Source organism: Bufo bufo, chromosome 3 (genome assembly GCF_905171765.1).
Source record: "Bufo bufo chromosome 3, aBufBuf1.1, whole genome shotgun sequence".
In the NCBI taxonomy this organism is placed as follows: domain Eukaryota; kingdom Metazoa; phylum Chordata; class Amphibia; order Anura; family Bufonidae; genus Bufo; species Bufo bufo.
The window spans coordinates 102,949,225-103,525,940 of record NC_053391.1 but is presented as its reverse complement, the minus strand read 5'-3'; positions in this window follow the sequence as shown (position 1 = coordinate 103,525,940).

Sequence of the window (576,716 nt, the reverse complement as noted above, 5' to 3'; positions counted from 1 at the left end):
CCGTCCTTAAACATTGATTATAGTTAATATCGTGGTGAAAACTTTCCTGAATAAAGCGGCGTCCTGCTGAAACAGGATGGGTAGCGGCGTCCCACTACTTAACAGCTTGCAAGCGATTATTTATTTACCTTTAATCCAGCTTCTATCGAAACAGACTTTACCGAACCTTGGGATATTTTCGCTCCCTGCGTTGTGCCGGCGATGTTGTAGCACTCAGGTATCAGGAGTTTCTTCTTAATGGAAACCACGCTGGCGGGCTGTTATTCAACACGTGGGCCAGTGATGTATCGGTCCCTCTATGTATTAGCCGTCAACTGTGTTAACTTTCAAAGATATTAAATCCCACTTTTTCGGTCGGTTGCAGTCGATAGTTGGTAAATGTATCAGGTCACAAATTGCGGGGGATGTGGCACCAGACGCGTTTCGGGGTACTTGCATTCACCCCTTCCTCAGTGGTAGACATCCCCCCTTTGGCATTCCTCTTTTATAGTGATCACACTATTACAAAATTCATGGACTCGGTGGTTAATTGAAAAACGTCAATTCCGGTTTGTAAGGTGTATGAATTAACTCAGATTGGTATAGGACACAAATGTCTGTTGTTGGTTCATACAGTATATATTGCCCAAAAATAAGAGTGAAAATAGCAAATTTCAGGCTTTAGCAATTGCTTAAATGTATATAATTGTATACGTTTGTTCATAGTGGATACATGTATCATCTGAGGATAAAACGCACCTATGCATGTTGCGTTATCGTTGCTATTTTTACTGCTTGTGTTCACTGTTTATATTCTGCTGGTATTTATTCACTGCCAACCAAGAAGGTGTTTTAGGAGTGGTGTATTTGAACACATCTATTATGCTGCTATTATTTTATTATTGATTGTTTATATTTAGCATAAATAAACATATTTCCTGTATCTTTGCATGGTCCTTGATTTCTGAGAGTCCCCTATCCATATATATGCACAACCACTTATGTTTCCTGATGAGGACATGGGAATACCACCTCAGCACGTCTCTGATGATGACAAAACACAGGTGCCAACTGCTGCGTCTTTCTGCAGTGTGCAGACCTAAAAGGAGGTCAGGGAGGAAGACTGGGTGGAAGACGATGCAGGGGACGATGAGGTCCTAGACCCCACATGGAATGAATGTCGTGCCACTAACTTTCAGAGTTCGGAGGAAGAGGCAGTGGTGAGACCGAGCCAAGAGCGTAGCAAAAGAGGGAGCAGGGTGCAAAAGCAGAGCAGCCGTCACCAAAACAGTTCGCCTGCTACTGGCCACCGTCACCAGGGACCAAGCACACCAAAGGCAGCTTCAAGGAGTTCCCTGGCATGGCACTTCTTCACACAATGTGCTGACGACAAGACCCGAGTGGTTTGCACGCTGTGCCATTAGAGCCTGAAGCGAGGCATTAACGTTCTGAACCTTAGCTCAACCTGCATGACCAGGCATCTACATGCGAGACACGGGCTGCAGTGGAGTAAGTACCTTCAAAACCAAGAAATGGCTCAGGCCCCTCCTGCTCCCTCTTCTGCTGCTGTCTCTGCCTCTTCCTCTGCCTCTGGAGGAACGTGGGCACCTGCCGCCCAGGAAACAGAGGATAAGCCACCAACAACACCACCTCCGTCACCAAGCATCTCCACCATGTCACACGGAAGCGTTCAGCTCTCCATCTCACAAACCTTTGAGAGAAAGCGTAAATTCCCACCTAGCCACCCTCGATCCCTGGCCCTGAATGCCAGCATTTCTAAACTACTGGCCTTTGAAATGCTGTCATTCAGGCTGGTGGAGACGGACAGCTTCAAACAGCTCATGTCGCTTGCTGTCCCACAGTACTTCATTCCCAGCCGCCACTACTTCTCCAGGAGAGCCGTGCCCTCCCTGCGCAACGCCATCTGTGGCAAGGTCCACCTAACCACAGATACATGGACCAGTAAGCACGGTCAGGGACGCTATATCTCCCTAACTGCACACTGGGTAAATGTAGTGGCGGCTGGGCCCCAGGCGGAGAGCTGTTTGGCGCACGTCCTTCTGCCGCCAAGGATCGCGGGGCATCATTCTTTGCTTCCTGTTGCCTCCTCTTCCTACTCGGCTTCCTCCTCTTCTTCTACCACCTCCTCATCCGGTCAGCGACAGACCTTCACCACCAACTTCAGCACAGCCAGGGGTAAACGTCAGCAGGCTGTTCTGAAACTGATGTGTTTGGGGGACAGGCCCCACACCGCGCAGGAGTTGTGGCGGGGTATAGAACAATAGACCGACGAGTGGTTGCTGCCAGTGAGCCTCAAGCCCGGCCTGGTGGTGTGCGATAATCTCGTTGCAGCTCTGGGACTAGCTGGTTTGACGCACATCCCTTGCCTGGCGCATGTGCTGAATTTGGTGGTGCAGAAATTCATTCACAACTACCTGACATGTCAGAGCTGCTGCATAAAGTGCGGGCCGTCTGTGCGCGCTTTCGTAGTTCTCATCCTGCCGCCGCTTGGCTGTCTGCTCTACAACTTCGGCCTTCCCGCTCACCGCCTCATATGCGACGTGCCCACCAGGTGGAACTCCACCTTGCACATGCTGGAGAGACTGTGCGAGCAGCAGCAGGCCATAGTTGAGTTTCAACTGCAGCACGCACGGGTGAGTCGCACTGCGGAACAACACCACTTCACCACCAATGACTGGGCCTCCATGCGAGACCTGTGTGACCTGTTGCGTTGTTTCGAGTACTCCACCAACATGGCCAGTGGTGATGACCGACTCTATTTTGTCCCCCCCAGCTATTCTGCTTGATAAGGTTTTGACACCCCTGACTAAAATCATGCCTTCTTTCCTCCTTGATACTCAGGATTTTTTGAAACAAATTATGACACTGGCATTACAGGATGACGATCTGCTGGTAACTTTTGACGTATGTTTGCTATATACCTCTATTATTCATTCTAAGGGTATACGTGCGGTTGATTGGCTATTATCCCTCTATACTTACACTATGCGTGAAAAATCTTTTTTTCTGGATTTATTAGAAATTATTCTACATGAGAACTATTTTCTTTTCCAAGATACATTTTACAAACAATGTTGTGGGACCGCGATGGGTTCGAATGCCGCACCGCCGTACGCAAACACATATATGTCATGGTTCGAAGACAAATATATTTATCCTAATGATTTATTCAATTTCCATTGTATTTTTTGGCGAAGATTTGTTGACGATGTGTTTTGCGTGTGGCGGGGCGGCATTGGAACCCTTCTTCAATTTGCTGATTATTTAAATTCAGTGTGGAGTGAACTTCAATTCACTCTACACTATGATGTCAATAGGATTAGTTTCCTTGATACGGTGGTTATAAAAGGGCAAGATGGATTGCTAGTAACTGATTTGCATATTAAGAGTACAGACAGAAATTCTCTTTTACATTATTCTAGCAACCATCCCCCCACTCTAAAAAAAGCATTACCTCACTCGCAGTTTCAGAGGATCCGTAGAATTGTTTCTCAGACCGATATCAAGGAAACTCGCCTCAGCGAGATGAGCAATAGGTTTAGACATCGCGGTTACCCCATTTCTTTACTTAATCAGGAGAGGAATAAGGCCCTTCCTACAGTTGATAAAACTATAAAAAAAATCCCGCATCCCTTTTGTTTCAAAATTCCACCCTTGGATCCACAAATGCAGATTAATTATTAATCATCATTGGAATATATTATCTAGGGCTTATTCCTTAGTTGAGGAATTCCAGAATCGTCCGTTGATCTGTTATAAACGGAACAAAAATATACGTGATATGGTGGTGCGGGCTGATATTGGCAGTGTTCACAAGACACAACGACAAATGACTTTATCTACACCAAAAAATGGCACTTTTCCCTGTTTAGGCTGCATCCATTGTTCCAGCGTGATTAAAGGTGAGTCTTTCTCACACCCACATACAGGAAAACAATTTCCCATCAAGGGTTTCTACACTTGTAATAGCAACTTTATTGTTTATTTACTAAAGTGCCCATGTGGCTTATTATATGTAGGCGAGACCTCGATGCGCATGAAGGATCGTTTTTCCAAACATAAATCTACCATACGGAAAAAGAACCTGCTTCTACCTATACCGCACCACTTTGAACGTTGTAACCACAATATTTCGCAACTGCGGTTCCAGATAATAGAACATGTTTCACAACCCCGTAGAGGTGGTGACAGGGTTAAGATGTTGAAAAAGCGTGAGTCCTATTGGATTCACACTTTGCAAACATTGGAACCCAAGGGCTTGAACCGCGAGTACGACCTCCTCAGCTTTTTGTGAATCTCCAGTTCCCGTGAGATATATATATATTTTTTGTTGTATAACCCTTTTGTATAGAATAACATGTACCATTGTTGCAAACCAATGTATCAAATAACTTGTTTTCTCTTTACTTTTAGAAAACTTGAAGACATCCCAGCGGCATCATTATTTTGAAACTTCATTTAACCCTATCACTGCTATTATGGAATACTTACTATTTGAATTGTCAATTGATTGCGGCTGGGATCCTTTCTTCATTTTCTTCACCTGCTACATCTTAATTGTTTAATTATTTTGTTGATATCGTCACCATGGTAATGTGATGTCATTTCCGCGTTGGCAAGCTATTTAAATGGCGTGTGCATATTTCTGTTTGTACCATATCCTATACGTCTGAGGAAGGCTCCAGATGTGAGTCGCAACGCGTCACGGATTATATGTGACAATAAAGATCCTTTTCTTCAAGCTACAGTGAGTGCCGGTCTTTCTTTACTACTGCTGTTATCAGCGTTACAATACCACTTCTATGTCTCCTTGAGAAAACACTCTATTGAGAAAACACACGATGATGGAAGAGGATGTGGCCCAGGACAAGGAGGAGGAAGAGGGGTCATCTCTAACACTTTCAGGCCAGTCTTTTAGAAGTGGCTCAGAAAGAGGATTTTTGCAACAGCAGAGGCCAGGTAAAAATTTGGCCAGCAAGGGTCCACTACTGGAGGAGGAGGATGAGGAGGAGGATGGGGATGAAGCATATTCACAGCGGTGTGGCATCCAACGCAGCTCGGGCCCATCACTGGTGCATGGCTGGGGGGATACGGAGGACGCAGACGATACGCCTCCCACAGAGGACAGCTTGTCCTTACCTCTTGGCAGCCTGGCACACATGAGTGACTACATGCTGCAGTGCCTGCGCAACGACTGCAGAGTTGCCCACATTTTAACGTGTGCTGACTACTGGGTGGCCACCCTGCTGGATCCCCGTTACAAAGACAATGTGCCGTCCTTAATTCCCTCACTGGAGCGTGATCGGAAGATGCGCAACTACAGGAGCACGCTGGTAGACGTGCTCCTGACAGCATTCCCGACTGACGCCGGGGGACAAGTGGAAGCACAAGGCGAAGGCAGGGGAGGAGGAAGAGGTCGCCAACGCAGCTGTGTCAGCGCTAGCACCTCAGAAGGCAGGGTTAGCATGGCCGACATGTGGAAAAGCTTTGTCACCTCGCCGCAACAACCGGCCCCAACTGCTGAGCGTGTTAGCAGGAGGCAGCATTTGAACAACATGGTGGAAAAGTACCTGTGCACACGACTACACGTACTGACTGATGGTTCTGCCCCATTCAACTTCTGGGTCTCCAAATTGTCCACATGGCCAGAGCTTGCCCTGTATGCCTTGGAGGTGCTGGCCTGCCCTGCAGCCAGTGTACTCGCTGAACGTGTATTTAGCACTGCAGGAGGCGTCATTACAGACATACGCAGCCGCCTGTCCACAGCCAACGTGGACAAGCTCAAGTTCATTAAAATGAACCAGGCTTGGATCCCACAAGACTTTTCGGTACCTTGTGCAGTCAGTTCTAACAGCCTCAAGCATCCATCCTTGTACTCAAGTGCACTTATTCCTTTTTTTTTATTTTTATATGTCCCAATATTTTTTTTATATGTCCCAATAAAATGGGTGGATGTGGCCGCTTCCACCTAGACCGCCATGTGAGCCTACACGGCCACATCCACCCATTCACCGCCTCCTCAACCTCTTCCTCCTATATCATTCCTAATTTTTATTTTTTTAAGGTCTTTTATGTTTTTTTAATTCATTTCCCTATCCACATTTTGCCATGCTCTTAAGCAGATTTTTGCTGCCTTTAGTAGCGCTCTAGCTCTTTCCAGGGCTATTTTAGAGCCATTTTAGTGGCCAAAAGTTCGGGCCCCATCGACTTCAATGGGGTTCGGGTTCGGGTTTAAGTTCGGGTCAAGTTCGGGACCCGAATCCGAACTTTTTTTATAAGTTCGGCCGAACCTGCTGAACCCGAACATCCAGCTGTCCGCTCAACTCTAGTTGTATGCTTTAATAAAATTCCTTTTAGTGTAGGTGGTTCCCCTGACAATCAGCTGTTCACTGAGTGTCCAACTGCTTAGAACTTTGGTGGAACTCAGCAGCATGTGTTCAGTTTTCCTGCGGTGCCAAAGCAGGAGAAATGATGCATTACATAGTTTTCATTGGAAGCATTGAGTATTCATGTGATGCATGGACATGCGGAGACCCCCTGAGTCATAAACACACTTTGCATTTGTTCTCAGTGTAGACTAATAGAGGGAGGGCTTGTCTTGATGGGCTCATAGGCTGATAGACTGTGAACCAATTGGCAGAAATTTGGCAGGTCCTTGAGTCTGTGGGCTTTCTCATAAGCCACAGATGCCATTCTGAGTTTAGCATGCAATGTGAGAGGACATGTGTTGGATGTGTCTGGCAGAAAGCAATTACAGACAGAAGCCAGTGATCTTAGAGTGTTGTAGGGATAGTTAAGGGAAATATTTGTTAGGTAGATTGAATAAATAGGTAAAAAAGTCAGGGATTTATCAGACAGGGAAAGTATAGGGTCACTCGGAGCTCCGTGTGTATGTTTTATAGTGAGTGCAGCTACTTCAAGTGGAAAGCTTCACATTGCAATAGCAAAAATCCTGCGGTGCTTACAGAAACATAATTTTTTCAGCAGCCATCCAGCTAACCTTTATTTTTTTTTAAACCTGAAGCCTTTAAAGTGTTTTATAGGCAAGCAGCAGTTGCAGCACAGTAACACCACCCATCTGGCCAGTAGTAGTAGTAGCAGCAGGCCACAATTCTCCCTCGCTTCCAGTAGGCACCAAATTATCATTGAGTATTAAAATCGATTCTGCCCCTATCAAATTTTTGGACTGATTTGACGAATTGTACCTGAAAAAAATTTCAATACCTTCATATCTTGTATGAAATGTATAGCTTTAAAGAAAAATATAGAATAAAATATTTAGCATTTTCATGCAGATAACATCTTAGTCCATGCACTGGTTAATTTAAAAGTGATAGAATAATATGAAAAAAAGGCAATTTTATCTGTAACAAAGTCATATATTGTATATGTCTACTGTTAAAATAACTGAGACTTCATTATTCATATGTGTGAAGATCTAATACACTCTCCCAGCCTGTCACACTGCTTACAATTATATCTATGCCATAGGGTGACTTGCCATTAGTATAATTATTCGTGACTACTTTTACCAGACCAGGAAAAAGCATGATATAAGTCACTCACATTTTTTTCACAAGATCTTAATTTAAAGAATGATGTTATAGGGTCGTTTTACATTGTCAGTTTCATGTTCTTTGCAGTTTCACGCTGTTATCATCTAAACCTACAGTATGTCATATGTACCAAGCTTTTAATCTCTATGCCATAATGTCTTTTTACAAATTGAAAATAAATGTCAGGGTCAGCACAATGTAGCTACACAGGAATACTGTATCCTGCAGGTAGTAATATTAGAGCCAAGAGTTGGAGTTTACTATATATGAAGACAATATAAGAAGAATGAAAATCATTGCTAAACAGTGTGATAGGGCTTGGTTCAGTGGTGTACCTTCAATGGAGGTATGCAACTGCTATAGGACCCAAGAGAGAAGGAGTTTTGGCACTTAGATCCATCTGTTTCCCAAGATGAAAACCTTAAATTTTCATGCAGCCTTCACTAAGGAGAGCTCACGGCAAAAGGATTATTACAGCTTCCATTGCAATCAACATTAACTGTACAGGTGTCACAGCCAGACAGCTGAGAAGCGCTCACAGGAGCTTCTCAGATCCTCCTCCTTGAATTTCTTTGTTTTGGTTTAGTTTCTCATCTCGTTAGTCTATCTCAGCTGTCATGCAGTTAGACTGATCGCTACCCTTTAAGTTCCTCCCCATAATGCAGTAGTGTGCGGCTGATACAACTTCCTGGAGTGTGTGTGCATGCTGTTCCCAGTTCCCTGTTCCCAGTCGTCAGTCGTCATTCGTCTGCAAGATAAGTGCTGTTTATGTATTTATGATTTTGTCTTTTCTGGATCCAGGTGACCCTGACTCCCTCCGTGTCAGTGTAGGGAGCTGGTGGTCGTGTCCCTTCACTATTGTAGGGTCTTCAGGTAATAGATAGCCGAGGAACGTGGATATGCGGCCATCCACCTTTGGCGTGTTCGCATAGGCTGAGCAGTGAGGGAGAGCGGCAGGTCTATTGCAGGGGTCTCCCTTTGTTCCTTAGTTGTGGATCCAGAGAGACATTGTTTATATGGTATTGTCTTGTTTCCTGTACACCATCCGTGACATTATCAGCCGCCAAAACCGTCTCAAGCATGGATCCGGTTTCACTTTTGGCTGAACGCTTTCAGGGTCTTTCTTTGGAGGTAGCTGATCTCCGTAAGACTTTTTCTCAGTTTCAAGTGACCGGTTCAGCTTGCGTTCATGGAGTTTGTGCTGAGCCTAAGATCTCGCTCCCGGATACGTTCTCCGGGGGTAGTGAGAATTTTGTGCGTTTTAGAGAGGCTTGCAAACTCCATTTTCGCCTTCTTCCCCATTCTTCTGGTGATGAAGAACGGAGGGTGGGGATCATTATATCGCTGCTCAGGGGTAACGCTCAGTCCTGGGCCTTTTCGCTGCCGGAGGGGGCACGGCCCCTTCGTTCAGTGGATGAATTATTTTTAGCCCTGGGTCAGATATATGATGATCCGGATCGTATTGCTCTGGCTGAGTCTAGACTACGTCTGTTATGCCAGGGTAAACAATCCGCAGAGATATACTGTTCAGAATTTCGGAGATGGGCAGCAGATACGGGTTGGAATGATGCTGCACTCCGAAGTCAATTTTGCTATGGTCTTTCAGAGGGATTGAAAGATGCATTTGCCTTTCATGAAAGACCTACCTCCTTGGATTCTGCTATGTCTCAGGCTGTTCGTATTGACAGGCGTCTTAGAGAGAGAGGAGAGATCTCTCCTTCCTGTCATACTCAGTCCCGGGACAGTGCAGCGGTCTCATTCTGTGCACAGGGGTCTCAGTCGCTGTCAGCCCCTTCTGAGCAGGAGTCCATGCAGCTGGGGTTGATTGCCTCTGACAATAGAAGATTCAGCCCGCAGGGGAGGGTTTGTTTTTGTTGTGGAGGTATAAATCATCTGGCAAATGTTTGTCCCTCTAGGAGATTCAGGCAGTTTTCTGGGAGTAATAAAGAGACAAAAAGGAAAAAATCTTTTAAAAATGTTCCGTCTGTTACTATTGGCAGGGTTGAGGCGGAAATTGAAGGTTTTCCGTTTGCTTGTAGTTCCCGTTTTGTCCTGCCTGCTAGGGTGGCGCTAGAGAGCAAGAGCATTTTTTGTGAGATTTTTGTGGATAGTGGAGCAGCTGTCAACCTCATTGATAATCAATTTGCAATAACTCATGGTTTCCAGGTATGCACTTTGGGAAAGGATATTCCTGTTTTTGCTATTGATTCAGCTCCACTTTCTCAGAAATCATTAAAGGGTATAGTTCACAATATCCGTTTAATTGTGAGTGATGCTCATGTTGAGGATGTGTCATGTTTCATCCTTAGCGGTTTGCCTACTCCTCTAGTGTTGGGGCTACCCTGGCTCACTAAACATAACCCCACCATTGATTGGCAAGCGAGGCAAATAAATGGTTGGAGTAACTTTTGCAGAGAGAATTGCCTCATAACATCTGTTTCTGAGGTTTCTACTAAGACTGTACCACCTTTCCTCTCTGAATTTTTGGATGTCTTCTCTGAGAGTGGAGTTCAGGGTTTGCCTCCGCACAGGGAGTATGATTGCCCTATTAATCTCATCCCAGGCGCCAAGCTGCCTAAATCTCGTTTATACAATCTCTCCCAACCTGAGAGGGTCGCTATGCGGGCTTATATCTCTGAGAGTCTGAGAAAAGGACACATACGACCCTCGAAGTCACCTGTTGCCGCTGGTTTTTTCTTTGTTAAGAAAAAAGATGGTTCTTTAAGACCTTGTCTGGATTTCAGGGAGCTGAACAGTATCACTATTCGTGATCCTTATCCGCTTCCTCTGATCCCGGACTTGTTTAACCAGGTTGTTGGGGCTAAAGTCTTTTCCAAATTAGACCTAAGAGGGGCATACAACCTGGTTAGGGTCAGAGAAGGAGACGAATGGAAGACGGCTTTCAATACCCCTGAGGGCCATTTTGAGAATTTGGTTATGCCTTTTGGTTTGATGAATGCCCCAGCCGTTTTTCAGCATTTCGTCAACAGCATTTTTTATCATTTAATGGGAAAATTTGTATTAGTGTATTTGGATGACATTTTGATTTTTTCTCCTGATTTCAAGACTCATAAGGAACACTTACGTCAGGTCTTGCTCATCCTGCGGGAGAATAAATTATACGCGAAACTGGAAAAATGTGTGTTTGCGGTTCCAGAAATCCAATTTCTGGGGTTTCTTGTCTCCGCTTCTGGTTTTCGCATGGACCCCGAGAAGGTCCGCGCTGTGCTTGAGTGGGAGCTTCCTGAGAATCAGAAGGCGCTGATGCGTTTTTTGGGCTTTGCCAATTATTACAGGAAATTTATTTTGAATTATTCCTCTGTTGTTAAACCACTCACTGATATGACCAGAAAGGGGGTAGATTTTTCTTCCTGGTCGGTAGAGGCGCGTAAGGCCTTTTCTAATATCAAGGAGAGTTTTGCTTCCGCTCCCATCCTAGTACAACCTGATATTTCGTTACCCTTCATAGTTGAGGTTGATGCTTCTGAGGTAGGGGTGGGTGCGGTCTTGTCTCAGGGTTCCTCTCCTGCCAAATGGCAACCGTGTGCCTTTTTCTCAAAGAAACTCTCCTCCGCAGAGAGAAATTATGATGTGGGAGATGGGGAATTGTTGGCCATCAAGTTGGCTTTTGAGGAATGGCGACATTGGCTAGAGAGAGCCAGACACCCTATTACCGTGTTTACTGACCATAAAAATCTGGCCTACTTGGAGTCAGCCAAGCGTCTGAACCCGAGACAGGCCAGATGGTCTTTGTTCTTTTCAAGGTTTAATTTTGTTGTTACGTTCCGCCCTGGGGTTAAGAATGTGAAGGCAGATGCCCTGTCACGTTGTTTTCCGGGAGGTGGAAATTTTGAAGACCCGGGTCCCATTTTGGCTGAAGGTGTGGTGGTCTCTGCTCTTTTTCCTGAATTGGAGGCAGAGGTGCAGGCAGCCCAGTCAGAAGCTCCTGATCTTTGTCCTCCTGGGAGGTTGTTTGTGCCTCTCGCTTTGAGACACAAGATTTTTAAAGAACACCACGACACGGTCCTTGCTGGGCACCCGGGGGCAAGAGCCACACTGGATCTCATCGCTCGGAGATTCTGGTGGCCTGCGCTTCGTAAGTCGGTTGAGGGTTTTGTGGCAGCTTGCGAGACTTGCGCTCGTGCCAAGGTCCCTCATTCACGGCTATCCGGTCCTCTCCTTCCTTTGCCCATTCCTTCCCGTCCTTGGACACATCTGTCCATGGACTTCATAACGGACTTGCCTCGTTCCTCGGGGAAGTCTGTGATTCTGGTGGTGGTGGACCGTTTTAGCAAAATGGTGCATTTTATCCCTTTTCCTGGTTTGCCCAATGCTAAGACGCTGGCGCAGGCATTTATTGACCACATTGTCAAATTGCATGGGATTCCTTCAGACATAGTCTCTGATAGGGGCACGCAGTTTGTTTCCAGATTCTGGAAGGCTTTCTGTTCTCGCTTGGGGGTTCGGTTGTCATTCTCTTCTGCTTTCCATCCGCAGTCGAATGGCCAGACAGAGCGCGTCAATCAGAATCTGGAGACATATCTGCGCTGTTTTGTGGCGGAGAATCAGGAGGATTGGTGTTCTTTTTTGTCCCTTGCTGAGTTTGCTTTAAATAACCGTCGTCAGGAGTCCTCTGATAAGTCACCATTTTTTGGTGCATATGGGTTCCATCCGCAGTTTGGGACTTTCTCGGGAGAGGGCTCTTCTGGTTTGCCTGATGAGGACAGATTCTCCTCGTCTTTGTCATCTATTTGGCAAAAGATTCAGGATAATCTAAAGAGCATGAGTGAGAGATATAAGCGTGTGGCGGATAAGAGACGTGTGCCTGGTCCGGACCTGAATGTTGGTGATCTGGTGTGGTTGTCTACCAAGAATATCAAATTGAAGGTTCCCTCCTGGAAGTTGGGTCCTAGGTTTATTGGGCCTTACAAGATCCTGTCTGTCATCAATCCTGTTGCCTACCGTCTTGATCTTCCTCAGACTTGGAAGATCCATAATGTTTTTCATAAGTCCTTATTGAAACCTTATGTTCAACCTATTGTACCCTCGCCTTTGCCTCCTCCTCCGATTATGGTTGATGGAAATCTTGAATTTCAGGTCTCTAGAATTGTGGATTCTCGTCTTGTCCGCGGTTCCCTCCAGTGCCTCGTTCATTGGGAGGGTTATGGTCCTGAGGAGAGGATGTGGGTCCCAGTGACGGACATTAAGGCCTCTCGTCTCATCAGGGCTTTCCATAGGTCCCATCCTGAGAAGGTGGGCCCTGAGTGTCCGGAGTCCACTCCTAGAGGGAGGGGTACTGTCACAGCCAGACAGCTGAGAAGCGCTCACAGGAGCTTCTCAGATCCTCCTCCTTGAATTTCTTTGTTTTGGTTTAGTTTCTCATCTCGTTAGTCTATCTCAGCTGTCATGCAGTTAGACTGATCGCTACCCTTTAAGTTCCTCCCCATAATGCAGTAGTGTGCGGCTGATACAACTTCCTGGAGTGTGTGTGCATGCTGTTCCCAGTTCCCAGTTCCCTGTTCCCAGTCGTCAGTCGTCATTCGTCTGCAAGATAAGTGCTGTTTATGTATTTATGATTTTGTCTTTTCTGGATCCAGGTGACCCTGACTCCCTCCGTGTCAGTGTAGGGAGCCGGTGGTCGTGTCCCTTCACTATTGTAGGGTCTTCAGGTAATAGATAGCCGAGGAACGTGGATATGCGGCCATCCACCTTTGGGGTGTTCGCATAGGCTGAGCAGTGAGGGAGAGCGGCAGGTCTATTGCAGGGGTCTCCCTTTGTTCCTTAGTTGTGGATCCAGAGAGACATTGTTTATATGGTATTGTCTTGTTTCCTGTACACCATCCGTGACAACAGGGTGGGCCATTTATATGGATACACCTTAATAAAATGGGAATGGTTGGTGATATTAACTTCCTGTTTGTGGAACATTAGTATATGTGAGGGGGGGAAACTTTTCAAGATGGGTGGTGACCATGGCGGCCATTTTGAAGTCGGCCATTTTGAATCCAACTTTAGTTTTTTCAATAGGAAGAGGGTCATGTGACACATCAAACTTATTGGGAATTTCACAAGAAAAACAATGGTGTGCTTGTTTTTAATGTAACTTTATTCTTTCATGAGTTATTTACAAGTTTCTGACCACTTATAAAATGTGTTCAATGTGCTGCCCATTGTGTTGGATTGTCAATGCAACCCTCTTCTCCCACTCTTCACACACTGATAGCAACACCGCAGGAGAAATGCTAGCACAGGCTTCCAGTATCCGTAGTTTCATAATGTGGTGGTGCACCATCTTGCTGGAAAAACTGAGGGAACGTGCCAGCTTCAGTGCATAAAGAGGGAAACACATCATCATGTAGCAATTTCGCATATCCAGTGGCCTTGAGGTTTCCATTGATGAAGAATGGCCCCACTATCTTTGTACCCCATATACCACACCATACCATAATTTTTTTTGTTCCAACAGTCTTGGAGGGATCTATCCAATGTGGGTTAGTGTCAGACCAATAGCGGTGGTTTTGTTTATTAACTTCACCATTCACATAAAAGTTTGCCTCATCACTGAACAAAATCTTCTGCGTAAACTGAGGGTCCCGTTCCAATTTTTGTTTTGCCCATTCTGCTAATTCAGTGCGCCAATCTGGGTCATCCTCGTTGAGATGCTGCAGTAGCTGGAGTTTGTAAGGGTGCCATTTGTGAGTAGCTAATATCCGCCAAAGGGATGTTCGACTAATGACACTCTCCAGTGACATGCGGCAAGTGCTACGCTGTAGGCTCTTGCTGAATGAAGCTAGGACAGCCACTGATGTTTCTTCATTAGAGACAGATTTCATGCGTCCACATTTTGGCAAATCCAACACTGAACCAGTTTCACGAAACTTAGCAAGCAGTTTGCCAACTGTAGCATGGGAGATGGGTGGTCTCGTAGGGTGTCTTGCATTTAAATCTGCTGCAATAACCCGGTTACTGCGTTCACCAGACATCAACACAATTTCTATCCGCTCCTCACGTGTTAACCTCGGCGACATGTCAATGGCTGTAAACAAAGAGAAACTTGTAAATGACTCATGAAAGAATAAAGTTACGTTAAAACCAAGCACACCATTGTTTTTCTTGTGAAATTCCCAATAAGTTTGATGTGTCACATGACCCTCTTCCTATTGAAAAAAACTAAAGTTGAATTCAAAATGGCCGACTTCAAAATGGCCGCCATGGTCACCACCCATCTTGAAAAGTTTCCCCCCTCACATATACTAATGTGCCACAAACAGGAAATTAATATCACCAACCATTCCCATTTTATTAAGGTGTATCCATATAAATGGCCCACCCTGTATTAATTTCTATGCACTGAGCTCCTCCTAGTGGTGGCTGCAGGCTAATAATAGTAATATATAGAGAAGCAGTGATTTAGAGCTGCATGGGGTAGATTTAGCAATGTATTTATGCCAGTCATCTGATATAAATACATATACACTCACCTAAAGAATTATTAGGAACACCATACTAATACGGTGTTGGACCCCCTTTTGCCTTCAGAACTGCCTTAATTCTACGTGGCATTGATTCAACAAGGTGCTGATAGCATTCTTTAGAAATGTTGGCCCATATTGATAGGATAGCATCTTGCAGTTGATGGAGATTTGAGGGATGCACATCCAGGGCACGAAGCTCCCGTTCCACCACATCCCAAAGATGCTCTATTGGGTTGAGATCTGGTGACTGTGGGGCCATTTTAGTACAGTGAACTCATTGTCATGTTCAAGAAACCATTTTGAAATGATTCGAGCTTTGTGACATGGTGCATTATCCTGCTGGAAGTAGCCATCAGAGGATGGATACATGTTCTCATTCTGTTTACGCCAAATTTGGACTCTACCATTTGAATGTCTCAACAGAAATCGAGACTCATCAGACCAGGCAACATTTTTCCAGTCTTCAACAGTCCAATTTTGGTGAGCAAATTGTGGCCTCTTTTTCCCATTTGTAGTGGAGATGAGTGGTACCTGGTGGGGTCTTCTGCTGTTGTAGCCCATCCGCCTCAAGGTTGTGCGTGTTGTGGCTTCACAAATGCTTTGCTGCATACCTCGTTGTAACGAGTGGTTATTTCAGTCAACGTTGCTCTCTTATCAGCTTGAATCAGTCGGCCCATTCTCCTCTGACCTCTATCATCCACAAGGCATTTTTGCCCACAGGACTGCCGCATACTGGATGTTTTTCCCTTTTCACACCATTCTTTGTAAACCCTAGAAATGGTTGTGCTTGAAAATCCCAGTAACTGAGCAGATTGTGAAATACTCAGACCGGCCTGTTTGGCACCAACAACCATGCCATGCTCAAAATAGCTTAAATCGTCTTTCTTTCCCATTCTGACATTCAGTTTGGAGTTCAGGAGATTGTCTTGACCAGGACCACCCCCCTAAATGCATTGAAGCAACTGCCATGTGATTGGTTGACTAGATAATTGCATTAATGAGAAATAGAACAGGTGTTCCTAATAATTCTTTAGGTGAGTGTATATGGTGCACCATATTTTTTAAGCACCTGTTCCACTTTTTCCGACATAGAAGTTGGATAAGTGGGTGAAGCCAAGGGCTTTTTACTATAATGTACTGAATTATATAATAAAAAAGTCTTAAACTTATCAGTAATCTGGGGCAATTAGCTCTGTGTTCTGCTTTGCCTGATTGACACATACTTACTGGGAAACTGGGTGAGGGAGGCCGACCTATACTAAGTTTTGATATGGGGCCCTATAAGATCTGTGTACACCCCTGTAAAATCTATTTCTAAGACAATCATTACAGGATATTTACATGAAATTAGCAATGGGGCAGAAGCCAAATGTTTTTGGTTGAAGGGCGTATGTAACTTTGGCGCACTAACAAATGTTGCAAAATAATAATAATTGACAGTTTTTTATTTATAAATGTGCTAATAGATATGACACACTTAAGGCCTCATGCATTTGCATGCACTTTTTCCCGTGAATTTGCTCCATTGCAAATTAATGGAGCTAATCTTTAGCTTTCCAGCACAGAATCTGATGAATAATGAGGGGGGTTCATACTTAACAGTCAGAATCATTTTGTCCCTCAGTGGTATGCATGGCTGTCCATTCTAGGATTGCAAAAGGAATCGGGGGACACAGTCATAACTTGAACAAGGTGGTCTTTACTTGACTCACATGGGGCAACAAGCTTATGGTTATAATAGTCTTTTGACAGGCAACAGGCTTGGTGGTTCAGTCTCTCAATGAGACATTTTAAATAGGTACACTGTCTCTTTTAGTGGCATCAGGTGGCACACAGTTCCTGAAGAGGCAACAAGTCACCCTCTGACTTATGTTGCACCCAACTCCTGGCAGTTATTGCTGCAGCTTTCTCTCAAAGTGGCGCATAATTACACAATCTATACAGCTTTCAACAGATGCTCCCAGATTGCATAGTCTCCATATATACAACCACTGTGCATATTCTCCTCAGTCCTATCTTTATAACACACAGTGCACAAGATGCATGGACAAGGCAGCTTATTTCTACCTCTCAGCTCTGGCTTCAACTCCTGTGCAATTTTTGGCTTCAGATGCCCCAGATAGTCCCTAAGGCTATACCCTAATTACTAGTACCATAACCTCCACTATCTAGCTACTTACTTGCAGGATTAATGCTGGCTTTTTCTCCAGCAGCATATTTTCAACTCACTCTTCCACTTCCTGTCTGTTTCTGAGGTGAACATTGCTAATTATCATTTTTGCCATATGCTCTTACTATATACTTATGCACTTTAAATCGCATGATCACATGATAAATTGCATTATTACCTGATACAAACAACAATTAAAAACAATTTGGGATGATGTGTAAAATATAATGTCGGATATACTGAGCAGAAAGGGGATCAATATTGTAGAGGCCTCTATACAGATCATATGGCAGATTTGTATCCGAACATGATGGTAGCCATATTGTCTGAATGCTTTTGAGGTCAAAGTGAGTTGATTTTCCCAGACAGAGAATTGCAAAGAAACTCAAGAATCTTTGTATAACCTTTACTCAGGTCATAAATTGAGGAGGGTTGCTGAGACGTTCCATAAAAATGCAGACTCTTGCAGAACAATGGACTGAATGTGATAAGTTTTTTTTTCCATTCCCAATAGATAGAAAGAGATAACTTTTATATTCATTGTGAAGATTTTAATTGTTACCAAGTGATTGTATTGTGATATTATATTCGTTATCCTAGATGATTATGTTTTAAGAAGCTGAAGTCAAGTATAATCTTGCAATCAAAATATATTCTTTGAGTGTAGAGAATTAGGTAAGGTTTCCAATATAGTCTCTGAGTGTGTGAAAGACGTTTGGAGCCAATTACCACATGTCTAAAGAATGTGTGGATAAGAAAATTGTGTATCTAGGGAGAGTTTGTTTAAAACTCGTATAGTTACAGTATGCCTTAAGCCTCATGCACACGACCGTTGTTGTGTTCCGTTCCGCAAAATGGGGTTCCGTTGTTCCGTGATCCGTTTCCGCATGTCTTCCTTTATTTTTGGAGGACCACGAGACATAAAGGAATGTAAAAAAAAGTCTAAGACAGGTTTGCCATGCAAATGATAGGAAAAAGATGGACACAGACGTGCGGACGTGGATGACAATGTTGTGTGCCTCTGCGTTTTTTAGCGGTTCCATTGACTTGAATGGGTCCGTGAACCGTTTTCCGCAGAAATAATAGGACAGGTTCTATTTTTTTGACGGACTGGAACCACGGATCACGGACGCAGATGGCAAACAGTGCACTATCCGTATTTTCAACGGCTCCATAGAAATGAATGGGTCCGCACCTTAAACGCTAAAATCGGCAGAACGGATGCGGAAGCAAACAATGATCGTGTGCATGAGGCCTTAATGTCATTCTTATCTATATTTATTACTTGGTCATAGATTTAGGTCAGAGATTATCTTTTACAAAAATTCAAAGAAAATAGAAGAATTAAGAGTGATTACACAGGTTTGTTACATAGAACCCTAGTGACCTGTGGTGGTGAAAATAGATAAGAAACAATAGTGAAAAAAAAAAATACAAAATGATGTCATTAGTCACGTGGAAAATCAGGTCAAACCCACTGTGCCAGGGGAATAAGAATAGCATGGGACACCATAGCAAGAGAGAAGTGGAGAAGGATCCAGAAAAAGGGAGAGGAGAACACCAAAGATGAATGACACACAAGAAAGAGGAGAGATCAGAAGGAAAATAGGATCTGATCTTACTTCACAATTAAACCTTGATGCTGATTTCTTCACGACAGATACTCTGGCATAGTATACATATTAGGCAACTGATTAGCCATATATATATATATATATATAGAAAACAAAAAAGTTCAGTGGCAGCACCGTCAGAGGAAAAAATACGGGTGCAACTGGCCCAGTGTGGATAAAGCCAATCCAAATGGATAAAATTGCAAAAAAGGGCAGCACTCCAGAAAGTAAAAGAAGAAAAAACTTTAATTACCCATATGGGACAGGCGACGTTTCGGCTCAATGTGTGAGCCTTTCTCAAGCGGTGTGTACAGACCAAATACAGAGTATATATGCCAGTAAGTGAATACAATCATTGTGCAGTACAGGTGTGCTCAATACATAATAATTAAGGTAATCAAATATAAAACACAGTGCATATAAAATTACAATAGATCACATGATTAGAAAACAGTGCATGATCATATAGTGAGTGATTAATTAAAAAAATTCATATAACATGCAGTGAATTATACAAATACAAAAGAATACTTCATAATTGACGATCATACAGTAAGTGGTATCAGCTGTATGTGCTGATAAAGTGCTTAAGTGCTTACTGCGTAGGTCCGGCAGACGGAGGGTGAAGGAGGATGCAAAACATACATGGCTGTCATGATACATGCGGTACGGCGTGCCTGTAGTGTGACTGCGCATGTCACAGTGACGTACATGCCATACTTCCGGGTAGCGATGTGCCTGTAGTACCGCAACTGCGCATTGGCCTTCTGATGTCTCTTGCGCCATCTTGGATCAGGGCATCCTGCCTGCATTGCCAGGGACCTCTGTTAGTAACAGCCGATGAATAACAAATTAAGGTGGGGGCACATAACAGTGCTCCTATATCCTATATTAGTGGCTGAGTGAGTGCAGAAACGGGACACCACAACAACAAAGCTGCAGCCCACTTCCGCGGTCCCAGATCAATTGCGCACCCACACGTTAGTGTGGGGTCACACTGTATCTGTGATCGATACCCACTCATAACCACCCCATAGGGGAGGGATCTCCTCCTGTACACCTATTGTGTACACAACAGACTGTAGTCACAGAGGCACCCAAATGCCTCTACAAGCATAAGGATGTACTGACAAAAAGGAGACTATCCTTATAAAGGCTTGCCGTCCACACTTACAGCCTCATATCTCCTCACTCCATGCTCCGTGGCCCACCTACCGCAGACTAAAAAAAGAAGAAAAGAAAGAAGAAAAAATAAGTATAGCGCTTATATAAAATAAATCAAAGATGATAAAGAGAAACAAGTTTTTTTGTCTTGTACACGAATCTCACATTATACACAATTGCGATCAACACCACAATGTACGGCATGGAGGCAAGCCACAAGCCCTAACCCACCCCAATCCTATAGTCCACATTTAGACCGTAGGGTTTGAGGGAATTAAGGGTGTGAATCCACCTCAACTCCCGTCTATTGAGGAGATTAGCCCTGTTGCCACCTCTTCTGGGCATAGGAATAAAATCAATAATACAGCACCTAAGGTCTCTTTCAGTGTGTTTTAGGTCCGTAAAGTGTTTAGACACTGGCAAGTCAAGCCGTTTTTTTCTTATGCTTAGACGATGATTATTAAGCCGTGTCTTGAAGTCAGTAGTCGTCTCGCCTACGTAGATTAAATTACATGGACATATGAGTGCATAAATGATGTAGCTGGAGTCACAAGTTAAGTAATATCGTATCGGGTATGTTACCCCAGTTTGTGGGTGTACAAAATTTTTGCCTTTTACGATATATTTGCAATTTACACATGATAAGCATGGGAAGCATCCTGTACTATTTGAAGTCAATGTTGTTTGTCTCGATTTTTTTATAGTCCCCACGTCAGCCTTGACTAACTGATCTTTGATACTTTTAGATCTCCGGTAGGACATTAGGGGTGGTGTATGAAATTCCTTTACAGCACTGTGGCAACCACCCAGTATACCCCAATGGCGTCGGATGATGTTCCCTATCGCTATACTCTGTTCCGAGTACATGGAGACAAAAGGTATTCTGGTTGGTTTTGTTTGGCGTACCTTATTGGAGAGAGTGTCATTCCTATCTAATTTCATGACCAGTTCTTTTTTGTCATACAGCAATTTGGAGGGATATCCTCGTTGCTTGAACTTGTTGGTTAATACATCAAGTGTAAAAAAGCAAAATGAAAAGTCAGTCCTGTGTCCCAACACCGACAAATTACTTGCGCTGCTGCTGGTCCCGGAGTAGTGTGGTAGGTCATACACACTGGTGAATACAATATGAAGGGTTTTGGAACCGCGCTGCTCTGGACCAAGTCTCCCGATAAACGTGGATGGCAGAGGATGAGCCCCTTTCTCCCAACACCCAAAGGATCCAATCTTCAAAAGATCTCCTCCTCTAAGGGTTTAAATGGGATAGGCAGAATAGTGAAGCACCCTTTGCAATTTTTTCTTAAAAGGTTTTATTATACTCACAAGAGTTGGTAGACAAAAAGCATATAATACAAGATATCAGAACGTCAGGTTCCTGCCCGACCCGGGTTTCGCTGTCTCGCTTCCTCAGGGGCATCTGCTGTGCATGCTTGCACTCCGGCCCTTAAATAGCCCAGCTGCTCTTAGTCAGTTAACCAGTAAGGTTCCGGAACATGCAGCAGTTACTAAAACAGTTGTACATCTCACATACTTAATTTGTCATTGTTGTTCCTTTATGCTTTCACAAACACATTAGATATAAAAATAAGGAAGGTTCCTTCCTCCTTTATGAGAGTCATAAATTCATACATAAAACATATAAAACATTAATAAAATAAAAATAGGGGATCAGTTCCCTCTATTATAAATTAAACAAACCACATTTCTATCCTTATGTTGCCGCACCATTGCATATTAAATTGCAGCCTAATTCGCATTATAACATCATATAACCAAAATCTACATTACCGTTCCTAGTATCCACCCACTCCTAGTGCATAATGTCAGTATCCCCCGCCCATTCTTACTAGCGTCATCCAGGTATCCCTTGCCCCACCTCCCTCCTCTGTCATAATATCATGTGGCAGCACCGCCCAATAGAACGGTCCAAATATCATGACGTCACTCACAGGTCCTTGAGAAACCAAATAAAGGAGGACAGATGCCAACATGGGTACAGACAGGCTACTGGAGCATGTATTGAATGTATAACTGTCCCCTAAACTGCCTATTCCTGAATCTTATATCCACCAATCTCCACCTAATTCCTCCTATAGCGCAATACGGGTATCCTCGACCCCGCCTCCTTCCCCCGGCGTGCGTCTCTTGGGGCACCATCACTCCGCCCCCACGACGTCACCCACAGGTCCTTAGGAGGCGCGGTGGTGGAGAGCCAGATCACGCCACTAGGCGCAAGTTACAGTATACAAGGTTTCAAATCAAATTCAATATTAAGCCCTCCTGGTTGTAGGGTCCCTAATTGATAGATCCACTCCACCTCTTTCTTATTAATCTGTGCCAAAGCATCCCCTCCTCGCCAGTGATGTTTAACACTTTCTACTCCCACAAATGTTAAACCTCGCGGATTTTTTTCATGCTTTAATTTAAAATGTGCTGATACACTGTGGGTCATCAGGCCTTTTTTTATATTACGTAGATGTTCCTGTATTCTGACTTTCAGTTTCCTGACCGTCCTGCCCACGTACTGGAGCCCACAAGGGCACTCCAGCACGTATACCATACCCTCTTTTTCACACGAGCAATCACCTCTTATACGGAAATCAGCCCCATTCTTTTTTGATGTTATAAAATTGGTGTATCTCTGCCGTTCTTTCGAATTCCGGTTCTTACATCCTGCGCAAAATCCGCACCAGGTGAATTTTCCTCCATTTTTCTGGGTCTTAATATTTATTGGGGGGATGGCACTATGCACAAGTTTTGTTCTAATGCTTGCTGCTTTTTTAAATATAAAGGAGGGATTCTTTGGTATCGTTTTTCCTAGTATCGGGTCATTCTTTAGAATAGCCCAATTCTTTTTTACCATTTTCTTAATGTTGTCGGACATGGAGCAAAATTTGGTTACAAAGGAGAATCTATAGTCCCTATCCACCTTTTTGTTAATCTCTATAGTTAGTTCCTTTCCTCCCACTTTTTCTAACTCCACACTCTGTATACACTCATCCAGAACAGCCTCATTATAACCTCTCTCCAAAAACCTATCTTTTAGTACCCCGCATTGTGTCCTATAGTCGCTCATCACTGTACAGTTACGGGCCATCCTCTTAAACTGACCTTTCGGTATGTTCTTGAGCCATGGGCCGTAATGGCAGCTCTTGGTGTCAATGTAGGAGTTCACATCTGTTTCCTTAAAATAGGACTTGGTCATGTAACGGCCATCTTCTATCCGTATGCACAGGTCTAGAAAGTTAACACTCTCATTACTGATATCCCCCACAAATCGTAGGTTCCAGTCATTATTGTTCAGTTGGTCAATGAACAACTCGAGTCCCTCTCTTCCTCCTTCCCACACTAGGAGACAGTCATCGATGTACCTCCTCCAGAAGGTCAGTTTGCCTCCTGCGGTGTCCGCTCCTAGTGTGGGAAGGATGGCACTCTCCTCCCATGCACCCATAAAAATATTTGCAAAACTGGGGGCGAATTTCGCCCCCATCGCAGTACCAATGCACTGTACGTAATATGAGTCCCTGAACCAAAAATAGTTATGATCGAGGCAATAACTGAGGCATCCTAAAATAAAATCTCTCTGTGGATCCCCTATTCTTTCATCATTCCTAATCCTACTTTCTACCGCCTCCATCCCTAATTTTTTTGGGATGACAGTGTACAGGGATGCCACGTCAATTGTGGCCATCCATGTATTCACAGTTGGGGGACTAAGGCCTTCAATAAGATCTAACACGGATCCAGTGTCCTTTAAATGCGAGGGGTTTTGCAACACGTATCCTTGCAGATAAAAGTCAATGTATTCCGTGACCCTGCACGTCAACGAGTTAAGCCCCGAAACAATTGGCCTCCCCGGAGGATCTGTTGGATTTTTATGTACTTTGGGCAGATGGTAAATCACCGGTACTAGCGGGAATGGGATGGAAAGGTATTCATATTCTTTTTTATTCAATATCCCTTTTTTAAAACCCTCTGATAGAATGTTATCCAGAGTCAATTTATACTCCTGGGTGGGGTTACTTTTCAATTTTTTGTATGTTGTTGTATCTGATACTAATCTTGCCATTTCGGCTTCATATTTTTCTTTGTTCATTACAACAACCCCCCCTCCTTTATCAGCTGGCTTTATAATAATATCTGGGTTTTTTTCCAGATCTTTAAGGGCTTTTCTCTCTTTATATGTTAAATTTTGTGTCCCCTTATCCATATCCATCTCTTCCAACTCCTTTAATAGACCAGTTTTAAAGGCCTCTACACATTCGTTATTGGGATTTTTCGGAAAAAACTTTGATTTTTCTTTCATTTTTGTGTGTAGGATCTCCCTATCCTTATCCGATTTTATATTAATCCCTTCAACATTTATGTTCTGTGGTGCAGGGTTATTAATCCAATATTTGGCCATATTTATTTTTCTGATGAATTTATGAATATCCAAAAATGCCTCAAACTTATTGATCCTCTGGCTTGGTGCATATTTCAAGCCCTTACTCAGGACATTCTTTTCTCCCTCTGTTAGGGTGTGACTGCTTAAGTTAAAGATTCCTCTTATATCTCCTTGCTCCTTTTCATTTTTGGGCTTATTTTTCCCTTTTCCCCTTTTTCCTCTACCAGGCTTCTTTTTTGTGGGGTCCTTACTGCTTGTTCTCTTAGTTCTCCTTCCCTCTGTACTCCTTTTATGCCCTGGTGGGGAAAATTTTGCTCATCCTGTGGCCTCAAACTCTGTCTGTCTACGATTTGTGGGGGATATCAGTAATGAGAGTGTTAACTTTCTAGACCTGTGCATACGGATAGAAGATGGCCGTTACATGACCAAGTCCTATTTTAAGGAAACAGATGTGAACTCCTACATTGACACCAAGAGCTGCCATTACGGCCCATGGCTCAAGAACATACCGAAAGGTCAGTTTAAGAGGATGGCCCGTAACTGTACAGTGATGAGCGACTATAGGACACAATGCGGGGTACTAAAAGATAGGTTTTTGGAGAGAGGTTATAATGAGGCTGTTCTGGATGAGTGTATACAGAGTGTGGAGTTAGAAAAAGTGGGAGGAAAGGAACTAACTATAGAGATTAACAAAAAGGTGGATAGGGACTATAGATTCTCCTTTGTAACCAAATTTTGCTCCATGTCCGACAACATTAAGAAAATGGTAAAAAAGAATTGGGCTATTCTAAAGAATGACCCGATACTAGGAAAAACGATACCAAAGAATCCCTCCTTTATATTTAAAAAAGCAGCAAGCATTAGAACAAAACTTGTGCACAGTGCCATCCCCCCAATAAATATTAAGACCCAGAAAAATGGAGGAAAATTCACCTGGTGCGGATTTTGCGCAGGATGTAAGAACCGGAATTCGAAAGAACGGCAGAGATACACCAATTTTATAACATCAAAAAAGAATGGGGCTGATTTCCGTATAAGAGGTGATTGCTCGTGTGAAAAAGAGGGTATGGTATACGTGCTGGAGTGCCCTTGTGGGCTCCAGTACGTGGGCAGGACGGTCAGGAAACTGAAAGTCAGAATACAGGAACATCTACGTAATATAAAAAAAGGCCTGATGACCCACAGTGTATCAGCACATTTTAAATTAAAGCATGAAAAAAATCCGCGAGGTTTAACATTTGTGGGAGTAGAAAGTGTTAAACATCACTGGCGAGGAGGGGATGCTTTGGCACAGATTAATAAGAAAGAGGTGGAGTGGATCTATCAATTAGGGACCCTACAACCAGGAGGGCTTAATATTGAATTTGATTTGAAACCTTGTATACTGTAACTTGCGCCTAGTGGCGTGATCTGGCTCTCCACCACCGCGCCTCCTAAGGACCTGTGGGTGACGTCGTGGGGGCGGAGTGATGGTGCCCCAAGAGACGCACGCCGGGGGAAGGAGGCGGGGTCGAGGATACCCGTATTGCGCTATAGGAGGAATTAGGTGGAGATTGGTGGATATAAGATTCAGGAATAGGCAGTTTAGGGGACAGTTATACATTCAATACATGCTCCAGTAGCCTGTCTGTACCCATGTTGGCATCTGTCCTCCTTTATTTGGTTTCTCAAGGACCTGTGAGTGACGTCATGATATTTGGACCGTTCTATTGGGCGGTGCTGCCACATGATATTATGACAGAGGAGGGAGGTGGGGCAAGGGATACCTGGATGACGCTAGTAAGAATGGGCGGGGGATACTGACATTATGCACTAGGAGTGGGTGGATACTAGGAACGGTAATGTAGATTTTGGTTATATGATGTTATAATGCGAATTAGGCTGCAATTTAATATGCAATGGTGCGGCAACATAAGGATAGAAATGTGGTTTGTTTAATTTATAATAGAGGGAACTGATCCCCTATTTTTATTTTATTAATGTTTTATATGTTTTATGTATGAATTTATGACTCTCATAAAGGAGGAAGGAACCTTCCTTATTTTTATATCTAATGTGTTTGTGAAAGCATAAAGGAACAACAATGACAAATTAAGTATGTGAGATGTACAACTGTTTTAGTAACTGCTGCATGTTCCGGAACCTTACTGGTTAACTGACTAAGAGCAGCTGGGCTATTTAAGGGCCGGAGTGCAAGCATGCACAGCAGATGCCCCTGAGGAAGCGAGACAGCGAAACCCGGGTCGGGCAGGAACCTGACGTTCTGATATCTTGTATTATATGCTTTTTGTCTACCAACTCTTGTGAGTATAATAAAACCTTTTAAGAAAAAATTGCAAAGGGTGCTTCACTATTCTGCCTATCCCATTTAAACCCTTAGAGGAGGAGATCTTTTGAAGATTGGATCCTTTGGGTGTTGGGAGAAAGGGGCTCATCCTCTGCCATCCACGTTTATCGGGAGACTTGGTCCAGAGCAGCGCGGTTCCAAAACCCTTCATATTGTATTCACCAGTGTGTATGACCTACCACACTACTCCGGGACCAGCAGCAGCGCAAGTAATTTGTCGGTGTTGGGACACAGGACTGACTTTTCATTTTGCTTTTTTACCTGTATTTGTGGGTCATTAAGTCTTGTTAACAACATGGACATTTTTGATTTTAGAGCTAATTTTAAGTGTAATCTTGATGTGTTTAATGAAACTCCGTATGATATTGACAAAGGGCAGGATGACATGCGATTACTATTTGTGAAACTGGAAAGAGAGTTCACTAGGGAAATCAGGACCACCTGGGACATTGCCTCCTTGGAGCGATTCCTAATGGAAGGCAGGATCCCAGAAGGTCTGAGATGGCAACTCCCTTTGGTAACTGAGGAGGAGGAAGATTTAGTGGGTTGGGAGAAAGTAATGAATGAATGTGCCTGGAAAGCTATGCAATATATTATTGTGGTTCGAAAGAACAAACTAAGGAAGATTAATAAGGCCATTGATGATTTACAAGAGGTGATTAATCCACTAATAAATGCCAATAGAGAGATATATGAGAAATGTAGTAAGCAATGTCAAGAATCCGTGCTCAAATCCGAACAAGAAATTAGGAGTAAAAAACAAAAGAAATATGCCAAAATCTGTAATGATTACAAAACAGATATGATATATAAATGGAAGAATAAGCAAAAAAACACGGAGGGGATTGGGTCAGAAACGATATTTGTGGATGAATGCAGTGATAGTAATCCAAACCCTGGAGACTACACTGGAGGTTTTACGAAACTTGAGAATGGGGTGGGGAAACAAAAAGTTTTTAAAAACAACTATAAACCACAAGCTAATGAGTATATGCCGCAGCAGAACCATGGGTATCACAATCGAAACCATGACAATTATTATCAGCAGAATAGGGAAAATACATATGCATATGATTCGCATTCAGGGAGAACGAACCATCATAGGCACCCGCAAAACAGTGCATATCAGTATAACCAGGGAGGTCGACAATGGGGTGGTTGGGGTCCTAATCAGGATTATAGAGGAGGACAGTATAATGGGAATTTTGGGTATAACAATGGATATAGGGGGCAGCAATACAGACCACCGTACAGACAGTCACATCAGGGAGGAGGATATAGGGGAAAACCTAAATGGAGACCACAGGAAAATTACAATGAAAACTATAATATGAGTCATTATGGAAAAGGAGCCCATTATGAAAGAAACAGCTATGGAGAAGAACCAAAAAGGGATACTGAGGAGGGAGACAGACAGAGTTTGAGGCCACAGGATGAGCAAAATTTTCCCCACCAGGGCATAAAAGGAGTACAGAGGGAAGGAGAACTAAGAGAACAAGCAGTAAGGACCCCACAAAAAAGAAGCCTGGTAGAGGAAAAAGGGGAAAAGGGAAAAATAAGCCCAAAAATGAAAAGGAGCAAGGAGATATAAGAGGAATCTTTAACTTAAGCAGTCACACCCTAACAGAGGGAGAAAAGAATGTCCTGAGTAAGGGCTTGAAATATGCACCAAGCCAGAGGATCAATAAGTTTGAGGCATTTTTAGATATTCATAAATTCATCAGAAAAATAAATATGGCCAAATATTGGATTAATAACCCTGCACCACAGAACATAAATGTTGAAGGGATTAATATAAAATCGGATAAGGATAGGGAGATCCTACACACAAAAATGAAAGAAAAATCAAAGTTTTTTCCGAAAAATCCCAATAACGAATGTGTAGAGGCCTTTAAAACTGGTCTATTAAAGGAGTTGGAAGAGATGGATATGGATAAGGGGACACAAAATTTAACATATAAAGAGAGAAAAGCCCTTAAAGATCTGGAAAAAAACCCAGATATTATTATAAAGCCAGCTGATAAAGGAGGGGGGGTTGTTGTAATGAACAAAGAAAAATATGAAGCCGAAATGGCAAGATTAGTATCAGATACAACAACATACAAAAAATTGAAAAGTAACCCCACCCAGGAGTATAAATTGACTCTGGATAACATTCTATCAGAGGGTTTTAAAAAAGGGATATTGAATAAAAAAGAATATGAATACCTTTCCATCCCATTCCCGCTAGTACCGGTGATTTACCATCTGCCCAAAGTACATAAAAATCCAACAGATCCTCCGGGGAGGCCAATTGTTTCGGGGCTTAACTCGTTGACGTGCAGGGTCACGGAATACATTGACTTTTATCTGCAAGGATACGTGTTGCAAAACCCCTCGCATTTAAAGGACACTGGATCCGTGTTAGATCTTATTGAAGGCCTTAGTCCCCCAACTGTGAATACATGGATGGCCACAATTGACGTGGCATCCCTGTACACTGTCATCCCAAAAAAATTAGGGATGGAGGCGGTAGAAAGTAGGATTAGGAATGATGAAAGAATAGGGGATCCACAGAGAGATTTTATTTTAGGATGCCTCAGTTATTGCCTCGATCATAACTATTTTTGGTTCAGGGACTCATATTACGTACAGTGCATTGGTACTGCGATGGGGGCGAAATTCGCCCCCAGTTTTGCAAATATTTTTATGGGTGCATGGGAGGAGAGTGCCATCCTTCCCACACTAGGAGCGGACACCGCAGGAGGCAAACTGACCTTCTGGAGGAGGTACATCGATGACTGTCTCCTAGTGTGGGAAGGAGGAAGAGAGGGACTCGAGTTGTTCATTGACCAACTGAACAATAATGACTGGAACCTACGATTTGTGGGGGATATCAGTAATGAGAGTGTTAACTTTCTAGACCTGTGCATACGGATAGAAGATGGCCGTTACATGACCAAGTCCTATTTTAAGGAAACAGATGTGAACTCCTACATTGACACCAAGAGCTGCCATTACGGCCCATGGCTCAAGAACATACCGAAAGGTCAGTTTAAGAGGATGGCCCGTAACTGTACAGTGATGAGCGACTATAGGACACAATGCGGGGTACTAAAAGATAGGTTTTTGGAGAGAGGTTATAATGAGGCTGTTCTGGATGAGTGTATACAGAGTGTGGAGTTAGAAAAAGTGGGAGGAAAGGAACTAACTATAGAGATTAACAAAAAGGTGGATAGGGACTATAGATTCTCCTTTGTAACCAAATTTTGCTCCATGTCCGACAACATTAAGAAAATGGTAAAAAAGAATTGGGCTATTCTAAAGAATGACCCGATACTAGGAAAAACGATACCAAAGAATCCCTCCTTTATATTTAAAAAAGCAGCAAGCATTAGAACAAAACTTGTGCATAGTGCCATCCCCCCAATAAATATTAAGACCCAGAAAAATGGAGGAAAATTCACCTGGTGCGGATTTTGCGCAGGATGTAAGAACCGGAATTCGAAAGAACGGCAGAGATACACCAATTTTATAACATCAAAAAAGAATGGGGCTGATTTCCGTATAAGAGGTGATTGCTCGTGTGAAAAAGAGGGTATGGTATACGTGCTGGAGTGCCCTTGTGGGCTCCAGTACGTGGGCAGGACGGTCAGGAAACTGAAAGTCAGAATACAGGAACATCTACGTAATATAAAAAAAGGCCTGATGACCCACAGTGTATCAGCACATTTTAAATTAAAGCATGAAAAAAATCCGCGAGGTTTAACATTTGTGGGAGTAGAAAGTGTTAAACATCACTGGCGAGGAGGGGATGCTTTGGCACAGATTAATAAGAAAGAGGTGGAGTGGATCTATCAATTAGGGACCCTACAACCAGGAGGGCTTAATATTGAATTTGATTTGAAACCTTGTATACTGTAACTTGCGCCTAGTGGCGTGATCTGGCTCTCCACCACCGCGCCTCCTAAGGACCTGTGGGTGACGTCGTGGGGGCGGAGTGATGGTGCCCCAAGAGACGCACGCCGGGGGAAGGAGGCGGGGTCGAGGATACCCGTATTGCGCTATAGGAGGAATTAGGTGGAGATTGGTGGATATAAGATTCAGGAATAGGCAGTTTAGGGGACAGTTATACATTCAATACATGCTCCAGTAGCCTGTCTGTACCCATGTTGGCATCTGTCCTCCTTTATTTGGTTTCTCAAGGACCTGTGAGTGACGTCATGATATTTGGACCGTTCTATTGGGCGGTGCTGCCACATGATATTATGACAGAGGAGGGAGGTGGGGCAAGGGATACCTGGATGACGCTAGTAAGAATGGGCGGGGGATACTGACATTATGCACTAGGAGTGGGTGGATACTAGGAACGGTAATGTAGATTTTGGTTATATGATGTTATAATGCGAATTAGGCTGCAATTTAATATGCAATGGTGCGGCAACATAAGGATAGAAATGTGGTTTGTTTAATTTATAATAGAGGGAACTGATCCCCTATTTTTATTTTATTAATGTTTTATATGTTTTATGTATGAATTTATGACTCTCATAAAGGAGGAAGGAACCTTCCTTATTTTTATATCTAATGTGTTTGTGAAAGCATAAAGGAACAACAATGACAAATTAAGTATGTGAGATGTACAACTGTTTTAGTAACTGCTGCATGTTCCGGAACCTTACTGGTTAACTGACTAAGAGCAGCTGGGCTATTTAAGGGCCGGAGTGCAAGCATGCACAGCAGATGCCCCTGAGGAAGCGAGACAGCGAAACCCGGGTCGGGCAGGAACCTGACGTTCTGATATCTTGTATTATATGCTTTTTGTCTACCAACTCTTGTGAGTATAATAAAACCTTTTAAGAAAAAATTGCAAAGGGTGCTTCACTATTCTGCCTATCCCATTTAAACCCTTAGAGGAGGAGATCTTTTGAAGATTGGATCCTTTGGGTGTTGGGAGAAAGGGGCTCATCCTCTGCCATCCACGTTTATCGGGAGACTTGGTCCAGAGCAGCGCGGTTCCAAAACCCTTCATAATACATCAAGTGTGTTATCTAACTGGTCTTGATCTGAGACTATACGTCTGGCTCTTAAGTACTGGGAATAGGGCAGAGATCTAATCATGTTTTTGGGATGACTACTGCTGTACGTCAACAGTGTGTTCCTGTCGGTCGGTTTTGTAAAAAGTGCCGTGTGCAACTTGCCGTCCGTCAGGAACACAAGTGTATCCAGGAACTGCATTTCAATATGGGAATGCACTAAGGTGAACTGAAGCGCTTTATCAAACCCATTAAGGAATTCGTGAAATTCGCAGAGCTGGTCAATAGTGCCAGTCCAGATGAGGAAGATGTCGTCTATGTACCGCCACCACGCCATAGCATGCTTGAAGTGGTGGCTTCCATAGACGACATCTTCCTCAAATCGACGCATAAAAATATTCGCATAAGTTGGGGCCACGTTGGACCCCATTGCCACGCCCTGCTCCTGCATATAGTAAGAGTCTTGGAAAAGAAAATAATTGGATCTCAGGACAATTTCAAGGAGGGACAAAATAAAATGTTGAGCTTGACTGGTCATGGAAGATCTATCTAGCATGTAGGAAACTGCTGATAATCCCTTGCAGTGATCAATTGAGGTGTAGAGAGAGGTGACATCAAAAGATGCTAACGTCACCCCCTGTACACCCGCTAAATCGATCCTCTGCAACTTCAATAAGAAATCGGTGGTATCTTGTATAAAAGAACTACCACCACATGCAAAACTGCGTAGTATCCTGTCCAGAAAAATGGCAACATGGCTAAAAATTGAATCAGACCCTGATACAATAGGTCGACCGGGGGGATCGATGAGAGACTTGTGGATCTTAGGCAACACATACAGTACCGGAGTAACTGGATGCGTTACTGTAAGGTAATCCACAAGTCCCTCATCAATGATCCCCGCGTCTATGGCCATAGCCAGCACATTTTTGATCGATTCAGCGATTTTAAACTTAGGGTCGGCATCAATGGGCCTGTAGATGGTATTGTCGCTCAATTGTCTCAACACCTCTGCAACGTATTTGCAGGTGTCTAATACAACCACCGCACCGCCTTTGTCAGCGGCCTTGGGAGTAAGTGCGGGGTCACGTTTTAATTCATTGAGAGCAGCAATCTCATCAACAGTTACATTGGGGCGACCGAAAGGTTGTGGAGAGTGTGTCTCTCTTAATGTCTGGATATCAGACCTAACCGCAGCCATGTATGCCTCAATGGCAGGATCACAGATGGCAGGATTAAAATTACTTCCAAGTGAGAGATCGAACATGCCAAGAGAGAACTCGCTCATCTTGGCATGCTCGATCCGCTCCTTGTTCTGGAACCAGACCTTAAGTTTGATGGCCCGGAAAAAAGCATGAAGATCAAAGTCAAGCTCAAACCAATTTGCAACAGATCTTGGGCAAAAAGAAAGTCCCTTACTGAGAACACTCACTTGAGAGTTGGTCAAGTCCTTTGATGAAAGATTTATCACAATTGTTTCTTCCTGGGTGGAATGTTCCTGCCCGGTGTTGGTCGTGGCTTGTTGCTGCGAAGCCTTTTGGTGCCTTCGATGTCTATGGCCTCCACATCTGATGCGTTGCTTCCGGACATTTCCGGTTCTTTCAGGCCTAAAAAAGACTGATCAGCAGAGGGAATTTGTACATTCCTTTTCTTTTTCTTCCAGGTGTCCTTGTTGGACTGCATATTTTTATCATCCGATTGCCAGGAGTACACGTTGCCCTTCTTATAGTCATCCGCATCACGGTTCCATTTGGAGCGTTTTCCTTCCTCCATATCTGTACGGAAATTTTGTAGTTGGGTAGACATCACATCATGAAATGCTCCATACTCCTCTGTTGAGGATAGATTGCTCAATTGTTGCTCAATTTTGGATAAATCAAGTGTCACACCAGATAATTCCTCCTGCAAATACTCAATGTTCAGCAATATAAAATCAAAAGCATAGCGGTTAGACAAAGTTTCAAATCTTGTGCAGAAGGACGGACAGCCAGAAAATAAATTAGGGCGTAAGCTGGACCTCATGCCTCTTGGGATCCGTTGTATCTTGTAGTATTCGCCCAGAGTGGTCATATGTAGGCGTAAAGAAATGGATCTTTTAGACAGGAATTCATATTGCCTCTTCAGCTCTTTAGCTGTGGGGGTGACCAGGAATGTGGCATCTCCTCCAATGCCGCACAGTATCCTGTCGACCGCCTCCTGTGTATATGCGGAGCCCCCGGGTACAGGTGATTCATTGGTAGACATAATGATAAAAAATAATAGAAAGAAGGGGACGTGCAGACGCCACAAATAGGCTGTATATAGAAAACAAAAAAGTTCAGTGGCACCACCGTCAGAGGAAAAAATACGGGTGCAACTGGCCCAGTGTGGATAAAGCCAATCCAAATGGATAAAATTGCAAAAAAGGGCAGCACTCCAGAAAGTAAAAGAAGAAAAAACTTTAATTACCCATATGGGACAGGCGACGTTTCGGCTCAATGTGTGAGCCTTTCTCAAGCGGTGTGTACAGACCAAATACAGAGTATATATGCCAGTAAGTGAATACAATCATTGTGCAGTACAGGTGTGCTCAATACATAATAATTAAGGTAATCAAATATAAAACACAGTGCATATAAAATTACAATAGATCACATGATTAGAAAACAGTGCATGATCATATAGTGCAGGGGTACTCAACTAGTTTTATTAAAGGTCCACATACCTGCGTCTGCAGTCAGGTGAAGGTCCGAGCTGAACGCCAACAGTAAAGATGCCATGCGATCATGTGATACATGCGAGTGGGGCGCTCTGACGTTATAGTGGAGCGCCCCGGGTAAGTCCCAGAATTAGTAATGGCCACATTAGTGCCCCAGTAAGAATAATGCCCCCAGTAAGAATAATGTCCCCATTAGTGCCCCCAGTAAGAGTAATGCCCCCATTAGTGCCCCCCTTCTCTGCTTTTGCAAAAAAATAAAATAAAATTTGCATTCACCTGGCTGCGGTGAACATTCGCTGCTGACTGCAAGCTCAGGACCGGTGCTCCAACGTGATGACGTCTTGTAGGTCCTGTCCTGAGGTTCTAGTCAGCAGGGAGTGTTCTCCACAGCGTCAGCAAATGGAGGTGGAGGTACCGTAATTTTATTAATTTTTTTACTAGCACAAGTTGCGGTGGAGGTAACGGCTGTACTAATGGGCGTTCCATGATGGAAGCGCTTATTAGTAAGGGTACTTTCACACTTGCAGAAGGACGGATCCGACAGGCTGCTCACCCCGTCAGATCCATTTTGCCACTACTTCGCCGTGCCGCTGCTCTGTGCCCATCGACTATAATGGGGATGGGGGCAGAGCTACGGCACAGCCAGACTGAGAGGCCGCCAGACTAAAAGTACTACATGTCCGACTTTTTCGTCTGGCGGCCTCACGCCGTGCACTGCCATGCTGCACCGTAGCTCCACTCCCGCTATAGTCAATGGGGAGTGGCAGTCCGGCGAAATAGCGGCAGGACGGATCTGACAGGGTGAACAGCCTGTCGGATCCGTCCTGCCGCAAGTGTGAAAGTACCCTAACAGTCCTTACAGGAAAATTCTGGCACCGGCAAGGGAACTAAAATACCAGCCTTGCTGGTGAACTACTGGCCGGGTGGCAACCCAAGCCACAGAACAGACATGTGATAGTATTGTTCCGCATCCAATTCTTATTATTGGGGGATTGGATGCGGCCCCTTAATTACAATGGGGCCACAAGAGATGCAGACAGCACACTGTGTGCTGTCTGCATCTTTTTCCGCTCCATTGAAACTAAGGGGTCCGCATCCAATGCCCCAATAATGGGAATTGGATGCGGAACAAAACTATCATGGTTTGATGGGGCTTAATCACTTTATTTAATCAGGTTACCTAAAGAAGATGGCCCAGGGGAGATGGGAACACGACACTGGAGTCCTTTCCTGCAGTCAGTGACGTGTTCCCGCCTCTCTGTAGCCCTCTTCATGCCCCCCTTCCTTCCCAAATGTGACATTTATTTCATTGGTGGCAGTGGTGATGTCCCTCCCTCTCCAGCAGCTTGAAGCTCCCTTATGTGCTGCTGCAGGGGAGGAGGGACCTGTGAGCGCACTGAGGGAGAAAGCGCTGGTGCCTGCATGTGGAGGGAGCCGTCTCTCACTGCGCCCCTGGGAAGGAGGAAGTTTGCCGGTAAGCTCCGCCTCTTGCACGTACCAGAGTGTGCAGGAGGAGGAGCGCTATATGTGGAGGGAGCCGGCCTGTCTCACTGCGCTCTGGGACAGGAGGAAGTGCGTCGGTAAGCTCCTCCTCCTGCACGGCACAGTGTGCAGGAGATAGTGATGGGAAGTTCGGATCTTTTAGGTGAATCGGTTCATTTGAATCAGCTCATTCGGATCAGAATCGGATCTTCGGTTCACTTGGCGAGTCAGACTGCTGAGCTGACTCGCAAGTGAACTGAAGACTCTAGGTGCCGGTGCGCATGCGCAGCTGCTGACTCAGTCAGTGACACTGCAGTGAGTCGGCTCTTCAGCTCTCTGAAGTTGAACTCGTCTCTGATTAGTATTGAGTGAGTCAGGAAGAGTGATTTTTTTATAGTAAAGGGAAGCTGAGGCTGACGTTGGACAGGCGGACAGGAGGAAGCTGTCACTGTGGTGTGCAATGTGAATTGTTGTCTGTTGTGCATTGTTCCCCACAGTGACAACAGTCTGACACTGACAGTAGTACAACCAACCAAGTGATGTGAAATGTGAATGCACAGGGAAAACTATGTGCTGAACTGTGTCATCTGTCCCTTCTCTTATCTCTCTGCTCCTTATCACTGCTGCAACAAGAGCCGACAGCCTCAGTGTAACCTGTTCTACAGTCTGACTCGCGGCTCTTTTAACTCAATGAATCGAATGAGTCACTAACTGAGTCGGCTCTTTAGGTTCTTGTGACTCATTCCATTCCTTTAGACTCCCTGACCCTGCACTACTCCGAGGACTCGAGTCGGAGCTGCTAGTGTGCTGTGCTTGCCTCGCCCCCTCAGCTCTGGTCGGTGATTGGTTGGTGGGCGGGGAGGGGAGGGGCTGGCAGAAGCCAGCTTCCACTCTAGGATCATATTACTGACTCCTCCCGAGTCCCGCCCTCAGGCTCCTGCTGCCAGCGTGAGGTGAGCTGAGCGTCTCTGTCAGCATTGCTGTGTGCTGTGACTGAGCCGAGCCGGTTCAAACGGATCGATTGGAGGAGCGCTCTGAAGGATGGCCGGGGTCCGGACAACTGGCGGCCGCGGTCCGTATTTGGACCGCGGTCCGCCAGTTGAGTACCCCTGATATAGTGAGTGATTAATTAAAAAAATTCATATAACATGCAGTGAATTATACAAATACAAAAGAATACTTCATAATTGACGATCATACAGTAAGTGGTATCAGCTGTATGTGCTGATAAAGTGCTTAAGTGCTTACTGCGTAGGTCCGGCAGACGGAGGGTGAAGGAGGATGCAAAACATACATGGCTGTCATGATACATGCGGTACGGCGTGCCTGTAGTGTGACTGCGCATGTCACAGTGACGTACATGCCATACTTCCGGGTAGCGATGTGCCTGTAGTACCGCAACTGCGCATTGGCCTTCTGATGTCTCTTGCGCCATCTTGGATCAGGGCATCCTGCCTGCATTGCCAGGGACCTCTGTTAGTAACAGCCGATGAATAACAAATTAAGGTGGGGGCACATAACAGTGCTCCTATATCCTATATTAGTGGCTGAGTGAGTGCAAAAACGGGACACCACAACAACAAAGCTGCAGCCCACTTCCGCGGTCCCAGATCAGTTGCGCACCCACACGTTAGTGTGGGGTCACACTGTATCTGTGATCGATACCCACTCATAACCACCCCATAGGGGAGGGATCTCCTCCTGTACACCTATTGTGTACACAACAGACTGTAGTCACAGAGGCACCCAAATGCCTCTACAAGCATAAGGATGTACTGACAAAAAGGAGACTATCCTTATAAAGGCTTGCCGTCCACACTTACAGCCTCATATCTCCTCACTCCATGCTCCGTGGCCCACCTACCGCAGACTAAAAAAAGAAGAAAAGAAAGAAGAAAAAATAAGTATAGCGCTTATATAAAAAAAATCAAAGATGATAAAGAGAAACAAGTTTTTTTGTCTTGTACACGAATCTCACATTATACACAATTGCGATCAACACCACAATGTACGGCATGGAGGCAAGCCACAAGCCCTAACCCACCCCAATCCTATAGTCCACATTTAGACCGTAGGGTTTGAGGGAATTAAGGGTGTGAATCCACCTCAACTCCCGTCTATTGAGGAGATTAGCCCTGTTGCCACCTCTTCTGGGCATAGGAATAAAATCAATAATACAGCACCTAAGGTCTCTTTCAGTGTGTTTTAGGTCCGTAAAGTGTTTAGACACTGGCAAGTCAAGCCGTTTTTTTCTTATGCTTAGACGATGATTATTAAGCCGTGTCTTGAAGTCAGTAGTCGTCTCGCCTACGTAGATTAAATTACATGGACATCTGAGTGCATAAATGATGTAGCTGGAGTCACAAGTTAAGTAATATCGTATCGGGTATGTTACCCCAGTTTGTGGGTGTACAAAATTTTTGCCTTTTACGATATATTTGCAATTTACACATGATAAGCATGGGAAGCATCCTGTACTATTTGAAGTCAATGTTGTTTGTCTCGATTTTTTTATAGTCCCCACGTCAGCCTTGACTAACTGATCTTTGATACTTTTAGATCTCCGGTAGGACATTAGGGGTGGTGTATGAAATTCCTTTACAGCACTGTGGCAACCACCCAGTATACCCCAATGGCGTCGGATGATGTTCCCTATCGCTATACTCTGTTCCGAGTACATGGAGACAAAAGGTATTCTGGTTGGTTTTGTTTGGCGTACCTTATTGGAGAGAGTGTCATTCCTATCTAATTTCATGACCAGTTCTTTTTTGTCATACAGCAATTTGGAGGGATATCCTCGTTGCTTGAACTTGTTGGTTAATACATCAAGTGTGTTATCTAACTGGTCTTGATCTGAGACTATACGTCTGGCTCTTAAGTACTGGGTGTGCTGCCCTTTTTTGCAATTTTATATATATATATATATATATATATATATATATATATTTATTCAAATAGACCATATTGTTCTTTGTAGGATCTAGATTGATTTGAAATAATTGTAACTGCACTTTCAATTGTGCCTTTTCAATCTAGGGAGATAAATATATATAATTGATATATCTACAATTGTGTGATCTCCAAAGAACTGATTGTAGTTCTAGTCAGATGGTCTAATTGAATTGATATATAATACATAACATGGTGGAAGCTTAATTTTATTTGGATTGTAATCTAGAGTTATAACAAAATTCATGCATGATGAGAGGAAGTCATCATGCACCATTAAATTTGGAATTAGGAAAATCCAGTTTAATTATTGATTATATCTATATCCTATAGGTTATTTTGTCTTCTTGATTGAATATAATTAATTATTATTATTCTTGAATTGTCACCAATTTTATATCGTCATTAGGGATGAGCGAACCCGAACTGTATAGTGTAAAAGTCTGTGTTCGGGTTCGGTGTTCGGCGCTTTCTTGGCGCTTTTTGAAAGGCTGCAAAGCAGCCAATCAACAAGCGTCATACTACTTGCCCCAAGAGGCCATCACAGCCTTGCCTACTATTGGCATGGCTGTGATTGGCCAGTGCAGCATGTGACCCACACACGCTACCGTGCAGATACAAGTCTAATTCTGTGATTAAACCTATACCTGTCACACAGTGCAAAAAAAAACAGGCCTCACATTTCTATTCAACCAAATCTGTACTGTTTTAGCTGGTCAAGTTATTTGTAGTGACCGTAAAAGCACACTTTTTGTTCTTGGTTGAAAAACTATTCCCAAATTTGCCATTCTCAAAATAACTAGTTTCTGCTATATGAGGCCTACTTGAAATCTATCCCAAAAAGGATATCTTACATTCAAGGTGCTGAGTGTCATTCAGAAAAACTTAACACACACGCTACCGTGCAGATACAAGTCTTATTCTGTGATTAAACCTATACCTGTCACACAGCGCAAAAAAAAACAGGCCTCACATTTCTGTTCAACCAAATCTGTACTGTTTTAGCTGGTCAAGTTATTTGTAGTGACCGTAAAAGCCCATTTTTTTGTTCTGGGTTGAAAAACTATTCCCAAATTTGCCATTCTCAAAATAACTAGTTTCTGGTATATGAGGCCTACTTGAAATCTATCCCAAAAAGGATATCTTACATTGAAGGTGCTGATAGTGTCATTCAGAAAAACTTAACACACACGCTACCGTGCAGATACAAGTCTAATTCTGTGATTAAACCTATACCTGTCACACAGCGCAACAAAAAACAGGCCTCACATTTCTATTCAACCAAATCTGTACTGTTTTAGCTGGTCAAGTTATTTGTAGTGACCGTAAAAGCACACTTTTTGTTCTGGGTTGAAAAAGTATTCCCAAATTTGCCATTCTCAAAATTGTGGTGAACGGGAACAATGAGGAAAACATCTAATAAGGGACGCGGACGTGGACATGGTCGTGGTGGTGTTAGTGGACCCTCTGGTGCTGGGAGAGGACGTGGCCGTTCTGCCACAGCCACACGTCCTAGTGAACCAACTACCTCAGGTCCCAGTAGGCAGCAGAATTTACAGCGATATTTGGTGGGGCCCAATGCCGTTCTAAGGATGGTAAGGCCTGAGCAGGTACAGGCATTAGTCAATTGGGTGGCCGACAGTGGATCCAGCACGTTCACATTATCTCCCACCCAGTCTTCTGCAGAAAGCGCACAGATGGCGCATGAAAACCAAGCCTATCGGTCTGTCACATCACCCCCATGCATATCAGGGAAACTGTCTGAGCCTCAAGTTATGCAGCAGTCTCTTATGCTGTTTGAAGACTCTGCTGCCAGGGTTTCCCAAGGGCATCCACCTAGCCCTTCCCCAGGGGTGGAAGAGATAGAATGCACTAACGCACAACCACTTATGTTTCCTGATGATGAGGACATGGGAATACCACCTCAGCACGTCTCTGATGATGACGAAACACAGGTGCCAACTGCTGCGTCTTTCTGCAGTGTGCAGACTGAATAGGAGGTCAGGGATCAAGACTGGGTGGAAGACGATGAGGGGGACGATGAGGTCCTAGACCCCACATGGAATGAAGGTCGTGCCACTGACTTTCACAGTTCGGAGGAAGAGGCAGTAGTGAGACCGAGCCAACAGCGTAGCAAAAGACAAAGAGGGAGCAGTGGGCAAAAGCAGAACACCCGCCGCCAAGAGACTCCGCCTGCTACTGACAGCCGCCATCTGGGACCGAGCACCCCAAAGGCAGCTTCAAAGAGTTCCCCGGCATGGCACTTCTTCAAACAATGTGCTTACGACAAGACCCGAGTGGTTTGCACGCTGTGCTATCAGAGCCTGAAGCGAGGCATTAACGTTCTGAACCTTAGCACAACCTGCATGACCAGGCACCTGCATGCAAAGCATGAACTGCAGTGGAGTAAACACCTTAAAAACAAGGAACTCACTCAGGCTCCCCCTGCTACCTCTTCTGCTGCTGCCGCCGCCTCGGCCTCTTCTGCTGCTGCCGCCGCCTCGGCCTGTTCCTCCGCCTCTAGAGGAACGTTGGCACCTGCCACCCAGCAAACATGGGATGTACCACCAACACCACCACCTGCGTCACCAAGCATCTCAACCATGTCACACGGCAGCGTTCAGCTCTCCATCTCACAAACATTTGAGAGAAAGCGTAAATTCTCACCTAGCCACCCTCGATCCCTGGCCCTGAATGCCAGCATTTCTAAACTACTGGCCTATGAAATGCTGTCATTTAGGCTGGTGGACACACACAGCTTCAAACAGCTCATGTCACTTGCTGTCCCACAGTATGTTGTTCCCAGCCGGCACTACTTCTCCAAGAGAGCCGTGCCTTCCCTGCACAACCAAGTGTCGGATAAAATCAAGTGTGCACTGCGCAACGCCATCTGTGGCAAGGTCCACCTAACCACAGATACGTGGACCAGTAAGCACGGCCAGGGACGCTATATCTCCCTAACTGCACACTGAGTAAATGTAGTGGCGGCTGGGCCCCAGGCGGAGAGCTGTTTGGTGCACGTCCTTCCGCCGCCAAGGATTGCAGGGCAACATTCTTTGCCTCCTGTCTCCTCCTCCTCCTACTCAGCTTCCTCCTCCTCTTCTTCCACCTGCTCATCCAGTCAGCCAAACACCTTCCCCACCAACTTCAGCACAGCCCGGGGTAAACGTCAGCAGGCCGTTCTGAAACTCATATGTTTGGGGGACAGACCCCACACCGCACAGGATTTGTGGCGGGGTATAGAACAACAGACCGACGAGTGGTTGCTGCCGGTGAGCCTCAAGCCTGGCCTGGTGGTGTGCGATAATGGGCGAAATCTCATTGCAGCTCTGGGACTAGCCGGTTTGACGCACATCCCTTGCCTGGCGCATGTGCTGAATTTGGTGGTGCAGAAGTTCATTCGCAACTACCCCGACATGTCAGAGCTGCTGCATGAAGTGCGGGCCGTCTGTTCGCGCTTCCGGTGTTCACACCCTGCCGCTGCTCGCCTGCCGTAACTTCGTCCTTCCCGCGCACCGCCTCATATGCGACGTGCCCACCAGGTGGAACTCCACCTTGCATATGCTGGACAGACTGTGCGAGCAGCAGCAGGCCATAGTGGAGTTTCAGCTGCAGCAAGCACGGGTCAGTCGCACTGCGGATCAGACCCACTTCACCACCAATTACTGGGCCTCCATGCGAGACCTGTGTGACCTGTTGCACTGTTTCGAGTACTCCACCAACATGGCCAGTGGCGATGACGCCGTTATCAGCGTTACAATACCACTTCTATGTCTCCTTGAGAAAACACTTAGGGCGATGATGGAAGAGGAGGTGGACCAGGAGGAAGAGGAGGAAGAGGGGTCATTTTTAGCACTTACAGGCCAGTCTCTTCGAAGTGACTCAGAGGGAGGTTTTTTGCAACACCAGAGGGCAGGTACAAATGTGGCCAGACAGGGCCCACTACTGGAGGACGAGGAGGACGAGGATGAGGAGGAGGTGGAGGAGGATGAGGATGAAGCATGTTCACAGCGGGGTGGCACCGAAAGCAGCTTGGGCCCATCACTGGTGCATGGCTGGGGGGAAGCACAGGACGATGACGATACGCCTCCCACAGAGGACAGCTTGTCCTTACCTCTGGGCAGCCTGGCACACATGAGCGACTACATGCTGCAGTGCCTGCTCAACGACAGCAGAGTTGCCCACATTTTAACGTGTGCGGACTACTGGGTTGCCACCCTGCTGTATCCCCGGTACAAAGACAATGTGCCCACCTTACTTCCTACACTGGAGCGTGATAGGAAGATGCGCGAGTACAAGCGCACGTTGGTAGACGCGCTACTGAGAGCATTCCCAAATGTCACAGGGGAACCAGTGGAAGCCCAAGGCGAAGGCAGAGGAGGAGCAAGAGGTCGCCAATGCAGCTGTGTCATGGCCAGCTCCTCTGAGGGCAGGGTTAGCATGGCAGAGATGTGGAAAAGTTTTGTCACCACGCCACAGCTAACTGCACCACCACCTGATACGGAACGTGTTAGCAGGAGGCAACATTTCACTAACATGGTGGAACAGTTCCTGTGCACACCCCTCCACGTACTGACTGATGGTTCGGCCCCATTCAACTTCTGGGTCTCCAAATTGTCCACGTGGCCAGAGCTAGCCTTTTATGCCTTGGAGGTGCTGGCCTGCCCGGCGGCCAGCGTTTTGTCTGAACGTGTATTCAGCACGGCAGGGGGCGTCATTACAGTCAAACGCAGCCGCCTGTCTACAGCCAATGTGGACAAGCTGACGTTCATAAAAATGAACCAGGCATGGATCCCATATGACCTGTCCATCCCTTGTGCAGATTAGATATTAACTACCTCCCCTTAACAATATATTATTCTACTCCAGGGCACTTCCTCATTCAATACTATTTTTATTTTCATTTTACCATTATATTGCGGGGCAACCCAAAGTTGAATAAACCTCTCCTCTGCCTGGGTGCCGGGGACTAAATGTGTGACAGTGGCCTGTTCCAGTGGTGGGTGATGTGAAGCCTGATTCTCTGCTATGACATGAAGACAGATTCTGTGCTGACATAAGGCCAGATTCTCTGTTACGGGACCTCTCTCCTCTGTCTGGGTGCCTGGGCCTAAATATGTGGCAGTGGCCTGTTCCAGTGGTGGGTGACGTGAAGCCTGATTCTCTGCTATGACATGAAGACAGATTCTGTGCTGACATAAGGCCAGATTCTCTGTTACGGGACCTCTCTCCTCTGCCTGGGTGCCGGGGCCTAAATGTGTGACAGTGGCCTGTTCCAGTGGGTGGGTGACGTGAAGCCTGATTCTCTGCTATGACATGAAAACAGATTCTGTGCTGACATAAGGCCAGATTCTCTGTTACGGGACCTCTCTCCTCTGTCTGGGTGCCTGGGCCTAAATATGTGACAGTGGCCTGTTCCAGTGGGTGGGTGACGTGAAGCCTGATTCTCTGCTATGACATGAAGACTGATTCTGCGCTGACATAAGGCCAGATTCTCTGTTACGGGACATCTCTCCTCTGTCTGGGTGCCGGGGCCTAAATATGTGAGAGTGGCCTGTTCCAGTGGTGGGTGACGTGAAGCCTGATTCTCTGCTATGACATGAAGACAGATTCTGCGCTGACATAAGGCCAGATTCTCTCTTACGGGACCTCTCTCCTCTGTCTGGGTGCCTGGGCCTAAATATGTGACAGTAACCTGTTCCAGTGGGTGGGTGACGTGAAGCCTGATTCTCTGCTATGACATGAAGACTGATTCTGCGCTGACATAAGGCCAGATTCTCTGTTACGGGACCTCTCTCCTCTGTCTGGGTGCCTGGGCCTAAATATGTGACAGTGGCCTGTTCCAGTGGGTGGGTGACGTGAAGCCTGATTCTCTGCTATGACATGAAGACTGATTCTGCGCTGACATAAGGCCAGATTCTCTGTTACGGGACATCTCTCCTCTGTCTGGGTGCCGGGGCCTAAATATGTGAGAGTGGCCTGTTCCAGTGGTGGGTGACGTGAAGCCTGATTCTCTGCTATGACATGAAGACAGATTCTGCGCTGACATAAGGCCAGATTCTCTCTTACGGGACCTCTCTGCTCTGTCTGGGTGCCTGGGCCTAAATATGTGACAGTAACCTGTTCCAGTGGGTGGGTGACGTGAAGCCTGATTCTCTGCTATGACATGAAGACTGATTCTGCGCTGACATAAGGCCAGATTCTCTGTTACGGGACCTCTCTCCTCTGTCTGGGTGCCGGGGCCTAAATATGTGACAGTGGCCTGTTCCAGTGGTGGGTGACGTGAAGCCTGATTCTCTGCTATGACATGAAGACAGATTCTGTGCTGACATAAGGCCAGATTCTCTGTTACGGGACCTCTCTCCTCTGTCTGGGTGCCGGGGCCTAAATATGTGACAGTGGCCTGTTCCAGTGGTGGGTGACGTGAAGCCTGATTCTCTGCTATGACATGAAGACAGATTCTGTGCTGACATAAGGCCAGATTCTCTGTTACGGGACCTCTCTCCTCTGTCTGGGTGCCTGGGCCTAAATATGTGACAGTGGCCTGTTCCAGTGGTGGGTGACGTGAAGCCTGATTCTCTGCTATGACATGAAGACTGATTCTGCGCTGACATAAGGCCAGATTCTCTGTTACGGGACCTCTCTCCTCTGTCTTGGTGCCGGGGCCTAAATATGTGACAGTGGCCTGTTCCAGTGGTGGGTGACGTGAAGCCTGATTCTCTGCTATGACATGAAGACAGATTCTGTGCTGACATAAGGCCAGATTCTCTGTTACGGGACCACTCTCCTCTGTCTGGGTGCCGGGGCCTAAATATGTGACAGTGGCCTGTTCCAGTGGTGGGTGACGTGAAGCCTGATTCTCTGCTATGACATGAAGACAGATTCTGCGCTGACATAAGGCCAGATTCTCTGTTACGGGACCTCTCTTCTCTGTCTGGGTGCCGGGGCCTAAATATGTGACAGTGGCCTGTTCCAGTGGTGGGTGACGTGAAGCCTGATTCTCTGCTATGACATGAAGACTGATTCTGCGCTGACATGAAGCCAGATTCTCTGTTTCGGGACCTCTCTCCTCTGTCTGGGTGCCGGGGCCTAAATATGTGACAGTGGCCTGTTCCAGTGGTGGGTGACGTGAAGCCTGATTCTCTGCTATGACATGAAGACAGATTCTGTGCTGACATAAGGCCAGATTCTCTGTTACGGGACCTCTCTCCTCTGTCTGGGTGCCGGGGCCTAAATATGTGACAGTGGCCTGTTCCAGTGGTGGGTGACGTGAAGCCTGATTCTCTGCTATGACATGAAGACAGATTCTGTGCTGACATAAGGCCAGATTCTCTGTTACGGGACCTCTCTCCTCTGTCTGGGTGCCTGGGCCTAAATATGTGACAGTGGCCTGTTCCAGTGGGTGGGTGACGTGAAGCCTGATTCTCTGCTATGACATGAAGACTGATTCTGCTCTGACATAAGGCCAAATTCTCTGTTACGGGACCTCTCTCCTCTGTCTGGGTGCCGGGGCCTAAATATGTGACAGTGGCCTGTTCCAGTGGTGGGTGACGTGAAGCCTGATTCTCTGCTATGACATGAAGACAGATTCTGTGCTGACATAAGGCCAGATTCTCTGTTACGGGACCTCTCTCCTCTGTCTGGGTGCCGGGGCCTAAATATGTGACTGTGGCCTGTTCCAGTGGTGGGTGACGTGAAGCCTGATTCTCTGCTATGACATGAAGACTGATTCTGCGCTGACATGAAGCCCGATTCTCTGCTATGGCATGAAGAGACTGATTCTCTGCTGACATGAAGCCAGATTCTTTGCTATGGCATGAAGAGACTGATTCTCTGCTGACGTGAAGCCAGATTCTCTGCTATGGGACCTCTGTCCAATTGATATTGGGTCATTTTTATTTTTTTAATTTTTATTTTAATTCATTTCCCTATCCACATTTGTTTGCAGGGGATTTACCTACATGTTGCTGCCTTTTGCAGCCCTCTAGCTCTTTCCTGGGCTGTTTTACAGCCTTTTTAGTGCCCAAAAGTTCGGGTCCCCATTGACTTCAATGGGGTTCGGGTTCGGGACGAAGTTCGGGTCGGGTTCGGATCCCGAACATTTCCGGGAAGTTCGGCCGAACTTCTCGAACCCGAACATCCAGGTGTTTGCTCAACTCTAATCGTCATATATATTTTTTATTGCACTGAACTATTATTAGTAAATATACAGTGAACAAAAATATAAACACAACACTTTCGGTTTTGCTCCCATTTTGCATGAGCTGAACTCAAAGATCTGAAACATTTTCTACATACACATGAGACCCATTACTCTCAAATATTGTACACAAATCTGTCTAAATCTGTGTTAGTGAGCATTTCTCCTTTGCCAAGATAATCCATCCCACCTCACAGTTGTTGCATATCAAGGTGCTGATTAGACAGCATGAATATTGCAAAGGTGTGCCTTAGACTGCCCACAATAAAAGCCCACTCTGAAATGTGCACAATTTTGCCTTACTGGGGCAGAAAACCAGTCAGTATCTGGTGTGGCCACCATTTGCCTCACGCAGAGCAACACATCTCCGTCGCAAAGAGTTGATCAGGTTGTTGATTGTGGCCTGTGGAATGTTGGTCGACTCCTCTTCAATATCTGTGCGAAGTTGCAGAATATTTGCAGGAATTGGAACACGCTGTCGTATACGCCGATCCAGAGCATCCCAAACATGCTCAATGGGTGACATTCCCGGTGAGTATGCTGGCCATGCAAGAACTGGGATGTTTTTAGCTTCCAGGAATTGTGTACAGATTCTTGCATTATGGGGCCGTGCATTATCATGCTGCAACATGAGGTGATGGTCGTGGATGAATGGCAGAACAATGTGCCTCAAGATCTCGTCACGGTATCTCTGTTCATTCAAAATACCATTAATAAAATGCACCTGTGTTCGTTGTTTATAACATACGCCTGCCCATATCATAACCCCACCGCCACCATGGGCCACTCGATCCACAACATTGACATCAGGAAACGCTTAACCACATGACACCACACACGCTGTCTACCATCTGCCATGAACAGTGAAAACCGGAACTCATCCGTGAACAGAACGCCTCTCCAACATGCCAGATGCCATCGAATGTGAGCATTTACCCACTCAAGTCGGTTATGACGACGAACTGCAGTCAGATCCAGACCCCGATGAGGATGACGAGCATGCAGATGAGCTTCTCTGAGATGGTTTCTGACAGTTTGGGCAGAAATTCTTTGGTTATGCAAACCGATTGTTGCTGCAGCTGTCTGGGTGGCTGGTCTCAGACGATCATGGAGGTGAACATGCTGGATGTGGAGGTCCTGGGCTGATGTGGTTACACGTGGTCTGAGGTTGTGAGGCCGGTTGGATGTACTGCCAAATTCTCTGAAACGCCTTTGGAGACAGCTTATGGTAGAGAAATCAACATTCATTGCACGGGCATCCGCTCTGGTAGACATTCCTGCAGTCAGCATGCCAATTGCATGCTCCTTCAAACGTTGTGACATCTGTGGCATTGTAAAAATAGTAGTGGGTTGTAGTGGCTCACTCCTTAGTAGTTACAGGGTGGTGCTGCAAGCTCATATAGAGGGAATCACCCCACCCTCTGTTAAAAAGTAAATGTAACAATGGAAAAATGGGCGAGCACTCATACACTTGGCAACCAAATTGACATATGCAGAAAATATTTATTATTAAATCCCCATAAAATTCAAGTAATAAAAATAATAAAAACAGTGTATTATAGCAATGACATACAAAAACTACAATCACATAAACTATAGTAGATATAATAGTATAGTCGATATTGTATTGAATGCTAAAATATATGATAATAAAATATTCGATACTAGTCTATAGTCGATAAATTCACTGATATAAATCACACACCAAAAACTTCAAGTATTGTCGAGGTCTTATATATGCTGTTATTGTGAAGGGGGAGGTAATTCCTCTGTGAATCTATCTCAGATTGGGAAAATGAGTGTCACTTTAAATATTGTAGGTGTATTTCCCCTGGGAACGTAGTGTATTCATAAAATGTCCACAGGAATCCTGATAATGTTGGAATAAAAAGTCTCTTATGGTATTTCCTTTTAAAGTCGAGGTAAACTTTAAATCGGTATTTGGCTTACCGTCTGGTGTCTGCTGTCTCCCTGTTGCTTGAGTGGAGCTTTAAATGTCTGCCGGCTTATTTGATTGCTCCTTCCAGCAAGCTGGTTCAAATTTCACGGGAGTTCCAAAGATCGCGGGAGTTGACACTCTGTTCCGCAATTTCCTTCGGTACAGCTTTTCGACGATAAAAGTAGTTGTTCCTTTACTGATAATTAGAGTTGAGCGAACACCTGGATGTTCGGGTTCGAGAAGTTCGGCCGAACTTCCCGGAAATGTTCGGGTTCGGGATCCGAACCCGACCCGAATTTCGTCCCGAACCCCAGTGAAGTCAATGGGGACCCGAACTTTTCGGCACTAAAAAGGCTGTAAAACAGCTCAGGAAAGAGCTAGAGGGCTGCAAAAGGCAGCAACATGTAGGTAAATCCCCTGCAAACAAATGTGGATAGAGAAATGAATTAAAATAAAAATAAAATAAATAAAAATTAACCAATATCAATTGGAGAGAGGTCCCATAGCAGAGAATCTGGCTTCACGTCAGCAGAGAATCAGTCTCTTCATGCCATAGCAGAGAATCTGGCTTCACGTCACCCACCACTGTAACAGTCCATTGTCATATATTTAGGCCCCGGCACCCAGGCAGAGGAGAGAGGTCCCGTAACAGAGAATCTGGCTTCATGTTAGCAGAGAATCAGTCTGCATGTCATAGCAGAGAATCATGCTTTACGTCACCCAACACTGGAACAGTCCATTGTCAGATATTTAGGCCCAGGCACCCAGGCAGAGGAGAGAGGTCCCGTAAAAGAGAATCTGGCTTCATGTCAGCAAAGAATCAGTCTTCATGTCATAGCAGAGAATCAGGCTTCACGTCACCCACCACTGGAACAGGCCACTGTCAGATATTGAAGTGCCCTGGAGTACAATAATATATTGTTAAGGGGAGGTAGTTAATGTCTAATCTGCACAAGGGATGGACAGGTCCTGTGGGATCCATGCCTGGTTCATTTTTATGAACGTCAGCTTGTCCACATTAGCTGTAGACATCTCTGCCATGCTAACCCTGCCCTCAGAGGAGCTGGCCGTGACACAGCTGCGTTGGCGACCTCTTGCTCCTCCTCTGCCTTCGCCTTGGGCTTCCACTTGTTCCCCTGTGACATTTGGGAATGCTCTCAGTAGCGCGTCTACCAACGTGCGCTTGTACTCGCGCATCTTCCTATCACGCTCCAGTGCAGGAAGTAAGGTGGGCACATTGTCTTTGTACCGTGGATCCAGCAGGGTGGCAACCCAGTAGTCCGCACACGTTAAAATGTGGGCAACTCTGCTGTCGTTGCGCAGGCACTGCAGCATGTAGTCGCTCATGTGTGCCAGGCTGCCCAGAGGTAAGGACAAGCTGTCCTCTGTGGAAGGCGTATCGTCATCGTCCTGCGTTTCCCCCCAGCCACGCACCAGTGATGGGCCCGAGCTGCGTTGGGTGCCAGCCCGCTGTGAACATGCTTCATCCTCATCCTCCTCCACCTCCTCCTCATCCTCGTCCTCCTCGTCCTCCAGTAGTGGGCCCTGTCTGGCCACATTTGTACCTGGCCTCTGCTGTTGCAAAAAACCTCCCTCTGAGTCACTTCGAAGAGACTGGCCTGAAAGTGCTAAAAATGACCCCTCTTGCTCCTCCTCCTCCTGGGCCACCTCCTCTTCCATCATCGCCCTAAGTGTTTTCTCAAGGAGACATAGAAGTGGTATTGTAACGCTGATAACGGCGTCATCGCCACTGGCCATGTTGGTGGAGTACTCGAAACAGCGCAACAGGGCACACAGGTCTCGCATGGAGGCCCAGTCATTGGTGGTGAAGTGGTGCTGTTCCGCAGAGCGACTGACCCGTGCGTGCTGCAGCTGAAACTCCACTATGGCCTGCTGCTGCTCGCACAGTCTGTCCAGCATGTGCAAGGTGGAGTTCCACCTGGTGGGCACGTCGCATATGAGGCGGTGAGCGGGAAGGCCGAAGTTACGCTGTAGCGCAGACAGGCGAGCAGCGGCAGGATGTGAACGCCGGAAGCGCGAACAGACGGCCCGCACTTTATGCAGCAGCTCTGACATGTCGGGGTAGTTGTGAATGAACTTCTGCACCACCAAATTCAGCACATGCGCCAGGCAAGGGATGTGTGTCAAACCGGCTAGTCCCAGAGCTGCAACGAGATTTCGCCCATTATCGCACACCACCAGGCCGGGCTTGAGGCTCACCGGCAGCAACCACTCGTCGGTTTGTTGTTCTATACCCCCTGTGGCAATGTGAACATTGAGGTGTTGTTTCCCCAGGTTCCAGTCCGGGACTTACGGCATGCTCATGTCCAGGGATCCTATTTAATCCTGCTAATGGGTCCTGGGTGTGTCTCACTCTGGAGAGTGTGCAGACAGAGGCCTGGTGAGGCTCTGTCAGTGTGGTATCAGCTAGGCAAGGCTGAGGGGCCACGAGGCTATGCAATAGCCTGGACTTTGGGGGACTTAGCGACACCCAGGAACAAGCATTGAAAGGTCAGAGTCAGGAGGACTGCTAGACCACAACCCCCTCCAAAGGTACTGCATTTGTTATAGCCTGAGGGCTGGTGGACTGTATGTCTGGGGTAAGCCGCACCTGGTTCCATGTGTGAACGCTATCGTATAGCCGAGTTAGGGATACGATGTTTATTATGTTTAGGTAGAGCCCAGACGGGCAGGCTTTTGTTTTATGCCATGTTGTGTATGAAGAGTGTAAAATAAATTGCACTGTTTGGACCTGAAACCCAGTGGTTATGAAGATCCTTGTGAGAATGACCCCCGAATGAGAGGCGATCCCTTACATATGGTGGAGGATGCGGGCAATAACAGCAGGTTGCTAGGGGCAACGACCTGACGGAAAAGAGAAGGTGCTGCTGAATGTTGCCAAGGAATTGCTGTGTTTCTGTGCAGTGACTTAAAGGGCCGGAAGCCTGCTTGTTCGCTGGAGCTGGAGCAGGTGCTGCTGGAAAACTGCTGGTTAATCTGGACTTTATTTTTCTGAGGTGTAAGGTGTGCAGGGATTTAAAGGGCACAGTAAAAGAAACTGACCTGTGAAAATGGCTGCCAAATGGTGGAGCGCGTGGGAAAAGTCCTGTGAGATGGTGATCGGGGGGATCCCGCTGCTGGTTGTACTAGACTCCCGCCAACAAGTGTCTCAGGTCCTGCCCGTAATTCTGGACTTTCTGGAGAGAGGGCCAGAGACAGATGTCACCGTGTCTCTGACCTTTATAACAGACTATGGCCCTGTGCAATGGGAGCTCTTAAAATGTGAGACCCTGGAAGTGGAGTTTGTGCTTGGCAAAGACTTCCCGTTATTTTGGCAGCTGTGGAGAGGAGAAAATGCTACAAATTGTGTACCTGGAGAATCCGATGAACAGCAGATATGTGCCGTTGCCAAGGGCAACCGTCGGGAAGACAAAGAGGTGGAGAGCGGTGCGGTTCTCAGGAGTGCATATCTTCCCTGCGACTGTGTCCGGAGTCCTAGAGAGGAAGTGCGGAGGTGCAGTAAAGCTGTTGCTAGGAGCAACCACAACCTTGAGGAGTCCGCGGGAGAGAATGTCACTGCTTTACCAGAATGGTTTATTACAAAGGGTAAGACTGTTCCTGTTATTAACTATGTGGCAGACCCAATGACAGTGAGTCGGCGGCAGGTGATACCTGCTGGTCCGGTAGGTAATAAGTCACACAGAGAAAAAACTGTGTCTGAACAGGCGGATAAGCCTGCTGTGATTGCTCCCTCGCAGAAACCTGCAGGGGAGAAGGTTTCTGGGTCGCCCAAAGAGCCGGTGATCAAAGCTAGATTTGGGGTGGTGAAAGTCAGAGATCCCATGCTAGCCCAGGTAAGAGGTAGCATGATGGCCGCCCCAGAGACTGGTAGAGTGTTACATGTTCGGGACAATTATGTGAATAATACAGACTCTCAGGTGGTTCTCACTGAGAGTGAACCTGATGTTACAAATACGCTCATACATGAGGAAATGGTGGGCCGTAATTTCCCCTTATGCTTGGAGGTTTTAAGTAATGGAGACATTTCTGCAGAGAGTGACAAAACTCATGCAGACCCTGTACCTGTCCCTTTAAATGATAATGTGAAGGAGCTGCACATTGAGAACAAGGGTGCAGATAAGGTGCAAAGTGATGGTACCATGTTTGACGAAATGCATAATGGAAATGTGATGTCATGTAAAATATGTGATAATAATGACATGCCTTTTCCTTTGCAGGCTGTGATTGGGGAAAAAGCTAACCCTGTTGGTAAACATGTGTCTGATATAAAAGTGTTGATAAATGTTGAAGAAACACCCCTAGGAGACCCCATTGTAGACAATGTGGCGGGGCTAGAGGGTGTACCACACGTACCAGAGGTGGATGTGCAGTCTCCACAGGTTTCTATGATTAATAAAATGTCCCATGTGGGGATTGACTCATGGGTGCCCCTAGAGGTCAGGGTTAATAATGACACAAACAGTATAAGTGGCGTATGTGCCGTGACAGTTAGCAACTTTGAGAGTGAGGCTACCATGTCAAGACCCAGCAAAACTAAAGTGGTTACTAGTAGCGAGTCTAGCGACCAGATGACAGTTATATCTGACGAGACGAGAGTTCAGTCGGGTGACAGCCCAGTGTCTGAAGCTCATATCCTGACAGTTGTAGATGACCTGACAGGACAGTACAGCTACAAACTTGAAGATGTTTTCTCTCGCTCCGCACAGTCGCTAGATACACTAGAAATGGGGCTAGCGGTTCTCGCAGAGCAACTGCAGGAGTCTCCAGAGGAGTCACAGAAAGAGATGAATGAACTGAAGGAACTAGAGTCACTAATAGAAGCGGAAATTCTCCAACTTCAAGAGGAACTTGCAGCTTCTGAGCGATCAAGACTTCATGCAGAGCAGGAAAGAGATGAGCTGGCTGATGAGGTTCTAAACAGCGCCTCAGAAAAATCTGCTCTCTTGGAGAAAAAAAGTCATTTGGAAGCCAGGATGGCTCAACTTGATCAAGAGTTGCATGTTCGGATGGTAGACCTGGACCACCAGAAACAAATTGTGTCTAAATTGGAGAAGAAACATAAAATGTTGGACAAGCTCCTGGCTGAAGAGAAAACCACCTCGGCCAGATATGCCGAAGAACGTGACCAAGCGGAGACTGATGCTCGAGAGAAGGCGACCAAGGCCCTCTCCTTGGCTAGAGCCCTTGAAGAAGTGCTTGAGGAGCGAAATGAATTAGAGAGGCTGAACAAGCAACTCAGAGCAGAGATGGAAGCTCTCATGAGCTCAAAAGATGCCATCTATGAGTTGGAGAAGCCTAAGCGTGCTGCTGCACAGCAGGTGGAAGAAAATGAGAAACTGGAAGAGGAAGATCCCAAGAAGTCAGAGCCTGGTAAAAGTGGGTCTGGAGATGGTGGTGCCGGGGTGCTGGCCAAGGCAGAGAAGGTGGAAAAGGTATCGGCTGAACCAGTTGATGGGGCTGATGTGCATGCAGAGGCCAAGAGTCTCATGACAGTGTGTAACCAGGACCAGGTCGCAAAAGACGTCCCCTCTGCCTACAAGGTCTTCCAAGTAGCCAGCAGCCTGCTGGAGAAGAGATATGAGGAGATGGACGACCAGTTTGCAGATCCGGGCTATTACGATGGGCTGTCTCTCCTGACTCCTCCCCAAAAGGAGTCCAGTGTCTTGGCTGAGCCTCTGGAGAAAATGCCAGAAGACAAGGAGTATGCTGAAGACCCCAGTGCCTCCAACCTTGATGCGAAAGGGAAGGAGGAATTAAGAAAGCAAGGATATGATGCCATGTCCCTGAATGGTGAGAAGGCTAATAAAGTAAAGGAGGACACCAAAGAGACCAAGGCCAAGGAAGCTAAGGCCGAGCTCTTGAAGTGGGAGAAATCCTTGGATGTTCCAGAGATCAAGGGTAAAGCCGAAGTGGGGAGAGGCAGTGAAGAGGCAGAAGACCCTGAAACTGAGGCACCATCTGAGGAAACCACTGCTGGAAAAGAAGCGAGCGGGGGCAAGCCAGCTCTGCTGACGGAGCTTCGCAAAGACAAGAAGAAAAGGCCTAAGCGTCTGCAAGAGCCAGCGAAGTCAAACAGAGAGTCTGTCGTTTGCATAAAAATATATTCTGAAGGGAGTTCCAGAAGCCGAGATCGAAATTCTAAGAGTAAAGGAAAAAGAAATGTACGATCTGCTGTTAAAATAAAGAGACAAAAAGAGGCGAGTCATAAGAAGCGTGCTCGGCTGAAGCAGCTGTGTAAGTCAAAGAGCGAGAAAGATAAAAAAATAAAAAGAGAGGGTCTGCCTGTCACATGGACATGGGAACATTGTAGACAATGTCTCTTGGGCAAGATGTCAGTGTGGGTAACAAACCAAGCACTGATGGCATGGGTCTGGCAAAATAAAGGGAAGCCTCTGACCCTGACCACATCTTCCAGGGGGAAGGTTGAGCCAGGTGATGGCAAGAAAATGCGGATGCCCTGTCACGAGCATCCAGTTGGTACATGTGTTCACCCCCACAGGTTTGAACAGAGGGGGGGGATATGTGGCAATGTGAACATTGAGGTGTTGTTTCCCCAGGTTCCAGTCCGGGACTTACGGCATGCTCATGTCCAGGGATCCTATTTAATCCTGCTAATGGGTCCTGGGTGTGTCTCACTCTGGAGAGTGTGCAGACAGAGGCCTGGTGAGGCTCTGTCAGTGTGGTATCAGCTAGGCAAGGCTGAGGGGCCACGAGGCTATGCAATAGCCTGGACTTTGGGGGACTTAGCGACACCCAGGAACAAGCATTGAAAGGTCAGAGTCAGGAGGACTGCTAGACCACAACCCCCTCCAAAGGTACTGCATTTGTTATAGCCTGAGGGCTGGTGGACTGTATGTCTGGGGTAAGCCGCACCTGGTTCCATGTGTGAACGCTATCGTATAGCCGAGTTAGGGATACGATGTTTATTATGTTTAGGTAGAGCCCAGACGGGCAGGCTTTTGTTTTATGCCATGTTGTGTATGAAGAGTGTAAAATAAATTGCACTGTTTGGACCTGAAACCCAGTGGTTATGAAGATCCTTGTGAGAATGACCCCCGAATGAGAGGCGATCCCTTACACCCCCCACAACTCCTGTGCTGTGTGGGGTCTGTCCCCCAAACATATGAGTTTCAGAACGGCCTGCTGACGTTTACCCCGGGCTGTGCTGAAGTTGGTGGTGAAGGTGTTTGGCTGACTGGATGAGCAGGTGGAAGAAGAGGAGGAGGAAGCTGAGTAGGAGGAGGAGGAGGAGACAGGAGGCAAAGAATGTTGCCCTGCGATCCTTGGCGGCGGAAGGACGTGCGCCAAACAGCTCTCCGCCTGGGACCCAGCCGCCACTACATTTACCCAGTGTGCAGTTATGGATATATAGCGTCCCTGGCCATGCTTACTGGTCCACGTATCTGTGGTTAGGTGGACCTTGCCACAGATGGCATTGCGCAGTGCACACTTGATTTTATCGGATACTTGGTTGTGCAGGGAAGGCACGGCTCTCTTGGAGAAGTAGTGCCGGCTGGGAACAACATACTGTGGGACAGCAAGCGACATGAGCTGTTTGAAGCTGTCTGTGTCCACCAGCCTAAATGACAGCATTTCATAGGCCAGTAGTTTAGAAATGCTGGCATTCAGGGCCAGGGATCGAGGGTGGCTAGGTGGGAATTTACGCTTTCTCTCAAATGTTTGTGAGATGGAGAGCTGTACGCTGCCGTGTGACATGGTTGAGATGCTTGGTGACGCAGGTGGTGGTGTTGGTGGTACATCCCATGTTTGCTGGGCGGCAGGTGCCAACGTTCCTCCAGAGGCGGAGGAACAGGCCGAGGCGGCGGCAGCAGCAGAAGAGGCCGAGGCGGCAGCAGCAGAAGAGGTAGCAGGGGGAGCCTGAGTGAGTTCCTTGTTTTTAAGGTGTTTACTCCACTGCAGTTAATGCTTTGCATGCAGGTGCCTGATCATGCAGGTTGTGCTAAGGTTCAGAACGTTAATGCCTCGCTTCAGGCTCTGATGGCACAGCGTGCAAACCACTCGGGTCTTGTCGTCAGCACATTGTTTGAAGAAGTGCCATGCCAGGGAACTCCTTGAAGCTGCCTTTGGGGTGCTCGGTCCCAGATGGCGGCGGTCAGTAGCAGGCGGAGTCTCTTGGCGGCGGGTGTTCTGCTTTTGCCCACTGCTCCCTCTTTGTCTTTTGCTACGCTGTTGGCTCGGTCTCACCACTGCCTCTTCCTCCGAACTGTGAAAGTCAGTGGCACGACCTTCATTCCATGTGGGGTCTAGGACCTCATCGTCCCCCTCATCGTCTTCCACCCAGTCTTGATCCCTGACCTCCTGTTCAGTCTGCACACTGCAGAAAGACGCAGCAGTTGGCACCTGTGTTTCGTCATCATCAGAGACGTGCTGAGGTGGTATTCCCATGTCCTCATCATCAGGAAACATAAGTGGTTGTGCGTTAGTGCATTCTATCTCTTCCACCCCTGGGGAAGGGCTAGGTGGATGCCCTTGGGAAACCCTGGCAGCAGAGTCTTCAAACAGCATAAGAGACTGCTGCATAACTTGAGGCTCAGACAGTTTCCCTGATATGCATGGGGGTGATGTGACAGACTGATGGGCTTGGTTTTCATGCGCCATCTGTGCGCTTTCTGCAGAAGACTGGGTGGGAGATAATGTGAACGTGCTGGATGCACTGTCGGCCACCTAATTGACTAATGCCTGTACCTGCTCGGGCCTTACCATCCTTAGAACGGCATTGGGCCTTACCAAATATCCCTGTAAATTCTGGTGGCTACTGGGACCTGAGGTAGTTGGTACACTAGGACGTGTGGCTGTGGCAGAACGGCCACGTCCTCTCCCAGCACCAGAGGGTCCACTAATACCACCACGACCATGTCCGCGTCCGTGTCCCTTACTAGATGTTTTCCTCATTGTTACCGTTCACCACAATAAGAAACATATTATTCGGGCCAATGTATTGAATTAAAATTCAGGCCTTTTTTTACAGACACCTAACACTATCTGGCTATCTATTTAGGTACCGTATTACACTAATACAGGCACACCAGTAATGACAGATTTAGCTGAATATAAATTTGAGGCCTATTATTTAGGCGCTGGGTGACAGGTATACGTTTAATCACAGAATTAGACTTGGATCTGCACTGTAGCGTGTGTGTTAAGTTTTTGAGAATTACCCTATCAGCACCTTGAATCTAATATACCCTTTTAGGGATAGATTTAAAGTAGGCCTGATACAGCAGAAACCACTAATTTTGAGAATTGCAAATTTGGGAATTGTTTTTCAACCCAGAACAAAAACTGTGCTTTGACGGACACTAAAAATAACTTGACCAGCTAAAACAGTACAGATTTGGATGAATATAAATGTGAGGCCTATTTTTTAGGCGCTGGGTGACAGGTATACGTTTAATCACAGAATTAGACTTGGATCTGCACTGTAGCGTGTGTGTTAAGTTTTTGAGAATTACCCTATCAGCACCTTGAATCTAATTGTCACGGCCACGGTTTTGGCCGTGACTCCTTGGGAGCCGCATACAGTTGCCCGCGGTTTGGGTTGTTGCTTCAAACGCAGCTTGAGGCTTGATGTTGTTTGCCTCAAGTGCGGTTGCCGCGGACAACAGGTATGTGTGCGGTCCCTTTGGTGTTTGTGTGCGTGTAGGTATGCACTGTCGTTTGTCTGTGTGCACTCTGTGTAGTGTGTGGTGTGCACGGACACCTTTCCTGCACTGTGGTTGTCCGTGGCAACATTTGTCATTGTGTACATGTGGTGGCAGTGTCCCGGCCTTGGGGCTGACTCCCAGGACACGGTTGCCACCCATGTCGTTGCCTGCGGCAACAACCACAGTGTGTTTGTAGTGTTGGACACTGTTACTTTAAGTTGGTGTTTTCCCTTTCCTGTGGTGCTGGAAGGGTTAACTCCCTTCCCAGTGTGTGTGATGTCACTGGGTGTGGCCTCTTAGTCCTATAAGGCCTCTCACTTTGGCATGGCTCAGTAGGTTGCTTCAGTCATGCTTTGCTGTAGCAGCCTCCTGTGATTTCCATCTTCTTGTAAGGGCCACCCTTCCGGTCCTAAGTTCTAATACCGTGATGTGTTGTTGATGTTTTGTGTCTCTGTGTTTTGTGCAGCTATGGATGTCCTGGTCCCTGTGTGTCTTCATGTGTGTGCTGTTTACCTTGTCTGTGTGGACAGCCTTTCCTTAGCACGGGTTCCAGTCAGCAAGGCTGAGACAGGTTTGTGTGGAACTGTTTGGTTCACCTGTCTTATCCATAGTCCTGTTTATGTACCCCCTTCTTCATGCTGCTTGGCTAGTGAGACTCCTGCTCCTCCGTGCCTAGGAGGAGTGGGTTGTCTTACCCTGCTCCTTAGCCCAGGGACCGGTCGGAGAAAAAGTCAGGGATCCGAGGTTCCTGCACATGGGTCCTCCTACCATCAAGGTCGGCCCATGCAGGTAGGAGACAGAGTCAGCATTAGGGACGCAACAGGAGGTGACCTGCTCCCTGATTCTGTGTTCCTGGCGAGTAGCGACTGGACATCTTCCTTCACTGCACGGCTGAGGATTTCCCCCATCCTCAGCCGTGACACTAATATACCCTTTTAGGGATAGATTTAAAGTAGGCCTGATACAGCAGAAACCACTAATTTTGAGAATTGCAAATTTGGGAATTGTTTTTCAACCCAGAACAAAAACTGTGCTTTGACGGACACTAAATAATTTGACCAGCTAAAACAGTACAGATTTGGATGAATATAAATGTGAGGCCTATTTTTTAGGCGCTGGGTGACAGGTATACGTTTAATCACAGAATTAGACTTGGATCTGCACTGTAGCGTGTGTGTGAAGTTCTTGAGAATTACCCTATCAGCACCTTGAATCTAATATACCCTTTTAGGGATAGATTTAAAGTAGGCCTGATACAGCAGAAACCACTAATTTTGATAATTGCAAATTTGGGAATTGTTTTTCAACCCAGAACAAAAACTGTGCTTTGACGGACACTAAAAATAACTTGACCAGCTAAAACAGTACAGATTTGGATGAATATAAATGTGAGGCCTATTTTTTAGGCGCTGGGTGACAGGTATACGTTTAATCACAGAATTAGACTTGGATCTGCACTGTAGCGTGTGTGTGAAGTTCTTGAGAATTACCCTATCAGCACCTTGAATCTAATATACCCTTTTAGGGATAGATTTAAAGTAGGCCTGATACAGCAGAAACCACTAATTTTGAGAATTGCAAATTTGGGAATTGTTTTTCAACCCAGAACAAAAACTGTGCTTTGACAGACACTAAATAACTTGACCAGCTAAAGCAGTAATGACAGATTTGGATTAATATAAATGTGAGGCCTATTTTTTATGCGCTGGGTGACAGGCTCAACTTGCCCCTGATGTAGTATATGGCCAAAAAATAACCACACTATTGATGGTTAAATGCACTTGATGAAAGCTTGACCCTGATGTAGGATATAGCAAAAAATAACCACACTATTGATGGTTAAATGTACTTGGTGGCAGCTTGTGCTGGCGCACAAGCAAGCCACAAAATGGCCGCCGATCACCCCAGAAAAAAGTGACTGAAAAACGCTCTGGGCAGCCTAAAAACACTGAGCAATTGAATAGCAGCAGTTCAATGATCCACAGCTGTAGATCGATCACTGAATGAAGTCTTTTAAAGGAGTTAATCACTGCCTAATCTCGCCCTAACGTCGAAGCTGCAACCTCTCCCTACACTTGTATCAGCAGAGTTACGTGCAGCGCTACGTGACCCAAGCTTATATAGAGGCTGGGTCACATGCTGCACTGGCCAATCACAGCCATGCCAATAGTAGGCAAGGCTGTGATGGCCTCTTGGGGCAAGTAGTATGATGCTTGTTGATTGGCTGCTTTGCAGCCTTTCAAAAAGCGCCAAGAAAGCGCCGAACACTGAACTCGAACCCAGACTTTTATGAAAATGTTCGGGTTCGGGTCCGTGTCACGGACACCCCAAAATTCGGTACGAACCCGAACTATACAGTTCGGGTTCGCTCATCCCTACTGATAATTTTTTTTTCTTTCTCTGTATGGCCATACAGTTTTATCGGAGGCTTCTCAATACAGGTACATCACTTGTTTCACCGTACGCGTTTTGGGTAGATTCGCTCTCCCTTCTTCAGTGGTATTGTGGCATTGTGCTGTGTGATCAAACTTAACATTTCAGAGTGTCCTTTTATTGTGGGCAGTCTAAGGCACACCTGTGCAATATACATGCTGTCTAATCAGCACATTGCTATGCAACAACTGTGAGGTGGGATGGATTATCTCAGCAAAGGAGAAGTGCTCACTAACACAGAATTAGACAGATTTGTGAACAATGTTTGAGAGTAATGGGTCTTTTGTGTATGTAGAAAATGTTTCAGATCTATGAGTTCAGCTAATGCAAAATGGGAGCAAAACCGAAAGTGTTGCTTTTATATTTTTGTTCAGTGTATATATATTGTACACAACTGTATTCCCTTTGTCTTCTACTTAGTGCAGATAATGAGCTCTCGTTAGCTCTTATTTTTATTTGTGGAAATAAGTTGGAATCTCCTCTATTAGGCTTCGTTCACATCACCGTTCAGCCTTTCCGTACTCCTGCTCCGTTCAGGAGCAGGAGAACGAAAAAGGACGGAAAAGGCACATAACTGATGCCAAACTGAGCCCTTAGGACCCCATAGACTATAATGGGGTCCGTTATGTTTCCGCTCAGAAGATGATTTTGAAGCGGAGACAAAAGTTGTGCATGCAGGACTTTTGTCTCTGCTTCAAAATCATCTTCTGAGCGGAAACATAACGGACCCCATTATAGTCTAGGGGGCCTAAGGGCTCTGTTTGGCTCAGTTTGGCATCAGTAATGTGCCTTTTCCGTCCTTTCCGTTCTCCTGCTCCTAAACGGAGCAGCAGAACATAAAGGCTGAACGGTGATGTGAACGAAGCCTTATAGATTCTAGCTTGTTTTTAAATAAATAAATGAGTACGTATAAACATTCTGATAGTAAATGTAAATAAACACAGAATTCAATGATTTTTTAATCTCAGACACATATTTTATTCACAATAGATCATAGAACACATTTCAGATGTTGAAAGTGAGACATTTTACCATTTCATTTAAAAAACTCATTTAGAACTTCATGGCAGCAACACATCTCAAACAAGTTGGGACGCTAAAACAAAAGGCTAGAAAAGTGGTACTAATAGATAGCAGCTGGAGGAGCAATTTACCACTAAGTTACATGACTGGGTATAGAAAGAGCAAGTTACAAAGACAGAATCTCTCAGAAGAAAAGATGGGTAGAAATTCACCAATCTGTGAAATACTGCACTTAACATTAGTGGGACAATTACAGAAAAATGTTCCTCAACGTAAAATGGGCTCACAATCTATGTTCCCTATCTATATGTCTTTGGAATGTGGGAGGAGGCTGGAGTACAGGATATAGGTTGACTTGATGAAATTTTATATAGCGGCTTTGATGCTTGGCATCGGAACTTGTACATTTCACTTATCTACATCCATGAATAACTATTGTTTTGAAGTAACATTTACTCTTCCCAGATATCCAATTAACATAAACTTACTTGTTTCTGTACCTTCTACAATACCTTCCAAATGGTAAATACATGGTATAACATATATATAAATCGATACATTGTTACACATAGATAACACATTATATGAATTATTGATTAACATATGTTGTAAACTAAATATACCATGCAGAGATATATATAATATAATTATAAATATATAATTCGAACCTCATACAGCAGGTGTGTCTCAAGGATATGAGTCCTAATCAAGTAACCTTGTTCCCTCCAGACAGACATGTCTTAGGAAGTTGGCATACTCCTTACAGATGGTCCCATATCTTTAGCAATATCTTTTAAATACAATGTCCGTTTATGTTCACAATTATTTTTATATAAACTGAACTTGCCATGAACTCATCTTGGCTTCCTCAGCCACATAATAGAACTTTGGTTCAGGCTGATTTTATTCTTAAAGGCAATGAGATGAGCATTCATTTTGATTATAATGTCATTAGATAATATTGTATACGTATGAAAATGCACAACACTTAGTTTTTTCGAATATTCGTAATATTCTAAAACAAGAATATATAGCAATATAGCGAATATTCGAAAAAAACTAATATAGAGCAATTTAGCTATTATAGTTCTATAATCTTCTTTGTCTAATAGTTGTAATTTTTTTCTCATCTGAAGTTCAGATTGTAAAAAAATTACAACTATAAAAAAAAGATTATAGCACTATATTAGCTAAATTGCTCTATATTCATTTTTTTTCAAATATTCGCTATATTGCTATATATTCTTGTTTTAGAATATTACGAATATTTAAAAAAACAAAGTTATAGCAATTTAGCCAATATAGTGCTATAATCTTCTTTGTCTAATAGTTGTAAGTTGAAAAATTCGCAATAAAAATTTGCATTACGAAAATTCTCATATTACATGATCATTACCTTGCCGATTTTTCGAGTAAAAAAATTGTAGAATATAACGAATATTCGACGAATATTCTACAAAATATTCGCGAAATATCGTAAATTCGAATATGACCCCTGCCGCTCATCACTAGCCCTGCTGTAGGCTGATAGCTGTAAGCTGTCCAGGCATGTTGGAAGTTGTAGTTTTGCAGCAGCTGAAGGGCCGCAGGTTGAGCATCCCTGTCCTAACATTTCTAGATTCCAGGACTAGGCCTCAAGTTAATCAGCCAGTGCACTATTGTGTGCACTGTTCTTTGCATTGTTGGTATTTACTTGCTGAGAAAAGCTATAATATGTCTTTAAATATGTTTTGAGCATGTGTTGCTCAGGCTGGAGCAGGTCCCTTTCTTTTCTATTGAACCTCTGTGCTGAATTCTTCTGGAAGGCGGGCAGAACTAAACTAACTTGAGCTCAGCCATTGCTGTCCAGCCTGGTTTAGTAACTTTTGCAGATTTCATTGCTGCATGTGGTTTGAAGATGTGCAAATTGCTGAAAGGAACTGCAGAAAATTGAAGATATTTATGCAACCATCAGTTGGGAACTGCATAGTAGAAAAATTGCTTTTTGAGGAAGTGCATCAAGAGAAAGAGATTGCTGCATCTAGAGGACATTGGTATTTGGGAAACCTTGCTCCTTCCAAGCCACACCATTGTTGGGAATCTGCCTTGTAAGACTGTATACCTCCATCGTGTTTGGATGTGTTCTGAAACTTGCTTACAAGTAAAGCAAGTATTAATTTGCACACTAACAGCTCATGCACAGATGCGTACCGTCTCTTGTGAATCACAGACCCATTCAAGTCAATGTGTCCACATCGGCAAGTGGTGTGCACATGGACGGTGCCTGTGCATTGTAGACCACAAATTGCGGTCCACAGCATGAGCATGGGGGCACACACACTCGTGTGTATGAGCCCTAACTCCAAGGAAACCCCACCTTCAATCAGTCGCAATATTCTACACAGGGTGTACGGTACCCCCAGGCCAGGGGAACTATTATATCCATAATCCCAAGTACGACTCCCTCATCACTGCATCAATCCTAGGAGTGTGGAAGGTTTGGTGGAGGGAAGTACAGGCACCATGACCAACGTGACTATCACCTACATGCTTGTCCATTTCTACCTTGATGCTCTTCACACTCCTCCTCCTGAGTCGCTGCAGATTTAACGGCATGTACATAGCAGGTATAGCAAAAGTCACGTAACAGTCCAAAAGTTCAACTAAGTACAGTGTCCACCACAACAGGGTCAATGGTAACTCATAGCAACAGTGAAAAGAGGGTGTGCTTCTTTTCAACCCTCTTACATGTGTATTATAAAATCTTCAACATGTTCATTATTCTGTCCAGAATATTTTTCCATAGTGTGTGAATTGAGCTTAAAAGAATGTATTCACATGTATTGCTAGACTAATTGCTATAGATTCTGTTCTGAATCTAAAATGTATACTGAGAAATAAGAAATTTGTAGATATACCGTAACTCCACTGTCCTATGTTACGAAAATAGAGTTGGCACTAATTATCCTCAAAAAACGTAAATTTTAAAGTAGGAAAAAAAGGAAGATGTGTGGAGGACTAGAGAAATTTCTACAGGCACTATTACACCTACTGTTTAGACATTGAAGGATTGCAGACAGCAGGGAGAGATCTTGTAATGTGGCAGTGAAATAAAGGAATGATTAGAGTGTGTGGGAGGTGGAAATGCAAAGTAAAATTGTTTGCAATAAATTTTGCCCCAACCCCCTGCTGTGAAGTTGTCTCTCCCCCTCACAAAGCTTTATGAGCAACTGTTTTAGGCTCCTTCTCTGTATAAATAAGATTACGTGTGTCATCAGAGAGCACAGACACGAGACCCAGTTGCTGCTCTTTCGAAAATTTATATGCCAATAAAGTATTTTGTAGCCAGTTTGCTGCTGAAGGTAAAATGATTTAGCCTAGAACGGCATTCACGTTACTATTCATAATGTGTTTTTTTCATGAAGGTGCTGAGCATTAACTATTTAATTTACCTATATAAAGGTCATTTCATTGATACTGTACTAGAAAACATATTACTATGAAGAAAATTTATTGCAATTATATATACAGTTTCATGTTATCCCTTTGTTTCGGGTCACCTGAGAACATCAGATAAAGAATCGCAAAGGACGACTAACTCTAAAGAAAGGGATATTCAGTGTGCTGTCGGCCTACTGCATAAGGGGTTAAAAATAAGTGGAAAATACTGTGTCTTATGTATTTGCTTTCTGAAGGCTAGAAATAGGGTTAACAGGCCCATGGGAACAGCAAGAAGGTGGAACTGCTCCACCCATCCCCTCCTGGGAGGGGTTGCTACTCAGTGAGGTGTCAGTAAAGTGTGAGATAGAGTATGAAGAGGAAGCATCAGAGCAGGCCTGGGGAGTGAGAGCAGCTAGCTAAGGGATTTGAGTGAGGCAGAGCCTAACACCTGCTTCTGGGGAAGCAAACGAGATATTATTCTGGAGTCTACAGCAGCCATTAAGGGGAATGTGCTAGACATAGTGTAGAGATAAGATCCGTGTAAGGTTTTGGGTTCTGCAGCACACGTGTCTGGGGATTAAAGAGCTTCAGGTACCCAGGCATACTAGAGAGCCAGACTGCAGGTCTGCTTGGGGACTACACCTTGCAGCTGAGCATTGTAGTGCCATATTTGAGTAAAAGAAAGAAAACAAGAGAGATTTTGTACCCTTTTGGCTGAAATTTGAACATAGTGTGATACATTTGCAGTACCCCATACATGGCAGTATATGCAATTGATATATTATTGTTATGTTTATGCCATATTAATGCCCTGTACACCAGCAGAAGAGGTATGGTTGGCAAGGTTAATCCCCTCTTGGTAGGACTGGGCTGGTCCTACATCCTGCCAAAAAGGGGTAGTTGGAGTCCAGACAGAGTGGATAAATGAAGCACATGCTAGAGCTCCTACTCCAAGGGAACTGTCACGGGACGCTGACGAGGTGCTCGCTCTCCACAGCGCCTTCGGCGTCCCGCCTCTGTGCAGGAGCGAGGACGCATGCAGCATCCTCATCTCCTAGGTGATAGGGGGCAGGACGGACCCGGCCGCGCACGTCTCGTCAGCGCGGCCGGCGTCCTTGGTTCCCCCGGCAACTAAGGTAGTCTGAGCACCAAGCTGGGTACTCGGTGATCAGCTGTGTTCAGAGGGGTGGGTCATGTGACACTGGCCACATCACATGACCCCTGATAATCAGTATTTAACAGGCAACCTGCTGGCCACAGGTTGACAGGTTGTCTGTTATTAGGTTCATTGGCAATTCTTATTACCTGGCATACTTAACATTCTACTGTTTTCCCTGGCGATCCTCTTCCTGCTCCTTGTGTACTGCGCTGCTCTCCTGGTATTCCGACCCCGGCTTTCACCTGACTATTCTCTGCGAACTCCTGGGGTACCTTACGACTGTCCTGGTATTTATGACCCCTGCTTCTCCTGACTATTCTCTGCTTACTCCATTTCTACTTCGTTGACCTCCTGGTATTGACTCGTTCCATTCACGTTCTGTTGTTTGTCTGGTCTGTCCTCCCTGCACTTATTCCAAGTTAGGGATTGCCGTCCAGTTGTCCCCTGTCATTAGTACTTGCGAGGCAAGTAGGCAGGGCCAGGGGTGAGGGTGGAGCGCAGTTGTCACTATCCTCCCCCCTGTCTGTGTGTGTACGCGACCGTTACAGGAACTTATCTGGTTCTCCTGTGAGACCACTACTCCATAGAGATTCTCAGATCTACTGAGAACTACTGCTATCTTAGAAGCTACAGTGTGCTCAGTCAGCAGAATGACCAGCAACCAGAGCTTTACAGACCCTGCTACAGTTGAGGGAGATACAGTTCAGACACCCATCACATAAACAACATCCAGGCCTCTGTCTAACTACAAGCCTGTATTTACACAGTGGACACCTATCTCCACAAGTGCCAACAAACTTCTGTTAGTCAGAAGTTCAAGAGAGTTATCAGCAATATAACATATGTGATATACCTTAATTGCCACTTTGCCAGCCACCATACCTCATCATCTGGGGACAGAAATTGCATTGTACCAATTACAACTGGATGTACTACAAGTTATCTTCTGCACTGAGTAAAGAGAGACTTTTATTCTTTTAGTTCTGACCTGAGTCTTTAAATTACTTTTCCACTGCACCAATCCCCAGGGGGCAACAGCCTGAGGGACTACACTGTGAAACAAGAGCTCATCAGGGCCACTACCACTCCTGTCCTCTGCATCTGCTTCTTAGGGGCTCGCTGCATATTGGAAAAATGACTCAGAGAATAACTGATCTGTTAACTCCATATTTGCAACCTTAAAAACAGTGACAACTGTGAGATATTTAGATCTCAGAAGATTTATATCTTGATTAACGTATATATCTTTTAATTTCAGAAAAATCAGTCAAGCGGCAATTCATGCCGCTTAACTGATTTTTCTGAAATAAAAAGAAATACACATTAATCAAGATATAAATCTGCTGTGGTCTTTTACTACAAGTATCTGGGGTGGGAACCCTATACACAGCAACACAGAGTGCGACAAAGATTGTTATTCTAGATATTTAGATCTGCCAGTTCATGCATAATCAGAACTGTGTACTGCTGTGAGCACATGTACGTATTTGTACTTTACCACATTTTTCAGTTAAAGCCTGTTATTTGTTATATCAAACCGGTCTCATCAATGTGGACCTACAACCGTCCATTTTCGTCTGCTTGCCTTGCACTCCACAGCGCATCCTCCCAACCAAGGAAACCCTGAACCAACGTTAGGCAGGAGAGCCTTCACACCATGGTGTGCCCCAAGAGAAAGAAATGGTGCGCACCCTCCCCCCCCTTCACTGTTCGCATTTGCATGGTCCGGGGGAGATAGAGAAGAATCCCCACTTTTAGTACTACTATCACCATAGCCACAACCAGCACTCCCATCCTTTCTACTTTATGCCTCCCCTGCAGGCCGCCGCTCACCATACATTGCACTGGTTTGTAAGAGTTTTCTATGGTAAAAAATTCCATTTAAAGGGATTCTCAGGATAGGACATTAATATCGGATCTGCTGGGGTCTAACTCCTAGCACACCCATCAATCAGCTGCAAGACTTCTTCCTAGGCCATGTGGCATCACATTCGTCAGTTACATGGCCTAGGCACTGCACTACCAAGCACAGCCACTATGCAATGGACAGCACTGTGCTTGATAAGCTTTGAAGAGGTTGTGGCTCTCACCAGAGCTGCCTCAAACAGTTGATCGGAGGGTTATCCTACAGTTAGGTTATCAATATCTGATCGTAGGGTTTTGACACCCAGCACCACTACTAATTACACGCTTGAAGAGGCTACACCCTGCCAAGAATACCAAGCACAGCACCATTATATAGTGGCTATGCATAGTATTGCAACTTAGGCCCATTCACTTGAATGGGACTGAGCTGTGTCTAGGGCAAGTGACTGAAGAATGTTAAGGAAGAATCCATGCTGATCATTGGAGCCCCGCAACCTCTTCAACCAGCTGATTGGTGGGGATTCCAGGAGTTGGACTCCTATGATTAGGTATTGATGGCATATCTTGAGGATAGATCATCAATAATAAACTCCCAGAAAACCCCTTCATATAAGCCCCATCGACTGCCTTCTAAACCATCCCTAAGAACATTGCATTTGACTACAACATCTTCTTTATTAGCAGTTCAATAAAATGCAAGAATAAGTAATTTATTATGGGGCTATAATAGAGTGTAGTTTACACCTTTTTCAGTGTAAGAATTGACCCATTCTTATTGACGCCTATTACCACCATGTGAGCTTTTAAATAAGGTTGCACCACACAACAGGAGAGCTCAGTGATTAGCTGCAGCAGTCACATGTGGAGACGTCATCAATGCAGAAGGAAATAGAGAGCAACAGTAGACTGGGCATCCTTGGAAGGGGAGCATCAGAGGATTGGTATGGTGAGGATTGGCCTGTTTTATTTATTTTGACCATGCTGAAAAGTTTGAAATATATAGTTCCCCATGGAAAATCCCATTAAATATAAAGTTTGTATCAAATTCTGTTACCACCTGTAACAATATACATGTCTTTTAGCATCTGGGCACCAATAGTTTAAGATCTTTTAGGGCATTCATGCGCAGAAGATATAACATTTTTTTTTTTAAATCACTAAGGGCTCTTTCACACTTGCGTTGTTGTGTTCCGGCATAGAGTTCCGTCGTCGGGGCTCTATGCCGGAAGAATCCTGATCAGGATTATCCCCATGCATTCTGAATGGAGAGAAATCCGTTCAGGATGCATCAGGATGTCTTCAGTTCCGGAACGGAACGTTTTTTGGCCGGAGAAAATACCGCAGCATGCTGCGCTTTTTGCTCCGGTCAAAAATCCTGAACACTTGCCGCAAGGCCGGATCCAGAATTAATGCCCATTGAAAGGCATTAATCCGGATCCGGCCTTAAGCTAAACGTCGTTTCGGCACATTACCGGATCCGACGTTTAGCTTTTTCTGAATGGCTACCATGGCTGCCGGGACGCTAAAGTCCTGGTTGCCATGGTAAAGTGTAGTGGGGAGCGGGGGAGCAGTATACTTACCGTCCGTGCGGCTCCCGGGGCTCTTCAGAGTGACGTCAGGGCGCCCCACGCGCATGGATGACGTGTCGCATGGATCACGTCATCCATGCGCATGGGGCGCTCTGACGTCATTCTGGAGCGCCCCGGGAGCCGCACGGACGGTAAGTATACTGCTCCCCCGCTCCCCACTACTACAATGGCAACCAGGACTTTAATAGCGTCCTGGGTGCCATAGTAACACTGAACGCATTTTGAAGACGGATCCGTCTTCAAATGCTTTCAGTTCACTTGCGGTGTTACGGATCCGGCAGGCACTTCCGGCGAATGGAGTGCACGACGGATCCGGACAGCGCAAGTGTGAAAGAGCCCTAAGTTGGGGCTGACAAAGTTGTCAGGACACTGCTTGGAATAATTTCAATTCCCTGGCATACCTTACCATCAGGTACCACATTGTATATCCATTTATTTACTGAATCAGAACCATAGTGGGGGGTCCTCTGACTCCATTGTGAGATCTCAACCCTACCAAGCTCCTATGATATGAGGAAAAAAGTCAAACCAGTATCAACCATCCCATGAGAAAAACATCTGCTTGCTGCTTCAGACAGGCACCAATGTACTGAAAAACCCATATTAGACATGTCCGATAATTGGGCAAATTATTTTGAACAAGTGTTCTTAGAAACGCTTGTTCCCAGTATTTGGTTCACATAATTGAGCAGTCGATCTGAGAATGAACAAGCAAATTTTTCATTGGCTGATGGCCATCTTCAGTGGGGCAAACAGAAATGAGTGGGCTCCATAGCAAATTTTTGAATGGGCCCCCACCTCCCTACTTCCCTGAAATCCCCTCCTCCTGTGCAACCACCACTCCTACAGCTAGCCAAGATTGTACTTGCTTGCAATGCACCCCCCTTGCCCCCCCCCCCCCCACTACCTTGGTCATATGACAAACATGAAATGACCAGCAGAGTTGGATTTTTTGTGATTCTGGGGTCTGGGTCACTGTACCCTGCAAGCCTCACTGCGATCCCATTCATTTCTATGGCTGGACTGGGGTCCTTGGTCTTGCGACATCTGTCGTGATCAAGATCACCTTGTAGCCCCAGCCTAGCACAAATTAAGATTGCACCAAACAGAACTGTATTGTGCACTGCCATACATCAATATTGTATGCTAGAGATCAGCAACCTTTGGCATTCCAGCTGTTGTGAAACTACAACACCTAGCATGCACACTTGGCTGTTCTTGTAACTGAGAAAAAGAAAAAAAAAAAAGAGAGAATTGGAAACAAAAACCCTATTCCCTAATGGGGGAACTAGGGTGGTGCCAAAGGAACAATATATAGGATATGTGAAAAATCAATATGAAGAGTAAGATAAGATATTATATAGTAGAATGCTAGGGATTTAAAATCTTGGGTATTTATAAATAGTAACCCTCACAACCTCTATCCAAAAGCTGCACTATAGTGGTTTAAAAAGCAACCCCCACCGTGTTTGGTGCAGTAGAAAAAGAAATAGATGCGCTAATGGGAGGCTCTAGAGATGATAAGTCTATATGTGGATCTGTAGTGAGTGAACTGTTAACGAATATTATTAAAATATAAATCATGGCTTGACATATAAAGGACACGTATTAAAAAATAAATAGAAATACACATGCAAATCAATTACTCCAATATGAAATGAATCTACTTCACTCGAGAGGGTGGTAAACAGGACAAAGTCAAGACACCTGATACCATATACCCTCATGCTGAGTTAGCTTCACAAATCCCCTCTCCTCAGTCTCCAGATGGAACAGGACTAGTGATAGACGAACATCGGCCGGGACGGTTCGCGAACGCGATCAAATGTTCGCGAACCGCAAGTTCGCGGTGGGTCCCATTCAATTTAATGGCAGGCAAACCTGAAAAACCTTCAGCTCATATTTGCAGCCACCAAATACTTGTAGAAGTGTACAAATCATCTCACAACATGGACAGTGACATACTAGAAGGGGGATCAATGACAAAAATTGCAACAAAAAATATGTATCTTAATCAGGGGATATTTTTATGTCTTAAAGGGACATTCTCTGAAATGTGCCCTGTTGGAGCCTAGAAATTTTTTATTTTAGGCCACGGGAGTACGGGCCTTAAAAATTAGGCATTCACCTGACATAAAAGAAATTCTGATTATGTGGCTCGAGGTACATTATGCGGTCAATGGATAAAAATTTTACTGTAGGCCACTGGACTACAGGCCCCAAACATTAGGCATTTACCGGACAGAAAAGATCAAGTGATTATGTGGCTAAAGGTATATTACAAGGTCAATGGATATCAATTTTATTGCAGGCGAGTACAAATACAGGTCAAATACATATGTTTAAAAGAACTAAAAATATAAAACTGAATTAAAAACATGGCTAACTAAATCCCCCCTCTTGAAAAAAAACCCTAATGATAATAGTTGAAATTCGATAACACGTGGTCGTCACTGGTGTTGAATTCTTCCGAGGCGGCAACAATAATTCATTCAGCGTACATAAAAGAACAAGTAAGTATGTGGCTGGAGGTAGATTACACGGTCATTGGATATCAATTTTACAGCAGGCCAGTGTACTACAGGTCCCAAAAATTATGCATTCAGCATACATAAAAGAACAACTAAGTATGTCGCTGGAGGTAGATTACACGGTCATTGGATATCAATTTTCCAGCAGGCCAGTGTACTACAGGCCCCAAAAATTATGCATTCAGCGTACATAAAAGAACAATTAAGTATGTGGCTGGAGGTTAATTACACGATCATTGGATATAAATTTTATAGCAGGCCAGTGTACTACAGGTCCCAAAATTTATCCATTCAGCGTACATAAAACAACAAGTAAGTATGTGGCTGGAGGTAGATTACACGGTCATTGGATATCAATTTTCCAGCAGGCCAGTGTACTACAGGCCCCAAAAATTATGCATTCAGCGTACATAAAAGATCAAGTAAGTAAGTGGCTGAAGGTAGATTGCACGGTCATTGGATATCAATTTTCCAGCAGGCCAGTGTATTATAGGCCCCAACAATTATGAATTCAGCATACATAAAAGAACAAGTAAGTGGCTGAAGGTAGATTACACGGTCATTGGATATCAATTTTCCAGCAGGCCAGTGTACTACAGGCCCCAAAAATTATGCATTTAGCGTACATAAAAGAACAAGTAAGTAAGTGGCTGAAGGTAAATTGCACGGTTATTGGATATCAATTCTCCAGCAGGCCAGTGTACTATAGGCCCCCAAAAATATGCATTCAGCTTACATAAAAGAACAAGTATGTGGCTGGAGGTCTATTAGATGGTCAATGGATATCAATTTTACTGAAGGTCAGTACAAATACAGGTCAAATACATATGTTTAAAATAATAAAAAATTGGATTAAAAACATGGCTAACGAAATTCCCCCTCTTGAAAAAAAACCCTAATGATAATAGTTGAAACACGTGGTCATCACAGGTATTGAATTCCTCCGAGGCCCAAAACATTAGGCATTCAACGGACAGAAAGGGCTTTTTATGCCGCTGTATTTACCTAAGACAGGGACCAATATTTGTTCTGGGTGGTGGCGGATATTTGTGGGCTGGCATGATGAAATTCAATTAAACGTAGTCGTCACAGGTGTCGATTTCATCCAAGATCCATGCCTCATGCAATAACGATAAAGCCAATAGCGATAAAACCATTAACGGTAAAATCTAAAGTGGGTAATAATAGTCTCCACACTTCACTGGGAGGAAATTTTGAGGGATAAAGTTCAAGACACCCAGCAAAAAGTCCTCCCAATCCTGGATCGCTTCAAGAATCTTAGGACGAAGCAGCAGTACCACAGTCGGTTCTTCTTGCAAAAATCCTTTATTTCCAAACAGCAGGAAATGGAGCTCAACGCGTTTTGGGGCACAAAATAATCCCCCTTCATGAGGAGCAGAGTAATGATACATGTATAAACGAGCATTTTATACAAAAAGTATATGGGCAAACAATATGGTGTCATAGAGTTCAGGTGATATCACTTCCGAGTCACAGTTACATTTGCATCGATAAAAAAATGATTTGACAGTATTATATTTTTTATTCTAAACCTAGCCTGGTCAAGGCTAATAGATCTACATATACAGCTTTTTTTTAAAACACACGGGGGCAGCTTCAGTGTAGGAGAGTTCCACAGACGATCTTCCGGTCTGTGGAACGCATCACTGGAACGCACGCTAAACTGGTGCGCAATGGAGGCGTGGAGCGCATCTAGCTATGTGCGCTTCACCTTATGGGTTCCGCTTTGTTCCTGCGCTGAAAAGGAGGTTTGGAACGTATAGTGAAGAATGCGTTCCACTGGCGCTGTCCTTCTGATGTCTGATAAAAGACTGAATGGGTGTGTAAAAACACATATTGCAGAACTGTTGAGGCAGATATAAATATTGAATGAACAGTGGGAGGTAAAAGAAAAAAGATTCTTGTAGAAATTCAAGGCAAATAAATCTGTATTGAAATTATATTATTGGGAGAAGTGAATATATATAAATGATAATAATGAAGAATATAGGAAAGATAGGAAAAAATATTGAACCAATAAGAAAAAATATACATAAATAATAAATATAGATGAGATATGAAAAAAAATAAAAAAATAATGAATTTGTTAATCAATGTGGGTTCGTTAATCAATAATTGGTATACTCAAGAGTTTCATTCAAGCCAAAAGGGGACAAAGTGTTTTAAACGATAAATCCAGTACATTTCTTTGCGTGATAAATGTTGATAAGACTGAGGTGCCCATTCCAAAGGGGTAACTGTTAAAAGTGTGGTGTCATTGTTATGACATTCGTGAAAGTGTTTGGGAACACTGTGTGTAAGGATTTGTCTTTTTATGTTCGAGCGATGCTCATTCATTCGTTCCCTCAAAGTCTGTGTTGTTCTTCCTACATAGTAAAGCTTGCAAGGGCATTCCAACAAGTAGATAACGTATCTTGTCCCACAGTTCATGTTATGTCTTAAAGTATAAATCTCATCGGTACTAGGGTTTTTTATTTCTTTTCTCCCATGTGGCAGCATTTGCATCTTCTGATATCACATTTTGAGGCCCCTTTGGTGGTCTCCTGGTGGTTCGCTTTCTTATTTTTCATGAGGTTGGGGAAAGAATTGTTTGAAATCTACGACCTAGGCAGTATGCAGTCTATAACACATAATACAAATTATCGAGGGACTGGTGGATATAAAAATTGGGAACCTTAGTGTCTCCATCAGGTCCTGGGGGACTGTTTCAATGCTAGAGATGCTTTTGCGTTTCAGTGTGGAACGCATGTCAGTATTTCCGGTTTCCAAGCCGTTCTAAGATGAAGCACAAGACTATATTTCCGGTTATCTTTTACACTGAATAGAGAGAACGTGTTAGGTATGGAGGGGCCAGAAGGTGCCAATGTTTTTGTAACTCCCATAGAAGTGAAAGGAGGATTCTGGGAGATGTAGTTTCAGTATAGCTGGTGTGCCAGAGGTTGCTGATCCCTGTTATAGGCCATCAATACTGATCATAGGGGTCTGAGCTCCAGGTCTCACCAATCAGCACAATGAAAGGATCTCCACGTTCCTGCAAGTCATGCACACAATTTTTTGTTTACACTGACATCTTTCATCAGTATGAAACATGCCCAATTACTGGCACCACAGAGGTGTGCTGCCAGGGTTGTAACCAGGTATAGGCTGCCAATAATGAATTGAACAGAATGAGAGAGGAACGGTAGCTGCACACAGTGCAGATTAAGGTCTCATGCACACGGCCGTTGTCTGGCTGTGCCCGTATTGTGGCCCGCAAACAGTGGGTGCGCAATATATGGGCACCGGCCGTGTGCACCCCGCATCGCGTATGTGGACTCATTCACTTGAATGGGACCGCAATCCCGAAGGTCAGGTATGGAACAGAGGCACAGAACCCTGTTCGTGGCACAGTTTCTGTCCATGCCTCCACACTGCAAAAAAGTAGTGCATGTACTATTTTTTTGCGGTGCAGACAGAACACGGACCCAATCCAGTGGAATGGGTCTGGATCCGTCTGAGGAATTCTCACGGATGTTGCCTATGCATTGGGGACCACAAATAGCCATGTGCATGAGGCCTTATATGCAGGAAATCTGCACCAAAACCACACAAAAAACAATTAAATCCACAATATTTATTGCATTTTTTGTGCATTTTTGGCCGTTTTTTGGGGGCAGATTTTATGTGGATTTTCAGCAGATCTTAACTAGAGAAGAGTGAATTTCTAAAAAATTTGATTCGGTCGGTTCGCAGAATTTTTCGAAAGACGGCCCTGGTGGAGAGTGGCACAATGACAGAGTGTGGAGTGGAAGCAGCAGCATTTGGAGACCTAAGTGGTGAGGTAGCAGCAGCATCAGGAGACCACAGAGTCATCCATTGACAAAGTGGGTAGGTGGGTGAATAGTAGATGAGGCAGGTATCCAAAAGAAACTGGTCTCTTTTGTCAAAGTGTTGGTGTGGCACCATGGATGATCTAGTCTGATGTATCAGGCATTGGTGGGTGGAAATCATGGTTGATCCATGCCTGATTCATCTTGACAAAGGTCAGTCTCTCCACATTTTGGGGAGACTGGTAAGTACTTCTTGGGATAACTATGGCCCCCGCCACACTAGACACCCGCTCTGATGCCACACTACTGGCTGGGCAGGGCAGCTTTTCCAGAGAGTTGTGGCACCAAATCCAGTTTGGCTGCCCAGTAGTCCAGCGGATCTTCAATGTGGGGTGGCATGTAGTGTTGAGCGCGAACATTCGAATTGCGAATATTAATAGCGAATATCGCAACTTCGCTAATTCGCGAATATTTCAAATAAAGTGCTATATATTCGCTATATCGAATATTCGTCATTTTTTAACATCTGAAAACATGATTCCTCCCTGCTTATTTCTTGTGGGTCAATGAGTCATTGGCCCACAAGCAACTTAAGCAGGAAGGAATCATGTTTTCATATGGAAAAAAAATTAAGAATATTCTAAAAAACAAATATATAGCAATATAGGGAATATATTAGTTATTTAGAATATTCGTCTTTTTTTCCCAGTCTGTACAGTTGTTCGCATACTCCTCCCCGACAAGCGTCCCCGTCACCATGGGAACGCCTGTAGGTTAGAAAATACTATCGGATCTGAGTTTTCCCTGAGAACATAAAAACTCAGATCTGATGGTATATTCTAACCCACAGGCGTTCCCATGGTGACGGGGACACTTGTCGAGGAGGAGTATGCCAAAGTGAAATAACAGTACAGATTGAAAAAAAAAAAGACGAATATTCTAAATAACGAATATATTCCCTATATTGCTATAACTTTGTTTTTTAGAATATTCATCATATTCTAAAAAACAAAGTTTTAGCAATATAGCGAATATTCGTAAAATACACATATAGACTGCAATTTAGCTAATATAGAGCTATAGTATTTTTTTTAATAGTGTAATTTTTTCCCAAATCTATAGCTCAGAAGAGACAAAAAAATTTGACTATAAAAAAAAAGATTATAGCACTATTGTAGCAAAATTACAGTCTATATGTGTATTTCACGAATATTAGCTATATTGCTATAACTTTGTTTTTTAGAATGTTCGTTGTTGAGGGAAATGTTATATTTAAATATATATTATATATGCCCTGACATATATGCATATATACAGTACAGACCAAAAGTTTGGACACACCTTCTCATTCAAAGAGTTTTCTTTATTTTCATGACTATGAAGGCATCCAAACTTTAAATTAACACATGTGGAATTATATACATAACAAACAAGTGTGAAACAACTGAAAATATGTCATATTCTAGGTTCTTCAAAGTAGCCACCTTTTGCTTTGATTACTGCTTTGCACACTCTTGGCATTCTCTTGATGAGCTTCAAGAGGTAGTCCCCTGAAATGGTCTTCCAACAGTCTTGAAGGAGTTGCTTAGCACTTGTTGGCCCTTTTGCCTTCACTCTGCGGTCCAGCTCACCAAAAACAATCTCGATTGGGTTCAGGTCCGGTGACTGTGGAGGCCAGGTCATCTGGCGCAGCACCCCATCACTCTCCTTCATGGTCAAATAGCCCTTACTTTCAAAGTTTTCCCAATTTTTCGGCTGACTGACTGACCTTCATTTCTTAAAGTAATGATGGCCACTCGTTTTTCTTTACTTAGCTGCTTTTTTCTTGCCATAATACAAATTCTAACAGTCTATTCAGTAGGACTATCAGCTGTGTATCCACCTGACTTCTCCTCAATGCAACTGATGGTACCAACCACATTTATAAGGCAAGAAATCCCACTTATTAAACTTGACAGGGCACACCTGTGAAGTGAAAACCATTTCAGGGGACTACCTCTTGAAGCTCATCAAGAGAATGCCAAGAGTGTGCAAAGCAGTAATCAAAGCAAAAGGTGGCTACTTTGAAGAACCTAGAATATGACATATTTTCAGTTGTTTCACATTTGTTTGTTATGTATATAATTCCACATGTGTTAATTCATAGTTTTGATGCCTTCAGTGTGAATCTACAATTTTCATAGTCATGAAAATAAAGAAAACTCTTTGAAACTTTTGGTCTGTACTGTATATTGGCCCTTTTTATGGGCCCGTCCAGATAGGATGTGTGTGTATACATAGAGATGTATGTATGCCCCCTTGGCAGCATGCATCTCTATGTATATAGTATATTATGGTGGGTTTATTGGTATGTGTACATATATATTTATGGATGTGCCCCAAACATCTATAAATATATATGTATACCTCTATATGGTATAGGTGGGCTCATCATCCTAATATATACCTGCCCCCTATATGTATATCATGTCCACTCATACATGTTTATAGATGTGCCCCAAGTATCTATAAACATGTATGGGCAAAAGAATTACGGCCAATCTCCTCTGCCCCCCCTCGGGAATGCGCCTGCTGGGGCGGTGGAGGAGGCAATTATGTCCAGCGTCGGCCTCTTCAAAGGACAGAGGAGATGGTGTGCCTAACAGGGACATGGGAACAAAGAGTTCCCATGCCCCTGTGGGTGGCTGACCTCCGGCGCTGTAATTACAGCGCCGGAGGTGTGCATCCGCTCCACAGGCAGGAGGATCAAAGGATCCCCCCGCCTGAAAGCGCGCTCTGGGATGCGCGGGACGGCGCGGTGACGTCATATCACTAGGGAAGACAGGAGCGAGCGCCGCCGAGCTTAAATAGTCTGGCGGCGCTACGCTCGTCTCTGCTTCTAGCCCACCAGCCACCAAGAGAGGATCATCCCCTGGAGAAAACGAGCACCCCCTAGACAACGAGCATATCGGCTAAGTATCAATAAACCTGCTCTATACCACCAACGATCCCCTGCCCTATCATTAACCCCCTGTCCTATACATTCCCTACCATATATATTTAACCCTTACCTTCCCTTGCATTTATACCCCTATACCACCAACGTACTCTTGCTTCCCTACCCTATAACTGTACTCCCTACCCTATATATTTAACCCCTTACCTTCCCCTGCATTTATACCCCTATACCACCAACGTACCCTTGCTTCCCTACCCTATAACTGACCCTTGCATTCCCTACCCATTACCATCTCATTCCCCTGCATTTAACCCCTAGGAAGCCTGTATTACATTTCCCTGTATCCTTAACCCCTTATGCTGTCCTGCTGTATACTTATACAACCGGCACTGTATTGCTCTCCTTATAGTGCTAACCCTCAGTTAACCCTTCCCCTGTGGAGTGACCCTTTATTCCCCGTAGGAATAGTATATTGCCAGGATTAGGTGGGCTGCTGTTAATGAATGTATGTAAGTGTTAGGTATAGCTAGATCTTGGGGGTGAGTATTGTAAGTGGAATTGTGTCTAGTGTAGTTAGTACCGTATTAGTGTGTTGTTATAGTTGTTTACATATTATATTGCTGTGTGCTGCTATAAATATATATATCTATTCCATTGATATAGATATGTTGGTAAGGCTGATTAGTCAGCCTGCATTTGTGGGAGGGGCGGAGGCTCTTCATATACGAGCCACAGCCTCACTCTCAGGCGTGGGTTCTCAGGTGCACAGCTGCTGCTGGGTGTCATTAGCAAACTAGCTTCTCTGGTGGTAGGAGTCTTTCTTTGCAGCATGGAGCTTGTTGTTTTGCTCTCTGCTACCGTAGCATGCACGCGCCATACTATGTAAGTAGGTTGGGCCGGGGCCGTCTCTCTTGGCCGGTCGGAACCGACTTTGCTAGCAAACGGGAGGCTTCGCCTCAGAATCTGCTACCTCAGGTTTGCTCGTTGGGGCTAAATACTTCTATTTCTTTTCAACTTGGTTTTGTGTCTCCCCCTCCCTCCGCTACCACCATCCTTAGACTTCACGTATTTCACTGCTCCATGTACTTACAAACCCTGCCGCACTTTTATGCTCTGCTGTTCTCCTGAGCGGCATTTACACTTTCGGCTTTTATTTCATGTCTTATGCTGCATCCGCACGTCTTTACTGTCCAGCACTTTCCTACTCTTGGTTCGTATTCACTCAGATTGGTTTCACATTCAAGCTGCGGTCACCTGTTGGCTGTTACATCTCATTCCGTACCCAGCCGACAGCCGGATCCGTATTACACGCCTGTTATTACATGTTGTGTACTCGGCTTACAGCTGCTACTGTTACTCCGTTTTTATTCTCTAGACGCACCACCCTGGTGTTCACACCTTGCTCCACTCACAACCAGAGCTGCGTTCATGCGTAGACTGATATACCATGTTTGCTCTGCTCACTGTGAGAGCTGTGTTTACACGTCCGCTGTCACAACATGTTCATACTAGGCTCGTTTCAGAGCTGCATTCACTTTCACCGTTACATCATGTTTATGCTCCACTCACATTTAGAGCTTCTGTTCTACCAATTTCATTCTCGGCCACACCCAGAGGTGCATTCACACTACGCTGTCGAATCATTTTTTCACTCCACCCTCGACCAGAGTTGCATTCATCCGTCTATCGATATATCAGGTTTACTCTACTCATACCCAGACCTGCGTTCACACGTCCTATGCTACTACAGGTTCTTTCCATGTCTGCTGTCACATCAAGTTAATATTCCGTTCCCATCCAAAGCTGCGTCCGCATGTCTGCTTTTACATCTTGTCCTATACTCCATTCCCATACTCAGAGCTGTGCCCATACCATGTTTCTTAGGTACCACTCGCATCCAAAGCCCCATTTGTTGTTACATCATGTGTTGTACTCTGCTCCCACTCAAAGCTGCATTCTCCTGTTCATTGCTACGTCATGGTTTTACTCAATAATCTCACCGGGGCAGTCTGCACCCACCGCTCTGGTACCTCTCTCCCGACAAACATAACGGCGTTCTTTTCAGGCTTACGTTCCTTTCTTCGTGGTCTGTTACATTCCATAGGCCTACTTTTCTGTTCACCTCAGGGAGATTTTTTATTTTTTTTTGGTCTTCTTTAATCCTGGTTCATATTCACTCAGACTGGTCTCCTTTAAAAAAAAAAAAAAAAAAACCTCGCTTTCACTACTGCAGTCCGAGTCGTCTGCCGCTTGTACACCGCCTGTACGCGTCTCTAGGACGGGTAAGCTCCTTCCCTCAGTCCATCCCCTCCACAGGGCTCCTCCAATCAGCGCTCATGTGTTTCCCTGCTTCCGGTCGCGGGGTCGGCGTGCATTCCAGCGTAGGAACGCATGTTGAGAACCTATGCCGACTTGTATGTTTTGAATTACAGGTGGTGTCCTGGTCAGTACTGTGTCATTGCTGCCCAAACTTGCCGGTGCTCGCTCCTCCCGGTTCCTCTATGCTTCCTACAGCGGCATTTTGCAGATCAGGTTCACACACACTGACATCGCTCTTGATAGTGGCTTGCATCTAAACCAGCTCCTCTATTCCTTGTTGTGGTTGCTAGGAGCTGGTCATACAGTGCAAAATCCTCACGTTGGAGCGCATGCTGGGCTGTGTTTGACATGAATACGGCTCACCTGGGTTGGAAATACACAGCTTCAGCCTAGACACTATGCACAGTCACTGCACGCTGACCATTTGCCTGCCGTCATCTGTACTGATATGTAGTGGTAGCAGGGCCGTTCTGTATGTGTATGTTCATTTATTCATATGCTATGTTTTTTCCTGTATCCCACTGGATCGCCCAGGCTCGTACCTTCCTCTGACTCCTGGATCGCCCAGGCTCATACTACCTACCTCTGTCTCCTGGATCGCCCAGGCTCATACTACCTACCTCTGTCTCCTGGATCGCCCAGGCTCATACTACTTACCTCTGTCTCCTGGATCGCCCAGGCTCATACTACCTACCTCTGTCTCCTGGATCGCCCAGGCTCATACTACCTACCTCTGTCTCCTGGATCGCCCAGGCTCATACTACCTACCTCTGTCTCCTGGATCGCCCAGGCTCATACTACCTACCTCTGTCTCCTGGATCGCCCAGGCTCATACTACCTACCTCTGTCTCCTGGATCGCCCAGGCTCATACTACCTACCTCTGTCTCCTGGATCGCCCAGGCTCATACTACCTACCTCTGTCTCCTGGATCGCCCAGGCTCATACTACCTACCTCTGTCTCCTGGATCGCCCAGGCTCATACTACCTACCTCTGTCTCCTGGATCGCCCAGGCTCATACTACCTACCTCTGTCTCCTGGATCGCCCAGGCTCATACTACCTACCTCTGTCTCCTGGATCGCCCAGGCTCATACTACCTACCTCTGTCTGCTGGATCGCCCAGGCTCATACTACCTACCTCTGTCTGCTGGATCGCCCAGGCTCATACTACCTACCTCTGTCTGCTGGATCGCCCAGGCTCATACTACCTACCTCTGTCTGCTGGATCGCCCAGGCTGTCATCTCCTCAGTTATTCCTCCTTCTGACTCGACTCGATTTTGTTCTGCTGGGAACGGGTACGTACGGTTTATTTTTTATGTATCATTAACCCGGGTCCGTCCAGGCCCTTTTCCTGTCCCTTCCTGGTTTACTTTTTCCTGGCACTGCCAGGTCGGTCCTTCACCGGGCTACGTGGTGCGGTATTTCTGGGTCACCCCCTTTTTTTCCAGGTGATGCCAGAAGCAGATCCCGCGGGGTCCCCTCTCCCAGCCTTCAATTCCCGGGTGATGGATTAGAGTTCCTCCTTTCTCACGCCAGGAACCTGGTACAACATTCCCTCTCCTCCAACACGGCCAGGAATTATCAAGCCGGCTATAAAATATATAAAGAATTCTCGGCCCCATGGCTTCGGGGGCCCGGTGACGGCTTCGGGGGCCTGATGACTGTTTTTAGTCCTGCTGGGCTGATTGCCTGGTTGGTTGTCCATCTGTGCATCTGGGCTGATTTGGCCTGTATGTATCACATACATACCTGCTTCCCTAATTACCTAATAATCCATGTTGATCGCTCACTTTATGTTTTGACCGCAAACTGGTCCGGTTCGCCCTACAGCATCATTGTCATGTCTTACACAGATATTTCGTCTTGCTTTAATTGTTCATGCTTTCGTTCAGGTCCTGCCAGAGGAGGAACAAGTAGGGTAATTCCCTCTAGCATTTCAGTCTCTGATCGTAGTCGATCATATCTTGCCAACCAGGTCCCCGCACAAAGTCTTTAACTTTTTACCACGACCAGGAATTCATTTTCGCCGGTAGCTTCATTGCAATTGCATTCCCTCACTCATGGGAGGGCATAGACAGAATCTTGTATATTATGGCTTCATAGCTTCTTTCCGCACTAACCTCAGACTCCCTACAACCACGTTGAATCGAGTTTTAGACAAAGTTCAGCATTTCCTCATGGTAGAAGATTCAGATAGTAAGTCGGTCTTCTCGTCTCAAGCGTTAAAACAATTCTCAGGGGCATACAGTAGAACAACGCGCGGACCACGGCTAGCAGATAGCTGTTGTCTGGGGAACTATTCAAGGATTCTCTTCCTATCTACATAGTTCTTTTTGGCCCTCATTCCTGCATAGTCTAGGCAGTTAGGTTTCGGTCCCACGATCTCCTGAGGCTAGGGCATTGCCAGTACTCCATAGAACCAAAACTTTACAAGGTTCATTTGGTTTTCATGATCCATTTCACAACGTATTCCCGGTCCTCCATTCCGCTTTGGGGCAGTATCCGCAATATTGAGCATCATGTCTCTGGCCTTGTCATCCACAAGATGGGTTGTAGGTCTCCTTCTGGCCTTGCCTCATACACCCTGAATTTCTCGCTCTAGATCCCTGACCCCTTGCAGTTGACTTCGGGATTAGTTTGCACATGCCATTCGAGTTCCTTTTCTACCCTACTTGGCTTGGTTTTTGCCCACTTATAGGCCTACCCACGATCATGGCTTAGGGCACACAACAAGCCATTTAGTCAGGTTAGCTAAGACACGCCTAGCTGGGTTAGGTTTTTCCCGTTGTTTCTCTCCCTAGGGTTCTTCGGATATCTCTTGGCCGTAGCCATGACCACAAGTTGGTAAGGCTGATTAGTCAGCCTGCATTTGTGGGAGGGGCGGAGGCTCTTCATATACGAGCCACAGCCTCACTCACAGGCGTGGGTTCTCAGGTGCCCCACCCTCCCTCCCTCCCTCCCTCCCTCCCTCCCTTATCTTCTCATTTCCACAGGGTATGCCCACTTATAGGCCTACCCACGATCATGGCTTAGGGCACACAACAAGCCATTTAGTCAGGTTAGCTAAGACACGCCTAGCTGGGTTAGGTTTTTCCTGTTGTTTCTCTCCCTAGGGTTCTTCGGATATCTCTTGGCCGTAGCCATGACCACAAATATAATTATGAGTAGATATTGAACTATAACCTATAGTGTTTTAATAAATACCTTTTATTTTATCACCGTGTGTGGTCTCTTATTGTAATAGGCGTCACAGTAATAGACGTAGGCAGTTCAGTGTAGAGTAAGGTAATCAGTAGTGATTGTTTAATTGGTATAAATAGGCGGAGGCATCATTAGACGGCTCACGCCTATTTATGAATATTAATTATTGAGATTGGCATAAATTTCCATAATTAATAGCCCCTTTAACATTCGTCATATTCTAAAACAAGAATATATAGCAATATAGCGAATATTCATAAAATACACATATTATCCAATAGCCATAGCCAACCAATTGGAAAGTTGCCTTAGGCTAGGTCTACACGACGACATTTGTCACGCGACATTTTGTTGCACCAATGTCGCGCGACAAATGTCGTCGTGTAGACCTAGCCTTATACAGTTAAAAAATCTCAATACGCGAATAATTAAATCGCATATTATTCACGATAAATAGAATAATGACGAATATTTGATTTTGACAAATATAAGACGAATATTCAATCGAATATTTGCGAAATATTGCGAAATCGAATATGGCAACTCCCGCTCATCACTAGTGGCATGGTGCTGTCCAAGTATGCCACCACCTGCTGGTTCAGGTTCTGCTCTAGGTCTATCTGCTGATGCAGCTGGTGAGTAGTTTCTTCACTAGGCAGGTGAAGAAAGCTGCTTATCAGCAACTCTAGACTCAAGTTGCTGCTGATGGAGCTGGAACTGCTCCTATCCCCCCACCCTGCCAAAGCAGCCATGGCAGAGGAACGTGAGTGCAGAGGGCCCCCCAGTCAGACCTGCGAGAGGATGGATGATGGCGAAGATGCAGCGCCGACAGCATGTTCTTCCCGATGTTGGTCACCATGGTTCCGATTTTGAGTTGTCGTGGAGAAAGCCAGGATTCGATTTCTTGATGAAGGACACGGAGCAGTTCCTCTCCTGTGTGACTCTGTTAAACCAGGCAAACGAGGTGCAGAACAGCGTGACACCGCTGTGCCCTGCACATGTGGTATGCTGGAGGGGCACTGTGAATTGTCTCTGCAGTGGAGGCTGAGGGCACGGTGGAGGATAAGGAGGCAGAGGCGAACACTGTCGCAGGACCAATGATTTGAGAATGTGGAGGCAGAAGCGGTGTCACCTGGCCAGGTTGCTGGTGTGGCTGTGCAGGAACCACATTCACCCAGTGGGCCATAAAGGACATGTATTGTCCCTGACCGTAGTTACAGCTCCACACATTGGTGCTGCCGTGCACTTTGACAGACACCAACAGGCTCAAGGACTAGTCCCCCTTCTGTTCTACATACGTTTGCAGGGCTGGTACTGCCTTTTTGGCAAAGAAATGATGGCTTGGGGTTCTGTACCTTGGCTCGGCACAAGCCATCAGTTCTCTGAACGGTGCAGAGTCCACCACTTGGAAAAGGAGGGACTGCAGCACCAGCAATTTGGCCATGAGCACATTCAGCTTCTGCACCGTTGGATGGGTACATGCATACTGTTGTCTCTTGGCAATCGCTTTGGTGATCGATTGCTGATGGAATGACTGACAAGGAGTAGGAGGAGGAGCAGGAGCGTCAGGATCAGCAGATGATGGGTAGAACAGACAGCTCCCTCCAGCTGAGGTGGTGAAGCGTTGACTGCCTGAAATCGCCTGTGTGCCACTGGGTGATGCAGCGGTTGCTGCGGCAGGCTGGACCACCACATCAGAGCCACGGTTCTCCCAGGCCACTTTATGGTGATGCTGCATATGTTGACGCAGGGCCGTGGTGCCAACATTGGCGCCCTGGCCACGCTTCACCTTCTGCCCACAGATTCTACAAATGGCCATATTCACCTCCTCCGGCAGCTTAACAAAACTGCCACACCGCCGAGTAGGTGAATTTACCCCCAACTCTCCGCACTGACTGACTGCTACCGCCGCTGCTTCCGTGAACCCCTGCACCACTACTTTACTGGCAGGTAGACTCCCGCGAGGTGGGTGGTCTACCCCAGGCACATTTGGCTCATGTCCTCCCACTGCTGCCACCCTGCTGACTCCCAGCAAACGCTAGCGACTTGCTGGCTCTGCCGCTGCCTCACGGGCAAGCTGCCACCCTCTTCTCCCGATGATGATGAAGCCCCTAATTCACCCCGCTCCCAAGTGCAGTTACATTATCATCATCGAGTACTGTCTGCACGTCACTGATGTCCTCCTCAAAGGTCTCTTGGTCAGGAGCTTGCAACATCAGATCCCATGCCACTCTCCTTATTACTACTTGCCGGCCTACCGGAGGAAGCGGAGGATGTCTCCTCCACATCTTGGCTGGCCAGTAGCTGCTGACTGTCCTCTAGTAGCTCGTCCTCGCTGTATAGTGGAGCTGAGCCCATTTAATACTTCTCTGACTGAGGGAACAGAAAAGGACAGAGGCAGATTGAGGACAGGTGAGGGCACAGGGCCTGCTCCTGGGCCATGCCAACTAAGGGTTGTGTCTGACTAACCCACCGACTCTTGGCTGGGGGTGTCTGATGTTACTTGGGATGAAGTGGATGACCGAGTCAACCATTAAAGAACCGCTGGGTTACTGGTCAAGACACAATCGCTAGATGGTACCAGGAGCTCAGGCCTCTCACTTCAAATCCTGCTGCCACGCCCCCTTACTCGGCTGCGACCTGTGCCTGCGCCAGAAAAATTTAGGCCTCTGCCACTCCACTCCAAATAAATAAATAAAAAGGAAATTAAAACACCCCAAAAAAGTCGGTAATTTTCTCACTTCCCCACACAATGGCTAATAAGCTCTTTTTTCCCCACTAAAACACGCCAAATTGCGCTCCTACTCGCGCGGGTTTGCCGCAATGCACCTGGACGCATCCGGACACACCTGTGTGAAAGAGGCCTAAAAAGGGCTGTCATTTTCTCACTTTCTCTGTCTGACATACTGTTAGGCCCCTTGCAGACGAGCGTGTCCGGATTTGGTCCGGGTGCATTGCGGCAAACCCGCGCGAGTAGGTACGCAATTGCAGTCAGTTTTGACTGCGATTGCGTTCCGATGCTTAGTTTTTATCGCGCGGGTGCAATGTGTTTTGCATGCGCGTGATAAAAAACCGACTGTGATACCCAGACCCGAACTTCTTCACAGAAGTTCAGGTTTGGGTTAGTTGTAGTGTAGATTGTATTATTTCCCCTTATAACATGGTTATAAGGGAAAATAATAGCATTCTGAATACAGAATGCATAGTACAATAGGGCTGGAGGGGTTAAAAAAAATATATATAATAATTAACTAACCTTAATCCACTTGTTTGCGCAGCCCTGCTTCTCTTCTGTCTTCATCTGTGAGCAATTGGACCTTTGATGACGTCACTGCGTTTATCACATGGTCCATCACATGATCCATCACCATGGTGATGGATCATGTGATGAGCGTAGTGACGACATCAAAGGTCCTATTGCTCACAGATAAAGACAGAAGAGATGCCGGCTGCGCGAACAAGTGGATTAAGGTGAGTTAAATTATTTTTTATTTTTTTTAACCCCTCCAGCCCTATTTTACTATGCATTCTGTATTCAGAATGCTATTATTTTCCCTTATAACCATGTTATAAGGGGAAATAATAATGATCGGGTCCCCATCCCGATCGTCACCTAGCAACCGTGCGTGAAAATCGCACCGCATCCGCACTTGCTTGCGGATACTTGCGATTTTCACGCAACCCCATTCATTTCTATGGGGCCTGCGTTACGTGAAAAACACACAAAGAGGAGCATGCTGCGTGAAAATCACCGCTCGTGTGCACAGCCCCATAGAAATTAATGGGTCAGGATTCAGTGTGGGTGCAATGCGTTCAACTCACGCATCGCATCCGCGCGGAATACTCGCCCGTGTGAAAGGGGCCTTAGGGTACTTTCACACTAGCCTTATTCTTTTCCAGCATTGAGTTCCGCCCTATTGGCTCAATACCGGAAAAGAACTGATCAGTTTTAACCTAATGCATTCTGAATGGAGATCAATCCGTTCAGGATGCATCAGGATGTCTTCAGTTCAGTCTTTTTTCCTTTTCAGGACAGAGATAATACCGCAGCATGCTGCGGTTTTATCTCCGTCCAAAATTCCGGAACACTTTCCCATTGAAATGCATTAATGCCGGATCCAGCCCCAAGTGTTCCGGCTAAACAGATACGGCATTGCAGTCTGCGCATGCTCAGACCGCAAAAAAAATTGAAAAAAAATAAATGTCGGATCTGTTTTTCCAGATGATACCGGAGAGACGGATCCGGCATTTCAATGCATTCAGTTTGCATACCGAAACCTGACCGTGTGGTCGTACCCTAAGTCCTTTTTCCCTGTTTCACACATTCACACATAGGATTTAATTTTTGTGCTTTAAGTGGCATTTTTTGTACTTAAAAAAAAAAAAAAACACCAGCTCCAGATGTTAGCTGAAAGTCTATCAGAAATATGAAAGTCAGGCACACATAAGTGTTATTTTGCTACTGGTGTTTTTGTTAACTATGTGGCTGTAGCTGTAGTTTCTTCTGTGTTGTTTTTAAATTTCTTTCACTATAGGGGAAAACAATGCCATAAAAAATGCAGGTCATATACAAACCGGATTCCAAAAAAGTTGGGACACTATACAAATCGTGAATAAAAACTGAATGCAATAATGTGGAGATGGCAAATGTAAATATTTTATTCAGAATAGAACATAAATCACGGAACAAAAGTTTAAACTGAGAAAATGTACCATTTTAAGGGAAAAATATGTTGAATCAGAATTTCATGGTGTCAACAAATCCCAAAAAAGTTGGGACAAGGCCATTTTCACCACTGTGTGGCATCTCCCCTTCTTCTTACAACACTCAACAGACGTCTGGGGACCGAGGAGACCAGTTTCTCAAGTTTAGAAATAGGAATGCTCTCCCATTCTTGTCTAATACAGGCCTCTAACTGTTCAATCGTCTTGGGCCTTCTTTGTTGCACCTTCCTCTTTATGATGCGCCAAATGTTCTTTATAGGTGAAAGATCTGGACTGCAGACTGGCCATTTCAGTACCCGGATCCTTCTCCTACGCAGCCATGATGTTGTGATTGATGCAGAATGTGGTCTGGCATTATCTTGTTGAAAAATGCAGGGTCTTCCCTGAAAGAGATGACGTCTGGATGGGAGCATATGTTGTTCTAGAACCTGAATATATTTTTCTGCATTGATGGTGCCTTTCCAGACATGCAACCCCATACCATCAGAGATGCAGGCTTCTGAACTGAGCGTTGATAATAACTTGGGTTGTCCTTGTCCTCTTTGGTCCGGATGACATGGCGTCCCAGATTTCCAAAAAGAACTTTGAATCGTGACTCGTCTGACCACTGAACAGTCTTCCATTTTGCCACACTCCATTTTAAATGATCCCTGGCCCAGTGAAAACGCCTGAGCTTGTGGATCTTGCTTAGAAATGGCTTCTTCTTTGCACTGTAGAGTTTCAGCTGGCAACGGCGGATGGCACGGTGGATTGTGTTCACTGACAATGGTTTCTGGAAGTATTCCTGAGCCCATTCTGTGATTTCCTTTACAGTAGCATTCCTGTTTGTGGTGCAGTGTCGTTTAAGGGCCCGGAGATCACGGGCATCCAGTATGGTTTTACGGCCTTGACCCTTACGCACAGAGATTGTTCCAGATTCTCTGACTCTTCGGATGATGTTATGCACAGTTGATGATGATAGATGCAAAGTCTTTGCAATTTTTCGCTGGGTAACACCTTTCTGATATTGCTCCACTATCTTTCTGGGCAACATTGTGGGAATTGGTGATCCTCTACCCATCTTGGCTTCTGAGAGACACTGCCACTCTGAGAAGCTCTTTTTATACCCAATCATGTTGCCAATTGACCTAATTAGTGTTAATTGGTCTTCCAGCTCTTCGTTATGCTCAAATTTACTTTTTCCAGCCTCTTATTGCTACTTGTCCCAACTTTTTTGGGATTTGTTGACACCGTGAAAATTGGAATCAACGTAGTTTTCCTTTAAAATGATACATTTACTCGGATTAAACGTTTGATCTGTCATCTACGTTCTATTACAAATCTCCACATCATTGCATTCAGTTTTTATTCACAATTTGTTTAGTGTCCCAACTTTTTGGGAATCCGGTTTGTAGTTATTTAGAAAAAAAACACCACTTAAAAATCAACAATACAAAAATTAGAAGCAGTTATGCCTCATTCACACATCAGTGTTTGGTCAGTGATTTCTATCAGTGATTGTGAGCCAAAACCAGGTTCTAAACACAGAACAGGAACAGATCTTTCCCTTAGGGCTTATGCACAGGACGCAAAAAATACAGATGACATCCGTGTGCATCCTGTATTTTGCGGAACAGCTGGTCCCTAATAGAACAGTCCTATCCTTATACGGACATACATAAACGGAATGCGCACGGAGTAATTTAGCTTTTTTGCAGACCTATTGAAATGAATGGTTCCACATACGGTCTACAAACAAAACGGAATGGACACGGAAAGAGAATACGTTTATGTGCATGAGCCCTTATACCTTATGTCTGTGGAGGGTCCAATCCTGGTTTTGGCTCGCAATCACTGATGGAATTAACTGACCAAACACTGACATGTGAATGAGGCTCTAAGCCAAGTAGTAATTAAACACCAGTGTACAGTCATGTGTAGTGAGCCTTAGGCCTCCTGCACACGTTGCAGGATATGCTGCGGTTATTCTTTGCGGTTTTCCGTGCGGCAAAGTACCAGCAAAGTCTATGAGATTACACTAATCTCATGTCTGATGCAGATTTTTCTCATGCGGAAATTGACCTGAATTGCAGTTTTCAAATTTAATAGCATGTCAATTATGTTTGCTGTTTTAGCTGCGGATTTCACAATTTTCAATGGAAGGGGGAGATCTGTGGCAAAACCGCATCAAATCTGCACTAAAAACGCTGTTAGATTTTGGTGCAGATATGCTCCAGAAACGTACATAAATCTGCACGAAAATGTTCGTGGATCTTATATGCGTTCACCTGCACCCGCATGCATATGGCCTTAGGTTGCCTTCACATGCTGAGGATTTTGTTGTAGAATTTTGTTGTTGAATTTTCCACGATTGAATTAGTTCCATTCACTTGAATGGGCTTTATAGAAATTTGTGTGTTTGCTGCCCCATCCAAATGAATAGAACTGATTTTTAGTCATGGAAAATACTGCAGCAAAATATGCAGTGTGTTCTGGACTTGCAGGAGCGCAGGGCATTATACAGATTTATAGTGCTGTGTGCCTCTGCTTGACCTTAAGGCTGGGTCTATACGACGACATTTGACGCGCGACATTTTGTTGCACCAATGTCGCGCGACAATTTTTATAATGGCAGCTTATGGTGTCGCACTGCAACATGCGACATGCTGCGACTGCGATGCGACAGTCGCAGAAAATCCATTAGAGGTGGATTTTTCTGCGACTGTCGCGTCGCAGTCGCAGCATGTCGCATGTTGCAGTGCGACATCATAGACTGCCATTATAAAAATTGTCGCGCGACATTGGTGCAACAAAATGTTGCGCGACAAATGTTGCAGTGTAGTTGTTCCCTATCCACAAATGTCGTTGTGTAGACCTAGCCTTATTCTACAGAAACATAGTGACATACAGCTGTCACTATGATTCTGTAGAAATAAGTTCAAGCAGAGGCACACAGAATTATAAATCAGTATAATGCCATGAGCTTCTGCAAGTCCAGAACGGAGGATCACGCTCGAACATGGAGCATGATTCCCGCAATGGACTCGCTCGTGCCCTTTGGGTATATGCACACAGTGGATATTACATGTGTATTTTCTGTGCGGATTTTTGTGCCGGAAAATCCACAGTGCAATGCAGTGGCAGCTAAAGTAGATGAGATATTCAAAAAGTTGTAAATGGTCTGGAATTTTTTGGCAAGGAAATTAAACTGCGGTTCGGATTTTGAAATCTGCAGCATATTAATTGTCTGCATAGATTTTTTGTGAAAGTGGCTGGAGCCATCCTGGATAGAAACACATTATGGTTAACCGATCATTCTTCTTACATGGTATTATTAATGCACTAAGAACTTTGTCATTAATATCATTTGTTGTAAGTTGAACCAGTGATGCCGTTAATTTCTTTCCTGTAGTGTTTTTAACTCCTTTTTAATGTGATTTAATAAAGTGATTCATTCTAGTGTGGTCTGGCATTTTTAATAGGTACTAGTAATGTATTAGGGCTCGTTCACACGAACGTGTGATGCCCATTGCCGTATTGCGGACCGCATTTGCGGATCCGCAATACATGGGTACCGTTCCGTAGTCATTCTGCATAACGGATGCAGACCCATTCATTTCAATGGGTCCGCAAATCCAGAGATGCAGAACGGAACACTATGGAAGCACTACAGAGTGCTTTCTGGGGTCCGTTCCGTGGTTCCGCACCGCAAAAAGGTAGAACTTGCTCTATCTTTTTGCGGAACGGAAGGATAGCGGATCCATTCAAGTGAATGGGTCTGCGATCCCCATGCGCCTGCCCCACGGACGGTGCCCATGCATTGCAGACCGCAATTTTTTTGGTCCACAGCACGGGCACGGGCTTCACACGTGTGAACGATCCCTTAGGCCTCATGCACACGACCATTGTGTGCATCCGTGGGTGTTGTTCCGTTTTCCGGGATTTTCTGCGGACCCATTGACTTTTAATAGGTCCGTTGAAAACTCAGAAAATGCACCGTTGTTCATCCGCGGCCGTGATCCGTGTTTCCTGTCCGTCAAAAAAATATGACCTGTCCTATTTTTTTGATGGACAACGGTTCACGGACCCATTCAAGTCAATGGGTCAGTGAAAAAACACGGATGCGCACAAGATTGGCATCCGCGACCGTGATCTGTGGCCGCAGGCTACTTTCACACATAAAAGCTTTTTCAGAGCTGAGCAGATCCGACAGTATATTCTAACACAGAGGCGTTCCCATAGTGATGGGGACGCTTCAAGTTAGAATATACTAAGAACTGTGTACATGACTGCCCCCTGCTGCCTGGCAGCACCCGATCTCTTACAGGGGGCTGTAATCCGCACAATTAACCCCTCAGGTGCCGCACCTAAGGGGTTAATTGTGCGTATCATAGTCCCCTGTAAGAGATCAGGTGCTGCCAGGCAGGAGGGGGCACACCTCCCTCCCTCCCCAGTTTTAAATTCATTGGTGGCCAGTGTGCCTCCCCTCCCTCCCTCCCCTGTATTACATTCATTGGTGGCCAGTGCGGCCCCCCCTCCCTCCCCTGTATTACTGTACATTCATTGGTGGCCAGTGGGCCCCCCTCCCTCCCCTGTATTACTGTACATTCATTGGTGGCTAGTGCGGCCCCCCCCCTCCCTCCCCCTCCTAATTAAAATCCCCCCCTATCATTGGTGGCAGCGGAGAGTTCCGATCGGAGTCCCAGTTTAATTGCTGGGGCTCCGATCGGTAACCATGGCAACCAGGACGCTACTGCAGTCCTGGTTGCCATGGTTACTTAGCAATTTTTAGAAGCATTATACTTACCTGCGATGTCTGTGACCGGCCGGGCGCTCCTCCTACTGGTAAGTGACAGTTCTGTGCTATAATCAATGCGCCGCACAGACCTTTCACTTACCAGTAGGAGGAGCGCCCGGCCGGTCACAGATAGCGAAGATAAGTATAATGCTTCTAAAATTGCTAAGTAACCATGGCAACCAGGACTGCAGTAGCGTCCTGGTTGCCATGGTTACCGATCAGAGTCCCAGCGATTAAACTGGGACTCCGATCGGAACTCTCCGCTGCCACCAATGATGGGGGGGGATTTTAATTAGGAGGGGGAGGGAGGGGGGGCCCACTGGCCACCAATGAATGTACAGTAATACAGGGGAGGGAGGGGGGGCCACTGGCCACCAATGAATGTACAGTAATACAGGGGAGGGGGGGGCCGACTGGCCACCAATGAATGTACAGTAATACAGGGGAGGGAGGGGGGGCCCACTGGTCACCAATGAATGTACAGTAATACAGGGGAGGGAGGGGGGGCCGCACTGGCCACCAATGAATGTAATACAGGGGAGGGAGGGAGGGGAGGCACACTGGCCACCAATGCATTTAAAACTGGGGAGGGAGGGGGGTGTGCCCCCTCCTGCCTGGCAGCACCTGATCTCTTACAGGGGGCTATGATACGCACAATTAACCCCTCAGGTGCGGCACCTGAGGGGTTAATTGTGCGGATCACAGCCCCCTGTAAGAGATCGGGTGCTGCCAGGCAGCAGGGGGCAGTCATGTACACAGTTCGTAGTATATTCTAACTTGAAGCGTCCCCATCACTATGGGAACGCCTCTGTGTTAGAATATACTGTCGGATATGAGTTTTCACGATCTAACTCAAATCCGATGGTATATTCTAACATAGAGGCGTTCCCATGATAATGGGGAAGCTTCAAGTTAAAATATACCATCGGATTGGAGAAAACTCTGATCCGATGGTATAATAGGGACTCCTGATTTTACATTGAAAGTCAATGGGGGACGGATCCGTTTGCAATTGCACCATATTGTGTCAACGTGAAACGGATCCGTCCCCATTGACTTGCATTGTAAGTCAGGACGGATCCGTTTGGCTCCGCACGGCCAGGCGGACACCAAAACGACTTTTTCTTCATGTCTGTGGATCCTCCAAAAATCAAGGAAGACCCACTGAAGAAAAAACGGACACGGATCACGGACCTACGGTCCCCGTTTTTGCGGACCTTAAAAAAAAACGGTCGTGTGCATGAGGCCTTACACTGTGGTTTTTCCAAGTGGAAAAACGTCATGTAATCCACATTGTGTGCAGCCACCCTTATGGTGGCTTCACATTTGTTGGCCGCTATGGCCAGATATTACAGGTTGATCAATAGGAAATTATACGTAAAATGCCTTACAAAATTGTGTTTTTTTTGTGTGGCTTTTTAAGAGTCTTCTAGAATTTTTTACTTGGAGCTTTTTTGAAATTGTGCATGCTGTGGATTCGGCTTTTTTTTGGACATTTTCACAGAGAGTTCTCTAAAGTCTCTATAGTCTCGGAAAAAATGCACGAATTTCATGGTGATTTTTACAAGCAAAAAAAATAAAATTTTTTTAAAGTGTGGCAACACCCTTAGGGTCCATTCACACGTCAGTATTTTTACCTTTCCAGATAAACGTTCCTTTTTTTTGCGGATCCGTTTTTCAGTACAACCTTCCGTTTTTTTTACTAAAGTGCTTCCGAATCTGTTCCGTGTTTCCGTTATTCCGTTTTTTTTTCCCATCCATTTTCATGTCAACGAATCCACAAAATCTTATGACATTCGGATGGTTTTGTGCATGTCATCCGCATTTATGCAGATCCATTGACTTGAATGGACAACGGACCCGAAAAACGACAGAAAGTAGGACAAGCATTTTTTTCAGGATCCGCATACTCGAAAATAGGAAAATAGGAAAACGGAACGGATTCTGTGATTCGGACAGCACTATGATTGGTGTCCGCATTTTTGCAGAGGCAATTGAAATTAATGGATCCGAAAAAACATTCCGATTTAAATCGGAACGGAAACGGAGTGTTATAATGGACCTGTTCTGCACCTGACGTTTTTCCCTGTATCTCTCAGAGAAGTGTATTTTCTATAATTGCATTTTACTTTTAAAATATGGATAAGAATATACTCTCATGTATACGGGAAAACATCCCACCTGATTTTCTGTCATACATGATTCTCATTACTAATATAACTGCTGTATGAATTCACACTGGCTGTAGAATTGTATTCAGGCTTACATAAAACAGCAGGAGATTGATTTGTTGCTTGACACAGAAACACACAAATCACGCTCCCAGAGCACTTTTTATGCTGTTAAAAAATCCATCTCACATCTCTGCGGCTGGAAGGGATTAAAGATTAAGGAAAATATTTGCAAAAGAAGAGGCTGCCATTATGATTTCCCCTTGACTGTTTGTCTTTTTTTACTGACACATTGGTTTTTAAACCCTTTCCTTTTTCACACCACAGTGGAGAGAAACCAGCCAGCTCCGATTTTGTCTCCAGAATTTTGCTTCTTCTCCGTTTGAACATACAAAAAGAGCTTTTGATTGGTGTGAATGAATAATACATGTGAGGGTTTGGAGGAGATCGTGTGAGTCTCTGCAGAAAGCTGCCTATGTTGACATAACTTGCTTCACTGATGGAACAGTTTTACTTTGAGCATGTCAGACAGTCATTTTATAACTAATAAGGATTCTTTTTTTGTTCTTGCAAATTAGAAAAAAAGATCTTTGGTTTGTGCTTAGTCTGGCAGTGCACCCTGCTTTCGAAGCGGGCTCATGCACACGACCGTGTGCCCCCCGTGGCCGTATTGCGGCCCACATACAGCGGGTCCGCAATACATGGGCACTGGCTGTGTGCATTCCACATTACGGATTGTGGACCCATTCACTTGAATGGGTCCGCAATCACGGAAATGCGGAATGGAGGCACGGATCGGAACCCCACAGACGCACTACGCATGCACTATTTTTTTGCAGTGCGGACCGTCTGATGCGGATCGCGGACCCCATTCAAGTCTGTGCCTGTGCATTGCAGACCGCAATTTGCAGTCCGCAGCACGGGCGTGGAACCCTTACAATCGTGAGCATGAACCCTTATAGTAAGCACACAGCTTTTTGGACTGTGTACAGCTCCATCGTTATGGCCTGGATAGACATGTGACTCCTGCCATCCTGAAAATGATATTACAATTCTATATTTTAAAAGAATGGTGGAGAATTGTGATACAGATCAGGTTAGATTTGCACTATTTGGCCCAATTACCCTGAAAAGTTGTGTATGACACACAGGGGTCTTCTAGGATTTATTCAACCTCATTCAAGCTGTTTAACACCAAGACAGAGAGATATATGGCTATGAGTAAATGGTAACAAAATGTCTGCTTAATAATACATAGAAATGTAAATTTTTTTATATATTAAAAAGTGGTCCAAAAATTATCTCTTTTTTATGGCAGATGCCTTCCTCTCTGTCCTCTGACCTATGATGGCTACCATTTTTAGAGTTTTGTCCAAAATGAATAGCAAATGTTTTGGACTCGCTTGAATCAGAATTTTTAGGAAATTCATAAAAAATGTATTTGTTTAGAAAGCTAATAGCTTGCATAAATTTGAGCAAACATTTCCCAAGTTTCTGGTGTAAACTATAGATACATTGCAACACTCTCCCCTGCTAAGCCCACCCACTCCCTCCCACTTCAGACATAGAGGTATCAGACAGAGAGGTATTCAGGTATTCAGTGCGAGTACAATAAATATCTGCTTGTAATGTGTGCCAGTAGAAAAAAACAGCCCCTCATAGTGTGTGCCAGTACAAAAAATGCATCGTTATAATTTTGCCAGTACAAAAAATGCTAATAATGTATGCCAGTACAGAAAATGGCCTGTTATGTGTACCACAAAAATGCCCCCTTATAATGTTTGTCTGTACAAAAATTCTCCCTTATAACATGTGCCAGTACAAAAAATACCCCCCTTTAGTTCCCCCAGTAGAATGAATGTCCCCATAATGTCTCTCTTATGTCTACTAGTAAAAAAAATGCTCATTTCTGTGTACCAGTACAAAAATGCCTCTTTCTAACAAGTGCCAGTACAAAAAATACCCCCTTTTAGTACCCCAGTAGAACTAATATTCCCATAGTGTTCGAACCCTTAGAATGTGTGCCAGTTCAAAAATATCCTTTTTTAGAACCCACAATGTCGCCATAGTGCTTCACCTATTTTTAAATAATGACCCTCCCTTCCCCCTTCTGCAAAAGAAAAATAATAAACTTTAATACCGCCATGCAGCTGTCAGCGATTCGATGCAGAACACAGACCCCTTTAGGTCTGTGCCCTGTTTTTTATCTACCCTGCTCAGGTGGAGTGATAATTATGTCATTGTGCCTCCTGCGCTGGCCTCTGATAGGCTACAGGCACTAGGCCTGAAGCCTAGCAGAGGGAATGAAAATATGACTCTTCTCTGGTCACACAAGTAAGATATGAGTCTTTTATTTTAATTTGCATAAAAGGCGGGAAGTACAAAAATGCATAAAACTTATTGAATTCCTCTGCAAATTAAATTAAAAGTGTCATTTATATGTTTAGGGTAACACAATGAACATTTAGAAACGCTCAGTGAGGGTAGCATAGTAGAGGTGACTGGTTCCCTTTAAAGCTCTTCTACAGCAGTGAAGAAAAATGGCTGGGTTGTTATGGAAACCTGGAGAAAAACTGTGTGTATGTGGAGGCTGGAGGATCTGCGAGCTTCTATTGGCTGATAAGGGTTATGTGACCAAGCGTCTATTGGCTAATGCATTTTAAAAAATATATATCTTAGAAACGGTACATCCTAGAGAGCTGAGACCTGGTCTAAAACCTCCCCGGACACCTGATGTACCTGTGTGCCAAGTTTTGTGATTTTAAATGCGACGGTACGGATTCCTTTAGCGAACATACACACACACACACACACACATACACTCAGCTTTATATATTAGAATATTTAATAAAACTTTTTTTGTTTTGTTTTTAAGCATCCCACACTACTGGACTATAAACTTTTTTTTTTTTTTAAAGGGGTGCATACCTGCAACTTTGAAAATCTAAGTGGACCTGTCAATTTTACATTGACAATGTTAAAAGGGGCACAAGGGAATTGATAATAAATTACCACTAATGACAGATCTGACTCTCATCTCTTTTCTTTTTCCAGCCTCATGTCTTCATATTTGAAGATGTAACATCAGAAATTAAGATGTCCAGTGCTCTGAACCAAAATAATAAAGACATTTGAATATGTCCCCTTCTTGCAATGTTTATTCTTTGGCCATTTGTTAAGCAGTCTGCTGTCACTCCCTCTCCCTGTTAGTCTCTCCCCTGCTGACCTCTCTCCATTTCTCAAGCTGTTTTTTGCCCTTATTTTTCTTTCAATCAGTCTGCATCTGCAGCAGCCTTGGCGAACACAGAACAGTTAATGAGCGCTTTGCAACAAGATCCTTTTCTAGTATCTCCCTTAATGTGGTCTGATAGACAAATGAGGTGCATGACAGGGCTGACCTGCCACCTTACAGCACTCTGTCTGCCGCTGCTCTAGACATGACACCCAGGACTGTGGGGATAGCGGCATACTAAACCATATTTTTAGTGGTCATTCTGTCATAAATCAAACTCACAATTCACACAGTATGTGATAGAAATGTTAATGTTTATCAGATCTGGAAGAGAAGAGACTGAATATATGTTTTTTAAAAAAAAAACGTTCCTGCCATCATTTAATATGTATGAATCCTGCGCTCATGTTAAAGAGGATGTTAGATTCCGGCTGCATTTATATAAAAAAAAGGGGAGAAACATCTTTCTGGCTTGAATTACTTTTTACTGATCATCTCCATTGTTTCCAGATATCAGTTATTTAGCTTAGAAAATACAGTTATTCCTTCAGACATTGGATGGAATCATGGTTGAAGAGCTGTCTCCTTTATTTTTAAATGGGAAAAGTGAATTTTTTTTAAAGAAAGGAAACAATATACAGTGGTCCCTCAAGATACAATGGCCTCAGGATACAATATTTTCAACATACAATAGTCTTTTCTGACCCATCATAAGTTGAAACCAGACTCAACATACAATGCCTCAGACTCAGATCCATCAATCAAGGCCACTTCTCTGGTAAAATAGCTGGATTTGTTGATAGTTAGCAGATATCCCTGACTGTTATATGTAAGGACTGTCTTAGGTATCTGCTTATTTTTCTTAAATCTTCATTTTCTCCTATCTTGGATGAAATTTTGGGGCTTTGGAACCGATTACTCAAGTTACAATGGTTTCAACATACAATGGACTTCCTGAAACCAATTACCGTATTTTTCGCCCCATAAGATGCACATTATTCCCCCAAAGTGGGGGGGGGGAAAGGCCCCTGCGTCTTATGGGGCGAATACTAATGAGCGCTTCTATTATGGAAGCGCTTCATTAGTACCGGGGGGACCAGGAAGCGGTGAAGGCTCGGTACTCACCGCTTTCTGGTCCTCAGCTCGGCTACCGGCTGTGCAAGGCTGCGCACAGTGTGAGGGCGCTCTGTGACCTCACACTGCGCGCCGTGATACACAGCCGACAGCAGGATGAAGAGGATCACAATGGTGAGGAGCAGTGGCATCCAGGAGCAGGAGAGATAAGTGAGTTTTTTTATTTTATTTGCACTGGGGGCTGATGGCTGACATATAGGGGTTGATATATGGGGCTGATGGCTGACATATGGGGGCTGATAGATGGCTGACATAAGGGGCCTGATGGATGAATATATTGGGCTGATGGCTGAATATATGGGGCTGATGGCTGACATATAGCGGCTAATGGCTGACATGGGGGCTGATGGCTGACATATAGGGGCTTATGGCTGACATATAGGGGCTTCTGGCTGACATATAGGGGCTGCTGGCTGACATATGGGGGCTGATAGATGGTTGACATATGGGGCCTGATAGATGGCTGAAGGTTGGGGGGTTGATCTGAGGCATTGGGGGTCTGATCTGATGTCTGATTGACATTGGGGGTCTGATCTGAGGTCTGATTGACATTGGGGGTCTGATTGGGGCTGTAAGCTGAGGTCTTATTAACTTTGGGGGTCTGATTGCTGGTCTGACCTGAGGTGTAATGGAAAATATTTTTTTCTTATTGTTCTCCTCTAAAAATGTGATAATTTTGTAACTTGAGGGACAACTGTACAGTATGTACAGTGCATTCAGAAAGTCTTCAGACCATTTCACTTTATTCACACAGCCTTGTGCTAAAATAAAAATCAAGCTTTCCCCCACCAATTTGCACTTATTCCCCATTAATAAAAAAATAAAGGAAAAAAGGAAAAGCTAACATTTTGCATGGACATAAGTATTCAGAACCTGTGCTAAGACACTTGAAATTTAGCTCCAGGGACCACCTTATCTTATCTTTGAGATCTTTCTACACCTTGATTGGAGTCCACCCGTGGTAAATTCAGTTGATTGGACATGATTTGGAAAGACACACCAGTCTATAAAAAGTCATACAGTTGACAGTTAGAGATGCCCTTGCGGTTCGCCCGGCAGTCGGTTTGCGGCGAACTTCGCTTGTTCGCCATATTCTTTTACATTGTGAAGAACTTTGACCCATGACACATCTATCAGGTGGTACAGGACAGCCAATTGAAAAGTTTCAGCACATGGACACACCCCCTACCTTATAAATAGACCTGATATGGATGCCATTTTACATTCTGTCTTTTGTCAGAGTAGGGAGAGGTTGCTGTGTGGAGCAAGGACAGACTGTTAGGGACACAAATCTCTAGCTAATAGGTCCAGAAAAGTCCTTTTAAGGACTGGTACAGGTGCACTATTGATAGGTGTGCAGTACAGAGGGGTGTAATACACTTATAATATTCTTTCCAACATAGAAAGCATATTATTGTGGATTTGTATTGGGCAGCAGTGGTGGTGACTGGTGAGCGGTTCTGCAGCGATACTACAAACTACAAAGAGTGACAAACGCAATTACAAAAAATTATTATAACTGGTGTGATATACCAGTCGCCCCCCAAAACGAAGCGGGTTGTTATATATCAATATACTTTCTTTATAGAGTATTTGGGTACTGCAGCATTTGTTTGCTGTTTTGCTGCGTTCCCTCTGCTACCACACAGTGACAAACGGTATTGGAAAAAATAATTATAACTGGTGTGATATACCAGTCGCGACCCAAAAAACTGATAGAAGCGGAGTGTTATATACCAGGAAAGAACTGCCAACAGACAGTATTGTGTGAAGGCATAGATTTGGAGAAGGGTACAAAACATTTTTTCTGCACTGGATGTTCCCTAGAACACAATGGCCTCCATAATTCTTAATTGGAAGAAGTTTGAAACAACCAGAACTTTTCTTAGAGCTGCCCCCCCCCCCCAAGCTAAGTATTCAGGGGAAAAAGGGCCTTGGTAAGTTAAGTGACCAAGAATCCAATGCTCACTCTGGCTGAGCTCCAAAGATCCTGGGTTCATAAATGCCACAGGATTCCACCAGTCTGGGCTTTATGGCAGAGTGGCCAAAAAGAAACCTTTCCTCAGTAAAAGACACATGAAAGTTTGCAAAAAAGCACCTGAAGGACTCTGAGACTGTGAGAAACAAGATTCTCTGGTCTGATAAAACCAAGATTTAACTTTTTGGCCTCAATTCTAAGCATTATGCTTGTCGGAAACCAGGCACTGGCCAATACTATCCCTTGGGTGAAGCATGGTGGTGGCAGAATCATGCTGTGTTTGGCTAGGACAGGGAGACTGGTCAAGGTTCAGGGAAAGCTGAATGAAGCAAAGTACAGATATTCTTAATGAAAACCTGATCCTTTGAGATCTGGACTTCAGTCTTGGCCGAAAGTTCACCTTCCAATAAGGCAATGACCCTAAGCACACAGCCAAGACAACACAGGAGTGGCTTGGGGATAACTCTGTGAATTTTCTTGAGTGACCCAAGCAGAGCCTTGACTTAAACACAATTGAAAATGTGAAGCCAAAGGAAAAATGATAACCACAATAGACCAAAAGGCGCCAGTCCGAATAATAGGAATAATTAGGAGTAAGGAATAGATTAGAGGAGTGGGATGTATATGCCCACTTAATGCCTTGTAGGATACACCAGAATACCAAGGTTTAAAAGAGGGTGTCAATAGGTAAAATATAATAGAATAAAAAATATATAAAAAATCTGTTATACCATAAAAGATATTCAGAATCACTAAATTATATTAGTCAAATTAAAACCATTAAGTAGTAAACTTCACTCACTTCATAGGGAGGATTTCCTATTGGGATAAAGCTCAAGACTTAGGATCATCTTAGGATGAAGCAGCAATACGAACCCTGGATACTTCTTACAATCTCCTTTATTGGTATAAAAGCAGGATATAAAGCTCAACGCGTCTCGGGGAGAATAAGTGTCCCCTTCATCAGGAGCAAGTCTATACAATACTGTATCATTGAGAGTCTTTATAATCACCCAAAAGAAGCGCCAAATATAGGTCATCTGATGTCACTTCCTGTGACAGAGTGTGATGACCTCCACAAAGGATTAACCAAATCATATAAACATGGAAAAACAATCAAGCATATATTCAAGGTACTATTATTAACATTGATGGGTCGGTAGGCCCTGAAGAAATAATCTACGTGCTATAAAAAGAAATGTTGTGTGCTTCAGTATCGGACCTTACTTCCGGTCCGTGGAACGCAATGCTGAGCTTGAGCGGAGGCTCGTGCGCATGCGCCAGAAGGGGATAGTCATTCCAGACAGCGTCGTGCCAGCCTGTTGGAACTCTCAGCCTCAGTGGGCATGCGCCGTGGCATCCGCTGTTTATAAGGCTGATTGGCATACTTTAAAGGAGCCAGATAATAGAGGGGAGCCATAAAATCGAAAATATGTTTTTAGAGCTAGTATATAATCGATTAACCAATGTATTACGTGTATAAATAATTAAATAGGTAAAAGAGTATATATATACATAAGTACGCATAACCACAGGTCAACCTTATCACCCGATATAGTAGTAGACATTCACAAATTAGGAAGATCCTAACCAACACTGGAATATCCTCTCAAAAGACCCAATTTTGAAAGATATATTGCCCTCTGGCCCGACTGTCAACTACTCTAAAAAAAAATATAAAAAAATTATTGGCCCCGTCGTATCCTTATTTTAAGAAAAAGAGAAGATTAATTGGATAACTTCCACCCAAAACAACAATAGAGGGCTTTTAAATGTTTTAGTAAAAAATTTAAATGTTGCCAGATTATAACCCACAAAAGGAAGACAATTAGTATCTCAGGGTCCGATGAAATATTTCTCTTAAAACACACCATGGATTGCAGTACAAAGAACGTTATATATCTATTAGAATGCCCCTGCAAACTAAGCTATGTAGGAAAGACCACACAGTCCTTGAGAGAGCGAATGAATGAACATCGCTCTAAAATCAACCGAAAAGTCTGTACACATAGTGTTTCGAGACACTTTTTTGAACATCATAATAGTGACTCCACTCTTCTAAAAGCCACTCCACTAGAATGGGTCTCACAGTCATATCAGCAATTGTCCCGTAAGGAGATGTATTGGATATATCGTCTAAATACTTTGTCACCGTTTGGTTTGAATGAAACATTAGAATATACCAACTATTGATCCACTTAGGATATCAGTCAATTACAATATCTATTTTTTTATATATTTTTTATCTAATATATGGTTTTTCTTATGTTCATGCCCCCCCTTTTTCACTTGTGCATATGTTTATGTACAGGGTGTCACGGAACCATGAACCAGACGTACAACAAGGGATAAGTGAAAATAAGAAGGCTTTATTGAAAATAAAGCTGTAAAGCAAAAGTCCAAACGGATGGCGAAACCGAAGCAGAGTCTTTGCGAAGCCAGAGGTCAGGAACCAGAAGGGTAGTCAGACGAAGCCAGGATCAGGAACCAGCAGGGTAGTCAGACGAAGCCAGGATCAGGAACCAGCAGGGTAGTCGGACGAAACCAGGATCAGGAACCAGCAGGGTAGTCGGATGAAACCAGGATCAGGAACCAGAAGCAGCAGCAGTCTAGAAGCATGTGAACACAGGAGGACCAAGCAAGGAACTGAAGCCACAGACCTCCTATATATATGAGCTAGGCATCCAGCTCCTCCCAGTGGGAAGGAGGAGCCGCAGGGTGGGAGGCTACAAAAAACCCAGAAACCAAGATGGCCGCCAGCACATGTCAAACGAAGGAGAACAGCAAGAAGGTAAGACCATGACAGTACCTCCCCCTCAAGGGCCCCTCCTCCGCGGAGTAAAGAACGGTTTCTGAGGGAAGCGTGCGTGGAAGGCTCGGAGCAAGGCAGGAGCATGGACATCTGCGGAGGGAACCCAGGAACGCTCCTCTGGACCATAACCACGCCAATGGACCAAAAACTGCACCCGACCGCGGACCAGGCGTGAGTCCAGGATATTGCTCACCTCATACTCCTCACGATTACCCACTTGGACCGGACGAGGCCGAGGAACCGAGGAAGTGAAACGATTACACACCAGTGGCTTCAACAGGGAGACATGAAACACGTTGGAGATCCGCATGCCAGGAGGAAGCGCAAGGGCATAGGCTACCGGGTTTACCCTGCGAAGCACTCGGAAGGGACCAACAAAGCGAGGCGCCAGCTTGGGAGTGGGCACTCGAAGGTTGAGGTTGCGGGTGGACAACCATACACGGTCTCCGACCTGGTAGGAAGGAGCAGGCGCTCGTCTGCGATCAGCCTGGAGTCTCTGGCGCTGCGCAGAGACCTCAAGGGACTTCTGGATCAGTACCCAAGAAGCACGAAGGACGGAAAGGTGATCCTCCACAGCCGGAATATCCTGGGGAGAGAATACCTCCGGTAACACGGCAGGTTGGAACCCATAATTGGCCATGAAGGGAGACGTCCCAGAGGAAGAGTTCACCGCCGTGTTCCTGGCAAACTCAGCCCAAGGCAGGAGGTCAACCCAATTGTCTTGGTGATCTGAGACATAGCAACGAAGGAATTGCTCCAAGGCCTGATTGGATCGTTCTGCGGCCCCATTGGACTGAGGGTGGTAGGCCGAGGAGAAGGAGAGATGAATCCCCAACTGGGAGCAAAAGGCGCGCCAGAACCTGGACACAAACTGACTCCCCCGATCCGACACAATCTCCTTGGGCAAACCGTGCAACCGGAAGACCTCCCTGGCAAAAATCGTGGCCAACTCTTGTGCAGAGGGTAACTTCTTGAGAGGAACACAGTGGCACATTTTGGAAAACCGATCCACAATCATGAGAATGACCGTATGGCCTCGGGATGCAGGGAGGTCCACAATGAAATCCATCCCCAGGTGTGACCATGGGCGCTCCCCGGTGGCTATGGGTTGCAGAAGGCCCAACGGAAGGTGCCGAGGGGACTTACTCTGGGCACAAACGGAGCATGCCGCTACATATGCGGCGATGTCGGAACGTAGGGAAGGCCACCAGAACAGACGTGAAACAGCCCAGGACAGCTGATTCTTTCCAGGATGCCCCGCGGTCTTGGAGTTATGGTAGGTTCGCAACAACCGAGTGCGCAACTCCTCAGGCACAAAACATCTGCCGTTGGGTCTCCCAGAGGGAGCACCAGATTGAGCCGCCAAAATCTGCTCACCCAGGGGAGAGGTCAGGCTGGTGCGAATGGCGGCCAAGATCTGATTCGGAGGTATGACCGAAGTCGGAATCGACTCCTCCCTGGACAGCTCGGAGTACTGCCGTGATAAGGCATCCGCCCTGATGTTCTTGGAACCGGGTAGGTAGGAGACCACGTAATTAAAACGTGACAAGAACAGAGCCCATCTGGCCTGACGTGGTGTCAATCTCTTGGCCTCAGAAAGGTAGGTCAGATTCTTGTGGTCCGTCAGGATGAGGACCGGAACCACCGAACCCTCGAGCAAGTGCCTCCATTCTTTAAGGGCCTGCACGATGGCCAATAACTCCCTGTCACCAATCTGATAGTTGCACTCCGCGGAAGACAGTTTCCGGGAGTAAAACCCACAAGGAAGCAGAGGACCCTCTGGTGTTCTACGCTGAGACAGAAGGGCGCCTACTCCCGTCTCAGACGCGTCCACCTCGAGGACAAAGGGCAACCCAGGGTTGGGATGCGACAGAATCGGAGCCGACACAAAGGCGGACTTTAGAGCCTCAAAAGCTCGGATGGCCTCGAGCGGCCAGACCTGGGAATTACTGCCCTTCCTGGTCAGATCCGTGAGAGGCTTGGCTAGCATGGAAAAGTCCCTAATGAACTTCCGATAATAATTGGCGAAGCCCAAAAAGCGCTGCAGGGAACGAAGACCACTGGGCTGGGGCCACTGTAAGACAGCCGAAACCTTCTCAGGATCCATGGAGAACCCTTCAGCGGAAATGATGTAACCTAAGAAGGTTACCTGGGATCGGTGAAATTCGCATTTCTCAAGCTTACCGAACAGCTTGTTCTCTCGTAACCGTTGCAACACTCGTCTGACATCCAGAATGTGGGCCTCCATGGATTCAGAATATACCAAGATGTCATCCAAATAGACCACCACACACTGCTGCAACAGGTCACGGAAAACATCGTTGATGAATTCCTGAAAGACTGCGGGCGCATTGCACAACCCAAAGGGCATAACCAAGGATTCATAATGACCGGTCCTGGTGTTAAACGCGGTCTTCCACTCATCGCCCGCCTTGATCCTTACCAGGTTATATGCCGCCCTCAGGTCGAGTTTGGTAAAGACCGTAGCCCCTTTAAGGCGATCGAACAGCTCGGAAATCAAGGGTATCGGGTAAGCGTTCTTGATCGTGATGCGATTGAGACCCCTGTAATCGATGCAAGGCCTCAACTCACCGCCCTTCTTTTTCACAAAGAAAAATCCAGCCCCTGCCGGGGACGAGGATTTGCGAATGTGTCCGCGTGAAAGCGCCTCCCTCACGTACTCCTCCATGGCCTCATTCTCCGCTACCGACAGTGGATAGACTTTGCCACGAGGAGGAACGGCACCAGGTTGTAACTCTATGGCACAATCGTATGGGCGGTGCGGAGGTATGGCAACCGCGCGCACCTTATCGAATACATCCCGGTACTCCTCGTATTCAGGAGGCAACAGAGAGTCCGAGGAAGTACACAGCAACTTGACAGACCCATGGATGCAACTAGCCCCACACTGCGGTGACCACGAGAGGATCTCGGCCGATCTCCAATCGAAAGTCGGATTATGCTTCCGGAGCCAGGGGTACCCCAAGACCACCGAGTAGTGTGGAGACGAAATAACCTGGAGGCAGACCGACTCTCTGTGAACGGCACCAATGGCTATCCCCACTGGAAGGGTCTCATGAGTCACGTGTGGCGGCAGAAGGGGTCTGCCGTCTATCGCCTCAAGAGCCAGTGGGGAACCTCGAGCCTGCAGAGGAATGGAATTGGCGGCAGCGAACACATTATCAATGAACAAACCACCGGCACCAGAGTCCACCAACGCCTGGGTCGTCACCGAGCCCCCGACCCAGGAGAGGACAACAGTGATCAGTGGTTTGTCAACACGGGAAACCGGGGACGAGGAGACTCCACCCAAGATCTGCCCCCGACAGGATCTCAGGTGCGAGCGTTTCCCGGACGGTTCGGACATGCCAACCGAAAATGCCCACCGAGACCACCGTACATGCATCGGCCCTCGCGTCTCCGGAGTACCCTCTCCCCCTCGGACAGGCGAGCAAACCCCAGCTGCATGGGTTCACCCCCAGACAAGTCATCCCCAGGAGGCGTGGGAGGAGAGGGAGGCACGGGTGGGACAACAAACGTAGGCGCCAATCTGTTAGAAAACCTCCGCAGGCTCTCCTTAAAGGAAGGTCTCTCCCTGAGTCTGGTGTCAATCAAAATCAGGAAAGAAATAAGAGACTCGAGCTCCACTGGTAGGTCCTTAGCTGCAACCTCATCCTTCAAGGCATCCGAGAGACCATGAGAGAAAGCAGCGACCAGAGCCTCATTATTCCAGCCCACCTCTGCTGCCAGGGTACGAAACTCAATGGCGTATTCAGCTACGGATCGTGAACCCTGTCTGATGGACATAAGGAGCTTCGCAGCAGAGGCAGCAAGAGCCGGCACATCGAATACCCTCCGAAGAGAAGCAACAAAACCGGAAAACTCGGCAACCACCGGATTGTTGTTCTCCCATAAAGGGCTGGCCCAGGCCAAGGCCTTGTCCGAGAGCAGCGAGATCAAGAAGCCCACCTTTGATCTCTCAGTGGGAAAGGCATGTGGCAGCAACTCGAAATAAATGCCCACCTGGTTAAGGAAACCTCGGCACTGAGTTGGCTCTCCCCCAAAGCGCTGTGGAAGAGGGGCAGAACCGGTCATACCCCGAAACACCGCAGGTGCAACAACAGGTGTCGGGGTAGACTCTGGCGCAACAACCGGAGCGGCAGTAGGAGCGGGCCCAGGAGCGACAACCGACCCATCGGCAACGGGAGCGAAATGAGCCGTGCGTTCAAGCAGGGTTTGCAACGCCACAGCGAACCGACCCAACAGGTGATCCTGCTGATCAAGTCTGGCAACCAGCGTGGGTAGCGAGGATGGCCCTGTACCGTCAGAATTCATGGCTTGGTCCTAATGTCACGGAACCATGAACCAGACGTACAACAAGGGATAAGTGAAAATAAGAAGGCTTTATTGAAAATAAAGCTGTAAAGCAAAAGTCCAAACGGATGGCGAAACCGAAGCAGAGTCTTTGCGAAGCCAGAGGTCAGGAACCAGAAGGGTAGTCAGACGAAGCCAGGATCAGGAACCAGCAGGGTAGTCAGACGAAGCCAGGATCAGGAACCAGCAGGGTAGTCGGACGAAACCAGGATCAGGAACCAGCAGGGTAGTCGGACGAAACCAGGATCAGGAACCAGAAGCAGCAGCAGTCTAGAAGCATGTGAACACAGGAGGACCAAGCAAGGAACTGAAGCCACAGACCTCCTATATATATGAGCTAGGCATCCAGCTCCTCCCAGTGGGAAGGAGGAGCCGCAGGGTGGGAGGCTACAAGAAACCCAGAAACCAAGATGGCCGCCAGCACATGTCAAACGAAGGAGAACAGCAAGAAGGTAAGACCATGACACAGGGTGGGCCATTTATATGGATACACCTTAATAAAATGGGAATGGTTGGTGATATTAACTTCCTGTTTGTGGCACATTAGTATATGTGAGGGGGGAAACTTTTCAAGATGGGTGGTGACCATGCCGGCCATTTTGAAGTCGGCCATTTTGAATCCAACTTTTGTTTTTTCAATAGGAAGAGGGTCATGTGACACATCAAACTTATTGGGAATTTCACAAGAAAAACAATGGTGTGCTTGGTTTTAACGTAACTTTATTCTTTCATGAGTTATTTACAAGTTTCTGACCACTTATAAAATGTGCTCAATGTGCTGCCCATTGTGTTGGATTGTCAATGCAACCCTCTTCTCCCACTCTTCACACACTGATAGCAACACTGCAGGAGAAATGCTAGCACAGGCTTCCAGTATCCGTAGTTTCAGGTGCTGCACATCTTGTATCTTCACAGCATAGACAAATGCCTTCAGATGACCCCAAAGATAAAAGTCTAAGGGGGTCAGATCGGGAGACCTTGGGGGCCATTCAACTGGCCCACGACGACCAATCCACTTTCCAGGAAACTGTTCATCTAGCAATGCTCGGACCTGACACCCATAATGTGGTGGTGCACCATCTTGCTGGAAAAACTCAGGGAACGTGCCAGCTTCAGTGCATAAAGAGGGAAACACATCATCATGTAGCAATTTCGCATATCCAGTGGCCTTGTGCTTTCCATTGATGAAGAATGGCCCCACTATCTTTGTACCCCATATACCACACAATACAATAACTTTTTTGGTTCCAACAGTCTTGGAGGGATCTATCAAATGTGGGTTAGTGTCAGACCAATAGCGGTGGTTTTGTTGGTTAACTTCACCATTCACATAAAAGTTTGCCTCATCATTGAACAAAATCTTCTGCGTAAACTGAGGGTCCTGTTCCAATTTTTGTTTTGCCCATTCTGCAAATTCAGTGCGCCGATCTGGGTCATCCTCGTTGAGATGCTGCAGTAGCTGGAGTTTGTAAGGGTGCCATTTGTGAGTAGCTAATATCCGCCAAAGGGATGTTCGACTAATGCCACTCTCCAGTGACATGCGGCGAGTGCTACGCTGTGGGCTCTTGCTGAATAAAGCTAGGACAGCCACTGATGTTTCTTCATTAGAGACAGATTTCATGCGTCCACATTTTGGCAAATCCAACACTGAACCAGTTTCACGAAACTTAGCAAGCAGTTTTCTAACTGTAGCATGGGAGATGGGTGGTCTCGTAGGGTGTCTTGCATTGAAATCTGCTGCAATGACCCAGTTACTGCGTTCACCAGACATCAGCACAATTTCTATCCGCTCCTCACGTGTTAACCTCGCCGACATGTCAATGGCTGTAAACAAAGAGAAACTTGTAAATAACTCATGAAACAATAAAGTTACGTTAAAACCAAGCACACCATTGTTTTTCGTGTGAAATTCCCAATAAGTTTGATGTGTCACATGACCCTCTTCCTATTGAAAAAACAAAAGTTGGATTCAAAATGGCCGACTTCAAAATGGCCGCCATGGTCACCACCCATCTTGAAAAGTTTCCCCCCTCACATATACTAATGTGCCACAAACAGGAAGTTAATATCACCAACCATTCCCATTTTATTAAGGTGTATCCATATAAATGGCCCACCCTGTATATATATATATATATATATATATATATATATATATATTTTATATTCACTTTTATGTGTGTATTTTTATGTATTTATATATATATTTTATTAATTTTTTTCCTCTTTTATTATTAATATTCATTTTATATGTATTTATATTCTGAAGAAATCATGTTTCAATATTTTATAATAAGATTTTATTTAAAATATCCATTTATAAAATATCCATTTATTTATTGATCCTCAATATAGGGGTATCTAGGTGGCTTTATAGGGGTACCTATGTGGTTATGCGTACTTTTGTGTATATATATATATATACACTGCGTGCAGAATTATTAGGCAAATGAGTATTTTGACCACATCATCCTCTTTATGCATGTTGTCTTACTCCAAGCTGTATAGGCTCGAAAGCCTACTACCAATTAAGCATATTAGGTGATGTGCATCTCTGTAATGAGAAGGGGTGCGGTCTAATGACATCAACACCCTATATTAGGTGTGCATAATTATTAGGCAACTTCCTTTCCTTTGGCAAAATGGGTCAAAAGAAGGACTTGACAGGCTCAGAAAAGTCAAAAATAGTGAGATATCTTGCAGAGGGATGCAGCACTCTTAAAATTGCAAAGCTTCTGAAGCGTGATCATCGAACAATCAAGCGTTTCATTCAAAATAGTCAACAGGGTCGCAAGAAGCGTGTGGAAAAACCAAGGCGCAAAATAACTGCCCATGAACTGAGAAAAGTCAAGCGTGCAGCTGCCAAGATGCCACTTGCCACCAGTTTGGCCATATTTCTGTCACGAGGGTATCAAGAGCCACGTCTGACTCCGTTATACCCGGGTCAGGAAGTCGCAGCGGGTGGCTGCGCGCTCTATATCTAAAGATCACGGTGTTTCTTAGTTATTGTTTTCTGTGTTTGCCTTGCTATCCTTTTTGTCTCTCTCAGGGATCCGTAGCTTCTCCTCCTCAGCTGTTTCTTGTCTGCCACTCCCTACCTCCTTATATTCTCCCCTCACACTTCTCTAGTTGCCAGTTATAGAGCTTCCTGCCTGGACATCTATACTGACCCACTGGAGTGGTTAATCCTGGTTGTTGTTCCTGTGTGCTACCCTCCGGATCCCTGTTTGGCTTATTGTTGTCTCCTGTTGTCGCCCACCTGGGAATATATGTTGAGTCTGTGTTGTCTGTCCTCCCCTTGGTGTTTTCCCTTAGAGTTAGTGGTGCGGACTAGTGTTCCCATCGCCCTGTTCACTACCTAGGGCTCAGCTCAGGGAAAGCCAGGGCTTTAGGCACGTGATCGGCGTACGGGTGAGGAACCCGTCTAGGGACGTCAGGGCAGCCAGGTGCCAGCCGCCAGGTGAGTCAGGGGTCACCATCTTCCCTCTCACTTGGGCAGGGCCTTCCTCGTTCCCTCCCTCTGTGTCACGTATGTGATAGCCACGCCGACCGTGATATTATAACTGGCCCTTACTTTTTGAGAAAAAAATAAAAATAAATAAATGTTTAATTTTTTGTTTGTTGTTTTTTTTTTTTCTCTCTCTACTTAGAATCCAATATGGATCCTATTGATGCCTTGGCAGAACAGCTTCAAAGCCTGTCTTTGGAGGTGGCAGGATTGAAGGCGTCTGTTCTCCAACAACAGCAGCAAATGCAGCAGACCGCACCCCCAGCGGTTGCTATGGGTAACCAGGTTGTCACTGAACCCAAGGTTGCTCTTCCTGACAGATTTTCTGGGGGAAGGGACAAATTTGCGACGTTCCGTGAGGCCTGCAAATTATATTTTAAGTTGCGCCCTTACTCCTCAGGTCATGAAGAACAGCGGGTAGGGATTGTCATTTCCCTGCTTCAGGGGGATCCGCAATCCTGGGCGTTCTCGTTACCCCCTGGTTCTCAGGCTCTTCGGTCAGTGGAGGGATTATTTGGGGCTTTGGGTCTCATATATGATGACCCTGACCGAGTCGCCCTGGCTGAGTCGAAGTTACGGAGACTCCTACAGGGAAATCGGTCAGCAGAGGAATATTGCTCAGAGTTCCGTAGGTGGGCTACGGATACTCAGTGGAACGACCCGGCTCTCAGGAGTCAGTTCTGCTCTGGGTTATCTGAAAGGGTTAAGGATGCACTGGCGCTGTATGAGACCCCCCTTTCCCTTGATGCTGTTATGTCCCTCTCTATCAGAATAGATAGACGTCTTAGGGAGAGATCGAAAATTCCGGAGCAATTGGTTACCTCTCCCAAGCAACAGTCAGCCTGTACTGACTTAGATGAGCCTATGCAGCTAGGCGGAACTTCTCGTCAGGTCCGTCCTCCCGAGGTTCGCCGTAGGGGGGGGGGCTTGTTTTTTCTGTGGGGGGAGGGGTCATTTCATTAATTTCTGTCCCTCCTTTCTCAAAAACAAAAGACCGTCGGAAAACTACTAACCCCGGGCTGTGCGGAGGATGTCAGCCGGGGGGTATACGTTTCCTCCATACGAACATCTCAATTTGTGTTACCAGCGGTCATTGTTTTTGGTGTTAAGACGGAGTCTATTTCTGTTTTTCTAGACAGTGGAGCAGGGGTAAACTTGATTGATGCCCATTTTGCCCGCACTATGTGTTTGTCTCTCTGTACGCTGCAGAGACCTATTCCCGTATTCGCTATAGATTCTGCTCCTCTGTCTCAGAGAAACCTCACCCACATTGTTCGTAATTTACACCTTCGGGTAGGGGACCACCATAATGAGTGTCTTTCATGTTACGTTCTGGAGGGCCTTCCCTCTCCGGTGGTATTGGGTCTTCCCTGGTTGGTAGCGCACAATCCAGTGGTGGATTGGTAGGCCAGGGAGATATTGGAGTGGAGTGAGCATTGCAGAGAGAATTGCTTAAATAACAATTGCTTAATCGCCTCCATAGCTTCCCTACCTACATTTATTTCGGACTTTGAGGACGTTTTTTCTGAAAAGGGTTGTCAGAAACTACCACCTCATCGTCCTTATGATTGCCCGGTTAACCTGATTCCCGGGACAAAATTACCCAAGTCCAGGTTGTATAATCTTTCGGGTCCCGAGAGACAAGCCATGAAAGATTATATCTCCGAGAGTCTGGCTAAGGGACACATCAGACCCTCTTCTTCACCCGTGGCTGCAGGGTTTTTCTTTGTTAAAAAGAAAGATGGGGGCCTGCGTCCTTGCTTAGATTTCCGTGAGTTAAACCAGATAACCATCCGTGACCCATACCCTCTTCCTCTCATTCCTGACCTTTTTAATCAGATTGCAGGTGCTAAGTGGTTCTCCAAACTTGATCTTAGGGGGGCCTACAATCTGATTCGTATCAGGGAAGGGGATGAGTGGAAGACAGCTTTTAACACCCCTGAGGGGCATTATGAAAATCTAGTTATACCTTTCGGTCTGACCAATGCCCCTGCTGTCTTCCAACATTTCGTTAATGATATTTTTAGTCATCTCATCGGCAGGTTTGTAGTCATATACCTAGATGATATCTTAATTTATTCGGCTGATCTGAAAACACATGAGGTGCATGTCAGGCAAGTACTGCAGGTCCTACGGACGAATAAATTATATGCGAAAATTGAAAAATGTGTCTTCGCTGTTCAGGAATTACAGTTCCTGGGATATCTATTATCTGCTTCAGGTTTCCGCATGGATCCTGGGAAGGTCCAGGCAATTTTAGATTGGGATCTTCCTGAGAACCTTAAAGCCCTACAACGGTTTTTGGGTTTCGCTAATTTCTATAGAAAGTTCATTAAAAATTATTCAGTGATCGTTAAACCCCTTACCGACATGACTAGGAAGGGGACGGATTTTTCCAAATGGTCTGACGCCGCTAAAGATGCATTTTCCTCTCTAAAGGAGAGGTTTACCTCGGCACCTGTTCTAATTCAACCTGATGTCTCCCAGCCTTTTATTGTCGAGGTAGATGCGTCAGAGGTGGGAGTGGGAGCTGTATTGTCTCAGGGTCTGTCTCCTGGCAAATGGCGTCCTTGCGCTTTCTTTTCCAAAAAATTTTCTTCTGCGGAGAAGAATTATGATATTGGAAATAGGGAACTGTTGGCGATTAAACTGGCGCTTGAAGAGTGGCGTCACTTCTTAGAGGGAGCAATCCACCCCGTCACGGTGATTACGGATCACAAGAACCTTCTGTACCTAGAATCGGCTAAACGTCTCACCCCTAGACAAGCTAGGTGGTCGCTATTCTTTACCAGATTTAACTTTGTAATCACCTATCGTCCTGGGGCAAAAAATACCAAGGCAGGCGCATTATCTCGTAGTTTCCCTGGAGGGGGTAATGTTTGTGATCCGGTACCTATTTTACAAAGAGGAGTGGTTGTCTCTGCTGTACACTCTGTTCTAGAGGGAAAGGTGTTAGAGGCTCAGGGGGACGCCCCGGCCTCTTGCCCCTCAGAGAAATTGTTTGTACCGTTAAACCTGCGTCTTGAATTATTAAAAGAACATCATAATTCGGCACTTGCTGGACACCCGGGTAGTAAAGAAACCTTGGAGCTTTTATCTCGTCGTTTTTGGTGGCCAAGGTTGCGTCAGGATGTAATGGATTTCGTGTCTACTTGTTCTACTTGTGCACGCGCGAAAGTCTCTCATACACGTCCAGCAGGGTCTTTATTGCCACTTTTCATCCCCAATAGGCCATGGACACATCTGTCAATGGATTTCATCACTGACTTACCGTTGTCGGCGGGTAAAACAGTTATCTTGGTAGTAGTAGACAGGTTTAGCAAAATGGTACACTTTATTGCGCTACCCGCACTTCCTAATGCTAAAACTCTCGCTCAGGTGTTTATCAGTGAAATCGTGAAGCTTCACGGGGTCCCTTCCGATGTGGTTTCGGATCGGGGAACCCAGTTTATTTCTAAGTTTTGGAAAGCTTTTTGTTCCCGTTTGGGGGTTCACTTGTCCTTTTCCTCAGCTTTCCATCCTCAGTCGAATGGACAGACTGAGCGTACCAACCAAAACCTAGAAACATATTTAGGGTGTTTTGTGTCTGAAAACCAAGAGTTGTGGTCATCATATTTACCGTTAGCTGAGTTTGCCATAAATAATCATTATCAGGAGTCCACTGGCAAGTCACCATTCCTTGGTGCATACGGTTTTCATCCCCAATTTTGTACTTTCAAAGAGGGGGGGTCTTCTGGGGTTCCCGAAGAGGAAAGGTTTTCTTCATCTCTTTCATCGGTATGGCAGAAGGTGCAAGTTAACTTGAAAAAGATGAGTGGTAAATATAAATGCATGGCCGATAAGAAACGGTCGCCAGGTCCGGACCTAGGAGTGAATGACTATGTGTGGTTGTCTACTAGGAATATTAAGTTGAAGGTTCCTTCTTGGAAACTGGGTCCTAGGTTCATTGGTCCCTATAAAATAGTAGCCGTCATTAACCTTGTGGCTTTTCGCCTGGAGCTACCTCAGACTTTTAAGATCCATAACGTCTTCCATAAATCGTTACTCAAGAAGTATGTTCCACCTCTAGAACCATCGCCGCTGCCACCTCCTCCTGTTATTGTGGATGGTAATCTGGAGTTTCAAATAGCCAGAATTGTTGATTCTCGTCGGGTCCGCCGCTCTCTTCAGTATCTTGTGCATTGGAGGGGTTACGGTCCCGAGGAAAGAATGTGGGTTCCAGCGTCAGAGGTAAACGCCAACAGGTTAATTCAGACTTTCCATGCCTCTCATCCGGAGAGACCTGGTCCTGAGTGTCCGGAGGCCCCTCGTGAAAGGGGGGGTACTGTCACGAGGGTATCAAGAGCCACGTCTGACTCCGTTATACCCGGGGTCAGGAAGTCGCAGCGGGTGGCTGCGCGCTCTATATCTAAAGATCACGGTGTTTCTTAGTTATTGTTTTCTGTGTTTGCCTTGCTATCCTTTTTGTCTCTCTCAGGGATCCGTAGCTTCTCCTCCTCAGCTGTTTCTTGTCTGCCACTCCCTACCTCCTTATATTCTCCCCTCACACTTCTCTAGTTGCCAGTTATAGAGCTTCCTGCCTGGACATCTATACTGACCCACTGGAGTGGTTAATCCTGGTTGTTGTTCCTGTGTGCTACCCTCCGGATCCCTGTTTGGCTTATTGTTGTCTCCTGTTGTCGCCCACCTGGGAATATATGTTGAGTCTGTGTTGTCTGTCCTCCCCTTGGTGTTTTCCCTTAGAGTTAGTGGTGCGGACTAGTGTTCCCATCGCCCTGTTCACTACCTAGGGCTCAGCTCAGGGAAAGCCAGGGCTTTAGGCACGTGATCGGCGTACGGGTGAGGAACCCGTCTAGGGACGTCAGGGCAGCCAGGTGCCAGCCGCCAGGTGAGTCAGGGGTCACCATCTTCCCTCTCACTTGGGCAGGGCCTTCCTCGTTCCCTCCCTCTGTGTCACGTATGTGATAGCCACGCCGACCGTGATAATTTCAGAGCTGCAACATCACTGGAGTGCCCAAAAGCACAAGGTGTGCAATACTCACAGACATGGCCAAGGTAAGAAAGGCTGAAAGACGACCACCACTGAACAAGACACACAAGCTGAAACATCAAGACTGGGCCAAGAACTATCTCAAGACTGATTTTTCTAAGGTTTTATGGACTGATGAAATGAGAGTGAGTCTTGATGGGCCAGATGGATGGGCCCGTGGCTGGATTGGTAAAGGGCAGAGAGCTCCAGTCCGACTCAGACGCCAGCAAGGTGGAGGTGGAGTACTGGTTTGGGCTGGTATCATCAAAGATGAGCTTGTGGAGCCTTTTCGGGTTGAGGATGGAGTCAAGCTCAACTCCCAGTCCTAGTGTACCCAGTGGTACAGGAAGAAGTCTGCATCATTCAAGAAAAACATGATTTTCATGCAGGACAATGCTCCATCACACGCGTCCAAGTACTCCACAGTGTGGCTGGCAAGAAAGGGTATAAAAGAAGAAAATCTAATGACATGGCCTCCTTGTTCACCTGATCTGAACCCCATTGAGAACCTGTGGTCCATCATCAAATGTGAGATTTACAAGGAGGGAAAACAGTACACCTCTCTGAACAGTGTCTGGGAGGCTGTGGTTGCTGCTGCACGCAATGTTGATGGTGAACAGATCAAAACACTGACAGAATCCATGGATGGCAGGCTTTTGAGTGTCCTTGCAAAGAAAGGTGGCTATATTGGTCACTGATTTGTTTTTGTTTTGTTTTTGAATGTCAGAAATGTATATTTGTGAATGTTGAGATGTTATATTGGTTTCACTGGTAAAAGTAAATAATTGAAATGGGTATATATTTGTTTTTTGTTAAGTTGCCTAATAATTATGCACAGTAATAGTCACCTGCACACACAGATATCGCCCTAAAATAGCTAAAACTAAAAACAAACTAAAAACTACTTCCAAAAATATTCAGCTTTGATATTAATGAGTTTTTTGGGTTCATTGAGAACATGGTTGTTGTTCAATAATAAAATTAATCCTCAAAAATACAACTTGCCTAATAATTCTGCACTCCCTGTATATATATATATATATATATATATACTCATTTACCTATTTAATTATTTAATTATTTATACATTGGTTAATCGATTATATGCTAGCTATAAGAACATATTTTCGATTTTATGGCTCCCCTCTATTATCTGGCTCCTTTAAAGTCTGCTGATCAGCCTTATAAACAACAGATGCCACGGCGCATGCCCACTGAGGCTGAGCATTTCAACAGGCCGGCACTTCCTCCATGCGCTCCACGACTCTGTCTGGAATGACTCACCCTTCTGGAGCATGCGCACGGGCCTCCGCTCAAGCTCAGCATTGCGTTCCATGGACCGGAAGTAAGGTCCGGTACCAAAGCGCACAACATTTCTTTATAGCACGTAGATTATTTCTTCAGGGCCTACCGACCCACCAATGTTAATGATAGTACCTTAAATATATGTTTGATTGTTTTTCCATGTATATATCATTTGGTTGAGCCCCTGTGGAGGTCAAGACCCCCTGTCACAAGAAGTGACATCAGATGACCTCTATTTGGTTCTTCTTTTGGGTGATTATAAAGACTCTCAATGATACAGTATTGTATAGATTTGCTCCTGATGAAGGGGACATTTATTCTCCCCGAAACGGGTTGAGCTTTATATCCTGCTTTTATACCAATAAAAGAGATTGCAAGAAGTATCCAGGGTTCGTACTGCTGCTTCATCCTAAGATTCTACAGGCAATCCAAGATAGGGAGGATTCCTTGGGTGTCTTGAGCTTTATCCCAATAGGAAATCCTCCCTGTGAAGTGAGTGAAGTTCACTACTTAATGGTTTTAATTTGACTGATATCATTTAGTGATTCTGAATATCTTTTAAGGTATATTAGATTTTTTTTATATTTTTTATTCTATTATATTTTACCTATTGATACCCTCTTTTGAACCTTGTTGTTCTGGTGTATCCTACAAGGCATTAAGTGGGCATATACATCCCACTCCTCTAATCTATTCCTTACTCCTAATTATTCCTATTATTCGGACTGGTGCCTTTTGGTCTATTGTGGTTATAATTTTTCCTTTGCCTTCACATTTTCAGTCCTTGGTTGTGCCTGGTGCCCAGGCACACAAAGAACGACACACGGCAGCCTCTCCTAAACATTTTCTTACATCTATAGTAATATAGGCTGGCTCACAGTATTTTTGCATAAAATTTTATTAATGCACTAAATCAAACAAAAACTAACTTGATGTCAGCATATCAGCATACATACATGAAATGTGTAAGATAGGTATATAGAGTGCGGAGCTCACGCACAAACCTAAACACTGGAGTACTCCTAAAAATAAGACCAGATGGCTAGAGTGAGGCTGCAAGAGTTATTCAGTTAGACCGCTCAAATGTCCATAACATTAAATGCCGGTTTACCGGATAGTTGGAACCGGAGAGGTTCAAAAGCGTCCTTGCTATAATCTCCCACAAGGGAAACTCGGTATTCAGGTGTCGTCTGGCAAATAATGACCGCACCTCCTCCGATCGTCAGTGCTCCACTTACTTGTTACTGCGGAGCAAAACTTCAGACCCGTTCCCTCAGCGTCCCACGTGTCCAGCTGAACAGTCAATCGCTGGTTGGTGAAGTAGGCGCTTGGAGCCGTCGGGCTGACGGAAGCTGATGCAGCTGAGTTGGTAGTTGCCTGAATCTGTCGGACCAGCGGAAGTGGACACAGCAGAGTTTGCCTTGTATTTTCGGCAACTTTCTAAATATTTAATAATAGTTTTGATTTTCTTACATCTATCTTCGATTCTAATTAGTATTTATCCAATCACCACTGCCTAAGGAGTTCCACGCTTTGGCGCCCTGCCTGACCATTTGATTACTTGGGATCCAATTCCGAGATAGTTGAGTAAGTTATCCTCTCTTTTATATTGTCATTTCTTTTTCTTCCCAAATCTGTTGAACACAATTGTACATCTCTGGAAATGGCTGTCCACTGACGGTCCCCTTCCAACCTGGCAGAGCTTGAGAGGATCTGCATAGAAGATTGGCAGACAATCCTCAAAGCTAGGTGTGCAAACTTTGTGGCATGGCACCTAAAGAAGTCTGGAGGATGTAATCAATAGCAAAGGTGCTTCAGCTATGTACAGAGTAAAGGGTATGAATACCTATGGAAATATTTTTTTTTATTTTCAATAAATTAGTAAAGATTTCAACTTTTCGAGGACTTTGTTTTCACTTTGTCATTATTGGCTATTGAGTACAGAATGATGGGAATAACAAAAATGTAAAAAAAAATGAAAGGGTCTGAAGACTTTCTGAATGCACTGTACTGTATTTCCTATCACGTACATACTATAGCACCAACATCCTCCACACCATTACACATAGATTTTCACATTGGTCACTGTCCCCAGTGAGGCTCAAAATCTAATTTCCCCTATCTCAGATACACATAAACGCCACAATAAGTCAATTTGCATAGGAATCCAGTTAAACTATCGGTACATATTTAGAATATAAAAAACTGTCTGCTGTATCTCCTATTCTTTTCTTCATTATCATAATCCCTAACATGCAATCTTATAGAGAACAGAAAGTGCTGGTACTGTATGTTTTAAAGGTGACTGTGCAAGTATAAGCTCTTAATACTGTCTGTGAGTAGGGGTAAGCTGGTGGGTAGGGGGCATATGCCCCTTGGGCCAGTCACATACTATATTTTTAGGGCTGCCTAGCTTAAAAACTCGTAAACCATTAATGATAGGACGCTCATTAAGGGTTTACGAGTTTTTAAGCTAGGCAGCCCTAAAAATATAGTATGTGATGAAACCTTTGATCATAGAGAGAACTGTGCAGCTGGACACAAGATACATGGTCCTCTCTCTCATCTCAATGATCAGTGCAGGAAGGAAACAGAAAATTGAATATCAGTATTTAGCTTTGGAAAGGCTAGAATGTATGGCCTTTCTAAGAGGTATGTCATCATAAGGTATCACAAGGATGCTCAGGCAGTGGGTGGTAAAATGTAGCGATTACAAAAGGGCTGCATTTTAAGGAGTTCTGTGTGGTCCCTTGTGTGTGTTTTCTGGAGGATTAAAGTTAGAGTTTTTGGATGGTGGAAGATGCTTCTTGGTCAAGTGCTTCTAGGGATTTTCCTAGGAGCCCATACATTCTAGTCACAATCGTTCAGCTTCCTGCTATAAACGGATGGTAGAGAGCATAAGGACTAGTGTCGAGCAAACCGGAACTGTAAAGTTCAGGTCCATAACGAGCTTTGGGAACCCGGATTTTGCCATAAAAGTTCGGGTTCGAGTTCGGTGTTCAGGCATTTAATAAGGCTTTTAAAAGGCTGCAGGGCAATCAACAAGCTTTTAAGCTGTGGGCACTTAGAAGCCATCACAGCCATGCCTTGTAATGGCATGGCTGTGATTGGCTGGTGCATCATGTGACCAAGCCTCTATACAAGCTGGATCACGTGTAGCACCACCCATCAGCTCTGAGTAGTGCAGGGACAGGCAGCAGGCAGCTGAAGTGAGGGAGAGTGTCAGGAATCTGGCTATTTGTTTTGTGGGTGACCTATAATGATTTTTTTGTGGGTGCAATACACCAGCTTTGCACCCCTGACACAGAAATATAATAATAAATCTGGCTGTTAATTCTGTGGGTGACCTATAGCGATTTTTTTGTGGGTGCAATGCACCATTTTTGTACCCTTGACACAAAAATATAATAGTTAATCCGTCTATTAGTTCGATGGGTGACATCTACCCATTTTTGGTGTGAGATACACGTGCACTTTATACGTGACAGGGAAAATAATATAGTTAATCTGACTGTTAGTTCAGCCGGTGACATATCCCCACTTTTGGTGTGAGATACACGTGCACTGCATATGTGACAGGGAAATTAAAATAGTTAATCTTTCTGTTAGTTCGGTGGGTGACCTCAAAGAATGAGGAGAGCATCAAATAAGGGACGTGGCCCTGGTCGTGGTGCTGCTGGTGGAGCTTGTTACAGGGAGAGGACATGGTCGATCTGTGCCAGCTACACACCTAAATGAAACGCCTTCCTCAGGTGCACATAGGAAACAGGATGTTCAGAGTCATTTTGTAGGCCCAAATACTGGTGTGCGAATAGTGAGGCCAGAACAAGTAAATGCGGTAGTAGATTGGATGGCTGACAGTGCCTCCAGTTCCTTCACATTGTCTCCCACCCAGTGCATTGAGTGCACTGATGCACAACCACTTATGTTTCAGGATGTGGAAATGGGAGGACCACCGCAGCACGTCTCTGATGATGATGACGAAACATAGGTGCCAACTGCTGTGACTTTCTGCCATGTGCAGACTGGCAAGGAGGGCAGGAGTGAAGAGTGTGTGGAAGATAATGTGGAGGATGATGAGGTCCTAGACCCCACATGGAATCAAGGTCATGCGAGTGACGTGTGCAGTTAAGAGGAAAAGGTGGTGGTCACACAGCGCCAGCTGCACAGCAAAAGAGGGAGCAGAGTGCAAAAGCAGCGTATCCGTCGCCTAGCCAGTATGCATGCTACTGCCCACCACACCCAGGGACTGAGCACACCAAAGCCAACTCCAAGGAGTTCCCTGGCATGGCAGTTCTTCAGACAATGTGCTGACGACAAGACGCAAGTTGTTTGCACGCTGTGCAATCAGAGCCTGAAGTGAGGCATAAATGTTCTAAACCTGAGCACCACCTGCATGACCAGGCATATAAATGCAAAGCACGAGCTGCAGTGGAGTACACACCTGAAAAACCACAAAAGGTCTCAGGCTCCTCTTGCTCCCTCTTCTGCTGCAGTCTCAGCCTCTTCCTCCCCCTCTGGAGTGACAGTAGCACCTGCCACCCGGCAAACAGAGGATGTGGCAGCAACACCACCACCTCCACCACCGTAACCCAGCATGTCCACACTGGCCCATGGAAGCATTCAGCTGTCCATCCCCAAAACACTGGAGAGAAAGAGGAAGTACTTCCCTGCCCCTGAATGCCAGCATTTCAAAATTCCTGGCCTTTGAAATGCTGTCATTCCATTTGGTGGAGACCGAGATTTTTAAAAACTTTATGGCGGTGGCTGTCCCACAGTACGTGGTTCCAAGCCGCCACTACTTTTCCAGACGAGCCATCCCTTCCCTGCACAACCAAGTGGGGGACAAAATCAGGTGTGCACTGCGCAACGCCATCTGTGGCAAGGTCCATCTAACTACGGATACGTAGACCAGTAAGCATGGTCAGGGACGTTATATCTCCCTAACAGCACACTGGGTGAATGCAGGCGACTTGGCCTGAGGCGGATAGCAGTTTGGCACATGTCCTACCACCACAGAGGATTGCAGGACATTTGTCGTTGCCTCCAGTTGCCTCCTCCTCCTACTTTCCTTCCTCCTCTACCGCCTCCGCATCCAGTCAGCGTAACACCTTCACCATCAACTTCAGCACAGCCAGGGGTAAAAACCCACACCGTGCAGGAGCTGTGGACGGGCATAGAACAACAGACCGATGAGTGGTTGGTGTTGCTGAACCTCAAGCCTGGCCTGGTGGTGTGCGATAATGGGCGAAATCTCGTAGCAGCTCTGGGGCTAGCCGGTACGACGCACATCCCTTGCCTGGCACATGTGCTGAATTTGGTGGTGCAGAGGTTCCTGAAAAATGATCCCGATATGTCAGAGCTGCTGCAGAAAGTGTGTGCCATCTGTGCGCGCTTTCGGCATTCTCACCCTGCAGCTGCTCACCTGACTGCACTGCAGCGTAACTTCGGGCTTCCCGCTCACCACTTCATATGCGACGTACCCACTTGCACATGTGCCGATGTCGCAGTCCTCAGCGTTGCTATCCCACTTCTATGTCTACTTGAAAAACACTTTGGGCGATGATGGAAGAGGATGTGGCACAGGAGGAAGAGGAGGAGGAAGAGGGATCATTTCCATGGTTATCAGGTCAGTCATTCACAAGTGGCTCGGAGGGTGGGTTACTGCACCAACAGACACCAGGTACACAACTGTCCAGCAAGGGCACAGTTATGCAGGATGAGGAGGATGATGATAAGGAGGAACTGTGTTCACAGCAGGGTGGCACCTAAAGCAGCCTATGGGCATCAATGGAGCGTTGCTGGGGGATACAGAGGACACAGACGATTCACCTCCCACAGAGGATAGTTTGTCGTTGCCTCTGCTCAGCCGGGCACACATGAGCAACTACATGCTGCAGTGCCTGCGCAACGACCTCCGAGTTGCCAACATTCTAACCAGTGCTGATTACTGGGTGGCCACCCTGCTGGATCCCCGCTACAAGGACAACATGCTGTCCTTAATACCATAACTGGAGCATGATCGAAAGATGCGCGAGTACAAGCGCACGCTGGTAGACGTGCTGCTGATGGCATTCACACCTGATAGCGGTGGCTCATTGGAAGCACAAGGCGAAGGCAGAGCAGGGGGAGGAAGAAGTCGCCAATGCATCTGGGGCACCACCAGCACCTCAGAAGGGATGGTTAGCATGGCCAAAATGTGGAAAAGCTTTGTCAGCACGCCACAGCAACCAGCACCACCAGCTGATATGGAATGTCTTAGCAGGAGGTATCATTTCAACAACATGGTGGAACAGTATGTGTGCACATGCCTACACGTACTGACTGATGGGTCTGCCCCATTCAACTTATGGGACTCCAAATTTGGCACATGTTAATCTAATGTATGAGGGGCACTTAAATATCTGAGAGCTCTGGACAACAATATATACCATAAAAACAATATTTATTATACACCACTAAAATGCCACTATAAACCATAAAAACATAATAGACTTTCGGCGCATCAACCAGTCAATTGTAAGTTGCTGACAAGCATACAACACAGAATTATATAAATCCACAGTTAGAACTTCATATAGAGGAGGCTTGAAAGTACTCTGGTATTAGAGCAGTATATATATTAGGTGACTGACATATATCGCACACCTTATTGCCACATTTAGAATCAATATTATGTAAATTGCTGTAAAATGTCCCAATAAAAAAACCTTGTAAAAAATAAATAGGTCGTGCCACTTGTAAAAATGCTGCTTAGGGATGTCCCGTATTAGTATGGACCACTACTCATAAGAATATGTCCATCTCCTTTAATAAATAGCGTAATCCATATCTCCAATCAGACAGTAATGATTTTTAAGTGTAAATAGCAATGTAATCGGTATTATACATTACCACCAAGCTTGTGAGTAATTGCCGAGTATCTTCCTTCCCCGCCGCCCAGACCTACTACGGCGTCCTCTGTGGTCTCGCGATCGTTGTGCGGCGTCCCACGTGAGCTGGCTGCGTCTCACGTGACTTGAGTGTATCCACGTGACCAGCACAAGCTGTGCTGTGGGGAAATGAGTATTCGGCTGAACGTTCCACTTGAGACCTGCAAACTGGACCTCTGTAAACGTCTGAATTTAGATGAAGATGTTCAATTTTACTTGCATATTTTGCAGCATATTGTAATGTCCATAATACAGTGCTTGCTGGGCGGAGTGGGACGTGAGACGCCACCAGGTCACGTGAGACGCCGTGCAACGACCGCGAGACCACACGGGACGCCGTAGTAGGCCCGGGCGGCGGGGAAGGAAGATACTGGGCAATTACTCACAAGCTTGGTGGTAATGTATAATACCTATTTACAGTTGAAAATCATTACTGTCTGATTAAAGATATGGATTACGCTGTTTATTAAAGGAGATGTACATATTCTTATGAGTAGTGGTCCATACTAATACGGGACATCCCTAAGCAGCATTTTTACAAGTGGCACGACCTATTTATTTTTTACAAGGTTTTTTTATTGGGACATTTTACAGCAATTTACATAATATTGATTCTAAATGTGGCAATAAGGTGTGCGATATATGTCAGTCACCTAATATATATACTGCTCTAATACCAGAGTACTTTCAAGCCTCCTCTATATGAAGTTCTCGGTTTGCTGAACATGCGAACATATGGCGATGTCCGCCGGCGCCATATTCTTTAGCATTGTGCCAGACTTTGACCCATGACACATTCATCAGGTGGGACAGGACAGCCAATTGAGACGTTTCAGCACATGGACAAACCCCCTACCCTATAAATGAACTCGATCTGGCAGCCATTTTACATTCTGTTTTTTGCCAGTGTAGTGAGAGGTTTCTGTGTGGAGCAGGGACAGACTGTTTGGGACATCAAACGCTAGCTAATAGGACCATAAGAGTCCATATAAGAACTGGTATAGGTGTGCTATCGAAAGGTGTGACATACTGAGGGGTGTGATAAACTTATAATATACTTTCTAACATAGAAAGTATATTATAGTGCAATTGTATTGTGCAGCAGTTGTGTGCGGTTCTGCTGAGATACCACAGCTAGATAGAGGGACAAATGCTATTGGAATAACTAATTGCAACTGGTGTGATATACCTGTTGCGTCCCCAAAAAAAACTAATTGAGGGGTGTGATATACCTATAATATATCTTCTTAAATAGAAAGTATATTATAGTGCATTTGTATTGTACAGCAGTTGTGTGCGGTTCTGCTGCGATACTGCAGGTATATAGAGGGACAAACGCTATTGGAATGAATAATTGCAACTGGTGTGATATACCTGTTGCCTCCCCCCCCCCCCAAAAAAAATGATTGAGGGGTGTGATATACCTATAATATACCTTCTAACATAGAAAGTATATTATAATGCATTTGTATTGTGCAGCAGTTGTGTGCGGTTCTGCTGAGATACCACAGCTAGATAGAGGGACAAACGCTATTGGAATGAATAATTGCAACTGGTGTGATATACCTGTTGACCCCCCAAAAAAACTGTTTGAGGGGTCTGATATACCTATAATATACCTTCTAACATAGAAAGTATATTAAAATGCATTTGTATTGTGCAGCAGTTGTGTACGGTTCTGCTGAAATACCGCAGCTAGATAAGGGGTGCGATATACCATCTTCCACAAAATACTGATTAAGGGGTTTGATATTGGGCTTCCACAAAATACTGATTGAGGGGTGTGATACACCAGCTTCCACAAAATATTGTTTGAGGACTGCGATACACCGGCTTCCACCAAATATTGATTAAGGGGTAGTAGATATACCTGCTTCAAGAAAATACACATTGATGGGTTCTATATATCTGTTTCCACAAAATAGTGATAGAGGGGATTTATATACCGGCGTCCACCAAATATAGAATGAGGCCTGCGATACACCGACTTCCACCAAATATTGATTAAGGGGTTTGATATACCTGCTTCCATCAAATACTCATTAAGAGGTTCTATATACCTTTTTCCACAAAATACTGATAGAGGGGATTGATATACCTGCTTCCACCAAATATTGATTGAGGCCTGCGATAAACCAGCTTCACAAGATATTGATTAAGGGGTTTGATATACCAGCTTCCAGCAAATACTCATTAAGGTGTTCTATATATCTGTTTCCAAAAAATGCTGATAGAGGGGATTGATATACCGACTTCCACCAAATATTGATTGTGGCCTGTGATAAACCATTTTCTACTAATTATTGATTAAGGGGTTTGATATACCAGCTTCCAGCAAATACTCATTAAGGGGTTCTATATACCTGTTTCCAAAAAATACTGATAAAGAGGATTGATATACCAGCTTCCACCAAATATTAATTGAGGCATTAAGGTGTTCTATATACCTGTTTCTACAAAATACTGATAGAGGGGATTGATATACCGGCTTCCACCAAATATTGATTGATGCCTGTGATACAACAGCTTCCACCAAATATTGATTAACGGGTTGATATACTAGCTTCCAGCAAATATTTATTAAGGGGTTCGATATACCTGTTTCCACAAAATACTGATTAAGGGGAATGATATACCTGCTTCCACCAAATATTGATTGAGGCCTGTGATACACCAGTTTTCACCAAATATTGATTATGGGGTTTGATGTACTAGCTTACATAAAATACTCATTAAAGGGTTCTATATACCTGTTTCCACAAAATACTGATAGAGGGGATTGATATACCGGCTTCCACCAAATATTGATTGAGGCCTGCGATACACCGGCTTCCCCCAAATATTGATTAAGGGGTTTTATATACCGGCTTCCATCAAATTCTCATTAAGGTGTTCTATATACCTGTTTCCACAAAATACTGATAGAGGGGATTTATATACCGGCTTCCACCAAATATAGATTGAGGACTGCGATACACCGGCTTCCACCAAATATTGATTGAAGCCTGCGATATACCTGCTTCCACAAAAACTGCTCTTCTATAGGGACTTTGTCACTGGGTTATTTTGAAAATGACAGGCAGAGGAAGAGGCAGGCCATTTTGCAGGTGTGGTAGGGGTCAGGCAGGTGCACCAGGATGGAGCCTAAGTGGGAAGTTAGAGAAGGTGCATGCGATTACGTCAAAGGATGCACCAGAGTTGGTTGAGTGGCTCACTCAGCCTTCCGCTTCTGCACCCTTCTCATCCTCTGTATCTGCAGCCTCCTCACTCTCTGCTCTGGGCACACCCAAAGACACCACCACCACCATAGACCCTCCACTTGAGTCAGAGGAATTATTTTCCCATCCATTCCCAGACCTTACAGATGCGCAGCCATTCTTTGCATCGGATCAGGAAGAGGAGGTAGCAACGGCTGCCACCCAGTGGTCTGACCAGCAGTCGGACGACACTACCCAGATCAGCCCAAGGACAGAGGTTCCCGCTGTTGCTGCTTAGTCCGAAATCTCTAACGTCAGTTGTGGTGAAGGTGACGATGATGACGTGTCGATGGATGTCACGTTTGTGCCCACAAGAGAGGAAGAGGAGGGGAGTTCAGAGGGAGAGACAGAGCAGCAGATAGTGGGTAGAAGGAGGAAAAGCAGGCAGAACTCGCAGTGCACAGGAGGCAAAAAGCAGACTGCAAATGTATCTGGAGTGAGCACGGTCACATCTGGCGCTCCCAGGACGCCAGCACATGGCTCCGCAGTGTGGGCTTTTTTTAACGTGTCAGCTGCTGACAATAGTGTTGCCATCTGAAGCCTGTGCTGTCAACGCATTAGTCACGGTAAGCCCAACACTCACATAGGGATGACCGCCTTAAGAAGGCACCTGGCCTCCCATCACCGAGCCCAGTGGGAGCAACACCGTCAGAACCCACAAAGCCACACTCCCAGCGCTCCACGTACTGCCTCTTCTCCTTCTCTCTCCTCCTAATTGTCCTCCACTTCACCTTCCACCGTGCCGTCGTCGCGTTCATTTGGCAAAAGGCAGGCTTCCGTGTCCCAAATGTTTGAATGTAAAAAGTTGATGACTCCGGATAACCTTCTTGCCCAACGACTGACCGCTCGCTTGTCGGAACTGCTAGCCCGCCAACTACTGCCATATAAACTGGTGGACTGGGAGGCCTTTAGAAAATCTGTTGCCATTTGCACACACTGCAATGTAAGGTCCCCGGAAGGAAATATTTCTCCCAGAAAGGCATCCCAGAGCTACAGTATATGGCCATATTCAGCGGCAAGTGAATGTATCTCTGGCACACAGTGTCGGTGCCAAGATACATCTGACCACAGACACGTGGTCTAGCAAACACGTGCCCGTCAGACGTCTGATTAGTGACTGCCCGAGGCGCTGGAACTCCACCTTGTATATGCTTGATAAGCTGCTCCAGCAGCAACGTGCGGTTAATGACTACCTGTACAAACTCTGCAGCAGGATAGGTTCTGGGAGCTTGGTTTATTTTCACCGCGCCAGTGGCTGCTAATGCACGACGCATGCAGACTTCTGCGGCCATTTGATGAGATCACCAAACTGGTCAGTCGCAGTCAGTGCGCCATCAGTGACATTGTACCTTACGCCTTCTTTCTGGAGCGTGCATTGCGTCGTGTCATTGATCAAGCCGTCGAGGAGCAGGAGCTGGAAGATGAGGAAGTTGCAATGCTGAATTAATTCCCAGGGAAGGCTACTCCATCTAAGACAAGTCAGCAGGAGTCTGAAGAGGAGTCAGAGGAGGATGATGGCTGGGGGGAGGAGGAGGAGTAGCAAGAAGAGCAGACTTTAAACTTTTCAGGGATCCCTGGTGTTGTCCGTGGCTGGGGGGAGAAGACCAAGGACGACATTCTCCTGGGCAATGAACAGGAGCCAGGTCGCTCCACCGCTTCCAATTTAGTGCAAATGGGGACTTTCATGTTTCAGCGTTTGAAGAGGGACCCCGTATAAAAAGCATAAAGGGCAAAGACCAGTACTGGGTGGCAACGTACTTAGACCCCCGGTACAAACACAAAATGGCGGACATGTTACCAGCATCACAGAGGGCTGTCTGAATGCAGCATTTCCAGGCCTTGCTGCGAGAGATGCAGCATTCTGCTGTTGTGGGCGCTGGCAGAGGAATTTCCACCCACGGCTAAACAGGTGCGGGTACCAATCCTACCGCGCCTGCAAGAAGAGGGCGGTTTGAAGATGTGTTGGTCACTTTGGATATGAGATCATTCTTGCAGCCAACCCATCGACAGCCGTCCTCTGGATCCAGCCTCAGGGAACGCCTAGAACAACAGGTGTCCGACTACATCGGGTTAAATGCCGATGTGGATGCTCTGAGAAGCGAGGAATCCCTGGACTACTGGGTGTGCAGGCTTGACCTGTGGCCAGAGCTGGCACAATTTGCCATGGAACTCTTGGCTTGCCCCTCATCGAGTGTCCTGTCCAAAAGGACGTTCAGCGCAGCAGGGGGGATCGGAGGAATTCAACACCTGTGACGACCACGTTTAATTGAATTTCCTCATGCCAGCCCACACATATCCACCCCCACACAGAACAAAGAATGGTCCCTGTCTTATGTAAATACAGCGGCATAAAAGGCCTTTTCTGTCCGGTGAATGCCTTATGTTTGGGGCCTGTACTCCACTGGCCTGCAGTAAAATTGTTATCCAATGACCATCTAATATACCTCCAGCCACATAATCACTTTATCTTTTCTGTACGGTGAATGCCTAATTGTTGTGGCCTCGCAGGAATTCAACACCTGTGACGACCACGTGTTATCGAATTTCACCTATTATCATTTGGTTTTTATTCAAGAGGGTGGATTTTATTAGCCATGTTTTTAATCCAATTTTATATTTTTAGTTCTTTTAAACATATGTATTTAACATGTATTTGTACAGGACTACAGTAAAATCGTTTTCCAATGACCGTCTAATATACCTCAAGCCACATAATCACTTGATCTTTTCTGTCTGGTGAATGCCTAATGTTTGGGGCCTGTATTTCACTGGCCTGCAATAAAATTGTTATCCACTGACCGTCTCATATACCTCCAGCCACATAATCACATGATCTTTTCTGTCCGTTGAATGCCTAATGTTTGGGGCCTGTAGTCCACTGGCCTGCAGTAAAATTGATATCCAATGACCGTCTAATATACCTCCAGCCACATAATCACTTGATCTTTTCTGTACGGTGAATGCATAATTTTTGGGGCCTGTAATCTAACTGGCCAACAGTACAATTGTTATACGGTGCCTGCCTAATATACCTCCAGGCACATAATCACTTGTTCTTTTCTGTACAGTGAATGCCTAATGTTTGGGGCCTGTACTCCACTGGCCTGCAGTAAAATTGTTATCCACTGACTGTCTAATATACCTCCAGCCACATAATCACTTGATCTTGTCTGTCCGGTGAATGCCTAATGTTTGCGTTCGCGAATCGTCCCGGCCGATGTTCATCCATCACTAGTCCCCATTGACTTCAATGGGGTTCGAGTTCGGGTCAAGTTCGGGTCCCGAACCCGAACTTTGGCCGAACCTGGTGAACCCTAACATCCACGGGTCCGCTCATCCCTAATAAGGACCGTAAGAGCATGGTTGAGCATGCGACTTTGGGGTAAGAACATGTTGTCTGGCACAGACCCGGAGAGTTGTCAGCATGTTGTAACAGACCACCATTTGACAAATTGACATGGGGTGAACTTAATTCAAACTCCTCCAAAGGAATGACAATGATATAGATGCACTCTTAAATTTTTTCACCTGAGCAAAAACATCATGTAGTAGTTCCTGTGTTGTGAGCCCCTGTATAAATATAACACGCGACACCTTCTGGGTATTAATTGCTTACTTGACATGCTGCCATTGTCATTGATTTATCAGAGCCGAGCAGATTTTATTTTATTTTTTTCGTCTTTCGTTGATAAAACTCAAGAGTTTGACTTTCTGGCAAAATTATATTTTTTCAGAAACAAGATGTCTTTGATTCCTAAATAGTCAAATGTAACCGCTCTCTTTAATAGAACTTTATCACACTGTGCCTGTTACTTACATGTTGACTTGTAAGTCAGTAAACCAAAGAAGGTAATCAGGCAATCAGATTACCAGTTAAATGGCTTTTGCTGTTTGTTCTAAACTTTTCAGCGAGAACCACCTCCTTCTACCCCAACGTGGTTTAATCATGCAGTATTGCTGTGCATTCACCCAAGCCCCCTTTCTAAGTGCATAATGTGTCTACATGCATCTTACATACCCAAAGCTCCTATACACACTAACGCAAATCATATTTGATATGCAGACACTGACTAAATCCTTTTGCATTACTCAGGCATACAACATAATTACACATCCTCATTCAGACGCAAATAAGCATATGGCTGCTAGGCATATCTCTGTGCACACACAGGTCTCTGACTTGCAGACATTTTGCTTGTTATCTTGGCTGGGAAGGAATAACCTATAATAATTCATCAGTGGCTTAACCTGCTGGGGAATTTCAGGTCTTTCATTTCTCACTGGGATAAAATCACAGCAGCTCAGGGGATATTAATGCTCCTCCTGTGCCAGCTTCAGGTTACAGGGAAAATAACTCACAAAGAATATTTTCCTCTGGTGGAAGTCAGAGTTGATCATTTAGCGAAACTTGTTTGTAGTGCGTTAACGCTCCAGCGCCCTGAGATAAGAGACGCGGGGAGGCGGGAGGATTGTGGCTGATATGTGTACTTGAGCTATATTGCTTGCTTCATCATTGCAGGCAGCAAGTGATACTCTGATTGGTTGTTGTTACATGATGCATAAAGTAGTAAAGAGCATCATTTATTCTGAAGCCAGCCAAGATTAAGCCTGAATCTATTTGAAAATTACTTTGTGATGGCCTACTGAACTAGGCTGGAAGGAATGAGTTAATGCTGGCACTCTTAAATTAAAAGTTACTCTCTTGTGAAATGTAAGAACTTCTCTGTAATCGATTATTTCCCTAGCTGAATGTATTAACAAACCTACAGCTTGTATGAGTTCAAAGGTAAAAATGATGGTGAAGCATAATTCTCATAGGAATAGACTAAATCCCTTTCTAAAGCTGGTCACAGGCCAAGATGTTTGACCTGAAAGTAATGAAAAATTTGGCGGTGGAGGTTTGTCAATAAGAAGATGACAAAAAGGTGAAAATTAAGCAAAATTTCATACCATGGTAAATTTGGCACAAATTGCTAGGTATGTTAGGCACATTTCTCCACCTTACAACACCTCATTGCTACCATATATTTACTTTAGATATGAGCGAATTTATTAAAATTCATTTAGGGTCCAAATTGGTCTTCCTGTTCATTTGGGTCCAAATAATTTTGAGCTGAGTCACAAGAGCCCTGATTACCTTAAAAAGTGTCTCTTTCTCTCGATTCTCCCAAATTGAATCACAAAAGAAGTTTTTTCAAACCTTAAAAATTTGGGTTGTAATTAGAGATGAGCAAATTTTTTCCCGAAAAAATTCGCTTCGATCCGAATATATTCTTCATGAATCGTGATTACAAAAAAACTGCTATTTCCAGGCTGCATAGAGCCTTTATATGGGTGTAGAACAATGTGCCTTGTGGTAACACGCATAGGAAGTGTGCTGGGGTAGTGAAATAATACTGTCAGTCAGTATGACATGGCGTCGCTATTAGAATCACTGCAAACTTCAATTATTTGAGCAGTCACAGGGCCAAAACTGACCAAATAACTCAAGTATTAACTCAGCCTTACAGGTCCATGTTAGCGTCAAGAAGAAGCGCACTCCTTTTACACCGTCGTCAGCTGATTCCACATAGATGTCTACAGAACCTGTTCTATTAAACGCTTATACAAGTAGAGCACCCCAAAAGAGTAGAGAGGGTGTCAGCAGTAAGTTTGTGTTGAAGTCGCTGATTATTTTGCCCTTCCTCTGATCCGTCAGAACAATAACCCACAAAAAATTGATTCTGTCTGGGGAGCATACGCCTTCACTCGGTCAGCATTTGCTCAGTAATGCGAAAAAAAAACAGGAGTGAATCTAAAACAGAGATGACACATGAAGGTAATATAAGCATGTCTTCTGTGTTTTGTACCCACTCCTGCTTTTGGCTACCAAATCATAACCAATTCTGATGCGACCATGTCATACAGGCCTTACAGCTGCTACACAGACAGGATCCGTTGTACGTCTCATTTTTCTTTCCTTCTGATCGATCAGAAGAAAGGTCAAATAAATGGTGATTTCAAGAAGGCCAAACAAGGACAATAGCGACCCCTTCATAGAGTGGGGAGGGTGGTAACAGCATGAGAAGTCCACAGAGTGGCCCTATGACATAGTGGTGAGGTGAAAGCAGCATGAGGAGACCACCAAGTGGCACAATGACAGAGTCTGGATGTGGCGGCAGCATCAGAAGGCCACTGAGTGACACAATGACAAAGTGTGGAGGTGACAGCAGCAGTATGATTAGGCCACAGAGTGGCACAGTGACATAGGTTGGAGATGGCAGCATCAGGAGGCCACAGAGTGGCAAGGTGACATAGTGTGGATATGGCAGCAAAAGCAGCAGTATCATACCACAGAGTGGCAAGGTGACATAGTGTGGACATGGCTTCATCAGGAGGCCACAGAGTGGCAAGGTGACTGTGATGAATACCACACCTCGTGCCCACTCAACGTCAACTACGTCGAGCTCACGAGACGTGGTATGGTCACAGGTCTATCAAAAACGTGAAGTTACGCCCTCCAGTGGAGCACGTAAGGTCAGGTTGGTATAGCTTACACACACCTCCTGTCCCCGCGGGCACAGAGAGGCAACAAGCTGAGAGAGCCTTTTCACTGCTGCAGTGAAACAGTGACTCCTCAGCCTGGGTATCTGCCACCAGCTTCTCGTTTGATATAAGCCCGGTCCGCTAACGGGATTATATAGGGTCAGAAACCAACCCGCGGTAGCTTATAACTAGGCCAAAACACGGACGTGGGGATTCGTGATCGAGATACAAGATAGCACAAGATTAAATTATAGATTTAATCGCCGTATGGGCGCACTACATTTGACACAATATACACAGACAATATATACAGTGGTCTGAGGTTACAGATTACAGGTTATATGGTTACAACAGGGTTAAGCAGGGTAAAAGTCAGTTACCGGATAAGATGAAAGTTCCTTTTAGTTGTGAGCTGTTCTTTGCTGGAGTCCACATGAAGGACCGTGATCTCAGCTATTTCCTGAGTCCCTCTAAACACATTTGTAGGATATTACCCCTCTTCAGAGAAAGACGCGCCTACTTGCTGGCACCAGACTTTTAACCTGTAGCCGGCCCCACCCCTCCCGGGAGCCTGCTTTCCCTTGGCTCCCGACCAAGTCACCAGTCCAGGCGGACTAACCTGGCCCTCTGACATCCCAGTGGGGGAGGAACCCTGCACTGAGGCTTCACCTGGCAGCCCTACTTCTCCTGGGACAGCCCTGACCTCATTTGCATCCCCCCCCCCCCCCCGCAGCTGTCTGCCCCCTGCTTGTCCCCTCAGTCACCACACTGGAGGACAACAGGGTCCAGCAGACTTGCTGGCCACAGCCTGGGGTTTCAGCCCAGCTGGCAGGAATGACCCCCTCCCCACTAAGGGGAGAGGCACTCATTACATCCCCCACATCCCCAAAAACAGGCATGGTAGGTACATTCACAGTATCATCGGGGGGGGGGGGGGGCATTACAGGTACATCACATTCTGGGGAATCGGACATCGGGGGGTCAGCGGCCACATACTTAGACACAAGCCGCCCCAGGTCTGTCCTCAGCAAAACACTGGCGGGGATATTTGCGGATACCCCCACCTCCCTTACTCCTCGACCGGCGCCCCAGTCCAAATAGACCTTGGCGACGGGCAGCGCCGGTTCTACTCCTCCAATCCCAGAGACAATGAGGGATATCCCGGGCAGTAAATCATGGGGTGCCACCAGTTCAGGCCGTACCAGTGTCATTTCAGCGACGGTGTCTCTAAGTCCCATGGCCACGGCCTGGCCCACGGTGACCGGTTGAACATTGTTAAGGGACCTCCCACCACCCACACACAACACAGTGGACGGTTTCCGGGTTGATGACTGGGACGGATCCCTCGGGCGCTGGGGACACATGGCTTTGAAGTGTCCTAGCTGCTTACACAGGTGACACAGGCGGGGTTCCCCCACCGATGTGGAAAGTACAGCAGGGGCCGGTGCCCACTTGGGCCTAGGGGCAGGGGTAGCAGGTGCAGCGTGCGTCTTACCCCCTCTCCAGCCGACCGGTTTCCGGGCCTCTGAAGTTCTGTTGTTGGTGTATTCATCGGCCAGGGCTGCTGTTGCGGAGGCCCCCTTTGGCTTCCGGTCACGGAGGTACTGCTGGAGATACTCTGGGCAGTTCCACAAGAACTGTTCTGTGGCGATGAGCTCCTTCAGCTGCTGGACGGTGGAGAGCTCCAACCCGGTGGTCCATTGGTCGACCCCTCTCAGCAAGGCCCGCATGTGATCGGCCCAGCTCTGGGTAGAACCCCGCTGCAAATTCCTGAGCCTTTTCCGGTACGACTCAGGGGTTAAATTATACTGCCTGACCAGGGCCTGCTTGATGTCCTCATAGCTCAGGAGGGTCTCGCTGGGCAGGTACCCGAAGATTTCAAGGGCTTTTCCCCTGAGCCGTGGCATGAGGAATCTGACCCACTGGTCCTCTGGCAGCTGGTATTGATGGCAGGCTGTCTCAAATGCCAACAAAAAGGTGTCCAAGTCCCCATCTTTGTCCAGTAGGGGAAAGTCCTCCGCCCGCAGTTTGGGAATCCGGACCTCTGGAGATTCACCTTGGGCTGGGGAGGGCTGCTGGAATTGAAGCTTCAGCTGGAGCATTTGTAGCTGGTGCTCACGCTCGGCCTGTGCTTGCTCGCGACGTTCTGCAGCCTCTGCTCGCTCGCGACGCTCTGCAGCCTCTGCTTGCTCGCGACGCTCTGCAGCCTCTACTTGCTCGCGACGCTCTGCAGCCGCGAGGAGGAGCTCAGAGGCTGCCTGGTCTCCAGCCTGGAGACGGTCCATGGCAGATTGTAGGAGAGCAGCTGAGCCAGCTTGGCTGGGGGGATGGGCAGGTGGAGTGAGGTCCACCGCGGACCTCACCTCTGGCGACTGGCTCCTTGGGGAGCTTTGGCTGTGCTCCCCCTCGCCTTCCCCCTCCTCTCTGCCACCATTCAAAGCATCGGCCATCTCCCTAGCTTTGCTCCTTGTGATACTGGCCGTCATTGCAACGGATGGTCACTGACACCGACTGCAACCTGATGCCCACACACCTTATTGTATCTGCACTCAGACTGTCTAGTGTTGAGCTGATCTTAAGACTCCAGCGGCAAGAGCTACTGCTGGTCGTCTTTAGTGTCTGGGAGTATGGGTCTCACACTCACACACACTAGTATCTCGATCCCACTTTGCTGCCACCAATATGTGATGAATACCACACCTCGTGCCCACTCAACGTCAACTACGTCGAGCTCACGAGACGTGGTATGGTCACGGGTCTATCAAAAACGTGAAGTTACGCCCTCCAGTGGAGCACGTAAGGTCAGGTTGGTATAGCTTACACACACCTCCTGTTCCCGCGGGCACAGAGAGGCAACAAGCTGAGAGAGCCTTTTCACTGCCGCAGTGAAACAGCGACTCCTCAGCCTGGGTATCTGCCACCAGCTTCTCGTTTGATATAAGCCCGGTCCGCTAACGGGATTATATAGGGTCAGAAACCAACCCGCGGTAGCTTATAACTAGGCCAAAACACGGACGTGGGGATTCGTGATCGAGATACAAGATAGCACAAGATTAAATTAAAGATTTAATCGCCGTATGGGCGCACTAGATTTAACACAATATACACAGACAATATATACAGTGGTCTGAGGTTACAGATTACAGGTTATATGGTTACAACAGGGTTAAGCAGGGTAAAAGTCAGTTACCGGATAAGATGAAAGTTCCTTTTAGTTGTGAGCTGTTCTTTGCTGGAGTCCACATGAAGGGCCGTGATCTCAGCTATTTCCTGGGTCCCTCTAAACACATTTTTGAGGATGTGACCCCTCTTCAGAGAAAGACGCGCCTACTTGCTGGCACCAGACTTTTAACCTGTAGCCGTCCCCTCCCCTCCCGGCCTCAGGGAGGGGTCCACTCCCCCTCTTCTGGGCTGGCAGCAAATGACCCACAAAACCCTTTAGGGTTCATAGCTCCAGACCAGAGGGTCATAGGGAGATGGTTCTGGGACCAATGGACCTGCCTGGGTTCCGGCTACAAGTAGAGCCCAAACCTGGTACCGTTATGTGGTTTCTATGGGGAGATATGGATATCTCTCTACCCTGACCTCGTCTTATTAAACAAAGACCATGGGAACGTACCTCGTGGCCACCGGGACACAAATATGTATCCGGTTTGTGCCTGCGATGGCCAGGCGGTTCATAATTCCTTATGAAAGGTAGGTGCCAACATGTCTGGGAGGTCTCATTGATCCTGGGCAAGGGCAGATACCCCCTGGGGGTTTTCCTGCAATATTCAGTTGGCTCCAAACTGGTGTAGGTGAGGTGTGACCTTCTCCTTGAAGCCTGGACCCCCTGGTGGGGGTGGAAACTAATTTTGCATCAGATGACAATCAGGCCTGGGGCTTTGAAGCAGGGCCCTCCTGTGGAGTTCACTACCTCCGCTATCTGTCAGCACATGGGGGTGTGAGGACATGGCTGACAGTAAATATTAATCCATATTCCTCACAGTGACATAGTGTGGAGATGGCAGCAACAGCAGCAGCATGATAGCACAGAGTGGCAAGGTGACATAGTGTGGACATGGCTGCATCAGAAGGCCACAGAGTGGCAAGGTGACATAGTGTAGAGATGGCAGCAACAGCAGCATGATACCACAGAGTGGCAAGCTGACATAGTGTGGACATGGCAGCATCAGGAGGCCACAAAGTGGCAAGATGACATAGTATGGAGATGGCAGCAACAGCAGCAGCAACATACCACAGAGTGGCAAGATGACATAGTGTGGACATGGCAGCATCAGGAGGCCACAAAGTGGCACGGTGACAAAGTGTGGACATGGCAGCATGAGGAGACCAGCAAGCAGCACAATGACAGGGTCTGGAGGTGGCTGCAGCATCAGGAGGCCACCGAGTGGCACAATGACAAAGTGTGGAGTTGACAGCAGCAGTATGATAAGGCCACAGAGTGGCAAGGTGACATAGTTGTGCAGATGGCAGCATCAGGAGGCCACAGAGTGGCAAGGTGACATAGTGTGGAGATGGCAGCAACAGCAGCAGCATGATACCACAGAGTGGCAAGGTGACATAGTGTGGACATGGCTGCATCAGGAGGCCACTGAGTGGCAAGGTGACATAGTGTGGAGATGGCAGCAACAGCAGCAGCATGATACCACAGAGTGGCAAGGTGACATAGTGTGGACATGGTTGCATCAGGAGGCCACAGAGTGGCAAGGTGACATAGTGTGGAGATGGCAGCAACAGCAGCAGCAGCATGATACCACAGAGTGGCAAGGTGACATAGTGTGGAGATGGATGATCTAATCTGATGCATCAGGCATTGGTGGGTGGAAATCCTGGCTGATCCACGTCTGATTCATCTTGACAAAAGTAAGTCTCTACACATTTTGGGTGGACAGGCGAGTTCTTCTTAGGGTAACTATGGCCCCCACCGCACTAAACACCCACTCTGTTGCCACACTACTGGCTGGGCAGGACCACTTTTCTAGGGCAAACTCAACCAGTTGCGGCCACAAATCCATTTGACTGCCCAGTAGTGCAGCGGATCTTCTATAATGGCTGGCAGGGTGCTGTCAAAGTATGCCACCACCTGCTGGTTCAGGTCCTGCTCCATCTCTACCTGCTGCTTCTGGTGAGTAGTTTCTTCACTATGCAGGTGAAGAAAGCTGCTCACCAGCAACTCTAGACTCAGGCTGCTGGTGCTGCTGTCACTTGTGACGAAGATCCTGTCAACCAATCAAGAACCGCTGGGTTGCTGGTCAAGACACGACCACAAGCTGACACGTGGACCTGAGGCCTCGGAAAGAAATCCCTGATGCCACGCCCCCTTACTCTGCTGCGACACTCCCCTGTGCAGGGCCTAGCACTTCTCTGACATACTTTTAGCTGAGCTAAATAAATTAAAAGCAAATTAAAACACCCCTAAAAGGGCCAAATATAGATAGGCAATAAAAGGATTTGAAATTGGCAACAAAATGATTTCAGCGTAAATAACAGCAAAAGTGAACTGCGTATATATTTTTCATATTGGACAAAATAGGCCACTAAACGATTTATAAGTAAATAACAGAAAAAGTGAACTGCGAATATTTTTCTCTTTTTCTCTAGAAATATGACAATAAATGCTTTTAGCGCAAATAACACCAAATGTGAACTGCATCTATTTTTCTCGTATTGTAGTAAAATATGACGATAAACGCTTTTAGCGCAAATAACACCAAATGTGAACTGCGTCTATTTTTCTTGTATTGTAGTGAAATATGACAAGAACCACTTTTAGTGCAAATAACATGAAATAGGAACTCAGGCTGCCGGCGCTGCTGTCACTTGCGACGAAGTCGCAGATCCAGTCAACCAATCAAGAACCGCTGGGCTGCTGGTAAAGACACGACCGCTAGCTGACATCTAGATCTGAGGCCTCGGAAAGAAACCCCTGCTGCCACGCGCCCTTACTCTGCTGCGACTTGTGCCTGAGCCAGAATCATTTACGCCTCTGACACTCCCCTGTGCAGGGCCTGGCACTTCTCTGTCTGACATACTTTTAGCTGAACTAAATAAATTAAAAGCAAATTAAAACAGCCCTAAAAGGGCCAAATATATTTATCTTTTTTTACTGAGATAGGCAACTAAAGAATTTGAAATTGGCAACGATTTCAGCGTAAATAACAGCAAAAGTGAACTGCGTATATATTTCTAGTATTGGACTAAAATAGGCCATTAAACGATTTTTAAGTAAATAACAGAAAATATGAACTGCGACAATTTTTCTCTTTTTCTCTAGAAATATGTCAATAAACGCTTTTAGCGCAAATAACACCAACTGTGAACTGCATCTATTTTCCTCGTATTGTAGTGAAATACAATAAGAAACGCTTTTAGCGCAAATAACAGCAAATATGAACTAAGTCTATTTTTCGCTAGAAATATAGCAATAAATGCTTTTAGCGCAAATAACACCAAATGTGAACTGCATCTATTTTTCTCGTATTGTAGTGAAATATGACAATAAACACTTTTAGTGCAAATAACACCAAATGTGAACTGCGTCTATTTTTTCTCATATTCTAGTGAAATACGATAAACGCTTTTAGCGCAAATAACAGCAAATATAAACTTAGTATATTTTTCTCTAGAAATATAGCAATAAACGCTTTTAGCGCAAATAACACCGAATGTGAACTGCGTCTATTTTTCTCGTATTCTAGTGAAATATGACAAGAAACACTTTTAGTGCAAATAACAACAAAAGTGACCTGCGTAATTATTTCTCGTATTGTATTGAAATAGGCCACTAAATTATATCAGCGCAGTTAGCAGCAAAAGTGAACTGCGTATATATTTATCTTTTTCCACAGATAAATGCCACTAAAGGATTTTCAACATAGCACTTGCACCCCCAATAACTAATTGCTGGAATCACAGAGCTGTATTATGAAACTATCTGGATCCCCAAGTAATGTTTCCCTACACTTGTAAATAGCTTTTTTTCCACAATGGGGATTTTCCTATGACTCTCCTTAGCATCTGCACACGTCTCTCCCTGCCTGTGAAATGATTCCTCTCACTATCCTTTCCAGGCACTAGTAAATCGCTTCTTTCCATTTTTTTTTACAATTAGTTTTTATTTCACTCTCCCTAGCGTCTGCATACATGTCCCTGAACAAAGTACGATAGTAAATGGCAGACTCAAAAATGGCCGCCATTTATAGGGCTGTGACATCACCGGGCTGGCTGCTGATTGGCTGCATGCATGGCATTATGGGTCATCCCGCCTTCCCAGAGTTCCTTGCCCCATGTCCTCACATGTGTAGCCGCCATTTTTTTTGCCACCACTGTAGCAGGCTAGCCGCCATGTCAGGAAAAATTGCGATTCGTTACCACGAAGCGCGAGGAAATTTACATTCGTTCAGAATCGAATTTTTCCTGAAATTCGGAACTAATTCGACTTCCTCAGCTTTGATTCGCTCATCTCTAGTTGTAATACCAAATTTTAAAATCGATTTGCTCATCTCTAATTTACATTTTTTAACGTACTGCACCAATATTGGTGCATGTTAAAAAAAAAAAAAGTCCCTTTTTAGGCACACATTTTAGGTATAAACAAGTCTAAAATGTGAACAATGTTGACTCACATCATGTTCTCCCATTTTTTTGCGCAAAAATTGTGCATTCTGCTTTGTCAAGCTCCCACAGTATTTTTAAAGGAAATGTGCCACCATGACCTATTGTTTAGTTCAAGTTTTAATGTTAAACCTAATTTAAGAGTTTTTGGAGGGTTTTTTAATTGTCATAAAAAAATGACATTTTGTAATTTTCGTTCTGGCCACTAAGCCTCATAATAGACTGATCCTTCTGTTCTGTAGAGATCACTTTAAAAGGGTTGGCCCATCTCATACATTGGTGGAATATAACTAGGATAAACTACCGATGTCTGATAGGAGGCCGAAGAAGGAATTAGAGCAGCATTTCGATGGGAGTGTCGGCTATTTCTGTCAACCCCATAGATGGGACTGGAGCAGTGGCCCTGCTTGCACGGTGCGCTTCCCATGCATTTATATTGAACATCTGAAAATAGCCGAGTGCGCCAATGCTAGCGATATACCACCAATGTATTAGATGGGCAAACCCCTTTGAAAACATTGAGAGACAAATACCTTTAACCGTGAGCTCCAAACATAGTGTGAATGCAACCATTAGAAAGAATTTTCCTGGATTATTTTACTATTTTCTCTAATTCCAATCTAATCTAATCTAACATGTACAGTAGATAAACACATGCCCTGCCTTTTATATTAGATTGTAGAAAATTCTTGGGGAGTAATGTGTCAAGTTTGTATACCTGTTCTCTGGTGTAGAAAAGTTGCACATTTGAGAGCAAATACCGTTTTGCATCAGCTTTTGCGACATTTTGCTGTTTTTGCATCACTTTTGAAAAGTGGTATAAAAGTGGGCGTAGTTACTTATGTTAGTTTAATGCCACATTTATCGTTGCAACTTTTTTAAATACTGTAGTTAAAAAAAAAATGGCAAAATCCCTCTAGTAGTGGGGGGGGGGGGGGGGGTTAGGTTGGAAAGGGGAAATAGTATTTCTAGACAAAAAGTGTAAAATTTAAAAATGATGCAAACTTAACAAACATTGTACAACTTCTAATAAATTTGACCTTTTGCCAACTGAAAGTCAAAACTGACTTAAAAAAGTCCCATCGCAATATTTTTCATTCTTGGTGTGTGTGGCTTTTGGGTGATGTCTACATTCAAGAGTCTGTTCTCCAAGGACATCTGGTCATGACAGTGGTTACGAATAATGTAATTACTATAAACCTTATCAATTAAAGCTTAGTGGTGTACACAGCACAGCCAGTTGATTAAGAACATGATAATGAAAGAAATCCTAAAATTGTCAGGATCCAATGCCTCAAGGGGAATGTATAGATCTGCAGTTCAAGTACTAGGAGAAAGGGAATGTTATCATGGGGAAATGCATTAGAATGTCATTTCTTTCTGCTGCAGAGATCATTACAAATATTAACATGTAACAGAATGCATGGTGGGGCATTGTATAATGAATGCTTCAGTGCTAAGTACCCTTAATTTACAGAGATAGTCAGTATTTTATGAACTACCTGTGGAAGTTTTTCACTTTGTGTTACCTTTTTTGCTACTGAAAGGGGGGATTTCTACATTTTAACTGCACAAATCAAAATTTCTTTATCAGTGTCACTACTTTATATGAATTGTATAAGACACATCAATAATAAAATAAAAAAAAACAACATACACTATATGGACAAAAGTCCTGTTGCCATAGATGTATAAAATATAACCCTGGGCCATGCAGTATGCCTCATTCGAATGGCTCATTCTAAAGAACTCAATAAAGAAAATCTGTCACCCCAATTTTGGACAAATATCTACAGTGATACATGAGTAGTACTGCAGATAAGGAGTCCAGATCACTGTTCTTTATTTTCCTACTGTCCCCCGTTCCTCTGCTGTCAGTGCTCAGAGCTGCATTAAAATACATTGTCAGGACTGCTGTGCATGCACACGCATCCTCTCCATTGTGTCTCCATTATAGTATAACAAATCAGCAGTCCTGACTGTGTTTTTCAGTGCAGATTTGATGGCTGACAGAGGAGGAATGGGGGGGGGGGGGGGGTTAGTACAAAGCAAAAACTCCTTCTCTGCAGTACTATATTACTGTAGATAATGGTCCAAATGTCAAATGACTACCCCCTTTCTCAACCCTTGTGTGCAATGGTATCAAATGTTGTTTTGTTTAACAATGTGTCTTATGCAAGTTATATAAAACAGTGAATTTGAGGAAGAAGTTTAGATTTGGTTCAATATCTGTGGACCACAACCAGAAATCAATCCATGCAGTTCACAGGATTTCACGTTTTTCAGCAATACACATTCATAAGGTAAATGCAAACATAGTTTTTTTCTGGCGCAAAAAAGTTTTAAACACTGCACAAAATTCTAATGATAGTGTACATAATGAGAAATCAGTAGTGTTGAGCGACCACCGAAGTGCTTGTGTGCTGAAGTAGAACACTTCTTAATGCTTGGGTGATCTGCTGAGAACCTGAGCACAAAGGAAATCAATGGGAGAACCACAGGCACCCTATGCTCTGAAGAGGGGAGGGTGTCGGGACTCTAGTTCGGCTTAGGAGTCCCTGCTCTGACTCCATATACAGGGAGTGCAGAATTATTAGGCAAGTTGTATTTTTGAGGATTAATTTTATTATTGAACAACAACCATGTTCTCAATGAACCCAAAAAAACTCATTAATATCAAAGCTGAATATTTTTGGAAGTAGTTTTTAGTATGTTTTTAGTTTTAGCTATTTTAGGGGGATATCTGTGTGTGCAGGTGACTATTACTGTGCATAATTATTAGGCAACTTAACAAAAAACAAATATATACCCATTTCAATTATTCATTTTTACCAGTGAAACCAATGTAACATCTCAACATTCACAAATATACATTTCTGACATTCAAAAACAAAACAAAAACAAATCAGTGACCAATATAGCCACCTTTCTTTGCAAGGACACTCAAAAGCCTGCCATCCATGGATTCTGTCAGTGTTTTGATCTGTTCACCATCAACATTGCGTGCAGCAGCAACCACAGCCTCCCAGACACTGTTCAGAGAGGTGTACTGTTTTCCCTCCTTGTAAATCTCACATTTGATGATGGACCACAGGTTCTCAATGGGGTTCAGATCAGGTGAACAAGGAGGCCATGTCATTAGATTTTCTTCTTTTATACCCTTTCTTGCCAGCCACGCTGTGGAGTACTTGGACGCGTGTGATGGAGCATTGTCCTGCATAAAAAATCATGTTTTTCTTGAAGGATGCAGACTTCTTCCTGTACCACTGCTTGAAGAAGGTGTCTTCCAGAAACTGGCAGTAGGACTGGGAGTTGAGCTTGACTCCATCCTCAACCCGAAAAGGCCCCACAAGCTCATCTTTGATGATACCAGCCCAAACCAGTACTCCACCTCCACCTTGCTGGCGTCTGAGTCGGACTGGAGCTCTCTGCCCTTTACCAATCCAGTCACGGGCCCATCCATCTGGCCCATCAAGACTCACTCTCATTTCATCAGTCCATAAAACCTTAGAAAAATCAGTCTTGAGATATTTCTTGGCCCAGTCTTGACGTTTCAGCTTGTGTGTCTTGTTCAGTGGTGGTCGTCTTTCAGCCTTTCTTACCTTGGCCATGTCTCTGAGTATTGCACACCTTGTGCTTTTGGGCACTCCAGTGATGTTGCAGCTCTGAAATATGGCCAAACTGGTGGCAAGTGGCATCTTGGCAGCTGCACGCTTGACTTTTCTCAGTTCATGGGCAGTTATTTTGCGCCTTGGTTTTTCCACACGCTTCTTGCGACCCTGTTGACTCTTTTGAATGAAACGCTTGATTGTTTGATGATCACGCTTCAGAAGCTTTTCAATTTTTATATAATATATGTAAATATATGTAAATACGTATATATATATATATATATATATATATATATAGTAATTATAAATTTATTTTGTGCCATACATTTTTTTAAATTACTAAAAAAAATATAAAATATATAAATCTAATTTAACCTCTATTTCTGAAAAAGTTTGTGATGGGATTTGAACTCACAGCTTCTGCATCATAGCCCAGAACTTTAACCTCCTCCCGACCGCCTAACGCAGGGATGCGTCCTGCGGGCGGTCGGTTTGTTCCTCCTAGATGCATTGGCGCGTCATCTCGCGAGACGCGAGATTTCCTTTGAACGAGCGTAAACAGGAGCGCGCATTCATAGGATCGGAAGGTAAACGAGCTGATCTACAGGCTGCCATCGGCGATCATTCGCTGGCAGGCTGTAGATGCGATTTTTTTAACCCCTGAAAGGTATATCAGACGCTGTTTTGTTAACAGCGTCTGATATACCTGCTACCTGGTCCTCTGGTGGTCCCTTTTGCTTGGATCGACCACCAGAAGACACAGGCAGCTCTGTAAGTAGCACCAATCACCACACTACACTACACCCCCCTGTCACTTATTAACCCCTTATTAACCCCTGATCACCCCATATAGACTCCCTGATCACCCCCCTGTCATTGATCACACCCCTGTAAGGCTCCATTCAGACGGATCCGCAAAACACGGATACCGCTGATCCGCACATTTTGCGGATCCGCACATTGCCAGAACCATATAGAAAATGCCCTTTCTTTTCCGCAATTGCGGACAAGAATAGGATATGTTCTATAGGCTCTACAAAAAACGCAGTGTTCACCCGATCAGGCCTGATCTTGTGCGCACACTTGCGTTCAGTCCGCCCCACCGGACACAAGTTAGCGGAAATTTTTATTTTTTTTTTTTCTTACAAAGTCTCATATTCCACTAACTTGTGTCAAAAAATAAAATCTCACATGAACTCACCATACCCCTCGCGAAATCCAAATGCGTAAAATTTTTTAGACATTTATATTACAGACTTCTTCTCACGCTTTAGGGCCCCTAAAATGTCAGGGCAGTATAAATACCGCACATGTGACCCCATTTTGGAAAGAAGACACCACAAGGTATTTCGTGAGGGGCATGGCGAGTTCATGTAAAATTAAATTTTTTGTCACAAGTTAGTGGAATATGAGACTTTGTAAGAGATAAAAACAAAGAAAAAAAATAAAGAAAAAAAATTATTTTCCGCTAACTTGTGCAAAAAAATAAAAAATTCTAGGAACTCGCCATACCCCTCACGGAATACCTTGGGGTGTCTTCTTTCTAAAATGGGGTCACTTGTATTTATACTGCCCTGGCATTTTAGGGGCCCTAAAGCGTGAGAAGTAGTTTGGAATCCAAATGCGTAAAAAATGCCCTGTGAAATCCTAAAAGTACTCATTGGAATTTGGGCCCCTTTGCGCACCTAGGCTACAAAAAAGTGTCACACATGTGGTATCTCTGTACTCAGGAGAAGTAGGGCAATGTGTTTTGGGGTGTATTTTTACATATACCCATGCTGGGTGAGAGAAATATCTCTGTAAATCACAACTTTTAAATTTTTTTTATACAAAGTTGTCAATTTACAGAGATATTTCTCTCACCCAGCATGGGTATATGTAAAAATACACCCCAAAACACATTGCCCTACTTCTCCTGAGTACGGTGATACCACATGTGTGACACTTTTTTGCAGCCTAGGTGCGTAAAGGGGCCGAAAGTCCAACGAGTACCTTTAGGCTTTACAGGGTTGCTCACAATTTAGCCCTGCCCAAAATGCCAGAACAGTAAACACACCCCACAAATGACCACATTTTGGAAAGTAGACACCCCAAGGTATTCGCTGAGGGGCATATTGAGTCCATGAAAGATTGAACTTTTTGTCACAAGTTAGCAGAACGGGAGACTTTGTGATAAAAAAAAAAAATCAATTTCCGCTAACTTGTGCCAAAAAAAATAACTTCTATGAACTCGTCATGCCCCTCACGGAATACCTTGGGGTGTCTTATTTCCAAAATGGGGTCATATGTGGGGTATTTATGCTGCCCTGGCATTTTAGGGGCCCTAAAGCGTGAGAAAAAGTCTGAAATCCAAATGCCTAAAAATGCCCTCCTAAAAGGTACTTATTGGAATTTGGGCCCCTTTGCGCACCTAGGCTGCAAAAAAGTGTCACACACGTGGTATCGCCGTACTCAGGAGAAGTAGGGAAATGTGTTTTGGGGTGTATTTTTACATATACCCATGCTGGGTGAAAGAAATATCTCAGTAAAATGACAACTTTGTATAAAGAAATGGGAAAAGTTGTCTTTTACAGAGATATTTATCTCACACAGAATGGGTAAATGTAAAAATACACCCCAAAACACATTGCCCTACTTCTCCTGAGTAAGGCGATACCACGTGTGTGACACTTTTTTGCAGCCTAGGTGCGCAAAGGGGCCCAAATTCCAATGAATATCTTTACGATTTCACAGGGCATTTTTTACGCATTTGGATTCCAAACTACTTCTCACGCTTTAGGTCCCCTAAAATGCCAGAGCAGTATAAATACCCCACAAGTGACCTCATTTTGGAAAGAAGACACCCAAGGTATTTCGTGAAAGGCATGGCGAGTTCATGTAAAAAAATTTTTTTGTCACAAGTTAGAGGAATATGAGACTTTGTAAGAAAAAAAAAAATAGATATATCATTTTCCACTAACTTGTGCCAAAAAAAATTAAAAATTCTAGGAACTCGCCATGCCCCTTACGGAACACCTTGGGGTGTCTTCTTTCCAAAATGGGGTCACTTGTGGGGTATTTATACTGCCCTGACATTTTAGGGGCCCTAAAGCGTGAGAAGTAGTTTTAAATCCAAATGCGTAAAAAATGCCCTGTGAAATTCTAAAGATACTCATTGGAATTTGGGCCCCTTTGTGCACCTAGGGTGCAAAAAAGTCTCACACATGTGGTATCGCCGTACTCAGACAAAGTAGGGCAATGTGTTTTGGGGTGTATTTTTACATATACCCATACTGTGTGTGAGAAATATCTCTGTAAAATGACAACTTTGTATAAAAAAATGGGAAAAGTTGTCTTTTACAGAGATATTTATCTCACCCAGCATGGGTATATGTAAAAATACAACCCCAAAACACATTGCCCTACTTCTTCTGAGTACGGCGATACCACATGTGTAACACTTTTTTGCCGCCTATTTGCGCAAAGGGGCCCAAATTCCAATGAGTACTTTTAGGATTTCACAGGGAATTTTTAAGCATTTGGATTCCAAACTACTTCTCCCGCTTTACGGCCCCTAAAATGCAAGGGCAGTATAAATACCCCACAAGTGACCCCATTTTAGAAAGAAGACACCCCAAGGTATTCCGTGAGGGGTATGATGAGTTCATGTAAAAAAAAAATTTGGTCACAAGTTAGTGGAATATGAGACTTTGTAAGAAAAAAATAAAATAAAATTTTTTCCGCTAACTTGTGACAAAAAATAAAAACTTCCATGAACTCACTATGCCCATCAGCGAATACCTTAGGGTGTCTACTTTCCGAAATGGGGTCATTTGTGTGGTGTTTCTGCTGTCTGGGCATTGTAGAACACAATGATTGTGAAAGGTGAAAAGTCCCTTCTGTGAACAATAAAGTTACTGTTGCTGCACACAAAGTTTAGTTGGGGCTATAATAATTTGTGATTTTGGGATTTCAGTGGTCATGTGCTGGTCCACAGGGGACTGGAAACAATGGGGATGGGACCCCCTATTGTGGAACGAAGTGCTGGTGAACAGTTGTGTGGCTTTACTTTTTTTTTTTTATATACATTTGAAAGCCTTAATTGGTTTTATCTTAGGGTTCGACCAAACCCTTTAAGGTTTCTTTTTATTTTATTTTTTTCTCTTTAAGAATAGCCTAAACATAATTTTGGGTGGGAGAATATTTAGTCTCATGCCATTTTTGCGTACAAATTTGTAACTTTTTGTGACTATGCTACTCTCACGATTTAAAGAAAATGGGTGAAAAAGATGGCATGATTAGCTAGATTGGTAGGTTTACACCAGAATTAAAGATGGCAACTTAAAAAAAAATAACAATTCACTCTAATAGGGGGTTGTAATAAAAACTTGAATACATTATTTACACAAATTTAAAGTGTAACTGTTGTTTTAGTTTATTTTTAATATCGTGTACATGGACATTTTTGTAATATACAGGGTGGGCCATTTATATGGATACACCTTAATAAAATGGCAATGGTTGGTGATATTAACTTCCTGTTTGTGGCAAATTAGTATATGTGAGGGGGGAAACTTTTCAAGATGGGTGGTGACCATGGCGGCCATTTTGAAGTCGGCCATTTTGAATCCAACTTTTGTTTTTTCAATAGGAAGAGGGTCATGTGACACATCAAACTTATTGGGAATTTCAAACGAAAAACAATGGTGTGCTTGGTTTTAACGTAACTTTATTCTTTCATGAGTTATTTACAAGTTTCTCTTTGTTTACAGCCATTGACATGTCGCCGAGGTTAACACGTGAGGAGCTGATAGAAATTGTGTTGATGTCTGGTGAACGCAGTAACCAGGTCATTGCAGCAGATTTCAATGCAAGACACCCTACGAGACCACCCATCTCCCATGCTACAGTTAGCAAACTGCTTGCTGATTTTCGTGAAACTGGTTCAGTGTTGGATTTGCCAAAATGTGGACGCATGAAATCTGTCTCTAATGAAGAAACATGAGTGGCTGTCCTAGCTTCATTCAGCAAGAGCCCACAGCGTAGCACTCGCCGCATGTCACTGGAGAGTGGCATTAGTCGAACATCCCTTTGGCGGATATTAGCTACTCACAAATGGCACCCTTACAAACTCAAGCTACTGCAGCATCTCAACGAGGATGACCCAGATCGGCACACTGAATTTGCAGAATGGGCAAAACAAAAATTGGAACAGGTGATTTTGTTCAGTGATGAGGCAAACTTTTATGTGAATGGTAAGGTTAACAAACAAAACCACCGCTATTGGTCTGACACTAACCCACATTGGATAGTTCCCTCCAAGACTGTTGGAACAAAAAAATTGATGGTATGGTATGGTATATGGGGTACAAAGATAGTGGGGCCATTCTTCATCAATGGAAACCTCAAGGCCACTGGATATGCAAAATTGCTACATGATGATGTGTTTCCCTCTTTATGCACTGAAGCTGGCACGTTCCCTGAGTTTTTCCAGCAAGATGGTGCACCACCACATTATGGGTGTCAGGTCCGAGCATTCCTAGATGAACAGTTTCCTGGAAAGTGGATTGGTCGTCGTGGGCCAGTTGAATGGCCCCCAAGGTCTCCCGATCTGACCCCCTTAGACTTTTATTTTTGGGGTCAACTGAAGGCAATTGTCTATGCTGTGAAGATACGAGATGTGCAGCACCTGAAACTACGGATACTGGAAGCCTGTGCTAGCATTTCTCCTGCGGTGTTGCTATCAGTGTGTGAAGAGTGGGAGAAGAGGGTTGCATTGACAATCCAACACAATGGGCAGCACATTGAACACATTTTATAAGTGGTCAGAAACTTGTAAATAACTCATGAAAGAATAAAGTTACGTTAAAACCAAGCACACCATTGTTTTTCTTGTGAAATTCCCAATAAGTTTGATGTGTCACATGACCCTCTTCCTATTGAAAAAACAAAAGTTGGATTCAAAATGGCCGACTTCAAAATGGCCGCCATGGTCACCACCCATCTTGAAAAGTTTCCCCCCTCACATATACTAATGTGCCACAAACAGGAAGTTAATATCACCAACCATTCCAATTTTATTAAAGTTTATCCATATAAATGGCCCACCCTGTACTTTATTAGTGAAAGATGTTTCATTATTCCAGAAAACAGGCTATAAAGAGTCTTCTTAGCAAAACTCTAACTGAGTGTTTCTAAGGAGAGTCTGTCCTCTGTCGTCAGTTCAGGGAGTGCTGAAAATGACTGTATGTAACATACAAAATCTTCCATCCTGCTTCTTGTCACTATCCCAGTCCCCGACTATATACTTTACATGGGCTTGTTGTACACAGGTGTCTTCAGCGCTCAGTGAAATGCAAAAGACAGAAGACAAACTTTCCTTAGCAGCATTCAGAGCTTTGCTAAGACTCTTTAGGCCCTATTTTCTAGTACAAAGAAACTGCTTTTCCAATGAAATATATAGCAAAAATGTTTAAATGAGTTTTCCTTGGGTTTTATACTGATGGGGGTCCGTCATCCGGGACCCCTGATCAGCCTTTTGTAAAGGCACCAGTTCTCGCATTAGCGCTGTGGCCTTCCCTCAGCAAACCAAGCACAGTGCTTTACATTATATAGTCTCGCAAGACTTCGGTGAATAACATCAGGCTTCAATTCTATGACTTTAAAAACATTTTAATACAGGAATCTGAAGTCGGCTTCGGTATGGCTGGTACCTCGGTAACTAAGCCGACTCCGGATTCCTGTTTTAAAATGTTTTTAAAGTAGAATCGAAGCCCAATGTTATTCACCGAAGTCTTGCGCGACTTCAGACTTAACAAATTTTGCCTTTGCGAAGAACATACATTTTAATGCTGTTCAGAGACATGTCTCCGTACAGCATTAAAATTAAGTTTTGCAACGAATAGACTTCGGATCTTGTATCGCTCATCCTTAATTATAACAACATGAAACCAGACACTTAAGAAAAAATTATTATAAATATATTAACTGTACAATGGGAAATAAACATTTTTTGTAGTTATGCATTTATCATTTAATGAATTTATTTTTTGCTGTCAATTATATAACACTCATATGTCATTGCTCTGAGTCTTTACCTCTCTTATGATCAACAAGCAAATATCGCAAGTACTAAATCTAGCAGTTCTTGAATAGGAGAGTCTTGGTTGTTGCCAAATGGATGTAAGATATTGTTTGAAAAATAAAAGAACACATGGGTAGAAACGGGCGGTAGAGCAGGTGAAAGCCTGTATGAAAATCAAGTGAAAGTATGGGAGATGTACTGGAACTGTGTGTCCTTGGATTTGTCTGCACAGCTATTCCATGTCTCGTTCTAGTGGAGGAAAGAACAGCTGTGTCTCTTGTTGTATATGACAAGAGGTGAATGTACTGATTGTTGCAAAAATACAGTATGTTCAAGGTTGACTCCAAACAAACGATGAAAAGCAGCTAAAGGTCAAATCGTGTATGTAGAGCATTAGCTTGATTAAAAACAATACGGAAACTACATATGGACAGGGAGAATGCCTTTACGTGCCTTCTTTCTCTGTCTCAGCACCATTTTAGAAACCTGTGGCTCATCGAAATGAAGTGTCATAAGCGTCCAAATGTGATGTCAACACTGGAACATGGAAGACATAGCAAATTTAAACCAAAGATTTTACAGTGTTCTTTGTTCTGTTAAATGAGCTACATGGTGGTATTTGATTTAGTAACACACCTTGTTTCTAGTAGAGAACTCTTTCTAGCTGTCTCTATAAGCTTACCGGCATGTGAGTGCCACTTCCGAGTGCTAGCTTCTTTTGTCTGTATACTCCACTTTCTGTCCCAACTGATATGTCTCATAGGCCTAAATTTCACAAAAATGTCACTTTTATGTTGCTCTTAGCAAAGCAGGTGTGGTTTACTGGAGAAGGTGTATCCTAAAATACTTAGACAGATTTATTAACACTCAAGCAAGAAAATGGCACACATTTTGGTCCAAAGGATAGCAATCATAGCAAGTTTCTCCCTATCCACAGGATAGTGTGCACACTCGATCTGCTGCTCTACTACTTTGGTGGCCCTCACATGGTACGGAGCCAGATCTAATAGTTATCCCTCAGACTGTGGATAGGGGATAACTTGCTGGGACCGGAATACTCCTTAAATGTCGTGACTTTATGGACCATTTAATAAGTTTGGCACAATACTCTCAAAGTGGTGTTTTAGTTTTAGACTACTGTATGAAACATATAGAGTAATAAATCTGCAAAGAAGAAAAAGGGGGTTAATCAGCACATCCAGGTGTGCCGATGCACGTCGTCATGGTTGAAAACACACAAAAAAAAACAATGCAACAGCACTCAGCAAACACTCACTATAGAAAATACATTATGCTAGTGCTACAGCTATGCTCATTATATAAATTTGAGAGTCTTTGCAAATATATTTTGTTCAAATGTACCTGTCTGCCCTGGCAAGGTGATCTCTTTAGGACAGGAACCTACTCTAAATACTACCTCTTTTGGTGCCAGAGTCCATTAAATTCAGGAAATGCAGGTTCCATGTGCATGCTGTGCCCACTGGGTATTTTAACTCTCCAGGTGCCAAATGGCCTCCAATGAATACAGGGAGAGTAGGCTACAGCTTAATAAATCTGTCCCAATTAGTGGCACTCCAGAGTTCTGCTGATGCTATCTGCGATATTCTACTACAGTATTCTATGTGCTCCAGTTGATGCTTTGCCAGTCCATGAGTGCCATTAAAGACTACTAGTCTATTAGACTCCTGCAATTCTCTGCTCCTGCTGCCTCTGCAGTCTGTGAGTGCAACTCTAGAGTGTAATTTGCTGTTCTACGCATGTAACCAATGTTATCTTGACTGACTTAATTAAATTACAGTAATACAACAAATCACTTTAACGTGACAATTCTGACATGCATGGAGCAAAGATATTGCTAGCCACATCATTCTGTATTCCTTTAACCTCCAACCTTTCCATTGACTCTTCTTGGCATATCACCGGCGTACACAAGGAGTGGAGGGCAGTTAAAACCGCCAACTTGCACTCGATGCCCCATTCAACTGTATATGCATCCTTTTTTATGACAATACAGTTGATTACTATTGTGAAGCAGATAGCGGTTGGCTTCATGACTGCCATGAAGTCTTGTAGGTCGCAGGCCTCTTTAGGCCCATGGTAGAACAGAGGACAGAAGAGGCCTGTAACCTGAAATATTGACCCCTAAATCCCTTTCCTCAGATACTGAGATTAGGATTGTATCACTGATTTTATATTCTGCTCTTGGGTTTTTACGCCCCAGGTGCATTATCTTGCACTTATCAACATTAAATTTTAGTTGCCAGATGTATGACTATACCTCTAGATTTCCTAACTCCTTTTCCATTTGGTGTATCCCTCCAGGAACATCAACCCTGTTACAAATCTTTGTGTCATCAGCAAAAAGACACACCTTACCATTAAGGACTTCTGCAATTTCGCTGATAAAGATATCAAACAATATGGGTCCCAGAACAGATCCCTGAGGTACCCCACTGGTAACAAGACTATGGTCTGAATATACTCCATTGACTACAACCCTCTGTTGTCTGTCCCTCAGCCACTGCCTAATCCATTCAACAATATGGGGGTCCAAGCACAAAGACTTGATAATTGATAAGCCTTCTATGTGGGACAGTATCAAAAGCCTTACTAAAGTCTAGATAAGCGATGTCTACTGCACCTCCATCTATTATTTTAGTCACCCAATCAAAAAAATCTATAAGATTAGTTTGACACGATCTCCCTGAAGTAAACCCATGCTGTTTTTCATCTTTCAATCCATGGGATTTTAGATGTTTCACAATCCTCTCCTTAAGTATGGTTTCCATTAATTTCCCCACTATTGATGTCAGGCTTACTGGCCTATAGTTGCCCGATTCCTCCCTACTACCTTTCTTGTGAATGGGCACAACATTTGCTAATTTCCAATCTTCTGGGATGACTCCTGTTACCAGGGATTGGTTAAATAAATCTATTAATGGTTTTGCTAGTTCACCGCTAAGCTCTTTTAATAGCTTTGGGTGTATCCCATCAGGCCCCTGTGACGTATTTGTATTAATTTTAGACAGCTCTCTCCTCTGTAAAGACACATGCATCAAAAGATTCATTAGTCTTCCCTCCTAACTGAGGTCCTTTTCCTTCATTTTCCTTTGTAAAAGCTGAACAGAAGAATTCACTGAGGCAGTCAGGTAGTTCTTTATCTTCTTCCATATACCTTCCTTCTTTTGTTTTTAATTTGTTAATTCCTTGTTTTACTTTCATTTTTTCATTTATATATCTGAAGAATGTCTTATCGCCTTTATTCACTGACTGAGATAATTTCTCTTCTGCCTGTGCTTTAGAAGCTCTTATAACTTGTTTGGCCTCTCTCTGCCTAATCTTATAAATTTGCCTGTCATATCTTTTTGTTTTTAATGATTTTGGCCACTTCTGCTGAGTACCACAGTGGTCTCTTCCTTTATTTGCTTTCACTGACAAGCCTAATGCAATTATCTGTTGCCTTCAATAGTGCCACTTTTAAGTAGTCCCATTTCTCCTGGACTCCATTAAAACTGTTCCAATCTGATAGGGACTCGTATACCACTAATCTAATTTTAGAAAAGTCAGTTTTTCTAAAATCTAAAACTTTGGTTTTTGTGTGGTGTGACACTGTACTTATAGTAAACCACACTGACTGGTGATCACTAGATCCCAAGCTTTCCCCTACAGTAATATCAGATACCAAATTCCCATTTGTGAATACTAAATCTAAAATGGCCTTTTTGGTTGGCTCCTCAACTACTTGCTGTAGAGATAATCCCAGTAGGGAATTTAGAATATCTGTACTCCTGGCAGAACTAGCTATTTTGGTTTTCCAGTTTACATCAGGAAGATTAAAGTCTCCCATAATGATAACTTCCCCTTTCAATGTCATTTTAGCTATTTCCTCAACTAGTAGATCATCTAATTCTTTGACTTGGCTAGGTGCTCTATATATCACACCTACACGAGTTACCTTATGATTATCAAGCTGCAAGGTAACCCAAACTGACTCTAAACTGGTCTTGCTAACTTGTATTAAATTAGATTTTATGCTATCTTTCACTTACAGGGCCACCCCTCCCCCTTTCTTGCCTTCTCTGTCTTTCCTACATAGAGAGAACCCTGGTATTGTTATATCCCAGTCATTACTCCCATTGAACCATGTCTCAGTAACAGCCACTAAATCTATATTCTCAGATGCCATTATAGACTGTTCATTGATCTAATTCCCTAAACTGCGAGCATTTGTAGACAAGACTCTGAGCTTGTCATTTCTTAACCTATGTGCTACTGGCATCTTCTAGGCAAAAAAATACCATTTCTGTCATTCAAATAAAACCATTAAATACCGCTGTTACATTTTTGGGCTTCAAATTCCCATTTTTGGGTGTAAAGTACCTCTGAGGCCTACACATGTGACAGGCAGGCACATAAATTCAGCAAATCCATCTGTTCCATTGTAGAGAGGTGACATATCCACCATTTGTTATGTTAAAAATCCCTGTACTTTATTTGTGAGAGTGAAATATAATCTCAGTTAAATCCATCTGTTTCATTTATGGTTAAAAAAAAACTTTTTTTTGGGCAATAAAGTACCTTTTTGCCCCGTGCTGCATTTCTGACAGTCCAATAAAACCGCCAAATACTGCAGTTACATTTTGAAAAATTCAAATTTTTGTTGCTATAAAGTACATTTTCGGCCTACGCTGAGTTCCAGTCAGTCAAATAAAACCATTAAATACCGCTGTTACATTTTTGGGCTTCAAATTCCCATTTTTGGGAGTAAAGTACATCTCTAAAGCCTGCACATGTGACAGGCAGGCACATAAATTCAACAAAGCCATCTATTTAGAGTTGAGCGGACACCTGGATGTTCGGGTTCGGCAGGTTCGGTACCCGAACTTGACCCGAACTTGAATCCGAACCCAAACCCCATTGAAGTCAATGGGGACCCAAACTTTTGAGCACTAAAATGGCTGTAAAAATGTCATGGAAAGAGCTAGAGGGCTGCAAAAGGCAGCAAAATGTGCTTAGGAGGATGGCAAATGCTCTGCAAACAAATGTGGATAGGGAAATGAATTAAAAAAACATAAAAGACCTTAAAAAAATAAAAATTAGGAATGATGAAGAGGTTGAGGAGGCGGTGAATGGGTGGATGTGGCCGTGTAGGCTCACGTGGCGGTCTAGCTGGAAGCTGCGGCAAAGGAGGAATAGGTAGCCATTAGAGAGTACACTGGCTGCAGGACAGGCCAGCACCTCCAAGGCATACAGGGCAAGCTCTGGCCATGTGGACAATTTGGAGACCCAGAAGTTGAATGGGGCAGAACCATCAGTCAGTACGTGTAGTCGTGTGCACAGGTACTGTTCCACCATGTTGTTTAAATGCTGCCTCCTGCTAACACCATATCAGAAGTTGGGGCCGGTTGTTGCGGCGAGGTGACAAAGCTTTTCCACATGTCGGCCATGCTAACCCTGCCTTCTGAGGTGCTGGCGCTGACACAGCTGCGTTGGCGACCTCTTCCTCCTCCCCTGCCTTCACCTTTTGCTTCCACTTGTCCCCCGGCGTCAGTCGGGAATGCTCTCATGAGAGCGTTTACCAGCGTGCGCCTGTAGTCGCGCATCTTCCAATCACGCTCCAGTGAGAGAATTAAGGAAGGCACATTGTCTTTGTAACGGGGATCCAGCAAGGAGGCCACCCAGTAGTCAGCACACGTTAAAATGTGGGCAACTCTGCTGTCTTTGCGCAGGCACTGCAGCATGTAGTCGCTCATGTGTGCCAGGCTGCCCAGAGGTAAGGACAAGCTGTCCTCTGTGGGAGGCGTATCGTCTGCGTCCTCCGTATCCCCCCAGCCTCGCACCAGTGATAGGTCCAAGCTGCGTTGGATGCCAAACCGCTATGAACATGCTTTATCCCCATCCTCCTCCTCGTCCTCCAGTAGTGGGCCCTGGCTGGCCAAATTTATACCTGGCCTCTGCTGTTGCAAAAATCCTCTTTCTGAGCCACTTCTAAAAGACTGGCCTGAAATTGTTAGAGATGACCCCTCTTCCTCCTCCTCGTCCTGGGCCACATCCTCTTCCATCATTGCCCTAAGTGTTTTCTCAAGGAGACATAGAAGTGGTATTGTAACGCTGATAATGGCGTCATCGCCACTGGCCATGTTGGTGGAGTACTCGAAACAGCGCAACAGGGCACACAGGTCTCGCATGGAGGCCCAGTCATTGGTGGTGAAGTGGTTCTGTTCCACAGTGCGACTCACCCGTGTGTGCTGCAGCTGGAACTGCACTATGGCCTGCTGCTGATCGCACAGTCTCTCCAGCATGTGCAAGGAGGAGTTCCACCTGGTGGGCACGTCGCATATGAGGCGGTGAGCGGGAAGGCCGAAGTTACGCTGTAGAGCAGACAGCCTAGCGGCGGCAGGATGAGAACGCCGGAAGCGCGCACAGACGGCCCGCACTTTACGCAGCAGCTCTGACATGTCAGGGTAGTTGTGAATGAATTTCTGCACCACCAAATTCAGCACATGCGCCAGGCAAGGGATGTGCGTCAAACCGGCTAGTCCCAGAGCTGCAACGAGATTTCGCCCATTCTCGCACACCACCAGGCCAGGCTTGAGGCTCACTGGCAATAACCACTCGTCGGTCTGTTGTTCTATACCCCGCCACAACTCCTGCGCGGTGTGGGGCCTGTCCCCCAAACACATCAGTTTCAGAACGGCCTGCTGACAATTACCCCTGGCTGTGCTGAAGTTGGTGGTGAAAGGGCTGTCGCTAACCGGATGAGGAGGTGGTAGAAGAGGAGGAGGAAGCCGAGTAGGAAGAGGAGGCAACAGGAGGCAAAGAATGATGCCCCGTGATCCTTGGCGGCAGAAGGATGAGCGCCAAACATCTCTCCGCCTGGGGCCCAGCAGCCACTACATTTACCCAGTGTGCAGTTAGGGAGATATAGCGTCCCTGGCCGTGCTTACTGGTCCACGTATCTGTAGTTAGGTGGACCTTGCCACTGATGGCGTTGAGCAATGCACACTTGATTTTATCCGATACTTGATTGTGCAGGGAGGGCACGGCTCTCCTGGAGAAGTAGTGGCGGCTGGGAATGACATACTGTGGGACAGCAAGCGAAATGAGCTGTTTGAAGCTGTCTGTCTCGACCAGCCTGAATGACAGCATTTTAAAGGCCAGTAGTTTAGAAATGCTGGCATTCAGGGCCAGGGATCGAGGGTGGCTAGGTGGGAATTTACGCTTTCTCTCAAAGGTTTGTTAGATGGAGATCTGAACGTTTCCGTGTGACATGGTGGAGATGCTTGGTGACGGAGGTGGTGTTGTTGGTGGCACATCCTCTGTTTGCTGGGCGGCAGGTGCCAACGTTCCTCCAAAAGCGGAGGAAGAGGCCGAGGCAGCAGCAGAAGAGGGAGCAGGAGGGGCCTGAGCCCTTTTTTGGTTTTGAAGGTGCTTACTCCACTGCAGCCTGTGTCTCGCATGTAGATGCCTGGTCATGCAGGCATCTCGGGTCTTGTCGTCAGCACATTGTGTAAAGAAGTGCCATGCCAGGGAACTCCTTGAAGCTGTCTTTGGTGTGCTCGGTCCCTGTTGACGGTGGCCAGTAGCAGGCGAACTGTTTTGGCAACGGCTGCTCTGCTTTTGCACCCTGCTCCCTCTTTTGCTACGCTGTTGGCTCGGTCTCACCACTGCCTCTTCCTCCGAACTCTGAAAGTCAGTGGCACAACCTTCATTCCATGTGGGGTCTAGGACCTCATCGTCCCCTGCATCGTCTTCCACCCAGTCTTCCTCCCTGACCTCCTTTTCGGTCAGCACACTGCAGAAAGACGCAGCAGTTGGCACCTGTGTTTCGTCATCATCAGAGACTGCTGAGTTGGTATTCCCATGTCCTCATCAAGAAACATAAGTGGTTGTGCGTCAGTGCATTTTATGTCTTCCACCCCTGGGGAAGGGCTAGGTGGATCCCCTTGGGAAACCCTGGCAGCAGAGTCTTCAAACAGCATAAGAGACTGCTGCATGACTTGAGGCTCAGACAGGTTCCCCCGATATGCACGGGGGTGATGTGACAGACTGATGGGCATGGGTTTCAGGCGCCACCTGTGCGCTTTCTGCAGATGACTGGGTGGGAGATAATGGGAACGTGCTGGATCCACTGTCGGCCACCCAATTGACTAGCTCCTGTACTTGCTCGGGCCTTACCATCCTTAGAACGTCATTAGGCCCGACCAAATATCGCTGTAAATTCTGGCATCTACTGGGACCTGAGGTAGTAGGTTCAGGAGGATGTGTAACTGTGGCAGAACGGCCACGTCCTCTCCCTGCACTAGAGGCTCCACCACACCACCTCCTCCACGACCATGACCGCGTCCCTTATTAGATCTTTGCCTCATAGTTAGCTTTCACAAAGCAAAGTAAAAAGTGGTTAAGTCTGTTAAAAATAATTAACCGCCAATAAAAACAGCGGTATTTGTGGCCTAAATTTCACAGTAACTTATGCACGTCTAATCCCAGATGTGCAGTATATCAGAGGGTTTTTTCACCCCAGTAACCAAAAATCCATATTTCTGGCCTAAATGTGACAGTCACTTATGCATGTCTAATCCCAGATGTGCAGTATATTAGAGGGTTTTTTCACCCCAGTAACCAAAAAGCCGTATTTCTGGCCTAAATGTGACAGTCACTTATGCACGTCTAATCCCAGATGTGCAGTATATATTAGAGGGTTTTTTCACCCGAGTAACCAAAAAGATGTATTTCTGGACTAAATGTGACAGTCACTTATGCACGTCTTATCCCTGATTTTGCAGTATATTAGAGGGTTTTTTCACCCCAGTAAGCATAAAGATGTATTTCTGGCCTAAATGTAACAGTCACTTATGCATGTCTTATCCCAGATGTGCAGTATATCAGAGAGTTTTTTCACCCCAGTAAGCAAAAAGATATATTTCTGGCCTAAATGTGACCGTCACTTATGCACGTCTAATCCCAGATGTGCAGTATATTAGAGGGTTTTTTCACCCCAGTAAGGACAAAGATGTATTTCTGGCCTAAATGTGACACTCACTTATGCACGTCTAATCCCAGATGTGCAGTATATTAGAGGGTTTTTTCACCCCAGTAAGCACAAAGATGTATTTCTGGCCTAAATGTGACACTCACTTATGCACGTCTAATCCCAGATGTGCAGTATATTAGAGGGTTTTTTCACCCCAGTAACCAAAAAGATGTATTTCTGGCCTAAATGTGACAGTCACATGTACATCTTATCCCAGATGTGCAGTATATTAGAGTGTTTTTTCACCACAGTAAGCAAAAAGATGTATTTCTGGACTTGCAGACATGCAGATAGCCTGTGCTGGTGCACTATCATTGCATATAATGGCTGCCGATCATGTATTGATATTGACTAACTGAAGTAAAAAAAAGTTTGTTTTCAGCAGTAGTTGGCTCAGGGCAGGCTTAAAAAAATTGTGCACTGCACCCACAAAACATATTTGCTGTAGATCGCTGAGTAAAAAAGCAGTTCTTGATAAGATTTCTCCCTGATTTCTCCCTCACAGCATCTGCAGCCTCTCCCTACACTAATCCAAGCAGAGTGACGGGCGGTGCTACGTGACTCCAGCTTAAATAGAGGCTGGGTCACATGCTGCAGTTGGCCAATCACAGCCATGCCAATAGTAGGCATGGCTGTGATGGCTTTTTGGGGCAAGTAGTATGACGCTTGTTGATTGGCTGCTGTGCAGCCTTTCAAAAAGTGCCAAGAAAGCGTCGAACACCGAACCCGAACCCGGACTTTTACGTAAATGTTTGGATTCGGGTCCGGGTGCCGAAAAACCTAAAGTTCGGGTTCGCTTAACTCTACATCTGTTCCATTGTAAAGGTGACATATCCACAATTTTTTATGTTAAAAACCACTGTGCTTCATTTGTGAGAGTGAAATATATATTTTTGGGGGGGCAATAAAGTACCTTTTTGCCCTGTGCTGCATTTCTGACAGTCCAATAAAACCATTAAATGCTGATGTTACATTGTTGGTTGAAGAAATAACACTTTTTGTGCAAGATAGTACCTTTGCAGCCTGCGCTGCATTTCTGGCAGTCAAATAAAACCAGTAAATACTGCTGTTACAATGCTGTTTGACAAATTTTAAAAAAATTTGACAGTGAAGTATTTGTATTAAATTCAACTGTCACCCTTTTGTGTGACCTCAAGAAATTTTTTCTCTTTATGACACCGGCACAGCCTTACTGTCAGTGAACTTAATTGTTGACTATTGGCGGTTACATTGTCGCCTGACATAAACCATCTGTTAGTTTCGTGGGTGATTGCAAAGAATGAGGAGAGCGTCAAATAAGGGACGTGGCCCTGGTGGTGGTGCTGCTGGTGTTGGTGGAGCTCCTGTTGCAGGTAGAGGACGTGGTCGATCTGTGCAAGCTACATGCCCAAGTGAAACACCTTCCTCTGGTGCGAGTAGGCGACAGAACCTTCAACATTATTTGGTAGGCCCGAATGCGACTCTACGAATAGTGAGGCCAGAACAAGTACAGGCGATAGTAGATTGGGTGGCTAACAGTGCCTCTAGTTCCTTCACATTTTCTCCCACCCAGATCCCTGCTGAAAGCTCAGAGCACCTACAGCCCATGGCCATCTGTCTTTCAGCTCACCCCCTTGCAAATCAGGCAATCAGTCAAGTCATGCAGCAGTCTCTTATGCTTTTTGATGACTCTGCTGGCAGGGTTTCCATGGACTATCCACATAGCCCTGCCCCAGAAGTGGAAGAGATTGAGTGCACTGATGCCCAACCACTTATGTTTCAGAATGAGGACATGGGAAGACCACTGCAGTTCGTCAAGGAGGGCAGGGGTGAAGACTGGGTGGAGGATGATGGAGGACTAGACCCCACATGGAATCAAGGTCATGCGAGTGACGTGTGCAGTTTGGAGGAAGAGGCACCAGCACAGAGGCACCAGCACAGCAAAAGAGGGAGCAGGGTGCAAAAGCGTCTGTTACATTCTGTGGTGTCATTTTACCATTTTTGCCGTGAATAAACCCCTGCTCTGCATAGGTGACAGGGACCTAAATTTCTAAAAATCCTTTGTTACATTCTCGGGTGACATTTTATCATTTTTGCCGTATACAAACCCCTGCTCTGCATAGGTGACCCGGACCTAAATTTTGTAAAATCGTCTGTTCCATTGGTGGGTGACATGAACCCAGTTTTGCCTTGAATAAACCCCTGCTCTGCATAGGTGACAGGGACCTAAATATCTAAAAATCATCTGTTACATTCTCGGGTGACATTTTACAATTTTGCCGTATACAAATCCCTGCTCTGCAGTGGTGACAGGGACCTAAATTTAAAAAATTCGTCTGTTACATTGATGGTTGACATTAATCATTTTTGCTGGTGAAAAACCCCTGCTCTGCATTACTGACAGAGAACAAAATTTAATAAAAACGTCTGTTACTGATCAGAAGATGCGCGACTCCAAGTGCACGCTGGTAGACGCGCTGCTGATGGCATTTCCACCTGACAGCGGGGGCTCAGTGGAAGCACAAGGCGAAGGCTGAGCAGGAAGAGGTCACCAACGCAGCTGGGGCACCGCCAGCACCTCAGAAGGCAGGGTTAGCAGGGCCGAAATGTGGAATTTTTTTGTCAGCATGCCATAACAACCAGCACCACCAGCTGATATGGAACATCTTAGCAGGAGGCAGCATTTCAGCAACATGGTGTAGCAGTATGTGTGCACACTCCTACACATACTGACTGATGTGTCTGCACCCTTCAATTTCTGGGTCTCCAAATTGGGCTCATGGCCTGAGCTTGTCCTTTACACCTTGGAGGTGCTGGCCTGCCCTGCAGCCAGTGTATTGTCTGAACGTTTGTTTAGCACAGCAGGAGGGGGTTATCACAGACAAGCTCAGATGCCTGTCCACAGCCAATGTGGACAAGCTCACGTTCATTAAAATGAACCAGGCAGGAATCCCACAGGGCTTGTCCGTACCTTGTGCAGAATAGACATGTATACCGGCCTCACCCAGCCATTGTTGTACTCCAGCGCACTTTCTCTTTGTTTTATTTTTAATATTTCCCAATGTTTTGGGGTCTACCCAAATTGAAACAAAAAAAAATGATTTATAATAATAATAATAAAATAAAAAACAAAAAACAGTGTTGGCTACCTTCTCCTCCTCCACCGCCGCTTCCACCTACACTGCTACTCCCACCACCTCCTCAACTTCCTACTCTATATGGACCTCTTCCTCCTAGATCAAGATTTTTATTTTATTTTTTTTTTTACGTATTTTATGTTATTTTAAGTCATTTCCCTATCCACATTTGTTTGCAGAGCACTTGCCATACTCTTAGGCTGAGTTCACACGGGCGTTGCGGGAAAATGTGCGGGTGCGTTGCGGGAACACGCGCGATTTTTCCGCGCGAGTGCAAAACATTGTAATGCATTTTGCACTCGCGTGAGAAAAATTGCGCATGTTTGGTACCCAAACCCGAACTTCTTCACAGAAGTTGTGTAGATTGTATTATTTTCCCTTATAACATGGTTATAAGGGAAAATAATAGCATTCTGAATACAGAATGCATAGTAAAATAGCACTGGAGGGGTTAAAAAAACTAAAAAATTATTTAACTCACCTTAGTCCACATGTTCGCGCAGCCCGGCATCTCCTTCTGTCTCCTTTGCTGAACAGGACCTGTGGTGACGTCACTCCGGTCATCACATGATCCATCACATGATCCATCACCATGGTAAAAGGTCATGTGATGGATCATGTGATGACCGGAGTGACGTCACCACAGGTCCTGTTCAGCAAAGGAGACAGAAGGAGATGCCGGGCTGCGCGAACAAGTGGACTAAGGTGAGTTAAATAATTTATTTATTTTTTAACCCCTCCAGTGCTATTTTACTATGCATTCTGTATTCAGAATGCTATTATTTTCCCTTATAACCATGTTATAAGGGAAAATAATAATGATCGGGTCTCCATCCCGATCGTCTCCTAGCAACCGTGCGTGAAAATCGCACTGCATCAGCATTTGCTTGCGGATGCTTGCGATTTTCACGCAACCCCATTCACTTCTATGGGGCCTGCGTTGCGTGAAAAACGCAGAATATAGAGCATGCTGTGATTTTCACGCAACGCACAAGTGATGCGTGAAAATCACCGCTCATGTGAACAGCCCCATAGAAATGAATGGGTCGGTATTCAGTGCGGGTGCAATGCATTGCGCGGAAATCTCGCCCGTGTGAACGCAGCCTTAACCACATTTTGCTGCCTTTTGCAGCCCTCTAGCCCTTTCCATGACTTTTTTAGAGCCATTTTCGTGCTCCAAAGTTCGGGTCTCCTTTGACTTCAATGGGTTTCGGGTTCGGGGTCAAGTTCGGGTTCCGAACTCGAACTTTTTTGCGAAGTCGGCCGGACCCGTCGAACCCGAACTTCCAGGTGTCCGCTCAACTCTAGTAATATGTCATTTGTAAGATGTGGGAAACTGCAATGTGCACAATACTTTGTGCACAATCCAGCCAAAGCTTGATAAGGTCTTTTTTCAACCTTCCCTTGAGAAAATCCTGTGTACACCTTTGGCATTTTGTCCCTATCACTCAGCCTTTGCTTCTTCTCCTGAGGAATATGCATGTGCTACATCTGTTTTAGTTTTGAGTTAAAATAATAAATGTTATGATAAATGCAAAATGCATCAAACTGCAAGATGATAGGTATATTTCATGATTTTACGCAGTGACAGTTTGCCAAGTTTTTAACACACTTGGTACCAACCCCTTTCTTGCCTTCTATATATTAGACTTCCACCTATAAACATTTTATTTATTTTTTGCTGGTGGGGCCAAGGGAGTCTAAGATGTCATGTTATATCAGAACTTGTGAATGTGCTGAGTATTTTTTCTACATCTATCATTTATGAAACTCACCTCAAACAAGAGTTACTGAAAAAAGAAGAACAAAAGATGTCAAGCAAATATTCTACCTACATATACTCTTGGACCAGTAGCGTGCAGTTCATTTTATTCTAAAATGCAGTAGAATTCTTTATGAACATGTATTCATTTCTACACTGCTGTTTCCACCCTCCGTTAAGCAAGCAGAGAGTAATAAATACAGTCAGGTCCATATATATTGGGACATCGACACAATTCTAACATTTTTAGATCTATTCGCCACCACAATGGATTTGAAATGAAACGGACAAGATGTGTTTTACCTGCAGACTGTCAGCTTTAATTTGAGGATATTTAAATCCAAATCAGGTGAACGGTGTAGGAATTACAACAGTTTGCATATGTGCCTCCCACTTGTTAAGGGACCAAAAGTAATGGGACAATTGTCTTCTCAGCTGTTCCATGGCCAGGTGTGTGTTATTCCCTCATTATCCCAATTACAATGAGCAGATAAAAGGTCAAGAGTTCATTTCAAGTGTGCTATTTGCATTTGGAATCTGTTGCTTTCAACTCTCAAGATGAGATCCAAAGAGCTGTCACTATCAGTGAAGCAAGCCATCATTAGGCTGAAAAAACAAAACAAACCCATCAGAGAGATAGCAAAAACATTAGGCGTGGTCAAAACAACTGTTTGGAACATCCTAAAAAAGAAGGAACACACCGGTGAGCTCAGCAACACCAAAAGACTCGGAAGACCGCGGAAAACAACTGTGGTGAATGAACGAAGAATTCTTTCCCTGGTGAAGAAAACACCCTTCACAACAGTTGGCCAGATCAAGAACACTCTCCAGGAGGTAGGTGTATGTGTGTCAAAGTCAACAATCAAGAGAAGACTTCACCAGAGTGAATACAGAGCGTTCACCACAAGATGTAAACCATTGGCGAGCCTCAAAAACAGGAAGGCCAGATTAGAGTTTGCCAAATGACATCTAAAAAAGCCTTCACAGTTCTGGAACAACATCCTATGGACAGATGAGACCAAGATCAACTTGTACCAGAGTGATGGGAAGAGAAGAGTATGGAGAAGGAAAGGAACTGCTCATGATCCTAAGCATACCACCTCATCAGTGAAGCATGGTGGTGGTAGTGTCATGGCGTGGGCATGTATGGCCGCCAATAGAACTGGTTCTCTTGTATTTATTGATGATGTCACTGCTGACAAAAGCAGCAGGATGAATTCTGAAGTGTTTCGGGCAATATTATCTGCTCATATTCAGCCAAATGCTTCAGAACTCATTGGACGCCGCTTCACAGTGCAGATGGACAATGACCCAAAGCATATTGCAAAAGCAACCAAAGAGTTTTTTAAGCAAAAGAAGTAGAATGTTCTGCAATGGCCAAGTCAATCACCTGACCTGAATCCGATTGAGCATGCATTTCACTTGCTGAAGACAAAACTGAAGGGAAAATGCCCCAAGAACAAGCAGGAACTGAAGACAGTTGCAGTAGAGGCCTGGCAGAGCATCACCAGGGATGAAACCCAGCGTCTGGTGATGTCTATGCGTTCCAGACTTCAGGCTGTAATTCACTGCAAAGGATTTGCAACCAAGTATTAAAAAGTGAAAGCTGTTGTAATTCCTTCACCGTTCACCTGATTTGGATGTAAATACCCTCAAATTAAAGCGCATCTTGTTTGTTTCATTTCAAATCCATTGTGGTGGTATATAGAGCCAAAAATGTTAGAATTGTGTCGATGTCCCAATATTTATGGACCTGACTGTAGCTGTAGACTAGGACCTCTATAGTGCAGTGGTGGATGAATTGTGTCTCTAACATCTTACAATATACTCCTCGGTAGACTGTGGTAAATGTCGCTGCTGGAAATTATTCTAAGTTCTGAAGAATAGGAGAACAAGTCAATTTTTAATTTGATTGTTAATTACTTTAGAATTGTGAATATTGCTAAAGGCATTTGATCTCTCCATATAAACTGAAGGTAAGGAAGTAAGAAAGTTGTTTGTCAATGATTCAAAGCTGACTTTGTGATTTGTCTGAATGTGTGACCTGTTGTTTTCTATGTGGTAGCAGGTGAAACTACTGTTTTGTTTCAAAGGGAAGACAAGTATACAAATATGGTACAGAAAACGTGTTCTTCCCATGTCAGAGAGGGTTTATCTCTTGGAGAGAACCTTGGTCCATATCCAAATGTCCCTGCTTATTTAGTGCTCATTGTTAATAGTCATGTTGTAGTATCCCACAAAACCACATGGCCATTGACAATGAGTTCAGAATAAATAATCTGGGGGTCATTTATTAAGACTGGAGTTTTAGACGCTTAATAACGTCTTAATAAGCCCCTGCGCTGGCAGTAGATCCATCAAAGTTATGCAGACGCGTCGGCCTCAACATAGCTTTGGCATATCCAGCGCTGGTCTAAATATAAGCCGGCTTCCTTTTAGACCATTTTCTATGTCTAAAAAAGGCATAGAAAATTATGAATGAGACTGGCCTGCTTGCCCCTCCACCTTCCCATGCCACGGTCAGTTTGTTAGACCTGGCGTGAGTGTGGAAAAGTCGCAGATTGTGGCGCAAATAACCTTTGCACCGCAATCTGCGCCAGAAATACACCTAATATAGGCTTATTTCTTCTCATAAACTACCCTCTCAGTTTCTAACAAGCTACTGTAATATAATACCACTGTGGCTTCCATGGCATTTTCTGCTTCAGTTATTCATAACTATGCAACTTGTTTAATAATATGTATATCAAGTACATGCAATTTAATATTTATATAAAACAATATGCTCCCCTACCATTATCTACAATTTATGAGCCCTTAGAGGGGTTATCCAAGACTATAGAATGCCCCCCCATATGCCGGGACCCTCACAATGAGTATACTTACTTGGCTTCCCACTCCCTGCACCGCTCCTGGTGCTTGCACCGCCGCTGCTGCTTCTCCCCGTGCGCGGATGAAAACATCCGGTGTCCGGTGGGGGCAGCCAATGGCAGGCAGTGATAGGGATGAGCATCCGAGCATCGTGGGTGACGCTAGGGAGGCTCGTCCCCGTCCACGCCTGCCATTGGCTACTTCCCCCTGACACCGGATGTTTTAATCCGTGCACGGGGAGAAGCAGCAGCGGCGATGTGGGGACCAGGTGTGGCGCGGGGAGCCAGGTAAGTACAGTGCTGCCCATAATTATTCATACCCCTGGCAAATTTTGACTTAAAGTTACTTTTATTCAACCAGCAAGTAATTTTTTGACGGGAAATGACATAGGTGTCTCCCAAAAGATAATAAGACGATGTACAAGAGGCATTATTGTGAAAAAAAACTAAACATTTCTCTGCTTTTATTTACATTTGAGCAAAAAGTGTCCAGTCCAAAATTATTCATACCCTTCTCAATAATCAATAGAAAAGCCTTTATTGGCTATTACAGCAATCAAACGCTTCTTATAATTGCAGACCAGCTTTTTGCATGTCTCCACAGGTATTTTTGCCCATTCATCTTTAGCAATGAGCTCCAAATCTTTCAGGTTGGAGGGTTTTCTTGCCATCACCCTGATCTTTAGCTCCCTTCACAGATTCTCAATTGGATTCAAGTCTGGACTCTGGCTGGGCCACTCCAAAACGTTAATGTTGTTTTCAGCCAAATATTCACAAAAACACAAATAAGGAAGGGGAATTGAGAATAATCTTACCCTACAGTTCACAATCTAAACAAATACGGCACATCATAAACCAACACTGGCACTTTCTATTAAGAGATAAGGTCATTGGACCCATGTTGCACACTTCCCCACTTATCACTTTCACTAAGGCACCCAACCTAGGTTTAAAATTAGCACCCACAATAAATAATCACAAGAAAAAAGAAGCACCTACACTTCAAAAATGGCTGAATATGAATGAGTTCTATAGATGTGGGAGATGTTCGGGGTGTAAAAACTCAATATTCCCAAAAAAGATAAGTAAGGTCCAATCCACTCAGAATGAATTTAGTTTGGATATTAAGGGTTGCCTGACATGTGACTCCTCCAGTGTTGTCTACCCTGTCCAGTGCCCCTGCCAGAAACAATACATTGGCAGAACTAAAAGACCCTTGAGAGTAAGAATAACAGAACATCTAAACAACATCAGAAAAGGATATGAGAACCATTCTCTATCCAAACACTTTAAATTGTCACACAATAGTGACCCCAAGGGCTTTTCTTTTGTGGCCCTGGAAAAAGTGGACATACACTGGAGGGGAGGAAATCACATTATGAGAATGTCACGGGCTGAGTCCAGAAGAATCTATGATTTTGGCAGTCTCCTCCCAGCGGGGTTGAACTCAGATTTGGAGATTTTTGGCTTTATTTAGATTATAATATGTCAGTTATCCACAGCAGCATAGATGAAAATAGAGATGGATTGTGAAGATGAAGGTATAATTTTGAGAAATAGAAAATATAATAACACCTATGGAATTGAAAATCCCCTAATTAGAATGAAGATAAAACCATGTGATATATATATATATATATAAATAGAAAAAAACCTTTTTGAATTTTTTCAAAAAAAAAAAAACGCATCCCCAGAAAAAACGCACATAAAAAACCGCATAAGGAAAACCGCAATAAAAAAATGCAATTTTCAGAAAAATGCAAGAAAATTACAGGTATAAATTATATTGAAATAGGGAACAAAAACAATATAGAAAAAGATGTAAGAAGGTATATATATTAAAAATGAGGATTATTAACAAAATGAGGATTATATTACAATAAAATCTCAATAGTATCCTGAGATTTAGCGAACCAGCCCTTAGGAGTATGGGGATTAATATCCCAATGTGGGTAGATAATTATTGACTACATGATGGCGATATATAAAAACATTTCCCCACAATGTAGGATTTCAAATGTCTGCCAATATACATTACTGAATAGTGGTTTATTCACTTTTTTATATGTTTTTTATATTTTTTTACATTTTTTATTCTATATCTGAGTGTATAGTTATCATATATGAATATACTTATTTATATTTGATACCATTAATACTACTGAAGGAGGATTCTGGGATAGAAACATTATATGGAAATGAAAGGGTAAATGAAAAGCAAAGCGTCTATGTCCTGATATAAGCTTTGGAACAGGTGAAAGTAATCAACTAATTGAGATGAGAGTATATAACACACAAGAGCAGTGTTCACAGGTCATACCCACTGAGGAAGAGATAAGGTATCTCGAAACGCGTCTGGGCGTATTACCTGTGAAAGAATCATCTCAGCAGTACATGGCCATGTACTAAAAGGACGGAGAGAATATATCCACCTATAGAAGATCTGCAAGTGTTGTAAGACTCACTGAAGTGTAACAGCTGAAATAGCTAACACAGGTCCAACACAGGTCTCTCGCGAGAGTAGAGACGGGATCCTACTACTAACCGGATACAACACAAACACAGCGGAGAAAAAGCTGAAGCGTGGGACGCCACGGTAGAAATTCCGCCGCAGATCTAATTGAGTGATCCTATACGGAGACACAGTGAGTAACACTTAGTTCAGAGGAACTACACCGATTCTCTGCATGAGAGACGGCACAGGTACTGTGATTACAGACGTGCTGGACAAGTGACTTTGAATCTGAGACTGTTACAGGCGCTGGACGATCCATTCATGGTCCAAAATATAGACCACATCTGACTATCTTAGATCCCCTATCCTATACGTTGGAGCAATTTATGCAATCAGGATTATGTGGGATACCTGCCATTGAATCCCCTCAAATATAGTATTTTATGCTATGTACCACGGTATATATCTCAAATATTCTGCTTTGGCATAGACGCCTGCGATCCAATAGCCTTACCCAACCGGGAGGGACACGGATGCAGTCTGCTGTGCCCAGCATTTGAGATTTTTCTATATTGGAGATATATATTTATTTGGTATATATATGTTTTATGTTTTTTATGTCATTTTTATGAATTTTTACTCTGATGTACACAGAATATAGCTTAATTAACGCTTACTGTTTAATAAATAATTTTAATTTACCTCCACGCTTATTCCAATTGTTTTGAGTGCCGGTTCTATCCAAATCTATATTTATCTACCAGAACTAAGGGGTGTTTTTTGAACCTGTGCACCTGTCGTGACAAATCAGAGTGAGCCACCTGCTTAACACTTTCTGTAAGTTAATGTTGTTGTCTGCTAACCATTTCTTCACCACTTTTGCTGTGTGTTTTGGATCATTATCATACTGAAATGTCCACTGGTGCCCAAGGCCAAGTTTCTCTGCAGACTTCCTGAGGTTGTCGTTGAGAATCCTTATATATTGCTCTTCTCTGATCTCTCCTGAAGGTAAACTTAGCTAAAATAATATTTAATTTACTTTTATATTTTATTTTAAATTTTGATTTGAGCTTAGATTAACTTCAGGAGAGGTCAGCGATTGGTCAGAGATTGGCTGTAGACAGAGCAGTGAGAGAGACAGATTTAGCACAGAAAAAGCCATTTGAGCAGCCTGCTTTGCAGTGTATTACATGGAAGCTTTAAAAGATAAACAGAAGGTTTTTGATTAAAAAAAAACATTTGCATTTCTTTTTTACTTGTAAAAGTACATGCAATGCAAAGTTTAAAAATGTTACTGTAGACCTTGGAATATCGCCACTCATTGTGATCCTCAGATTAACAATAAGAAAATGTAAAAAATTACAACGAACTGGCCTAAACTCTTTACAGCCTTTGCCCAATGTCATGCAGTAATAAATAGCAAGCAGAACTTCGGTTACGATTACACTGTACAGCACATAAGCAAATGCAAACTCTATAAGACAAAGAGAAACGATGCAATCATACTTTTATAATAGTTATGCTTTTGCTGGATTACTGCCAGCTCATACGTTTCTACTGGGTGCCCCATAGTTTGAAATCGTGCTATGTGGTAAATTGATGTGTAAAGCTCAGCACATAACAGGCTTCATCCATGTGTAAAATAATTACACTGTAATGGAAGCTGACTGTTAGAGGAATCCGTACTACACTTTAAAGCTTAAGGCTGCTTTTTCTAATTAACCGCACGGCAACACAGTGCTTAGAATTACAGAATTACTGCTGAGCCTCTACTAGTAAGATTCTGACCAGGGTACAAGTTACATGTAGATTGTACCCTCTCCTTCTCTCTTATTGTGCATAACCTTCCGCACCTTGCATAGATGCCCGGTGGTAGGTATTAGGCTGCAGGCTCATCTGAAGAGAAAAATGATGGGAATGAAGACAGTACTGTAAATGAAAATCTGTGCATAATACTAAAGATAAAGTTAATATGCAATAACTAGGAAGAGACTTGTATATAATGTGATTTTACATATAACTAGAGATGAGGGAATTTTTCAAAAATTCGATTTGCCGGTTCGCCGAATTTTTCGAGAAAAAATTGATTCGATCCGAATATATTCGCAGTGAATTATGTTAAAAAAAACGGCTATTTCCTGGCTGCTGCGAGCCTTTATAGTGGTGTAGAACACTGTGCCTTGCAGTAACACGCATAGGGAGTCTGCTTTGGTAGTGAAATAATACTGTGAGTCCGTATGACATTCAGATGACAGGAGTCGCTCTTAGGCCTCTTTCACACGGGCGTAGCAGGAAAATGTGCGGGTGCGTTACGGGAACACCCGCGATTTTTCCCCACGAGTGCAAAACATTGTAATGCCTTTTGCACTCGCGTGAGAAAAATCGCGTGTGTTTGGTACCCAAACCCGAACTTCTTCACAGAAGTTCAGGCTTGGGATCGGTGTTCTGTAGATAGTATTATTTTCCCTTATAACATGGTTATAAGGGAAAATAATAGCATTCTAAATACAGAATGCATAGTAAAACATCGCTGGAGGGGTTAAAAAAATAACAAAATAATTTAACTCACCTTAGTCCACTTGTTCGCGGCCCGGCATCTCCTTCTGGCTTCATCTGATCTCTGTGCAGCAATAGGACCTTTGGTGACGTCATTCCGGTCATCACATGATCTATCACCATGGTAAAAGATCATGTGATGGATCATGTGATGACCGGAATGACGTCACCAAAGGTCCTGTTGCTGCACAGAGATCAGATGAAGCCAGAAGGAGATGCCGGGCCGCGAACAGGTGGACTAAGGTGAGTTCAATTTTTTATTTTTATTTTTTAACCCCTCCAGCGATGTTTTACTACGCATTCTGTATTCAGAATGCTATTATTTTCCCTTATAACCATGTTATAAGGGAAAATAATAATGATCGGGTCTCTATCCCGATCGTCTCCTAGCAACCGTGCGTGAAAATCGCACTGCATCCGCACTTGCTTGCGGATGCTTGCGATTTTCACGGAACCCCATTCATTTCTATGGGGCCTGCGTTACATGAAAAATGCACAAAGAGGAGCATGCTGCGATTTTCACGCAACGCACAAGTGATGCGTGAAAATCACCGCTCATGTGAACAGCCCCATAGAAATGAATGGGTCGGTATTCAGTGCGGGTGCAATGCGTTCACCTCCCGCATCGCATCCGCGTGGAATACTCGCTTGTGTGAAAGGGGCCTTAGAATCACTGCACACTTCACTTATTTGGGCAATCAAGGGGCCAAAACTGACCAAATAACTCAAGTATGAACTCAGCCTTAGGCCTCTTTCACACGACCGTTTTTTTACCATTTACGGGATGTTTTTTGCGTTTCGTATACGGTCCGTATACGGAACCATTCATTTCAATGGTTCTGCAAAAAAACAGAATGTTCTCCGTATGCATTCCATTTCCGTATTTCCATTTTTCCATTCCGTTGAAAGATAGAACATGTCCTATTATGGCCCGCAAATCACGTTCCGTGGCTCCATTCAAGTCAATGGGTCCGCAAAAAAAACGGAACACATACGGAAATGCATTTGTATGTCTTCCGTATCCGTTCCGTTTTTGCGGAACCATCTTTGAAAATTTTATGCCCAGCTCAATTTTTTCTATGTAATTACTGTATACTGTATATGCCATACGGAAAAACGGAACGGAAACAAAAAACAGAACAACGGATCCGTGAAAAAACGGACCGCAAAACACTGTAAAAGCCATACGGTCGTGTGCAGGAGACCTTACAGGTTGATGTTAGCACCAAGAATAAGTGCACTTCTTTTACACCATAACCAGCTGATTCCACATCAGGACCATATCACTTTATGTGGTGATAACTTTAAAACGCTTTTACTTATCCAGGCCATTCTAAGACTGTTTTCTCGTCAGATATTGTACTTCATGACAGTGGTAAATTTGAATCAAAATATTTCATTTTTATTTATAAAAAAAACCCAGATTTACCAAAAATGGGGAAAAATTTGCAACTGTCCAAATTTCAATTTCTCTGCCTTTAAAACAGATAGTGATGCTTCATATAATAGTTATGCTTCAGATAGTGATGCTTCATATAATAGTTATTAATTTACATTTTTTTAATGCCATTTTTTGGGGGGGGGGGGGGGGGGGTTGGGACGTTAGAAAGCTTATAAGTTTAGAAGCAAATTTCCAAAACCTACTTTTAAGGACCAATTCAGGTCTGAAGTCAATTTGTGAGGCTTACATAATAGAAACCACCAAAAAATTTGCCCATTTTAGAAACTACACCCCTCAAGGTTTTAAAAACTGATTTTTTTAAATGTTGTTAACCCTTTAGGCGTTCCACAAGAATTAATGGAAAATGGAGATGAAATTTCAGAATTTCACTTTTATGGCAGATTTTCCATTTTAATATTTTTTTTTTCCGCTAACAAAGCAAAGGTTAACAGCCAAACAAAACTCAATATTTATTGCCTTGATTCTGTAGTTTACAGAAACACCCCATATGTGGTTGTAAACTGCTGTACGGGCATACGTCAGGGCACAGAAGAAAAGGAATGCCTTATGGTTTTTGGAAGGCAGATTTTGATGGACAGGTTTTTTGACACCATGTCCCATTTGAAGCCCCACTGATGCACCCCTAGAGTAGAAAGTTCAAAAAAGTGACCCCATTTTAGAAACTACACCCCTCAAGGTATTAAAAACTCATTTTACAAACTTTGTTAACCCTTTAGGTGTTCCACAAGAATTAATAGAAAATGGATATGAAATTTCAGAATTTAACTTTTTGGGGAGATTTTCTATTTTATTAATTTTTTTATCCGCTAATAAAGCAAGGATTAACAGCCAAACTAAACTCAATATTTATTGCCCTCATTCTGCAGTTTACAAAAACACCCCATATGTGGTCGTAAACTACTGTATGGGTGCACGACAGGGCACAGAAGGAAAGGAACGCCATAAAGTTTTTGGACGGCAGATTTCACTGCGATAACTTTAACTTACCATGTCACATTTGAAGACCCCCTGTTGAACCCCTAGAGTAAAAACTACATAAAAGTGACCCCATTTTGGAAACTACGGGATAAGGTGGCAGGTTTTTTTATTTCTATTTTAGGGTACAGATGATTTTTGGTTGCTCTATATTACACTTTTTGTGAGGCAAGATAACAAAAAATAGCTGTTTTGGCACTGTTTTATTTTTTTATTTACAACGTTCATCTGACAAGTTAGATCATGAGCTATTTTTATAGAGCAGGTTGTTACGGATGCGACAATACCAAATCATGTTTTAGTGCCTCCATAGTCTGAGAGCCATAGTATTTTAAGTTTTTTGGCGATTCTCTTAGGTAGGGCATCATTTTTGCGGGATGAGATGACAGTTTGATTGGTACAATTTTTGGGTGCATATGACTTTTTGATCGCTTGCTATTACACTTTTTGTGATGTAAGGTGACAAAATTGCTTTTTGACACCGTTTTTTTTTTTTTTTTTTTACGGTGTTGACCTGAGAGGTTAAATCATGTGATATTTTTATAGAGAAGGTTGTTATGGATGCAGCAATACCTAATATGTATACTATTTTTATTTATTTAAGTTTTATACACTAATATTTTTGAAACAAAAAATAAGATCATGTTTTAGTGTCACCATAGACTGAGAGCCATATTTTTTATTTTTTTTGGGCGATTCTCTTAGGTAGGGTATCATTTTTGTGGGATGATATGATGATTTGATTGGTACAATTTTGGGGTGCATATGACTTTTTGATCGCTTGATATTACACTTTTTATGATGTAAGGTGACCAAAAAATGGCTTTTTGATACTTTTTTTTTTACGGTGTTCACCTGAGGGGTTCGGTCATGTGGTATGTCTAAATAGCAGGTTGTTACAGATGCGGCGATACCTAATATGTATATTCTTTTAGATTTTTTTTACATTGAACACAATAAAAGCATAAAAAAAAAAATATATCATGTTTTATTGTCTCCATAATCTGAGAGCCATATATTTTTTTATTTTTTGGGTGATTGTCCTATGTAGAGGCTCTTTTTATGCGGGATGAGGTAACGGTTAGATTGGTACTATTTTTGGGGGCATACGCCTTTTTGATTGCTTGGTGTTGCACTTTTAGTGATGTAAGGTGACAAAAATGGCTTTTCGACACAGTTTTTATTTTTTATGGTGTCTATCGGACGGAATGGATCATGTGATATATTTATAGAGCCGGTCGTTACGGACGCGGCGATACCTAATATCTGTGTTTTTTCATTTTTTTCTGTTTTTTATTATAAAATCATGGAAAGGGGCCTTTTTTTTTCTTTTTTTAACTTGAAACTTAATTTTTTTTTATTAAAAACACTTTTTTGTCCTTTTTTTAAAACTTTATTTCTGTCCCACTCTGGGACTCCAACTTTTGGGGGTCTGATCCCCTCTGCAATGCATTATAATACATCTGTATTGTAATGCATTGCCTGTTCATGTACTACAGTGAGTAGTACACGAACAGGTTGCTTAGGAGACCCAGCCTCAGGCTGGATCTCCTCAGCACTAGTGTTGAGCGACCAGTTCGAGCATAGTTCGGGTCCGTACCGAATTTTGGGGTGTTCGTGACACGGACCCGAACCCGAACTTTTTCGTAAAAGTTTGGGTTCGGGTTCGTCGTTCGGCATGTATTTTGGCGCATTTTGAAAGGCTGCAAAGCAGCCAATCAACATGCATCATACTACTTGCCCTAAGATGCCATCGCAGCCATGCCTACTATTGGCAAGGCTGTGATTGGCCAAGTGCAGCATGTGACTCAGCCTCTTATAAGCTTGTGCGCACGTCGGGACGTGCTCACTCCCGATGTGAATAGAACAGGGTTAGACGCAGCTGATGCTAGGGCGAGAATAGGCAGGGATAATTGAATAACTGGAAGCAAATTTCTCTCCTCCACCTGTGATTCATCTGAACAACTGCAGCTGAGCTGCTTTTTTGATAGGGATTGGCTATTTTTAGAGTGGCCAGAGTGATTTTTCCATCCACATGTACCCGGGCTGACCGCCGGCCGCCATTTTGCGACTTGTAGTGCTGCAGCAGAAGCTGCCACAGTGTGCATTCCAAAGCTCCAAACAAGTCAGACATCTACACATGGGATTCAGACCAATAGCGATTTAGCAGCACAGTCCAAGGCTATTTTTTTTAAAGGTTGTGCAGACCATTTTGTGGCACATGTTACTGGGCTGATAGGCGGCGGCTATCTTGGGACTAGTGCTGCAGCACAATCTCTCCCAACGTCCATTAATCACTTGTAATAGTGGTCTGTGCCATAGAAATCCTACATCAGGGACTTGGGTGTGCTTGTGTCACCCCTACTAATACCAGTCCACCTGTAATCCATACAGTGAGAAGCCATAAAGTATTCCAGTGAGGGAATTTTTTTTTTATTTAAAAAAGGCCAAGTTAGTTTATCTGGCGTTCAATATACTAGATACAGTTAGGCCTGCGTTTCATACATCTGGAATTAGCAAATTAATGTGCTGGGGTTGGGAAAACATATATGTACCCATACTAGAATCTGTCAAAGAAAGCGGTACTCACATATAACAGTCATTCCATCTGTAATCCATACAGTCAAAAGACTGAAAGTATTCCAGTGAGGGAATTTTTTTTATTTAAAAAAGGCCAAGTTAGTTTATCTGGCGTTCAATATACTAGATACAGTTACAGTAGGCCTGCGTTTCATACATCTGGAATTAGCAAACTAATGTGCTGGGGTTGGGAAAACATATATGTACCCATACTAGAATCTGTCAAAGAAAGCGGTACTCACATATAACAGTCATTCCATCTGTAATCCATACAGTCAAAAGACTGAAAGTATTCCAGTGAGGGAATTTTTTTTTTATTTAAAAAAGACCAAGTTAGTTTATCTGGCGTTCAATATACTAGATACAGTTAGGCCTGCGTTTCATACATCTGGAATTAGCAAACTAATGTGCTGGGGTTGGGAAAACATATATGTACCCATACTAGAATCTGTCAAAGAAAGCGGTACTCACATATAACAGTCATTCCATCTGTAATCCATACAGTCAAAAGACTGAAAGTATTCCAGTGAGGGAATTTTTTTTATTTAAAAAAGGCCAAGTTAGTTTATCTGGCGTTCAATATACTAGATACAGTTAGGCCTGCGTTTCATACATCTGGAATTAGCAAACTAATGTGCTGAGGTTGGGAAAACATATATGTACCCATACTAGAATCTGTCAAAGAAAGCGGTACTCACATATAACAGTCATTCCATCTGTAATCCATACAGTCAAAAGACTGAAAGTATTCCAGTGAGGGATTTTTTTTTATTTAAAAAAGGCCAAGTTAGTTTATCTGGCGTTCAATATACTAGATACAGTTAGGCCTGCGTTTCATACATCTGGAATTAGCAAACTAATTTGCTGGGGTTGGGAAAACATATATGTACCCATACTAGAATCTGTCAAAGAAAGCGGTACTCACATATAACAGTCATTCCATCTGTAATCCATACAGTCAAAAGACTGAAAGTATTCCAGTGAGGGAATTTTTTTTATTTAAAAAAGGCCAAGTTAGTTTATCTGGCGTTCAATATACTAGATACAGTTAGGCCTGCGTTTCATACATCTGGAATTAGCAAACTAATGTGCTGGGGTTGGGAAAACATATATGTACCCATACTAGAATCTGTCAAAGAAAGCGGTACTCACATATAACAGTCATTCCATCTGTAATCCATACAGTCAAAAGACTGAAAGTATTCCAGTGAGGGAATTTTTTTTATTTAAAAAAGGCCAAGTTAGTTTATCTGGCGTTCAATATACTAGTTAGGCCTGCGTTTCATACATCTGGAATTAGCAAACTAATTTGCTGGGGTTGGGAAAACATATATGTACCCATACTAGAATCTGTCAAAGAAAGCGGTACTCACATATAACAGTCATTCCATCTGTTATCCATACAGTCAAAAGACTGAAAGTATTCCAGTGAGGGAATTTTTTTTATTTAAAAAAGGCCAAGTTAGTTTATCTGGCGTTCAATATACTAGATACAGTTAGGCCTGCGTTTCATACATCTGGAATTAGCAAACTAATTTGCTGGGGTTGGGAAAACATATATGTACCCATACTAGAATCTGTCAAAGAAAGCGGTACTCACATATAACAGTCATTCCATCTGTAATCCATACAGTCAAAAGACTGAAAGTATTCCAGTGAGGGAATTTTTTTTATTTAAAAAAGGCCAAGTTAGTTTATCTGGCGTTCAATATACTAGATACAGTTAGGCCTGCGTTTCATACATCTGGAATTAGCAAACTAATGTGCTGGGGTTGGGAAAACATATATGTACCCATACTAGAATCTGTCAAAGAAAGCGGTACTCACATATAACAGTCATTCCATCTGTAATCCATACAGTCAAAAGACTGAAAGTATTCCAGTGAGGGAATTTTTTTTATTTAAAAAAGGCCAAGTTAGTTTATCTGGCGTTCAATATACTAGATACAGTTAGGCCTGCGTTTCATACATCTGGAATTAGCAAACTAATGTGCTGGGGTTGGGAAAACATATATGTACCCATACTAGAATCTGTCAAAGAAAGCGGTACTCACATATAACAGTCATTCCATCTGTAATCCATACAGTCAAAAGACTGAAAGTATTCCAGTGAGGGAATTTTTTTTATTTAAAAAAGGCCAAGTTAGTTTATCTGGCGTTCAATATACTAGATACAGTTAGGCCTGCGTTTCATACATCTGGAATTAGCAAACTAATGTGCTGGGGTTGGGAAAACATATATGTACCCATACTAGAATCTGTCAAAGAAAGCGGTACTCACATATAACAGTCATTCCATCTGTAATCCATACAGTCAAAAGACTGAAAGTATTCCAGTGAGGGAATTTTTTTTATTTAAAAAAGGCCAAGTTAGTTTATCTGGCGTTCAATATACTAGATACAGTTAGGCCTGCGTTTCATACATCTGGAATTAGCAAACTAATGTGCTGGGGTTGGGAAAACATATATGTACCCATACTAGAATCTGTCAAAGAAAGCGGTACTCACATATAACAGTCATTCCATCTGTAATCCATACAGTCAAAAGACTGAAAGTATTCCAGTGAGGGAATTTTTTTTATTTAAAAAAGGCCAAGTTAGTTTATCTGGCGTTCAATATACTAGATACAGTTAGGCCTGCGTTTCATACATCTGGAATTAGCAAACTAATTTGCTGGGGTTGGGAAAACATATATGTACCCATACTAGAATCTGTCAAAGAAAGCGGTACTCACATATAACAGTCATTCCATCTGTAATCCATACAGTCAAAAGACTGAAAGTATTCCAGTGAGGGAATTTTTCTTTATTTAAAAAAGGCCAAGTTAGTTTATCTGGCGTTCAATATACTAGATACAGTTAGGCCTGCGTTTCATACATCTGGAATTAGCAAACTAATTTGCTGGGGTTGGGAAAACATATATGTACCCATACTAGAATCTGTCAAAGAAAGCGGTACTCACATATAACAGTCATTCCATCTGTAATCCATACAGTCAAAAGACTGAAAGTATTCCAGTGAGGGAATTTTTTTTATTTAAAAAAGGCCAAGTTAGTTTATCTGGCGTTCAATATACTAGATACAGTTAGGCCTGCGTTTCATACATCTGGAATTAGCAAACTAATTTGCTGGGGTTGGGAAAACATATATGTACCCATACTAGAATCTGTCAAAGAAAGCGGTACTCACATATAACAGTCATTCCATCTGTAATCCATACAGTCAAAAGACTGAAAGTATTCCAGTGAGGGAATTTTTTTTATTTAAAAAAGGCCAAGTTAGTTTATCTGGCGTTCAATATACTAGATACAGTTAGGCCTGCGTTTCATACATCTGGAATTAGCAAACTAATGTGCTGGGGTTGGGAAAACATATATGTACCCATACTAGAATCTGTCAAAGAAAGCGGTACTCACATATAACAGTCATTCCATCTGTAATCCATACAGTCAAAAGACTGAAAGTATTCCAGTGAGGGAATTTTTTTTATTTAAAAAAGGCCAAGTTAGTTTATCTGGCGTTCAATATACTAGATACAGTTAGGCCTGCGTTTCATACATCTGGAATTAGCAAACTAATGTGCTGGGGTTGGGAAAACATATATGTACCCATACTAGAATCTGTCAAAGAAAGCGGTACTCACATATAACAGTCATTCCATCTGTAATCCATACAGTCAAAAGACTGAAAGTATTCCAGTGAGGGAATTTTTTTTATTTAAAAAAGGCCAAGTTAGTTTATCTGGCGTTCAATATACTAGATACAGTTAGGCCTGCGTTTCATACATCTGGAATTAGCAAACTAATGTGCTGGGGTTGGGAAAACATATATGTACCCATACTAGAATCTGTCAAAGAAAGCGGTACTCACATATAACAGTCATTCCATCTGTAATCCATACAGTCAAAAGACTGAAAGTATTCCAGTGAGGGAATTTTTTTTATTTAAAAAGGGCCAAGTTAGTTTATCTGGCGTTCAATATACTAGATACAGTTAGGCCTGCGTTTCATACATCTGGAATTAGCAAACTAATGTGCTGGGGTTGGGAAAACATATATGTACCCATACTAGAATCTGTCAAAGAAAGCGGTACTCACATATAACAGTCATTCCATCTGTAATCCATACAGTCAAAAGACTGAAAGTATTCCAGTGAGGGAATTTTTTTTATTTAAAAAAGGCCAAGTTAGTTTATCTGGCGTTCAATATACTAGATACAGTTAGGCCTGCGTTTCATACATCTGGAATTAGCAAACTAATGTGCTGGGGTTGGGAAAACATATATGTACCCATACTAGAATCTGTCAAAGAAAGCGGTACTCACATATAACAGTCATTCCATCTGTAATCCATACAGTCAAAAGACTGAAAGTATTCCAGTGAGGGAATTTTTTTTATTCAAAAAAGGCCAAGTTAGTTTATCTGGCGTTCAATATACTAGATACAGTTAGGCCTGCGTTTCATACATCTGGAATTAGCAAACTAATGTGCTGGGGTTGGGAAAACATATATGTACCCATACTAGAATCTGTCAAAGAAAGCGGTACTCACATATAACAGTCATTCCATCTGTAATCCATACAGTCAAAAGACTGAAAGTATTCCAGTGAGGGAATTTTTTTTATTTAAAAAAGGCCAAGTTAGTTTATCTGGCGTTCAATATACTAGATACAGTTAGGCCTGCGTTTCATACATCTGGAATTAGCAAACTAATGTGCTGGGGTTGGGAAAACATATATGTACCCATACTAGAATCTGTCAAAGAAAGCGGTACTCACATATAACAGTCATTCCATCTGTAATCCATACAGTCAAAAGACTGAAAGTATTCCAGTGAGGGAATTTTTTTTATTTAAAAAAGGCCAAGTTAGTTTATCTGGCGTTCAATATACTAGATACAGTTAGGCCTGCGTTTCATACATCTGGAATTAGCAAACTAATTTGCTGGGGTTGGGAAAACATATATGTACCCATACTAGAATCTGTCAAAGAAAGCGGTACTCACATATAACAGTCATTCCATCTGTAATCCATACAGTCAAAAGACTGAAAGTATTCCAGTGAGGGAATTTTTCTTTATTTAAAAAAGGCCAAGTTAGTTTATCTGGCGTTCAATATACTAGATACAGTTAGGCCTGCGTTTCATACATCTGGAATTAGCAAACTAATTTGCTGGGGTTGGGAAAACATATATGTACCCATACTAGAATCTGTCAAAGAAAGCGGTACTCACATATAACAGTCATTCCATCTGTAATCCATACAGTCAAAAGACTGAAAGTATTCCAGTGAGGGAATTTTTTTTATTTAAAAAAGGCCAAGTTAGTTTATCTGGCGTTCAATATACTAGATACAGTTAGGCCTGCGTTTCATACATCTGGAATTAGCAAACTAATTTGCTGGGGTTGGGAAAACATATATGTACCCATACTAGAATCTGTCAAAGAAAGCGGTACTCACATATAACAGTCATTCCATCTGTAATCCATACAGTCAAAAGACTGAAAGTATTCCAGTGAGGGAATTTTTTTTATTTAAAAAAGGCCAAGTTAGTTTATCTGGCGTTCAATATACTAGATACAGTTAGGCCTGCGTTTCATACATCTGGAATTAGCAAACTAATGTGCTGGGGTTGGGAAAACATATATGTACCCATACTAGAATCTGTCAAAGAAAGCGGTACTCACATATAACAGTCATTCCATCTGTAATCCATACAGTCAAAAGACTGAAAGTATTCCAGTGAGGGAATTTTTTTTATTTAAAAAAGGCCAAGTTAGTTTATCTGGCGTTCAATATACTAGATACAGTTAGGCCTGCGTTTCATACATCTGGAATTAGCAAACTAATGTGCTGGGGTTGGGAAAACATATATGTACCCATACTAGAATCTGTCAAAGAAAGCGGTACTCACATATAACAGTCATTCCATCTGTAATCCATACAGTCAAAAGACTGAAAGTATTCCAGTGAGGGAATTTTTTTTATTTAAAAAAGGCCAAGTTAGTTTATCTGGCGTTCAATATACTAGATACAGTTAGGCCTGCGTTTCATACATCTGGAATTAGCAAACTAATGTGCTGGGGTTGGGAAAACATATATGTACCCATACTAGAATCTGTCAAAGAAAGCGGTACTCACATATAACAGTCATTCCATCTGTAATCCATACAGTCAAAAGACTGAAAGTATTCCAGTGAGGGAATTTTTTTTATTTAAAAAGGGCCAAGTTAGTTTATCTGGCGTTCAATATACTAGATACAGTTAGGCCTGCGTTTCATACATCTGGAATTAGCAAACTAATGTGCTGGGGTTGGGAAAACATATATGTACCCATACTAGAATCTGTCAAAGAAAGCGGTACTCACATATAACAGTCATTCCATCTGTAATCCATACAGTCAAAAGACTGAAAGTATTCCAGTGAGGGAATTTTTTTTATTTAAAAAAGGCCAAGTTAGTTTATCTGGCGTTCAATATACTAGATACAGTTAGGCCTGCGTTTCATACATCTGGAATTAGCAAACTAATGTGCTGGGGTTGGGAAAACATATATGTACCCATACTAGAATCTGTCAAAGAAAGCGGTACTCACATATAACAGTCATTCCATCTGTAATCCATACAGTCAAAAGACTGAAAGTATTCCAGTGAGGGAATTTTTTTTATTTAAAAAAGGCCAAGTTAGTTTATCTGGCGTTCAATGTACTAGATACAGTTAGGCCTGCGTTTCATACATCTGGAATTAGCAAACTAATGTGCTGGGGTTGGGAAAACATATATGTACCCATACTAGAATCTGTCAAAGAAAGCGGTACTCACATATAACAGTCATTCCATCTGTAATCCATACAGTCAAAAGACTGAAAGTATTCCAGTGAGGGAATTTTTTTTATTTAAAAAAGGCCAAGTTAGTTTATCTGGCGTTCAATATACTAGATACAGTTAGGCCTGCGTTTCATACATCTGGAATTAGCAAACTAATTTGCTGGGGTTGGGAAAACATATATGTACCCATACTAGAATCTGTCAAAGAAAGCGGTACTCACATATAACAGTCATTCCATCTGTAATCCATACAGTCAAAAGACTGAAAGTATTCCAGTGAGGGAATTTTTCTTTATTTAAAAAAGGCCAAGTTAGTTTATCTGGCGTTCAATATACTAGATACAGTTAGGCCTGCGTTTCATACATCTGGAATTAGCAAACTAATTTGCTGGGGTTGGGAAAACATATATGTACCCATACTAGAATCTGTCAAAGAAAGCGGTACTCACATATAACAGTCATTCCATCTGTAATCCATACAGTCAAAAGACTGAAAGTATTCCAGTGAGGGAATTTTTTTTTTATTTAAAAAAGGCCAAGTTAGTTTATCTGGCGTTCAATATACTAGATACAGTTAGGCCTGCGTTTCATACATCTGGAATTAGCAAACTAATGTGCTGGGGTTGGGAAAACATATATGTACCCATACTAGAATCTGTCAAAGAAAGCGGTACTCACATATAACAGTCATTCCATCTGTAATCCATACAGTCAAAAGACTGAAAGTATTCCAGTGAGGGAATTTTTTTTATTTAAAAAAGGCCAAGTTAGTTTATCTGGCGTTCAATATACTAGATACAGTTAGGCCTGCGTTTCATACATCTGGAATTAGCAAACTAATTTGCTGGGGTTGGGAAAACATATATGTACCCATACTAGAATCTGTCAAAGAAAGCGGTACTCACATATAACAGTCATTCCATCTGTAATCCATACAGTCAAAAGACTGAAAGTATTCCAGTGAGGGAATTTTTTTTATTTAAAAAAGGCCAAGTTAGTTTATCTGGCGTTCAATATACTAGATACAGTTAGGCCTGCGTTTCATACATCTGGAATTAGCAAACTAATGTGCTGGGGTTGGGAAAACATATATGTACCCATACTAGAATCTGTCAAAGAAAGCGGTACTCACATATAACAGTCATTCCATCTGTAATCCATACAGTCAAAAGACTGAAAGTATTCCAGTGAGGGGATTTTGCTTATAAAAAATAATATATTTCATTGTGGTGCGAGTTGAATCGCAACAATGAAGAAAAATACTATTAAGGGACGAGGACGCGGTCGTGGTGGTATCCGTGGAGCCTCTGTTGCTGGTAGAGGACGTGGCCGTTCGGCCCCAGGCGCACACAGTAGGGAACGAACTCCCTCAACTAGCCGGCAGAATGTACCGCAATATCTCGTGGGGCACAATGCCGCTCTTAGGATGGTAAGGCCTGAGCAGGTACAGGCATTAATCGATTGGGTGGCCGACAGTGCTTCCAGCACGTTCACCACATGGTCTTCCACCCAGTCTTCTGCGGAAAGCGCACAGGTGGCACCTGAAAACCAAGCCCATCAGTCTGTCACATCACCCCCAAGCATATCAGGGAAACGGTCTGAGCCACAAGTTATGCAGCAGTCTCTTCTTCTGTTTGAAGACTCTGCTTCCAGGGTTTCCCAGGGGCGTCCACCTAGCCCTTCCCCAGTGGAGGAAGACATACCATGCACTGACGCACAACCACTTATGTCTCCAGATGAAGAGGACATGGGAATACCACCACAGCAGAGTCACCGACTCTCTGATGATGACGAAACACAGGTGCCCACTGCCGCGTCTTTTTGCAGTGTGCAGACTGAACAGGAGGAGGTCAGGGAGGGAGACTGGGTGGAAGACGATGCAGAGGACGATGAGGTCTTAGACCCCACATGGACTGAAGGTCGTGGCGATGACTTTCACAGTTCAGAGGAAGAGGTAGTGGTGAGACCGAGACAACAGCGAAGCCAAAGAGGGAGCAGGGGGCCAAAGCAGACGAGCCGCCGCCCCCAGAGTTCGCCTGCTACTGGACATCGCCAACAGGGACCCAGCCCCACAAAGGCAGCTTCAAAGAGTTCCCTGGCATGGCACTTCTTTAAACAATGTCCTACCGACAAGACCCGAGTGACTTGCACGCTCTGCCATCAGAGCCTGAGGCGAGGCATTAACGTTCTGAACCTCAGCACAACCTGCATGACCAGGCATCTACATGCAAAGCATGAACTGCAGTGGGGTACACACCTTAAAAACCAGGCACTCGCTGAGGCTCCCCCTGCTCCCTCTACCGCTGCTGCCTCGGCTTCCGCCTCGAGAGGAATGTTGCCACCTGCCGAGCAGCAAACAGAGGATGTGCCACCGACACCACCACCACCGCCACCGTCAACTAGCGTCTCCACTATATCACACAGCAGCGTTCAGCTCTCAATATCTCAAACCTTAGAGAGGAAGCGCAAATTCCCCCCGAGTCACCCTCGAGCCCTTGGCCTGAACGCCAGCATTTCTAAACTGCTGGCCTTTGAAATGCTGTCATTCCGGCTGGTGGACACAGACAGCTTCAAAAAGCTGATGGCCATGGCTGTCCCGCAGTATGTGGTTCCCAGCCGCCACTACTTCTCCAAGACAGCCGTGCCTTCCCTGCACATGCAAGTGTCCGATAAAATCAAGTGTGCACTGCGCAACGCCATTTGTGGCAAGGTCCACCTAACCACAGATACGTGGACCAGTAAGCACGGCCAGGGACGCTATATCTCACTAACTGCACACTGGATGAATGTAGTGGCGGCTGGGCCCCCGGCGGACAGTTCCTTGGCGCACGTCCTTCCGCCCCCTAGGATCGCAGGGCATCATTCTCTGCCTCCTGTAGCCTCCTCCTCCTACTCGGCTTCCTCCTCCACTGCTTCCACCAGCTCATCCGGTCAGCCACACACCTTCACCACCAACTTCAGCACAGCCGGGGGTAAACGTCAGCAGGCCATTCTGAAACTCATATGTTTGGGGGGACAGGCCCCACACCGCACAGGAGTTGTGGCGGGGTATTGAACAACAGACCGACGAGTGGTTTCTGCCGGTGGGCCTCAAGCCAGGCCTGGTGGTATGCGATAATGGGCGAAATCTCGTGGCAGCTCTGGGACTAGCCGGTTTGACGCACATCCCTTGCCTGGCGCATGTGCTGAACTTGGTGGTGCAGAGGTTCATTCACCACTACCCCAACATGTCAGAGCTGCTGCATAAAGTGCGGGCCGTCTGTGCGCGCTTCCGCCGTTCACATCCTGCCGCTGCTCGCCTGTCTGCGCTACAGCGGAACTTCGGTCTTCCCGCTCACCGCCTCATATGCGACGTGCCCACCCGGTGGAACTCCACCTTGCACATGCTAGAGAGACTGCGCGAGCAGCAGCAGGCCATAGTGGAGTTTCAGCTGCAGCACGCTCGCGTCAGTCGTACTGCCGAACAGCACCACTTCACCACCAATGATTGGGCCTCCATGCGAGACCTGTGTGCCCTGCTGCGCTGTTTCGAGTACTCCACCAACATGGCCAGTGGCGATGACACTGTTATCAGCGTTACAATACCACTTCTATGTCTCCTTGAGAAAACACTTAGGGCAATGATGTTAGAGGAGGTGGCCCAGGTGGAGGAGGATGAGGGCTCGTTTCTAACACTTTCGGGCCAGTCTGTTCGAAGTGGCTCAGAGGGAGGTTTGTTTAAGCAGCAGAGGACAGGTTCACAAGTCGCCAGCCAAGGCACTGTACTGGAGGACGAGGAGGATGAGGAGGAGGAGGTGGAGGGGGACGAGGATGACGCAAGTTCACAGCGGGGTGGCAGCCCAGGCCCATCACTGGTGCGTGGCTGGGGGGATACGGTGGACGATGACGATACGCCTCCCACAGAGGACAGCTTGTCCTTACCCATGGGTAGCCTGGCCCACATGAGCGAATATATGCTCCAATGCCTGCGCAACGACAGCAGAGTTGCCCACGTTTCAACGTGTGCAGACTACTGGGTGGCCACCCTGCTGGATCCCCGGTATAAAGACAATGTGCCCACTTTAATTCCTGAACTGGAGCGCGACCGTAAGATGCGCGAGTACAAGCGCTCGCTGATAGAGGCGCTCTTGAGAGCATTCCCACATGTCACAGGGGAACAGGTGGAAGGTGAAGGCAGAGGAGTGGCAAGAGGTCGCCAACGCAGCTGTGTCACGGCCAGCTCATCTGAGGGCAGGGTTAGCATGGCAGAAATGTGGAAAAGTTTTGTCTCCACGCCACAGCTATCTGCACCGACACCTGATACGGAACGTGTTAGCAGGAGGCAGCATTTCACTAACATGGTTGAACAGTATGTCTGCACACCCCTCCACATCCTGACGGATGGTTCGGCCCCATTCAACTACTGGGTTTTGAAATTGTCCACGTGGCCAGAGTTAGCATGTTATGCCTTGGAGGTGCTTTCCTGCCCGGCGGCCAGCGTTTTATCTGAACGCGTATTCAGCACGGCAGGGGGCGTCATTACTGACAAGCGCAGCCGCCTGTCCACAGCCAACGTGGACAAGCTGACCTTCATAAAGATGAACCAGGCATGGATCCCACAGGACCTGTCCCTCCCTTGTGCAGAGTAGTCCTTATTAACTGCCTAAAACATGTCTTGTTGTGCTACGGGCCACTTCTTTATTTGATACAAATTTTATGAAACCCACAGTTGAATGAAACTCTTCTCTGTCTGGGCGCCGGGGCCTAACCAGATGAAAGTGGCCGGTTAAACTAACGGGTGACATGAAGCCATAACCTCTGCCATGCTACCTCTGTCTTCTGTCTGGGTGCTGAGGCCTAAGTCAAATAAAGCGGTCTTCTGCTGTGCTGGGGGATATGAAGCTAATCTCTGACCTCTCTCCTCTGTCTGGGTCCAAAGGCCTAAATCACTGAAAGAGGCCTTCTCCTGTGGTGTGTGATATGATGCCAGAATATGTGCTGTGGGGCCTCTCTCCTCTTCCTGGGTGCAGGGGTCAAATAAACTAAATTGTGGCCTACTCCTGTGGTGGTTGATATGATGCCTGATTCTCTGATGTGGAACCTCTCTCCTCTGTTTGGGTGAAGGGGTCAAAGTAACTAAATGGTGGCTTCTCCTGTGGTGGCTGATATGATGCCAGAATATGTGCTGTGGTGCCTCTCTCCTCTTCCTGGGTGCAGGGGTCAAAGTAACTCAATGGTGGCTTCTCCTGTGGTGGCTGATATGATGCCAGAATATGTGCTGTGGGGCCTCTCTCCTCTTCCTGGGTGCAGGGGTCAAAGTAACTCAATGGTGGCTGATATGATGCCAGAATATGTGCTGTGGTGCCTCTCTCCTCTTCCTGGGTGCAGGGGTCAAAGTAACTCAATGGTGGCTTCTCCTGTGGTGGCTGATATGATGCCAGAATATGTGCTGTGGTGCCTCTCTCCTCTTCCTGGGTGCGGGGGTCAAAGTAACTCAATGGTGGCTTCTCCTGTGGTGGCTGATATGATGCCAGAATATGTGCTGTGGTGCCTCTCTCCTCTTCCTGGGTGCGGGGGTCAAAGTAACTCAATGGTGGCTTCTCCTGTGGTGGCTGATATGATGCCAGAATATGTGCTGTGGTGCCTCTCTCCTCTTCCTGGGTGCAGGGGTCAAAGTAACTAAATGGTGGCTTCTCCTGTGGTGGTTGATATGATGCCTGATTCTCTGCTGTGAAACCTCTCTCCTCCATCTGGGTGTAGGGGTCAAAGTCTTTCAAAGTCGCCTTCTCCTGTGCTGATTGATATAAAGCTGATGGTTGTGCCATCTGACATGGTTGCCAGGGTCTGATTCAATGGGGGCCTACTCCTGTGGTGGGTGATCTAAATGCCTGATTCTCTGCTGTGAAACCTCTCTCCTCCGTCTGGGTGTAGGGGTCAAAGTCTTTCAAAGTCGCCTTCTCCTGTGCTGATTGATATGAAGCTGATGGTTGTGCCATCTGACATGGTTGCCGGGGTCCCATTAAATTGTGGCCTACTCCTGTGGTGGTTGATATGATGCCTGATTCTCTGATGTGGAACCTCTCTCCTCTGTTTGGGTGAAGGGGTCAAAGTAACTAAATGGTGGCTTCTCCTGTGGTGGCTGATATGATGCCAGAATATGTGCTGTGGGGCCTCTCTCCTCTTCCTGGGTGCAGGGGTCAAAGTAACTCAATGGTGGCTTCTCCTGTGGTGGCTGATATAATGCCAGAATATGTGCTGTGGTGCCTCTCTCCTCTTCCTGGGTGCGGGGGTCAAAGTAACTCAATGGTGGCTTCTCCTGTGGTGGCTGATATGATGCCAGAATATGTGCTGTGGTGCCTCTCTCCTCTTCCTGGGTGCGGGGGTCAAAGTAACTCAATGGTGGCTTCTCCTGTGGTGGCTGATATGATGCCAGAATATGTGCTGTGGTGCCTCTCTCCTCTTCCTGGGTGCAGGGGTCAAAGTAACTAAATGGTGGCTTCTCCTGTGGTGGTTGATATGATGCCTGATTCTCTGCTGTGAAACCTCTCTCCTCCATCTGGGTGTAGGGGTCAAAGTCTTTCAAAGTCGCCTTCTCCTGTGCTGATTGATATAAAGCTGATGGTTGTGCCATCTGACATGGTTGCCAGGGTCTGATTCAATGGGGGCCTACTCCTGTGGTGGGTGATCTAAATGCCTGATTCTCTGCTGTGAAACCTCTCTCCTCCGTCTGGGTGTAGGGGTCAAAGTCTTTCAAAGTCGCCTTCTCCTGTGCTGATTGATATGAAGCTGATGGTTGTGCCATCTGACATGGTTGCCGGGGTCCCATTAAATTGTGGCCTACTCCTGTGGTGGTTGATATGATGCCTGATTCTCTGATGTGGAACCTCTCTCCTCTGTTTGGGTGAAGGGGTCAAAGTAACTAAATGGTGGCTTCTCCTGTGGTGGCTGATATGATGCCAGAATATGTGCTGTGGGGCCTCTCTCCTCTTCCTGGGTGCAGGGGTCAAAGTAACTCAATGGTGGCTTCTCCTGTGGTGGCTGATATGATGCCAGAATATGTGCTGTGGTGCCTCTCTCCTCTTCCTGGGTGCGGGGGTCAAAGTAACTCAATGGTGGCTTCTCCTGTGGTGGCTGATATGATGCCAGAATATGTGCTGTGGTGCCTCTCTCCTCTTCCTGGGTGCAGGGGCTCAAAGTAACTCAATGGTGGCTTCTCCTGTGGTGGCTGATATGATGCCAGAATATGTGCTGTGGTGCCTCTCTCCTCTTCCTGGGTGCAGGGGTCAAAGTAACTAAATGGTGGCTTCTCCTGTGGTGGTTGATATGATGCCTGATTCTCTGCTGTGAAACCTCTCTCCTCCATCTGGGTGTAGGGGTCAAAGTCTTTCAAAGTCGCCTTCTCCTGTGCTGATTGATATAAAGCTGATGGTTGTGCCATCTGACATGGTTGCCAGGGTCTGATTCAATGGGGGCCTACTCCTGTGGTGGGTGATCTAAATGCCTGATTCTCTGCTGTGAAACCTCTCTCATCCGTCTGGGTGTAGGGGTCAAAATCTTTCAAAGTCGCCTTCTCCTGTGCTGATTGATATGAAGCTGATGGTTGTGCCATCTGACATGGTTGCCGGGGTCCCATTAAATTGGGGCCTACTCCTGTGGTGGGTGATCTAAATGCCTGATTCTCTGCTTTGAAACCTCTCTCCTCCGTCCGGGTGTAGGGGTCAAAGTCTGTCAAAGTCGCCTTCTCCTGTGCTGATTGATATAAAGCTTATGCTTGTGCCATCTGACATGGTTGCCGGGGTCTGATTCAATGGTGGCCTACTCCTGTGGTGGGTGATCTAAATGCCTGATTCTCTGCTGTGTAACCTCTCTCCTCCGTCTGGGTGTAGGGGTCAAAGTAACTAAATGGTGGCCTACTCCTGTGGTGGGTGATATGATGCCTGGTTCTCTGCTGTGGGACCTCTCTCCTTTGTCTGGGTGCTGTGGTCAAAATAATAGTAAGTGACCTTCTCCATTGGTGGGTGACTTGAAGCCTGATTCTGTGCTATGGGACCTCACTCCAATTAATATTGTTTAATTTTTATTTATTTTATGTTAACTCATCATTTCCCTATCTACATTTGTTTGCAGGGGATTTAACTACATTTTGCTGCCTTTTGCAGCCCTCTAGCCCTTTCCGGGTGTGTTTTACAGCCTTTTTAGTGCCCAAAAGTTCGGGTCCCCATTGACTTCTATGGGGTTCGGGTTCGGGATGAAGTTCGGGTCGAGTTCGGATCCCGAACCCGAACATTTTTCGAAAGTTCGGCCGAACTCGTCGAACCCGAACATCCAGGTGTTCGCTCAACTCTACTCAGCACCCATAGAAGGCAGATCCCGATGCCATGCAAGGCATTGGGCAGCCTCTGCAATGCCTTCTGACACATTGAGTCCCCACCACAGCAGCGCGGGGACTCTATGCGCTCCTTCACCCGCCACAAACCACTTCTATTTCGCGGTCAGTGCAGACCGCGACATAGAAGAGGTTAATCCGCCGACATTGGCTTTTACAGTGATGCCGGCGGATACAGCAGGGGCTCGGCTACCAGGGACTATGGCTCTCAGACTATGGAGACACTAAAACATTATTTTTTTTGTTTCAAAAATGCTTTTATTGTGTTCAATGTAAAAACAAAACAAAAAAAGTATACATATTAGGTATTGCCGCAACCGTAACAACCTGCTCTTTAAAACTACCACATGACCAAACCCCTCAAGTAAACACCGTAAAAAAAAAAAGTGTCAAAAAGCCTTTTTTTTGTCACCTTACATCACAAAAAGTGCAATAGTAAGCGATCAAAAAGTCATATACACCTCAAATCGCCATATCATCCCGCAAAAATGATACTCTACCTAAGAGAATCGCCCAAAAAATAAAAAAACTATGGCTCTCAGACTATGGTGACACTAAAAGATGATTTTTTTTTGTTTAAAAAATTATATTAGTGTATAAAATGCACGCGCAATAGCCTCTCAATGCTTCCCCATGGGAAAGCAGTGGGTTGGGTATGATATAGTCACTTACTGAGGTAATCTGTAATACACTCACAAACTGCACATTCCTGTGACTTATATTGCTGCAGAGCTTGTGATACTCACACACTGCACTTTTCTATGCATTTTATTGTTGAGGTAATCTGTGATATACTTGCACATTGCACATTACTGTGAGTTGTATTGCTGTGGAGCTATGCGATACACTGAGTCTGAGATATGCTTGTGTTGTGGTGGAGTGCGTGATTTTTTATATTTTTATTAGTAAACATTTATTTTGAACATAGTGAAGAGAAATTCTGTACCAAATGTAGGTGATGTGGGTGGCGCGATATGTGTATGGGGTGTGTGTGGGTGTGGCTTGAGGGTAGGAGGGGACACAGGGGCCCCATAATCTCCTATTGCCCGGGGTCCCCATGAGTTGTCAGTCCGCCCCTGCGTGGCAGCAGTATAATGAGGCCACCGAGTGGCACAATGACCGAGTCTGGAGTTGGCAGCAGTATGAGGAGGCCACCGAGTGGCATAATGACCGAGTCTGGAGTTGGCAGCAGTATGAGGAGGCCACCAAGTGGCACAATGACAGAGTCTGGAGGTGGCGGCATTATGAGGATGCCACCGAGTGGCTCAATGAAAGATTCTGGAGTTGTCAGAAGTAAGAGGAGGTGTCACGACTGTGACTGATCCAGACAGGTCTGGGAGGAGAAGGTCGCAGCGACTTGCTACTCGCGATAGCTTGTGAGTTTGCTCCGTGGTTCAGGGTATGTCATCCGGGTTTTGCCTTGTGAACCTTTTTGTCCTGACTGGGAGTTTGTAGGCATCGTTCTCAGGTGAGTCCTGTCTGCCACTCCCAGCTACTATATTAGTTTCACTTTCACTTGCAGTCATTGCCAGATATAGTCCTTACTTCCAGGTCTATTCTGACCTTTGAAGGAGATCGTTTGATGGTGTTGCTGTGGAGCTCTTGTCCGGCGTGGACTGTCGTGATTGGGATCGCCTTCTCTGCTCGTGACTGGATAAGTCTATCTTTGATATAGTTTGTTTGTTGCTGTCTTCCCCAGCTGTTCTCCTAGACATGAGTGATGGTGACTAGTGCTCCCATCGGCCTTTCCCCACTCTAGGCTTTAGGGTGACTGAGGGTTTAGGCATCCTGCTCGCCGCACGGGTTCACACCCCGTCTAGGGTATCAGGGCAGACAGGTGCCAGCTTAGGGTTAGTCAGGGGTGGCCATACTATTCCCATCCGTAGATAAGGGTCCCCCTTCCCCTCCGTCTGGTGCGACACGACTGCTGCTGGGGTAGCGGTCGTGACAGTATATCTGGCCTTTTTTTTAAAAATAAAAATAAAAAAAAAGTGACATTTCTTTTTTTTTTTGTTGCTTGCTGTTTTGCTTTGTATTTTTGTCTGTTCCACTATGGATCCGGTTTCGGTTTTGGCGAAACAATTTCAGGGGTTATCCCTTGAAGTGGCAGGATTAAAAGCAACAGTGCTGCAGCAGCAATCCTTGGGTTCCACCGTTGCTACGGGAAACCAAGGTACTCCTGAGCCAAAAGTGGCTTTACCTGATAGGTTCTCAGGAGGGAGAGACCAATTTGTAACCTTCAGAGAAGCTTGCAAATTGTTCTTCAGGTTACGCCCTAGATCCTCCGGCGGTGAGGAACAACGGGTGGGTATTGTAATTTCTCTCCTGCAAGGAGATCCGCAGGCTTGGGCTTTCTCCCTACCATCAGACTCTCTGGCCTTACGATCAGTGGAGGAGTTTTTTAAAGCCCTGGGTCTCGTATATGATGACCCGGACAGGGTCTCACTGGCTGAGTCTAAGCTACGTAGACTTCAGCAAGAGAACCGGTCTGCTGAACTATATTGTTCCGAATTCCGTAGGTGGGCTACTGATACGTTATGGAACGACTCGGCCCTTAGGAGTCAGTTCTGCCAGGGGTTGTCTGAAAAATTAAAAGACGCGCTGGCGGTATACGAGGTCCCTGGGTCTCTTGAGGCTGCTATGTCTCTGTCCATAAGAATTGACAGACGACTCAGGGAGAGACTATTAAATTTTACGGAGGCCTCTATAGGGCAGGGATCGGTTTGTTATGATCCAGTCGAACCAATGCAAATAGGGGGCGCCACTAGACGGGTGAATCCTCCTAAGTTCCGCTGTAGGTCAGAGGTTTGTTTTCGTTGTGGGGGGAGGGGTCATTTTGTAAAGGTTTGTCCCTCAGAACCCAAGAGACCACAAACAAAGGAGCCGCTGGAAAACTAGAGTCCCCAGATTGTGCGGAGGATAACAGTCTGGGCGTATTCGTTTCCTCCATACGCATGTCTCAGTTTTTGTTGTCCGCTACCGTTGAGGCGGGCAATAAGACTGAGATCTGTTCCGTCTTTTTGGACAGTGGGGCGGGGGTCAACTTGGTGGATTCACGGTTTGCTCAGGCTCTGGGTTTTACTCCAGAACCGATACGCAGAACTATTCCTGTTTTTGCCATCGACTCCTCCCCTCTTACTCAGAAAGAGTTAACTTAGATCATTCATAATATCCATCTGCAGGTAGGGGACCTCCATAAAGAGCATATCTCGTGTTATGTCCTGGACGGTCTTCCGGCTCCTATGGTATTGGGGCTTCCCTGGCTGGTGACTCACAATCCAGTGGTGGATTGGCAGGCCGGGGAGATTGTGGAGTGGAGTGAACATTGTAAGAACAACTGCTTGAGTAGTAGGTGCTCTACACTCTCTGTAACATCTTTACCTGCCTTTCTGTCAGATTTTAAGGTTGTGTTCTCTGAGAAGGGTTGTCAGGGGTTACCACCTCATCGTCCATATGATTGCCCGATTAATCTACTACCTGGGGCCAAACTACCTAAAACCCGGTTATACAATCTTTCCGGCCCGGAGAGGAAGGCTATGAAAGATTATATTTCGGAGAGTTTGGCTAAGGGACACATCAGACCCTCTTCTTCACCTGTGGCTGCAGGGTTCTTTTTCGTTAAAAAGAAAGATGGGGGCCTACGTCCTTGCCTGGATTTCCGGGAATTAAACCGGATAACTATCCGAGATCCCTATCCTCTTCCTCTCATTCCCGACCTCTTTAATCAGGTAGCTGGTGCTAAATGGTTCTCCAAAATGGATCTCAGAGGAGCCTATAACCTGGTTCGCATCAAAGAAGGGGATGAGTGGAAGACGGCTTTTAATACTCCGGAAGGGCATTATGAAAATCTGGTCATGCCATTTGGCCTTACTAATGCGCCTGCGGTATTCCAACATTTTGTCAACGATATTTTTAGTCACCTTATCGGGAGATTTGTTGTGATATATCTTGATGACATCCTGGTCTATTTCCCGGATCTGGATACACATAAGATCCATGTGAGACAAGTGCTGCAGATATTAAGGGCCAACAAATTGTTTGCTAAGTTAGAAAAATGTGTGTTCGCCGTAAAAGAACTGCCATTTCTGGGGTATGAATTGTCAGATTCAGGTTTCCGCATGGATTTAGAGAAAGTCCGGGCGATTATAGACTGGGATCTGCCTGAGAACCTGAAGGCATTGCAACGCTTCCTGGGGTTTGCCAATTTTTATAGAAAGTTTATAAAAAACTATTCCTTGGTGGTCAAACCACTGACGGACATGACCCGAAAGGGATCCGATTTTTCCAAATGGTCACATGCAGCCAAAACTGCCTTTGCATCTCTGAAGGAGAGATTCACCTCGGCCCCTATTCTCGTACAGCCAGATGTCTCGCTTCCTTTTATTGTAGAGGTTGACGCATCAGAGGTGGGGGTGGGAGCGGTACTATCTCAGGGCCCGTCCCCTGGTGAATGGCGTCCGTGTGCTTTCTTTTCGAAGAAATTGTCTACTGCAGAAAGGAACTATGATATTGGCAACAGGGAACTTTTGGCTATTAAGTTGGCTTTTGAGGAGTGGCGTCATTTTTTGGAGGGGGCGGTTCATCCCATCACGGTGATTACTGATCACAAAAACTTATTATATCTGGAGTCTGCTAAACGTCTCACCCCTAGACAGGCTCGGTGGTCGTTATTTTTTACTAGGTTTAATTTTGTAATAACCTATCGCCCGGGGGCAAAAAATACTAAGGCGGATGCATTGTCTCGAAGTTTTCCTGGAGGGGGTGATGTTGAGGTACCAGAGCCCATTTTGCAAAAGGGGGTGGTGGTCTCTGCATTACACTCAGGTTTGGAGGGGAGGGTGTTGGAAGCTCAGGGGGACACCCCGGCCTCCTGCCCTTCGGGTAAACTGTTTGTGCCAGAAAATTTACGACTGGAGATACTAAAAGAACACCATAACTCCACACTGGCAGGACACCCAGGTAGTAGGGCAACCTCTGAGTTAGTGTCTCGTCGGGTCTGGTGGCCTAAATGGCGCCAGGAGGTGTTGAATTTTGTGTCTGCATGTGCTACCTGTGCTCGTTCTAAGGTAGATCATACTCGTCCGGCAGGGCGTCTTTTACCTCTGGCCATCCCCAACAGGCCTTGGACGCACCTGTCAATGGATTTCATTACGGATCTACCAGTATCAGCGGGGAAGACTGTTATTCTTGTAGTTGTTGACAGATTCAGTAAAATGGTGCACTTTATTGCTCTTGCCGCATTGCCTAATGCTAACACACTGGCTCAGGTTTTTATTGACCACATCGTGAAGCTTCACGGGGTCCCTTCCGATATTGTTTCGGATCGTGGTACCCAATTCGTTTCAAAATTTTGGAAAGCTTTTTGTTCTCGTTTAGGGGTTCATCTGTCGTTTTCTTCATCTTTCCATCCACAGTCCAACGGTCAGACTGAACGTACCAATCAAAACCTAGAGACATATTTGAGATGCTTTGTTTCCGAAAATCAGGAGGAATGGTCATCTTATTTACCGTTAGCCGAGTTTGCCATTAATAATCGTTGTCAAGAATCCACCGATAAGTCACCATTTTTTGGTGCGTATGGTTTCCATCCTCAGTTTTGTACGTTTAGTGAGCGGGGGCCGTCTGGGATTCCCGAGGAGGAACGATTTGCGTCTTCACTTTCTTCAGTGTGGCAGAGTGTGCAAGAAAGTTTGAAGAGAATTGGTGGTAGATACAAACGTGCGGCTGATAGGAAGCGCTCTGAAGGTCCGGACCTTGGGGTGAATGACTTGGTGTGGTTGTCTACCAGAAATATCAAGTTGAAGGTTCCCTCGTGGAAATTAGGTCCAAGATTTATTGGTCCTTATAGGGTAATTAAGATCATTAACCCGGTGGCTTTTCGTCTGGAGCTACCTCAGACTCTAAGGATCCATAATGTCTTCCACAGATCTCTGCTTAAGAGATATGTAGAACCTCCTGAACCATTGCCACTACCGCCTCCACCGGTGGTTGTTGATGGCAGTCTTGAGTTTCAGGTAGAAAATATTGTTGATTCACAATATGTTCGCCGCTCTCTTCAGTACCTGGTGCACTGGAAAGGTTATGGTTCCGAAGAGAGAATGTGGGTTCCAGCATCAGAGATAAAAGCGGACAGACTCATTCGGGCTTTTCATAGCTCCCATCCGGAGAGGCCTGGTCTTGAGGGTCCAGGGGCCCCTCGTAGAAAGGGGGGTACTGTCACGACTGTGACTGATCCAGACAGGTCTGGGAGGAGAAGGTCGCAGCGACTTGCTACTCGCGATAGCTTGTGAGTTTGCTCCGTGGTTCAGGGTATGTCATCTGGGTTTTGCCTTGTGAACCTTTTTGTCCTGACTGGGAGTTTGTAGGCATCCTTCTCAGGTGAGTCCTGTCTGCCACTCCCAGCTACTATATTAGTTTCACTTTCACTTGCAGTCATTGCCAGATATAGTCCTTACTTCCAGTTCTATTCTGACCTTTGAAGGAGATCGTTTGATGGTGTTGCTGTGGAGCTCTTGTCCGGCGTCGACTGTCGTGATTGGGATCGCCTTCTCTGCTCGTGACTGGATAAGTCTATCTTTGATATAGTTTGTTTGTTGCTGTCTTCCCCAGCTGTTCTCCTAGACATGAGTGATGGTGACTAGTGCTCCCATCGGCCTTTCCCCACTCTAGGCTTTAGGGTGACTGAGGGTTTAGGCATCCTGCTCGCCGCACGGGTTCACACCCCGTCTAGGGTATCAGGGCAGACAGGTGCCAGCTTAGGGTTAGTCAGGGGTGGCCATACTATTCCCATCCGTAGATAAGGGTCCCCCTTCCCCTCCGTCTGGTGCGACACGACTGCTGCTGGGGTAGCGGTCGTGACAGGAGGCCGGCGGGTACATCAGTGGGGGTTTAAGCCGGCTGAGCCCGCGAGACCCCAATATTATGACTTACTCCACCCCTTGCAAAAGTGGCTACAGCCTGATATGCTGAGTCCCATGGCTATGCTGAATAGACTATTGGCGATATCTTCTGGAGGGCTCTGCCACCCCCTCTCCAGCACTGGATCGGCCAGGTATCTCCTGGCAATGCCCTGGAGATGGTGGACCTGGTAGAGCGCTACGAGGCTACTAAGAATCTTAAGGGGGGTTCTTTCAGGAGGGGGGTAGTCAAACCCTATAAATATCCACCCCAGACCCGGGGACTTGTGCCAACCAAACACGACCGGGATGTACCCACTATGGACCAACATAAGGTGGACCCCATGGACACGAACTATGGTTTCCGTCAGTCAATATATGTCAGGAAGCTGTGTGCAGCAGGTACCCCAGAAACTCTAAACCACTTGTGCCAGGTGTAAGTGGGAGACACTCCAGCAGATGCCCTGCTGGACTCAGGGAGTCTGGTGTCCCTAGTAAGGGCTTCGCTGGTACGGTACACTGAGTATATTGGCCAGAAAGTCTGGGTCATGTGCATTCATGGGGATTTAAAAGACTATTCCACTGCCATGGTGTCTCTATCCACGGGAGCCGGCAGGTGGACTCACGAAGTGGCAGTTGCCACAAACTTACACTATGAACTTATAATAGGGAGAGACTTACTGGGCTTCCCGGCACTGTGGCCTGCCTCGAGAGTGACTGATAGTTGTGAGACAGGGGTAACCCCAGCAGAGTGGCCTTGAACCCTGTGAACCCAAGGCCTAGGGGCCAGCGGTAGGGGTGACCGCCACTTCGGTGGAAGAGGGAGAGACAACCCCACTGAGTGTAATGGTGGGAGACGTGGAGGACTTGCCGCTGTGGCCTGAGCTGGCAGACCTCAATGTCTCCGGAAATAATTTTGATACTCCACAACACCGGGACCCAACCCTGTCCTGAGACTGGGAAAATGTATTAATAGTAGATGGTGAAAAAAGCCACAGAAAGCTGGGGCAGAGTCGGTGTTCCCCCGTTTCGTGGTTCATCAGGATATGTTGTATCGGGTAAACCAGCTGCGGGTGAACCCATTGAACAGGTGGTGGTGCCCCAGGCTTATCGCAAACTCATGTTAGAGTTGCCCACCAACATGTTCTCGGGGACCATCTGGGAATGCAGAATACACAGGACCGGATATTACAACGGTTTTACTGGCTCAGTGTGTTTAGAGAAGTGAACGAATTCTGTAAGTCTTGCCCGACCTGCCAAGCAACTAGCCCCCAGTACCTTTTCCGCAGTCCTTTGGTAACTCTCCTGATCATCGAGGTACCATTTGAGCGACTCGCTGTGGACCTCGTAGGCCTAGTACCGAAGTCCGCTAGAGGACACCAACACATCTTGGTCATCCTAGACTACGCCACTCGGTACCCGGAGGCGGTGCCACTGCGACATACAGTACAGACCAAAAGTTTAGACACACCTTCTCAATCAAAGAGTTTTCTTTATTTTCATGACTATGAAGGCATCAAAACTATGAATTAACACATGTTGAATTATATACATAACAAACAAGTGTGAAACAACTGAAAATATGTCATATTCTAGGTTCTTCAAAGTAGCCACCTTTTTCTTTGATTACTGCTTTGCACACTCTTGGCATTCTCTTGATGAGCTTCAAGAGGTAGTCCCCTGAAATGGTTTTCACTTCACAGGTGTGCCCTGTCAGGTTTAATAAGTGGGATTTCTTGCCTTATAAATGGGGTTGGGACCATCAGTTGCGTTGAAAAGTCAGGTGTATACACAGCTGATAGTCCTACTGAATAGACTGTTAGAATTTGTATTATGGCAAGAAAAAAGCAGCTAAGAAAAGAAAAACGAGTGGCCATCATTACTTTAAGAAATGAAGGTCAGTCAGTCAGCCGAAAAATTGGGAAAACTTTGAAAGTAAGGGCTATTTGACCATGAAGGAGAGTGATGGGGTGCTGCGCCAGATGACCTGGCCTCCACAGTCACCGGACCTGAACCCAATTGAGATGGTTTGGGGTGAGCTGGACCGCAGAGTGAAGGCAAAAGGGCCAACAAGTGCTAAGCATCTCTGGGAACTCCTTCAAGACTGTTGGAAGACCATTTCAGGGGACTACCTCTTGAAGCTCATCAAGATAATGCCAAGAGTGTGCAAAGCAGTAATCAAAGCAAAAGGTGGCTACTTTGAAGAACCTAGAATATGACATATTTTCAGTTGTTTAACCACTTGCCATCTGGGCCATTTGCCCCCTTCCTGACCAGGCCTAATTTTGCAAAACTGACATATCTCACTTTATGTGGTAATAACTTTAAAACGCCTTTACTTATCCAAGTCATTCAGAGATTGTTTTCTCGTGACACATTGTACTTCATGATAGTCATAAATTTAAGTCAAAATATTTCACCTTTATTTATGAAAAAATCCCAAATTTACCAAAAATTTTGAAAAATTAGCAATTTTCTAAATTTCAATTTCTCTGCTTTTAAAACAGAAAGTAATACCTTATTAAATATTTATTACTTAACATTCCCCATATGTCTACTTTATGTTGGCATCATTTTGGAAATGTCATTTTATTTTTTTAGGACGTTAGAAGGTTTAGAAGTTTAGAAGCAATTCTTCAAATTTTTAAGAAAATTGCCAAAACCCACTTTATAAGGACCAGTTCAGGTCTGAAGTCACTTTGTAGGGCCTATATAGTGGATACCCCCATAAATGACCCCATTGTAGAAACTACACCCCTCAAGGTATTCAAAGCCGATTTTACAAACTTTGTTAACCCTTTAGGCGTTCCACAAGAATTAAAGGAAAATGGAGATCAAATTTTTAAATTTCACATTTTTGGCAGATTTTCCATTTTAATAATTTTTTTTCTTCAACACATCGATGGTTAACAGCCAAACAAAACTCAATATTTATTACCCAGATTCTGCGGTTTACAGAAACACCCCACATGTGGTCATAAACTGCTGTATGGGCACACGGCAGGGCACAGAAGAAAAGGAACTCCACATGGTTTTTAGATGCCATGTCCCATTTGAAGCCCCCTGATGCACCCTTACAGTAGAAACTCCCAAGAAGTGATCCCATTTTGGAAACTAGGGGATAAGGTGCCAGTTTAATTGCTACTATTTTTGGGTACATATGATATTTTGATCATTCATTATAACACTTTATGGGGCAAGGTGACCAAAAAATTGGTTGTTTTAGCACAGTTTCTATTTATTTATTTTTACAGCGTTCACCTGAGGGGTTCAGTCAAGTGACATTTTTATAGAGCAGATTGTTACGGATGTGGCGATACCTAATATGTATACTTTTTCTTATTTATTAAAGTTTTACACAATAATAGCATTTTTGAAACAAAAAAATGATGTTTTAATGTGTCCATGTTCTGAGAGCTATAGTTTTTTATATTTTTTGAGAAATTTCCTTATGTAGGGGCTCATTTTTTGCAGGAAGAGGTGACGGTTTTATTGGTACCATTTTGTGGGACATACGCGTTTTTGATCACTTGGTGTTGCACCTTTTGTGATGTAAGGTGACAAAAATTGCTTGTTTTGACACAGTTTTTTTTTTTTTTTTACGGTGTTCACCTAAAGGGGTTAACTCATGTGTAGAGTTGAGCGAACACCTGGATGTTCGGGTTCAAGAAGTTCGGCCGAACTTCCCGGAAATGTTCGGGTTCGGGATCCGAACTCGACCCGAACTTCATCACGAACCCCACTGAAGTCAATGGGGACCCAAACTTTTGGGCACTAAAAAGGCTGTAAAAAATCCCAGGAAAGAGCTAGAGGGCTGCAAAAGGCAGCAACATGTAGGTAAATCCCCTGCAAACAAAGGGAAATGAATTAAAATAAAAATTAAAAAAGTAAAAATTAACCAATATCAATTGGACAGAGGTCCCATAGCATTCTCTGGCTTCACGTCAGCAGAGAATCAGTCTCTTCATGCCATAGCAAAGAATCTGGCTTCATGTCAGCAGAGAATCAGTCTCTTCATGCCATAGCAGAGAATCAGGCTTCACGTCACCCACCACTGGAACAGGCCACTGTCACACATTTAGGCCCAGGCACCCAGACAGAGGAGAGAGGTCCCGTAACAGAGAATCTGACCTTATTTCAGCACAGAATCTGTCTACATGTCATAGCAGAGAATCAGGCTTCACGTCACCCACCACTGGAACAGGCCACTGTCACACATTTAGGCCCCGGCACCCAGGCAGAGGAGAGAGGTCCCGTAACAAAGAAACTGGCCTTATGTCAGCGCAGAATCAGTCTTCATGTCATAGCAGAGAATCAGGCTTCACGTCACCCACCACTGGAACAGGCCACTGTCACACATTTAGGCCCCGGCACCCAGGCAGAGGAGAGAGGTCCCGTAACAGAGAATCTGGCCTTATGTCAGCACAGAATCTGTCTTCATGTCATAGCAGAGAATCAGACTTCACGTCACCCACCACTGGAACAGGCCACTGTCACATATTTAGGCCCAGGCACCCAGGCAGAGGAGAGAGGTCCCGTAACAGAGAATCTGGCCTTATGTCAGCGCAGAATCAGTCTTCATGTCATAGCAGAGAATCAGGCTTCACGTCACCCACCACTGGAACAGGCCACTGTCACACATTTAGGCCCCGGCACCCAGGCAGAGGAGAGAGGTCCCGTAACAGAGAATCTGGCCTTATGTCAGCGCAGAATCAGTCTTCATGTCATAGCAGAGAATCAGGCATCAAGTCACCCACCACTGGAACATGCCACTGTCACACATTTAGGCCCAGGCACCCAGGCAGAGGAGAGAGGTCCCGTAACAGAGAATCTGGCCTTATGTCAGCGCAGAATCAGTCTTCATGTCATAGCAGAGAATCAGGCTTCACGTCACCCACCACTGGAACAGGCCACTGTCACACATTTAGGCCCCGGCACCCAGGCAGAGGAGAGAGGTCCCGTAACAGAGAATCTGGCCTTATGTCAGCGCAGAATCTGTATTCATGTCATAGCAGAGAATCAGGCATCACGTCACCCACCACTGGAACAGGCCACTGTCACACATTTAGGCCCAGGCACCCAGGCAGAGGAGAGAGGTCCCGTAACAGAGAATCTGGCCTTATGTCAGCACAGAATCTGTCTTCATGTCATAGCAGAGAATCAGGCTTCACGTCACCCACCACTGGAACAGGCCACTGTCACACATTTAGGCCCCGGCACCCAGACAGAGGAGAGAGGTCCCGTAACAGAGAATCTGGCCTTATGTCAGCGCAGAATCAGTCTTCATGTCATAGCAGACAATCAGGCTTCACGTCACCCACCACTGGAACAGGCCACTGTCACACATTTAGGCCCAGGCACCCAGACAGAGGAGAGAGGTCCCGTAACAGAGAATCTGGCCTTATGTCAGCACAGAATCTGTCTTCATGTCATAGCAGAGAATCAGGCTTCACGTCACCCACCACTGGAACAGGCCACTGTCACACATTTAGGCCCCGGCACCCAGGCAGAGGAGAGAGGTCTCGTAACAGAGAATCTGGCCTTATGTCTGCGCAGAATCAGTCTTCATGTCATAGCAGAGAATCAGGCTTCACGTCAACCACCACTGGAACAGGCCACTGTCACACATTTAGGCCCCGGCACCCAGACAGAGGAGAGGTTCATTCAACTTTCGGTTGCCTCGCAATATAATGGTAAAATGAAAATAAAAATAGTATTGAATGAGGAAGTGCCCTGGAGTAGAATAATATATTGTTAAGGGGAGGTAGTTAATATCTAATCTGCACAAGGGATGGACAGGTCCTGTGGGATCCATGCCTGGTTCATTTTTATGAACGTCAGCTTGTCCACATTGGCTGTAGACAGGCAGCTGCGTTTGTCTGTAATGACGCCCCCTGCCGTGCTGAATACACGTTCAGATAAAACGCTGGCCGCCGGGCAGGCCAGCACCTCCAAGGCATAAAAGGCTAGCTCTGGCCACGTGGACAATTTGGAGACCCAGAAGTTGAATGGGGCAGTACCATCAGTCAGTACGTGGAGGGGTGTGCACAGGTACTGTTCCACCATGTTAGTGAAATACTGCCTCCTGCTAACACGTTCCGTATCAGGTGGTGGTGCAGTTAGCTGTGGCGTGGTGACAAAACTTTTCCACATCTCTGCCATGCTAACCCTGCCCTCAGAGGAGCTGGCCGTGACACAGCTGCGTTGGCGACCTCTTGCTCCTCCTCTGCCTTCGCCTTGGGCTTCCACTGGTTCCCCTGTGACATTTGGGAATGCTCTCAGTAGCGCGTCTACCAACATGCGCTTGTACTCGCACATCTTCCTATCACGCTCCAGTGTAGGAAGTAAGGTGGACACATTGTCTTTGTACCGGGGATCCAGCAGGGTGGCAACCCAGTAGTCCGCACACGTTAAAATGTGGGCAACTCTGCTGTCGTTGCGCAGGCACTGCAGCATGTAGTCGCTTATGTGTGCCAGGCTGCCCAGAGGTAAGGACAAGCTGTCCTCTGTGGGAGGCGTATCGTCATCGTCCTGTGTTTCCCCCCAGCCACGCACCAGTGATGGGCCCGAGCTGCTTTGGGTGCCACCCCGCTGTGAACATGCTTCATCCTCGTCCTCCTCGTCCTCCAGTAGTGGGCCCTGTCTGGCCACATTTGTACCTGGCCTCTGCTGTTGCAAAAAACCTCCCTCTGAGTCACTTCGAAGAGACTGGCCTGAAAGTGCTAAAAATGACCCCTCTTCCTCCTCTTCCTCCTGGGCCACCTCCTCTTCCATCATCGCCCTAAGTGTTTTCTCAAGGAGACATAGAAGTGGTATTGTAACGCTGATAACGGCGTCATCGCCACTGGCCATGTTGGTGGAGTACTCGAAACAGCGCAACAGGGCACACAGGTCTCGCATGGAGGCCCAGTCATTGGTGGTGAAGTGGGTCTGATCCGCAGTGCGACTGACCCGTGCGTGCTGCAGCTGAAACTCCACTATGGCCTGCTGCTGCTCGCACAGTCTGTCCAGCATATGCAAGGTGGAGTTCCACCTGGTGGGCACGTCGCATATGAGGCGGTGAGCGGGAAGGCCGAAGTTACGCTGTAGCGCAGACAGGCGAGCAGCGGCAGGGTGTAAACGCCTGAAGCGCGAACAGACGGCCCGCACTTTATGCAGCAGTTCTGACATGTCGGGGTAGTTGCGAATGAACTTCTGCACCACCAAATTCAGCACATGCGCCAGGCAAGGGATGTGCGTCAAACCGGCTAGTCCCAGAGCTGCAACGAGATTTCGCCCATTATCGCACACCACCAGGCCGGGCTTGAGGCTCACCGGCAGCAACCACTCGTCGGTCTGTTGTTCTATACCCCGCCACAACTCCTGTGCGGTGTGGGGCCTGTCCCCCAAACATATGAGTTTCAGAACGGCCTGCTGTCGTTTACCCCGGGCTGTGCTGAAGTTGGTGGTGAAGGTGTGTAGCTGACTGGATGAGCAGGTGGAAGAAAAGGAGGAGGAAGCTGAGTAGGAGGAGGAGGAGACAGGAGGCAAAGAATGTTGCCCTGCGATCTATGGCGGCGGAAGGACGTGCGCCAAACAGCTCTCCGCCTGGGGCCCAGCCGCCACTACATTTACCCAGTGTGCAGTTAGGGAGATATAGCGTCCCTGGCCGTGCTTACTGGTCCACGTATCTGTGGTTAGGTGGACCTTGCCACAGATGGCGTTTCGCAGTGCACACTTAATTTTATCGGACACTTGTTTGTGCAGGGAAGGCACGGCTCTCTTGGAGAAGTAGTGCCGGCTGGGAACAACATACTGTGGGACAGCAAGCGACATGAGCTGTTTGAAGCTGTGTGTGTCCACCAGCCTAAATGACAGAATTTCATAGGCCAGTAGTTTAGAAATGCTGGCATTCAGGGCCAGGGATCGAGGGTGGCTAGGTGGGAATTTACGCTTTCTCTCAAATGTTTGTAAGATGGAGAGCTGAACGCTGCCGTGTGACATGGTTGAGATGCTTGGTGACGCAGGTGGTGGTGTTGGTGGTACATCCCATGTTTGCTGGGCGGCAGGTGCCAACGTTCCTCCAGAGGCGGAGGAAGAGGCCGAGGCGGCGGCAGCAGCAGCAGAAGAGTCCGGGGCGGCGGCAGCAGCAGAAGAGGCCGAGGCGGCGGCGGCAGCAGAAGAGGTAGCAGGGGGAGCCTGAGTGCCTTCCTTGTTTTTAAGGTGTTTACTCCACTGCAGTTCATGCTTTGCATGCAGGTGCCTGGTCATGCAGGTTGTGCTAAGGTTCAGAACGTTAATGCCTCGCTTCAGGCTCTGATGGCACAGCGTGCAAACCACTCGGGTCTTGTCGTCAGCACATTGTTTGAAGAAGTGCCATGCCAGGGAACTCCTTGAAGCTGCCTTTGGGGTGCTCAGATGGCGGCGGTCAGTAGCAGGCGGAGTCTCTTGGCGGCGGGTGTTCTGATTTTGCCCACTGCTCCCTCTTTTGCTACGCTGTTGGCTCAGTCTCACCACTGCCTCTTCCTCCGAACTCTGAAAGTCAGTGGCACGACCTTCATTCCATGTGGGGTCTAGGACCTCATCGTCCCCTGCATCGTCTTCCACCCAGTCTTGATCCCTGACCTCCTGTTCAGTCTGCACACTGCAGAAAGACGCAGCAGTTGGCACCTGTGTTTCGTCATCATCAGAGACGTGCTGAGGTGGTATTCCCATGTCCTCATCATCAGGAAACATAAGTGGTTGTGCGTTAGTGCATTCTATCTCTTCCACCCCTGGGGAAGGGCTAGGTGGATGCCCTTGGGAAACCCTGGCAGCAGAGTCTTCAAACAGCATAAGAGACTGCTGCATAACTTGAGGCTCAGACAGTTTCCCTGATATGCATGGGGGTGATGTGACAGACCGATGGGCTTGGTTTTCATGCGCCATCTGTGCGCTTTCTGCAGAAGACTGGGTGGGAGATAATGTGAATGTGCTGGATCCACTGTCGGCCACCCAATTGACTAATGCCTGTACCTGCTCAGGCCTTACCATCCTTAAAACGGCATTGGGCCCCACCAAATATCGCTGTAAATTCTGCTGGCTACTGGGACCTGAGGTAGTTGGTTCACTAGGACGTGTGGCTGTGGCAGAACGGCCACATCCTCTCCCAGCACCAGAGGGTCCACTAACACCACCACGACCATGTCCACGTCCGCGTCCCTTATTAGATGTTTTCCTCATTGTTCCCGTTCACCACAATTTTGAGAATGGCAAATTTGGGAATAGTTTTTCAACCCAGAACAAAAACTGTGCTTTTACGGTCACTACAAATAACTTGACCAGCTAAAACAGTACAGATTTGGTTGAATAGAAATGTGAGGCCTATTTTTTTTTGCGCTGTGTGACAGGTATAGGTTTAATCACGGAATTAGACTTGTATCGGCACGGTAGCGTGTGTGTTAAGTTTTTCTGAATGACACTATCAGCACCTTGAATCTAAGATATCCTTTTTGGGATAGATTTCAAGTAGGCCTGATATAGCAGAAACTACTTATTTTGAGAATGTCAAATTTGGGAATAGTTTTACAACCCAGAACAAAAACTGTGCTTTTACGGTCACTACAAATAACTTGACCAGCTAAAACAGTACAGATTTGGTTGAATAGAAATGTCAGGTCTATTTTTTAGGCGCTGGGTGACAGGCTCAACTTGCCCCTGATGTGGTATATGGCCAAAAAATAACCACACTATTGATGGTTAAATGCACTTGGGTGGGGGGGCGGAGCTAGCGCCAGAGAGAGATGGTGGTGTGCGTCTGAGCTCCGTCTGACTTACAGAGCTTTACCGCAGCTAACACTAGCTATACCGATCAGACAATGGTCAAAATCGGCAACCCGAGACAGGGGGACACCCTGCAACACCAGAAGCCTTCCATTACCTCAGGGGACATGGACAAATTCATTAAAAAAGCGGCGGCAATACATGTCGCTAAAGAAACTAAAATGGCGCCCGCGGCTGCCCCAGAAGAAGATAACATGCTCTCAGAGGAAAAAGACAGCGATATGGAAGAAACGCGTGGACGTCAAAGCCTACCCATCTCCAGGAAATACCTGAAGTCGGTCCTCACCAAAGCCCTGGAACCACTGGTTAGTGAGGTCTCTTCCCTGAGACAAGATATCAGACACATCGGGGGCAGGATCTGGAGTCGGCGCATCATGCGGTGCTAGATTTTCAGACGGCGGCTTCCAATAGCCTGCAAAAGGTTCAAATACATCTTAACCATGTTTATGCGGCTTTAGAGGACCAAGAGAACCGGGGCAGGAGGAACAAAGATTCCGCGGGCTGCCTGAGTCAATCCTCCCCTCAGAAATACCGGAGGCAATGAAGGCCCTATGCGAGCAACTACTAGGCCCTGATTATCCCAGCCCGACCATTGAAAGGGCTCACAGGGCCCTCAGGTCTAAGCCGAAACCGGCCGAACCATCAAGAGACGTAATATGCAGTTTCCTAAACTTCCAGGATAAGGAAGCTATTCTAGAGTGCACAAGAAAGAAGACCGAAGTCCTATTCAGGGACTACCGCATCCATGTATACCAAGACCTAGCGCCTCTCACGCTGAAAAAGCGCAAGGCGCTTAAACCCCTCACAGAATGGCTTATCCAGAGGAAAATTACATACAGATGGACTTTCCCCTTTGGCATTTCGTTCCTGTACAATGGAAGCAGGATCACAATCAGATCCCACGCTGACCTGGATCAGGTGTTCCAGCATCTAGAGATCCCCGAAATGGAAATTGAGAACTGGGACTTAATCCAGGATGTCGCTTCCTTACCAGAAGTTCCTAGGCTGCAGCTCTTTGAACCCAGGAGGACCCCTAAAGCCCAGCGCCAGAGAAAGAAGGCCAACTCAATCACTCCTAGACGTCTATCCACAGACTCATTTTGATCCAACTGGAGAGGATTGTGTCGTTTGATGGCCGTATAGGAGCTATTCCCCATGGAAGGGATTAAAGTAGTACTTGTTTGTTATCTTTTATAAGTATATTGCTTTTATTATCCATATATATTGTCTCCAGTTATCGGCATCACTGCCCCTATGGTACAATGGGTACAATGTATATAATCTGTATAACCTGTCTCTCTTCCCCCCCCCTCCCCCCCTCTATACCCCCCCCCCCCCCCCCCTCCCCCCCCTCCCTTTCTTCCCCCCCTTTCCCCCCCCCCACCCCTCCCCTCTTCTTCCACCTAGAATGTTGATACGCTGGGTATTAACACGAAGCAATACTTAACCTAGTATTAAGTAACGGGAAATCCTTCCTCCCCCAGTTTCAGGCCTTTACCTTTTCTGCCGCCTTCCATTGTTCTGACCGGTAGTGCTGGAGCAGGGGGTGTTCCGCTGGTTCACTTCCCTCCTCTGACACTCGCAGGAGGCATATTTGGTGGAGCTCTGTATATTAAGGGTTCACCCTTATTCCCCCCCACACATAGAGCAATGTCTCTAATATGTTGTTTATGCCTTTTGTTCTTTTCTTGTTATTTTAGTTACCATTCTTATAATGTCAACAAGTCGCCTGATGACCTCAGACGGATGGCTTTGGTATGGGATGCAGGTAAAAGGTTTGATATCTCTAAACCCACACTCTACCATCTTCACATAATTATCATGGCTTCCACCTCTCCTCATATTCTAGATGGATGACCTTAAGATAGCATCTTACAATGTGAGAGGCTTTAACTCGCCAGCTAAGAGGGGTCAGATATTTGGAGTGCTGAGGAGAGAGGGGGCGAAGGTGATTTTTCTCCAAGAAACTCACCTGAAGTTGGGCCATTTTCCAAATCTGTCACACTCATATTTCTCCCAATGGTACCATAGCGGCTCTAATTCTTCCAACTCAAGAGGTGTCAGCATAGGATTGCAAAGAGGAATTCAATTCCAACACATAGACCAGATCTTGGATCCTGAGGGAAGGTTCATAATGCTGAAAGGAAAAATAGCTCAGCACATCTATACTTTTATCAACGTATATGCTCCTGATAGGAAACAAATCCCCTGGTTAAAAAGCGTTTTAGACAAAGTAAACAAATTTGGGGAGGGGACCTTGGTGATGGGAGGAGACTTCAACCTTGTAATAAATCCACTATTGGATTCTTCCTCGGGCAAATCCGTACATTCCCAGTCAGCAGTTAGATCCCTGACTTCGAAGTTGTGGAAAGCTCAACTCATAGATGTTTGGCGAACTTTCCATCCAGACACCAAGGATTACTCCTTTCATTCAACAGTTCACGATTCATATCAGCGTCTGGACTATATTTATGTCTCCAAAAACCATCTGCAATATTGTAAAGACACTAGCATAGGAAATATCCTACTATCTGATCACTCCCCTATTTATGTGTCCCTGACTTCTCCAAAGAAAAACAGTACCTCGAGATCTTGGAGATTAAATGAGCAATTGCTAGGCAACCCTGAATCTAGATCAAAAATCAAAACAGTACTGAGAGACTACTTTGATCTAAACGTCTCATCAGAAATATCCCCCCAGACCCTGTGGGATGCCCACAAGACAGTAGTAAGAGGCCAATGTATCAGCATTGGAACTTATCTTAAAAAATCAAGGAACAAACAGATAGATGAGCTACATGCGAACATAACTAGATTAGAACAAACACATAAAATTTCCCTGCTCAAGACTCATCTAGAGGAATTGAATGGTTATAGACGCTCTCTTAAGGATCTTCTTAACTCCCTCTCAGCAAAGTACTACCTCAACTCTCAGCACAAGATATTTGCCCACGGGAATAAGGCCACTAAATTCGTGATGAGCAGAGTCAAAAAGAGGAAATCAAATAACTTTGTCCATAAACTTTCAACCACATCAGGCTCACATATTTTCGACTCAGAATTGATCGCATCGAAATTTAGAGATTTTTACGAATCTTTATACAACATAGACACTCATACTCCCCCCTTGTCCTCCCCTGATTCCTCATCTCATATTTTAGCGTTCTTAGAAAAGCTACATCTTCCTACCTTGACCGAGGAGAATAGATCAATGCTAGCCACTCCCTTTACACCAAAAGAACTTTTAGAAGTTATACGTAATTCACCCAAAGGGAAAAGCCCAGGCCCTGACGGTCTCCCTATCTCATATTACTCATCATTTTATGACACCCTCATTCCCCACTTAATCCCACTGTTTAACCAGACTTTATCCGGTACCCCATTATCTAACGACATGACCAAAGCCCATATAGTATTAATCCCTAAAGAGGGTAAGGATCCAACACTTTGCCCTAGCTATAGGCCTATCTCTCTCCTTAACATCGACCTTAAACTCCTAGCTAAAATGCTGGCAAACCGTCTAGCGTCAATCTTGCCCTCTCTGATACACAGAGATCAGACTGGCTTTGTTAGGGGGAGAGAAGGCAAAGACAATACTGCTAGTGTTCTTAACGTTCTCTTCCACGCGAAAAAGAAATCCTCGCCCTTAGTCCTTCTCAGCACAGATGCCGAGAAGGCTTTTGACAGGGTCAAATGGTCATTTATGAATACGGTCCTCTCCTCGCAGAAATTCCCGCCCCCTTTCCTTTCAGCTATAAACGCCATGTACTTAAAAGCTTCCGCCTCCATCTCGGTCAACAATATCATCTCCTCCCCTTTCCCTATCAGAAACGGCACCAGGCAGGGTTGTCCCCTTTCCCCTCTTCTCTTCGTCTTAACTATGGAACCACTGCTGCAGGTCATTAGATCTGATAGAGACATCAGAGGTGTAGTCCTGGGAGATCAGGAACATAAGACGGCGGCCTTTGCCGACGACTTATTGATGCTGATCAGCAATCCTGCAACTGCACTTCCCAAAGTCTATCATCATCTAGAGACGTTCGGTAGCATGTCCAATTTTAAGGTTAACCATGGGAAATCCCTAATCATACATACTGGCCTCTCCGCTAGTTTAGCAAAATCCTTGGAGCAAAATTCACCCTTCAATTGGGCAAGTCCTCACCTTACATACCTTGGGATAAAGATCAGCAATGACCCCTCCCAATTGTTTGCATTAAATTATTTACCTCTCTTGAGCCATATCGCCACTTCCCTCAAAGATCTAGACCTGCCAATCCTATCCTGGTTTGGTAGGAAGAACCTACTCACATCCCTGGTGCTACCTAAATTGACCTACTTAATTCAGGTTCTCCCTATCCCTATCCCCTCCTCATACTATTCCTCTCTCCGATCGTTATTCAGCGCTTTCATCTGGTCGGGGAAGAAAGCTCGTCTTGCCTATAAAACCCTAAACAAACCAAAAACCCTAGAAGGTATAGCCCTTCCAGATCCAGAGCTATACGGGAATGCAGTCTTGTTAGCCAGAGTTGTAGATTGGCTGAGAGTCCCCTCTCATAAATCCTGGGTCCAAATAGAACAGTCATTAATTAACTCATCTTTTAGTACACTTTTGCTAGGATACAAATCTATACCTCCTTTTCCCTCAGATGTAACACCTATAATTAGAGCTACTTATAAAGCATGGAAATGGTTCCAATCTACCTATCTTCATGTTCCCTTCCCTTCGCCCCTCCTCCGGCTTGGCGACATTCTGCGAACTGCCCCTAAAGCATTACAAGACAGTCTACCCACACACCTCAGAGACTCTGATATTAAGCTGAGAGATCTTCTCATAGACAATACTTCTCTATCATTAGATAAACTGAGAGAGAGTCTTGCAATCCCTCCCTCTCGCATACTCAATAACCCTATATACTTTATCAAGACATACATGTCCTTACACATCTCAATGGGAGAATTAACAAGACCTCTAACATGGTTTGAAAGCTTGATAGAGAGCTCATTGTGTCCAAAAAAAATTATTTCGCAGCTATATAGTAGATTTAGATCTCATACCCCCAATGTTTTACCTTCATTCATTGGCCTATGGGAGAAAGACCTGGATCGAACCTTTACTAGTAAAGAAATTATCACTATACTACAATCTCCACATAAATCGTCTAGATGTGTTCGTATCCAAGAAAACGGGTACAAGATCATGACTAGATGGTACAAGACCCCAGATATAGTATCCAGATACTCATTGTCTGGCTGTGATAAATGTTGGAGATGTCTGTCAGAGAGAGGCTCCTTCATCCACATATGGTGGAGATGCCCTAGACTCCTTAAATGGTGGGAGAAAATATTCCAGGTAACCAACCACATATGTGGAGCAGATCTAGTACCTTCTCCAGAAATAGCACTCCTGAGTGTATTCCCGTCCGGACAGAGGATCACTAACATGACTCTATTTAAACATCTGATAGCAGCTGCCAGACTTCTCATTCCGAGATTATGGCTCTCTATAGAATCCCCATCCATTGAACAATGGTTACTAAAAGTCGACCAAATCCACAGATTTGAAGAAATTTCCTCTTGGGAACTAAGAAACTTCCAAAGTTTCACAAAGGTATGGAAGGACTGGAAGGCATTCAGGAGTCTCAACGACATATCACAATTCTATCCTTAGTATCAGGATTCTATTTCATTCTATATGTTCCGGAGTCTTGGGCCATTTATCCTGGTCCTTCTGACCTAATTGTGCTTTATATCTCAAACCATGTAAACCAAACTTCATGTGCACCCATACCAATCCATCACCGTACATAATATTATCCTGTATTGTTCATGAAGCCTCCTTGACAAGAATTGCTTACTTGTAATGAACCAACACATTGGCCTGTCATTGTATACTGTGACAACAATGGTACTGTTTTACTTTATGTTCTTTATTTGTGAGGATGCTTCCTCCACTTGTTATATCTTTTTGACTTCAATAAAGAAATTTGAAAACCAAAAAAAAAAATGCACTTGGGTGACACAGGCTCAGCCTGCACCAGATCTAGTATATGGCCAAAAAATAACCAGACTGTTGATGGTTAAATGCACTTCGGTGACACAGGCTCAGCCTACAGCTGATGTAGTATATGGCCAAAAAATAACCAGACTGTTGATGGTTAAATGCACTTCGGTGACACAGGCTCAGCCTGCAGCTGATGTAGGATATAGCACAAAATAACCACACTATTGATGGTTAAATACACTTGGTGATAGCTTGTGCTGGCACACCACAAGCCACAAAATGGCTGCCGATCACCCCAGAAAAAAGTGATATAAAAACGCTCTGGGCAGCCTAAAAAAAGTGAGCAAGTCGATATTAGCACTTCAATGATCCACAGCTGGAGATCGATCACAGAATGAAGTCTTTTGGAGGAGTTAATCTGCCTAATCTCGCCCTAACGTCGCAGCTGCAACCTCTCCCTATGCTTGAATCAGCAGAGTGACGTGCAGCGCTACGTGACCCAAGCTTATATAGAGGCTGGGTCACATGCTGCACTGGCCAATCACAGCCATGCCAAAAGTAGGCAACGCTGTTATGGCCTCCTGGGGCAAGTAGTATGACGCTTGTTGAATGGCTGCTTTGCAGCCTTTCAAAAAGCGCCAAGAAAGCGCCGAACACCGAACCCGAACCCGGACTTTTACGAAAATGTTCGGGTTCGGGTCCGTGTCACGGACACCACAAAATTCGGTACGAACCCGAACTATACAGTTCGGGTTCGCTCATCCCTACTCATGTGATATTTTTATAGAGCTGGTTTTTACGGACACGGCAATACCTAATATGTATACTTTTTTTTATGTGTTTCACTTTAACACAATAATAGCATTTTTGAAACCAAAAAAAATGATGTTTTAGTGTCTCCATGTTCTAAGAGCTATAGTTTTTTTATTTTTTTGCGGGATGAGGTGACGGTTTTATTGGTACCATTTTGTGGGACATACGCGTTTTTGATCACTTGGTGTTGCACCTTTTGTGATGTAAGGTGACAAAAATTGCTTGTTTTGAATCATTTTTTTTATTTTATTTTATTACGGTGTATACCCGAGGGGTTAGGTCATGTGATATTTTTATAGAGCTGGTTTTTACGGACGCGGCAATACCAAATATGTCTATTTTATTATATTTTTCCTATTTTTAACATTTTTTTTTTATTCCTTACTTGGGGAATTTTTTTTTTTACATGTGAAAGCTTTTTTTTATTTTATTTTTTCAACCTTTTATTTTTTTATTTTTTTATTTCACACTTTTCGTCCCCCATAAGGTCATACAAGACCTCTGGGGGACATTTACTTCACTTTTTCATTTTTTTTTTCACTGTTGATTTCTCCTGTAACTGGGGCTGACATAGTAGCCCCAGTTACAGGAGAAATACACCCCCCAGAGAGGCTGTACAGAATAATACTGCGCTGTACAGCCTCAGTGCAGGGCTGATCGAGGTCTGTGGATGACCTCACACAGCTCCTGCACTCTCCGGTCACGGCGGTCACATGACCGCCGGGCCGGAACAGGAAGCGCATAGCACTTCCTGCTCTGCATACACAGCGCTCGGTGAGCGCTGTGTATGCAGCGATCCAGAAGGCAGGGACAACTGGGCACTGTCCCTGCCTTCTCTCTGGGTTGCCCTGCTGTCACTGACAGCGGGCAACCCAATCAGCAGCTGCACAATTAGCGTGCAGCTGCACTTTCTGAACGGACGTTCTGGAACGTCCATTCAGAAATAGAGATCCACCTCCTGGACGTTTATAGTCTATGGGCGGACGGGAGGTGGTTAACACTTGTTTGTTATGTATATAATTCCACATGTGTTAATTCATAGTTTTGATGCCTTCATAGTCATGAAAATAAAGAAAACACTTTGAATGAGAAGGTGTGTCCAAACTTTTGGTCTGTACTGTACATGAGTCCGACCAGAACCAGAAGCACTATCACCGGGTGTATCAGTAAATTGAAAAACGAGGTTGCCTTAGGACTGTATCCAAAAAGACTCTCCCACCATGAGATCTTTGAGTCCTTGTCCAATGCTGTGGCAACCGTGGTAATTTTCATCCGGTCATGGGTAAGTCGGATGGTGGCCTGTTTCTCCGTCTCCCGAAGATGTTAGATGTAAGATTTCTTCCTCTTGGCTGAAGTCCAACAGGAGCTGTTTAAGTTCTTTGCCGAAGCCAAGGGGAATCTTCTGAAGTCTCACGGGAACATCGGGGCGGATGTCGAGTTTTCTTTCCGAGGTAATTGGGGTTCTTCCTTGCTGCTCTGCGACGTCCAGACCTAGAACGGGGCTAAGGGTACAGTACGCTCCGGGGAAGAGTATTCCTCGCTCGGTACAATTAAATCCATAAATTGTATATGACCCATTATTCCCTTGGTACCAACACCAATACCCCTGTCCCAAGTATTTTAAAGAGGATGAGGGTATTGGGTTGACCTTCATCTCGCAGGTCCCCTCGGTGTTCCAACACTTGTGCCTAAGCACCTGATCCCGACCACCCTGACATAGGATGGCATCCTCTCTCAACCAACATCCTTCTGTGTCAAACATAGAAACATAGAAGGATGCCCTTCTTCATAGGTTAGAACTCTCGAGGGGAGCTGGGTGTGAAGTACCGTTCGGTTGTTCATCACCGTACCTAGATTGATGACACTGTATCCCTGTCTGAGGCGACCGGACACAGGTGCCAAGGACGAAACAGTACAGGTTGAATTTCGAAATCCATGCCACTGAACCACCCACCAGTTGGTATGGTTGATGGCGAAAGGAGAGATCAGTGGACTTATTCGCTGGCGGAGGTTGATTGGGAAGTGGCCGTTGTGTAACGCTGAGACAATATGTTTAAGGTTGTCCAAGAGTTCGCTTTGGACCTGCGTACACGCCAGAGCAAGCTGAGCCCGATCCTGCTCCTCCAACAGACCCACAATTAACCTCCTAAACTTCTCACGTATAGTAGAAGATAGAGAAGTAGTGGCATCGATGTGCGAATGCTGTAAACCCTCTAGGATGTGGTTTACATCAAGCTGGGTCTTGAATCCTTCCCCGGCGTGTCACGCAACCTCCCCAAGCTTATTTCTCAGAACTTCCATATCCATAGAGTTCAGGGCGCCCACTCCCAAAGCACCTCCGCCAAGTCCCATAGCCACTAGATCTCTCCTCCCCCTGTTCTTCCTACGTAGGGAGTCGTCTTTTCTTACCTCTTGCCCCGCCTCTATCCAACCTCTTACCATGTCAATTTGGTTCTTAACGAACTCCTCACACCTGTGATCCCAATGGTCAACTCGGAAGTCATCTACGGAAATTCTCCAGGTAAACAGGATGAATTTGGCATCCGTGATGATTTTCCAGGGGGATGACAGTTGAGGAGCTACAGGATCTGCCAATTGATGAATAGGGGCGGTGCAAGAGTCCGAATGCGGTTTTACCGGTTGGAGATCTTCTGTATCGTAAGGGACCCTCACCACTGTTGCACAGATCTGTCCCCTTCCTTTGAAGGGATACCACTGATTTTTTTCCCCAGCCTGTAACACTAGCTTCCCTACAGGTTTGGTTTGGGACAGATAGACCCACTGAGTAAAGGTCCAGCATCCTTCGTCTGCTGCCTCACAAAAAGGCCACTTAAACAAACCATCTATATTGATGTCAAAGTTAATATCTCTACCCCTGGGGTCCTTCCAATCGGAAGACACATACCTACCCCGGTATTCTTTAGTCATAGGAGTACCGTCCATCCATACATCCACCGTAGGGGTGTCTACCCCGTTGCACACCAAATCCCAACTCCAGGGATTAGTGTCCAACATCACCATCTGCGTTTCTTGCTCCCAGTGAGCATAGGTGACAAAATAGTATCCTGTCACCTCAGAAACACAGTTGTCTCTCATGATGGTGATCATGAAAGACAGTATGGATGGAGATCCCTTTAATTGAGCATACCTAGGGTCCTTTGCGTCGGTCCGTACCTTTAAAACTGTGGCTCGATATAAGCCTTCCAGTTTTACCAGACCACTCTGATCGTTCCAGATGGCCTGACCAGAGTCACTGCAGTTTAACTTTAACATCATTATACTGGTTCGTAAATAATCAGTGGACACATGTCCCTGAACGTAACTGGATTCCCTGGTGATAATCATCTGGGAATCCCTTAACATGCAATAAGCCTTCAGGGTGCCTTTTACTGGAATGGGCCTATCAAAATATGTCCTAACCCTTAACCTGTCCTGGCTATCCTTCTCCAGGAAGGTAGCCTTCAGGATGTGCCAACCGCTGTACTCTGCCCCAGTGACATCTTCAGGACTCAGCATTCTCTTCTTGGTGCACAACACCGTGGTAGTGTTAGCTCTCACTTGCTGGTATGGGTGCAAGAGTGGGTCCCTAGACACCCATCTTAAGGATTTGATAGGTGTAGGGTCTGAGTCCTGAAAATGCCTGAATTCCTTGAGACAGAGGGCGTATAAGTCATGTTGAATGGCAGACACATTCTCTACTGGGGTATAATGCTGAATTACACCGTTGGCAAAACCCTCTCTCTGGAAACCATACAGATACCACTGACCTGATGTAAAGGTGAAGTTCTCGTATGGTTTCCGGATTTTGCCACCCAAACATTCCACCATTAAAAGGCCGGGTCCATTAAGTTATATGTTAGCCATATCAATGTTAGTCCCCAGGCCCTCCCCTGAAGAGGCCGATCCTGCCGTCAACATGCTTAACACCAGTGTCACAAGCTGGAGACGTATCCCATTCAGAGAACGCCTAGCTCTTCCCTGGCCAAGTGGTCCCATGGCGTGTCTCCCTCTTGTGTTCTGTAATTAGATGGAGTGTGATAAGTGGGATGGATTCGCCATCGACCCACCAAGCGCTATTACCCCCCCTTCACCCAACTCGGAACGGTATGCGCTATTGAGTTGGGGAAGCCAGGGTGGCTTTGGCTTGGTCGATGTGAATCCACAAGAGTTCCTGCCGTCTACGGGATTTCTTTTTGTTAGTGATTGGCCTTTGTACCTTCAGCATGGTGTCTCCCATTACTTCAAGGACCGTGTATGGTCCTTCCCAGTTTGCGTCCCATGGGCCAGCCCGACGGAAGACTTTCACCATCACCATTTCTCCTACAACGGGCATTGGTGTTTCCCCCTGTAGATACGGTTTGTGTAACCATATTGCTGCGTGAGGCAGTAGCTCCTTCAGGTTCTGTTGAACCTGTTGGAGAAACATGTCTCTGGCGATGGCGTCCTTCGCGGGCTCCGACACTTGGGGTTCGTTGGGTAGACATAGGGGCATCTTACGTCCGATCATCATAGTGTATTGCTGCCAGTTGTTTGGCACATTCATCGAACCCTCGTTCGACGGGCGAAAGTAGCCTGGAGAAATATCCCAGCGGTCTGGTATCATACCCTATTTTCTGAAGAAGGACCACTGCAATAGACTTCATCCCTGCATGCGCCTGTATGGCCATTTCGCCATCTGGAGGTGGAGTGGCCAACACAGGTGCCGAGGAGAGATCCCTTTTCAAAGTTGAAAAGGCCTCTTCCTGCGCATCGGACCAACCTTTGATTGAGGGTTCTTCTCCTCGAAGGAGCTCATAGAGAGATTTCGCTTTGGCAGCGAAATCCTCTATGAATTCCCTCATGAAGTTGGCCACCCCCAGGAATTTTCTCAACTCCTGAAGAGTGCCGGGTCTGGGTAATTTCACCATGGCTTCCACGCGGGCAGTCATGATTACTTTGGTTCCAAAGGAAATTTGGACCCCAAGGAAGGTTACCTCCACTTTGGCCAAATTGGCCTTATGGGGACTTAGCTTGAGCCCTGACTTTGCCAGGAGTCCCAGCAGATCTCTCAACAGAACCAAGTTTTCCTCTATGGTTTCTGTATGCAAGAGCAGGTCATCCACGTATTGTAGAAGGCATTCCGGCCGTGAGAACACACTCAGAACGGCCGCCAATGCCTGATGAAAATACGTGGGGCTGCTGTGTAACCCCTGGGGCAGTACAGCAAACATGTACTGTTTGTCCCCCACCGTAAAGGCAAATTTGTACCGACCGGCATGACTCCGTGAGTTCGATGGAGAAGAACCTGTTAGCAACACCTAGAGTCGAGAATATGCGGCTTTTGCCGCTTATTCTGGCCATGCCCAAGTCCTTTCACTGATAGTGACATCAATAAAAAAGAAAAAAAGTGCTTGGCTGAGACACAAAGGCACATTTAAATGAGGCCACCGCATTTGTACGTGCTGCAATTACATTAAAACAGGTTCAGCAGTTGTTTCCACAGCAAATCATAATTCCTTCAGTAATAAACAATATGTTAATTGCAACACAAACTATGTGGTGTATTGGACTACTTGCTCTATATGTAGTTTGCCGTGCGGAGGCAAGCGGATCCGTCCAGACTTACAATGTAAGTCAATGGGGACGGATCCGTTTGAAGATGACACAATATGGCTCAATCTTCAAACGGATCCGTCCCCCATTGACTTTCAATGTAAAGTCTGGACGGATCCGTCTGAAGCTACTTTTACACTTAGAAATTTTTCTACAATATAATGCAGACGGATCTGTTCTGAACGGATCCCAAGTCTGCATTATATGAGCGGATCCGTCTGAGCAGACATCAGACGGACCCGCTCTGAACGGTAGTGTGAAAGTAGCCTACGTATGTAGCCATTCAGCAACCAATGTGTCATGAATAAGGATCAGTATTAGAGCATCCGAAACACGTAGACCTGCTTGCCGTGTTGCATTGTCTTTTATCCTGTGTTATTTTGGAATAAAGAACAACGTCTTTTTTGGAAAGCTGGACATCCCGTCTTATTTTTATACAGTTTGCAACTGGTGCCCTTTCCAAGCACCGTCCGTGCTTCCACTGCAAGACTGACCAGGTGAGCGCCGCCTATGGAATTTTTATACCTTTGTGAGTACAGCAAACATGTACTGTTTGTCCCCCACCGTAAAGACAAATTTGTACCGGCATGACTCCGTGAGTTCGATGGAGAAGAACCCGTTAGCAACATCTAGAGTCGAGAATATGCGGCTTTTGTCGATTATTCTGGCCATGACGTCGGGAGTCTGGGCCACCACTGGAGCTGACATTGGGGTGTATTTATTGAGGATCCGGAGGTCTATGGTAAGCCTCCATGCATAGGTGTCCTTTTTCTTGACTGGCCAGAGGGCATTGTTGCATTTTGAATTACCCTCAATAACCACACCCCTAGTCTTCCATTCCTGGACCGTGTCCATAATTGAATGGGTGGCTTCTGGTGGAAATCGGTATTGGCGTTGAGGTGGAGGGTCAGGACCCTGGATGTCCACCTGAACACCACTCAGTCTGCCACAGTCATTTTTGCTCTGGGCCCACAGTTCAGGATGCTCGTACACAATAGGCTCCAGGTCTAGATTGTGTGAGACCTCAGGCCACTTGTGTTCGAGCATGTCAGTAGAATTTTCTACTGCTTGCAAAGGTGGTCCCAGACAATGGCGTTGGATAACAAACACCTTAGCTCATCTGGGACCCTTCTACACAATGCAATTTGCCAGATCCAGGATCCACCCATTTTGTGTCATTACATCGGTTCCTATAATGTTGTCAGAACCGGGGTAATACCACATGGGGATCCTAAGGGTCATGTAACTGGTGATCTGGATGATTACTTCCTCTATTCTGTGGGCCTTCACCTTCCCCTTGTTGGTGATCAAATCCGATCACCACACACTGAGGGCTGTTGGCATGTAAATCATGTTTGACATTGGTAATGGAAATTTCCGGGATCCCTGATCTTCAATCAATTTCCACCAGACTCCCAGTAGGTACCTGTGAGGTACATACTGCCACTTGTGGGTTCTTGCTATGTAACCTTGGTGTGGATTCCGGGGATTCCACACCCTTTACCGAACGTGCTGGAACATTCACCACAGCCACACGTTTTGGTGTCTGGACCTGTGAATGTCCCATATTTCTCTCAACATATTCCCCCACTGATTTGGCATAATTAGGTTTCATCTTGAAACCATTATTATTGCCCATTCTCTCAGGATTTGTCCGGTTATTACGTGGCCATTGTGGACAATTCCTCTTTATGTGCCCGTATTGTAAACACAGGAAGCATCAAATGCTTCCTGTGCTTTCCAATGGTGGGGCCGTGGGGCGAACAGCTGAATGAACCTTTGTGTACTGTACCCGTTCATCTTGAGATGTATCGTGTACAGGCGCACGCTCCGTCACTTTGACGGATTTCTTATTGAGCAGTGTATCCTGTCTGCACTGCTCAATAATCATAGAAGCATCTGTGCACATCTGCGCACATCATCCCATGATATGGTGGTCACTGTATGCATATATACCATACATGCATGCACTTGTTTGCATGCATGCATGCATGGATATATATGCATACGCCTCAACCCTTCCTCAACAAAGATCCTGATACCACAAAACTTGAAAACCGATCTTGATTGGTGGAGGCTCAGAAGAAACCTCCTTCAGGGAATAAGTTGGTTAAATCAACCAGAGATTCAGGTGATAACGGACGCCAGCGCCTTCGGGCTGGGGCGCAAAAGTTGGAGATCATTTCTTTCAGGGTAATTGGCCAGAAACATAAAAAGAAAGTCATCCAACTTCAGAGAATTATACGCAGTCCTCAAGACTCTAAAAGAAGGAGAGTGGCTTCTAAAAGGACAACATCAAAAAGTTCTGTCCGACAACATAACAACTGTAGCATATCTAAAGCACCAGGAGGGAACAAGATCTGACCCTGTAGGAAAGGTGGCAAGGAAGATTTTCTCTTGGGCAGAAGGAAATTCCCTATCGTTATCTGCAATCCACTTGAAGGGTTCCGAAAACATAGAGGCAGATTAACTAAGCAGAAGAAGAATAGATGCAGTAGAGTGGTCTCTAAACAGGGGCATCTTCCGGGAAATAGTCTCCAGATGGGGTCGCCCAGACATAGATCTATTTTCATCAAAAGAAAATGCTCAGGTAGATTTCTTTTGTTCCCTAGATCCAAGGGACAAGCTTTGGGCGGTAGACACCCTTTCAATAAGATGGAATTGGAGACTGGTATATGCGTTCCCTGCAGTACCCCTTATACCCTGGGTCATTCAGAAGATCCAAAGAGAAACTGTTGCGATAATCCTGGTAATCCTGGTCCTCTATGGGCCAAGAGAAGCTGGTTTCCTATTTTAAAACAACTAGCACTGGAGGACCCATGGGAAATTCCTTTCCAGAGGGATATGCTTGTCCAGGGCCCTCTAATACATCCAGATCCCAAGATATTCAGGTTAGCGGTATGGATCCTGAGAGCGAAACATTGAGGAGAAGGGACCTTTCTGAAAAAGTAATCCTCACACTTAACCCTTTAAGGACTCAGCCCTATTTCACCTTAAGGACCAGGCCATTTTATGCAAATCTGACCAGTGTCACTTTAAGTGCTGATAACTTTAAAACGCTTTGACTTATCCAGGCCATTCTGAGATTGTTTTTTCGTCACATATTGTACTTCATGACACTGGTAAAATGAAGTTAAAAAAATTCATTTTTATTTATAAAAAAATACCAAATTTACCCAATTTTTTTTAAAAATTGCAAATTTCCAAGTTTCAATTTCTCTACTTCTATAATACATAGTAATACCTCCAAACATAGTTATTACTTTACATTCCCCATATGTCTACTTCATGTTTGGATCATTTTGGGAATGATATTTTATTTTTTGGGGATGTTACAAGGCTTAGAAGTTTAGAAGCAAATCTTGAAATTTTTCTGAAATTTTCAAAAAAACAATTTTTAGGAACCAGTTCAGGTCTGAAGTCACTTTGCGAGGCTTACATAATAGAAACCACCGAAAAATGACCACATTATATAAACTACACCCCTCAAGGTATTAAAAACTGATTTTACAAACTTTGTTAACCCTTTAGGTATTCCACAAGAATTAATGGAAAATAGAGATACAATTTCAAAATTTCACTTTTTTGGCAGATTTTCCATATTAATAATTTTTTCCCAGTTACAAAGCAAGGGTTAACAGCCAAACCAAACTCAATATTTATGGCCCTGATTCTGTAGTTTACAGAAACACCCCATATGTGGTAGTAAACTGCTGTACGGGCACATGGCAGGGCACAGAAGGAAAGGAATGCCATACGGTTTTTGGAAGGCAGGTTTTGCTGGACTGTTTTTTTTGACACCATGTCCCATTTGAAGCCCCCTGATGCACCCCTAGAGTAGAAACTCCAAAAAAGTGGCCCCATTTTAGAAACTATGGGATAGGGTGGCAGTATTGTTGGTACTAGTTTAGGGTACATATGATTGTTGGTTGCTCTATATTACACTTTTTGTGAGGCAAGATAACAAGAAATGGCTGCTTTGGCACCGTTTTTATTTTTTGTTATTTACAAAATTTATCTGACAGGTTAGGTCATGTAATATTTTTATAGACCAGGTTGTCACGGATGCGGCGATACCTAATATGTACCTTTTTTTTTATTTATGTAAGTTTTACACAATGATTTCATTTTTGAAGCAAAACAAAATCATATTTTAGTGTTTCCATAGCCTGAGAGCCATAATTTTTTCAGTTTTTGGGCGATTACCTTGTGTAGGGTATGATTTTTGCGGGATGAGATGATGGTTTTATTGGCACTATTTTGGGGTGCGTGTGACTTTTTGATCGCTTGCTATTACACTTTTTGTGATGTAAGGTGACAAAAAATGGTTTATTTAGCACAGTTTTTATTTTAAATTTTTTACGGTGTTCATCTGAGGGGTTAGGTCATGTGATATTTTTATATAGCCGGTCGATACGTACGCGGCAATACCTAATATGTATACTTTTTTTTATTTATGTAAGTTTTTTATTTTTTGGGCGATTGTCTCAGGTAGGGGCTCATTTTCTGCGGGATGAGGTGACGGTTAGATTGGTACTATTTATTTATTTGGGGAAAATGACGTTTTTGTTTATTTTTACTTGAAACTTTTAATTTTTTTGGGGGAAAACTTTATTTTTCAACTTTTTTTTTCACTTTTTTTTTGTCTTACTTTGGGACTTGAACTTTTGGGACTATATTCCTTTACAATGCATTCCAATACTTCTGTATTGGAATGCATTGGCTGTATGAGTAATACTGTGTGTATTACTCATAAAGCTTCCGGGGCCTGTGAGATCCAGGGGGCTGGATCTCACAGGCTCTTCACCGGAAGGCAGCGCAGATGCCTCAGGAAGGCATCACGCTGCCTTCCATGCCATCGGGTCCCCCCCACAGCACCATGGGGACCCTATGGCACCACCGCCGTACCAGGTAAATGCCGCAAACCGCAAGTCTGAATCGACCTGCGGTTTGCGGCAATCGCCGACACGGGGGTGTCACGGGACAACCCCGCGCATTTAGCCGAGGTGCCTGCTCAATTATTTGAGCAGGCACTTTGTTCCGATCACCGTCCGCCGGGCGGCGGTGATCGGAACAACACATGACGTACCGGTATGTCATGTGTCCTTAAGGGGTTAAAGCTGGTAGGAAAAAGGTTAATCCTTCCATTTACCTCAAAATTTTGAAAAAGTTTTGTTCCTAGCTGGGTGATGACCATCCCAATACTGCCTCTTCCCCTGTTAGCAAAATCTTAGATTTCTTACAGACTGGACAAGAGCTAGGGATAAGACCCAGTACGCTTAAGGTGCAGATATCTGCTCTGAGCACCTTCTTTGACTCTAGCCTGGCTGAACATACAGTACAGACCAAAAGTTTGGACACACCTTCTCATTCAAAGTGTTTTCTTTATTTTCATGACTATGAAAATTGTAGATTCACACTGAAGGCATCAAAACTATGAATTAACACATGTGGAATTATATACATAACAAACAAGTGTAAAAAAACGGAAAATATGTCATATTCTAGGTTCTTCAAAGTAGCCACCTTTTGCTTTGATTACTGCTTTGCACACTCTTGGCATTCTCTTGATGAGCTTCAAGAGGTAGTCCCCTGAAATGGTTTTCACTTCACAGGTGTGCCCTGTCAGGTTTAATAAGTGGGATTTCTTGCCTTATAAATGGGGTTGGGACCATCAGTTGCGTTGAGGAGAAGTCAGGTGTATACACAGCTGATAGTCCTACTGAATAGACTGTTAGAATTTGTATTATGGCAAGAAAAAAGCAGCTAAGTAAAGAAAAACGAGTGGCCATCATTACTTTAAGAAATGAAGGTCAGTCAGTCAGCCGAAAAATTGGGAAAACTTTGAAAGTAAGGGCTATTTGACCATGAAGGAGAGTGATGGGGTGCTGCGCCAGATGACCTGGCCTCCACAGTCACCGGACCTGAACTCAATCGAGATGGTTTGGGCTGGACCGCAGAGTGAAGGCAAAAGGGCGAACAAATGCTAAGCATCTCTGGGAACTCCTTCAAGACTGTTGGAAGACCATTTCAGGGGACTACCTCTTGAAGCTCATCAAGAGAATGCCAAGAGTGTGCAAAGCAGTAATCAAAGCAAAAGGTGGCTACTTTGAAGAACCTAGAATATGACATATTTTCAGTTGTTTCACACTTGTTTGTTATGTATATAATTCCACATGTGTTAATTCATAGTTTTGATGCCTTCATAGTCATGAAAATAAAGAAAACTCTTTGAATGAGATGGTGTGTCCAAACTTTTGGTCTGTACTGTAGGTGGATAAGGAGATTCATCAAGGCAGCTGTTAGATTGAGGCCTACTCTAAGGTCCAGAGTTCCCACGTGGGATCTGAACACGTTACTTGAGGGATTAACAATGCCTCCCTTTATTCCATTATCTAATATTTCGATAAAACACCTATCCCTGAAGACGGCCTTCCTAATAGCTATAACTTCGGCTAGAGGTATTGGGGAGTTACAGGCCCTCTCTTGCAGAGAACCATATCTTCAAATTCTGGAGGACCATATTCGTCTGAGATTAGATCCGGGGTTCTTGCCCAAAGTGGTCTCTTCCTTCCACAGAGACCAGGAGATTTTCTTGCCTTCCATTCCCAATCACCATGAGAAGGAGGTGGAGGACAAGATGAGACTCCTAGACATTAGAGATACGATTATTCAGCATCTCGAAGCCAGCAAGGAATTCAGGAATGACGATAACTTGCTGGTCCAATTCTCAGGGAAAAATAAAAGGAAGAAACTTACAAGATCCTCTTTAGCCAGGTGGATTAAATCTACTATTAAGTGCTGTTATCCCATTCAAAATAACTCCTGCCCGGGGGTTGTTAGGGCTCATTCTACTAGAGCCACTGCCTTCTTCTGGGCAGAAAAAGGTGGAGTATCCCTAGATCAGATCTGTAAGGCCGCAATTTGGTCTAGCGTAAATACTTTCGTTAGACACTATCGCCTTAGTCTTCCTGATTCTACTGAAATTCAGATATCCCACCCCGGTTAGTTATTTGTTAGTTCTCATTGTGGCCGTCATAGTGGATGAGGTGGAAAAACCGTAATTAGTCTACCAGTAATTCAGTTTCCTTGAATCCACCATGACGGCCCATACTAACCCCACCCCCCCACCCCCCAAAAAAAAGGAGAAAGGAAAGGAGGAATCCTTTTTTTGTGGGTATGAAGTAATATCCTATTTTTCTGTTCACCTACCTTGGTAATTTGTTAAACACTGAGGTGTGGAGGGGTGGGGGGAAAATTAAACTCTCTCTGTGTGTTCCTGCCCCTACAGAGATCAAGGGTCAATCTTTCATTGTGGCCGTCATGGTGGATTCAAGGAAACGGAATTACCGGTAAGACTAATGAAGTTTTTTCTTGTTGGACAGAAATAGGCCTTTATACGCTTTCACCAGAATTAACTGCAGAAATGCACTGAGAATATTTTTTTCTTGTAGTACTGAAATACACTCCTTTATGCTTTCACCAAAAATAACAGCAACAGTGCAGTGCGTATATATATATATTTTTTTTTACTGTAATACTCCCCTATACGCTTTCAACAGAAATAACTGCAGAAGTGAACTGAGCATATATTTTTCTTGTTGGACTGAAATAGGCCACTATACGCTTTCACCAGAATTAACTGCAGAAATGCACTGAGAATATATTTTAATTGTAGTACTGAAATACGCCCCACTACGCTTTCACCAGAAATAATTTCAACAGTGCAGTGCGTATATATTTTTCTTTTTTCACTGTAATACTCCCCTATATGCTTTCAACAGAAATAACTGCAGAAGTGAACTGAGAATATATTTTTCTTGTTGGATTAAAATAGGCTACAATACGCTTTCACCAGAATTAACTGCAGAAATGCACTGAGAATATATTATTCTTGTGATACTGAAATACGCCCTTACACGCTTTCACCAGAAATAACTGCAACAGTGCAGTGCATATATACCGTATTTTCCGGCGTATAAGACGACTGGGCGTATAAGACGACCCCCAACTTTTCCAGTTAAAATATAGGGTTTGGGCTAAACTCGCCTTATAAGACTACCCCTCCAACGCTATTTACTTTGGCATCAAGATCTGCAAGTAATTGTTGTGCAATTTTTGTCTTTTGCCTCAGTACCATATTATGCCTTTCCAAGAATCTAGTACACCAGGATACAGTGGCCTTAAATCTGTTGCTGTGATCTGGGTTAGATTTGTCCCACTAAAGTGCAAACAAACACATTTTATTTCGTGTCACTACATAACCGTTTTGGTGATGCTCATTCACCATGTCTGCTACATGTTTTTTGAGTTCTGGCCAAAGTGAGGTGCCTCTTCATAATACACACTTACCCCTTGGCATACTCTTTAATTGCTTTCCAGTCCCGAACCATCTTTTCTGTTACTCCATATTGTCTTGCAGCAGCGCAGTTATTATGTTCCATGGCAAAGTTCACAACTATAAGTTTGAAAATGACTTCATATTTTTTTCTTCTTGCTGGTAGAGCAATGATGGGGTCTTGACTGTTAGCCATTTGTATACTGTACTGTATGTACTGGTGCTGTACTGTATGAACCAGTACAGATACTGGTGCTGTACTGTATGTACAGATACTGGTGCTGTACTGTATTCACCACCACATGTATCTGCTCCCCAGATAGACTCAGTTTTTTCACCACAGATAAGATTCACACCAAACTTCATTAGAGATCCTCCGTTCCAACATTAGAATTGGCTGAAGTGCAGATGCTCCTGCTTCCCCCAGAATCGCCAATCCAACCCAGTATACAACAACCAGCCAATCATGGCAAGCGATGTACTGGTATTTTCTGTGCACACTGCATACAAAGCCTGCTTGGATTGGGTGGGTCAGCTCTCTCTGAATGCCCTCTCTTCAAGACAATCTGAACGGTAGTACGCAATGTGATCCTGCCAACATGAGAAAACCACTGAGAGCAGGGAGAGGGGGCTGCTTCAGGAGCGGCTGGTCGGGATGCAGCGCACGGTCACTCAGCTAGCCTCCAGTACGACTAGGAAGTAAGTTTCAGTTTTTCCTTGGTAATTAGTTAAACACTGAGGGGCTGGAGAGGTGGGGGGAATTTTAACTTTCTCTGTGTGTTCCTGCCCCTACAGAGGTCAAGGGTCAATTTCTCATTGTGGCCGTCATGGTGGATTCAAGGAAACGGAATTACCGGTAAGACTAATGAAGTTTTTTCTTGTTGGACTGAAATAGGCCTTTATACGCTTTCACCAGAACTAACTGCAGAAATGCACTAAGAATATATTTTTCTTGTAGTACTGAAATACGCCCCTATACGGCAACACCCCATATGTGGTAGTAAACTGCTGTACGGGCACATGGCAGGGCACAGAAGGAAAGGAATGCCATACGGTTTTTGGAAGGCAGGTTTTGCTGGACTGTTTTTTTTGACACCATGTCCCATTTGAAGCCCCCTGATGCACCCCTAGAGTAGAAACTCCAAAAAAGTGGCCCCATTTTAGAAACTATGGGATAGGGTGGCAGTATTGTTGGTACTAGTTTAGGGTACATATGATTGTTGGTTGCTCTATATTACACTTTTTGTGAGGCAAGATAACAAGAAATGGCTGCTTTGGCACCGTTTTTATTTTTTGTTATTTACAAAATTTATCTGACAGGTTAGGTCATGTAATATTTTTATAGACCAGGTTGTCACGGATGCGGCGATACCTAATATGTACCTTTTTTTTTATTTATGTAAGTTTTACACAATGATTTCATTTTTGAAGCAAAACAAAATCATATTTTAGTGTTTCCATAGCCTGAGAGCCATAATTTTTTCAGTTTTTGGGCGATTACCTTGTGTAGGGTATGATTTTTGCGGGATGAGATGATGGTTTTATTGGCACTATTTTGGGGTGCGTGTGACTTTTTGATCGCTTGCTATTACACTTTTTGTGATGTAAGGTGACAAAAAATGGTTTATTTAGCACAGTTTTTATTTTAAATTTTTTACGGTGTTCATCTGAGGGGTTAGGTCATGTGATATTTTTATATAGCCGGTCGATACGTACGCGGCAATACCTAATATGTATACTTTTTTTTATTTATGTAAGTTTTTTATTTTTTGGGCGATTGTCTCAGGTAGGGGCTCATTTTCTGCTGGATGAGGTGACGGTTAGATTGGTACTATTTATTTATTTGGGGAAAATGACGTTTTTGTTTATTTTTACTTGAAACTTTTAATTTTTTTGGGGGAAAACTTTATTTTTCAACTTTTTTTTTCACTTTTTTTTTGTCTTACTTTGGGACTTGAACTTTTGGGACTATATTCCTTTACAATGCATTCCAATACTTCTGTATTGGAATGCATTGGCTGTATGAGTAATACTGTGTGTATTACTCATAAAGCTTCCGGGGCCTGTGAGATCCAGGGGGCTGGATCTCACAGGCTCTTCACCGGAAGGCAGCGCAGATGCCTCAGGAAGGCATCACGCTGCCTTCCATGCCATCGGGTCCCCCCCACAGCACCATGGGGACCCTATGGCACCACCGCCGTACCAGGTAAATGCCGCAAACCGCAAGTCTGAATCGACCTGCGGTTTGCGGCAATCGCCGACACGGGGGTGTCACGGGACAACCCCGCGCATTTAGCCGAGGTGCCTGCTCAATTATTTGAGCAGGCACTTTGTTCCGATCACCGTCCGCCGGGCGGCGGTGATCGGAACAACACATGACGTACCGGTATGTCATGTGTCCTTAAGGGGTTAAAGCTGGTAGGAAAAAGGTTAATCCTTCCATTTACCTCAAAATTTTGAAAAAGTTTTGTTCCTAGCTGGGTGATGACCATCCCAATACTGCCTCTTCCCCTGTTAGCAAAATCTTAGATTTCTTACAGACTGGACAAGAGCTAGGGATAAGACCCAGTACGCTTAAGGTGCAGATATCTGCTCTGAGCACCTTCTTTGACTCTAGCCTGGCTGAACATACAGTACAGACCAAAAGTTTGGACACACCTTCTCATTCAAAGTGTTTTCTTTATTTTCATGACTATGAAAATTGTAGATTCACACTGAAGGCATCAAAACTATGAATTAACACATGTGGAATTATATACATAACAAACAAGTGTAAAAAAACGGAAAATATGTCATATTCTAGGTTCTTCAAAGTAGCCACCTTTTGCTTTGATTACTGCTTTGCACACTCTTGGCATTCTCTTGATGAGCTTCAAGAGGTAGTCCCCTGAAATGGTTTTCACTTCACAGGTGTGCCCTGTCAGGTTTAATAAGTGGGATTTCTTGCCTTATAAATGGGGTTGGGACCATCAGTTGCGTTGAGGAGAAGTCAGGTGTATACACAGCTGATAGTCCTACTGAATAGACTGTTAGAATTTGTATTATGGCAAGAAAAAAGCAGCTAAGTAAAGAAAAACGAGTGGCCATCATTACTTTAAGAAATGAAGGTCAGTCAGTCAGCCGAAAAATTGGGAAAACTTTGAAAGTAAGGGCTATTTGACCATGAAGGAGAGTGATGGGGTGCTGCGCCAGATGACCTGGCCTCCACAGTCACCGGACCTGAACTCAATCGAGATGGTTTGGGCTGGACCGCAGAGTGAAGGCAAAAGGGCGAACAAATGCTAAGCATCTCTGGGAACTCCTTCAAGACTGTTGGAAGACCATTTCAGGGGACTACCTCTTGAAGCTCATCAAGAGAATGCCAAGAGTGTGCAAAGCAGTAATCAAAGCAAAAGGTGGCTACTTTGAAGAACCTAGAATATGACATATTTTCAGTTGTTTCACACTTGTTTGTTATGTATATAATTCCACATGTGTTAATTCATAGTTTTGATGCCTTCATAGTCATGAAAATAAAGAAAACTCTTTGAATGAGATGGTGTGTCCAAACTTTTGGTCTGTACTGTAGGTGGATAAGGAGATTCATCAAGGCAGCTGTTAGATTGAGGCCTACTCTAAGGTCCAGAGTTCCCACGTGGGATCTGAACACGTTACTTGAGGGATTAACAATGCCTCCCTTTATTCCATTATCTAATATTTCGATAAAACACCTATCCCTGAAGACGGCCTTCCTAATAGCTATAACTTCGGCTAGAGGTATTGGGGAGTTACAGGCCCTCTCTTGCAGAGAACCATATCTTCAAATTCTGGAGGACCATATTCGTCTGAGATTAGATCCGGGGTTCTTGCCCAAAGTGGTCTCTTCCTTCCACAGAGACCAGGAGATTTTCTTGCCTTCCATTCCCAATCACCATGAGAAGGAGGTGGAGGACAAGATGAGACTCCTAGACATTAGAGATACGATTATTCAGCATCTCGAAGCCAGCAAGGAATTCAGGAATGACGATAACTTGCTGGTCCAATTCTCAGGGAAAAATAAAAGGAAGAAACTTACAAGATCCTCTTTAGCCAGGTGGATTAAATCTACTATTAAGTGCTGTTATCCCATTCAAAATAACTCCTGCCCGGGGGTTGTTAGGGCTCATTCTACTAGAGCCACTGCCTTCTTCTGGGCAGAAAAAGGTGGAGTATCCCTAGATCAGATCTGTAAGGCCGCAATTTGGTCTAGCGTAAATACTTTCGTTAGACACTATCGCCTTAGTCTTCCTGATTCTACTGAAATTCAGATATCCCACCCCGGTTAGTTATTTGTTAGTTCTCATTGTGGCCGTCATAGTGGATGAGGTGGAAAAACCGTAATTAGTCTACCAGTAATTCAGTTTCCTTGAATCCACCATGACGGCCCATACTAACCCCACCCCCCCACCCCCCAAAAAAAAGGAGAAAGGAAAGGAGGAATCCTTTTTTTGTGGGTATGAAGTAATATCCTATTTTTCTGTTCACCTACCTTGGTAATTTGTTAAACACTGAGGTGTGGAGGGGTGGGGGGAAAATTAAACTCTCTCTGTGTGTTCCTGCCCCTACAGAGATCAAGGGTCAATCTTTCATTGTGGCCGTCATGGTGGATTCAAGGAAACGGAATTACCGGTAAGACTAATGAAGTTTTTTCTTGTTGGACAGAAATAGGCCTTTATACGCTTTCACCAGAATTAACTGCAGAAATGCACTGAGAATATTTTTTTCTTGTAGTACTGAAATACACTCCTTTATGCTTTCACCAAAAATAACAGCAACAGTGCAGTGCGTATATATATATATTTTTTTTTACTGTAATACTCCCCTATACGCTTTCAACAGAAATAACTGCAGAAGTGAACTGAGCATATATTTTTCTTGTTGGACTGAAATAGGCCACTATACGCTTTCACCAGAATTAACTGCAGAAATGCACTGAGAATATATTTTAATTGTAGTACTGAAATACGCCCCACTACGCTTTCACCAGAAATAATTTCAACAGTGCAGTGCGTATATATTTTTCTTTTTTCACTGTAATACTCCCCTATATGCTTTCAACAGAAATAACTGCAGAAGTGAACTGAGAATATATTTTTCTTGTTGGATTAAAATAGGCTACAATACGCTTTCACCAGAATTAACTGCAGAAATGCACTGAGAATATATTATTCTTGTGATACTGAAATACGCCCTTACACGCTTTCACCAGAAATAACTGCAACAGTGCAGTGCATATATACCGTATTTTCCGGCGTATAAGACGACTGGGCGTATAAGACGACCCCCAACTTTTCCAGTTAAAATATAGGGTTTGGGCTAAACTCGCCTTATAAGACTACCCCTCCAACGCTATTTACTTTGGCATCAAGATCTGCAAGTAATTGTTGTGCAATTTTTGTCTTTTGCCTCAGTACCATATTATGCCTTTCCAAGAATCTAGTACACCAGGATACAGTGGCCTTAAATCTGTTGCTGTGATCTGGGTTAGATTTGTCCCACTAAAGTGCAAACAAACACATTTTATTTCGTGTCACTACATAACCGTTTTGGTGATGCTCATTCACCATGTCTGCTACATGTTTTTTGAGTTCTGGCCAAAGTGAGGTGCCTCTTCATAATACACACTTACCCCTTGGCATACTCTTTAATTGCTTTCCAGTCCCGAACCATCTTTTCTGTTACTCCATATTGTCTTGCAGCAGCGCAGTTATTATGTTCCATGGCAAAGTTCACAACTATAAGTTTGAAAATGACTTCATATTTTTTTCTTCTTGCTGGTAGAGCAATGATGGGGTCTTGACTGTTAGCCATTTGTATACTGTACTGTATGTACTGGTGCTGTACTGTATGAACCAGTACAGATACTGGTGCTGTACTGTATGTACAGATACTGGTGCTGTACTGTATTCACCACCACATGTATCTGCTCCCCAGATAGACTCAGTTTTTTCACCACAGATAAGATTCACACCAAACTTCATTAGAGATCCTCCGTTCCAACATTAGAATTGGCTGAAGTGCAGATGCTCCTGCTTCCCCCAGAATCGCCAATCCAACCCAGTATACAACAACCAGCCAATCATGGCAAGCGATGTACTGGTATTTTCTGTGCACACTGCATACAAAGCCTGCTTGGATTGGGTGGGTCAGCTCTCTCTGAATGCCCTCTCTTCAAGACAATCTGAACGGTAGTACGCAATGTGATCCTGCCAACATGAGAAAACCACTGAGAGCAGGGAGAGGGGGCTGCTTCAGGAGCGGCTGGTCGGGATGCAGCGCACGGTCACTCAGCTAGCCTCCAGTACGACTAGGAAGTAAGTTTCAGTTTTTCCTTGGTAATTAGTTAAACACTGAGGGGCTGGAGAGGTGGGGGGAATTTTAACTTTCTCTGTGTGTTCCTGCCCCTACAGAGGTCAAGGGTCAATTTCTCATTGTGGCCGTCATGGTGGATTCAAGGAAACGGAATTACCGGTAAGACTAATGAAGTTTTTTCTTGTTGGACTGAAATAGGCCTTTATACGCTTTCACCAGAACTAACTGCAGAAATGCACTAAGAATATATTTTTCTTGTAGTACTGAAATACGCCCCTATACGCTTTCACCAAAAATAACAGCAACAGTGCAGTGCGTATATATTTATATATTTTTACTGTAATACACCCCTATACGCTTTCAACAGAAATAACTGCAGAAGTGAACTGGGCATATATTGTTCTTGCTGGACTGAAATAGGCCACTATACACTTTCACCAGAATTAACTGCAGAAATGCACTGAGAATATATTTTTCTTGTAGTACTGAAATATGCCCATATATGCTTTCACCAGAAATAACTGCAACAGTGCAGTGCGTATACTGTATATATATATATATATATATATATTTTTTTTTTTTTCACTGTAATACTCCCCCATATGCTTTCAACAGAAAAAACTACAGAAGTGAACTGAGAATATATTTTACTTGTTGGACTGAAATAGGCCACTATACGCTTTCACCAGATTTAACTGCAGAAATGCACTGAGAGATTTTTCTTGCTATACTGGAATACGACCCTATATGCTTTGACCAGAAAAAACTTAAAGAGTGAAGTGCATATATATTATTCTTGTAGTACTGAAATACGCCCCTATATGCTTTCACCAGAAATAACTGCAAAAGTGCAGTGCTTATATTTTTCCCTTTTTTTTACTGAAATATGCCTCTATATACGCTTTCACCAGAAATAACTGCAGAAGTAAAATGCGTATATATTTTTCTTGTTGTACTGATATAAGATACTGAAGATACTAAGATATAAGCCACTAAAGGCTTTTCAACATAGCACTTGCAGCCCACTAACAAATAGCTGGAATGACAGAGCTGTCTAATGGCTATTTGGATCCCCAAATAATATTTTCCTGCACTTGTAAATCGCTTTCCTATCAATGTCCCTAGAGCCTTCTGACGTCTCTCCCTGCACTAAGATGCTGTGAAATGATTCCTCCCTATCCTTTCCCTGCACTTATAAATCCGTTTTTCTGTCTTTTTTTTTTCCACAATGAGGTTTTTCCAATTGCTGTCCCTAGAGCATTCACACGTCTGTCCCTGCACTCTGAATGCTGGAAAACTGCAGAATCTAAAATGGCTGCCATATTTATAGGGCTGTGACATCACAAGGCTGGCTGCTGATTGGCTGCATGCAGGCATTTCAATCTGGGTGAACCCGCCTTCCCAAAGTTCCTTGCCCCATGTCCTCAGACCTCACACGTGTAGCCACCATTTTAGCGTGAGGAAATTCACATTCGTTGCAAATCAAATTTTTCCTGAAATTTGGATCGAATTCCACTTCGTCAGCTTCGATTCGCTCATCTCTACTATTGAGCTACCCATTGACATGAACAATAACGATATTTCATACGGGTAAAGTGACCATGGCAGTGGGTCTCAAACTATTTCTCACTAGAGATGTCCCGAACTATTCACCGGCGAACAGTTCATAGTGAACATAGCTTGTTCGCTTTCGCCGCGGCGGGCGAACATATGCGATGTTCGGTCTGCCCCATATTCGTCATCATTGAATAAACTTTGACCCTGTACCTCACAGTCAGCAGACACATTCCAGCCAAACAGCATCATACCCTCCCTCCCAGACCCTCCCACCTCCTGGACAGCATCCATTTTAGATTCATTCGGAAGCTGCAGTCTTAGTGAGAGGAGGGACAGTGTAGCTGCTGCTGATTTAATAGGGAAATCGATAGCTAGGCTAGTGTATTCAGTGTCCACTACAGTCCTGAAAGACTCATTTGATCTCTGCTGTAAGGACAGCACCCCAAAAAGCCCTTTTTAGGGCTAGTACATCAGTCTGCTTTTTTGCTATACTGTGCCCACTTGCCCGGTGCCACCACTCATATCTGGTGTCACAGTAGCTTGCAGTTTAAAAAAAAATAATTTTTTTTGACTGTAATAGAATAGCAGTCAGTTGCTTGCACGCGTGTGTGTTTCAGGCCCTGCAAATGCATAGTGTCACCAGTGCAACTGATATCTGGTGTCACAGTAGATTACATTTTAAAAAAAAAAACAATTTTGACTGTAATAGAATAGCAGTCAGTTGCTTGCACGCGTGTGTGTTTCAGGCCCTGCTAGTGCATAGAGTCACCAGCGCAACTCATATCTGGTGTCACAGTAGATTACATTTTAAAAAAATATATTTTTTTGACTGTAATAGAATAGCAGTCAGTTGCCTGCACGCATGTGTGTTTCAGGCCCTGGCAGTGCACAGTGTCACACCAGTGCAACTCATATCTGGTGTCCCAGTAGTTTACATTTAAAAAAAAACAACAATTTGACTGTAATAGAATAGCAGTCAGTTGCTTGCACGCATGTGTTTTTCAGGCCCTGCCAGTGCACAGTGTCACACCAGTGCAACTCATATCTGGTGTCCCAGTAGTTTACATTTAAAAATTATATATTTTTTGACTGTAATAGAATAGCAGTCAGTTGCTTGCACGCGTGTGTGTTACAGGCCCTGCAAGTGCATAGTGTCACCAGTGCAACTCATATCTGGTGTCACAGTAGATTACATTTTTAAAAATGATTATTTTTTGACTGTAATAGAATAGCAGTCAGTTGCCTGCACGCGTGTGTGTTTCAGGCCCTGCCAGTGCAGTGTCACACCAGTGCAACTCATATCTGGATACATACATTAGATTAAAAAAAATATATATATATATATATTTTGACTGTAATAGATTGAATAGCAGTTAGTTGTCTGCAAGCTTATGTGTCAGGCCTACAACGTCTACTCTGCCAACTTCTGCCAGCGCACAGTGCCACTCATATCTGGTGTCACAGTAGCTTGCACGCATAGTACAACTAAACTAATCTAAAAAAAATGAGAGGCAGGCCACCCCGCAGGGGCCGTCGTGGTCGTGGTGCTGTGATTACCTTTGGCCCTAGAATAATGCCCAGTGTTCAGAGGCCATGTACCCTAAACTCAAAAAGTTTTGAGGACATAGTTGACTGGCTAACACAGGACACCCAATCTTCTACAGCTTGCGCTCGGAACCTTGATGCACCATCCTCCTCCAGCTCAGCTTCGGACACCTCTCAAGTTTCCACTCGCCCGCCTGCCGCCACCACCAACACTAGCACCACAGCTGCTTCACTTGATCTGTCAGAGGAGTTATTTACACATCAGTTGGAAGAAATGAGTGATGCGCAACCATTATTGCCAGAGGATGTAGATAACAGGGATATGTCTCAGTCAGGCAGCATTACACACATGGACATACGGTGTGATGATGATGAGGTTGTACCCGCTGCTGCTTCCTTTGCTGAGTTGTAAGATACAAGTGAAGCGGTTGATGATGACGATGTGTTCGTGGATGTAATGTGGGTGCCCGCTCGAAGAGAAGAAGAACAGGGGGAAAGTTCAGATGGGGAGACAGAGAGGAGGAGGAGACGAGTTGGAAGCAGGGGGAGGTTGTCGCAAGGAGCTAGTGGCACAGTCAGACAGCATGCATCGGCACCCGGAGTCAGCCAGACGGCACGCCAATCAATGCATGCTGTTGCCACCACCAGAATGACGTCATTGCAGAGATCAGCAGTGTGGCATTTTTTTTGTGTGTCTGCCTCTGAAACCAGCGATGCCATTTGCAACTTGTGCCAAAAGAAACTGAGTCGTGGGAAGTCCAACACCCACCTAGGTACAACTGCTTTGCGAAGGCACATGATCTCAAATCAGAAACGCCTATGGGATCAACACATGAGTACAAGCAGCACACAAACTCAAAGCCGCCATCCTCCTCCTGGTCCAGCATCTTCAGCCACGTCAACCACTGCTGTCCTTCTTGCCCCCTCTGAACCATCCACCACTCCATCTCTCGCCTTGAGCAGTTCCTGCTCATCTGCCCACTTTGAGCGTAAGAAGCCAATGTCACAAAGTCACCCCCTTGCCCGGCGTCTGACAGCTGGCTTGTCGGAACTCTTAGCCCGCCAGCTTTTACCATACAAGCTGGTGGAGTCTGAGGCCTTCCAAAAATTTGTAGCTATTGGGACACCGCAGTAGAAGGTACCCGGCCGAAATTTCTTTGCACAAAAGGCAATTCCCAACCTCTCTATTGTGCAAAAGGAAGTCATGGCATGTCTGGCACACAGTGTTGGGGCAAGGGTCCATCTGACCACTGATACCTGGTCTGCAAAGCACGGTCAGGGCAGGTATATCACCTGCACTGCGCATTGGGAAAAACCTGCTGACGGCTGCCAACCATGTAATGCGTGGCTCTGCAGAGGAGTTGGTGACACCGCCACGACTTGCAGGCAGGCCTGCTGCCACCTCCTCTACTCCTCCTACTCCATCCTCTTTGATAACCTCCTCGGCTGAGTCCTCTTCTGCTGCTGCGTCTTGCTCCACATCAACTGCACCCCCCCAAGCTCCACAGGGGCTATTCCACATCCCGGAGACGACAGTGTCACGCCGTCTTGGGATTGACTTTTTTGAAAGCAGAGAGTCACACCGGACCAGCACTCCTGTCCGCCCTGATTGCACTGGTGGATCAGTGGCTAACTCCGCACCAACTGGAGATCGGCAAAGTGGTGTGTGACAACGGAAGCAATTTGTTGGCGGCATTGAATTTGGGCAAGTTGACACATGTGCCTTGCATGGCACATGTGTTGGAATCTGATTGTACAACGCTTTGTGCATAAGTACCCAGGCTTACAGGACGTCATCAAGCAGGCCAGGAAGGTGTGTGCCTAGGCGTTCCTACACGGCCATGGCGCACTTTTCAGACATTCAGCGCCGAAACAACATGCCAGTGAGGCGCTTGATTTGCGACAGCCCGACACGTTGGAATTCAACACTCCTAATGTTCGACCTCCTGCTCCAACAAGAAAAAGCCATCAACGAGTATTTGTATGACCAGGGCGCTAGGATAGCCTCTGCGGAGCTGGGAATTTTTTTGCCACGTTACTGGACGCTCATGCGCAATGCCTGTAGGCTCATGTGTCCTTTTGAGCTGGTGACAAACCTAGTCAGTCACACCATCAGCGACATCATCCCATTTGTTTTCTTCCTGGAGCGTGCCCTGCAAAGAGTGCTGGATCAGGCCGTAGTTGAGCGTGAAGAGGAAGAGGAAGAGTTGTGGTCACCATCACCACCAGAAACAGCCTTATCAGCATCACTTGCTGGACCTGCGGCAAAGCTGGAAGAGGAGTGTGAGGAAGAGGAGTCAGAGGAGGAATGTGCTTTGAGGAGAAGGAGGAAGACCAACCACAGCAGGCATCCCAGGGTGCTCGTTGCAACCCATCTGGTACCCGTGGTGTTGTACGTGGCTGGGGGGAAGAACAGACTTTCAGTGAGATCAGGGAGGACGAGGAACGGGACATAAGTAGCTCGGCATCCAACCTTGTGCAAATAGGGTCTTTCATGCTGTCGTGCCTGTTGAGGGACCCTCGTATAAAAAGGCTGAAGGAGAACGACCTGTACTGGGTGGCCATGTTACTAGACCCCCGGTATAAGCAGAAAGTGCCTGAAATGTTACCGAATTACCGCAAGTCGGAAAGGATGCAGCAGTTCCAAAATAAATTTAAAAGTATGCTTTACACAGCATATAAGGGTGATTTCACAGCACAACGGGAATCTAACAGGGGAAGAGGTGAAAGTAATCCTCCTCCTACCACGACCACGCCGGCAAGGACAGGACGCTTTACAGACGTGTTGTTGATGGAGGACATGCAGAGCTTTTTAAGTCCTATGCATCGCCACAGCCCTTTCGGGGGTCTACCCTCAGAGAATGACTCGACCGACAGGTAGCAGACTACCTCGCCTTAACTGCAGATATCGACACTCTGAGGAGCGATGAACCCCTTGACTACTGGGTGTGCAGGCTTGACCTGTGGCCTGAGCTATCCCAATTTGCGATAGAACTTCTGGCCTGCCCCGCTTCAAGTGTCCTGTCAGAAAGGACCTTCAGTGCAGCAGGAGGTATTGTCACTGAGAAGAGAAGTCGCCTAGGTCAAAAAAGTCTAGATTACCTCACCTTTTTTAAGATGAATGAGGCATGGATCCCGAAAGGACTGACAGTGGGCGATACATTTGACTAAAAAAGGCCTGGTGATGAGATGAGCTTCCTTGGGCTAAAAATGGTCCACACGCTGCTGTATTTTATCTCTGCATGCCAGGTGACTTGCGTTACTTATCTGCCACCAACTAGGGTTCAAGCCGCAATGTTTTAGTGCACTTTCTGCCTGGAAAACATCAATTTTTCTGGCCGTTGCTACAGCAGCGGCTGCAACAATACCTAATTTTTCAGGCATGTGTACGTGCCTAATTTTTCTGGCCTCTGGTGCTGCACTGTGGCTGCAAAAACAAAACAAAAAAAAAGGCACATACATGTGTCAATTCCCCTTCGTGATCGTTACCTTGTTGTGGTGAAGGGGCTTGCATATCACAATGAAGCGACCACCTCTATAAGTGTGTTGGCAATGGCAATGTTGGCACACCCCAGATGATAAGGTCGTTGCTTCATTTTGAACAGACCAAAAGCGATCGGCTGGATAATTTTGCATAGAAAAAACATAAATCTTCTTTGTGATCATCTAAGGTGATCATTAAAGCCTACTAGGCCAACAATGGGCCCACACTGCAGAATCATTGTTTTCTGGGACACTTAACTACCTTAGCACGACCATAGACTTTGAAAAACCCCCATCGCCTGCAATCTCCCAAACGTGCGCACGAGCACAGTCATCACTACACCAAGATTGATGCATAGAGGAATAAAATTTATGTCATGAGTGTATCAACTATTGACAACTCTTTGGGGTTGTCTAAAATCTATCTCATACACGTCCCCTGATAGGGGATGTAACAGGGATTAAACTGATAGGAATAGTAGTACTTAACACACCACTCATATCTGGTGGCACAGTACATTGCACGGCGCACGGGCAGTGCCCTAAATTGGAATTAGGAGGACCAACCAAGCATCTTTTTCCATCTCCCGGTTCCTAAAATCTATTACATACACCGGCCCCTGATTGGGGACGTAACAGGGATTAAACTGATAGGAATAGTACTACTTAACACACCACTCATATCTGGTGGCACAGTACATTGCAAGGCGTACGCGCAGTGCCCCAAATTGGAAGTAAGAGGACCGACCAAGCATGTTTTTCCATCTCCCGGTTCCTAAAATCTATTCCATACATGTCCCCTGATAGGGGACGTAACAGGGATTAAACTGATAGGAATAGTACTACTTAAACACACCACTCATATCTGGTGGCACAGTACATTGCAAGGCATACGCGCAGTGCCCAAAATTGGAAGTAAGAGGACCGACCAAGCATCTTTTTCCATCTCCCGGTTCCTAAAATCTATTCCATACACCGGCCTCTGATAGGGGACAAAACAGAGATTAAACTGTTAAGAACAGATTTTTTTAAATAAAAAAAAAAAAGAGGACAGCCTCTGCGGAGCTGGGTATTTTTTGGCCGTGTTACTGAACGCTCATACACAATGGCTGTAGGCTCATGTGTCCTTTTGCGGAGGTGACAAACCTGGTCAGTTATACCCAAGGCAACATCATCGACCTCATCCCATATGCGTTTTTTCTGGAGCATGCCCTGTGAAGAGTGCTGGATCAGGCCGTAGATGTGCATGAAGAGGAAGAATTGTGGTCACCATCACCACCAGAAGCAGCCTTGTCGTCGTCGATTGCTGGACCTGCGGCAATGCAGAGAGAGGAGTCTGAAGAAGAGGAGTCAGAGGAGGAAGGTGGCTTTGAGGAGGTGGAAGACCAACCACAGCAGGCGTCCCAGGGGGCTTGTTGTCACCTTTCAGGGATCCTTGGTGTTGTACATGGCTGGGTGGAGGAAGAGACCTTCAATTACGTCAGTGAGGACAAGGAACGGGACATGGCTAGCTTGGTATCCAACCTTGTGCAAATGGGGAGTTTGCGGTTGTGCAAATGGACTGTTTGCGGTGTGTTAAACGGGGAGTTTGGTATGTCACTGTGAAGCGGGCGTAACCCTTACACTACCTGATCGATACAACATCATACCTGATGTTTTAAAGCACATTATTCCAAACAATTTAGGAATGTTAGGTGATTTATGCCCTTTATGGATTAAAACCCGACTCTGCGTCAACTACGTAATTTTCCATGGGAGTTTTGCCATGGATCCCCCTCCGGCATGCCACAGTCCAGGTGTTAGTCCCCTTGAAACAACTTTTCCATCACTATTGTGGCCAGAAAGAGTCCCTGTGGGTTTTAAATTTCGCCTGCCTATTGAAGTCTATGGCGGTTCGCCCGTTCGCGAACATTTGCGAAAATTCGCATTCGCCGTTCGCGAACGGAAAATTTTATGTTCGCGACATCTCTATTTCTCACACAGAACATGAAATGTGCTGCAGAACATACTAAGAAACTATTATTCTTAAATTGGTTGTGTTGTTTGTGCCAGAGAAATGTAAACAGTTCCTATTTTAAGTGTTTTCATTATTTTCAACATATTGTGTCATATTTCATTAGAAACTGCAATACGTTTATTCCCCCCCCCCTCCATGGAATACAAAAAGTAAGAGACTGAGGATAATGCTGCTCTAAATCAGTCATTGTGTGAAGTTGCCCAGTGTTTTTGTCCAAAGGATCTAAACTTTCACAGTGCAAAAATCTGCAAATTCATGAACGATACCCTGTCTTTTGAATAAATGGCCGGCAGTGCTTTTATGGTCATGTAAAAACAAAAGAGGAGGAAGCATTTACCAAGAACAGTGGTTTCTTCAGTTTTCTTTGCTGGCCTTAAATTCCTCTGCACAGCGGGAGTATCATAGATTTGGCGCAACCTCCAGCAGGCCTAGCTGCCATAGATTTCTTTCTTCATTCATGCCAGAAGACTGAAATGAAGATAAATGTGCCGCACCTGCTAGTCAGCGCCACTTTCCAAAAAGGTGATGTGGTGAGGGCGGAATAGAAACATACAGTAAACCATGAATGTCGGGTAAGGCAATAAAACATATTGCACATGGCACCATTCGATCCAAGGCCAGCCCTCACATTGGAGGTTTTAGAGGTTTTTTTTCCCCTATTGGTACATGGCAGTTAGTGTTGACCAAAGCGAGATCCAAAGTCGCTTCTGTGAAAACTTTGTTTGAATGCTGTATAGAGATCCGTTTGAATGTATGGACTCTGATGAGGGGAATTGTCAAGTTGAAAACAATGTTAAAACTGGGAACCAAAGTTGGCTTCGGTACCTATAGGTACCTGGGTAGAGATGTCCCGAATAGTTCGCCGGCGAATAGTTCCCGGCGAACATAGCTTGTTTGCGTTCGCCGCGGCGGGCGAACATATGCGGTCCGCCCCCTATACATCATCATTGAGTAAACTTTGACCCTGTACCTCACAATCAGCAGACACATTCCAGCCAATCAGCAGCAGACCCTCCCTCCCAGACCCTCCCACCTCCTGGACAGCATCCATTTTAGATTCATTCGGAAGCTGCATTCTTAGTGAGAGGAGGGAGAGTGCTGCTGCTGCTGATCTAATAGGGAAAGCGTTAGCTAGGGCAGTGTTCTGTGTCCACAGACTCATCTGCTGTAAGGACAGCTTCCTGACTCCTGACAGCACTCCAAAAAGCCCTATTCAGGGCTGGTACATCAGTTTGCTTTTTTAAATTTTTTTATATTTATATATATTGCAATTGCCTGCCCGTGTTGTGTGAGAGGCTGCAGGCTCAGTCACAGACAGTATTCATACAGGGTTTGACAGAAAATACCTTGCAGATAAAAAAAATTCAATTTATTATTTCTCTGTGATATAATAGCAGTTGCATGCCAGTGAATGACTGTCTGGCCTACAGACAGTACTGTGTGCACACCATTCATACAGGGTGTCACTCACACATACCTTTTAGATTAAAAAAATTATATTTAATATTTTTCTGTGATATAATCCCAGTTGCAAGCCAGTGTGTGTCTGGCCCATAGACTGTACTGTGGCCACTGTCTAGCCCACCACTCATACCGTTACAGGGTGTCACTCACTCACAAATACCTTGCAGATAAAAAAAATTCAATTTAATAATTTTCTGTGATATAATCCCAGTTGCAAGCCAGTGTGTGTCTGGCCCACAGACTGCACTGTGGCCACTGGCTAGCCCACCACTCATATCGTTACAGGGTGTCACTCACTCACAAATACCTTGCAGATAAAAAAAATTCTATTTAATATTTTAATGTGATATAATCCCAGTTGCAAGCCAGTGTGTGTCTGGCCCACACAGACTGTACTGTGGCCACTGGCTAGCCCACCACTCATACCGTTACAGGGTGTCACTCACTCACAAATACCTTGCAGATAAAAAAAATTATATTTAATATTTTTCAGTGATATAATCCCAGTTGCAAGCCAGTGTGTGTCTGGCCCACAGACTGTACTGTGCCCACTGGCTAGCCCACCACTCATACCGTTACAGGGTGTCACTCACTCACAAATACCTTGCAGATAAAAAAAATTCAATTTAATAATTTTCTGTGATATAGTCCCAGTTGCAAGCCAGTGTGTGTCTGGCCCACAGACTGTATTGTGGCCACTGGCTAGCCCACAACTCATACCGTTACAGGGTGTCACTCATTTACAAATACCTTGCAGATAAAAAAATTCTATTTTATATTTTTCTGTGATATAATCCCAGTTGCAAGCCAGTGTGTGTCTGGCCCACACAGACTGTACTGTGCCCACTGCCCACCACTTATATAGGGTGGCACAGTACCTTGCACGCATAGTACCACTTATCTAAAAAAAAATGACAGGCAGAGGCCGTCGTAATCGTGGTGCTGTGATTTCCACTGGCCCTAAAATAATAACCAGTGTTCAGAGGTCACGTACCCTGAACCCAAACAATTCGTAGAAAATAGTTGACTGGCTTACACAGGACACCCAATCTTCAACAGCTTCCGCTAAGAACCTTGACGCACTACCTCCTCCAGCTCAGCTTTGGTCACCTGCTCTCAAGTTCCCACTCTCCCGGCCACCGCCACCACCACTACCACCACAGCCACCACAGCCGCTTCAATGGATCCCTCAGAGGAGTTATTTACACATCAGTTGGATGAAATGAGTGATGCGCAACCATTATTGCCAGAGGATGTAGATAACAGGGATATGTCTCAGTCAGGCAGCATTACACACATGGACGTACAGTGTGATGATGATGATGATGTTGTACCCGCTGCTGCTTCCTTTGCTGAGGTGTCAGATACAACTGAAGTGGTGGATGATGACGATGTGTCCATGGATGCCATGTGGGTGACTGCTCGAAGAGAAGAAGAAAAGGGGGAAAGTTCAGAAGGGGAGACAGAGAGAAGGAGAAGACGAGTTGGAAGCAGGGGGAGGTCGTCGCAAGGAGCTAGTGGCACTGTCAGACAGCATGTATCTGCACCCGGGGTCAGCCAGACAGCACGCCAATCAACGCATGCTGTTGCCACCACCAGAATGCCGTCATTGCAAAGCTCAGCAGTGTGGCATTTTTTTGGTGTGTCTACCTCTGATAAGAGCAATGCCATTTGCAACCTGTGCCAAAAGAAACTGAGTCATGGGAAGTCCAACACCCACCTCGGTACAACTGCTTTGCGAAGGCACATGATCGCACATCACAAACACCTATGGGATCAACACATGAGTACAAGCAGCACACAAACTCAAAGCCACCATCCTCCTCCTGGTCCAGCATCTTCAGCCACATCAACCACTGCTGTCCTCCTTGCCCCCTGTCAACCACCCGCCACTCCGCCTCTCACCTTCAGCAGTTCCATCTCATCTGCCCACAGTCAGGTGTCTGTCAAGGAAATGTTTGAGTGTAAGAAGCCAATGTCACAGAGTCACCCCCTTGCCCGGCGTCTGACAGCTGGTTTGACGGAACTCTTAGCCCACCAGCTTTTACCATACCAGCTGGTGGAGTCTGAGGCCTTCAAAAAATTTGTCGCTATTGGGACACCACAGTGGAAGATACCCGGATGAATATTTTTTTCAAAAAAGGCAATCCCAAACCTCTACTCAGTGATTGAAAAGGAAGTCATGGCATCTCTGGCATACAGTGTTGGGGCAAGGGTCCATCTGACCACTGATACCTGGTCTGCAAAGCACGGTCAGAGCAGGTATATCACGTACACTGCGCATTGGGTCAACCTGCTGACGGCTGCCAAGCATGGAATGCGTGGCCCTGCAGCAGAATTGGTGACACCGCCACGACTTGCAGGCAGGCCTACTGCCACCTCCTCTACTCCTCCTACTTCATCCTCTTCGATAACCTCCTCGGCTGAGTCCTCTGCTGCTGTGGCGTCTGGCTGCACATCAACTGAATCCACCCAGATCCCCCGGGGCTATTTCACATCCCGGATACGACAGTGTCACACTGTCTTGGGGTTGACTTGCCTGAAAGCAGAGAGCCACACCGGACCAGCACTCCTGTCCGTCCTGAACGCACAGGTGGATCAGTGGCTGACCCCGCACCAACTGGAGATCGGCAAAGTGGTGTGTGACAATGGAAGCAATTTGTTGGCGGCATTGAATTTGGGCAAGTTGTCACATGTGCCGTGCATGACACATGTGTTGAATCTCATCGTACAACACTTTGTGTCTAAGTACTCAGGCTTACAGGATGCCCTCAAGCAGGCCAGGAAGGTGTGTGGCCATTTCAGGCGTTCCTACACGGCCATGGCGCACTTTTCAGACATTCAGCGCCAAAACAACATGCCAGTGAGGCGCTTGATTTGCGACAGCCCGACACGTCGGAATTCAACACTCCTAATGTTCGACCTCCTGCTCCAACAAGAAAAAGCCATCAACGAGTATTTGTATGACCAGGGCGCTAGGATAGCCTCTGCGGAGCTGGGAATTTTTTTGCCACGTTACTGGACGCTCATGCGCAATGCCTGTAGGCTCATGTGTCCTTTTGAGCTGGTGACAAACCTAGTCAGTCACACCATCAGCGACATCATCCCATTTGTTTTCTTCCTGGAGCGTGCCCTGCGAAGAGTGCTGGATCAGGCTGTAGATGAGCGTGAAGAGGAAGAGGAAGAATTGTGGTCACCATCACCACCAGAAACAGCCTTATCATCGCTTGCCGGACCTGTGGCAACGCTGCAAGAGAAATATGAGGAAGAGGAGTCAGAGGAGGAATGTGGCTTTGAGGAGGAGGAAAACCAACCACAGCAGGCATCCCAGGGTGCTCGTTGTTGTCACCTATCTGGGACCCGTGGTGTTGTACGTGGCTGGGCGGAAGAACAGACCGTCAATGACATCTGTGAGGACGAAGAACGGGAAATGAGTAGTTCGGCATCCAACCTTGTGCAAATGGGGTCTTTCATGCTGTCATGTCTGTTGAGGGACCCTCGTATAAAAAAGATGAAGGAGAACGACCTGTACTGGGTGGCCACGCTACTAGACCCCCGGTATACGCAGAAAGTGGCAGAAATGTTACCAAATTACCGAAAGTCAGAAAGGATGCAGCAGTTCAAAACCAAACTAAAAAATTTGCTTTACACAGCTTGTAACGGATCCGCTTCCGTTAATGGACGCTTCCTAGCTTGCGCCGAGGACCACAAGCACCGCACTGGACACCACAACCACCGCAGACTCCACAACCGCCGTAGCTTAACTGGAGCCGTGTCGTCTTCCTTCCACCCTGAACGAACCTCCAGCATTCAGGACCGTGTGGGAAAGATCTATCCTCCAGGGAATATGCAGAGCATAGCAATCCCCAGCGTGATACAGCAATTCCCTCCAATAACGAGACGAGGCTGCGTTTTGAAGGGTTAGAAAGACATGAACTGAACTGAACTTTTTATTGAGGGCTACCCGCCCGTATTTATGCAGGTCCCCACAATGCATCATGGTCTCCTCCTCTCTGCCCTGGAGACACCGAAGTGCAATTCAATTATCTCCTAGGACAAAGGGAGACCACCAATACACATGTGGGAACAATAGGAGAGGAATCCCCACCCGAATACACAAAATCCTCCCTTCTGTCTGTGATATAATTATGGATTAACATAACTATCACAGACAGTAAAAATACAGTTTTTAAACATACACTGTAACTTTAAAACCATACATTCCATCTTCATAAAAATTACATATTTAAACTCTGCATACATCAAACATAAACACTTCCAAAAATCACACAAATCCCTCCAGCGGATCAAAAGTTTAGTGGAAGTCCTTTATGACCGACCGCAAGCACAACTTCCTGCCCAAAACAGTTCCATAGATTTGGGCTGTGCGGTCGGTCAATTCCATGCAGAAAAATGACTAAGTCCCATCTTCGAACGGGACTTAGTCTCTGGAGCTGAAAGTTCAGTATGGCAGAAGGTAAGGGTCAGCGGCGTTCGTGTATCCGCGCATCCGATTCCAGCTCCACAGAATCCCCAGCATAAACCGCTGACCGCGTTCGGTCCCACCAACAGTCCAGACATGCGGCACAGTTCTGTCACTGTTCCTGAAGGGCAACATGTCCCGGGGCCATAGTCGTAGGGCAGGAGGCTAGCCATAAGTCCTCTACAATGCCCAGTGGCAAATGGCAGTTTGTCACACAGCTTATAAGGGGGATGTCACAGCACAACGGGAATCTAACTGGGGAAGAGGTGAAAAAAATCCTCCTCCTACCACGACCACGGCGGCAAGGACAGGACGCTTTACAGATGTGTTGTTGATGGAGGACATGCAGAGCTTTTTCAGTCCTACACATCGCCACAGCCCTTCGGGATCCAGCCTTAGAGAACGACTCGACCGACAGGTAGCAGACTACCTCGCCTTAACTGCAGATATCGACACTCTGAGGAGCGATGAACCCCTTGATTACTGGGTGTGCAGGCTTGACCTGTGGCCTGAGCTATCCCAGTTTGCGATAGAACTTCTGGCCTGTCCCGCTTCAAGTGTCCTGTCAGAAAGGACCTTCAGTGCAGCAGGAGGCATTGTCACTGACAAAAGAAGTCTCCTCGGTCAAAAAAATGTTGATTACCTCACCTTCATAAAGATGAATGAGGCATGGATCCCGAAGGGACTGACAGTGGGGGATACGTTTGACTAACAAAAGGCCTGATGACATGCCTTGGCCTCAAAATGGTCCCCACGCTGCTGTATTTAATGTCTGCAGAACGGATGACTTTCGTGAATTCTCCGCCACCAACTAGGGTTCAAGCCACAATGTTTTAGTCACCTTTCTGCCTTGAAAACATTAATTTTTCCGGCCGCTGCTACAACAGCGGCTGCAACAATACCTTTATTTTTCAGGCATGTGTACATGCCTAATTTTTCTGGCCTCTGGTGCTGCACTGTGGCTGCAAAAACAAAACAAAACAAAAAAAGGCACATACAAGTGTCAATTCCCCTTTGTGATCGCTACCTTGTTGTGGTGAAGGGGCTTGCGTATCACAATGAAGCGATCATCACCTCTATGAGTGTGTTGGCATTGTTGCCACACCCCAGATGATAAGGCCGTTGCTTCATTATGATCAGACCAAAAGCGATCGGCTGGATAATTTTTCATAGAAAAAACATAATTTTTTTTTTTTTTTTGTATGGGTTTTTTAATACATAAAATAAAAAAATCATAATAAAGTCTCTTAATAGTTTATTAGAAATAATGCAGACAATTAAAAAAAATCCCCATCAATTCCAATGCAAAGCAAGTACAAAGCTCAGAACTAAATTATTGCAGGATGTCGTAATGGTTCGTTAATTCGACAATGGTTAATCAATTCTACACACGTCCCCGGATAGGGGACGTAACAGGGATTAAACTGATAGGAATAGTACTAGTTAAGACACCACTCATATAGGGTGTCACAGCACATTGCTCCGTGCACGCGCAGTGCCCCAACTTGGGAGTAAGAGGACCGACCAAGCTGCTTTTTCCATCTCCCGATTCCTAAAATCAATTCATTTTGGTGTATCAGAGTTTGGTCTGTCACTGTGAAGGCAGTCGAAGGTACCCGGCCTAAATTTTTTTTCACAAAAGGCAATCACTGATATGGGACATAACAGGGATTAAACTGATGAGAATAGTACTACAGAAAATACCACTCATATCGGGTGTGAGAGTAAATTGCACGGCGCAGACGCAGTGACCGTGGCATGGATTCAAACAAAGGGGAGGGAGCCAGCGTTTTTTTAACCATCTCCCCGTTCGAAAAATCAATTTAATAAATGGACCCCAGATTGGGGACGTAACAGGGATTAAATTGATGAGAAGAGAGAACTACAGAAAATACCACTCATATCGGGTGTGAGAGTAAATTGCACGGCGCAGACGCAGTGACCGTGGCGTGGATTCAAACAAAGGGGAGGGAGCCAGCGTTTTTTTAACCATCTTCCTGTTCAAAAAATCAATTTAATAAATGGACCCCAGATTGGGGACGTAACAGGGATTAAACTGATGAGAAGAGAGAACTACAGAAAATACCACTCATATCGGGTGTGTAAATTGCACGGCGCAGACGCAGTGACCGTGGATTCAAACAAAGGGGAGGGAGCCAGCATTGTTTTAACCATCTCCCCGTTCGAAAAATCTATTCAATTCACCTTTCGGGGACCCTTGGTGTTGTACGTGGCTGGGTGGAGGAAGAAACCTTCAATGACATCAACGGGACATGGCTAGCTTGGTATCCAACCTTGTGCAAATGGGGAGTTTGCGGTTGGGCAAATGGACTGTTTGTGGTTGTTTGCAGTGCATTAAAAGGGGAGTTTGGTCTGTCAATGTCTGTGAAGCGGGCGTAACCCTTAGGCCTCTTTCACACGGGCGTTGCTGAAAAATGCGCGGGTGCGTTGCGGGAACACCCGCGATTTTTCCGCGCGAGTGCAAAACATTGTAATGCGTTTTGCACTCGCGTGAGAAAAATCGCGCGTGTTTGGTACCCAAACCCGAACTTCTTCACAGAAGTTCGGGCTTGGGATCGGTGTTCTGTAAATAGTATTATTTTCCCTTATAACATGGTTATAAGGGAAAATAATAGCATTCTGAATACAGAATGCATAGTAAAACAGGGCTGGAGGGGGTTAAAAAAAATAAAAAATCATTTAACTCACCTTAATCCACTTGCTCGCGATGCCGGGCATCTCCGTCTGACTCTTTTACTGTATAGAACCTGTGGAGAGCATTAACTATAGTTTAAGGACCTGGGATGACGTCACTCTGGTCATCACATGGTACGTCACATGATCTTTTACCATGGTGAATCACCATGGTAAAAGATCATGTGACGTACCATGTGATGACCGGAGTGACGTCATCCCAGGTCCTTAAACTATAGTTAATGCTCTCCACAGGTCCTATACAGTAAAAGAGTCAGACGGAGATGCCCGCATCGCGAGCAAGTGGATTAAGGTGAGTTAAATGATTTTTTATTTTTTTTAACCCCCTCCAGCCCTGTTTTACTTAGCATTCTGTATTCAGAATGCTATTATTTTCCCTTATAACCATGTTATAAGGGAAAATAATAAGGTTCGGGTCTCCATCCCGATCGTCTCCTAGCAACCGTGCTTGAAAATCGCACCGCATCCGCACTTGCTTGCGGATGCTTGCGATTTTCACGCAACCCCATTCATTTCTATGGGGCGTGCGTTACGTGAAAAACGCACAAAGAGGAGCATGCTGCGATTTTCACGCAACGCAAAAGTGATGCGTGAAAATCACCGCTCGTGTACACAGCCCCATAGAAATGAATGGGTCAGTATTCAGTGCGGGTGCAATGCGTTCACCTCCCGCATCGCATCCGCGCGGAATACTCGCTCGTGTGAAAGGGGCCTTACACTACCTGATCGATACAACATCATACCTGATCGTATACACACACTGGATGTTTTAAACCACGTTGTTCAAAAAAATTTAGGATTGTTAGGTGATTTATACCCTTTATGGATTAAAACCCAACTCTGCATCAACTATGTAATTTTCCATGGGAGTTTTGCCATGGATCCCCCTGCGGCATGCCACAGTCCAGGTGTTAGTCCCCTTGAAACAACTTTTCCATCACTACTGTGGCTAGAAAGAGTCCCTGTGGGTTTTAAAATTCGCCTGCTTATTGAAGTCAATGGCGGTTCGCCCGTTAGCGAACATTGGCAGAAATTCACGTTCGCCGTTCGTGAACGGAAAATTTTATGTTCGCAACATCTCTATACCTGGGTACCGACGCAGACTTCAGATTCCGGTTTTAAAATTGTCTTCTTTTTTTTTTAATCAATAAATATTTTATTTTCTTCAATAATAATAACATAGTATTTAAACAAAGCCGGAAGAAAAAAAAAAAAAAGCAAAGAGAAAAAAAGAAAAAAAAAGTACACACAAAGTATGTTTATACACATAAAGAGGATATTACTATCATTTTAACATCATCTCAACCATAAGAATAAATCCGGCTCTGTAAAGTCAAGCCTAATATCTTTAATCCCGAATATTCCCCCCCCTTCCCTTGGCTGCTGTCGCTGAAAGACTGGACCCGATACTCCCCCCCCGTACCCGCCTATGTACACCACCCAGCAGAGCACAGTAATCAGTCCACCTCGCTGGCACAGATAAAAGGGTATCACGTACCTTACCTTCTCTGCTTCTCAATCTCCTCATACAGCTTTATTTGGGACATAATCCTTCTCCACTCCTCAAATACGGGGGATATGGGGGAACCCCATCTCTTAACTATCAGAACCTTTGCTATCAAGCAGCCCTTAAACCAGATCAAATGGTATACAGAAGAGTTTGGCTTTTCTGGTATATAGGCACCCAAAATCACCAAGATCATATCCGGTACACAAGATTGGGGGAAATCCCCCTGGAGTGCTGTAAATACCTGCTCCCAAAACCGCTTTATCACGCAACATTCCCATAAAAGATGGATATATCCGACGTTAGGGCTGCCACACTTTCGACAGAAAAATTCACGCTTCTGTCATTAGCAAACTTAGCCTGCATTTGTGGTGTATAATACAACTTATGCAAAATTTTAAACTGGATCAATCTATAACTGGTTGCAGAAATTACCTTTTTCGTATTTTTAAAAATCTGTGGCCAGGGGAGAGGGGAGATTCCCAACTCCCGTTCCCATTTAGGCATAATTTTAAAGGAAGTCACCGTGGACAGTGAAACTTGCAATTTCACATAAATCTGTGCCATTTTTATCTTTTTCCCTAAGTGAGAAAAACAATAATCAAAAAGTAAGTGTTGTTGGGTGATCATATATGTTTTATTAAGTGTAGCTTCGTATGCATGTTTTAAGCGTGCATACATAAACTGGTCTAAAAACGAAATATTTGTGAAATTGAAGTCCCCTAATACCTTAAAACGGTCTGCAACAAACAAATGTGCCACTCTAGTGATACCCCTACGACTCCAATAAGTGTAATCAGTTATTTTCAAAAATTCTGGTAAGTTCTGATTCTCCCACAACGGGGTAAAATGAAGCAGATGTGACACCTGCACAGTCGTTTTCAATGTATCCCAGACCCTGTGGAGAGCCCTCGGGATCAAACAACTAGTGTCCAAACCTCTAAACTGTGCTGTTTCTAAGTGCGAAAAAATATTATCATGTGACCTACCAGTTACCCTAGTTAGATATTGCCCAAGTGCATTCTCTCTAAAGTTACAGCATCTTTGTGGCTGCACAGAAAAGAAATACCCTTGAAAGAAAGGAAGTGCCAATCCCCCCTCTGACTCGGCCAGCCACAAGTACGTCTGCTTTATACGAACCCTCTTCCTCCCCCAAATTAGATCGTTCATTAAAGGGTTTCTGTCACCCCACAAAACTCTTTTTTTTTTTTTTTGGATAGTTAGATTCCTTATAGGGCGATATAGGAGAATATAATAGTCTTACTTACTTTCATGCGGCCGATTCTTTATAAAATGAAGTTTTATAATATGTAAATGAGGGCTCTACCAGCAAGTAGGGCGTCTACTTGCTGGTAGCCGCAGCAGCAATCCGCCCCCTCGCCGTGTTGATTGACAGGGCCAGCCGGGATCTCCTCCTCCGGCCGGCCCTGTCAGTAATTCAAAAATCGCGCGCCTCTGGTCATTCGGCACAGGCGCTCTGAGATGAGGAGGCTCGTCTCCTCAGCACTCCCTCAGTGCGCCTGCGCCGATGACGTCTTCTCTTTCGGTGATGTCATCGGCGCAGGCGCACTGAGGAGACGAGCCTCCTCATCTCAGAGCGCCTGCGCCGAATGACCAGAGGCGCGCGATTTTTGAATTACTGACAGGGCCGGCCGGAGGAGGAGATCACGGCTGGCCCTGTCAATCAACATGGTGAGGGGGCGGATTGCTGCTGCGGCTACCAGCAAGTAGACGCCCTACTTGCTGGTAGAGCCCTCATTTACATATTATAAAACTTCGTTTTATAAAGAATCGGCCGCATGAAAGTAAGTAAGACTATTATATTCTCCTATATCGCCCTATAAGGAATCTAACTATCCAAAAAAAAAAAGAAAAAGAGTTTTGTGGGGTGACAGAAACCCTTTAAAGCTTCTAGTCTATAAAAGAAGGTATCCTCTATCCAGATGGGGGAGGCACAGATCGGATACAAAACCAGCGGTAATATGATCATTTTAACTAATGCCAGTCGATCGGATTGCGATATTATCAATTTTTGCCAAGCTCTGATTTTCCCCTTTACTTTATCTATTACCGGGGAAAGATTTAAGTAGTAAAATCTACTTATAGGGACACCTATCTTTATCCCCAGATAGTCCAGAGAGTCATCCAAAGACAACATCCGAACCCGCGAACCCCCCTCGGGGGCATTTCGATTTAGCGGGAGGAGTGAGGACTTAGCCCAATTGATTAAATAACCAGAAAGTAGACTAAACTCCTCTATCACCTGCATAACATGAGGGACGGCTTTCCAGCCCTGATCCAGAAAGAGGATAACATCGTCTGCATAGAGCCTAAATTTATCACTCTCTCCCGCTACCCCAAAGCCCCGAATCTGATCATTCAAACGGATCCTACAAGGCAACAGCTCCATAAATAGCGCAAATAAGAGGGGAGAGAGCGGGCAACCCTGTCTCGTACCGCGTTGAAGCTCAATAATAGAGGAGTGAACCCCATCAATGTTAACTCGGGCTATTGGTTGGGTGCCATAGTTCGCCACAGGAAGGACCACTCCACCCTGTCGAACGCTTTCAAGCATCCAATGACAAGATGGAGTGGTCCGGACCCCCCCCCCTACTGACAGGTTCAGATTCACCCCATAAAGATTCACCTGAATCTGTCTCCCGGGAATAAATCCTGTTTGATTAGAATGATCCAGGGTTGCAATTACTCGTTTAAGACGGTTTGCTAAGGATTTTTCAAAAATCTTATAGTCTGTATTGAGGAGTGATATGGGCCTCACTACCGTCCTTATCTTTTTTAAGAATTAAAATGATAATTGCCTCCCTGAAGGATGGAGGGAGGGATCCGTAGCTATATGATTCATTTAGAACCTGCAGCAGAATAGGGAGAAGTGCCTTAGCGTGGTACCTATAGAGTTCAAATGGCAAACCATACGGTGCTATTAGTCATATTCACTGCCCCCAAAATTTCAGCTAACTTATTGTTAACACTGAGCAGACCTTCCCTATCAGCCTCCCCAGTTTCCGTAGAAGCCAACATGGCAGAGGCAGGTTTATTTCCTGCCGCTTCAAGGTGGGCAGCGGCCTTTTGGGATCCACCCCTAGTTTTGGGGGTTGGGGACCTCAAAAATTTATCTAAGCGTGCCTGAGGGCTAGTCCCAGGGCCTCCTCTCAAGGGGCTTACACCCCCTCCCCCGATTTCCGAAACTTAGGGGCCTTTATACCTAAACTACACCAATAAAGAGCGCGCCACAAAACCTGAAAAAAAGGGGGGTAGTTCCGCTCATACAAAGTGAATCGAACAACACATAGCTCCAAACATAATTTCCAGGCATAATAAAAAAAACACATATTACAGAGATAATGAGAGATGGACTGGGTTAGGGGTTAAATATTATTATAGCAGGGATATACACTCACCTAAAGAATTATTAGGAACACCATACTAATACGCTGTTGGACCCCCTTTTGCCTTCAGAACTGCCTTAATTCTACGTGGCATTGATTCAACAAGGTGCTGATAGCATTCTTTAGAAATGTTGGCCCATATTGATAGGATAGCATCTTGCAGTTGATGGAGATTTGAGGGATGCACATCCAGGGCACAAAGCTCCCGTTCCACCACATCCCAAAGATGCTCTATTGGGTTGAGATCTGGTGACTGTGGGGGTCATTTTAGTACAGTGAATTCATTGTCATGTTCAAGAAACCAATTTGAAATGATTAGAGCTTTGTGACATGGTGCATTATCCTGCTGGAAGTAGCCATCAGAGGATGGATACATGTTCTCATTCTGTTTACGCCAAATTCGGACTGCTATTTGAATGTCTGAACAGAAATCGAGACTCCTCAGACCAGGCAACATTTTTCCAGTCTTCAACAGTCCAATTTTGGTGAGCTCGTGCAAATTGTAGCCTCTTTTTCCTATTTGTAGTGGAGATGAGTGGTACCCGGTGGGGTCTTCTGCTGTTGTAGCCCATCCGCCTCAAGGTTGTGTGTGTTGTGGCTTCACAAATGCTTTGCTGCATACCTCGGTTGTAACGAGTGGTTTTTTCAGTCAACGTTGCTCTTCTATCAGCTTGAATCAGTCGGCCCATTCTCTTCTGACCTCTAGCATCCACAAGGCATTTTTGCCCACAGGACTACCGCATACTGGATGTTTTTCCCTTTTCACACCATTCTTTGTAAACCCTAGAAATGGTTGTGCGTGAAAATCCCAGTAACTGAGCAGATTGTGAAATACTCAGACCGGCCCGTCTGGCACCAACAACCATGCCACGCTCAAAATTGCTTACATCACCTTTCTTTCCCATTCTGACATTCAGTTTGGAGTTCAGGAGATTGTCTTGACCAGGAGCACACCCCTAAATGCATTGAAGCAAATGCCATGTGATTGGTTGACTAGATAATTGCATTAATGAGAAATAGAACAAGTGTTCCTAATAATTCTTTAGGTGAGTGTAGACAGAGCAGTCGGTCCAAGTTAATCTTTGTTAGTAAATGTAGTATGTTCAAGATTAGATAGCTGAAAAAGTAGAGGTCATACATCCAACATCACAACAGGGGAGATCCTCTGCAGCTCTCACCAATCTTTAGCCCTTTTCTCCGGTTTTCAACGCAGGGAGAGTATAAAGACTGTCAAACGGGCCTGAAAAATTCAGACAATATGTTCAATAAAGTTCAATGCTGTTCAGAGTAGCACAAGCAGGAGAGAAAGTGCATGCAGGTTTTTCCCTCTCTCCCTCTCTCACAGGGATCCAGTCTTCTTCCCTGTCTGGGGTGATGCGGAGGACAAATTAGTATGTTTGTGTGTTAGTTGTACAGCTAAACCAATACCGGGGGTAAAAAGAAACTGTCAATATTTTCGCTGTGGCCGGGCTGGGGGACACTCCTACTCTCACCAAGTGCGCCCTTCAGCCCTTCGGCCCAGCCTACCAACAAACTCAGGGCCCCCCCCCCAAAAAAAAAAAAAAAGACCCTTACCCCACGCAGCTGCACCGCACACAAATGGAGATAGGGAGAAGTCAATTTGGCCCTATGTCTGTGCTCAAATCATGGACAGTTACTGCCGGTTAACGCCACCCAAGAGCAAGGTGGGGCACCACCAGATCCAGCTATATGCCCACAACTGTAGCCAGGCCTCCACAGCCTCAAGTCAGGCGCCTCAGAGTCCAGCGGAGTTACCACCTCCTGAAGCAGCTTAGTGCTTATTGTAGTAGAGAGTTTATAAGGCAAGGAGATGAGAAGAGACGAAAGGGACTCACATCCACGGACCAAACTTCCCCCAGTCATCAACTACCATACGGCCATACTGGGGGCAGAGCTGCATATAACAAACATATAGCCAACAGCAGGAGGTCATCCGGACACCCAACCGGCTTTGTAGGACAGCCAAAACAATCGAGGCAGTCAAGCACCTGCCTAGGGTGACGGAGCACTGTGCAGCGGCCTCCTCATCTTCATCCTACGTCCGGCATCCAGCAGCGTCCAGCATACAGCGTTACCCAGACGCTCAGAAAAAGTGCGGCGGAGCTGGGAGCGGAGGAGCGGAGGTACGGGGGCAGGGCGCAGCATGTCCTACGTCCTATGTCATGCTGCCAGGTCACTTTCCAAAAAAGGTGATGTGGTGAGGGCGGAATAGAAACATACAGTACATCATGAAGGCAATAAAACATATTGCACATGGCACCATTCGATCCAAGGCCAGCCCTCACATTGGAGGTTTTAGAGTTTTTTTCCCCCTATTGGTACATGGCAGTTCGTGTTGACCAAAGCAAGATCCAAAGTCGCTTCTGTGAAAACTTCGTTTGAATGCTGTATAGAGATCCGTTCGAATGTATGGACTCTGGATGAGGGGAATTGTCAAGTTGAAAACAATGTTAAAACTGGGAACCGAAGTTGGCTTCAGTACCTATTGGTACCTGGGTACCGAAGCAGACTTAAGATTCCAGTTTTAAAATAGTCTTTAATTTCAATAATCGATGTCCGAAGTTATTCAACAAAGTCTCGCACGACTTTGGAGATAACAAATTTCACTTCGGCGGAGCCCATACATTTGAATTCTGTATTGAATAGATCTCCGAACAGCATTCAGTTTTCACAGAAGCAACTTCGGATCTATGATCTGAAGCTCACTTTGCTCAACACTAATGGTGGTAAATTTTTGTGTCCTTTCTATTTTAGAGTAAACATAGATGTCTGAAGAATGACCAAAATGTCAAATAAACCCCTGTATTAATTTGTATTGATTTATTTCTTCTGCTGACCTGCCTTGTTCCTGTCCTGTCAGCATCTATTATGTTATTGTTGTTAGTCTCATTTTATGACCTCATACTTCTTCTGCCTTTACTGACTGTTCCTCATGTTCTGCATCCAATTATATCCATGTAATAGGCAGCAACCTGTGTGCATCGCACTTTAAAGCTTCCTTGCAATTTTCTATAATGAAAAACATTTGCCCATCAAATCTACAAGACTCAGAGCCTCTGAAATAAAAGCAAATATAAAAAGATATCAACTAATGTAAAATCTTCATAACACTCTATATATCAGACTTCATCAGAGAGCACCATAAAGTCCCCAAAATAAATAAAAAACATTTACTAGAAAAGTTTGTTCTCCTGCCTTGTATTCATAAATCACTGAGCATGCCACATGTAGCAGGTAATGATCGTCACTAAACAAGTACCAGTCTTCTAAAAATGTGGGCACACACATCCCTGCTTCATTTTCCAGGTTCGCCTTCTGAAAGTTTTTTTTTTCAACATATCATTTTTTAACCTTTTTCACAAATGGCTCACATTTATAAAAAAACATCATTTTACTGATAGTTTTCTGTCTGTGAAATGGTGCAAATCTTGAAATAATTGTATATTGGAGGATGACCACAGGAAACCAAAATGTCACACAATATGTCACAAAATCATCTGTGCCATTTTCACCCATCAGAAAATCTCTTCTACAGTGTAGACTTAATAAGTGTCACAGTAAGTAAGATAAGGGAAGGAAACAGAACACGGCAAAGCAAACAAAACAACTGACTAGGCCCCAAATGCTAGGGAACAAAGGGGTCACCTCCTAGCAATCCCGAAAACACTTTCCCTAAGCTGCTATGCCAATGTGCATATCTCGATGGTAGATATGCACATACCCACGTACCTAAGACTATAACACACTGAACCAAACCCTCAGCTGTAGGGAAGAGGGAAAGAGGCACCCAGCTCCTTCAACAACCGAAGAAGTTAGCGTCACCCTAGAGGCCTAGTCAAAACAGACACAGAAGGAACAAGGGAAAAGGACTTATCTAGAGATGTGTTGGAGCAGACGATCCACCAAACTTCCAAAGCTCACACAAGGCAGAACTATAAGCCGCAAAGGCTATAGGGAGAGGGTGGAATAAATTGCCTCACCAATTACCTAAAGAGCAACACCTGGGAGGAGGTGGGTTTCTGCTCAAACCCACAACAAAACAAACTGTCAGATCGAGTCATGTGCAGCAACTCTGACAGATCTCCTCAGAACACCAACAGGGCAGGGCGTGACAGTACCCCCCCTCTACGGGTGACCTACGGAAACCCAGGACCAACTTTATCCGGGTGTGCCCTGTGAAAAGAATTCACAAGGCGGCTAGCATTAACATCGGTAGCCGGAACCCACATTCTTTCCTAGGGACCGTATCCCCTTCAATGCACCAGGTACTGAAGGGAACCCGAAAGAACACGTGAGTTGAGAATTCTAGAGATCTAAAACTCCAGATTGCCATCAACCAAAACAGGAGGAGTAGGCAAAGGAGATGGTTCAGCAGGTTCCACATATTTCTTCATCAAGGACCTGTGAGAAACACATAATAAAAGCGGCCAAACTAGAGACCAAGAGATTTATTGCCAAAGAGAGTAAAACTAACCCTAAAATGTTCTTCAATTATATAAATGTTAAAAAGTATAAATCTGAAGGTGTCGGCCCTTTAAAGAGCAATGAGGGGGGAGTCGCAGAGAGCGACGAGGAGAAAGCAAAGCTGTTAAATATTTTTTTCTGCAATGTATTCACTGAGGAAAATCAACTGTCAGATGAAATGCTGAATGTAAAAATAAATTCCCCATTAAAAGTGTCCTGTCTGACCCAGGAAGAAGTACAACAGCGACTTAAAGAGATTAAAATAGACAAATCGCCAGGACCGGATGGCATACACCCCCGTATTTTAAGGGAATTAGGTAATGTCATAGCCAGACCCTTATTTATGATATTTGCAGACTCTATACTGACAGGGAATGTCCCACAGGATTGGTGCATAGCAAATGTGGTGCCAATATTCAAAAAGGGTCCAAAAACAGAGCCTGGAAACTATAGGCCGGTAAGTTTAACATCTGTTATGGGTAAACTGTTTGAAGGTTTTCTAAGAGATGCTATCTTAGAACATCTCAACGGAAATAAGCAAATAACACCATATCAGCATGGCATCATGAGGGATCGGTCATGCAAAACTAATTTAATCAGTTTCTATGTGGAGGTAAGTTCTAGACTTGACAGCGGCGAATCAATGGATGTCGTAAATCTGGACTTCTCCAAAGCATTTGACACTGTACCACATAAAAGGTTAGTATATAAAATGAGAATGCTCGGACTGGGAGAAAATGTCTGTATGTGGGTAAGTAACTGGCTGAGTGATAGAAAACAGAGGGTGGTTATTAACGGTACACACTCAGATTGGGTCACTGTCACTAGTGGGGTACCTCAGGGGTCAGTATTGGGCCGAATCCTCTTCAATATATTTATTAATGATCTTGTAGAAGGCTTGCATAGTAAAATATAAATATAGTCAGATACAAGGTAGCTTGAATGGTTTAGTGGGAAGGCAGGAATTAGATAAATTGGGTTGGAGAGAGGAATGGAATCACTTAGAGGTATTGGAATCAGGCACACTAGGGAAAAATAATACAGCAAATAGAATATTAAATTCACTGGAGTATATATGGGTGGAAGTTAAAAAAAATATTAGAGATTAAAGGTTTTTTGCACTATACACCTATTTGAAAAAAAGATTGGGATAGAAAGGGGATGAAGTATCTAGGCCAGATATTCGAGGAAGATAAACTGAAGGACTTCAGTACACTGGTTAGGGAATTTGGGATTCCCCCAACAGGATTTCTATAAATACCTCCAGCTCAAGGAAGCGTTGAGGACAGTGGTGCCGGTAGACAAATATAGAAAGGAACAATCAGATAGATAATACAAATTTACCAACGGAGGAGAAAAAAAAGGAACTGTAAAAAGATATAGGATTTTAATGGAGGGAAAAAAAAAACGGATTACAATACTTTTTTAGAAAAAAATGGGAAAAAGAATTACAATCTTTTACGGAAGAGAAATGGAAAGATGCCCTTAGAAGTTATGTTATGTCTCGGACAGGGGTTCACATAAGATATCACAGTTTTTTATAGTGCATAGATTACATCGATCCCCTTGGATGTTAAAGAGAATGGGCGTGAGAGCTTCAGATAAGTGCCCAAAATGTAGGGGAGAGAAAGCAGATCTAATACACTGTTTTTGGAGATGCCCTAGATTGTTTAGATATTGGAAAGAAATAGCTGAGATAGTATTAGTACGTTTGGAGGTTCAAGTGTTTCAAGACCCAGTAGTTTGTATATTAGGGGCAACCAAACATCTGAAGTTAAATAAAGAGACACGATTGGTTTTGGGTAAAGTACTTTTCCAAGCTAGACTCCTTATATTAAGAAAATGGGTAAAGGAAGATCCCCCGACAGTGGGACAGTGGCGAGAAGCAGTTGTTAACTTGATCAAAGTGGAACGGGTTACTGAATGCTATATTAAAAAATCAAAAAAACTTGATGAAATATGGAAAAAATGGCTATATTAGGCCTGGAAGTTACTTTTTTTTTTTCCTCCCGTCCCTCTCCCTCTCCCTAGGGGTGGTGGGTGGGTATTAGGGGGTAAAACAGGAAAAAGGAAAAAAAAAGTTATAATAATGTTTATTAATATGTAATATGGATTTTCTCATTGTTGAATTTTTGTGATCCGTGTATAAATGTCTATGTTTTTATAAAATCGAAATAAAGAGAATAAAAAAATAAAAAAATATATAAATAATCGCAGATGGCACTGAACTGTGTAAAGTAATTAACACTGAAGAGGACAGTATACTGCTACAGAGGGATCTGGATAGATTGGAGGCTTGGGCAGATAAGTGGCAGATGAGGTTTAACACTGACAAATGTAAAGTTATGCACATGGGAAGAAATAATGCAAGTCACCCGTACATACTAAATGGTAAAACACTCGGTAACACTGACATGGAAAAGGATCTAGGAATTTTAATAAACAGCAAACTAAGCTGCAAAAACCAGTGTCAGGCAGCTGCTGCCAAGGCCAATAAGATAATGGGTTGCATCAAAAGGGGCATAGATGCCCGTGAAAAGAACATAGTCTTACAACTTTGAAAATCGCTATTCAGACCTCACATGGAGTACTGTGTACAGTTCTGGGCTCCTGTGAACAAGGCAGACATAGCAGAGCTGGAGAGGGTCCAGCGGAGGGCAACTAAAGTAATAAATAGAATGGGGCAACTACAGTACCCTGAAAGATTATCAAAATTAGGGTTATTCACTTTAGAAAAAGACGACTGAGGGGAAATCTAATTACTATGTATAAATATATCAGGGGTCAGTACAGAGATCTATCCCATCATCTATTTATCCCCAGGACTGTGACTGTGACGAGGACACATCCTCTGCGTCTGGAGGAAAGAAAGTTTGTACGCAAACATAGAAGAGGATTCTTTACGGTAAGAGCAGTGAGACTATGGAACTCTCTGCCTGAGGAGGTTGTGATGGTGAGTACAATAAAGGAATTCAAGAGGGGCCTGGATGTATTTCTGGAGTGTACTAATGTTACAGGCTATAGCTACTAGAGAGGGGTCGTTGATCCAGGGAGTAATTCTGATTGCCTGATTGGGGTCGGGAAGGAATTTTGTATTACCCTAAAGTGGGGAAAATTGGCTTCTACCTCACAGTTTTTTTTTGCCCTCCTCTGGATCAACTTGCAGGATTACAGGCCGAACTGGATGGACAATGTCTTTTTTCGGCCTTATGTACTATGTGACTATGTGACATTACAGATCTTCCAGGCCTGTGGAAGTTCCAGACGAAACGCCACCGGATTGACAATGGCCGATATTTTGTAAGGTCCAATAAATCTTGGACCCAATTTCCAAGAGGGTACTTTCAGCTTAATGTTTTTAGTGGACAACCACGCCAAATCACACACACAGAGGTCCGGACCAGTCATACGTTTTTTGTGAGCCATCCGTTTATATCTTTCACCCATTTTTTTCAAATTAACTTGAATCTTCCGCCAGATAGATGACAAAGAGGAAGAGAATCTCTCCTCTTCCGTATCCCAGAAGATTCGGTCCCAGAAAAAGTACCAAACTGAGGGTGAAAACCATATGTGCCAAAAAATGGTGACATAAGTTGACTCCTGCCTACGGTTATTCAAGGCAAACTCAGCTAAAGACAAGAATGAGGACCACTGATCCTGATTCTCAGCGACAAAACACCTCAAATAGGTCTCCAGGTTTTGGTTAGTGCGCTCAGTTTGACCATTCGACTGAGGATGAAAAGCTGAAGAGAAAGACAACTGAATACCTAGACGAGAACAAAACCCCTTCCAAAACCTGGAAACAAATTGTGTCCCCCTATCAGACACCACATCAGAGGGAATGCCATGTCATTTCACAATGTTATCAATAAAAACCTGTGAGAGAGTTTTCGCATCGGGCAAACTTGATAATGGTACAAAGTAAACCATCTTGCTGAAGCAGTCCACTACCACCAAAATCACAGAGGAACTCAGCAAATCAGTAATGAAGTCCATGGAAAAATGCGTCCAAGGATGAGATGGGATGGGCAAAGGAAGAAGATATCCTGATGGCCGAGTGTGAGCCATCTTCGCGCGTGCACAGGTCTCACAAGCTGCTACATAACCCTCAACACCTTTACTCAACCCTGGCCACCAGAATCTCAGGGAAATAAGATCTATAGTGGATCTACTTCCAGGAAGTCCCGCAAGGACAGTATCATGATGTTCCTTGAACACCTTGCATTGCAGTTCTGAAGGAACAAACAACTTGCCTGGAGTACAAGAATCAGGTGCCTCCTCTTGAGCCCCCAACACTTCCATCTCCAGCTCGGGGTAAAGAGCGAAAACCACCACCCCATCAGCCAAAATCGGAGCGGGATCCTCCGAATCTCCCCCCCCCAGGAAAGCTACGTGACAACGCATCCGCTTTGACATTTTTAATCCCGGGGCAATAGGTGACCACTAAATTGAACCTGGTAAAAAACAATGACCATCTAGCCTGCCTAGGATTTAAATGCTTTGCAGATTACAGGTAAGCCAGATTCTTATGGTCAGTAAATACCGTAATCGGATGAGTAGCCCCTTCTAGCCAATAAAGCCACTCTTCAAAGGCCAATTTGATGGCCAACAACTCTCTATTCCCAACATCATAATTTCTTTCGGCGGCCGAGAGTTTCTTGGAGAAAAAAAGCACACAGGCGCCATTTGCTAGGAGAGGGACCCTGTGACAAGACTGCTCAAACTTCCACTTCTGATGCATCAACCTCCACAATGAAGGGTTGAGACACATCAGGTTGCATCAGAATGGGAGCAGAAGCAAAACATTTCTTAATAGCAGAAAAAGCCTGTAATGCCTCATCCGACCAGACAGAGAAGACAGCGCCCTTCCTAGTCATATCCGTCAAAGGTTTGACAATGGTGGAATAATTCAGGATTAATTTTCTGTAGTAATTAGAAAATCCTAAAAACCGCATCAGGGCTTTCTGATTCTCTGGCCGGTCCCATTCCAGTACTGCGCTGACTTTTTCGGGATCCATATGAAAACCGGAGGCAGAAAGCAAGTACCCCAAAAATGGCAGCTCCTGAACAGCAAACACACATTTTTCCAACTTAGCATACAATTTATTCTCCTGAAGGATCAATAACACTTATCTCAAATGATCCTGATGAGTCTTCATATCGGGTGAGTAAATTAGTATGTCATCAAGGTAAATAACAACGAACCTCCCCACCAAATGATGAAAAATGTCATTGATAAGGCGCTGAAAGACTGCTGGAGCATTAGTTAAACCAAAGGGCATGACTAGGTTCTCGAAGTGACCCTTAGGGGTATTGAAGGCCGTTTTCGATTCATCTTCTTCCCTTATTCTGATCAGATTATAAGCTCCTCCTAAATCCAACTTAGAAAACACCTTGGCACCAACAATCTGATCAAATAGATCTGGAATCAAGGGAAGGGGATAAGGATCACGGACAGTAATGAGATTCAGTTCCCGGAAATCTAGGCACGGTCTAAGGGATCTGTCCTTCTTTACGAAAAAGAAGCCAGCAGCCATAAGAGACTTAGATGGTCTAATATGTCCCTTTGCCAAACTCTCGGCAATATACTCCCACATAGCTACTCTTTCGGGTTGAGAAAGATTATATAACCAAAATTTTGGCAATTTTGCTCCGGGGATAAGATTGACTGGACAATCATACTCTCGGTGAGGGAGCAACTCCTGAGCTCCAACCTCCGAGATTATGTCCGAAAAATCGGAAAGAAACTGAGACAACACCTTAGTGGACACCCCCGAAATAGAGGCACTAAGACAGTTGTTCATACAAAATTCACTCCAATTACTGATTTATCTTGTTTGCCAGTCAATGGTAGGGTTATGTTTTATCAACCATGGTAAACCCAGAACCATCGGAGCAGGCAAACCTTTCATAACAAAACAAGAAATGAACTCAACATGAGAATCACCCACCCTCATCTATAGCAGAATCTATAGCAAACACTGGTATCTCTTTGCTTAATGCGCTAGTTTTAAAACCATGACTCTGAAGAAATTTAAAATCACGCCACTGTGCCACTGTCAACAAACACCTTTAACCAGGGGTCAAGTCCTGGGAAAAAAAAGTGTTGGAACTCACCCAAGATCCACTGCCACCCCGACCCCCCCCCCTCCCCCAAAAAATAAAAAAATAAAATTAAAATATTTTGCAGAAAATTCAGTGCAACATAAAACGTAAACAAAAACTGGAATTTGTGCTATATGTCTATTCAGAAATAATTCGCCTCTTTCATATTATAAGCTCCCCTTATATATAATTTACTTATAGTTCTGAAAACTCAGGGGTGCTGGGTGGCTTAGCCTCAGGGGTGCTGGCTGACTTGGCCTCAGGGGTGCTGGCTGACTTGGCCTCAGGGGGCTTGCTGGCTTGGCCTCAGGGGTGCTTGCTGGCTTGGCCTCAGGGGTGCTTGCTGGCTTGGCCTCAGGGGTGCTGACAGGCTTGGCCTCAGGGGTGCTGACAGGCTTGGCCTCAGGGGTGCTGGCAGGCTTGGCCTCAGGGGTGCTGGCAGGCTTGGCCGGGCAGAAGGAGTGTGGGAGACTGTGAGGCCTTTTTTCTCCAAGCTGCTCCAGAAAAAAAAATTCATTATACCTCATGTCAGACCACCAATGTTAATCAGACCTCAGCTAACAGCCCCAATAAGATCCCCAATGTTAATAAGACCCCAAGAAGACCTCAGATAATACCTCAGCTCAGACTCCAATATGAATGACCCCCAATCAGACCTCAGATAAGAGCCCTATGCCTCATAGCAGCCCCCAATAGCCTCATAGCACCCCCTAGTAGCCATATAGCAGCCCCCAGTAGCCTTATAGAAGCCCCCAGTAGCCTTATAGATGCCCCCAGTAGCCTCATAGCAGCCCCCAGTAGCCTCTCACCAGCCCCCAGTAGCATTTCACCAGCCCCCAGTACCTCTCCACCAGCCCCCAGTGCCTCTCACCAGCCCCCAGTGCCTCTCCATTGGCCCCCAGTGCCTCTCACCAGTCCCCAGTGCCTCTCCATCAGCTCCCAGTGCCTTTCCATCAGCCCCCAGTGCACCCTCCCCGGTATTAAAATCATTGGTGGGTAGTGCGCCCCCCCCCCTCCCCCGGTATTAAAATCATTGGTGGGCAGTGCGCCCCCCCTCCCCGGTATTAAAATCATTGGTGGGCAGTGTGCCCCCCTATTAAAATCATTGGTCGGCAGTTTGCCCTCGCCAGTATTATTTAAAATCATTGGTTGGCAGTGCGCCCTCCCCCGCCCTTCTTAGTATTAAAAATCATTGGTGGGCAGTGCGCCCCCGGCCCCCACCCCATCATTGGTGGTAGCGGCAGTTCTGATCGGAGTCCCATCAGTGTAATGCTGGGGCTCCGATCAGTTACCATGGCAGCCAGGACGCTACTGAAGTCCTGGCTGCCATGGTCAGTTACTCTGCAGCATACTTACATGCGCTGTGGCCGCCCGGCTCTCCTTCTTCTTGTAACTCACAGTCTGTGCAGCGCATTGCTTATGCTTATAGCAATGCACCGCACAGACCTGTGAGTTACAAGAAGAAGGAGCAACCGGACGGCCACAGCGCATGTAAGTATGCTGCAGAGTAACTAACCATGGCAGCCAGGACTTCAGTAGCGTCCTGGCTGCCATGGTAACCGATCGGAGCCCCAGCATTACACTAATGGGAATCCAATCAGAATTGCTGTTGCCACCAATGATGGGGGGGGGGGGGTACACTGCCCACCAATGATTTTGAATACTGGGAAGGGCGGGGGGAGGGCGCAAGTCTACCCACCAATGATGCAGCGTCCGGGCATCCCCATCACCATAGGAATGCCTCAAATTTAAAATATACCATCGGATCAGAGTTTTCTCCAATCCGATGGTATATTTTAACTTCAAGCGTTACCTACAGAGGACCAGAAAGCGATGAGTACGAAGCCCTCACCGCTTCCTGGTCCTTTTGCCCTGAAAGGGAACGGCGTTCCTGCTATGAAAATAGTGCAGGAACGCCGTTCCCACGTATTCCCGCAGGACTCGAGCCCTGTCTTTAACTCAAAATTTCCAGAGTCTAGTGACACCATGGCAGGCAGCAGGAATCGGGTACTGCAGGTAGGATACAAATATGCCTGCTCTGACTCCCCATTCACACTACCAAGAGTAAGGGAGTTTTTTTTTTCTTTGAAGGAATCCCCTATTTTTTTTATTACCACTTCGAGGTTTAATAAAAGGGCACACATTAACGAAATTACCTTCTTTACCACAGAAGTAACACAGTCTATTCAGCTTTCTAAAATTCCTATTACCAGAGCAAAAAGTAACCTGACCCAATTGCATAGGCTCCTCTTCAGCCCCTAATTCAAGTGTCATAGGACCCAGAGGGACTGATTCTCCACCAGACAGCACCCCCTGTCCGAGGGGAACCTTGCATCTCTCCCTAAGACGTCTATCAATCCGTACGGCCAAAGACATGGCCGCCTCCAAAGAATCAGGTTTTTCATGAAATGCAAGGGCAGATAGCCCCTGACAGAACTGACTAGGGAGTGCAGGATCATTCCACTCCAAGTCAGTCGCCCATCTTCTAAATTCAGCACAATACGACTCAGCAGTACGTTCTTCCTGGCACAAGCTGCGCAACAGATTCAGTCATAGAGACCCGGTCTGGGTCATCATAAATCAGGCCCAGGAACCAGAAAAATTTATCCACTGACCGGAGGAACTGTGAACCGGTCGGCAGAGAAAAAACCCAAGACTGAGCGTCACCTTTTAGCAGAGAAATAATAATCCCTACTCTTTGGTTTTCGCCTCCAGATGAAATCGGACGCAGACGAAAATACAATTTATAGGACTCCCTGAACCGAACAAAGTTATTACTTCCCCCGGGAAACCTATCAGGAAGAGCGACCTTAGGTTCCAGGCAAACCTGGTTTCCCCTGGCGGCGCCACATGCCAAAGTACTCTGGCACCGTGCAACCGAATTGCGGAGGTCAGTTACCTCCAAAAGAAAATCCCTGCATGCGATCAACCAAAGCATCCATAGTTATCAATTTGCAAAACAGCTAGGGGAAAAAAATTACGATATGGCGGGTTATAATGTCACGGTAGGTAAGATAAGGGAAGGAAACAGAACACGGCAAAGCAAACAAAACAACTGACTAGGCCCCAAATGCTAAAGAACAAAGGGGTCACCTCCTAGCAATCCCTAAAAGATTTTCCCTAAGCTGCTATGCCCATGTGCATATCTCAATGGTAGATATGCACATGCCCACGTAACTAAGACTATAACACACTGAACCAAACCCTCAGCTTTAGGGAAGAGGGAAAGAGGCACCCAGCTCCTTCAACAACCAAAGGAGCTAGCATCACCCTAGAGGCCTAGTCAAAACAGACACAGAAGGAACAAGGGAAAAGGACTTATCTAGAGATGTGTTGGAGCAGACGATCCATCAAACTTCCAAAGCTCACACAAGGCAGAACTATAAGCTGCAAAGGCTATAGGGAGATGGAGGAATAAATAGCCTCACCAATTACCTAAAGAGCATGAATGAAGCCTTACAGGGGCATGATCAATGACTGTGGTGATCACCCCCCTGTCATTGATTACCCCCCTGTAAAGCTCCATTCAGATGTCCGCATGATTTTTACGGATGCACTGATAGATGGATCCGATCCGCAAAACGCATCCGGACGTCTGAATGAAGCCTTACAGGGGCATGATCAATGACTGTGGTGATCACCCCCCTGTCATTGATCAACCCCCTGTAAAGCTCCATTCAGATGTCCGCATGATTTTTACGGATGCACTGATAGATGGATCGGATCCGCAAAACGCATCCGGACGTCTGAATGAAGCCTTACACGGGCGTGATCAATGACTGTGGTGATCACCCTATATAGACTCCCTGATCACCCCCCCTGTCATTGATTACCCCCCTGTCATTGATTACCCCCCTGTAAAGCTCCATTCAGACGTCCGCATGATTTTTACGGATCCACTGATAGATGGATCGGATCCGCAAAACGCATCCGGACGTCTGAATGAAGCCTTACAGGGGCGTGATCAATGACTGTGGTGATCACCCCATATAGACTCCCTGATCACCCCCCTGTCATTGATTACCCCCCTGTAAAGCTCCATTCAGATGTCCGCATGATTTTTACGGATGCACTGATAGATGGATCGGATCCGCAAAACGCATACGGACGTCTGAATGAAGCCTTACAGGGGCGTGATCAATGACTGTGGTGATCACCCCATATAGACTCCCTGATCACCCCCCTGTCATTGATTACCCCCCTGTCATTGATTACCCCCCCTGTAAAGCTCCATTCAGACGTCCGCATGATTTTTACGGATCCACTGATAGATGGATCGGATCCGCAAAACGCATACGGACGTCTGAATGAAGCCTTACACGGGCGTGATCAATGACTGTGGTTATCACCCCATATAGACTCCCTGATCACCCCCCTGTCATTGATCACCCCCCTGTCATTGATCACCCCCCTGTCATTGATCACCCCCCTGTAAGGCTCCATTCAGACATTTTTTTGGCCCAAGTTAGCGGAATTTTTTTTTTTTTTTCTTACAAAGTCTCATATTCCACTAACTTGTGTCAAAAAATAAAATCTCACATGAACTCACCATACCCCTCACGGAAACCAAATGCGTAAAATTTTTTAGACATTTATATTCCAGACTTCTTCTCACGCTTTAGGGCCCCTAGAATGCCAGGGCAGTATAAATACCCCACATGTGACCCCATTTCGGAAAGAAGACACCCCCAGGTATTCCGTGAGGGGCATATTGAGTCATGAAAGATTGAAATTTTTGTCCCAAGTTAGCGGAACGGGAGACTTTGTGAGAAAAAAATTAAAAATATCAATTTCCGCTAACTTGTGCCGAAAAAAAAAAATTTCTATGAACTCGCCATGCCCCTCATTGAATACCTTGGGGTGTCTTCTTTCCAAAATGGGGTCACATGTGGGGTATTTATACTGCCCTGGCATTCTAGGGGCCCCAAAGCGTGAGAAGAAGTCTGGTATCCAAATGTCTAAAAATGCCCTCCTAAAAGGAATTTGGGCCCCTTTGCGCATCTAGGCTGCAAAAAAGTGTCACACATCTGGTATCGCCGTACTCAGGAGAAGGTGGGGAATGTGTTTTGGGGTGTCATTTTACATATACCCATGCTGGGTGAGAGAAATATCTTGGTCAAATGCCAACTTTGTATAAAAAAATGGGAAAAGTTGTCTTTTGCCAAGATATTTCTCTCACCCAGCAAGGGTATATGTAAAATGACACCCCAAAACACATTCCCCAACTTCTCCTGAATACGGCGATACCACATGTGTGACACTTTTTTGCAGCCTAGGTGGGCAAAGGGGCCCATTCCAAAGAGCACCTTTCGGATTTCACAGGTCATTTTTTACAGAATTTGATTTCAAACTCCTTACCACACATTTGGGCCCCTAGAATGCCAGGGCAGTATAACTACCCCACAAGTGACCCCATTTTGGAAAGAAGAGACCCCAAGGTATTCGCTGATGGGCATAGTGAGTTCATGGAAGTTTTTATTTTTTGTCACAAGTTAGTGGAATATGAGACTTTGTATGAAAAAAAATAAATAAAAAAAAATCATCATTTTCCACTAACTTGTGACAAAAAATAAAAAATTCTAGGAACTTGCCATGCCCCTCACGGAATACCTTGGGGTCTCTTCTTTCCAAAATGGGGTCACTTGTGGGGTAGTTATACTGCCCTGGCATTCTAGGGGCCCAAATGTGTGGTAAGGAGTTTGAAATCAAATTCTGTAAAAAATGACCTGTGAAATCCGAAAGGTGCTCTTTGGAATATGGGCCCCTTTGCCCACCTAGGCTGCAAAAAAGTGTCACACATCTGGTATCTCCGTACTCAGGAGAAGGTGGGGAATGTGTTTTGGGGTGTCATTTTACATATACCCATGCTGGGTGAGAGAAATATCTTGGCAAAAGACAACTTTTCCCATTTTTTTTATACAAAGTTGGCATTTGACCAAGATATTTATCTCACCCAGCATGGGTATATGTAAAATGACACCCCAAAACACATTCCCCACCTTCTCCTGAGTACGGAGATACCAGATGTGTGACACTTTTTTGCAGCCTAGGTGGGCAAAGGGGCCCATATTCCAAAGAGCACCTTTCGGATTTCACAGGTCATTTTTTACAGAATTTGATTTCAAACTCCTTACCACACATTTGGGCCCCTAGAATGCCAGGGCAGTATAACTACCCCACAAGTGACCCCATTTTGGAAAGAAGAGACCCCAAGGTATTCGCTGATGGGCATAGTGAGTTCATGGAAGTTTTTATTTTTTGTCACAAGTTAGTGGAATATGAGACTTTGTATGAAAAAAAAAAAAAAAAAAAATCATCATTTTCCACTAACTTGTGACAAAAAATAAAAAATTCTAGGAACTTGCCATGCCCCTCACGGAATACCTTGGGGTGTCTTCTTTCCAAAATGGGGTCACTTGTGGGGTAGTTATACTGCCCTGGCATTCTAGGGGCCCAAATGTGTGGTAAGGAGTTTGAAATCAAATTCTGTAAAAAATGACCTGTGAAATCCGAAAGGTGCTCTTTGGAATATGGGCCCCTTTGCCCACCTAGGCTGCAAAAAAGTGTCACACATCTGGTATTGCCGTACTCAGGAGAAGGTGGGGAATGTGTTTTGGGGTGTCATTTTACATATACCCATGCTGGGTGAGAGAAATATCTTGGCAAAAGACAACTTTTCCCATTTTTTTATACAAAGTTGGCATTTGACCAAGATATTTATCTCACCCAGCATGGGTATATGTAAAAAGACACCCCAAAACACATTCCCCACCTTCTCCTGAGTACGGAGATACCAGATGTGTGACACTTTTTTGCAGCCTAGGTGGGCAAAGGGGCCCATATTCCAAAGAGCACCTTTCGGATTTCACAGGTCATTTTTTACAGAATTTGATTTCAAACTCCTTACCACACATTTGGGCCCCTAAAATGCCAGGGCAGTATAACTACCCCACAAGTGACCCCATTTTGGAAAGAAGAGACCCCAAGGTATTTCGTGATGGGCATAGTGAGTTCATAGAAGTTTTTATTTTTTGTCACAAGTTAGTGGAATATGAGACTTTGTAAGGAAAAAAAAAAAAAATCATCATTTTCCGCTAACTTGTGACAAAAATAAAAAGTTCTATGAACTCACTATGCCCATCAGCGAATACCTTAGGGTGTGTACTTTCCGAAATGGGGTCATTTGTGGGGTGTTTGTACTGTCTGGCCATTGTAGAACCTCAGGAAACATGACAGGTGCTCAGAAAGTCAGAGCTGCTTCAAAAAGCGGAAATTCACATTTTTGTACCATAGTTTGTAAACGCTATAACTTTTACCCAAACCATTTTTTTTTACCCAAACATTTTTTTTTTATCAAAGACATGTAGAACTATAAATTTAGAGCAAAATTTCTATATGGATCTCGTTTTTTTTTGCAAAATTCTACAACTGAAAGTGAAAAATGTCATTTTTTTGCAAAAAAATCGTTAAATTTCGATTAATAACAAAAAAAGTAAAATGTCAGCAGCAATGAAATACCACCCAATGAAAGCTCTATTAGTGAGAAGAAAAGGAGGTAAAATTCATTTGGGTGGTAAGTTGCATGACCGAGCAATAAACGGTGAAAGTAGTGTAGGTCAGAAGTGTAAAAAGTGGCCTGGTCTTTCAGGGTGTTTAAGCACTGGGGGCTGAGGTGGTTAAGCTGCACTAAATTCTGCTTAAGTCTGGTTACTGTATTTTAGGACTGTCCTGGTATCCTTGGATGGGGTGCCGTTGACGGTTATTCCCCTCCTGACACTCAGTAAAACATATATTCAGCTAAAGAACTCTTCCTCTTGCTGATTTCTCTTATAGTGGCCGAAGAACTATTCCTCTGGCCCCTATGGCTTCCAGACATCTTTCTTCAAGGCCAGCAGAGCTTAGGGTGCTCTGGCTGGCATAGGTATGCCTAAGTGTTCCCCTTCTCACACTCCTCTCCTGTCTAGAACTAGACTCCAACTCCAACTAACTAGAAACTTCTCCCCCACACTTCTGGCAGGAAGCAGGACTTGCCCACTTCTGCCCAAAGGGGGGAGAATGGAATGGTGAGTTCCATTCTATCTAAGGCTCGCTCTGCCATTTATGCTGCCACCGGCTGGTGAACTCTGGGGTGTTACAGTAGGAAGGGTTCTCAAATTAAAGTAAAGCTATATAATGAGAATACCTCTAAAATATTGCTTCCTATGGGAGATACCATAAAAAAAAACTCTGTATCAGAGATGTCAACCTGGGAGCACCGTTACCATAGTGATATGCTAGCAGAACCTTGTGGAAAAAATTAGAGTGTCCTTTATGAGGGGTGTGGCTTATATAAAAGGGTAATTTTAATATTTTCAGACCTCATATTAATATCAAACCCCAGACCACTAAACAAATTCAAAGACCCCAGACTAGTTTACATGCACCCTTCGTTATGAATTTTTGCACCATCAGTCATCACCTTGATTCAGCCATTGTTATAGTATCCTCCATCCATGTATTACTTCTTTTGCAGGCACACCCTTTACGTATATTGTGTTTCTTGCCCCCTCTCCAGTGTCATTCTGGCGCACTGTATGAGTGTATCTTCACATGCAGCAGATTTTGATGCAGAATCTATTTGCAACTGATAATGAGTTCCATTCATCTGAATAAGGTTTGCTGAAATCCATGTGTTTGCCACCAACACAAATGAATGGGACAAGTTTTCAGCCCCAGAAATTTTGGCAACAAAATCCGCCATGTGTGAAGGCACCCTAAATTCTTTGTCTACCTCCCATCTCCTCATGCTTAAAGTTAAACTATAGCAAGTGGCATTTATCATGTAGAGAAAGTTATTACAAGGCACTTACTAATGTATTGTGATTGTCCATATTGCCTCCTTTACTGGATTCATTTTTCCATCACATTATACACTGCTCATTTTCAGGGGTTATGGTCACCGCTGTAGTGCAGATAAAATGTGGCCGGGATGGGAGTTGCTGCGCATGCGTGCCTATGCGTGCTCCAATGGTCCTGGCCACCAGAGAGGCCAGCACTTTTTACCATACTGTGAAAACATGACCACTGCTGCTGGTTTGCAGGGTGGTCATAACCCCTGGATACAAGCAGTATTTAATGTGATGGAAAAATGAATCAGGCCAGCAAAGGAAGAAATATGGACAATCAAAATACATTAGTAAGTGCCTTGTAGTGCCTTTCTCTACATGATAAATAAAATTTGCTGACGTGAGACAACTCCTTTAACCACCTTACCATTTTCCTGGAGCTCAGCTACTGCTTTGGGGAAAGCACTTAACTGTTCTTCCAGCCCAGCTTGGGCAGAAGGGGAAGGGGGAACTGCTTTAGCTGCTCATGTCTCCAGACTGGTCCTAGAGGCCTTGCCTTGTTTGAAAGCTGGCATTCCAGGCTTTGATATAAGACCAAAATGACAGCATTAGCACAAAATAAGCAGGAGATATCACTATTAGAAATCGAGTCGGCAATAGATGTGTTAAAACCTACTTTTACTTTCACTTTCAGCTACATTCACTGCATATCAATTTCTAAGAGTGATATCTTCCCACGAAAATAATGCTGTTATTGGTATCCTTTGAAAGCTTGGAATGTCAGCTTTCAAACAATTCAATATCTGCTGCTATCAACCCAGAGATATGAGCAGTAGGGTTGAGAGAACCCAGCCTCTATATAAGCTCGTCACTCAGCTCTTACTAGTGTAGGGATAGGATGCTGCTGCTGTGAGGGAGAGAATAGGAAAGAATTTAATCCTGTTCTTTTAGTTCAGTGGGCAACATATACCCATTTTTTAAGTGCACCTGCACTGCATATGTGCCAGGGGAAGGGAAAATAATATAGGTAATCCGTCTGTGAGTTCAGGTACCCAGGGGGTGACATATTCAAACTATTTTCTGTAAAGTACCCCTGTGCTGCATATGTGAGTGTAATCAATTCAGTTAATCCATCTGTTAGATTCAGGAGGGACAAATTATTATTTTTTTGCTAAAAAGTACATTTGCGCCCTGCACTGCATTTGTGATACTGAAAGAAAATTAGTTAAATCCATCTGTTTCATTGTGGGTGAAAAAAATCATATTTTTTTGGGCCAGAAAGTACCTTTGCGGCCAGTGCTGCAAATCTGATAGTGAAATATAATCAGTAAAAACAACTGGGACATTGTGGGTGAATTAAAAACCCTTTTTTTTTGGCCATAAAGTACCTTTTCGGCCTGCACTGCATTTGTGATAGTGGAAGTCAGTTAAATCCATCTGTTTCACTGTGGGTGAAAAAATCATATTTATTTTTTCCAGAAAGTACCTTTGCTGTCTGCACTGCGAATCTGATAGTGAAATATAATCAGTAAATCCATGGAAAAGGACCTAGGAATTTTAATAAACAGCAAACTAAGCAGTAAAAAACAGTATCAGGCAGCTGCTGCCAAGGCCAATAAGATAATGGGTTGCATCAAAAGGGGCATAGATGCTTGTGATCAGAACCTAGTCCTACCACTTTGCAAATCACTAGTCAGACCACACATGGAGTACTGTGTACAGTTCTGGGCTCCTGTGAACAAGGCAGACATATCAGAGTTGCAGAGGGTTCAGAGGAGAGCAACTAAAGTAATAACTGGAATGGGGAAACTACAGTACTCTGAAAGATTATCATTAGGGTTATTCACTTTAGAAAAAAGGCGACTGAGGTGAGATCTAATTACTATGTATAAATATATCAGGGGGCAGTACAGAGATCTCTCCCATCATCTATTTATCCCCAGGACTGTGACTGTGATGAGGGTGACACCCTCTGCGTCTGGAGGAAAGAAGGTTTGTACACAAACATAGAAAAGGATTATTTACGGTAAGAGCAGTGAGACTATGGAACTCTCTGCCTGAGGAGGTGGTGATGGTGAGTACAATAAAAGAAATCAAGAGGGGCTTGGATGAATTTCTGGAGTGTAATAATATTACAGGCTTTAGCTACTAGAGAGGAGTCGTTGATCCAGAGAGTTATTCTCATTGCCTTATTGGAGTCAGGAAGGAATTTTACCCCCCTTAAGTGGGGAAAATTGGCTTGTACCTAACAGTTTTTTTTTGCCCTCTTCTGGATCAACTTGCAGGATAACGGGCTGAACTGGATGGACAAATGTCTTTTTTTAGCCTTATATACTATATTACTATTTGTTTCACTGTGGGTGAAGAAATCATCTTTTTTTCCCATAAAGTACCTTTGCGGCCTGCACTGCAAATCTGATAGTGAAATATAATCAGTCAATACAACTGGGACATTGTGGGTCAAAAAAACAAATTTTTTTGGCCATAAAGTACCTTTGCGGCCTGCACTGCATTTATGATGGTGAAAGAAAATCTGTTAAATCCATCTGTTTCATTGTGTGGGTGAAAAAAATTATATCATTTTTTCCATAAAGTACCTTTGCAGCCTACATTGCAAATCTGATAGTGAAATATAATCAGTAAATCTATCTTCTTCACTGTGGGTGAAAAACTAATTTTTTTCCCCCCTATAAAGTACCTTTGCGGCCTGTGCTGAAAATCTGATAGTGAAATGTAATCAGTGAATACAACTGGAACATTGTGGGTAAAAAAAACACTTTTTTTTGGCCATAAAGTACCTTTGCAAATCTGATAGTGAAATAAAATCTGTAAATCCATAGTGAAATAAAATCTGTAAATCCATCTGTTTCACTGTGCGTGAAAAAAATAATTTTTTTTTTCCCATAAAGTACCTTTGCAGCCTGCACTGCAAATATGATAGTGAAATAAAATCAGTGAATACAACTGGGACATTGGGTCAAAAAATCATTTTTTTTCCCCATAAAGTACCTTTGCGGCCTGTGCTGCAAATCTGATAGTGAAATAAAATCTGTAAATTCATCTGTTTCACTGTGGGTGAAATTTTTTTTATTTTTTTTTCTATAAAGTACCTTTGCTGGCTCCACTGCAAATCTGATAGTGAAATATAATCAGTGAATACAACTGGGACATTGTGGGTCAAAAAAACACTTTTTTTTGGCCATAAAGTACCTTTGTGGCCTGCACTGAAAATCTGATAGTGAAATAAAATCTGTAAATCCATAGTGAAATAAAATCAGAAAATCCATCTGTGAGTGAAAAAAAAATAAAAAATTTGTTTGCCAGAAAGTACCTTTGCGGCCTGCACTGCAAATCTGATAGTGAAATATAATCAGTAATTCCATCTTTTTCACTGTGGGTAAAAAAAATCATCTTTTTTTCCCCATAAAGTACCTTTGCGGCCCGCACTGAAATATAATCACTGTGGGTGAAAAAATCATATTTTTTTGGAAAGAAAGTACATTTGCGGCCAGTGCTGCAAATCTGATAGTGAAATATAATCAGTAAAAACAATTTGGACATTGTGGGTAAAAAAAAAACACTTTTTTTGGCCATGAAGTACTTTTTCGGCCTGCACTGCATTTGTGACAGTGAAAGAAAATCTGTTAAATCCATCTATTTCATTGTGTGGGTGAAAAAATCTTCTTTTTTTTTTCCATAAAGTACCTTTGCGGCCTATGCTGCAAATCTGATAGTGAAATATAATCAGTAAATACAACTGGGACATTGTGGGTGAAAAAAACACTTTTTATTTTGCCATACAGTACTTTTTCGGAATGCAATGCATTTGTGATAGTGAAAGAAAGTCAGTTAAATCCATCTGTTTCACTGTGGGTGAAAATATATTTTTTTTCTTTTTTACCATAAAGTACCTTTGTGGCTTGCGCTGTATATCTGAAGGCCAGGCAAATAAATACAGTAAATCCATCTGTAGGATTGTGGTGTGACATTTCCACGGTTATCACGCCAGTCCTCCACAAGTGGCTTGGAGGGTGGGTTCCTGCACCAACATAGGCCAGGTACACAATTGTACAGCCAGGGCACATGTGCAATACACCATTTTTACACCCCGGACACAGAAAGATAATTTATCTGTCTGTTCATTCTGTGGCTGACCTTCCTACAGCAATTCTTTTGTGGGTGCAATGCAACATCTAAAATAAATATTAATAATTTAATAATTAATCCGTCTGTTAGTTAGGTGGGCGACAAACCAATTTTTGTGTGAAGTACATCTGCACCTGCATATGTGCCAGGGACAATAATATAGTTAATCCGTCTGTGAGTTTAGGAGTTGACATATTTGCATTGTTGGCTGTTTTATACCCCTGTTTTACATAGCAGACAGGGAAATAATAAAAAAAAAAATTGTCTGTTACATTGTTGGGTGACATTAACCCATTTTTGCCGTTGAAAAACCCCTGCTCTGCAAAGGATGAATATCAATATCTCTATAACAAAAATCCAATGATCTCCACCTTCTATGCCCTACCAAAGGTGCACAAGAATAAACAACCAGTCCCAGGAAGACCAATCTTCTCGGGTAATGATAACCTTACACAGTCTGTTAGTGAATATATTGATCAAATATTACGACCCTTTGTAACTTATATATCAGGGACACCAAAGATCTCCTCCTTAAGATCAATGACATCACACTAACACCGGACACAATTTTAGCAAGTCTGGATGTAGAATCACTTTATAGCAACATCCAACACTCACTGGGGATACACGCAGCAGAGTATTATTTAAATACTAGGAGTCAGAATTTTAATAAGCACAATCAATTTGTTTTATCATTACTAAAGTTTGTTTTGGAGCACAATTATTTTGTCTTTCAGGGACAATTTTATAAACAAATTAATGGCACCGCGATGGGGACGTCATGTGCCCCTACGTATGCAAATTTATTTTTAGGGTGGTGGGAAAATGATCACGTTTTCACGGAGGGAATGTCGTCATATATCTGTCACATTATTTTTGGGGGCAGATATATTGACGACATTCTCATCCTATGGGATGGGGGTCATTCATTATTTCACGAATTCACTCAGAAATTAAATCACAATAATATAGGTATGAAATACACCTATGAGATTCAGGAAAATGAGATTGTGTTCCTTGATTTGAAAATAAAGAAGACAAAAAGTGGTCATCTGGTGACAGAGGTTTTTAGAAAACTAACGTCAACAAACAGTTACCTGCATTGGAACAGCTGGCACCCCGTCTCCTTGAAGAAGGGAATCCCTGTAGGCCAGTATTTGAGGGCATGCCGGAATTGCTCGGATGAGACCTCTTTTTCCAGAGAGAGTGGACAACTTCTTCAAAGATTTAGGAAGAGAGGATACCCCAAAAGATCCCTAAAAAATGCATACAACAGAGCCAACAGAGTTGAGAGAGAAGATCTTCTAAAAGAAACACCCCCTAAAAAAAGTGATGTCATCAGATGTATAGGTACCTATGATGGTTACAATAGAGAAATTTATGGAATCCTTAGAAAATACTGGCACATAATAAAATCAGACAGATTTAAATATGGTACTTACCCCGAATCTATCTGTAACGTACAGAAGGGGCCCTAAATTAAAAGATCAATTGGTGCATAGCCATCTAACGGAAAAGGGGACAAATCCTGGAAAAACTGTTGAGAGATATCGGGGATCATCGCCATGTGGAGAGTGCTCCTTTTTAAGTATGTCCCCCGTATAAAGAAGTACATCAATCCTACGGACAAGAAGGAGTACGAAATAAGACAACTTTTTACCTGTAAAACACAGGGGGTGATATACTTGGCCTCTTGCGCATGCCCTAAACTATATGTGGGTAAAACTGTACAAGAGCTAAGACGCCGCATATCAGGGCACATCAGTACCATCGAAACAGGAAAAGAAACATCAATTGCCAGGCATATTAAATATTTCCACAACAATAAGAGCTCCGTTCTACGATTCTGGGGCATTGAGAAAATATCCCTAGGACCAAGAGGGGGAAACCTAGATAAAAAATTGCTACAGAGTGAGGCTCGCTGGATACACAGATTGGACACAATGAGCCCACAGGGCCTCAATGAAGGTTTTTCCTTCACCGCATTCATTTAGACTGTTCTTTAAAACTGGGAGGTACACCCCCCCAAAATATACCAGTACGGTTATGAAACAATAAGAAAAAGAAAAATATAACTTACCTGGAAAAAGAAGGATAGTAACCCATAATTTCACCTAGCCCCATATACATATTCTTCTTCTCCCTAAATATAAGGATAAAAAGAGAGAACAGATAGAGAATTGTCATACATATATATAATAAAAGATATATAATAATAAAAAAAACATATGAATAGAAGTTAGCCCTAGCGCATTTGACTATGTACAGTATATACAGGAGACCATATAAACTGGTAACTAACCAGGACACATAAAGAAGGATATAGACCTCAATAAAGTCTATACTTATGAGGAAATAGTGCCTGGTTAGGTAACTTTCCTGTAACCTAATAGCAGTGGATGAAATGCATAAATATAAACAGGAAAGTAGAATATGATACATAGTGATACACAGTGCAATGAACTCAGAAGCATAGTATGATTTTACATACACAGAGGAAATTAAGTTCAGATCCTCTTTGAAATTCAAAGAGGAAAAATCCATATAGTTCCAACATAATGGCACTGAGCTCTCCTCCCACTTGAGATGTAATGAGCCCCGGGCAGAAGCGCTGGATGCTTATTGATATCAAAGATGAGGTCAAGTAAGTGAGGGCAACTTGTAAATAAAAGAAGATATTAGAATATCTGGATATGGCGTGGATGTCAGTAGAAATCTAAGTCCAGACGCATGCGCTGTTACCCTGGACATATGCTATGTTATTCTAACATTTGAAGAATTTCTAAGTTTACTAACATGCGCTGTAATACCCAGGAGACGATAATCTAAGTATAGGCGCATGCGCCGCACGAATCTATACCTGGAAGTCTAAGTCCAGGCGAATGTGTGGCCTAACCAAGAGAGATGCGTAATTCCTATAATTGATATGCGCCGTAACACCCAGGAGACGATAATCTAAGAACAGACGCATGCGATGGACGAATTTATACCTGGAAATCAAAGTCCAGTCGCATGCGCAACCTAATTAGGAGAAACGGGCAATGCATGTAACTGGAAAAAATCTCTAAGATCTTAAGCATGCACCGTAATACCTATGAGACAAGAATCTAAGTTCAGGCGCATGCGCTACACGGTCATACTCCGGAATAGAATTTTAAAGATCTCACTCATGCGCAGTAGTTAGTTGCAAAGCGGACGACGCGATGATATGACGAAAGCACTCTGATGGAGGCAGGTGATTGGGTTACTGGACTGTCACACGACTGCACAGCAGTGATTGGCTGCAGGATACCTAACGACCCACCCAGAATGGGTAAAATCGCTCATTTGAAAAGCATTCGTGTTGATAGTAGCTCCATTCCCCTGAAGAAGCCACATCTAATGGTGAAAGCATGTAAGACTAAGAGTCTCAGTGGGGAGTGACTGCAGACTCACCGCACTTTGACCTTAAGCGGCGGAGAGTCGCGATAAAGATATACAAAGTAAATGAACTAAAGCGACTTGATAGGTGATCCTCAAGCATGCGTTCTATCTAGGTGAACCAGTGACTGCTGTTAATAGTAAATAAAAAGAAAGATGGACGCATGAGAATGAGGCAGGATACATGGGTGAAGTAACCCTTAATCTCTGCCGCCAGAGTCCAAATTGCACCTAAAAATTTTAAAGTTTTCCTTTCTTTCATATTATCTTTAATAAATAAAATAAACGTTATATTTTAATAGACCTGAAACGGGAGTCTAGTAGTCTAGGAGTCTAGGCTATTTGAACTATATTATTTAGAATATCCCGGGTCCAAAGGGTCCTTGAAATATTATAAATAAGGGACGTGGCCCTGGTCGTGGTGCTGCTGGTGTTGGTGGAGCTCCTGTTGCAGGGAGAGGATGTGGTCGATCTGTGCCAGCTACAAGCACAAAAGAAACATCTTACTTATGTGCGAGTAGGCGACAGAACCTGCAGCGTTATTTGGTAGGCCCGAATACCGCTCTACGAATGGTGAGGCCAGAACAAGTGCAGGCGATAGTAGATTGGGTGGCTGACAGTGCCTCCAGTTCCTTCACATTGTCTCCCACCCAGTCCCCTGCTGAAAGATCAGAGTTGGCACCTGCAGCACATGGCCATCAGTCTTTCACCTCACCCCCTTGCAAATCAGTCAAGCAGTCTGAGCCCCAAGTCATGCAGCAGTCTCTTCTGCTTTTTGATGACTCTGTTAGCAGGGTTTCCCAGGGCCATCCACCTATCCCTGCCCCAGAAGTGGAAGAGATTGACTACTTATGTTTCAAGATGAGTACATAGGAGGACTATCGCAGCACGTCTCGGATAGTGTTGAGCGCGAATATTCGAATATCAAATTTTTTTTGCAAATATTGGCACTTCGCAAATATGCGAATATTTTGAGTATAGTGCTATATATTCGTTATTTCGAATATTCATTTTTTTTATTTTTTTTTTATTGTTACCCTAGCTTTGTCCAAAAGCAGTACTTTTAAGAGAGGATTTCCTTGCTCCCTGCCTGCTCAAGTCAGTGCCCGTTTGCCGCCTCTATCTACTTTCCATACGCATGAAGCGTCCCATCACCATGGGAACGCCTCATGCTAGAATGTTGGATGTGAGAATCAAGTTGCAATCGCAATGCGAATAATATAACTTGAATAAATCGCATAACGATTTTAACTTATACATGGTTTACAATGGTTGGCTTTCTTGAATAGCGAAGATGGAGAATATTTTGTTTTGACTAATAAATATATTCGTCATCCTCGCTAATTTAAAGTAATTTAGTAAACCAGGTCTAAGTTGAAATCGCAATGTAATTAATTCAAGTTATATTAATCGCATTGCGATTTTAACTTGTAGCTGCTGCTGGGCCTAGACTCTCTAATGGAATGGGTCAGCTTTCTAGAATTAACGAAGTTAACGAATATGGAATCTAGCAGTGCTAATTTGTAATCGCAATGCGATAATATTTGCTATTATTATTAACCGCACTGCGAATCCAACTTTTATAATCCACTATTCTTAGATATAGTACTATATTCGTTATATCCGACCATTAATTCTCCCAATACCACCATTATCAAAATCGCCTAAGTTGTAATCGCAATGCGATAACTTAAATTGAGGAAGATGTAGAATACTTCGCTATCTTCGTTGATGTAGAATACTTCGCCATCTTCGTTGATGTAGAAAAAAGAATACTTCGCTATCTTGATTCTTTTATTAACAAAGACATAGAATCTAGCGCTATATTCGTGTTAAATCTAGATCTCCAAGATTAAAGAATAGGAAAGTTGCCTTATTATTAAGTTACAGTCAGGTCCATAAATATTGGGACATCGACACATTTTTGCCTCTATGCACCACCACAATTGATTTGAAATGAAACGAACAAGATGTACTTTAACTGCAGACTGTCAGCTTTAATTTGAGGGTATTAACATCCAAATCAGGTGAACGTTGTAGGAATTACAACAGTTTGCATATGTGCCTCCCATTTGTTAAGGAACCAAAAGTAATGGGACAATTGGCTTCTCAGCTGTTCCATGGCCAGGTGTGTGTTATTCCCTCATTATCCCAATTACAGTGAGCAGATAAAAGGTCCAGAGTTCATTTCAAGTGTGCTATTTGCATTTGGAATCTGTTGCTGTCAACTCTCAAGATGAGATCCAGAGAGCTGTCACTATCAGTGAAGCAAACCATCATTAGGCTGAAAAAAAAAAAAAAAAAACATTAGAGAGACAGCAAAAACATTAGGCATTGCCAAAACAACTGTTTGGAACATTCTTCAAAAGAAGGAACGCACCGGTGAGCTCAGCAACACCGAAAGACCATGGAAAACAACTGTGGTGGATGACCGAAGAATTCTTTCCCTGATGAAGAAAATACCCTTCACAACAGTTGGCCAGATCAAGAACACTCTCCAGGAGGTAGGTGTATGTCTGTCAAAGTCAACAATCAAGAGAAGACTTCACCAGAGTGAATACAGAGGGTTCTCCACAAGATGTAAACCATTGGTGAGCCTCAAAAACAGGAAGGCCAGATTAGAGTTTGCAAACAACATCTAAAAAAGCCTTCACAGTTCTGGAACAACATTCTATGGACAGATGAGACCAAGATCAACTTGTACTAGAGTGATGGGAAGAGAAGAGTATGGAGAAGGTAAGGAACTGCTCATGATCCTAAGCATACCACCTCATCAGTGAAGCATGGTGGTGGTAGTGTCATGGTGTGGGCATGTATGGCTGCCAATGGAACTGGTTCTCTTGCATTTATTGATGATGTGACTGCTGACAAAGCAGCAGGATGAATTCTGAAGTGTTTGGGCAATATTATCTGCTCATATTCAGCCAAATGCTTCAGAACTCATTAGACGGCGCTTCACAGTGCAGATGGACAATGACCCAAAGCATACTGCAAAAGCAACCAAAGAGTTTTTTAGCGAAAGAAGTGGAATATTATGCAATGGCCAAGTCAATCCCCTGACCTGAATCCGATTGAGCATGCATTTCACTTGCTGAAGACAAAACTGAAGGAAAATGCCCCAAGAACAAGCAGGAACTGAAGACAGTTGCAGTAGAGGCCTGGCAGAGCCTCACCAGGGATGAAACCCAGGGTCTGGTGATGTCTATGCATTCCAGACTTCAGGCTGTAATTGACTGCAAAGGATTTGAAACGAAGTATTAAAAAGTGAAGTTTTATTTATGATTATTATTCTGTCCCATTACTTTTGGTTCCTTAACAAGTGGGAGGCACATATGCAAACTGTTGTAATTCCTACACCGTTCACCTGATTTGGATGTAAATACCCTCAAATTAAAGCTGACAGTCTGCAGTTAAAGCACATCTTGTTCGTTTCATTTCAAATCCTTTGTGGTGGTGTATAGAGCCAAAAAGTTAGAATTGTGTCGATGTCCCAATATTTATGGACCTGACTGTATAAGGCAATTGGAAGTTATAATTTATAACTTCTAATTCTAAGCTTAAAATCGCCAATATGCGAATGATTAAATCGCATATTAATCGCGATAAATACAATAATGAGGAATATTCGATTTCGACGAATATTCAAGCGAATATTCAAGCGAATATTTGCGAAATATCGCAAAATCTAACATGGCACCTCCCACACAAGGAGGGCAGGGGTAAAGACTGGGTGGAAGATGATGTGGAGGACGATGAGGTCCTCGACCCCACATGGAATCAAGGTCATGCGAGTGACCTGTGTAGTTCAGAGGAAGAGGCGGTGGTCGCACAGAGCCACCAGCACAGCAGAAGAGGGAGCAGGGTGCAAAAGCGGAGCGGCCGTCCCCTAGACAGTACACCTGCTACTACCCACCGCGGCAAGGGACCGAGCACACCAAAGCCAGCTATGCACCAAAGAAAACACTATGCAACTAATAGAGGGAGCTGTTCATGAGAGATTCTGCTCATTTGCATGTCTTTCCCATATGCCCATGTTTATGCAAATTAGTTTTTACATGACAAAACTGTATACAATGGTTATTGAATATTATGTTAGGACAATCGGAAAGCTTTTTGTCGCCCTAATGATATTGATCTAGGTGTGCAGGTCCACCCAAGCCATCCAACAGATGCAAAATAACTTTGAGGTTTACTGGTTCTCAGTCAGATGAGAGCTAGTTTGGAATATCTCATAGTGCACAAGGCTGTCATTGTAAGGTATGCTGGCTGTTTTATGGATCGATTGATGGCTTGCACATACCTGGCTTTTGGCATATAGCCTTTGTGTGGTTGTCTATTGTATGTCGTACATAATAGGAGTCTAAGACGCATCCAGCTATCCTCTTAATGCTATTTCCAAACCATTTTGATGGGGTTTCCATCAATTTCTAACCTTTTTTAATGAACCAGACACTCTCTTCTCTTCCGAGCAGGGGGTGCCTGGGGTTTTCCCATTGACTTCCATTGTGCTCGGTAGAACACACGAGCATACCGATGTGTATGGCCAGAGCACCCAAGCACCGAGTAGTTTGGTGCTCGCTCAACTCTAGAAGCTTACAGCCTGCAGGAGTAGAGAAAATGTATAGAATTTGTCATTATCATCACAGTACTGACCCACATAATAAAGTTATGTTATTTATACCACACAGTGAACGCTGTAAATAAATTCCACAAAATAATGTTAAAAATTGCTGTTTTTCCATCTGTCTCGATAAAAATAATAAAAGTTTTTAATACACTATAAAAACCTACAACTAATACCGCAAAAAAAAACAAAAAACCAAAGAGAAAAAAATTAAAAAGTTATGACTAGAGTCGAGCGGACACCTAGATGTTCGGGTTTGACGGGTTTGGCCGAACTTCACAAAGAATTTCGAGTTCGGGACACGAACTTGACCCCGAACCCTGTTGAAGTCAAAGGGGACCTTTGGAGCACTAAAATGGCTCTAAAAAAAATCATGGAAAGGGCTAGAGGGCTGCAAATGGCAGCAAAATGTGGTTAAGAGCATGGCTAGTGCTCTGCAAACAAATGTGGATATGGAAAGGACTTAAAATAATTTTTACCTGTCTACTAGGTATAGGAGTGGTATATCACACCCAAAAATTGCTGATTTTCACCTGAAAATGTAACAGACAAATTAGTGAACTTTTTAAACCTGTCTACTAGGTAGAGCAGTGGTATATCACACCCAAAAATTGGTGAATTTCACCAGAAAATGTAACAGATCAATTGCGCTGTAGTATAACATGGCTGGGTAGGCTGTTATACATCTCTATTCTGCACAAGGTACGGACAAGTCCTGTGGGATCGATTGCCTGGTTCATTTTAATGAACGTGAACATGGTTCCTCCTCCATCTCCTCCTCCTCCTCCTCCTCCACCTCGTTCATCCTCCAGAACTGTGCCCCTGGCTGGACAATTGTGTACCTGGCATTTGTGGGTGCAGGAACCCACCCTTGGAGCCACTTGTGAATGACTGGCCGGAAACCCTACGAAATGATCCATCTCCCTCCTCCTCCTGATGTGATCCAGCGAAAATTTGAGACAAATTATTGAAGCCGAAGCTTCCAAGTAAAGGAGGGGGCCCCGCGCGGCAATTACCCACTTCCGACTCGGGGAGGTAGTGACGATAAATAACAATACAGGACTCTTAAGATGCCCTGTTATTGGAATGATGAATAATTTTTTTGGGGGGGAATGTCACTGTGGTATTTTGGATTTGGAAACGTTAGACAGGAGAGGCCCTGCCTGCCGCTTTATTAACTCTAGATAACTTCTGCTGATCACATGTCCCCGTGACGTCCACGATCCATTTGGATATCTTTTCTATCAACTTTCGATGTTCTTTTCTGCGCCTACCATGTTGATCATGGTTAACGGCGAATTAGGGTTCCACGCCTGAGAGGGAGCGTGAGAAAAAGATACCATATCAAAAGGAGGTCAATGGCTCCAATGTGATAGAGCCGAAATATGGGACAAGTTGTTAAAGTTGAAGCATCGAATGAAAGGAGGGGGCGCGCATCAATTAAAAATGAATTTTTGAAATTTAATTCCCTGTCACCTATGCAGAGCAGGGGTTTTTCATCGCCAAAAATGGGTTAATTTCACCCACCAATGGAACAGATTATTTTAATAAATTTCGGTCCCTGACATCTATGCAGAGCAGGGGTTTATTCACGTCAAAAATTGTAAAATGTCAACCCAAGAATGTAACAGAAAAATTTGTGAAATTTATTAACCTGTCTACTAGGTAGAGCAGGGGTCTATCACAGCCAAAAAATTGTTGAATGTCATTCGAAAATGTAAAAGAAAAATTAGTTAAATTTATTAACCTGTCTACTAGGTAGGCAGGGGTATCTCACAGCCAAAAATTGGTTAATTTCACCCGAAAATGTAACAGACAAATTAGTGTTTTTTTTTATACCTGTCTACTAGGTATAGCAGTGGTATATCACACCAAAAATTGGTGAATTTCACCCAAAAATGTAAAGACAAATTAGTGATTTTTTTAAACCTGTCTACTAGGTAAAGCAGTGGTATATCAAACCAAAAAATTGGTGAATTTCACGTGAAAATGCAACAGACAAATTTGTGATTTTTTTTTACCTGTCTACTAGGTATAGGAGTGGTATATCACACCCAAAAATTGGTGAATTTCACCAAAAATGTAACAGACCAATTGCGCTGTAGTACAGTATAACAATGGCTGGGTAAGGCCATTATACATCTCTATTCTGCACAAGGTACGGACAAGTCCTGTGGGATCCATGCCTGGTTCATTTTAATGAACGTGAACATGGTTCTTCCTCCTCCTCCATCTCCTCATCCTCCACCTCGTCATCCTCCAGAACTGTGCCCTGGCTGGACAATTGTGTACCTGGCATTTGTGGGTGCAGGAACCCACCCTCTGAGCCACTTGTGAATGACTGGCTGGAAACCCTACGAAATGATCCATCTTCGTCCTCCTCCTCCTGTGCCACATCCAATTCCATCATCGCAGCAGCGTTTTTTCAAGGAGGCATAGAAGTGGGATAGTAATGCTGAGAACTGCGTTATCGGCACTGGCCATGTTGGTGGAGTACTCAAACCAGCGCAACAAGGAACACAGGTCTCGCACGGAGGCCCAGTCATTGGTGGTGAAGTGGTGCTGTTCCGCAGAGCGACTCACCCGTGTGTGCCGCAGCTGAAAACTCCACTATCGCCTGCTGCTACTCGCACAGTCTGGCCAGCATTTGAAAGGTGGAGTTCCACCTTGTGGGACGTCGCATATGAGGTGGTGAGCAGGAAAGCCAAAGTTATTGCTGCAGCGCTGACAGGCGAAGCAGCAGCAGGGTGAGAACGCCGAAAGCGCGCACAGACGGCCCGCACTTTATGCAGCAGCTCTGACATATCGGGGGTAATATTTAAGGAATCTCTGCACTACCAAATTCAGAACATGCGCCAGGCAAGGGATGTGCGTCAAACCGGTAGTCCAGAGCTGCTACGAGATTTCGCACATTATCGCACACCACCAGGCGGGCTTGAGGCTCACTGGCACAACCACTCATCGGTCTGTTGTTCAAGGCCGTCCACAGCTCCTGCATGGTGTTGGGTTTGTCCCTCAAACAGATAAGTTTTAAAACTGCCTGCTGTCGTTTACCCATGGCTGTGCTGAAGTTGGTGGTGAAGGTGTTACGCTGACCAGATGAGGAGCCGGTAAAGGATGAGGAAGCGGAGTAGGAGGAGGAAGCAAACAGGAGGCAAACTGAAGCGCCCCTGCAATCCTCGGTGGTGGAAGGACATGCAGCAAACTGCTATCCGCCTCAGACCCAGCCGCACTGCATTTACCCAGTGTGCTTTTAGGGAGATATAACGTCCCTTTACCATGCTTACTGGTCCACGTATCCGTAGTGAGGTGCACCTTGCCATGGATGGCGTTGCGCAGTGCACACCTGATTTTTGTCCCCCACTTGGTTGTGCAGTGAAGGAATGGCACGCCTGGAAAAAGTAGTGGCGGCTGGGGCACGAGTACTATGGCACAGCCACCGCCGTAATGCTTTTAAAACTCTCAGTCTCCACCAGACGGAATGACAGCATTTCAAAGGCCAGTAAATTTGAAATGCTGGCATTCAGGGCCAGAGATCGCGGGTGGGTAGGGGGTTTTTTCCTCTTACGCTCCAGTGTTTGGGAAATGGAGAGCTGAACGCTTCCATGGGACATTGTGGAGATGCTTGGTTACCCAGATGGTCGTGTTGCTGGCAGATCCTATGTTTGCGGGGTGGCAGGTGGCACTGTCACTCCAGAGGTGGATGAAGAGGCCGAGACTGCAGCAGAAGAGGAAGCAGGAGGAGCCAGAGACCTTTCTTGGTTTTTGAGGTGTCTACGCCACTGCAGCTGGTGCTTTGCACTTAGATGCCTGGTCATGCAGGTTGTGCTCAGGTTGAGAACGTTTATGCCTCGCTTCAGGCTCTGATTGCACAGCGTGCAAACCTCTCGTGTCTTGTCGTCAGCACATTGTCTGAAGAACTGCCACGCCAAAGAACTCCTTGGAGCTGGCTTCGGTGTGCTCGGTCCCTTGCCGCGGTGGGCAAGTAGCAGGCGTACTGTTTAGGGGACGGACCGCTCCGCTTCTGCACCCTGCTCCCTCTTCTGCTGTGCTGGTGGCTCTGTGCGACCACCGCCTCTTCCTCCGAACTACCCAGGTCACCCGCATGACCTTGATTCCCATGTGGGGTCGAGGACCTCATCGTCCTCACATCATCTTCCACCCAGTCTTCACCCCTGCCCTCCTTGTCGGTCTGCACACTTTCGAAAGCCACAGCAGTTGGCACCTGTGTTTTGTCATCATCCGAGTTGTGCTGCTATAGTCCTCCCATGTACTCATCCTGAAACATAAGTGGTCAATCTCTTCCATTTCTGGGGCAGGGATAGGTGGATTGTCCTGGGAAACCCTGCTAACAGAGTCATCAAAAAGCAGAAGAGACTGCTACATGACATGGGGCTCAGACTGCTTGGCTGATTTGCAAGGGGGTGAGGTGAAAGACTGATGGACATCGGCTGCAGGTGCCAATTCTGTTCTTTCAGCAGGAGACTGGGTGGGAGACAATTGTGAAGGAAACTGGAGGCACTGTAAGCAACCTAATCTACTATCGCCTGCACTTGTTCTGGCCTCACATTCATAGTGCCGCATTAGGGCCCCGACCAAATACCCGCTGCAGGTTCTGTCGCCAACTCGCACCTGAGGAAGGGGTTTCACTTGTGCGTGTAGTTGGCACAGATCGACCACATCCTCTCCCTGCAACAGGAGCTCCACCAGCAGCACCACTACCTGGGCGCTACGCGACTCCAGCTTATATAGAGGCTGGGTCACATGCTGCACTGTCCAATTACAGCCATGCCATTAGTAGGCATGGCTGTGATGGCTTCTAAGGTCACACAGTTAAACGTTTGTTGATTGGCTGCTCTGCAGCCTTTCAAAAAGTGCTAAGAAATCGCCAAACACCGAACCCAAACTTTTACTGAAATGTTCAGGTTCGGGGCTGGGGTCCAAAGTTCGGTACGAACCCGAACTTTACAGTTCAGGTTTGCTTAACCCTACCCGTGATCACCATGGTAGGCACATAAAAGAACATTGAAAGTTGATAGGGAAGATATCCAATTGGATCAAGGCCGTCACGGGGACGTAGCAACAAGGCTTGAGCAGTATGTGTGCACACGCCTACACGTACTGACTGATGGGTCTGCCCCCTTCAACTTCTGGGTAGATTAGACATGTATACGGGCTCACCCAGCCATTGTTGTACTCCAGCGCACTTTCTCTTTGTTTTATTTTTTATGTTTCTCAATGTTTTGGGTTCTACCCAAATTTGACAAAAAAATATTAAAAACTAAAATAAAATAAAAACTAAAACCAGTGTTAGCTACCTCCTCCTCTTCCACGCCACATCCACCGCCCTCCTCAACCTCTCCTCCATATAGACCTCCTCCTACTAGATCAAGGTTATTATTTTTATATTTTTACTTTTTTTATGTTATTTGAAGTCATTTCCCTATCCACATTGTTTTGCAGAGCATCTACCATACTCTTAACCACATTGTGACTGCCTTTTGCAGCCCTCTAGCCCTTTCCATGACTGTATTAGAGACATTTAGTGCTCCAAAGTTCGGGTCCCCATTGACTTCAATAGGGTTCGGGTTCGGGTTCGGGGTCAAGTTCGTGTCAAGTTCGGGTCCCGAACTCAAACTTTTTTGTGAAGTTCGGCCGAACCTGTAGAACCCGAACATCCAGGTGTCTGCTCAACTCTTGTTAAGAATGCAATTGTGGCCCCTGAGTTGTGCATCAACACATATTAAAAATCTACAATAAAAACTTGACTTTTTCGGGAGGGTTTTTCCAATTTTAATGTGACTGTTAGGAGGTTAAGAAGGCATTCAGGTAGTTGTCATGCTCCCACCCTCCTTTGTTCTATCAGCCTTCACCCTTGTCTTGATCCTCAGTTTACTTTTGTTATACTCCAGCTCAGATTTGCCCTTCCAGTCTGCCAGCTCTGTGCGTACTTAGTATCGTCTTCATTTCATCCTGTCACCTTTACTGGTCCTCTTCACTCAACATGCAGCAAAATGCTGCTTCATGTTCTGCTACACTGCCATGGGAACATTTCACTCACCCCTGCTCTGCTCCCTATGCTTTTTCACAATCAGAATGTGTCATGCCCTGCTCAGGTTATGTGCGGAGGTCTGCCAGGTTAGCAGCACGTGTGTAGTTTTTTGTTTTGGGTTTGGAGTTGAGCTGTATCAACCTCCCTTCAGGTGCACTGGGTGGGGTCGTTTGTATGAGTTTAAATTACGCCCCTTCCCAGTGTCCTGTGTGGGGAGGGAAGGAAGGAAATGCTGTTTCTGCTCAGTAACAAGATAAGTTGGTTTTCTTTTCTGTCTAGGTTGTTAGAGAGACGCCTGCCCCCTCCAGGTCCTGAGGAAGCAGGCTGTCTCTTTCCCCCTATTACCATCTTCGGAATTTTAGGGGCACGTTTATTCCCACCTTCAGGGTCTGAACATGGGCACAGAAGTCTAGGGAGAGCTGATAGGGATTAGTCAGGAGGTGACCTTTATCCCCAGCTTCTGACCTAGACACTTGTTTTGTGGTTTTCTGTTTGTCTATTGTATCTTGTATCCTGTCCAGCGTGACAGAATGCTGTATCTCCAAGGAAATGCTCTAGCAATCATGTCCTGCCACCACTCAGCTGATAAGGAAACACTGTTTAGGGAAAATTGCTGTAACTTAAGGCCCCTTTACATGCGCCAACAATTGGGGGAAATTATCAGGAAGGAGAATTCAAGGAATGCTCCTTCCTGATAACTACCTTGTGCAAAGGTGCTGCCAATCACGATGAATGAGCAAATGCTCGTTTTATTCATGAGGAAAGTGCTCTCCCGCCTACCTCCATCCCCCAGTGTGGTAATTGATAGGGTGTGGCCCTTAACTGTATCCTGGACAACCCCTTTAAGGATCAGAGTGTCAGAGGATTGGTAAAGGATAAATATTGCTTCTTTTATATTTTTCTAATCTCACTCTGAGGTCTTTGCCAATCATTTTTATCCCCGGACAAACCCTTTAAGCTGACAGGTCCAATTTAATGAACTAAAAAATCAACAGATAATTAAATATCTGTTGTGAGCATAATATTTCTGTGCAAAAAGCTTTTAGGCTCTGAATTCCTTCCCTAACATCTTTAAGCAACTTTGAAACTAACAGAGCAGATCACGTTATCACACATGTGGGAGAATGTTCAGCATTTTCTATCTTGCCTGTGTCTTCTTGTAGGAACATTCAGGGAGAATGAAGCAATATGTGCATGCAATTAGAAGAAACAGCTTGTAGAGGATGTGCATAAAGTTCCCAAAGTTCACACTTATTCTACATATAGGTTTTGTTGCCCATGTGTTGAGATGGTATGCTTAATTGCCAGGTTAACAAGAGCAGTAACTTAATAATTATCAAAGTTCTGTCCTGCCTACTTTTTTCAATTCTGAACAGTCTAATGTACTTTCAAAAGTAATCACTTGTCTTTTATTCTATTTTGAAATCAAAAAGCCTTACAGGGGTTGTTCAAGAATTGTGTGTGTGTGGGGAAGGGGGGGGGGACCTGTAAAGGGAAGCTCACTTACCTGTTTTCTGGTGATGTTTCTGGCTCCTTTTACTCTAGACCTGCCATGCCCCGCTAGGCATTCATCGCTGTAAGCATCAGGTTTGACATAGTTGCCCTTCATCATGTGACCATTTGTTTTACAGTAAGGGAGCTCAGTGGAGCATTGCAGGCCTGGAGGAGAAGGAGTGTGGAGCCAACACCGGGAAACAGGCAAGTAAGCTTCCCTCTAGAGGTATGGCAAAGTGGGGGGCTTGCCCCAAAAACCCCTATTTAATGAAGCACTTACAGAAAATATTTTGCCTCCTCCATAGATTTATTAATATATTTTCAGCCTCTGTCATTTCTTGGCAGTTAGATTGTGAGACTCCCCATGAGGTCAGCAGCCTCTGAACTGAGACTACTCCAGAAGGTAGCAGCATGGTGGTTCCCATGCAGTGGAGCCTAGTTTCCTGATCAGAGGTTAAAGCGTGAAAACCAAGGTGAGAAGGACAGTGCCCTAAGGAGCATACCCAAGCCTAATCAATTCAGTGGAACAAAATTAGGAAAATCTTTTAATTCCGGTTTCTCATTAAACCACCCAATACAAGATTAAATTCCATAAATCAGTGTGTATGTCTATTTATCATAAATTCAATCAGACATAAATCATACAGTATGTACACCATTGAACACCATGTTGCAATTTACAGATGAGGAAAGTGCCACCATCAGAGACAACACGCTACAATATTAGCATGGTGCATTGTTCTAATAAATTTTTATGCTACACAAATACAGTAGTTTACCTTGGCGCATCGGCATATACAGATTTAGAGGGAAATTTATCCAAACCGATGTAATGAAAACCGGATTAGTTGCCCATAGCATATCAGATTTCACCTTTCATTTCTGACAGCTTCTTTCGATTTGCCGGTTCGTCAAATTTTTGGGGAATAAATTAGGTTTGATGTGAATTTAGTTAAAAAACTGCTATTTCCTGGCTGCAAATAGCCTTTATAGTAGTGTAGAATACTGTGCTTTGCAGTAACATGCATAGGAGTCTGCTTTGATAGTAAAATAATACTGTGAGTCCATATGATATTCAGATGACAGGCGTCACTCTTAGAATCACTGCACACATTGACTTATTTGGGCATTCACGGGGCCAAAACTGACCAAATAACTTAAGTATGAACACAGCCAAACAGGTTGATGTTAGCGCCAAGAAAAAGCAAACTCCATTTACACCGTCATCAGCTGATTCCACATAGATGTGTTCTATTAAACACTTATACAAGTAGAGCCCTCCGACAGAGTGGAGAGTGTGTCAGCAGTAAGCTTGTGTTGACGTCACTGATTATTTTGCCCTTCCTCTGATCCGTTAGCACAATAACCCACAAAAAAACGAATCCTGCTGTTGAGCATCCGCCTTCACTTGGTCAGCATTTGGTCAGTAATCCATCAGTATTACTAATGCCAAAAAAAAAAACAGGGAGTGATCCAAAACAGAGATGACTAGAGTTGAGCGGACACCTGGATGTTCGGGTTCGGCAGGTTCGGCGAACTTGAAAAAAAAGTTTGGGTTCGGGACCCGAACTTGACCCCGAACCCCATTAAAGTCAATGGGGACCCGAACTTTGGGCACTAAATGGCTCTAAAATAGTCCTGGAAAGGGCTAGAGGGCTGCAAAAGGCATCAAAATGTGCTTAAGAGCATGACAACTGTTCTGAAAACAAATGTGGATAGGGAAATCACTTAAAATAACATAAAATACAGAAAAATTAAAAATAACAATCTGGATCTAGGAGTAGGAGGTTGAGGAGGGCGGTGGAATGGGTGGATGTGTCAGTGTAGGTTGACGTGGCGGTGTAGGTGAAAGCGGCGGTGAAGGACGAATAGGTAGCCAACACTGATTTGTGTTATTTTTTATTTTTAAATTGGGGTATCCCCCAAAATATTGGGACATATAACAAAATAAAACAAAGAATAAGTGCACTTGAGTACAAGAATGGATGGTTGAGGCTGGTATAAATGTCTATTCTGCACAAGGTACGGACAAGTCCTGTGGGATCCATGCCTGGTTCATTTTAATAAACGTAAGCTTGTCCACATTGGCTGCGGCCTGTGATAATTCTCTATGCTGTGCTAAACACACGTTCACACTATACACTGGCTGCAGGGCAGGTCAGCACCTCCAAGGCTGACAAAGATTTTCCACATTTTGGCCATGCTAACTCTGCCTTCTCAGGTGCTTGTGGTGCCCCAGCTGCGTTGGCGACCTCTTCCCCCTCCTCTGCTTTCGCCTTGTGCTTCCACTGTGCCCCCGCTGTCAGGTGGGAATGCTATCATCAGTGTGCGCTTGTAGATGCGGACCCATTTATTTCATTCACTGTGTGCTGTCCGCATCACTATGTCCGTTCCGTAGCCAGCAAAAAAAAACAGAACATGTCCTATTCTTGTCTGTTTTAGGCATTGTTACAGTCGATCCGCAAAAAAATAATTATAGAAAACATTCTGGTGCTAATGCTACACTAATTTGCAAATTTGAGATTCTTGGCAAATACATTTTTCCACAAAATTATTTGGGCCCGTCTGCCAAACGTCAAGGCGATCGCTATAAGACGAGAACCTGACACTAAATACTACCTGTTATGTGCCATATTGGCCACCATAAAGTTCAGGGAGTGCAAGTTCTACATGCATGCTGGGTCCACTCCGGTTTTTACCATTTTTGGTGCCATAACGACTGTCACGAGGGTGTCAAGAACCACGCCTGACTCCCTTATACCCGGGGTCAGGAAGTCGCAGCGGTTGGCTGCACGCTCTATGTAAGATAGGGCTGTTTCCTTATGGTAGCTTTCTGGGTTTGCTTTGCAACCCTTTTGGCTCACTCAGGGATCCGTAGCTCTTTCTCCTCAGCTGTTCCTTGTCCAGCACTCCCAACCTCCTTATATTCCCCTCTCACACTTCTCTGGTTGCCAGATATAGAGCTTCCTGCCTGGACATCTATTCTGACCCTCTGGAGCTGTGTTGCTGCGTTCTCTGGTTGTTGGTCCAGAACGTTACCCTCCGGATCCCTGTTGGACCTTTGTGGACTGCTGTGGTCGCCCACCTGGGTGTATGTGTTTGTCTGTATTGTCTGTCCTCTCCCTGGTGTTTCCCTCTTAGTGTCAGTGGTGCGGACCAGCGATCCCACCGGCCCGTTCACTATCTAGGGCTCATTTTAGGGAAAGCCAGGGTTTAGGCACGTGATCGCCGCACGGGTGAGGAACCCGTCTAGGGACATCAGGGCAGTCAGGTGCCAGCCGCAAGGTGAGTCAGGGGTCACCACCTTTCCCTCTCCCTTGGGCAGGGCTTTCCCTTTTCCCTCCCTGTGCGTGACGCCGGTCATTACATTATATCTGGCCCTTATTTTGTGTAGGTAAAAAAAATATATAAATAAATAAAAATTTTTACCTACTTAGAATCCAGTATGGATCAAATTGCTGCTCTGACCAAACAATTTCATGGCCTGTCTTTGGAGGTGGCAGGATTGAAGGCGTCGGTCCTCCAGCAACAGCAGCAATTACAACTGACCGCAAGCCCAGCGGTTGCTACTGGTAACCAGGTTGTTGCGGAACCCAAGGTCCCTCTCCCTGACAGATTTTCTGGGGGAAGGGACAAGTTTTTGACATTCCGTGAGGCCTGTAAATTATATTTTAAACTGCGCCCTTACTCCTCTGGTAATGAAGAACAGCGGGTGGGGGTTGTTATTTCCCTGCTGCAGGGGGACCCGCAGTCCTGGGCGTTCTCTTTACCTACTGATTCCCAGGCTCTTCGGTCAGTGGATGAGTTTTTCGGGGACTTGGGTCTCATATACAGTATGACGACCCTGACCGAGTCGCACTGGCTGAATCAAGATTACGGAGACTCCTACAAGGAGAGCGGCCGGTAGAGGAGTATTGCTCTGACTTCCGTAGGTGGGCTACGGATACCCAATGGAACGACCCGGCTCTCAGGAGTCAGTTCTGTTCTGGGTTATCCGAAAGGGTTAAGGATGCGCTTGCATTATATGAGACCCCCCTTTTCCCTTGATGCGGTTATGTCCCTTTCTATCCGAATAGATAGACGCCTTAGGGACAGGTTGAAAAAACCGGAGCAATTGGTAACCCCTCCCAAGCAGCAGTTAGTCTGTACAGACTTAGACGAGCCTATGCAGCTAGGAGGAACTACTCGTCAGGTCTGTCCTCCTGAGGCTCGCCGTAGGCGTGGGGTTTGTTTTTTTTGTGTGGAGAGGGGTCATTTCATTAATGTCTGTCCTTCTTTCCTCAGAAACAAAAGACCGTCGGAAAACTACTAACCCCAGGCTGTGTGGAGGATGTCAGCCGGGGGGTATACGTTTCCTCCATACGTACATCGCAATTTGTGTTGCCAGCGGTTATTGTTTTTGGTGATAAGACGGAAACTATTTCTTTCTTTCTAGACAGTGGAGCAGGGGTAAATTTAATAGATGCCCATTTTGCCCGCACTATGGGTTTGTCTCTCTGTACGCTTCAGAGATCTATTCTCATATTCGCTATTGATTCTGCTCCTCTGTCTCAGAGAAACCTCACCCACATTGTTCATAATTTACACCTTCGGGTAGGGGACCACCATAACGAGATGCTTTCATGTTATGTTCTGGAGGGGCTTCCCACTCCGGTAGTGCTGGGTCTTCCCTGGTTGGTAGCGCACAATCCAGTGGTGGATTAGCAGGCCAGGGAGATATTGGAGTGGAAGTGAGCAGTGCAGAGAAAATTGCTTAAATAGCAATTGCTTAGTCGCCTCCATAACTACCCTACCTACATTTATTTCGGATTTTGAGGATGTTTTTTCTGAAAAGGGTTGTCAGAAGTTACCACCTCATCGTCCTTATGATTGCCCCGGTTAACCTTATTCCCGGCGCAAAATTACCCAAGACCAGGTTATATAATCTTTCAGGTCCAGAGAGACAAGCCATGAAAGATTATATCTCCGAGAGCTTGGCTAAGGGACACATCAGACCCTCTTCTTTACCCGTGGCTGCAGGGTTTTTCTTTGTAAAAAGAAATATGGGGGCCTGCGTCCTTGCCTAGATTTTCGCGAATTAAATCGGATAACCATCCGAGACCCCATACCCTCTTCCTCTCATTCCTGACCTGTTTAAACCAGATTGCGGGTGCTAGGTGGTTCTCCAAACTTGATCTTAGGGGGGCCTACAATCTGATTCGCATTAAGGAGGGGGATGAGTGGAAGACAGCTTTTAACACCCCTGAGGGGCATTATGAAAATCTAGTTATGCCTTTCGGTCTGACCAATGCTCCTGCCGTCTTTCAACATTTCGTTAATGAAATTTTTAGTCATCTAATCGGCAGGTTTGTGGTAATATACCTAGATGATATTTTAATTTATTCGTCTGATCTGAGAACACATGAGGTGCATGTCAGACAAGTACTGCAGGACCTACGGACGAATAAATTATATGCTAAAATTGAAAAATGTGTCTTCGCCGTTCAGAAGATACAATTCCTAGGTTATTTTTTATCTGCTTCAGGTTTCCGTATAGATCCTAGGAAGGTCCAGGCAATTCTAGATTGGGATCTTCCTGAGAACCTCCAAGCACTGCAACGGTTTTTGGGCTTCGCGAATTTCTATAGGAAATTCATTAAAAATTATTCACTTATTGTTAAACCCCTTACTGACATGACTAGGAAGGGGACTGATTTTTCTAAATGGTCTGACGCCGCTAAAGTTGCTTTTTCCTCTCTAAAAGAGAGGTTTACCTCAGCACCTGTACTAGTCCAACCTGATGTCTCTCAGCCTTTTATTGTTGAAGTCAATGCATCAGAGATGGGAGTGGGGGCTGTGCTGTCTCAGGGTCCGTCTCCTGGCAAATGGCGTCCTTGTGCTTTCTTTTCTAAAAAACTATCTGCAGCAGAAAAGAACTACGATATTGGCAATAGGGAACTATTAGCTATTAAACTAGTGTTTGAAGAATGCCGTCACTTTTTAGAGGGGGCAGTCCACCCTGTCACTGTGATTACGGACCACAAAAATCTTCTGTACCTCGAATCAGCTAAGCGTCTCACCCCTAGACAAGCTCGGTGGTCGCTATTTTTTACCAGGTTTAACCTTGTGATTACCTATCGTCCTGGGGCAAAGAATACCAAGGCTGATGCACTATCTCGTTGTTTCCCTGGAGTGGGTAATGTGTGTGATCCGGTGCCCATTCTTCAAAGAGGAGTGGTTGTTTCTGCGGTACACTCTGTTCTGGAGGGGAAGGTGTTAGAGGCCCAGGGGGACGCCCCGGTCTCTTGCCCCTCAGAGAAATTGTTTGTACCGTTGAACCTGCGTTTCGAATTATTAAAGGAACATCATAATTCGGCACTTGCTGGGCACCCGGGTAGTAAAGCAACCTTAGAGCTATTGTCTCGTTGTTTTTGGTGGCCAAGGTTGCGTCAGGATGTATTGGATTTTGTGTCTTCTTGTTCTACTTGTGCGCGCGCAAAAGTTTCACATACACGTCCTGCAGGGTCTCTATTACCACTCGTCATTCCCAATAGACCATGGACACATCTGTCAATGGATTTTATCGCTGACTTACCTTTGTCTGCGGGTAAAACAGTTATTTTGGTAGTAGTGGACAGGTTTAGCAAAATGTTACACTTCATTGCGTTACCCGCACTACGTAATGCTAAGACTCTTGCTCAGGTATTCGTCAGTGAAATCGTGAAGCTTCACGGGGTCCCCTCTGATGTTGTTTTGGATCGGGGTACCCAGTTTATTTCTAAATTTTGGAAAGCTTTTTGTTCCCGTTTGGGGGTACACTTGTCCTTTTCCTCAGCTTTCCATCCTCAGTCGAATGGACAGACTGAGCGTACCAACCAAAACCTGGAGACATATCTAAGATGTTTTGTGTCTGAAAACCAAGAGGTGTGGTCATCATATTTACCGTTAGCTGAGTTTGCCATAAATAATCGCCGTCAGGAATCTACTGGCAAGTCACCATTTCTTGGTGCATATGGTTTTCATCCCCAATTCTGTACTTTCAAAGAGGGGGGTCTTCTGGGGTTCCCGAAGAGGAACGGTTTTCGTCATCTTTCATCGGTATGGCAGAAGGTGCAAGCTAACTTGAAAAATATGGGAGGTAAATACAAATGCATGGCTGATAAGAGACGGTCGCCAGGTCCGGACCTAGGAGTGAATGACTATGTGCGGTTGTCTACTAGGAATATTAAATTGAAGGTTCCCTCTTGGAAACTGGGTCCTAGGTTTATTGGTCCTTACAAAATTGTAGCCATCATCAACCCCGTGGCTTTTCGCCTGGAGTTACCTCAGACTTTTAAAATCCATAATGTTTTTCATAAGTCGTTACTCAAAAAATATGTTCCACCTCTAGAACCGTCACCGCTGCCACCCCCTCCTGTTGTTGTGGATGGTAATCTAGAATTTCAGATATCCAAAATTGTTAATTCTCGTCGGTCCGCCGCTCTCTTCAATATCTGGTGCATTGGAGAGGTTACAGTTCCGAGGAAAGAATGTGGGTTAATGCGTCTGAGGTAAACGCCGACAGGCTAGTTCGGGTTTTTCATGCCTCTCATCCTGAGAGACCTGGTCCTGAGAGAGGGGGGTACTGTCACGAGGGTGTCAAGAACCACGCCTGATTCCGTTATACCCGGGGTCAGGAAGTCGCAGCGGTTGGCTGCGCGCTCTATGTAAGATAGGGCTGTTTCCTTATGGTAGCTTTCTGGGTTTGCTTTGCAACCCTTTTGGCTCACTCAGGGATCCGTAGCTCTTTCTCCTCAGCTGTTCCTTGTCCAGCACTCCCAACCTCCTTATATTCCCCTCTCACACTTCTCTGGTTGCCAGATATAGAGCTTCCTGCCTGGACATCTATTCTGACCCTCTGGAGCTGTGTTGCTGCGTTCTCTGGTTGTTGGTCCAGAACGTTACCCTCCGGATCCCTGTTGGACCTTTGTGGACTGCTGTGGTCGCCCACCTGGGTGTATGTGTTTGTCTGTATTGTCTGTCCTCTCCCTGGTGTTTCCCTCTTAGTGTCAGTGGTGCGGACTAGCGATCCCACCGGCCCGTTCACTATCTAGGGCTCATTGGAGGGAAAGCCAGGGTTTAGGCACGTGATCGCCGCACGGGTGAGGAACCCGTCTAGAGACGTCAGGGCAGTCAAGTGCCAGCCGCAAGGTGAGTCAGGGGTCACCACCTTTCCCTCTCCCTTGGGCAGGGCTTTCCCTTTTCCCTCCCTGTGCGTGACGGCGGTCATTACAACGACGTCCATTAAATCCAGGGATGCAGGTACCAACATGCATGCTGAGCCCCCTTTATCCCTCTCCTGGTGCCAAATGGCTTCCAATAAATACAATGAGAGCAGGCTACAGCTTTATACTTACTCTAATCAAAATCTTAAATTTAGTATGTTTCTAGCCGTGGCAGTGTACACCTGCACATTGGGATGTGCTGACTCACCCCCTTTTTTTGCAGTGATTCTAACATTGCCACATTTTGTATGATGTGGATGAGAAAGAGGGACTTTTACAGGCAACTTGGGCATGTTCGAATTGGGTTGAATTTATTCGGACCTGAATCGAATTGGAAGACTGATTCAGCAGAATCCGACCGAAATCCAATTTTAAGACATTTGTACGTCTCCATTTTTTGTAATGAGAGTCAAAGAGAGATGTATATCTAAGGCTACTTTCACACCTGCGTTCGGTGCGGATCCATCTTGCATCTGCACAGACGGATCCCCACCGATAATGCAAATGCTTGTATCTGTTCAGAACAGTTCCGTTTGCATTATTCTTTCAAAGAAAAGTCTAAGTCAAAACAGATCCGTCCTGACTTACATTGAAAGTCAATGGGGGACAGATCCGTTTTCAATTGCACCATATTGTGTCAGTGAAAACGGATCCGTCCCCATTGACTTACATTGTAAGTCAGGACGGATCCGTTTGCCCCATCATCGTCAAGCAGCGTTTTAGTGTCCGCCTCCAGAGCGGAATGGAAGTGCAACGGAGCCAAACTGATGCATTCTAAACGGATCCTTATCCTTTCAGAATGCATTGGGGCTGAACTGATCCGTTTTGGGCCGCTTGTGAGAGCCCTGAAACGGATCTCACAAGCGGATCCAGAAACGCCAGTGTGAAAGTAGCCTAACACTATAAACACTTACCAAAAGAGCAGGTGTGGCACTCTCATCCTAGTTGGGTGGGTGCTAGAGTTGTGGGTTCCAAGCCCTCAACAATATTAGTGTAGAAACTCGAGCACTCTAGTATAGTGATATCAAGATATTTTCATTGATTTTCTTTGCAGGCAACTCAAAGTGATAGGTCCCTTTCACACGAGCGAGTTTTCCGTGCGGGTGCAATGCGAGACTTAAACCCATAGCACCCGCACTGAATCCTGACCCATTCATTTCATTGGGTCTGTGTACATGAGGGTTCTTTTTCACGCATCAGTTCTGCTTTGCGTGAAAATCGCACCATGTTCTATATTCTGCATTTTTCACGCAGCCCTGGCCTCATAGATGTGAATAGGGCTTCAGTGAAAAACGCATTGCATTCGCAAGCAAGTGCGGATGCAATGCGTTTTTCACTGATGGTTGCTAAGAGATGTTGTTTGTAAACCTTCAGTTTTTATCACGCGTGTGAAAAACGCATCAAAACGCATTGCACCCGCGTGGAAAAAACTGAACGACTGAATGCAATCGCAGACAAAACTGACTGAACTTGCTTGCAAAATAGTGTGAGATTCACTGAGCGCACCCTGAACGCATCCGAACCTAATCCGTATTGTTCGTGTGAAAGAGGCCATAATGTGATGTTTCAGTCTAAGACGACCTTTGTCAAACACTATGACAAAACAAAAGTAAAAATAAAAATAATGGACGGAAATAGGAATTACATTGTTGTACACAAACAGTGAGGAACAGAAGTATTTGAACACCCTGCGATTTTGCAAGTTCTCCCACAGAAATCATGGAGGCTTCTGAAATTCACGTTGTAGGTGCATTCCCACTCTGAGAGACAGAATTAAAAAAGAAAATTCAGGAAATCACATTGTATGATTTTTAAAGAATTTATTTGTCTTGCACTGCTGAACATAAGTATTTGAACACCTGAGAAAATCAATGTTAATATTTGGTACAGAAGACTTTGTTTGCAATTACAGAGGTCAAACGTTTCCTGTAATTCTTGACCAGGTTTGCACACAATGCAACAGGGATTTTGGCCGACTCCTCCACACAGATCTCCTCTAGATCTGTCAGGTTTCGGGGCTGTAGCTGAGCAACACGGAGTTTCAGCTCCCTCCAAAGATGTTCTATTGGATTTAGGTCTAGAGACTGACTAGGCCTCTCCAGAACCTTGATATGCTTCTTACAGAGCCACTCCTTGGTTATCCTGACTGTGTGGTTCGGGTGCTTTGTCATGTTGGAAGACCCAGCCACGACCCATCTTCAATGCTCTGACTGAGGGAAGGAGGTTGTTGCTCAAAATCTCACAATAAATGCCACCATTCATCCTCTCCTTAATACAGCGCAGTCGTCCTGTCCCCTTTTCAGAAAAGCACCCCCAAAGCATGATGTTACCACCCCCATGCTTCACAGTAGGGATGTTGTTCTTGAGATGCAACTCATCCTTCTTTTTCCTCCAAACACGAGTGAAGTTTAGACCAAAAAGTTCTACTTTGGTCTCTTCTGACCAGATGGCTTTCTCCCATGCCTCCTCTGGATCATCCAGATGGTTATTGTCAAACTTCATACGGGCCTGGACATGTGATGACTTGAGCAGGGGAACCTTCTGTGCAATGCATGATTTGAAAGCATGACGGCGTAGTGTTCTACCGACAGTGACCTTTAAAACTGTGGTCCCAGCTCTCTTCATGTCATTGACCAGCTCCTCCCTTGTAGTTCTGGGCCGATTCCTCACCTTTCTTATCATCAGTGATACCCCATGAGGGAGACTGACAGTCGCCTTTAGCCTCTTCCATTTTCTTGTGACAGCTCTTTGGTCTTGCCCATGGCAGTAGTTGGCGTCTGACTGACTGTGGGGTGGACATAGAAACATAGAAACATAGAATGTGTCGGCAGATAAGAACCATTTGGCCCATCTAGTCTGCCCAATATACTGAATATAATGGATAGCCCCCGGCCCTATCTTATATGAAGGATGGCCTTATGCCTATCCCATGCATGCTTAAACCCCTTCACTGTATTTGCAGCTACCACTTCTGCAGGAAGGCTATTCCATGCATCCACTACTCTCTCAGTAAAGTAATACTTCCTTATATTACTTTTAAACCTTTGCCCCTCTAATTTAAAACTGTGTCCTCTTGTGGTAGTTTTTCTTTCTTCCAAGCTATACATATTAAGGTCCTTTAACCTTTCCTGGTAAGTTTTATCCTGCAATCCATGTACTAGTTTAGTTTAGTAGCTCTTCTCTGAACTCTCTCTAGAGTATCTATATCCTTCTGGAGATATGGCCTCCAGTACTGCGCACAATACTCCAAGTGAGGTCTCACCAGTGTTCTGTACAGCGGCATAAGCACTTCACTCTTTCTACTGCTTATACCTCTCCCTATACATCCAAGCATTCTGCTGGCATTTCGTGCTGCTCTATTACATTGTCTTCCCACCTTTAAGTCTTCTGAAATAATTACTAAATCCCTTTCCTCAGATACTGAGGTCAGGACTGTGTCAAATATTCTATATTCTGCCCTTGGGTTTTTACGCCCCAGGTGCATTATCTTGCACTTATCCACATTAAATTTCAGTTGCCAGAGTTCTGACCATTCTTCTAGTTTTCCTAAATCCTTTTCCATTTGGCGTTTCCCTCCAGGAACATCAACCCTGTTACCTATCTTTGTGTCATCAGCAAAAAGACAAACCTTACCAGCGAGGCCTTTTGCAATATCACTTATGAAGATATTAAACAAAATCGGTCCCAGTACAGATCCCTGTGGAACCCCACTGGTAACATGACCTTGTTTTGAATGTTCTCCATTGACTACCACCCTCTGTTGTCTGTCACTCAGCCACTGCCTAATCCACTCAACAATATGGGAGTCCATGCTCAATGACTGCAGTTTATTGATAAGTCTTCTATGTGGGACAGTGTCAAAAGCCTTACTAAAATCTAGATATGCGATGTCTACTGCACCTCCACCGTCTATTATTTTATTCACCCAGTCAAAAAAATCTATAAGATTTGTTTGACATGATCTCCCTGAAATAAACCCATGTTGTTTTTCATCTTGCAATCCATGGGATTTTAGATGTTCCACAATCCTATCCTTTAATAGGGTTTCCATTAATTTGCCTACTATTGATGTCAGACTCACTGGTCTATAGTTGCTCGATTCCTCCCTACTACCTTTCTTGTGAATGGGCACGACATTAGCCAATTTCCAATCTTCCGGGACGACTCCTGTTACTAATGATTGGTTAAATAAATCTGTTAACGGTTTTGCCAGCTCACCACTAAGCTCTTTTAATAATTTTGGGTGTATCTCATCAGGTCCCTGTGACTTATTTGTCTTCACCTTAGACAGCAAACTTAGAACATCTTCCTCTGTAAAGATACATGCATGGACAGGTATCTTTAAAGAGCTCAGACAGGTGCTACTAAGTTAGATTAATGAGTGGAGTAGAGGTGGACTTTTTAAAGGCACAGTAACTGGTCTTTGAGAGCCAGAATTCTTGCTGTTTCTCAGATGTTCAAATACTTATGTTTAGCAGTGCAAGACAAATAAATCTTTAAAAATCATGCAATGTGATTTCCTGAATTTTCTTTTTAAATTCTGTCTCTCAGAGTAGGAAAGCACCTACAATGTGAATTTCAGACCCCTCCATGATTTCTAAGTGGGGGAACTTGCAAAATTGCATCGTGTTCAAATACTTCTGTTCCTCACTGTATATTCTGACAAAATAAGTCAAGTCTATAGATTTCAAATAATAAACATATGAAAACACATATGTAAGAAACATCCACTGGGAAATTATGGTAATTTTTATAAAGTAGCTTAAGCGACTCTTAACGTTGGTGGTATGTGGTCAGGAGCCAAGGTATCCTATCTTGGAGTCTTGGATTGATGGTATCAAATATAACATACTGATACATAACATAATAATAATAATACATGACAATAATTTCACGTTTAAATGGTTGTGGTAAGTTTTCTGTATAGTAGAGTTAAGTACAAATAAATGAAGTAAACGGTGACCACTAGAACAATTGGTAAAAGGCTAGAACAATTATACACTGCTGAGTATATACTACATGATTTGCAGATAGCGTCAAAGAATCAGGTCCCCTGGAAGATAAGTAGAACTTACCAAGTTGCCAAAGAAGAATAGGAGGTGGATGAGTAAAATATGTAGATCAAGTAGGCATGTGTATCCACACCATGAGGAAAGCTATGGAGCCTGGGGATGTGCCCTCTATATATGAGGTCATTGGTGGGAAGTGGGTCATCAGGACCGGAAGTGCACTGCGTTCCAGCATGGAGCGCATGGAAAGTACAGTAATTGTGCTATGCGTCCCAGAAGAGGGACAAGAAACTAATTATATAGTGTGAGGAGTGTAAGCTGGAAAGTAACGATAGCCAGTGGTGGAGGTGCGTTTCCTAATGGAACGCCACAATCTCCGCCAGTGATTCAGTGAAAAAAATATGGCGATGAGTTCCTACGTGGAACGCATCGCTTTTGAATATAGTAAATGGGCAGGGAGAACCGGAAGTGTCTGTGCGTTCCACTGTGGAGTGCATCCAGACCACCTGGAGGATGGCGATGCGTTACAGCATGGAGCGCATCGCAGTAGTAAGAGCACAGGAGCCAGGGCCATCTTTACCAAGGGGCAAAAGGGGCAGCTGCCCGGGCCTAGTTGCTCCTGGGGGGCCCAAGGCAGCTGCCTCTTGAGCCCTGCTAGCCACTGCTCCGGGTGTCAGGCTGTCAGCTCTACCAGGATTCCAGGCATCATGATCGTACTGTGTTAAAGTTGTGATTTAGGACCTTAATGACATCATCACCATGTGACCAGTAACATAGCAATTACTGGTCACATGGCTATGAGGTCATCACAGGTCCTGTGGAGTGTTGCAGAAGTTAACTGTGGAGCTTTTTTGTGTGAAGATTACATCAGAAAAAGGTGACAGGGGCTGTTATGTTAATATACTGTAAACTACTGTATAGTGGGGTGCTGTATACTGTGGGGGGCTGTATACTGTGTGGGCTGTATATTGTGTGGGACTGTATACTGTGTGGGGGCCTGTATACTGTGGGGGCCTGTATACTGTGGAGGGATGTATACTGTGTGGTGGGCTGTATACTGTGTGGGACTGTATACTGTGTGGGACTGTATACTGTGTGGGACTGTATACTGTGTGGGGGCTGTATACTGTGGGGGGATGTATACTGTGTCGGACTGTATACTGTGTGGGACTGAATACTGTGTGGGGCTGTATACTGTGTGGTGGGCTGTATACTGTGGGGGGCTGTATACTGCGTGGGACTGTATACTGTGTGGGACTGTATACTGTGTGGGGCTGTATACTGTGTGGTGGGCTGTATACTGTGTGGTGGGCTGTATACTATGGGGGGCTGTATACTGTGTGGGACTGTATACTGTGTGGGGCTGTATACTGTGTGGTGGGCTGTATACTGTGTGGTGGGCTGTATACTGTGGGGGGCTGTATACTGTGTGGGACTGTATACTGTGTGGGACTGTATACTGTGTGGGACTGTATACTGTGTGGGGGCCTGTATACTGTGTGGTGGGCTGTATATTGTGGTGGGCTGTATACTGTGGGGGGCTGTATACTGTGTGGGACTGTATACTGTGTGGTGGGCTGTATACTGTGTGGGCCTGTATACTGTGGTGGGCTGTATACTGTGTGGTGGGCTGTATACTGTGTGATGGGCTGTATACTGTGTGGGGGCCTGTATACTGTGTGGGGGCCTGTATACTGTGTGGGGGCCTGTATACTATGGGGGGGCTGTATACTGTGGGGGGGCTGTATACTGTGGGGGCCTGTATACTGTGTGGGGGCCTGTATACTATGGGGGGGGCTGTATACTGTGGGGGGATGTATACTGTGGGGGCCTGTATACTGTGGGGGGCTGTATACTGTGGGGGGGGCTGTATACTATGGGGGGCTGTATACTGTGGGGGGGGGCTGTATACTGTGGGGGCTTGTATACTGTGGGAAGCTCTATAGTGTGGGGGCGGCCTGTATAGTGTGGGGGGGGGGGGCTATACTGCTGTACTGTATACTGTGGGGGTCTGTATAATGTATACTGAGGTTGCGGTATAGTGTGGAGTGCTATACTGCTGTACTTTATAGTGTGGGGGCTGTATCGTGTATTGTTTGGGGTGCTGTATACTATGAGGTGTTGTATACTGTGGGGTGCTGTATACTGTGGGCTGCTATACTGCTCTACTATATACTGTGGGGTACTGTATAGTGTGGGGTGCTATACTGCATACTGTGTGGTGCTGTATACTATAGGGTGATATACTGCATACTCTGGGTTGCTGTATACTATAGGGTGCTATACTGCATACTGTGGGGTGCTGGGGTGCACTGTAACACTAGGGTGAGCCGAGCCCTGGTCTCCTTCCTGCAGAGCGGTGCCCACTTCCAGCCTGAGCCCAGCTGCCCAGAGCACTGATCCTGAGCCGCTGGAGTCTTCAGAACTGGAAGTATTTACAGTCATTCACTGTACTCTACCAGATGTGTGGATTTTTTGTGTGTGTGTTGTGGTGGAGGGCGTGATTGCCTGCTAAGGTGTGGGAAAGCGGGATCCAGGGGGACCAAGTCAATTTTTGCCCAGGGTCCAATCAATATTAAAGACGGCCCTGACAGGAGCACAGTGAGAAACGGAAGTAAGATATACGTTATAGTATAGAGTGCATCGAGGTATAAGTGGCCATTGTAGAGTACTAATGGTACCTATAGAATGTGGAAAAGGAAACGATAAGGATGCTGATGGAATAAAATATATGGAGATGAAAATTGTATATGTGGAGGGGTGTCTATATGTGAGTATGTGTGAATGTATGAGAGTTATTAAAATAGGTGATATAATGTGGAAGATTAAAACCAGTGTAACAAAGTAAGGAATAAGATAAATAGGATAATTAATGGAGAGGCATCAGGATGTAGGCATAGATATAATGAGATACATTAAAATACTAGAAAAAAGGAGAATTGAAAAATTGACATAAGAATGAGGAGGGGGATAGAGGCAAATTATGTTGTATCCATTAGAAATGGAAAAAACTAAAAAAAAAGGGAAAACAAGGGTGTAAAAAGAAAGGAAGAGGGAAAAGAAGATGAAGAATAAGAGAATAAAAAGTACGCAGTATAGCAGAAAAGGGAAAATGAAAGGGAGGATAAAAGTTAATGAAATGGAATGCAAGGATACAGTGGAAGTTGGCAAACGTGGTGGGGATCCGGTCCAGAATTCTAGTGCGTCTGTGGAGTAAAGAGAACAATATTAATCATACTTATACAAATAATTCAGAATACAAGACATAACCACAATTAGATAAAAGATGTTAATTCATATTCCCGGTTCAGACCTCTGGGTTCTAGGCTCTGTAATTTATGTATCCAAAAAGCCTCTCTCTTTTTGAGTAACTGCTGCCGGTTTCCACTTCTTCTTGGCATCACTACGAGTTCAATTATTTGAAATTTCAGTTGTGAGATGTTGTGTTTAGCTTTATGGAAATGATAAGGGACTAGGAGTAGGAGATTTTGGCAATGAATTGTGGATTTGTGTTGGCAAATCCTATCTCTGACGTTCTGAGTTGTTTCCCCTAAATAGACTAATCCGCAAGGGCATTTGAGAAGGTAAACTACAAAATTTGAGTCGCATGTATGGAAACCCTTAATTTGGAACGTTTGCCCTGTTTGGGGATGATGTATTTTCTGTCCCTTAAGGACATTGGAACACTGGGCACAGCGTAGGCAAGGAAAGGTGCCTTGTCTGGTCGAGCCTAACAACCGTTGTTTTGTTGTAATTTTATTAGAGCCTATATCGGCCTTCACTAACAGATCGCGTAAGTTTTTAGGTCGCCTGGTGCATGGTAAGAATGGGTATTTGAATTCTTCGATGTTGAGGTATGATTTGGTGAGACTGTTTCAGTGTCTTATAATGATGTTGGTTACCTTGTGGGAGTAAGGGTGAAAAGTATGGGCAAACGGTAGTCTTCTCTTGGGTTCCCTATCTTGTAGTGGTAGATCTGTTAGTTTGCGATACAAGTCAGTGATTAGAGAACCGTGTATTTTGCAATTTCAGTGTCCAGAAAATTCACAGTATTGGTGTCGTGATGTATTGTGAATTGGAGTTCTGGGTAAATAGAGTTGAGATGTTGGTGAAAGAGTAAAAGAGAGTCCAGGGAACCGTTTCAGAGACAAAATATGACGTCTTTATATATTTTACAGACGGTGGCATGTCGCTGAAAAAGAACATGTTGGTATATGTGTTACTTTTCCACTCTTGTCATGTATGCATTGGCATTAGGGGGCGCTGCATGCGACCCCATTGTGGTCCCTTGTCTCTGGACATAAAAGGAATCTTTAAACATAAAGTAACTTTCCTGTAGAACTAATGTCAGTAGGTCTATGTAAAAGTCTATGAGATTGGCTTCTAGAAGCAAGAGTCTGGTAGCTCTAATGCCTTTGTTGTGTTGGATTGATGTATAGAGGCTGTTGACATCCCACGTAACAAGTATAGTGGTGGGGTTCTAATTGTTTGATCAGGTTGAGAAAGGAGGATGTGTCAAGTAGGAATGAGGAAGTGTTTTTAATCAACAGACTGAGGACTTTCTCTAAGAGAATTGATTGAGGTGCAAGAATAGAATCTGTGGAGGCTACTATTTGTCGGCCTGGTGGTTTGTCTAAGGTCTTATGCATCTCCGGTAGGATGAAAAATACTGGAGTAATAGGATATGAGTTAGTGAGAAATGTTTTCACTTCCTCATTGATAATACCTTGAGTAAGGTGATGGTCTAGAGTGGTTTGGATATTATTGGCTATCCTGAAGGTAGGGTTAGTAGTTTGGTGTACACCTCTGTGTCATTCAATTGTCTAAAAATGTCTGCTTGATAATTGGAGCAATCCATGACCACTATGGCACCCCCTTTATCGGCTGGTTTAATTATCAGCTCTTTGTTGATGAGTGAAAAGAGGGTTTGACGTTCTATATTAGTGAGATTCGGTCATACATGGTACTCTCCTTCCTTCATCCTGTGCATTACCGACATTACCGTATGTCTTTATTGACAAGATTTACAAAGGTTTCTATACCTGGAGAAGATTTTGGGGGCATAAAGGAGGATTTGATTCTCAAGCCCAAGGATTTAAGGTTGACCTGCGTATTTGTGTTACCAGTAGGTGAGGGTGTTGATTCTTTATCATTAAAATGTACTTTGAGTCTGAGATTATGGTAGAATCTCTAAGTCCATTTCGAGCTGGAAGGTATTAAATTTATATGTTGGACAGAAGGAAAGTCCCTTTTAAAGTAAAGTTGACTTCACCGGATTTAGGAGGTGTGATGAGATATTAATAACTAAGGGTTCTTCCTCACCTGTGAACGGACGGTCATCAGTCCTCTTTCGGTAGCGTTGGCAGCTCCTCCTCGTCGGTTTCTTCCTCGATGCTGTCTTTGTTCTAAAAAAGCTAGGTTTTGTGATGGTCCTGCTTCTGTGCCCCTTTCTATACTGGAGCCGGATGAGAGTTGAGAGGAGGATCCTCTGCGTTTGTAGGATGAATAGGAATCCTGCCATCTGTATATGCAGTTGTTCTTGTAATCCTCGCAGTCTCACAGAAATGTATTTCTCTTTATTGCTTTGACTTCTTTCCTGTGAGTAGAGAGTGGGGAGTTGACATGTTCTTGCAGTTGAGTGAAGGCTTCTGGTGATAGAGTTGACTTCAGTTGTTGTTCAGCTGTCGATAAGGTTTCTTTCGTGGAGCTGATTGATTTTTGGAGATAGGATATAGTTAGGGTCATAAGTAGAGATGGCCTTGCGGTTCTCCCTGCGGTCGTTTCACGGCAAACTTTGCTCGTTTGCGGTTTGCCGAACATGCGAACATATGGTGATGTCCGCCGGCACTATAATCTTTTGCATTGTGCCGAACTTTGACACATCCATCAGGTGGGACAGGACAGCCAATTGAGACGTTTCAGCACATGGCCACCCATAAGCAAGGTAGGCCACCGCGTAGAGCGCACTTTTGCTGGGGGCGCCGCTGTGGCCACAATAGAAGTCACAGCTCTCTCCGCTCTGACTCTCCTGCGCTACTCTACACCGGCCCCGACGCTTACATGAGTATACATTTATAAACTATAATCCGTATCCTGCAGTAACTTTAACTATAAATCAGCACTAGAGTTGAGCGAACCCGAACTGTAAAGTTCGGGTTCGTACCAAACTTTAGGATTTTCGGCACCCGGACCCGAACCCGAACATTTACGTAAAAGTTCGGCTTCGGGTTCGGTGTTCGGAGATTTTTATGGCGCTTTTTGAAAGGCTGCACAGCAGCCAATCAACAAGCGTCATACTACTTGCCTACTATTGGCATGGCTGTGATTGGCCAACTGCAGCATGTTACCCAGCCTCTATTTAAGCTGGAGTCACGTAGCGCCGCCCGTCACTCTGCTCGGATTAGTGTAGGGAGAGGCTGCAGCTGCTGTGAGGGAGAGATCAGGGAGATATATTATCAAGAACTGTTTTTTGTACTCAGCGATCTACAGCAAAAGCTTTTTGTGGGTGCAGTGCACAATTTTTTTTAAGCCTGCCCTGAGCCAACTACTGCTGAAAACGAACTTTTTTTTCTTCAGTTTGTCAATATCAATACATGATCAGCAGCCATTTTATGCAACGATAGTGCACCAGCACAGGCTATCTGCATGTCTGCAAGTCCAGAAATACAGCTTTTTGCTTACTGGGGTTAAAAAAATACATCTGTTAAATATAGTGCACATCTGGGATTACACGTGCATCAGTGACTGTCACATTTAGGCCAGAAATTCGGCTTTTTGGCTACTGGGGTGAAAAAAGCCTCTGATATACTGCACATCTGGGATTACACGTGCATAGGTGACTGTCACATTTAGGCCACAAATACGGCTTTTTAGTTACTGGGGTGAAAAAAGCCTCTAATATATTGAACATCTGGGATAACACGTGCATAAGTGACTGTTACATTTAGGCCATAAATACGGCTTTGGCATACTGGGGTGAAAAAAGCCTCTGATATACTGCACATCTGGGATTACACATGCATAAGTGACTGTCACATTTAGGCCATAAAAACAGCTTTGGCATACTGGGGTGAAAAAAGCCTCTGATATACTGCACATCTGGGATTACACATGCATAAGTGACTGTCACATTTAGGCCATAAATACAGCTTTGGCATACTGGGGTGAAAAAAGCCTCTGATATACTGCACATCTGGGATTACACGTGCATAAGTGACTGTCACATTTAGGCCAGAAATACGGCTTTTTGGTTACTGGGGTGAAAAAACCCTCTAATATACTGCACATCTGTGATTACACGTGCATAGGTGACTGTCACATTTAGGCCACAAATTAGGCTTTTAGGATACTGTGGTGAAAAATCCCTCTGATATACTGCACATCTGAGATTACACTTGCAAGAGTGACTGTCACATTTAGGCCACAAATACGGCATTTGGATACTGTGGTGAAAAAAAACCTTTTTTTCATATACTGCACATCTGTGATTACACGTGCATAGGTGACTGTCACATTTAGGCCACAAATACCGCTGTCATATAGAGTTTTAAAAAAATATATAGAGTGCAATACCCTACATCAGGGTATATATTGGCGGTTAATTATTTTTAACATACTTAACCACTTTTTCTTTTGCTTTGTGAACGCTAACTATGAGGCAAACATCTAAGGGACGCGGTCATGGTCGTGGTGGTGGTGTTGGTGGAGCCTCTGGTGCAGGGAGAGGACGTGGCCGTTCTGCCACAGCTACACGTCCTACTAAACCTACTACCTCAGGTCCCAGTAGCCGCCAGAATCTATAGCGATATTTGGTCGGGCCTAATGCCGTTCTAAGGATGGTAAGGCCTGAGCAAGTACAGGCGCTAGTCAATTGGGTGGCCGACAGTGGATCCAGCACGTTCACATTATCTCCCACCCAGTCTTCTGCAGAAAGCGCACAGGTGGCGCCTGAAACCCATGCCCATTAGTCTGTCACATCACCCCAGTGCATATCGGGGAACCTGTGTGAGCCTCAAGTCATGCAGCAGTCTCTTATGCTGTTTGAAGACTCTGCTGGCAGGGTTTCCCAAGGGCATCCACCTAGCCCTTCCCCAGGGGTGGAAGACATAGAATGCACTGACACACAACCACTTATGTTTCTTGATGAGGACATGGGAATACCACCTCAGCACGTCTCTGATGATGACGAAACACAGGTGCCAATTGCTGCGTCTTTCTGCAGTGTGCAAACCGAAACGGAGGTCAGGGAGGAAGACTGGGTGGAAGACGATGCAGGGGACCATAAGGTCCTAGACCCCACATGGAATGAGGGTCGCGCCACTGACTTTCAAAGTTCAAAGGAAGATGCAGTGGTGAGACCGAGCCAACAGCATAGCAAAAGTGGGAGCAGGGTGCAAAAGCAGAGCAGCCAAAACAGTTCGTCTGCTACTGGCCACCGTCAACAGAGACCGAGCACACCAAAGGCAGCTTCATGGAGTTCCCTGACATGGCACTTCTTCACACAATGTGCTGATGACAAGACCCTAGTGGTTTGCACGCTGTGCCATCAGAGCCTGAAGCGAGCCATTAACGTTCTGAACATTAGCACAACCTGCATGACCAGGCATCTACATGCGAGACACGGGCTGCAGTGGAGTAAGCACCTTCAAAACCAAGAAAAGGCTCAGGCCCCTCCTGCTCCCTCTTCTGCTGCTGCTGGCTCGGCCTCTTCCTCGGCTTCTGGAGGAACGTTGGCACCTGCCGCCCAGCAAACAGAGGATGTGCCACCAACAACACCACCTCCGTCACCAAGCATCTCTACCATGTCACACTGAAGCGTTCAGCTCTCCATCTCACAAAGCGTAAATTCCCACCTAGCCCTGAATGCCAGCATTTGTAAACTGCTGGCCTTTTAAATGCTGTCATTCAGGCTGGTGGAGACGGACAGCTTCAAACAGCTCATGTCGCTTGCTGTCCCACGGTATGTCGTTCCCAGCTGCCACTACTTCTCCAGGAGAGCCGTGCCCTCCCTGCACAACCAAGTATCGGATAAAATCAAGTGTGCACTGCGCAACACCATCTGTGGCAAGGTCCACCTAACCACAGATACGTGGACCAGTAAGCACGGCCAGGGATGCTATATCTCCCTAACTGCACACTGGGTAAATGTAGTGGCGGCTGGGCCCCAGGCGGAGAGCTGTTTGGCGCACGTCCTTCCACCGCCAAGGATCGCAGGGCATCATTCTTTGCCTTCTGTTGCCTCCTCTTCCTACTCGGCTTCCTCCTCCTCTTCTACCACCTCTTCATTCAGTCAGCGACAGACCTTCACCACGAACTTCAGCACAGCCAGGGGTAAACGTCAGCAGGCCATTCTGAAACTGATGTGCTTGGGGGAAAGGCCCCACCCCGCGCAGGAGTTGTGGCGGGGTATAGAACAACAGACCGACAAGTGGTTGCTGCCAGTGGGCCTCAAGCCCGGCCTGGTGGTGTGCGATAATGGGCGAAATCTCGTTGCAGCTCTGGGACTAGCCGGTTTGACGCACATCCCTTGCCCGGCGCATGTGCGGAATTTGGTGGTGCAGAAATTCATTCACAACTACCCCGACATGTCAGAGCTGCTGCATAAAGTGCGGGCCGTCTGTGCGCGCTTCCGGCGTTCTCATCCTGACGCCGCTCGGCTGTCTGCTCTACAGCGTAACTTCGGCCTTCCCGCTCACCGCCTCATATGTGACATGCCCACCAGGTGGAACTCCACCTTGCACATGCTGGAGAGACTGTGCGAGCAGCAGCAGGCCATAGTGGTGTTTCAGCTGCAGCACGCACGGGTGAGTCGCACTGTGGAACAGCACCACTACACCACCAATGACTGGGCCTCCATGCGAGACCTGTGTGCCCTGTTGCGCTGTTTCGAGTACTCCACCAACATGGCCAGTGGCGATGATGCCGTTATCAGCGTTACAATACCACTTCTATGTCTCTTTGAGAAAACACTTAGGGCGATGATGGAAGAGGATGTGGCCCAGGACGAGAAGAGGGGTCATCTCTAACACTTTCAGGCCAGTCTTTTAGAAGTGGCTCAGAAAGAGGATTTTTGCAACAGCAGAGGCCAGGTACAAATTTGGCCAGCCAGGGCCCACTACTGGAGGAGGAGGAGGATGGGGATGAAGAATGTTCACAGCGGGGTGGCATCCAACGCAGCTCGGGCTCATCACTGGTGCGTGGCTGGGGGGATACGGAGGACGCAGACGATACGCCTCCCACAGAGGACAGCTTGTCCTTACCTCTGGGCAGCCTGGCACACATGAGCGACTACATTCTGCAGTGCCTGCTCAACGACTGCAGAGTTGCCCACATTTTAACGTGTGCTGACTACGCACGCTGGTAGACGCGTTCCTGAGAGCATTCCCGACTAACGCCGGGGGACAAGTGGAAGCACAAGGCGAAGGCAGGGGAGGAGGAAGAGGTCGCCAATGCAGCTGTGTCAGCGCCAGCACCTCAGAAGGCAGGGTTAGCATGGCCGACATGTGGAAAAGCTTTGTCACCTCGCCGCAACAACCGGCCCCAACTGCTGATATAGAGCGTGTTAGCAGGAGGCAGCATTTGAACAACATGGTGGAACAGTACCTGTGCACACGACTACACGTACTGACTGATGGTTCTGCCCCATTCAACTTCTGGGTCTCCAAATCGTCCACACGGCCAGAGCTTGCCCTGTAAGCCTTGGAGGTGCTGTCAGCCAGTGTACTGTCTGAATGTGTATTTAGCACGGCAGGAGGCGTCATTACAGACAGACACAGCCGCCTGTCCACAGCCAACGTGGACAAGCTCACGTTCATTAATTTGAACCAGGCTTGGATCCCACAAGACTTGTCTGTAGCTTGTGCAGAATAGACATTTATACCACCATCAAACATACATTCTTGTACTCAATTCAAGTGCAATAATTCTTTGTTTTTTATTTGTTCCAATATTTTGGGGGCTACCTAACCCAATAAAAAAAATAAAAAAACATTGTTGGCTACCTCCTCCTCCTCCATTGCTGCCTCCACCTACAACACCACATTCACCGCCTCCTTAACTTCCGACTCCATATCCACCTCCTTCTCTGAGTTGCAGGTTAATAATTTGTAATTTTTAGTTATTTTATTTCATTTTAAGTTATTTCCACATTTGTTTGCAGAGCAGTTGCCATGCTCTTAAGCACATTTTACTGCCTTTTATATCCCTCTAGCCTTTTCAAGGACTATTTTAGAGCCATTTTAATTAAAAAAAGTGCCAATTTTAGTGCCCTAAATTGAAAAAAGTCTAATTTTCAATTGTCGGGTGATATTTTACCATTTTTGGCGTATACAAACACCTGCTGTGCCTGGGTGACAGGGGCCTAAATCTCTCAAAATCCTCTGTTGTATTGCTGGGTGACATGAACCCCCTTTTGCCGTGAATGAACCCCTGCTGTGCCTGGGTGACAGGCACCTAAATCTCTCAAAATCCTCTATTGTATTGCTGGGTGACATGAACCCCCTTTTGCCTTGAATGAACCCCTGCTCTGCATTGCTGACAGGGTCCTAAATCTTTCAAAATCCTCTGTTCTATTGCTGGGTGACAAGACCCCCCTTTTGCCGTGAATGAAACACTGCTGTGCCTGGGTGACAGGGGCCTAAATCTCTCAAAATCCTCTGTTCTATTGCTGGGTGACAAGAACCTCCTTTTGCCGTGAATGAACCCCTGCTGTGCCTGGGTGACAGGGGCCTAAATCTCTCAAAATCCTCTGTTCTATTGCTGGGTGACATGAACCCCCTTTTGCCGTGAATGAACCCCTGCTGTGCCTGGGTGACAGGGGCCTAAATCTCTCAAAATCCTCTGTTCTATTGCTGGGTGAAAAGAACCCCCTTTTGCCGTGAATGAACCCCTGCTGTGCCTGGGTGACAGGGGCCTAAATCTCTCAAAATCCTCTGTTCTATTGCTGGGTGACAAGAACCCCCTTTTGCCGTGAATGAACCCCTGCTGTGCCTGGGTGTCAGGGGCCTAAATCTTTCAAAATCGTCTGTTCTATTGCTGGGTGACATGAACCCCCTTTTGCCGTGAATGAACCCCTGCTGTGCCTGGGTGATAGGGGTCTAAATCTCTCAAAATCCTCTGTTGTATTGCTGGGTGACAAGAACCCCCTTTTCCTGTGAATGAACCCCTGCTGTGCCTGGGTGACAGGGGCCTAAATCTCTTCAAAAGAGATGAGCGCTGATTAAAAATTAAAGTTACTGCAGGATACGGATTACAATTTATAAATGTATACTCCTGTGAGCGGCGCGGGAGGGGTATCTGTGGATGGCACTGTTATGGTGAGGGGGATCTGTAGATGACACTGTTATAGAGAGGGGGATCTGTGGATGACACATATAGCATAATATGCTATATACAGTGTCATCCACAGATCCCCCATAATAGTGTCATCCACAGATCCCCCATAAGTGTCATCCACAGATCCCCCATAACAGTGCCAGCCACAGATCCCCCATAACAGTGACCTCCACAGATCCCCCATAACAGTGACTGGAGCAGACCTGCTGATAAACACACCTAGGCCACCACCAGTCAAGGTAAAAACTTACAGATGTCAATAATGTAATGTAGTGTAGGGGGTCATGTAATGTTTTGAGTCCAAAATGGCACAGATGACCACCAAGAATATCTAGAATATCTAAAATTAGCAGGTGAAGTAAAATGTTGCATGCAACAATCATTAAATAGGTGTCCGACAAAAAAGGCAGGTCAAAGGGCGTGGTCAATGGGCTGAGTCAAGGGGGGCGGCAAAATTAGCTTTTGCCTAGGGTGGCAAAAATCCTTGCACCAGCCCTGCATGGACACACCCCCTACCTTATAAATAAACCCGATCTGGCAGCCATTTTACATTCTGTTTTTTGCCAGTGTAGGAGAGAGAGGTTGCTGTGTGGAGCAGGGACAGACTGTTAGGGAAACCAAATGCTAGCTAATAGGGCCACAAATGTCCTTTTAAGGACTGGTATATGTGTGCTATCGATAGGTGTGACATACTGAGGGGTGTGATATACATACTTATAATATACTTTCTAACATAGAAAGTATATTATAGTGCATTTGTATTGTGCAGCAGTTGTGTGCGGTTCTGCTGCGATACTGCAGCTAGATAGAGGGACAAATGCTATTGGAATAACTAATTGCAACTCGTGCGATATACCTGTTGCCCCCCCAAAAAAAAAACTGATTGAGGGGTGAGATATACCTTTAATATACCTTATAACATAAAAATTATATTATAGTGCATTTGTATTGTGCAGCAGTTGTGTGCGTTTCTGCTGAGATACTGCAGCTAGATAGAGGAACAAATGCTATTGGAATAACTAATTGCAACTGGTGTAATATACCTGTTGACCAAAAAAAATAACTGATTGAGGGGTGTGATATACCTATAATATACCTTCTAACATAGAAAGTATATTATAGTTCATTTGTCTTGTGCAGCAGTTGTGTGCGATTCTGCTGAGATACTGCAGCTAGATAAAAGGGACAAATGCTATTGGAATAACTAATTGCAACTGATGTGATATACCTGTTGCCCCCCAAAAAACTGATTAAGGGGTTTGATATACCTGCTTCCAGAAAATATTGATTAAGGGGTTTGATATACCTGCTTCCAAAAAATATTGATTGAGGGGTGTGATACACCGGCTTCCACAAAATATTGATTGAGGACTGCGATACACCGTCTTCCACCAAATATTGATTAAGGGGTTTGATATACTCGCTTCCAGCAAATACTCATTAACGGGTTCTATATACCTGTTTCCACAAAATACTGATAGAGGGGATTGATATAACGGCTTCCACCAAATATAGATTAAGGGCTGCGATACACCGTCTTCCACCAAATATTTATTAAGGGGTTTGATATACAAGTTTCCAGCTGTTTCCACAAAATAGGTAGAGGGAAGAAAAAATATAAAAATAAAATAATATAGTTGCATAAGTGTGCACACCCTTAAACTAATACTTTGTTGAAGCACCTTTTGATTTTATTACAGCACAGTCTTTTTGGGTATTAGTCTATCAGCATGGCACATTTTAACTGGTAAGATTTGCCCACTCTTCTTTGCAAAAACACTCCAAATCTGTCAGATTGCGGGGGCATCTCCTGTGCACAGCCCTCTTCAGATCACCCCACAGTTTTTCAATTGGATTCATGTCTGGGCTCTGGCTGGGCCATTCCAAAACTTGAATCTTCTGAAGAAGAAGCCGTTCCATTGTTGATTTGGACGTATGCTTTGAGTCGTTGTCATGCTGAAAGATGAAGTTCCTCTTCATGTTCAGCTTTCTAGCAGAAGCCTGAAGTTTTTGTGCCAATATTGACTGGTATTTGGAACTGTTCATAATTCCTTCTAGCTTAACTAGGGCCCCAGTTCCAGCTGAAGAAAAACAGCCCCAAAGCATGATGCTGCCACCACCATGCTTCACTGTGGGTATGGTGTTCTTTTGGTGATGTGCAGTGTTGTTTTTGCACCAAACATATCTTTTGGAATTATGGCCAAAAAGTTCAACCTCGGTTTCATTAGACCATTTTCCCTTCAGATGTGTTTTTGCAAAATGTAGCCTGGATTGGATGTATTTCTTCGTAAGAAAAGGATTTCATCTTACCACTCTACCCCCTAGCCCAGATATATGAAGAATATGGGAGATTGTTGTCACATCTACCACACAGCCAGTACTTGCCAGATATTCCTGCAGCTCTTTTAATGTTGCTGTAGGCCTCTTGGTAGCCTCCCAGACCAGTTTTCTTCTCGTCTTTTCATCAATTTTGGAGGGACGTCCAGTTCTTGGTAATGTCACTGCTGTGCCATATTTTCTCCACTTGATGATGACTGTCTTCACTGTGTTCCATGGTGTATCTACTGCCTTGGAAATTCTTTTGTACCCTTCTCCTGACTGATTTTTTTTACAATGAGATCCCTCTGATGCTTTAGAAGCTCTCTGTGGACCATGGCTTTTGCTGTGGGATGCGACTAAGAAAATTTCAGGAAAGACCAACTAGAGCAGCTGAACTTTATTTGGGGCTAATCAGAGGCACTTTAAATAATGGCAGGTTTATGCTAACTCCTATTTAACATGATTTTGAATGTGATTGCTTAATTCTGAACACAGCTACATCCCCAGTTATAAGAGGGTGTGCACACTTAGGCAACCACATTATTTTAGTTTTTTTTTTGTTTTCTTCCCTCCATCTAAGAGATTTCAGTTTGTTTTTCAATTGAGTGGTACAGTTCATAGGTCACATTAAAGGTGGAAAAAGTTTGGAAATTATTTATCTCATTTTTTTACATCACAGGAACCTGACATTTTAACAGGGGTGTGTAGACTTTTTATATCCACTGTAAGTGGGAAGTTGGAGAAGATGTGTGCGAGTATGTCAAAGGACGCACCAGAGTTGGTTGAGTGGCTCACTCAGCCTTCCGCTTCTGTACCCTCCTCATCCTCTGTATCTGCACCCTCCTCACTCTCTGCTGTTTTCACCCCCAAAGACACTACCACCACCACCACCACCATAGCCCCTCCATTAGAGTCAGATGAATAATTTTCCCATCCATTCCCAGACCTTACTGATGCGCAGCCATTCTTGGCATCGGATCAGGAAGAGGAGGTAGCAACGGCCTCCACCCAGCGGTCTGCTGCCTACTCCGGGATCTCTAATGTCAGTGGTGGTGAAGGTGACGATGATGACGTGTCGATGGATGTCACGTGGGTGCCCAAAAGAGAGGAAGAGGAGGGGAGTTCAGAAGGAAAGACATAGCAGCAGATAGGGGGTAGAAGGAGGAGAAGCAGGCAGAACTCACAATGCACAGGAGGCAAAAAGCAGACTGCAAATGTATCTGGAGCGAGCCATCCACCATGCACGGTCACATCTGGCGCTTCTAGGACGCCGGCACATGGCTCCGCAGTGTCCCGGCGTCCTGGGAGCGCCAGATGTGACCGGGCTTTTTTTTAACGTGTCCATTGCTGACAATAGTGTTGCTATCTGCAGCCTGTGCTGTCAACACATAAGTCGCGGTAAGCCCAACACTCACCTAGGGACGACCGCCATTAAGTAGGCACCTGGCCTCCCATCACCGAGCCCAGTGGGAACAACACCGTCAAAACCCACAAAGAAACACTCCCGGCGCTCCACATCCTGCCTCTTCTCCTTCTCCTCTCTCCTCCCATTTGTCCTCCACTTCACCTTCCACCGTGCTGTTGTCGCGTTCATCTGGCAAAAGGCAGGCTTCCGTGGCCCAAATGTTCGAGCGCAAAACGTTGATGACGCCGGATAACCCTCTTGCCCAACGGCTGACCGCTGGCTTATCGGAACTGCTAGCCCGCCAACTACTGTCATATAAATTTGTGGACTCGGAGGCCTTTAGAAAATTTATGGCCAGTGGCACACCGCAATGGAAGGAAATATTTCTCCCAGCAGGGCATCCCAGAGCTATATGGCCATGTTCAGCGGCAAGTGAATGTATCTCAGGCACACAGTGTCGGTGCCAAGATACATCTAACCGCAGACACGTGGTCTAGCAAACACAGGCAGGAAAGGTACATAACTTTTACTGCCCACTACGGCTAAACCTTCTGACAGCTGTCAAGCATGCAACCCGTGGCACCCGTGTGGAATTGGTGTTACCGCCACAGATTGCATGCAGGCCTGACTCTTATCCTCCTCCTACTTCATCCTCTGTATCCTCCTCGGCTGACTTCTCCTTTTTCACTGCTACCGCCTCTTCCGCTGCACCCCCGTCCCCAGCTCCCCAGAACCTATTCGACGTGCCAGGTGAGACGTTGCCATGATGTGCTGCGGCTGTTGTGCCTGGAAGCCAAGAGCCACACCGGTCCTGCACTGCTTTCAGCTCTGCAGTCACAGGCTGATCAGTGGCTAACCCCGCTCAATTTAACAGTTGGTAAAGTGGTATGCGAGAACGGTGCCCATCTGCTTAGCGCGCTGACACAGGGCAAAATAACACACGTGCAGTTTATGGCACACGTCCTGAACTTAGTCGTCAAGCGATTCGTTGCCAAATACCCCGAGGTCCAGGACATCTTGCGGCAGGCCAGGAAAATCTCTTGCCATTTTAGAAGATCTTACACTGACATGGCTCGCCTTGCTGACGTTCAGCCGGCGACACCACCTGCCCATCAGACGTCTGATTTGTGACAGCCCAACGCTCTGAAACTCCACCTTGTATATGTAAGAGGCAGCCCCGAATCATCCAGCAGCATTTCCAGCACTTATATCTATGCAGACTGTCATGTTTACCTCCGGCCACCAGAGGCCACTGTGACTGAGTAAGGAACATGAGTTGTGCTGTTCCACAACTAAGAAGGAGTTAAGGAGTTTTTTTTCCTGGGCTGGTGTGTGCAGGAGCTAGCTGAGAAGAAGATAAGGACTCTATCCAGAGCGAGGGAAAATTACCCACAGGAAAGATAAGAAGTGATTTCTTCCTGACTGCGCTGATACAGATTAACCGAGGAAGAGAGGTGTATTTTTTTGTTCCTGGACTGAGCTGGGGAGAGCAGTGTCCCTCTTTGTAAAGAGAAAGACAGCCTGTCTGTGGTCAGACTTATAAATAGGGACTAAACAGGAACCCCTTTCTGTCAGTTGTGCAATTGAGTAACGGAGACTGCAACCTGTGTTCCAGAAGGAGGGTAATCGTGCAATACAGAGAACAGCGACAAGACTTGCTACTCCTGCTGGAGCTGAGCCACTGTGGTTCCTGCACCTGTCACTTGAGAGAGGAAAAGACCCAAGTAACTGGATCAAGAGCCAGACTGTATCTGCCTGCGTATAACAGATCAAGAACAGCCCGTTGTCTACTGAACTGTGAGTGCACTGTGCAAATCCTGTCAGGTCATAGAATAGGGTACTGGTAGCTAGGCACTGTAGAAGTGCATCCTGGGTAGCAGGATCAGATAGAAGAGTTTAGGAGAGAGTAGTCTTCTTTTCTTTTTGTTGTGCTTGCTGCTTTTGTGGAGCATTTAGCCTTTATGCAAATTTTCAGTAACTTTCATGTCGATTCATGTAAACCTGCTTATACTGTTTCTGACCTGTGTTAATTGCGCCTCTGGTGCAGTAGTATTGTACTGTTAATTCCATTTTCCGGCAGTTAAGGAAGTCGCAATGCTGAATGAATTCCCAGGGGGGCTACTCCATCCAAGACAAGTCAGGAGTCTGAAGAGGAGTCAGAGGAGGATGGTGGCTGGGGGGAGGAGGAGGAGCAAGAAAAGCAGGCTTTAAACTTTTCGGGGATCCCTGGTGTTGTCCATGGCTGGGGGGAAGAGACCGAGGACGATTTTCTCCTGGGCGATGAGCAAGAGCCAGGGCGCTCTACAACTTTCAATTTAGTGCAAATGGGGGCCTTCATGCGCCAGTATTTAAAGCGGGACCCCTGTATAAAAAGCATAAAGGGCTGGGTGTCAACGTACTTAGAACCCCAAACACAAAATGGTTCTGGTACCAATCCTAGCGTGCCTGCAAGAAGAGAGCAGTTTGAAGATGTGTTGGTCACTTTGGATATGAGATCATTCTTGCAGCCAACCCATCGAAATCCGCCCTCCGGATCCAGCCTCGGGGAACACCTAGACCGACAGGTGTCCGACTCCATCAGGTTAACGTCCGATGTGGAATCAAGGAACCACTGGACTACTGGGTGTTCAGGCTTGACCTGTGGCCAGAGCTGACACAATTTGCCCATCGTCGAGTGTCCAGTCCAAAAGGACATTCAGCGCAGCAGGGGGGATCGTGACCGATAAGCGCACTATACTAGCTCACGACAGTATGGACTACCTCACATTTCAAAAAATTAATGAGGCATGGATCTCGGACGAATTCTACACCTGTGACGACCACGTTTAATTGAATTTCCTCATGACAGCCCACACATATCCGCCATCAACAAAGAATGGTCCCTGTCTTATGTAAATACAGCGGCATAAAAGGCCTTTTCTGTCCGGTGAATGCCTAATGTTTGGGGCCTGTATTCCATTGGTCTGCAGTAAAATTGTTATCCAATGACTGTCTTATATACCTCCACCCACATAATCACTTGATCTTTTCTGTCTGGTGAATTTCTAATGTTTGGGGCCTGTACTCCACTGGCCTGGAGTAAAATTGTTATCCACTGACCATCTAATATACCTCCAGCCACATAATCACTTGATCTTCTCTGTCCGGTGAATGTCTAATATTTGGAGCCTGTACTCCACTGGCTTGCAGTAAAATTGATATCCAATGACCTTCTAATATACCTCTATCCACATAATCACTTGATCTTTTCTGTCTGGTGAATGCCTAATGTTTGGGGCCTGTACTCCTCTGACCTGCTGAAAAATTGATATCCAATGACCGTCTAATATACCTCCATCCACATAATCACTTATCTTTTCTGTATGGTGAGTGAATAATTTTTGGGGCCTGTAATCTAACTGGCCAACAGTAAAATTGTTATACGGTGACTGCCTAATGTACCTCCAGCCACATAATCACTTGTTTTTTTTCTGTATGGTGAATGCTTAATGTTTGGGGCCTGTACTCCTGTCACAACCAGACAGCTGAGAAGCTCTGACAGGAGCCGTCCAGATCCTCCTCCTTGAGTTTCTTTGTTTTGGTTTCTGTTCCTCACCTCGTTAGTCTATCTCAGCTGTCATGCAGTCGGACTGATTACTTCCCTTTAAATTCCTACCCATAAGGCAGTAGTGTGCGGCTGATACAACTTCCTGGAGTGTGTGTGCATGCTGTCCCAGTTCCCAGTTCCCTGTCCACAGTCGTCTGCAAGATAAGTTCTGTTTATGTATTTATGATTTTCTGTTTTCTGGATCCAGGTGACCCTGACTCCCTCCGTGTCTGTGTAGGGAGCCGGTGGTCGTTTCCCCTCACTATTGTAGGGCCTTCAGGTCTAAGATAGCCGAGGTACGTGGATATGCGCCCATCCACCTTTGGGGTGGTCGCATAGGCTGAGCAATAAGGGAGAGCGGCAGGTCGATTGCAGGGGTCTCCCTTTTGTTCCTTAGTTGTGGGTCCAGTGAGTCATTGTTTGTATTGTATTATCTTGTTTCCTGTACACCATCCGTGACATTATCAGCCGCCAAAACCGTCTCAAGCATGGATCCGGTTACACTTTTGGCTGAACGCTTTCAGGGTCTTGCTTTGGAGGTAGCTGATCTCCGTAAGACTTTTTCTCAGTTTCAAGTGACCGGTTCAGCTTGCGTTCATGGAGTTTGTGCTGAGCCTAAGATTTCGCTCCCGGATACGTTTTCCGGGGGTAGTGAGAATTTTGTACGTTTTAGAGAGGCTTGCAAACTCCATTTTCGCCTTCTTCCCCATTCTTCTGGTGATGAAGAACGAAGAGGGGGTATCATTATATCGCTGCTCAGGGGTAACGCTCAGTCCTGGGCCTTTTCGCTGCCGGAGGGGGCACGGCCCCTCCGTTCAGTGGATGAATTCTTTTTAGCCCTGGGTCAGATATATGATGATCCGGATCGTATTGCTCTGGCTGAGTCTAAACTACGTCTGTTATGCCAGGGTAAACAATCCGCAGAGATTTACTGCTCAGAATTTCGGAGATGGGCAGCAGATACGGGTTGGAATGATGCTGCACTCCGAAGTCAATTTTGCTATGGTCTTTCAGAGGGATTGAGAGATGCATTTGCCTTTCATGAAAGACCTACCTCCTTGAATTCTGCTATGTCTCAGGCTGTTCGTATTGACAGGCGTCTTAGAGAGAGAGGAGAGATCTCTCCTTCCTGTCATACTCAGTCCCGGGACAGTGCAGCGGTCTCATTCTGTGCACAGGGGTCTCAGTCGCTGTCAGCCCCTTCTGAGCAGGAGCCCATGCAGCTGGGGTTGATTGCCTCTGACAATAGAAGATTCAGCCCGCAGGGGAGGGTTTGCTTTTGTTGTGGAGGTATAAATCATCTGGCAAATGTTTGTCCCTCTAGGAGATTCAGGCAGTTTTCTGGGAGTAATAAAGAGACAAAAAGGAAGAAATCTTTTAAGAATGTTCCGTCTGTTACTATTGGCAGGGTTGAGGCGGAAATTGAAGGTTTTCCTTTTGCTTGTAGTTCTCGTTTTGTCCTGCCTGCTAGGGTGGCGCTAGAGAGCAAGAGCATTTTTTGTGAGATTTTTGTGGATAGTGGAGCAGCTGTCAACCTCATTGATAATCAATTTGCAATAACTCATGGTTTCCAGGTATGCACTTTGGGAAGAGATATTCCTGTTTTTGCTATTGATTCAGCTCCACTTTCTCAGAAATCATTAAAGGGCATAGTTCACAATATCCGTTTAATTGTGAATGATGCTCATGTTGAGGATGTGTCATGTTTCGTCCTTAGCGGTTTGCCTACTCCTCTAGTGTTGGGGCTACCCTGGCTCACTAAACATAACCCCACCATTGATTGGCAAGCGAGGCAAATAAATGGTTGGAGTAACTTTTGCAGAGAGAATTGCCTCATAACATCTATTTATGAGGTTTCTACTAAAACTGTACCACCTTTCCTCTCTGAATTTTTGGATGTCTTCTCTGAGAGTGGAGTTCAGGGTTTACCTCCGCACAGGGAGTATGATTGGCCTATTGATCTCATCCCAGGCGCCAAGCTGCCTAAATCTCGTTTATACAATCTTTCCCAACCTGAGAGGGTCGCTATGCGTGCTTATATCTCTGAGAGTCTGAGAAAAGGACACATACGACCCTCGAAGTCACCTGTTGCCGCTGGTTTTTTCTTTGTTAAGAAAAAAGATGGTTCTTTAAGACCTTGTCTGGATTTCAGGGAGCTGAACAGTATCACTATTCGTGATCCTTATCCGCTTCCTCTGATCCCGGACTTGTTTAACCAGGTTGTTGGGGCGAAAGTCTTTTCCAAATTAGACCTAAGAGGGGCATACAACCTGGTTAGGGTCAGAGAAGGAGACGAATGGAAGACGGCTTTCAATACCCCTGAGGGCCATTTTAAGAATTTAGTTATGCCTTTTGGTTTGATGAATGCCCCAGCCGTTTTTCAGCATTTCGTCAACAGCATTTTTTATCATTTAATGGGAAAATTTGTATTAGTGTATTTGGATGACATTTTGATTTTTTCTCCTGATTTCAAGACTCATAAGGAACACTTATGTCAGGTCTTACTCATCCTGCGGGAGAATAAATTATACGCGAAACTGGAAAAATGTGTGTTTGCGGTTCCAGAGATCCAATTTCTGGGGTTTCTTGTCTCCGCTTCTGGTTTTCGCATGGACCCCGAGAAGGTTCGCGCTGTGCTTGAGTGGGAGCTTCCTGAGAATCAGAAGGCGCTGATGCGTTTTTTGGGCTTTGCTAATTATTACAGGAAATTTATTTTGAATTATTCCTCTGTTGTTAAACCACTCACTGATATGACCAGAAAGGGGGTAGATTTTTCTTCCTGGTCGGTAGAGGCGCGTAAGGCCTTTTCTAATATCAAGGAGAGTTTTGCTTCCGCTCCCATCCTAGTACAACCTGATGTTTCGTTACCCTTCATAGTTGAGGTTGATGCTTCTGAGGTAGGGGTGGGTGCGGTCTTGTCTCAGGGTTCCTCTCCTGCCAAATGGCAACCGTGTGCCTTTTTCTCAAAGAAGCTCTCCTCCGCAGAGAGAAATTATGATGTGGGAGATAGGGAATTGTTGGCCATCAAGTTGGCTTTTGAGGAATGGCGCCATTGGCTAGAGGGAGCCAGACACCCTATTACCGTGTTTACTGACCATAAAAATCTGGCCTACTTGGAGTCAGCCAAGCGTCTGAACCCGAGACAGGCCAGATGGTCTTTGTTCTTTTCAAGGTTTAATTTTGTTGTTACGTTCCGCCCTGGGGTTAAGAATGTGAAGGCAGATGCCCTATCACGTTGTTTCCCGGGAGGTGGGAATTTTGAAGACCCGGGTCCCATTTTGGCTGAAGGTGTGGTGGTCTCTGCTCTTTTTCCTGAATTGGAGGCAGAGGTGCAGGCAGCTCAGTCAGAAGCTCCTGATCTTTGTCCTCCTGGGAGGTTGTTTGTGCCTCTCGCTTTGAGACACAAGATTTTTAAAGAACACCACGATACGGTCCTTGCTGGGCACCCGGGGACAAGAGCCACACTGGATCTCATTGCTCGGAGATTCTGGTGGCCTGCGCTTCGTAAGTCGGTTGAGGGTTTTGTGGCAGCTTGCGAGACTTGCGCTCGTGCCAAGGTCCCTCATTCACGGCCATCAGGTCCTCTCCTTCCTTTGCCCATTCCTTCCCGTCCTTGGACACATCTGTCCATGGACTTCATAACGGACTTGCCTCGTTCCTCGGGGAAGTCTGTGATTCTGGTGGTGGTGGACCGTTTTAGCAAAATGGTGCATTTTATCCCTTTTCCTGGTTTGCCCAATGCTAAGACGCTGGCGTAGGCATTTGTTGACCACATTGTCAAATTGCATGGGATTCCTTCAGACATAGTCTCTGATAGGGGCACGCAGTTTGTTTCCAGATTCTGGAAGGCCTTCTGTTCTCGCTTGGGGGTTCGCTTGTCATTCTCTTCTGCTTTCCATCCGCAGTCGAATGGCCAGACGGAGCGTGTCAATCAGAATCTGGAGACATATCTGCGCTGTTTTGTGGCGGAGAATCAGGAGGATTGGTGTTCTTTTTTGTCCCTTGCTGAGTTTGCTTTAAATAACCGTCGTCAGGAGTCCTCTGATAAGTCAGCATTTTTTGGTGCATATGGGTTTCATCCGCAGTTTGGGACTTTCTCTGGGGAGGGCTCTTCTGGTTTGCCTGATGAGGACAGATTCTCCTCGTCTTTGTCATCTATTTGGCAAAAGATTCAGGATAATCTAAAGAACATGAGTGAGAGATATAAGCGTGTGGCGGATAGGAGACGTGTGCCTGGTCCGGACCTGAATGTTGGTGATTTGGTGTGGCTGTCTACCAAGAATATCAAATTGAAGGTTCCCTCCTGGAAGTTGGGTCCTAGGTTTATTGGGCCTTACAAGATCCTGTCTGTCATCAATCCTGTTGCCTACCGTCTTGATCTTCCTCAGACTTGGAAGATCCATAATGTTTTCCATAAGTCCTTATTGAAACCTTATGTTCAACCTATTGTACCCTCGCCTTTGCCTCCTCCTCCGATTATTGTTGATGGAAATCTTGAATTTCAGGTCTCTAGGATTGTGGATTCTCGTCTTGTCCGCGGTTCCCTCCAGTACCTCGTTCATTGGGAGGGTTATGGTCCTGAGGAGAGGATGTGGGTCCCAGTGACGGACATTAAGGCCTCTCGTCTCATCAGGGCTTTCCATAGGTCCCATCCTGAGAAGGTGGGCCCTGAGTGTCCGGAGTCCACTCCTAGAGGGAGGGGTACTGTCACAACCAGACAGCTGAGAAGCTCTGACAGGAGCCGTCCAGATCCTCCTCCTTGAGTTTCTTTGTTTTGGTTTCTGTTCCTCACCTCGTTAGTCTATCTCAGCTGTCATGCAGTCGGACTGATTACTTCCCTTTAAATTCCTACCCATAAGGCAGTAGTGTGCGGCTGATACAACTTCCTGGAGTGTGTGTGCATGCTGTCCCAGTTCCCAGTTCCCTGTCCACAGTCGTCTGCAAGATAAGTTCTGTTTATGTATTTATGATTTTCTGTTTTCTGGATCCAGGTGACCCTGACTCCCTCCGTGTCTGTGTAGGGAGCCGGTGGTCGTGTCCCCTCACTATTGTAGGGCCTTCAGGTCTAAGATAGCCGAGGTATGTGGATATGCGCCCATCCACCTTTGGGGTGGTCGCATAGGCTGAGCAATAAGGGAGAGCGGCAGGTCGATTGCAGGGGTCTCCCTTTTGTTCCTTAGTTGTGGGTCCAGTGAGTCATTGTTTGTATTGTATTATCTTGTTTCCTGTACACCATCCGTGACACAGGGACAGCAGAGGAATGGAGCCATCACCATGTGCCCAGGTGAAGTGTCCTGCAGGTTTCTATCTACTGCTGGGTGGGAGCTCAATGTGGAGCTTTATGAATTGAAAAACTAATAGCCAAGACAGAGGCTAAAAAAAACCTGCTTCTGACCCTTATGTTAAAACATAACTTTCATTTGATTGCTTTAACACCTAATGGAAAAAAAATCATTCTAAAAAGCTGCTGTTTCTCTAGATGACCTTATAGTATTGGTAATAGAGTCTCAAGGGTCTATAAAAGCAGCTACACTATTTTTACAGACCTCTGAGACTCTATTAACACTACTATTAACATAAGGTCATCTAGAGAAAAAGCATTTTTTTTTATTCTTTTTTTTTTTTTCGTTTAGATGTTAGAGCAATCTAATGAAAGTTATGTTTTAACACCTAAAGAATTTTTTTTTTTAAAACCTACTGTTTCTTTAGATGACCTTATGTTGATAGTAGTGTTAATAGAGTCTCAAAGGTTTGCAAAAATAGTGTAGCTGCTTTTATAGACCCTTGAGACTCTATTACCACTACTATAAGGTCATCTAGAGAAACAGCAGCTTTTTACATTTTTTTTTTCCCTTTAGGTATTAGAGCAATCAAATGAAAGTTATGTTTTAACATAAGGGTCAGAAACAGGGTTTTGTTTAGCCTCTTGGTTATTAGTTTTTCTATGCAAGTTTTCTGGATCAATGAGATTTTTCCCTGTATGGTTTTATATGGAGAGCAATGTCCAGTGATAACAGAGAGGACTATACTGTATATTGTACGGGATGGCGCAGTGGTTTTTATGCTCTTTGATGTGACAATTATCTTAGGTTTTCCTATCGCCCACCTTGGATGGCGCTGTGCCCAGCTCTGAGCCGATCCCTCTCAGCAGCTGCCAAGGCTTAGAGGAAACACTGGTTCTGTCACCCCCGTGCTGCACTTTTTCGCCCCATAAGATGCATTTTTCCCCCCAAAAGTGGGGGGGAAATGCCCCTGCGTCTTATGGGGCGAATACTAATCAAGTTATTAGTACCAGAGGGCCAGGAAGCGCTATATTCACCGCTTCCTGGTCCTCATGCGCTCCACTGTGAAGGCTGCGCACAGTGTGAGGCCGCGCTCTGACCTCACACTGTGCGTGCCCACACAGCATACTGTACAAGAGGATTACCGAGCGCAAGCGGTGAGGAGCGGCAGCGTCCGGAGCAGGAAAGTGTTTTTTATTTTATTTTATATGGGGATTGATATGAGGCACTGGGGCTCTTATCTGAGGTCTGATTGGGGGTCATTCACATTGGGGTCTGATCTGAGGTCTTATTGACATTGGGGGTCTGATTGGTGGTCTGACCTGAGGTGTAATGATAAAACCTTATAGGGCGAATAGAGCGTCTTATAGGGCGAAAAATACGGTAAGTTTAAAAATGATTTCTTCTCCCTTCATTATATTGATAGTGCAGGTCTGTATGTATACAGAGTGTATTTGTGTATATATATGAGTGTGTGTGTATATAATATATATATACATACATACACAGGTGCGTGCGCTGCGTCTGTGTTTGTGCTTTAGGGTGCACACCCTAATGCAATAGGCTGCGCACGCCTATGGGGCGCAGCATGTGTCGCCTGCCTTTTTCTGGCGCACATGCTTATCCTCCGGAGGGAGGGTGAAAGGGGAACTCTGTTAACAGCGCGGTTCTCTGTAACTGAGGTTGCAGTAGGGGTGAAACGTCACTTGTGTTTGGTCTCCCCTCGTCCATGTCTCAGTGGTTCTGTCACTTGTGTTGTGGTTGCTGGCTGCATTCCTTGTTGAATTGGCTTTGGTGTATGCTGGTTGGGGATGCATGCTGGCAGCAACTTGGTGCGAACCGTGTCTGAGTGTGGACGCAGTGATCAGTGCGGTCTCTCCTGGCTCTTTGGTGGCTGGCGCCCTGGTTCCTGTGTGTGGCTCCAGGGGCTGGCAGCAGTTCTGGGGAGACTCGCTTGCGCTGACACTGATTCTCTTACTTTCCCCTACACCCCCTGTCCTGTTGTTTTTTGGGTGTTCTGTTTAGTTCCCCTTTTTTTTTGGTGGGGGGGCTTTGAGGGGTGGGAGTGTCACGGCCTATAGTGTGCGCTGTGACACTGTTGCTACACTTGCGGTTGCCCGCGGCAATGTGTTGCTGTGTGTGCTTGCGGTGGCAGTGTCTCGGCCTTCTGGGTGATTGCTGTGACATGGTTGCCACGCATGTTGTTGCCTGCGGTAACGTGTAGCTTTCCATGCTTGTGTGTGCACTTCCCCTTTAAGTGGCTTCCTCCCCTTGTCTGGTGTTGGAAGGGTTAACTCCCTTCCTAGTGTTTTAACACTGGGTTTATGTGTGTGTGGGTGTGGCTGCTTGGGCTATTTAGCCTCTGCTGGATGCCTGAAGCTGGGGGGTACTCCAGCCATGGTGTATGCTGGAGTTATCCTCTTGGTCTTCATATGCCATCTGTCCAGTGAGGGCCACCCTTGTGGTCATAGAAGATAGTAGATGTTCTTGTGGTGTCTCACGTTATTGCAGCTATGGTGTCCTGGGTTCCTGGTAGGTGTGTTGCTGGTTTCACTTACCTGCCATCTCCATGTGCTGTATGTGTCCCCCTCTCCTTGCAGCTTGGCCAGTGGAGACTCCTGTTCGTCCGTGTTGTGGAGGAACAGGTCGTCTTACCCTGCTCCTAGTCCAGGGATTTCCTGAGGGTTAGTAGGGCCCCGAGGTTCCGGAGTATGAGCCCTCCTACCATCTGGGTTGGCTCATACGGTTAGGAGTCAGGGTCAGAATTAGGGACGCATTAGGAGGTGACCTGCTCCCTGATCCCGGTCTCCTGGCCTAGCAGCTACCCTGTTATCCCTTTGATACCGCGCGGTGGGGGGTTTCCCTCACTCCCCACCGTGACAGGTATGACATAGAGTTCCCATCCAGAAAGAGGTCACCTTGCTGTGGTGAATGGGCACAAATTATATTGATGAAAATATATTTGCTAAGTACCTCATATTAATTTTATATGGTAAATATAGAATTAGCTCAGATATACCGGTATTTACTGATGTATTGATCTATGATTGCATTCCTAATATTGAGCACTGTGTTATAGGTTGGTAATCCTTTTCCTGGACTTTCTATAATAACCAAAGTCATTTTTTTCTTTATATTATTGATTTTGTCCAAGAATATTTGAAATGTGCACTCATCACTATTTCAGTAAAATGTATTTCATCTCAATTTCAATGGAATGGCTGCTCATCTCTATTTCATTGCATAGACTATTCTCGCAAAATGAAGAAAGAAACCTCCAGCCCCAGTTGTAATAATCTATTTCATGGAGTACCAGGCTTATTTTATTGAACAACTCTGGATTATATCATCGGTAAACTTAACACAGCAACCTCTGATTATGTCGGTGTGCAATGATTTTAAAACTGCACCAATATCTTGTGAACAGCAGCTGCAGCAGCCAGAAAATTACATTTCATGACATCCTCAAAGAAAATGCTTCTTAAATAATTGTATGGGAGAATTTCTGTCTTCATATACAATTCTATATTTCGAAGTGGGCAGTTTCAAGACAACAGTCATTTTTTATATAGCACTAACCTGAAAGCTGCAATTAACTCTGTAATAAATACAAAATGGGGCAATGCGACTCTGTATACATTAACATACATTCTGTGGCTCTGGAAGGAGGTAGAAATTCAACTGACAGTACTATTATTATCCTGGTGTTGTTTTCTTGTATTATGTAGGGCAATAATACAGTTATTTCAATATCATTACAGAATAAAATAATTCTCAATAAGCCATGAAGGTCACCCAACCAAGTTAGACTTGATCCGAAGACATATCAAAATACATTATGTACTAGTAATTTTGCATAAAATGTGAACAGTTTTTACATTTCAAGGCAAATAAATCTTACAGATCTAACTCTACCAATACAATTATACTGTAGCTTAGGATAATTGTCAGGGACCTGGCAAACAGCAGGAAATAGAATGGTACAAAAACAAAAAATTTGTACATTTATACAGGTCCCCAAAAAAGTGAAGCCATCCTAAATAATATGAACAATGTATTGTGAATCATCATGAGATGTTATCCTTTGACTAAACACAGTATGATACCCATAAGTGCTGTTAAAAGAAGATGGGTACACCATAGACTGGTATCATCTGGACAGGGGTGAGTGTGCCAACATAATGTCAAGTGTGTGCTCATCTTTCTCTGCTGTGCAAAAATAGGCACAACTCTAGTGACAGAGTAGCTAGATATGACATAGAATGGCAACAGGTGCATTGCTGTTACAGCGGTGGCTTGCGGCTGCCGCTGCACTGCTCACCTAACAGGGTGTACAGTGAACTCCATTTTTTTGTCGCTTTGCCTCCCCAAAGAGTAAAAAGTGATCAAAAAGGCACTCCGATATGGTATCACTGAAAAATACAGATCACAGCACAAAAATTTGTCCCCAAAAAGCTCCATAAATGTAAATATAAAAAAAGTTATGGGGGTCAGAATGTTTTTTTCAATGTTTTTTTTTTATTTTTATTAAAACACAAGAAAAACTATATAAATGTGATATCACTGTTAATGTACGGACCCAGAAAATGAAAAGGATAGGTCAGTTTTACCGCACAGAAAACACCATGAAAACAGAATCCATAAAACTATAGCGGAATTGCGTTTTTTTTTCCAGTTTCATACTTTCTACTACTGTACATAGGATGCAATAATAAATTATACCATTAGAAAAGGCAGCCCTAAACTCCACCCACACCTCTATCCCTACCTACTTGCACGGTCCGTCCTAACCGACGGTGTACAACTGGGCGGCAGTCCCTAGCTTTACGTACGTGCAGGGGCCTAAGAAAAGGAACAACACAGTGTGTACACAGTAGTGAGACAGATCACACAGAAGCAAGGCTTCCAGGCCGGCACAGAATAGCAATAGAGCAAAGGACTCAAGTAAAGGATAGGAGGGTACAAAAGCACACAAACTATAATGCCAAGTGAATACAAGCCGAAGTCAAAAGCCAAGAGGTTGTGTCAGTACCAGGGGTAACACCAGGTTAGGGTCAAATACAAGCCGAGGTCAAAAGGTAGAAGTCGCACAAACAGGAATCACTAGATGAAGTAAGACTAATCACAGGCAACCTGTGGCTAGCAGATTACCTGTTTAAATAGGTCCACTAGATGGGTCATGTGATGTGGCCAGCGTCACATAACATGTCACACACCTCAGTACAGCTGAGCGTCGATTCATTGACATTGGCGCTCAGTTCCCCAGCTACTCATTATCTAGGGGATTGAGGATGCCGGCCACGCTGAGGAATCATGCGCGGCTGGGTACTCCCCGCCCCCTTGTCACCATGGAGACCGCGTCCTCGCTCCTCCTCACTCCTCCTCACTAGTGGGATGCCGGCCGTCCATTACAACGTGATAACTCACCAAGTGTGTGTGTGTGTTAACTCTTCTACATCTATATTGCATATTGTTTAGCCTATATTTTATTTGCATACATTTATTTGTCTTTTTGGGGTATATACCATCACCATTAAATATATTGTATAACATAAATTTACCTATCTATTCATGTAGCCGTCATTATAACCTCTTTTTCACCATGATAAAAATCCATAAAAATTTATCCTTCTTTTCTTCAGAACTTGATTGGAGCCAGGAGACCCCCGAACACATTAGATAGTTGGCCAATCCCACCACAATGGACCAGCCAACATTTATGGTATCTAATCTTTAGTAAGTCAGATGAAACCTGCTTCAGCTATCCATTTAACATGCATTGACGATTTACTAATGAAATAAAAATATGACAGTTCTATCATTTATTTCACTGAGCTGGTATCTTCATTTATATATTATATATATATATATATATATATATATATATATATATTTATATATTAAGGAAAAGTGTGGCAGCACCAATGCACAACAATGTAATGGGTGCTATGTCCAGGGTTGTCACTGCTTACCCAAGGTATGTAGATAGAAATGGACAGCACATCCAGTAGAAAAAATGAATCAAAATTTATTCAGCCACAGTGGCACAAAGAGGCGACGTTTCGGCTCAAAACCCAGAGCCTTTCTCAAGCCTTGAGAAAGGCTCTGGGTTTTGAGCCGAAACGTCGCCTCTTTGTGCCACTGTGGCTGAATAAATTTGGATTCTTTTTTTCTACTGGATGTGCTGTCCATTTCTATATATATATTATATATATATATATATAATATATATATTCTACAGAGAGGGAGATTTATTTTAAGTAGGGAAACACGGACAACAGTTCTGCCGCAGAGAATACAGCAATTAAGGGTGGACACCGCATGTTGTTGTAGCTTTTTCACACCTCCATCCTGGAGATTCATGATAATCCTGTATTTTGTACTGTGAGAAGACTAAAATGCTGGAAAAAAAAACAAAAAAAAACAAAACTAAATTACTTAGAATAATTATTGAAAAAAATATAGACACAATTTACAATTTAGGGTACATAATTATCTTCTATGACCCGCTTCCATGTTTGTTCGGTATGCAATTAATTCATACCAGATAATTTGAATATTTAGGAATTTTACACTTGGCTCCACACATTAAAGAGAATATCTCATCTCTCTGTTAGTAAGGCGCGATGGGACGAAGCAATGACCACCAGGAGGCTGGGAAGCAAGGTAGCGCATAGCACAGTAAATTCAGCTGTTTCCGAGTAAGTTGTTTCCATAGCTACCTACTGCAATGGCTGCTACTGGAACACTGGAGCACCAGCCCGTTCCCCTACTTCTCGGTCACCTGGTGGTCGGCACTTCTCCCCATCTTGCCTTAGTGGTGGTGAGTAGTGATGGACGAGCATCTGCCGGGACGGTTCATGAAGTGGCATACCAGATGTATTATTCGAATTTGCGATCTCCATTCATCATTTTTTTCAATGCAAAATATCGGCAATATAATTTTCGTGGACGCGCATACGCATACGCATACCAGTTATAATTATTTTTTCCAATACCGTTTGTCACTGTGTATAGCAGAGGGAACGCAGCAAAACAGCAAACAAATGCTGCAGTACCCAAATGCACTATAAAGAAAGTATATTATTGGTATACACCCCGCTTCTATCAGTTTTTTGGGGGGAGGCGACTGGTATATCACACCAGTTTTAATTATTTTTTCCAATACCGTTTGTCACTGTGTGTAGCAGAGGGAATGCACAAAACCGCAAACAAATGCTGCTGTACCCAAATGCACTATTTAGAAAGTATATTATTGGTATATAGCACCCCGCTTCTATCAGTTTTTTGGGGGGGCGACTGGTATATCACACCAGTTATAATTATTTTTTCTAATTGAGTTTGTAACTGTGTGTAGCTGCAGTATCGCTGCAGAACCGCTCACCACTGCTGCACAATACAAATCCACTATAATATGCTTTTTATGTTAGAAAGTATATTACAAATGTATTACACCCCTCTGTACTGCACACCTATCACACCTACCTGATGGATGTGTCATGGGTCAAAGTTCTTCACAATGTAAAAGAATATGGCGGGTGCGGATATCGGATTATGGGATTATAATGGATTATGATCTGTACTCTGTTCATCCATTGCCATGTTTTTTGAGTACGTTTGCTACATCTGGATGCCCAGTTCAGCTTTAAAAAATGAAAAACAAAATTTATAAAAAGAAATTGGAAAGAAGGACTGTTTTGCATCTACCTGAGTGATCACTATTTTCTAAATTATTTTTTGTATATCATAAGCTGTGGATGTTCCACGTGAGCCACACATTTCTGATAGGAGTTTTAGTTGACAGCTACAGAATGTGTTTTTAATGAGGAGAGGGAAGTAATCTAGGCTTTTCTGGGGCTGACTTATCTTCCCTGAGAACAAACATATCAGCATGTTGAAATCCAAAATGCTGAACCCACCAACATCTACTGTCAGAGAACAGTCATGAGGACTCCACAGACATTAATCGATCAATCAATTCAGCCAAATTCAAAACTTTGGGCTGACATTAATTTAATATGTACGGCCAGCTTTAGTCTCGATTCACATAAGCATTAGGAGATTCCATCACGGGTTCCGTCACTTGACAGCAAGATTAACACAGCATGCAGCACTATTCTTGCTATAAATATGACAGAATCCTAGATGGAACCCTCACAGCCACCATTGTGGCAAAGTTTAGAAAAATTTGATTTGGCAGCTTTTGCCGAAGTTTGACAAGAAATTCGATGAGTTACAAATTAATTAGTCACAAATTGCTATGTTTAAACCCCATTTAGCTTATCAATCAATGAGACTGTTTTTAAGGTCACCCGTTAATACGCTAATGCAATATAGCCTATTGGGTTTAAAAAATTAAAATCACTCACCTCATCCACTTGCTAGAGCAGAGCGTGATAACATTAACACGCGCTTCTAGCATGATCACCTGGTGACGTCATCACTGATGATGTCACCATGTGATCATGCTGGGAGTGCGTGGTGATGTCATCACACTCAACGCAGGTCCTTCAGCAAGTCTTTTTGCAATCAATAGAGGAGTGGACTGCCTCTGCGTGAGCAAGTGTATGAAGTCAGTGATTTTTATTTTTTCCCTGTTCTTTCGAAGACAACTCCAGTCGCCATTTTAGGAAAAAAGATTTGTTACCACAAAATGCAAGGAAATTTGGCTTAGTTTAGAAACAAACTTTTCCTAAAATTCAAAGCAAAATCAACTTCTGAGGCTTTGCTTCGCTTAACACTATCAATAGTGTTGAGCGCGAATATTCGAATTGCGAATTTTTTTCTCGAATATCGCAATTTCGAGATTTCGCGAATATTTAGAATATCGTTCTATATATTCGCAAAATCGAATATTCGTTTTTTTCTTTTTTTTTTTATTATATTTTTTTCTTTCCCACTTCCCTAAAATTGTTCTTACCTGTCCTTTGGATTCCTGGCTTCCTGGCTGCTCCAGTCAGTGGCGTTTTCAACTTACTGCTATATTCCATATTAGCTAAATTACAATCTAATCTATATGTGTATTTTACGAAATTTCGCAATAGTCGCAATTGCGATGCGAGTAATATAACACGAAATATTCGCATGAAGATTTCAACTTAGCACTGCTATACTCCATATTCTAGCCTAATATGGAATATAGCTGTGCTAAGTTAGCACTGCTATATTCCATATTAGGCTAGAATATGGAGTATAGCAGTGCTAAATTGAAATCTTCATGCGAATATTTCGTGTTATATTAGTCGCATCGCAATTTCGACTTTTTCAAATGTTCTTAATATTGCTCTAACTTCGTCTTTTAGAAATTTCGTAATATTGCTCTAACTTCGTCTCTTAGAATATTACGAATATTCTAAAAGACGAAGTTAGAGCAATATTAAGAAATTTCGTAAAATACACATATAGATTGTAATATAGCTAATATAGTGCTATAATCCCTTTTTTTTCCTGTAATTTTTTTTTGCCTCTTCTGAACCTAAGTTTTGTAAAATATGTACACTATTAAAAATTATTACTATAGCAGTATATTAGTGTCATGGTCTTACCTGCTTGCTGCTCTCCTTCGTTTGACATGTGCTGGCGGCCATCTTGGGTTCTGGGTTTCTTGTAGCCTTCCACCCTGCGGCTCCTCCTTCCCCTGGGAGGAGCTGGATGCCTAGCTCATATATATAGGAGGTCTGTGGCTTCAGTTCCTTGCTTGGTCCTCCTGTGTTCACATGCTTCTAGACTGCTGCTGCTTCTGGTTCCTGATCCTGGCTTTGTCTGACTACCTTGCTGGTTCCCGATCCTGGCTTCGTCTGACTACCCTGCTGGTTCCTGATCCTGGCTTCGTCTGACTACCCTGCTGGTTCCTGATCCTGGCTTCGTCTGACTACCCTTCTGGTTCCTGACCTCTGGCTTCGCAAAGACTCTGCTCGGTTTTACCATCCGTTTGGACTTTTGCTTTACAGCTTTATTTTCAATAAAGCCTTCTTATTTTCATTTATCTCTTGTTGTACGTCTGGTTCATGGTTCCGTGACATTAGGACCAAGCCATGAATTCTGACGGTACAGGGCCATCCTCGCTACCCACGCTGGTTGCCAGACTTGATCAGCAGGATCACCTGTTGGGTCGGTTCGCTGTGGCGTTGCAAACCCTGCTTGAACGCACGGCTCATTTCGCTCCCGTTGCCGATGGGTCGGTTGTCACTCCTGGGCTCGCTCCTACTGCCGCTCCGGTTGTTGCGCCAGAGTCTACCCCGACACCTGTTGTTGCGCCTGCGGTGTTTCGGGGTATGACCGGTTCTGCCCCTCTTCCACAGCGCTTTGGGGGAGAGCCAACTCAGTGCCGAGGTTTCCTTAACCAGGTGGGCATTTATTTCGAGTTGCTGCCACATGCCTTTCCTACTGAGAGATCAAAGGTGGGCTTCTTGATCTCGCTGCTCTCGGACAAGGCCTTGGCCTGGGCCAGCCCTTTATGGGAGAACAACAATCCGGTGGTTGCCGAGTTTTCCGGTTTTGTTGCTTCTCTTCGGAAGGTATTCGATGTGCCGGCTCGTGCTGCCTCTGCTGCGAAGCTCCTTATGTCCATCAGACAGGGTTCACGATCCGTAGCTGAATACGCCATTGAGTTTCGTACCCTGGCAGCAGAGGTGGGCTGGAATAATGAGGCTCTGGTTGCTGCTTTCTCTCATGGTCTCTCGGATGCCTTGAAGGATGAGGTTGCAGCTAAGGACCTACCAGTTGAGCTCGAGTCTCTTATTTCTTTCCTGATTTTGATTGACACCAGACTCAGGGAGAGACCTTCCTTTAAGGAGAACCTGCGGAGGTCTTCTAACAGATTGGTGCCTACGTTTGCTGTCCCACCCGTGCCTCCCTCTCCTCCCACGCCTCCTGGGGATGACTTGTCTGGGGGTGAACCCATGCAGCTGGGGTTTGCTCGCCTGTCCGAGGGGGAGAGGGCACTCCGGAGACGCGAGGGCCGATGCATGTACTGTGGTCTCGGTGGGCATTTTCGGTTGGCATGTCCGAACCGTCCGGGAAACGCTCGTACCCTGAGATCCTGTCGGGGGCAGATCTTGGGTGGAGTCTCCTCGTCCCCGGTTTCCCGTGTTGACAAACCACTGATCACTGTTGTCCTCTCCTGGGTCGGGGGCTCGGTGACGACCCAGGCGTTGGTGGACTCTGGTGCTGGTGGTTTGTTCATTGATAGTGTGTTCGCTGCCGCCAATTCCATTCCTCTGCAGGCTCGAGGTTCCCCACTGGCTCTTGAGGCGATAGACGGCAGACCCCTTCTGCCGCCACACGTGACTCATGAGACCCTTCCAGTGGGGATAGCCATTGGTGCCGTTCACAGAGAGTCGGTCTGCCTCCAGGTTATTTCGTCTCCACACTACTCGGTGGTCTTGGGGTACCCCTGGCTCCAGAAGCATAATCCGACTTTCGATTGGAGATCGGTCGAGATCCTCTCGTGGTCACCGCAGTGTGGGGCTAGTTGCATCCATGGGTCTGTCAAGTTGCTGTGTACTTCCTCGGACTCTCTGTTGCCTCCTGAATACGAGGAGTACCGGGATGTATTCGATAAGGTGCGCGCGGTTGCCCTACCTCCGCACCGCCCATACGATTGTGCCATAGAGTTACAATCTGGTGCCGTTCCTCCTCGTGGCAAAGTCTATCCACTGTCGGTAGCGGAGAATGAGGCCATGGAGGAGTACGTGAGGGAGGCGCTTTCACGCGGACACATTCGCAAGTCTTCGTCCCCGGCAGGGGCTGGATTTTTCTTTGTGAAAAAGAAGGGCGGTGAGTTGAGGCCTTGCATCGATTACAGGGGTCTCAATCGCATCACGATCAAGAACGCTTACCCGATACCCTTGATTTCCGAGCTGTTCGATCGCCTTAAAGGGGCCACGGTCTTTACCAAACTCGACCTGAGGGCGGCATATAACCTGGTAAGGATCAAGGCGGGCGATGAGTGGAAGACCGCGTTTAACACCAGGACCGGTCATTACGAATCCTTGGTTATGCCCTTTGGGTTGTGCAATGCGCCCGCAGTCTTTCAGGAATTCATCAACGATGTTTTCCGTGACCTGTTGCAGCAGTGTGTGGTAGTCTATTTGGATGACATCTTGGTATATTCTGAATCCATGGAGGCCCACATTCTGGATGTCAGACGAGTGTTGCAACGGTTACGAGAGAACAAGCTGTTCGGTAAGCTTGAGAAATGCGAATTTCACCGATCCCAGGTAACCTTCTTAGGTTACATCATTTCCGCTGAGGGGTTCTCCATGGATCCTGAGAAGGTTTCGGCTGTCTTACAGTGGCCCCAGCCCAGTGGTCTTCGTTCCCTGCAGCGCTTTTTGGGCTTCGCCAATTATTATCGGAAGTTCATCAGGGACTTTTCCATGCTGGCCAAGCCTCTCACGGATCTGACCAGGGAGGGGCAGTAATTCCCAGGTCTGGCCGCTCGAGGCCATCCGAGCTTTTGAGGCCCTAAAGTCCGCCTTTGTGTCGGCTCCGATTCTGTCGCATCCCAACCCTGGGTTGCCCTTTGTCCTCGAGGTGGACGCGTCTGAGACGGGAGTAGGCGCCCTTCTGTCTCAGCGTAGAACACCAGAGGGTCCTCTGCTTCCTTGTGGGTTTTACTCCCGGAAACTGTCTTCCGCGGAGTGCAACTATCAGATTGGTGACAGGGAGTTATTGGCCATCGTGCAGGCCCTTAAAGAATGGAGGCACTTGCTCGAGGGTTCGGTGGTTCCGGTTCTCATCCTGACGGACCACAAGAATCTGACCTACCTTTCTGAGGCCAAGAGATTGACACCACGTCAGGCCAGATGGGCTCTGTTCTTGTCACGTTTTAATTACGTGGTCTCCTACCTACCCGGTTCCAAGAACATCAGGGCGGATGCCTTATCACGGCAGTACTCCGAGCTGTCCAGGGAGGAGTCGATTCCGACTTCGGTCATACCTCCGAATCAGATCCTGGCCGCCATTCGCACCAGCCTGACCTCTCCCCTGGGTGAGCAGATTTTGGCGGCTCAATCTGGTGCTCCCTCTGGGAGACCCAACGGCAGATGTTTTGTGCCTGAGGAGTTGCGCACTCGGTTGTTGCGAACCTACCATAACTCCAAGACCGCGGGGCATCCTGGAAAGAATCAGCTGTCCTGGGCTGTTTCACGTCTGTTCTGGTGGCCTTCCCTACGTTCCGACATCGCCGCATATGTAGCGGCATGCTCCGTTTGTGCCCAGAGTAAGTCCCCTCGGCACCTTCCGTTGGGCCTTCTGCAACCCATAGCCACCGGGGAGCGCCCATGGTCACACCTGGGGATGGATTTCATTGTGGACCTCCCTGCATCCCGAGGCCATACGGTCATTCTCATGATTGTGGATCGGTTTTCCAAAATGTGCCACTGTGTTCCTCTCAAGAAGTTACCCTCTGCACAAGAGTTGGCCACGATTTTTGCCAGGGAGGTCTTCCGGTTGCACGGTTTGCCTAAGGAGATTGTGTCGGATCGGGGGAGTCAGTTTGTGTCCAGGTTCTGGCGCGCCTTTTGCTCCCAGTTGGGGATTCATCTCTCCTTCTCCTCGGCCTACCACCCTCAGTCCAATGGGGCCGCAGAACGATCCAATCAGGCCTTGGAGCAATTCCTTCGTTGCTATGTCTCCGATCACCAAGACAATTGGGTTGACCTCCTGCCTTGGGCTGAGTTTGCCAGGAACACGGCGGTGAACTCTTCCTCTGGGACGTCTCCCTTCATGGCCAATTATGGGTTCCAACCTGCCGTGTTACCGGAGGTATTCTCTCCCCAGGATATTCCGGCTGTGGAGGATCACCTTTCCGTCCTACATGCTTCTTGGGTACAGATCCAGAAGTCCCTTGAGGTCTCTGCGCAGCGCCAGAGACTCCAGGCTGATCGCAGACGAGCGCCTGCTCCTTCCTACCAGGTCGGAGACCGTGTATGGTTGTCCACCCGCAACCTCAACCTTCGAGTGCCCACTCCCAAGCTGGCGCCTCGCTTTGTTGGTCCCTTCCGAGTGCTTCGCAGGGTAAACCCGGTAGCCTATGCCCTTGCGCTTCCTCCTGGCATGCGGATCTCCAACGTGTTTCATGTCTCCCTGTTGAAGCCTCTGGTGTGTAATCGTTTCACTTCCTCGGTTCCTCGGCCTCGTCCGGTCCAAGTGGGCAATCGTGAGGAATATGAGGTGAGCAATATCCTGGACTCACGCCTGGTCCGCGGTCGGTTGCAGTTTTTGGTCCATTGGCGTGGTTATGGTCCAGAGGAGCGTTCCTGGGTTCCCTCCGCAGATGTCCATGCTCCTGCCTTGCTCCGAGCCTTCCACGCACGCTTCCCTCAGAAACCGTTTTGTGCTCCGCGGAGGAGGGGCCCTTGAGGGGGAGGTACTGTCATGGTCTTACCTGCTTGCTGCTCTCCTTCGTTTGACATGTGCTGGCGGCCATCTTGGGTTCTGGGTTTCTTGTAGCCTTCCACCCTGCGGCTCCTCCTTCCCCTGGGAGGAGCTGGATGCCTAGCTCATATATATAGGAGGTCTGTGGCTTCAGTTCCTTGCTTGGTCCTCCTGTGTTCACATGCTTCTAGACTGCTGCTGCTTCTGGTTCCTGATCCTGGCTTTGTCTGACTACCTTGCTGGTTCCCGATCCTGGCTTCGTCTGACTACCCTGCTGGTTCCTGATCCTGGCTTCGTCTGACTACCCTGCTGGTTCCTGATCCTGGCTTCGTCTGACTACCCTTCTGGTTCCTGACCTCTGGCTTCGCAAAGACTCTGCTCGGTTTCACCATCCGTTTGGACTTTTGCTTTACAGCTTTATTTTCAATAAAGCCTTCTTATTTTCATTTATCTCTTGTTGTACGTCTGGTTCATGGTTCCGTGACAATTAGCTTAAATACAATCTATCTATGTGTATTTTACGAAATTTCGTAATATTGCTCTAACTTCGTCTTTTAGAATATTACGAATATTCTAAAAGACGAAGTTAGAGCAATATTAAGAACATTTGCAAAAGTCGAAATTGCGATGCGAGTAATATAACACGAAATAGTCGCATGAAGATTTTAACTTAGCACAGCTATATTCCATATTCTAGCCTAATATGGAATATAGCAGTGCTAATTTAGCACAGCTATATTCCATATTAGGCTAGAATATGGAATATAGCAGTGCTAAGTTTAAATCTTCATGCGACTATTTCGTGTTCTATTACTCGCATCGCAATTTCGACTTTTGCAAATGTTCTTAATATTGCTCTAACTTCGTCTTTTAGAATATTCGTAATATTCTAAGAGACGAAGTTAGAGCAATATTACGAAATTTCGTAAAATACACATATTAGCCTAGCCATAGTCATTAGCATAGGAACGTTGCCTTATACTATCAAGATAAATTTTCGCAATATGCGAAAAAATAATTTCGCGATAATTGGAATAATTGCGAATATTCGATTTCGACGAATATAACACGAATATTCATGCGAATATTCGCGAAATATCGCGAAATCGAATATGGCACCTCCCGCTCATCACTAACTATCAACAGAAAATGGATCATAAGCAACATTGTGGCTTTCATTATAAACTGAAGCTATGATGCCAGCAAAATATAGTAGTTTATTAGCTATATTTATGGATAATTACTTTATTTGTCGATAACTGGATTTCATGATCAGTAAAGGTCTTATGGGGATTTTTTTTCTGGCAGATTGAAACCTATTTTAAACAGATCCTTTGCAAAAGGTAACCATGCCAGTTTGAATATGGTCTAAAGCCTAAAGATGTACATCCAGAAATACACAAACATTTTATAACACATTACCTGGGCTGCCATAGTTAGTCTATGACTAATAGCTCTAACAATCTAGGTCAAATAATGGATTATGTGTACTAGTTCCTTCTATCAAGGTAGATAAATATTAGTAAGATAAAAAAGATAGTAGACCTACATCTTAATTAAATGCACAGCTTAATCATGACTCACATGTGTAATAAGAGCAACTTTATATTGGCTTTCAATCTAAAAATAAAATGTATATAGCCTGAGAATATTTAATTACATCCTGATATGATAAACATGAACATGGTTGCTTTTCTCTAAATGTAGGAAGCACAATACTTGTTCTAAATAAGTAGATACTGTAGATGTTTTGTTACAATGAGAGAACTCCAATGAAATCTGAAGTCCTTATATGTATATTTACCTATACAAAAATATTTTATATACTGAGCACTTTTTCTCTCCAACTCATCCCAAACTACTTCTATTGGGTTTAGGTTTGGGAACCATGCAGGTCAGGTTTTCTAATGCAGAATAGTGATGAGCAGCAGGGGCTATATTCGAATTTGCAATATTTCACGAATATTTGGGCGAATATTCGACATATATTTGCAAATTCGCTATCTTCGCTCATTTTTTTTAATGCGAAAATCGTAATGTAAAATTCGCTTACAGTGCATGCGAAAAAAAGGAGTGTGTCCCAGTTTTCAAACTACCCGAAGTTTGAGGAGATTGGAAAACATGGTTGGTAGCAATTTTCGCAACAGTGAGGAAGAACTGCTGATCACTGTAAGTAATTTGACATGAGGGAGGTACTGGTTAATGCCGGTCGACTCCCCACAGTCATACCCCAACCCTACCTCAATCAAGATGCCTCCCCCAACCCCCCTTTCCCCAATAATGACACTGACACCACTTTTTTGGATTAATTTGGCCACAGCAGCTGATTTATTACAAACATACATATAATATCATAATAATAATAACCTCATAAATGCCAACCAAAACACATTAACATGTATGTCCCTTCTTTTCCGAGGGGGAGGTCCTTAAAGCCCTAAAACCCAAAACAACCGTGCCGAGGTGAGCCGACTTACCCCCCAGCCATTGACCGCTAGCTCCGAGGCACCCCTGATGGCTCACCCTGACAGTTCCGCCACAGCCGCCCAACAATCCTGGGAGTCCAGCCCCACCAGGAGGGCCCTCCCATCCTCCTTACCATAGAATCACACCAACTCCAAGGACCTCCCACCACCTTTACTGCCGTGACAATCTTCCCCTGACCCATTTCTTCCCCACTTGTTCCCCCTTCTCCCTTCGCACCACCCTTTTTACCTCCTCAACAGGGTGGGTGGTTGGGCGCTTTCCTAACAAAATGGCCCCTAACCGGCTGCTGCCCCTCACTTTTGACCCCTCGGACACCCCCACTTAATTAAAACCACCAATCCCTGTTCTGGGGGTCTAACTAACCACCCCCCGTCATGGTCACCTCCCCCAAAGGCTCCCGCCCCCCAGTCCGGCTCTACTTGACGGAGATACTGGTTAATACCGCTCGACTCCCCACAGTCATACCCCAACCCTACCTCAATCAAGATGCCTCCCCCAACCCCCCTTTCCCCAATAATGACACTGACACAGCTTTTTTGGATTAATTTGGCCACAGCAGCCGATTTATTACAAACATACATATAATATCATAATAATAATAACCTCATAAATGCCAACCAAAACACATTAACATGTATGTCCCTTCTTTTCCGAGGGGGAGGTCCTTAAAGCCCTATAACCCAAAACAACCGTGCTGAGGTGAGCCGACTTACCCCCAGCCGTTGACCACTAGCTCGGAGGCACCCCTGATGGCTCACCCTGACAGTTCCGCCACAGCCGCCCAACAATCCTGGGAGTCCAGCCCCACCAGGAGGGCCCTCCCATCCTCCTTACCATAGAATCACACCGACTCCAAGAACCTCCCACCGCCACAAATGCACAGGCTTGATCCCCCTAAAGTCTGTGCGTCCCTCCACACCTGCACCACAATCTCCATGCCCTCCTGTATTGCCAAGCTCCACATATCCAAACCCAGGGCGTCGAGGTGCACCCCGTCACTACGCCAGAACCCCCCGATACCCTTCTCCAGATCCCGATGCCGCACCGCTAACCCCCCATTCCTCACCATGAACCTCCCATTAGCCCTATTGACTTTCACTCGGGCCTTGTTTAAACCCTCCACTGAGCGGGCCCCCCGCCAAACCATTCTCGGCTCGATGTCTGACCATACCGTTATCATCCCCGGGTACAACGCCCATAACCGCAACAAATCAAATTTTACGTCTCTCACCAACTCCCTAAAGGGCCTAGCCCCCAAGTCATTCCCCCCTACATGTAGGACCAAAATATCAGGGGCACTGTCCTGCCTAACAAATCTGTTAAACTCCGGCAGAACCCCACTCCACAACATCCCCCGCCTGTCAATCCACCTTTCCACTGCCACTGCACGAGCAAACCCGAGTTGTAAACCGTCCAGCCTAACCGCAGCCCTGGAAGCTCCCCACCACACATACGAATGACCCAACAACCAAATCAACGCTAGGTCCGAACCTGCAACGATAAAGGAAACAAGAGAAACAAGAAGCAACCATGCCACAACTGCTAAACACATTCCCCCAATTTCCCACCTCTCACCAAACCACCCCTTCTGGCCTTACGTATGACCTAAATCGTACCGATTCCCACCTACCTATCCTTTTTATGACGTCGTCGCCTAACCCCCATGTAGCTGTGTCCGTCGCCGCCCCAATTCTAAATGAGTGGCTGGAGAAACCTAACTCCCCCACGCCCAACTCGGCCAAACACCGCCTAAAAACTGCCGAAAACTGAAATTGTGAAAGGAAGGAACCATCCTCATAACCCAATAACGGGGTCAACCCGTCTCCCACCCTGCCCCCGATGAAATCCAGCATGCAACATAGTGGGCACATTAGACAATCTGGGATTTCAAACAAAACAGCCCGCCGCCCTTTCCCTTCCATGTCAGTCTTTGACCGCCTGATCACGAATTCCACCCTATCCGGCAAAACATCCACGTCATCCCTAAACAGCCCCCCTTTTCTATCCCCTGTTGGTCTAACCAATTCGCCTAACCGCAATGCCTCCAAAAACGCCAGCGAAAAAGCCAGTCTGAACAACTTCGCTTCCCCATCTGACCTGCACACCGTACCCAACTGCTCCCCCAGCTTAACCAACAATGTAAACGACAGCGGGCGGCGGGAGTCTACCCTTGCCTTTTCCCGACGCCAACCCTTCATGGCCCGCGCTACCAAAAACTATTTAGTTACATCCCTTAAATTCCTGAGCCGAAAACCAGCCCTGCCAAGCAACTATTCATCTTAGAAACAGACCAACCCTCATCCCTGCAATGCCCAATAAACAACAACATAGGTATTTCTAAATCCTCGTCCCCTATACCCAATCTCACTTTCCACTGTTCCCAACACTCCCAAGCCCTCGAATACCTTTCCCACATACCAGGCGCCAAAGATGACCGGATAAGGCCCGCTACTGCTACTCCAGAACGTTCCACAGCGAGACTGGACATTCTATCCCCACCTCCGCGCCTGGAGCTAGCTGACGAAACCGGTCCCACTGTGAACGAGAGAGAGCATCAGCGATACAGTTGTCAACCCCAGGCACATGCACAGCCACCACCCAAGCGTTAAGTACCAAACACTCCAGCATTAACTTCTGCAACAACCGAATCACCAATGGCGATGAGGCCGACAAACCGTTGATCGCCTGAACTACCCCCAAGTTATCACATTGAAAGCGGACTTTCTTGTTCCGGAAAAACTTCCCCCACAACAGAACCGCCACTACAATTGGGAAAAGTTCCAACAGGGCCAAATTTCTTACCCAACCCCTCTGAACCCAGCTATCAGGCCACATTCCCGCACACTATTTCCCACCACAGTACACGCCGTACCTGCAACCCCCTGCCGCGTCTGAAAACAAATCAAAATCCACTGCATCCACCACCTCCCCCATAAACAACGACTGACTTTTATACTTTTCCAAAAATAAACCCCAAACCGCCAGATCAGCCTTCAACTCCCGGCCTAACCTGATGAAATGATGCGGAGCCCGGACCCCGATGTCGCCCCAGCCAACCGCCTACAAAAGATCCTGCCCATTGGCATAATCCTGCATGCAAAGTTCAGCTTACCAAGGAGCGACTGAAGTTCCTTAAGCTTTATTTTTCCAACTGCCCCGCCCTGGCCACCTGCCTTCTCAGATCCTCCAATTTATCCGATGGCAGCCTACAATCCATTCGCTCCGAATCAATCATGATCCCAAGAAACTCAATTCAGTTGTAGGCCCCACTGTCTTTTCCCCTGCCAATGGAACCCCGAACTGCCCAACCAACCCGCATAACGTGCTTAACAAAACTGAACAAACCCGCAAATTAGCCGGGACCACGCAAAGGAAGTCATCCAAGTAATGGATGACGGAGTTACTACCCGTCAAATCCCTAACCGCCCATTCCAAAAATAAACTAAAGGTCTCAAAATATGCGCACGACAGGGAGCCACCCATCGGTAAACAACGGTCTACAAAAATCCCCCCCTTCCAAAAACACCCCAGCAAATGCAAGCTATCTGGATGCACCGGCAGTAGACGGAACGCTGCTTCAATATCCGTCTTTGCCATAAGCGCCCCCTTTCTGAACCGCTTCACCCATGCCACTGCCGCGTCAAATGACGTATAAACCACGGAACACAGAGCCGGGTCTATGCCATCATTGACCGACATTCCCCTAGGGAAGGACAGGTGGTGAATTAGCCGGAATTTATTGGGCTCCTTCTTCGGGACCACCCCCAGCGGAGACAGACACAGGTCCGCTAGCGGGCCGGCCATCCTACCTAGCTTGACCTCCTTTTCCAACTTATCCGTAACGACCCCGGGTGCTTCAACACCGAATGCAAATTCTTTTTAACTAAACAAGCGCCGAACTGAACAGTATCCGAAAGCCCGACGCAAACCCTTCCCCCAAAAAAAACGCCGCCTGCCTATCTGGGTACCTATCGAGGTAAGGCCGCATCCTTCCCAGCCGCACTGGCATCTCCCCCTTTTCCAAAACCATCTGCCTCCCCTAAAACATCGCGAGGCTCCGTGTGACCTGCCGCAAGTGGAACATTCGTGCTTAAACTTGCACTTTGTCCCAAACAACTTTGTCCCTTCGTTAAAAAGGAAGCACAGCCCTTTTGCGGATGCCACTGCAAATCCGGACTGCCCCCCACTACTAGATTTCCCCCGAAAGGACTGCCCTGCCCTAACCGGTGCCGTCACCTTTAACCACAAGGCGATATCCTTGTGGTCCCATTTTATCCCCGGACGCACTGCCTTCCGCTGCCTCAACTGCTCGTCTTAACGCAGCCACGCCATACCCCCATACACCCTATACGCCTCCCCTATCGCATCGAGATAACAAAAAAGAGCGGAGCAGCACTCCGGCTCCTTTTCCCCAATGACACTTGCCAAAATCGCGAATGCCTGCAACCAGTTGGCAAGCGTCCGCGAAATTAACCGGTGTCTCCATCTCTCTTCCTCCTCCTTCTTGCCCTCATCTCGCTTCGCCCTATCCAGATTAAATTTTTCTAAGTGAAGCAAAGAAAAAATATCCACATACTCCCCTTTCCATATTTTCTCCCTTAACTCGTGTTTCAAATGGGCACCCAACGGTCCCTCAAAACAGACGTACACTTCACCTTTAGCCCTGTCATCTAACCTCGCCCCTACCCAGGCCCGCAACCAAACCCGCCAATCCTCCCAACAACTGACTCAAACCCCTACCTAGATCTGACTGGGACCCCCCATCCCCGCCCGCTAAGTTAACCCCCAACTGTACTATAGAACCCCAAGGTGCCTCACCTGGCTGCATGGGTGCTTTGACCCCACCAGCCGCAGATCCTGAATCCGGATGTCCCGACCTCATTGGATCCTCTTCTGCCAGATGTGCCCTGACTGAGCTGGAGTCAGGGACGTAGCTCCCAGAGTGCACGTGTCCATCTTCAGAGGAGGCGGAGCCTCCCTCCTCTTCTCTCCTGGATGTTCCCGCCGAGGGCCTGCTGGAGCTGGTCTCCTCCCCCGCAGCAGCCCCGTCCCGTCCTTCATCTTGGTTGTGCTGAGGGCCCCTAGCCACTGATCCATGGGCTGGGGCCGCCGTTCCTGGTCCGGACTCCAGACGCCGGGTCAACCACCGGGCAGACCTTGCACGGCCTGTTGGTGGGCTCCGCTGACTTCTCGGATTCCTCCCACGCCAGGGGGTGCAGGGAGGCACTGTATCAGCTGCCCCCTGGCGTGGAGGGTCCCTGGTGGGGCTACATTTTTGGCGCTGAGCCCGAGGGGATGCCATTTCTGGTCTGGGTCGCGCCGGCGGCCTGGATCGCCGCGGCCGGGACGCCACATGCGGAGGCGTAGCTGGAACCTCCGCCTCCCCTCGCAGCAGCTCCTACACTCGGTCCTTGCATCCATCCTTCTCCTCGTTCCGCTGCCTGCCCTCCGCAACTCCTGGATGATAGCCTCCATGGTAGCCACAGGTAAGTCAGGTCCTGGCGCTTTCCTAACAAAATGGCCCCTAACCGGCTGCTGCCCCTCACTTTTAACCCCTCAGACACCCCCACTTAATTAAAACCACCAATCCCTGTTCTGGGGGTCTCACTAATCACCCCCCCCCCCCCCGTCATGGTCGCTTCCCCTAAAGGCTCCCGCCCCCCAGTCCGGGTCTACTTTACAGCAGTGTATTTGATTACATGTCACATGCATATCAGAACAATCGCTTTATATGCATATAGAGTGTTATAAAATATTTGCGATTGTGAAAATCGTCACTTATGATATGAATGTTTTTTCGCAATACATACAAAATACATACAAGACTTTTCTTTTGTTTTTTTAATGTTTTTTTACATACAAAAAACGCTGACAATATTCCCTCCCTAGCACACGAAACCCTAAAACAGTAACACTAAAACACATCAAAAGACTTTTTTCTTTTTTTTTCACAGACAAAAGACGCCGACAATAATCCTAGCACACGAAACCCTAAAACACAGCAAAAGATATATATTTTTTTTTTCATAGACTAAACAGACAACAAAAGGCTACACTATACTATATCTCTATCTAACCTACACTACACTAGTGTTGATCACGAATATTCGAATTTCAAATTTTTATCGCGAATATAGGTACTTTGAAAATTTGCAAATATTTCGAATATAGTGATATATATTCGTAATTTCGAATATTCGATTTTTTTTTTTTTATCAGTACACATGATCCCTCCCTGCTTCTAGCTTGTGGGCCAATGAGAAGGCTGCAGTATATTTGACTTTAGGAGTAGTGTTGTTTGCGAATTTCCATAATGCGAATTTTTGTAATGCAAATTTTTGTAATGCAAATTTTTCAACTTACAACTATTAGGCCTCCTGCACACGAACGTATTTTTTTGCGGTCCGCAAAAACGGGTCCCGTTTTCCCGTGATTCGTGACCGTTTTTTCATCCGTGGGTCTTCCTTGATTTTTGGAGGATCCCCGGACATGAAAAAAAAGTCGTTTTGGTGTCCGCCTGGCCGTGCGGAGCCAAACGGATCCGTCCTGAATTACAATGCAAGTCAATGGGGACGGATCCGTTTGACGTTGACACAATATGGTGCCATTTCAAACGGATCCGTCCCTATTGACTTTCAATGTAAAGTCTGGAGTCCCTTTTATACCATCGGATCGGAGTTTTCTCCAATCCGATGGTATATTTTAACTTGAAGCGTCCCCATCACCATGGGAACGCCCCTATGTTAGAATATACTGTCGGATATGAGTTAGATCGTGAAACCTCATTTCCGACAGTATATTCTAACACAGAGGCGTTCCCATGGTGATGGGGACGCTTCTAGTTAGAATATACTACAAACTGTGTACATGACTGCCCCGTGCTGCCTAGCAGCATCCGATCTGTTACAGGGGGCCGTGATCAGCACAATTAACCCCTCAAGTGCCGCACCTGAAGGGGTTAATTGTACTATCATATCCCCCTGTAAGAGATCAGGGCTGCCAGGCAGCAGGGGGCAGACCCCCCCCCCCTCCCCAGTTTGAATATCTATTGTAATAAATCGTTGGTGGCACAGTGTGCGGCCCCCCCCCCCCTTCCTCCCTCTATTGTAATAAGTCGTTGGTGGCACAGTGTGCGCCCCCCGCCCCCCCTTCCTCCCTCTATTGTAATAAATCGTTGGTGGCACAGTGTGCGCCCCCCCCCCCCTTCCTCCCTCTATTGTAATAAATCGTTGGTGGCACAGTGTGCGCCCCCCGCCCCCCCTTCCTCCCTCTATTGTAATAAATCGTTGGTGGCACAGTGTGCGCCCCCCCATCGCCCCCCCCCCCTCCCTCTATAGCATTAACAACATTGGTGGCCAGTGTGCGGCCTCCCATCTCCCCCCCCCCGATCATTGGTGGCAGCGGGTCACTAGCAAAGATTCATACTTACCTGGGAGAGGCGATGTTCGTGTCCGGCCGGGAGCTCCTCCTACTGGTAAGTGACAGTTCATTTAGCAATGCGCCGCACAGACCTGAGGCTGTCACTTACCAGTAGGTGGAGCTCCCGGCCGGACACGAACATCGCAGCAGCCGGTAAGTATGAATCTTCTACTACTGTACTATTGCTATGTAACCATGGCAACCAGGACTGTAGTAGCGTCCTGGTTGCCATGGTTACCGATCGGAGCCCCAGCGATTAAACTGGGACTCCGATCGGAACTCCGCTGCCACCAATGATGATGGGGGGGGGGGGGGAGATGGGAGGCCGCACACTGGCCACCAATGTTGTTAATGCTATAGAGGGAGGGGGGGCCGATGGGGGGCGCACACTGTGCCACCAACGAATTATTACAATAGAGGGAGAGAGGGGGGGGCGCACACTGTGCCACCAACGAATAATTACAATAGAGGGGGGGGGGGGGCCGCACTGGCCATCAATGATATTCAAACTGGGGGGGGGGGGGGGTCTGCCCCCTGCTGCCTGGCAGCCCTGATCTCTTACAGGGGGATATGATAGTACAATTAACCCTTTCAGGTGCCGCACCTGAAGGGGTTAATTGTGCTGATCACGGCCCCCTGTAAGAGATCGGGTGCTGCCAGGCAGCAGGGGGCAGTCTTGTACACAGTTTGTAGTGTATTCTAACTAGAAGCGTCCCCATCACCATGGGAACGCTTCTGTGTTAGAATATACTGTCGGTTCTGAGTTTTCACGAAGTGAAAACTCAGCTTTGAAAAAGCTTTATGCAGACGGATCTTCGGATCCGTCTGTATAAAAAGTAACCTACGGCCACGGATCACGGACACGGATGCCAATCTTGTGTGCATCCGTGTTCTTTCACGGACCCATTGACTTGAATGGGTCCGTGAACCGTTGGCCGTGAAAAAAATAGGACAGGTCATATTTTTTTCACGGCCATGAAACACGGATCACGGATGCGGCTGCAAAACGGTGCATTTTCCGTTTTTTCCACGGACCCATTGAAAGTCAATGGGTCCGCGAAAAAAAACGGAAAACGGCACAACGGCCACGGGTGCACACAACGGTCGTGTGCAGGAGGCCTTAGACAAAGAAGATTATAGCACTATATTAGCTAAATTGCTCTATATTCGTATTTTTTTTCCGAATATTCGCTATATTGCTATAACTTCGTTTTTTTGAATATTCGTAATATTCTAAAACAAGAATATATAGCAATATAGCGAATATTCGAAAAAAAAAATGAATATAGAGCAATTTAGCTAATATAGTGCTATAATCTTGTTTGTCTAATAGTTGTAATTTTTTTCTCATCTGAAGTTCAGATTGGAAAAAAATTACAACTATAAAAAAAAAAAAGATTATGGCACTATATTAGCTAAATTGCTCTATATTCGTTTTTTTTCGAATATGACTTTCAATGGGTCCGTGGGAAAAACGGAAAATGCACCGTTTTGCAGCCGCATCCGAGATCCGTGTTTCCTGGCCGTGAAAAAAATATGATCTGTCCTATTTTTTTCACGGCCAACGGTTCACGGACCCATTCAAGTCAATGGGTCCGTGAAAGAACACGGATGCACACAAGATTGGCATCTGTGTCCGTGATCCGTGGCCGTAGGTTACTTTTTATACAGACGGATCCGAAGATCCGTCTGCATAAAAGCTTTTTCATAGCTGAGTTTTCACTTCGTGAAAACTCAGAACCGACAGTATATTCTAACACAGAGGCGTCCCCATGGTGATGGGGACGCTTCTAGTTAGAATACACTACAAACTGTGTACAAGACTGCCCCCTGCTGCCTGGCAGCACCCGATCTCTTACAGGGGGCCGTGATCAGCACAATTAACCCCATCAGGTGCGGCACCTGAAGGGGTTAATTTTACTATCATATCCCCCTGTAAGAGATCAGGGCTGCCAGTTAGAATATCATTGGTGGCCAGTGCGGCCCCCCCCCCTCTATTGTAATAATAGGTTGGTGGCCAGTGCGGCCCCCCCCTCCCTCTATTGTAATTATTCGTTGGTGGCACAGTGTGCGCCCCCCCCCTCCCTCCCTCTATTGTAATAATTCGTTGGTGGCACAGTGTGCGCCCCCCATCGGCCCCCCCTCCCTCTATAGCATTAACAACATGGGTGGCCAGTGTGCGGCCTCCCATCTCCCCCCCCCCTCCATCATTGGTGGCAGCGGAGTTCCGATCGGAGTCCCAGTTTAATCGCTGGGGCTCCGATTGGTAACCATGGCAACCAGGACGCTACTACAGTCCTGGTTGCCATGGTTACTTAGCAATAGTACAATAATAGAAGATTCATACTTACCTGCTGCTGGCTGCTGCTGCGATGTTCGTGTCCGGCCGGGAGCTCCACCTACTGGTAAGTGACAGGTCTGTGCGGCGCATTGCTAAATGAACTGTCACTTACCAATAGGAGGAGCTCCCGGCCGGACACAGACATCGCAGCTCCAAGGTAAGTATGAATCTTTTACTATTGTACTATTGCTAGTAACCCGCTGCCACCAATGATGGGGGGGGGGTTAGATGGGAGGCCGCACACTGGCCACCAATGTTGTTAATGCTATAGAGGGGGGGGGGCCGATGGGGGGCGCACACTGTGCCACCAACGATTTATTACAATAGAGTGAGGAAGGGGGGGGGGCGCACACTGTGCCACCAACGAATTATTACAATAGAGGGAGGAAGGGGGGGGCGCACACTGTGCCACCAACGAATTATTACAATAAAGGGAGGAAGGGGGGGGGGGGCGCACACTGTGCCACCAACGAATTATTACAATAAAGGGAGGAAGGGGGGGGCCGCACTGGCCACCAATGATATTCAAACTGGGGAGGGGGGGGGTCTGCCCCCTGCTGCCTGGCAGCCCTAATCTCTTACAGGGGGATATGATAGTACAATTAACCCCTTCAGGTGCGGCACCTGAGGGGTTAATTGTGCTGATCACGGCCCCCTGTAACAGATCGGATGCTGCTAGGCAGCAGGGGGCAGTCATGTACACAGTTTGTAGTATATTCTAACTAGAAGCGTCCCCATCACCATGGGAACGCCTCTGTGTTAGAATATACTGTCGGAAATGAGGTTTCACGATCTAACTCATATCCGACAGTATATTCTAACATAGAGGCGTTCCCATGGTGATGGGGACGCTTCAAGTTAAAATATACCATCGGATTGGAGAAAACTCCGATCCGATGGTATAAAAGGGACTCCAGACGTTACATTGAAAGTCAATAGGGACGGATCCGTTTGAAATGGCACCATATTGTGTCAACGTCAAACGGATCCGTCCCCATTGACTTGCATTGTAATTCAGGACGGATCCGTTTGGCTCCGCACGGCCAGGCGGACACCAAAACGACTTTTTTTTCATGTCCGTGGATCCTCCAAAAATCAAGGAAGACCCACGGACGAAAAAACGGTCACGGATCACGGAAAAACGGGACCCGTTTTTGCGGACCGCAAAAAAATACGTTCGTGTGCAGGAGGCCTTAGACAAAGAAGATTATAGCACTATATTAGCTAAATTGCTCTATATTCATTTTTTTTTCGAATATTCGCTATATTGCTATATATTCTTGTTTTAGAATATTACGAATATTCCAAAAAACGAAGTTATAGCAATTTAGCTAATATAGTGCTATAATCTTCTTTGTCTAATAGTTGTAAGTTGAAAAATTCTAATTTACGAAAATTCGCATATTACATGATCATTACCTTGCCAATTTTTCGAGTAAAAAAATCGTAGAATATAACGAATATTCAAATTTGCGAATATTCAACGAATATTCTACAAAATATTCGTGAAATATCGCAAATTCGAATATGACCCCTGCCGCTCATCACTACACTACACCCTGCACTGGACCCTATCAGCTACAATTCTGATGAGACCATACAGGCCATAAAGCTCCTACACAGACAGGATCTGGTGTGCTAGTAATTGTTTGGCCGGCTCACAACTGTTTACTCACATTTTATTCAGCAATTATATCCATACATAAAAACATATAAAAATTTCAAGAAAATCATTACATCAATTAACTTACCCAGATCCCTCATGCAGAGCTCACGCATGTACAAAATAAAAATTAAAAATAAGAGCAATGACTGAAATATATAGACAAGAGCTTATGGACGCAGCATCGGTTAAATAGTGGCTATAAATTGGATATACTTTGATATTGCGGGAGATTGGCAAATAGCTATATCGTTTTGTAGATGTCCAAGGTCTATGTTGTCTCTCCTCTTTATATGTTTACATTACGATCACTATATCACTCGCAGCAATGGTCTCGAACGAAAAAGGATGGTACCTGACCGTGCTATAATGTTTGTATTAAGACCAGTATATTACTTACGGTTGTGAGGTTCTCGCTGTGGTCATGGTCTGAATGCCGGCTGTTCGTTGTATTACTCCTGGGTTGTCTCTCTCAGTTGCCTAATGTATGCACACCTCATGTGTCGTTACTCCATACCCGCTTCCATGTACAGTAGAAATTTCGCAAAGTTTTACGTGTCCATAAAGTTTTTTGCCACTTAATTTCTTTGTACGCCACTGTCCACGCTCTCCTTTTATCAGCCCACCAGATGCGTTTCTGAACCACAAGGGACCCTTCCTCAGTGGTGTAAAACAAACCAAAAATAAATTGAAACCTGGGATCACATGATGGGTACTTTTAAATCCTTTCCATTTTTGTTGAATGGAATTCATGGACCGGATCAATCAACTCACCGTAACATGGCCATTAGAGATTAGCCGTACAGTGCGATTCTGTCACGACTGAGGATGGGGAAAACCCTCAGTCGTGCGATGCCACGAGATGTTAGTCGCTGCTCGGCCAGGACAGTAGAATTAGGGAGCAGGTCACCTCCTAACGCACCCCTAATCTGACCCTAACTCCTAGCTGCATGAGCCGACCTTGATGGGAGGAGGGCTCATGCTCAGGAACCTCGGATCCCTACTCACCCTCCGCCGATCCCTGAACTAGGAGCTGGGTAGACCACCTGTTCCTCCTGGATGCGGAGAAACAGGAGTCTAAACTGGTTGAGCTGCAAGGGGAGATAAACATAAACAGACTATGGATATGCCAGGAGAGTGAAAGACTTCCACCCCTACCTGCCATAGACACACTGACTGGATCCCTGGACACAAGTGCTGAAGTCCACACACAGACATAAAAGGACACAGCACACAGGAAGCCAGAACCATAGCTGCAATAATAACAGACACCACATAAGTGTTAAGGCTGGCCGCAGGCTAGCCTGGGTTTGTGGGAGGGGCCGGTACTGTCTTAAGCAGTCTGGCTCTCCCAGGCAGCACGTCGGCATTCGGACGTCTGCTACTTCCGGGTGTGACGTCATCAGCAAGCGTCCTGCACGAGTCGGATCTCAGAGAAGCCGGGTGTACCTTTCACTTCAGTCTGCAAGCTGTTCAGATCGTTTTCCAAGATAACTGGTTTGTTTGGGGAGCGTGGCAACGTGGAGGAGGGTAGGAGGGTGTGTAGAGAGGGGGAAGTGTGCCGGAGGATCGCTTCTCCTCACTGCGTTCAGGCACATGCAATTCAAGTTTTGGCACCAATGGGCAGCATTGTCACATAGTTGGAGCTCATTGCCTGTCTCAGCATAACCTGTATCTAAGTTCATACAGGGGCTGCGAGTCATCTGGGCTCAGCAGGTTGAGCTCTGGTAGCTGGGTCCTGGTGCCATTACTGAGTTGATTACTTACAAGGTTGCTGCTTGTGCACATGTTTGACACTCTTCACATACACTACATACATACCTTAGACACATAGTTCGCATAATGGGTTGTTCAAATAAAGAAAAAAAAAAGGGTACAAGTGGATTGTTAAATAAAGTTAAAAAAAAACAAAAAAAAAAAAAGGTACAAGTGGATTGTTAAATAAAGTAAAAAAAAAAAAAAAGTAGGTTGTTCAAATAAAAAAAAAAAAAAGAGAATTTTTGGGGATAAAAAAACAAAAAAAAAAAAAAACCTTTATCCACCAAGCTTCATCCATACACCTCTAGCATAGGTACATCCGCCAATACAGCTACACGTTCGCACGACATACACACCCCGTTTCATCTCGTAGACTAGTGTCATACGTCATACGGTATGTTTTCCACAAATCCTATACTTACATACATCACCTACCACGTCTGTAGGTTCTTTAGCCCACAGTATTCGTTTTTAATTAATCTGCCATGTCACAGATTCACACAAACTCGGGCTCGCTTCATACGTCAGTGGAAGCGACTATCATACTCCCTGTCAGCCTCGAAGGCTTTTCGTTCAATCGTTTCACGCTGCTGGGGGGATGGAAGGGGAGGGGCTTAGATTCCGTCATCTTGTTTGTCAGCTTACGGGCAGCAGGTCGTAGGGTTAACAGGTTGTTTTTTTTCTCTTCTCTTTTTCTTTCTTCGTTTTTTTTTTTTTTTTTTTTTTTTTGTGGTGTTTGTTGTGTTGTTTGCAGTGGTCTACGCCATCTGCAACTTCAGCCAGTGCAGGCTCCTGCATGTCTGTGCCACATGTTTTAGGGCACAGCCGGTCACGGTCTGCACATTGAAGCCGGCGTGACTGAGCCGGGTGAATGTGGAGGCACTAGACCAGCTGCTGCGGCTTCATCCGGTTCAGCCGTTCCGTACATTCCTGGTGGAAGGGTTTTCACGGGGGTTTCACACTGGGCTCATCACCTTGCCCCAGCAGACTCATGAATGCCCAAACTTGCAGTCGGCTTCTAAACATGCTGGTCTGGTGGATTCACTCTTGGCAGTTGAGCTGGACAAGGGTTTCATCATTGGTCCTTTCCAGTCCCCTCCTTTCTGCACTTGGAGGGTGAGCCCGGTGGGGGTGGTGCAGGGATAATATTCCAATAAATTTCGTTTGATTTATGATTTGTCTGCTCCACATTCTTCCCACGTTCCTAGTCTCAACTCGTTGATTCCGTCCGAGGAATTTTCCTTGAAGTATACTTCCGTAGACCAGGCTATCCAGGTCATTCTTCAGACAGGCATGGGGGCTTGGCTGTCCAAAGCAGATGTCTCTGATGTGTTCAAACTGCTGCCCATTAGCCCATCTCTCTGGCAGTGGCATGGCATCAAATGGAGAGATGCGTACTATTTCGCCACCAAGTTGACGTTTGGTTCCTAGAGCAGCCCCAGTCTGTTTGACAGGTTAGCGCAGGCACTGGAATGGATTTTGTTGGAACAGGGTTGCCAGAATGTCATTCACTACCTGGATGATTTTCTGTTGATCGAAGAACCCTCACAGGCACCTGTTGACTTGCAGGTTCTCTTGCAGGTCTTCAAGGAGTTAAACATTCCAGTGGCCGAACACAAAACAGAAGGGCCTGCGCAGGTTGTCACGTTCTTGGGGATCTCTCTGGATTCACGTGCCATGTCAGCCAGTCTGCCACAAGACAAACTCGACAGAATCAAATCAGGTGTCCGTTCCTTGCTCATGTCTCAGGTTTGCACCAAGAGAGAATTGCAGTCTCTGTTGGGCATGTTATACTTTGCCATGAGGATCATTCCTCAGGGTAGATCATTCATTTCAAGATTGCTAGTCTTATTACAACAGACCAGTGATTTGGACGCATCAGTGCATCTTAATGCGAACGCCCGAGCAGATCTGTTCATGTGGGACAGATTTCTCAGTGGGTGGAACGGCATTTCCATGTTTATTCCGAGGGCCACTTCTGATTCTCCACACGTATTTTCAGACGCGGCTGCCTCGGTAGGTTTCGCGGCCATATTTGGCTCACATTGGTTCGCCGGCTCATGGCCCACACACGTGCTACAGTTGCCGGGGTTTTCTCAGATGTCGGCATTGTTCGAGATCTATCCTATCGTAGCAGCTGCTATAGTCTGGGGGCATAGGTGGTCGGGTCACACTGTGGTTTTCCACACTGACAACATGGCGACCGCAGAGATCATTAACAAGGGCAGATCTAAATCGTTACTCATCATGTCTTTCATGCGTAGATTGACCTGGATAGCTCTGGAACAGGGGTTTCATTTTCATGCCCTGTTTTTGGACAAGGTCAGCAACGTTGCAGCTGATTCTTTATCTTGTTTTGATTTTTCTCGCTTTTTCTTACAGAACCCAGAAGCAGACTCAGTGGTCACCCCAGTACCGGACTGGCGGCTGCTGGTCTTGGATTAGGCTCTCTGATGGTGGTCGCCAGTTCACTCATTACCAAGTCTTTGCCAGTACGTTGCGGTCGTACCGCCGAGCGTGGGTGTTTTTTTTTTAACTTTAAGTTGGTATATCCTAGAGGTGACACAGGTCAGGTCAAGTATATGGTGGCTTTCGTGTCTTATTGTCATTCGGTATTGGCTTTATCCTACAACACCATTAGGCTATATTTGGCTGGGGTGCAGCATTTTTTGGCACTTCAAGAGCCAGACAGACCCTCTATATTTTCAGCTCACCCGATCAAGGCCATCCTCAGAGGCATTCAAAAAAGCCAGGTCACGGTCAAGTCGGTCCGTCGACCTATTAAGGGGGACACGTTTCGTAGCCTGTCGGAAGTTCTCACATTGTCACCATTCGGAGTCCTTCCCAGCCTGGTGATCAAGGCGGTGATGTACTTGGCATTTTACGGGTTTTTAAGACCAGGTGAAGTGACACAGGCCAGACAAGGGGCGGTGGTTCTCCGCAAGGGAGATTTAGTCAGGATGGGCAGTAACTCATTTGCAGTTGCCTCACAACAAAACAAGGCAGGTAGGTCCCGGCCATGTAGTTAAGTTCTTCCAGACCACAAACGCATGGTGTCCAGTGACAGTCTTGGACAACCTCTTGTTGGCCCTAGTCTTCACAGCCCCACCGACCCATTACTTCCATTCCCTGTTGGTCCACTGACGTCCAGCCAGTTCATCAAACATATTCACATCCTGTTGACCAGTGTAGGATTGAATCCGGCTCAATTCTCGGGGCATTCTTTCCGCATCGGTGCGGCATCCGCAGCGTCCAAGCATGGAGTCCCTGTGCATATCATTAAACACTTGGGGCGCTGGCGCTCGGGGTGCTTTGTACGGTATATCCCGGAGCCACAAGCGGAGCTGGTCCAAGCATTCAGTACATTGGCAGAGTAGCACCTCAGGCCAATCCTTCCCTCACTGGTGGGTTTTGCCCCCTTTTTCAGGCATACCGACCTAGTGAGGCCAAGGCACACCTCAGGCTAATTAGATAGGGGGGTGGTGGTTGGGCATCTTCCACTCGTTTAGGTCCTGACCACAAGTGTTAAGGCTGGCCGCAGGCTAGCCTGGGTTTGTGGGAGGGGCCGGTACCTGTCTTAAGCAGTCTGGCTCTCCCAGGCAGCACGTCGGCATTCGGACGTCCCCTGCCCACCCATTCCCATTCTTCATTCAGTCATTCAATCATCACATTCAGGGTATGCCCCCTTTTTCAGGCATACCGACCTAGTGAGGCCAAGGCACACCTCAGGCCAATTAGGTAGGGGGGTGGTGGTTGGGCATCTTCCACTCGTTTAGGTCCTGACCACAAACATAAGCTTAACATCACATAACAACATTTGCTATGACCACAAGGGTGGCCCTCACTGGCAGATGGTATAAAGTAGGAGGATGACTCCAGCAGACCATGGCTGAAGTACCCCTCTGACTACTGCTCTCAGCAGAGGCTATATAGGCCCAAGTAGACACAGACACACCCAGTGTTCACGCACACAGAAGGGAGTTAACCCTTCCAAGACCAGGCAAGGGAAAACAGCCACATACAGGGGAAGTGTACAAACCCTTATCACACTGCAGCTGTTACCGCAGGCAACGACATGCGTGGCAACCGTGTCCTGGGAGTCAGCCAGAAGGCAGAGACACTGCCACCACATGTACAGAATACAACACGTTACCTCGGGCAGCCACAAGTGAAGGGAAACTATAGCAGTGCACACACCCAAACTTCGTGCACACCAAACATATAAAACGGCACACCTACAAAGACAGGTTGCCAGGTGTAACCGCATGCAGATTGCAGCAAGCTGCCTTGCACAAACATGTTGCCAGCGGCAACCACATGTGAGGCAACAATCCAGCCGGCCTCACCATGTGATTGACTAAAACCAAACCGCAGGCAACTGCATGCGGATCAGGAGTCACGACCATAACCATGGTCGTGACAGATTCATACTATCACATTCTGCTTGATTATTTAAGCAGGTTTTATATTATTGACTAATCATAGATCTTATGGAATAGAAAACACCAGCGGCTCAACCTCTCACCTTGGATGGATAAGATGCTCACCTAAAATGGCCCACCCTCAGGCCCAAATTAGAACGTGAACGATAGTCATAGATCTTATGGCATATTTGAAAGTCAAAGAAAAACTGTGATAGTTATATCCTTATTTTATTACTACATATCGTGTTGCGAAATCACAAACACATTCATTTGGAGGCGATTATCAATCATGGTGCTGTCTTCAGCTGTATGTTTGCCTGATTTTTAGTTGCATAATTTTTTACTTATCTCAATAGTATTGGTGAATTACCATCGCAGAATATGTTAAACTAAATCCTGCCATCTCTGGGATACAATGCTCCAATATATATCATCCAATGTATGATCACATATGGACACCTGGATGTTCGGGTTAGGCAGATTCGGCCGAACTTGAAAAAAAAGTCCGGGTTCGGGACCCGAACATGACCCGAACTTGAACCCGAACCCCATTGAAGTCAATGGGGACCCGAACTTTTGGCAACTAAAATGGCTCTAAAATAGCCCTGGAAAGAGCTAGAGGGCTGCAAAAGGCAGCAAAATGTGCTTAAGAGCATGGCAAATGCTCTGCAAACAAATGTGAATAGGGAAATTAATTAAAAAAACATAAAAGACCTTAAAAAAATAAATAATTAGGAATGATGTAGGAGGAAGAGGTTGAGGAGGAGGTGAATGGGTGGATGTGGCGGTGTAGGCTCACGTGGCGGTCTAGGTGGAAGTGGCGGCGAAGGAGGAATAGGTAGGCAACACTGATGTGTGTTATTTTGCATTTTTACATAGGGGTATCCCCCAAAATATTGGGACATATAAAAAAAAAAAAAAAAAAGGAATAAGTGCACTTGAGTACAAGGATGGATGGTTGAGGCTGTTAGAACTGTCTATTCTGCACAAGGTACAGACAAGTCTTGTGGGATCCAGGCCTGGTTTATTTAAATGAATATGAGCTTGTCCATGTTGGCTGTGGACAGGTGGCTGCGTCTGTTTGTAATGACGCCTCCTGCTGTGCTAAATACACGTTCAGATAATACACTGGCTGCAGGGCAGGCCAGCACCTCCAAGGCATACAGGGCAAGCTCTGGCCATGTGGAAAATTTGAAGACCCAGAAGTTGAATGGGGCAGAACCATCAGTCAGTACGTGTAGGCGTGTGCACAGGTACTGTTCCATCATATTGTTCAAATGCTGCCTCCTACTAACACGCTCCATATCAGCAGTTGGGGCCGGTTGTTGCGGCGAGGTGACAAAGCTTTTCAACATGTCGGCCATGCTAACCCTGCCTTCTGAGGTGCTGGCGCTGACACAGCTGCGTTGGCGACCTCTTCCTCCTCCCCTGCCTTCACCTTGTGCTTCCACTTGTCTCCCGGCGTCAGTTAGGAATGCTCTCAGGAGCGCGTCTACCAGCATGCGCCTGTAGTCGCGCATCTTCCGATCACGCTCCAGTGAGGGAATTAAGGACATCACATTGTCTTTGCAATGGGGATCCAGCAGGGTGGCCACCCAGTAGTCAGCACATGTTAAAATGTGGGCAACTCTGCCGTCGTTGCGCAGGCACTGCAGCATGTAGTCGCTCATGTGTGCCAGGCTGCCCAGAGGTAAGGACAAGCTGTCCTCTGTGGGAGGCGTATCGTCTGTGTCCGTATTCCCCCAGCCACGCACCAGTGATGGGCCCGAGCTGCATTGGGTGCCACCCCGCTCTGAACATGTTTCATCCTCATCCTCCTCCTCATCCTTCTCGTCCTCCATTAGTGGGCCCTGGCTTGCCTAATTTGTACCTGGCCTCTGCTGTTGCAAAAAAACTCCCTCTGAGCCACTTCTAAAAGACTGGCCTGAAAGTGTTAGAAATTACCCCTCTTCCTCCTCCTCCTGGTCCACATCCTCTTCCATCATCGCCCTAAGTGTTTTCTCAAGGAGACATAGAAGTGGTATTGTAACGCTGATAACGGCGTCATCGCCACTGGCCATGTTGGTGGAGTACTCGAAACAGCGCAACAGGGCACACAGGTCTCGCATGGAGGCCCAGTCATTGGTGGTGAAGTGGTGCTGTTCCGCAGTGCGACTCACCCGTGCGTACTGCATCTGAAACTCACAATGGCCTGCTGCTGCTGCTCGCACAGTCTCTCCAGCATATGGAAGGTGGAGTTCCACCTGGTGGGCACGTCGCATATGAGGCGGTAAGCGGGAAGGCCGAAGTTACGCTGTAGAGCAGACAGCCAAGCGGCGGCAGGATGAGAACACCAGAAGCGCGCACAGACGGCCCGCACCTTGTGCAGCAGCTCTGACATGTCGGGGTAGTAGTGAATGAATCTCCGCACCACCAAATTCAGCACATGCTCCAGGAAAGGGATGTGCATCAAACCAGCTAGTCCCAGAGCTGCAACGAGATTTCGCCCATTATCGCACACCACCAGGCCGGGCTTGAGGCTCACTGGCAGCAACCACTCCTCGGTCTGTTGTTCTATACCCCGCCACAACTCCTGCACGGTGTGGGGCCAGTCCCCCAAACACATCAGTTTCAGAATGGCCTGCTGACGTTTACCTCTGGCTGTGCTGAAGTTGGTGGTGAAGGTCTGTCGCTGACTGCATGAGGAGGTGGTAGAAGAGGAGGAGGAAGCCGAGTAGGAAGAGGAGGCAACAGGTGGCAAAGAATGATGCCCTGCGATCCTTGGCGGCGGAAGGACGTGCGCCAAACAGCTCTCCGCCTGGGGCCCAGCCGCCACTATATTTACCCAGTGTGCAGTTTGGGAGATATAGCGTCCCTGGCCGTGCTTACTGGTTCACACATCTGTGGTTAGGTGGACCTTGCCACAGATGGCATTGCGCAGTGCACACTTGATTTTATCCGATACTTGGTTGTGCAGGGAGGGCGCAGCTCTCCTGGAGAAGTAGTGGTGGCTGGGAAAGACGTACTGTGGGACACCAAGCGACATGAGCTGTTTGAAGCTGTCCGTTTCCACCAGCCTGAATGACAGCATTTCAAAGGCCAGTAGTTTAGAAATGCTGTCATTCAGGGCCAAGAATCAAGGGTGGCTAGGTGGGAATTTACGCTTTCTCTCCAAGGTTTGTGAGATGAAGAGCTGAACGCTTCCGTGTGACATGGTGGAGATGCTTGGTGACGGAGGTGGTGGTGTTGGTGGCACATCCTCTGTTTGCTAGGCGGCAGGTGCCAATGTTCCTCCAGAGGCGGAGGAAGAGGCCAAGGCAGCAGCAGAAGAGGGAGCAGGAGGGGCCTGAGCCCTTTCTTGGTTTTGAAGGTGCTTACTCCACTGCAGCCCGTGTCTCGCATGTATATGCCTGGTCGTGCAGGTTGTGCTAAGGTTCAGAACGTTAATGCCTCGCTTCAGGCTCTGATGGCACAGCGAGCAAACCACTTGGGTCTTGTCGTCAGCACATTGTGTGAAGAAGTGCCATGCCAGGGAACTCCTTGAAGCTGCCTTTGGTGTGCTCGGTCCCTGGTGGCGGTGGCCAGTAGCAGGCGAACTGTTTTGGCGACAGTTGCTCTGCTTTTGCACCCTGCTCCCTCTTTTGCTATGCTGTTGGCTCGGTCTCACCACTGCCTCTTCCTCCGAACTCTGAAAGTCGGTTGCACGACCTTCATTCCATGTGAGGTCTAGGACCTCATCGTCCCCTGCATGGTCTTCCACCCAGTCTTCCTCCCTGACCTCCTTTTCGGTCTACACACTGCAGAAAGACGCAGCAGTTGGCACCTGTGTTTCGTCATTATCAAAGACATGCTGATGTGGTATTCCCATGTCCTCATTAGGAAACATAAGTGGTTGTGCGTCAGTGCATTCTATGTCTTCCACCCTTGGGGAAGGGCTAGGTGGATGCCCTTGGGAAACCCTGCCAGCAGAGTCTTCAAACAGCATAAGAGACTGCTGCATGACTTGAGGCTCAGACAGTTTCCCTGATATGCATGGGGGTGATGTGACAGACTGATGGGCTTGGTTTTTAAGCCACGTCGCATATCTTTTGGGAGACACCTATGTCATTTCCTGTCAAAAAATGACTCGCTGGTTGAATAAAAGTAAATTTAAGTCAAAATTTGCCAGGGGTATGAATAATTATGAACATTGCTGAACGGCAAATATATTTGACTTTTGCCACTAATATACGGCAAAAAGGGCTTTAGAACATATAACTGCACCGCTGAACGGGAAATATATTTTTATTTTACCACTATTACACAACAAAAAAGGCTTGAACAAATAACTGCACTGCTGAACAGCAAATAGGCCCTTATATTTGTCCACTTATACACGCCACAGAAGGCTTTAGAACATATAACTGCACCGCTGAACGGCAAATATATTTTTCGATTGTAACTAATAGACACAACAAAAAGGGCTTTAGAACATAACTGCACTGCTGAACTAAAAATATATTTTTATTTTACCATTATTACACGACAAAAAAGGCTTGAGAACAAATAACTGCACCGCTGAACAGCAAATAGGCCCTTATATTTGTCCACTTATACATGCCACAGAAGGCTTTAGAACATATAACTGCACCGCTGAATGGCAAATATATTTTGCTTTTCTCACAAATACATGACAAAAAGGGCTTTAGAACATATAACTGCACCGCTGAACGGCAAATATATTTTACTTTTGCCACTAATACACGACAAATAGAGCTTTAGAACATATAACTGCACCGCTTTACAGCAAATATATTTTTATTTTATCACTATTACACGACAAAAAGGGCTTTAGAACATATAACTTCAATGCTGAACGGCAAATATATTTTAGTTTTGCCACTAATATATGGTAATAAGGGCTTTAGAACATATAACTGCACCACTGAACGGCAAATATATTTTTATTTTGCAACTATTACACGATAAAAAGTGCTTTAGAACATATAACTGCACTGCTGAACGGCAAATATATTTTTATTTTGCCACTATTATATGACAAAAAGGGCTTTAGAACATATAACTGCACCGCTGAAAGGCACATATATTTTTATTTTGCAACTATTACACAATAAAAAGGGCTTTAGAAAATATAACTGCACATGTGAACGGCATATACGCCCTTATTTTTTTCCACTTATACAGGACAAAAAGGGCTTTAGAACAGATAACTGCACCGCTGAACGGCAAATATATTTTAGTTTTGGTACTAATACACGACAAATAGAGCTTTAGAACATATAACTGCACCGCTTTACAGCAAATATATTTTACTTTTGCCAATAATATATGGCAAAAGGGGCTTTAGAACATATAACTGCACCACTGAAAGGCAAATATATTTTCAATGGACTAAATAGGCAAGCACTCAGAACACCATGGAACAGGCACACTATTTAATACTAATATAGGGTACAGAAAAGGTAGAAATATATTTTCATTTTGCCAGTAATACACAACAAAAAGGGCTTTAGAACATATAACTGCACCACTGATAGGCCCTTATTTTTTTCCACTTAAACACGCCACAGAAGGCTTTAGAACATATAATTGCACAGCTGGACGGCAAATATATTTTGCTTTTGCCACTAATAGACAACAAAAAAAGGGGCTTTAGAACATATAACTGCACTGCTGAACTGCAAATATATTTTTATTTTGCCACTATTACACGGCTGAGAGCGGCATATAGGCCCTTATTTTTTTCCACTTATACACGACAAAAAGGGCTTTAGAACATATAACTGCACCGCTGAACGGCAAATATATTTTACTTTTGCCACTAATACACGACAAAAAGGGCTTTAGAACATATAACTGCACCACTGATCGGCAAATATATTTTTATTTTGTCGTCATTAATACAGGACAAAAAGTGCTTTAAAAAATATAACTGCACTGCTGAACAGCTAATATATTTTTATTTTGCCACTATTACTCGATAAAAAGGGTTTAAAAAATATAACTGCACTGCTGAACGGCATATAGGCCCTTATTTCTTTTCACTTATACACGACAAAAAGAGCTTTAGAACATATAACTGCACCGTTGAACAGCAAATAGGCTCTTATATTTTTCCACTTATACACGCTACAGAAAGCTTTAGAACATATAACTGCACTGCTGAATGGCAAATATATTTTACTTTTGCCACTACTACAAGACAAAAAGGGCTTTAGAACACATAACTGCACAGCTGAATGGCAAAAAGGCCCATATTTTTTCCCACTTATACACGCCTCAGAAGGCTTTAGAACATATAACTGAACCGCTGAATGGCAAATTTATTTAATTTTTCCCACTAATACACAACAAAAAGGTCTTTAAAACATATAACTTCAATGCTGAAAGGCAAATATATTTTACTTTTGCCAATAATATATGGCAAAAAGGGCTTTAGAACATATAACTGCACCGCTGAACGGCAAATATATTTTACTTTTGCCACTAATACACCACAAAAAGGGCTGTATTTTTGCTCTTTACCACACAATGGCTAATAAGCCCCTTTTTTCCCCCAGTAATACAAGCCAAAATGCTTTAGAACATATAACTGCACTGCATAAGGGCAAATAAGACGTTAAAATATTTCTTTGTAATAAACCTTGTTAATGGCTGTATCAAACAGCACTTGCACCCCAATAACAAGAACGGTTTGCTGGAAGTACAGAGCTGTATAATGGCAATTTGGGTCCCCAGTCAGGGCAGCAAGGTGTAATAGGATTGTTCCTATTACCCAGGCTGTAACCTCCCCTACTGAACCCTGTTTAAAATAAATGAAAGGAATGATTCCGCTCTATCTTTCCCCCACACCTTGAATAATCTTTCCCTGTACTTGTAAATGTATTTTTTTAGCACAATGAAGTTTTTTCTAGCATGGTCCCTAGCGCCTGTTGACATCTCTCCCTGCAGTAAGTACACTGGAAAATGGCAGAATCCAAGATGGCTGAGGCTATTTATAGGACTGTGACATCACAGGGCTGGCTAGCTGCTGATTGGCGCGTGCATGGCATTATGGGTGACCTCACCTTCCCAGAGTTCCTTGCAGGGGCGGGCTGGGCCGGGGGGCAGGGAGGCAATTGCCCCCCAGGCCGCCCTAAATAAACGGCCGCTGGGCCGCCCGTCTTAAAAAAAAAAAAAAAAAAATTTTTTTTTTTTTTAATTCTTCAGGGCCGCATCGCCGATCATCACCACAAGCGGCGCGGCCCTGGATGTCATTGCGGCCGTGCTGTGTGCTGTGGGGCAGGGGAGGGAGAGGTGTGTCCCTCCCCTGTTCTTCTGATAGGCCGCAGGCACTAATGCCTGCAGCCTATCAGAGGCCGGCTCAGGCAGTGCGATGACGTCATTATCATCGCGACGCCTGAGCCCGGCAGCACACAGCAGGGACACAGGCCAGAAGAGGCTTGCATCGCTGCTGATGGAGGTAAGTATTAGTGTTTTTTTTTTTCTTCTTTGCGGGGGGCTGGCACTATGGGGGGGGATCTGGCACTATAGGGGGGATCTGGCACTATAGGGGGGGCTTGCACTATAGGGGGGACTGGCACTATGGGGGGGGATCTGGCACTTTGGGGGAGCTAGCACTATGGGGGGGCACTATAGGGGGATCTGGCACTATGGGGGGGGATCTGGCACTATGGGGGGGGATCTGGCACTATGGGGGGGGATCTGGCACTATGGGGGGGATCTGGCACTATGGGGGGGATCTGGCACTATGGGGGGGGGATCTGGCACTATGGGGGGGTCTGGCACTATGGGGGGGTCTGGCACTATGGGGGGGATCTGGCACTATAGGGGGGCTGGCACTATGGGGGGGGGATCTGGCACTATGGGGGGGATCTGGCACTATGGGGGATCTGGAATTATAGGGGGGGCTGGCACTATGGGGGGGGGGAATCTGGCACTATGGGGGGGGATCTGGCACTATGGGGGGGGATCTGGCACTATGGGGAATCTGGAATTATAGGGGGGGCTGGCACTATGGGGGGGGATCTGGCACTATGGGGGGGGATCTGGCACTATAGGGGGGGCTGGCACTTTGGGGGGGATTTGGCACTATGGGGGGGATCTGGCACTATGGGGGGGATCTGGCACTATGGGGGGGGGATCTGGCACTTTGGGGGAGCTAGCACTATGCGGGGGCACTATAGGGGGAGCTGGCACTATGGGGGAGCTGGCACTATGGGGGGGCTGACACTATGGGGGGCTTGGCACTATGGGGGAGGAGCTGGCACTATGGGGGGGCTTGCACTATAGGGGGAGCTGGCACTATGGGGGGGGATCTGGCACTATGGGGGGATTTGGCACTATGGGGGGGATCTGGCACTTTGGGGGGCACTATAGGCGGAGCTGGCACTATAGGGGGGCTGGCACTATGGGGGAGCTGGCACTATGGAGGGGGCTGGCACTATGGGGGGGCCTGGCACTATGGGGGGGGGCTGGCACTATGGGGGAAGAGCTGGCACTATGGGGGGGCTTGCACTATAGGGGGAGCTAGCACTATGGGTGGGGCTGGCACTATGGGGGGGCTGGCACTATGGGGGGCTGGCACTATGGGGGAGCTGGCACTATGGGGGAACTGGCACTATGGGGGGGCTGGCACTATAAGGGGGCTGGCACTATGGTGGAACTGGCACACTATAAGGGGGATGGCACTATGGGGGGGGGGAGCTGGCACTATGGGGGGAGCTGGCACTATGAGGGGAGCTGGCACTATTGGAGGAGCTGGCACTATGGGGGCATTTCTTGCTGGCACATTATGGGGGGCACCATGGGGGACAGGAGCACTATGGGGGTATCTGGGGGCTCTAAAGGGGCTTTTTTTTTTAATTATTGGCACATTCTGGGGGGCACTATAGGGGAGAGCAGCACTATGGGGCATCTGGTGTTACTATAGGGGCATTATTTGGGGGCACTATGGGGAAGTGGGGGCTCTAAAGGGGCCTTTTGTATTGGAACATTATGGGGGGCACTATGGCATTTGGTAGCACTAAGGGGGCATTTTTTACTGGCACATTATGGCAGGCACTATAGGGGAGAGCGGCACTATGGGACATTATTTGGGGGCACTATGGGGGAGTGGAGCACTATTGGGGCATATGGTGGCACTAAGAAGGGGAATTTTTTTACTGGCACATTGTGGGGGAGAGGAGCACTATAGGGGCATCTGCTGGGGGTACTAAGGGGCATTTTTTTTACTGCCATATTATGGGGGACACTATGGGGAAGGGGGAGAGGAGCAGTATGAGTGCATTTACTGGGGCACTATATAGGGGTATTTTATACTGGCATACATTATGGGGACATTAGCTCAACTGCGGGCACTAAGCAGGGGTATTTCATGTACTGTCATATTATAGGAAAAATTAGTACTACTAGGGGGTATTATGGGGAGCTTTACTACTACTGGGGGTCTATGAGGAACATGATTACTAGGGCACTATAGGGGCATTATTACTACTAAGTGTGCTCTGGCAGAGAATTATTTCTATTGGTGGGATTTTGGGGAGCACTGTTACTTTGGGGGCACCCTGGCACAGTATCAGCTTAGCACAATTATTTTTGGGGGACATTATCTTTATACTATTAGTGTCTGGGTGCAGTTATTTTTTAGAGCACTGTGTGCCAATAATTGTTTAAGGGGGCACTATCTGTGTGGTAGTAGTATTCCAAGGGGTACTGTTTCTGCAGTATAGTATTGGGGGTGGCAGGAAACTAATGTCTGTTTCTCAATCTCTGCAGAGACGGGAGATGGCTGAAGAATCATCATGGCGGTCTGGTCTGAATGGAGAAGATGAGGAAAGAGAACGTCTACAACAAAGGTGACATCACTGGATGTAAGAGGTATGTGGTGCTATGTAGGAGAGGAGATGCTCCGGCTGGGTGAGGATGACGAAAGGGGGCAGCAGGCCACGGGCGGGTGGCAGATGGTGGGGGGAACCACAGGCCTTGAGCAGGATCAGGGGAGGAAGGAGAGCGGAGGAGCTTCCTGGCTGTAGCTTGTTATATAAGCAGGCAGTGCAGCCAGGACAGGCCTCCCCTCTCCGTATGATGTGTAGACAGGCCTCAACTATAGAATGTCAGCTGTACAGTGTGTGTTGGGAGTGGCCTATTAAATGTAGAAGGGGCTTTTAATAATGGGCGGGGCTAAAAATGGGCCACTTGACTGGATTTGCCCCCCAGGACTAAGGCTGCCAGCCCTCCCCTGGTTCCTTGCTCCATGTCCTCACACGTGCAGCAGCCATTTTAAGAAAAAATTTGCAAGGAAATTCGGATTTGGTGCGAATTGAATTTTTATTAAAGTTCGGATCGAATTTCACTTCGTCAACTTCGATTCGCTCTTCTCTACTTATGTCTGAGTAGGCTTCACAACTGCATTTGGCTCACAATAACTGATCAAATAACTGAAGTGTGAACTCAGTCTTAGAGTATTACACAACATATCTCAGGAGATGGTATGCTAAGATAAAGATAATGAAGGACACATCTGTAAATAAAATTGAATGAAATTGCAAATAACAAATATAAAAGGAGTTGACAAGAAAATGTAAATGAACCATTTTAATTTAATAACATGTATATCCCTTAGCAGTAATAACTTCTGTCAAGCATTTCTTGTAGCTGCAAATAAGATTTGCACAATGTTGAGGAGTAGAGTTGAGCGGACACCTGGATGTTCGGGTTCAAACGGGTTCGGCCGAACTTCACAAAAAAGTTGAGTTCGAGACCCAAACTTGACCCCAAACTATTGAAGTCAATGGGGATCCGAACTTTGGAGCACTTAAGTGGCTGTAAAAAAGTCATGGAAAGGGCTAGATGGCTGCAAATGGCAGCAAAATGTGGTTAAGAGCATGGCAAGTGCTCTGTAAACAAATGTGGATAGGGAAATGACTATAAATAACATAAAATACGTAAAAAAAAATAATAATAATCTTGATCTAGGAGGAGGAGGTCCATATGGAGTAGGAGGTTGAGGAGGTGGTGGTAGCCAACACAGGAGGTAGCCAACACAGTTTTTTTGTTTTTTTTGTTAAACTTTGGGTAGACCCCAAAACATTGGGAAATATAACCTGTGATAACCCCCTCCAGCCGTGTTAAACAAACGTTCAGAAAATACACTGGCTGCAGGGCAGCCCAGCACCTCCAAGGCATAAAGGGCAAGCTCAGGCCATGTGCCCAATTTTGAGACCTAGAAGTTGAAGGGGGCAGACCCATCAGTAAGTACGTGTAGGTGTGTACACACATACTGCTCAACCATGTCGCATGTCCCCGTGACGTCCACGATCCAATCGGATATCTTCTCTATAAACTTTCAATGTTCTTTTCTGCGCCTACCATAGTGATTACGGGGAGCGGGGAATCAGGGTTCCAGGCCGGAGAGGGAGCCTGAGAAAGGAATACCACATCCAAGGGACGTCAATGGATGAAATTAAATGTGATCGAGTGGAAATGTGGGACAAATTATTGAAGCCGAAGCTTCCAAGTAAAAGAGGGGCCGCGCTGCAATTACCCACTCCCGACTCGGGGAGGTAGTGACGATAAATAACAATACAGGACTCTTGAGATGCCCTGTTATTGAAATGATTAATAAAAAATTACAGGGAATGTCACTGGGGTATTTTGGATTTGGAAATGTTAGACAGGAGAGGCCCTGCTGCTGCTTTGTTGACTCTAGATAACTTCTGCCTGATCGCACGTCCCCGTGACGTCCACAATCCAATTGAATATCTTCGCTATCAACTTTCGATGTTCTTTTCTGCACCTACCATGTTGATTACAGTTAGCGGCGAATCAGAGTTCAATGCCGGGGAGAGGGAGCATGAGAAAGGGATACCACATCCAAGGCAGGTCAATGTCTGAAATGTGATCGAGCAGAAATGTGGGACAAGTTGTTAAAGCGGAAGGATCGAATGAAAGGAGGTGGCGCCCGTCAATTAAAGATGAATTTTAGAAATTGAACTCCCTGTCACCTATGCAGAGCAGGGGTTTTTCATTGGCAAAATGGTTTAATGTCACCCACCAATGGAACAGACGATTATTAAAAATTTCGGTCCCTGTCAACTATGCAGAGCAGGGGTTTATTCACAGCAAAACTGTGTTCATGTCACCCACCAATTGAACAGAGGATTTTACTAAACTTAGGTCCCTGTCATCTATGCAGAGCAGGGGTTTATTCACGGCAAAAATGGTAAAATGTCACCCAAGAATGTAACAGACACTTTTGCACTCTGCTCCCTCTTTTGCTGTGCTGGTGCCTCTGTGCGACCACCGCCTCTTCCTCCGAACTAGACAGGTCACTCGCATGACCTTGATTCCATGTGGGGTCTAGTATCTCATCATCTTCCACCCACTTTTTACTCCTGCCCTCCTTGTTGGTCAAATATGTGGCCACAGAATGAGAGAAGCACTCATAGGGTAAATAAGTAAAGGTGGAACAGTGTCCTTCAAATTGAGGTGAATATGTGATGCTCACCTGTTCAGGTTGCACTGAATTTGGTGCAACCGTGATGGAGGTCCGCTGGGTGAACTGGGTATCAGGTTGGAGCTGCCGTGTCCAGAAGAACTTAGGGCGAGGGCCAAGTAGCCACTTTGTTGAGTACTAGAAATAGTAACGGTGCCCGTCACGATTATGGTGATCTGGCAAGCTGGTGGACGTGAGGCGCAAGTCACAACTGGATTTGGAATGTACAAGTTTATTGAGAGACAACGGGTTTTGGGGTACGCATGACCCCTTTATCAAGTTTAGTGTGCTGCAGCTGGATTTTTGCTGCTCGGTTACTGCTGCCCGGTCGCTGTTACTGGCACTGTAGTACAACGCTTTGCCAGAGGTGAGTCAGGTGTGGCTGGAGCGCTGTGGCTTGGCTATTGTACTTTGTGCGTGCAGTCAGGCAAAGCTTTAACAGTGGTGAGACTGATGTGGCTGGAGTGCTGTGGCCCGGCTTCTGCACGTGGTGCATGCAGTCAGGTCTGCAGACTGCTGAAAGCCGCAGCAGTTGGCACCTGTGTTTTGTCATCATCAGAGACGTGCTGCAGTGGTCTTCCAATGTCCTCTTCTTGAAACATAAGTGGTTGAGCATCGGTGCACTCAATCTCTTCCACTTCTGGGGCAGGGCTATGTGGATGGCCCTGGGAAACCCTGCTAGCAGTCATCGAAAAGCAGAAGAGACTGATGCATGACTTGGGGCTCAGACTGCTTGGCTGATTTGCAAAAGGGTGAGGTGAAAGGCCATGGGCTGCAGGTGCCAACTTTGATCTTTCAGCAGGAGACTGGGTGGGAGAAAATGTGAAGGAACTGGAGGCACTGTCAGCCACCCAATCTACTATAGCCTGTACTTGTTCTGGCCTCACCATTCGTAGAGCCGCATTCGGCCTTACCAAATAACGCTGAAGGTTCTGTCGCCTACTCGCACCTGAGGAAGGTGTTTCACTTGTGTGTGTGTAGCTGGCACAGATCGACCACAACCTCTCCCTGCAACAGGAGCTCCACCAGCAGCACCATGACCACGACCCTTATTTGACGCTCTCCTCATTCTTTGCGTTCACCCACCTAACAGATGGTTTATGTCAGGCGACAATGTAAACGCCAACAGTCAACAATTAAGTTCACTGAGGGTAAGGCAGTGCCGATGTAATAAAGATAAAAAATTTCTTGAGGTCACACAAAAGTGTGACAGGCGAAATTGATACAATTACTTCACAGTCACAAAAATTTTTAATTTGTCAACCAACAATGTAACTTCAGTATTGACTGGTTGTATTTGACTGTGACAAATGCAGCAAAGGACCCAAATGTAGTGTCTTGCACAGCAATGTAACTTCAGCATTGACTGGTTGTATTTAACTGTGACAAATGCAGCAAAGGACCCAAATGTAGTGTCTTGCACAAAATGGGTGTTTTTTTTTAAACCAGAATATAACAGCGGTACCTAACGCTTGTATTTGATTGTAACAAATGTAGCAAAGGCCCCAGATGTACGGTCTTGCCCAAAATGGGTATTTTTTTAAACCCAGAATATAACAGCAGTATCAAGCGCTTGTATTTGACTGTGACAAATGCAACAAAGGCCGCAAATGTATTATCTTGCCGAAAATGGGTGTTTTTTTAATACCAGAATATAACAGCAGAATCTAATGCTTGTATTTGACTGTGACAAATGCAACAAAGGTCGCAAATGTATTATCTTGCCGAAAATGGGTGTTTTTTTAATACCAGAATATAAGAGCATTATCTAATGCTTGTATTGAACTGTCAGAAATGCAGCAAAGGCTTCAAATGTATTATCTTGCCCAAAATGTGTGTTTTTTTAATACCAAAAATATAACGGCAGTATCTAACGCTTGTATTGGACTGTCAGAAATGCAGCAAAGGCCGCATATTATCTTGCCCAAAATGGGTGTTTTTTTAAACCCAGAATATAATTGCAGTATTTAAAGTTTGTATTTCACTGTGACAAATGAAGCAAAGGCCCCAGATTTAGTGTCTTGCAAAAAATTGGTGTTTTTTTAAACCCAGAATTAAACTGCAGTATGTAAAGTTTGTATTTGACTGTCACAAATGCAGCAAAGGCCGCAAATGTATTATCTTGCCCAAAATGGGTGTTTTTTTGATACCAGAATATAACAGCAGTATCTAACACTTGTAATGGACTGTCAGAAATGCAGCTGAGCCTGCAAATTTATTATCTTGCCCAAAATGGGTGTTTTTTGTAATACCAGAATATAACAACAGTATCTAACGCTTGTATTGGACTACCAGAAATGCAGCAAAGGCTGCAAATTTATTATCTTGCCCAAAATGGGTGTTTTTTTAAACCAGAATATAATTGCAGTATTTAAAGGTTGTATTTCACTGTTACAAATGCAGCAAAGGCCACAGACGAAGGGTCCTGCAAAAAATGGGTGTTTTTCTAAACCCAGAATATAACTGCAGTATTTAAAGTTACAAATACAACAAAGGCCTCAAATGCATTATCTTGCCCAAAATGGGTGTTTTTTTTTAAACCCAGAATATAATTGCAGTATTTAAAGCTTGTATTTCACTGTGACAAATGCAGCAAAGGACCTAGATGTAGGGTCTTGCAAAAAGTGGGTGTTTTCTTAACCCCTTAGGGACCCATGACGTATCGGTACGGCATGGTTCCCGAGTCCTTAAGGACCCATGACGTCCCGGTACGTCATGTGGTGTTCCGATCACCGCCGCTCGGCGGGCAGTGATCGGAACAAGGTGCCTGCTCAAATCATTGAGCAGGCACCTCGGCTAAATGCGCGGTGGGGTCCCGTGACCTTCCCGTGTCGGCGATCGCTGCAAACCAATTCAGACCTGTGGTTTGCGGATTGTACCTGGTACCTTTTGGTCAGTTTCGTCGCTTGAAAAGAAATTGCACAGAAGATTGTCAATATCAAAAAGAATCCGAAATATTGAAAGAGAAATTTATAGATAAAAGATACCCTACACATATTTTAGAAACAGCACTACAAAAAGCAAATGAAATACCAAGGGAAACCTTTTTTAGAAAAACTCCCAAAAGTCCAGATAACCATACAATGAACAAAAATATGGATAAGGAAACGGATTTTAGGATTATATTACCTTTCTCGACTCAATTCAGAAAAATAAATTGTATTATTAACAAATATTGGCACGTACTAACACAGGATAAAATAATTGGTTCACTTCTACCATTAAAACCCAAAATCACTTATACACGGGCACAAAATTTAGGTTTGAAAATTGCACCGTCAATCAAATATAATCCTAACAAAACTTCCTTAACTGGAAATTGGTTGAGTTTCAAAGGCTTCTATAGATGCGGGAAATGTCAAGGATGCAAAACAACCAAATTCACAAGAATTCATCACAAAATAATTTCTCCCTGACGGTAAAAAGTTTCCTCACTTGCAACTCTTCCAGTGTGATCTATCTCATTCAATGTCCGTGTAAAAAACAGTACATTGGTAGGACAAAACGATGCCTAAAAACAAGGATAAGCGAACATCTGCGCAATATTAGAAATGGATATATGAAACATTCATTATCCAAACACTTTAAAGAGGTCCACAACAAAGACCCAACAGGTATGTTTTTTATGGCATTGCAAAAGATTGACACACACTGGAGAGGAGGAAAACATATAGATAGGATGTCTAGGGCTGAATCACGCTTAATATTCGACTTTGGAAGCCTTATTCCAATGGGTCTGAATGCAGACTTAGAAATATTCGGCTTTTTGTGAATATAGGTTGTGTGTCCGTTTTCTGATGGTGAGCCTCGTGTTAGGCTGTTTACCAGCACTGAGTCTCTCCCTCCGAGCCGGACACACATCCCTTTGTCATCCTTTCACTTTGAAAATGCCCGAACACTGAATACTAAAATTATTTATAAAATTATTTATGACATCAAAAATTTTTTATGACATCAAAAACTATTTATGACATCAAACAATATACGTCACTATTTTATGCTTTTTATGTATGTATATTTTATCTTGTATATGAATTATTTATATTGTATACAAATCTAATTATTTGATTTATCTATCCACTTTTTATGTATTGTATATATATATATATATTCATATATTTTTATAGTTGTATTTATAAATTATATATTTTTAATCATTTTTAATCATTTGACGAATCCATCCGTTTTTTTGTATTGTATATATATATATATATATACTTACACATTTCTATAGTTGTATTTATAAAACATATTTTTGCAGCATCCATCTATTATTACCATTGGATTGTGTATAATTTGTCCTTATCAAATTTTGTTGTAAAATATCGCACCAAAACCGCATGGAGTAATACCTATGAGAAATAAAATTGAGAATCCGTACCGCTTTTTGGGTCTGAGTACCCATTATAATGAACAAAAACTGGAACTGAAAATCCTAACCGCCTTTTGGGTCCATCCAGGTGGCTTATATAAAATCATTCCAAACCTTGGGAGATCAGCTGCCACTGAGGAAGGGGAAGAGGTCCCCGAAAACGCGTTCTGGCGTAACCAACTGATACTCCCATCACAACTAAGGCCTTCTTCCTATACACAGATAAGGAAATAATCTGTGAATATATTCATCAATGACTGGAGCGCTCCAGTGAAAAAACTTTATCCAGGATCTGCTGAACATAGCCTCTGCTAACCCGACCACCGCACATCAGATCTCGCGATACCTGGTCAAAGTCCCAGATCGGAGATACGTCACGGGTCACGTGGGTACGCAGCTCATTCTGCGACACGGACGGCAAAGCCTGCAGCATACCTCAACCGCACGGCTTCGGCGTCTACCCCTAAGTGCGGGACCATCTGCACTGTATATGTGAGTGACTCTACTTTAATACAGTCGGGATAAGGTAAGATCCGACACTATCTCCTTAACTTGGAGCACTATTATATTGACTGCAATCCACCGGTGCTCGGAAGATGGCATGCGTGTGTTGATCTGTTTGGATAAGCTGCACAACCATCAGACCCTACGCTTGTGTATGTCCCCTTGCATTTTATATACAACACTGTGATTTGAAAGGACAACTACCCTACCCAACCAAGTTTGGTTATTTACAAGACTTTAGCCATTTATTGTGAACTAACAACTGAATTATCACACACCAGTGCTGCTATATTGTTTTTAGCGTTTGTATACGCTTCCAATTTTATCGTGTATTTTATTGCATTTATTTTTGAATTAAATTGTGATCACTTTTATTATATTATCTATTGTATTTATTCCATATTACCACACATACAGAGTGCCAGTCCAATTTATTTATATACTTTTAAACATTTGTCTGTAAGGGTGATACAGTTTACCTGGCCTAGAGCACCTGGTCCTTATCTGCATAAGAGTGAGCTATTCCTTTAATTATTTTTTTTGTTAAATAAAGTTTTCCCCCACAAAAATTAAAAGTTTCAAGTAAAAATAAACAGGTGAAAGACTGATGGCCATGGGCTGCAGGTGCCAACTTTGATCTTTCAGCAGGAGACTGGGTGGGAGAAAATGTGAAGGAACTGGAGGCACTGTCAGCCACCCAATCTACTATAGCCTGTACTTGTTCTGGCACCTTCCGGTGAAGAGCCTGTCAGATCCAGTATTGGAATGCATTGTAAAGGATTAGACCCCCAAAAGTTCAAGTCCCAAAGTGGAAGAAAAAATAAAGTGAAAAAAAGTTAACAAAATAAAGTTTCAAGTAAAAATAAACAAAAACGTAATTTTCCCCAAATAATGTTAAAAAAAACTCATAAAAAAAAGGGGGGGAAAAAGAGTATACATATTAGGTATTGCCGCTTCCGTATCGACCGGCTCTATAAACATATCACATGACCTAACCCCTCAGATGAACACCGTAAAAAATAAAAACTGTGCTAAATAAACCATTTTTTGCCACCTTACATCACAAAAAGTACAACAGTAAGCGATCAAAAAGGCGTTTGCCCACCAAAATAGTACCAATCTAACCGTCACCTCATCCCGCAAAAAATGAGCCCCTACCTGAGACAATCGCCCAAAAAAAAAAAAACTATGGCTCAGAATATGGAGACACTAAAACATAATTTTTTTTTGTTTTAAAAAAGCTGTTATTGTGTAAAACTTACATAAATAAAAAAAAGTATACATATTTGGTATCGGCGCGTGCGTATCGACCGCCTCTATAAAAATATCACATTACCTAACTCCTCAGATGAACACCGTAAAAAAATAAAAATAAAAACTGTGCTAAATAAACAATTTTTTGTCACCTTACATCACAAAAAGTGTAATAGCAAGCGATCAAAAAGTCATATGCACCCCAAAATAGTGCCAATCAAACCGTCATCTCATCCCGCAAAAAATGAGACCCTACCTAAGATAATCGCCCAAAAACTGGCAAAAACTATGGCTCTCAGAATATGGAGATACTAAAACATGATTTATTTTATGTTTCAAAAATGATATTATTGTGTAAAACTTACATAAATAAAAAAAAAGTATACATATTAGGTATCGGCGTGTCCGTATCGACCGGTCTATAAAAATATCACATGACCTAACCCCTCAGATGAACACCGTGAAAATTTTTTAATGAAAACTGTGCTAAATAAACCATTTTTTGTCACCTTACATCACAAAAAGTGTAATGGCAAGCGATCAAAAAGTTACACGCACCCCAAAATAGTGCCAATAAAACCATCATCTCATCCCACAAAAATCATACCCTACCAAGATAATCGCCCAAAAACTGAAAAAATTATGGCTCTCAGACTGTGGAAACACTAAAACATGATTTTTTTTGCTTCAAAAATGAAATCATTGTGTAAAACTTACATAAATAAAAAAAAAAGTATATACATATTAGGTATCACCGCATCTGTTGTCCTGCTAGGCGGTTGTGTGGAAGCTTGGCTGTGAGCTGGTTTTCATCACCTTCAGACCTTGTTCACACCATAGTTAGCGTAGTGGTAGGACCCCTTGCCATGCTGAGTGACCGTGACGTGGTGCATGATGGGCTCCGATATTTTCCTGACAGGAATATATTGGCAAAAGTCTCAGCTTTTAATATCTGCATTTATGACTAGCCAGTATAGTCAGTGGCATATCCGTTTGGTGCATTTTTTTTCTGTGATTTATATGATTATATTTTCATCCGCACAATGCTCCGTTTTGTGTAGGATGCCTTTGTGGTGCATATGGACCGCGCCGACATCCTCCATTGTATGCATTTTTTTGCTGGGGATAGTCGTTTGCTGCGGTCCACATGCGGTGGGGCTGCTCCCCCAATGAAAAACACGCTACAGTGTTAGGGGTTAAGCAGCTCCCCCAGAATTGCCACTAGATTTCTGTGTTTGTGTATCGCCGCATCTGTGACAACCTGGTCTATAAAAATATCACATGATCTAACCTGTCAGATGAATGTTGTAAATAACAAAAAATAAAAACGGTGCCAAAACAGCTATTTCTTGTTATCTTGCCTCACAAAAAGTTTAATATTGAGCAACCAAAAATCATATGTACCCTAAACTAGTTCCAACAATACTGCCACCCTATCCCGTAGTTTCTAAAATGGGGCCACTTTTTTGGAGTTTCTACTCTAGGGGAGCATCAGTGGGGCTTCAAATGGGACATGGTGTCAAAAAAACCAGTCCAGCAAAATCTGCCTTCCAAAAACCGTATGGCATTCCTTTCCTTCTGCGCCCTTCCGTGTGCCCGTACAGTAGTTTACGACCACATATGGGGTGTTTCTGTAAACTACAGAATCAGGGCCATAAATATTGAGTTTTGTTTGGCTGTTAACCCTTGCTTTGTTACTGGGAAAAATGGATTAAATGGAAAATTTGCCCAAAAATTTAAATTCTGAAATTTCATCTCCATTTGCCAATAACTCTTGTGGAACACCTAAAGGGTTAACAACGTTTGTAAAATCAGTTTTGAATACCTTGAGGGGTGTAGTTTCTTAGATGGGGGTCACTTTTATGGAGTTTCTACTCTAGGGTTGCATCAGGGGGCTTCAAATGGGACATGGTGTCAAAAAAACCAGTCCAGCAAAATCTGCCTTCCAAAAACCGTATGGCATTCCATTCCTTCTGCGCCCTGCGTGTGCCCGTGCAGCAGTTTACGACCACATATGGGGTGTTTCTGTAAACTACAGAATCAGGGCCATAAATATTGAGTTTTGTTTGGCTGTTAACCCTTGCTTTGTAAAAGTAAAAAAAATATTAAAATGGAAAATCTGCCAAAAATGTGAAATTTTGAAATTGTATCTCTATTTTCCATTAATTCTTGTGCAACACCTAAAGGGTTAACAATGTTTGTAAAATCAGTTTTAAATACCTTGAGGGGTGTAGTTTCTTAGATGGGGTCACTTTTATGGAGTTTCTACTCTAGGGGTGCATCAGGGGGGCTTCAAATGGGACATTGCTGTTAACCCTTGCTTTGTTACTGGGAAAAATTGATTAAAATGGAAAATTTGCCAAAAAATTGAAATTCTGAAATTTCATCTCCATTTGCCAATAACTCTTGTGGAACACCTAAAGGGTTAACAAAGTTTGTAAAATCAGTTTTGAATACCTTGAGGGGTGTAGTTTATAGAATAGGGTCATTTTTGGGTAGTTTCTATTATGTAAGACTCGCAAAGTGACTTCAGACCTGAACTGGTCCCTAAAAATTTGGTTTTTGAAATTAAAGATTTGCTTCTAAACTTCTATGCTTTGTAAGATCCCCAAAAAAAAAATATCATTCCCAAAATGATCCAAACATGAAGTAGACATATGGGGAATGTAAAGTAATGACAATTTTTTGAGGTATTACTATGTATTATAGAAGTAGAGAAATTGAAACTTGGAAATTTGCAATTTTTTACCAATTTTCTGTATATTTGGTATTTTTTTATAAATAAAAATGAATTTTTTGGACTTTTTTTACCCAGTGTCATGAAGTACAATATGTGACGAAAAAACTGTCTCAAAATGGCCTAGATAAGTCAAAGCGTTTTAAAGTTATCAGCACTTAAAGTGACACTGGTCAGATTTGCAAAAAATGGCCAAGTCCAGAAGGTGAAATAGGGCCAAGCCCTTAAGGGGTTAAACCCAGAATATAACTGCAATATTGTATTTGATTGTCACAAATTTAGCAAAGGACCCAAAATGTATTATCTTGCAAAAAATGGGTGTTTTTTTTTAAACCCAGAATATAATTGCAGTATTTATAGCCTGTATTTCACAGTGACAAATGCAGCAAAGGCCCCAGATGTAGGGTCTTGCAAAAAATGGGTGTTTTTTAAACCCAGAATATAATTTCAGTATTTTAAGTTTCTATTTGACTCATTCCCCTGCTGTCAGTCCTCAAAGCTGCAATGAAATACATTTTTAGGACTGCTGTGCACATGCTCTCCATTAAGTTAGTAGGGACTAGCAGTCTGGATTGTAAATTCTGGTACTCATGTCCTACTGCAGATAGTACTCCAAGATTATGGTGACAGATTCCCTCTAAAGACAGGACTCAATTGTTAATCACAAATCTTATTTTTTTTTTTTAACCATTCTTTAGTTGATTCACGTAATTCTAAGGAGTTCACTTACTTTGACTGAATATGTCTACTTATGGTTGTTCAATATGTTTTCCATTGTATCAGATGCCTACATGCATGGTCAACTCTAGAGATGAGCGAATCGAAGTTGACGAAGCCAAATTTCCTCGCGCTTTGTGGTAGCGAATCACATTTTTTCCTAAAATGGCTGCTGTGCATGTTAGGACATGGAGGAAAGAACTCTGGGAACGAGGGATCACCCACAATGCCATCCATGCAGCCAATCAGCAGCCAGCCAGCCCCTGTGATGTCACAGCCCTATAAATAGCCTCAGCCATCTTGGATTAAGCCATTTTCCAGTGTACTTAGTGCAGGGAGAGACATCAGCAGGCGCTAGGGACAGTGGTAGAAAAGACTTTATAGTGCTGAAAAATCTATTTAAAAGTTCAGGGAAAGAATATTCAAGGGGTAGGGAAAGGATAGGGAGGCACCATCTACACTATAAAAGGACAACAGGGTGCAATAGGAGAATGTACAGCCTGGGTAATAGGAGCAATTCTATTACAAAAGGCAGTACCAGCCCTAAACACATATGTAGAACAGAAGGTTGGTCAGTAGTGATAGACGAACATCTGCCGGGACGGTTCGCGAACAAGATCGGTCGAACACGATCAAATGTTCGCGAACCGCAAGTTCACGGCGGGTCCCATTAATTTTAATGGCAGGCGAACCTGAAACACCTTCAGCTCATATTTGCAGCCAAGAAATAATCACTGGAAGTGCACAAATAGTTCCACAACATGTACAGTGACATACCAGATGTATTACTAGAATTTGCGATCTCCATAAAAAAAAAATTTCAATGCGAAATATTGGCAATTCAATTTTCGCGTACGCGCATGTGCAAATGCACTATACAGTACCCAAATACACTATAAAGAAAGTATATTGGTATATAACACCCCGCTTCCATCAGTTTTTTTGGGGGACGACTAGTATATCACACCAGTAGAAATTATTTGTTCCAATAACGCTTGTCCCTCTATATACCTGCAGTATCGCAGCAGAACCGCACACAACTGCTGCACAATACAAATGCACTATAATATACTTTCTAACATAGAAAGTATATTATAACATTGTACAAGGAAGGCAATCCATTAGAATATACATGAAGATAAAACGTAACCTTTAATAATTTTACTATGAGGGTCCATTCACACGTCCGTAAGTGTTTTGCGGATCCGCAAAACACTGACACCGGCAATGTGCATTCCGCAATTTGTGGACCGCACAATGCCGGCACCATAATGGAAAATGCCTAATCTTGTCTGCAATTGCGGACAAGAATAGGACATGTTCTATTTTTTTGCGGAAACGGAAGCACAGATGCGGAAGTGCGGATCCGCAAATTCGGATGTGGATTCGCAGATGTGGATCCGCAAATGCGGACAGCACATTCCGGCCCCATTGAAAATTAATGGGTCTGCACCCGTTAACCAAAAAGCATAGATGTGGTAGACAATAACAAGTGCTCGGCGGCACCAAATCAGAAACCTTATGTCCTACCACAATCCGGGGGGTTCCAGTGCACATCGATGAATCCAGGAGGGAAAGCAAAAAACATCCATCCCTGGGCTAGATGATGATGTGGTATTGAAGGACAGGTTGGACAAAGAACTGTCCCTGATATTGCCCTACAGGGGGGTGCTATAAGAGCGACTTCGTCTGGAACCTTACCCTATATAAAAATGCCCTTAGTAAGCCCCTAGCCCTTAGGCCCCTGACTTCCAGGTGATCACTATATAGATCTTTGTGTTTTTGACTCATTATAAAAGTATATTATAAGTATATCGCACCCCTCTCTGTATCACACCTATCGATAGCACACCTATACTAGTCCTTAAAATGACTTTTGTGGACCTATTAGCTAGCGTTTGGTGTCCCTAACAGTCTGTCCCTGCTCCACACAGCAACCTCTCCCTACACTGGCAAAACACTGAATGTAAAATGGCGGCCAGATAAGGTCTATTTATAAGGTAGGGGGTACGTCCATGTGCTGAAATGTCTCAATTGGCTGTCCTGTACCACCTGATGGATGTGTCATGGGTCAAAGTTCTTCACAATGTAATAGAATATGGCGGACGCGAATTTCTCCATATGTTCGCATGTTCGGCGAATACGCAAAGTTTGCCGCAAAACGACCGCCGGGCGAACCGCAAGGCCATCTCTATTGGTCAGCGCTTGAGCCTGTCGTTGTATGCCAAAGTGTACGGCAGCGCCAACGTATGGATCTGTAACTGCGGACAAGAAAAATATATGTTCTTTATGGCCCACTGGGTAAATGTGGTTCCTGCCCAGCCACACCAGCCACTTGGCAATGTGACGCCGCTTCCGCCTCTACATTCTCACACCGTTGGTCCTGCAACAATGTCCGCATCTGCCTCCTCAGCCTCCACAGTTTCCTCAGCCTCCACTGCAGGGACAATTCACAGTGCTCCTCAAGCATACCACATGTGCAGGGCACGGCGGTGTCAAGCTGTTCTGTGCCTAGTTTGCCTAGGTGAACAGAGTCACACAGGGGAGGAACTGCTCCGCGTCCTTCATCAAGAAATCGAATCCTGGTTTTCTCCTCGACAACTCAAAATCGGAACCAAGGTGACCAACAACAGGAAGAAAATGGTGTCGGCGCTGCATCAAGGAGGGCTGAGCCATGCACCCTGCATGGCACACATGTTCAATCTGGTTGTAAAGTGTTTCCTGAAGTCTTCACCCCATCTGCAAGACATCCTGAAAATGGCCAGGACACTTTGCATGCACTTCAGCCACTCGTACACAGCAAAACCCACCCTTATTGAGCTGCAGTGGCAGGACAGCGTCCCCCAACATAGGTTGATATGCGGTGCTTCCACCCGTTGGAAGTCCTCTCTCCATATGTTGGACCAATTATTAGTGTTAAGCACGAATAATCGAATATCGAAATTTTTAAGCGAATATTGGCAATTCGCTAATAGTGTTGAGCGAACAGTTCGAGCATAGTTCGGGTCCGTACCGAATTTTGGGGTGTTCGTGACACGGACCCGAACCCGAACTTTTTCGTAAAAGTTCGGGTTCGGGTTCGTCGTTCGGCATGTATTTTGGCGCATTTTGAAAGGCTGCAAAGCAGCCAATCAACATGCATCATACTACTTGCCCTAAGATGCCATCGCAGCCATGCCTACTATTGGCAAGGCTGTGATTGGCCAAGTGCAGCATGTGACTCAGCCTCTTTATAAGCTTGTGCGCACGTCGGGACGTGCTCACTCCCGATGTGAATAGAACAGGGATAGACGCAGCTGATGCTAGGGCGAGAATAGGCAGGGATAATTGAATAACTGGAAGCAAATTTCTCTCCTCCACCTGTGATTCATCTGAACAACTGCAGCTGAGCTGCTTTTTTGATAGGGATTGGCTATTTTTAGAGTGGCCAGAGTGATTTTTCCATCCACATGTACCTGGGCTGACCGCCGGCCGCCATTTTGCGAATTGTAGTGCTGCAGCAGAAGCTGCCACAGTGTGCATTCCAAAGCTCCAAACAAGTCAGACATCTACACCTGGGATTCAGACCAATAGCGATTTAGCAGCACAGTCCAAGGCTATTTTTTTTAAAGGTTGTGCAGACCATTTTGTGGCACATGTTACTGGGCTGATAGGCGGCGGCCATCTTGGGACTAGTGCTGCAGCACAATCTCTCCCAACGTCCATTAATCACTTGTAATAGTGGTCTGTGCCATAGAAATCCTACATCAGGGACTTGGGTGTGCTTGTGTCACCCCTACTAATACCAGTCCACCTGTAATCCATACAGTGAAAAGCCATAAAGTATTCCAGTGAGGGAATTTTTTTTTTATTTAAAAAAGGCCAAGTTAGTTTATCTGGCGTTCAATATACTAGATACAGTTAGGCCTGCGTTTCATACATCTGGAATTAGCAAACTAATGTGCTGGGGTTGGGAAAACATATATGTACCCATACTAGAATCTGTCAAAGAAAGCGGTACTCACATATAACAGTCATTCCATCTGTAATCCATACAGTCAAAAGACTGAAAGTATTCCAGTGAGGGAATTTTTTTTTTATTTAAAAAAGGCCAAGTTAGTTTATCTGGCGTTCAATATACTAGATACAGTTAGGCCTGCGTTTCATACATCTGGAATTAGCAAACTAATGTGCTGGGGTTGGGAAAACATATATGTACCCATACTAGAATCTGTCAAAGAAAGCGGTACTCACATATAACAGTCATTCCATCTGTAATCCATACAGTCAAAAGACTGAAAGTATTCCAGTGAGGGGATTTTGCTTATAAAAAATAATATATTTCATTGTGGTGCGAGTTGAATCGCAACAATGAAGAAAAATACTATTAAGGGACGAGGACGCGGTCGTGGTGGTGTCCGTGGAGCCTCTGTTGCTGGTAGAGGACGTGGCCGTTCGGCCCCAGGCGCACACAGTAGGGAACGAACTCCCTCAACTAGCCGGCAGAATGTACCGCAATATCTCGTGGGGCCCAATGCCGCTCTTAGGATGGTAAGGCCTGAGCAGGTACAGGCATTAATCGATTGGGTGGCCGACAGTGCTTCCAGCACGTTCACCACATGGTCTTCCACCCAGTCTTCTGCGGAAAGCGCACAGGTGGCACCTGAAAACCAAGCCCATCAGTCTGTCACATCACCCCCAAGCATATCAGGGAAACGGTCTGAGCCACAAGTTATGCAGCAGTCTCTTCTTCTGTTTGAAGACTCTGCTTCCAGGGTTTCCCAGGGGCGTCCACCTAGCCCTTCCCCAGTGGAGGAAGACATACCATGCACTGACGCACAACCACTTATGTCTCCAGATGAAGAGGACATGGGAATACCACCACAGCAGAGTCACCAACTCTCTGATGATGACGAAACACAGGTGCCCACTGCCGCGTCTTTTTGCAGTGTGCAGACTGAACAGGAGGAGGTCAGGGAGGGAGACTGGGTGGAAGACGATGCAGAGGACGATGAGGTCTTAGACCCCACATGGACTGAAGGTCGTGGCGATGACTTTCACAGTTCAGAGGAAGAGGTAGTGGTGAGACCGAGACAACAGCGAAGCCAAAGAGGGAGCAGGGGGCCAAAGCAGACGAGCCGCCGCCCCCAGAGTTCGCCTGCTACTGGACATCGCCAACAGGGACCCAGCCCCACAAAGGCAGCTTCAAAGAGTTCCCTGGCATGGCACTTCTTTAAACAATGTCCTACCGACAAGACCCGAGTGACTTGCACGCTCTGCCATCAGAGCCTGAGGCGAGGCATTAACGTTCTGAACCTCAGCACAACCTGCATGACCAGGCATCTACATGCAAAGCATGAACTGCAGTGGGGTACACACCTTAAAAACCAGGCACTCGCTGAGGCTCCCCCTGCTCCCTCTACCGCTGCTGCCTCGGCTTCCGCCTCGAGAGGAATGTTGCCACCTGCCGAGCAGCAAACAGAGGATGTGCCACCGACACCACCACCACCGCCACCGTCAACTAGCGTCTCCACTATATCACACAGCAGCGTTCAGCTCTCAATATCTCAAACCTTAGAGAGGAAGCGCAAATTCCCCCCGAGTCACCCTCGAGCCCTTGGCCTGAACGCCAGCATTTCTAAACTGCTGGCCTTTGAAATGCTGTCATTCCGGCTGGTGGACACAGACAGCTTCAAACAGCTGATGGCCATGGCTGTCCCGCAGTATGTGGTTCTCAGCCGCCACTACTTCTCCAAGACAGCCGTGCCTTCCCTGCACATGCAAGTGTCCGATAAAATCAAGTGTGCACTGCGCAACGCCATTTGTGGCAAGGTCCACCTAACCACAGATAAGTGGACCAGTAAGCACGGCCAGGGACGCTATATCTCACTAACTGCACACTGGATGAATGTAGTGGCGGCTGGGCCCCCGGCGGACAGTTCCTTGGCGCACGTCCTTCCGCCCCCTAGGATCGCAGGGCATCATTCTCTGCCTCCTGTAGCCTCCTCCTCCTACTCGGCTTCCTCCTCCACTGCTTCCACCAGCTCATCCGGTCAGCCACACACCTTCACCACCAACTTCAGCACAGCCCGGGGTAAACGTCAGCAGGCCATTCTGAAACTCATATGTTTGGGGGACAGGCCCCACAGCGCAAAGGAGTTGTGGCGGGGTATTGAACAACAGACCGACGAGTGGTTTCTGCCGGTGGGCCTCAAGCCAGGCCTGGTGGTATGCGATAATGGGCGAAATATCGTGGCAGCTCTGGGACTAGCCGGTTTGACGCACATCCCTTGCCTGGCGCATGTGCTGAACTTGGTGGTGCAGAGGTTCATTCACCACTACCCCAACATGTCAGAGCTGCTGCATAAAGTGCGGGCCGTCTGTGCGCGCTTCCGCCGTTCACATCCTGCCGCTGCTCGCCTGTCTGCGCTACAGCGGAACTTCGGCCTTCCCGCTCACCGCCTCATATGCGACGTGCCCACCCGGTGGAACTCCACCTTGCACATGCTGGAGAGACTGTGCGAGCAGCAGCAGGCCATAGTGGAGTTTCAGCTGCAGCACGCTCGCGTCAGTCGTACTGCCGAACAGCACCACTTCACCACCAATGATTGGGCCTCCATGCGAGACCTGTGTGCCCTGCTGCGCTGTTTCGAGTACTCCACCAACATGGCCAGTGGCGATGACACTGTTATCAGCGTTACAATACCACTTCTATGTCTCCTTGAGAAAACACTTAGGGCAATGATGTTAGAGGAGGTGGCCCAGGTGGAGGAGGAGGAGGAGGATGAGGGCTCGTTTCTAACACTTTCGGGCCAGTCTGTTCGAAGTGGCTCAGAGGGAGGTTTGTTTAAGCAGCAGAGGACAGGTTCACAAGTCGCCAGCCAAGGCACTGTACTGGAGGACGAGGAGGATGAGGAGGAGGAGGTGGAGGGGGACGAGGATGACGCAAGTTCACAGCGGGGTGGCAGCCCAGGCCCATCACTGGTGCGTGGCTGGGGGGATACGGTGGACGATGACGATACGCCTCCCACAGAGGACAGCTTGTCCTTACCCATGGGTAGCCTGGCCCACATGAGCGAATATATGCTCCAATGCCTGCGCAACGACAGCAGAGTTGCCCACGTTTTAACGTGTGCAGACTACTGGGTGGCCACCCTGCTGGATCCCCGGTATAAAGACAATGTGCCCACTTTAATTCCTGAACTGGAGCGCGAGTACAAGCGCACGCTGATAGAGGCGCTCTTGAGAGCATTCCCACATGTCACAGGGGAACAGGTGGAAGATGAAGGCAGAGGAGTGGCAAGAGGTCGCCAACGCAGCTGTGTCACGGCCAGCTCATCTGAGGGCAGGGTTAGCATGGCAGAAATGTGGAAAAGTTTTGTCTCCACGCCACAGCTATCTGCACCGACACCTGATACGGAACGTGTTAGCAGGAGGCAGCATTTCGCTAACATGGTTGAACAGTATGTCTGCACACCCCTCCACATCCTGACGGATGGTTCGGCCCCATTCAACTACTGGGTTTCGAAATTGTCCACGTGGCCAGAGTTAGCATGTTATGCCTTGGAGGTGCTTTCCTGCCCGGCGGCCAGCGTTTTATCTGAACGCGTATTCAGCACGGCAGGGGGCGTCATTACTGACAAGCGCAGCCGCCTGTCCACAGCCAACGTGGACAAGCTGACCTTCATAAAGATGAACCAGGCATGGATCCCACAGGACCTGTCCCTCCCTTGTGCAGAGTAGTCCTTATTAACTGCCTAAAACATGTCTTGTTGTGCTACGGGCCACTTCTTTATTTGATACAAATTTTATGAAACCCACAGTTGAATGAAACTCTTCTCTGTCTGGGCGCCGGGGCCTAACCAGATGAAAGTGGCCGGTTAAACTAACGGGTGACATGAAGCCATAACCTCTGCCATGCTACCTCTGTCTTCTGTCTGGGTGCTGAGGCCTAAGTCAAATAAAGCGGTCTTCTGCTGTGCTGGGGGATATGAAGCTAATCTCTGACCTCTCTCCTCTGTCTGGGTCCAAAGGCCTAAATCACTGAAAGAGGCCTTCTCCTGTGGTGTGTGATATGATGCCAGAATATGTGCTGTGGGGCCTCTCTCCTCTTCCTGGGTGCAGGGGTCAAATAAACTAAATTGTGGCCTACTCCTGTGGTGGTTGATATGATGCCTGATTCTCTGATGGTTGTGCCATCTGACATGGTTGCCAGGGTCTGATTCAATGGGGGCCTACTCCTGTGGTGGGTGATCTAAATGCCTGATTCTCTGCTGTGAAACCTCTCTCCTCCGTCTGGGTGTAGGGGTCAAAGTCTTTCAAAGTCACCTTCTCCTGTGCTGATTGATAAGAAGCTGATGGTTGTGCCATCTGACATGGTTGCCGGGGTCCCATTAAATTGTGGCCTACTCCTGTGGTGGTTGATATGATGCCTGATTCTCTGATGTGGAACCTCTCTCCTCTGTTTGGGTGAAGGGGTCAAAGTAACTAAATGGTGGCTTCTCCTGTGGTGGCTGATATGATGCCAGAATATGTGCTGTGGTGCCGCTCTCTCCTCTTCCTGGGTGCAGGGGTCAAAGTAACTAAATGGTGGCTTCTCCTGTGGTGGCTGATATGATGCCAGAATATGTGCTGTGGTGCCTCTCTCCTCTGTCTGGGTCCAAAGGCCTAAATCACTGAAAGAGGCCTTCTCCTGTGGTGTGTGATATGATGCCTGAATATGTGCTGTGGTGCCTCTCTCCTCTTCCTGGGTGCGGGGGTCAAAGTAACTCAATGGTGGCTTCTCCTGTGGTGGCTGATATGATGCCAGAATATGTGCTGTGGTGCCTCTCTCCTCTTCCTGGGTGCGGGGGTCAAAGTAACTCAATGGTGGCTTCTCCTGTGGTGGCTGATATGATGCCAGAATATGTGCTGTGGGGCCTCTCTCCTCTTCCTGGGTGCAGGGGTCAAAGTAACTCAATGGTGGCTTCTCCTGTGGTGGTTAGTATGATGCCAGAATATGTGCTGTGGGGCCTCTCTCCTCTTCCTGGGTGCAGGGGTCAAAGTAACTCAATGGTGGCTTCTCCTGTGGTGGCTGATATGATGCCAGAATATGTGCTGTGGTGCCTCTCTCCTCTTCCTGGGTGCAGGGGTCAAAGTAACTAAATGGTGGCTTCTCCTGTGGTGGCTGATATGATGCCAGAATATGTGCTGTGGGGCCTCTCTCCTCTTCCTGGGTGCAGGGGTCAAAGTAACTCAATGGTGGCTTCTCCTGTGGTGGCTGATATGATGCCAGAATATGTGCTGTGGTGCCTCTCTCCTCTTCCTGGGTGCAGGGGTCAAAGTAACTCAATGGTGGCTTCTCCTGTGGTGGTTAGTATGATGCCAGAATATGTGCTGTGGGGCCTCTCTCCTCTTCCTGGGTGCAGGGGTCAAAGTAACTCAATGGTGGCTTCTCCTGTGGTGGCTGATATGATGCCAGAATATGTGCTGTGGTGCCTCTCTCCTCTTCCTGGGTGCGGGGGTCAAAGTAACTCAATGGTGGCTTCTCCTGTGGTGGCTGATATGATGCCAGAATATGTGCTGTGGGGCCTCTCTCCTCTTCCTGGGTGCAGGGGTCAAAGTAACTCAATGGTGGCTTCTCCTGTGCTGATTGATATAAAGCTGATGGTTGTGCCATCTGACATGGTTGCCAGGGTCTGATTCAATGGGGGCCTACTCCTGTGGTGGGTGATCTAAATGCCTGATTCTCTGCTGTGAAACCTCTCTCCTCCGTCTGGGTGTAGGGGTCAAAGTCTTTCAAAGTCGCCTTCTCCTGTGCTGATTGATATAAAGCTGATGGTTGTGCCATCTGACATGGTTGCCGGGGTCCCATTAAATTGTGGCCTACTCCTGTGGTGGTTGATATGATGCCTGATTCTCTGATGTGGAACCTCTCTCCTCTGTTTGGGTGAAGGGGTCAAAGTAACTAAATGGTGGCTTCTCCTGTGGTGGCTGATATGATGCCAGAATATGTGCTGTGGGGCCTCTCTCCTCTTCCTGGGTGCAGGGGTCAAAGTAACTCAATGGTGGCTTCTCCTGTGGTGGCTGATATGATGCCAGAATATGTGCTGTGGTGCCTCTCTCCTCTTCCTGGGTGTGGGGGTCAAAGTAACTCAATGGTGGCTTCTCCTGTGGTGGCTGATATGATGCCAGAATATGTGCTGTGGGGCCTCTCTCCTCTTCCTGGGTGCAGGGGTCAAAGTAACTCAATGGTGGCTTCTCCTGTGCTGATTGATATAAAGCTGATGGTTGTGCCATCTGACATGGTTGCCAGGGTCTGATTCAATGGGGGCCTACTCCTGTGGTGGGTGATCTAAATGCCTGATTCTCTGCTGTGAAACCTCTCTCCTCCATCTGGGTGTAGGGGTCAAAGTCTTTCAAAGTCGCCTTCTCCTGTGCTGATTGATATGAAGCTGATGGTTGTGCCATCTGACATGGTTGCCGGGGTCCCATTAAATTGGGGCCTACTCCTGTGGTGGGTGATCTAAATGCCTGATTCTCTGCTTTGAAACCTCTCTCCTCCGTCCGGGTGTAGGGGTCAAAGTCTGTCAAAGTCGCCTTCTCCTGTGCTGATTGATATAAAGCTTATGCTTGTGCCATCTGACATGGTTGCCGGGGTCTGATTCAATGGTGCCTACTCCTGTGGTGGGTGATCTAAATGCCTGATTCTCTGCTGTGTAACCTCTCTCCTCCGTCTGGGTGTAGGGGTCAAAGTAACTAAATGGTGGCCTACTCCTGTGGTGGGTGATATGATGCCTGGTTCTCTGCTGTGGGACCTCTCTCCTTTGTCTGGGTGCTGTGGTCAAAATAATAGTAAGTGACCTTCTCCATTGGTGGGTGACTTGAAGCCTGATTCTGTGCTATGGGACCTCACTCCAATTAATATTGTTTAATTTTTATTTATTTTATGTTAACTCATCATTTCCCTATCTACATTTGTTTGCAGGGGATTTAACTACATTTTGCTGCCTTTTGCAGCCCTCTAGCCCTTTCCGGGTGTGTTTTACAGCCTTTTTAGTGCCCAAAAGTTCGGGTCCCCATTGACTTCTATGGGGTTCGGGTTCGGGATGAAGTTCGGGTCGAGTTCGGATCCCGAACCCGAACATTTTTCGAAAGTTCGGCCGAACTCGTCGAACCCGAACATCCAGGTGTTCGCTCAACTCTATTCGCTAATTATTATTATTTTTTTATTGTTACCCTAGCTTTGTCCAAAAGCAGTACTTTTAAGAGAGGATTCCTTGCTCCCTGCCCGCTCAAGTCAGTGCTCATTGCCGCCTCTATCTACTTCCCGTGCACATGGAGCGTCCCCATCACCATGGAAATGCCTCTATGCTAGAATGTACTGTCGGATGTGAGAATCAAGTTGCAATCGCAATGCGGATAATATAACTTGAATAAATCGCATAACGATTTTAACTTGTACCTGGTTTACAATGATTGGCTTTCTTGAATTAGCGAAGATGGAGAATATTTCGTTTTGACTAATAAATATATTCGTCATCCTCGCTAATTTAAAGTAATTTAGTAAACCAGGTCTAAGTTGAAATCACAATGCGATTAATTCAAGTTATATTAATCGCATTGCGATTTTAACTTTTAGCTGCTGCTGGGTCTCTCTCTAATAGGATGGGTCATCTTGCTAGAATTAACAAAGTTAACGAATATGGAATCTAGCAGTGCTAATTTGTAGTCGCAATGCGATAATATTTGCTATTATTATTAACCGCATTGCGAATCCAACTTTTATAATCCACTATTCTTAGATAAAGTACTATATTCGTTATATCCGACCGTTAATTCTCCCAATACCACCATTATCAAAATCGAAGCTCATCAAGAGAATGCCAAGAGTGTGCAAAGCAGTCATCAAAGCAAAAGGTGGCTACTTTGAAGAACCTAGAATATGACATATTTTCAGTTGTTTCAGACTTGTTTGTTATGTATATAATTCCACATGTGTTAGTTCATAGTTTTGATGCCTTCATAGTCATGAAAATAAAGAAAATTCTTTGAATGAGAAGGTGTGTCCAAACTTTTGGTCTGTACTGTAGTTGTCATTATCGCAGATCTCCAAGATTAAAGAATAGGAAAGTTGCCTTATTATTAAGTTATAAGGCAATTAGAAGTTATCATTTATAACTTCTAATTCTAAGCTTAAAAATCGCAATATGCGAATGATTAAATCGCATATTAATCGCGATAAATACAATAATGAGGAATATTCGATTTCGACGAATATAAGTCGAATATTGAAGCGAATATTCGCAAAATATCACGAAATCGAATATGGCACCTCCCGCTCGTTGATGTAGAATACTTTGCTATCTTCGTTGATGTAGAATACTTTGCTATCTTCGTTGATGTAGAATACTTTGCTATCTTCGTTGATGTAGAATACTTTGCTTTCTTCGTTGATGTAGAATACTTAGCTATCTTCGTTGATGTAGAATACTTCGCTATCTTCGTTGATGTAGAATACTTTGCTATCTTCGTTGATGTAGAATACTTCGCTATCTTGATTCTTTTATTAACAAAGACATAGAATATAGCGCTATATTCGTGTTAAATCTAGATCTCCAAGATTAAAGAATAGGAAAGTTGCCTTATTATTAAGTTATAAGGCAATTAGAAGTTATCATTTATAACTTCTAATTCTAAGCTTAAAAATCGCAATATGCGAATGATTAAATCACATATTAATCGTGATAAATACAATAATGACGAATATTCGATTTCGACAAATATAAGTCGAATATTGAAGCGAATATTCGCGAAATATCACAAAGTCGAATATGGCACCTCCCGCTCGTTGATGTAGAATACTTCGCTATCTTCGTTGATGTAGAATACTTCGCTATCTTCGTTGATGTAGAATACTTTGCTATCTTCGTTGATGTAGAATACTTCGCTATCTTCGTTGATGTAGAATAAAGAATACTTTGCTATCTTGATTCTTTTATTAACAAAGACATAGAATATAGTGTTATATTCGTGTTAAATCTAGATCTCCAAGATTAAAGAATAGGAAAGGTGCCTTATTATTAAGTTATAAGGCAATTAGAAGTTATCATTTATAACTTCTAATTCTAAGCTTAAAAATCGCAATATGCGAATGATTAAATCTAGAGTTGAGCGAACACCTGGATGTTCGGGTTCGACGAGTTCGGCCGAACTTTCGAAAAATGTTCGGGTTCGGGATCCGAACTCGACCCGAACTTCATCCCGAACCCGAACCCCATAGAAGTCAATGGGGACCCGAACTTTTGGGCACTAAAAAGGCTGTAAAACACACCCGGAAAGGGCTAGAGGGCTGCAAAAGGCAGCAAAATGTAGTTAAATCCCCTGCAAACAAATGTAGATAGGGAAATGATGAGTTAACATAAAATAAATAAAAATTAAACAATATTAATTGGAGTGAGGTCCCATAGCACAGAATCAGGCTTCAAGTCACCCACCAATGGAGAAGGTCACTTACTATTATTTTAACCACAGCACCCAGACAAAGGAGAGAGGTCCCACAGCAGAGAACCAGGCATCATATCACCCACCACAGGAGTAGGCCACCATTTAGTTACTTTGACCCCTACACCCAGACGGAGGAGAGAGGTTACACAGCAGAGAATCAGGCATTTAGATCACCCACCACAGGAGTAGGCCACCATTGAATCAGACCCCGGCAACCATGTCAGATGGCACAAGCATAAGCTTTATATCAATCAGCACAGGAGAAGGCGACTTTGACAGACTTTGACCCCTACACCCGGACGGAGGAGAGAGGTTTCAAAGCAGAGAATCAGGCATTTAGATCACCCACCACAGGAGTAGGCCCCAATTTAATGGGACCCCGGCAACCATGTCAGATGGCACAACCATCAGCTTCATATCAATCAGCACAGGAGAAGGCGACTTTGAAAGACTTTGACCCCTACACCCAGACGGAGGAGAGAGGTTTCACAGCAGAGAATCAGGCATTTAGATCACCCACCACAGGAGTAGGCCCCCATTGAATCAGACCCTGGCAACCATGTCAGATGGCACAACCATCAGCTTTATATCAATCAGCACAGGAGAAGGCGACTTTGAAAGACTTTGACCCCTACACCCAGATGGAGGAGAGAGGTTTCACAGCAGAGAATCAGGCATCATATCAACCACCACAGGAGAAGCCACCATTTAGTTACTTTGACCCCTGCACCCAGGAAGAGGAGAGAGGCACCACAGCACATATTCTGGCATCATATCAGCCACCACAGGAGAAGCCACCATTGAGTTACTTTGACCCCCGCACCCAGGAAGAGGAGAGAGGCACCACAGCACATATTCTGGCATCATATCAGCCACCACAGGAGAAGCCACCATTGAGTTACTTTGACCCCTGCACCCAGGAAGAGGAGAGAGGCCCCACAGCACATATTCTGGCATCATATCAGCCACCACAGGAGAAGCCACCATTTAGTTACTTTGACCCCTTCACCCAAACAGAGGAGAGAGGTTCCACATCAGAGAATCAGGCATCATATCAACCACCACAGGAGTAGGCCACAATTTAATGGGACCCCGGCAACCATGTCAGATGGCACAACCATCAGCTTCATATCAATCAGCACAGGAGAAGGCGACTTTGAAAGACTTTGACCCCTACACCCAGACGGAGGAGAGAGGTTTCACAGCAGAGAATCAGGCATTTAGATCACCCACCACAGGAGTAGGCCCCCATTGAATCAGACCCTGGCAACCATGTCAGATGGCACAACCATCAGCTTTATATCAATCAGCACAGGAGAAGCCACCATTGAGTTACTTTGACCCCTGCACCCAGGAAGAGGAGAGAGGCCCCACAGCACATATTCTGGCATCATATCAGCCACCACAGGAGAAGCCACCATTGAGTTACTTTGACCCCCGCACCCAGGAAGAGGAGAGAGGCACCACAGCACATATTCTGGCATCATATCAGCCACCACAGGAGAAGCCACCATTTAGTTACTTTGACCCCTGCACCCAGGAAGAGGAGAGAGGCACCACAGCACATATTCTGGCATCATATCAGCCACCACAGGAGAAGCCACCATTTAGTTACTTTTGACCCCTGCACCCAGGAAGAGGAGAGAGGCACCACAGCACATATTCTGGCATCATATCAGCCACCACAGGAGAAGCCACGATTGAGTTACTTTGACCCCTGCACCCAGGAAGAGGAGAGAGGCCCCACAGCACATATTCTGGCATCATACTAACCACCACAGGAGAAGCCACCATTGAGTTACTTTGACCCCTGCACCCAGGAAGAGGAGAGAGGCCCCACAGCACATATTCTGGCATCATATCAGCCACCACAGGAGAAGCCACTATTTAGTTACTTTGACCCCTGCACCCAGGAAGAGGAGAGAGGCCCCACAGCACATATTCTGGCATCATATCAGCCACCACAGGAGAAGCCACCATTTAGTTACTTTGACCCCTGCACCCAGGAAGAGGAGAGAGGCACCACAGCACATATTCTGGCATCATATCAGCCACCACAGGAGAAGCCACCATTGAGTTACTTTGACCCCTGCACCCAGGAAGAGGAGAGAGGCCCCACAGCACATATTCTGGCATCATATCAGCCACCACAGGAGAAGCCACCATTGAGTTACTTTGACCCCCGCACCCAGGAAGAGGAGAGAGGCACCACAGCACATATTCAGGCATCATATCACACACCACAGGAGAAGGCCTCTTTCAGTGATTTAGGCCTTTGGACCCAGACAGAGGAGAGAGGCACCACAGCACATATTCTGGCATCATATCAGCCACCACAGGAGAAGCCACCATTTAGTTACTTTGACCCCTGCACCCAGGAAGAGGAGAGAGGCCCCACAGCACATATTCTGGCATCATATCAGCCACCACAGGAGAAGCCACCATTTAGTTGCTTTGACCCCTGCACCCAGGAAGAGGAGAGAGGCACCACAGCACATATTCTGGCATCATATCAGCCACCACAGGAGTAGGCCACAATTTAGTTTATTTGACCCCTGCACCCAGGAAGAGGAGAGAGGCCCCACAGCACATATTCTGGCATCATATCACACACCACAGGAGAAGGCCTCTTTCAGTGATTTAGGCCTTTGGACCCAGACAGAGGAGAGAGGTCAGAGATTAGCTTCATATCCCCCAGCACAGCAGAAGACCGCTTTATTTGACTTAGGCCTCAGCACCCAGACAGAAGACAGAGGTAGCATGGCAGAGGTTATGGCTTCATGTCACCCGTTAGTTTAACCGGCCACTTTCATCTGGTTAGGCCCCGGCGCCCAGACAGAGAAGAGTTTCATTCAACTGTGGGTTTCATAAAATTTGTATCAAATAAAGAAGTGGCCCGTAGCACAACAAGACATGTTTTAGGCAGTTAATAAGGACTACTCTGCACAAGGGAGGGACAGGTCCTGTGGGATCCATGCCTGGTTCATCTTTATGAAGGTCAGCTTGTCCACGTTGGCTGTGGACAGGCGGCTGCGCTTGTCAGTAATTACGCCCCCTGCCGTGCTGAATACGCGTTCAGATAAAACGCTGGCCGCCGGGCAGGAAAGCACCTCCAAGGCATAACATGCTAACTCTGGCCACGTGGACAATTTCGAAACCCAGTAGTTGAATGGGGCCGAACCATCCGTCAGGATGTGGAGGGGTGTGCAGACATACTGTTCAACCATGTTAGTGAAATGCTGCCTCCTGCTAACACGTTCCGTATCAGGTGTCGGTGCAGATAGCTGTGGCGTGGAGACAAAACTTTTCCACATTTCTGCCATGCTAACCCTGCCCTCAGATGAGCTGGCCGTGACACAGCTGCGTTGGCGACCTCTTGCCACTCCTCTGCCTTCACCTTCCACCTGTTCCCCTGTGACATGTGGGAATGCTCTCAAGAGCGCCTCTATCAGCGTGCGCTTGTACTCGCGCATCTTACGGTCGCGCTCCAGTTCAGGAATTAAAGTGGGCACATTGTCTTTATACCGGGGATCCAGCAGGGTGGCCACCCAGTAGTCTGCACACGTTAAAACGTGGGCAACTCTGCTGTCGTTGCGCAGGCATTGGAGCATATATTCGCTCATGTGGGCCAGGCTACCCATGGGTAAGGACAAGCTGTCCTCTGTGGGAGGCGTATCGTCATCGTCCACCGTATCCCCCCAGCCACGCACCAGTGATGGGCCTGGGCTGCCACCCCGCTGTGAACTTGCGTCATCCTCGTCCCCCTCCACCTCCTCCTCCTCATCCTCCTCGTCCTCCAGTACAGTGCCTTGGCTGGCGACTTGTGAACCTGTCCTCTGCTGCTTAAACAAACCTCCCTCTGAGCCACTTCGAACAGACTGGCCCGAAAGTGTTAGAAACGAGCCCTCATCCTCCTCCACCTGGGCCACCTCCTCTAACATCATTGCCCTAAGTGTTTTCTCAAGGAGACATAGAAGTGGTATTGTAACGCTGATAACAGTGTCATCGCCACTGGCCATGTTGGTGGAGTACTCGAAACAGCGCAGCAGGGCACACAGGTCTCGCATGGAGGCCCAATCATTGGTGGTGAAGTGGTGCTGTTCGGCAGTACGACTGACGCGAGCGTGCTGCAGCTGAAACTCCACTATGGCCTGCTGCTGCTCGCACAGTCTCTCCAGCATGTGCAAGGTGGAGTTCCACCGGGTGGGCACGTCGCATATGAGGCGGTGAGCGGGAAGGCCGAAGTTCCGCTGTAGCGCAGACAGGCGAGCAGCGGCAGGATGTGAACGGCGGAAGCGCGCACAGACGGCCCGCACTTTATGCAGCAGCTCTGACATGTTGGGGTAGTGGTGAATGAACCTCTGCACCACCAAGTTCAGCACATGCGCCAGGCAAGGGATGTGTGTCAAACCGGCTAGTCCCAGAGCTGCCACGAGATTTCGCCCATTATCGCATACCACCAGGCCTGGCTTGAGGCCCACCGGCAGAAACCACTCGTCGGTCTGTTGTTCAATACCCCGCCACAACTCCTGTGCGGTGTGGGGCCTGTCCCCCAAACATATGAGTTTCAGAATGGCCTGCTGACGTTTACCCCGGGCTGTGCTGAAGTTGGTGGTGAAGGTGTGTGGCTGACCGGATGAGCTGGTGGAAGCAGTGGAGGAGGAAGCCGAGTAGGAGGAGGAGGCTACAGGAGGCAGAGAATGATGCCCTGCGATCCTAGGGGGCGGAAGGACGTGCGCCAAGGAACTGTCCGCCGGGGGCCCAGCCGCCACTACATTCATCCAGTGTGCAGTTAGTGAGATATAGCGTCCCTGGCCGTGCTTACTGGTTCACGTATCTGTGGTTAGGTGGTTCACGTATCTGGTTCACGTATCTGGCGTTGCGCAGTGCACACTTGATTTTATCGGACACTTGCATGTGCAGGGAAGGCACGGCTGTCTTGGAGAAGTAGTGGCGGCTGGGAACCACATACTGCGGGACAGCCATGGCCATCAGCTTTTTGAAGCTGTCTGTGTCCACCAGCCGGAATGACAGCATTTCAAAGGCCAGCAGTTTAGAAATGCTGGCGTTCAGGCCAAGGGCTCGAGGGTGACTCGGGGGGAATTTGCGCTTCCTCTCTAAGGTTTGAGATATTGAGAGCTGAACGCTGCTGTGTGATATAGTGGAGACGCTAGTTGACGGTGGCGGTGGTGGTGGTGTCGGTGGCACATCCTCTGTTTGCTGCTCGGCAGGTGGCAACATTCCTCTCGAGGCGGAAGCCGAGGCAGCAGCGGTAGAGGGAGCAGGGGGAGCCTCAGCGAGTGCCTGGTTTTTAAGGTGTGTACCCCACTGCAGTTCATGCTTTGCATGTAGATGCCTGGTCATGCAGGTTGTGCTGAGGTTCAGAACGTTAATGCCTCGCCTCAGGCTCTGATGGCAGAGCGTGCAAGTCACTCGGGTCTTGTCGGTAGGACATTGTTTAAAGAAGTGCCATGCCAGGGAACTCTTTGAAGCTGCCTTTGTGGGGCTGGGTCCCTGTTGGCGATGTCCAGTAGCAGGCGAACTCTGGGGGCGGCGGCTCGTCTGCTTTGGCCCCCTGCTCCCTCTTTGGCTTCGCTGTTGTCTCGGTCTCACCACTACCTCTTCCTCTGAACTGTGAAAGTCATCGCCACGACCTTCAGTCCATGTGGGGTCTAAGACCTCATCGTCCTCTGCATCGTCTTCCACCCAGTCTCCCTCCCTGACCTCCTCCTGTTCAGTCTGCACACTGCAAAAAGACGCGGCAGTGGGCACCTGTGTTTCGTCATCATCAGAGAGTCGGTGACTCTGCTGTGGTGGTATTCCCATGTCCTCTTCATCTGGAGACATAAGTGGTTGTGCGTCAGTGCATGGTATGTCTTCCTCCACTGGGGAAGGGCTAGGTGGACGCCCCTGGGAAACCCTGGAAGCAGAGTCTTAAAACAGAAGAAGAGACTGCTGCATAACTTGTGGCTCAGACCGTTTCCCTGATATGCTTGGGGGTGATGTGACAGACTGATGGGCTTGGTTTTCAGGTGCCACCTGTGCGCTTTCCGCAGAAGACTGGGTGGAAGACCATGTGGTGAACGTGCTGGAAGCACTGTCGGCCACCCAATCGATTAATGCCTGTACCTGCTCAGGCCTTACCATCCTAAGAGCGGCATTGTGCCCCACGAGATATTGCGGTACATTCTGCCGGCTAGTTGAGGGAGTTCGTTCCCTACTGTGTGCGCCTGGGGCCGAACGGCCACGTCCTCTACCAGCAACAGAGGCTCCACGGACACCACCACGACCGCGTCCTCGTCCCTTAATAGTATTTTTCTTCATTGTTGCGATTCAACTCGCACCACAATGAAATATATTATTTTTTATAAGCAAAATCCCCTCACTGGAATACTTTCAGTCTTTTGACTGTATGGATTACAGATGGAATGACTGTTATATGTGAGTACCGCTTTCTTTGACAGATTCTAGTATGGGTACATATATGTTTTCCCAACCCCAGCACATTAGTTTGCTAATTCCAGATGTATGAAACGCAGGCCTAACTGTATCTAGTATATTGAACGCCAGATAAACTAACTTGGCCTTTTTTAAATAAAATAAATTCCCTCACTGGAATACTTTCAGTCTTTTGACTGTATGGATTACAGATGGAATGACTGTTATATGTGAGTACCGCTTTCTTTGACAGATTCTAGTATGGGTACATATATGTTTTCCCAACCCCAGCAAATTAGTTTGCTAATTCCAGATGTATGAAACGCAGGCCTAACTGTATCTAGTATATTGAACGCCAGATAAACTAACTTGGCCTTTTTTAAATAAAAAAAATTCCCTCACTGGAATACTTTCAGTCTTTTGACTGTATGGATTACAGATGGAATGACTGTTATATGTGAGTACCGCTTTCTTTGACAGATTCTAGTATGGGTACATATATGTTTTCCCAACCCCAGCACATTAGTTTGCTAATTCCAGATGTATGAAACGCAGGCCTAACTGTATCTAGTATATTGAACGCCAGATAAACTAACTTGGCCTTTTTTAAATAAAAAAAATTCCCTCACTGGAATACTTTCAGTCTTTTGACTGTATGGATTACAGATGGAATGACTGTTATATGTGAGTACCGCTTTCTTTGACAGATTCTAGTATGGGTACATATATGTTTTCCCAATCCCAGCAAATTAGTTTGCTAATTCCAGATGTATGAAACGCAGGCCTAACTGTATCTAGTATATTGAACGCCAGATAAACTAACTTGGCCTTTTTTAAATAAAAAAAATTCCCTCACTGGAATACTTTCAGTCTTTTGACTGTATGGATTACAGATGGAATGACTGTTATATGTGAGTACCGCTTTCTTTGACAGATTCTAGTATGGGTACATATATGTTTTCCCAATCCCAGCAAATTAGTTTGCTAATTCCAGATGTATGAAACGCAGGCCTAACTGTATCTAGTATATTGAACGCCAGATAAACTAACTTGGCCTTTTTTAAATAAAAAAAATTCCCTCACTGGAATACTTTCAGTCTTTTGACTGTATGGATTACAGATGGAATGACTGTTATATGTGAGTACCGCTTTCTTTGACAGATTCTAGTATGGGTACATATATGTTTTCCCAACCCCAGCACATTAGTTTGCTAATTCCAGATGTATGAAACGCAGGCCTAACTGTATCTAGTATATTGAACGCCAGATAAACTAACTTGGCCTTTTTTAAATAAAAAAAATTCCCTCACTGGAATACTTTCAGTCTTTTGACTGTATGGATTACAGATGGAATGACTGTTATATGTGAGTACCGCTTTCTTTGACAGATTCTAGTATGGGTACATATATGTTTTCCCAACCCCAGCACATTAGTTTGCTAATTCCAGATGTATGAAACGCAGGCCTAACTGTATCTAGTATATTGAACGCCAGATAAACTAACTTGGCCTTTTTTAAATAAAAAAAATTCCCTCACTGGAATACTTTCAGTCTTTTGACTGTATGGATTACAGATGGAATGACTGTTATATGTGAGTACCGCTTTCTTTGACAGATTCTAGTATGGGTACATATATGTTTTCCCAACCCCAGCACATTAGTTTGCTAATTCCAGATGTATGAAACGCAGGCCTAACTGTATCTAGTATATTGAACGCCAGATAAACTAACTTGGCCTTTTTTAAATAAAAAAAATTCCCTCACTGGAATACTTTCAGTCTTTTGACTGTATGGATTACAGATGGAATGACTGTTATATGTGAGTACCGCTTTCTTTGACAGATTCTAGTATGGGTACATATATGTTTTCCCAATCCCAGCAAATTAGTTTGCTAATTCCAGATGTATGAAACGCAGGCCTAACTGTATCTAGTATATTGAACGCCAGATAAACTAACTTGGCCTTTTTTAAATAAAAAAAATTCCCTCACTGGAATACTTTCAGTCTTTTGACTGTATGGATTACAGATGGAATGACTGTTATATGTGAGTACCGCTTTCTTTGACAGATTCTAGTATGGGTACATATATGTTTTCCCAATCCCAGCAAATTAGTTTGCTAATTCCAGATGTATGAAACGCAGGCCTAACTGTATCTAGTATATTGAACGCCAGATAAACTAACTTGGCCTTTTTTAAATAAAAAAAAAATTCCCTCACTGGAATACTTTCAGTCTTTTGACTGTATGGATTACAGATGGAATGACTGTTATATGTGAGTACCGCTTTCTTTGACAGATTCTAGTATGGGTACATATATGTTTTCCCAACCCCAGCACATTAGTTTGCTAATTCCAGATGTATGAAACGCAGGCCTAACTGTATCTAGTATATTGAACGCCAGATAAACTAACTTGGCCTTTTTTAAATAAAAAAAAAATTCCCTCACTGGAATACTTTCAGTCTTTTGACTGTATGGATTACAGATGGAATGACTGTTATATGTGAGTACCGCTTTCTTTGACAGATTCTAGTATGGGTACATATATGTTTTCCCAACCCCAGCAAATTAGTTTGCTAATTCCAGATGTATGAAACGCAGGCCTAACTGTATCTAGTATATTGAACGCCAGATAAACTAACTTGGCCTTTTTTAAATAAAAAAAATTCCCTCACTGGAATACTTTCAGTCTTTTGACTGTATGGATTACAGATGGAATGACTGTTATATGTGAGTACCGCTTTCTTTGACAGATTCTAGTATGGGTACATATATGTTTTCCCAACCCCAGCAAATTAGTTTGCTAATTCCAGATGTATGAAACGCAGGCCTAACTGTATCTAGTATATTGAACGCCAGATAAACTAACTTGGCCTTTTTTAAATAAAAAAAATTCCCTCACTGGAATACTTTCAGTCTTTTGACTGTATGGATTACAGATGGAATGACTGTTATATGTGAGTACCGCTTTCTTTGACAGATTCTAGTATGGGTACATATATGTTTTCCCAACCCCAGCACATTAGTTTGCTAATTCCAGATGTATGAAACGCAGGCCTAACTGTATCTAGTATATTGAACGCCAGATAAACTAACTTGGCCTTTTTTAAATAAAAAAAATTCCCTCACTGGAATACTTTCAGTCTTTTGACTGTATGGATTACAGATGGAATGACTGTTATATGTGAGTACCGCTTTCTTTGACAGATTCTAGTATGGGTACATATATGTTTTCCCAACCCCAGCACATTAGTTTGCTAATTCCAGATGTATGAAACGCAGGCCTAACTGTATCTAGTATATTGAACGCCAGATAAACTAACTTGGCCTTTTTTAAATAAAAAAAATTCCCTCACTGGAATACTTTCAGTCTTTTGACTGTATGGATTACAGATGGAATGACTGTTATATGTGAGTACCGCTTTCTTTGACAGATTCTAGTATGGGTACATATATGTTTTCCCAACCCCAGCACATTAGTTTGCTAATTCCAGATGTATGAAACGCAGGCCTAACTGTATCTAGTATATTGAACGCCAGATAAACTAACTTGGCCTTTTTTAAATAAAAAAAATTCCCTCACTGGAATACTTTCAGTCTTTTGACTGTATGGATTACAGATGGAATGACTGTTATATGTGAGTACCGCTTTCTTTGACAGATTCTAGTATGGGTACATATATGTTTTCCCAACCCCAGCAAATTAGTTTGCTAATTCCAGATGTATGAAACGCAGGCCTAACTGTATCTAGTATATTGAACGCCAGATAAACTAACTAGGCCTTTTTTAAATAAAAAAAATTCCCTCACTGGAATACTTTCAGTCTTTTGACTGTATGGATTACAGATGGAATGACTGTTATATGTGAGTACCGCTTTCTTTGACAGATTCTAGTATGGGTACATATATGTTTTCCCAACCCCAGCACATTAGTTTGCTAATTCCAGATGTATGAAACGCAGGCCTAACTGTATCTAGTATATTGAACGCCAGATAAACTAACTTGGCCTTTTTTAAATAAAAAAAATTCCCTCACTGGAATACTTTCAGTCTTTTGACTGTATGGATTACAGATGGAATGACTGTTATATGTGAGTACCGCTTTCTTTGACAGATTCTAGTATCGGTACATATATGTTTTCCCAACCCCAGCAAATTAGTTTGCTAATTCCAGATGTATGAAACGCAGGCCTAACTGTATCTAGTATATTGAACGCCAGATAAACTAACTTGGCCTTTTTTAAATAAAAAAAATTCCCTCACTGGAATACTTTCAGTCTTTTGACTGTATGGATTACAGATGGAATGACTGTTATATGTGAGTACCGCTTTCTTTGACAGAATCTAGTATGGGTACATATATGTTTTCCCAACCCCAGCACATTAGTTTGCTAATTCCAGATGTATGAAACGCAGGCCTAACTGTATCTAGTATATTGAACGCCAGATAAACTAACTTGGCCTTTTTTAAATAAAAAAAATTCCCTCACTGGAATACTTTCAGTCTTTTGACTGTATGGATTACAGATGGAATGACTGTTATATGTGAGTACCGCTTTCTTTGACAGATTCTAGTATGGGTACATATATGTTTTCCCAACCCCAGCACATTAGTTTGCTAATTCCAGATGTATGAAACGCAGGCCTAACTGTATCTAGTATATTGAACGCCAGATAAACTAACTTGGCCTTTTTTAAATAAAAAAAAAATTCCCTCACTGGAATACTTTCAGTCTTTTGACTGTATGGATTACAGATGGAATGACTGTTATATGTGAGTACCGCTTTCTTTGACAGATTCTAGTATGGGTACATATATGTTTTCCCAACCCCAGCACATTAGTTTGCTAATTCCAGATGTATGAAACGCAGGCCTAACTGTATCTAGTATATTGAACGCCAGATAAACTAACTTGGCCTTTTTTAAATAAAAAAAATTCCCTCACTGGAATACTTTCAGTCTTTTGACTGTATGGATTACAGATGGAATGACTGTTATATGTGAGTACCGCTTTCTTTGACAGATTCTAGTATGGGTACATATATGTTTTCCCAACCCCAGCACATTAGTTTGCTAATTCCAGATGTATGAAACGCAGGCCTAACTGTATCTAGTATATTGAACGCCAGATAAACTAACTTGGCCTTTTTTAAATAAAATAAAAATTCCCTCACTGGAATACTTTATGGCTTTTCACTGTATGGATTACAGGTGGACTGGTATTAGTAGGGGTGACACAAGCACACCCAAGTCCCTGATGTAGGATTTCTATGGCACAGACCACTATTACAAGTGATTAATGGACGTTGGGAGAGATTGTGCTGCAGCACTAGTCCCAAGATAGCCGCCGCCTATCAGCCCAGTAACATGTGCCACAAAATGGTCTGCACAACCTTTAAAAAAAATAGCCTTGGACTGTGCTGCTAAATCGCTATTGGTCTGAATCCCAGGTGTAGATGTCTGACTTGTTTGGAGCTTTGGAATGCACACTGTGGCAGCTTCTGCTGCAGCACTACAAGTCGCAAAATGGCGGCCGGCGGTCAGCCCGGGTACATGTGGATGGAAAAATCACTCTGGCCACTCTAAAAATAGCCAATCCCTATCAAAAAAGCAGCTCAGCTGCAGTTGTTCAGATGAATCACAGGTGGAGGAGAGAAATTTGCTTCCAGTTATTCAATTATCCCTGCCTATTCTCGCCCTAGCATCAGCTGCGTCTAACCCTGTTCTATTCACATCGGGAGTGAGCACGTCCCGACGTGCGCACAAGCTTATAAGTGGCTGAGTCACATGCTGCACTTGGCCAATCACAGCCTTGCCAATAGTAGGCATGGCTGCGATGGCATCTTAGGGCAAGTAGTATGATGCATGTTGATTGGCTGCTTTGCAGCCTTTCAAAATGCGCCAAAATACATGCCGAACGACGAACCCGAACCCGAACTTTTACGAAAAAGTTCGGGTTCGGGTCCGTGTCACGAACACCCCAAAATTCGGTACGGACCCGAACTATGCTCGAACTGTTCGCTCAACACTAATTAAATCGCATATTAATCGCGATAAATACAATAATGACGAATATTCGATTTCGACTAATATAAGTCGAATATTCAAACGAATATTCGCGAAATATCGCGAAATCGAATATGGCACCTCCCGCTCAACACTACCAATTATATGAACAGAAAAGGCCATAAATGATTTCTTGATGACACAGGCGGACAGAGGTAACTTTGTAACTTTGATGTTAGCCAGTGGCAGCTCATGCGTGACACCTGCCGTTTGCTCGGGCCCTTTGAGAAGGCCACTTTATATATCAGTCACGAGGACTACGGGATGAACAACGTCATTCCACTGATTCATGTCCTGGAACAGATGCTGCTAAATCTGACTGGCCAGGGGACAGGAGACATGGCGACTACATCTCATGGCCACATGAGCCCTGTGGGAGCTGAACTAGAGGAGGAGGAGGTGGAGGAGGAGAAGGAGGACATTCTAGCACAAGCAATGCATAGAGAAATGGGTGGTTTTTCTACACAGCTGACAAGAAAGGAGGAGCAGGAGCAGCTGGAGGAGCTACAGGCTGATGAGCAAGACGAGGCAGAGGACCCAAACACACCGTGGCAGTATGCAGTGCAGATGGAGACAGGGAGTCCCTCCGAGTCACTTGCAAATGGCCCAATGCATGCTCAGTTGCTTTCGTAGTGACAGTGAATTGTCACCATTCGGCAGAGGGATGACTACTGGCTCTCCACCATGTTAGACCCTTGCTACCGCTCCAAAATGGGGGCCTTTTTTATAACCACTGAGAGGGAGGACACACTGAACTACTATCGAGACATCCAATGTAGTCAGTTGGCCGCTGCCTATGTGCGCCATCCCCCATTCTCACGCACATCTGACCAGGGGGGCCCTCTGCGCTCACGTTCCACTGCCATTGCTGCTGGGGTGGTTGGGGGCCACACTAGGCCACTCTGTCATCTCCTCATGCTGCTGCCACCTCCCCACTCCATGACTGGGTCACTATTTTGCCTTTTTTCTTGGTTGACATCATAATTTTTTAGACCCTTCTTCTGATCTGTCAGAAGGAAGCAAAAATGAGACGCACAACGGATCCTGTCTATGTAGCAGCTGTAAGCTCTGTATGACATGGTCCTCATTTTGCATCAGAATTGATTTATGATTTGGTAGCTAAAAGCAAGATTGGGTACAAAACGCAGAAGACGTGCAAATATTCCATCCACGTGTCATCTCTGCTTTGGATCCACTCCTGTTTTTTTTTTGGCTTTAGCAATACTAATGGATTACTGACCAAATGCCGCCCGAATGAAGGCAGATGCTCAACAGAGAGGATCCTATTTTGGGGGTTATGTTCTGATAGGTCAGAGGACGGGCAAAATAATCAGTGATGTCAACACAAACTTACTGCTGACGCCCTCTCCACTCTGTCAGGGGGCTCTACTTGTATAAGCGTTTAATAGAACAGATTCTGTAGAAATTTATGTGGAATCAGCTGATGACGGTGTAAAGGGAGTGTGCTCTTTCACGCTATAGTAGGATCGTGGGCCTCTGCACGGATATTTATATCTGGCGCTAACATTGACCTGTAAGGCTGAGTTCACACTTGAGTTATTTGGTCAGTTTTGGCCCCATAACTGCCAAAATAAGTGAAGTGTGCAGTGATTCAATGTCACGCTCTAGTGTGGGAGGGAAACCCCACACCAAACATAGGAGGGAAAGGGGAAAGGAAATAAGACCTGAAAACTAGGGAAGGAGATGGACACCTCCTAGTTAAAACCCTAATCAAAGCCCTGACTGACTACCAGTATGAACAGACCCCAGAGGTAGGTGAGTCCATATACAGGAATACCTAAAGTCCTATCTAACCCTAAAGGACCCTGGTACTGAGGACAGGAATAAGACATTATGTTCCTCCAAAAAGGAAGGATGAACGGGAGTCTCCCTAAGGCCTAATACAAAACAACAAAGAAATGCAACACAGAAAAGCCAAAATACAAAACGGAAAGGTAACACTTAACTTCCAAGAAGCTATGGCAGCACCAGGAACTCATCCGAGATCCAAACACCAGCTATCCACAGGTCCAACTGAAGCTATAAACCGCACAGCATTGCGGGAGAAACAACTATAAATAGGGAAAGTTAAGTGACCACAATAGCAACACCTGGAGGTTAAGGGTGTGGCCAGTACCAGAAAGAACTCAGATACCTATTAATCCACAAGGTAAACATGTCAAATCAAACCACGTCTCTCCAGTCTCAAATATCTGTCGCGGGGACGTCCATATATCTCGGTACATCCAGGGCCGTTTGAAGGAATTTGGGGGCCCCAAGCAAAATAGACATGGAGGACCCCCCTCCACGCCCTCCCCACCTTACGCACGCAAAGCCTACAGGAACCACAGTATAGCCATACAGTTTAAGTTCACCCACACTTTATATAAATAAAAAAGGAGGTTTACAGTGCAAATACTGCTGTTGCATTTAATGTGCATGAAATTTGAACATTTTCAACAAATGTCCTACTTACTCTCCCCCTCCCTGTTTTTTTTACAGTGCCATCCACAGATCCCCCCTCCCCTAAACAGTGCCATCCACAGATCCCCCTAAACAGTGCCATCCACAGATCCCCCCTAAACAGGGCCATCCACAGATCCCCCCTCCCCTAAACAGTGCCATGATGGCACTGTTTAGGGGAGGGGGGATCTGTGGATGGCACTGTTTAGGGAGTATCTGTGGATGGCACTGTTTAGGGGGGAGATCTGTGGATGGCACTGTTTAGGGGAGGGGGGATCTGTGGATGGCACTGTAGGGGGATCTGTGGATGGCACTGCCATCCACAGATCCCTCTACAGTGCCATCCACAGATCCCCCTCCCCGACGCTCACATCAGTATATTTATAAACTAATCAGTAACTACTTTAACTTTAATCATTGCTCATTGCTGAGCTCTTTACTTGGATTATTTGGATATCTTACTTTGTCTTAGCTCCGGTAATAGCAGGCAGTGTGGGGGGCGGCGCTCACTCACTGACGTCACGCGCCTGCACCGCCTAGTGGGCCCCCGCACTGCCTGCTATTACCGGAGCTAAGACAAAGTAAGATATCCAAATAATCTAAGTAAAGAGCTCAGCAATGAGCAATGATTAAAGTTAAAGTAGTTACTGATTAGTTTATAAATATACTGCTGTGAGCGGCGTGGCCCTGTATATTCTAACCCCCAGGCAAGCGTCCCTGTCACCACGGGAACGCCTGGGGGTTAGAATATACCATCGGATTTGAGTTTTTACGATCTCACCCGGGGCCAACTTCCAGCCAGGCCACTGAGTAACTCAGAAGATCCGATGGTATATTCTAACCCCCAGGCAAGCGTCCCCGTCACCATGGGAACGCCTGGGGGTTAGAATATACCATCGGATCTTCTGAGTTACTCAGTGGCCTGGCTGGAAGTTGGCCCCGGGCCAGCTCGGGGCCCCAAACAATTGCTTGTTTTGCCTGTATGTTAGCGACGGGCCTGGGTACATCCGTGATATTCTAAGAGCGATGCCAGTCATCTGCATGTCATACTGACTCACAGTATTGTTTCACTACCACAGCAGACTCCCTATGCGTGTTTCTGCAAGGTACAGTGTTCTACACCACTATACAGGCTCTCTGCAGCCAGGAAATAGCTGTTTTTTTTAACGCGATTCGCCATGAATAAATTCTAGTGTTGATCGAGCACCGTAGTGCTCGGGTGCTCGAGCCAAACACATCGTGATATTCGGGTGCTTGACTGAGCACCCAAGTATAATGGAAGTTAATGGGAGAACCCGAGCATTAAACCAGGTACCCCCTGCTCTAAAGAGGGGAGGGTGCCTGGTTCATAAGAAAATGTCAGAAATTGTTGGTAACACCACCGAAATGGTTCTGTAACAGCATGGGGAGGATGTATGGATGCATCATGGACTCGCTGGTTGCTGCTGGGAACTATGTTGTCCAAATAGTATGCCACTTTTGCACAATGACAATAATACACACAAAACCAAGGGGAAAAAAACGATTTTAGAGGAAAAAATTGATTATTATTTCCTGAATATTTACTTGTATATAAAGTGCAAGTGCTGCCAAAAATTACAAGGAAGAGCCACTAAAGATACACCCTTAGTTACATATAAAGGAGGGCATCATACACACCCTTTAAAAATTATGATTGATGGCCTGCTGGTGACCCTCAAAAACATTAGGAGTAAGGGCCTGCTGATCTGACCATCTAAAACATTATGGGCGGTGGCCTGCTGCCGCTTTGGTGACTGTAGTTAACCTGGGGCCGATGGCACGTCCCCGTGTCTGTGACGATCTCTGTCCTGACAACTTTCGATGTAATTGTCAGCTCAAAACCATTGTAAACTACGGGTAATGGGGAATCAGTGTTTGATTCCGGAGAGGGAGCCTGAGAAACGGCTACCACATCCAAGGAAGGCAAGCAGCTGGCGCGCAAATCACACACTCCCGAGGTAGTGACGATAAATAACAATACAGGACTCTTAAGATGCCCTGTTATTGGAATGAGTAATAAAAAATTACAGGGAATGTCACTGCGGTATTTTGGATGAGGAAACTTTATACAGGAGAGTCCCTGCTGCCGCTTTGTTGACTCTAGATCACTTCTGCCTGATTGCACGTCCCCGTGACGTCCACGATCCATTTGGATATCTTCCCTATCAACTTTTGATGTTCTTTTATGCGCCTAACATGGTGACCACCGGTAATGGGAAATCATTGTTCGATTTCGGAGAGGGAGCCTGATAAATGCAAGGCAGCATGAGTTGCGGGCCTGCTGGTGAACTGACCCTCTAAAAAATTCTATGCGAGGGCCTGCATGTGAGCTGACCCTATAAAAGATTTGAGTTGCGGGCCTGCAGGTGAGCTGACCCAGTAAAAGATTTTAGGTGTGGGCCTGCTGGTGAGCTGAGGTGGAACCGACAAACCCAACTTGATTTTGATGGCTGCATTAATCTGCAGGTGTCCGTCATACAGCTCTACAGATTTGTTTCCATCTGCATCTTTCTCAACAATCTGTGGCCTTAGTCTTTTATCCAGACTCAGTCATTGTGCCACTATGTGGCCTCCTCATGCTGCTATCTCCACACTATGTCACCTTGCCACTCATTTTTATGACCATGCTGCTGCTGATGCTCCTTAAAAGGCCTTGAACTGATCACCAGGCCCACAATCTAATTAAGGTTTTACACACAAAACCAAAGTAAAAAATCGATTTTATAGGAAAAATTGATTGAATTTTTTTCCCCTGTATATTTACTTGGATATAAAGTGCAAGTGCTGCCAAAAATTACAAGGAAGAGGCAATCCGATACAACCTGTATATCACATAAAGAAGGGACTAATTGAGATTGAGTTGCAGGCCTGCTGGTGAGCTGACCATGTAAAAGATTTGAGTTGCAGGCCTGCAGGTGAGCTGACCCTATAAAAAATTTGATGTGAGGGCCTGCTGGTGAGCGGAACCTGTAAAAAATTTGATGTGGGGGCCTGCTGGTGAGCGAACCCTGTAAAAATTTAGATGTGAGGGCCTGCTGGTGAGCGGACCCTGTAAAAAAATTGTATGTGAGGGCCTGCTGGTGAGTGGACACTGTAAAAAATTTGATGTGAGGGCCTGCTGGTGAGCGGACCATCTAAAAAATTTGATGTGGGGGCCTGCTCGTGAGCAGACCCTGTAACAAATTAGATGTGAGGGCCTGCTGGTGAGCGGACCCTCTAAAAAAATATATGTGAGGGCCTGCTGGTGAGCGGACCCTGAAAAAGCTGGCAATTTCAAGCGCTGCTGCAGCCTTGACAGACCGGCTGAAGCTGTCGGTGACTTGCGGAAATCTGCACACACTCGGCGCATCTTCACCAGTAGCTCAGGCAAATATCCACACTTTGCTTATAAATGGTGTCTGCAGTGAATTGTCACATCTGCACTGCAATAGCGCGTGTGTGTGTATCAGGGCCACATATTAGGAAAAATATTAGCGAAAACAATTATATTTTTTCCATAATTTATCCACACTTTGCCTATAAATGGTGTCTGCAGTGAATTGTCACATCTGCTCTGCAATAGCGTGTGTGTGTGTCAGGGCCAGATATTGGGAAAAATATTACTGACAACAAATATATTTTTCCCATAATTTATCCACACTTTGCCTATAAATGGTGTATGCAGTGAATTGTCACATCTGCGCTGCAATAGCGTGTGTGTGTGTCAGGGCCAGATATTGGGAAAAATATTAGCGAAAACAATTATATTTTTCCATAATTTATCCACATTTTTCCTATAAACGGTCCCTTATAACATATAAAACATTGAATATGAAGAAGGCGAGCATTAAGGGACGGGGAAGTGGCCACTCTTGAAGTCAGCCCAGTGCGAGAAGGTGGTCGTTTGGATTGCAGCAGATAGTGCTTCCAGTCGGTCAAGCACCACCCTGTCTTCCACCAAGTCCAGTTTCAGTAGCCAGGAGTCTGGTTCACACAATCCTCACCCTGATCCTCCTTCCTACCACCATTTACAGTCTGGCCAAACAAGTGATACCACACTCGGATATTCCAAGGACCTCTTTGCATCGCCATTAATAAAATTGTCTCTCTCGCCAAGCACGCTTGAAGAGGGACCTGAGATCTTGTGCCCCGATTCCCAACCTCTTTAGCATCCAGAGTCACAAGAACATGACGCTGGGGAATGGCAATTAGTGTTTAATGAGGTGGATGATGATGAGACACAGTTGCCAATGACTCAACCGCAATTACTGTCTCAAGAGGTTGAGGAAAAGGAAGAAACACAGTTGTCAATCACTGAGGTTGTGGTTAGGTCAACAAATCAGGAGGATGATCAGAGTGAGAAAGTGGAAGAGGAGGTGCTGGACGACGAGGTCACTGACACAACCTGGGAAGGTGGCAACAAGCCGAGCGAGGAGAACAGTACAGAGGGGGAGGGATCTGCAGCACTGTAACAAGCTGGAAGAGGCAGAGGGGTGGCAAAAGGTAGAAGGCGGGCACCACCGAACAGGCCCACAACTGTTCCACAGAGCACCCCCTTGCGTAAATCTCCCTTGCCAAGGGGTAGGTGTTTGGCAGTATGGCACTTTTTTGAGGAAAGTGCGGATGACAAAAAAATTGTAGTTTGCAACCTGTGCCACACCAAAATGAGCCGGGGCGTGAACACTAGCAACCTCACAACCGCCAGCATGATCCGCCACATGTCATCAAAGCACCCTAATAGGTGGGCCAAACACCTAGGTCCACAATCTGTGTCTGCGCGTCACACCACTGCCTCCTCTTCCCCTGTGTTACGTGCTGGCCAATCCCCTGTCCAAGACGCAGGCCCAGGAGCCTCCCGCCCTGCACCTGGACCTTTGCAAGCACCATCAGCGACCACATCCACTTCCCTGTCCCAGCGCAGCGTCCAAATGTCATTACCCCAGGCATTTGAACGGAAGCACAAATACCCAGCCACGCACCCACAGGTCATAGCACTAAATGCGCAGCTTTCCGAATTACTAGCCCTGGAAATTTTGCCATTTAGGCTTGTGGACACTGAGGCCTGCCGTAGCCTGATGCCGATTGCCGTCCCTCGTTACGCAGTTCCCAGCCGCCACTATTTTTCAAGGTGTGCCGTGCCAGCCTTACACCAACATGTGTCCCTTAACATCACACGTGCCCTGACCAACGCAGTTACTGGGAAGGTCCACTTAATCACGGACACATGGACAAGTTATTTCGGCCAGGTACGCTACATTTCCCTGACAGCACACTGGGTGAATGTTGTGAGGCCGGGAGCGAGTCGTACCCTGGGATGGCATAGGTGCTACCGACACCAAGGATTGCTGGCCCCAATTCCATCAGGGTTTCCGCCAGCACCTACGTTAGTGGCTCCAACCCCCACTTCTCCTCCTCCACTTCCACCTCTGAATTATCCACGTGCAGCACCAGTCAGTCATCTGTTGGTAGCTGATAAGAGACCAGACTGAGCTGTGGCTCTCGCCTCTAAACCTAGAACCAGGCATGGTTGTGTCTGATAATGGCCGCAAGACTACTTTCGCACTTGCGTTTCTGGGTCCGCTTGTGAGATCCGTTTCAGGGCTCTCACAAGCAGCCCAAAATGAATCAGTTAAGCCCAAATGCATTCTGAATGGATAAGGATCCGTTCAGAATGCATAAATTTGGCTGCGTTTGGCCTCCGTTACGTTTTATAGACGGTCACTAAAACGCAGCTTGCAGCGTTTTTGTGACCGTCTGACTATGTGAAGCCTAACGGATCCATCTATGACTTACAATGTAAGTCAATTTGGACGGATCCCTTTTTCACTGACACAATATGGTGCAGTTGAAAACGGTTTCCGTCCCCCATTGACTTTCAATGTAAGTCAAGACGGATCAGTTTTGACTTAGACTTTTTTTTTAATGAATAATGCAAACGGATCCGTTATTAATGGTTACAAGCATTTGCATTATTTGTGTGGATCGGTCTGTGCAGATACAAGACGAATCCTCACAAAATGCAAGTGTGAAAGTAGCCTAAATTATGGAAAAAATATAATTGTTTTCGCTAATATTTTTACCAATATCTGGCCCTGACACACAGACACACACGCTATTGCAGCGCAGATGTGATAATTCACTGCAGACACCGTTTATAGGCAAAGTGTGGATAAATTATGAAAAAAATATAATTGTTTTCTCTAATATTTTTCCCAATATCTGGCCCTGAAACACACACACTATTGCAGCGCAGATGTGACAATTCCCTGCAGACACTGTTTATAGGCAAAGTGTGGATAAATTATGGAAAAATTATATATATTTGTTGTCAGTAATATTTTTCCCAATATCTGGCACAGAAGGTATTGCAGCACAGATGTCACAAGTCACTGCAGACATGTATGCAGTGTACAGTATGTATGTATCCTATATGCAGGATTTAAAGACAATATAAAATCGTGGTGGGAGATTAGGTCCCTGGAAAGCTATATACAACACAATATTGTTCCCAGGGGCCTACGTATCCCAATAGTCCCGGCAGATAGGATTTCCTTTGCCTCTCCTGGTCTGGCGGAGAAATGAGAAGCAGAACTCACTAAGAGTTCGCTTAATCTGATGAGGATTCTCTTGGAGGAGGAGAAGGTCCTCTTTGGCATACACCCCAGTATCCTAAGGGAATTAAGTAATGTCATAGCCAGACCCTTATTTCTGATATTTGCGGACTCTATACTGACAGGGAATGTCCCACAGGATTGGTGCATGGCAAATGTGGTGCCAATATTCAAAAAGGGTCCAAAAACAGAGCCTGGAAACTATAGGCCGGTAAGTTTAACATCTGTTGTGGGTAAACAGTTTGAAAGTTTTCTGAGAGATGCTTAGAGCATCTCAACGGAAATAAGAAAATAACGCCATATCAGCATGGCTTCGTGAGGGATCGGTCATGCCAAACTAATTTAATCAGTTTCTATGAGGAGGTAAGTTCTAGACTTGACAGCGGCGAATCAATGGATGTCGTATATCTGGACTTCTCCAAAGCATTTGACACTGTACCACATAAAAGGTTAGTATATAAAATGAGAATGCTCGGACTGGGAGAAAACGTCTGTATGTGGCTAAGTAACTGGCTCAATGATAGAAAACAGAGGGTGGTTATTAACAGTACACACTCAGATTGGGTCACTGTCACTAGTGGGGTACGTCAGGGGTCAGTATTGGGCCCTATTCTCTTCAATATATTTATTAATGATCTTGTAGAAGGCTTGCATAGTAAAGTATCAATTTTCGCAGATGACACTAAACTGTGTAAAGTAATTAACACTGAAGAGGACAATATACTGCTACAGAGGGATCTGGATAGATTGGAGGCTTGGGCAGATAAGTGGCAGATGAGGTTTAACACTGACAAATGTAAAGTTATGCACATGGGAAGTAATAATGCAAGTCACCCGTACATACTAAATGGTAAAACACTCGGTAACACTGACATGGAAAAGGATCTAGGAATTTTAATAAACAGCAAACTAAGCTGCAAAAACCAGTGTCAGGCAGCTGCTGCCAAGGCCAATAAGATAATGGGTTGCATCAGAAGGGGCATAGATGCCCGTGATAAGAACATAGTCCTACCACTTTGCAAATCGCTAGTCAGACCACACATGGAGTACTGTGTACAGTTCTGGGCTCCTGTAAACAAGGCAGACATAGCAGAGCTGGAAAAGGTCCAGAGGAGGGCAACTATAGTAATAACGGGAATGGGGCAACTACAGTACCCTGAAAGATTATCAAAATTAGGGTTATTCACTTTAGAAAAAAGACAACTGAGGGGAGATCTAATTAATATGTATAAATATATCAGGGGTCAGTACAGAGATCTATCCCATCATCTATTTATCCCCAGGACTGTGACTATGACGAAGGGGCATCCTCTGCATCTGGAGGAAAGAAGGTTTGTACACAAACATAGAAGAGGATTCTTTACGGTAAGAGCAGTGAGACTGTGGAACTCTCAGCCTGAGGAGGTGGTGATGGTGAGTACAATAAAGGAATTCAAGAGGGTCTTGGACGTATTTCTGGAGTGTAATAATATTACAGGCTATAGCTACTAGAGAGGGGTCGTTGATCCAGGGAGTTATACTGATTGCCTGATTGGAGTCGGGAAGGAATTTTTTTTTCCCCTAAAATGGGGAAAATTGGCTTCTACCTTGACAAATGTCTTTTTTCGGCCTTATGTACTATGTTACTATGTTACTTGAGAAAACTTCTGAGAAACTGTGTGCCCTGAAGGAGATAGCTTTGAGGTTTGAAAAAGACCCAGATTTTAAAAGACGAGCGGCCTCCTTGCAGACATCATTGGAGCGCTTTCAAGGTCTTCTAAAAGAACAAAAGCACAGGCAATTTGTAAAAAATCTAAGTGACTTTTGAGAAAAGAAGGTTTATAAAATTGGCAAAAAGGGCAGTAACCCCTCCGCATCTGAGATCTCTTCATCAAATATTGATTTTTCAGACTGTGAAGGAACATACAATGCAGTAAGGAATTGTACGAAAAAGGGACAGGGATCCTATAGAAAGCAGGGTAATAGAAGGAGGAGATGGGGAAGAGATATCAACAACTCACAGGGTGGAAATTTTCAGGGCGCCATATCCTACCACTGCCTGCCCAACAACAGGCATGGTACCTCATCATCCCACACCCCCCTCTTCTGTACCTTCATCTACTGCTTTGTCCTCTTTTTTGGGCCAGGGCCAAGCTCCCTACCAACTGAGAGGCAGGACCAAATGAGTGATGCCCTACAGATAATCAATCTTTCTCCACGGGTATTAAACAAAGATGAGATCTCGGTTCTGCGGAAGGGTCTATCCTTTGTCCCCACGACGAACTTCAAGCTATTTACCTGGGTAAAGGATTTGGACCTTTTCTGCAAACAATTAAAATGGAGAAAGTTTTTTGAGGGTTCCAACAGGCAGTCCTATGAGAGACTGGGAATACAGGACAGCGATCGGGCTGACCTAGGACTCCTTATGGAATTATGGGAAGAGGGCTCTAGGAACCCTGGAGAGGGCCCTTTTACCAAGCTTAGCCTAAAAAGTACCAAAACACCTCCCCTCTCAAATTATGAATTTATTGATATCTTTCAACATCTCATGACTACTGAATTAGAACGTCTTAAGGTCCCCCACTGTGGACATGGGAATTTGTCCCTGCCAGAAGTGGAGGCATTGAGGACTTTGGAGTCGGATAGTTCCAAAGTTTTCAAGCAATCCGACAAAGGCGGAAACTTGGTAATTTTGGACCATGACATTTATTCAAAAATGTGTCTAGACCTCTTAAAAGATAGAGACGGGTATCAGATCTTAACGGGAGACCCGACCGATATTTTTCGAGAAAGGCTTAAGTCCATTCTTCAATTTGGCATGGGCAATAAGATCATTAGCGAGGCTGAATATGATTTCATGTTACCCTTAGCACCACAAATTGCTACTTTTTACAGCCCTCCAAAAGTATATAAGGGGACAAGTCCCCTAAAAGGTCGTCCGATAGTTTCAGGTATCAATTCCCTAACACAAAACAGTGGGGTATACGTAGACTAAGTGATGAGAGAATTTGTCGTCTCGTTGGCATCGTATACAAGAGATACAATGGATTTTTTGAACAAAGCGGAATCCTTGGTTGTTGACCCGTACTTGCCAGTATAGATGTTGAGTCTTTATATAGTAGTATCCCCCATGATAACGGACTAATGGCAATTACTTACTATCTTAGTACTAGAGGGACACATTTTAAGAATCAATCAGTTTATTCTCAGCCTATTAGAGTATATCTTAAAGCACAACTTTTTTTTGTTCAGGGGGCGGCTCTACCACCAGATCTAGGGGACGGCAATGGGGTGCGCCTGTGCCCCAACATATTCCAACCTCTTCCTGGACTAGTGGGAGGATAACATCATTTTTCCTAGACACACAACATGGTGGCAGGAGAAAATCGCCTTCTGGACAAGATATATTGATGACGTTTTTGTGCTGTGGAACGGGCAAAGAGAGGAATTCATGAGATTTGTTGATTCCTTGAATATCAATGAGATTGGCCTCACCTTTACCTATGAGATCCAGACGTAAAAGTCTACAAGCAGGGGGAAAGACTGACTACGAATGTGTTTATGAAATCTACAGCAACAAATGCGATCCTGCGATGGGAGAGCCATCATCCGCCCTCATTAAAGAGAGGCATCCCGAGAGGGCAGTATCTGAACTTGCGCAGAAACTGCTCCTCTCTAGAGGATTTTCATCTTGAATCAAAAAAACTGTACCGTAGACTACGAGACAGGGGATATCCAAATGCAACCTTGAGGAAGGCATTTCAACATGCCTTAGGCACAAATAGAGAGACCTTGCTTACTCCAAAACAACAAGTAAAAAATGGAGAAGCACAGACCCGACTTATCTCTATATATGACCCTGCCAATAAAGAGGTAAAAAAAATATCAGAAAAGTACTGGCCCATCCTTCGAATGGACCCAGAGGTGATCAATAATATAATGCCTTACCCGAGCGTTACATATTGCAAAGGCAGAAGTCTTAGAGATAGGCTGGTACGTAGCCATTATGTACCTCCGGCATTACCTGGTACTTGGGTGGATCGTAGACCTACAGGTGTGTTCAGATGTGGGGCATGCAAGGCGTGCTCTTCCATATCTGTATCTAAGACGGTTACATGCTCGGCGACTGGTAGGATTTTCACTATACAAGATTTTATTAATTGCAGAACAAAAGGTGTGATCTATATCTGTCAGTGTTCCTGTCCCAGAGATTACCTAAAGGAAGACCTTTAGGGAACTTAGGAAAATAATTTGTGAACACCTAAACGATATAGTGAAGAAAAATATATCACACCAGTCGACAACCATGTAAACGAGTTTCACAAAGGGAACATAAAATCTCCTAAATTCTCTGCCCTGGAATGGGTTCCTATGTCCCCTAGGAAAGGAGACTGGAATAAAAAGATCCTCCAGAAGGAGGCAGAATGGATTTATAGATGTAAATCACAAGCCCCTATAGGCTTGAATGAGAGATTATCATTTACAGTCAGGTCCATAAATATTGGGACATCGACACAATTGTAACATTTTTGGCTCTATATACCACCACAATGGATTTGAAATGAAACTAACAAGATGTGCTTTAACTGCAGACTGTCAGCTTTAATTTGAGGGTATTTACATCCAAATCAGGTGAACGGTGTAGGAATTACAACAGTTTGCTTATGTGCCTCCCACTTGTTAAGGGACCAAAAGTAATGGGACAGAATAATAATCATAAATCAAACTTAAACTTTTTAATACTTGGTTCCAAATCCTTTGCAGTCAATTACAGCCTGAAGTCTGGAACGCATAGACATCACTAGACGCTGGGTTTCATCCCTGGTGATGCTCTGCCAGGCCTCTATTGCAACTGTCTTCAGTTCCTGTAATGTATTAAGATACTGCGCTAAAGGACATTTTATGATAGGTATTAATGTACAGGTGTTGCAAATATATGGTGACTAGCACACGAAGCTATATCACTATACAGGTACTAAGCTGGTTTGAGACCGTGTACCTGTAATGAAGGCTTCTGTTTGCGTGCTTCTGTCCGCGTCCCCGTACTTGGTAAGGCGATATTTTCTTCTTTGCTTTTGTTTCTATATTCGGTTTTTTCTTAATGTTCTGATTCAGAAAAAGAAATCCAATCCAAATCCAATAGTTCGGCGTGCTGCCTCGTGCCCCGGCCGGTGGCGCGCTGCTGCCGCAAGTGGAGGTGTGTGCAGAGGAGTGGTTGGCGCTCACTTGGAGCTTGTGAGTGACGTCACTGACAGCGGTCATACAATGACCACCAGGTACCAGGTATCTCTTTCTCCAACGCGTTTCGAGAAACGGCAGATTTTTGTGGTTCTGCCGCGATACCGCTGCTCTTTAAATATAGCATCCACTGAGCGCCACCTTTGCAACCTCTCATCTCCTTTGTCTTCAGTTCCTGCTTGTTCTTAGGGCATTTTCCCATCAGTTTTGTCTTCAGCAAGTGAAATGCATGCTCAATCGGATTCAGGTCAGGGGATTGACTTGGCCATTGCATAACATTCTTCTTTCCCTTAAAAAACTCTTTGGTTGCTTTTGCAGTATGCTTTGCGTCATTGTCCATCTGCACTGTTAAGCGCCGTCCAATGAGTTCTGAAGCATTTGGCTGAATATGAGCAGATAATATTGCCCGAAACACTTCAGAATTCATCCTGCTGCTTTTGTCATCAGTCACATCATCAATAAATACAAGAGAACCAGTTATATTGGCAGCCATACATGCCCACGCCATGACACTAACACCACCATGCTTCACTGATGTGGTGGTATGCTTAGGATCATGAGCAGTTCCTTTCCTTCTCCATACTCTTCTCTTCCCATCACTCTGGTACAAGTTGATCTTGGTCTCATCTGTCCATAGGATGTTGTTCGAGAACTGTGAAGGATTTTTTAGATGTCGTTTGGCAAACTCTAATCTGTCCTTCCTGTTTTTGAGGTTTACCAATGGTTTACATCTTGTGGTGAACCCTCTGTATTCACTCTGGTGAAGTCTTCTCTTGATTGTTGACTTTGACACACATACACCTACCTCCTGGAGAGTGTTCTTGATCTGGCCAACTGTTGTGAAGGGTGTTTTCTTCACCAGGGAAAGAATTCTTTGGTCATCCACCACAGTTGTTTTCCGTGGTCTTCCGGGTCTTTTGGTGTTGCTGAGCTCACCAGTGTGTTCCTTCTTTTTAAGAATGTTCCAAACAGTTGTTTTGGCCACGCCTAATGATTTTGCTATCTCTCTGATGTTTTTTTTTTTTTTTTCAGCCTAATGATGGCTTGCTTCACAAATAGTGACAGCTCTTTGGATCTCATCTTGAGAGTTGACAGCAACAGATTCCAAATGCAAATAACACACTTGAAATGAACTCTGGACCTTTTATCTGCTCATTGTAATTGGGATAATGAGTGAATAACACACACCTGGCCATGGAACAGCTGAGAAGCCAATTGTCCCATTACTTTTGGTCCCTTAACAAGTGGGAGGCACATATGCAAACTGTTGTAATTCCTACAACGTTCACCTAATTTGGATGTAAATACCCACAAATTAAAGCTGACAGTCTGCAGTTAAAGCACATCTTGTTCGTTTCATTTCAAATCCATTGTGGTGGTGTATAGAGCCAAAAATGTTACAATTGTGTCGATGTCCCAATATTTATGGACCTGACTGTACATGTTTCATTTAGTAGGATGAGACAATATAACACACCTGGTTTTTTGAAAAAAACTTCTGAAAAAACAACAGTAAGACGGGACATTTTCTGATGGGTCTCAGTGACGCAGATAGCACTGTAATCGTGGATAGAGCTGTGATTTTTTAATATAAATATCTCCCTTGAGAGAGAGGCCTCTTCTTGTTTCTGTTTATCCCTCTTGACAGTTCGAAATTGGTCATGAGTGCGGGAAGCACTCGAATATAAAAAATACAGGGTGACGCTATCCGGTTTCATTCTGGACCTATATACAGAGGTGCCAGAGTTTCTTTACTCCCCCTTTTTTTTTTTAGGGCTTAGTATTACATTATATTGCCCCCACTTCCTTCCATATTGAAGAGGCATGTAAGGGGTTAATTTCAGCTGCCGTGCAGCTTCCTGGAGTGCCAGCGTCCTTACCTATCCATAGAGAAATCATTGGATGCTGGCATATGAGCGGTTCGTGTAACTGGAAGTGACGGGTGCGTTCCAACGCACCGGAAGTGAGGTCGCGGCGTGCGTTCCACGGACCGGAAAGGTCCACGGAGCGCGCATTTTTAAAGAGCGTATTTTCCCCAGTCATTCCACTGCCACATTGAGTCCCTGGGAGGAGGCAGTCATGACAGGAACTGGGACAGTGGCGTAGGGATCGCCATAGCAACCATAGCAGTGGCTATGGGGCCCTACGCCACTGGGGGCCCGTCCGGATCGCATTCTTTTTTTTTTTTTTTTTTTATTAACACACACACAGGCACTGGCAGCCAGGCCCGCCCGCCCGCCCAATGTAGTGGGTGGGGCGTGGGCGGTCCGCGGCTCAGGCCTGGCTGGGGGGAAGCTGCGTCAAGTCAGGACTCAGGACTGGAGCAGGCGGGCCCGGGGCAGAAGATGAGGTAGGTGGTGGAGGGGGCCGGAACAGGGGCGTACCCATAGGCGTGCGCACGGGGTGTGCCTGGGCACAGCCTAATCACACCCCTGTGCTCCGCCTCCTGCACTGCCAGCCATGCATGTGCGGCGTGACGGAGTGAATGACGTCACGTTACGCTGCCGCCGGCTGCCTATTTTGAATGTGAAGAGCGGGAGCCTGCCTGCCCGCCCCCCCGCGCCCAGTGTGTCTAATTGATCTTCAGGATGTGTCATCAATACAGAAGTGAATGGATTCTGATCTTTTGTGCACTGCCAGCAGTCTGCCACAGTAAAAAGAAAAAGTCTGGCGTGGAGAGGAGTCCTGACTGTCCCCAGTAAGTAAGTGAAGTGTCAAGTGATAGATAAGGATTATTAGATAGTAGTATACATACTAGTACATACTTTGCACAAGTTTATTATTTACAACTTAAAGGGAACCTGTCACCAAAAAATACTATTAACAGCTTAATAAGCGATTTTTTTGGTGACAGGTTCCCTTTAAGTTGTAAATAATAAACTTGTGCAAAGTATGTACTAGTATGTAGTACCTTATAGTGCTGCATAGTAGTTTCCTAATGCACTTTTTCTTCATTTAGCCGCATCTAGCCTCCATGAGAAATCGTTGTTTTATTCAGCCGCTGCCCCCTGCTTCAAGTCAGGTTTGAAGTCAAGGGGGCAGCGGCCTAAGCGTCTCCAATCCTGCTCTCCCCGCCGCCTTTATTGACACGCCGGATCTCAGTGCCGGGACCGCGCTCCCAGCCAGCATGCGCAGTAAAGGGCTGCTGTAGCCTGTAACGCGATCCCGGCTCCGGCTCGTACACTCAGCCGGCTTCAGTTTCGCTACTGCGCATGCGCCCAGCATCTTCTGTAACTGCGCTAGTATGTAAGGCTGGCGGGCGCATGCGCAGTAGCGAAACTGAAGCCGGCTGAGTGTACGAGCCGGAGCCGGGATCGCGCTACAGGATACAGCAGCCCTTTACTGCGCATGCGGGCTGGGAGCGCGGTCCCGGCACTGAGATCCGGCGTGTCAATAAAGGCGGCGGGAAGAGCAGGATTGGAGACGCCTAGGCCGCTGCCCCCTTGACTTCAAACCTGACTTGAAGCACGGGGCAGCGGCTGAATAAAACATCGATTTCTCAAGGAGGCTAAATGAAGAAAAAGTGCATTAGGAAACTACTATGCAGCACTATAAGGTACTATTAACAGCTTAATAAGTGATTTTTTGGTGACAGGTTCCCTTTAAGCTCACTTACATAAGGAACGCGGGGTCCGTCTTACAATAGTTGTCGGCCTCCACCCCCTGTTGGGGGTCAGTCACTGTCAGGGACACTGTTATGAAGGGGGGGCCCATAAATTTTTTTTGCTATGGGGCCCATGCATTTCTAGCTACGCCCCTGAACTGGGATTTACTAGTAAGTTGCCGCCTGAGTATCCTTTTATGTAGAAGCCAACATTATGTCCTTGCAGCGAAGGGCTTTATCATCTGAGACTTATATTTTTCTTTGGATTACAGGCAGCATCTCCGTCATCTAACAGGAGCTAGTGATGTATCCAGTTTCCAGCATATAAGGTCTGTCTCATTAAAGGGGTTGTCCGGGATCAAGATTGTTTTTTAAAAAACAGTTAAATCCCTATTAATAGTGGATTGAAGGTACCCCCAGATGTTTTTAGGTATTTTTACACTTCAGCTGGGCTCCTACAGTCCCCCACTGATTGTTTACCTCTATGTTTATGTGTGCGGTAACTTTCAGCGCAGCATTGCGTTGTTTCCTTCGTGCAGCCGTCCCCCTAATTCATATGCCAGTCCCTCCATCCTTGTTAAGAATATGCTTTGCCTGGTGACGTCACCGGACCAGAGGGGCGGGGCTTGGCGCAATGTGTTGCCGCCTAGTTTCCGCCCCTCAGTGCGCTCTGCATAATCACTGAGGCTGGCTGTGACGTCACCGGGCTCCCTGCGAAGCGGAAGCAGAGGCTTCGTTCTGCAGAAAGGGACCCGGTACGTTCCTGAATGTTTGAAAAGTGGTACTTCCGGCAGAGAATTTAGGACAAGAAAATGGGCCATCAGAAAAGTCTTGCAAAGGTACGACAGGACTGTATGTAATATTTATGTGCTTAGTGTTCTCTTACAGCAATGTCCCCAATCCCGGACAACCCCTTTAATTGTGATGTCCGTAGCATTATTCAGGACAAGTTATAATAATAGAATGTACCTTATGGTGACTATATTGAAGTAAACACTGTATTTTGTGCTATCATCCAAATTTATCATCTGAATCTAGACCCCCTGAGAGGACGAAACGCGTCGGGGAATTTTGTTATGGGGTATTATATTACCACTTGATTTCTGGCCAACTTTTATCCTTGTTGAGGCAGTATCATTGCTATATGTATGTAATTTGTTTGTTTTACCGTTCACCTCCACTGCTAAGGTGATATAGGGAAAGTAGGGAAGGCACGAGGACAGGGAAACCCCACCATCAGGGGTGGTCCCTGGGTAAAGGCTAGAGTAGGAATGTACTAGGGAAAGGTTCCCCGCATAGAAAGACACTAGCCACCCCACTTCAACATGGAATGACCTTCCCCTTTATCTATCTATTTTTTGTTTATCTTGTAGTATGTGTATTTGTCACAATTGTGGTGGTTGCTATATGTGTAGTACTAAGTGGCCGGCCCAAGGTCTGCTCTTGTAAGTATTATCAGCCACCGAAATGGGGCATATTTTTTAACGGAAAAATAATAAAAGTTATATTTTAAGGGACCTAGTCTGATTAGGGTGATTATACACTGCAGACACCCTCTATCGAAAAAGTATTGCAAAGTATGGAAAAAAATAATTTGCTGGCTAAATTATATTGCTGCCAGCCTGCCACCACACACAATAGTCCTTAAAAGGACTTTTGGGTCTATGAAACGTTTTTATATTGAATATATTGCGATCACACTCCCTACACTATCTGTCCCTTCCTAAGCGCAGCTCTCCCTGACTCACAATGAGCCGAACACACATCATGGCTACTGGCATTACAGTGATGGCAGTACTTAACAGCCGCAAAACGTGCGGGGAGGAGACTCGAGCATGGTGCTCAAGCGCATGCGGTGCTCGGCCAAGTACCGCCATGTGCCGAGCATAGCGATGCTCGAGCCGAATAGGTATTCGGTAAAGTTGAGCGTACCCGAACTGTAAAGTTCGGGTTCGTACAGAACTTTAGGATTTTTGGACCCCACTTTTCAGTGAAAGTTCAGGTTCGAGTTCGGTGTTCGGCAAGTTAATGGTGCTTTTTGAAAGGCTGCAGAGCAGCCAATAAATAAGCGTTTAACTCGTGTGCCCTTAGAAGCCATCACAGCCATGCCTACTAATGGCATGGCTGTGATTGGCCAGTGCAGCATGTGACCCAGCCTCTATATAAGTTGAAGTCACTTAGCGCTGCACGTTACTCTGCTCTTACTAGTGGAGGGATAGGATACTGCTGCTGTGAGGGAGAGAATAGGAAAGAATCTGTTATCAGAAGTGCTTGTTAACTCTGTGATCTACAGCGATTTTGTTTTGTGGGTGCAGTGCACCATTTTTTTACCCTGCCCTGAGCCCAGTGACTCAGAAAAATAACTTTTATCCGTCTGTTAGTTAGGTGGGCGTCGGAGGCCATTTTGTGCAAGTTCAGTGCACCAGCACCGCATATGTGCATTTGTGACAGTCAAATACCTAGGTTTAAATACTGCAGTTATATTCAGGGTTTAAAAAAAAACACAATTTTTTTGCAAGATAATACATTTTGGGTCCTTTGCTGAATTTGTGACAGTCAAATACAAACTTTAAATACTGCAGTTATATTCTGGGTTTAAAAAAAACACCCATTTTTTGCAAGACGCTACATCTGGGGCCTTTGCTGCATTTGTGACAGTCAAATACAAACTTTAAATACTGCAGTTATATTCTGGGTTTAAAAAAAAACACCAATTTTGGGAAGATAATACATTTTTGGTCCTTTGCTGCATTTCTGACAGTCATATACAAGCGTTAGATACTGCTGTTATATTCTGGTATTAAAAAAACACGCATTTTGTGGCAACATAATACATTTGCGGCCTTTGCTGCATTTCTGATTTAAATACAAGAATTAGATACCGCTGTTATATTCTGGGTTAAAAAAAACACCCATTTTGTGCAAGACCCTACATCTTTGGCCTTTGTTGCATTTGTCACAGTCAAATACAAAATTTAAATACTGCAGTTATATTCTGGGTTTAAAAAAACACAAATTTTTTGCAAGACCCTACATCTGGGGCCTTTGCTGCATTTGTCACAGTCAAATACAAGCGTTAGATACTACTTTTATATTCTGGTATTAAAAAACACCCATTTTGGGCAAGACACTACATTTGGGGCCTTTGCTGCATTTGTCACAGTCAAATACAACCAGTCCATACTGCAGTTACATTGTTGGTTGACAAATTAAAATTTATTGTGACCGTGAAATAATTGTATAAAATTTGCCTGTCACATTGTTGCGTGACCTCAAGAAATTTTTCCTCTTTATGACACCGTCACTGCCTTACTCTCAGTGAACTAAATTGTTGACTATTGGCGGTCACATTGTCGCCTGACATAAACCATCTGTTAGTTTGGTGGGTGAACGCAAAGAATGAGGAGAGCATCAAATAAGGGACGTGGCCCCGGTCGTGGTGCTGCTGGTGGAGCTCCTATTGCAGGGAGAGGACGTGGTCGATCTGTGCCAGCTACACGCACAAGTGAAACACCTTCCTCAGGTGGGAGTAGACGACAGAACCTGGCGTTATTTGGTAGGGCCGAATGCGGCTCTACGAATGGTGAGGCCAGAACAAGTAGAGGCGATAGTAGATTAGGTGGCTGACAGTGCCTCCAGTTCCTTCACATTTTCTCCCACCCAATCTCCTGCTAAAAGATCACAGTTGGCACCTGCAGCCCATGGCCATCAGTCTTTCGCCTCAACTCCTTGCAAATCAGCCAAGCAGTCTGAGCCCCAAGTCATGGAGCAGTCTCTTCTGCTTTTTGATGACTCTGCTAGCAGAGTTTCAGAGGGCCATCCACATAGCCCTGCCCCAGAAGTGGAAGAGATTGAGTGCACCAATGCCAAACCACTTATGTTTCAGGACGAGTACATGGGAGGACCACCGCAGCACGTCTCGGATGATGACGAAACACAGGTGCCAACTGCTGTGGCTTTCTGCAGTGTGCAGACTGACAAGGAGGGCAGGGGTGAAGACTGGGTGGAAGATGATGTGGAGGACGCCACATGGAATAAAGGTCATGCGAGTGACCTGTGTATTTCGGAGGAAGAGGCAGTGGTCGCACAGAGGCACCAGCACAGCAAAAGAGGGAGCAGGATGCAAAAGCGTCTGTTACATTCTTGGGTGACATTTTACAATTTCTGCTGTGAATAAACCCCTGCTCTGCATAGGTGACAGGGACGTAAATAAAATAAAATCGTCTGTTACATTGTCAGGTGACATTTTACCAATTTTGCCATATACAAACCCCTGCTCTGCATAGGGACAGGGACCAAATTTTTTTTTTAAATCGTCTGTTCAATTGGTGGGTGACATGAACACAGTTTTACCGTGAATAAACACCTGCTCTGAAAAGTTGACAGGGACCGAAATTTTTAAAAATCATCTGTTCCATTGGTGGGTGACATTAACCCAGTTTTGGATGCTGAATGAGGCATTGGTGTACATTTTGGCCAAAGCGTAATAAGCCACTCACCATGTCAAGGTCGCCTCTATGAGTGGTCGCTATTCGCTAACACTAGTTCCTACCTGTTTGTGGGCCATGATAGCCACACAAAGTCCAGGGAGTTTGTGTGGCTATCATGGCCCACAAACAGGTAGGAACTAGTGTTAGGGACCACTCATAGAGGTGACCTTGACGTGGTGAGTGGCTTATTACGCTTTGGCCAAAATGTACACCAATGCCTCATTCAGCATCCAGCATGGAGGCAGGGCTGAGTGCTGGTTGCAGAGTGCTATTGCATTTGTATTTTGCGTTTGTATATGTATTTCGCCATAGTGATGTGCACCTGCATACAGGGTTGTGCTGACTGAATCCCCCACATTAACCCAGTTTTGCCAAGAAAAACCCCTGCTCTGCATAGGTGACAGGGACTTAAATTTTGAAAATTCGTCTTTAATTGACGTGCGCCACCTGCTTTCATTCGATCCTTCCGCTTTAACAACTTGTCCCACATTTCCGCTCGATCACATTTCAGCCATTGACCTCCCTTGGATGTGGTATCCCTTTCTCATGCTCCCTCTCCATCGTGGAACCCTGATTCGCCGTTAACCATGATCAACATGGTAGGTGCAGAAAAGAACATCGAAAGTTGATAGAGAAGATATCCAATTGGATCGTGGACTTCACGGGGACGTGCGATCAGGCAGAAGTTATCTAGTGTCAACAAAGCAGCAGCAGGGCCTCTCCTGTCTAACGTTTCCAAATCCCAAATACCCCAGTGACATTCCCTGTAATTTTTCATTAATAATTCAAATAACAGGGCATCTTAAGACTCCTGTATTGTTATTTATTGTTACTACCTCCCTTAGTCAGGAGTGGGTAATTGCCGCGCGCCCCCTCCTTTACTTGGAAGCTTCGGCTTCAATAATTTGTCCCACATTTCCGCTTGATCACATTTAATTTCATCCATTGACCTCCCTTGGATGTGGTATCCCTTTCTCAGGCTCCCTCTCCGGCCTGGAACCCTGATTCCCCGCTACCCGTGGTAGGCGCAGAAAAGAACATCGAAAGTTGATAGAGAAGATATCCAATTGGATCGTGGACGTCACGGGGACGTGCAACATGGTTGAGCAGTATGTGTGCACACGCCTACACGTACTGACTGATGGGTCTGCCCCCTTCAACTTCAGGGTTTCCAAATTGGGCACATGGCCTGAGCTTGCCCTTTACGCCTTGGAGGTGCTGGCCTATCCTGCAGCGAGTGTTTTGTCTGAACGTTTGTTTAGCACAGCTGGAGGGGGTTATTATTGGTTATATTTTCCAATATTTTGGGGTCTACCCAAATTTAAACAAAAATAAAAAATAAAAAAAATAAAATGCAATACAAAACCAAAACCCAGTGTTGGCTACCTCCTCCTCCTCCACCGCCGCTTCCACCTACACCATCACATCCACCGCCTCCTCAACCTTCTACTTCATATGGACCTGCTCCTCCTAGATCAAGATTATATATTTTGTTTACGTATTTTATGTTATTTTAAGTCATTTCCCTATCCACATTTGTTTGCAGAGCACTTGCCATGCTCTTAAGCACATTTTGATGTCATTTGTCATTTGATTCCCTTTCCATTACTTTTTTAGAGCCATTTTAGTGCTCCAAAGTTCGGGTCCCCATTGACTTCAATGGGGTTCGGGGTCAAGTTCGGGTAAAGTTTTGGTCCTGAACTCAAACTTTTTTGTGAAGTTCGGCGGAACCCGTTGAAACCGAACATCCAGGTGTCCGCTCAACTCTAGTATTCGTCTGAGTATGCTCGCTAAACACTAATAAATTCGGATTGAATCAAATCTTTTTGGGAAATTTGGCGAACCGACTGAATCAAATTTTTGAGAAATTCGCTCATCTCTAGTCATCTCTTTACAATACTCCTTGGCAATTAATATTTTCTCTTTTACTCTTGAGTTTACTTAAGCAATTCAACATTTATAAGCATCAACAGCCAAGACTTTCTGAAATGGTAATACAACGCTGCCTACATTTCTCTCTGCCAAAACTGCTGGATAGCAGTGAGTGTATCAGAGATTCAACTGTGTTAAATACGCACACACAGTTTCAATTTGTATCGAATGTTCAATAGATACACTAGAGAGCATGGAAAATAATAATATAGTGAAACAGTAAGTAGATCGGACATACATATTAAACACTAGGAGGGAAAACCTGTTCAGAAAACCATACAATAGTTCATAATCTCCATTGTATCTGGGCTGATTTTACGGAAAGAGGAGGAGGATGTTTGGCTTAAAATTGCTGGTAATTCAGTTTTATTATTTTCTTTTGCCATTTCTGTTTTTAAGCTTGTATGGACCTGAATTGAAATTTTCAACAAGTGCAGGGAACAAATACAGGGAATATGTAATTTACATGGACTATTGTTGCATTCATGTTTGCAGGAAACACGGGGAGATGGTTAGTCAAAAACATTTAATTAACCATGCTAGGAAATGGAATAAAGATGACAGAAAGGATTAATTATTCTACAAGTTGCCAATTAACATCCCACATAAAAACTTTGCTGTTGAAAAAGATGAACACCCACCTCTAGTTCAGCATTTATTCTAATTAAACATTTGCATAATAATAGAGCTTTGAGATTTCGATGGGACTCGACAGTCTTACAAAATGTCTGGGCTGTTCTGTCTGTTCCCAGGTTCACTGTTGTACTTACATGTCTGCATTGTGCCTGCTGGAGAGGCAAATCTCAGATGTGATAATTCAAAGCACTTTACAACTTGTTCAGCCTAGGTGGATAAGGTAAATGCCGATGGTAGTGCTAAGAAGATACTTCAAATGCCATACATATGATTATACTGCTTAACCCCTTTTATCACAGGCCAGTTTTCACCTTCCTGCACAGGTCATTTTTTGCAAATCTGACAAGTGTCACTTTATGTAGTAATAACTTTGGAACGCTTTTACCTATCCAAGCCATTCAAAGATTGTTTTCTCGTGACACATTGTACTTTATGATAGTGGTAAATTTGAGTCTATATATATTTCACATTCATCTATAAAAGAAATCCAAAATTTGCCCAAAATTTGGAAACATTCACAATTTTCAAATATGAATTTCTCTACTTTTAAGACAGATACCTCATAAAATAGTTATCAATCAACATTCCCCATATGTCTAGAAGGTTTAGAAGCAATTTTCATATTTTCAAGAACATTTCCAAAATTATTTTTTTAAGCACTAAATCAGTTATAAAGTAATTTTTAGGGGCTTATGCAATAGAAACCACCCATAAATGATGCTATTTTTGAAACTACACCCCTCGATTTATTCAAAACTACACCCTTGAGGTGTTCCACAAGAATTAAAGGAAAATGGAGGTGAAATTTCAAAATGTTAATTTTTTTTGCAGATTCTTTATTTTGATAAAAAAAATTCTTGCAACACAGCAAGAACAACAGCAAAACAAGCCTAAATATTAATTGCTTTGATTCTGCAGTGTACAAAAATACCCCATATGTGGTAGTAAACTGTTGTAGGGGCACATTGCAGTGGTCAGAAGGAAAGGAGCGCCATATGGTTTTTGGAGGCAGATTTTGCTAGAATGGTTTTTGGGCACCATTTTGTATTTGAAGAGACACTGACGTACCCCTACAATGGAAACTCTCAAAAAGTGACCCCATTTTGGAAACTACTCCCCTCAAAGAATTTATTAAGGAGTGTACTTAGCACTTTGACCCCATAAGCATTTTATGGAATTTAGAAACATTGGCTATGAAAATGAAAAGTTTAATTTCTTCTAATAAAATGTGGCTTCATCCCAAAAATTTTCATTTTCACAAGAGGTAACAGGAGAAATGCACTCCATAATTTGTTAGCCATTTTCTCCTGAAACAGCTACACCTCATATGTGGTGTAGATTGCTGTTGACGCACATGGCAGGACTCAGAAGGGAAGGAGCGCCTTATGGCTTTTGCAGTGAAGATTTTGATGGATTGGTTTATGGAAACCATTGGTTTTTAATTTTTGAGCAATTGTGAGGGTTCATTTTTTGCGGGATGAGGTGAGGTTTTCATTTGTACCATTTTTGGGGTACGTATGACTTCGAGATCACTCGATATTATACATTTTGTAAAATGAGGTGACCAAAAAATGGCACACTTTTTATTTATTTATTTTTACAGCATTCACCTGAGGGGGCATATCATGTGATACGTTTTACATAGTAAAAGCATTTTTGAAAATAATAAAATCAAATTTTTGTGTTGCCATATTTATTTCTTTTTCAGGGGATTGTTTTAGGTAGGGGCTCATTTTTTGCGGGATAAGATGACAGTTTGATTGGTACCATTTTGGGGTACATATGACTTTTTGATCACTTGATATTACACTTTATGTGAGGCAAGGTGACAAAAAATGGCAGTTTTAGCACAATTTTTTTAAGTAGTATTTTTTATATATATTTTTTTTAACAGAACTCACCTGAGGGGGTGTATCAAGTGTTATTTTTATAGAGCAGGTTTTTATAAATGTGACAATACCTAATGTGTCTATTATTATTTTTGTTAAGTTTTACACGGTAAAAGCATTTTTGAAAATATAAATATCTTGTTTTCTGAGACATTTTTTTTTTTTATGTTTTTGAGCGTACACATTAAAATATGAAAAACAAGTGCAGGGAAAATGGCGACATCACTGGAAGAGAACACAATGGCAGCAGTTCATAATAGTCCAGGAAATAACTAGATAAAGTGCAAGTGCAAAAAGTATAAAGGACAGAATCAGTTACCCATATTGTGTCTCCTCCAGGATGGCGCCAACCCCGACGTGCATTTCGAATGACCTTCATCTGGGGGTGTTCTCTTCTAGTGATGTCGCCATTTTCCCTGCACTTGTTTTTAATAATTTCATGTGTATGAATTTTTGTCAGTAAAGGATATCATTAATTCATGTGGTCTGTAGGTATTTGTTATTGTTGTTTGCTCTAGGCATGTGCTCATTTGAGCATTATATGGTTGTGATTAGAGTTGAGCGGACACCTGGATGTTCGGGTTCGAAAAGTTCAGCCGAACTTGAAAAAAAAGTTCGGGTTCGGGACCCGAACTTGACCCCGAACCCAAACCCCATTAAAGTCAATGGGGACCTGAACTTTTGGGCACTAAAATGGCTCTAAAATAGTCCTGGAAAGGGCTAGAGGGCTGCAAAAGGCATCAAAATGTACTTAAGAGCATGGCAACTGTTCTGCAAACAAGCAATAGCCAGCACTCGGGGAAAATGAACAGGTCTTGAGTAGAGTTGAGCGGACACCTGGATGTTCGGGTTTGACAAGTTCGGCCGAACTTGAAAAAAAAGGTTGGGTTCGGGACCCGAACTTGACCCCAAACCCCATTGAAGTCAATGGGGACCCGAACTTTTGGGCACTAAAATGGCTCTAAAATAGTCCTGGAAAGGGCTAGAGGGCTGCAAAAGGCATCAAAATGTGCTTAAGAGCATGGCAACTGTTCTGCAAACAAATGTGGATAGGGAAATGACTTAAAATAACATAAAATACAGAAAAATTAAAAATAACAATCTGGATCTAGGAGTAGGAGGTTGAGGAGGCGGTGGATGGGTGGATGTGGCGGTGTAGGTTGATGTGGCGGTGTAGGTGGAAGTGGCGGTGAAGGAGGAATAGGTAGCCAACACTGATTTGTGTTATTTTTATTATTAAATTGGGGTATCCCCCAAAATATTAGAACATATAACAAAATAAAACAAAGAATAAGTGCACTTGAGTACAAGAATGGATGGTTGAGGCTGATATAAATGTCTATTCTGCACAAGGTACGGATAAGTCCTGTGGGATCCATGCCTGGTTCATTTTAATAAACGTAAGATTGTCCACATTGGCTGCGGCCTGTGATAATGCTCTCTGCCCTGCTAAACACACGTTCACACTATACACTGGCTGCAGGGCAGGTCAGCACCTCCAAGGCTGACAAAGCTTTTCCACATTTTGGTCATGCTAACCCTGCCTTCTCAGGTGCTTGTGGTGCCCCAGCTGCGTTGGCGACCTCTTCCTCCTCCTCTGCCTTCGCCTTGTGCTTCCACTGTGCCCCCGCTGTCAGGTGGGAATGCTATCATCAGCGTGCGCTTGTAGTCGCGCATTTTCTGATTAGTAACAGATGTTTTCACAAAATTGAGTTCCTGTCAGCAATGCAGAGCAGGGGTTCATTCACGGCAATAGTGGGTTCTTGTCACCCAGCAATACAACAGACGATTTTGAGAGATTTAGGCCCCTGTTACCCAGGCACAGCAGGGGTTCATTCACGGCAAAAGGGGGTTCATGTCACCCAGCAATAGAACAGAGGATTTTGAGAGATTTAGGCCCCTGTCACCCAGGCACCGCAGGGGTTCATTCACGGCAAAAGGGGGTTCTTGTTACCCAGCAATAGAACAGAGGATTTTGAGAGATTTAGGCCCCTGTCACCCAGGCACAGCAGGGGTTCATTCACGGCAAAAGGGGGAACTTGTCACCCAGCAATACAACAGACAATTTTGAGAGATTTAGGACCCTGTCACCCAGGCACAGCAGGGGTTCATTCACGGCAAAAGGGGGTTCATGTCACCCAGCAATAGAACAGACGATTTTGAGAGATTTAGGCCCCTGTCACCCAGGCACAGCAGGGGTTCATTCACGGCAAAAGGGGGGTCATGTCACCCAGCAATAGAACAGAGGATTTTGAGAGATGTAGGCCCCTGTCACCCAGGCACAGCAAGGGTTTATTCACGGCAAAAGGGGGTTCATGTCACCCAGCAATACAACAGACGATTTTGAGAGATTTAGGCCCCTGTCTCCCAGGCACAGCAGGGGTTCATTCACGGCAAAAGGGGGTTCATGTCACCCAGCAATAGAACAGAGGATTTTGAGAGATTTAGGCCCCTGTCAGCAATGCAGAGCAGGGGTTCATTCACGGCAAAAGGGGGATCATGTCACCCAGCAATAGAACAGAGGATTTTGAGAGATTTAGGCCCCTGTCAGCAATGCAGAGCACGGGTTTAATTCACGGCAAAAGGGGGTTCATGTCACCCAGCAATAGAACAGAGGATTTTGAGAGATTTAGGCCACTGTCACCCAGGCACAGCAGGGGTTCATTCACGGCAAAAGGGGGATCATGTCACCCAGCAATAGAACAGAGGATTTTGAGAGATTTAGGCCCCTGTCAGCAATGCAGAGCAGAGGTTCATTCAAGGCAAAGAGGGGTTCATGTCAGCCAGCAATAGAACAGAGGATTTTGCGAGATTTAGGACCCTGTCACCCAGGCACAGCAGGGGTTCATTCACGGCAAAAGGGGGTTCATGTCACCCAGCAATACAACAGAGGATTTTGAGAGATTTAGGCCCCTGTCAGCAATGCAGAGCAGGGGTTCATTCACGGCAAAAGGGGGTTCATGTCACCCAGCAATAGAACAGAGGATTTTGAGAGATTTAGGCCCCTGTCATCCAGGCACAGCAGGGGTTCATTCACGGCAAAAGGGGGATCATGTCACCCAGCAATAGAACAGAGGATTTTGAGAGATTTAGGCCCCTGTCAGCAATGCAGAGCAGAGGTTCATTCACGGCAAAAAGGGGTTCATGTCAGCCAGCAATAGAACAGAGGATTTTGCGAGATTTAGGACCCTGTCACCCAGGCACAGCAGGGGTTCATTCACGGCAAAAGGGGGTTCATGTCACCCAGCAATAGAACAGAGGATTTTGAGAGATGTAGGCCCCTGTCACCCAGGCACAGCAGGGGTTTATTCATGGCAAAAGGGGGTTCATGTCACCCAGCAATACAACAGATGATTTTGAGAGATTTAGGCCCCTGTCACCCAGGCACAGCAGGGGTTCATTCACGGCAAAAGGGGGTTCATGTCACCCAGCAATAGAACAGACGATTTTGAGAGATTTAGGCCCCTGTCACCCAGGCACAGCAGGGGTTTATTCACGGCAAAAGGGGGATCATGTCACCTAGCAATAGAACAGAGGATTTTGAGAGATTTAGGCCCCTGTCAGCAATGCAGAGCAGGGGTTCATTCACGGCAAAAGGGGGATCATGTCACCCAGCAATAGAACAGAGGATTTTGCGAGATTTAGGCCCCTGTCAGCAATGCAGAGCAGAGGTTCATTCACGGCAAAAAGGGGTTCATGTCAGCCAGCAATAGAACAGAGGATTTTGCGAGATTTAGGACCCTGTCACCCAGGCACAGCAGGTGTTCATTCACGGCAAAAGAGGGTTCATGTCACCCAGCAATACAACAGAGGATTTTGAGAGATTTAGGCCCCTGTCAGCAATGCAGAGCAGGGGTTCATTCACGGCAAAAGGGAGTTCATGTCACCCAGCAATAGAACAGAGGATTTTGAGAGATTTAGGCCACTGTCACCCAGGCACAGCAGGGGTTCATTCACGGCAAAAGGGGGATTATGTCACCCAGCAATAGAACAGAGAATTTTGAGAGATTTAGGCCCCTGTCAGCAATGCAGAGCAGAGGTTCATTCACGGCAAAAAGGGGTTCATGTCAGCCAGCAATAGAACAGAGGATTTTTGCGAGATTTAGGACCCTGTCACCCAGGCACAGCAGGGGTTCATTCACGGCAAAAGGGGGTTCATGTCACCCAGCAATAGAACAGAGGATTTTGAGAGATTTAGGCCCCTGTCACCCAGGCACAGCAGGGGTTTATTCACGGCAAAAGGGGGTTCATGTCACCCAGCAATACAACAGAGGATTTTGAGAGATTTAGGCCCCTGTCACCCAGGCACAGCAGGGGTTTATTCACGGCAAAAGAGGGTTCATGTCACCCAGCAATAGAACAGAGGATTTTGAGAGATTTAGGCCCCTGTCACCCAGGCACAGCAGGGGTTCATTCACGGCAAAAGGTGGTTCATGTCACCCAGCAATAGAACAGAGGATTTTGAGAGATTTAGGCCCCTGTAACCCAGGCACTGCAGGGGTTTATTCACGGCAAAAGGGGGATCATGTCACCCAGCAATAAAACTGAGGATTTTGAGAGATTTAGGCCCCTGTCAGCAATGCAGAGCAGGGGTTCATTCACGGCAAAAGGGGGATCATGTCACCCAGCAATAGAACAGAGAATTTTGAGAGATTTAGGCCCCTGTCAGCAATGCAGAGCAGGGGTTCATTCACGGCAAAAAGGGGTTCATATGAGCCAGCAATAGAACAGAGGATTTTGAGAGATTTAGGTCCCTGTCAGCAATGCAGAGCAGGGGTTCATTCACGGTAAAAAGGGGTTCATGTCAGCCAGCAATAAAACAGACGATTTTGAGAGATTTAGGCCCCTGTCACCCAGGCACAGCAGGGGTTTATTCACGGCAAAAGGGGGATCTTGTCACCCAGCAATAGAACAGAGGATTTTAAAAGATTTAGGCCTCTGTCACCCAGGCACAGCAGGGGTTCATTTACGGCAAAAGGGGGATCTTGTCACCCAGCAATAGAACAGAAGATTTTGAGAGATTTAGGCCCCTGTCACCCAGGCTCAGCAGGGGTTTGTATACGCCAAAAATTGTAAAATGTCACCCGACAATTGAAAATAAGAATTTTTTCAATTTAGGGCACTAAAATTGGCACTTTTTTGCATTAAAATGGCTATAAAATAGTCCTTGAAAAGGCTAGAGGGATGTAAAAGGCAGTAAAATGTGCTTAAGAGCATGGCAACTGCTCTGCAAACAAATGTGGCTAGGGAAATAACTTAAAATAAAATAAAATAACTAAAAATTACAAATTATTAACCTGCAACTCAGAGAAGGAGCTGGATATGGAGTCGGAGGTTGAGGAGGCGGTGAATGTGGTGTTGTAGGTGGAGGCAGCAATGGAGGAGGAGGAGGTAGCAAACAATGTTTTGTTTTTATTTTTTATTGGGGTAGGTAGCCCCCAAAATATTGTGACAAATAAAAAAAAACTAAACAAAGAATCTTTGCACTTGACTTGAGTACATAAATGTATGTTTGATGGTGGTATAAATGTCTATTCTGCACAAGGTACACAAAAGTCTTGTGGGATCCAAGCCTGGTTCATTTTAACGTTGGCTGTGGACAGGCGGCTGCGCTTGTCTGTGATGACGCCTCCTGCCGTGCTAAACACACGTTCAGATAATACACTGGCTGCAGGGCAGGCCAGCACCTCCAAGGTGTAAAGGGCAAGCTCAGGCCATGTGCCCAATTTGGAGACCCAGAAGTTGAAGGGCGCAGACCCGTCATTCAGTACGTGTAGGCGTGTGCACACATACTGCTCCACCATGTTGGTGAAATTCTGCCTCCTGCTAAGACGTTCCATATCAGCTGGTGGTGCTGGTTGTTGTGGCGTGCTGACAAAGCTTTTCCACATGTCGGCAATGCTAACCCTGCCTTCTGAGGTGCTGGCGGTGCCCCAGCTGCGTTGGCGACCTCTTCCTCGTCCTCTGCCTTCGCCTTATGATTCCACTGTGCCCCCGCTGTCAGGTGGGAATGCCACCAGCAGCGTGTCTACCAGCGTGCGCTTGTACTCGCGCACGCTGGTAGACACGCTCCAGTGACGGAATTGAGGACGGTACGTTGTCCTTGTAACGGGGATCCAGCAGCGTGGCCACCCAGTAATCAGCACAAGTTAGAATGTGGGCAACTCTGTGGTCATTGTGGAGACACTGCAGCATGTAATCGCTCATGTGTGCAAGGCTGCCCAGAGGCAACGAAAAGCTGTCCTCTGTGGGAGGTGTATCGTCTGTGTCCTCTGTATCCCCCTATCCACACACTAGTGATGGCCATGAGCTGGTCTGGGTGCCACCCTGCTGTGAACATGGTTCCTCCTCCTCCATCTCCTCCTCCTCATCCTCCACCTCATCATCCTCCAGAACTGTGCCCTGGCTGGACAATTGTGTACCTTGGGTTTGTGGGTGCAGGAACCCACCCTCGGAGCCACTTGGGAATGACTGGCCGGAAACCCTACGAAATGATTCCTCTTCCTCCTCCTCCTGTGCCACATCCTCTTCCATCAGGAGCGTTTTTTGAAGGAGGCATAGAAGTGGGATAGTAACGCGGAGAACGGCGTTATCGGCACTGGCCATGTTGGTGGAGTACTCGAAACAGCGCAACAAGGAACACAGGTCTCGCATGGAGGCCCAGTCATTGGTGGTGAAGTGGTGCTGTTCCGCCGAGCGACTCACCCGTGCGTGCTTCAGATGAAACTCCACTATCGCCTGCTGCTGCTTGCACAGTCTGGCAAGCATGTGCAAGGTGGAGTTCGACCTGGTGGACACGTCACATATGAGGCGGTGAGCGGGAAGACTGAAGTTACGCTGCAGCGCTGACAGGCGCACTTTATGCAGCAGCTCTGACATGTCGGGGTAATTTTTAAGGAATCTCTGCAACACCAAATTCAGCACATGCGCCAGGCAAGAGATGTGCGTCAAACTGGCTAGTCCCAGAGCTGCTACGAGATTTTGCCCATTATCGCACACCACCAGGCCGGGCTTGAGGCTGACTGGCACAAACCACTCATCGGTCTGTTGTTCAAGGCCCGTCCAGAGCTCCTGCGCGGTGTGGGGTTTGTCCCCCAAACAGATACGTTTTAAAACTGCCTGCTGTCGTTTACCCCTGGCTGTGCTGAAGTTGGTGGTGAAGGTGCTACGCTGACCGGATGAGGAGCTGGTGGAGGATGAGGAAGTGGAGTAGGAGGAGGAAGCAACAGGAGGCAAACTGAAGCGCCCTACAATCCTTGGTGATGGAAGGACATGCGCCAAACTGCTATCCGCCTCAGACCCAGCAGCCACTGTATTTACCCAGTGTGCTGTTATGGAGATATAACGGCCCTGACCATGCTTACTGGTCCACGTATCCGTAGTCAGGTGCACCTTGCCACAGATAGCGTTGCGCAGTGCACACCTGATTTTGTCCCCTACTTGGTTGTGAAGGGAAGGGATGGGTCGCCTTGAAAAGTAGTAGTGGCTGGGCACGACGTACTGTGGGACAGCCACCGCCATAAGGCCTTTAAAACTATCCATCTCCACCAGACGGAATTACAGCATTTCAAAGGCAAGTAATTTAGAAATGCTGGCATTCAGGGCTAGAAATCGCGGGTGGGTAGGGGGGTACTTCCTCTTCCTCTCCAGGGTTTGGGATATGGAGAGCTGAATGCTTCTGTGTGACATTGTGGAGATGCTTGGTGACCCAGGTGTTGGTGTTGCTGGCAGATCCTCTGTTTGTGGGGTGCCAGGTGGCACTGTCCCTCCAGAGGTGGATGAAGAGGCCGCGACTGCAACAGAAGGGGAAGCAGGAGGAGCCAGAGACCTTTCTTGGTTTTTGAGGTGTCTACTCCACTGCAGCTCGTGCTTTGCACTTAAATGCCTGGTCATGCAGGTTGTGCTCAGGTTGAGAACGTTTATGCCTCGCTTCAGGCTCTGATTGCACAGCGTGCAAACCACTCGTGTCTTGTCGTCAGCACATTGTCTAAAGAACTGCCACGCCAAGGAACTCCTTGGAGCTGGCTTTGGTGTGTTCGGTCCCTTGCTGCGGTGGGCAGTAGGAGGCGTACTGTCTAGAGGACGGCAGCTCCGCTTTTGCACCCTGCTCTCTCTTCTGCTGTGCTGGTGGCTCTGTGCGACCACCACCTCTTCCTCCAAACTACATCGGTCACTCGCATGACCTTGATTCCATGTGGGGTCGAGGACCTCATCGTCCTCCACATCATCTTCCACCCAGTCTTCACCCCAGACTTCCTTGTCGGTCTGCACGCTTTCGAAAGCCCCAGCAGTTGGCACCTGTGTTTCGTCATCATCCGAGACGTGCTGCGATGGTCCTCCCATGTACTCATCTTGAAAAATAAGTGGTTGGGCATCGGTGCATTCAATCTCTTCCACTTCTGGGGCAGGGCTATGTGGATGGCCCTGGTAAACCCTGCTAACAGAGTCATCAAAAAGCAGAAGAGACTGCTGCATGACTTGGGGCTCAGACTGCTTGGCTGATTTGCAAGGGGGTGAGGTGAAAGACTGATGGACATCGGCTGCAGGTGCCAACTGTGGTCTTGCAGCAGGAGACTGGGTGGGAGACAATGTGAAAGAACTGGATCCACTGTCAGCAGCAACCCAATCTACTATCGCCTGTACTTGTTCAGGCCTCACCATTCGTAGAGCAGCATTAGGCCCGACCAAATACCGCTGCAGGTTTTGTCGCCTACTCGCACCTGAGGAAGGGGTTTCACTTGTTCGTGTAGCTGGCACAGATCGAGCACGTCCTCTCCCTGCAACAGGAGCTCCACCAGCAGCACCACGACCTGGGCCACGTCCCTTATTTGACGCTCTCTCATATTTTTTGAATTTAGGATCTTGCACTATATGGGTGTTTAATTAATAGTAAAAAAGAACGACAGTATGTAAAGGGTGTATCTCACACGGCCTGAACCAGACTAGGCCTCAAATAAAGATTTCTTTGCACAAAATGGCTGTATTTCAAATGGCTGTATTTCAAATGGCTGAATCAAACCCCTGTATGTATAGGGGAAATCACACACGCCCTGAATCAGTGTCGGCCTGAATTAAAGATTTATTTGCAGCAAATGGCTGTATTTCAAATGCCTGATTCAAAACCCTGTATGTTTAGGGGGTTCACACACACCCTGAATCAGTGAAGGCCTGAAGTAAATATATCTTTGCACAAAAAGGCTGTATTTCAAATGACTGTATTTCAAATGCCTAATTCAAACTCCTGTATGTATAGTGGGGATCACAAACGCCCTAAATCAGTGTAGGCCTGAAGTAAATATATCTTTGCACAAAAAGGCGGTATTTAAAATGGCTGTATTTCAAATGCCTAATTCAAACCCCTGTATGTATAGGGGGATCACACACGCCCTGAATCAGTGTAGGCCTGAATTAAAGATTTTTTTGCACCAAATGGCTGTATTTCAAATGTCTGTATTTCAAATGCCTGATCCAAACCCTTGTATGTAGGGGGGTATCTCACACGGTCTGAACCTGTGTAGGCCTGAAGTAAATACACTGCTCAAAAAAATAAAGGGAACACAAAAATAACACATCCTAGATCTGAATTAATTAAATATTCTTCTGAAATACTTTGTTCTTTACATAGTTGAATGTGCTGACAACAAAATCACACACAAAAAAAAATGGAAATCAAATTTTTTAACCCATGGAGGTCTGGATTTGGAGTCACCCTCAAAATTAAAGTGGAAAAACACACTACAGGCTGATCCAACTTTGATGTAATGTCCTTAAAACAAGTCAAAATGAGGCTCAGTAGTGTGTGTGGCCTCCACGTGCCTGTATGACCTCCCTACAATGCCTGTGCATGGTCCTGATGAGGTGGCGGACGGTCTCCTGAGGGATCTCCTCCCAGACCTGGACTAAAGCATCTGCCAACTCCTGGACAGTCTGTGGTGCAACGTGACGTTGGTGGATAGAGCGGGACGTGATGTCCCAGATGTGCTCAATTGGATTAAGGTCTGGGGAACAGGCGGGCCAGTCCATAGCATCAATGCCTTCGTCTTGCAGGAACTGCTGACACACTCCAGCCACATGAGGTCTAGCATTGTCTTGCATTAGGAGGAACCCAGGGCCAACCGCACCAGCATATGGTCTCACAAGGGGTCTGAGGATCTCATCTCGGTACCTAATGGCAGTCAGGCTACCTCTGGCGAGCACATGGAGGGCTGTGCGGCCCTCCAAAGAAATGCCATCCCACACAATTACTGACCTAATGCCAAACCGGTTATGCTGGAGGATGTTGCAGGCAGCAGAACGTTCTCCACGGCGTCTCCAGACTCTGTCACGTCTGTCACATGTGCTCAGTGTGAACCTGCTTTTATCTGTGAAGAGCACAGGGCGCCAGTGGCGAATTTGCCAATCTTGGTGTTTTCTGGCAAATGCCAAACGTCCTGCACGGTGTTGGGCTGTAAGCACAACCCCCACCTGTGGACGTCGGGCCCTGCTGCTGGGTTGTTGCCCTCCTACGGCCTCCTCCACGTCTCCTGATGTACTGGCCTGTCTCCTGGTAGCGCCTCCATGCTCTGGACACTACGCTGACAGACACAGCAAACCTTCTTGCCACAGCTCGCATTGATGTGCCATCCTGGATAAGCCTTGAACTCACACATTAAAACTATCAGTGGTGCCTGCCCTATTACAATGTATCTTATATTGTATCCTAAGATAATATGCTTATTGACCACTGGGGGGCCCTTTAGGTTCTCTAAGCTGTTTCCTGCTGTCTCAATGCAGCATTAATTCGCCGTTATTACAGGTGCACTGTTATTGGCACAGTGTACTCTTCTAGAAACGGGCATGTTCCCTAATTACTAGTTGGTATCTGCGCACTGTTTTTCACAACGCGCTCGCTGAGCTGCGGGCTTTTTCCCAGTGTGCTAATAGTGACTAATAAGTAAACTCCTACTGCTTGGCATCGCACTCACTGCCTAAAATAACATCCAACACACTCTGCCCCCCGACATGTTTCGCCAAGCTCTCTTGGCGTCTTCAGGGGATCGGGCAGTGTTTGTGTTGGGGGCGGAACCTGGCTTTTAACACCTCCTATTCACGATCATGATCATATTACCCTATGTGCGTCCCTCTTGCTACACTCCGTTCGAGTTTTAACCAATCCCTACTAACGTTAGATATGTTAATGAAAAAAAGACACTGAGTAAAATTGCGCTACAACTTGAAAAAGAAATTAATGATATTCAGGTATTCCGCTCTCAGACTGATTTTACTAACCTCGAAATAAAACTCCAAAAAAACATTGAATATTTACAAAGCGAAGTCAAAGAAAGGAAGCACCGTAAATACAATAGGGACAAAAAAGATTTTGAAACTGGAAAAATTTATATAACAAAAAATAGCCAAACCAACTATCGTAGCAACTACAACCGTAGCGAATACACTGACATCTCTGAGTCAGACAATTCTGAACCTGAGGGTAATACCCCTATATACAGAACAGGCTATAGGCCTAGATATAAACGTAGAGGTAATAATAGATCCAATTACAATCAAACTAGGTGTCAAGGGAATCCTCAGAATCCATCAAGATGTCCCAATCCGGTGCCAATAAATACAAGTGGTACAATAAGTGGAGGAGAAGGACAGTCATCCTCAGCACAGTCATCCTCCTATCCATTGTTACCTCAAGCGTCGGGAGGTGGCCCAGCAGGAGCTTCTATCCAAGCAGGGACCACAACACAAACATTCATGCCCCATTTTTTAGTGCCTGGGGTACAACTCAGGGATCGAGACAAGTGGGGATATCGTCAGGGGACATAGCCACTGCCACACCTAACCTAGGAATGCAAATTATCAATCTTACTGACCTGACACTAACATTAGAACATGAAAACGTACTGAAGAAGGGCCTATCGTTTACACCTTTACCGTATTTTGATTGTTTCGGGTGGGTAAAAGACATCAATTTGTTCGCTAGGAAGCTAGCCCTACATAAAGAACATAAAAACTTAGAGAGAGACCCCACCAAATTTAATGCAAAAGAAGTTAAGGCAATACAAATCTTAGAAGACCTGGAAAAAGAACATAGGGGAGAAATAGTACCACCGAGGGCACCACATAGTACTCTGACTCCACAATCCAAATTTACCCCCCCATTCACAAAGTACGGTAAAATCGAGGCCTTTGTGGACCTAGTTACTAAAGATCTTCAGAAAATAAAGGCCAACAAGTCACAATTGGGATCCAATCTTAGTCATCAAGAAAAAATGGCGTTAGACAATTTGATGGAAAATAAGAATATAGAGATCAAACCCTCTGACAAAGGTGGAAACATAGTGCTCCTCAAAAAGGACGACTATGTACGCATGGTGATGGCCCTTCTAGAGGACAAGAATACATATCAACTGCTGAAAGAAAATCCCACAGAGAAGTATAAATTAGAACTAAAAGCCATTTTAGACCAAGCAAAACTGAAAGATCTGATCACCAAGGAAGAGATGAAAGTATTATATAATTCTCATCCAATGATAGCCACCTTCTATGCAATCCCAAAAGTGCACAAAAAACGTGAGCCCATACCAGGTAGGCCAATAGTGTCGGGGAACCAAAGCCTGTGTGTGAGGGGATCAGCGGCTATGTGGACCAGACGATATCCCCATTTGTACCCAGTTTGTCCTCATACTTGAAGGACACAAAAGACACACTGACCAAGCTACAGGATGTCCAAGTTAATAAAACCACGCTGATAGCGAGTCTGGATGTAGAAGCACTCTACACCAGCATACAACATGACTTAGGCCTAGAAGCAATTCGTTATTATTTAAATACGAAAGGGATACAATATCACGAGCACAGCACTTTTGTTTTATCACTGTTACAATTTCTGTTAACACACAATTATTTTATGTTCAACGGGAAGTTTTATTTACAGATCACTGGGACAGCTATGGGGACGATCTGTGCCCCCAGCTTTGCAAATTTATTTTTAGGGTGGTGGGAGGAGCGCACTGTATTCACAGATGAGAATCACCACTTCACTAAAGACATATTATACTGGGGTCGATATATCGACGACATTCTAATACTATGGGACAGCACGAGCACACTCTTCCTTGAATTTGTCAGGGAATTGAACGATAATCTCCTAGGCCTAAAGTTCACAGCGGAAATAGACCAAAGAACCATCAATTTTTTAGATCTGACCATCACCTTGGAAAATGATGGCAGCGTCAAGACTACAATATATAGGAAGCCGACTTCCACTAACAGTCTTCTGCATTGGCAAAGTTATCACCCTACTTCACTCAAAAAGGGTATCCCGATAGGGCAATACTTACGGGCTAAACGAAACTGCTCCACTATAGAGAGTTTTGAGAATGAAAGCAAGCTCCTATATAGTAGATTTTTGGCAAGGGGATACCCGAAGAAAACCCTACACTATGCGTACAACAAGGCGAAAAGAAGTGACCGTACCATCTTACTTCATAAGGGCGAACAACAAGCTAGCCAAAAAAGCGCAGTGATACGATGCATAGGAAATTATGACGGACAGTATGAAAAAATAAACAACATTCTGGGACGACACTGGCATATATTGCTCTCAGATGATGAACTACAAGGAATTTTGACCCCCAGACCAGCTATCACGTATAGGAGAGGGCAAAACCTAAGAGAAAAGTTGGTGCATAGTCATTTCATGCAAGACAAAAAACAAGAGAAACCAACCTGGCTCCATACTGTAGGATCCTATCCCTGTGGTGACTGTAGTTTCTGTGGAAAAATGGTACCGAAAAAAGAATTTCACAATCCAGCTGATAACAAAAAATACCAGATTAAAGAATACATAAATTGCAAATCAATGGGAGTCATCTATGCCATACAGTGTGGCTGTCCAAAACTGTACGTGGGGAAAACAACACAGGAGCTTAGAAGACGCATTTCTAAACATTTGAGTACCATCAATACGCTCAGCGATACACCACTTGCTAGACATGTGCAAAATATACATAATGGAAGTACTCAGAGTCTAATAGTGTGGGGAATCCAAAAATTGAAACTAGGCCCGAGGATGGGCAACCTGGATATACGACTACAGCAGGAGGAGGCTCGGTGGATTTACCGCCTCAATAGCCTCACCCCACAAGGCCTCAACGAGGGATTTACGTATACATCATTCTTATAAAAGAGATTCCAACGAACAGCTGTAATAATGAATACTGTAAAATTTAGACCACTATAGAACCTCATTAAAGAGATACAAGAGGGAAGGAACCAGGTGCCCCATAAAAAATAAAAATACAAATATAAAGTAACTCTAAAATGCCTCCCCATACTGCAACCAATAAATTATTATTATAAAAGGATCTCTACAAAAGCACCAGTACCACCATTCACCAATCGAGCATTAATATCTAATTCAAATATCATCAAACATTTAAATAGAAATTCGAGAAAAATCAAAAATAACAATTTCCTTTTGTTGAAAAAATGGTATAAAAATATACATATAAAAATCAAATTGTTAATAAGGAAAGGATATTCTAACAATAGAACATACACCAGTAGGGAGGGATGCACCGACAGAGGGTACTGGCCTCGGATGCTCGCAGAAATCTAGCGAACGTGGAATATCATCATAAAGAATATCAAAATACCAATAAAGAATATCAATACACCTATTAACTTAGTCCAAACATCCATTGAAAATTCCTTCCGAAATCTATAAATATCAAAAATAAGCTCTCTAAAATATGGGAAAAAAATAAAAATTAAACTATAACACCAACAATAATAATAAAAAACAAAAATGAAATGAAATAAAATAATATAAAAAAAAAAAAAAAAAAATGTGTATCAAAATGAAATCACTAATAATAAGCATACTTACACGTTCTTTGTATTCACCGGTCTGTAGTCGCCATCACGAGGGGCGGAAGCATGTGACACCTATATATATAAAAAATATAAAAAATATAAAAAACGTATATAAAAAAACTATGAAAAACATTCCAATAAATAAAAAATATATTATAATAAAAATGTGTATCAAAATGAAATCCCTAATAATAAGTACACTTACACGTTCTTTGCATTCACCAGTTTGTAGTCACCGTCACGAAGGGTGGAAGCATGTGACACCTATATATAAAAAATATAAAAAAAGTACAAAAAACCATGAAAAACATTCCAAAAAATAAAAAATATTAAAAAATAAAAAATACTAGAATATATAATAAATAATTAACATATAAATATGATAAGTGGATGTAGTAGATGACCTACGAAGTAATATTATAAACAAAGAGCACATAGATCTTCTATATGCAAAGAGAGATACAGCTAACAACAACAGAGGACAGGCCCCCCCCCCCATTCCTTTCCCTCCCCCTCCACTCCCCCCCCCTGGCCCCCTCCCCTCCTTCTCCCCCCTCCCCCCCCCTCCCCCCCTCCCCCCCCCCCCTCCCCCCAATAGTATACATATTTAATAGAATGACATAGGAAAGAATTAAGGTAGATGATGGTATATATGAATTAGCTTTTTCTACAAGACCCCATAGATTAGAAAGACCACCACATCCTGTGTACAATAGTATATCCGAAATCAGTACCATCAGCCCGAGCATGCCCAGTCAGTACTAGGTAAGTATGTGCAGCAGCAAGTCCGGACATATGCACATTGAAACCGCGATGAAGTAAAGCGGTACCGATTACTAAGTTCAGGAGCATGCGCAAACAGGACGCAGCATCGATGCCTGGCACTAAGTTCCGGCACAGGCGCCTTACCAAAATCAGACTATGAAGGTAAAATCTAAGTGCCCGGGCATGCGCACAAGAAGCTGACAAGCAGACCCAGCAGCCCCCGCCAAGTTTGTGCGCATAGATGAGCGGCGCAGTTTAATGCCGATTGGAGGAGAAAGGAGTGGGAGGTTCTCCTCACAGTAACATATCTAACGTTAGTAGGGATTGGTTAAAACTCGAACGGAGTGTAGCAAGAGGGACGCACATAGGGTAATATGATCATGATCGTGAATAGGAGGTGTTAAAAGCCAGGTTCCGCCCCCAACACAAACACTGCCCGATCCCCTGAAGACGCCAAGAGAGCTTGGCGAAACATGTCGGGGGGCAGAGTGTGTTGGATGTTATTTTAGGCAGTGAGTGCGATGCCAAGCAGTAGGAGTTTACTTATTAGTCACTATTAGCACACTGGGAAAAAGCCCGCAGCTCAGCGAGCGCGTTGTGAAAAACAGTGCGCAGATACCAACTAGTAATTAGGGAACATGCCCGTTTCTAGAAGAGTACACTGTGCCAATAACAGTGCACCTGTAATAACGGCGAATTAATGCTGCATTGAGACAGCAGGAAACAGCTTAGAGAACCTAAAGGGCCCCCCAGTGGTCAATAAGCATATTATCTTAGGATACAATATAAGATACATTGTAATAGGGCAGGCACCACTGATAGTTTTAATGTGTGAGTTCAAGGCATCTATTTTAAACGTATGAAATAAACGTTAAATTTTATATGCAAATAACCAATACATTTAGTAGCACGTATAAACCAAGAGACATTTGTGGTCTTATTGACCAAATGAAAATATTTCCATATATAGAGTCTCAATACGTGCTAATGGGTCGTATGTAATTTTCATCCTGGATAAGCTGCACTACCTGAGCCACTTGTGTGGGTTGTAGACTCCGTCTTATGCTACCACTAGAGTGAAAGCACCGCCAGCATTCAAAAGTGACCAAAACATCAGCCAGGAAGCATAGGAACTGAGAAGTGGTCAGGTCACCACCTGCAGAACCACTCCTTTATTGGGGGTGTCTTGCTAATTGCCTATAATTTCCACCTGTTGTCTATCCCATTTGCACAACAGCATGTGAAATTGATTGTCACTCAGTGTTGCTTCCTAAGTGGACAGTTTGATTTCACAGAAGTGTGATTGACTTGGAGTTACATTGTGTTGTTTAAGTGTTCCCTTTATTTTTTTGAGCAGTGTATATCTTTGCACAAAAAGGCTGTATTTCAAATGGCTGTATTTCAAATGGTTAATTCAAACCCCTGTATGTAGAGGTAGTATCTCAGAGAGCGTCTGAACCTCTGTAGGCCTGAAGTAAATATATCTTTGCACAAAATGGCGGTATTTAAAATGGCTGTATTTCAAATGCCTGATTTAAACCCCTGTATGTAGGAGGGTATCTCACACGGTCTGAACCTATGTAGGCCTGAAGTAAATATATCTTTGCACAAAGAGGCAGTATTTCAAATGGCTGTACTTCAAATGCCTAATTCAAACCCCAGTATGTAGGGGGTATCTTACATGGTCTGAACCTGTGTAGGCCTGAAGAAAATATATCTTTGCACAAAAAGGCTGTATTCAAAATGGCTGTATTTCAAATGGCTAATTCAAGCCCCTGTATGTAGAGGTAGTATCTCAGAGGGCCTGAACCTCTGTAGGCCTGAAGTAAATATATCTTTGCACAAAATGGCGGTATTTAACCACCTCAGCCCCCAGTGCTTAAACACCCTGAAAGACCAGGCCACTTTTTACACTTCTGACCTACACTAATTTCACCGTTTATTGCTCGGTCATGCAACTTACCACCCAAATGAATTTTACCTCCTTTTCTTCTCACTAATAGAGCTTTCATTTGGTGGTATTTCATTGCTGCTGACATTTTTACTTTTTTTGTTATTAATCGAAATGTAACGATTTTTTTGCAAAAAAATGACATTTTTCACTTTCAGTTGTAAAATTTTGCAAAAAAAACGAGATCCATATATAAATTTTGCTCTAAATTTATTGTTCTACATGTCTTTGATAAAAAAAAAATGTTTGGGTAAAAAACAAATGGTTTGGGTAAAAGTTATAGCGTTTACAAACTATGGTACAAAAATGTGAATTTCCGCTTTTTGCAGCAGCTCTGACTTTCTGAGCACCTGTCATGTTTCCTGAGGTTCTACAATGCCCAGACAGTACAAACACCCCACAAATGACCCCATTTCGGAAAGTAGACACCCTAAGGTATTCGCTGATGGGCATAGTGAGTTCATAGAACTTTTTATTTTTTGTCACAAGTTAGCGGAAAATGATGATTTTTCTTTTTTTTTTTTTTTCTTACAAAGTCTCATATTCAGTACAAAATAGCAATTTGAATATTGTGGGTGACCACCTGGATCAAACAGAGGAAGTAGTATGTGGTCAGAGTAAAACTTAACGTTTAATTAGAGCAATTAGAAAAATAGGTCCCAAGATGACAGATAACAACAAATTATATATATACATTCGGAGCAACACGGCGGTATACCAAACGGATGCAAGAAGTGCCAATATCAGATAAATGATGCTCGGTGGCACCAAATAAGTAACCGGTTGGTCCTACCACACAGATGAGACGCTCCAGAGTCAGCAATTGTCCGGCCGGTGTTGATTGATGTGCACACCGTTGCTGGCGGCAATTGCGTAACACAGGGTGGTTGGCAGAACTGGCTGGCCCTAGAATTACCCTAGAAACCTACGCTGGCCTATGTGACCGGATGACGGGGACCCGCCACCAGTCACCAACAGGAACCTCACCCTGGAATTATGCGCCCTAGAAAGCCCTTGCTTACCTGGTCCCTACATGCATGTTTCGCTAGGAGAGATGAGTAACAAGCTCATCAGGGGAAACATGGGAGCTTGGGCTGGACCTGTGCAGGGTGCACTGACAATAATGTCAATGGTGCGCTCTACACAGACACAAAATACCCCACGATCCAGATATGGATCTAAGTGGGCGAATTAGCTATAGGAGGAAAGGTGGGGGTCCAGATATAGAACCCTCTCCTAACAGCTCACTGAGACGCATGGACTGATGTAGCCTAGGTAGCACTTGAGAGACGCTACCTTTTAAAGTGAAAGCCAGCTTCAAAATGAGGCTTGGCTAAAGACACACCCACCTCAGTCGGAGCGAGCGGTGGACGTCGGCGCATGCGCGGAACGATGCTACGCACAGAGAGAGGAAGGCAGGGAAGCGGACGTTAGTGACTGGAATGACGTCACCACGCCACAACTCGCAGATGCACGCGAGATGACGCGACGGTTGCCTAGCAAACAGGACGCTATTCCCAGGCACCGTCGGACCGCACAGCTCCAGATATGTTGCTGCGCTTTTGATATAGATAAGGTATTAATGGCATGTAGATAAAGCAAATATAAGAATCAAGGCTATGTTGGCAGTATACGAACACATGTAAGAGGGGCATAAGGGAAATGACATCAGGAGAAGGGACAGGTAAACGAGGACGGAGGGGGAAGGGGAAGGTAGTGGTATATACCCAGATAAGAGGTATAACAGTGAATATGCATACACCACTATGAATATGCATAAAGACATATAGAGGCACCATCATCATTGAGCTATATGAAGCAGCTGAAATTAAGCTGTTCATTAAGCCCCGTGGGTGAGACTGTGCCCAGCGTGAAAATCCAGCGGGATTCTCTCTGGAGTAGCGTGCGGTCCCAGTCTCCACCACGGGCCGGACGGACAACTTGCTCAATTCCTATTGCCTTGAGGCAATTTGGATTCCCCTGATGGTGATCGTGGACATGCCTTGACACTGCTGTGTCCCTGTTATTGGCAATGTCGCCAAGATGCTCACCCAGGCGTCTACGCAGCTCACGTTTAGTTTTTCCCACGTATTCCAAACCGCAGGCGCAAGTGATCTTATAAATGACGCCCTGCGTCTTGCAGTTGATAAAATCCCTGATGGGGAACGTTTTTGACAAATTGGAGCTGTAAAAGGTTTTACCTGGTTGAATAAACCCACAGGCTACACATCCACTACATCTAAAGCAGCCGATTGGCCTACGGTCGAGCCAGGTGCCTTGCCTAGGGACAGGTGTAAAATGGCTGTGAACAAGAAGATCCTTCAAATTACTGCCCCTTCTAAATGTTATCTGGGGGTAATCATGCACGGCTTCTTTAATATCGGGGTCCATCAACAAGATGGGCCAGTGCTTCTTGAGGATCCCTCTGATCTTGTCAGCACAGCCATCAAAAGTACCTAGTAATCGGATCTTCTGATCCTTGGGCGGTCTTACCCTAGGCACCAGGAGGTCAGGGCGGGCCGTGCCGGTCGCCCTATGGTAGGCCTGTCTGAGTACATCATCGGGGTACCCCCTATTAAGGAATCTAGTCCTCAGGTCATTAGCCCTCTTTTTAAAATCAGATCCCTCGGAGCAGTTACGCCTGAGGCGCAGGTATTGGCCACATGGAATGCCCCTTTTCAGGGGTGTAGGGTGGCTACTACTCCAGTGGAGGACCGAATTTGTAGAGGTAGGCTTTCTAAAGATGGTAGTTGAAAGCTCATCATCACCTTTCCTCGATATAGAGACATCGAGGAAAGGGAGGCTCACTGGATCGGATTCGTGCGTGAACCTCAGACCTATGTCGTTGCAGTTCAATTTGGCGACAAAGTCAGAGAAGGACGACTTTGAGTCGTTCCAGATGAGGAAGACGTCGTCGATGTAACGGGCCCACAGGCCTATGGGCCCGGTACTCGACGACATCTCCTCAGAGAACACATAGGTAGACTCCCACCAGCCCAGGAGCAAGTTAGCGTACGCCGGCGCACAGGAGCAACCCATCGCCGTGCCCCTGAGCTGGTGGTAGAGTCTTGTGCCAAAAAAGAAGAAGTTGTGCGTCAACAGATATTCAAGTAGTCTCAGGACAAAGATGTTATGCTCGGAGTACTGACAGCCCCTCATACTAAGATAATGTCCAACTGCCTTGAGACCAACTGTGTGAGGGATGGATGAGTACAAAGCCTCGACGTCGATGCTGCCCAGTATGGCCTGTGGATCAATGCTCACCCCATCCAGTCTCTTAAGCAGGTCCATGGTGTCCCTGACATAAGATGGCAGGGACACCACGAAGGGCATAAGGACTTTGTCGATGTAGACACCCAAGTTTTGACTGAGACAGCCAACACCCGAGACAATTGGCCTACCTTTAAGGGGGGTTGTCCCCTTATGCACCTTAGGTAGGCTATAAAAGGTGGCGATCACCGGGTGCTTGGGATAAAGAAAGTCCAGTTCCTCAGCAGAAATTAATTTCTTGGTTTTAGCGTCCTGTAAAATATCCAAGAGTTCAACTAAATACACGTCAGTTGGATTATATGACAGAACCTCATAGCTTTTTTTGTCCCGGAGGATCTGTTCGCACATGCCCTTATAATCAGCTGTGTTCAGGATCACCGTGTTGCCCCCTTTATCTGAGGGCTTGACGGTGATCGTGGAGTCATTTTTAAGTGAAGTGATGGCTTCCCATTCTTCCCTAGTGCAATTATTGCAGGAGGGAAGAGAGGTGATTTGTTTCAGATCTGCTGACACCAGTTGGAGAAAAATATCCAAACACGATATATCGCTAGAAGGAGGCATTCTGGTACTTTTATTTTTAAGGGTCGTAAAGGGGCCCATATTCCAAAGAGCACCTTTCGGATTTCACTGGTCATTTTTTACAGAATTTGATTTCAAACTCCTTACCACACATTTGGGCCCCTAGAATGCCAGGGCAGTATAACTACCCCACAAGTGACGCCATTTTGGAAAGAAGACACCCCAAGGTATTCCGTGAGGGGCATGGCGAGTTCCTAGAATTTTTTATTTTTTGTCACAAGTTAGTGGAATATGAGACTTTGTAAGAAAAAAATAAAAATAAAAAATCATCATTTTCCACTAACTTGTGACAAAAAATAAAAAATTCTAGGAACTCGCCATGCCCCTCACGGAATACCTTGGGGTGTCTTCTTTCCAAAATGGGGTCACTTGTGGGGTAGTTATACTGCCGTGGCATTTTCCAGGGGCCCAAATGTGTGGTAAGTAGGTAAATGACCTGTGAAATCCTAAAGGTGCTCTTTGGAATGTGGGCCCCTTTGCCCACCTAGGCTGCAAAAAAGTGTCACACATGTGGTATTGCCGTATTCAGGAGAAGTTGGGGAATGTGTTTTGGGGTGTCATTTTACATATACCCCTGCTGGGTGAGAGAAATATCTTGGCAAAAGACACCTTTTCCAATTTTTTTATACAAAGTTGGCATTTGACCAAGATATTTATCTCACCCAGCATGGGTATATGTAAAATGACACCCCAAAACACATTCCCCAACTTCTCCTGAGTACGGCGATACCAGATGTGTGCACTTTTTTGCAGCCTAGATGCGCAAAGGTGCCCAAATTCCTTTTAGGAGGGCATTTTTAGACATTTGGATACCAGACTTCTTCTCACGCTTTGGGGCCCCTAGAATGCCAGGGCAGTATAAATACCCCACATGTGACCCCATTTTGGAAAGAAGACACCCCAAGGTATTCAATGAGGGGCATGGCGAGTTCATAGAAAAAAAAATTTTTTTGGCACAAGTTAGCGGAAATTGATATTTTTTATTTTTTTCTCACAAAGTCTCCCTTTCCGCTAACTTGGGACAAAAATTTCAATCTTTCATGCACTCAATATGCCCCTCACGGAATACCTGGGGGTGTCTTCTTTCCGAAATGGGGTCACATGTGGGGTATTTATACTGCCCTGGCATTCTAGGGGCCCTAAAGCGTGAGAAGAAGTCTGGAATATAAATGTCTAAAAAATTTTACGCATTTGGATTCCGTGAGGGGTATGGTGAGTTCATGTGAGATTTTATTTTTTGACACAAGTTAGTGGAATATGAGTCTTTGTAAGAAAAAAAAAAAATAATTCCGCTAACTTGGGCCAAAAAAATGTCTGAATGGAGCCTTACAGAGGGGTGATCAATGACAGGGGGGGTGATCAATGACAGGGGGGTGATCAGAGAGTCTATATGGGGTGATCACCCCCCTGTCATTGATCACCCCCCTGTAAGGCTCCATTCAGATGTCCGTATGTGTTTTGCGGATCCGATCCATGTATCCGTGGATCCGTAAAAATCATACGGACATCTGAATGCAGCCTGACAGGGGGGTGATCAATGACAGGGGGGGGTGATCAATGACATGGGGGTGATCAGGGAGTCTATATAGGGTGATCACCCCCCCTGGAAGGCTCCAGGGAGACGCCTGTATGTGTTTTGCGGATCCGATCCATCTATCAGTGGATCCGTAAAAATCATGCGGACATCTGAATGGAGCTTTACAGGGGGTTGATCAATGACAGGGGGGTAATCAATGACAGGGGGGTGATCATGGAGTCTATATGGGGTGATCACCACAGTCATTGATCACGCACCTGTAAGGCTCCATTCAGACGTCCGTATGCGTTTTGCGGATCCGATCCATCTATCAGTGGATCCGTAAAAATCATGCGGACATCTGAATGGAGCTTTAAAGGGGGTTGATCAATGACAGGGGGGTAATCAATGACAGGGGGGTGATCAGGGAGTCTATATGGGGTGATCACAACAGTCATTGATCACGCCCCTGTAAGGCTCCATTCAGACGTCCGTATGCGTTTTGCGGATCCGATCCATCTATCAGTGGATCCGTAAAAATCATGCGGACATCTGAATGGAGCTTTACAGGGGGTTGATCAATGACAGGGGGGTAATCAATGACAGGGGGGTGATCAGGGAGTCTATATGGGGTGATCACAACAGTCATTGATCACGCCCCTGTAAGGCTCCATTCAGACGTCCGTATGCGTTTTGCGGATCCGATCCATCTATCAGTGGATCCGTAAAAATCATGCGGACATCTGAATGGAGCTTTACAGGGGGTTGATCAATGACAGGGGGGTAATCAATGACAGGGGGGTGATCAGGGAGTCTATATGGGGTGATCACCACAGTCATTGATCACGCCCCTGTAAGGCTCCATTCAGACGTCCGTATGCGTTTTGCGGATCCGATCCATCTATCAGTGGATCCGTAAAAATCATGCGGACATCTGAATGGAGCTTTACAGGGGGTTGATCAATGACAGGGGGGTAATCAATGACAGGGGGGTGATCAGGGAGTCTATATGGGGTGATCACCACAGTCATTGATCACGCCCCTGTAAGGCTCCATTCAGACGTCCGTATGCGTTTTGCGGATCCGATCCATCTATCAGTGGATCCGTAAAAATCATGCGGACATCTGAATGGAGCTTTACAGGGGTGTGATCAATGACGGGGGGTAATCAATGACAGGGGGGTGATCAGGGAGTCTATATGGGGTGATCACCACAGTCATTGATCACGCCCCTGTAAGGCTCCATTCAGACGTCCGTATGCGTTTTGCGGATCCGATCCATCTATCAGTGGATCCGTAAAAATCATGCGGACATCTGAATGGAGCTTTACAGGGGGTTGATCAATGACAGGGGTGTAATCAATGACAGGGGGGTGATCAGGGAGTCTATATGGGGTGATCACCACAGTCATTGATCACGCCCCTGTAAGGCTCCATTCAGACGTCCGTATGCGTTTTGCGGATCCGATCCATCTATCAGTGGATCCGTAAAAATCATGCGGACATCTGAATGGAGCTTTACAGGGGGTTGATCAATGACAGGGGGGTAATCAATGACAGGGGGGTGATCAGGGAGTCTATATGGGGTGATCACCACAGTCATTGATCACGCCCCTGTAAGGCTCCATTCAGACGTCCGTATGCGTTTTGCGGATCCGATCCATCTATCAGTGGATCCGTAAAAATCATGCGGACATCTGAATGGAGCTTTACAGGGGTGTGATCAATGACGGGGGGTAATCAATGACAGGGGGGTGATCAGGGAGTCTATATGGGGTGATCACCACAGTCATTGATCACGCCCCTGTAAGGCTCCATTCAGACGTCCGTATGCGTTTTGCGGATCCGATCCATCTATCAGTGGATCCGTAAAAATCATGCGGACATCTGAATGGAGCTTTACAGGGGGTTGATCAATGACAGGGGTGTAATCAATGACAGGGGGGTGATCAGGGAGTCTATATGGGGTGATCACCACAGTCATTGATCACGCCCCTGTAAGGCTCCATTCAGATGTCCGTATGCGTTTTGCGGATCCGATCCATCTATCAGTGGATCCGTAAAAATCATGCGGACATCTGAATGGAGCTTTACAGGGGGTTGATCAATGACAGGGGTGTAATCAATGACAGGGGGGTGATCAGGGAGTCTATATGGGGTGATCACCACAGTCATTGATCACGCCCCTGTAAGGCTCCATTCAGACGTCCGTATGCGTTTTGCGGATCCGATCCATCTATCAGTGGATCCGTAAAAATCATGCGGACATCTGAATGGAGCTTTACAGGGGGTTATCAATGACAGGGGGGTGATCAGGGAGTCTATATGGGGTGATCACCTCCGTCATTGATCACTCCCCTGTAAGGCTGCATTCAGACGTCCGTATGTGTTTTGCGGATCCGATCCATCTATCAGTGGATCCGTAAAATTCATACGGACCTCTGAATGGAGCCTTACAGGGGGTTATCAATGACAGGGGGGTGATCAGGGAGTCTATATGGGGTGATCACCTCCGTCATTGATCACTCCCCTGTAAGGCTGCATTCAGACGTCCGTATGTGTTTTGCGGATCCGATCCATCTATCAGTGGATCCGTAAAATTCATACGTACCTCTGAATGCAGCCTTACAGGAGGTTATCAATGACAGGCGGGTGATCAATGACAGGGGGGTGATCAGGGAGTCTATATGGGGTGATCAGGGGTGATCAGGGGTGATCAAGGGTGAATAAGGGGTTAATAAGTGACAGGGGGGGGGTGTAGTGTAGTGGTGCTTGGTGCAACATATTACTGAGCTACCTGTGTCCTCTGGTGGTCGATCCAAACAAAGGGGACCACCAGAGGACCAGGTAGCAGGTATATTAGACGCTGTTATCAAAACAGAGTCTAATATACCTGTTAGGGGTTAAAAAAAACACATCTCCAGCCTGCCAGCGAACGATCGCCGCTGGCAGGCTGGAGATCAACTCTCTTACCTTCCGTTCCTGTGAGCGCGCGCGCCTGTGTGCGCGTTCACGGGAAATCTCGCGTCTCGCGAGATGACGCGTATATGCGTGATTGTGCGCAGCGCTGCCACCTCCGGAACGCAAATCTGCGTTAGGCGGTCCGGAGATGGTTAAAATGGCTGTATTTAAAATGCCTAATTCAAACCCCTGTATGTAGGGGGGTATCTCACACAGTCTGAACCTGTGTAGGTCTGAAGTTAATATATCTTTGCACAAAGAGGCAGTATTTCAAATGGCTGTACTTCAAATGCCTAATTCAAACCCCTGTATGTTAGGGGGGTATCTCACATGGTCTGAACCTGTGTAGGCCTGAAGAAAATATATCTTTGCACAAAAAGGCTGTATTCAAAACGGCTGTATTTCAAATGGCTAATTCAAGCCCCTGTATGCAGAGGTAGTATCTCAGAGGGCTTGAACCTCTGTAGGCCTGAAGTAAATATATCTTTGCACAAAATGGCGGTATTTAAAATGGCTGTATTTAAAATGCCTAATTCAAACCCCTGTATGTATAGAGTGGATCTCACATGCCCTGAATCAGTGTAGGCCTGAAGTAAATATATCTTTGCACAAAAAGGCTGTATTTCAAATGGCTGTATATCAAATGCCTAATTCAAACCCCTGTATGTGGGGGGTATCTCACACTGTCTGAACCTGTGTAGGCCTGAAGAAAATATATCTTTGCACAAAAAGGCAGTATTTAAAATGCCCGATTCAAACCCCTGTATGTAGGGGGGTATCTCACACGGTCTGAACCTGTGTAGGCCTGAAGTAAATATATCTTTGCACAAAGAGGCAGTATTTCAAATGGCTGTACTTCAAATGCCTAATTCAAACCCCTGTATGTTAGGGGAGTATCTCACATGGTCTGAACCTGTGTAGGCCTGAAGAAAATATATCTTTGCACAAAAAGGCTGTATTCAAAATGGCTGTATTTCAAATGGCTAATTCAAGCCCCTGTATGTAGAGGTAGTATCTCAGAGTGCCTGAACCTCTGTTTTACCCCTGAAGTAAATATATCTTTGCACAAAATGGCGGTATTTAAAATGGCTGTATTTCAAATTCCTAATTCAAACCCCTGTATGTATAGGGGGTATCTCACACGGTCTGAACCTGTGTAGGCCTGAAGTAAATATATCTTTGCACAAAAAGGCAGTATTTAAAATGGCTGTATTTAAAATGCCTGGTTCAAACCCCTGTATGTAGGGGGGTATCTCACACGGTCTGAACCTGTGTAGGCCTGAAGTAAATATATCTTTGCACAAAAAGGCAGTATTTTAAATGGCTGCAATAAGGCCACGGATCACACACGTTCGTGTGAACTAGGCCTAATACAGATGTTGTAGATTGCCCAAAAAGTGTTTTTTTTCTAACAGAATATGAATGCTGTATATATTTAACTTGAATTTAACACTTGCAGATCTGGCAAATATTGTTTTTTGAAGAAAAAAAATGTGTGTTTTTCAAACCCCAGAAAATGATGGGTGTATTTCTAGCTTAAATTGCACACTGACTAATACAGATGTTGTAGATTGCCCAAAAAGTATTTTTTTTGCTAACAGAATATGAATGCTGTATATATTTAACTTGAATTTAACACTTGCAGATCTGGCAAATACAGTTTTTTGAAAAAAAAAGTGTGTTTTTCAAACCCCAGAAAATGATGGGTGTATTTCTAGCTTAAATTGCACACTGACTAATACAGATGTTGTAGTTTGCCCCAAAAAATGGTGATTTGCAATGTCCCAAAAGCTCAGATGCAGTGCTGGTGCACTGAGCATGCATAAAATGGCCGCCGCCACTCACCTAACTAACAGAATTCTAAAAGTTTGTATTTTTGGTCAATGAGCTCAGGGCAGAGTAAAACGATAGTGCCCTGCACCCACACAACTATTTGTCTGTAGATCGCTGAGTTAGATTCTCTCCTATGCTCTCCCTGAAATCACAAGTCCAGCAGCATCCTCTCCCTACACTTGTAACAGCAGAGTGACGTGCAGCGCTACGTGACCCAAGCTTATATAGAGCCTAGGTCACATGCTGCTCTGGCCAATCACAGCCATGCCATTAGTAGGCATGGCTGTGATGGCCTCTTGGGGCAAGTAGTATGACGCTTGTTGATTGGCTGCTGTGCAGCCTTTCAAAAAGCGGCAAAAAAGCGGCGAACACCGAACCCGAACTTTTACGAAAATGTTCGGGTCCGGGGTCCAAAAATCCTAAAGTTCGGTACGAACCCGAACTTTATAGTTCGGGTTCGCTCAACCCTAGTTGTGATCCTTATATGATAAGATATTGATTTCCTTACTATGTATACTTTATGTTGCTGGCCCCCCTTTTTTTGTTTTTGGTTTATAGAGTGAAAGAGCGGTCTCATTTTACAATATCTGCAGTTTCCACATAGATTGCTAGTTAACCTGTTAGCCACTGATTGTACTAAATTGTGAAAGAACAGTCTCATTTCACTGTTTGTGAGGTGTCCACATTGATTGATAGATAAGATATTGTGTTACCCACTCATTCTATTATAAAGTGAAAGAGCGGTCTCCTTTTACACTATCTGCTGTTTCCACATAGATTGCTAAAGAAACTGTTCTATTATCTACTGATACAAGCAGTGACCCCATGACAGTGGGGTGGGTGTCAGCAGTAAGTTTGTGCTGATGTCAATGTTTATTTTTCCCTTTTTCTGATCTGTCAGAAGAACAACCCCAAAAAATCTAATCCTGTCTTTTAAGTATCTGCCTTCAGATGGTCAGTATTTGGTCGGATATTAATCAGTATTGCTAAGGCAAAAACAAGAGTGGGTCGAAAACGGAGATGACACAAATATTTGCATTCCTTCTGTGTTTTGGACCAACTCCTGCTTTTGGTTTCCAAATCATGATCAAATCCTGATGCAAAATACTGACCGTGTGATAGAGGCCTTATAGATGCTCCAAAGACAGAATCCATTGTGATTTTCATTTTTTGATACAGTATCTTCTGACGGATCAGGAGAATGGTAAAATAGGGATTCAAAAAAGCCAAACAGGGGCACTAGTGTCTCCATAACAGACTGGTGAAGGTGGCAACAGCATGAAGAGTCAACACAGTGGTCCAATCACAGAGTGGTGAGAGTGGTAACAGCATGAGGAGAAAACACAGTGGCCCAATCAGAGTGGGGAGGTGGGGGGCAACAGCAGTGGTAGTAACAGCACAAGATGGTGGCAGTGGGAGAAGATGGCAGCAGAGGTAGCAGGTATGTAATAAAAAATAAATACTGCAGAGAAGGCTGCACCTCATATTGTAAAAATAGATATATTTTATTAGAAAACACAAGACCCACAAAATAAAATCATTGTACCGTATACAATTATAAAACAGTGTTTGAACTAAACATAGGTCCAACACACATGCCTACAACCACCAGTTTCACTGCCAGAGTAATACATAGTACATAAATATAGCATCAAAAATTGTGGATACTTATCAAAATAAACAGGTCATCGGGCATGGTGTGTAGGTAAAATACGCCCCACGCGTATTGCCAGGTCAAGCTGGCTTCCCCCTGGGAAGCGTGGATAGAATGTTTTTCCCGTAATCGGTGACCAATATACCGATCTTTAGTTGGTGAGGAGACAACCAGCATTCAATTTCTTGGTTAATGATGCCGAGCAGTTCCTCCCTAGTGTGACTCTGTTAACTCAGGCTAGCCAGATGTAGAACAGTGTGACACCACCATGCTCTGCATAGGTGATATGCTGGAAGACAACTCAGAACTGTGCCTACAGTGGAGACTGAGGACAGGGTGGAAGTTGAGGAGGCAGAGGAGGACATTGGTGCCAGAATCACAGCATGAGAACACAGAAGCAGCAGTGCCATCACTGTGCCAAGTTGCTTGTGTGCCTGGGCAGGAACCACATTTACCCATTGGGTCATAGTTGACCAGTGAACTGTACCAGACACCGACAGGCTCAAGATGTCATAGTGGGGAGTGGGGGAAACCTCCCCACCGTACAATGAGGAGCAGACGAGATAGCAACTAGGCCTAGGAGATAGGATAAGGGAGCAGGTCACCTCCTATTGCTTCCCTAATCCTCGCCCTGACTCCTCACCATATGAGCGGACCTGGATGGTAGGACGGCTCATACCCAGGAACCTTGGACCCTGAGTCCCCTGATAATCCCTCAAATAGAGAAAGGGCTGAGACGGCCTGTTCATCCCAGACACGGATAAACAGGAGTCTCACCGGCCTAGCTGCAAGGAAATAGACAGGCAGTGCACAGCTACAGAATCAGCAGGTAAGAGCCCAGAAGCAACACGCACTTACGGCAACAATGACAACCGGAGCCCCATGCGGGCAGGATGCATGGCGGCCCCTGGCAGAGCTACACACTGACTTGTTGTTCCCACTCCGGGAAACCCTGACACCCCCTTCCGGAGACAACAACAGATAGACAGGGGGGATGTCTAGCAAACATGCTGGACAACAAACACCACCAGACATGTAACAGTGACTAGACATCAAACAGCAACCCATACCAACAACACCACACATAGAAACATAATAGGAAGGGGAGGTGACACCGGGATGGCAAAGTAGAGACCTTGATGTTCCACAAGGTTCCCCTTAAGCACTGGGCAGAAGGTAGAGGCCGGACAGGAGCACAGCTCCAGCACACAGCAAGGCTAAAGGAACTCTAAACCCAGCCAACAGGCCACAGGCAAGATAAACCTCGTGGCCACACCCAGGACACACCTAAATCCCCACCAGTCAGATAATTAAACCCTCCGGCACCAGACAGGGAAGGCCCCAGGAGAAAGGAGGAGGCACCTACATGCTGCAACCAAAACAAGATGCCGCTGGCTACAGCATGCACGGCAACCGTGTCATGGCGCACACAACAGAGGCCGTGACACAAGGACTGGCCCACCTTTTGCTTAACATACATGTGCAGGGATGGTATAGCTCCTTTAGAGAAGTAATGACAGTTTGGGACTCTCCGCCTTGGCTCAGCACAAGCCATCAGTTCTCTGAAGTGGGCAGAGTCAACCACATGTAAAAGGAAGGACTGTAGCACCAGCAACTTGGCCAGTAACAGGTTCAGCTTTTGTGCCGTTGGATGAGTTCATGCATACTGTTGTCTTTTTTAAATCGCCTCTGTGATTGATTGCAGACAAAATGAGTGATAAGAAGTAGGAGTAGGGGAAGCATCAGGACCAGTAGATGATGGGAAGGAAACACAGCTCCCTTCTGCTGAGGTGGTGGATCCCTAACTGCTGGATAAGGAGTGCAGGTAACTGGGAGATGCAGCAGTTGCTGAGTCAGGCTGTACCACTACATTAACACCACGGTTTTCCCAGACCACTTTCTGGTGAAGCTCCATGTGTTGAGGCAGGGCCATGGTGCCAACATTGGCACCCTGGCCACGCTTCACCTTCTGCCCACAGATCCTACATACTGCCACTCTGATGTCCCCCGGTGATTTGATGAAAAATTCCCACACATGGCATTTTACCCCTACCACTGCATGCTGAGTGCCTGCCGCTAATTCTTTGAACCCGTGCACTGCTAGTTGTTTACAGATAGGTAGGATCCTGGGTAGCATACAGTTTACCCCAGGCAGATTTGGCTCCAGATCTCAAACTGCTGCCACCCTGCTGGCTCACATTCAAGGACAGATGAATTGCTCATCAAAAGTCGACAGCTGGATGATACTTTTAGCTCTGACCTGTTGCTGCGGCTGCTGTTACCACCCCACTTCTTCTGCTACTACTTCTGCTGGCTACAGCAACATTTTTGACACTGCCTGTTCCCTCAGAGGGGCCTGGCACCTGTCTGTTGGACAAACTGTACAGTAACAGTATCTGTATATATAAAATAAGGTGGCCATCCCAATAACAGTTAAAGGCTATGCACACCTTTGGAAGCAATTTTTGTCTATGATTGCATTTTACTCATTTTTGGCTAAAAATAGATTTTGGCCATTATTAAAATATTGAGCCATTCTGTCACAAAGTGTTAACTGTTTTTCTGACTGTGTGACTGGTACTTCCACTTTCATTTTGTTCCGGTCATCTAATAAACCTTATCTCTAAACTACTAACAGGTCATAAACACTTATTTAATCCACATTCTTATAGTAACATAGGGACTGAGCCGTAATGAGTGTTTATAATGTCAGAGAGCAGAGATAAGCAGTCTGTCTGCTCCTCAGATGACAGAAAAGATCAAGGGAGACACCTCAATAACAGATAAATTACACCACTTATTCACCCAATATTGAGAATTAAGGCGTAATAGATCTGCATATCTATTAAACAAGAATGACACCACAATAACAGTTAAAGAGGACCTTTCACCAGAATAAAGCATCTAAACTACCTATACAGACGTGTAGAGCGGCGCCCAGGGATCCCCCTGCACTTACTGTTATACCCGGGCGCCGCTCCGTTCGCCCGGTATAGGCTCCGGTATCTTCATAGTTAGGCTCCACCCAGGGGAACCTGCCGTGGTCTCCTTCTCCCATGCTGTAGCGCTGGCCAATCACAGCGCTCAGCTCAAAGCCTGAGAGTTTTCTTTTTCTCTCAGGCTATGAGCTGAGCGCTGCGATTGGCCAGCGCTACAGCATGGGAGAAGGAGACCGCGGCAGGTTCCACTGGGTGGAGCCTAACTATGAAGATACCGGAGGCTATACCGGGCGAACGGAGTGGCGCCCGGGTATAACAGTAAGTTCAGGGGGATCCCTGGGCGCCGCTCTACACGTCTGTATAGGTAGTTTAGATGCTTTATTCTGGTGAAAGGTCCTCTTTAAATTACACTGTATATTGCTATCTATTAAAAAAGGTGGACACTGTTCAATTAGATAGCTCTGTGCAGGGATTGATGCAAAGCTCAGCTGTCTCCTATGGATCCCTTCAGCTTCAGATTACACAGCCTGCACTGTCCCTATGCTGTCCCTACAGTGTGTAAAATTTCTCCCTATGATCTCTCTATACAGCTTGCACTGTCACTGCCATTTCCCTGTCCAAGATTCTACAATTTAAGCTTCGTTAAAGAATGTTCCTAACACTTGGCACAGGGCCGTCTTTAATATTGATTGGACCCTGGGCAAAAATTTACTTGGGCCCCCTGGATCCCGCCTTCCCACACCTTAGCAGGCAATCACGCCCTCCATCACAACACACACACAAAAAATGCACACATCTGGTAGAGTACAGTGAATGACTGTAAATACTTCCAGTTCTGAAGACTCCAGCGGCTCAGGATCAGTGCTCTGGGCAGCTGGGCTCAGGCTGGAAGTAGACACCGCTCTGCAGGAAGGAGACCAGGGCTCGGCTCACCCTAGTGTCACAGTGCACCCCAGCACCCCACAGTATGCAGTATAGCACCCTATAGTATACAGAAACCCACAGTATGCAGTATAACACCCTATAGTATACAGCACCACACAGTATGCAGTATAGCACCCCACACTATACAGTACTCCACAGTATATAGTAGAGCAGTATAGCAGCCCACAGTATGCAGCACCCCACAGTATACAACACCTCACAGTATACAGTAGAGCAGTATAGCACCTCACCGTATACAGCACCCCAAACTATACACGATACAGCACCCCACACTATACAGCCCCCCACACTATACAGTACAGCAGTATAGAACTCCACAATATACAGTACCCACAGTATACAGCCCCCCACAGTATACAGTACAGCAGTATATCACTCCACAATATACAGTATACAGCCCCCCTACAGTATACAGCCCCACACAGTATACAGTACAGCAGTATAGCGTTCCACACTATACAGGCCCCTACACTATACAGGCCCCCACACTATCCAGGCCCCCACAGTGTACAGGCCCCCATAGTATACAGCCCCCCACAGTATACAGCCCCACACACTATACAGGCCCCCACAGTATACAGGCCCCCACAGTATACAGCCAGGGCCGTCTTTACCAAGGGTCAAAAGGGGCAGCTGCCCCGGGCCCAGTTGCTCCTGTGGGGCCCAAGGCAGCTGCCTCTTGAGCCCTGCTAGCCACTGCCCCGGGTGTCAGGCTGTCAGCTACACAGGGGGTGCTGCCATGCCATGCCTGCCGGCACTCCAGCCAGTGAACTGTGTCTGTGAGAGCTGTGAGTGTGATCTAGGACCTTAGATGACATCATCACCATGTGACCAGTAACCTAGCAATATTACTGGTCACATGGCTATGAGGTCATCACAGGTCCTATCAGGAGTGTTGCAGGAGAAGTTTGCCTTAGGGCTCTTTCACACCTGCGTTATTGTCTTCCGGCATAGAGTTCCGTCGTCGGGGCTCTATGCCGGAAGAATCCTGATCAGGATTATCCTAATGCATTCTGAATAGAGAGAAATCCGTTCAGGATGCATCAGGATGTCTTCAGTTCCGGAACGGAGCGTTTTTTGGCCGGAGAAAATACCGCAGCATGCTGCGCTTTTTGCTCCGGCCAAAAATCCGGAACACTTGCCGCAAGGCCGGATCCGGAATTAATGCCCATTGGAAGGCATTGATCCGGATCCGGCCTTAAGCTAAACTTCGTTTTGGCGCATTGCCGGAGCCGACATTTAGCTTTTTCAGAGTGGTTACCATGGCTGCCGGGACGCTAAAGTCCTGACAGCCATGGTAAGTGTAGCGGGGAGCGGGGGAGCAGCATACTTACCGTCCGTGCGGCTCCCCGGGCGCTCCAGAGTGACGTCAGGGCGCCCCAAGCTCATGGATCATGTGATCGCATGGATCACGTCATCCATGCGCATGGGGCGCTCTGACGTCATTCTGGAGCGCCCCGGGAGCCGCACGGACTGTAAGTATACCGCTCCCCCGATCCCCACTACTACTATGGCAACCAGGACTTTAATAACGTCCTGGGTGCCATAGTAACACTGAAAGCATTTGGAAGACGGTTCCGTCTTCAAATGCTTTCAGTACACTTACGTTTTTCCGGATCCGGTGGGCACCTCCGGCAACGGAAGTGCATGCCGGATTCCAACAACGCAAGTGTGAAAGAGGCCTTAACTGTGGAGCTTTTTTTGTGAAGATTACATCAGAAAAAGGTGACAGGGGCTGTTATGCTAATATACTGTAAACTACTGTATAGTGGGGGGCTGTATACTGTGGGGGGGCTGTATACTGTGGGGGGCCTGTATACTGTGGGGGCCTGTATACTGACTGTGGGGGGGCTGTATACTGTGGGGACCTGTATACTGTGGGGGGCCTGTATACTGTGGGGGGGGCTGTATACTGTGGGGGGTTGTATACTGTGTGGGGGGGCTGTATACTGTGTGTGAGGGGGGGCTGTATACTGTGTGGGGGGCCTGTATACTGTGGGGGGCTGTATACTGTGTGGGGGGCTGTATACTGTGTGGGGGGGGGCTGTATACTGTGTGGGGGGCTGTGTACTGTGTGGGGGGCCTGTATAGTGTGGGGGGCCTGTATTGTGTGGGGTGCTGTATCGTGTATAGTTTGGGGTGCTGTATACGGTGAGGTGCTATACTGCTCTACTGTATACTGTGAGGTGTTGTATACTGTGGGGTGCTGTATACTGTGGGCTGCTATACTGCTCTACTACACTGCGTGCAGAATTATTAGGCAAATGAGTATTTTGACCACATCATCCTCTTTATGCATGTTGTCTTACTCCAAGCTGTATAGGCTCGAAAGCCTACTACGAATTAAGCATATTAGGTGATGTGCATCTCTGTAATGAGAAGGGGTGTGGTCTAATGACATCAACACCCTATATTAGGTGTGCATAATTATTAGGCAACTTCCTTTCCTTTGGCAAAATGGGTCAAAAGAAGGACTTGACAGGCTCAGAAAAGTCAAAAATAGTGAGATATCTTGCAGAGGGATGCAGCACTCTTAAAATTGCAAAGCTTCTGAAGCGTGATCATCGAACAATCAAGCGTTTCATTCAAAATAGTCAACAGGGTCGCAAGAAGCGTGTGGAAAAACCAAGGCGCAAAATAACTGCCCATGAACTGAGAAAAGTCAAGCGTGCAGCTGCCAAGATGCCACTTGCCACCAGTTTGGCCATATTTCAGAGCTGCAACATCACTGGAGTGCCCAAAAGCACAAGGTGTGCAATACTCAGAGACATGGCCATGGTAAGAAAGTCTGAAAGACGACCACCACTGAACAAGACACACAAGCTGAAACGTCAAGACTGGGCCAAGAAATATCTCAAGACTGATTTTTCTAAGGTTTTATGGACTGATGAAATGAGAGTGAGTCTTGATGGGCCAGATGGATGGGCCCGTGGCTGGATTGGTAAAGGGCAGAGAGCTCCAGTCCGACTCAGACGCCAGCAAGGTGGAGGTGGAGTACTGGTTTGGGCTGGTATCATCAAAGATGAGCTTGTGGGGCCTTTTCGGGTTGAGGATGGAGTCAAGCTCAACTCTCAGTCCTACTGCCAGTTTCTGGAAGACACCTTCTTCAAGCAGTGGTACAGGAAGAAGTCTGCATCCTTCAAGAAAAACATGATTTTCATGCAGGACAATGCTCCATCACACGCGTCCAAGTACTCCACAGCGTGGCTGGCAAGAAAGGGTATAAAAGAAGAAAATATAATGACATGGCCTCCTTGTTAACCTGATCTGAACCCCATTGAGAACCTGTGGTCCATCTACAAATGTGAGATTTACAAGGAGGGAAAACAGTACACCTCTCTGAACAGTGTCTGGGAGGCTGTGGTTGCTGCTGCACGCAATGTTGATGGTGAACAGATCAAAACACTGACAGAATCCATGGATGGCAGGCTTTTGAGTGTCCTTGCAAAGAAAGGTGGCTATATTGGTCACTGATTTGTTTTTGTTTTGTTTTTGAATGTCAGAAATGTATATTTGTGAATGTTGAGATGTTATATGGATGTGGATAAATAGAACTGTAAAGAAAGCAATAAATGACAAAAAGAAAGCATATAAAACACTAAAACAGGAGGGTAGCACGGAAGCACTAAAAAACTATAAGGAAAAAAACAGAACATGTAAAAAACAAATAAAAGCGGCCAAACTAGAGACCGAGAGATTAATTGCCAAAGAGAGTAAAACTAACCCTAAAATGTTCTTCAATTATATAAATGTTAAAAAGTATAAATCTGAAGGTGTCGGCCCTTTAAAGAGTAATGAGGGGGGAGTCGCAGAGAGCGACGAGGAGAAAGCAAAGCTGTTAAATATTTTTTTCTCCAATGTATTCACTGAGGAAAATAAACTGTCAGATGAAATGCTGAATGCTGAAATAAATTCGCCATTAAAAGTGTCCTGTCTGACCCAGGAAGAAGTACAACAGCGACTTAAAAATATCAAAATAGACAAATCGCCAGGACCGGATGGCATACACCCCCGTATCCTAAGGGAATTAAGTAATGTCATAGCCAGACCCTTATTTCTGATATTTGCGGACTCTGTACTGACAGGGAATGTCCCACAGGATTGGCGCATGGCAAATGTGGTGCCAATATTCAAAAAGGGTCCAAAAACAGAGCCTGGAAACTATAGGCCGGTAAGTTTAACATCTGTTGTGGGTAAACTGTTTGAAGGTTTTCTGAGAGATGCTATGTTAGAGCATCTTAACGGAAATAAGCAAATAACGCCATATCAGCATGGCTTCGTGAGGGATCGGTCATGTCAAACTAATTTAATCAGTTTCTATGAGGAGGTAAGTACTAGACTTGACAGCGGCGAATCAATGGATGTCGTGTATCTGGACTTCTCCAAAGCATTTGACACTGTACCTCATAAATGGTTAGTATATAAAATGAGAATGCTCGGACTCGGAGAAAACGTCTGTAAGTGGGTAAGTAACTGGCTCAATGATAGAAAACAGAGGGTGGTTATTAACGGTACATACTCAGATTGGGTCACTGTCACTAGTGGAGTACCTCAGGGGTCAGTATTGGGCCCTATTCTCTTCAATATATTTATTAATGATCTTGTAGAAGGCTTGCATAGTAAAATATCAATTTTTCGCAGATGACACTAAACTATGTAATGTAATTAACACTGAAGAGGACAGTACAGGGAGTGCAGAATTATTAGGCAAGTTGTATTTTTGAGGATTAATTTTATTATTGAATAACAACCATGTTCTCAATGAACCCAAATAACTCATTAATATCAAAGCTGAATATTTTTGGAAGTAGTTTTTAGTTTGTTTTTAGTTTTAGCTATTTTAGGGGGATATCTGTGTGTGCAGGTGACTATTACTGTGCATAATTATTAGGCAACTTAACAAAAAACAAATATATACCCATTTCAATTATTTATTTTTACCAGTGAAACCAATATAACATCTCAACATTCACAAATATACATTTCTGACATTCAAAAACAAAACAAAAACAAATCAGTGACCAATATAACCACCTTTCTTTGCAAGGACACTCAAAAGCCTGCCATCCATGGATTCTGTCAGTGTTTTGATCTGTTCACCATCAACATTGCGTGCAGCAGCAACCACAGCCTCCCAGACACTGTTCAGAGAGGTGTACTGTTTTCCCTCCTTGTAAATCTCACATTTGATGATGGACCACAGGTTCTCAATGGGGTTCAGATCAGGTGAACAAGGAGGCCATGTCATTAGATTTTCTTCTTTTATACCCTTTCTTGCCAGCCACGCTGTGGAGTACTTGGACGCGTGTGATGGAGCATTGTCCTGCATGAAAATCATGTTTTTCTTGAAGGATGCAGACTTCTTCCTGTACCACTGCTTGAAGAAGGTGTCTTCCAGAAACTGGCAGTAGGACTGGGAGTTGAGCTAGACTCCATCCTCAACCCGAAAAGGCCCCACAAGCTCATCTTTGATGATACCAGCCCAAACCAGTACTCCACCTCCACCTTGCTGGCGTCTGAGTCGGACTGGAGCTCTCTGCCCTTTACCAATCCATCCACGGGCCCATCCATCTGGCCCATCAAGACTCACTCTCATTTCATCAGTCCATAAAACCTTAGAAAAATCAGTCTTGAGATATTTCTTGGCCCAGTCTTGACGTTTCAGCTTGTGTGTCTTGTTCAGTGGTGGTCGTCTTTCAGCCTTTCTTACCTTGGCCATGTCTCTGAGTATTGCACACCTTGTGCTTTTGGGCACTTCAGTGATGTTGCAGCTCTGAAATATGGCCAAACTGGTGGCAAGTGGCATCTTGGCAGCTGCACGCTTGACTTTTCTCAGTTCATGGGCAGTTATTTTGCGCCTTGGTTTTTCCACACGCTTCTTGCGACCCTGTTGACTATTTTGAATGAAACGCTTGATTGTTCGATGATCACGCTTCAGAAGCTTTGCAATTTTAAGAGTGCTGCATCCCTCTGCAAGATATCTCACTATTTTTGACTTTTCTGAGCCTGTCAAGTCCTTCTTTTGACCCATTTTGCCAAAGGAAAGGAAGTTGCCTAATAATTATGCACACCTAATATAGGGTGTTGATGTCATTAGACCACACCCCTTCTCATTACAGAGATGCACATCACCTAATATGCTTAATTGGTAGTAGGCTTTTGAGCCTATACAGCTTGGAGTAAGACAACATGCATAAAGAGGATGATGTGGTCAAAATACTCATTTGCCTAATAATTCTGCACGCAGTGTATACTACTACAGAGGGATCTGGATAGATTGGAGGCTTGGGCAGATAAGTGGCAGATGAGGTTTAACACTGACAAATGTAAAGTTATGCACATGGGAAGGAATAATGCAAGTCACCCGTACATACTAAATGGTAAAACACTCGGTAACACTGACATGGAAAAGGATCTAGGAATTTTAATAAACAGCAAACTAAGCTGCAAAAAACAGTGTCAGGCAGCTGCTGCCAAGGCCAACAAGATAATGGGTTGCATCAAAAGGGGCATAGATGCCCGTGATGAGAACATATTCCTACTACTTTACAAATCACTGGTCAGACCACACATGGAGTACTGTGTACAGTTCTGGGCTCCTGTAAACAAGGCAGACATAGCAGAGCTTGAGAGGGTCCAGAGGAGGGCAACTAAAGTAATAACTGGAATGGGGCAACTACAGTACCCTGAAAGATTATCAAAATTAGGGTTATTCACGTTAGAAAAAAGACGACTGAGGGGAGATCTAATTACTATGTATAAATATATCAGGGGGCAGTACAGAGATCTATCCCATCATCTATTTATCCCCAGGACTGTGACTGTGACGAGGGGACATCCTCTGCGTTTGGAGGAAAGAAGGTTTGTACACAAACATAGAAAAGGGTTCTTTACGGTAAGAGCAGTGAGACTATGGAACTCTCTGCCTGAGGAGGTGGTGATGGTGAGTACAATAAAGAAATTCAAGAGGGGCCTGGATGTATTTCTGGAGTGTAATAATATTACAGGCTATGGCTACTAGAGAGGGGTCGTTGATCCAGGGAGTTATTCTGATTGCCTGATTGGAGTCGGGAAGGAATTTTTATTCCCCTAAAGTGAGGAAAATTGGCTTCTACCTCACAGGGTTTTTTTTTGCCTTCCTCTGGATCAACTTGTAGGATGACAGGCCGAACTGGATGGACAAATGTCTTTTTTCGGCCTTATGTACTATGTTACTATGTTACTATGTATATTGGTTTCACTGGTAAAAATAAATAATTGAAATGGGTATATATTTGTTTTTTGTTAAGTTGCCTAATAATTATGCACAGTAATAGTCACCTGCACACACAGATATCCCCCTTAAATAGCTAAAACTAAAAACAAACTAAAAACTACTTCCAAAAATATTCAGCTTTGATATTAATGAGTTTTTTGGGTTCATTGAGAACGTGGTTGTTGTTCAATAATAAAATTAATCCTCAAAAATACAACTTGCCTAATAATTCTGCACTCCCTGTATATACTGTGGGGTACTGTATAGTGTGGGGTGCTATACTGCATACTGTGTGGTGCTGTATACTATAGGGTGCTATACTGCATACTGTGGGTTTCTGTATACTATAGGGTGCTATACTGCATACTGTGGGGTGCTGGGGTGCACTGTAACACTAGGGTGAGCCGAGCCCTGGTCTCCTTCCTGCAGAGCGGTGCCCACTTCCAGCCTGAGCCCAGAGCACTGACCCTGAGCCGCTGGAGTCTTCAGAACTGGAAGTATTTACAGTCATTCTCTGTACTCTACCAGGGGTGTGGATTTTTAGTGTGTGTTGTGGTGGAGGGCGTGATTGCCTGCTAAGGTGTGGGAAGGCGGGATCCAGGGGGCCCAAGTAAATTTTTGCCCAGGGTCCAATCAATATTAACCACCTCCGGACCGCCTAACGCAGGATCGCGTTCCGGAGGTGGCAGCCCTGCGCAGAGTCACGCATATATGCGTCATCTCGCGATGGCCGAGATTTCCTGTGAACGCGCGCACACAGGCGCGCGCGCTCACAGGAACGGAAGGTAAGAGAGTTGATCTCCAGCCTGCCAGCGGCGATCGTTCGCTGGCAGGCTGGAGATGTGTTTTTTTTAACCCCTAACTGGTATATTAGACGCTGTTTTGATAACAGCGTCTAATATACCTGCTACCTGGTCCTCTGGTGGTCCCATTTGTTTGGATCGACCACTAGAGGACACAGGTAGCTCAGTAAAGTCCCACCAAGCACCACTACACTACACTACACCCCCCCCCCCCCGTCACTTATTAACCCCTTATTAGCCCCTGATCACCCCTGATCACCCCATATAGACTCCCTGATCACCCCCCTGTCATTGATCACCCCCCTGTCATTGATTACCCCCCTGTAAAGCTCCATTCAGATGTCCGCATGATTTTTACGGATCCACTGATAGATGGATCGGATCCGCAAAACGCATCCGGACGTCTGAATGAAGCCTTACAGGGGCGTGATCAATGACTGTGGTTATCACCCCATATAGACTCCCTGATCACCCCCCCTGTCATTGATTACACCCCTGTCATTGATCAACCCCCTGTAAAGCTCCATTCAGACGTCCGCATGATTTTTACGGATCCACTGATAGATGGATCGGATCCGCAAAACGCATCCGGACGTCTGAATGAAGCCTTACAGGGGCGTGATCAATGACTGTGGTGATCACCCCATATAGACTCCCTGATCACCCCCCTGTAAAGCTCCATTCAGATGTCCGCATGATTTTTACGGATGCACTGATAGATGGATCCGATCCGCAAAACGCATCCGGACGTCTGAATGAAGCCTTACAGGGGCATGATCAATGACTGTGGTGATCACCCCATATAGACTCCCTGATCACCCCCCTGTAAAGCTCCATTCAGATGTCCGCATGATTTTTACGGATGCACTGATAGATGGATCCGATCCGCAAAACGCATCCGGACGTCTGAATGAAGCCTTACAGGGGCATGATCAATGACTGTGGTGATCACCCCATATAGACTCCCTGATCACCCCCCTGTAAAGCTCCATTCAGATGTCCGCATGATTTTTACGGATGCACTGATAGATGGATCCGATCCGCAAAACGCATCCGGACGTCTGAATGAAGCCTTACAGGGGCATGATCAATGACTGTGGTGATCACCCCATATAGACTCCCTGATCACCCCCCTGTAAAGCTCCATTCAGATGTCCGCATGATTTTTACGGATGCACTGATAGATGGATCCGATCCGCAAAACGCATCCGGACGTCTGAATGAAGCCTTACAGGGGCATGATCAATGACTGTGGTGATCACCCCATATAGACTCCCTGATCACCCCCCTGTAAAGCTCCATTCAGATGTCCGCATGATTTTTACGGATGCACTGATAGATGGATCCGATCCGCAAAACGCATCCGGACGTCTGAATGAAGCCTTACAGGGGCATGATCAATGACTGTGGTGATCACCCCATATAGACTCCCTGATCACCCCCCTGTAAAGCTCCATTCAGATGTCCGCATGATTTTTACGGATGCACTGATAGATGGATCCGATCCGCAAAACGCATCCGGACGTCTGAATGAAGCCTTACAGGGGCATGATCAATGACTGTGGTGATCACCCCATATAGACTCCCTGATCACCCCCCTGTCATTGATTACCCCCCTGTAAAGCTCCATTCAGATGTCCGCATGATTTTTACGGATGCACTGATAGATGGATCGGATCCGCAAAACGCATCCGGACGTCTGAATGAAGCCTTACAGGGGCGTGATCAATGACTGTGGTGATCACCCCATATAGACTCCCTGATCACCCCCCTGTCATTGATTACCCCCCTGTCATTGATTACCCCCCTGTAAAGCTCCATTCAGACGTCCGCATGATTTTTACGGATCCACTGATAGATGGATCGGATCCGCAAAACGCATCCGGACGTCTGAATGAAGCCTTACAGGGGCGTGATCAATGACTGTGGTGATCACCCCATATAGACTCCCTGATCACCCCCCTGTCATTGATCAACCCCCTGTCATTGATCACCCCCCCTGTCATTGATCACCCCCCTGTCATTGATCACCCCCCTGTAAGGCTCCATTCAGACATTTTTTTGGCCCAAGTTAGCGGAATTATTTTTTTTTTTCTTACAAAGTCTCATATTCCACTAACTTGTGTCAAAAAATAAAATCTCACATGAACTCACCATACCCCTCACGGAAACCAAATGCGTAAAATTTTTTAGACATTTATATTCCAGACTTCTTCTCACGCTTTAGGGCCCCTAGAATGCCAGGGCAGTATAAATACCCCACATGTGACCCCATTTCGGAAAGAAGACACCCCCAGGTATTCCGTGAGGGGCATATTGAGTCCATGAAAGATTGAAATTTTTGTCCCAAGTTAGCGGAACGGGAGACTTTGTGAGAAAAAAATTAAAATATCAATTTCCGCTAACTTGTGCCAAAAAAAAAAATTTCTATGAACTCGCCATGCCCCTCATTGAATACCTTGGGGTGTCTTCTTTCCAAAATGGGGTCACATGTGGGGTATTTATACTGCCCTGGCATTCTAGGGGCCCCAAAGCGTGAGAAGAAGTCTGGTATCCAAATATCTAAAAATGCCCTCCTAAAAGGAATTTGGGCACCTTTGCGCATCTAGGCTGCAAAAAAGTGTCACACATCTGGTATCGCCGTACTCAGGAGAAGTTGGGGAATGTGTTTTGGGGTGTCATTTTACATATACCCATGCTGGGTGAGATAAATATCTTGGTCAAATGCCAACTTTGTATAAAAAAATGGGAAAAGTTGTCTTTTGCCAAGATATTTCTCTCACCCAGCAAGGGTATATGTAAAATGACACCCCAAAACACATTCCCCAACTTCTCCTGAATACGGCGATACCACATGTGTGACACTTTTTTGCAGCCTAGGTGGGCAAAGGGGCCCATATTCCAAAGAGCACCTTTAGGATTTCACAGGTCATTTACCTACTTACCACACATTAGGGCCCCTGGAAAATGCCAGGGCAGTATAACTACCCCACAAGTGACCCCATTTTGGAAAGAAGACACCCCAAGGTATTCCGTGAGGGGCATGGCGAGTTCCTAGAATTTTTTATTTTTTGTCACAAGTTAGTGGAAAATGCTGATTTTTTTTTTTTTTTTTTTTTTTTCATACAAAGTCTCATATTCCACTAACTTGTGACAAAAAATAAAAACTTCCATGAACTCACTATGCCCATCAGCGAATACCTTGGGGTCTCTTCTTTCCAAAATGGGGTCACTTGTGGGGTAGTTATACTGCCCTGGCATTCTAGGGGCCCAAATGTGTGGTAATGAGTTTGAAATCAAATTCTGTAAAAAATGACCTGTGAAATCCGAAAGGTGCTCTTTGGAATATGGGCCCCTTTGCCCACCTAGGCTGCAAAAAAGTGTCACACATCTGGTATCTCCGTACTCAGGAGAAGGTGGGGAATGTGTTTTGGGGTGTCATTTTACATATACCCCTGCTGGGTGAGAGAAATATCTTGGCAAAAGACAACTTTTCCCATTTTTTTATACAAAGTTGGCATTTGACCAAGATATTTATCTCACTCAGCATGGGTATATGTAAAAAGACACCCCAAAACACATTCCCCACCTTCTCCTGAGTACGGAGATACCAGATGTGTGACACTTTTTTGCAGCCTAGGTGGGCAAAGGGGCCCATATTCCAAAGAGCACCTTTCGGATTTCACAGGTCATTTTTTACAGAATTTGATTTCAAACTCCTTACCACACATTTGGGCCCCTAGAATGCCAGGGCAGTATAACTACCCCACAAGTGACCCCATTTTGGAAAGAAGAGACCCCAAGGTATTCGCTGATGGGCATAGTGAGTTCATGGAAGGTTTTATTTTTTGTCACAAGTTAGTGGAATATGAGACTTTGTATAAAAAAACATAAAAAAAAAAATCATCATTTTCCACTAACTTGTGACAAAAAATAAAAAATTCTAGGAACTTGCCATGCCCCTCACGGAATACCTTGGGGTGTCTTCTTTCCAAAATGGGGTCACTTGTGGGGTAGTTATACTGCCCTGGCATTCTAGGGGCCCAAATGTGTGGTAAGGAGTTTGAAATCAAATTCTGTAAAAAATGACCTGTGAAATCCGAAAGGTGCTCTTTGGAATATGGGCCCCTTTGCCCACCTAGGCTGCAAAAAAGTGTCACACATCTGGTATTGCCGTACTCAGGAGAAGGTGGGGAATGTGTTTTGGGGTGTCATTTTACATATACCCATGCTGGGTGAGAGAAATATCTTGGCAAAAGACAACTTTTCCCATTTTTTTATACAAAGTTGGCATTTGACCAAGATATTTATCTCACCCAGCATGGGTATATGTAAAAAGACACCCCAAAACACATTCCCCACCTTCTCCTGAGTACGGAGATACCAGATGTGTGACACTTTTTTGCAGCCTAGGTGGGCAAAGGGGCCCATATTCCAAAGAGCACCTTTCGGATTTCACAGGTCATTTTTTACAGAATTTGATTTCAAACTCCTTACCACACATTTGGGCCCCTAGAATGCCAGGGCAGTATAACTACCCCACAAGTGACCCCATTTTGGAAAGAAGAGACCCCAAGGTATTCGCTGATGGGCATAGTGAGTTCATAGAACTTTTTATTTTTTGTCACAAGTTAGTGGAATATGAGACTTTGTAAGAAAAAAAAAAAATCATCATTTTCCGCTAACTTGTGACAAAAAATAAAAAGTTCTATGAACTCACTATGCCCATCAGCGAATACCTTAGGGTGTGTACTTTCCGAAATGGGGTCATTTGTGGGGTGTTTGTACTGTCTGGGCATTGTAGAACCTCAGGAAACAGGACAGGTGCTCAGAAAGTCAGAGCTGCTTCAAAAAGCGGAAATTCACATTTTTGTACCATAGTTTGTAAACGCTATAACTTTTACCCAAACCATTTTTTTTTTACCCAAACATTTTTTTTTTATCAAAGACATGTAGAACAATAAATTTTGAGCAAAATTTATATATGGATGTAGTTTTTTTTGCAAAATTTGACAACTGAAAGTGAAAAATGTCATTTTTTTGCAAAAAAATCGTTAAATTTCGATTAATAACAAAAAAAGTAAAAATGTCAGCAGCAAAGAAATACCACCAAATGAAAGCTCTATTAGTGAGAAGAAAAGGAGGTAAAATTCATTTGGGTGGTAAGTTGCATGACTGAGCAATAAACGGTGAAAGTAGTGTAGGTCAGAAGTGTAAAAAGTGGCCTGGTCTTTCAGGGTGTTTAAGCACTGGGGGCTGAAGTGGTTAAATACGGCCCTGTATACAGCCCCCCACAGTATACAGGCCCCCACACTATACAGCCCCCCACACTATACAGGCCCCCACACTATACAGGTCCCCACAGTATACAGGCCCCCACACTATACAGCACCCCACTATACAGTAGTTTACAGTATATTAGCATAACAGCCCCTGTCACCTTTTTCTGATGTAATCTTCACAAAAAAAGCTCCACAGTTAAGGCAAACTTCTCTCACAACACTCCTGGTAGGACCTTGATGACCTCATAGCCATGTGACCAGTAATATTGCTAGGTTACTGGTCACATGGTGGTGATGTCATCTAAGGTCCTCGAGAATCGCAGCTCACAGTACGCTGCCTGGAGTGCCGGCAGGCAGGCATGGCAGCACCCCCTGTGTAGCTGACAGCCTGACACCCGGGGCAGTGGCTAGCAGGGCTTAAGAGGCAGCTGCCTTGGGCCCCCCAGGAGCAACTGGGCCCGGGGCAGCTGCCCCTTTTGCCCCTTGGTAGAGACCGGGCAGGATTATGATTTTTGTAGGGCTGTGAGATCACAGGGCATGACCATCTGCTGAGTGTCTGACTGCACTGCATTATGGGCGATCTCTTATTTCCGGGCTTTTTACTTTCACTTTGCAACACATGTAGCCGCCATTTTAGGAACAAATAGATTTTTAACCACGAAGTGCCAGGAAATTCAGATTCATTGTAAATGTAATTTTTCCTAAACTTTGGATTGAATTCCACTTCGGATGCTTCGATTCACTCAACACTACCATACAGGTAACTACATTATATTATTTGGAAATGAGCAATCACAAGTCTTGTGATAGGAGGTGTGGCAACTCGAGGTTTGAATGTGCCTTGATTTTGATCTATGGGTAACATTCAGGTGCACCTGTGTGTCCTGCTTCACATGAGTCTGTGATAGGTGGGACTCACAGCCTCCTCCCTCTTCCCATTGTATGTGTGATTTCATGCTGGAGCTAACTGGGAGATATTCGCTGTGTGTCGGACCTTATGCCCCTGTAATTGCCCATACGGCCCCTGTAATTGCTCATACGGCACAGGTAGGTGAGCGTTAGGTCCCATGCCACTTTGAGATACCTTGACGGGGTGCGTGGGCTTCGGTATGTTCTTGATATAAGAATTTATTGGCAAAAGTCTCATTTTAATATCAGTGTGAGCAGGGGCGTAACTAGATTGCTATGGGCCCCAGTGCAAACCTTGGATTGGGACCCCCCCCCCCCCATTTTTACAAAAAGGAGGCAATTTTTTTTTTACACTAAGCCCAATGCCAGGCTACACTCACCCAGTCCTGATAAAATCTGGTCCTACCTCATCCAGGGTGTTGCTGGCGTTGGCGTTATGTCCACTGGATCCAAAACAAGGTCCCTGTGGTGATAGAGAAAAAAGAATAATCACATAAGCAAGGGATGGTAACTGCCCCTGTGAAATCACTAGCAGGGAGCGCTGTGCTGGCCTGTAAGACTCAGCCATGCCAATGTATAGCAGGGTAATCTAGGACATTTGCCCTAAGTGCTACCACACAGTACTAATGCACACCTTGTGGCCCCTTCACAAAAGTTATGTCCTTCTTGTGGCCCCTCACAGCAGTTATGCCCACCTTTGTTCCTGTCACAGTAGTTATGCCCAGATATGTGCCCCCTCACAGTAGTTGTAGCCAGATATGTGCCCCCTCACTGAAGATATTCCCAGATATGTGGCCCCTCACAGTAGTTATGCCAGATATGTGCCCCCTCACAGTGGTTATAGTCAGATATGTGCCCCCTCACAGTAGTAATGCCCAGATATGTGCCCCCTCACAGTAGTAATGCCCAGATATGTGCCCTCTCACAGTAGTTATGCCAGATATGTGCCCCCTCACAGTGATTATACCAGATATGTGCCCCCTTCACAGTGGTTATGCCAGATTAGGTGCCCCCTCAAAATAGTTATGGTACATTAGGTGCAGTAGATATGCCCACCATCATCAGTGCCAGGAAGGGAGCCACACACTGCACAGGGGGTACAATCATCATTATCAGTGCCAGGGAGGTAGCCACACACTGCACAGGGTGCATCATCATGATCATCAATGCCTTTCTCCCCCCTCCCCCAGTCTGCAGCTTTAGAAAAAAAAACTAAAAAACATACTTACCTTCTTCCCTGATGATGTGCTCCCACACTCATTCCCGGTCTTTCAGCGCTCCTCCTACAGCCAGCAGCGCGATGTGCGGCCAGCAGAGTGACAAGAACTGCCGGGTGTGTGAGTGCGTGCGCCCTCCCTCGCCTCTGCGCCAACCTCCCCCGGATCCCCCCCTTGCCTCATATTATACAGTACATGTTTGAAGAGCACTGTGACGGGGCCCGGCCTTGTCACTGTACTTCATACCGGGCCCCGTCAGATCCCTCCATGAGTCATGCCTTTACACCATCTCTCCTGGGGGGCCCCGAGGGCCCCTCTGACTTAGGGGCCCGGTCACAGTTGCGACTGCTGCGACCCCTATAGCTACGCCACTGAGTGTGAGGGTTTAGCCATATATTGTCAATTGCATTTGCCAGTGTAGTGCATCATTTTTTGTAAATTTCTGTTTTATATAGCCAATCACATCCACACATTTGGCTATCCTGCCAAATATATATGTGGTCCGCTGCAGACATCCTCCATTGTATACATTTTTGCTGGGGATTGCGGTTAGCAATGGACCACATGTGCAGGATTTGCTCCACCAGTAGAGATGTCCCGAACTATTCGCCGGCGAACATCGCTTGTTCACGTTCGCCGCGGCGGGTTGAACATATGCGATGTTCGGTCCGCCCCCTATACGTCATCATTGAACAAACTTTGACCCTGTACCTCACAGTCAGCAGACACATTCCAGCCAATCAGCATACCCTCCCTCCCAGACCCTCCCACTTCCTATCAAAAAGCAAGGACAGCATCCATCTTAGATTCATTCTGAAGCTGCAGTGTTAGTGAGAGCAGGGAGAGTGCTGCTGCTGAATTAAATCGTTAGCTAGGCCAGTGTTCTGTGTCCACTCCAGTCCTCAAAGACTCATCTGTTCTGCTGTAAGGACAGCGTCCTGACAGCACCCCAAAAAGCCCTTTTAGGGCTAGTACATCAGTCTGCTTTTTTTTATTTTATATATATATATATATATATATATATTGCAGTTGCCTGCCAGTGTGTGTCAGGGCCACAGAGTGTACTGTGCCCACTGCCAGTGCCCACCACTCATATCTGGTGGCACAGTAGCTTGCAGATAAAAAAGTAATAACATTTTTTCTCTGTAATATAATTGCAGTTGCCTGCCAGTGTGTGTCAGGCCCACAGAGTGTACTGTGCCCACTGCCAGTGCCCACCACTCATATCTGGTGGCACAGTAACTTGCATATAAAAAAAGCAATACCATTTTTTTCTCTGTAATATAATTGCAGTTGCCTGCCAGTGTGTCAGGCCCACAGAGTGTACTGTGCCCACTGCCAGTGCCCACCACTCATATCTGGTGGCACAGTAACTTGCATATAAAAAAGTAATACCATTTTTTCTCTGTAATATAATTGCAGTTGCCTGCCAGTGTGTCAGGCCCACAGAGTGTACTGTGCCCACTGCCAGTGCCCACCACTCATATTTGGTGGCACAGTAGCTTGCAGATAAAAAAAGTAATACAATGTTTTCTCTGTAATATAATTGCAGTTGCATGCCAGTGTGTGTCAGGCCCACAGAGTGTACTGTGCCCACTGCCAGTGCCCACCACTCATATCTGGTAGCACAGTAGCTTGCAGATAAAAAAGTAATACAATTTTTTCTCTGTAATATAATTGCAGTTGCCTGCCAGTGTGTGTCAGGCCCACAGAGTGTACTGTGCCCACTGCCAGTGCCCACCACTCATATCTGGTGGCACAGTAACTTGCATATAAAAAAAGCAATACCATTTTTTCTCTGTAATATAATTGCAGTTGCCTGCCAGTGTGTCAGGCCCACAGAGTGTACTGTGCCCACTGCCAGTGCCCACCACTCATATCTGGTGGCACAGTAACTTGCATATAAAAAAGTAATACCATTTTTTCTCTGTAATATAATTGCAGTTGCCTGCCAGTGTGTCAGGCCCACAGAGTGTACTGTGCCCACTGCCAGTGCCCACCACTCATATTTGGTGGCACAGTAGCTTGCAGATAAAAAAAGTAATACAATGTTTTCTCTGTAATATAATTGCAGTTGCATGCCAGTGTGTGTCAGGCCCACAGAGTGTACTGTGCCCACTGCCAGTGCCCACCACTCATATCTGGTAGCACAGTAGCTTGCAGATAAAAAAGTAATACAATTTTTTCTCTGTAATATAATTGCAGTTGCCTGCCAGTGTGTGTCAGGCCCACAGAGTGTACTGTGCCCACTGCCAGTGCCCACCACTCATCTCTGGTGGCACAGTAGTCTGCAGATAAAAAAGTAATGCAATTTTTTCTCTGTAATATAATTGCAGTTGCCTGCCAGTGTGTGTCAGGCCAACAGAGTGTACTGTGCCCACTGCCAGTGCCCACCACTCATATCTGGTGGCACAGTAGCTGGCAGATAAAAAAGTAATACAATTTTTTCTCTGTAATATAATTGCAGTTGCCTGCCAGTGTGTGTCAGGCCCACAGAGTGTACTGTGCCCACTGCCAGTGCCCACCACTCATATCTGGTGGCACAGTAGCTGGCAGATAAAAAAGAAATACAATTTTTTCTCTGTAATATAATTGCAGTTGCCTGCCAGTGTGTGTCAGGCCCACAGACTGTACTGTGCCCACTGCCCACCACTCATATCGGGTGGCACAGTACCTTGCATGCATAGTACCACTAATCTAAAAAAAAAAATGACAGGCAGAGGCAGGCCACCCCGCAGGGGCTGTCGTGGTCGTGGTGCTGTGATTTCCTTTGGCCCTAGAATAATGCCCAGTGTTCAGAGGCCACGTACCCTGAACTCGAAAAGTTCTGAGGACATAGTTGACTGGCTAACACAGGACACCCAATCTTCTACAGCTTGCGCTCGGAACCTTGACGCACCATCCTCCTCCAGCTCAGCTTCGGGCACCTCTCAAGTTACCACTCGCCCGCTTGCCGCCACCACCAACACTAGCACCACAGCCGCTTCACTTGATCTGTCAGAGGAGTTATTTACACATCAGTTGGAAGAAATGAGTGATGCGCAACCATTATTGCCAGAGGATGTAGATAACAGGGATATGTCTCAGTCAGGCAGCATTACACACATGGACGTACGGTGTGATGATGATGATGTTGTACCCGCTGCTGCTTCCTTTGCTGAGTTGTCAGATACAAGTGAAGCGGTTGATGATGACGATGTGTCCGTGGATGTCACGTGGGTGCCCTCTCGAAGAGAAAAAGAACAGGGGGAAAGTTCAGATGGGGAGACAGAGAGGAGGAGGAGACGAGTTGGAAGCAGGGGGAGGTCGTCGCAAGGAGCTAGTGGCACAGTCAGACAGCATGTATCGGCACCCGGGGTCAGCCAGACAGCACGCCAATCAACGCATCCTGTTGCCACCACCAGAATGCCGTCATTGCAAAGCTCAGCAGTGTGGCATTTTTTTTTGTGTGTCTGCCTCTGATAACAGCGATGCCATTTGCAACCTGTGCTAAAAGAAACTGAGTCATGGGAAGTCCATCACCCACCTAGGTACAACTGCTTTGCGAAGGCACATGATCGCACATCACAAATGCCTATGGGATCAACACATGATGAATACAAGCAGCACACAAACTAAAAGCCACCATCCTCCTCCTGGTCCAGAATCTTCAGCCACGTCAACCACTGCTGTCATCCTTGCCCCCTCTCAACCACCCGCCACTCCGCTTCTCACCTTCAGCAGTTCCTGCTCATCTGCCCACAGTCAGGTGTCTGTCAAGGAAATGTTTGAGCGTAAGAAGCCAATGTCACAGAGTCACCCCCTTGCCCGGTATCTGACAGCTGGCTTGTCGGAACTCTTAGCCCACCAGCTTTTACCATACAAGCTGGTGGAGTATGAGGCCTTTAAAAAATTTGTAGCTATTGGGACACCGCATGGCCGAATTTTTTTTTCACAAAAGGATATCCCCAACCTGTACTCTATTGTGGAAAAGGAAGTCATGGCATGTCTGGCACACAGTGTTGGGCCAAGGGTCCATCTGACCACTGATACCTGGTCTGCAAAGCACGGTCAGGACAGGTATATCACGTACACTGCGCATTGGGTAAACCTGCTGACGGCTGCCAATCATGGAATGCGTGGCTCTGCAGAGGAGTTGGTGACACCGCCACGACTTGCAGGCAGGCCTGCTGCCACCTCCTCCATCCTCTTCACTAACCTCCTCGGCTGAGTCCTCTTCTGCTGCTGCGTCTTGCTCCACATCAACTGCACCCCCCTAGCTCCCCAGGGCCAATTCCACATCCCAAATACAACAGTGTCACGCCTTCTTGGGGTTGACTTGCCTGAAAGCAGAGAGTCACACCGGATCAGCACTCCTGTCCGCCCTGAACGCACAGGTGGATCAGTGGCTGACCCCGCACCAACTGGAGATCGGCAAAGTGGTGTGTGACAACGGAAGCAATTTGTTGGCGGCATTGAATTTGGGCAAGTTCACACATGTGCCGTGCATGGCACATGTGTTGAATCTGATCGTACAACGCTTTGTGCATAAGTACCCAGGCTTACAGGACGTCCTCAAGCAGGTGAGGAAGGTGTGTGGCCATTTCAGGCATTCCTACACGCCCATGGCGCACTTTTCTGATATTCAGCGGCGAAACAACTTGCCAGTGAGGCGCTTGATTCGCGACAGCCCGACACGTTGGAATTCAACACTCCTAATGTTCGACCGCCTGCTCCAACAAGAAAAAGCCGTCAACGAGTATTTGTATGACCGGGGTGCTAGGACAGCCTCTGCGGAGCTGGGCATTTTTTTGCCACGTTACTGGACGCTCATGCGCAATGCCTGTAGGCTCATGCGTCCTTTTGCGGAGGTGACAAACCTGGTCAATCAAACCCAAGGCAACATCATCGATTTCATCCCATATGCGTTTTTTCTGGAGCGTGCCCTGCGAAGAGTGCTGGATCAGGCCGTAGATGAGCGTGAAGAGGAAGAGGAAGAGTTGTGGTCACCATCACCACCAGAAGCAGCCTTGTCGTCATTGATTGCTGGACCTGCGGCAACGCAGAGAGAGGAGTCTGAAGAAGAGGAGTCAGAGGAGGAAGGTGGCTTTGAGGAGGTGGAAGACCAACCACAGCAGGCATCCCAGGGGGCTTGTTGTCACCTTTCGGGGACCCTTGGTGTTGTACGTGCCTGGGTGGAGGAAGAGACCTTCAATGACATCAGTGAGGTCAAGGAACGGGACATGGCTAGCTTGGTATCCAACCTTGTGCAAATGGGGAGTTTGCGGTTGTGCAAATGGACTGTTTGCGGTTGTTTGCGGTGCGTTAAACGGGGAGTTTGGTTTGTCAGAGTTTGGTCTGTCACTGTGAAGCGGGCGTAACCCTTACACTACCTGATCAATACAACATCATACCTGATCGTATGCACACACTGGATGTTTTAAAGCACATTATTCCAAACAATTTAGGAATGTTAGGGGATTTATGCCCTTTATGGATTAAAACCCGACTCTACCCGACTCTGCATCAACTACGTAATTTTCCATGGGAGTTTTGCCATGGATCCCCCTCCGGCATGCCACAGTCCAGGTGTTAGTCCCCTTGAAACAACTTTTCCATCACTATTGTGGCCAGAAAGAGTCCCTGTGGGTTTTAAAATTCGCCTGCCTATTGAAGTCTATGGCGGTTCGCCCGGTTCGCCGGTTTGCGAACATTTGCGGAGATTAGCGTTCGCCATTCGCAAACGGAAAATTTTATGTTCGCGACATCTCTATCCCCCAGTTAGAAATACGCAACAGCATATGGGGTTTTGAGCATTTTCTGCATTCTAAAAGAGCACTTTATTCTGTTATTCTGTTCTTACCTTCCATCAGAGAGTAAAGTTAGCTTGCCATTGGTTTCACACCGTATAATTGTTAGGATAAAAAATAAGGAAATTAATTAAACAGAGAACAAAGTGTAACTTTAATGCTCTTTTATCCTTAATTATATAAAACCCAAAAGAAAACAAATAACATCCTATAACAGATGTAAACATTTCTCACTTGAAACTTCACTCATTAAAGGGAACCTGTCACCAGGATTTTGTGCATAGAGCTGGGGACATGGGCTGCTAGATGGCCGCTAGCACATCTGCAATACCCAGTCCCCACAGCTCTCTGCTCTTTTATTGTGTTAAAAAACCTTTTTGATCAATATGCAAATGACCTGATATGAGTCCTGTGTCCGGAGATGAGTCAAGCGGAAAGGAGCCCAGCACCGCCCCGCGTCCTCCGAATCTCCTCCTTGCTGGCTGACATCACACAGCTGGAGCGCCGAAATCTCGCGATGCGCGAGCTAGCGCATGCGTAGTTCGTTCCCTGTGCTGATGCCAGCACAGGGAATGAACATGATGCCGACATTGCGCATGCGCTAGCTCGCGCATCACGAGATTTCGGCGCTCCAGCTCTGTGACGTCAGCCAGCAAGGAGGAGATTCGGAGAACGTGGGGCGGTGCTGGGCTCCTTTCCGCTTGACTCATCTCCGGACACAGGACTCATATCAGGTCATTAGCATATTGATCAAAAAGGTTTTTTAACACAATAAGAGAGCAGAGAGCTGTGGGGACTGGGTATTGCAGATGTGCTAGCGGCCATCTAGCAGCCCATGTCCCCAGCTCTATGCACAAAATCCTGGTGACAGGTTTCCTTTAAGTAACTGCAGAAAAACAATAGCCATTGAAAAGCATGTTGTAACTTGCTGCAACATTTTATGCATTGTGCCAAAATAAAGATGGCTACATTTGTGTCATGTCCTAAAAAAAATTAGGAGTTACATAAGTACAAATGATTGAGGTGGCCAGCCAATTGTCTAGAGATGAAGCTAATAAAATTCTCCCATGATTTTTTCAGCCATTCACAGGCACCATAATTATACAGTTTTTCGTTTGAATGAACTGGCTGATCCCTGTCACCTTTCTCTAGTAATGGAATCAATCCTCCCCACCATCCTGCATCTAGCATTTCCAAAATCATTCTTTGTACATTTCCCTAGCATTTGGAGACATTCTCAGAAGACAGCCTTCTTCATATGAAATAACAGATCTATAAATTCACATTCTGGCACAGCAGCTTTCAGAGTCTACAGGGTTCTGGCAATTTATGTTCATCTTTTATACCTTTAGACCAATAGGTCCTGAATTCAACATAACAAGGTTTGCAGTGCATTGGACTCTAATAAATTTTTCCGCAGGTTTAATGTTGCTGAGGAGGTTGTATATAACTGAGCTGACCTAACAAGAACCTCTATATTATGTCTCAGTAAAAGTCGTCAGGCTGCATGTAAAAGATGCCTTCATGGCTCCATTACAGTAACATCCTTAATTCATATTTATGATCTCACTCTCATGTCTTATCGATGACTTCAGTAGGTAAAATCAGAGCTTGTATATTTAAGGCCAAAGATATGATAACTTCTACAATAACGTTGTTGGTAGTCATTTAAAATCACTCCTGGAGAACCCTTTAAGTTTACTACTCAGTCTTGCCAGCTGATGGTGATTGTGCATGTATCCTGGTTCAGTTTGCACCTCTGTGCTTTGCACTCGATACTAGGGTTGAGCGAACCCGAACTGTAAAGTTTGGGTTCGTACCAAACTTTAGGATTTTGGGACCCCGGACCCGAACCCGAACATTTCATTAAAAGTTCGGGTTCGGTGTTCGGCGCCAAGTAGGCACTTTTTGAAAGGCTGCACAGCAGCCAATCAACAAGCGTCATACTACTTGCCCCAAGAGGCCATCACAGCCATGCCTACTAATGGCCAGAGCAGCATGTGACCCAGGCTCTATATAAGCTTGAGTCACGTAGCGCTAACTCAGCGATCTACAGACAAATAGTTGTGTGGGTGCAGGGCACTATCGTTTTACCCTGCCCTGAGCTTATTGACCAAAAAATACTAACTTTTAGAATTCTGTTAGTTAGGTGGGTGGCGGCGGCGGCAGCCATTTTATGCATGCTCAGTACACCAGCACTGCATCTGAGCTTTTGGGACATTGCAAATCACCTTTTTTTTGGGGCAATCTACAACATCTGTATTAGTCAGTGTGCAATTTAAGGTAGAAATACACCCATCATTTTCTGGGGTTTGAAAAACACACTCTTTTGATAAAAAACACTATTTTCAGGCCTTGCACGTGTGAAATTACAGGCTTATATACTGCTGTCAAATTCAGTTGTTAAACAAACAGTCGTTTGGGCTCCAAAAATTTAGTTGGCAGCCTTTGATGCAGATGTCATTGTGAGATAAACCCTTAATACATTTGGGTTATATTCAGAGATTTGCCATTTGGTGCATCAATATTGAATTCAGGCTTACACTGGTTCAGGCCCTGTGAGATACCCCCTCTTCATACAGGGGTTTGAATTAGGCATTTGAAATACAGCCATTTGAAATACAGCCATTTTGTGCAAAGATATATTTACTTCAGGCCTACACTGATTCAGGGCGTGTGTGATCCCCCCTAAGCATACAGGGGTTTGAATTAGGCATTTGAAATACAGCCTTTTTGTGCAAAGATATATTTTCTTCAGGCCTACACTGATTCAGGGCGTGTGTGATCCCCCCCTACATACAGGGGTTTGAAGCAGACATTTGAAATACAGCCATTTGAAATTCAGCCTTTTTGTGCAAAGATATATTTACTTCAGGCCTACAGAAGTTCAGACTGTGTGAGATACCCCCCTACATACAGGGGTTTGAATCAGGCATTTGAAATACAGCCATTTGAAATACAGTCTTTTTGTGCAAAGATAAATTTACTTCAGGCCTACACTGATTCAGGGCGTGTGTGATCCCCCCCTACATACAGGGGTTTGAAGCAGGCATTTGAAATACAGCCATTTGAAATTCAGCCTTTTTGTGAAAAGATATATTTACTTCAGGACTACACAGGTTCAGACCGTGTGAGTTACCCCCTATACATACAGGGGTTTGAATTAGGCATTTAAAATACAGCCATTTGAAATACAGACTTTTTGTGCAAAGATATATTTACTTCCGGCCTACACTGGTATCGGGCGTGTGTGATCCCCCCTATACATACAGGGGTTGGAATTAGGCATTTGAAATACAGCCATTTGAAATACAGCCTTTTTGTGCAAAGATATATTTACTTCCAGCCTACACTGGTTCGAGGCGTGTGTGATCCCCCCTATACATACAGGGGTTTGATTCAGCCATTTGAAATACAGCCATTCGAAATACAGCCATTTTGTGCAAAGAAATCTTTACTTCAGGCCTACACTGATTCAGGGCGTGTGTGATCCCCCCTATACATACAGGGGTTTGAATTAGGCATTTGAAATACAGCGTTTTGAAATACAGCCATTTTGTGCAAAGATATATTTACTGCAGGCCTACAGAGGTTCAGGCCCTCTGAGATACTACCTCTACATACAGGGGTTTGAATTAGGCATTTGAAATACAGCTAATTTCGGCAAGAAAATCTTTTATTGAGGCCTAGTCTGGTTCAGGCCGTGTGAGATACACCCTTTACATACTGTTGTTCTATTCTACTATTAATTAAACACCCATTTAGGGCAAGATCCTAAATTAAAAAAATATAAGGAGAGCGTCACATAAGAGACGTGGCCCAGGTCGTGGTGCTGCTGGTGGAGCTCATGTTGCAGGGAGAGGACGTGGTCGATCTGTGCCAGCTACACGCACAAGTGAAACCCCTTCCTCAGTGCGAGTAGGCGACAAAACCTGCAGCAGTATTTGGTCGGGCCTAATGCTGCTCTACGAATGGTGAGGCCTGAACAAGTACAGGCGATAGTAGATTGGGTTGCTGACAGTGGATCCAGTTCCTTCACATTGTCTGCCACCCAGTCTCATGCTGAAAGACCACAGTTGGCACCTGCAGCCGATGTCCATCAGTCTTTCACCTCACCCCCTTGCAAATCAGCCAAGCAGTCTGAGCCCCAAGTCATGCAGCAGTCTCTTCTGCTTTTTGATGACTCTGTTAGCAAGGTTTCCCAGTGCCATCCACCTAGCCCTGCCCCAGAAGTGGAAGAGATTGAGTGCACCGATGCCCAACCACTTATTTTTCAGGATGAGTACATGGGAGGACCATCGCAGCACATCTCGGATGATGACGAAACACAGGTGCCAACTGCTGGGGCTTTCGAAAGTGTGCAGACCGACAAGGAAGTCAGGGGTGAAGACTGGGTGGAAGATGATGTGGAGGACGATGAGGTCCTCGACCCCACATGGAATCAAGGTCATGCGAGCGACCAATGTAGTTCGGAGGAAGAGGCGGTGGTCGCACAGAGCCTCCAGCACAGCAGAAGAGGGAGCAGGGTGCAAAAGCGGAGCGGCCGTCCTCTAGACAGTATGCCTCCTACTGCCCACCGCAGCAAGGGACCGAGCACACCAAAGCCAGCTACAAGGAGTTCCCTGGCGTGGCAGTTCTTCAGACAATGTGCTGACGACAAGACACGAGTGGTTTGCACGCTGTGCAATCAGAGCCTGAAGCGAGGCATAAACGTTCTCAACCTGAGCAAAACCTGCATGACCAGGCATTTAAGTGCAAAGCACGAGCTTCAGTGGAGTAGACACCTCAAAAACCTCTGGCTCCTCCTGCTTCCTCTTCTGCTGCAGTCGTGGCCTCTTCATCCACCTCTGGAGTGACAGTGCCACCTGCCACCCCGCAAACAGAGGATCTGCAAGCAACACCTGGGTCACCAAGCATCTCCACAATGTCCCACGGAAGCGTTCAGCTCTCCATATCCCAAATGCTGGAGAGGAAGAGGAAGTACCCCCCTACCCACCCGAGATCCCTAGCCCTGAATGCAAGCATTTCTAAATTACTTGCCTTTGAAATGTTGTCATTCCGTCTGGTGGAGACGGATAGTTTTAAAGGCCTTATGGTGGTGGCTGTCCCACAGTACGTCGTGCCCAGCCTCCACTACTTTTCAAGGCGAGCCATCCCTTCACAACTGGAGGAACAGGACGCCATAGGGACGCAGCTTAAATTTTTCTGGGTGAAGTACTGGCCCTTATCTTTCTGGGCCCTCTAGCCTCCTGACTGCATAGGATAATAAGCGGGACATATCAAATTGGTCCCTTGGTCCTATGCTTATCATCATCTGCGTCTCTGGTCCTGTGTCCTCAACTATATCCTAAGTATATCTGATATATTGTGTCATTGATGATGGTTGTATCCCTGACCGTGAATGCCCCCTGATGAACCTGTAGTAATAGGGGAAACGCGTAGGGGCTTATGTGAACCAGCCTGGGAACGCACCGCTATGGTGCCCCTGTACTTGGTTTTGCATTAATATAGGTGATACCTACCCTGTTCACCTTAACGTGATTTGGTCTATGTTTATCTATCAGTGTCCCTCAGGGTAATTAATTACCAGGGACGCACTATTACACCCGTCAGCTTCCTGGGGAGCTTTTTTCTATTGTTGGAGAGGAGGGTAAACGCAGGGCAGTCAGCCCAGGCACGAGGACAGGGAGTCTCCACCATCAGGGGACGTCCCTGGGCTGAGGTTTTAGTCAGGGTGAGCATAGGGAAAGGATAGTTTTACCCACTGCTCCCCCCAGCTGCCTTGTGTTTACTCACCACCTAACCAGTGTATCGATGGCTGGCTCCCAGGAGCACTTTATATCGTTTATCATTGTTGTTCGTCTCACTATTTTTCACTGGTGAACCACCACGGTGGTAGTATTTTATAATTTATGAAGTAAAAGTTAAGTTTTAAAGGGATCAATACTGCTGGACACTACTTTGACTCTATGATCCTTTCTCATCAATTCATATTGATTTAGCTGGACATTCATCCCTTCACAACCAAGTAGGGGACAAAATCAGATGTGCACTGCGCAACGCCATCTGTGGCAAGGTGCACCTGACTACGAATACGTGGACCAGTAAGCACGGTCAGGGCCGTTATATCTCCATAACAGCACACTTTGTAAATGCAGTGGCGGCTGGGCCTGAGGCGGATAGCAGTTTGGCGCATGTCCTTTCACCACCGAGGATTGCAGGGCACTTCAGTTTGCCTCCTGTTGCTTCCTCCTCCTCCTACTCTGCTTCCTCATACTCTACTAGCTCCTCATCCGGCCAGCGTAACACCTTCACCACCAACTTCAGCACAGCCAGGGGAAAACGACAGCAGGCAGTATTAAAACTTATCTGTTTGGGGGACAAACCCCACACCACGCAGGAGCTGTGGACGGGCCTTGAACAACAGACCGATGAGTATTTTGTGCCAGTCAGCCTCAAGCCCGGCCTGGTGGTGTGCGATAATGGGTGAAATCTCGTAGCAGCTCTGGGACTAGCCGGTTTGACGCACCATCCTTGCCTGGCGCATGTGCTGAATTTGGTGGTGCAGAAATGAATTCACAACTACCCCGACATGTCAGAGCTGCTGCATAAAGTGCAGGCCGTCTGTGCACGCTTTCGGCGTTCTCACCCTGCTGCTGCTCGCCTGTCAGCGCTGCAGCGTAACTTTGGTCCTCCCGCCCACCGCCTCATATGCGACGTGTCCACAAGGTGGACCTCCACCTTGCACATGCTGGCCAGACTGTGCGAGCAGCAGCAGGTGATAGTGGAGTTTCAGCTGCAGGACGCACGGGTGAGTCGCTCGGCGGAACAGCACCACTTCACCACCAATGACTGGGCCTCCATGCGAGACCTGTGTTCCTGTTGCGCTGTTTTGAGTACTCCACCAACATGGCCAGTGCCGATAACACCGTTCTCAGCATTACTATCCCACTTCTATGCCTCCCTTAAAAAACGCTCATGGCGATGATGGAAGAGGATGTGGCACAGGAGGAGGAGGAGGAAGAGGGATCATTTCGTAGGGTTTCCGGCCAGTCATTCCCAAGTGGCTCCGAGGGTGGGTTCCTGCACCCACAAACCCAAGGTACACAATTGTCCAGCCAGGGCACAGTTCTGGAGGATGAGAAGGTGGAGGATGATGAGGAGGAGATGCAAGAGGAGGAACCATGTTCACAGCAGGGTGGCACCCAGACCAGCTCATGGCCATCACTGGTGCGTGGATGGGGGGATACAGAGGACACAGACGATACACCTCCCACAGAGGACAGCTTTTCGTTGCCTCTGGGCATCCTGGCACACATGAGTGATTACATGCTGCAGTGTCTCCGCAACGACCGCCGAGTTGCCCACATTCTAACTTGTGCTGATTACTGGGTGGCCACGCTGCTGGATTCCCGTTACAAGGACAACGTACCGTCCTTAATTCCGTCACTGGATCGTGATCGTAAGATGCGTGAGTACAAGCTCACGCTGGTAGACGCGCTGCTGGTGGCATTCCCACCTGACAGCGGGGGCACAGTGGAAGCACAAGGGGAAGGCAGAGGACGAGGAAGAGGTCACCAACGCAGCTGGGGCACCGCCAGCACCTGAGAAGGCAGGGTTAGCATGGCCAAAATGTGGAAAAGCTTTTTTCAGCCTTGGTGTCACGAGGGTATCAAGAGCCACGTCTAACTCCGTTATACCCGGGGTCAGGAAGTCGCAGCGGGTGACTGCGCGCTCTATATTGAAAGATCACGTTGTTTCTTTGTGATTGTTTTCTGTGTTTGCCTTGCTATCCTTTTTGTCTCTCTCAGGGATCCGTAGCTTCTCCTCCTCAGCTGTTTCTTGTCTGCCACTCCCTACCTCCTTATATTCTCCCCTCACACTTCTCTAGTTGCCAGTTATAGAGCTTCCTGCCTGGACATCTATACTGACCCACTGGAGTGGTTAATCCTGGTTGTCGTTCCTGAGTGCTACCCTCCGGATCCCTGTTGGGCTTATTGTTGTCTCCTGTTGTCGCCCACCTGGGAATATATGTTGAGTCTGTGTTGTCTGTCCTCCCCTTGGTGTTTTCCCTTAGAGTTAGTGGTGCGGATTAGTGTTCCCATCGCCCTGTTCACTACCTAGGGCTCAGCTCAGGGAAAGCCAGGGCTTTAGGCACGTGATCGGCGTACGGGTGAGGAACCCGTCTAGGGACGTCAGGGCAGCCAGGTGCCAGCCGCCAGGTGAGTCAGGGGTCACCATCTTCCCTCTCACTTGGGCAGGGCCTTCCTCGTTCCCTCCCTCTGTGTCACGTATGTGATAGCCACGCCGACCGTGATATTATAACTGGCCTTTTTAATCAGATTGCGGGTGCTAAGTGGTTCTCCAAACTTGATCTTAGGGGGGCCTACAATCTGATTCGTATCAGGGAAGGGGATGAGTGGAAGACAGCTTTTAACACCCCTGAGGGGCATTATGAAAATCTAGTTATGCCTTTCGGTCTGACCAATGCCCCTGCTGTCTTCCAACATTTCGTTAATGATATTTTTAGTCATCTCATCGGCAGGTTTGTAGTCATATACCTAGATGATATCTTAATTTATTCAGCTGATCTGAAAACACATGAGGTGCATGTCAGGCAAGTACTGCAGGTCCTACGGACGAATAAATTATATGCAAAAATTGAAAAATGTGTCTTCGCTGTTCAGGAATTACAATTCCTGGGGTATCTATTATCTGCTTCAGGTTTCCGCATGGATCCTGGGAAGGTCCAGGCAATTTTAGATTGGGATCTTCCTGAGAACCTTAAAGCCCTACAACTGTTTTTGGGTTTCGCTAATTTCTATAGAAAGTTCATTAAAAATTATTCAGTGATCGTTAAACCCCTTACCGACATGACTAGGAAGGGGACGGATTTTTCCAAATGGTCTGACGCCGCTAAAGATGCATTTTCCTCTCTAAAGGAGAGGTTTACCTCGGCACCTGTTCTAATTCAACCTGATGTCTCCCAGCCTTTTATTGTCAAGGTAGATGCGTCAGAGGTGGGAGTGGGAGCTGTATTGTCTCAGGGTCCGTCTCCTGGCAAATGGCGTCCTTGCGCTTTCTTTTCCAAAAAATTATCTTCTGCGGAGAAGAATTATGATATTGGAAATAGGGAACTGTTGGCGATTAAACTGGCGCTTGAAGAGTGGCGTCACTTCTTAGAGGGAGCAATCCACCCCGTCACGGTGATTACGGATCACAAGAACCTTCTGTACCTAGAATCGGCTAAGCGTCTCACCCCTAGACAAGCTAGGTGGTCGCTATTCTTTACCAGATTTAACTTTGTAATCACCTATCGTCCTGGGGCAAAAAATACCAAGGCAGACGCATTATCTCGTAGTTTCCCTGGAGGGGGTAATGTTTGTGATCCGGTACCTATTTTACAAAGAGGAGTGGTTGTCTCTGCTGTACACTCTGTTCTAGAGGGAAAGGTGTTAGAGGCTCAGGGGGACGCCCCGGCCTCTTGTCCCTCAGAGAAATTGTTTGTACCGTTAAACCTGCGTCTTGAATTATTAAAAGAACATCATAATTCGGCACTTGCTGGACACCCGGGTAGTAAAGCAACCTTGGAGCTTTTATCTCGTCGTTTTTGGTGGCCAAGGTTGCGTCAGGATGTAATGGATTTCGTGTCTACTTGTTCTACTTGTGCACGCGCGAAAGTCTCTCATACACGTCCAGCAGGGTCTTTATTGCCACTTTTTATCCCCAATAGGCCATGGACACATCTGTCAATGGATTTCATCACTGACTTACCGTTGTCGGCGGGTAAAACTGTTATCTTGGTAGTAGTAGACAGGTTTAGCAAAATGGTACACTTTATTGCGCTACCCGCACTTCCTAATGCTAAAACTCTCGCTCAGGTGTTTATCAGTGAAATCGTGAAGCTTCACGGGGTCCCTTCCGATGTGGTTTCGGATCGGGGAACCCAGTTTATTTCTAAGTTTTGGAAAGCTTTTTGTTCCCGTTTGGGGGTTCACTTGTCCTTTTCCTCAGCTTTCCATCCTCAGTCGAATGGACAGACTGAGCGTACCAACCAAAACCTAGAAACATATTTAAGGTGTTTTGTGTCTGAAAACCAAGAGTTGTGGTCATCATATTTACCGTTAGCTGAGTTTGCCATAAATAATCATTATCAGGAGTCCACTGGCAAGTCACCATTCCTTGGTGCATACGGTTTTCATCCCCAATTTTGTACTTTCAAAGAGGGGGGGTCTTCTGGGGTTCCCGAAGAGGAAAGGTTTTCTTCATCTCTTTCATCGGTATGGCAGAAGGTGCAAGTTAACTTGAAAAAGATGAGTGGTAAATATAAATGCATGGCCGATAAGAAACGGTCGCCAGGTCCGGACCTAGGAGTGAATGACTATGTGTGGTTGTCTACTAGGAATATTAAGTTGAAGGTTCCCTCTTGGAAACTGGGTCCTAGGTTCATTGGTCCCTATAAAATAGTAGCCGTCATTAACCCTGTGGCTTTTCGCCTGGAGCTACCTCAGACTTTTAAGATCCATAACGTCTTCCATAAATCGTTACTCAAGAAATATGTTCCACCTCTAGAACCATCGCCGCTGCCACCTCCTCCTGTCATTGTGGCTGGTAATCTGGAGTTTCAAATAGCCAGAATTGTTGATTCTCGTCGGGTCCGCCGCTCTCTTCAGTATCTGGTGCATTGGAGGGGTTACGGTCCCGAGGAAAGAATGTGGGTTCCAGCGTCAGAGGTAAACGCCAACAGGTTAATTCAGACTTTCCATGCCTCTCATCCAGAGAGACCTGGTCCTGAGTGTCCGGAGGCCCCTCGTGAAAGGGGGGGTACTGTCACGAGGGTATCAAGAGCCACGTCTAACTCCGTTATACCCGGGGTCAGGAAGTCGCAGCGGGTGGCTGCGCGCTCTATATTGAAAGATCACGTTGTTTCTTTGTGATTGTTTTCTGTGTTTGCCTTGCTATCCTTTTTGTCTCTCTCAGGGATCCGTAGCTTCTCCTCCTCAGCTGTTTCTTGTCTGCCACTCCCTACCTCCTTATATTCTCCCCTCACACTTCTCTAGTTGCCAGTTATAGAGCTTCCTGCCTGGACATCTATACTGACCCACTGGAGTGGTTAATCCTGGTTGTCGTTCCTGAGTGCTACCCTCCGGATCCCTGTTGGGCTTATTGTTGTCTCCTGTTGTCGCCCACCTGGGAATATATGTTGAGTCTGTGTTGTCTGTCCTCCCCTTGGTGTTTTCCCTTAGAGTTAGTGGTGCGGACTAGTGTTCCCATCGCCCTGTTCACTACCTAGGGCTCAGCTCAGTGAAAGCCAGGGCTTTAGGCACGTGATCGGCATACGGGTGAGGAACCCGTCTAGGGACGTCAGGGCAGCCAGGTGCCAGCCGCCAGGGGAGTCAGGGGTCACCATCTTCCCTCTCACTTGGGCAGGGCCTTCCTCGTTCCCTCCCTCTGTGTCACGTATGTGATAGCCACGCCGACCGTGATACTTGGAGGTGCTGACCTGCCCTGCAGCCAGTGTATAGTGTGAACTTATGTTTAGCACGGCAGAGAGCATTATCACAGGCCGCAGCCAATGTGGACAAGCTTACGTTTATTAAAATGAACCAGGCATGGATCCCACAGGACTTGTCCGTACCTTGTGCAGAATAGACATTTATACCAGCCTCAACCATCCATTCTTGTACTCAAGTGCACTTATTCTTTGTTTTATTTTGTTAAATGTCCCAATATTCCTCCTTCACCGCCGCTTCCACCTACACCGCCACGTCAACCTACACTGCCACATCCACCCATCCACTGCCTCCTCAACCTCCTACTCCTAGATCCAGATTGTTATTTAAAAATTTTCTGTATTTTATGTTATTTTAAGTCATTTCCCTATCCACATTTGTTTGCAGAACAGTTGCCATGCTCTTAAGCACATTTTGATGCCTTTTGCAGCCCTCTAGCCCTTTCCAGGACTATTTTAGAGCCATTTTAGTGCCCAAAAGTTCGGGTCCCCATTGACTTCAATGGGGTTTGGGGACAAGTTCGGGTGCCGAACCCGAACTTTTTTCTCAAGTTAGGCCGAACTCGTCAAACCCGAACATCCAGGTGTCCGCTCAACTCTACTCAAGACCTGTTCATTTTCCCTGAGTGCTGGCTATTGCTTGGTTCTGGATTAACCTCTTGTCTTCAAAAATTAGCTTCTACTGATCCTCCTGGTATTCTAACCGTGATACTAGTTTCTGGATTAACCTTTTATCTGTTTGGGCTCTGTCTGTTTCTCTTGGTTCTCAACCTGCTTGTCTTACAACTATTTGCACCCAGGTCATACTAGTGAGTTCACACCAGTTTTCTGTTACCTTACTCTGCAGACGTAACTTGAATCCCCAGCAGTCTATCCAGCCTTGTAGCAGGCTCTGGTATCCTTAGCCTCCAACCACCTGTAGTGGTTAAAGTGTGTTTTTTGAGTTTGCTGATTATGGTTTCGGACAGTGCCTATAATATTTCCTTACAGGATGCCTAAGACAGATTCCATCCATTGGCCATTTTTCACTATATGTTTTCATGTAAAAATATGCATGTTCTTTCTTACTAGAAGATGCACAATATCCATTTTGTCTCCAGAAAAATTGGACTCCTTAAAGAAATTCAATTGGGGTTAAGGGTAGACCCATCTGTATTTGCAGTAACAGGAATAACCTTTTAGTTTATATCATTATAGCTGCATCCATCCCTTTGTACATTGGTCCTAAAGGGGTAATGTGGGGCAACCATACTTTTACTTTTTCAATAGCAGTCTCTGCTCCTTTAACCCTTTAAGGACCCTGACATTTTTCACCTTAAGGACCAGGCCATTTTTTTGCAAATCTGACATTTGTCACTTTATGTTGTGATAACTTTAAAACGCTTTTACTTATTCAGGCCATTCTAAGACTGCTTTCTCGACACATATTGTACTTCGTGACAGTGGTAAAATTGAGTCAAGAATTTATAAAAAAAATGGCAAATTTACCCCAAATTTTAGAAAAATTTCCAAATTTCCATTTATCTACTTTTATAATTGATAGTAATACCTCTAAAAATAGTTATTACTTTACATTCCCCATATATCTACTTCATGTTTGGGTCATTTTGTGAATGCCATTTTATTTTTTGGGGACGTTAGAAGGCTTAGAAGTTTAGACGCAAATCTTGAAATTTTTCTGAATATTTCTAAAACCCACTTTTTCAGGACCAGTTCAGGTCTGAAGTCACTTTGTGAGGCTTAATTAATAGAAACCACCCAAAAATGACCCCATTTTAGAAACTAAACCCCTCAAGGTATTTAAAACTGATTTTACAAACTTTGTTAACCCTTTAGGTGTTCCACAATAATTAATGGAAAATAGAGATACAATTTCCAAATTTCACTTTTTAGGCAGATTTTCCATTTAAATCAATTTTTTCCAGTTACAAAGCCAAGGTTAACAGCCAAACAAAACTCAATATTTGTGGCCCTGATTCTTTAGTTTACAGAAACACCCCATATGTGATCGTAAACTACGGCCACACGGCATTGCACAGAAGGAAAGGAATGCCATATGGTTTTTGTAAGGCAGATTTTACTGGACAGTTTTTTTTGACACCATGTCCCATTTAAAGCCCACCTGATGCACCCCTAGAGTAGAAACTCCAAAAAAAGTTACCCCATTTTGGAAACTACGGAATAAGGTGGCAGTTTTGTTGGTACTATTTTTGGGTACGTGATTTTTGGTTTCTCTATATTACACTTTTTGTGAGGCAAGGTAACAAGAAATAGATGTTTTGGCACAGTTTTTATTTTGTTATTTACAACATTCATCTGATAGTTTAGATCATGTGGTATTTTTTATAGAGCAGGTTGTTACGGACACGAAAAAAACAAATATGACTACTTCTTTTGGTTGTTTGTATCAGTTTTACATAACAAAGCATTTTTGAAAGAAAATTATTTTTTGGTGTCTCCACATTCTAAAAGCCGTAGTTTTATTTATTTTTTGGGCGACTGTCTTGTGTAGGGGCTAATTTTTTTGGGATGAGATGATGGTTTGATTGGTACTATTATAGGGTGCATATGACTTTTTTTACACCGTTTTTATTTTTATTTTTTTAAGGTACTCACCTGAGGGGTTAGGTAATGTGATATTTTTATAGAGCAGCTTATTACGGACACAGCGATACCTAATATGTCTGCTTTTTTTATTTTATATTTTATATATTTTATTTATATTTTTAATTTATGTAAGTTTACACAATAATATCATTTTTGAAACAAAAAACAAATCATGTTTTAGTGTCTCCATAATCTGAGTGCTATATTTTTTTCAGTTTTTGGGCGATTATTAGGGTTGGGCGAACCCGAACTGTAAAGTTCGGGTTCGTACTAACCTTTAGGATTTTTGGACCCCGGACCCGAATCCTAACTTTTCAGTAAAAGTTTGGGTTTAGGTTAGGTGTTCGGCGAGATTTTGGCTCATATTGAAAGGCTGCAGAGCAGCCAATCAACAAGCGTTTAACTCGTGTGCCCTTTGGAACCATCACATGCCTACTAATGGCATGGCCGTGATTGGCCAGTGCAGCATGTGACCCAGCCTTTATATAAGCTGGAGTCACGTAGCGCTGCACGTCACTCTGCTCTTATTAGTGTAGGAATAGAATGCTGCTGTGAGGGAGAGAATAGGAAAGATCCTTTTATCAGAAGTGCTTGTTAACTCAGCGATCTACAGCGATTTTGTTTTGTAGGTGCAGTGCACCATTTTTTTACCCTGCCCTGAGCCCAATGACACAGAAAAATAACTTTTATCCGTCTGCTAGTTAGGTGGGCATCGGCAGCCATTTTATGCAAGTTCAGTGCACCAGCACAGCATATGTTCATTTGAGACAGTCAAGTACAAGCTTGAAATACTACAATTATATTCAGGGTTTAAAAAAATCCCAGTAAAAGCCCGCCCTGGGCCACATATCCCCCCCCCCCTGTGTTCACCCCTGTGGGGGTGAACATATGTACAAAACGGATGCTTGTGATAGGGCATCCGCATTAATCTACCATCTTCCAGCTCAACATTTCCCCTGGAAGATGTGGCCAGCATCACAGGCTTCCCTTTATTCTGTCAGACCCAAGACAACAGCGCTTGGTTTGTCACCCTCATGAGTTTATTACAGAGCTGACAAGGCCTCTGGGGTTTTCTTGCCCATCTCATGAGCAGGTACTCCCTTTTTATATTGCCTGGCTTCTGCACAGGCCCCTCACGTCATTTCTTGGACTGCGGCAACTCTTGACTGAACTGGTCCCAGTAATGGTCGTGTCCCGACCGTTTCTCTTTTGCCTTGCGCGGCTCCTTCAGCAGAGAAGGTTTCTTACGACTTGCTCCTTTTCCACGCATCTGGACCACTTTCTCATTATTCTCAGCAGGGGTTTCTTCAGGTTTGGGGCCAGCTTCAGAGTCTTCTGCGTCTTCAGTGGCTTTTCCCACTTTGGCAGTCACTCCTTCCGCTCTAACCTTGGTCTCTGGAACATCCAAGGATTTCTCCTAATTCAAGACCTCAGTCTTACCTTCTTCGGCCTCTGTTTCTTTGGCGTCTCCATTCACTTTATTAGCCTTTTCATCCTTCACGGACATGGCATCATATCCTTGCCTTCTCAACTCATCCTCCTCTTTCTCATCAAGGTTGGAGGCACTGGGGACATTAGGATCTTCACCAGATTCGTCGCCTTCTGGCAATCCCTAGAGAGGTTCACCCAGGATATTGTTCCCCAATCGTTTAGGCTCTAGAAGAGCCAACTCACAGTAGTAGACAGGATCCGCATACTGGTCGCCCATCTCCTCATACTCTTTCCCCAGCAGGCTGCTGGCTACTTGGATGGCTTTGCAGGCGGAGGGGACGTCTTTCGGGACCACGTCCTGGCTACCCCCTGCCATGTGTCTCTTGGCCTCTGCATTCATATCAGCCCCATCAACGGGCTCAGCAGAAAGATCTTCCATCTTCTCGGCCTCCTTCGGCACTACGGCGCCACCATCTCCAGACCCATTCTTAACAGGCTCTGGCTTAGACTTTTTCAACTCATAGACGTTCTTCCCGACATCATCTTTTGAGCTCATGAGATCTTCCATCCCTGCTCTGAGTTGCTTTTTCAGCCTCTCACATTAACCTCGCTCCTCAAGCGCTTCTTCAAGGGATCGAGCCAAGGAGAGGGCCTCCTGTTCCAGATGCTCTTCACTCTGCTCTGCTGCAGCTGATGTAGGAGTATCACCATTCTCTTTTGGCCGCCCCCTGTGGGGGTTCCACCCAGGGTCCCTTTAAGCACTTTGTTTGTGTCTACTGCTGTCTTCTTCGGTGACTCTGTGAAGACAGCTAGTCCCTTCCCTATCATATCTAGGGACTGTGGGGAGAGAGAAAAATCTTCAGGATTGCAGCTGTACTGACGTGTTAGGTCATCTACCCCTGCCTGGGTATGGGTTTCGGACACTGGGCCCGTCTTCCCACTCAGCTCTCGTCACGTCAGGTATAACTGTCGTCTGGTCGCTACTAGTGACCGCCTGAATTTCGCAATACCTTGACCTGGTAGCTTCCCTCTCGGAGTTGCTAATGGTCACAGCACATACATCGCCTATGTCACTCGTGTCATTATTAACGATGACCTCTAGGGGCACTGCCGAGTTAATCCCTACCTGGGACATTACTTTATTGACCATAAAACACTGTTGAGACTGCATGTCCACCTCTTTTACGTGTGATACACCCTCTAGGACTGCTAACCTTTCTTGCATGTTTACCAGAGTAGGATTGCTCCACTCAGTGCTCACAACATTTATCTGCACTTCTGCTTCCTTCACATGCTTTCCACCCGGGGGTGCTATTCCCCTGACCACCTCCTGCAATGGAAAATGCATGTCATCATCACATATTTCACCTGTCATCACCTTTTCATTATGCCTTTCCGCAAACTTGGCACAATCGCTTTGCACCTTATCAGCACCATTGTTTTCAATAGGCAATATTCTTTCCCCATGGCTGTCAATGTGCAGCTCCCTTAGACCTTCATTTAAACGGGCAAGTACAGGTTCTGCAGGAGTTTCATCACTATCTCCAGAAGTGTCTACCTTACCCCACAACAACTAAACAATATCACAGCCCAACATCACGTCATATATGAACATATTTGGAACTGGTCAACAAGACCCAGTTCTCACTGGAGACTCTCCCTCAGTGAGAACCACCTGCACTTGCTCAGGCTTTCTTTCAGGTGCCTGGTTCACATTATAGGTCACACCACTTTCATTTATCTTGCACCCGAGCTCACTAACCATAGAACCCTGTGGAGATTGCTTACCTGCACCTAGTACATGTGGTACACCTTCTAGCATTGCCTCACTTTCAATCAACATCCCTACCACATATACAATTAAACCAGCAGGGGTAGCTTTTTTCTGATCACAGCCTGGAAAGGAAAAGGGGTATTATCATTATCACTTAATTTACATAACTTCACATTTTCATTAGGCAATGCAGATAACTTGGCACCATTGGTTCTAGTTGTCACTTCAGTCCCAGCTGTCACCATAGTCTCACGTCCACGTCCGGTGGGAACTATCTGACAGTCCTTTTTAATCGCATGTCTGTCCAGCATATTCATCACTATACCAGTCTATACCTCTAAAAATAGTTATTACTTTACATTCCCCATATATCTACTTCATGTTTGGGTCATTTTGTGAATGCCATTTTATTTTTTGGGGACGTTAGAAGGCTTAGAAGTTTAGACGCAAATCTTGAAATTTTTCTGAATATTTCTAAAACCCACTTTTTCAGGACCAGTTCAGGTCTGAAGTCACTTTGTGAGGCTTAATTAATAGAAACCACCCAAAAATGACCCCATTTTAGAAACTAAACCCCTCAAGGTATTTAAAACTGATTTTACAAACTTTGTTAACCCTTTAAGTGTTCCACAATAATTAATGGAAAATAGAGATACAATTTCCAAATTTCACTTTTTAGGCAGATTTTCCATTTAAATCAATTTTTTCCAGTTACAAAGCCAAGGTTAACAGCCAAACAAAACTCAATATTTGTGGCCCTGATTCTTTAGTTTACAGAAACACCCCATATGTGATCGTAAACTGCTGTACGGCCACACGGCATTGCACAGAAGGAAAGGAATGCCATATGGTTTTTGTAAGGCAGATTTTACTGGACAGTTTTTTTGACACCATGTCCCATTTAAAGCCCACCTGATGCACCCCTAGAGTAGAAACTCCAAAAAAAGTTACCCCATTTTGGAAACTACGGAATAAGGTGGCAGTTTTGTTGGTACTATTTTTGGGTACGTGATTTTTGGTTTCTCTATATTACACTTTTTGTGAGGCAAGGTAACAAGAAATAGATGTTTTGGCACAGTTTTTATTTTGTTATTTACAACATTCATCTGATAGTTTAGATCATGTGGTATTTTTTATAGAGCAGGTTGTTACGGACACGAAAAAAACAAATATGACTACTTCTTTTGGTTGTTTGTATCAGTTTTACATAACAAAGCATTTTTGAAAGAAAATTATTTTTTGGTGTCTCCACATTCTAAAAGCCGTAGTTTTATTTATTTTTTGGGCGACTGTCTTGTGTAGGGGCTAATTTTTTTGGGATGAGATGATGGTTTGATTGGTACTATTATAGGGTGCATATGACTTTTTTTACACCGTTTTTATTTTTATTTTTTTAAGGTACTCACCTGAGGGGTTAGGTAATGTGATATTTTTATAGAGCAGCTTATTACGGACACAGCGATACCTAATATGTCTGCTTTTTTTATTTTATATTTTATATATTTTATTTATATTTTTAATTTATGTAAGTTTACACAATAATATCATTTTTGAAACAAAAAACAAATCATGTTTTAGTGTCTCCATAATCTGAGTGCTATATTTTATTCAGTTTTTGGGCGATTATTAGGGTTGAGCGAACCCGAACTGTAAAGTTCGGGTTCGTACTAACCTTTAGGATTTTTGGACCCCGGACCCGAATCCTAACTTTTCAGTAAAAGTTTGGGTTTAGGTTAGGTGTTCGGCGAGATTTTGGCTCATATTGAAAGGCTGCAGAGCAGCCAATCAACAAGCGTTTAACTCGTGTGCCCTTTGGAACCATCACATGCCTACTAATGGCATGGCCGTGATTGGCCAGTGCAGCATGTGACCCAGCCTTTATATAAGCTGGAGTCACGTAGCGCTGCACGTCACTCTGCTCTTATTAGTGTAGGAATAGAATGCTGCTGTGAGGGAGAGAATAGGAAAGATCCTTTTATCAGAAGTGCTTGTTAACTCAGCGATCTACAGCGATTTTGTTTTGTAGGTGCAGTGCACCATTTTTTTACCCTGCCCTGAGCCCAATGACACAGAAAAATAACTTTTATCCGTCTGCTAGTTAGGTGGGCATCGGCAGCCATTTTATGCAAGTTCAGTGCACCAGCACAGCATATGTTCATTTGAGACAGTCAAGTACAAGCTTGAAATACTACAATTATATTCAGGGTTTAAAAAAATCCCAGTAAAAGCCCGCCCTGGGCCACATATCCCCCCCCCCCTGTGTTCACCCCTGTGGGGGTGAACATATGTACAAAACGGATGCTTGTGATAGGGCATCCGCATTAATCTACCATCTTCCAGCTCAACATTTCCCCTGGAAGATGTGGCCAGCATCACAGGCTTCCCTTTATTCTGTCAGACCCAAGACAACAGCGCTTGGTTTGTCACCCTCATGAGTTTATTACAGAGCTGACAAGGCCTCTGGGGTTTTCTTGCCCATCTCATGAGCAGGTACTCCCTTTTTATATTGCCTGGCTTCTGCACAGGCCCCTCACGTCATTTCTTGGACTGCGGCAACTCTTGACTGAACTGGTCCCAGTAATGGTCGTGTCCCGACCGTTTCTCTTTTGCCTTGCGCGGCTCCTTCAGCAGAGAAGGTTTCTTACGACTTGCTCCTTTTCCACGCATCTGGACCACTTTCTCATTATTCTCAGCAGGGGTTTCTTCAGGTTTGGGGCCAGCTTCAGAGTCTTCTGCGTCTTCAGTGGCTTTTCCCACTTTGGCAGTCACTCCTTCCGCTCTAACCTTGGTCTCTGGAACATCCAAGGATTTCTCCTAATTCAAGACCTCAGTCTTACCTTCTTCGGCCTCTGTTTCTTTGGCGTCTCCATTCACTTTATTAGCCTTTTCATCCTTCACGGACATGGCATCATATCCTTGCCTTCTCAACTCATCCTCCTCTTTCTCATCAAGGTTAGAGGCACTGGGGACATTAGGATCTTCACCAGATTCGTCGCCTTCTGGCAATCCCTAGAGAGGTTCACCCAGGATATTGTTCCCCAATCGTTTAGGCTCTAGAAGAGCCAACTCACAGTAGTAGACAGGATCCGCATACTGGTCGCCCATCTCCTCATACTCTTTCCCCAGCAGGCTGCTGGCTACTTGGATGGCTTTGCAGGCGGAGGGGACGTCTTTCGGGACCACGTCCTGGCTACCCCCTGCCATGTGTCTCTTGGCCTCTGCATTCATATCAGCCCCATCAACGGGCTCAGCAGAAAGATCTTCCATCTTCTCGGCCTCCTTCGGCACTACGGCGCCACCATCTCCAGACCCATTCTTAACAGGCTCTGGCTTAGACTTTTTCAACTCATAGACGTTCTTCCCGACATCATCTTTTGAGCTCATGAGATCTTCCATCCCTGCTCTGAGTTGCTTTTTCAGCCTCTCACATTAACCTCGCTCCTCAAGCGCTTCTTCAAGGGATCGAGCCAAGGAGAGGGCCTCCTGTTCCAGATGCTCTTCACTCTGCTCTGCTGCAGCTGATGTAGGAGTATCACCATTCTCTTTTGGCCGCCCCCTGTGGGGGTTCCACCCAGGGTCCCTTTAAGCACTTTGTTTGTGTCTACTGCTGTCTTCTTCGGTGACTCTGTGAAGACAGCTAGTCCCTTCCCTATCATATCTAGGGACTGTGGGGAGAGAGAAAAATCTTCAGGATTGCAGCTGTACTGACGTGTTAGGTCATCTACCCCTGCCTGGGTATGGGTTTCGGACACTGGGCCCGTCTTCCCACTCAGCTCTCGTCACGTCAGGTATAACTGTCGTCTGGTCGCTACTAGTGACCGCCTGAATTTCGCAATACCTTGACCTGGTAGCTTCCCTCTCGGAGTTGCTAATGGTCACAGCACATACATCGCCTATGTCACTCGTGTCATTATTAACGATGACCTCTAGGGGCACTGCCGAGTTAATCCCTACCTGGGACATTACTTTATTGACCATAAAACACTGTTGAGACTGCATGTCCACCTCTTTTACGTGTGATACACCCTCTAGGACTGCTAACCTTTCTTGCATGTTTACCAGAGTAGGATTGCTCCACTCAGTGCTCACAACATTTATCTGCACTTCTGCTTCCTTCACATGCTTTCCACCCGGGGGTGCTATTCCCCTGACCACCTCCTGCAATGGAAAATGCATGTCATCATCACATATTTCACCTGTCATCACCTTTTCATTATGCCTTTCCGCAAACTTGGCACAATCGCTTTGCACCTTATCAGCACCATTGTTTTCAATAGGCAATATTCTTTCCCCATGGCTGTCAATGTGCAGCTCCCTTAGACCTTCATTTAAACGGGCAAGTACAGGTTCTGCAGGAGTTTCATCACTATCTCCAGAAGTGTCTACCTTACCCCACAACAACTAAACAATATCACAGCCCAACATCACGTCATATATGAACATATTTGGAACTGGTCAACAAGACCCAGTTCTCACTGGAGACTCTCCCTCAGTGAGAACCACCTGCACTTGCTCAGGCTTTCTTTCAGGTGCCTGGTTCACATTATAGGTCACACCACTTTCATTTATCTTGCACCCGAGCTCACTAACCATAGAACCCTGTGGAGATTGCTTACCTGCACCTAGTACATGTGGTACACCTTCTAGCATTGCCTCACTTTCAATCAACATCCCTACCACATATACAATTAAACCAGCAGGGGTAGCTTTTTTCTGATCACAGCCTGCAAAGGAAAAGGGGTATTATCATTATCACTTAATTTACATAACTTCACATTTTCATTAGGCAATGCAGATAACTTGGCACCATTGGTTCTAGTTGTCACTTCAGTCCCAGCTGTCACCATAGTCTCACGTCCACGTCCGGTGGGAACTATCTGACAGTCCTTTTTAATCGCATGTCTGTCCAGCATATTCATCACTATACCAGTCTTAGGGCTAGCATAGGGTCTCTTACTTTCACGACCCCAAGCCTAGCCTTGGTCATGGGCATTTTGGGCCGCACAATACCCTTCTCCCCTGCGGATTCCCGCTAGGGAGCAACCGCAACAGGCTTACCCGCCTGTTCAGACGCTGCGGTTTCCACAGACACACATCCCCTTACGACAGTTCCTTGCCTCTGGGACTTACCACCTGCTGGCCCAGCAGGTAGCAACTGTCGTCGGCGTACTGTCCCGGGGTCTGCCAGACCAATAATTACAGGAACGTTCTTACCGTTCTGACGTCGCAGATTCTGCAGTCTCTGGAGATGAAGATAGCCCAAGATCATCTCTCCCAAGATATCCAGACTTCTCTGGGTTCCTGGTACCACGGCCACCGGCAGACTCATTACTGAAATCGTTGACACCGGAAACCACATAGCCTGGAGTCCAGACCTATCCCGGACGGTCACTCCAGGCACACCCTTTAGGACCTTGTACACAATCACAGGAAACATAGGCACTCCTGAGAGCTGCACCGCTCTCCCCCTCTTTGTCTTCCCAACGGTTGCCCTGGGCAACGGCATAGATCCGATTTTCCTCGGGAAATCCAGGCACACCACCGACACCTTGGACATTTACAAAGGGTCCATATAGCATTGGAGAATTGGTCTTGCGGGCCCACTGCAATTGAGTCCTCAATGACTCACGCTCTACATCAAAGCACGTCATTTCACTGGGGCCCCAACCCAGCTCCTTGGCCAGGTTTTCCTGCCGTTTGATATGCTGCCACTGTATGGCATATTCCATCATGAAAGTCACTTTAACAGACATTTTGGCAACCAAGTCTGCTTAGCCAGAGACCCCCACAATTTATTTATTTTTTTCCCCCAGTCAGTCTCTCTCACCAGGCTTCTGGCCCTTTAACACAACGACTCCTTTCCAACCCAGAAAAAAACAGAACAGCACGAGCAGCACCTGCTCCTTTTAATGATGACGTTGCCCCTAGCAACCACTTTGCCTTCTTTCAGCAGGGACGCCTGCCGCATCCTTCACCAATTGTGGGGGTTTAGCTCTATCTCCAGGGTCTCAGTCACAGAATTCTCGCTGACAACCGTGTTGATTGTCCAAACAGTGCATTTATTTTTGACACCAGCACCAACAAACGCGGTACAAAATGAAAACCTGCCCGTCTGGGCTCTACCTAAACATATAACATAAATCCCTGACTCACCTATACAGTTCACACACTGTCTCTGGTGCGGCTTTCTCAGCCAGTAGTCCACCAGCCCCCAGGTTGTATCACGGTCACTCCAGACTATCTCCCAGCCTCATGGTCTCTCAGCCTTGTCCAGCTGAGACCACACTCACAGAGCCTCCAGCATGACTGGGTTTCACAAAAACTGTCTCCTTCCCCAGACTGGGAGCCACACCTAAGTCCAGCAACAGGATTAAATTCCATCCCTGGACATGGGCATATTCCAAAATCCCAGACTGGAGAATGGGGAACAGGCACCCACCCAACACATTGCCTGTTCCCAGTAAATGTTCGCCCCGGACTAGCTGTCTTGATGTCCACCAACTAACTTGGTGGCCACCTATATCTAGGGCCTTTACTCCCCCAAGGCCGGGCCCCTTGATGACACGCTCCTGGTGCAAACAACATCCCTTTTTCATGCTTCCCCGGAACTTTACTGCACCCATCACTATTCACATTGCCACATCTGTTATTAAAAAAACACCCAAAATGGATAATAAGATAATACATTTGCGGCCTTTGCTGCATTTGTCACAGTGAAATACAAGCTTGAAATACTGCAATTATATTGTGGTTTAAAAAAAAAACACCCATTTTTTGCAATACACTATATGTGGGGCCTTTGCTGCATTTGTCACAGTGAAATACAAGCGTTAGATAGTGCTGTTATATTCTGTTATTAAAAAAACACCTAATTTGGGCAAGATAATAAATTTGCGGCCTTTGTTGCATTTGTCACAGTGAAATACAAGCTTGAAATACTGAAATTATATTCTGTTTTTAACCTGTTCGGGACACATGACGTACCGGTACGTCATGTGTATTTCCGATCATCGCCGCTCGGCGGGCGGTGATTGGAACTGGGTGCATGCTGAAATCAATCAGCAGGCACCCTAGGACAATGCGCGGGGGGTCCTGTGACCCCCCCGTATCGGCGATCGCGGCAAACCGCAGGTCAATTCAGACCTGTGGTTTGCTGCATTTCCGGGTTATTCGGGTCTCTGGTGACCCGATAACCCGGAACAGGATGGTGATCGGTGGTGTGATAATACACCACCAATTACCATCCTGCGATCCTGAGAGGTGATGGTGACATCACCTCTCAGGATCGCTTCTGATTGGCTGTAGGGCGGACGGGAGGTTTAACTTGCTGCAGCTCTCCTCTCCTCCTCCTTACTGTGTCTGGGAGCGAGGAGAGAGGAGCCTGCATCGGATCTCCAGACCCAGCACCCCCATATGTGCCCAGCACCCCCCTTCTGACCCTCCACAGTGCCATCTGGCACTAAAAGGTACTTAGGGAAAGGTTAGGGAAAGGTTAGGTTAGGCAGGTATATTCAGGGAAAGTGGAGAAAATAAATAAATTTGATTGTTACATCACCCTAATCGGGTGTCTGGGGTCCACAGCACAGCTGTGTGATCCTAGACCCCCCCAGGGGTGCTGCAGCTTGCCTCTCTGCTCCCCCCCTCCCACACACACACACATTTTTTTGGGCGCAAGCAGTTTTTTCTTTTTTTTCTGCGTACGCTGACTGTGGACGACACTCTTAGGGTCCGACCACTGTTAGCGCATCGCACACCCCACCGCTGATCAGCGAGTTAGAATTTCTATTTTATTTTTTTCACATTTTTGGGCCTTTTTTTATATTTAGTTTTTTTTCTGTTAGTTTTAGAGATAAGTAAGCGAACACCCGTGCCCCCACACACACGCACACTAAATAAAGATTTCCACACACGTACACACACACTCCCCTATGGCCCGCCGGATGTTCTCGGCCGAGGAGGCATACGCCCAGCTTGTCTCCGACTTTGAGAACCCCAGTGAGGACGAGGATGATCCCACTTTCCTTTTGTCATCTGCGTCCTCCTCATCATCACGATGATGAGCCCCCAAGGCGGCGGAGACGCCGCCAGGCGGAGCAAGGGGACCGCCATGCCAGGGAACTTGTGGCCCACACTAGTACGAGCAGCTCGTACTAGTTTTCCGGCCCACCAGTTAAGTCCACCGGAGCCCCCTACCGGTGAACTTGCATGGTGTACCCCAGAGCATTTTGAGCCTGTGATTCCTGATTTTGTTGACCAAGCAGGAATCCAGATTCCCACAGTGGGCTTCACTGAATATGACTATTTTAGTCATTTTTTCAGTGACCACTTTGTGAATCTGATGGTGGAGCAAATGAACGTGTTGGCCCAACAGTTCATTGCTCAACACCCGGGCTCCTTTTTGGCTAGGGACGGTGGCTGGACTCCAGTCAATGCAACCGAGATGAGGACGTTTTGGGGCCTCGTGCTGCACATGGGCCTAGTAAAAAAAAGAGCAGTGGCAACACAGGGAAATTCCTCCAGTTCTATGAGCTAGTCCTCAAGGCCCTGATCTTTTCTGACCGGGAAAGAACAGGCCTGAGTACCTCGGGAACTAGAGGCACCCGGATCGTCCCTGGCCAACACTTTCCAGGTGTGGTCCCCCATATTGGAAAGAAGGGACAGACCCAAAAAAGGTGCAGAGTGTGTCACAGGAGGGGTTTACGGAAGGACACCACCGCTCAGTGTGACACGTGCCCCGATCATCCAGGCCTCTGCATTATTGGTTGCTTCAGGGAGGACCACACTTCCATGGAGTACTAAATTTATAATCCCCTTCCCCAATTTTTATTCCATTTAGCCACTGACAATCGAAAAAAAACTATGGTTCTCAGACTTGAGACACTAAAACACAATTTTTTTTTCCAAAAATATTATTTTGTAAAACTAAAATAAATAAAAAAGTAGACATATTAGGTATCGCCGTGCCCGTAAGAATCTGCTCTATAAAAATACCCCATGTCCTAACCCCTCAGATGAACACGGTCCAAAAAATTAAATAAAAACGGTGCCAAAACTGCAATTTTTGCGAAAATATTTCATTTTATTCCGTTTTTTTCCAGTAATAAGGCAAAAAAAACTTCATATTTATTACCCTGATTATGCAGTTTACAGAAACACCCCATATGTGGTCGTAAACTGCTGTATGACCAAACGGCAGGGCGCAGAAGGAAAGGAACGCCTTTCTTTTTTGGCACCATGTCCCATTTGAAGAACGCCTGATGCACCCCTAGAGTAGAAACTCCATAAAAGTGACCACATCTAAGAAACTACACCCCTCAAGGTATTCAAAACTGATTTTACAAATTTTATTAACTCTTTAGGTGTTCCTCAACAGTTTATGGTAAATGTAGATGAAATTTCAGAATTTCTATTTTTGGTAACCTTGCCTCACAAAAATGTAATATAGAGCAACTAAAAATCATATGTACACTAAAAATAGTCCCAACAAAACTGCCACCTTATCCTGTAGTTTCCAAAATGGGGTCACTTTTATGGAGTTTCTACTCTAGGGGTGCATCAGGGGGGCTTCAAATGGGACATGGTGTAAATAAACCAGTCCAGCAAAATCTGCCTTCCAAAAACAACACAGCGCTTCTTTTCCTCTACGCTCTACCGTGTGCCCGTACAGTAGTTTAAGGTCACATATGGGGTGTTTCTGCAAACTACAGAATCAGGGCAACAAATATTGAGTTTTGTTTGGCTGTTAACCCTTGCTTTGTTACTGGAAAAAATGGATTAAAATTTGCCAAAAAATCGAAATTCTGAAATTTTATCTACATTTGCCATTAACACTTCTGGAACACCTAAAGGGGTAACAAAGTTTGTGAAATCAGTTTTGAATACCTTGAGGGGAGTAGTTTCTAGAATGGGGTCATTTTTGGGTGGTTTCTATTATGTAAGCCTCACAAAGGGACTTCAGACCTGAACTGGTCCTTAAAAAGTGGGTTTTTGATAATTTCTGAAAATTTTAAGATTTGCTTCTAAACTTCTAAGCCTTGTAACGTCCCCAAAAAATTAAATGTCATTCCCAAAATGATCCTAAGATGAAGTAGACATATGGGGATTGTACAGTAATAACTATTTTTGGAAGTATTACTATGTATTATAGAAATAGAGAAATTGAAACTTGGAAATTTGCTAATTTTTCCACATTTTTGGTACATTTTGTATCTTTTTATAAATAAAAATGTATTAGTTTTTTCTCCATTTTACAAGTGTCATGAAGTACAATATGTGATGAAAAAACACTCTCAGAATGGCCTGGATAAGTAAAAGCATTTTAAAGTTATTCACACATAAAGTGACACTGGTCAGATTTGCAAAAATTGGCCTGGTCCTTAAGGTGAAAATGAGCCCAGTCCTTAAGGGGTTAAAAAAAACACCAATTTTTTGCAATACCTTACATATGGTGCCTTTACTGCATTTGTCACTGTGAAATACAAGCTTGAAATACTGCAATAATATTCAGGGTTTTAAAAAAAACACAAATTTTTGGCAATACCCTACATCTGGGGCCTTTGCTGCATTTGTCACTGTGAAATACAAGCTTGAAATACTGCAATAATATTCTGGGTTTAAAAAAAGACCCATTTTTGGCAATACCCTACATCTGGGGCCTTTGCTGCATTTGTCACTGTGAAATAGAAGCTTGAAATACTGCAATAATATTCTGGGTTTAAAAAAAACACCCATTTTTTGCAACACCCTACATCTGGGGCCTTTGCTGCATTTTTTACTGTGAAATACAAGCTTGAAATACTGCAATAATTTTCTGGGTTTAAAAAAAGACCCATTTTTGGCAATACCCTACATCTGGGGCGTTTGCTGCATTTGTCACTGTGAAATACAAGCTTGAAATACTGCAATAATATTCTGGGTTTAAAAAAAGACCAATTTTTGGCAATAAGACCAATTTTTGGCAATACCCTACATCTGGGGCCTTTGCTGCATTTGTCACTGTGAAATAGAAGCTTGAAATACTGCAATAATATTCTGGGTTTAAAAAAAGACCCATTTTTGGCAACACCCTACATCTGGGGCCTTTGCTGCATTTGTCACTGTGAAATAGAAGCTTGAAATACTGCAATAATATTCTGGGTTTAAAAAAAAACACCCATTTTTTGGCAACACCCTACATCTGGGGCCTTTGCTGCATTTTTTACTGTGAAATACAAGCTTGAAATACTGCAATAATTTTCTGGGTTTAAAAAAAGACCCATTTTTGGCAATACCCTACATCTGGGGCCTTTGCTGCATTTGTCACTGTGAAATACAAGCTTGAAATACTGCAATAATATTCTGGGTTAAAAAAACACCCATTTTTGGCAATACCCTACATCTGGGGCCTTTGCTGCATTTGTCACTGTGAAATACAAGCTTGAAATACTGCAATGATATTTTGGGTTTAAAAAAACACCCCATTTTTGGCAATACCCTACATCTGGGGCCTTTGCTGCATTTGTCACTGTGAAATACAAGCTTGAAATACTGCAATAATATTCTGGGTTTAAAAAAAAACCCATTTTTGGCAATACCCTACATCTGGGGCCTTTGCTGCATTTGTCACTGTGAAATAGAAGCTTGAAATACTGCAATAATATTCTGGGTTTAAAAAAAACACCCATTTTTGGCAACACCCTACATCTGGGGCCTTTGCTGCATTTTTTACTGTGAAATACAAGCTTGAAATACTGCAAAAATTTTCTGGGTTTAAAAAAAGACCCATTTTTGGCAATACCCTACATCTGGGGCCTTTGCTGCATTTGTCACTGTGAAATACAAGCTTGAAATACTGCAATAATATTCTGGGTTTAAAAAAAGACCCATTTTTGGCAACACCCTACATCTGGGGCCTTTGCTGCATTTGTCACTGTGAAATAGAAGCTTGAAATACTGCAATAATATTCTGGGTTTAAAAAAAAACACCCATTTTTGGCAACACCCTACATCTGGGGCCTTTGCTGCATTTTTTACTGTGAAATACAAGCTTGAAATACTGCAATCATTTTCTGGGTTTAAAAAAAGACCCATTTTTGGCAATACCCTACATCTGGGGCGTTTGCTGCATTTGTCACTGTAAAATACAAGCTTGAAATACTGCAATAATATTCTGGGTTTAAAAAAACACCCATTTTTGGCAATACCCTACATCTGGGGCCTTTGCTGCATTTGTCACTGTGAAATACAAGCTTGAAATACTGCAATGATATTTTGGGTTTAAAAAAACACCCCATTTTTGGCAATACCCTACATCTGGGGCCTTTGCTGCATTTGTCACTGTAAAATACAAGCTTGAAATACTGCAATAATATTCTGGGTTTAAAAAAACAAACATTTTTGGCAATACCCTACATCTGGGGCCTTTGCTGCATTTGTCACTGTGAAATAGAAGCTTGAAATACTGCAATAATATTCTGGGTTTAAAAAAAACACCCATTTTTGGCAACACCCTACATCTGGGGCCTTTGCTGCATTTTTTACTGTGAAATACAAGCTTGAAATACTGCAAAAATTTTCTGGGTTTAAAAAAAAGACCCATTTTTGGCAATACCCTACATCTGGGGCGTTTGCTGCATTTGTCACTGTGAAATACAAGCTTGAAATACTGCAATAATATTTTGGGTTTAAAAAAACACCCCATTTTTGGCAATACCCTACATCTGGGGCCTTTGCTGCATTTGTCACTGTGAAATACAAGCTTGAAATACTGCAATAATATTCTGGGTTTAAAAAAAAAACCATTTTTGGCAATACCCTACATCTGGGGCCTTTGCTGCATTTGTCACTGTGAAATAGAAGCTTGAAATACTGCAATAATATTCTGGGTTTAAAAAAAACACCCATTTTTGGCAACACCCTACATCTGGGGCCTTTGCTGCATTTTTTACTGTGAAATACAAGCTTGAAATACTGCAAAAATTTTCTGGGTTTAAAAAAAAGACCCATTTTTGGCAATACCCTACATCTGGGGCCTTTGCTGCATTTGTCACTGTGAAATACAAGCTTGAAATACTGCAATAATATTCTGGGTTTAAAAAAAGACCCATTTTTGGCAACACCCTACATCTGGGGCCTTTGCTGCATTTGTCACTGTGAAATAGAAGCTTGAAATACTGCAATAATATTCAGGGTTTAAAAAAAAACACCCATTTTTGGCAACACCCTACATCTGGGGCCTTTGCTGCATTTTTTACTGTGAAATACAAGCTTGAAATACTGCAATAATTTTCTGGGTTTAAAAAAAGACCCATTTTTGGCAATACCCTACATCTGGGGCCTTTGCTGCATTTGTCACTGTGAAATACAAGCTTGAAATACTGCAATAATATTCAGGGTTTAAAAAAAAACACCCATTTTTGGCAACACCCTACATCTGGGGCCTTTGCTGCATTTTTTACTGTGAAATACAAGCTTGAAATACTGCAATAATTTTCTGGGTTTAAAAAAAGACCCATTTTTGGCAATACCCTACATCTGGGGCGTTTGCTGCATTTGTCACTGTGAAATACAAGCTTGAAATACTGCAATAATATTCTGGGTTTAAAAAAACACCCATTTTTGGCAATACCCTACATCTGGGGCCTTTGCTGCATTTGTCACTGTGAAATACAAGCTTGAAATACTGCAATGATATTTTGGGTTTAAAAAAACACCCCATTTTTGGTAATACCCTACATATGGGGTCTTTGCTGCATTTGTCACTGTGAAATACAAGCTTGAAATACTGCAATAATATACTGTTATTAAAAAAAACACCCATTTTGGGCAAGTTAATACATTTGCGGCCTTTGCTGCATTTGTCACATTCCAATACAAGTCTTAGATACTGCTGTTATATTCTTGTTTTAAAAAAACACCCATTTTGGGCAAGATAATAAATAGAGATGTCGCGAACATAAAATTTTCCGTTCGCGAACGGCGAACGTGAATTTCCGCAACTGTTCGCGAACGGGCAAACCAGGCGAACCGCTATTGACTTCAATAGGCAGGCGAATTTGAAAACCCACAGGGACTCTTTTTGGCCACAATAGTGATGGAAAAGTTGTTTCAAGGGGACTAACACCTGGACTGTGGCATGCTGGAGGGGGATCCATGGCAAAACTCCCATGGAAAATTACGTAGTTGGCGCAGAGTCGGGTTTTAATCCATAAAGGGCATAAATCACCTGTCATGCCCCACTCTGACGATGTGCGGAGGTCGGCCAGGATTGCAGCACGAGTTTAGTGTTTGTTTTGGAGTCGTGCTGGATCCGCCCCTCATCAGGTGCACTGGGTGGAGTCATTAGTTTAAATAGCTCCTCTGCCCAGTGCCCTGAGCGGATTATATTCATCATTGTGATCTTGGAAGCTAGGAAGGAAGGTTGGCTGTCTGCTCCAGCTCAGGAAGATAAGTGTTGTTTCTAGTTGGTTGTTTTGTGTCATCTATCCCATCCAGGTTCTGTGCGAGCAAGCTGCTCCTATTTCCCACTTCACCATCTCAGGGAATTCAGGGTTTTGTCAGCCCAGGCACGGGGACATCTCAGATCTACCTTCAAGATCTGTAGATGGGCTGAGCAGTGCAGAGAAAGAGATCAGGTATTAGCTAGGAGGTGACCCTTCCCCTGTCTCTCGCCCAGAGCCTGGTTGGTTCGTTATCTGTTACTGAGTGCACGCCCGCCGTGACATTATAATCTGCCATACTGTGACTGCCATCACTCAGCGCTTTTGTGATGGCATCAATTGATACACTGGTTGACCGCATGCAGGGTTTATCCCTAGAGGTTGCGGATCTGCGTAGTACGGTCACACAGTGTCAGAGGTTTCTGGCATCAGGTACAGGTCAAATTGGTGGGGAGCCTAAAGTCGCTCTTCCCGACAGATTTACAGGGTGTATGGATGATTTTTCCGCTTTAAAGAGTCATGCAAATTGTACTTTCGACTGCATCCATTTTCATCAGGTAATGAGGATCAGAGGGTTGGTATCATCATGTCTCTGCTTAAAGGGGACGCTCAATCCTGGGCTTTTTCTCTGCCGCCCGGTTCTCTGGCTCTCTGGTCAGTGGAGGAATTTTTCCAAGCCCTGGGATTGATTAACGATGACCCAGATCGGGTCTCGATGGCAGAATCGAAATTGCGTAACTTACTGCAGGGTGAACATACTGCAGAGGGTTACTGTACAGAGTTTAGGAGGTGGGCTACTGAGTCGGGGTGGAACGACCCCGCATTACGTAGTCAGTTTTGTCAGGAGTTATCTGAAAGGTTGAAGGATGCCCTGGCTTTTCATGAGTATCCGGATACTTTAGAGAATGCAATGTCTTTGGCTATACGGTTGGATAGACGTATCTGAGAGAGGGGTAAGGGTCCCTCCGTGCAGGGGATCCCTCCTGCGTGTGGTTTTGTTTCTTCTTCTGCCCAGCGTGATATTGCTTATAACTCTGGAGTAGCGGAGGAACCCATGCAATTGGGTCAGATTTCTTGCCATTCTGATAGTAGAGACTTTAGGAAATTGCACAAACTATGTTACTTTTGTGGAAAGAGGGGTCATTTTATTTTTTCTTGTCCTCAAGTTAAATCACAGGTGGAAGAGAAAAAGAAAAAAGAAAAAAAAACCTCCCTCACACTTGGTAGTATGAATGGTGTGGTGGAGCAGACAGGTATGCAAGCTCCCTGCAGTTCCCGTTTTCTCCTTTCAGCTATGGTGGCACTAGAGTCAAGAAATGTGTTTGTTGATGTATTCCTTGATTGTGGTGCTGGGGTAAACCTAATTGACTTTCTTTTTCTTCAAGGCCTGGGACTAAGTACTTGCACGTTAGAGAACGAGATTCGTGTTTTTGCAATTGATTCTTCCCCTCTTTCTCAAAGGAGTCTCACTCACATTGTTCATGGTATTCATTTAAGGGTGGGTGATTCACATGCTGAAATTATTTCTTGTTTTGTCATGAAGGATTTGCCAGCTCCTATAGTTTTGGGGTTGCCATGGTTGACTAGACATAACCCAATTATAGACTGGCAAGCGAGACAAATCATTGGTTGGAGCGAGTTTTGTTCGGATAATTGTCTTGTCACATCTTTTTCTGAAGTGTCCATTACGGCTCTACCTCCGTATCTCTCGGATTTTGCGGATGTCTTTTCGGAGGGTGGGGCACAGGAATTGCCCCCTCATCGGGACTATGATTGTCCAGTTAATCTCATTCCTGGCGCTAAGTTGCCAAAGTCTCGGCTTTACAACCTCTCTCAACCCGAAAAAGAGGTCATGCGAAAGTATGTCGCAGAGAGTTTGGCAAAGGGTCATATTAGACCATCTAAGTCTCCAGTGGCAGTAGGTTTGTGCTTTGTGAAGAAAAAAGATGGATCACTGAGACCGTGTTTGGATTTCCGGGAGTTGAACCGTATTACAGTCTGGGATCCATATCCCCTGCCCTTGATCTCTGATCTTTTTGATCAGATTGTTGGAGCCAAGGTGTTCTCCAAGTTGGATTTGAGAGGAGCCTACAATCTGATATGGATCAAGGAGGGGGATGAGTGGAAAACGGCCTTCAACACGCACAAGGGTCATTTTGAGAACCTGGTGATGCCTTTTGGGTTGACGAACGCGCCAGCAGTATTTCAGCGATTCGTCAATGAAATTTTTCATCACTTGGTGGGGAGGTTCGTAGTAGTTTACCTGGATGACATTTTAATTTATTCTCCTGATCTGAAGACCCATCAGGATCATGTGAGACAGGCTTTGACGATCCTTCGGGAGAATAAGTTGTATGCCAAATTGGAGAAATGTTTGTTTGCGGTGCAAGAGCTTCCGTTCTTGGGATACATGCTTTCTGATTCTGGTTTTCGTATGGATCCCGAAAAGGTCCGGGCGGTTCTGGAGTGGGACTGACCAGAGAATCCGAAAGCTTTGATGCGGTTCTTGGGGTTTACAAATTATTATAGGAAATGTATTTTGAATTATTCTACCCTAGTTAAACCTCTTACTGATATGACCAAGAAGGGCGCCGATGTCTCTGTCTGGTCGGATGAGGCATTGCAGGCCTTTTCGGCTGTTAAGGAGCGTTTTGCGTCCGCTCCCATTCTGGTGCAGCCGGATGTGTCTCAACCATTCGTAGTGGAGGTTGATGCATCAGAGGTGGGGGTTGGGGCAGTGCTGTCACAGGGTTCATCTCCTGGCAAGTGGGTCCCGTGTGCCTTCTTCTCCAAGAAGCTCTCGGTTGCCGAAAGGAATTATGATGTTGGAGATAGAGAGTTGTTGGCTATCAAGTTGGCCTTTGAGGAATGGCGCCACTGGTTGGAGGGGGCGTCTCACCCCGTTACGGTGTATACTGACCATAAGAATTTGGCTTACCTGCAATCTGCCAAGCGTCTGAACCCTAGGCAGGCCAGATGGTCACTGTTTTTTACCAGGTTCAATTTCGTGGTTACCTTTCGCCCAGGGGTCAAGAACGTCAAGGCAGATGCCTTATCTCGCAGCTTTCCTGGGGGAGGTGATTCAGAAGATCCGGCGCCGATTTTGGCGGATGGGGTGGTGGTCTCCGCTCTGTACCCTGAATTGGAGATGGAGGTGTTGGGAGCCCAGGAGGGGGCTCCTAGTTCTTGTCCCCCAGGGAGGTTGTTTGTTCCTGAGGGCTTACGATACAAGGTGTTCAAGGAACATCACGATACTGTTCTCGCTGGACATCCCGGTGGTAAGTCCACCTGTGATCTGGTGTCCCGGAGGTTCTGGTGGCCAGGGTTGCATAAGAGTATTGAGAATTACGTGAAAGCTTGTGAAACCTGCGCTCGGTCAAAGGTTGCTCATACTCAACCGCCTGTTTCATTTCTTCCATTGTCCATTCCATCTCGTCCTTGGACGCATTTGTCTATGGACTTTATTACGGATCTGCCGAGTTCCTCCGGGAGAACAGTGATTTTGGTGGTGGTTGACCGTTTCAGTAAGATGGCTCATTTTATACCACTAACTAGTCTGCCTAACGCTAAGACTCTTGTGCAGATTTTTGTGGATAATATTGTGAAATTGCATGGTATTCCCTCGGACGTGGTCTCTGATAGGGGCACACAGTTTGTCTCCAGGTTTTGGAGGGCGTTCTGCTCTCGGCTTGGCATTCAACTTTCATTCTCTTCAAAACTAATCAAAACCTGGAGACCTACTTGAGGTGCTTTGTGGCTGAGAATCAGGAGGACTGGTCCTCATTCTTGTCTTTAGCAGAATTTGCGTTGAATAACCGTAGACAGGAGTCCACGGGTAAGTCGCCATTTTTTGGCACATACGGTTTCCATCCCCAGTTTGGTACCTTCTCTGGGTCTGGTTCCTCTGGGATGCCAGAGGAGGAGAGATTCTCTTCTGCCTTATCCTCTATCTGGCAGAGGATTCAAGGAATTTGGAGAGGATGGGTGAGAGGTATAAACGAATGGCTGACAAGAGACGTATGACTGGTCCGGACCTGTGTGTGGGTGACCTGGTGTGGTTGTCCACTAAAAATATCAAATTGAGAGTCCCATCTTGGAAACTGGGTCCAAGATTTATTGGTCCGTATAAAATTTCTGCGGTGATCAATCCTGTGGCGTTTCGGCTGGATCTTCCGCAGACTTGGAGGATCCATGATGTGTTCCACAGGTCTTTACTAAAAAAATATGTGAGACCGGTGGAACCATCGCCATTGCCTCCTCCTCCTGTTCTAGTCGAGGGAAACTTTGAGTTTGAGATCTCCAGGATTCTCGACTCGAGAGTTCTTCGGGGTTCCCTTCAGTACCTGGTGCACTGGAGGGGATACGGTCCTGAGGAGAGGATGTGGGTTCCGGCGTCGGATGTCAACGCCAGCCGACTGGTGAGGGCTTTTCATAGGTCTCATCCGGATAAGGTTGGTCCAGGGTGTCCGGAGGTCACCCGTAGAAGAGGGGGTACTGTCATGCCCCACTCTGACGATGTGCGGAGGCCGGCCAGGATTGCAGCACGAGTTTAGTGTTTGTTTTGGAGTCGTGCTGGATCCGCCCCTCATCAGGTGCACTGGGTGGAGTCATTAGTTTAAATAGCTCCTCTGCCCAGTGCCCTGAGCGGATTATATTCATCATTGTGATCTTGGAAGCTAGGAAGGAAGGTTGGCTGTCTGCTCCAGCTCAGGAAGATAAGTGTTGTTTCTAGTTGGTTGTTTTGTGTCATCTATCCCATCCAGGTTCTGTGCGAGCAGTCTGCTCCTATTTCCCACTTCACCATCTCAGGGAATTCAGGGTTTTGTCAGCCCAGGCACGGGGACATCTCAGATCTACCTTCAAGATCTGTAGATGGGCTGAGCAGTGCAGAGAAAGAGGTCAGGGATTAGCTAGGAGGTGACCCTTCCCCTGTCTCTCGCCCAGAGCCTGGTTGGTTCGTTATCTGTTACTGAGTGCACGCCCGCCGTGACATCACCTAACTTTCCTAAACATCCAGTGTGTGTATACGATCAGGTATGATGTTGTATCGATCAGGTAGTGTAAGGGTTACGCCCGCTTCACAGTGACAGACCAAACTCTGACAGACCAAACTCCCCGTTTAATGCACCGCAAACAACCGCACAGTCCATTTGCACAACCGCAAACTCCCCATTTGCACAAGGTTGGATACCAAGCTAGCCATGTCCCGTTCCTTGTCCTCACTGACGTCATTGAAGGTCTCTTCCTCCACCCAGCCATGTACAACACCAAGGGTCCCCGAAAGGTGACAACAAGCCCCCTGGGACGCCTGCTGTGGTTGGTCTTCCACCTCCTCAAAGCCACCTTCCTCCTCTGACTCCTCTTTTTCAGACTCCTCTTTCTGCGTTGCCGCAGGTCCAGCAATCGACGACGACAAGGCTGCTTCTGGTGGTGATGGTGACCACAACTCTTCCTCTTCATGCTCATCTACGGCCTGATCCAGCACTCTTCGCAGGGCACGCTCCAGAAAAAACGCATATGGGATGAGGTCGGTGATGTTGCCTTGGGTTTAACTGACCAGGTTTGTCTCCTCCGCAAAAGGACGCATGAGCCTACAGCCATTGTGCATGAGCGTTCAGTAACGCGGCCCAAAAAATGCTCCGCAGAGGCTGTCCTCTTTTTTTTTTAATTAAAAAAAATCTGTTTTTACCAGTTTAATCTCTGTTTTGTCCCCTATCAGGGGCCGGTGTATGGAATACATTTAAGGAACCGGGAGATGGAAAAAGATGGTTGGTCGGTCCTCTTACTTCCAATTTGGGGCACTGCGCGTGCGCTGTGCAATGAACTGTGCCACCCTATATGAGTGGTGTGTTAAGTAGTACTATTCCTATTAGTTAAATCCCTGTTACGTCCCCTATCAGGGTCCGGTGTATGGAATAGATTTTAGGAACCGGGAGATGGAAAAAGATGGTTGGTCGGTCATCTTACTTCCAATTTGGGACACTGCGCGTGCGCCGTGCAATGTACTGTGCCACCCTATATGAGTGGTGTGTTAAGTAGTACTATTCCTATCAGTTTAATCCCTAATACGTCCCCTAGCAGGGGCCGGTGTTTGGAATAGATTTTAGGAACCGGGGGAAAGAAAAAGATGGTTGGTCGGTCCTTTTACTTCCAATTTGGGGCACTGCGCAGGCGCCGTGCAATGTACTGTGCCACCCTATATGAGTCGTGTGTTAAGTAGTACTATTCTTATCAGTTTAATCCCTGTTACGTCCCCTATCAGGGGACGTGTATCGAATAGATTTTAGACAACCGCAAAGAGTTGTCAATAGTTGACACACTCATGACCTAAATTTTATTCCTCTATGCGTCAATCTTGGTGTAGTGATGACTGTGCTCGTGCGCACGTTTGGGAGATTGCAGACGATGGTGGTTTTTCAAAGTCTATGGTCGTGCTGAGGTAGTTCAGTGACAGTTAAGTGACCCAGAAAACAATGATTCTGCAGTTTGGGCCCATTGTTGGCCTAGTAGGCTTTAATGATTACCTTAGATGATCACAAAGAAAATTAATGTTTTTTCTTTGCAAAATTATCCAGGCGATCGCTTTTGGTCTGTTCACAATGAAGCAACGACCTTATCATCTGGGGTGTGCCAACATTGCCAACACACTCATAGAGTTGATCGCTTAATTGTTATACGCAAGCCCCTTCACCACAACAAGCTAACGATCACGAAGGGGAATTGACACATGTATGTGCCTTTTTTTTGTTTTGTTTTTGCAGCCACAGTGCAGCACCAGAGGCCAGAGAAATTAGGCATGTACACATGCCTGAAAAATCAGGTATTGTTGCAGCCGCTGCTGTAGCAGCGGCCGGAAAAATTGAAGTTTTCCAGGCAGAAGGTGCCTTAAAACATTGCGGCTTGAACCCTACTGTAGTTGGTGGCGGAGAAGTCACGCAAGTCATCCGGCATGCAGAGATTAAATACAACAGCGTGTGGACCATTTTTAGCCCAAGGCATCTCATCAGGCCTTTTTTAATCAAATGCATCCCCCACTGTCAGTCCCTTCGGGATCCATGCCTCATTCATCTTAATAAAGGTGAGATAATCTAGACTTTTTGGACCTAGGCGACTTCTCTTCTCAGTGACAATACCTCCTGCTGCGCTGAAGGTCCTTTCTGACAGGACACTTGAAGCGGGGAAGGCCAGAAGTTCTATCGCAAATTGAGATAGCCCAGGCCACAGGTCAAGCCTGCACACCCAGTAGTCAAGGGGTTCATCGCTCCTCAGAGTGTCAATATCTGCAGTTAAGGCGAGGTAGTCTGCTACCTGTCGGTCGAGTCGTTCTCTGAGGGTGGACCCCGAAGGGCTTTGGCGATGCGTAGGACTTAAAAAGCTCTGCATGTCCTCCATCAACAACACGTCTGTAAAGTGTCCTGTCCTTGCCGGCGTGGTTGAGGTAGGAGGAAGCATACTTTCACCTCTTCCCCTGTTAGATTCCCGTTGTGCTGTGACATTACCCTTATAAGCTGTGTAAAGCATACTTTTTAACTTGTTTTGGAACTGCTGCATCCTTTCCTACTTCCGGTAATTCGGTAACATTTCAGGCACTTTCTGCTTATACCGGGGGTCTAGTAGCATGGCCACCCAGTACAGGTCGTTCGCCTTCAGCCTTTTTATACGAGGGTCCCTCAACAGGCATGACAGCATGAAAGACCCCATTTGCACAAGGTTGGATACCGAGCTACTCATGTCCCGTTCCTCATCCTCACTGATCTCATTGAAGGTCTGTTCTTCCCCCCAGCCACGTACAACACCACGGGTACCAGATAGGTGACAACGAGCACCCTGGGATGCCTGCTGTGGTTGGTCTTCCTCCTCCTCAAAACCACATTCCTCCTCTGACTCCTCTTCCTCAGACTCCTCTTACAGCGTTGCCGCAGGTCCAGCAAGCGATGATGATAAGGCTATTTCTGGTGGTGATGGTGACCACAACTCTTCCTCTTCATGCTCATCTACGGCCTGATCCAGCACTCTTCGCAGGGCACGCTCCAGGAAGAAAACAAATGGGATGATGTCCCTAATGGTGCCTTCGGTGCGACTGACTAGGTTTGTCACCTCCTCAAAAAGACGCATGAGCCTACAGGCATTGCGCATGAGTGTCCAGTAACGTGGCAAAAAAATACCCAGCTCTGCAGAGGCTGTCCTAGCACCCCGGTCATACAAATACTGGTTGATGGCTTTTTCTTGTTGGAGTAGGCGGTCGAACATTAGAAATGTTGAATTCCAACATGTCGGGCTGTCGCAAATCAAGCGCCTCACTGGCATGTTGTTTCGTCGCTGAATATCGAAAAAGTGCGCCATGGCCGTGTAGGAACGCCTGAAATGGCCACACACCTTCCTCGCCTGCTTAAGGACGTCCTGTAAGCCTGGGTACTTATGCACAAAGTGTTTTAGGATTTAGATTTAACACATGTGCCATGCACGGCACATGTGTGAACTTGCCCAAATTCAATGCCGCCAACAAATTGCTTCTGTTGTCACACACCACTTTGCCGATCTCCAGTTGGTGCGGAGTCAGCCACTGATCCACCTGTGCGTTCAGGGAGAATAGGAGTGCTGGTCCGGTGTGACTCTCTGCTTTCAGGCAAGTCAACCCCAAGACGGCGTGACACTGCTGTATACGGGATGTGGAATAGCCCCGGGGGGGCTGGGGGAGTGCCGTTGATGTGGAGCAAGACGCAGCAGCAGAAGAGGACTCAGCCGAGGAGGTTATGGAAGAGGATGGAGTAGGAGGAGTAGAGGAGGTGGCAGCAGGCCTGCCTGCAAGTCGTGGCGGTGTCACCAACTCCTCTGCAGAGCCACGCATTACATGGTTGGCAGCCGTCAGCAGGTTTTTCCCAATGCGCAGTGCAGGTGATATACCTGCCCTGACCGTGCTTTGCAGACCAGGTATCAGTGGTCAGATGGACCCTTGCCCCAACAATGTGTGCCAGACATGCCATGACTTCCTTTTGCACAATCGAATACAGGTTGGGGATTGCCTTTTGTGCAAAGAAATTTCGGCCAGGTACCTTCCACTGCGGTGTCCCAATAGCTACAAATTTTTGGAAGGCCTCAGACTCCACCAGCTTGTATGGTAAAAGCTGGCGGGCTAAGAGTTCCGACAAGCCAGCTGTCAGACGCCTGACAAGGGGGTGACTTTGTGACATTGGCTTCTTACGCTCAAACATGTCCTTGACAGACACCTGACTGTGGGCAGATGAGCAGGAACTGCTCAAGGCGAGAGACGGAGTGGCGGATGGTTCAGAGGGGGCAAGGAGGACAGCAGTGGTTGACGTGGCTGAAGATGCTGGACCAGGAAGAGGATGGCGGCTTTGAGTTTGTGTGCTGTTTGTACTCATGTGTTGATCCTATAGGCGTTTGTGATGTGCGATTATGTGACTTCGCAAAGCAGTTGTACCTAGGTGGGTGTTGGACTTCCCACGACTTAGTTTCTTTTGGCACAAGTTACAAATGGCATCGCTGTTGTCAGAGGCAGACACACACAAAAAATGCCACACTGCTGAGCTCTGCAATGACGGCATTCTGGTGGTGGCAACAGCATGCGTTGATTGGCGTGCTGTCTGGCTGACCCCGGGTGCCGATGCATGCTGTCTGACTGTGCCACTAGCTCCTTGCGACGACCTCCCCCTGCTTCCAACTCGTCTCCTCCTCCTCTTTGTTTCCCTATCAGAACTTTCCCCCTGTTCTTCTTCTCTTCGAGCGGGCACCCACGTGACATCCATGGACACATCGTCATCATCAACCGCTTCACTTGTATCTGACAAATCAGCAAAGGAAGCAGCAGCGGGTACAACATCATCATCACACCGTACGTCCTTGTGTGTAATGCTGCCTGACTGAGACATATCCCTGTTATCTACATCCTCTGGCAATAATGGTTGCGCATCACTCATTTCTTCCAACTGATGTGTAAATAACTCCTCTGACAGATCAAGTGAAGCGGCTGTGGTGCTAGAGTTGGTGGTGGCAGCAGGCAGGCGAGTGGTAACTTGAGAGGTGCCCGAAGCTGAGCTGGAGGAGGATGGTGCGTCAAGGTTCCGAGCGCAAGCTGTAGAAGATTGGGTGTCCTGTGTTAGCCAGTCAACTATGTCCTCAGAACTTTTTGAGTTCAGGGTACGTGGCCTCTGAACACTGGGCATTATTCTAGGGCCAAAGGGAATCACAGCACCACGACCATGACGACCCCTGCGGGGTGGCCTGCCTCTGTCTGTCATTTTTTTTAGATTCGTTAAGTTGTACTATGCGTGCAAGCTACTGTGACACCAGATATGAGTTGCTCTGAAGTGACACTATGCACTTGCAGCTGGGCCTTAAACACACAAACACGTGCAGGCAACTGACTGCTATTTATTCACAGTCAAAATTGTTGTTTTTCTTTAAATGGAATCGAATGTGACACCAGATATAAGTTGCGCTGAAGTGACACTATGGACTTGCAGCTGGGCCTTAAACACACAAACACGTGTGTGCAACTGACTGCTATTTATTCACAGTCAAAATTGTTGTTTTTATTTAACCACCTCAGCCCCCAGTGCTTAAACACCCTGAAAGACCAGGCCACTTTTTACACTTCTGACCTACACTACTTTCACCGTTTATTGCTCGGTCATGCAACTTACCACCCAAATGAATTTTACCTCCTTTTCTTCTCACTAATAGAGCTTTCATTTGGTGGTATTTCATTGCTGCTGACATTTTTACTTTTTTTGTTATTAATCGAAATTTAAAGATTTTTTTGCAAAAAAATGACATTTTTCACTTTCAGTTGTAAAATTTTGCAAAAAAAACGAGATCCATATATAAATTTTGCTCTAAATTTATTGTTCTACATGTCTTTGATAAAAAAAAATGTTTGGGTAAAAAAAAATGGTTTGGGTAAAAGTTATAGCGTTTACAAACTATGGTACAAAAATGTGAATTTCCGCTTTTTGAAGCAGCTCTGACTTTCTGAGCACCTGTCATGTTTCCTGAGGTTCTACAATGCCCAGACAGTACAAACACCCCACAAATGACCCAATTTCGGAAAGTACACACCCTAAGGTATTCGCTGATGGGCATAGTGAGTTCATAGAACTTTTTATTTTTTGTCACAAGTTAGCGGAAAATGATGATTTTTTTTTTTTTTCTTACAAAGTCTCATATTCCACTAACTTGTGACAAAAAATAAAAAGTTCTATGAACTCACTATGCCCATCACGAAATACCTTGGGGTCTCTTCTTTCCAAAATGGGGTCACTTGTGGGGTAGTTATACTGCCCTGGCATTCTAGGGGCCCAAATGTGTGGTAAGGAGTTTGAAATCAAATTCTGTAAAAACTGACCAGTGAAATCCGAAAGGTGCTCTTTGTAATATGGGCCCCTTTGCCCACCTAGGCTGCAAAAAAGTGTCACACATCTGGTATCTCCGTACTCAGGAGAAGTTGGGGAATGTGTTTTGGGGTGTCATTTTACATATACCCATGCTGGGTGAGAGAAATATCTTGGCAAAAGACAACTTTTCCCATTTTTTTATACAAAGTTGGCATTTGACCAAGATATTTATCTCACCCAGCATGGGTATATGTAAAAAGACACCCCAAAACACATTCCTCAACTTCTCCTGAATACAGAGATACCACATGTGTGACACTTTTTTGCAGCCTAGGTGGGCAAAGGGGCCCATATTCCAAAGAGCACCTTTCGGATTTCACTGGTCAGTTTTTACAGAATTTGATTTCAAACTCCTTACCACACATTTGGGCCCCTAGAATGCCAGGGCAGTATAACTACCCCACAAGTGACCCCATTTTTGGAAAGAAGAGACCCCAAGGTATTCGCTGATGGGCATAGTGAGTTCATGGAAGTTTTTATTTTTTGTCACAAGTTAGTGGAATATGAGACTTTGTATGAAAAAAAAAAAAAAAAAAAAATCATCATTTTCCACTAACTTGTGACAAAAAATAAAAAATTCTAGGAACTTGCCATGCCCCTCACGGAATACCTTGGGGTGTCTTCTTTCCAAAATGGGGTCACTTGTGGGGTAGTTATACTGCCCTGGCATTTTCCAGGGGCCCTAATGTGTGGTAAGTAGGTAAATGACCTGTGAAATCCGAAAGGTGCTCTTTGGAATGTGGGCCCCTTTGCCCACCTAGGGTGCCAAAAACTGTCACACATGTGGTATAGCCGTATTCAGGAGAAGTTGGGGAATGTGTTTTGTGGTGTCATTTTACATATACCCATGCTGGGTGAGAGAAATATCTTGGCAAAAGACAACTTTTCCAATTTTTTTATACAAAGTTGGCATTTGACCAAGATATTTATCTCACCCAGCATGGGTATATGTAAAATGACACCCCAAAACATATTCCCCAACTTCTCCTGAAAACGGAGATACCACATGTGTGACACTTTTTTGCAGCCTAGGTGGGCAAAGGTGCCCAAATTCCTTTTAGGAGGGCATTTTTAGACATTTGGATACCAGACTTCTTCTCACGCTTTGGGGCCCCTAAAATGCCAGGGCAGTATAAATACCCCACATGTGACCCCATTTTGGAAAGAAGACACCCCAAGGTATTCAATGAGGGGCATGGCGAGTTCATATAAAAAAAAAATTTTGGCACAAGTTAGCGGAAATTGATTTTTTTGATTTTGTTCTCACAAAGTCTCCCTTTCCGCTAACTTGGGACAAAAATTTCAATCTTTCATGGACTCAATATGCCCCTCAGCGAATACCTTGGGGTGTCTTCTTTCCAAAATGGTGTTATTTGTGGGGTGTTTGTACTGCCCTGGCATTTGAGGGTCTCCGCAATCATTACATGTATGCCCAGCATTAGGAGTTTCTGCAATTCTCCTTATATTGAGCATACAGGTAATGAGATTTTTTTTTTCCGTTCAGCCTCTGGGCTGAAAGAAAAAAATGAACGGCACAGATTTCTTCATTGGCATCGATCAATGTGGATGAAAAAATCTCTGCCAAAAAAAGAAAAAGGAGGGGAAAGGCGTCTGCCAGGACATAGGAGCTCCGCCCAACATCCATACCCACTTAGCTCGTATGCCCTGGCAAACCCGATTTCTCCATTCACATCAATCGATGTGGATGAATAAATCATTGCCGGGATTTTTTTTTTTATATATACAAAGTGTTTGCCAAAGTATATGAACACCGCCACCTCCTCAGCTCATGTGCCTCGGCAAACGTATCTTTTACTGCAGAGGAGAAATCTCGTCTTGCAGCGCCGCATACACCGACTTGCGTGTAATATGACAGCAGCGCAATGCTTCTGTCCGAGTGCACATCAGTGCTGCAGCTAGTCGATCGGTTGGTCCACCTGAAAGGTAAAAAAAACAAAACAAAAAAGAAAAAACCAGGCCGCAACGCAATAACTTTATTAACTTTAGAACAGAACATATTAACTTTTTTTTAACATTTTTTACTTTTTTACTTACCGGTAATTTTTTTTTGTTTAGTTTTTTTTACCTTTATAGAACAAACCTCTCCTTCCCCATGGGACAATGTGCAAAGCGCAAATCGCCCAAAGATGTGGCAAAGTACGTTATGCACTTTATCCCAGGTGAAAGGAGAGGTTTGCAGCAGCTGTGAGTAAAAGGGCCCTAATAGCCCTGTGTGCCTGTCCTGTGAGATGCAATCCCTATGCTAGGTGTACCTGTGTGTGGTACTTCCGGAAACACTCACCAAAGCATAGGGCAGGGTGGTCAGGACAGTCAGGACAGAAATAGCGGGTGTCACGCCTTATTCCACTCCTGCTACAGACACGACATCTTTTTCGGGGTGACGGTTGGGTTGAGGTACCAGGAACGACACTGGGGAAATGTCGCTCGTGTAGACGGCTAACTACACTGGTGGATGGGGCCACAGAACCTCCTGAGTAAAGGAGGTTCTCGATGATCTCTTCCTGGAATTTGAGGAAGGATCCTGTTCTCCTAGCCTTACTGTAGAAAACAAAACTATTATACAGCGCCAATTGAATTAAATATACAGACACCTTCTTATACCAGAGTCTGGTTCTGCGGGAAACTAAATACGGAGACAACATCTGGTCATTGAAGTCCACCCCTCCCATGAGCGCATTATAGTCGTGGACACAGAGGGGCTTTTCAATGACACGGGTTGCTCGCTCAATTTGGATTGTCGTGTCTGCGTGAATGGAGGAGAGCATGTAAACGTCACGCTTGTCTCTCCATTTCACCGCGAGCAGTTCTTCGTTACACAAGGCAGCCCTCTCCCCCCTTGCAAGACGGGTGGTTACAAGCCGTTGGGGGAAGCCCACACGACTAGTTCGCGCGGTGCCATAGGCGCAAATCCGTTCTAGAAACAAATGCCTAAAGAGGGCCACACTTGTGTAAAAATTGTCGACATAAAGATGGTACCCCTTGCCGAATAAGGGTGACACCAAGTCCCAGACTGTCTTCCCACTGCTCCCCAGGTAGTCAGGGCAACCGACCGGCTCCAGGGTCTGATCTTTTCCCTCATAGATCCGAAATTTGTGGGTATAGCCTGTGGCCCTTTCACAGAGCTTATACAATTTGACCCCATACCGGGCACGCTTGCTTGGGATGTATTGTTTGAAGCCAAGGCGCCCGGTAAAATGTATTAGGGACTCGTCTACGCAGATGTTTTGCTCGGGGGTATACAAATCTGCAAATTTCTGGTTGAAATGGTCTATGAGGGGCCGAATTTTGTGGAGCCGGTCAAAAGCTGGGTGGCCTCTGGGACGGGAGGTGGTGTTGTCGCTAAAATGCAGGAAACGGAGGATGGCCTCAAATCGTGCACTGGACATAGCAGCAGAGAACATGGGCATGTGATGAATCGGGTTCGTGGACCAATATGACCGCAATTCATGCTTTTTTATCAGGCCCATGTTGAGGAGAAGGCCCAAAAAAATTTTAAGTTCGGAAACTTGGACTGGTTTCCACCGGAAAGGCTAGGCATAAAAGCTTCCCGGGTTGGCGGATATAAATTGTGTGGAATACCGGTTTGTCTCTGCCACGACTAAGTCCAAGAGCTCCGCAGTCAAGAACAGCTCAAAAAATCCCAGGGCCGAACCGATTTGAGCCGTCTCAACCCGAACTCCAGACTGGGCGGTGAAAGGGGGAACTACAGGTGCGGCTGAAGTTGGTGACTGCCAATCAGGGTTTGCCAGCACCTCAGGGATTCTAGGGGCTCTACGGGCCTGTCTGTGCGGTGGCTGCGACGGGGTAACTACTGCACGTGCCACCGTACCAGCTTCAACTGCCCTTCTGGTGCTCGCCACGTCACCATGTTGTACGGCAGTGCTGGTACTAGGTCCAGGGAAGGCTGCGCTGCTGGTGTATGCCTCACCACGTGATCCGGCAGCGACAGCCCCACTCTGCTGCTCTTGAAGCGGATCCTGCATAACCTGTGGTCTAGCGACACGGGGCCGGGTACGCCTGGTGCTGCCAGGGACCTCAACCTCCTCGTCCGAACTTTGGGTCAGAGAGCCACTGCTTTCTACAGGTTCATATTCTGACCCGCTAGATTCGTCAGATGAGGGTTCCCACTCCTCATCCGACTGGGTCAGAATCCTGTAGGCCTCTTCAGAAGAATACCCCCTGTTTGACATTTTGGACTACTAAATTTAGGGGTATTCCCTGAGACTACCCAAGAAAAAAAGCAAGCCTGTCTTACAAAGGGGAGGCTAGCGAAGTACCAGAGGCCGCTGCGGTTGATAAAAAATATCAAAACTGATTTTTTTATCGCCGCAGTGCGTGTAAAATGAATGTGCAGTGATCAAAAAATATATATTTTTTGTCACTGCGGTGGGGCGGGCGTGGGTGAACGCACGTGTGGGCGACCGATCAGGCCTGATCGGGCAAACACTGCGCTTTGGGTGGAGGGCGAGCTAAGGTGACACTAATACTATTATAGATCTGACCGTGATCAGTTTTGATCACTTACAGATACTATAAAAGTACAAATGCTGATTAGCGATACGCTAAACAGCGAATAAGTGACTGCGGTGCGGTGGGCTGGGCGCTAACTCACACTAAACTACCTAACCAAGGGGCCTAAACTATCCCTAAAACCTAACAGCCAATACTAGTGAAAAAAAAAAAGTGACAGTTTACACTGATCACTTTTTTTCCTTTCAATAGTGATTGACAGGTGCGATCAAAGGGGTGATCAAAGGGTTAATTGGGGTGCAGGAGGGTGATCTGGGGCTAAGGTGTAGTGTTTGGTGTACTCACAGTTCAGTCTGCTCCTCTGCTGGATCCAACCGACGAAAAGGACCAGCAGAGGAGCAGACAAGCCATATAACAGATCATATTTACTAATATGATCTGTTATATGACTTTTGATTGGATTTTTTGAAAATCGCCAGCCTGCCAGCCAATGATCGTTGCTGGCAGGCTGGTGACGAACTTGTTCTTTTAATTTTGCCGGCCCGCGATGCGCATGCGCGGGCCGGCTTTGAGCGAAATCTCGCGTCTCGCAAGATGACGCGTATATGCGTGATTGTGCGCAGCGCTGCCACCTCCGGAACGCGAATCTGCGTTAGGCGGTCCGGAGGTGGTTAAATGGAATCGAATATGACACCAGATATAAATGGCGCTGAAGTGATACTATGGACTTGCAGCTGGGCCTTAAACACAAAAAAACACATGTGTGCAACTGACTGCTATTTATTCACAGTCAAAATAGTTATTTTTATTTAAATGGAATCGAATGGGACACCAGATATGAGTTGCGCTGAAGTGACACTATGGACTTGCAGCTGGGCATAAACACACAAACACGTGTGTGCAACTGACTGCTATTTATTCACAGTCAAAATTGTTGTTTTTCTTTAAATGGAATCGAATGTGACACCAGATATGAATGGCGCTGAAGTGACACTATGCGCTTGCAGCTGGTACTTAAACACACAAACACGTGTGTGCAACTGACTGCTATTTATTCACAGTCAAAATTGTTGTTATTCTTTAAATGGAATCGAATGTTACACCAGATATGAGTTGCGCTGGTGACACTGTGCATTTGCAGGGCATGAAACACACGCGCGTGCCGGCAACTGACTGCTATTATTTTACAGTCAAAAATATATATTTTTTAAATGCAAGCTACTGTGACACCAGTTATGAGTGGTGGCACTGGGCAAGTGGGCACAGTATACGCTGTGAGCCTGACACACACGCTGGCAGGCAGGCAACTGCAATTAGATTACACAGGAAAAAAAAAAGCAGACTGATGTTCTAGCCCTAAAAAGGGCTTTTTGGGGTGCTGTCCTTACAGCAGAAATCAGATGAGCCTTTTATGTAGTGGACACTGAATACACTGGCCTAGCTATCGATTTCCCTATTAAATCAGCAGCAGCTACATTGTCCCTCCTCTCACTAAGACTGCAGCTTCCGAATGAATCTAAAATGGATGCTGTCCAGGAGGTGGGAGGGTCTGAGAGGGAGGGTCTGCTGCTGATTGGCTGGAATGTGTCTGCTGACTGTGAGGTACAGGGTCATTAGGAACCCAGCTCTAAGTTGAAATCGCAATGCGATTAATATAACCTGTATTAATCGCATTGCGATTACAACTTAGGGCTCTTTCACACCTGCGTTATTGTCTTCCGGCATAGAGTTCCGTCGTCGGGGCTCTATGCCGGAAGAATCCTGATCAGGATTATCCTAATGCATTCTGAATGGAGAGAAATCCGTTCAGGATGCATCAGGATGTCTTCAGTTCCGGAACGGAACGTTTTTTGGCCGGAGAAAATACTGCAGCATGCTGCGCTTTTTGCTCCGGCCAAAAATCCTGAACACTTGCCGCAAGGCCGGATCCGGGATTAATGCCCATTGAAAGGCATTGATCCGGATCCGGCCTTAAGCTAAACGTCGTTTCGGCGCATTGCCGGAGCCGACATTTAGCTTTTTCAGAGTGGTTACCATGGCTGCCGGGACGCTAAAGTCCTGACAGCCATGGTAAGTGTAGCGGGGAGCGGGGGAGCAGCATACTTACCGTCCGTGCGGCTCCCCGGGCGCTCCAGAGTGACGTCAGGGCGCCCCAAGCGCATGGATCACGTGATCACATGGATCTTGTCATCCATGCGCATGGGGCGCTCTGACGTCATTCTGGAGCGCCCCGGGAGCCGCACGGACTGTAAGTATACCGCTCCCCCGCTCCCCGCTCCTACTATGGCAACCAGGACTTTAATCGCGTCCTGGGTGCCATAGTAACACTGAAAGCATTTGGAAGACGGTTCCGTCTTCAAATGCTTTCAGTACACTTGCGTTGTTACGGATCCGGCAGGCACCTCCGGCAACGGAAGTGCATGCCGGATCCCAACAACGCAAGTGTGAAAGAGGCCTTAGATCTGAGTTCCTAATGGTTGTATTGCTAGAATTGACGAATATAACGAATATAGCACTATATTCTCAATCTTCTAGCAATACAACAACCATTAGGAATCCAGCTTGAAGTTGAATTCGCAATGCGATTAATATAACCTGTTTTAATCGCATTGCGATTACAACTTAGTCAAATTTGTGACACTGCAGCTTCCGAATGAATCTAAAATGGATGCTGTCCAGGAGGTGGGAGGGTATGGGAGGGAGGGTATGATGCTGATTGGCTGGAATGTGTCTACTGACTGTGAGGTACAGGGTCAAAGTTTACACAATGATGACGAATAGGGGGCGGACCAAACATCGCATATGTTCACCAGCCGCGGCGAACGCGAACAAGCGATGTTCGCCGGGAACTATTCGCCAGCAAATAGTTCGGGACATCTCTACAGTTCAGTCTGATGAAAGCACTGGAAGTGACAGGATGGCAAATGCAGTACAATTTTATACAAAGAAAGAAAAGAAGCCTAAAGAAATCCATGAAAGGATGATTGCTGTATATGGTGATAATGCACCTTTCTACTACAAAGTAAAGTTTTGGGCCAAGTAGTTTAAATGAAGTAGGAAATCAACTGAAGATGACCCCTATTCAGGGTGACCTGTTGAAGCATCTTCAGAGGAGATATGTCATAAAGCGGAGGCCATGATTTTGGAAGATCGTCGGGTTAAAGTCAATGTTATAGCTCATGAATTAGGCATTTCAGTTGGTACAGTTTCCAGTATCATTCATGATGTTTTGATGATGTCAAATGCCAGTTCCTGGTGGGTGCCACAAATGTTTAACCAAGAGAATTTAGACATGCTTAGAGAAAATCCAGGAGATTTCAATTCTTGAATTATTATGATTGATAAAATATGGGTCCAGCACCATGATCCTGAGACAAACAAGAGTCCATGCAATGGAAACAAAAGGGGTCACTAATAGTGATGAGCGGCAGGGGTCATATTCGAATTCACGACATTTCGCGAATATTTTGTAGAATATTCTACGATTTTTTTTACTCGAAAAATCGGCAAGGTAATGATCATGTAATATGCGAATTTTCGTAATGCGAATTTTTCAACTTACAACTATTAGGCTCAGTTCACACCTGAGCGTTCTGAAACGAGCGCTCTGTATGCGCGATTGTACGGGCGTTTACAAGCGCGCATACAGAGACAAGTGTGCACACAGTGTCGCGCGTTCCCGAAAGTCTATGTACGGGAACGCGCGACAAGCGCCCAAAAAAACGCTACCGAACTTGTGTGAGCGTCGGGCGTTTTACAGCGCGATCGTACGCGCTGTAAAACGCCCAGGTGAGAACCATTCCCATAGGGAAGCATTGGTTTCTCCTTGTTGAGCGTTTTACAGCGCGTAGGAACGCGCTGTAAAACGCTCAGGTGTGAATTGAGCCTTAGACAAAGAAGATTATAGCACTATATTAGCTAAATTGCTATAACTTCGTTTTTTCGAGTATTCGTAATATTCTAAAACAAGAATATATAGCAATATAGCGAATATTCGAAAAAAAACTAATATAGAGCAATTTAGCTAAAATAGTGCTATAATCTTCTTTGTCTAACAGTTGTAATTTTTTTTTCATCTGAAGTTCAGATTGGAAAAAAATTACAACTATTAAAAAAAAAGATTATAGCACTATATTAGCTAAATTTCTCTATATTCGTTTTTTTCGAATATTCGCTATATTGCTATAACTTTGTTTTTTCGAATATTCGTAATATTCTAAAACAAGAATATATAGCAATATAGCGAATATTTAGCTAATATAGTGCCATAATCTTTTTTTTTTTATAGTTGTAATTTTTTTCCAATCTGTACTTCAGATGAAAAAAAAAATTACAACTATTAGACAAAGAAGATCATAGCACTATATTAGCTAAATTGCTCTATATTCGTTTTTTTTCCGAATATTCGCTATATTGCTATATATTCTTGTTTTAAAATATTACGAATATTCAAAAAAACGAAGTTATAGCAATATAGCTAATATTCGGGAAAAAAACGAATATAGAGCAATTTAGCTATTATAGTGCTATAATCTTCTTTGTCTAATAGTTGTAAGTTGAAAAATTCGCAATAAAAATTCACATTACAAAAATTTGCATTACGGAAATTCGCAAACAACACTACTCCTAAAGTCAAATATACTGCAGCCTTCTCATTGGCCCACAAGCTAGAAGCAGGGAGGGATCATGTGTACTGATTTTAAAAAAAATCGAATATTCGAAATTACGAATATATATCACTATATTCGAAATATTCGCAAATTTTTGAAGTAACTGTATTCGCGATAAAAATTCGAAATTCGAATATTCGTGATCAACACTAGTCACCAACTCCAAAGAAATTTCGTGTGCAGCAGGAAAGATCATGGCAACAGTTTTTTGGGATACAGAAGGCTTTTTATTACTAGAATTCATGCCACACAAGACAATTACTGGAGACACCTATGCCTCAACAATGAAGGCATTACGTGTGGCAATCAAAGAGAATTTCTGTGGGAAGTTGTCGGCAGGTGTGTTGCTGCTTCACAACAATGCACCAGCTGACGAGTCTCGCAAATCACAAGCTGCTCTTAGGCTGGGTTCACACTTGAGCGTATTTGATATGCGCGTTTAACGCGTGTTTTTGTCGCGCGTTTTTATGCACGTTTTTTGCAATAGTAAACGCGCGTTTGACGCGCGTTTGTGTGATTGACTGCAGTGTCCTATGGCCACAAACGCGCGTCAAAACGCCCCAAAGAAGCTCAAGAACTTGTTTGAGCGTAGGGCGTTTTTCAGCGCGTTCAAACGCGCTGTAAAACGCTCAAGTGAGAACCAGGGCCATAGGGAAGCATTGGTTTTCATGTGTTGAGCGTTTTACAGCGCGTTTGAACGCGCTGTAAAACGCTCAAGTGTGAACCCAGCCTTAGGGAATGCGGCTTTATGGAGCTTAACCATCCACCCTACAGTCCAGACCTGGCTCACAGTGATTACTCTCTCTCTTTGAGAACCTGAAGAAATTTCTGCGTTGGCAATAATTTTCAGATGATAATGCAGTCAAAGCGGAGGTAACAGGGTTCCTGCAGCAGCAAGGAGTCTCCTTCTATTCTGAGGGCATCCGATCACTGGAAGCGAAGTGGAATAAGTGTGTTGAAGTCAAGAGGGATTACATTGAGTAGTATTAAGTAGTAAGTTCAATTTTCTCAGAAAGTTTTTCATATTCAGGTAGATAACTTAATGAATAACCCTCGTATTTAAAACCAGAACAGGCTGGACTTAACATCCATTCCTTTGGGCTCAGTCAGACGCAAGGGTTAGAAGTTGTCTTAAACAAAGAAATGTATCTGCACTTCCATCCACCTTTCATTTCCCTCTTCTGACAGACACACTAGCACAGACATAATCTCCAATCTTTTTGCATTACTTGGTGGATGGTAGGTTGGGGGCTCTGTTAAAACTTACATTGACCCATGAATTTTGAATTTCACCTGTAAATGGAGGTTTACTGCCAGCTTCTCACTGTCTAGTACTTTGCATGCTAAGGACTGTTTTAATAAATATCATAACTCACAATGATTAGGGGATTTTTAAATTATGTTGGTCTACTGGCCCATGCACAGCTGTCTGTGTGAGGCCCTGATGAAGCCTGTCCTGTTTTGATCTGGCCAAATGTGATTGAATGATACCAGTGATACTAAAGACCCAATGACATTTTGCTATAGGGCTATTGAGCATGTTGATTCAATATGAATCAAATTCATCTCAAATTTCCCAAAAATTCTAATTCCAGCTCAATTTAAAAAAAATGGAGATTCAATTTGGACAAATCTATCAAAATGGCAAAGACCTTTTTACAGGTCAGAATACAGAAAGGGCATTTGCCACAAAAAGGGCTAATTTGTGGACCATGTTTTATTTAGAAATCCAACAGTGCAGTGTGTTATTAAACAGGCTTCCTCATGTCTCTTATACCTATACCCATAGCCATATATGTCACTGTCCTTTTGACATTACTAATGCTCTCTTGGCATTAAAGAGCTTGAAGGGGGTTGGATACAGTCCTAGGAGACCTCAGAGTGTCATATACAATTTTTCAGGGCAATATAAGCACCTTCAATTTGGGTCTAATGTATTCATACCCAAATCAAATGTACCATTCAGTAGGCTAGAAATGGACCTGAAACGAATTTCAAGAAATTCACTCCTCTCTATATACGGGCCCCCTGCAGTTTGAAATTCCCTAGTAGTTTGTTGTGTGCCCTGAAATCTCTCTCAGGGGTTGACTGCTATTTCATTTGGCCAGTGAAAGGTTTTCAAGCATAAGATGCAATAATCTTATCTGAGAATTTTGAACTATGCAGACTTCCACATCAAGATAACTGGGAATATACAAAATTCCCAGGGGGTATAATTCTTGCAAATAAAGAGCGGAAATCTGTAACAGGTTGTTCACATTTTTCCTGAGTGCCACTTCTTGCTAAACTTAGATCACAGTAAATTCGAAATATGTTTGAAGGAAAGTTTGTAGTTCCTGGAAAAAAAATTAAAGGGAATCTAATCAGAAATGTAGATGAACAAACTTCTTGAAATTTGTTTAGTCTCCAAATCGCCAAATTAAGAAAAAGAAATTAGATTTAGACCCAAATTAATTCTACCTGAGTCAAATATGCTCCAATTGCCCTGAAAATTGGAATAAAACACTCTAAGGTCTCTTGGGACTCATATTATTACTCTCAAAAACTTGTTAAAAATATAAGTTCTAAAAAGGGGGGTAGAGAAGAGGGAGAAGAGTACTGAGTGTCTCAAGACAAAATTTGTGGCTTTCATTTGGGAGATCACCTAGTATAAATGAGGAGCACTGTAGTTTAGCCAATGCTGCTCTGTGTTTCTGGGAAACATATATATAAATTAGCATATCGTACATCTGCTGGCATCGGATAGACTTAGTGTTGTTTTTTTTTTCTTTTTTGGAAGGAAAGATAATTTGCATTTCTGGGAGAGATATTCAATTAAAATTTTCTTCCAAAATAAATAAATAAATAAATAAATACTCAGCCTATCAGATGCCAGCTGATGTAAGATATGCTAATTTGCATATATGTATCCCAGAAACGCAGAGCAGCGGTGGATGGACTACAATACCCCTCATGTATACTAGGTAATTTCCCTAAAGGGAAAGAGCACTCCCAAAGCATCTCAGCTAACCAGGGCAATTTTCTTTTCAGACATTCAGTATTCTTGTTCTTTTGGAAGGAGAACTGGTTTGCATGTCTCACTCTGAGGAGTATTATGTGTGGGTCTTCCTCTCCCAAAATTAATAGTGTTGATCACCAATAGAGTTGAGCGAACACCTGGATGTTCGGGTTCGAGAAGTTCGGCCGAACTTCCCGGAAATGTTCGGGTTCGGGATCCGAACCCGACCCGAACTTCGTCCCGAACCCCATTGAAGTCAATGGGGACCTGAACTTTTGGGCACTAAAAAGGCTGTAAAACAGCCCAGGAAAGAGCTAGAGGGCTGCAAAAGGCAGCAACATGTAGGTAAATCCCCTGCAAAAAAATGTGGATAGGGAAATGAATTAAAATAAAAATAAAAAAAATAAAAATTAACCAATATCAATTGTACAGAGGTCCCATAGCAGAGAATCGGGCTTCACGTCAGCAGAGAATCAGTCTCTTCATGCCATAGCAGAGAATCTGGCTTCATGTCAGCAGAGAATCAGTCTCTTCATGCCATAGCAGAGAATCTGGCTTCATGTCAGCAGAGAATCAGTCTTCATGTCATAGCAGAGAATCAGGCTTCACGTCACCCACCACTGGAACAGGCCACTGTCACATATTTAGGCCCCGGCACCCAGACAGAGGAGAGAGGTCCCGTAACAGAGAATCTGGCTTCATGTCAGCACAGAATCAGTCTTCATGTCATAGCAGAGAATCAGGCTTCACGTCACCCACCACTGGAAGAGGCCACTGTCACACATTTAGGCCCTGGCACCCAGACAGAGGAGAGAGGTCCCGTAACAGAGAATCTGGCTTCATGTCAGCACAGAATCAGTCTTCATGTCATAGCAGAGAATCAGGCTTCACGTCACCCACCACTGGAAGAGGCCACTGTCACACATTTAGGCCCTGGCATCCAGACAGAGGAGAGAGGTCCCGTAACAGAGAATCTGGCTTCATGTCAGCACAGAATGAGTCTTCATGTCATGGCAGAGAATCAGGCTTCACGTCACCCACCACTGGAAGAGGCCACTGTCACACATTTAGGCCCTGGCACCCAGACAGAGGAGAGAGGTCCCGTAACAGAGAATCTGGCTTCATGTCAGCACAGAATCAGTCTTCATGTCATAGCAGAGAATCAGGCTTCAAGTCACCCACCACTGGAAGAGGCCACTGTCACACATTTAGGCCCTGGCACCCAGACAGAGGAGAGAGGTCCCGTAACAGAGAATCTGGCTTCATGTCAGCACAGAATCAGTCTTCATGTCATAGCAGAGAATCAGGCTTCACGTAACCCACCACTGGAAGAGGCCACTGTCACACATTTAGGCCCTGGCACCCAGACAGAGGAGAGAGGTCCCGTAACAGAGAATCTGGCTTCATGTCAGCACAGAATCAGTCTTCATGTAATAGCAGAGAATCAGGCTTCACGTCATCCACCACTGGAACAGGCCACTGTCACACATTTAGGCCCTGGCACCCAGACAGAGGAGAGAGGTCCCGTAACAGAGCATCTGGCTTCATGTCAGCACAGAATCAGTCTTCATGTCATAGCAGAGAATCAGGCTTCACGTCACCCACCACTGGAACAGGCCACTGTCACATATTTAGGCCCCGGCACCCAGACAGAGGAGAGAGGTCCCGTAACAGAGAATCTGGCTTCATGTCAGCACAGAATCAGTCTTCATGTCATAGCAGAGAATCAGGCTTCACGTCACCCACCACTGGAACAGGCCACTGTCACACATTTAGGCCCTGGCACCCAGACAGAGGAGAGAGGTCCCGTAACAGAGCATCTGGCTTCATGTCAGCACAGAATCAGTCTTCATGTCATAGCAGAGAATCAGGCTTCACGTCACCCACCACTGGAACAGGCCACTGTCACATATTTAGGCCCCGGCACCCAGACAGAGGAGAGAGGTCCCGTAACAGAGAATCTGGCTTCATGTCAGCACAGAATCAGTCTTCATGTCATAGCAGAGAATCAGGCTTCACGTCACCCACCACTGGAACAGGCCACTGTCACATATTTAGGCCCCGGCAGCCAGGCAGAGGAGAGAGGTCCCGTAACAGAGAATCTGGCTTCATGTCAGCACAGAATCAGTCTTCATGTTATAGCAGAGAATCAGGCTTCACGTCACCCACCACTGGAACAGGCCACTGTCACATATTTAGGCCCCGGCACCCAGACAGAGGAGAGGTTCATTCAACTTTGGGTTGCCCCGCAATATAATGGTAAAATGAAAATAAAAATAGGATTGAATGAGGAAGTGCCCTGGAGTACAATAATATATGGTTAAGGGGAGGTAGTTAATGTCTAATCTGCACAAGGGATGGACAGGTCCTGTGGGATCCATGCTGGTTCATTTTTATGAACGTCAGCTTGTCCACATTGGCTGTAGACAGGCGGCTGCGTTTGTCTGTAATGACGCCCCCTGCCGTGCTGAATACACGTTCAGACAAAACGCTGGCCGCCGGGCAGGCCAGCACCTCCAAGGCATAAAAGGCTAGCTCTGGCCACGTAGACAATTTGGAGACCCAGAAGTTGAATGGGGCCGAACCATCAGTCAGTACGTGGAGGGGTGTGCACAGGTACTGTTCCACCATGTTAGTGAAATGTTGCCTCCTGCTAACACGTTCCGTATCAGGTGGTGGTGCAGTTAGCTGTAGCGTGGTGACAAAACTTTTCCACATCTCTGACATGCTAACCCTGCCCTCAGAGGAGCTGGCCGTGACACAGCTGAATTGGCGACCTCTTGCTCCTCCTCTGCCTTCGCCTTGGGCTTCCACTGGTTCCCCTGTGACATTTGGGAATGCTCTCAGTAGCGCGTCTACCAACGTGTGCTTGTACTCGCGCATCTTCCTATCACGCTCCAGTGTAGGAAGTAAGGTGGGCACATTGTCTTTGTACCAGGGATCCAGCAGGGTGGCAACCCAGTAGTCCGCACACATTAAAATGTGGGCAACTCTGCTGTCGTTGCGCAGGCACTGCAACATGTAGTCGCTCATGTGTGCCAGGCTGCCCAGAGGTAAGGACAAGCTGTCCTCTGTGGGAGGCGTATCGTCATCGTCCTGCGTTTCCCCCCAGCCACGCACCAGTGATGGGCCCGAGCTGCTTTGGGTGCCACCCCGCTGTGAACATGCTTCATCCTCATCCTCCTCCACCTCCTCCTCATCCTCGTCCTCCTCGTCCTCCAGTAGTGGGGCCTGTCTGGCCACATTTGTACCTGGCCTCTGCTGTAGCAAAAAACCTCCCTCTGAGTCACTTCGAAGAGACTGGCCTGAAAGTGCTAAAAATGACCCCTCTTCCTCCTCTTCCTCCTGGGCCACCTCCTCTTCCATCATCGCCCTAAGTGTTTTCTCAAGGAGACATAGAAGTGGTATTGTAACGCTGATAACGGCGTCATCGCCACTGGCCATGTTGGTGGAGTACTCGAAACAGCGCAACAGGGCACACAGGTCTCGCATGGAGGCCCAGTCATTGGTGGTGAAGTGGTGCTGTTCCGCAGTGCGACTGACCCGTGCGTGCTGCAGCTGAAACTCCACTATGGCCTGCTGCTGCTCGCACAGTCTGTCCAGAATGTGCAAGGTGGAGTTCCACCTGGTGGGCACGTCGCATATGAGGCGATGACCGGGAAGGCCGAAGTTAAGCTGTAGCGCAGACAGGCGAGCAGCGGCAGGGTGTGAACGCCAGAAGCGCGAACAGACGGCCCGCACTTTATGCAGCAGCTCTGACATGTCGGGGTAGTTGCGAATGAACTTCTGCACCACCAAATTCAGCACATGCGCCAGGCAAGGGATGTGCGTCAAACCGGCTAGTCCCAGAGCTGCAACGAGATTTCGCCCATTATCGCACACCACCAGGCCGGGCTTGAGGCTCACCGGCAGCAACCACTCATCGGTCTGTTGTTCTATACCCCGCCACAACTCCTGTGCGGTGTGGGTCCTGTCCCCCAAACATATGAGTTTCAGAACGGCCTGCTGACGTTTACCCCGGGCTGTGCTGAAGTTGGTGGTGAAGGTGTGTGGCTGACTGGATGAGCAGGTGGAAGAAGAGGAGGAGGAAGCTGAGTAGGAGGAGGAGGAGACAGGAGGCAAAGAATGTTGACCTGCGATCCTTGACGGCGGAAGGACGTGCGCCAAACAGCTCTCCGCCTGGGGCCCAGCCGCCACTACATTTACCCAGTGTGCAGTTAGGGAGATATAGCGTCCCTGGCCGTGCTTACTGGTCCACGTATCTGTGGTTAGGTGGACCTTGCCACAGATGGCGTTGCGCAGTGCACACTTGATTTTATCGGACACTTGGTGGTGCAGGGAAGGCACGGCTCTCTTGGAGAAGTAGTGGCGGCTGGGAACAACATACTGTGGGACAGCAAGCGACATGAGCTGTTTGAAGCTGTCTGTGTCCACCAGCCTAAATGACAGCATTTCATAGGCCAGTAGTTTAGAAATGCTGGCATTCAGGGCCAGGGATCGAGGGTGGCTAGGTGGGAATTTACGCTTTCTCTCAAATGTTTGTGAGATGGAGAGCTGAACGCTGCCCTGTGACATGGTTGAGATGCTTGGTGACGCAGGTGGTGGTGTTGGTGGTACATCCCATGTTTGCTGGGCGGCAGGTGCCAACGTTCCTCCAGAGGTGGAGGAAGGGGCCGAGGCGGCAGCAGCAGAAGAGGCCGAGGCGGCAGCAGCAGAAGAGGTAGCAGGGGGAGCCTGAGTGACTTCCTTGTTTTTAAGGTGTTTACTCCACTGCAGTTCATGCTTTGCATGCAGGTGCCTGGTCATGCAGGTTGTGCTAAGGTTCAGAACGTTAATGCCTCGCTTCAGGCTCTGATGGCACAGCTTGCAAACCACTCCGGTCTTGTCGTCAGCACATTGTTTGAAGAAGTGCCATGCCAGGGAACTCCTTGAAGCTGCCTTTGGGGTGCTCGGTCCCAGATGGCGGCGGTCAGTAGCAGGCGGAGTCTCTTGGCGGCGGGTGTTCTGATTTTGCCCACTGCTCCCTCTTTTGCTACGCTGTTGGCTCGGTCTCACCACTGCCTCTTCCTCCGAACTGTGAAAGTCAGTGGCACGACCTTCATTCAATGTGGGGTCTAGGACCTCATCGTCCCCTGCATCGTCTTCCACCCAGTCTTGATCCCTGACCTCCTGTTCAGTCTGCACACTGCAGAAAGACGCAGCAGTTGGCACCTGTGTTTCGTCATCATCAGAGACGTGCTGAGGTGGTATTTCCATGTCCTCATCATCAGGAAACATAAGTGGTTGTGCGTTAGTGCATTCTATCTCTTCCACCCCCGGGGAAGGGCTAGGTGGATGCCCTTGGGAAACCCTGGCAGCAGAGTCTTCAAACAGCATAAGAGACTGCTGCATAACTTGAGGCTCAGACAGTTTCCCTGATATGCATGGGGGTGATGTGACAGACTGATGGGCTTGGTTTTCATGCGCCATCTGTGCGCTTTCTGCAGAAGACTGGGTGGGAGATAATGTGAACGTGCTGGATGCACTGTCGGGCACCCAATTGACTAATGCCTGTACCTGCTTAGGCCTTACCATCCTTAGAATGGCATTGGGCCCCACCAAATATCCCTGTAAATTCTGGCGGCTACTGGGACCTGAGGTAGTTGGTACACTAGGACGTGTGGCTGTGGCAGAACGGCCACGTCCTCTCCCAGCACCAGAGGGTCCACTAACACCACCACGACCATGTCCACGTCCGCGTCCCTTACTAGATGTTTTCCTCATTTTTCCCGTTCACCACAATAAGAAAAATATTATTCGGGCCAATGTATTGAATTAAAATTCAGGCCTTTTTTTACAGACACCTAACACTGACTGGCTATCTATTTAGGTACCGTATTACACTAATACAGGCACACCAGTAATGACAGATTTAGCTGAATATACTTGTGAGGCCTATTTTTTAGGCGCTGTGTGACAGGTATACGTTTAATCACAGAATTAGACTTGTATCTGCACTGTAGCGTGTGTGTTAAGTTTTTCAGAATGACACTATCAGCACCTTGAATCTAATATACCCTTTTTGGGATAGATTTAAAGTAGGCCTGATATAGCAGAAACTACTAATTTTGAGAATGGCAAATTTGGGAATTGTTTTTCAACCCAGAACAAAAACTGTGCTTTTACGGTCACTAAAAATAACTTGACCAGCTAAAACAGTACTGATTTGGAGGAATAGAAATGTCAGGCCTATTTTTTAGGCGCTGGGTGACAGGCTCAACTTGCCTCTGATGTAGTATATGGCCAAAAAATAACCACACTATTGATGGTTAAATGCACTTGGGTGACACAGGCTCAGCCTGCACCTGATGTAGTATATGGCCAAAAAATAACCACACTATTGATGGTTAAATGCACTTGGGTGACACAGGCTCAGCCTGCACCTGATGTAGGATATAGCAAAAAATAACCACACTATTGATGGTTAAATGCACTTGGTGGTAGCTTGTGTTGGCGCACCACAAGCCACAAAATGGCCGCCGATCACCCCAGAAAAAAGTGATATAAAAACGCTCTAGGCAGCCTAAAAAAAGTGAGCAATTCAATATCAGCACTTCAATGATCCACAGCTGGAGATCGATCACTGAATTAAGTCTTTTGGAGGAGTTAATCTGCCTAATCTCGCCCTAACGTCGCAGCAGCAACCTCTCCCTACGCTTGTATCAGCAGAGTGACGTGCAGCGCTACGTGACCCAAGCTTATATAGAGGCTGGGTCACATGCTGCACTGGCCAATCACAGCCATGCCAATAGTAGGCAAGGCTGTGATGGCCTCTTGGGGCAAGTAGTATGACGCTTGTTGATTGGCTGCTTTGCAGCCTTTCAAAAGGCACCAAGAAAGCGCCGAACACCGAACCCGAACCCGGACTTTTACGAAAATGTTCGGGTCCGTGTCACGGACACCCCAAAATTCGGTACGAACCCGAACTATACAGTTCGGGTTCGCTCATCCCTAATCACCAATATTCAAATTGCTAATACTGTATTTATCTCGAATATCGTCACTTTGAGAATTCGTGAATATTTAGAATATGGCGATATATATTCATAATTTCGAATATTGTGAGATTTTTTTTAAATCAGTACACATGATCCCTCCCCGATTCTAGCTTGTGGGCCAATGAGAAGGCTGCAATATCTTTGAATTTAGGAGTAGTGTTGATTGCGAATTTTCATAATGCGAATTTTTCAAATGAGAATTTTCGTACTGAGAATCAATGAGATCGTGAAAACTCAGATCCAATGGTATATTCTAACCCCCAGGCATTCCCATGGTGACGGAGACTCTTGGCGGGGAGGAGTATGCCAAAGTGGAACAACTGTACAGATTTTGTTTTAAAAAGACGAACATTCTAAATAACTAATATATTAATTTTTTTGAATATTCGTAATATTCAAAAACAAGAATATATAGAAATATAGCAAATATAAAAAAAAAGAATAAAGAGCAATTTACCTAATATAGTGCTATAATCTTCTTTGTCTAATAGTTGTAATTTTTTTCTCATCTGGAATTCAGATTGGAAAAAAATTCCAACTAAGTTAAAGGGGTTGGCCACTCGCCATGTATTTTCTGCAACTGTGTGGGAGGCAGGGAAAAAGGATATTTCCTAATATATGTCTTTAAGTAGATCTGCCTATTTTTTCAACAATCTGAAGCCACGCCCCCTGTGCCCCGCTCTGATGTGCAGCCAGTCCGCCCATGGCTGCACGCGACATGGAGAAGCTCCATCCATGCCTACTGTGTAAATGAGCATGCGCTGCTTTTCCACATCGCATTGCAGCGCATGCCCAGTCTGCCCCTGCCATAGCATGCCCAGCTTGCCACAGAGTGCACCGAGGAAAGGTTCTGATCTCCACAGTTCGTGACTGTGGAGATCAGAACCTTCTAAAATGTAGATATAATGTCCTTTCCCCCCTTGCAGCCTTCAATGTGCTCCCTCATTTTCTTTACTTACCGGGCGCGCGATTACCCGATCTTCCCCCTGCAGCCCTCAATGTGCCTTCATACCCGGCCAGCGTCACCGCCTCCTAGCTAATTTTTTCACTTCACTTCTGCCAGTGCTGCTCTGCAATTACACAGAGGCAAGTGAAGTGAATAAATTAGAGGAGAATCCCCGCCCCCGTCTATCTATCGAACTGTCTGCCGCCTGCTAGTCCCGCCTCCCAACTTCTAGCCCCACCTCCTGCATTCTAGCTCCGCCTGCTAGCTCCACCCCGCATGATTCCTCTATCCTCTGGATTGCCACAACCCCACCAGTAATGAAGTAAGTGACGTGAGGACAATGCAGAGGTGTATGTGTGTGGTATGGGGGGGGTCACTCAGCTTTCCCAGGCTATTCCTCTGCACATATGCCATTCAGAACAGGAGGAAAGCTGGGTGCTATTATGTAATGTGACTCAGCTTTCAGATGTCCTGCATGGCACAAGTGCAGAGGCATGAGAAGATATGAGGGTAGGTGGGAGTTGTGTTACTCAGCTTTCTCAGACTATTCTCATGTCTCTCCACATGTGCCATGCAGGACAGCAGAAAAGCTGGGTGCTATTACATCATGCACAGTGGCGTCTCTACAGGGGGCAAGGGGGGGCAATTGCCCCCCCAGGTCATTCCTTGCCCCCCAGGGTGCCCACACCGCTGATTCGCTAATCGTTGCTGCGCCCGGCCGGCCGCCCGCACTACTGAGTGACTCAGTGATTCAAGTACACACTACAGACAACACAGATAGACAGACATGAGTCACATAACAGATGGGGGTGGGGGCGGCGTTCGGACCCAGCGGAGGCAGAGCGTGCAGGGCGGGCACAGGCTGGGAGTGCGGCAGCCGCAGAGACAAGTTGACGTCACCAAATAAAGCTGCGTGCCTGCCCGCGCCCGCGAACGTTTGCTTCATCTTCTGCGTCTGCTGCTAGTCTAGTGACTTAGTGAGCCTGTATCTGTCTGTGCCCACTGCCTAGCCCAGGCCCCAGCTTCGGACTGTCGGACTGTCGGACTGTCGGACTGTCGGACAGGAGAGGAGGACTACTGACTGTGACTGTGTGTGGCAACTTCCCAACTCTGCCTGGCCGGCCCAGCCCTAGAGAAAACAAAGTAAGAATAAAAAGTTTTAAAAAAAATATGTACCCCCACTACCTCGCCTCATGGCCTGCCTGCTTGCGCCCAGCCCCTCCTCAACCCTGATAGCCCTATAACTTAGGGGTATCAGGGTACATTATACAGGGGTAATATAACTAAGGACCCCTGTATAATGTTCCCTGATAGCACTGAGTCCTCCTCAGTTATATTACCCTTGTATAATGTACCCTGATACCCCTTAGTTATAATATTACCCATAATGTCCCCTGATACCCCTCAGTTATATAACTGAGGGTAATCAGGGTACATTATACAGGGGGTAATATAACCAAGGGGTATCAGGGTACATTATACAGGGGGTAATATAACTTATATTACCACCGTATAATGCCTGATAGTCCTCCTGAGTAACTTATATTACCCTTGTATAATTATGTACCCGGATACCCCTTAGTTATATGATCCCGGCGCCAGGGGCGTAGCTGCAGGGAAAGCGGCTGCTTTGGGGCCCTGACGTAGAAGGGGCCCATCCAGGAGGAGGAGGACTAAAAGATTTTGTCAGGGCCTCCTCAACAGTATTACACTATGAAAAAATATACAGATAGTACAGACAGAGTAGGAAAAGGATGGAACAGCTGCCGGGCCTGGTCATGTAATGTGATTAACTAGCCATGGGGACTGGGACATTTCAGTCCGTGACCGTCCCTCGGTTTGGCTGGACAGGCATCTGGTTGTTATGGGGCAACATACATTCACCATGCTGTTTGCCTCAGCATCTGCAATTTGTGTAGAAACCTATACTATATTGTTTCCATAGTTTTCCATGAAGCGAATATAGATGTAAGTAAGCAGATAGATCTAGACGTGTAACATCCTTTCTTATGTGTTACAGCTTGTACAGAGTCCAAAGAGGAAGAACCCAAAAACCATACTGCCCAGGGGACGGCATTTTCTTACACCTAGCCCCCCAACCAAAGTGTTAAAGTGGCATCAGAGATCACCAAGGTCAAGCCAAGTAATTGTACGTTTTCTTGTAGAGTAGGTTTGTTATACACATATAGCATACACTGTGCCACACAATATACAGTATACCGCTACACTGTGTAGGGGTTATACTGTTTATTGTACAGCATGGCGCATGGGGTTATATTGTCCGGCATGGTGTAACCTTCATACATTTGATGTACAGTATACATTATAATCCTTGTACCATGCCACACAATTTACATTATAATCCATACACCATGCCACAGTATAATATACAGTATTGTTCATAAGCATGCTATACAATATATATTCTAATCCTATATATACTGTACAGCATGGTGTATGAACTATAACGTATATTGTATTTTTCAGTAGTATGATTAGCTGGGGAAAATTATTAGTGCCCCCCCATTTTTGACTGTGTATCTTCTGTGTCCCCCCTATATATTGATCCTAGAGTCGCCACTAATCATGAAATGTCACTCTGATTTTCACAGGCTTTCGGCTTGCCATGGTGTAGCTAAGCTGGATCAGGCTTCTGCTAAAGGCAGCAGCAGCTTGATCAGCCTGTGTGTAAAGTCACAGTACACTACAGTACACTATATAATGTACTGTAGTGTATTATATAGGCATCAGACCCACTGGATCTACAAGAACCAAGTGGGTCTGGGTCAAAAAAAAAGAAAAAAAAAGTGAATAAAAGTCAAAAAAAAAAGAAAAAAAAAATTCTTCTTAAAGCCCCACATTTATCACCGATTATAAAAAAATAAAATACACTACACGTTTGATATCACCGCGTCCGTAACGACCTGATCTATGAGAGGGTCATGTTACTTTCCCAGAATGCCATAAAAATAAACTATGATGAAATAAAAAGTTTGCCCACCTCACTTCCAAAAAAGGTAATAAAAGTGATCAAAAAAGTCATATGTATGCCAAAATGGTACCAATCAAACAGTCACCACATCCTGCAAAAAATGAGCCCTACATGAGACAATCGCCCAAAAAATAAATAAAATATAGCTCTCAGACTATGGAGACACTAAAACTTTTTTTTTTTTATAAAATGCTATTATTGTGTTAAAGTAAAAAACAATAAAAAAAAAACATATTAGGAATCGCCGCGTCTGTAAGAACCTGCTCTATAAAAATATCACATGACCTAACCCCTCAGGTGAACACTGTAAAAAAATAAATAATGAAAACGGTGTAAAATAAGCCTTTTTTTTTTCATCTTATATCACAAAAAGTGTAATACCAAGCTATCAAAAAGGCGTATGCCCCCCAAAATAGTTGCAATTAAACTGCCATCTCATCCCGCAAAAAATGAGACCCTACATAAGACAATTGTTCAAAAAATAAAAAAGAGCCCTTAGATAAGACAGTATCCCAAAAATGTAATTGATAGCTATGAGATAGATAGATAGATAGATATGAGATAGATAGATATGAGATAGATAGATATGAAATAGATAGAAGATAGATAAATAGACAGACAGATGCTGACTTGATGAAATGACACCTGAGGTGCTGTTGTTACTATGGTATCACAGTTGGCCAGGGATGTCATGTGACCACTCCTCTGAAGATGCTTGCTGTGATGTATGCTGGGACTTTTACTTTCACTTTGCAGCTGCTGCGCCCACACAGCCTCTCATCAATGGGAGCATACTATGCTGAACACATTAGAAAAATTATACATACACAGTATATCTATCATTATACTAATATCTCTTGGCTTTAGTTATTATCTGGGGCCATTTTTTTTTTTTATGCATAAGGTGGCCAACCCCTTTAACTTAGCAGGGAGGAATCATGACTTCAGATGGAAAAAAAGACGAATATTCTAAAAAACAAATATATTCGATATAGTGCTATATATTTGTTTTTCGAATATTCGTAATATTCTAAAACAAGAATATATAGCAATATAGTGAATATTCGGAAAAAAAAAGAATGTAGAACAATTTAGCTAATATAGTGCTATAATGTTTTTTTTTATAGTTTTTAATTTTTTTCCAATCTGGACTTCAGTTGAGAAAAAAATTACAACTATTAGACACAGAAGATTTTAACACTATATTAACTAAATTGCTCTATATTCACTTTTTTCCCCCGAATATTCGCTATATTGCTATATATTCTTGTTTTTGAATATTACAAATATTCTAAAAAACAAATATATTCATTTTCTAGAATATTCATCTTTTTTTAAAATCTGTACAGTTGTTCCACTTTGGCATACTCCTCCCCGACAAGCGTCCCCGTCACCATGGGAACGCCTGGGGGTTACAATATACCATCGGATCTGAGTTTTCACAATCTCATTGATTCTTATTACGAAAACTCACATCATGAAAATTCTCATTACGAAAATTCGTATTACGAAAATTCACAATCAACACTACTCCTAACGAATATTCGAATTCGCAAATATTCTACGAAATATTCGCAAAATATTGCGAATTCGAATATGACCCCTGCTGCTCGTCACTAAAAATGAATCACAAGAATTGATTTGCTTATCTCTAATCAGAAATTAAAATGATAATATGGAGTAAGGTCAAAGTGGAGGGCACTCAGTTACCTGGGATTGGGTAATTGTACAATATAGGATATGGATAAATACAATAAAGGTATGAATAAATACAAATGTATGACAATATACTTAAAAAAAATATATTTATTATGGTACTTGAAAGGTATAAAAATATATTAATATATAAGGATATATAAAAAAAAGTGTTGGGAATGGATGTAAAAAGTGTTGGAAAAACAATGTCGAGCAATAAAAAAAATTATGAAAATATATTCAAAGGGTGGTGGATTCAATGTTCAAGGTTGGATCCAGAATTGGGTAATCCAAGTGTCTGTGGAAAGTCCTGTCTAAGAGTAGAAAGTTTGTACGTGCGGTTGCTGGAATCTATAGTGTTGCCTGCATCGATGCTTTTATTTCCTCCTGTTTGTCTGCTTGGGAGCAGTGTCTGATGTTTGGCAAGGAATCCTCCTGCTTATGGGCAAGTATATTGGCTTTGGCTGCAGTGTGATTTCAGGGATCATGTTCGTTGCATGGTTTGTTGTTAAACAGTGCGGATCCTTCTTTGTGCAGTCGCGATACTTAGTAACGTTTGGTATGGTAATTTCACCGATGTGAATGTAATCAGTTACATAGAAAAGCACATTGTAGCCTTACCCATTTTGTTAAAACGCTGCCATGGTTGCGGTGTTCTGTTGCGCAGGAGGTGGGTGAAAAAGGCCCTCTATACTCACCGAGTCCGCTCGTGGTGTCCCACGAGGGCGTGAGATGGGTGGTTAGAAAAAAAGGCGCGAATATTTCCGTTCCAGCCTGTATGGAAATGGTAGGCTATTTCTATCTCGGTTAGATCCTTGGGTCCAAGGGTGGATGTCCGGTCCTTCTTAGAGGAGTAGTGATCCGTGTGCTGCTGCAGGGGGAACCATACGCGTTTCGAAACAAGCTGTTTCTTCTTCAGTGGCCAATTAAAATGAGATGTTAAAAAGAGGTTTTTAACCTTCTTCTTCTGTTATAGTTCTTGTTGATGATCAGGCTCTTCCAAGAACAGTCTGGGAAGTTGTTGACTGACACAATCTTAGGAACTGATTAGCCGTCTCAGAGGTTTATTCTTATCTGCCATTAATGAAATGCAGACATTTGATATCTGTGTCACTTGTCATTATAAATGGATCACTTCTATCAAAGGCTGCTGCTTTGAAAATAAATTCAAATTATATTTGAATTACATTTGAAGAATAGACAGTATTCTGCAAATATAAGACAAATATGCCTATGAAATAATGTGATCTTTAGGCTGTTTTAGTATAATTTCATCCAAAGCTTTTTAATGTAGAATCTACGTATTATGAAGTCTGTGTTTACTGATGTACATGGACACCAGGGTGATGCATATGTGGCACTTAAAGGACATTTTTGTAAATTGTTTGCATGCTCCTTTTTTAGATGCAGAATAAGATATGGAGAGACCCCTCTAAAAAACTTGACTAAAGACTAGTGTTGAACAAATCAAAGTATCCGAAGTGGACTTCGATCAGAATTTCAGGTAAGATTTAATTTGCCGCAAAGCCAAATTTTCTCGTGATTCGTGGTAACTAATCAATTTTCTCCGAAATGGTGGTAAAAAAAAATCATACTCACCTCATCCATTTGAGCGCAAAGATCCCTTGTGAAATCTTGTGTGCGGTGATGTATGACATCACCATGTGAAATATTCCAAAAGTCTAGGACTATAATTTCCTGTTTCTGGTCTTTATCATTAAAATATAACCTTTATTTATTTCTTTATAAATCAATAAACCACAAAAACAAAACGTGAAGTTTAAAAATACATATGGAGGGCTACTGTATTTTGGACTGAGGGTATAGTGTCTCTGTTTTATTAGTGAATCAGAGGGATATTACTACATATCTCACTGAGGCTATGTGCAGGCTTTCTACTCACACCTATGTTACTACACTTGATGTCTGTAATGTCGACCGACACCAGGCATTCTATCATCAAGCCGCACTTATTTTAGCCAGTCACCCTTTACAGTGTTTCTCTGATTAGTGTAATACTCCTATCTGTAACCCTCACAGTGGCTATTCTGCCTAAGTAACTGCACTGTACTGTCCCTCAGATGTGTTCGGCGTCTGCATATCGCCTCGCTACTATTCCATCTTTTGCCCTACCATAATTCTTAAAAGTGTTTAAAGACGCAGCTCCCCCGACATGTTTCACCGCAGATGCGGCGTCTTCAGGGGAAATGGAGCTACTATCATTTCCCCTGAAGACGCCGCATCTGCGGTGAAACATGTCGGGGGAGCTGCGTCTTTAAATACTTTTTAAGAATTATGGCAGGGCAAAAGATGGAATAGTAGCGAGGCGATCTGCAGACTCCGAACACATCTGAGGGACAGTACAGTGCAGTTACTTAGGCAGATTAGCCACTGTGAGGGTTACAGATAGGAGTATTACACTAATCAGAGAAACACTGTAAAGGGTGACTGGCTAAAATAAGTGCGGCTTGATGATAGAAGGCCTGGTGTCGGTCGACATTACAGACATCAAGTGTAGTAACATAGGTGTGAGTAGAAAGCCTGCACATAGCCTCAGTGAGATATGTAGTAATATCCCTCAGATTCACTAATAAAACAGAGACACTATACCCTCAGTCCAAAATACAGTAGCCCTCCATATGTATTTTTAAACTTCATGTTTTGTTTTTGTGGTTTATTGATTTATAAAGAAATAAATAAAGGTTATATTTTAATGATAAGACCAGAAACAGGAAATTATAGTCCTAGACTATTGGAATATTTAATTTGACCTCCTGGGTTTAGTGGGTGCATTTGAACTAGTGCACATCACCATGTGATCACGCACCACGCGAGATTTCGCGCAGGGTCTTCAATCAAAATGGCAGCGACAGCCTCTTTGCGCTTCAATGGATAAGTTTTTTTTTTATTCATTTTTTAACGGATTAACCCCTGAAAGCCCTCACTATTATTCTCAGATGCTGCAATCAGAGACGAAAACAGCATCTGAGGGGTTCAATGACAGGGGCGACGAAATTACCGTTCCCCGTCATTGCGCCCACTTACAAAGAAATGCGCTTCGTAACGAAAGACCTCTTAGAATTCGCTGCTACATGAATTATTATCACAGGGATCGCAGGTCAGTGAATGTTACGGAGCATTAGATTGCATAGAAATGTGGAATATAAATGTAATTCTAACTCCTAAGACTCCTGTGCCCAGCCTTCTGTCTCCCAGGGAAGCACGAGTCAGAAGCACAGCGTCTGCACAGCCCATCTTTTCTAATGGACGGATGGCCCTTAGCAACGCTCTTTTGAAGAGTGCTGCTAAGGGCCATTTCAGCCCCAGTTTTCTACCAAAAATAAATGTTTTGGCTAAATAAAGTCTATTGCAAAATTGTTACCTATCACTTGCCCTACACTTTAGCAAAAAATAAATAATTATGACCGTTATCCTTTTAGTAATGTTCATCTTTTTTATAGAGCCAAAGAAATGTACAGTATGGTTTATTATGGCCATTAGAGATAAGCAAAGTTTGCAAAAATTCGATTCAGCTGCTTCTCCGAAGTTCACGAAGAAATTCGATTTGTGACAAATTACTTTGTCAAAAATTGCATTCCACAGTGGTGGGGAACGGTGATCGTGTCGCCCCCATCATTGAACCTTTCAGATGCCACCTTCAACCCTAATCTCTGCATCTGACATTAAGGCCTTTCAGGGTTTAATCAGCGGTTAAAAACAAAAATATACATACTCACCTCATCCATTTGCACGCGGAGAGGCCGTTGTGGGCCATCTTGTTTGAAAAAAATGCGCAGAATCTCGCGGCACTGATGTGATGACATCACCACTAGTGTTGGGCGAGCATGCTCGTCCGAACACCATTTTGACTCGAGCATCGCGATCACCCCCTCCGTGTCTCAATTCTCATCCCACCCCATGTCAAATCACCCCCTACATGTCACATCACCCCCTCCATGTTACATCACCCCCTCCTTTTTACAGCTTCGCTTGTGTTGACAAAAATCCTTGCACCGGCCCTGGCTGATAGCGACATTACCTGCGCAACATCTCCTGTATAACGTTTGCGCATCCTAAATATCAGTGACATTCAGTTTAATATTTTCGTCGCTGGTGTAAGATACATTACCAGCACTACATCTCCTGAATAACGTTTGCAAATCCTAAATATCAGTGACATTCAGTAAAAAAAATTTTGCTGCTGGTGACAGCGACATTACCTGTGCTACATCTCCTGTATAACGTTTGCGCATCCTAAATATCAGTGACATTCAGTTTAATTTTTTCACCGCTGGTGTAAGCCACATTACCTACGCTACATCTCCTGTATAATGTTTGCACATCCTAAATATCAGTGACATTCAGTTTAATATTTTCGCCAATGGTGACAGCGACATTACCTGCACTACATCTCCTGTATAACGTTTGCACATTCTAAATATCAGTGACATTCAGTTAAAAATGTTCTCCGCTGGTGACAGCGACATTACCTGCGCTACATCTCCTGTATAATGTTTGCGCATCCTAA